The 468,901-nt window shown below is 35.8% G+C and overlaps 4 protein-coding genes and 2 long non-coding RNA genes across 16 annotated transcripts; 3 read left to right on the plus strand and 3 right to left on the minus strand.

Moving 5' to 3' along the window:
- Positions 1-60,140: 60,140 nt before the first annotated feature.
- PRKD1 (protein kinase D1) lies at positions 60,141-176,414 on the minus strand. Of its 6 annotated transcripts, none has more exons than XM_010711636.4 (19): positions 175,945-176,414; positions 113,486-113,624; positions 100,386-100,517; positions 99,490-99,650; positions 96,107-96,130; positions 86,319-86,529; positions 84,985-85,062; positions 81,591-81,795; positions 78,056-78,179; positions 77,192-77,269; positions 76,075-76,354; positions 73,702-73,754; positions 73,088-73,160; positions 71,957-72,063; positions 71,309-71,470; positions 69,691-69,789; positions 68,906-69,173; positions 64,249-64,334; positions 60,141-61,144 (listed from the first exon to the last, which is right to left on the minus strand). In XM_010711636.4, exons 1-19 carry the CDS (start codon positions 176,140-176,142, stop codon positions 60,926-60,928), a joined length of 2,697 nt encoding a protein of 898 aa, XP_010709938.2. In that variant the 5' UTR covers positions 176,143-176,414; the 3' UTR covers positions 60,141-60,925. The 6 variants fall into 6 exon arrangements, with proteins under 6 accessions (XP_010709938.2, XP_019471244.2, XP_085081268.1 ...); XM_019615699.3 differs by having other exon boundaries at positions 73,088-73,163; XM_085225142.1 differs by lacking the exon at positions 175,945-176,414 and adding an exon at positions 174,921-175,046 and having other exon boundaries at positions 73,088-73,163.
- Positions 176,415-176,601: 187 nt separating this feature from the next.
- On the plus strand, positions 176,602-378,424 carry LOC116216677 (uncharacterized). 4 transcript variants are annotated; one of them, XR_014883615.1, is made up of 8 exons: positions 176,602-177,799; positions 254,402-254,501; positions 311,600-311,752; positions 329,275-329,371; positions 340,985-341,106; positions 341,516-341,577; positions 343,509-343,533; positions 375,165-378,386. XR_014883615.1 is itself a non-coding variant. In XM_085225144.1 (6 exons), the coding sequence occupies exons 2-5, from the start codon at positions 254,456-254,458 to the stop codon at positions 354,126-354,128; spliced, it is 315 nt and encodes a 104-aa protein (XP_085081270.1). In that variant the 5' UTR covers positions 176,973-177,799; positions 254,402-254,455; the 3' UTR covers positions 354,129-354,252; positions 375,165-378,424. The 4 variants fall into 4 exon arrangements, 1 of the variants encoding a protein (XP_085081270.1); XR_014883616.1 differs by lacking the exon at positions 343,509-343,533; XR_014883617.1 differs by lacking the exons at positions 329,275-329,371; positions 343,509-343,533 and adding an exon at positions 354,065-354,252 and having other exon boundaries at positions 176,973-177,799; positions 375,165-378,387.
- A 1,317-nt stretch (positions 378,425-379,741) lies between these two features.
- Positions 379,742-401,748, plus strand: G2E3 (G2/M-phase specific E3 ubiquitin protein ligase). Of its 2 annotated transcripts, XM_003206557.5 has the most exons (16): positions 379,742-379,895; positions 382,452-382,503; positions 383,701-383,798; positions 385,762-385,863; positions 386,348-386,472; positions 388,867-389,032; positions 389,968-390,074; positions 391,373-391,489; positions 391,897-392,018; positions 392,125-392,257; positions 392,908-393,033; positions 394,123-394,433; positions 395,081-395,262; positions 395,437-395,609; positions 396,403-396,602; positions 397,213-401,748. In XM_003206557.5, exons 2-16 carry the CDS (start codon positions 382,470-382,472, stop codon positions 397,443-397,445), a joined length of 2,229 nt encoding a protein of 742 aa, XP_003206605.1. In that variant the 5' UTR covers positions 379,742-379,895; positions 382,452-382,469; the 3' UTR covers positions 397,446-401,748. The 2 variants fall into 2 exon arrangements, with proteins under 2 accessions (XP_003206605.1, XP_019471246.1); XM_019615701.3 differs by lacking the exon at positions 382,452-382,503 and having other exon boundaries at positions 379,804-379,895.
- Positions 396,403-402,680, minus strand: LOC146544307 (uncharacterized). The gene is made up of 2 exons (XR_014883618.1): positions 402,487-402,680; positions 396,403-401,885 (listed from the first exon to the last, which is right to left on the minus strand). It is a non-coding gene; the product is annotated as an uncharacterized LOC146544307 (long non-coding RNA).
- SCFD1 (sec1 family domain containing 1) lies at positions 402,625-446,938 on the plus strand. Of its 2 annotated transcripts, XM_085225146.1 has the most exons (25): positions 402,625-402,697; positions 406,510-406,580; positions 407,423-407,511; positions 408,178-408,268; positions 408,977-409,099; positions 409,479-409,566; positions 412,013-412,102; positions 413,172-413,227; positions 414,198-414,283; positions 415,989-416,088; positions 419,184-419,323; positions 420,150-420,240; positions 420,581-420,654; positions 421,691-421,772; positions 429,132-429,228; positions 432,161-432,231; positions 432,818-432,897; positions 433,442-433,504; positions 434,394-434,469; positions 436,623-436,676; positions 440,279-440,331; positions 441,687-441,720; positions 442,638-442,703; positions 445,680-445,748; positions 446,730-446,938. In XM_085225146.1, the coding sequence occupies exons 1-25, from the start codon at positions 402,667-402,669 to the stop codon at positions 446,751-446,753; spliced, it is 1,899 nt and encodes a 632-aa protein (XP_085081272.1). In that variant the 5' UTR covers positions 402,625-402,666; the 3' UTR covers positions 446,754-446,938. The 2 variants fall into 2 exon arrangements, with proteins under 2 accessions (XP_085081272.1, XP_085081273.1); XM_085225147.1 differs by lacking the exons at positions 445,680-445,748; positions 446,730-446,938 and having other exon boundaries at positions 441,667-441,720; positions 442,638-442,691.
- LOC146544308 (uncharacterized) lies at positions 408,084-410,588 on the minus strand. The gene is made up of 2 exons (XR_014883619.1): positions 410,081-410,588; positions 408,084-408,664 (listed from the first exon to the last, which is right to left on the minus strand). It is a non-coding gene; the product is annotated as an uncharacterized LOC146544308 (long non-coding RNA).
- Positions 446,939-468,901: the final 21,963 nt, after the last annotated feature.

Consider the following 468,901-nt stretch of genomic DNA (forward strand, 5'->3'; position numbering starts at 1 on the left):
TTGCTGCTAAATAGCTGGCATGCTAGAGAAATTGCTCTGCAGGCCGCATGAAGTCTCTGAGCCGTATGTTATGCAGGTCTGTTCTCCAACTCATTTTTGTTTATTTTTCTGCATGTCGGTGGAACTGTGGATGTGGAACTGTGATCTGTTTTCTTGCAGAAAAATATCAATAGATATGAAAGGCAGAGTGCTTTCATAAAAATCGTTATTGCATGGATATGTTATCATTTATTTTTAATATGAGGTTTCATAGATAGTAGTCATCTCAGACTGATCAACAGATGCATGCACCTGTATTATGATTTAGGATTGATGCTACAATTTAACAATAATTACAAAACTTGTCAGAAACTTTAATGATGACTAACATGACAAGAAGAAGCACTCGAAGTTCAATTCTGCTTGTTAAAAACTATGACTAAAAAAAGTCCATACTTCCAGTATACGTGTAGCTGCTACTAAATCTAAGAACTTACTTAGCATGTATTTGGCTTTCATTATTCTTTTCTCTCCCCAGACCATGCCTTCCCCAGCTTTGAGTAAACGAGGAATAAAAAAAAGTTATTCTTACAGTATAGCAGCTCCCATTGAGCGTTTAGCTTTAGTCCTGAAGGAAAATAAAGACTTCCTATCACTTGAATGCAGATCTTTGTGTTCTAGAAGTTCTAAGTCTTTATAATCCTCAAACAAATATTCAGCATTAGCTGTGAGGAATCAAGCATGAGTTGTTACTTCTGTTGTAGGAGTTCAGGCAGTCCAATCTGTGTCAGTAAAAATTATTGTTCCAGTGAGGAGAAAAGCATAGTAGGAGAAAGTAGTAGTAACTGGGGTTATCCATCCATACAGAACAGCATGGATGAATACTGTGCCTTTTAAGAAAACAGTGTACGGCCAGAGGACTTTCTGACCATCTCAGACTGTTGAAGGAGGGATATCGAAGCTTAACATATTGATAAATAAAAGCTTTTTTTTTCTTCTAGTTAGTTGTAAATGGAAAGTATTCCCATTGATTACTGTCTGGTAGCTCATCGTTGACAAGATAGTCATTAGTACTTATGACCTGAATTACTCAATTGTGTGTATCACAGTCATGCTTCTAAGCAGTGTGATTTAACACTGTACAAAATGGCTTCTTTATATTCTCCATTATTTCTAGTAAAACCATGATTTAACTCAAGTTGAGGCAACTAATGCAAGGACAACTTTATAATTACACAGATGTAGAGATATATGATGCAATGCGAAAGGGAAGAGTAGTAAAATAGGCAAAAAAAGTAGCGTAGAAAAAAATCAATAAATTATCATTTCAGAAGATTCTTTCTCCTTATCTATGTAGGTCACTCTGAAAGTAATGCCTCCTACTTATTTCCATGGAAACTACAACAGCTACAAAGAGCACAACAACATTTTTTGAAAGAGCAAATCCTCAGTTCAACTTAGTCATCACCATTAGCTATGAATTTTCACTAGTGATGAACACGAGCCTGCATGCCATGCTCATAAAAATCTGTATGACTGTTTGGAACGTGACTTGTCTTCCACATCGTTGTTGCTGCTGCTGAAACACACCACCCACAGCCTCACTGTGCTCCTATCTGCTGTTCGGTCTCCATAAATGTTCAGCAAGTGTGTATGAATGTCAGTAGGTGCAATTTATTCTGCACAGAGGAATTCAGAGACACACCTTTCTTCACACGCAATTCAATGTTTTATCAGACTGTCCCTCTGCTGCCGTCTGTCACACAGCAACAAAATGTCACAGAACATTGGCGGAAAGGCTCGACCTCTAGGGCCGTATCACTACCACCAGCCTCTGATGCTATGAACCAACATAGTAAAAAAACGAAGCATTACTTTCAGAGCAGCCCTTGTGTGAATATGTCTGAAAAATAGTGCATTTGTTAGTTTGCAAAGAGTGTATTGTAGGATTGTAACAGTGCTAACAAGTTGATCACCTTGGTGAAGTGCTTTCCTTATTATAAGCAATAAGAAAAGTTTTTTTCTCACTTTACAACAAATAGACCATGATTTTATTATAAAATCACAACAGAGTAAGGTAAATTAAATATGGTCTAAGAAATCTTAATACAGAAAGATTAAAAAATACCTTATCAACAAGATAAGGTCTTAAAAACTTTGTTCTTGTTACCTACTCTATAGTAACTATACATATTTGTATGCTTTTTGTGTGGTATAATGTAGCATAAGCATGTTGCAGGCAGTTCTGCAGAGGATTCTTTGAGGATAGGATACAGTTTTGGATCACCTAAGAAGGCTGTCAGTCTTTAAGTAAGGCTAGGGAGTGGTTCACTCCTTTCGGTCACACAGGTGAATTGCTTCCACCTGTGCTCCCTACATTCCTTTACCAGGAGCTCAATCACTGGTTCAGACTGACTTAACAGTTCCCATACAGACGGGAAATGAGTTCAGAGGGTAACTCATTCATCTACACACACCCTTAACACCTCACAAATTGTCCAAATGAGGGATGCATACAAATAAGACAAAATAATTATGTGAACGCAATTCCTGTCACATCTGTAGCTGACTATAGAAAACTTACAGCCGGGAACATGAACTAGCATCCATTTTGAGTAAGACTTGTCCACAGTGGTGTATATTTTTAGTAAGTGAACTTCATCTACATTTCATGTTCTAAAATACACTGTGTACTGAGTGAATTTTTATTCTGTGTTACTCACTAATGGTTTTCACCCAACTTTCACAAATTCCAGATTTCTTAAATACAAGAAAACATTTATAATTGTATCCTAAATCTCTTGCACTGGTAAAATTATAGCTGTCATGTTTGATGAATGAAGAAAAAACGCTTTTCTTATAAAAATGTAATGTGGAGAAACCCTACTTAAGCCTGTGTAGAAGGAGAAATTATTCTAAAGTGTAAGCAAGCATCAGAACCATAATATTCTCATTTTTTTGTTGTTGTTGTATTTTGCAATATGCTTTTAATGATTTCCAATTTTTGTATAAAATAAATTCACATTATACAGGACCATCTTATGGTCCTGAATATATACATTGCATATTGTTTGGTAATTAGACTCTAAAGTGCTTCAACTTTGTACTATTATCTTTTACTCACTTGTCTCTCCTACTGTTATTAAACTGACTGGCTGAACTTAGGCTCAAATTAAGTTGCAGATTCTTTAACCTAGTAATGTTTATGATAGAACAATGAAATGTCATTCTACCTCAAACGGTGGGTAAGGTGGGATATATATACACTAAACATCACCAAGTAATTCTTATCAGGAGGATGCACATGAAATAGTCTAGAAAGTGTAACGTCAAATGCACATAGCCAAAAGAGGGATGATTTCATGAAATTAGCTTTGTTCAGTTGTGATCTGTTGTTATGAATTTTCCCACTCATTGTTGAAAAGCTTTCAATTCACTCTTCACCTGAGTAATTCATAACAAACTGATGAAGGTCTGTGCTTGTTTAATTTGAGCTGCTAAGTGACTTAAGCATATTGCATAATTATAATATATAGATGTTTAAATGGATTGAAAATTATGACAAGAGTTTCTACAATTGAGAACCTTTCAAGCTCTGTATACTTAATCTGAACGAAGATTGGTAGAAGGTGTAGAAAGTTCAAACCTTTGCAAAAAAAATCTTTAAATAATCATAGAAAATAGATTTCAAACTGAATCTGTAAAACATTTTACTGAACTTTAGTCATATCAAATAGAATGCATATTTCCTCAAATTGTCCACTTCCTTTGAAGACTCACAGTGAGATCTGCATAGCTAATTTACATGTATTTATACAGCTCATCCAAAGGATTTTCTGTGTCTTTTCCAACTGCACACATTTATTAGAAAAGTTTATTACAATTAACAAAAGTTAATTAAAATTACATTTATTTTAAAAACAGAGAAACTACCAAGTTAAAGGAAAAAGTAATAGCAGTGACATTTGTATGAAGGATATTTACAAAACTATTAGTTGCTACTACTAAATGCAAAGTCTATTTTTATGAACTTTTTTCAAAATGGACAGGAAGGCTACAACGATTGATAATGATGATTGCCCAATTTGAGAATTGTTTTCCAGAATTAATCTTGTGTTTGACAGTCTTGGTGAGTTACAAATCAAGAACAGGATAGTGAAGTTAACCAACCCCATACTGCTTTCAGTAGCTGCCAACCCATTAGTATTTGTGCAGGAGCTTCTGCTGACATTATTTTCTAGGTTATGAGTATTAAAATGGTCCAGGATAAACCATGAAAATAATAGATTTTTTTTTTGCATACCTGCTTTGCCAACCAAACTCATTTTGATATAAATTAGGAAATGGTAGCACAAATAATTTAACCAGTGGATCTGGCAAGGCAGCGTTCTTTGGCAAGCGGATGGCGACAAACATTTGGGGGTTGGCTGAAGTAGGTAATCTCTTCAGCTGGTCTTTTGGGAACAGTAATGCAGAAACAATTACACAAAGATCCCAACTGTATCTTCCTTTGAAGAGCATAATTTGTTTTTGTCCAGTAGTCTTCAGCCCCCTCATTTATTACCAGAAATAATACTGTGGTTTCCTATATCTAATTTAAAAGTAGGTAAAAGAAAGAACTACATATGCTAAGTAAATTGACCTCATAGAATATAAGCCACATTAGATCCATTTGTATTAAGATAATATAGCTTTAAATTATAAGGAAACAATCTTCTAGTTTACAGACTGAATTTTTGCTAAAGTTTGTTACAGAATGCTAAAGTTTGAAACTGAATGCTTTCAAAACTCAAACATATTTGATCTACTGAGATATTATGGGAGACCTCTTGGAGTTGTCATAGGCAAGCAAAAAAGAAAAGACACAGAAAGAGAAATGCTTTACCACCACTTTGTTGAATAGTTATTTTGGAAACTGGTGACAAACCAAACCAAACCAAACCAACCAACCAAACAAAAAAACAGTCTATCTTTCTAATGCTTTAGATTTAACAAGTCTAAATACTGCAACTTAGTAAATGGTGCAGCAGCAAGCTCACTGATAGCAAACGTGTTCTAAAAGAGAAAATCTCAGCAGTTTATAATTTAGTAACCTACTTGTTTGCCATTTATTACTATTACTGTCATTATATCTAGCTGTTTTACAAATTAGGAGAATGTGATCTCTATGTGTCTTGATTATCTACAAAGAAAATTTGTGGGTAAAATAATTTTGCCTTCAATTATTTTTTCTTGGGATAAAAGTTCAGGAAGATTGAAGGGGAGTTTTGCCTTGGATTCTTAAATAGCATTTCAGTGTACAATATTTTAATTAATATGTCAGTGTAAAAATATATTAATTATTATTATAAATTTTCATAAAATTGTTGAAATTTTCAGATAGTATGGATAAGTTATTCAGAAAATCTGTAAATGAAATTCTACTTAGCAAAGTTATGATACTGCTTTAAGTACTAACACAGTCCCACACTTGCAAGAGCATTACTTTTTTCTATCACATATTCAAGAATATTTTCATAATTATATCAATCACAAAGAAGATTTGAGTCATGAGTTTACTCAAAATACTTCTGAATACTTTTTACTGAATGTTTTGACTTTATTTCTTCTGGAGAAATTTCATAACGCTTCTAACTATTCTTTTATTATATAAATTTCAGTCTCTTTCTAATTAATGTGAGCAGTCAGAGGACCACACTCTCTTCTCACTATGGTGAGTAGCCTTTCCTAGGAATTGATTGGTCGCCTTAAACAAGGTGAGGTCATGAAACTTATTTATCTAACATGAATTCTATGCCTATATAAGAGGGAAAAAGGATGTTTTTTTGCCCTCAGGGTATTAGTCATGGTCCATAAGTTCGTGGGAAAAGTGTAGGAAGTCTCAAAAGTTTGTTCCTATTATTTGAATTTTTCTTAGACTTCATTTGAATCCCAAAGTGAATTTGCTATTATTCCTTTGAAGGGTGCATAGGAGGGTACCAACAGTCTTTGAGGAGCAACACCTGCAGTTGCATTCAAAGGCATGACTTTTCCAAGCAGTTTCTGAGCTGCCTGGTATTGTCTCAGAAAGGATAAAGGCCTAGGTTTTTTACCTGACTGGCAGAAGCATTCCACCACGAATAGAACTCTAAACATTGTTTTAGAAGTAATGAGTCCTGCTGGTTTCATCCTGCAAGACCTTGAAATCCCACAGGGCAATGTGGTTAGGAATAAAACAGAAGCCTGAGGCTTTTAATGAGTTTCCTATCCACAGATGCCATCAAGCTTTTATACTATTCATTTTATTTCTACAGCTTCAACAAAAGATCCCAGAGTTGTGGGCAATACTCTGACAAGCGCAGTTCAGAAACTTGGCAGAAATCTAGACTTTAGACAATAAAAGATCATTGAAAGAAGTAAAATAAAATGCATAATAATAAAAAAAATGAACTTAAATATCAGATACTTTACTTTTAAAAGTGAACACAGTGCAGTTCATACAAGCTAAACTGCTTGGAGCATAGAATGAAGATATGAGTGTGGTTTTCTATGATGTTACTGAGGTTATGATGACAAAGAAAAGTGAAATGAATAAGGCCATTGAGAGGTCAGTGTGCATTTTGGGAATGTTCTTCATGTAACACTAAATTGATCATTCTCAACCTCTTCACCGTATATAGATATTAACTATTTGAAGTCTACTCTACAGTTAGAGAAAATGAAGAATGTTAATGAAGAAGCAGTTTCTCTTTTTCCTTGTGAAATAACAAGGGTAAAAGAGTCTGTGGCTACATAGGGAGATGTAGAATATGATTGTGTGCATTTATGAAACACTACATTTCATTTCACTTTTCTACATTTCACAACTCTCTTTTATCTCTTTGACCTCTGTAGAGCTCCAGTCTGGATTGAATAGTATCATACAAGTTGTTCTTGCTTCATCCCTAGTAAAAAATGGACCATTTTAACTTCAGAAGTTAAAAAACTTCTACTTCATGTACAAATATAAAAGAAATAGAGAAGTACATAATTTTTTTTTTTTCAGTAGTTTCTTCTTGCAACTGTGATAAACAAATTCAAGTTTAGGATGGTCTGAATCAGTTTGTAAGCCAGAAATTACTTAGTAACAGTAACTGCACCTCATTTTACAAAAAGAACCAGTTTTCTAAGAATTCCAGAACAATATTTTCATCTTTAGAGCTTTCACTATCTACTGTAAACCCAACATCCATCAAGAATAGTTTTCTAGCTACAACTATTAAGTTGTACTACAGTGTGTGCTTCACTTGGTTTTAGATGGAGAAACTGTTGATTACTTACGAAAGCTAAAAATTTCTTAAATCAATAACGGCATGAACGCCTCAGGTTTACGCAATGCACAGTTATTGTACTGTAAATTTCAAGATTTGACTTTGTTTTGGTTTTTGTTACAAAAAGTGATGCAATCTGCAAATAACTCTCCAACCTGTAGAGAACAAGCAGAATAATTTTAAGAAATCAGAATCCTTTTCTCTTAAGCTCTAAATCCTGAAAATTTTCAGGAGTTTACTTTGTTTCCAGACTCATGTCTGCAATTTCAACTACTGACCGTAAGCACTGAGTTACCTTCAGCCTTTTGACTTAGTCATGGCCAAGTAGGTTGAAACAGAGAAGAGTACAAATACCTTAAACTTCTGTGTGTTAACTTTCTACAAATTTTTCAGGGTTCTCAGAAAAACTTACATAATCAGTATTTCCAGCTACATATTTTGGTACTTCTCAAATCTGAACATCTCTCTTTCTGTCCTCCATTAGTGTTTACTCAAATTAGCTGTACAATATTCAAGTTTTACTATTCAATATTGAAGAGAAACTGCTCTTCCATCCTCACGCTTTGAATTTTTTTTTTTTTTAGTACATCATATGTTATTTACAATGCTGTCATAAAAATTGTATTTAGCAGTGAAAGAATTGACTTTCTAAAAATTCATATGTACATGGATAATATGTAATCATGTAAGTATACATATATATATATGTATACATAATCATACACATGGTTACTGTTACCGGATCTCATTTGTACAGAACAAAATAATGAAGGATTATAGTGTTTTGCCTATTTAATGAAACTTTTAAGCTGATCATAAATGAAGTCAGATAGTATCTAATAGATAATGCTGTTAGTAATGAATAACTAGACATCCACTGACAGTTCCCAATATTTGTTATCTATTACAGTTTTTAAAATAAAATTGAAATTACTTAATTTCAGCTGACATGATAAATACATAGACTGCAGCAACTGCACATTCTTACCACCTATACCTAAATGTTTACTTCCATATTCCCCTCTGCAGGGCCCAGTTCAACACTATTTGAAATTAATTGGCTCTTTTAAAATGACATTTTGACATTTCTCAAATCTGAACATCCCTGTTAGCATTTGACTAACAATGAGCAAATCATGCTTATTGATTGTACCATTCAGTTTTATACCAAAGTCTTAAATTAGATTCTAGTCCTGTAACTGAATCTACAGAACATATATGTCTTCTCAGCAGTCCAGTCCCTTCAAGTAGACTCTGCTTTGGTATAGAAACCTGGAGCAGAACATTTGGTTTTGGCAGTTTGATATTCAAGGCATAAGCTAATTTCCTAAATGCTTCTGTAATTCTGGTAGTATCCTGAAAAAAAGCTATATAATATTTAGTAATGATAATAAGAGAATACAAATATTAGATGAAAATCACAAATGGATTTTTTGCTTGTTTTAAGCTTACATAACTCTTTATGGCAAAGCAAGTTAAAAATCTTTATGCCTTTCAGTATATTACACATTTAAAAAAAAAAGTTATATATTAAAGAAGGTGGAATCTTTTTTAAAAGATTAGTTGAAAATTATGTTTTTTCTAGTTGAATGCAAGTTTAAGTGCTAACTAGTATTTTCAATTCTTACCATGAGATATCAAACAGCATGTGCTTTCTATTTATATTGGTTACCAATCTCAATATTCAGAGGAAGAGTGTATAAAGTTAACAAGCAATTATTTGGCAAATTAGTACTCAACAACCCTGAGTAAATAGGAAGTTTGAAACCTATCTGTTATACAGCTACTTTAATTTGCATAGCACACTGGTGTGTTTGCTTTGCAAATACTTTGCAGTGAATCATCATTTGTACTATACAGTCCAAAGAAAAGCAATCAAAATTCACAGCAAGACAATGAAATTAATTATAACTGTTGAATTCTGTGGTGGTAATTCCTCCTCATGCAGGAAGATTAATTGCATTGCACTTTCCTTGCACTCCACTAAATGATCTGATGAATGTATAATCATTTACAGATTTCTCAAATGCTGAAAATTGATTACCTTTGATTAGCTCTGATCTGCACAAAGAGCTCTGACAGAGTATCAGTGAAACATTACAACATTACAGACAAAGTAACAAATGATTTAATTACCAGTGTGCTTATTAATGTTAGATTCCCTGCAGTGATCCTGGCAAATCAGGGGCCTGTAATAGACCTGTGGGTTTCACTGAATTCCATTAGGGTTTAAATAATATTTCTCACTATTTCTCAAATCCTTCTTTTCATGGCTTCTTAATAACTCTAATTAATTCTAATTTGCACAAAAATCCATTGCATCTCCATAAACTTTTAATTAGATGTAAAGTAAGATAAGTCACTGCTTTCAGAGACTGGCGAAAATGCAAACCGCAGCTTTATATGCTTCCAAATAAGTTTTTCATTGACAAAGGATATTTCTCTACAAAGCTATTTAATGAAAGTTTAAACATAATTTTGAATTTGGCATGTGGTCCAGCCATACTCTTTTAGTTGCAAACATAATAATAGTTGCTCAAACATGAAGCAAGTGAAAAAACAGGATGGTAAAATGTTTATCTAAGTAAATGGTAAACATCATTTTAATACTTTTTTTTTTTTTAATGTATTGCCAATATATACATTCACTCATTTTGTTAATTGTAGTAGATAAAACAATCTGATTAAGCAGCTACACTTTGTGCTGAAAGACTATTTCAAAATGAGATAGCAAGGGAACACTAGCCCAGTTACAGACTATACTGAATGTTGTTGGCAGAAACAAATCAGGCTTTTCTACATGAATGCTTAGATCAGTTCACATTGGCAGCTTCCTTAGTTTTCCCTGGTTTTAGGTCATTATATATGACATTAAATTATTATGAAGCAGTGACAATGAAAACCCAGATGATCAGAGAAGTCAAACAGAGCTCAAATTAAGCTCTGTTTCTGCAAGTGTTTCTTAGAGTAAAAAATGAATGTAGGTAATTAAAAGCTTATTTAGCACTGAAGTACTAATACATAGACAACTTATGATAACATTTTTGTATTTCAATTGTGTAGGAAAGGAGTGACTGTAATACTGCAGGTGTTACTTTGTCATTCTTAATGCACAAGATGGAAAACTTAAAAAACAGAAATATTCAGCCCCCAGTGTGGATGATTACATTTATTACATTCACTGCTGTCAGCAGCTGAAAAGCTATCCATCACACCGAAACAGTGATGAGAGTCAGAAGTCTCGTTTTGTGGAGAAATATTGAAGTCAGATTGTTGATGTCAAAAGTCAAACTCTAGTTCAGTTATCTGTTTTATGAATCTGACTGAGACACATTGTGCCTGTGTTCAAACTGATATCTAGCAGAGCTCATTTTATCAAATGTGTGATTTAGAAGTCAGAAAAACATTTGTACCAGCAAAATATTAAGAGGAAACTGATAGGGCACTCAACTGCTTTTATATTTAAATATCGCATCATTCAATAATAATGTATCATTTATTTTACTGACAGTTAAAAACTTATTATGTATGATACAATGACATTACTGTAGTTACATACAGTAGTCACAACAGTATTTTGTAAATGCACAAAAACAATTTGAATATGACTACTTTTTACCACATCTGCATAGACTTTTGTTGGCATCTGAATACTAATTGTTCAACCGATTTTGCATATACACACGCACACACATATATGAGGAACGATACATTTAGTTTCAAAAGGAAAGGAGAAGACTTACATGGAAGTACACTGATAATAAGGATGAAGCAGTGCACATACAGTAGCTGAGTGAAAAAATCCAGTGTAGACATGATGAGAAAAAAGGAATGTTTTAAGCACTGAAGATTGAGTACATGCTCACCATTGGAACTGCCTGTCATTACTAACAGTAGTTACCATGCGCTGTACTTCGATAGCATAAAAAGGATTCTTAGAGAAGCAGTACGGAATAAAAATATCTAATGCAATGTATTTTCAACTCTTCCTAATTCTCCAGTGTTAACTTCTGAAAAGCTGAACAAAATCAGCTAATTCCTTTCATTTCAGTAGAATTTTTAAAACACAGTTTTACAAATAATTGTGATGAAAGCAAGTTTTGGATAATAAATTAAGACTGCACTGAAAAATATTAAAGTTAAATCAAGAAATGTACTCACAGCTTGGGGAGTACTACTAAATATGAGGCTCTTCAGTAGTTTACATTGAATATTTTATAAGCATTTCTTAAGGAAGGTGCTTTGTAGCTGAGAGAAAACGTATGCACTACACGTTGTTGAACTTGCTACCGTCACTGCAGATTTTGTTCTGTTTAACAAAAACAAGCACAGTTTGTGAATTCAAGTCAGGGAGTTCCTTTTATTTTTGCTAATTTCACCATCCTTTCTCTTTTTAAGCACAGCCCTCAGGGTACATGATGTAATGGTCACCATTATAGAAAGAACAGGAAAAAAGGGTATCATGAAATGCAGAATTGAATAGTATTCTTAGAAAAGAAAAATGTATGCCAGATTTTTTTCTAAGGGAGCTCTACTCAAAAACAAACAAATATGCAGATAGTGTACAAGGCTTCTTGAGTTATCATTAGTAGTTAGGAAAAAAAATTGGCAGAAAGAAAGTGGATGGTTAAAAAAAAAAAAAAAAAAAGCCAAAATGGAAGGACTAATTCAATGATACCAGATGTAACACATGACTGTGGGGATTGAAGGGTCATGAGTTTGAGTCAAAACTCAACTTCAAGTTAATTGGCTGGCAGTGGGGCTGCACAAATTGCAGAGATAGAGTACTTATTTCTTAGTGCAGGAGGTCAGCCTTCTTATGCATTTGCACTCTTTACATGGCATCCAGAAACTAACACTTGTATTTGCTATAAAAGAGCTTGGTTGCTTGTCATCGTTTTAAGCAGGAGAATAGGAACTGGCTGAGCATAAAACAGAAAGTCACTTTTAAATTATTCAAAAGCTGTTCAGTCATGAATTATATGTATTTTCTTCCCTGATTTTTTGACTTTACAAATAATCCAAGAAAGAAACAGTATACAATAGTTACAGGAAATGTTTTAGCCAGGTGCTATGAATTCATTGCTATGAAAAACATATAAGATATATGATCTTAACATATTTTCCTTTTGAAAAGACCATTATAGTTCTTTTCACCTTGATCAATTTGAAATATTATGTTTAAAAGACTAAAATAATTGTGGTTACTGACTTTGAAGGAAAAAGAGAGATTTGTTCCTTAAAACATTTAAAAGGGGCAAGTAGGAAGATTTTTTATTATTTTTTTATAACAGTTTCTAGCTGCATGTATGGAAATTCTGCCCAAGGTGTACAGCAGAAAACAACATATGGATCTCAGCAGTTCCTAAAATCCCCACCACAAAATTCATGCCACTCCTTACACAATAAAATAGCCCACAGAGGGGTGTTTTTTACACCTCACAGGCAAAACTCAGTAGTCCACAATTAGTCTATATATTGAAAGGCCAAAGTACCTTATTGTTTTACTCGCTGTATAATTATCTGTTATGATGAACTGTGATTCTAAGGACTATTGTCCCCAGGCGTGGATATGTGTGTGGATAGGCAGTCTGGCAGAGACCCAGAAGTGGACCTTCCATTTAGACTCTATGCCTGAGTGATTTTTCCAGTCTCTCTCTGACTGGCTGAAACAGGGGCTGTTTCTGCATGATTTCTTGGGTTGATGAGAAGCAATTATGCCTTAAATGAAGTCATTCATGTCTGCCATTTTGTTTGCATATTTTTCAGCATTCACCTGTTATTAGACCTGTTTTTAAACTGTAAACTAGTTTCAAGTAGACTTTTGTGTCTAACGTGGTTTGGTAATCAGAAGAAAATATATATGTAATGTTTTCTTCACAAACCACTCAAGCAGGAAATCTAATAGAGTGATTTAGAAGTACCATAGCATTTAAGAATGTCCCAGGCATTTCATTTCTGAAACGATAATATATAAAGATAGTTGTTTTTGAGATATTAACTAAGATTTTTAATGGAAACACTTTAAATAGCCTTATCCAGAGGAAAAGAGTGCCAAAACAGTTACTTCACAGTATTTAAAGCCAGAATCCAGCAACACTGCTAGCTTAAACAAATTACTAATTTAATATTTAAGAATATTGAACTGTTTGCATGTGCAAAAATCATTTTTATGTGCCATGTGCCATTTTTCATGATTCTTTTTGAACTATACAAACACTTTAAATAGCTATATTTACATAATGCATTTATTCTGATGGGTCTTAAATGATTAAAAAAATTCATTTGCTATGTATAAGCAGTATTTGTCAAATAATTTTCTACTTTCATTCCCAGTATCTGTAGAGATTTTCCACAAAGCAGTTTCCAAGGTGATGTTAGGTATAATGCTGATAAAAGGGAGCCATATCATGAAAACAAATACTGTAGAAAAAGCTTTGCCAATTTTTATTAAGCTGGATATACGTAATGTTAATTAACCAAATCTTCTGCTGATTTGTCAAGCTTCTGAATTTTTATTTTTTAATGAAATTGTGGGAATTTTGGTAGATGCAATTTATGTTTGAGAACTTCCTCTCAGGGAACAAATTACTTTTTTGCATTTTTCCCTATGTTAAATACAAAACCAATTTTCAGATATTTGAATGATTTTTATGTGTAGATCAATGATTAAAACTGTAAGTATACTTTGAGAAATCCTCTTATCACATAATTTATATATATATATATATATAATGAAATTAAATGAAAAATATGCTTTGAGTTTTTTTTAATGTATATAAAACATTGGTACGAAATTGTGAGCAGTTTTGATGTATGTTAATTGTCTGGGTAGAAAAGGGTTTTTTGTTGTTGTTGTGGTTGTTTTCTTAGAAGATACTTGTACTAAGGTGACCTCTACTGTTTAAAAAAAAGGCTTGCAAAAGCAGCCCTCCTAAATCATCCAACAATCCCAAATTGCTAAGATAGATATGGATACTGCTGTGCTTAAAGGTAATAGCTTAATTCACTGCTGTTTGCATTACTACAAATGATTTTAAGGTTTCTTTCTCATGCTTTGGAAAGTTCCCCTGCCATTTACTTCATAGCCATTTGCGTGCAAATTCTGTCTGTACTGGGATCATTGCCATTAAATTTTCTTCACACTGAAGGGTTTTCTCTGCTCCTGGCGGGGCAAAGTCATGACCCAGAAAAAAATTGATTCATGAATTCTCAGGGTGCAGCTAAAGAAGAGAGGAAATATGCCTTGGCTGAGCTCCTACTAGTGACAATTTAAAACCTGTAATTAGTTTGGATTCAAGCTGCAAAAGGAATCTGAATTTAAAATGCATTAATTCAAACTGATATATTAACTTTAACAAAGTAGATCTCTTATTACATGGAATGATTACTGCAGTTTGTTTTGCTAACTGTTGATTTCTAGACTTTATTAACTTAAATTTTATTAGAAAAAGTGAATAATTGCTGGTGAACACTTTATCTATGTGATGGTTTTCCTGGTGAAACATAACTTTTTATTGGGGTTAGTTAGCTTTAACACCTCCGCTATGGATTCTATTTTTGCAAATTCCCATCATCCACATGCTGCACAATGACTGAGGCCACTTACCCCCTGCTGCTATCAGGACCCTACATCCCCTTTAGCTAACTCCCTGACATTTCTATGAACTACACAACTGAAATGTTATACAGTAATTAATGTTGATCCTAGCACACACACAGCCTCCAGTACAAATTAGGATAGAAAAGGTTATCATAATATTTTGCTAGTCTGTTTAGTAGACTTGAATTGCTCCCTGTGGGGGACAAACAAAAAGGTATTTTTAAGATTTGCGTGAGGAAGGAGCATCCAGGTATTTTTATTCAAATGAAGTAAAAACTATTTTAAAAACTATTTTAAAAACTTTTCCTAGGAACATATTATCTTACCTTTTCAATGTTTTGATACCTACCATCTTTGTGGTCTGTCAGGAGTAGCTGATAGCATTGTATGTATTTTTGTCGACAAAGCAATATATCGTGACTGAAAACTCTAACTAAAACTCTGTTATCTTGTGGAGTTCAAATCCAGGTACAACCAGCAGCTGGATCCTCTCGGACTGTCAGTGGTGTCTGAAAAACACCCAGAGACTAAATAATTTAGATTACACTATTCTGACCTGTATAATTGTTTAAATGAGTAATGCAGTCACTAACTGAAAGAGGTCAACCATCTGTAGAGGAAACATAGAATTTGGTTTCATTTCCAAACAAACTTTTGAAGCGCTGTGCTGTGGGAGGTAGGAAAAAGTCTGATGACAGATCAACGACTTATCTGATACACCAAGGTTAAATCTTCTATCACTTGCAGAAAGCAATGTTAATAGAAAATGCTCCTAAGAGAGTAGATTTTGTGCAAATAAAGTTTGATCCATTCAATATGTCATTAATTGCATGGCATAAGCCATGACCACGTCTTAAATAGCAATGATTAGCACTGATATATTCTCATTACTCTTTACAGAAGATCACAGTCTTATTTTAATACTTTTTGAACAAATTAGATTTATCGGGAAATTACTGAAAAATGCATGTCTTGTCAATTTTCATTTCAGAAAAAAATAAAATAAAATTTACTTCTGTATTAGGAACTACAATTCCTCATTCATTCTGAAAATGCTGACAGAAGAGGCTCCTCATCCTGAGCCAGGCATTTATGCCCAGTGTTCTGCTTTTTTATTACTTAATTCATGTAATTAATAATATTTGTCTTCCTTCTTGTGTTATTATGCCCATTTTCCTAAATATCAGAGGGTTTTGTATAAATAAGGACACTATTTATTAAAATCTTACATCTCAAGGCAGAATTCTTACTAGGTTATGTATAGTAAACCCAAACATCAAAGTTTTCCTCTCATTTTCTGTCTTTTTTTTTTTTTTATAAGAGAGTATATTTTATATGCAGACTGAACTTTGCTTAACACTGTGCTTAACACTGCTCAAGATTGCAACTTGACAAACATATATTATTGAATGATGCCATTCATCACATTCAGAAACAGAAGTGAAGGCCAATTCCATTTAACAGACAGTGTGAGGACTGTTACTGAATGCACAAATGGTGCTCTGTAAATGTTGTCCCACTCATTTAGGAAGGCCCTCTTTAAAAAGAGCTTTTCTTTGAAAATGGGAGATAAGAATCTAAGATTTCATATTAAAATTCAACAGAAATTCTTTTTTCTTTGAAAACTTTATCAAACTCATATAAACTTGTAGAAATTAATATAAACTGACGAGTAGGGAAAGGCCATTGTACTTTCTCACCCAGTGGTAAAATTCGACATTGTGCTTATACAGATACATTCCTTTTATACAGTTAACAATGCATTTGATAATTATCTCTAAGGAATGTTTACCAGTTCTCCCCCAAAATTCTTACATCACAGGATTCTAGGATAACATGCATACAAACTATACTGGGAGGAAAGAATTATGCATCTCTTTGGAAAATGTTCCAACATTCAAAATTAGGACTTTTCAAAATTAGTCTCAGACTCTTTGAGCAGAAAATATTCATTGCAGGGTTGTGAGCTAAGGTTACCTTCTGCTCACTGTTATCTCTGAACTCTTTATTGCTTTATGTCCTAACCAGAAAAGATAAAGAACAGTAAATCCTGTGCCACATGAGTCTACTTTGTCACCAGATGCAGGTTTTAAAGTAGGTTTGTGAGAACAGAACTCATATTCTCCAACTTCTAGTTAAAAATTCAAATCATTATAATATAATGCTTGAGAAACATTTTGGCCTTCACAGATTGTTTTGACACAATGACCTATGCAGAAAAGACTCATTTGAGAAAGTCATTGAAGAATAGGAGTTACGAGCTTCCAATCTTAGTCTTTCACAGGCACCTATGTGAAAATTTTAGAGAATCCTGACAAGTGGAGAGTATATCATAAGGAGATCTTATAGGAGATTGACTACAAGTAAGTATATGGTAGAAATCCATTTATTTTTGTTTTTCTGTTTTCTAGAAGTTAAAATTACATTATTTAAGTATTATGACACGTTGATGTGTGCATGTATATATACACAATTAAGTATGCATGTATATAAAAAACAAGTTATTCCATATATCTATATAGACTTAAATTTTCTAGAATTTTCATTTTGAAGGAACAAAACATAAAATATTAATTTATTAGTGCAAATACGGCATTGATTCTACCACTTTAAATATTCTGTGCTGTAGCACAGATTTAAAATTGTGTAAAGAGTCGGATTTTGCTGTTTACATTGTCTTAAACTAGACTCATTTGAGATATTTGGATTTAACTACTGTTACTGAAAGAAGGATTTGTACTGGAATACAAATCTTTTATACCTTAGTGCCTATAAGGTTAGTGCCTATTGTTACATGTTTAAAAGTGGGGTTGAGTAGCTTTGGGACTTCAAAAAATTGCTGTCACAGAATCTGGACACCTGATAGCTTGAACCACACAAGAAAATGAGATCTAGGTAATGAATATCTAACTAGCATAGGAAGGCAGCATAGTCTGCAAAACTAGCCATGTTAGGGAAGCAAGGAATAACAGATTATGATATTTAAGCACAGACATTCACCGCCTGTTCCTCTGTCATTTTAAAATTATGCTAGATTTACTGAAGTAGAAATTAGATTTGAAACTTACAGTCCTTATAATATTTTCTGAAAATACGAAATTCTTTAAAGACTTTTGAAAATATCTTCTGGTTTTGCTGATTTGTATTTCTCTAGTAACAGCAATAGCAGGTAGAATAGTACCTAATCTAGTAGCCACAAACCTGATAACCAGGATACACTCTTTGGATACTAAGTTATTTTCTGATGTATGAATGGATACTTCTTTATAAGCTCCAAACAGAAAGCAGTCTCAAAAAGAAACATAAATCAACCAAGAAAAAATAAACATACCACGAACAAACATTTTCTAGTTCCAGTAGCAGAAGAATATGAACAGATAAAAAAACTTTGTCCTTTTCATGATGTATTCTTCTTTGATAGTTGAGGCAGTGCAGTCTCTGACAGTTCTTGTATATCTGCATTCCTAAACTAAGGATTATGAACAACACGAGCAACAAATGCAGTGTTACTGGTGTTTGTCACCATCTGATTTATATATCACCAAAAACATGATGTAGGAGTGTCATGTTATGGTACTGTACTGTCACATTTAAAAGATAGATATTTTAAAAGATTGGTATTTTAAAATATTTTGAGTTATTATATTAGATTTCCCATCTCTTAATTGATGAGTCAATTTTCTGTTTAGAAGAAAAACTTCAGGATATTGCTGTAATATTATAAATTCAATTGCACATTGTATCCTTGTATTCTTGTATTTTTATACAGAGACCAGTATATGAAGAAATGAGAGGTGCAAACTCATAATTCAGGGTAACCACAAGTGTACCACCTGCTTCCTAGGGCATTTGCTACCTAGTTGGTATTTTGAAAAGATAGCTCTTTTTAAATGAGTTGCAAAAATGCAAATTAAAATATACTCACATAGTTGTGGTGACACTTTTTCCATTTTGTCACACTTTTCAATATTTTGTATTTTTCTTCAAGCATAATCTTGGAGACATTTAAATATGAGAGACTTTAAACTGTCATTTCAAAAAAGTGTTTTGGTAAAGAGTTGGAAGGCCTTAAAGACTCAAGGAGGCAAATGAAAGGAAACAAAACTTTCAAGTTTCACATCAAATATTTTTTTCAATTTTTATTGAAAGTAATTGCAATACTGAATTATTTACACTGTGTACAAAAGGTATGAAGCCCTGAAAATGAATATTGTATATTCTTTTGCATTGGTCTTAAGATACCATTTACTTTTCCATTATTTTATGCCATAAATATAGTAATCAGCAATGATCATGAGATTCTATGTGAGTACAATTTCTTTAAAAGCAAGAAAACATAAAAATAGAATATTCAATTCCTAATGGGAAGAATCTTACTTAATAATTACAGCATACAATTGTATTTATTATAGAAAAGTTATTCCTTAAAGAATTTTAAGAACTGTATAAGCCACTTATAAGTTGCCAAACCTGAGACCTCTTATACAAAACTGTGCCATCACATCAGCATGTAAGTGCACTCTGCATAAAAAAGGACAGGGATTGATTTAGGCCACACTACGGAGCCAACCCCAGGCTGAGAGTAGCTTTATTCTCTGCTTGTTTTCTCAGCTTTTTATTCATTTGCAATGAGGGAGTGTGGTGCTTTTTTGAAAATGACTCTCTTGATGAGGCCTCTGATTGTAAAGTACTTTCAAACTGGGAACTTCACCACCTTTGTTGCTGAGTGGATAACTTTTCCATTTAAAAATGCGAACCCGCTTTCCACCAACTCCTTTCCTACTCCTCATTATTGTTCATGTGCACCAGAAGAGACTTTTTCTGCCTGACTGCATGCAGGAAGCTAGCAAAAAGGTACCCATGTTCTTGTGCAATTGCCTAGAAGCAAACTCTTTTAATTGCCAGACAGTACAAATAGTTCTCCAAATGCAAGCTGAGGCTTCATCTAATCCACTTTACCTCTGCGGATCTCCTATAAGCTTTCTATTCCCAATTTCCTCCTCTTACAGTACATTTACACTAAGCATGTACACATCAAACCATGCATTGAATTTTAGTAACAAAAATGACTGACTTGATGACAGACGTTCAGAGAGAATTAGTCCCTGGAAATGCTTACATTCCCCAGCTTCCCTTTCTCCCACACCTAAAAAAATGTACAATAATTCATTTTATCAATGAAGACCACAAGCAACTAGCCACTATACTTCTGACCTTCTCATCCATCTGCTCAGGCTGATCCCACATTGACTTACTTTCTTATTCTCTCTCAGAAATAGAGCAATTGCTTTGCTTATGGAAGTGAGTTGTTTTTTCTCATCATGATTTGGAGCTTACCTCTCCTATACAATAACTGTTCTTCCTACTATAGTGTGGCTATAGCTGTCAGATCTTCAAATCAATGGCAATTTCCTGGAAAAAAAAGATAGATACTTAACATTTTAGCAAAAGTTTGGGCAATATTTAGCACTTGAGTGTTAAAAGAAGTGAGAATTCAAATTGTCAGCACTTAGCACTTTCATTCATATTCACTAATCTCAGGAAATTATGTCCTGAGAAACCAGTACATACTTAAAATTGAAACTGGCAGTTTAAAAAAGATTCTGCATGGCATCATATTGTTCAGTATTCAAAGAAGAGAGTGATTTTTTTTTTTTCCATTAAATTTGTGATTATATCTCTTAATATTTTATTTCTGCTTTCTTTGCAGCATCCCAGGACAGAATTTCTCGCAACTTGTTATTGGAAGATACTACCAAAGTCAAATTTGAGTGAGAGGTTATGTTATACATTATAAATTACAGCAGCAGATATTCTTTTAAAAAGTTGTGGTTTCTTTAAATGATCTAGCTGAGGCAAATCTTTTAATTGTTGAGGTGAGAGGCAAAATTGATGATAGGCTGATTTAGTGGTGCACTTTTTAACCAGCCTTTTGGAGAGATTAGGAGGTTGTCAGAAAGATATGAAGGTAGGTAAAGAGATTTATTTCAGAAGTTTTTTTTACATTAAAGACAAATTGGTAGGTTTCTTTGAAAATTGAATGGAAAACCAGTGATAGCAAAACTTTTCATTTAGTATTATTTTACTTTTTTTCTCAAGAAGATAATTTCTGGATGTCCAGTAATCTGCTAATTTCTCTCAAAAAAAAATATAACATGAACATTTATTGATGATCTCATTAATTAGCTAAGTTTCTTAAGTAATTCTTCATCCTGAAATATGCTTAATCCTTAACAACAATCAAAAGTGTCTATCAAGTCAATAAATAGGAGTATGTTTGATTTGAAAGAAAAATGTTTAAATAAAATGTGAAATTTGCTTAAGAAATAGAAAAGTTCTTATTCAAAAATTGCTATCACTTAACATGAAATAAGTTACATTGATAACTTGATTTGTGATTTATCACAACAATGTTTCCAATATTATAAATGGGCTGTGCTTTGATAATAATATTGGAGTTGTTAACCTGAAGATCCACAATTATTTTCTGCAAGGAGAATCTTTACCCAAGCATAAGAAGAGGACTGGGAGCTGAGAATTTTACTCCTGGCTTACTGCATGCTTTGTGCTCTTGAGTTGTACCCAAGATCATCTCCTTTGACTTGCTACATCTTTTGATGCAGCCCAGAAAATGGTAGGCTTTCTGGGCTGCATGCGCACATTACCGGCTCACATCCACCTTGCCATCCACCTCCAAGTCTTCTATGGCAGGACTGTGCTTAATCTTCTTGCCCCCAAGCTTGAATTGATAGCTAGCCTTGCACTTGAATTTGTTGAACTTCATGAGGTTCACCTGAACCCACTGGTCAAGCCTCTCTTGGTCTCTAGGAATGGCATCCCATCCCTCAGGTGTGTCAACCACATCACACAGCTTAGTGTCATCCACAAACTGCTAAGGGTGCACTTGATGCCAATGTTGATATCATTGATGAAGATATTAAAGAGCATTGTTTCCAGTAGTGACTTCGGAAGGACACCACTCATCACTGATTTCCATTTGGACATTGAACCATCGACCACTACTCTGTATACAACACAGCCAGTTCCTCATCCATCAAACAGTCCATTCATCAAATTCATATCTTTCCAATTTGGAGAGAGGGATATTTTGGGGGACCACACATCAAATACCTTACTGAAGTCCAGGTAGATGAAATCAATGCCTCTTCCCTTGTCCATTGTTACAGTTTTGCTATCATAGGAGGCCACCAGTTAAGTCAGGGAAGACTTGCCCTTGTTGAAGTCATCCTGGTTGTCTTGTATCACATCCCTGTTCTCTACGTGCTTCTAACACATATATTAACATTGCTTCTAGGAGGATCTGTTCTGTGATCATCCTAGGCACAGAGATGAGGCTGACAGATTGGTAGTTCCCTGGGTCATCCTTTCTACCCTTCTTAAAAATGGGTGCAAGATTGCCTTTTTCCCAGTCACCAGGGACTTTACCTGACTGTCATGACTTTTCAAATATTGTGGAGAGTAGATTAGTGACATCAGCCAATTTCCTCAGAACCTTGGGATGCATCTCACTGGGGCTCATAGACTTATGGATATTCAGGTTCCTCAGGTGGTCACAAACCTGATCTTCACTTACAGTCAGAGGGACATTGTTCCCCCTTTACTCGCCTTCTGAGACGTCTGCTTGAGGGTTTTTTGAAGAGCAGTTGCCAGTGAAGATTGAGGCAAAAAATTATAGACTACCTCAGCCTTCTCTTTGTTGTTTCTAGCTTGCCTGAATTGCTTCTTAGGGGGGTATGGCTTCTTGAACTCTCCTTTTCTGGTTGATGCACCTGTAGAAACTTTTCCTGTTCTTCTTTGTAGCCCTTGCCAAGTCCATTTCCAGTTGGGCTTTTACCTTCTCAACCCCATCCCTAAACAGCCTAGCTGCATCCCTATATTCCTCTCAGGTTCTCTGTTTTCACTGCCTGTGCATTTTCTTCTTGCTCTCCAGTTTGATGACCAGGGCCTTGTTCAGCCATGCCCATCTCTTGTCTTCCTTTCCTGACTTCCTCCACCTTGAGATGGAGAGCTTTTATGCCCTAAGGAAAGCAGATCTGTCAGTTCTGCTCCACTCCCTTGTCCTCGAGGACAGTTTCCCGGGCTGTTTTTCTTGTAGTGGTTTTGAAAGATGAAATCAGCTTTTCTAGAATTAAGCTTCCTGATTTTACACTTTGTCTGTCCCACCTCTCAGGAGTGTGAACTCCACCATTCCGTGATCACAACAGCCCAGGCAGCTTCCAATCCTAATGTCTCCAATCAGTTCCTTTGCACTGATGAGCAACAGATCCAGTACATTAGCGTAGCTACAAAAATTTAAAAAAATATATCTGAGTTCAAAGTCTTGTCTCTGCATAGTCTGCCTCCTATAAGGAAAGCTACCTTACAGAACTCCTGCACAGAATATGCTAAAATAAAGCTTGGGAAGAGGAGGAAAGTAACAAAAGCTTGAACTGCACATTGAAAGAGGGAAAAAGAATCAGTTTGTATATAACACAAAGAGAAGGTTAAAGTGGGATTTAGAGTTGAATAGGAAGAGGCAAGGAGGAAGATACAACGAAGCAAGGCAGTCCAATCATTAGGCTCTAGATCTAGAACTGAAAGCAGTAGTCCAGTGAGTCCAGTTCTACTGTGGCTAGAAATGAGGTATGAAATTATTACGTTCATAATGGTTCAACCAGGACCAATCCTGGTTCACATAAAAAATTAGTGATTTGACTTCAGAAACCAGAAAGATTATAGTTCTAAAAATACCTACTTCTAGATCTTGAATTCCAATATTATTTTAATTTGAAACTGTTCTGAACATGAAATGTTTGTTTTCTCAGTTAATTAATCAATAAAATTAAACATATTACATTTCCTATAATAATTCAATTAATATTTCTGTATATATGTATCATAATGCAGTCCTTCATTGGACATTGATCCTATTCTATTTCTTCCAGAGCAACTGTATTTTTTTTGAGTTAAACTAATTATTTCTCTGTTCCCCAGATTCTCACTCACAGGCAGGGAAAATAACACCATCTATCTTCAAAGAACATTGTGAAGATAAAATCATTTACTTTTTACATCCCTTAGATGCTTTAATAAGCATGACAGAATTCTGAAGAAATCTGTAATACTGCAGAGAATACTAATATAAGAGATCACTGAATAACTAGTCAAACACTGAGTAACTAATCATTCATTAGAAGAGGCAGAGAATGTACAAAAACAGATAGGTTCAAGTAAAGAAACAGCGCATAAATAGTCTGAATTAACAATGATCAAACTGTACTAGTTTTAGCTTTACAGAAGTTACAACAACACTGGAATGGGCTGCCCAGGGAGGCGTCATCATCTCCGAAAGTGTTCAATAAATGTTTAGATGTTGTACTAAGGGACATGATTAAGTGGGGAAATACTGGTGGTAGTTGGATGCTTGGACTGGATTATCTTGGAAGTCTTTTCCAAACTTGGTGATTCTATTATTATATTCTATGATTTTAAGTTTGGTTTCATATATGTTCTATTTTATAACCTCCAGATTTTGTTCTATAGCTCTTTCTCTGTGTGAGGAACATATATCGCCCACTACACTGAAGCAAATGCTTTGAAATCTTTTTACTTATGCTCACAACATCTTCCCTTGAGTAAGGCTAGGACTACTCCTCTTATTTTGCTTATTTGAAACTACTTATGAATATTCCAGAGAGCACAAAAATGAATTTGGCCTCCCATTTTCAACTTTTATTTTATATATCAGATCACACTTCATTCTGTGTTTGAACCAATTTTAGAGGAGTGAAATGAAGTAATGTGTAAAAGAAAATAAAGCACCAACAGTTAAAGTACTAATACTAAATAAGGAACTGTCATATAGGAATTGTAAATACTCCTTGTACATTACAAAGGAAATGATGCAATGCGTGGTGTTCTAGTCCATGTTCTTGCATGCTTTTAGTAAATCTAACAGCAAGGAAATGAGCGAGTGAGCAGTGGGCATATTTATCTATATGCCTGTGTCCTATGCTTTAAGAACAAAAGACAGTGAAAGGAAAGTACCATTAAGCATGTTTGAAGTGATGCAGCTGGAAGCAGAGTAGTGCTCTCTCTAATAATATAACCTTATTCATATAATTATCTTCTTCAGCCTACCCCTACTGCCATGCAGTAGTTACAGTGACTCTTCAAAGTTTCCGTTAAAGCAGAGTTTAACAAATTAATTTGCTCTTAATTCTACAATTCTGTATTTTATGCTTATATAATGCAACTTCTTTTGCATCCTGCCACAATTCACTACAAAGGGAATGTAAATTATGGCAGTGTGAAAGCAAGTTCCATCTTTTATTTTGCTTAGAAATAGATCATACTACTTAGACCTCAGTATACCTTAATCGTGCTCATATGATGATAACTGCAATAATGAATAGGATTCTCAAATATTTTTGTGGGATGTGTGCTTTGCCATCCATCATATCTGAGTGCTCCCATATGATTGTCTCCTATGCTGTGCCATAAGCTACACCAAAGCAGAGGTTGCACAACCTTCAGAAACATACTGGGACTCAGCTCAGGGTCCACCAACCCATGCCATCAACCCACTATGGCTGGAACTACTACTTGCTATCACTCACTGTTCTTCACATTCCTACACTACCTGACTCCCCATACTGTACAGCGCTTTCCAGCACTCCCTAAGTGCTGCAAAACCCACCAACCAAGTGTTTCATTATATGCATATAATATACATATATAAATTTACTCCCAAATTACCCAAAAAGGAGTAGCAGAGCTGTAGGCATGCAAAATTGAGACAGCCAAGATAGAGCAACAGAGCAGAAGGTGGAGATGCAGTGTAAAAATCCAGAATAGAGAGTCTTCTTGAGAGTAGAGATAAGGTGTAGGCATGCACTGAGTAAATCCTTGGCCAGACCCATTCTAAGATCAGAACATTCCTATATGTGGCAGAAATACATCCAGTATCTCAGGACAGGACTGAATCCTTCATCTCTTGCCTGGAGGTAAGACTTAGAAATAGCTTCCTTGTTAAATTTTCTGCTGGTCAAACAACTTTAAAAAATCAAGTACTGTAGGTAGTCCAGGAACATCTGTCAGGGCTGTTATACAATCCAGAAATTTGAAATAATGTCAGCAGAGACTTTTTGAGCTGTAATGCAGTCATACTGATCTGTTGAATACTGAGGATGAAAATTTAGTGTACCATATACACTACTTAACATTGCTTAGTCTTGTGGACATAAAATATAATACAATAAGTGGGCCCAGAATTATTGACATATAATAACCCTTTGGGATGTAATGGCACAAGATCATGTGTGTACATGTGCGTAAGACCTAGACCTTTAGACCTAACACAAATCACCTGTAAATCACAGAATCTACATTTAAGTCAAACCTGCTTAATCAGTTATTCAGTTGTAAGTTCTGTGGCAAGTGATATTTTCTAGGATCATTTCTCCACTTTGGACATGCCAGGACATTTCAGTTTCACAGGTGACATACATGCATTTAATTAGAATGAGCTTACAAGTTTTTTCTAACTAAACGTTATCTTAGTATGATTGTGCTGTTTAAGACATATATATATATATATATATTTTAAGAATTGCTGTTAGAGAGAAACAGAATCAAATGGAGTTTATCACGGAATGCAGTTTCCTTAAAGGTTCCCACAATTCAGGTTTAGGGACTTTTTGCATTCTTTTAAGAATAGGGGGATTCCTGTGGGTTTTTGTTTGTTTGTTCTGCTCAGAATAGGTGCAAGAGAGAAAACAAAGAAACCTCTGAAATCTGGGTAGCCACTTTTCAATAATTCAAGTGACCCTTACTGCCCCAACTATACCTTCTCTACTGTGGATGTCATTCCATAATCAATACACAAAGCCACAAGAGTACATGATAGCCATTGGGGATCAGCTTCTCTAATCATGGCCCCACTTGTGAAAAAAATGTTTATGGGAAAACCAAGGATTTCAAGTCCAAGAGAACAAGAAAAGAGAAACTGATAGGATTCAGCATCTAAAACAAGGCTTGTATCTTGAGCATCTTCCTAGCCTAGTTTGAGCAATCAGCTTCAAGTAATCAGTAACAGCAGTTTGGTAAGTCTACAGTAAAGTAGGATGCTACAACATGCTTTTGGTTCAGAAACAGTAACTCTGCTTCAGCTGGGTTTTAAATGTCTTCCTAGCCCCTACATAATCCTAGGTGAAGGCTTTGTTGAACCAAATGGTGTTTATTTTGAAACTGACATCTTAATTCCAGTAATCTGGCTGCTCATAGGTCATTATCTCCCCAGCAATGTGCTGACCACTATGCAAAGAGGTGGAAAGGGTAAAGAATCTTTAAATGATACTTGAAAGTCATGCAGTTTTATTTGAATTACTGCGAAAGTTGTATTCGTGTTTCTGTTTTCCCCTCTACTCATCAGTTGTTTGTAACTATGCTAGAAAAGATTCTCTCCTGGCTGTAGCCCAGCAGATTGGTGCTCAGCTTGAGAGGAACAGTATTATTTAACTTTGAAAATATTTATTGATTCATGTTTTAATTAGCAGTAAAAAGCATTTTGTTTATTTTCAGAACATTTTCCCCCTCACATTTAAGGGCAAATTCTACTCGTTTTGTGTTTCACTTGCATAAAGGTGACATTTTCATAGATGCTTGCTTGGCACGAGGCAGAATCATGTACTTGGTATCCTGCCCTTGCTTTTTGGAAGATCCAGAATTGGCAGCTATGGTTATGCGTGGGGGTTTTTGCTCTCTCTACAATTTGCTACCCAGATCAAATATGGAAATTTTTAACCCATATTTTGTGGTTTTATTACATTTTTGCATTTGTAGGTGTTTTTCCTGTAATATGCTTTGTTCTGACATTTAAACACAGAACAGATATGTTTTAAATGCTTATGCTTAAAATACCATTCATCGTGTTTCTAAGTTTGCACAGTACATTCTAATGAATAGTTAACATTTTGATTCCCAAAATAATCTCTGCAGAGATCCATTTAACGGAGAAGCCAGGAAAAATGGTGGCAAGTAAATCCAGGATTAAATGATATTACACTCTGATCCAAAATCATGCATCTTATCTATCTCAGCAACATTCAGATTAGGAACTTTTAACAATGCTACTAGTGTTAGTGGTTCTTGCGGTGAATACCAAGATAGAAAGTGTTAATTATTATCGTTACAGTCTTGAAAGTTGAAGCAATGTTATTTTATAATACATATGAATCAAGCATCCAACACTGCTTCTAAAACAGTAGAACTGAGCAAAGTATTCATAAAGAAGGCTTTATTTATTTGTTTCCAGCAACAGCAAAAAATGTTTTCTAATCTTCAATTGATTTAGAAGAATACAATGACATTTTCAAAGTCATTAAATTTCATTATTTATGATGTGGTTATTTCCAGAAATGTGAAAAATATGTCCTTTCATACTCATATTTCCACTTGTGACTTTTAAAAAATCATAATGAAGTGCATGGACAATGAGCGCTAGAAAGTTTTTGTGAATTGCAATCGTACTTACAGCTAAATATTTTTAACCATACTTAATGTACTGGGAAACTGATACTTAGACAAGCAAAGACATGTACTCTGCATGTTACAAGTCTAAGCACTTCCAAACAGGTTCAGATGGTTTGTGTTGCACTGCTACAAAAAAGAAAGTAAAGGACAGCACAGGCCTTGCCTGAACAACTGTTTCCAGAGTGGGTGTTAGGAGAGTTGCACACTGCTCACAGGTGTCTGCAGAAATGTGGGTGTGGGTTTATGAAACTCACATGTCTGTTTACCAGAGGTGATTGCCTCAGTAGCAGTGATGCCAGCAGGGCTGGGATGCCCTCTGCCATCATTGCAACTTACTATAAGACAATGCACAGCAAAACCCAGGGTGATTAATGCAAGTCTGCAGAGCTCCTATATCATAACTGTCCACTAATACCTTTTAACTACTGTAATTCATCACAGTCTGTAGTGTTTCAATGAAAAAATTGTGAATTTATGATTTTCTTTATGAATGTACTAGACTCACTTTGACCCACTGAATGAAAAGACCTCTAGAACAAATCAGCCCACTCAAAATTCTTTGAGTTCAATGGGACAGTACAACAGGACAAGTCCAATAGGACAGTAACGCCTCTTAAGACTTTCACTTGCTTATCTCACCATTCAATCTCAGATGTTTCTAACATTCTGCCAGTACCTTTGTCTAGCAGAGAGGTTCCAAAACTGCCATTCTAAGTGTTTCTTTTCCCACAGATGGGTTCAGATATATTATCCATAGAATCACCAATCTTTGTCAGCCAATCTGTCAGCTATGAAGTCATAAATTACAGCATCCAAAAAATTCTTTCTGTTCATACTTTTTTCACTATTATTAAAAAAAATATTGTAAAATATTTATTTCAATGAATATAAATGAAAATCTGAATTTAGCACTTCTAACAGCAAAATTCCTTATTCTCCCATAATTCTCTAATGGTGGTGATGAAGAGGCATAACTATGGAGATTAGATAATGTCTCACTTGAAAAAAATATTGCCACTCGTGAGAGTTAATTTCCTTTAAGAAAAGACTTCAGATGTGAGGAAGGGTTGTTTCATTTCTTCAGAAGTTTTTCAGTTATGCTGTATAATTCCATGCAGTTATACAGCTAATAAACACATAAAGAAGAAATGATGTTAACCTGCATGCCTATACCGGCACTGTTTCCATTAGTTTTTATTCTATATTTATTACTACCTTTCCTGGAAAGAATCTTTGAGATCACTGAGTCTAACATGCCAGCACCAAAAAGACAAGCATTATGTACATTTATCAAGCCCTTAAAACAAGATAAACACCTTGCCTGGAGTGCGGGCATGCCATTCCTGATGTTCCCATACTCATAGTCCTGAGTTGTCTGGAGTTGTCTGGAGCATTTCTGTGAACTATTTCTACATAACCCTGGTAATCTCTATTAATCCTTTCCTTTAAGATCCACTCCAGTCATCCTAGTGGCTCTTCTCTGGTTTCAGTGAGTATAACTTCAGTGATTATGGATAAACTGAACTATATACAGTAGTAAAATAAAAAAATACTAGGTTCTTGTGCAGTGGTGTTAGAAATTACATTGTTCTCCTAGAAATACTTTGATAAATTCAAGGATCAAAAGTTGAAGATTGTTTACTTCAATAATTCTTTGCAAAGAACAACAATCAATTCAACTTCACAAGTTCTTTTTTTATTCATGACTTTATTTCCAGATAATGATTTTTTATATACCTTTCATTGCCTTTCTTTAATTTCCCTCCCATATATCTGGATGGCATATGAGTGTAATATTTTAATTCATTTTTTTTGTCATTGGAAAATTTCTAAATCAAACCTATTTTTCCAGCAGTTATTAATGAAAACACTAAATAACATCAGACCCTAAACAAGTCCTAGAGAAAAATGGCATTCACTTAATTTAACAGTTTATTTTCAGTACTGCTCACTCTCTTTTAGGAGCCCTGCAATCTTTTACTTGTTTTCCTGTTATCACACTTCTCCAGTTAAGACAACTAGTTAAGATAACCAGAGCTGGTTATGGTAACCTACTACATTTTTACATGAGAATGAGTATGATGACTGCTTTGCACAAATGCAGGGGTTTGGAGAAAATCTGCACTGTTCTGATATCCTGCCAGCCTTAACTCTCTTGTTGAGACCTAGAAGTGCCTTGATCCTTCATTTTTCTTCTCCTATATTCTCTTTCTTTCTTTCTTTCTTTCTTTCTTTCTTTCTTTCTTTCTTTCTTTCTTTCTTTCTTTCTTTCTTTCTTTCTTTCTTTCTTTCTTTCTTTCTTTCTTTCTTTCTTCTTCTCTTTCTTTCTTTCTTCTTTCTTTCTTCCTTTCTTTCTTTCTTCTTTCTTCCTTCCTTCCTTCCTTCCTTCCTTCCTTCCTTCCTTCCTTCCTTCCTTCCTTCCTTCCTTCCTTCCTTCCTTCCTTCCTTCTTCTTTCTTTCTTTTCTTTCTTTCTTTCTTTCTTTCTTTCTTTCTTTCTTTCTTTCTTTCTTTCTTTCTTTCTTTCTTTCTTTCTTTCTTTCTTTTTGGTCTCATTCTGTTTTTTCCTTTTTTTTCACTGTTTCTGTATCCCATATTTACATTCATTTTTTCTCAATTCCTACTTCCTGTTTCTATTTCTATTTTTGTTCCAAGCCAAACTTTAACTTTTCTTTCTGAATCACGCAGCCTACCTTCTTTGGACACTTTCACTGTGGTTGTTCTGTTCTTGCTTCTCTCAAATAAAAAGTTTAGTTATGTCACAGACATCTCAGAGAAACTACTTTTTGTTGAAGTTTCCATTCTTATATTGGTGACACTTTAATTTTGTTTATGATGTGATATCTCCGATAACTGCCTGTATTTAAGGTCCTTTAACAATTTTCTCAGCTCCTCTAGGTAAAATATTCTAGAACTATGATAACTTTATTAATTTCAACCCATTCTTCCTTAAAGAATCACAAATGTTACAAAAAAATCTGAAAAAAAATCACATTTCTTAAGTTTGTAGATCTTCAGCCTCTGAGATTTACAAAGTGAAGAAGAAAAACTATCAACTGAAAAGTTTTCAGCATGTAAATAGAGAACAGCAATGCTTATATATATAGGCATAGTATATGTATATATATATATATTCATATAAACCTATGATATTCTCAAACTAGTTACTCCAAAACATTTATAATGTGTATTCCCTAAGGCGTCACATAACATTCAGAGAACTAGAGAGGATACTATACAAGATAATATACAATTCACATCTCTGAAACTTTTTGTGGACAAAGAAAGAAAAGAGCAAAGCTGTCACATCTTTTTTTATTTAATTTATTTTTATGTTGAAAATAGTTATATTATTAAGACTCTAGTCTCTATAAGAATGCTTTGAATATGAGTACTTTAAATATAGTCCAAGTAAAATAGCTATCAATTAAATGTATGTTTATCGAGATCACAGTTAAGAAATTGTGTCTATTTTCTTTTATCAGTAATACAATTCTGGCAGTCACAATTAGTTGGTGAATTAGGTCATTTTATACATTACAGGAGGTATTTGTAATACAGGATTCTAATTTAAATAGATCACTGCAGATTATCTGGTCTGTGGTTATCCTGGCGGCAACCTCCATGATCTCCTTTTATTAAATGAAACAACAGCTGAAGAGTCCTGAACCTGCCTCCCAAACCAGAGCATTGTCAACACTAACCCCTTATTCTCAATCATATCTCATGCAGTGGTTTATTGGGGTGATGATTCTCGTGAGCTTTAATTACTTAACTCTAAACATCACAGAGAAATACAGATAAATTACAATTTGAAGTTTTCATATGCATAGTTTTTGATAATTTCGCATTTCTGCTACACAGCCAATATATTGATTGTGAATTCGTTTGATTTGGAATGATCTGATTAGTACGAATAAAATAATTTTAATTCATGCAGAACACTTGGAGGAATATCTGGATACACACTGAAGGGATGAAAGTGGGAACTCAAAATGTCACATGATGGCATTGGACTACTGCAGCAGGATTGTACCATGGAAGGGTGTAACAAATGGAAGGTGTGGGAAAATTTTGACTTTCAACTGGACTACAGTGTGTAAACTTTGTCTTAAATATGGATATGAAAATTGTACTCTTCAATAAACAAAATATAAGCTTTCCAAAGGGAAAATTAATATAGAAAATAAAAACCATATGATATAACCATGTATAAAAATAATAACAATAATAAGATTTCAGCCTTAAATATATTATTACTTACACCTCTGATTACTGTGGAAAAAAAAGCTATGTTCACCAATATGAAATCTTAAATCCACAATTTCTACTCTGGTATTTGATAAGACCTGCACTCACATGAGACCATTTACATTCAATCAGAAGTTTAGGTCTTTTCTGTTAATTTGGATAATGTTTTTCACCCTGCATTTTCTTTCTGTTCAACTCTCTTACTAAAAACTAAAACTTAGAATTTCCTATTTTTGGATCTTACTACATCAGTATTTGATTATTACCACAAAGCCTACAGTTTATTTTGTAAGATTTCATATTTAACACATATCTTTGCAGGATTTCTGTAAGAGTTCATGCAGCTCATGCTGACAATGTCTCTGTTTGGGGGAAAACTTAACCAAAAATACATTCTCCTTGATAAAAAAAAAAAAGATACGTTAAAAATGTTATTTCGTCTTGAATTCAGGCTGTACATGAAGTACAGAAGTTGTTTAGAAATCCATAGACATTAAAAAAAAAAAAATTGTTTAATTTTCTGAACTTAGCTCTACACTTGGAATATAACATCAGCTTTTATTGCCTGATTGCTAACCATCTCTACAAAGTCTTTATTTAATTAGAATATTTATTGTAATGTTCATCAAAAGACAACTATTTAATAATATCAATTAGCATGACTTTGAGCACAAAAGATGAAATTATCTTAAAAAAAACCCTTTTATTCACATGCTAGTCTTATAAATAACTAGTTTCTTCACCAACTATATATTGAATATTCATTTGTAAAATTCAGAAGGAAAGAAAACAGTGTTTACTTGTTTCTCTTTTTTTCTTTTCTAGTTGCATTTTATTTCCCTGAGATCATGTGAAAATTCATACTATCTGAAATATAAAATTATTCCTAGAGAAGCCATTAAATATATTGCTCATGTCTCTCTCTTCCGTCCTTGTAAATAATCCTTGTAAATAAAATATTAATGTAAATCAAATTTTTCCATTAATAAGTGATGATTTAGTTTTCATATCAACATAGCGTAATTCTCAGCATTCCCACAGTGAATGCAGAAATATGTCTTGAGTTAGTCCATAAATGCCCTCTGGTGACTGTCTCCATAAATGCAAGCAATTTTTTCCTTTGACATTACTATTTTCAATATCCAATACATTAGTTCAGCCAAAGGATGTTGAAGCCATAACTGAAAAGAAGGAGACAGCAATTTTAGAGATCAAACCACTATGATTAGTCAGATTCTTTTAAGAATAGGGTCTGTTCTCTTTTTCTTCTCAATCCCGAAGATTTAGGGGGAGCAATATCATTTCTGAGCTTATCCAACTATTAGTTCACAAGGCCTTAACATTCTAAGACATAGTATATAATAGGTATGGTAAATTATTTCAATTTACCTTAAGAACCATTTAAAATATAGACAAGACCAACAGATCAAAAGGAAAGCAAAGGTGATACTTTCAGAAAAAAAAATTATCTAAACCAACAAACAAACTAACAAACAAAACAACAGTGAAAAGAAACAAAGAAAAATCATGGAATTTATACAAATGTTAGACTTATAAATTGATAGAAATTGAGTTCTTTAAAATTTTAGATTAAATAAAAAATGGCTTTATGTAATTAAAACCTATTAGTTGTTTCACTTACAAATTTCAGTATATGTTATAAATCATTGCTCTTGAGGTTCTGATAAAACTACTGCATTCCTCTCCTTTGATCACCTGTGCACAGTAAACAGTTATGTTACAGTCTGTTCGTATGGACATATTTAGATGTCCTGTACTGTATTTTATAAATTGAAAATAAAATAACTTGAAAATGTCATTAGAAAAGTCAGTAGAATAGCTAGAAAACTCTCCAACTTGTAAGTACGCACTTTACTTCATCTGCATTGCTCACACAATTCCAATTTTTCTTTAGAATGTTTTCTCTAGTTTGAATCTTGTCCTAGTCTGCTCCATCACTGCTGAAGGAGGATCAAGATCAGCCCTCCTGATTTAAAAGGTATGAAGCTGTATGGAGTGATGACAGCTCAGAACTGTAAGCTTTCAAGAAAACTATGAATCTTGGGACTTGGAAAGGTAAATAAGGTAAATAAGCAAAATAAGTCATTATCCACTGAAATGAACATGATAGCCTAGTAACAAAGAATGTAATTCATCACCTTAGTTCTCACAAGCCAGTGGGATGTTCAGCAGAAATCGTATCAGTCCGATAAATGTGTTTCATGATCACATTAGAAATATTCTAGCAAAACACTGCATGCACTAATACAAAATAAATTATTCTGTAAGGATAACTTTATCCTCATTGAATAATTTTTCCTGGGAATATGAAGGATTTAATTGAAAACAATATAACAGGCTTTAATTTATTTGAGAGTTAAATAAGATTGCCTGAGCACATCCAGAAACATTTCAGCAATTATTTGAGGAAAGGATTTTGTAACAATGTTTTTGATCCAAAATTTATGTATTGAAATATAATCTCAAATTTGTGATAGTCTTTATTTACTATCAGTAGTTATAGTGATAGAATAAATATGTTAATAAACACAAAATCAAATTCCATTTGAGGAGTCTATTCAAAACCAATAAAGTATTGTTTTTCTGTGAGTTCATGAAAAAATGCCCATCTTTTAAAATGCTCTGATATTGAATATTGAATAAGAACTTGCAATGTTCACATCGAGAACTGATTTGATTTCCTTCATTATCTCAAATGCATCATTAAACAGTGAAAATCATGTCTTAATAAAGACATTCTAGCTGTGTCAACAACTTAAGAAAAAAAGAGCTTGATTTTTGCTGTGTGACAATATGCCAAATCATCAGGTTTCCTAGCATTACAAGATTTACAATACTCAAAGTGCTCTGGAAACAAAATATGGCCGAACTTTCTTCATCAAACACAAGCAATGCGATAGCAGAGAACAAATGAAGGCACTGGTTCCAGCAACACCATTCCAAATAAATGAGTAAGCAAGAAAGTGCATAAATAAGTGAACAGATAGATAAATTACTGTAATTACAATTGATAACACAGATAGTTTATGTTTACTTTTATTCTTTTAGAAGTTACCTAAATTATCAGAAGGGCTCAACAGGAAGAAAATAGATTAGCATTTTAAGTGCCCCATGCACTGATCTTTGGACTAAGAAATAAGATGTCTGTGGTAATTCTGACAGAAAAAATATTACTTTTTTTAGGAGTTTCTATGCTATCTAATGTCAGTGGCTTATGGGCTGGGACAGTTTCAGTGGTTGTGGAGGAAATCATTGCAATAGGCCAGGAGGGGGGTAGGTGGAGCTGATCTCCGCATCCTCCAAATTCACATAAAAGTCATTTTGGTAAACATAAGTTCTACTACTGCCATCTCCACCTTCCCCTAGTTCCTTACTGCTTAGCTACATTCTCTAGTTTTTAACAATTTCTTTATGTTCATTATTGCTTTTATCTCTGCCTTTAACACCTTAATGTAATGCTGAAACAGATTAATAATATTGTTAATTATACAGCAAGTGGATTGATATGTTTCATGGAGACTGTAGTCCCTGTAAATGGTCAATAGTTTTCTTTTCATAGAGTATATTTTTGGTGTTGTTGGTGGCATTGTTACAGACAAAGGAACTCTGCCCAGTATGAATACCATACTTTTATCAAGATGAATCTGGATTGATTCCTAGGTTATACATCTGCTTGCTCCATCTAATTTACATATCAGAAAATATGCTGACCAGGGGATACGGAGAGTAATTATATGTATTACAATTTGTTAGGCTACTATTTCTACAACTGCCAAAGACTCATCACCACCACCCCCTAAATCTAAACAAGCTTCTGGTTAGCTGGCTGTCAGAAGCAAGTTAAAATGCCTATGTGCCAGATATGACTAGCTTTACTGTGTTTACATGCTACCATGGACATATTGCAATACTTGACACAGGCTAAACATTTTGCCACTGACTGGAGGACAATTAAAATTTTAACATTCTAACATTATACACAGGTTGCTCTAAAAGTAAAGCCTCCTATTTATTTCCATGGAAACTACAACAGACATCAAGAGCACAATAACACTGTGTGATAGAGCAAATTCTCAGCTGCAAAACACTATTTTTCAACAGTCACCACCATTATCTATGCATTTTTGCCAGCAATGAACAAAAGCCAGCATGTTATGGTTGTAAAAATCTGCACCAGTGGAAATGACACACTTGTCTCTGTTGCCACTGCAGAAAAACACCAGCCACTGCTGCACTGTGCATTATGGTTTCCATAAATGTTCAACAAGGATCAATGAATGGCTCTGGGTGCCATTTTTGCTACATAGAGGTATTCAGTCCCACGTCTCTTCTTCATATGCAGTTTATGTCAGATGTCATTTTGTCAGACTGCCTCTCTGCTGCCATCTGTCATTCAGCAACAACACATAATGGGATACTGGTGGAAGTATTAGCCTCTACTACCATACCACCACCACCTGCTTCTGATGTCTTGAGGTAACAAAATAAAATAGGAGGCATTGCTCTTTATGCAGTCTTGGTACATTCTATTAGATATTTTTTTCCTTTCAATGCAATTTCCCTTTTCTTTAACATTTGTCATTATACATTCATCTTGTATATGAGCTCTGGACAAAAGCAGTGAAAATAAATGACTGACCTTCAGGTTCAGAGACTATTACAGTTGTCTCTATAGTTGGTGCTCCTATGCAGTCTGACATGCAGCAGCAGCTCCAAGACAGTAAAAGTCCACTGTGTTTGTTGGCATTGTAACTCATATGTGTAGTAGTCTCTCACGGTAAAGTCAGCACTGGAGCTAACCATGCAATTTTTACAACTGTGAATGTGATTTGATACACATTGAAGAATGAAGAAAATTTTTATTGTCGTAGTAAAATGGCTTGTATGTTTGTTTTCAGGAATCTGAATTTTACCTACTGATTCGTATCCATCAGTACTCAAGTCAATTAGTAGAGACTAACAAGGTTTAGAATGTTTCCTGGGAGATATGGTACAAATCTTGATTCTTGTTTACTCGTTCTTGTTTACTCATCCTGCCCCATCAGAAACAATGAAACATTAGTCTGGGTCTTCTATCCACACATATAATAAATATATAACATGGTGTCAAATCCACAATGTTTAGGCAAAAGTTAGGAAAAGGAACACATAGGGAACACATGTTCTTAAGTAAGTGAACGTATTGCTCAGCATCTATGCTCTTACACAGATTTTCAAAAGTATCCAGACAAAGCCAATTCATTATTTTTTAATGCGGATAATTTTAACATCAGCAGCTCAACAAAAGGCTGTACTTCACCTACTTACTTGGCCAAGTGTTGCACATTGGCTTTAGAGCAGTAAGACATAAAATTGTCCTTACATTCCTTCTGAAGGACTGGAGAAATGGTAAGAAATGTGGGATCTCTAGCGGAAGTGCAGGTGAATTTTTATGTCTGTGTCCTTGAAAAAATCAGGTTTAACCCAGGCCTAGGTTCAGGTGGGTCTACCATTTGATTTGATAAAACCATACTAAGACTTCTTTGCCTGCTGAATATGCATGTTGAATAGCTTTGGAGTTGTGAAATATGTGCAGATACCTAAAGAGAAGACACGACACTATGTCTGATAATGAAAAAATGCTTTGATTACTTAGGCCAAAATAAAAACAGGCTAAAAAACAAATCCTTTTAAATTGACTACCGTAGTTGTTCTGAAATCAATATCGAACAGTCAGACTCAGATTTTTTCAAAATTTCAGAGCCCAGAAAGACATCAGAAATTGAGATTGCATTATACAGTATGTAAAGAACTCCTTTGTATATTCTGTATCTCACTCTCTTTTTCTCTTATTTCATTTTTTTTTCTTTATCTTGTTCCTTTACTTACAGAAAGAGATTGTGGATCTGATTCTCCTGTCACTTACTCTGGTGATGTGATATGACTGATTATAATATGAAAGAAAATCTAGTGACTCAATACAGTCTCTGGATCAAATGTAGACATACAGCTCCCAAAAGAATTCTGTAACTGTCTCCTTTTTGTTTTTCTGTATTAAATATATTCTTTAAAAATATAAAATATTCAGTGTTGCTGTGCGATCTTAGTTAGTATAATATCCAGGTCATTGTGAGACTTCATTTTTGAAAGTAAGAAAATTAAGACTTAAATTTCTCCAGCCAAAATGTCTTTGAATTCCACTTAACCAAACTGTGGATGTTAACAGAGCTCTATAAATTAAAAAAGCTACTGGTAATGCAGTACTGTGATTATAGTACTACATCTAATGATCTTTTATGTATTCTATTAGCAGTTTCCATTTATAGCATTTTTATTAGCTATAAAGAGAGATTACCAAATGTACTACCTACATTATTTGAGATCCATCCAGTGCAGGCAACTGCATTAATTAATCTTTGAATTGCACCGTATTAAGCTAAAAATATTACCATCTCAGTTAGAAAAGGAACTCAGTTTTACAGGTGTCAAATTTTAATAGCTAAAGTGCCTAGAGTTAGAAGAGGTCTTTTTTCAGACTTTAGAGATTTATCTTTATTCTTCAATAAATAGAAAATAAATTACTAAAAAGATTAAGTAGTTGCAAAATCATATAAAATGTTTCAGTGATATTTTCTGTGACTTAATCTGTTCTGTGACTGTATTTTAGAGGAAATTTATTATGCATTACTTTTAAGTATTTTTTCATTTTGAATTTTCTTTACAGAAGTTGTCTATAAGACTTAATAGGGTTTAATGGATATGATTCCCAAGTTACATTTGGAAACTCTATAACTGTATTTAAGCAAACCATAAAAAAAAACAAAAAACAAAAACCCACAACCATTACAGATTTGTTAAATATGGTCCCTGCGCATCTTAAGAAAGATTTCTTTCTTTTCGAGAGATTAAGTTGGCCCACTGTCCATGCTATAATATCATATCAAATTGTATTGAATCGCTACAGGATATGCACATTAGTGCAAATAACTGAAGAGTTCTAAACACTGCTGATGACGTACTGTTTGTTTAGGATGTGTGCAAGAGGTAGTAGTTGTACTAGAATAATGTTTTTCATGAGTATAATGTAATGTTTATTTTGATGTAATGTGCTAGATGTGTCTTACAGATTTATAATATTTGTTGTTGACGTACATTTACAGCTTTAGAATGTCCTAAGAACAAGCAGGATTGATACCATTCTGCAGGTGCAAATTTTAATCCTTTCCCTCCTTCTGTGTTTTTTTCCTTAGCAAATCTTTGCAGCATCTTTATTCATATTCAGGTATCACTTCTGTCTAAAGCATATAATGCACATTTATTTATATATATATACCTATTTCTTCAATGAATAAAATTAAAGATATGATCACTTCAGAGAACAAGTACTTGATTTCTAGTGTTTTAATAGGGTTAAAGTACTAAGAAACATCTGGAGGAACAGATAAAAAAAGAGGTAAATGTTTAGCTGTGTTATGAGTAACACAATAACATACGATTAGGTTGTAATGGTTGTAATTTAACAGAACTGTTGTATGAAATATTTTGTTTAGCATTCATTAAAAACTGCTAATGTATTTGTGGTTTTTCGTGGACTATATTTTTATGCATATTATTAGTGGAATACAAATATGCAAAACAGAAAACAGTTTGGTGTTAAAATATGAAAAGAAATTTTACACCAATCTTATTTTTAATTTGTATGGGAACAATTTTACCACAAATTCCATATTTTAATAATACTATCCCAACTCTATTTTTTAAACTCATTTTGTCACTGTTTTGTAACAGAAACACTGTAAATATTATAGATGTGGTAAACTATTATACTTGTTTTCTTATAAATGAAATGATCTGTGCCAACACTGACAAAATGAATTAATGTGTTACTAAGGCAACAGTCACATTATATGCTTTCTCTTTCACAGTATGCGGTAGAGCATATGGTTTACTCTTAATGGAACACTAGCTTCTCATTAACATACCAGTAGCAATGTCAGAACTTACAAACCAGCATAACAGGGAAATGGAAAAACTTATAAATTAGACCCTTTCAATATTATTGAGTAGGAAATGACTGATGTTGTAAGATACAATATTTAGCTAATGCAATGCCCTTTTCCGCACCTTTTATCTCCCCCTCCCCAAAAAAACAATCAAAAAGCTTCCAAATTTTCTTATAGATACAAATACTGAGATAAATTTCTCTCTCTTCTTCTGTGATTGACATTCTTATCATTTAAAAAAAAAACAAAAACGTTTCAGTATTTTTCTTTCTTACATTGTGTTTTACATAAACTTCCTTTTCTTTGGAAGCTATTAACACAAACTACATTACTGAGAATAAGTAATTCTCATTTTTGTAAAGAAACTATGCCTTCAGAATAATGAATAAGAGTTGTAAAACAAACCACACAGTCTTCTCAGCCCTTCAGGATCATGTAAAATAATTGAATACACCAAACTGTTGGATTATCCTGAAGGGGAAAACAACTTATGAAAACTTTATCACAGTTGTTTGGTGTTGGCTGCCATATTAAATTTTCCCCATATGCAAAATCTACATCTTATTTATGCCCACTAAAGTATTTTCTTTTTCTGCTTAATATCTCCTAGTTTAGAAGTATCTGTAGCAGGGCATTGGTATGCCAACACCTCTTCTTTCTCCTGAAACTGAAAAAATAACAGTGTAATGATGAAAAAAAATAAGGAAATGTGCCACATTTCCTTCACTTCTGTACTCTTATCTCTAAATTTCAACACAAGAGTGATATAATCAGATGGGCTGGTCATAAGTTCTTATCTGGTATCCAAGTCTTCACTCCAGTAAAATTTGAATTGGTTGGGACTGAGACAATCTGGAGTTCCTTAGGAGTGGAAATCTGGAGCTGAAATTCTGACCATTTCTTGTGATGAGCTGTTGAATCTCCAGTTCCTAAGTATGTCACAAAACCGATTTTTGGTCTTATGGAAAGAAAAAGTAAGTGACACAGTTGCTGTGTTTTACTAGCAGTGAAATTCTCATTTCAGAAAAATCTTTATGTGATCCAGGCAAATTATACACTGTAACACTACAGAGTATAGAGAAAATCACCACAATCTTGTATTTTATATTCTATTACTATAAAATATATATCTAAAGGTGGCTTGAGAAGGTAATAACGTTATGCAGCAATAAGGACATGAGAAAATATTGATTAAAAATCTATGTGTTATTATATATACAAACACATTTTCAGACTTGGACATTACAGGCAATACAAGGCAAAAAGTTCACTCAGCTTCATCTGCTGAGACTTTTTAAATCTACTCTTCACTAATTTTTCGTTCTGTCTTCTCTTCCATTTTCATTCCTTCCTTCTACTTTTGTTTTATTATTCTGCAACATGCTCTTCTATGGCTCTCATCACAGTTTATGAGATTCCTACAACTGCCAATTAAGAACTGTGCACTAAGACATAAGCCAAATTTATTTCTGCTCCTGAGGGTTTTAGCAAATAGTAACAATATCCAGCACAGGCTTAGAGCAGAGTGAGTTAGCAGTGTTTCCTGCAAAGGCACCAAAGTAAAAAAGCAAGAACTGTTTACAGACAGGTGTGTGTGCCTGTGTGTAAACAGGTGTGTGTGTGTAAATAAACACAGTAAATCATACTTCATTTGTGAAATCCTATTCTTTCATTGAGAGGAAGTCTCAACAAAAAGGTGTAATTATGAAACTAGCTTAGCTTCTCTTTTTTTCAAACTGCATTGTGTATCTGCACCTGAGTGAACCCTTATCTCACCTCATCAAGGATACCTAAGCTGAGTATCAGTTTAACTTCAATAATACAAACTGTTACTGCAATTAGTCCTGTACTAATTCAGCAGTGATTTTTGTCCTGTACATGTATTTTTATGACTAGAGGTAGCATATCTGTAGAATGTATGGTAGGAAGGAGGAAGCATTGAAAACTCCTTTAACTTTATGAACTACAAAGATAATTGCCCTAGTACTTTGTAAGTACTTTGCAATACAATAGATGGTAATATCTCTGAATTATGTTCTTCATTCAAAGAGATAATTAAAATGTATGTCTACCTGACCCCAGTTCATGACGGTTTTATGTAGCTAGTATGCTGCCACTATCTTTTTGTTCAGACATAGAAACTCTATGTTGTATTAACAATAACATTTAAAACGATTGCAAGCATTTGGCTCAAACCAGAGTTGCAACACTACTCTAATTCTGTTGAGGCTCATGAAATGTAACAGTGGTTGATTTTTCCAGGAAAAGCATAATATCAGTGAATTTCCACTGACGTTAAATTTTCAGACTAAGCCTAGGCTTCATGCAATGCTAGATACTTTCTTCAAGAGAGAAAAGTAATTAGAGAGCTAAGGAAATAAGCATGCTTATCATCTGATCAGTTCATTGACGACATAAGTGCTTCACACTTTTTTTAAAGCCAGAAGCTGTCTTATACACCTGCACAGAGGTCTCATCAATTTTATCCAAGCAAAGCCATTTCTTTTAAGCTTGTCCATGAAAAAAGTGGCAATTGTCACAGGAGGGAAAGAGAAAGATGTGCTGCAAGCCTTTATCTTGATCTGGTTGTTTGTTTTTCATTGACGTACCGAATGAAACAAAGAGGATTTAATCGTGGCAAACAGAAGCTTATTGGCACCCAAAGGGATCTCATTTTCTCTCTTACAAGTCTCTTTCGTTTCAAGTTGCAACACCTTTTCAGCCTACCTACAAGACTGGGTTTCTTACCTGGGGCTTAAACTCGTGAGGCATGAAACTCTTCTGTTGTTTTGACAGGTGCTCTTTGCTACACATCAGCCTAGTATTCATGGTGCTAATACACAGAACAAACTTCAGATATGCTAATGACTGTAGTTACTAAGCTTCTGACTTTAATGAGTTTTATTAGCTTCCTTCACTTACAGTTCTTTGGATAAAGTCCTAAAAATAAATTCTGACAACAGAAGAGTGAGAAAGTTAGTTGCCTGTTATATGTGGCATGAACATGGATTTCTCAAGTTTCTATAAAATCTCTAGAGTAATGGGAATGCCATAAACTAGTATACAGGATTCAGACCATAACCTCTTGTATGGCATATTTGCATATAAGGTATTTCAAAGATTAAAAAAAAAATGTACAGAGGTATTTGAAATAGCCCTATAACTCTATAGCATCCTCCCTCCTGCAGAAAGAGACATATTTTTTTTCATCCATCTGCCCTGAGCCTAACATATTATTTTCAGATTTTTATACATTTACCTTGCCTTGTCTTGCCTTCCCTTCTCTCTTTTTACCTTAGAGGACTTACCATCACTGAAGTACATGTAAGGTATGTCCAAGGTACAAAGTAATGACCTTGTATATTCCTATTTTGACAAATAATTTGGAGGTGATAGTTGATGTCTTTTATGTTCTCTTGTGGTTTAGATTGTACTTAAAGGCTACAGGAAGAGGGAATTTTAACAAATGGTAGGAAAAAAGAAAACAGAGAACTCACTGATTTTCTGCAGTTTGTGGATGGAAGATAAATGCAAGGTTCAATGTGGCAAAATCATTAGCAAATGATAACAATTAAAATTTAATTCATTGTTCTGGTTAATTCAATTCATTTTTACAGTGGCTTGACTTATTTATTCCATATTTGTCTTTATACTTTGCAAATAAAGAAATCACAGCTGTGGAATCACGTAAAAACAAGAACACAACTTCTTTTGGAGCTATTCAGCTCTCATTGTAACTGAAGTGACTATGAGAGGTCAACAATGCTAGTAACTTGGATTCAGTGGCTTTTATTTTTCTCACCTCTGACTTTATCCTGTGAACAAACTTTGGGAAAAGTAGTTTCATTGTCCAAACTAAGATACTGGTTAGAAAGATATATTCCATCACCCCCTTTTCATGTATCAATGAAAGAACATGTCCTGTCATTTTGAATAAACAGGCTTGCCTACTATGTTTAAAACAATCATTCAAAATCTTTGCCAGCTTAAAACCAGAATGTACTGCTTGTCACAAATATAAAGCCCCTTAATTTCCTTCTAAAGGCAGATTGATTTTTTTATCTGTCGGAACAGCCCAAATGGGCAAGGCTCTGTTTTTTGACGTTTTTTTGTTCTGGAAGGGGCACTTGACATGGTCAATATGCCCTGTAGGCATATTTCTTTGCACGCAAAATTGTTGATTAATTTTATTTATGGCTTCCACAGGCTACTTTCAAATGGAGTCTCCTACAGGGAGAAAGAGCTGTGAAATTTGGAAGACAAATATTGCTCAGAAGCACTAGCACAATACTTCACTGAAGATTGAACTCTTGAAGATATTTTTACTTAGTGCTGGAAGGTGCTCACCTCAAGTTTTCATGCTGATGTTACAAGCTTACTTTCATTAGGTACTTTGGGAGGCTGGAGAATTGAGTGAATTGTGCTGAGATTTTACCTGTGATTCCAGAGCCTAAAAAAAAGTACTGCTTCTGAAGTACTCATAATCTTCTCTTAGTGAACTAGAAGCCTTCCAAAGTTGCATTAATCATGTTACTTTCTGATGGCTCTTTTAGACATAGTTTTATATAAACTTGTATAGACAGATGGACTTACCTGTAAACTTGCAATATATTTTAAAATTTACATAAAACATACTCAAAGAGGAGCAAAGAGGAGCAGCAATTAATGTGATAACTTACCAAAAGTCAGCAGAGATAAAATGAATTTACTAAGTTTCTTAGAAAGTGTCTGGAGTACAGGAAAAAGTGCCTCAAAGCATGTTTCCTTTAAGCTTGGAATCACTAGTACCTCAATGGTTTTCAGTTCCAGTTTGCTCTATGGCTGATAAGTTTTCTGGCTGTTAGATTTGCAAAGACTACAAATACTAAGAGAAAGAAATACATACATGCATATATATATATATACACACGCATACATTTATGGCACTTCAGATCTTGAATGCCAATACTGTCAAATTGAGGGGTGTTGAGGAGGAATAGATGCATTTCTTTGCAGGAACCAAGGATCAGGATCAGCAGATCATGAGGAAGGTTTCCCTTTTTTTCAGTCAGTTCTGAAACAGAAATGCAAGCATAGAAAAAATGTATCAGACAGAAGTTAACGCCCAATGTTTTGGGAATAGAGTTGTTCCACAGATCTTAAACAGCACAGTTTCTCACTCTTTTACTGGCTTACTATGAAAAACTTCCATGACAGGTGACTTGACCCTATGCTCTTCAGTTTCTGTGATTTGAGCTTTCTGAAAATAGGTCTGAAACTGTCAGGCATCTTTTACAAGAAATAAGGTTCACATTTCAAACACTAGGAGCACCCAATCAATAAGAAGAATTTGCTAAATAAAAGATTGGGATCTTTAATTTTGGAACTATTTAATCAAGGCTCACACTCTTTCTTCAACATTCACTCAAAATTTTTTAGGTTTACAGAAATGATAACTGGTATGAGGTTCTGCTCTATCCCGTGGTGTAAATTGGAGTAACAGTACATGTGATTTCTTCTGGATGAATAAAAAGTGTCTCTATCAGTACAATCTTTATCCCTTAGTGCTGCTATTTTCTAGATTTGTGGCAATTGTTTCAATGAGAAACCACCACCTTATCTTTACAGTACTTGTATGCAACTACCTTTCTGTTCCATCTTAACTCAGGCTGACACAGGACTTTCCATGAAATCTGTTCACAACTGGTATGTCCTAATTGTTCCATAACACTTTCAGATTTCTTTAATGTGCCACAAAATATTTAATTTGATTTGTCTAGTTATTATTATATGCTATTTAGAGGGAATGTTTTATGCAGCACATATTCTCCTTGGAAAGACACAATCTATGTGTGAATCCATCAATGTACAGCTTCTGGAGTGTGAACATTATAGATATTCACATCTGATTATAAAATGCACCTTAATTATAAATCTGTGGTACATTTTCCTGCTGTCACCTTCCATCTTTTGTGCTTAGGGACTGCTGGCACAAGACCTATAGCTATAACCTATAAATGCTCCCAATAGCAGAGCGCCATCCTGGTAGCAAAACTTGTCTGCAAAATGTAGGATCTGAAATTAAAACCTTGCAGTTGATGAGGCATCTTGCTGAAGGAAGACTTCTCTCTTCTTCATCTTCCTGAAGATTTTCAAGAATTTCATAAATAAGGGAAGAGAGCATTATGTTGAGGATGTTTTTCTTCTTCCAGTTTCATAATCTCCTATATTTTATTAAGTATAAAACAACTTATTGTTTAAAAAAGCTAGGGCATAAGTTTTGCTACTGTGAAGTCTGATCACAGCACTGATTTGGCTTCTAAAGGGTTAAGAAGTAAACTGGATAGTGCACTTTTCAGGGAGATTCTATGAGTTTAAAGTGACAATAGGAGTTTGGAATTGCTGCTGGGATAGGAAGTGGACAGCAAGCTTCAGCTCTTATGAGGGAATCTAAGAGTAAGCCAAGAGGCCAGAAGGTTAAAGGGCAGTACTCAGGCTTCCCCTGGGTTCCCTAGACTCCAAACACTCAAGCATTCAGCAGCCAGATCCTCTCATGACAATCAGATGAATAGCCAGTAGGACGCGCAACTTCAACAGATCCTGCTTTCATCTCAATATAACTTATTGCCTGCCCTCATTCATTTAAATGAATATACTAATTGATGAATAATTCTATTAAAAGACATAGACAAGAAGAACCAAAGAGGAAAATGCCATTTCTTAACTGTCTTTAAGTCTAATTCCCCATGTTTTAAACTGCATGCATAATCATAGATAAAAACAGTGCACGCTCAGAAAACTCCAACTTTGCTGTATCCTTTTCCATGCCTGCATGCAGGAAAATATATTTTGCACTAAACATAATTTCATAGAAGGCATGGCTTAGAAGATGTACTAAAGCTTAGACCACAGTAAGTGTGGCTTAGGGCATAAGCTTCAGTAAGTTGCAGAGGTAAGACTAGAAGTTAGGGAAGATGAGAGTTGCTGCAACAATCATTCTGCAGAATAAAGATTGATTAATATTATAATATATATATTTAAGCATCTCCAAATATCTAGGCAGCAGGTAAGGTATTGTGTATTGCTGTTGTTTAGGATAAGAAATGAACTCTGAATTCCAGTTTGTTACAAAGATCATATACAATGTTGTATTTTCCTTTCCCCTGTAGATAACAAAAGGTTGAGAGCACCTTTTACACAATTCCATGTGTTTTTCCACTTATAATTCTTCCTCTGTTATTTCCTTTTTGACAATATTTCGCTATTTTTTCTTCATCTAAGCTGTTTGTACGATGAATAACAGCATCATACTGCAGTCTTCTCTCCCAATTTCCTGATGATCTCTGCATTGTTTTGCTTTCCATCCCTTGTTTGTTTTAACCGCTGTGCCCAAATATTTAACCTTCTAACTGTTTTTGCATGTTTTGAGAACTGTCTTGTATCCTGTTTTAGTAAAGAAATGAAGGCTTCATACCTAGTTCATATAGGAGCACTAGCATGCTTCACAAAAATTTTATACAATTTTAGAACAGTATTTTTGTCTGTTTTTTTTCTGTGCAAATTAGTTAAGTAAGCCCTGCATGCTTTCTTGTCCTTGCTTGTTTTACTTTCCTAACCTGACCAGAAAGTAAAAATTTGATATCTCTTTTGCTTTTCTTTAGTCAGATACCTAAAAGTTCACCATGAGGCCAACAAACAAATGAAGTATCCTCACCTACACATTTTAGCCATGCCCAGGGTTGTTCTGTACCAGTTTGACTGCCATATAAACAGCTTACTGCTGTTTATTTCCTGTTAATTCCTGTAAAAACCCATTTTTAACAGTTATAAGGTTCTATTTGCAGAAGACAGAAGATTTATTCATAATCTCATATGCTATGGCATATGACAAATACAATTTTGACAACTGGAAATTTTTGTTGTTGTTCAGTTGTTGGTTTTTTGTTTGTTTGTTTGTTTGTTTGTTTTTGTTTTTGCAGGAAGTGACAGAAAAAAAGCCAACTGTAAACATCAGATCTATATAATGAATTTTTAAAACCACTATACACAAAATGTATCTCCCTGTGTGCTGAAGCATTATATACGAGACTAGTTAGCATGATTCACAAAGAACTGTCTTAACCGTTTAAGTACATGTTCAACTACAGCAGCTGTTTTGATTCATAATCTATGCTATAGCAAGGTTTATTTTAAAATACCAAGCAAGGGAGAGGGCATTCAAACATCAATTACTTAACTGAGAGGATTCAAAAACTGAAGTGCTTGAAACTGAGATGAAACACATGGCAAATATTTTGCCTCCTGTCACACAAGGGATCCTATCCTGCAAGCTGTATGCATGCAGAGCTCTAGGTTGTCTGCAGTCAACAGGTGAAATTCTGATGTTATAGCAATCGGCCTAAATCTTTCCTTCACCCTCCAAGGGAACAATTGTACCACAAGAATGATTTCTGAGCCAGGTAAGGATGAGATCTCAGATTCTCTTAGTTCCTGTCATGTTAAGTTTGATTCCCTACAGGCTTGTAGAAATAAAAGTTCTCAGTGTTTTTTCTTTGGAAATGCTGGAACAGTGATGAGGAAGGTCATACCTTCAGTCTCCAGAAAGAATTGTTTGGGTACTCACATTCTGCTCTTTCAGCTTTAATCCAAGCAAGTCCACTTCAGTCATTAGTTTGGTGAGAATTTATACTAAGTTCTGTACGCAATGTAGTTGCAGTCTAAGTAGAGTAAGATTTAGTAAACAACAAATAATATATAAATAAGGGATATGTGGCCTCAGACCCTTTTCCAAATAACTATGTGCTAATCAGGGAAGAAAATACAGGCCAGCAATTGTTAGTCACTTACTGTACATGGTAAGTCAGCACAAGAGGTGATAAGACAACCCGAGCACGTAACTCACCAGTTACACCCGCAGTCTTTTCGCCATGCCTAGGATCCCTCACATGTGAGGGCTGCCTGGAGAAATGATTTGCAGGATCGGGCTCCGACAACACCTGGAATTGTCAAAGGAGTCAGACATACAGATGGTTGAGAGGAACTGCATGCGGCATTTAAATTATTTTGTTAATGGTGCCATCTCCTGGTAGCAATTTGCTAAGCTAATCTTTGCCTTACTCAAAATTGTTAAATGTTTGTACTTTTTATTTCAATACTATAATACCAGAGAGGAATAAATAGAATAATTTAGGTTGATTTTTCTGTTAACTTTATCTTCAGTATTTCATAGGAAATTCTCAAACAGGAGACACGATTTTATTAAATAGTAGTGCATTTTAGAACATGCAGCATACAGAGAGAGTGCCTTTTGAAAAGATTACACTTTTTTCCACTCAAACTGTTTTCACTTCTGGCTGACATAAGTATCAAACAAAATAAAACTGAGTAAGAGTAGATAATAATCACAGACAAAGATGGATCTGTGTAGCAGTACAGATCCTAAACCAGCACATTTTGGGAAAAGGCATGGTTGAAAGTGCATTCAACAGCATTTGACAAACAAACAAAGGGACTGTACACTGTATGATACTTGTGGTGCAGCTAAATCAGTAAGAAATCTATCTTCAGCTTTAGAGTGGGACTAATAACGTCTGAATGCCATACCCAGAGGCCTGCAAAGGCTCACTTTTCAGATTTAAGGAATAAAATGCGGCTCAGTTCAGAAATACTAAGTCATCACAGTGAAGGAAGTAACATATCCAAGCAATGAACCTAGTCACATGTAATTACACTGAGGAATTTAGTCCACTGATACAAAAGGATTCATGTGTAGGTTGCTCCAAAAGTAATGCCTCCTATTTATTTCCATGGAAACTTCAGCAGATACAAAGAACACAATAACACTATTTGATAGAGCAAATTCTTGGCAACAAAACTTATTTCTTTCAGCATAGTCACTACCATTAGCTATGCATTTTTGTCAGCTATGAACAAGAGCCTGTATACCACATTTGTAAAAAGCTGCACGGCAGTCCTGAACATGGATATCTTTCACATCACTGTCATCACTGTTGAAGCACAACCCATTGCCTCACTGTGCTCACATCTATTGTTTGGACTCCACAAACATGCAGCAAGTATCAAGGAATGTCAGTGAGTGTCATTTTTTTCTGCATGGAGGAATTTAGCGACACACCTTTGCTTCATACACAATTCCATGTCAGACATCATTTTGACGGGTTGCCCATCTGTCTACATCTACATCTGTCATCTGTCACACAGCAACAAAATGTCATGGAATAGTGGTGGGAATGTTCAGCCTCTACTGCCATACCACCACCATCTGCCTCTGAGGTTGTGGGCCAACATAATAAAATAGAAGGCGTTGCAATGATAAGATTATTGTATATACATATATTCTAGTCTTAAATATAAACTTCTTAGTGATGCTGAATTATTTGGTTTTTAGTGCAGACATTTTTGTAGAATAACCGGGTAGCTTACTCTGCAGAAATATCTTGAATGTTTGAATTAACTTCACTTATAAACAGCAATGGCCATACAGTCTGCCTGCAGTTAATTTTGTTATGGATTTCATTTAGATGCAGTATTTGTTTTTCTTCAATTTATTATGCTTGGAAATGAACATAAAATTTATTCTGCTCTGCACTTGAACAATGTTATCATACCCTAAAGTTAATCAGCTAACATCTCTGTATTTTCCCAGGTGTGACTCTTTGGCTGGCAGAATACAGCCTTGTATTTCCATTTGCTACCTATGTTCAAATTTTTCCATACTCATCTTGTAATATCTCAATCTTCCTAGCTAACAAGGAGATACAGAAGTAATCCAGTTCCAAACAGACTACCTACATACTGCAGCTGTTTTGACTTCAGACATTTTGAGAGCCTGTAGCAGAAAGACCGTATTGGAAATAGGTTTTATTAAATAAATGCACGAAGGAGCCTTACCACAGCTGGTTTTGGTAGAGATTGCACAGAATTCGCATACAGTACTCCTGAAGAAGAGACCATTTCTGTCCACGTGTGACTATGATGTGCAGACAAACTGAATTGGTAGCAAGGAAAATAGGGAAAATATTACTGCATGTAGTGAGAATGTGAGAGCTACAACAGTGGATGCCTGGCTAGAATCCAATAAAGGCTAAGAAATATTTTTTACAGAGATGGAAAATGTAATTACACTGTATTTAAGATAAAAAATAATAAGAAGCTACACTTACAAGGAGATAGATGTACACAGACTGACCTGAACTTCTACTGGAAAAGGCTGAAGTAAATGGCAGAACATTTGCTCAGTGCATTCTAGTAATGAATAGACATGAGCTATGCACTGAATTACTCAATAGGATTGGGTATCTATTTGTGCATAAAAACTTAGCTGAAGATAAACTTTAAAATACAGAATTAGGAGGAAATAGCAAAATACACAAGGTTGGATACTGAACAAAGAGAGTTTTCTTAGAATCCAGAGAACGATGTGGCAGAACAGAGGACTATATCTGGAAGTAGACAGAAAGAAATTGAAGATCGATAATCAACTCACATCAATTTTCAGGTGGTTTTATATCTTACCTTCCTTTTTGCATCCTCAAGCGTATCTCGCTACAGTTTAGCTGTGGTTTTTAACTCGTTTTTCATTCTGCCTTTCATAGAGAAATTACTTTGTTCTTCATATAAAGATATTGCATATGGCTCCTGTGGGCATAAGTAAACCAGATTCACTTTTTCTCTTTTCTCTTTAACCAAGTGTTGTAAAGACATTTCAGGATCTTGTATTCAAATTGCTAAAAGATTTTCATGCAAGCTAACCTTCCTACTTTTTAAAGCTTCTTAGTGCAATGTGCTAATTATCAATTAAAGAGCTAATCATTTCAGTGAACGTTATACGCTACACACCTCGCAGTTTTTTGAAACGGAAGCGACTGCGGACTCGTTTTGGGGACTGCCTCGCGCCCGACTCGCGCAGCGCGCAGTACCGCCGCCAGCCGGGAGGTGGCGCGCTCCGTCAGGCCACGGCGCTCAGCTCCCCCCGTGCCGAGCCCGGCCCGCCCAGCAGCGACGGCGCAGCGCGTCCCGCTCGGGGCTGCGCTCCAGGTCTTCAGTGCTGCTGTATTCTCTAAGGGTGGTTCCTTACTGAATATTATATACAGTAATTAAAGTTATATAGAGAATAAAGTCCTCACTATGATGGAAATATGAACTAGCTAATAAGTACCTTTAATAATAATAATAAAAAAAGTTTGAAAAGAGCTGGAGAATTGAACAAAATCACACAGTCCCTTATTTCACAGTTATCATGCAAATCAGACAGCACAAGGTCTGGTTCCTGGACGGCACAGAAAATTGGCAGTACCCTGACATTTTTGTCTTTGATCACTGGTTTGGGTTCAATCTGGGATGGTGGCAGTTACTTGCTTGGCACAGATGAGAGTTGGGTGGTTTCAGGCCAAAGCACAATTGGCCACATCATAAACCAATGACAGCTACTTGGCAAAGCGATTTGGAAAGGGAGGGCAAGGCTTTGTCTGAGCAGTGAACTTGTGCTACTTATGTGGGCTTAGCTAAAATGTTCTTGTCTGGATCTGGTCACATTTTGGTAACTATTCCTGCATGAGCAGGAATTAATCTCTACAGCTGTAAGAGAACTTTGTGCCCATTTACAAATATGTCTGCTTTGGAAGTTTACTAGTGTTTTGCTAGTAAAAAGATATAGCTTAGCCACCAAAAGAGAAGAGATCACCAAGAGAGAAGATTAAAGCAGTAGATGACGTGGGAATTAATTTTGCCACTGTTAAGACTATGAATATATGAATAAGATAATGTAAAACAAATTAGACCTGAGGCATTAGGACCATGATTTTAAGTACTTGTGACAGCAAAGTTACTAAGCATGAAAAAAATGCTGCAGTGTTCATGATATAGCAACCTGATCCAGTGGTTGGAAACTCTGCCCGTGGCAGGGGGTTTGGAGCTTCATGATCTTTAAGGTATCTCCCAACCTAAACCACTCTATGATTCTATGAGTTTATACTAGTCCTGCATCTTCTGTATTGCCTAATCTTCCCATTCTGCTGTCTCTTTCTCCAAAACCAAGTCTATTATCTTCATAAGCTCTCTGCTATCACAGTGGAAGAATTGGTAGGCTGTCCTCTCCTTCTGTCCAAAAGGGAATGGTTGAGGTTTGTGAGTGTATGGGGCTGCTGAATCACGGCCTGAACCTCTGATTAATCACCTGAGACGAGCAATGAGTCAGCCACAGGAGCACAGGTGAAGGCAAATCACCTGTGCTGCAGGAAGGGGTGGAGCCTGGCTCCACCTCTCCTAGACCCATTTAAGAGCTGACTACCAGCAGGGAAGGATCTCTCTGGAGATTCACTCCATTGGAGTTCATCTCGCTAGTCCAGGACAGGGTGAGTGACTTTCTCTCATTACTCCAATACAAACTATATCAGCCAAGCTCCTGGATATATATACACCATCTGTATATCCATTGATTATACAGTGAGATTCAAAAGGAACAGGGTAGATGCAAGGGGCTGAGGAATGGCAAGGAGTCCTGAGGCTTTTTAAAAAAGTACAGGAAGTGTCCCCGTGCACCAGGCACTGGAGCTGCATACACAAAGTGCTTCCAGAGACAGGAAAGGTCACCTTCGCTGGAAGGCTGGAGAAGAAATGACAGCCCTAGTACAGTCACTGACTCCTCTAACCCTTTAATCAAAAGAATACGTTATGTCATGCAATCACACTTTTTTCATATTGTACCATGAAGAATTTAAGCAGTATCATCTATCTCTGACATGCTGGTCTATCTATTATTACACTGAGCTGCAAAACTGTTTTATCAGTGTTCATTGAGATCTGCTCTATGCTCTGGTTAGGCAATGCACAGATGTAGTTTAATCTCAAGTTCTGTGAAAATATACTCTATTTTATTTTGCCATGGAACGTTTTTAGCCATGCACTAATAGATTAATACTGAATTTGGCCTCAAACTCACAGATCTGTTGTGGCTAGCTAGTGCTTGTTAGGAGGATTTGAAGGGTTGTCCCTCAACTCAGAACTTGCATGTGGACACTGATCTCTGAGGTACCTGTTTATGTTTGCAGCAGTGTGTTTGTAAGATTTTTAAATGCCTAATGAGATTGAGCTTATAAAAAGACTTCCTTGTATCTAAATTGTAATTCCCAGTTTACACCTACTCCATAGGCTGTACCTCCCAGAAATATCTCATCTAAAGATGTGTGTTACTTAGGTGAATTCAAGTTGAGTTACGAGGGTGAAAAAAAACATGATTCAGTATGCTACCACCTGCCTTTTCTGGCCTTAAGTTCCAGATTGCTGCTCCCAAGTCATTCATCTACTTACTTTGTCACTTTGCCATCTACAAATTGAGTTAAATATAGAAACAAACTGAGGGGCTGGCTGTGAATACTGTACATTCCTGCATACATATGAATGTTGCATTTTCCAAGTGTCATTAGTTCCATGAGGAAAAAAAACTGAGATATCAGTTGGGATGTTGTTTGTAAAGGTAATCTTTATCTGAGGCTGCTTTTTAGTCTTATCACTGTTTTATATGAATCTGTTTAAAGCAAGCAACTGTATTCCTTTAAACCTGTTACCCCTGCTGCAAGCAGTGGAATTTACCTAACTCCTCAGAGATATGTGGCTAAATTTCTAGAAAATCTAAAGGTAGCTGCAAAAGGAGAAGGAGAATTCCAGATTTCTAGCAGTTTTACTTTGTACTATTTCCAATTTCTAAGCATAGATTAACCATCCTAGTACTGCAACTTCCTCTTGGAATTTCCTGAAATGCTATGACCTTGAAAATCAACAATCTGTGAAATTTTTCCTTGCTGTTTTACTGAGTTCTGGAATGAGAATGAAAACTTCAAGTTTCTGATGATGCTTTCCTCATTTAGTAGGAACTCTTCCAACTTTCCATCAGTGGGAATCCATACACACATCTGTGTGTTTTAGGGTACAGAAGGTTTTCATACCACACGGGATTCAAGGAAACACATTACTGGACTCAAAGCAGTTAACCTTGAACTGGCCCGTCTTCTAGATAGAATTTTGATGTACAGAATTTCCCATTAGGACCAGAGTAAAGTTGAGTTCATCCCAGGAGTATTACGCATGCTCCTCATTGAGAGCTCCTTGTTTCCTTATGAAAGATAACAGCCATTATGTTTCTAATAGTAGGTCTATCATAGGTTTACTGGTCTGGGACTACAAGACAAAAAAGTGTTCTAGCTCTTCACCATTCTGGGCCATGAATATACTTGACTGTATGTGTTTTTGCACATATTTCCTTTTGACATTACAGTATAAAGCCAGTAGATGTATCATACTTCCACATAAACATGGGGTTTTACCTTCAATTTAATTATTGTTTTAATATTGTTTGTTAAGGGTTTTATTCGTAACACCTGTAGTGATCAGCTGAACTGAGAGTGTGCAAAAGTACAATTGGAAGTGTCAGGGCTAGAATGCTTAGCAGTCCTTATTTACTCACTAACTCACCTTACATCTTACTCCAGAAGAAATCAGGAAGCTTGAGACACCTTGAAAGCCCCAGAGACTCAGGATTACAATCTCCCTACTCACTTTTGAAAAGTGCAAGACTCTGATAGATGATTTCTGGCCAATAACAAACAGCTGGGGAGATAGACAATATATCTTAAACTGCTGCAGCTGCTTACTTGGTAAATGTGAGCCAGATCCCTTAAGTTTTTATTTTTTCTTAAGTCAGTATACTTTCCACTTATTAAATTTGACCTAACTGCTCGAAGTTAACTCATGCTTTTTTTATGCCTAAGTCAACAGTGGGACCAAAATTTGCTTTTCAAAGGGTATTAGGTGTTAGGACTTTCTGAAAAGTTATTCTCCATTGAAAGTGTAAGAAGTTATCGCTGCCAGGACACTATTTATTTGAGGACATATATTGGAAACTATTTAAATTACATTTGGCAACATATCATAAATTCATATTGGAAAATAGTTTGTCTGGAATAGAAATACTTCAGAATCTGCCGGTTTTTTTAATCTTTGGCAGTATTCACGTGCTTGCAGATTTTGGTATTTGCCTTAAAGGAATGTTTTCATCATGCCTATTTTCCTTGTAACTCCCCTGGCTGGCATTCTGCCTGGTAGATGTTTGCAGGATGGGGTCTCAGGCCTTCCAGGCTCACAGCAGTTAGACACCTTCAGGTGCAGGACCATGCAGTGTAGATTCCCAAGCAAAACATCTCACTTTGTGGGATCTTTAAAAATAGCAACTTTTCAGTCTGAAATATAAGTGTGTAAGTATATTTTTCTTATATTCCTGTTTGTGAACAGCTGATGTTCAAGTTTGTAGATATGCCTAGCAAGTGAGCAAAATAACTTATACCTCTTATAACACATGGTGCCTGTTCTTCATCAAAGTCAAGTTTCAGTAGGGAGAGCAGGCAAATTCCAGTTTCTCCAGTAGACCCTCACATACCTTGTTTCACGACTCACTTGCTCCGGTTGCTAGGAATAAGCTAAGCAAAAAGCAAGGTGAAAGTCTTAGATGAACGTCTAATTGGAGTACCAAATTTTCTGACACTTAAAATAACCTGATCTATTGAGAAAGTTCCTTTGGTTTGTAATTGGTTTGCCTGAGCCCTTTCCCATACAGCACATGCATTGTAGACAAATGAATATGAGAGTTTTGGTTCAGGTGCAATAGTACAGACATGTGATAGAAGCTGGTCAGTGCAGTATGTGGATACCTAGAACAAGCAATACATTTATAGCCTATAATTCTGGAAAAAGTAACAGTCATTTACCTGGAAAAATGAGATGCTGACAAGCTCCAGGGGCAGGGTTCTGGTTTATCTGCATTATGCAGAGCTTATCCAGGATGTCAGTATTTTTGGTAGTCCTATCTCAATAATACTGAACCATAATTCATAGTTACTCAATTCTGATCTTTCTATCTTGTGGGCTGAAATAGTTTATAAATGTATATGGTGCTTCAAGGTTCATTCTTAAAATGATTGAGTTGAACTGTAGTGGTTGCTGAAGTGCATGCTTTCTGCTCACCTCACTTGTTGAGCTAGTTCAATACTGCTTGGGCAAGAAGTAGAATAAAGACACAATCCAAATGAATAAAAATGGTTGAAGTGAAAAGGGCCATTTACCATAAGTGCTTGATATGCATTTGATAATGCAGTGGCGCAGCAGAAAAGGAAGTACCACTAGTCAACTCTCAGCTTGATGCTCATTCTACAGAATAATCTTGACTTTTGCTTCTGAAATGCATGAGTAGGAATTCTCAGCCTAAAGGAAAATCTAAAAGCCATGGAAAAAAAAAAAATGACTGCAGTGAAGCCTACCATTCCTCCATTCCTTTTACCTGAGTGAGAAAAGGAGAGGAAAATCATGTACGACAACAAAATTCCAGATTTGCTGTCGTACGCTTAGATGCTGATGCATCTGGAAGAGCAAGTTTCCACTTCTGCTTTGAGTTAAGAATCAGTGAATTCATCTGTCTGGCTGAACTGCAAACAGTTCAGATTTCACAGTGTAACATTTTTGTACAGCAGCAAGGAAAATTTTAATTTATTATGTTGGCTAATGGTAGGTTCTTTTCTGAAAAGCAATGAATATTTGCACAATAAAAAAGAAATATCTTGAAGAGATGAAGCAAGAGTCATAGGGGAAAAAAATATGATATGCCTCTAATAATACAGGAGTTCCTTTCAAATTATGCTTTTGAGCTAGCCAGTATATGTCTCAGAATAGTAATTTATTTTTAATGTTGCTCTGCTATATTGCATACATATAATAAATGCTCCATGAGATTAAGCATACTTTTATCAGCTTAGGCTTGTGCTTAGCAAACTCTTGTCCACAATGGGCATTATTATTGTTAGTCAATAGAAGATAGAGTTTAGTGTATTCAATGTCCTTCCTTAATGAAAAGTGGTATTGGTTCTAGTTTGGTCACATAACTTTTTAGAGATGGCATTAAAAGCTGTAAAGTATGCTTTCTGCTTTAATCTCTTGACTAGCATCAGTGCTGTTTGATATTTTTGACAATTTTAACTCTCTTGTTCACTATTACCTTTGCTCAAGGTTTAGAACACTAACTATAAATAAAAATAAGCCACTAACAAAATCTTGACTTATTTGATTGATCAATATGAAGGCAGAGATTTACTTCTCTGACATTGTTTATCACAGAAAAATGAGACAACAAAGTTAAATCACTTCTGTGAGATCGTGATCATAAAACATGAATTCACCACTGCACCTTTAGGTGGACTTGCTTTTAAATATTCGCAATACTGAGTATAGAATCATCAGCCTGATTTTTATATTTATTTTACTTAACACTGAGTCTGAATAAAAAGCAAACAAACCCCACAATGACCAATAATGCACAGTGTTCCAAAATCAAGGTCTTTACATAAGTTATACTCTGGCTAGGAAACAAGTTGTCAATTCCAGCATAATGACTCTTTATAATTTCTTGCCATTTATTGACTTGAATCAGCTATACGTTTTGTCAGTACACTAAATTACCCTCAAAATGAACTGAAAAACCAAACAGTAGCCACTCATATGTGTTTGGTGTCCTTTACTGTCATACTGTTTTACACCAAGGCTAAGAGCAGAAATGGCATTGGCCAGACAAATGAGTATCCTCCAAAATAATTGTGAACTTTTACAAAACACAGTGTCAGTCCACCAGAGGCCCAAATTACTTAAAAAAATTCTGCTGGCTTATTCATATTTTATATTGGCATTAACTTCTGGACAAAGTTTTATGGGAGGAAAGAAAGGATTTTGCTGATGAAGATCTTAGGATTGACATAGAACCAGTATTTGATTAGTAGAGGTTTGCTGAATGTAGTCATTAGCTCTTTGTATACTTATCCCTCACATTGCATTCATCTTTTTTCTTTTTTTAAATCTCTCTCTTCATTATCTGTATGTCAACTGTTTTGTGTTTGTATGTTTACTTGTTTTGTTTTGGGGGGGAGGTTTTTTTTTTTTTTGAGATAGCCTGTGGCACAGAATAATCTCCAGCTCATCACTGAGTTACTCTAGTGTATTCTTCAAATTACAGCCTGAACAACTTTCTCAGTTAAAGCTAAATAGGTTAGAGCTGGAAGGCGAAGTAATTGTTATAAACTAACAGGAGTATCTTTAAAATTTTCAGGGGAAGGAGGATAGGAGAGATCCATATTAGTCTGTTCAAAAGAACTTAAGGTTGAACAGAACTCAGCAGAAACAGCACATTTCCCTAAAAACTAAATTCATGTTAATTTCACTTGTGCAAAATCTATGTCCTCAACTGCCAACAGTATGCTTCAAAACTATACCAACTCATGTTATAAAGTTTGCCCAAGACTGTTCTTATAAAATGTGTTTTATAGCTCCACAGGCTAGCTAGCTGTGTTTTTCTACCTACCTCCACATGGTCGTCTTAATGATAAAGCTAACTTACCCAGCTACTTCTGATGCCATCCTGAGGATATTTTAACAGTAATGTTACTCAAGTGAACTATTTTAACAAGGCTTTTATTGAAAACATACACAAAGTTGACATTATCTAAGTTCTGAATGTACATATTACAGACTATTCCTATTATGAATGTACATATTACAGAATATTCCTATTAGAGAAGAATATTTTGAGAAAAAGCAAAATACAACTGGCATATGCTGCAGTTAACATTACTAAGGCATTTAGGTTTAATAGCAGGTTATACCTTGTGTGTGTCTATTTATATACACAAACACATACACACAGGTTGTCCGATTTGGAACTGTACAGTGCTATGCATTCTGTTATTTTTTTTGCTATTTTTTCCCCTGCACTAAATAAAGCTTTTATCCAAATAGTAGTAGTTGTTCACAGAACAGCAGTGATAACCTACTCTTCAAGAGTTTACTTACAATTACAAAACTAATGATGCAAAAAACAACAACAAACAAAAAAAACACATCTTCATGGGAAAGTTCTCTTACCAAATAAGGCTCAAGTAAGAAAAACGCTAGTTTGAAAAGGCACCGTGGAGACAGGTTTTAATACATTAAATACAACATGAATCATTCACAATAACAAGTTTAGTGTTTCTGGGGAACTTTTGTAAATACAACACAGTTGGTCACACAAAAATGTTTCTGTTGATTTGTCTTGGCAACTCGGATTCATCAACAGTGTAACAGCATAACAGCTTTGTTCCCATCTGACAGAAAATAATGGCAGTTCTGCAAGGCAAACGTTAAACCTGACCGTATGTATTTATTAATTCCACAGTGTTTTGACAGATTATAGGGATGCATCTTAAAGGATACTGACACGCTCACTGAGGGCTTTCATTTCTGTTTCTTGTAGCGTGGTGTTTTCATTGTGGTTAGCACTTGGACTGATAAGGTGTGCTGGATACTGCAGTCCATGTTCTCCTGAATACTGTTCCCATCGAGAGTCATCACTTTCATGGGTGATGTAACGCTCCCCCATTTTACATTCAAGCTCCCTTAAATCTAACCAGGTTTGATAGTCCTGAAATAAAGTAGTAGGATTTGTTTTAACATTTCTAAAATAAATGACATTCCCTTCTATTACCAATAATATGCAAAGTGCTATTAACTTGTCAATCTGCATCCCGATTGCCCCAGAACAGAGAAATTATACAATTAATAAATATGAAATCTGTCAATAGAAATAGGTATATTCAGGCATGTTTGAATCATTAATGTTATTAAACTCTGCTATTAGTATGGAGGTATTACAGGCTATTTTACTGACTACTGAGATGCAAGGCATGGGTGATAAAATAATTCCTTGTCATCCTGCCTGTGGAAAGGAAGGCCCTACAGTGGGATCTGGACATTGGGCAGAGGCCAATGGGATAAAATTCAACAAGATTAAGTGTCAGGTCCTGTATTCTGGTCACAACAACCCCAGGCAACCCTAAAGGCCTGGGGCAGAGCAATTGGAAAGCTGCATGGAAGAAAAGGATTTAAGGGTGCTGATCAACACCTGTGAGTCAGCAGTGGGCCCATGTGGCCAAGAAGGCAAATGGCATCTTTGTTTGTATCAGAATTAGCGTAGCCAGCAGGACCAAGGAGGTGATCATCCCCCTCTACTCAGCCCTGGTGGGGACACACCTCAAGTACTGAGTTCAGATTCAGGCTCCTCACTACAAGAAAGACATTGAAGCCCTGGAGTGTGTCTAGAGAAAGGACGTGAAGCTGGTGATGGATGTGGAGCGCAAGCCTTGTGAGGAATGGCTGAGGGAACTGGGATTGTTTAGTCTGGAGAAGTGAGTGCTCAGGGGAGACCTTATCACTCTCTACAACTATCTGAAAGTGGGTTATGACCAAGGGGTCAGCCTCTTCTATCAGGTAATTAGTGTTAGGACAAGAAAGAACATCTTTAATTTGCACCAGGGAAAGTTCAGGTTGAATATTGGGAAGAATTTCTTAGAGCGGTTAGGCATTGGAACAAGTCACCTAGTGAAGAGGTAGAGTCACTGTCCCTGTAGGTCTTTAAGGAGAGGGTAGATATAGTACTTAGGGACATGGTTTAGAGGGAAATATTAGTGGGAGGTTGATGGTCACACTAGATGATCTTGTAGGTCTTTTCCAACCTTAATGATTTTATGAAAATGAAAAGGGGAAAAAATAATCTTTAAACAAATGTTTACATCCTAATAATCAATATCACACAGTCAAGAAAGATATTCTATCTCGGCATAAAGGTATACTATGTAAATTCAACTTGAGTGAGAAAAGTATCTGTCCCATTCACCATTGCTCAAGGGAAAAAAGTGAATAAGAGGTGAAGAATAACATTCCATCAAGTGAATCAGCCAGCATCACACTGCAGAGATTATATCTCTGGTCTCCAAAGGCTCAGAAATATACTTTCTGATGGCTGCATGGGAGGAGAGCACAGTACTGGAGAAGACTGCAAGGTGACAGGAGCTCTGAGAGGAAGAAAATGAGCCTAGAAGTAATGTGCCTGGTGAAGGCAGAGGGTGTGGTTGCAGCCCTTTTCCTTTTGTTCTAGCAGGTCATGCTCCACTCTGAGAAACACTGGTAGAGTACTGGAATAGGATCCAGGAATCAGTTCAGATGAGTATTCTTTTGGGATTGTGAACTATGCATCTGATCTGTGCCATGCCTTTGCATGATTACTTTCCTATGCATATATGTGCATCCTTAGAAGATAAGTGACTGAGGGAACTGGGGCTGTTTAGTCTGGGGAAAAAGAGGCTGAGGGGAGACCTTATTGCTCTCTTCCAATACCTCGAAGGTGCTCACAGCAAGAGCAGGGTTGGGCTCTTCTCACTGGTGACAGGTGACAGGATGAGGGAAAATGGCCTTAAGTTGCACAAGGGGAGGTTTAAGTTGGATATCAAGAAAAACTTCTTTACAGAAAGGGTTGTTAAGCTCTGGAATAGGCTCCCCAGGGAGGTGGTTGAGTCACTGTCCCTGAATGGTTCAAAAGCTGATCAGATGTGGTGCTCAGGGACATGATTTAGTGGAGGGTTGTTAGTTAGGGTAGTATGGTTAGGTTGCAGTTGGACTTTATGATCTTGAAGGTCTTTTCCAACAGGAGTGATTCTAAGTGTGTGATGCAGTCAGTCCTGAGTCACGAGTTACATCCATTTCTGAGCACAGAGGATCCTTGGGGGAACACGCACCTCAGAAGCACTGGATGTTTAATGAGAAGCCTCAGTGACCCATTCAATAATACTTACAACAAAAATATTATCCATTCTCACATATTCATAAGTTGTAAACTGTTCCTTAGATCTCATGGCTGATGTCCCAGTTAGGATTTGGCCTGTCCCATTCCCAAGGAGGTGCATAGTGCCTAGCTTGCCCTGCTCCATGCACTGATTCTGTTTTGCATCTTATAGTGTGCAGTGATTTTGCTACTGCCTCGATAAAAATCTAACATATAAGGAGCAGAAGACAATGGCTGCTAGTGCATCTAATAACATTTCAGTTTCCATTTGAGGATTTCATATGAAAGCGGCTAATATATTTTCCTGGAAAGCATGCAGCTTCACTGTCTCTTCTGATGACTGAAGGGCAGACCATTGATCAGTTTTAATACTAAGTGAATCAAGGTAGAATCTAGGCAATTAGATAGTGCAAGTCAAGTGACTATAAAAGCTTATTTCTACCATTATATCTATCTTCTATATACACACTCATATATATATGTATTATATATATAATATATATAAATATATATGCTATATATATATATAATATATAGTGTTTGTGTATGTGTGTGTGTGTGTATACAGTGTGTGTGTGTATATATATACACCATATATATATAAAAAATATACATATATATAGTGTTATATACATATTTATATATATAAAACATTTTTAGTGGACAAACAAGATAAATTATTCCTGTAGTGTATTTTGAAAATATGAGAGAGTTCAGTATTGGAATTTTGTATTTCAAAAATTAATTAGAATCTACTGGTAAATTGGTAAAGAAGTATGTGTTCTCAGGATCAGAAAGCACCTTCAGGGTTGTAGATTTGTTTAGATTCTATTGTACTTAACGATAAAAATGTTTTATATACTGGGAGCCTAAATGCATAGGAACAAACATAGAGTTCATAGCAATACCTGTAACCAGGGGTGGCTTAATGTTTTGTCCACACTGTAGCGCTTTCTCATTTTTACTTGCAACAAATTATTTATTAGATCAATAGCTGGAAAAAAAAAATATTAGAGTATATCAGTTGAAATGTGTTTGTTTCAACTAAGGCATACAAACAGAGACAGACAAACGTGGTAGTTGTAAAATGAGGGCAGTTATCTCTTCACTCTCCAGCTTTTTACAAACTGCATCCACTTTTGATGCTCGTGAAAATACTCATGCAAACTTTCCTAATAGGATTACAGTTGTTTTACTAAACAGCTGCCTGCTAGCTACTATATTGTCTAACTCTTTGTTTGCTTGTACGCAGGTAGCAAAGACTGGAGACAATTCTCACTCTGCTCCTCCTCAGGTGAAAAAATACTCACGTGAGTACAACAATACAATGCAAGTGCTACAGCAGTTTACAGTAAACACACATGCACGTTTCTTTGAGACTCTCAGTAGCACTGTTGAAGTGACATTGTTGGATGACTGAGAGCAGCAGCTTCAAGGCAGAAAGTGGAAGAATCAGGGTTACAAAGTCAGCAATTTCAAAATACTACTATTCCTCATAGTTTGGAACTTGAGAATTTCTCTTTCACCCAAGAGGGAAAAAACAGATTAACCCTGCAGTTTTGGAAAACAAAAGAGTTTTCAGAATGCCTCCATACGGTCCTGATGGGCATTCAATGGCTTTCCAATTCCACACCCACTCCTCAGACATTTTGAGAGGGGAGAAAAAAAAAAGACTTAGAGAACGTAGCACACTAACTCTCTTTTAATGCACTAACAGAGAGATGGCAGCTAAAAATCTATTTGTCCACAAATGAGAAAATAAAATCTGGACCACCCTCTCTAGGAAGAACGTGGTTCAGAATCCTCCATTGATTTTCTACATGGCAATTTTGGCTTCTTTCGGGCCTCTGTCTGGATTTTCGCTAGATATTAGCATATAAGAATGCACATGTAGGATTCTCTCTTACATACAGCTGGGTAATTTCACATCTGTCAAGCATGCAGCCTGTTTTCAACAGTGTTAGTGATTGTTTCCAACTTTGATCTTTTGATCGACCAAATTTGTATTATCTCAAAAGATTTAAACAGTATTTCAATACTGTTGAATATAAGGACAGAATTCCCTGAAAACATTTGTTCCTCTGCCTGTTCATATGTTTTACCTAATGTGTCTTCTCTGCACTGGCCGTTCTTTTGAACTTCATGGGCCTAATATGTATTATGTCAAGTTTTAGATTACTCATGGCATGTTTCATTCTCTGAATTTTTTGTAAATCATTGTATTCCTAATTTACTAATTTATTTTTGCATCAACTACAAACATTGAAATACTGTTTAAATTTCACAGATGTGAAATTACTCAGCTATAAGTAAGAGAGAATCCTGGTTGCACATTCTTATGCAGTAATATCTAGCAAAAATCCAGATGGAGGTCTGAATGAAGCCAAATTGTCATGTAGCAGATGAATGAATTCAGAAGCATAAAATGGCTTGACAATACCTGAAGGCAGAGGGAGTAGAAATAGCAGGATAGACAAAGATTATCACAAAAATTACCTCTATGCAGTTATTTCTTCCAATTCTATTTTGACATACAAATACATACTCAGTTTTCAGCAAGTAGTCATTCAAATATGAGATGCTATTGGAAAATGTGGGAAAATGCTATTGCATTTTGGGGATGGAAATCAGTGAAGACATTTCACAGATAAGTGCTCTGCTTGGGAAATGATGCTCATGGTACAGTTTTGAATGGATAATCAACTGAGAAAAAAATATTTCTCAGGGATATAAAAGTTGAGAACTCTTAAATTTTATAGGCTAATTTTTAATAGGGGAAGAGGACAGAAATTCAGTTCATCCGTAATCCTAGCCTGTTAAAATTCTGAAGTTGGTTAGCATGCATAAATTGAAGTAAATTTTAATTGTCTTACATGGTAAGTTAGGCAAACCTAACTTCTGCAAGTTTGCTGAATTTTATGTTTATGCCTGCTATTGCTGAGGCATATACTGCTGTCTCTAGATGAAGTTACCATTAGAATCTATTGGTAATGTAAGATTTATAGTCAATTATTAGAGTGCCTGAATCCTTTTGGATGTATGAGAAGAAAGCACCAAGAAATGGAGAACAAATATTTACATTAATTCTACTCCAGTGGTTGGGGTCTACTTCTGGTAATCAGGATTTACTACGGGCCAACAGACCAAGGGGAGTCTACTGATGAGGCCTTCTTTCTTCAGCTATAAGAAGCATCATGCTCACAGGCTCTCATCCTGATGGGAGATTTCAACCACCTGGATGACTGCTGGGAAAGTGACAGGGTGGGCTGCAAGCAATTCAGTACACTCCTGGAATATGCTGAGGATAACTTCCTGAACCAGATATGTATTGGAATGACCAACCAGCAGTGAGGTGTTGCTGGACCTAGTGTTTACCAGTGCAGAGGATCTCATTAAAGAGGTTAAGATTTGAGGCAATTTGGGCTGTAGCAACCATGCTCTGATTGGATTTGTCATCTCAAGGAATATGGGCCTGGAAAAGAGCAGATTCAGGACTCTGAACTTGAGGAGAGCAAAACTGTGTGTGTTTAAGGCATTATTGGATGGGATCCCTTGGGAAACTGTTCTTTGGGACATAGGAACAGAACAGAGCTGGCAGTTCTTTAAGAATACCTTTCTGAGAGCACAAGAGATTTACATTCCCCAATGTGTTTTTTATGTGTTAAATTTCACCTAGATAAAAAAAAGTTTTATAGAGATAGGTTGGTAAGTGTTTATTTATGGTTATTAGATGGGAGATAATGTCTAACCTCAAATTTTAGCTCCAGGACTAATACTTGGATACAGATCTAGATTCCAGTTCTCTGTTTTAAGAATCATGGATCTGTTCAGATTTAGACTTGTGTTTACCACATCAGAATGGCTCATCAATTAACAATTTCAAGAATATAATGAAATGACAATGTATAAGCAGATTTTAACATTATGATTTATTAAAGTGTGTGTTTTTTCTCCTACATGCTTTCAGCCTGACATCCATTTACTCTTAAGGCTGATGACCGTGTAGAAGGATAGATAACACTCTGGTAGGTGAGTTTTCTGTAGGTGCTCTACTCAATCTTCACCTCTGAATGTAGAAATTGATCTCGTGTCTACCACAGCAGAACTTGTGGAGACAGTTTCTTGCAGCTTCTTCTGTGCTGATTGCTATTTGCTTATTTCTAGCACCAGAAAAAGCACTGCTGCCAACAGATTCTGTCAGCTTACATATCAGGGGTGTGTGGAGGTTCATGAGGACATCAGTGTGCAATTGTGCAGATATATGGTTTGTTGTTGTTTTAATATTTTCTACAGATATTATAAAACTTCTACTGCTGAGATAAAATTCCAGAGAAGAGACAAAGAATTTTTCAGCTGAGAGTGTGTGGCTCAGTGTACACTACAGTAAGCAGTAGGCATATATCTCTTAAGTTACCATTAACATGTAAGTAAAACATGTCAGCTAAAACCAAGGAAAAATGGTCAACTGTACTTAAAAATGGAAATTCTGAATTATAATCTTTTAATTCAATTTGGTGTGTGTTGCAAGTCTGGAGGAAAAAAAAAAAAAAACAAAAAACCAATCCAAACCTGAGACATAAAATGCTTCCTTTGCTTTAAGACTTACAAAGCAATCTGGCAGGAAGTTAAAGATATAAAGGCAATAATAAAAATAAAGAAATTACTAAATAAAAGTCCAGTAAGCTGAAAATGTTTGTTGGGTAATGGAAAACATTGGTAAAATCACAACTGATATATTTTTAAATATTTCAAAAATCTCCTTGGGTCTCTCCTTGACTTCTCCCCACCCTTCCTTATGCCTCCTTCAACACCTGGAGAAATCTCACACTAGAGGATTATGTTACAGGCAGGAAATGTCTAAAGAATCTGACAAAATAAGGACATTTCAGTATGGTATATCATGGCACCTTAATTTTTTTTTATTTCTTTTCCTTTCTGCTGATATGTACAGGGGAGAAAATAAATGAAAACAGAATACACTTGTCATGGTTTTATGATTTTTGGTTATTGGTATTCCACATCATAACATCATGTAGTGCACTGGGAGCTAAAGTGTTAATACTCCAGTTCCAGGCAGCTATCTGGAAGAGAACAACAACTACATACCCAAGGGGGCTTTGCAGTTAGAGAGGAGATATAACCCCTGGCAAGGTCACCTGATGTGCTCTTCTTTGTCAGGTTCTCCTCCCTGCTGCTCAACTGGACTGCGCATCTCACCTCAGTGTTATGGTGAGGCCTATCCACCTTTCGGACACTCTCTCTCATTACATTTGATTTATTAGCTTCATTTCTAATTATATTGTATTATAATGTGTTACTTTTCATTCTGATACCATATTTAGTAAATTAGTTTGTTTTTCCTCAGATCATTGCCACTGTTTTTAATTATTTTGGAGTCCTCTGTTTCCCTTTTTCCAGAGGCACAGATTTTGTGAAATCCCTCCGCCCCGCTAGTCACAGAACCAGGCCGAACCAGCCCGTAAACCATTGACATTCTTAGTGGAGAATGCAAGCAAAAGCTGCTTTTTTGGCATTTATATACAAACAGCCACAAACAGATATTACCTTCATGAGAGATTTCTTTCCAAGGATTGGGTGGATACATGAAAGCAGCATTCTGGATTTGGTCATGTATGTCCTCATCTTCATTGAATGGAAAGGTACCACTGAGACTTACATAAATGATAACACCCACAGACCACATATCCAGAGATCTGTTATAGCCTTTATTCCTCAGCACTTCCGGAGCAAGGTAGGCTGGTGTTCCTACAACTGAACGTCTGAAGGATTTCTCCCCAATAATTCGAGCAAAGCCAAAATCACAAAGTTTTACCTGTTTAAAGAGAATTGTTGTAAGTAAATTAAAGTAATAAAATTAAAATAAAGTAATAAATTAAAGTAAAAAAAAAAAAAAAGACTTTCACTATTAAATACAGTTGACATACTTTTATCATGGTTTAGTTGTACAATGCATCTTCAGGAAACTTTATTTCTTTTAATCTTCTCTTAGTCCACCAAGGCATTAGACTAGATTACCAATTCACTGCATTCCTTTATGTCATAAATAAACTGTAGTAGAGTGAAAGCAAAAACATAGGACAGCTTAGAATGAAGGGAATGAAGTTTTGGAAGGGCCTAACAGCTTAGATTCCTTCCAATGGTTGCTTTATAGATGACCTTTTCCCGAATGAATCGAGTTGACAGAAGTTAGTTGTTAAATTATCACTTTTTTGGATATTTATTTTCTAATAATTTTGTGTAGTTCCTGGAATCAATATAGATAGATGTTTTTGTTTATTTTATAAAAAAATCAGAATTAGTACTTATTAATTAGAATCATTTCTACTTGCCTGCGGGAAAGGATCTGCTGATGCCAATAATACATTTTCTGGTTTGAGGTCACAGTGAACTATATTTTTGAAATGAAGATGTCTTAAAGCAACAAGGATCTGTGAAGAAACAAATCAGAATGAAATTCAGTTTTCAATGGGGGTTTATATATAAACTTATAAATTTTAGGGGCTTATATTATTTTGACAGCAACACCGACTAGAGAACCTAGGACTGCTGTAGAGAGAAACAACCCAACAAGAATGTATCTTTCTCTACAGTGTCCACAGTGCAAGAAAACAAAAGTTCAGCATGTTTCACTGTTTGAAATATGATTGTTCCCTCTCCAAAAATGTTATGCTCTAAACAACTTCGGGAAACTGCATTCTGAGTACATTTCTTTGTGTTTTTTTGTTGTTGAAACTTTTAACACAGAAACATCTGCAAAAATTGCCTTCCAGATATAAATTATTCAAAAATTTTCATGGAAATACTCTGTGATCCAATTCAAGTACTTTCTAGAGGTGATGAAACAAAGAGCCTTACATGCATTTTTGTGCTGTTATGTGAACAAAATGCCAAGGAAATGTAAGAGACATCCATCTTATCTCTGTGGTTTTAACTTCATTCCTTCTGTCTGGTCAGAGGCTGCCAGAATTTCCTACTCTATGAGAACAGGCAATGGGGAGAGGCTGAATGAACCCATTAAGGCAGGAAACCAAATTATAAAGCTGGTGGCGGTTTTGCCTATGAAAGTCTGAAAACTAGAGAACCTGTTACATTCGATTTCTAATAATAAACTTCCCCTGTAACACAACTGTTCCTGCTCCTTTCTTTTTCTTGCCTTAACAAAAACCAGGCTGCTGTGACTCTGAGATGGCTCATTACTCAGCTGTGTATCTAAATTTAAACATATTGTGGGCAGCCAAGGAAACAATATAATAACATGACAGCAAGAAGAACAGAAAAAAAACACACAAAAAACAAACAGATCACATTATTAACAGATGTCATACAGGAAGACAGACTCATTTTATCAGAGGTAGTGCTGAGATCCAATCTCAGTGCAGAAAAGAGGCACAGAAGATCATAGCACAAACTACAATGCTTGGGTACGGGGAAATTCAAAAGGCTCAAATTTCTTTCTGTAGTTCTTCAGTGGTTTGCTATTTGCGTTTTCAAGTCCTGTCTTGTACTTAATCTTTCAAGCATAAGTGAACTTGTAAACTTGATGGCTCTCCCATCCAGTAGCCAGGCAATTGCATGCAGTTCATCCTGCAGCGCCAGTTCTGCTTACCAAAAGTGGCCCACTGAGCGCTTGCATTCCACATGCAATTGTATCAATTGCACGTGGCTAGGTCCTCTTAATGGCTTACTAGAAATCAGATAATGTACACAAAGATGTATGTACCATCCCTGATATTATTATTACAATCATTCTAATAATATTCATATATTCCATATATTCCATGATTCTATAATATGAATATTTCTATAATATGAATCATTCCATGATTCTATGATTATTATCCAGGCTTTTATGAATGAAGGAGAAAAATTATGTCAAAATCAAAACATAAGAAACAGTGATAACAACTACTTCATATATCTTTATAGGTCTATGGATCAATTACTTACCTGAGTAATTAAAAATTTTGTTATTCTCTCTGGCAATCTGCCCTTTTCACTTGATAAGATCATCTCCAGCATGTCTCCATGGAGTTTTTCCATAACAACAAACACTCTTTCTGGTGTCTCAAACATGCACTCCAAATTTACAACCCCAGGATGATGAAGATTCTAGTAAAAGTAAATACAACCTTTGAACAACACAGATATCCCTATATGATTAGTAGGTTTTATGATTACATAATTAACCTCCAGGCTCCCCTAAACCAGAAAATATTTCAATTTTTCTTAATTTAAACTGCTTACTTCATCGGTAGGCAACAGGCATAAGATTTCTAGGGATGGTATAAAAGAATGCATTAACTTAAAATTAGTTAAACGTACATTATTGTGCCTGGTGCTTTAGATTGTAGAGATTACAGCTCCTAACATAACACTCCCAGTACTGTTAGTCTTGACTATTTATGCAGATTAGGCTGAAAAAATGCTAGAATTTTCAGCAAAAACTGAAATAATTATCAACTGGAATAATTAATTACATTATCTGGTATTTATTTCTTGTTCATTGCAGGGGAGTTGGACTAGATGACCTTTAAGAGTTTCTTCCAACTCAAAAGATTCTATGACTTATAGGAATGAAAAATAACAGCAAAATACCTGTAAAATTGCAACCTCATTACGAAGTTGACTTTCCTGTTTAGTTGGAAACCTTAGTTTGTCTATTATTTTAATGGCAACATCTCTTCCTGTTTTGCGATGTTTTCCTGCATTAATAAAACAGAAGGCCTCCATCAATTAACAGGATTAATTCTGAAAAGTGTTCCACTTTTACTTGATTGTATAAATGACCACAAGTAAGTGGCAGTTATGTACAACTATGCATAACAAAGTAATTCCCAGAGCAAGTCTGCTGCAAGTTAAATAAACCATTGAAAGCTCTCATCCATTTCCTTTTTCCCTTCCCTTTTACGAGCGAACTTTTTCTCACCTGACAAAGCTGTTGAAACATGTAAGGAATACAAGCATACAAGAAATTTAATTTGCCTTTCAACAATATAAATGTAAAATTAACTTTCTCACATACTTTTTCCTTTTCATATACTTAAAACAGAGTTCTTTCCAACTGGCAGGTCATAAGCTTCAGTGGTAGTTCCAGAGTAGCAAATACTGAAATAGGTGATTGCCTTCAGGAATCTAACTTCCTGTCCCAGAGATTTTTCAATAAGAATGCTAGTTAGTTATCACTCGTCTCAAACAACTGTACCTAAGCACCCTCCTCAAAACTGCTGAAAAAATGAGGAACAAAATGGAGAAACAGAACATGAAAAAAATGAATAATCCAAACTATTAAGAACAAAGAAAAAAAAATCACAAAGTTGTGCCAAGAAAAATAGCAAGAAATGATGACTTTTCCCCCCTTCTTTCATTACCTAAGGAGAATTGAGAAGATTAATTAATCTCTTAATTGAGAAATTACCTTTGAGAAGAATTCTCTTCTTAAAGAGAGACAGTTCTGTACTTTGGAGTCTGCATTACTACAGCTACATTACTACGCTACATTATGACTTTACTAGAGTTATCAAGTATGCTGACCTGTTGTTGGCAGAAAACTTCACAGTAAAAAAAGAACTTGTCAACAGTAAGTAGTGTCCATCTTTAATGAATATTACTTACATTAAACACTGGGTAGCTAATTTCTATAATAAAGTATTTCACAATCCAAATACTTTCAAGTTTGCTAATTTTTTTCAGCCTTAAGCATAACTGTATAACTCACCAGAAACTTACCTCCATAAACAATTCCAAATTGTCCTGATCCCAACACCTCATCTGGGAAGATCTGGTATACAGTGCTGATATCCTGCTTATATAAACACAACAAATATTAATCTCTGAAATATGGGAAAAAAGAATATATATTTGATCAGTGTGCATACATGTACTTTGCAGTACATTTCAAAACATGCCTGCCAGAACATTAATGCGAGTTTTCTTAAAACAATCAATAACCAAAATTGCAGTCTCATCTTAGTACAAAAAATACTGGATGTCTCAGTGATGACAAGAAAAGGCTTATTATAGCCCTACTAAGTTCAACAGAAATGCCACGTACTAATGACTTCTGCTTCCTTTCCCTTAGGTAATTAACAACCTGAAAAGATAAGTTGTTCAATTCTGTTTTAAGCTACATAACACCTATGTAATAGTTGTGTCTCAAGGAAAAGATACCATGAAATTGACTTTTTTCAAAAGTTAATAATGCTAATAGTTTGTTAATTTCTACATTCTAAGTAGAAAAAAATGGCTGATTGGAACTCTAACATTCCTTTCTGCAAAACAGATCAATGACTTCACATGCTTAATCATATCATATCTAGCAGAAGCATTCAGAGAACACTCACCACATTTTCTTGAACTTGGCAGTTTGACACAGAAATACTGATGGATATGTCCCCTGGGGAAGAAAGTAAAATATACTTGAGACAGCTATGCTTTCAATTCAAACATGTAATAATAACAAATGACACTTACATGACATCATTATTTTCTGATAACTGTAGAAATTGGACCCTCTAGGTCAGCTTGTTCATCTACCAGACAAAACCAAATTACAGCACCTCACAAATATGTGGCTTCAACAATAGACTAGTGTAGTATATGGGAAAGAACAGAATTATGCACTTCATTACCAAATTTTATAGTGGAATCATATTTCTCAAGAATAAGCTTCTTACTGCTTTATTCCATTTTATTTCAGGGCTTTTTATTTTAAGCAAGTAACATAACATCAACCAGAGAAAACTGCTTTCATTTACTATACTTCAGTGTACTGAACTAGATGATCTTTAAGGTCCCTCAAAGCCAAGTCATTCTATGATGCTATTCAGACTAGGGCTAATACTTTTTCATATTGCTATGTGTACTGCTAAAAGGAATAGGTATTTCAACTGGCAAAAAAGACATTATTAATACACAACAGGAAATAAAAACTTGTACTTATGCTTTAATATGACAATTGCAAGAAGCAACTTCTTAGGATGTTACCATAAATTTTTTAATTTGCAAATCCATGGAGAAGCTAATAAAACTGGAGAATAAGTTTACTGCTGACTGTACTACACAAAGAAGTCATTTTTGCGGGTCACTTTGGAACACTGATGCCTCTGCCTCCTACCTCTGTTTAGAATCCTGTTCAAGCTTTTCATTTTTTCAGTATGGATTTCAGCCTCATTTAAATCAGTGTCCTATTCTATAAAGCCTGTATTAAACTCTGCATAAAATCACTACTACCACCTCCACCTCTCCTAGCAGCAGAAAGTAGCATAAGTAACTTCTGCTCAAAATGACTTATTTCCTTGTCCTCTCCTTAGGAATATATTTGTTTTGGAATGGGATGTTTTGGTTTCATACAGGATTTTTAGCAATGCTAATTTGTTTTCAAATGTATGTACTACTTTGTGTTTGCACTAAAGATAACATTCACATGGCCCCTTTAAAGGAGGCCTACAAGAAAGCTGGAGAAGGACTCTGAATCATGTAGAACAAGTGGTAACAGCTTTAAATTAAAAGAGCAAAGATTTATATTAGATATTAGAAAGGAATTCTTTCTAATTCTCTTCAGCTAGGAGAGTGGTGATGCACTGGCAGAAGAGAAGTATGAATTAACAGAATAAAATTTTAAACTTCCAAGGAGGCAAAGAAGAGAGCTGTAATTCTCAGTCCAGCATTTTAGATTATATATTTAACTACACTGAGCTCAAACCAGGGGCACTAGGCAACTAACATGACTGGAATGACATCCAAACTTGACAGTATTTCATGTAGGAACATAGCCGAGAAAGAAAAAGACAGAGATGATCTATTCTGATATGTGAGCTGTTGTGCCTGGAGATGTATGCCACAGCCTGTTGTACTATTTAGTTCCTGAAGGGCTTGCTGTCTCATTAGTATTTCACACTGCATTAATAGCATCCAGATGTCAAGTGCTAAAGCACATCTATGTTGCAACACAAGGTCTGATCCAGTTTGTGTAGACATATCTGAATTTGCTTTACAATGAGTAGGCTAAGTACAATTAGCAAAGAAAGCACAGCAGCACATACTTGGTAGTGGTGAATTGTTTGGTCTGTGCTACTTCGTTATCAGTACCTCAAAAGATATAAACTAGTTTCATGTTTGTTTACATAATGTCCTAGCTTTGGTAGGGAATTATCCAAAAGTATATAAATCAGAGGCAAAGATATATTTAGCCCTTTTGGTCTTGGGTGACATCTATACCTCACTGTGAACAGAACAGCTGTTCTTCACACTTGAGTTCATTTCATCTCATCATGGGACAATGTTTGTGGCAGTTGTACAACCAAATGTGATGAAAAGAAGCATATAATCTATGCTGCAGTGACCTAAAGAGTGAATGGATGTTTCTGCAATATACAGCAATATAAATTACAATAGCAATGGGAAACATCTATCAAGTCTCAACTGGAGCTCAGAAAACTTCATGCCACTTTGCAAGGAAGCTGTCAGCAACACACAAATACAGAAGAGATGCCTTAGGAGTAGAACAACTATTTGCTCACTATCAAATTTGCACATTGTATATTAACACAGATGACCTAGTATAAACTGGAAATACATGAATGAAAAATTGTGGCTTTTAAAATACACAGACAGTTGATAAGCCTTTACTAGTTGTACAATATTTCCGTGCAGAAGATTGAGCCTTGCTATTTGTTAATGACTGCATTTATCTGAAATGGAGGAAACATACTTACTGTGTAGGCTGGGTCCCGACCCCATTGATGCCCCTTTAGGGATGACAGGCATCAGGGCATGCTGTATTGCAATCTCCCACATTCTTGCCACATCTATGCCAATACCACTAGTGAGAACACCATTATTCAGTGGAACACTTGAGAGGTTTTCTATGTTTTCTCCAACATAATAGACTATATTTGCTGTGCTTATTTCAAAACAATGAGGATTGGCTCCTTGAGGCAGTAAAGTGAAAGTCTTTGCAGGTTCCAGAGAGAAAATTTCAGACAGTGGAATTTCCTAAAATGAAAAATAAATAAATAAATAAATAAATAAATAAATAAAATCTGTGTAAAGATAATCAACGTATAAAATTAAGACATGAATTTTATTTCACTAATTTATAATATTAGTTCTTGCTTTTATCCACATGCTTCTCGTACAAACAAAGATTCTTGTAACCTGGAACTCCTTGACATGGAGGCCTGCTGAGTGTAAAATAACAAATGTTTTTGTCCAAGATCAAGTAGAAATTTAATTATTTTATTTGCAAACTTACTAGCAAAGAACTCTGTAAATAAAAGCATAATAAATATATATTCCAAATCCACATTTCACATGGCATGAACTTGGTTGTTTCATCTTGAATAAGAGTCAAGGACACATTTTACTAACTTCCTATGGAAGGAGTTTAACTGCTTCAGGTAGAAGGATGAAAGAATTAAAATAATATTTTACAATTTAAATCACAACATAATGTCCAAAGGACAGAATTAAAATAATACGTACAACATTTTATTGTTTGGAAAAAATTTATATAGTGAATAACAGAATGTCAGATGAGCTTCTTGGCAAAATTTGTCACTGATATTGAATTGCCCCTATATAAAACTTTTCATTTGCATAACATGTAACATAATATGTAACATAACATTACATAATAATAACAGCAGTCATTGTTAGTGAACAATCTGACACTTGCTTGTGAAATGCAATACCCACATATGCAAGTAAGGTAATAAAAACAAACAGTTCCAAGTTGTGCTATTAATGCAGCTTTAGTATTTATTTATTCAGCAATTCACTCCAGTCATTACTTTTTGATAGCAGAAAAAGAAATTGAAAAATATTCCTTACCTTATAATATTTACTTCCAGTATCATTTTGAAAAAGAGTAATACATTTGCTGTCTAGTCTCCAGTAGTGTCGCTTTCTCTGAAAAAAAAAGGGGAAAATTTTTCTACCAATTTTCAAGAAGAAAATTTCAAGAAAATTAAAGAAATGCTCTTTTCTGAAACCATTTCCAAAAATTACATTTTCATCTGAAGGGATGAACTGGGAAGGATAAAGTTTCATTTGCTATTACAAGAATTTTATGAGGCCCTTATGTTTGAGTTAAAGTTTTATTAGTTCATCTTTTATTGTACTAATGTAGCTCTGTTCAACTAGTCCATGTTTTAGAAGTTTAACATGTCATCATAGTCCCAAGGTTGCACTCAGCAGTTGTGTTAATAAAATAAATCAACTTTCTTTTTCTATTGGCAGTAGCTCACTTTAGAAGGCTGTATACTGACATTCTGATTCCTGTTTTTGCAGGTCTGAATGAAAATAACTTATTATTATTATTGATACCTTTATTTTACAACAGTCCAAACACACCTAACAGTAAGATATCTAGAAAACAGTAGCTGGAAGATAAAGATACTTTCCAGAACCTCTAAGGTGTTAATTTTTTTTTTTTTTTCTTTCTTCAGAATGTCTTCCTATTTGGCCTGTGACAATCCAACTCACAGATTCAGATATTACTGTGTGTTTTAAGTGTCTCCTGGTATGGTGAAATAACTTTCTTACAAGCACTGCCACGGATTTAGTACTATGGGAAATGCAGATGTTGTAAAAATGACATACATGAGTGACTTTAAATTATTAATATACTATTAGGATTTTCATTCTGAACAGTTATATAGCATGTAAAGTAATGCCTTCCTTAATAGTTCTTACCAGTGTGTCCTTGCTGGTATAGTGAACCATCCAACCTTCTTTCATTACTGTGCTGCTTCTCCTTTTTGTGTGCTTCACAGATTGTACCACTCTCATTAATGGAATATTGTTGCTGGTTGAAGGGCTTAAGAATAAATCAGTAAAGGCTTTTTAAAAGAGGACAATTTTAGACAAATAGAAAAAACTTCTTTTATATGCACATTTAGATTTATAGCCACTAATAGACCTGGACCAGACACTATTTTGTTTTGTCAATCCAAGTATCTTGAGAGTACAAAGGAAAAAAAGCTGTAATGTCACAACAGGAGAAAGTCAGAGACCAATAGAAAGTTTACATACACAACATACACAAAATATTCCCCAAGATAGCTAAGACGATGGGCAAATGACTAGGGTCTCAACTAGAGTTGGGAAGAAATAGCTCAAGCCTATGATATGCATGATTCAGAGCATCGCTTGATCTAGAATCTCTCATAAGGTAAGCACTGCCCATCAGATTACTGTCTTGCGATCTTTCTTGGGTTCACACACACTGTAGAGTTATGACAGTTTACAGTAGAAAATGTGTCAACTAGTTGTGCATACACTGGCCGAGTACAGCAGAGAATCTGCACAAACCTCTCAGAGAAGGAGGTTTAGGATAATGCAGTTTATCTTCAAAGACTTTAAGCAAAGTCTTACTGCCCTGTACTTAGGTATGCATGTTGAAAACTTCCAGTGCTCAGCATGGTAACTCAGGAAGTCATGGGAACTTGACAGAATGCCTGATAGCACAATCAGATAAAACATGGAATATCTCGTTAAAGAGATTTATGAAATAACAAAGCCAAAGGGAGTTAATGATTACTAGAGCAGATTCCGCATAATGGAATCATCTGCTTCATCATCTTCTTCAATCCTAAACATAAATGCTTAGTCATTTCTAGCAGAACTTGATCTTGAGATTCTGCATCCTACATGAAAACAGAGCACTGAGAGTTCATGCTGTAATCAAACAGGCTGCATGTATATATTCTTGTCAGACAAAGAAATTTCCTTTTTTATTTTCCTTTTATAGATCACTGAAAAATAATTCATGAACATGGCAAGTACCCTTACAAATATGAGGGCTGCTCTGAAAGTAATATCTCCTATTTTATTATGTTGCAGCAAAACATCAGAGAAGGTTGGTGGTAACATGGAGATAAAGGCTGAACCTTCCCACCAATATTCTGCTACATTTTGTTGCCATATGACAGATGGTAGCAGAGGGGCACTGTGACAAAATGGCATCTGACATGGAAGTGTTGATGAAGCAAAGGTGAGGAAATGAGTTTTTCTTTGCAGAAAAAAATGACACCCATTCACATTCATCAGCGCTTGCTGAACATTTCCAGAGACTAAACAGAGGATGTGAGCACAGTGAGATGGTGAGTGGTGCATTTCAGCAGCGGCAACAGCAACATGAGAAACACATCACATTTTGGACAGCCATGTACAGCTGTCACATGATGAAATGAAGAGCATCTTGATCAGCTAATTCCTGCAAATTGGCAGATTATGTCCAGGGAACTGTATACAGAGCTGAATATCAGCTTCAGTGTTGTAAACAATAGTAACAATGTTGAAATATCACAAAGTTTGTGCCAGGTGGGTCCTGTGAACGCTCATGCAGGAAAAGAACGAATACCCCATGTAAGTTTTGCCAGGATCTACTGGATCAGTTTGAGGTTGAAGGTGACAGTTTCCTGGATCACATCATTGCCGATGACAAAACATGGTGTCACCACTATGAGCGAAAGTAAAAATAGTAGTCCATGGAATGGTAACATGTAAATTCCCCATCAGAGGAAAAGTTCAGTGCAATCCTCAGGGGGTGAAATGATGTGCACTATCTTTTGGGATAGGAAATGTGTGATTGTTCTGGATTTCCTGGAACCCAGACAAACCATCGACTTTGAGCACTACATCACAACACTATCTAAACTGAAGGTTTGAACTCCAAACTCCAGGCAGAAAATAAGACATCCTTTCTCGTTTTACAGCAGGCCCTATGCCATTTGGAAGATCACGGACCAATATTGGCTGGATTGTCCTACCACACCCACCATATAGCTCAGAATTGAAGTATTTTTACTTTTATCTGTTCAGGCTAATGAAAAATGGACTGTGTGGGTGATATCTTCCTAGCAACAGCACAATCATAGCAGCTGTGAATCTGCAGGTCACTTCCACTGGTGCAGATTTTTAAGTGTCGGAAAGTGTTTTTACAAGTGAGCAAGCTTGTCACTTCATCACTGATAAAAATGCATAGCTAAGGGTGGTGATTATGTTGAAAAATAGAAGTTCATAGCTGAGAATTTGCTCTATCAAATAACGTTATTAGGTCTATTAGGTGACGTATGTAATTAGCGGAAGGTATTTCTGGAAATTCAGGGATGCCCCTCAACTAAATAAAACAAGTAAATGGATTATCTGTTTTGTAATGACTCATAGTTCAGTATCTATATTTTAAAGAGCTCAGTATGCTGTCCATGCAATGTGAATTAGACATTCAAGATGATATTACAACATTGAATTTTGTGATAAAAAGCAGATGCTTATATTCTAATGATACGTGTCTGTATATAAGTACCTATGTAGAAGAATATATTTACAGCTTACTGCTGCTGATAGTAAAATTGTTTATTGCTGAAATGGATAACTTCCAATTAGAGCAAAATTTTTGTGTCAGTGAAAGAGAACTTAGGGGAACATGCTTCAGGAAAAGATTCCTAGTATGCAAAATAAGAGGAACTGCGGGTTAAACTGGCATTCATGAAGAAAAAATATTCTATAATTGTTCTTCAAAGTAAAGAATCCTTGCTCCAAAGAAATGAGAGAAGAAAAAACCTTAATACATTTTTGGTTCACTCACAATCAATCTCTACTTATTTTTCTCTAGTACTCTGCATTTCTAATAAGCAAATAATGATTTTTTTCTCACCCTCCGACATTTCTACAATAAATTGCACAATTCAATTCCCATTTTTCTTCTGATTGGTCATTTCAAAACACTGATTTATTTTGTAATTTTCTTGAAACTCATAGTTTGTTAAGAGTTCCTTCTTTCTGAAGATATATGAAAATGCAAACAATATACCTAAGGCCAATTACATCATAGGCAATTGTGCAGGTTTTTTTTGTTGTTTTGTTTGGCTTTCATCTATATAGCCAAGTATTTCACTTCCAGTTGGGAAAAAATGCTTGGGAAAATAAATACATTTTAAAAAATATTCTCTATTGCTCGTTTACAAATGAAGTTTCACAACATAATTTTCAGAAAAGAGCAGATATGTAAAAAACACAATTTTTCAAATGAAATTTCAACTTGACAATAACATTTAAATTCCTTTTAAAATCCTAGTGCATGAAATAATCTCATCATAATTTCAGAACCCTCACATATCAATAATTCTCTCCATTCTGAATGAGTGAGAATGCAGTCCATTTAGATTTCTCCTTCAGTCTTAGGCATAATATAACAAATAAATACAAAAGAACGTGGAAGGTTCACCTGATCATCCTGTTAGACTCATCGTGATCTGGATCAGGATCCTGCATTTCCCCACTGTCACTATGGCATCCCGTCATTGAAATCTCAGAGTCATGAGCTATAGATTCTTCCATGTCATCTATAAAACTGCTGTTTCTTTCACTGTCATTGTCATCACTCCCTTCTTCCATGACCACATCAGACTCAGCCCCAGGACTAAGGAGATCTGGAATATTATTTCTCGAATTATTATCTGAACACATACAATACTCCAACCACAACATACTAAAACATTTTGAGCTTCAGAAAAACCCAGGTTCTCTCTGGAATTCTACTGTCTGAGTCTCTATATATTCAGTGTGTAATGGTGAAGGTGGTCTTTAACCAACCATTTGGAAAATCACTACAGAAAACTGGAAACACATTAAACTGGAGTATTTTCAGAACTACAACTTTCTACTAAAAAACTGCCAAAGTAAAGGCAGAATTTCTTATCCATAGACTTCCATTCAAACATTCTATACACATGAGTTTTATTTCTGAGATCTTCCATGCAGCTTGAATGTTGTGCACTGACGTGATGGCTGTTGGCAGGTTACAGCTGCAAACTGATGCTAGAAAAGCAAAAATTTCAAAACTAAAAATTTTGTAATATGATGGTGACATGATGATGAACTATTGAAATAACTCCCAAGACGATTATTTATAATGTGAATTATTTATTTGGGCAGAAAACATATTTCCTTTGCACTAGTGCTCCCCATGAAGACTGTACATATGGCACAGTAATCCATTCTCATGAAATAACTTTCCCTGCCTTTAAGAGGGAAATATTTAATTAATATAAAATAGTTCTATGTAATATAGTACTGAGAAAACAATGATGTTTCAAGTTTTAGCTCACAGTGCATAATATAAACAGTATAAACAGATTAAATAAGTTTATATGCAAATAATGTTAAACTTTCTCATTTGTTATTAAATTTGTATAGGCAAGATCAAAGAAACAACTTTTTACTGTACTCTTGCTCGCAAATGGATTAATCTGGAAGACTGAAAAAGAGAAAAAAAATTACTTAGCTGAAGGCTTCATTACAAAAAAGAAAAAAACCACAAAAACCAACAATGAAAAAAAAAACAATGAAAAAAGTCAAAATTATAAATTCTGTCAGATATAAAAACATTAATTTTTCTGGGTAATTTGCACTGTTTCAGGACCCACTCTGTGACTCATGGACAGCAATTTTACACAAGGTCTAATCACAGGAAGATATCAAATGTTCTCTTTGAGAAATTTTCACCAAATTTTGTGTAGGAAAGTTCTTGACAGTCAATATAGGGGATGCTACAAAACAATAAAAACATTGAGATGACTGCTGGAAAAATGACTTGAACTGATGGTATTTCACTAGAACTGGAAGTGTATGGCTGAAACATTTGTTTCCATACACAGTAGTTTTCAAATGTTTAGATATAAGTTACTGATGTATGACTAAGACACACATTATTCTTCATTTCTAGCTGAAACAGTCATCTAATCATGAATGATACTTCACAGTTCAGGAGTCCCTTTTTGCTATTCATACAGCATGGCTTTATATCTCTATTTTTAATAAACCCACAGCCAGTTGAAAATATCCTCCCACATTTAGTATTTAATGTGTATATTAATGAGACCATGCTTGGAATTTTATTGCTTCAGCTCTTCCTTCACTTACTATTTTGGGGAAGATGCATCACACAGCAGATGGAAAGAGTGGCAGATACTGTATTTTATTTAGTAAGATGGAAATTAATGTGAACCAAATTTCTGTAAGAATAGAAATGAGACACCAGGATGAAATTCCCTATGAAAAGTCTAAAGGACCACATGTCAGTCATTTAGACACAAAATTAAGAGTTATACTATAATGCTATGGATACTATTTTATGGAAATTGTTCGGTGCGAAAAAGCCAAGTTCTAGAAATTTTACAACACAGAGCTCCAAGGACCTAAGAACGAATTCTGCAGAGTTGCACAAAAAGAAGTTTAATGCTTTCTAAAATACTGTATGGAGTAATCACTCTCACCCCCAAGTGGCTTTGTACAAGCTTCCCTCACTTAGTTTTTCCTCAGAGAGAGCATTACGTCTCATCAGTCTGCCGTCAGATTCATGGTTGGAGGCAAGCAAACAAAAAACAGTGTATTACTTGTCAGGCAAAGGCATGGAGGGGATAAAGATTGTGTTGAAGGAATGAAGTACAGCTGTCTGAGACGAAGAGTGGGAAATCAAAAGAGTGACACAGAAAAAAATGCAAATTTTGTTCATTTAGTCTAGCTGTCCAGAAATAAGTCTTGCTTTTCCACCTTCTCTTAACACTTTTGATCAATCCTATTTTGCACTGCCCTCTAAAATAGCACCTAAAATGCATGCAGTAGAAATTTTATCATCTATAAGCAGACTTAGTGCCTTTCTCTGGCTCTGCAAATCTCTGCTCACAACTATTTGCAAACTTAAAAAAGGAAGATGTATACAAGATTGGAAGATGCATAAAAAGGATTTTTTTTAAGCTACTCAAGTTTTCTACAGGGAAAACTCCAAATATGAAAAATTACTTAACACTTTTGATTTTAGTATTATTGGTACCTTTTCAATAAAGAAAATCATTGATTTAAAGTTTGAAAAAGGATATCTAATAAAGCAATACCTTCTCAACCTCAGATGCAGTTTAGGCTGACAATATGGTAATATGCATTAGACACTGAACACTTTACCACACTTCTCATTCCTTTATCACAAAGAAAAGTGATATTTTCAAGGCAATCAACAACTCATCTACAACTACCCTTTTTTTCTCCAATACTGTCTGTCAAGCCTAGCCATACGTTTCTATACTTGACACAAAACTGACAGCACATATATAGGAAATTCTGCAGATAATCAAGCTTTCAATTCTGGCAACTGATACAATTAGTTTTATCCCAACTGGCCTTCAAAGTTTTCCCAATATACAGTTCCTTCTTTGGAAGATTATCCTAAAACAAACACTTCTTCCTTTCTCAAATTAAAAATCAATTTTGTGTTTTTATCTACTACGTGAAAGCCTTCTTCTCATGCATCTGGCTTTTCAATTTACTTCAGCATTTGTGAGCAATGATCACCCAGAAGTTTTGCTGCTGAAGCTACCCCCGTGCCACGGCTAAGCCTGCCTTTCAGCACTGTGTATTTTGAAGATCTGTGCTCCAAAATGATAATGTATGCACTGTTTATTGGGTTCCTCCCACACTTCATCTCCAATCCACAACTGAAATACCTCAGCGGAAAGGCTACTCCCAAGCAGTGGAAAAAGATGTCTTTGTACACATAGGCTTTACACTTCTCTGTTATCTAACTGGTCGTTTAAACAATGACAGAAATTGTTAAAGTAACTTACCTCCATTAATGGCAACTTCCCCCAGGCAGTTATTTGGTACTTTAGGAGCACAGCGTTTGTGACAATTGAACCTACAGTCTGGCAAGAGAAAAGGAACACAATATAATTATTTGTCTTTTTTATGCCACAGTTTCATTTCTTTTTCCTGCTATAACCTATAACTGTCAAGCTCAATCATTTCGCTAGCACAAAGTTAACTTAACATGATCAGAGAGAACTAGCCTGGCCAGATGCCATTTGCCAGTACAGCAGACAGGATGAACACACCAACAGCTTCCCACAGAGAAGGAAAGCAGTGCTTACAGCAATGGCAGGAAGCTTTCATTGCACCAACTGTGTGCTACACTGATCTTGAAGAACAAGCTGGATACCTGTGCACTTGGCTAAAAAAACAGAGATACTTTTCCACTACAAGAAGCAGATCAGGTTGCAGCACATCCACTGCAGTTTAGACATTTGACTACATATCAAATACCAAAGAAAACTGAAGCAGCAGAACCTTAGCTAGCAATTTTACGTGCTTTTTGCATCATCAAGCAAATTCTTGGTGTTTTAAGTGAAGGGCTTCTTCAGTACTTCCCTCATTCACAGATATTTTTACTACCGTCTACTTCTACATTCTTCACATCTGGAAATGGCACTTTATTAGATGTCATTTCAGTTATTTTCTTTTGGCTTATGGAACACATTTTACTTGAACTAAGAGCTGTAACTTTTTAAAAGAGCTGGAAAAGCAAAGTCCGGAAGGAAGAAATATATTAGAGATGCCTCTATCCTTGTAATTATTTAACTTCAGATTGATTCAAAAACTAACCGAGATACTGCAGTGCCAAACAAGCTTTTTTTTTCTTTTTCTTTTTTTAAATTCTCATGTAAGATCTTAATGCTTTACTTTCCCTAAAATTCCCCCCAAACTTCTAACTGCTGAGAAGAATGTGCATGCTACAATTCAAGCACAAAAACTTGCAGATTGAGAACAATGAAGATTAAGAACATGGCTCTATGTGTTAACTATTCTACTGTAACTGCCCATGAGCACACTATCACCTAGTGACAAACATAAAATAATCTACACCTTAGTGACAAAGATGTAAGGTACCTCAGCTATACCAGTGAGTAATAATAAATAGCATGCAGCCAGCTCTTGTAGAACTAGAACTGTAATTCTGATCCCAGCAGAATGCAATGTAATTGGTCATGTGACTACATATGGACACTTTGGTAAATAAATCCATGTATCACATCATATGTAAACCTACATATCAGTTACTCAAATGTTAATTTACTAATTTTATTATGCTTAGCTTTTATATACCTAAAGAAAGTTTACTTACCTTTACACTGTAAACCCTGTCTAAAAAGCCCTTTGAGAAGTTTCTTACAGTACTGGCAAACTGTTGGCCGTGTGTAAGAGTGGATGACAAATGTGTGAGGCACTTTAACTTTAGAAAGTAGAATCTTGTCAAGCTGAATAGGTCGTCCAATGTAGGATTGTGAATTTGATCTCTTCTCTCGCCCAGTGAATGATTCTGATGGTGTTTTTTGCTGTGAAATACATAAAAGGACATTTAAAAAAAATGATTTATTCATTTTTAATAGAATAACATACATACGCCTCAAGAATATTAAGTTATCTGTCATAAAAAGCATACTTTGCTTAAAAACACTAATAGAATATGCAACATACCCCTGTCTGAGATTGCTTTTAAGAATTTAGAATGGTATCAAATAATGTTTGCTAACACTAGCATCATACATTTCACAATGTGGATAAACCTGTGTTGCTATTGTTGATTTTCAATTTAAAAATAGATTTTTATCAAAATGAAAAGATTCAGAAAAAATTTCTCAGAAAAACATTTTTTTGTTCTGAGTAAAACAAGCACCATTTTTTCCTTCTCTCCTATTCCCTGTTTTATACAAAGGTAACTTTGAAAAACTACTTTTGTACGAAAATTAAGGAAATTGTTATCTTGATCTATGCACATGCAGGTTTTTGATAAAAAGGAGATCAGTATCTCCCATCCCCTTTATTTATAACTTTTGCTATTGCTAACCTTATTACATACAGATTATGCACAACAGATCAGAATAGGTATTTATATTTCTCTCTATAAATACACTTGAATTGAGACACACTTTGTCTAAGAAACAGAATAAAAAAATTCCTGAAAGAAATAAGTTACCTTATTTTTCTGCTAAATACATTTAGATGCAAATATGGTAAATAACACAGAAAATTATGGACTAAGAAAACTGTCTACTCCTAAGTACTGCCTTGAGGAACAAACTACATCCACAGTTAACATGCAAAAGAAAAGTACAGTAACAAGATGCAACTTAATCTTTTAAAATTCATCATTTTGTTGCTTGTTGAAAACAAATGTTCAGGTAACTGAAGGCTAGAAAATGAGTCATTCTCTATTTGGCCTCCATTAGTCAAAGGCTGCAGTAGCTGAAACTTTGGATTGGCCTAACTTGGAAAACTATTTTCCTTCAAACTAATAATGTTACAGCAAAGCTGTCATCCTTAGAAACTAATTACTATTTCCTGCTCACCAAAACATAAAAGTCAATTTCTGTATGCTTCTGTCTGAGAACCTTGGAGCAAGAGGAGATTTGTATGCCATTTTGGTGGTAAACAAACCTGAGGAGTTCTAGCCTTGTCTTCGCAGCATATTTGCCAAAGAAACAGAAAGATAATTCTTACAAAAACCAGATGGGTTTCTTACTGTAAAGACAAATTTCTTCTCTCTTCGCTATACTGCATAACTATCTCTTTCCAAAGAAGCACATGCAATAGATTTGTAGAACATTAGAGCTTCCCTACTATTTGACAACAATGCCAGCTTCACACTTATTCAGTGTATAAATGCAGGCCTGTCAGTCAAGGAGAAATATGCAAAATACATTGTATGAACCACGTGCATATATTCACCATAAATGAGCTAGTTTTAAATAAGTGTACGAAAGCATCTGTCTTTTCTTCACCACATATAATAACAGAAAATGTAGAAGTTCATGCTTTGATGTTATATGTTTACTTCCTGAGCTTTACATCTGTAGGCTCTGTAACGCACCTATACATATGAAAAAAATAGCTTCGGTTTAGGATTAAAATTGTTTAATATTGATCAGTTAGTAATACTCATAGAATCATAGAATGGCCTGGGTTGAAAACAACCTCAAAGATCATCTTGCTTCAAGCCCCTGCCCTGGGCAGGGTTGCCAACCACTAAACCAGGCTGCCCAGAGCACATCCAGCCTGGCCTTGAATGCCTCCAGGGTGGGGCATCCACAACCTCCTTGCGCAACCTGTTCCAGTGCATCACCACCCTCTGTGAAAAACTTCCTCCTAATATCTAACCTAAACCTCTCCTGTCTTAGTTTAAAACATTCCCCCTTGTCCTATCACTATCAACCCATGTAAACAGTCATTCCCCCTCCTGTTTATATGCTCCTTTCAAGTACTGAAAGATCACAGTGACGACTCTCTCTCTCTTCTCCAAGCTAAACAAGCCCAGTTCCCTCAATCTTTCTTCAGAGGAGATGTGCTCCAGGTCTCTGATCATCTTAGTGGCCCTCCTCTAGACCTGTTCCAAGAGCTCTGCATCTTTCTTGTACTGGGGGCCGCAGGCCTGAGTGCAGTACTCCAGATGGAGCCTCACAAGAGCTGAGTTGAGGGGGACAATCACTTTCCTCTTCCTGCTAGCCACCTCTTTTTTTATTCAGTCCAGGATATAGTTGGCCTTCCACGTTGCAAGCGCACACTGCTGGCTCATGTCCAGCTTCTCATCCACCAGCACCCACTGAATCCTTCTCCTCAGAGCCACCCTCAAGGAGTTCTTTCCCCAGTCTGTATAAATACCCAGGAGTGCCCCAGCACAAGTGCAACACCTTGCACTTGGCCTTGTTGATCTCATTAGGTTCACATAGGCTCACTTCTCCAGCTGGTCCAGGTCCCCCTGGATGGCTTCCCTTCCCTAAATATTGTTTGCCTAACACTTTCAAGGCAGACTGCACTGTCATATGAAGGCAGTATGAATAGTGCTTTGGGAGGGGGGGAGGAGCCCAGCAGGAAGGAAACAGTGGGCCCACTTGCACAGCACATCCTGCATTGCTCAGCTTGCACACATCTCCTGCAAACAGCAGCCCTTACTACTTGTGCATGGGACAAGACCCACAAGAGGTGCCAGAAATACTGTCTCAATCCTCTCAGTCTAAGGCCAAACAGGGACAGTTTTTGTCCTAGACAGATGCCACATCAGTCTTAGTGCAGTGCCTTAAAACAGTCACTCATCCTCAACCCCGTGCCATTGTCAGGCACCTAACTCAGAACGTTATCTACAATGCATAAGACTAAAACTGTTGTCCTATCTGATGTATTATATTTTTAATGGAAGTATATTATTTTTGAAGGAAATAATTCTTTAAAGTTTTAACCCTAATCTCACAAAACCCACCCCTGCAGTTCCCCCAGTAACACTATAAACACCTTGCCACATAAACTCAACAGAGCTATCTAAGGTATTAGTCACAAAATTTGATGTCTTTGTCTTCAAATAGTCATTTGGTGGAATTTTAATGTAGTGACACAATTAAAATGTATTTTCATGAAACAAAACTGATGAAGTAAAAATTTCTAAGGAGAGTTATATTGTTTACTTTTATGTCGTTGCAACAAATTAATATTTCAGCTTACTATTTTTGCTGCTAAGCAATTTCTTCACAATCTTACTGTTGTTTGAAGTATAAACAATCCAAATGTTTCCTAACATGCTCTTGCTAAAACTACCAATTAGTACCATCTACGTAAATTAAATCTACTTTGTATTGTCACACTAGGTTTTGTTTTCAACATTATTGTTGAATGAAAAATTATTTTAGCAATTGAATACTGCTAAAATCTTTCCTCAAAGGACTTCAGAAAGTTGACTTGGCTTGCTTTTACTCACCAAATAGCTAGCAGGTTTTGGAAACTTCAGGAGCGCTGCTGAAATGTACTGAGACTAACTTTAGGTACTAGTATGATCAACAGAGAGAGGCAATCTTTTGCCTTCATGGCCTAATCTGATGGACTGGCCCTTTTTCCTCTTCCAACCAAAAGCAACATAAACATCTGCTTCCATCGGGTACCAAGCGCAGGGAAGCTGGGTGGCATTAAACACAAAGGTCACTCCACAACCCCAGGGACTAACTGGTTAGGAGAACCATCTAAATTTACAGGTCATGAACTTCTCCTCCCAGTACCTTCCAAAATTCCTTTCAACATCCCTTAACTTTAATTTCCACCATTTCCAGCATCAGGCAGATACCATAATTTAAAGTTCCTAAAAAAAAGGAAAACAGGAACTACACTATTTTCACAATAAAAGCAAGACTCTCTTGCACAAAAGCACCTTCTTTATTGCCGGTGTGCCTGGTTTGTTAGAAAGATAAATTCGTTTTTCCTGGTAGTGAGCCAGACTACTGACTCAGCAACTCTGGAAACTTCCCAGGAAATGATTGCTTAACTGGATTACACCATGGAAACTAACAGCCTGCACTGCTCCAAACACTAAACAGTCCTTCTAACAATCATGCTAGCAAGGTAATCTATATTTTAACAGATTAGAATATTGTCTTCCAAGTGACAACAGAAACAAAGTAATATGTGAATTTATTTAACTGTTTGGATGTTCAATCGAGCCAGTGAAATTGATCCAGTATTGCCTTGAGTTATGCAAATATCAGAATCCAGTACTTGCTTATTTCTTATTTTAGAAAAAAAAAACAAAAAACAGATATGGGGCTTTCTTCCTCTCTTTCAAGAATGGAGATGCGCCAAGCTATTCCCTGACACTGCTTTCTGTATATTCCTTACTTTCATTAGCTGATTTCTTGCCCCTCATTCTTGATCAATCTCTTCAGATTTTTGTATATTTTGTATATCATTTGTTAGACTTTGTTAAAAGCTACTCAAGAACAAAACTATTTGCCTACAATAGGCAGAAGCACAAAGTCATTATGCAGAATCATGTCATTGCAGAATGGAAATAATCCTTCTTATAATTCCTATTCCCAAAGTAAAAACCCCTCAGCAGGCCACCCCATCTCTTTACCATGTCCAAATCCACTGCAAAGTACAGTTAAGAAACTGGAGTAAACGGTGACAACAAATCAAGCTGCTGTCATTACATGGGCAAGTCCAACTGTCCTATAGCACAACTTCTAGCACAAAAATCAAAGAAGCATTATGGAGATGGGAAGGGACTAATGGGAAGCCATAGAAGCTGGGAAGATGCAGTATTAGCACTTGAAGGGAGCAAAGAAAGGAACGTCCCAGCAAATCTGACACTCATCTTCAAAAAGGGCTGGAAAGATGATCCTGTTAGCTACAGATCTATCAGCTTCACCTTGGTGCCAAGGAAGGTCATGGAACAGATAATCTCAGGAGGCATTATGGATCAATTAAAGGTCAACCAGGAGATCAGGCCCAGTCAGCATGGGTTTATGAATGATAGATCCTGTCTGACAAACCTGATTTCATTCTATGACAAGGTGATCTGTTTAGTGGATGAAGGTAAAACTGTTGATGTGGTCTACCTGGACTTCAGTAAAGCCTTTGACATTGTTCCCTACAACACTGTTCCCGTGGCAAAGCTGGCTGCCCACAGTTTGGATGGGCGTACGCTCCACTGGGTGAAACACTGGCTGGATGGCTGGGCCCAAAGAGTTGTGGTCAATGGAGTTAAATCCAGTTGGCTGCCGTTAATGAGTGGTGTCCCCCAGGGCTTGGTACTGGGGCCACTTCTATTAAACATCTTTATCAATGATCTTGATGAGGGGATTGAGTGCACCCTCAGTAATTTTCCATCAACACCAAGTTGGGAGGGAGTATTGATCTGCCTGAGGGGAGAAAGGCACTACAGAGTGACCTGGATAAACTGGATCGATGGGCCAAGGTTAACTGTATGAGTTTCAATAGGACCAAGTGTTGGGTCCTGCATTTTGGTCACAACGACCCCAGACAACACTACAGGCCTGGGGAGGAGTGGCTGGAAAGCTGCCTGATGGGAAGGGGCCTTGGTGTATTGAAAAACAGTCAGCTGAATATGAGCCAGCAGTGTGCCCAGGTGGCCAAGAAGGCCAATGGCATCCTGGCTTGTATCAGAAATGATGTGGTGAGCAGGACCAGGGAAGTAATCTTGCTCCTGTACTTGGCACTGGTGAGGTCCCACTGTGTTCAGTTTTGGGCATGTCAATTCAGGAAGGACATTAAGGTGCTGAAGCAGGTTCAAAGAAGGACAACAAGGCTTGTAAAGAGCTTGGAGAATATGCCCTACAAGGCGCAAAGAAAGGAACTGGGGCTGTTTAGTTTGGGGAAGAGGAGGCTGAGGGGAGACCTTATTCCAATACCTGAAAGTTGCTCACAGCGAGAGCAGAGTTGGACTCTTCTTACTGGTGACAGGTGGCAGGACGAGGGGAAATAGCCTCAAGTTGCAAGAGATTAAGGTTGGATATCAGGAAAAACTTCTTTACAGAAAGGGTTGTTAAGCACTGGAATAGGCTCCCCAGGGAGGTGGTTGAGTCACCGTCCCTGAATGTATTTAAAAACCATTTGGATGTGGTGCTCAGGGACATGACTTAGCAGAGGGTTGCTAGAGTTAGGGTAGTATGATTAGGTTGCAGTTGGACTTTATGATCTTGAAGGTCTTTTCCAACCTGAGCAATTCTATGATTCTAGGATTTAACAGGCCTGCAATCCAACTGCGCAAAGCCTAAAACGTAACACATTGCTGATTGTCCAACTTTTTGTTAAAAGGTTTCAAAAGTACTAAAAAAAATGTCCCTGAGTTTCTGGAAGAACTTCATGGAAGAGTTTCATGTGCTATAAAACTCAGAAAAAAAATTATTTAATTTTGATATTTGAACGTCTTATTGTAAATTATGCTTGTGGAAACACATTCAAGTAAGCTTGTCCTGAACAAGAACAAATTGCACATCCCAAGCTCTCCTAAATGAGTAATTTTTCAAAACTGTTCACAGACAAGTGCTTCTCTTTTGCAGGCTCAGTATCTAAAAAGCTCTTGTATAACACGAAGACAGCCAACCAAAAAACTATGGTATTACTACATTTTTGAAGTGCTTGCCCTAGAAGCAGAAAAAAATCTAGTTTATTTATTTGGATGTATATTAATTAATATATATTAAAACAAAACCAACAAAATAACTGATCTCATGAAGTTTCATTTTCCATGTGGAAATATATTTGCTGAAATATGCATTTCCTTCTTGTATTGAAAGCAAAAGATAAAGACTTAATATGTTCACACACAAATTTTTCACAGGAAATTAGTGTCATATATGAGGTGATATTTATCAGTCACCACAGGAACTATGTTCTTTGCTGCAACGCTGACTTTCTTCAATAAATTAAACTATGTGACTATAATTAAGTGAATTCAAGGAAACAAATCTTCAATTAAATTTACTGAAATACCACACTTAGAATTCAATCAACTGTGTTGTCTTTTGATGCTTCTTGCACTCTTCTCTTTAACTCAAGTGTGTGATTTAATCTCACAAGCACCACAGTTAGCTATCTATGGTCTGAAAAACACTTCAATGTTAAATGTGTAAACACATCAAAGAACTGACTTAAGTACTGTTAAATTAAACTATCCACAGATGGAAATTATTATGTATCTCGTTCCTCCTGCTCAGATATCAATAGCAGCAAATGGTAGTATGAATGCTTTGTCTGTAACCTGCCTTATTTTGCAAAGTAACAAAAAAAGTTTAATACATTTCAGCAGTAGTTGTGTGACTATGCTATCTTCTCCAGCAGTCAGAGATTTCCCAAAACAAAAGCCCTTTGCTGACAAAGACTTGCTAGTGGCTACAGGGCTATTAGGGTTTATTTAGAGCATCTACAAGTCTCCAGTTTAAGCTACAGAGACCTATACGTAGGTTCACAAGCTGAAAACTACAAGTCTAACCTCCTAGGAGCAGACCCTTGTCTCAATCCATAAATTCTTGCACTTTTTAATCTTCTATTCCATTCCACTTTGAAGGAAGCATGCAAACAGATGTGTAATGTTTAGTTTTCTGCCAGGTTAAAGCACAACAGCACATCACTGGAGGAAAACTTGAGGGTGACAAGAATAAAATGTATTTGTGAGTAGTATTAATTCAGAGTTAACTTGGGAGTCTCTCCTCAGGAGGAAATATTAATTTTGCCCCTTGGGTTAATGAACCCAGCTATATTCATTAGAGAAAGACTCCTACTGATTACAACAGGAATAAGGCACAGAACTGCTCTCAGCTGTAGCACCCTAGCTCTTCTTTAGCCCTTCCCTAAAGGTTCCTTCTTTCCAGTCCATTGAGTTACTGAGGCATACAGGTACTGGAACTGAGAAAATGAGATATCTGACTGGAAAATGAAGGTTTTGTACAGCAGGAATTTTTCGCTCGCTAGATTCCTTATTTGAAATGAGTGAGAGAAAAAAGCAGCTGTATCAAGAGCTAGAGATGAGGGAAGGAAGAGAAAATGGCCTTTTCACAACTGCAGACTCCCAGAGACTCTAGGACTCAATGTCCTATCACTGCAAAATCTCTCTTCTGTACATAGCTAAGAAGCTTCATGTCAGTCCTGCTTATAATAAATATATATAGGCAGGCAACATTCTGTCAGTGATATACAAATAGTCTTTTTAACTAAACCTATTTTGTAAAAAATAATTCCTGATTTTCCATTAAAAAGTAAAGACAATATATAAGTAAAATTTGTAACATTTCATTTACCCATTACCATGGCCCAAAGATGTTCTGTTCCTCTTTTAAACACAAAACTCAGCTAGATTTTTTTTCTTGAGAAATCACTGCCAATGCATCTAATAAAAATACATTTACACATCAACATTGATCATTTCCAGAAGAAAGAATAAAACTTACAAAATAATGGAAACATAAATAGCATAGAAATTAAATGTTGTGTCATATAAATGTTTTAAAGTACAAATATAGACAGTTAATACATTCTTTCCTTTAAAAAAGAAACTTTTTTTTTTTTTCCCCCCCACAAATACCACCTTTAGTTTTTACTACTTTCAATTACCATTAATTCTGGAGAGCCTGAGACTGTATGGATGGCTGGATTCATCATTTTTCAAACAGCACATACATGGAATAAAATTGTTAGATATTAAAAATACTCTATTCCATGTATGTTTGTTTATATTGTTTTGTGACTGTTTTACAGAGTAGTACTTCTTGGGCATTCTACATTACTTAGGCAAACAAAAATCACAATACTTATGTTTGAGGAAAAAAAACCACAGAAATTTATTTTTAAAAGATAAAAGATAAATGTTTGGATATGTTCATCTATATTTCAACCTTAAAAATATTTCTCAAATTAATTATGTATTTTCCAAAGCTCAATCTTCTACCTCTGCATATCAAATATATGCTGCAAGGAAAAGATGTCAAAATTTTATCTTCCAATTTTTTTTTAAATTTATTGCATTTAACAAGCTTCCTTAGGAAATTCATACTGAAAACCCATTAAGAATCTTTTTGATGTGAATTATGCATCAAAAAAAATTGAAATACTGTTTTCTCACTAATGCACTATTATTATTCATGGCTATAACTCAGTTGTACACTGTTAAAATAAATTTTTAATAATTTTAAAATTATTTTTTCTAGAGAAAAACAGAATCCTTGACTGATTTTTGTAATGCAATTATATTCTGAAAAAAGCTTCTATGTTGTGTCATGATATTAAAGTGCTTGCTAGCAACCACTTTAGGTCAGTTTGTTCATCTCAGGATGTTTATTTTGTACATTATTCCAGCAAATTCCCAATGTTCTGAAAGTGAAGTTTAGATGTTCTTCCCATCTATTACAAAATGTCACTTTCACATCAAAATATTTTAATATCAGGGGAGTTTTTAATATAAGCAGAATTATGATCTTCACTTTGGAATAGTGGCTTTGGAGTTTTACACCAGATATACTCTTTCTAAAAGAAAAAAAAACAAATGCTCTTGAGTTCTCAAGATTACATAAAATCATGCTGATAATTAATAAAAGAGACTGTTTCTGACAGCACAGTATGAGTAAATTTAATACATACCTCACAGCCAGGGCTAACAGGAGACTGAGACAGGAAGTTGGAAAGAAGAAAAGATAGACCAAAGAAATAATGGAAAAAAGACAGAAAATAATGTTACTTTAGAAGCAAGCATGAACAGGCTATTATTTTATACATTAATTCTACATAGCTTGCTCTGAAAGTAATGCCTTCCATTTATTTCCTTGGAAATGACAACAGATACAAAGAGCACAACTACACTATTTGATAGAGCAAATTCTCAGCTACAAAACATTATTTTTCAGTGTAGTCACCATCATTAGCTATGCCTTTTTGCTAGCAATGATCAAGAACCTGCATGCTGCACTGGTAAAACTCTGCACTAACAGAGGTAACCCATCATCACCACTGACGAAATGCATCACCCACCATCTCACTGTGCTCACATCCACTGTTCGGTCTCCATAAACATTCAACACACATCAATGAATGTCAATGGGTGCCATTTTTTCCACAGAGGGATTCAGTTCCACACCTTGGCTTCATCCACACTTTTATGCCAGATGCAATTTTGTCAGAATACCCCTCTGCAGCCATCTGTTGTATGGCAACAAAATGTAATGGAATACTGGTGGGACGGTTCAGCCCCAACTGACATATTACCACCATCCTCCTCTAATCTTGTGTTCTAACATAATAAAATAGGAGACAGTACTTTCATCGCAACCCTCATGTGTTATAGAATAGAATGCAAAAGAGTTGCATTTGAGCTATGATAGGTAAAAACTTGGGTTACAGTACATCCTCCTAGTTTTACTTAATTTTAGTATGTCCATTTGATGAGTTTTACACTGTGAAGTTAAGAAGCAAAAAAGGATATTGCCCAGATTTTATTTTATTTTTAAAGTTGCATTTAAGTATAGCCCCCAGTCAATTTTCAGCTCAAATGAAATGCTTTATTGGCTAATGAGGACAGATATAAACTCTGAAACTGTGCCTGCTGTGGCAATTCCCTAGAAAAGGATAATTAAAGTTACTGTTGAAGGATACTACATTACCCGTTACCATGCCTCAAAGATTTTTCAAATATCAAAATTCCACAATTTACGGCAAAATGTCTTAGCTCCTTCACATCACATAAATATATGTGATATAAAAATATCACATATATATATATAAATATATGTGATATAAAAATATCACATATATATATATAAAAATATATATATATACTGAAATAAAAAATTCAGATAATTACCCCCCCATGAAGAGTCTCCAGGATCTATCAATTCTCTATCAACTGTTACCACTCCACTTAGTAAATAGGTTAAAAATGAAATTTATTTTAGTTCTATTTAAGTAACTGGTAGATCTCTGACTGAATTCACTGGTCTCAGATGGAGTTTATATTTTTCTGTCAGCGACTCAAGAGTCATGCCAATATAGTAAAAATAATGTATGATAAAATTTTGTGAACAAGGTCAATGTCTCTTCGTCTGTTCACAAAGATTCCAGAATAATGAAATATATTTCAAAGTACATGTTTTGATTTCACATTATAAATTGCCATAAAACTTATCTTAGAGTACAGCAGAAGAATGGAGTTCAAAGAAGAGGTCTGATGTAGGAAAAGTGAAAAAGTCTGCACACACTTAAAAAAGGTGGAAAAATTCAAACATGTTCAGTGCAAAAACAAAAAGACATGAAGAAGTCTTGTTTGAGATCTCATCTGAAAATATGATAAGTGAAACCATGATTTCCTTAAGTAAAAGTGAAATTGGAAAACTGCTTATTTCATTTTTCTAGGCTTATGCCTATCCTTGTAACTTCCTACAAATATACTTCCTATGTACACATGTGTGAATGTGCACATGCATATATGTTTATACAAATGCATGATATTCCAAAGTTTGGTTACCCTGATGATTATAAGGTCTTCAAGAAGTGTGTATGTGCAGTATGTATGAAACTTACTGTATTTTTTTGTATTTTAACTTAGTTTTATTTTTTAAAACATTTAAAATGTGTAGCTTTGCAAAAAAAAAAAAAATTCATATATGAACCAATAGAGTCATATAATTGAAAGTATTTTCAAATTTAAATTGTTATCCTTATCATGTAATTTATCATGTACAGTGAAGTGAATACTGATAGAGAGTGTACTAGGACTCTCACTCATAAAACTCTTTTAATCAAAATTCCAGGAACAGAATTAGGGTCAGCCTCGTCTCAACATTTCATTGGTATTGGTCTGAATAAGTCAGCATTTTGAAATAACCCACTGAGAATCATGAATAATCTATGAAGATTTGTTGCTGCAGTTTCTGCAGAACTTAAGCACCTTATTCATTTATGCAGCTTTTCAAGTAAAATACAGATTCATAATGTTAACCTTAATTTCCAAGTAGCTTTACGCTAATGATAATCATCAGCATAAGTACATAATTATGGTTCATAGATGGCACTGCATATAACACCAGATCTACACCATTTGCAATAGTGTCCTTTTAGTATGTCAAGTTTAATAAGTTTAATATTCTAATTGAAAGGAAAACATGATAATTGTTGTGTGTACTTATAAACTCCTTCCTCTCTTTCAAACCTTAAGGTTTTCAAAACTTTCACTTAGAAGTGGACTCCATTTACACATAGTGCAAATTCATAACTTTCATATTACAAACACAAGAAAAATGCCAAGACAAAAAACAAGTATTCTAACTTATTCCAGCCATCGCATTTTGTTATCAGATGACTTTTCATCACGGAAAACTACTATATTTATGAATAAACAAATATGTTGTATATGTATGTGTACACGTGGGTCCTGCAGCTCTGCATTTACACATCTACACATAAAAATACATATATTTCATATATACTACATTTACCATAATGTTTTGTTTAAGAAAATGATAAAGATTTCTCTTTCTCCAAACACTAAGAGATATTCTGTACATACAAGTTACTTACAACACATTATAGCCTTGACTGCTAAAGAAACTCTGTTTGATGCAGTGTCTCAGTGTTCTCCTGAGGCCACTTCTTTCCTGTATCATGAACCAATGGACATAATGTTCTGTGGCAGAAAAATTTCAGCATCTAATTCCAGTGAAGACATCCAGTTTTGAGCATCAAGATGCAGCTTCTCACATTAACATGGGTGGCAGTTTCAGATTTTCAAAATAACATAATTCTTCTCTAAGGGAGGAGTCTACTGGGAGTATCAGAAGTGACACATACCTTAAGCTCACGTACCTTAAGCTGGTGACCTCCCTTTTACATCAAGATGCCCTTTCCCACAGAAAAGCTTTGTAATTTGCATACTGTTAGCCCTGAAGTCTTCAACAAACACAAACAGATCCTGCAGCACATAATCGTTTCTTAACAGTAATATCCATGACCTTGGTAGCTAAGGAATTGCATACCAGAAGGGCTTCATCCGACACACTGGGCGATGTCTCTGCAGAAACTGTCCGAATAGTGCTGAGTCCTGTTAGGGAAACGTTTGACAGGCGCCTTTTACGTACACCACTGCAGTTGTTAGGAATTTTAAATGCACATCTCTTATGGTAATTTAGACCACATCCTGAAAAGAAAAATTTAAAACCATCTGATTACAGTATATTACTGGAAAAGCAAAGAACATTTTTCTTTGGTGAATAAAAACAACAGCCTTTTTTGCTGAAACTTTTTTCCTCTGCTCTCCTTGTTTAGTTCCTATATTCTGCATGTTTTTAGTGACATTATGAGCTCTTGAAAACTTAAACCAATACAGTGTTTTATCTATCACAGAAATGATAGATACATGGACAGAATGGCACAAAGCTGCGCCACAGAATATTCAGATTGGACATCAGGATAAATTTCTTTACCATCAAGATTAAACACTGTAATGGCTTCCTAGGAAGTTGATTGGTGCCCTAAGCCTATCAGTGTTCAAGAGACATTTGGATAATGTTCTCAATAATATTCTTCAATTTCTGGTTAGCTCTGTAGAAGTCGAGCAATTGGAAGGACACTTCCAATCAAACTATTCTGTTCTATTATAAATATGACACAGATAAGCTTTTCTTAAAGCAAGCAAGCAAACAAACAAACCCACATATAGACTATTTGTTTTGCACTTCCACTTACAGATCAATATGTAGGAGGCCTCAGGGGAGTCAAAAGGATCACCTCCTTAATCTGTTAATTATTTTGATCATTGGATCTAACTGTCTCTACCTACCTAATCAATTTAAAAGAAAGCTGCATCAGAAACAACATGCATGAAAATGTAATGGAAGATTTCCTTCCTGAGGCTGAACAGCCTGCAACTTACCTTCACATTTGAGTCCCTGACGCACCAGTCCCCACAACATTTCTCCACAATGGTCACAAAAGGCTGGTGCTCGGTAAGAATGAACAAAAAGAGCATGGGGTCGGATTTGAAAGTCTTCAAAAGTAGCAGAAGCTGTAACAACAAGATTATTCCAAAATGGAGTAAAATTAGTAACATAACATGATTCATATTTTTCATCAGTGTACAAAACAAAACACCTTTTTTATTACAGTTGTTATATCTTTCCTTGTTACTCATGCAGAGTAAACTCTAGAAGATAATGAACTCTGAATTTTATATGGGTATACTATATATAGGTAAATATACAATTTCTCAAAGGTAGAAAGATTGATGGCATTTTATCACACTGCAAAGACCACTGGAAAAAGAAACTACTTTTACTATATGCAGCACACCTTTATGATTTTATTTTACATAAAATCTGAAGAAAGCTAGTAATTTGGTGAAGCTGAACAAATTACGTTCCCTAACTTGAATAACTGATGCCTTTGTTAGTAGAAGTTTATCCAATTAGTAACAGATAATGTAAACCAAAGATATGAAATGGAACGTAAATAAATATACAAGCAGAAAAACAGTTCAACTATAAAGAGCTTGTAGACTGAGAACAAGGAGTAAAAGGGGTGATGTGAAAACATACTACGGATGTAATTTCAGTGGATAGAGAATAGAGAAAGGAGAAAAGGTTATCATCCAGTCCAAGCTCCTGCAGAGGGATTTTCTTCCTGATTTTAAGAAAAAGAAAAAAGAAAACATTGTGAACATCTCTAAAACTCTACTTCAGATGACTGTGTTGAAATTGTTTTTTTTTCCTATGTTAATATATCATATGTTTTTTTCTATAAAAATTATTTTGTATAATATAATATATATTATGTATAACATAATATATATTATGTTAATATATCTAATGAAAAAATATTATGTACCAAATGTTAATAAAAATTAAGCAAGTATGCAAACATTTGATTCTATTTAGGATGTCATTTAAGCAGGTGATTTAGTGTGTGCTTCCATTTCATAGATACCAGTATGAAAGGACCAGGTCTGGAGTGAGTTAATAGAAATACCTTGTCCCTGAACAGAACTACATTTCCAATGTGGAGTCAAGAGAAAAAAAAAATCAATTTTTTAATGGTTCAGTTGAAATAAATCCTGAAAGACTTAAGCACCTTTAGTCCTTGGCTTATCGTTCGTGTATTAATAAAGAAAAACAAAAATCTGCAAACTAATGAAGTCTTAATGTCAGTCATCAAGTCCACCATCATTTCAGTCATATGTTTTTTCTATAGAATCAAAGAATATTATTTTGGAAAACTCAGCACTCAAAATTTAAAATATATACTATATTAAAATATAAAAATGTATCTTTGTTCTTCATTTGTAAACATCAGAACAAAATATAGTCATACGAACTGATCATTCTGGATATTGGAAATTCATACCTTCCTCTTCTCTCCACTTACCTGGTTTATTAGCTGTGATATAGACATGAGTACATGATCACCTTCATTTTGGGAAATGCAGTCATTCAGCCTAGTATAACAAAGACACCTCCTCAGCAAGGAGGCTTCAGCTCTCTGTTTTCTTCAGAGAGTGAAAGTGTGTTCTGAGCCTCAGCACTTTCTATTCAAGAACTTTGATTCTGGAATTTGCACAGCATGCGTACACACAGCTTTAAGAAGAATATGGCAATTATCTTCTCCTCCTCTATAGACAGCAATGGCTATGGAAAGCTGTAAACTTACTCAGCACCAAAACTGGAACAACATACCCAATATATTTCCAACAAGACTGTGAAATGTACAGCCTTACACTTGTCTCTCTAGTTTAAATTTGCACTTAACATAAAGATAAAAACAAGAAGTTTACTTAACAAGACTGTAAGTCAGCAAGTCTACCCAGGGAGAATACAAGAATGCATGAATTTTAATACCATATATGTGAATATATATGTAAAATAAACATGCAATTATCAAAGCACAATTAAAATATGAGTGATGTTTAAAAACAAAAATAGTGCAAGCCTCAATCAAGCGTGGAATCTATGTACAGAAGTTTATGCCTATATTCCTGAATATTTACCCAAATCTATTCAAGTACTTAAATTTTTTTCTGAGTAAAGGAACTTTACTATGTTGAAAGATTGGAGAGGAACTTTTTATGGACTTACTGGGTGGTTTTCAAATAGTATGAGCAGTGGAAAAAAAAAACAAAAAAAAAACAAAAAAAAACACACAGCCAAACTTAGAAAAAGCAGTAGCTGTCATTTATCTTCATAATTTAGATAATGAATTGAAAATATTTTAATCTTAATATTAAACTACTACTTTCTCTGAAAAGAAAATAGTAGAATCTCATTTGAATTTAAAACCTCTCAGAGGCAGGTTTGCCTTAGGGATTTCTTCATTTGTCTCTCTTTCTGTATCTTAAATTCAGTTCCATCTGAAGCTGTTAAGTGGATGGAAAGCATTTTGTCATTATTCTCCTTACTTTCATTTTTATTGAACTACTCTCTTCTCTTCACTATCCCCAAATGGCAAATAAATAAATGATATCCTTTTCATTAAAGCTATTATTGAAACCTCTGACCTCCCTGCAAATTAATGAATGTGTTATCATGGTTCATGCTCTTGTAATAAATTTTTTTTCTACTCCCAAGTAAAAAACATGATTTAGAGATGACTTAATTATATCTTCTGTTGAATTTGGGTTACAAATAAGAGTAACACTAAATATCACATTTTTAACAGTAATAATGAAATTTTAGGAGACAGAAATCTAATGTAAAGAAACTTCCCAAAGTATAGAACTTGAAGTCTTGCAGAGATGACTATGAGCACACATGCAATATTGCATACAGATTTTTTAAATCTGAATGTCTTATATATTTTCCTTTCTTGTACAACGAAACCAGCAAAACAGAGATGATAAAATTTCAGAGAAACTACTTTTCAGTTGAAGTTTAGTTTTTGCCTGAAGTATTTAACTGATTACTGAACTAATATTGGGATTTTTCCTTGACAGAAAAGTAAATTGTCTGTGCTGAATTATGGTTGGATTTAAATAGCTCTGTGGCAAGCTGGGCTGTCATTTTCACAGGGTACTCAACCTCCTGCCACATCTGCTACAACATACTAGAGTTAAATCTCAGCAATGACAAGCTGACTGGCAAATGTGTCTACCTAACACAAATTCTAAGAGCAGCTGAACTATACTTCTGTGGCAACGAGAGACAATGTGTTAGTAATGAAGAGTCTATTTGAATGCAAGGTACCAGAAACAAAAGACAAAGCATTGAAAGACAGGAAATCGTTTCAGGGAAGGATGAAAGACTACTGCGTCCAGACCATGTACTAGGTTTTTAGGCTGGCATACAAAGGAATGCAGATCAGCACTGCAGCAAATTGCTACTAGGGCACTCACTCTCCAGCATAAAGCCTCTCAGGCACCACCACCACCAAGTCAGCAAGAAACCGAAGTTAAAGTCCTAGTTCCTACTAGATGAGGAACACCAGCCTACTGGTTGAAAAGGTAAGTTCTGGAATACTTCCTGCATTATCAAAAGAAGATGAGCAGAGATAAATATCATTCTTACTCTTCATTTTGACCCTCTTGACTGAATAAGTGGAACTTTAAAATAAATCATTTTATACTGAAAATATAAATATTCAAAAATGAAAGGTGGGGAGGACATTTATATGATTCTTTATATGATTCTAAGAAAGTTTTAACAAGTACTAAAGAATTCTAGTAAAATGAAAACATACCAACATTTCTTCCCCTTAATTTGAACTTTTGGTAATGTTCTACTGTGTTTAAAGCCATGAAAACATTTTGGATTTTAATCCTTCTTGAAATCCAGTATTTTTCTCGGCTTAAATTTATGTGTTCTCCTCAAGCTCTGCAGAAAGCAGTCTAGCTTTTTGTCTCATGAAACGGTGTTATTTCAGAGCACTATTCATTGAAACTATTATGTGTAGACCTTATTTTAGATGAATTACGTTAACTAGAAAGTTGCCCACATCTTTTATCTGTAAAAATATATAAAGTTCACAGAATCAGAATCACAGCACAGTTCAGGTTGGAAGGGACCTTGCAGGCCATCTTCTCTAGCTAGGCAATTTCATCAAGTCTGTTGATGTCTTTGCTGTTAGAGGCTAGTGCTCCCTGTTCAGGGGGCTCAGGAGCAGACCTATCAATCATCACAGCTAGAAATGAGAACAAGAAGCCACTGCAACCCATAGAGGCAAGTCCTGCTTTCAGAGAGGGGCAAATGATTTACTGATCACTTTGAATTCCAAATCCAGAAGGAGTTGAACTATTAGCAGAGGTGAGATCCTGCTACTTTGAGCAACACAGCTTTGAGTAATGGGAACTTTCATCTAGCATCCATGCCTCTTATAGCCTAAGAAAATACCAACCACACAATCAATAATATCCTGCAACTAAGAAAAGTAGACATTCCCCTGCAACTGTCTTCCATGTGGAATGCCTCTAAAAGTAATGTATCTCATTGACTTCCCACAGGCATTCTTGAGTCTTTTGCTACAAGATCTGCTGACATTCACCACTTAAAAAATAAATAAAACATGCCCCTGTACACTATTCAACTTCAAGCATTGCTTAAACCATATCAAGTAATGGATGTCTGTACGATTTCACTGGGCTAAGAGACAGGAAAGCCTTTTACTCTTTCTGAAATTCCATTCTGGCAATCAATGAAAGTCTAAGAGAGTTTCACCAAAGTCAGCAGACTGCTAGAAGTTCAAACAAGCCAAAGATTTGACCTTTGATCTCTATCTTAACGTCTGGTGTAGAAATAAAACTAAGATTATCAAGACTCCAATATATGAAAATTAAAACTTTCAAAAAACTAGACATATTCAGATTTTTAATCACTCTGCTTATTTTTTCTTGTCTGAGATAAAGAAGGTTGAATAAGGAAAATTCAGGTCTAATGCATTTTCCAGAAGTACTTCAAGTTTTATATGCAGGAAAATCCAATAAAGTGCTTTTTTTTCTCTTTTCCTTTTTCCTCCCTATTATTGCTTTTATCCCAATGCTTTAGGTGAAAAATAGCTAAAATTACTAATGCTAACAGTTGGCAGGTAATCCGCTGCCAACTGAGGGAAATAAATATCGAGAACTGAATTCTGAACTCTCAGGAAAAAGTCTGCAACTCACTAGCTGCAACTGGTAGTGTCTGGTTACAATTTTTGATAGTGCCAGAAATGTGTAAAAGTGGAACAACCTGAATCTTCCAGCAATAAAGAGACAGGAAACAGAAACACCAAATACAATGTCATTTACATGTTGCATTCCTGCATGTGGACTAATTAGATTGGAAAAAAAATGTGAGCTTGGTGGTGCAGTAAGAGGAGGTGGAAGAGCAAGGTCCCCCAAAAAAGAACCTCAGCACCTGGAAACAAGAGGGTAAATATTCTGCATACAAATAAGATGCTGGGAATGAGGCATGATCCAGAGATCAGGAAACTGGAGGCCAAGGGATGTTCACACATTTTGGCTAGTGATATCTAAAAGTGGGAGTTGCAAGCAGTGGCACAGAAAGAAACAAGAGAACTTTGTGTTCAACCTTTCCAGGCCAGCAGCTACCTCCCTGCTGGGAGGGGCAATGGGGAGCTACTGGGCATAAGGCTGGGATGAGAAGCAAGTGAACAAGCCTGGGAGACATCCAAGTGAAGCAAAAGCTCTAATCTCCTTGGTTCTTAAATAAATCCCAATATCCAGATACAATACAGGTTGTTGCTTGTACTGTCTCACCCATTATGTGAGACTTAAACAATAAATACCTGGGAGCTAGTAAACCATTTGGAATAATTCATCCGGTGCTACCTCACAATTTTATGAAGAGATTTAATAATAATAAAAAACCCACTTATGAATGGGGTGAACATACTTTATTCATCTTCATATTCTCAATTTAAAAGCTCAGTTATTATATACTCTTATTTAGAAATGATTACGTAATTTTAAAACTACAACCTAAACAGCACAGTAGGTTTAATGTTAATTTGAAATCTCAACACAGAATCCTTTCTTTCTGAATTTACCCATTTTTCACCCAAGTGGAAAAATATTTTAGCACACGGTTTCAGGCTGCATTAATCATAGTTATACTGCAGATATGTTAATTTAGCACAGGAAAACAAAATATGCAAGTTTACTGAATGAAGTGCTCAAAATGGACTCTGGTTATTGGCAATAAAGAGTAGTTGCAAATTAAAAGAAAGAAAAACAGTCTCTTGCTCCTTTTCTATGCTTGGATATAATTTAATATCATAAAGTAAAAACTGTGAGTCCTCTACTATGCATCTCTATACATTCCATTTGAACATTTGCAGGTAACGTATTTGTGTCAACTGAAAATGAAGTTGCAAATAAAAAAAAAAATCATCAGTTTTTTTGTTATGTAATCCTGATATCTGTTCTCAAATTTCTTTATGAAAACCAAGAACAAGGCTGCATATCTTTCATTGTTTACAGGACTGTGTTTAGCCAATGCATCAAAATGCATAAACTTATTTGCACTTATTTACTTATTTATTTAGCACTGCACTGCACCCTCCCCTTGTCTGGTTCAGCCAAGACAGTGTTAATAGCACACTGATGTTTTGATTGTTGATGAGTGATAGGTGTGTGCTCAGGACTGGGCTCAGTGACTTGGTGGGGAAGATCTGCACACACAGTGGCAGGGCAGCAGGGTGAGGTCTCACTATAGGCTGTGCTGGCTACCCCATCAGTTGGACATGCCTGCTATAAAGCATTTTCAGGCACATAAACGACAAGCAAGTCATGAGAAGTCAGCAAGTATTCACCAAGGGTAAGTCATACATGACCAAGAAGATGAACTTCTGTAACTAAATGACTGGCTTGGTATGCAAACGGAGCTGTGGATATTGTCTAAGTCAGTTTCAGTAAGGCTTTTGATATTGCCTCTCATAAAATGCTCACAGTGAAGCTATTGTTGTATGGACTGGATAAACAGAAAGTGAGGTGAATTGAAAACTGGCCAAACTGCTGGGCCAAGGGGATAGTGATCAGGTGCACGAAATCTAGTTAGAGGCCACTTAACTATCACTGTATCCAAGGAGTCAGTATGGTCTATGCCTGACTAATAAGTCTTTCAAACACCTCAGACCATCAGAGAAAAGGAACAGAAGTATGACTGTAAATAATTATTGTGTATTTTCATCCCCAATTTTATCTTTTCTAGGATATGACTGGAAAATATAACCAAGTGAAGCAGATGGAAAATTTGTACATAAAATGTCCAAGATGACATAACTTGGAAAAAAATAAATGAATTATTGCTAGAAACAGTTTGTTGTTGGTGGATTTTTTTTGTTTGTTTTTAATGGATTAAAATAATTCAAGAATGACTCAGTGTGAATCTCCAATGCCTGGTCAAAAAAAAAAAGTTAAACAAACAAAAAAACCCAGAATATTTAGAGAACATAGAATTGCTCCACTGAACACAAAACAGTTGCTGTTGACTTACTGGTCTATCTAGGATTTCACCTATGCACAAAATAAAATGGGATTGAAATACACATTGGGAAATGGTGACACCAATATTCCTCACTTGACACTGAGTTTGTTTTCTGAGATCAAACTAAAAAGAGCTATAGTAAGAGAGAAGAATTGACAGATGAGAAAAACCACTGTAGTCTTGGAAGGTGAATTCCATGTACAGTGAGATTACAAGACTGTAATTCTGTCATTTTTAAAGTAAACGAGTAAGCAGGTACTGGATTCCAGAAGAAGAGGAAGCTGCAAAAGAACAAAAGCAGGGAACAAACATAATGCCTGAAGTAAAACCTTCTGCACCAATAAAACAGTGAGGTGAATTTTCACGTTCTGAGAGGCAGGCAAGCTCTCCAAACTTAGACAAGAAGTCACCTACTAGCTGGCTAGGATAACAGAAACATTACTGAGGCCTCATTTAGAGACAGAATGACATAGGTTTCATAGAACAACAAAGATGTATATTTTACATAAGCCATATTTAATTTGAAACCTAGTGGAGCAATTAACTACTAATCACGAAGTCAGAGAGATTGAAAAAGTGAGAGATTCTCTTAACAGCAGATTTTTTCTGACATACCTGCAACCTTTGTTGTTAACCTGTTGATAGGTCTTTATGCTATTATCCCTTCAAAATTTGCTACTATCAATTAAAAAAATATTATGATGTAAACATCTGATAAATATATGTTAGTCAATGTAAATGTCAAGAAAATGTATCAAACAAAAAAAAAGTGACAAATCAAAGAGCGTTTTGCTTGGCATAAAAATCCCTGTTTAATGCTTTGACTAGTAGAAAAAAAATAATGAAATAAATAAATATAAATATGCTGGAGATAATTGTTTACTTATCTGCAGGTTTTATACAGTTCAAAATATTTTATCATATACAAGACAGTATAAACTCTACTGAATCCAAATAATGATCAAATAGTCAGCAAATAATGACCAGATAGTGCATCATCTATGGGATATTGAAACAGAAACAGCTTCTTACAAAAGCAGTGGATCAATTCCTCAGCTCAGCAAGAGAACATGAAAGAATTGCTATTTGATTTTATTACTTCAGGAATCCTACCAAGTTGAGCACAACTGCTCACAGCAAGCAGATGAAGTACACTCCACTAATTCTCACTAATATTTCATCATCTGCCTTCCACTGGCTGGCAAAGACCTCTGACAACACAGTGAAATTTTGCTTCAGTAAAAAAAACTTTCTATAAGCAAATTCATATTAAAATAGTAAGCAATATTTTAACCTCTATATAATATAAGCAAACATAGAAAAATTAACACAGCTGTTTTTAAAAGATCTTCCTGAACAAGGTATAGCATAGGACACAAATTATGCTGGTATGATCATAAATCTGAAGGCATCCAAAATAATTATTTTCTTTCAAGGCCTTGAATAATGGAACTCAAAAAGAGTCAGTGCAATGTAGTCCAGAATCTCCCATTTGCTAGCTTTCTCTACAGAGGCCATACTTTCATTTAAGGGAAAAAAAAGGCAAAGTTCATCTGAAAAAAGTCACAAATACACAGATAAAGTGGTGGTGGTTGCATGTGCAGAGATCTTGAAATAATAACTGATACATACACTGAAACCTTCATTTCAGAAACAAGCTAACTCATTACAATTCAGATTTCCAATATCAACTTTATGTAAAAAACTTGATGCAACTTTTTAACTATTTAACATCTCCAGAAAGAAATTATACAAAAGTTTGTACCCTTCAATGACAATTAGTATCTCTCTACTGGCATTAATAAATGGCAGTTGAAATATATAATTTTTGGAGACTAATCAAAAAAGCTTCAGCCAGGAGTAAAGCTAAAGAAGACAGTATATCAGAATATATCAGGATGTTACAATCAATTCATATCTAATGTGAATTTTACATCTGTTTTGATGATTCACATTTGCATCCTTTATTTTTCAATGGAACATGAAATATACCTTCTTAATTGATCCTCTTCGAGCTTGTAGCTAATTCTGCTTAATCATACTAAGATTGAAGAATATTTTTCAACTGAAGATCACCTTACACAAAATTCACTTCCTTTTCTTAAGCAGACCGGAAGAGTGCATTTTAGAGAAAGAGGCTGCAAAGTGTGGTTTCTCTTCCTTTCAGTATTTATCAATGAACGACTGCTCTTTTACAAGTATCTTTGATTATAACGTTGCAGCTTCTGTGTCTTGCATCCTGGTTTGGCCTACTTGTTAATTTTCTAGAGTATTCTACTCAAAAGGAATCCTTCCTACAAATAAAGCTCAAAAATCCCTTCTCCAAAGATTTTGATCCTTTTTCAGTCTCCAATGCAATTTAACAGTTAAGTAAACGTTGGGTTCAGTGAATACATCAGTGGAGATTTTCGCAGCACTAGCAAAGGACTTCCCCTTTGGTGCATGAGGAGACCAGGTGTACTTTTCTAACAATTCGAAAAAGAAATGGAATAGAAAATGTGTATCTAATATAACAGCAGCATGGCAAGAGATACATTACTAACAGAATGGTAATACTGACACCCCTCAGTGCTCATAAATGACTGTAGACTATTAAAACATCTGGGTTCAACAAACAAATTTGTGGTTTTAAGTAATTCATTTCTTATTTGCCCTCATACCTTCTATACAAACACTATCAGAATCTTATATAGTCAAATGAAATAAAGCATTCAAACAGATAATACTTAAAAAATACATAAAACAAAAGGAAGAAAGCCTTTTACAAGGTAAAAATAAAAGTGTACTTATGAGGGCTACTAATGTTCATAACGAAAGTTTCCCTTTCTTCCTTGAGTCTGTAACTCTTCCTTCCCCTCTCATAACAATGTCTGACATTTTGCCTCTGAAACGCCATAATTTATATTGGCACTGAACAGAGCTCAGACAGCTGATCCTAGCAGTCTGTGCCTTTCTCCTGTGGGCCAGTCAGCAGATAGACACACACCAGTTGTTTAGCAAGCTGCATGATTCTTATACTCCATTAAAATCCCAACTGCATAATACACCAAAGTAAAATGCAAGTAATAATGTTCATTATGAATATATAAAAGCACAACAGGTGCTGCATTCTGACGTGATTAAATTTCATGTCTTTCACTAGAAAATTCTAGCTCTTCCACAAACTGTATCAGTTATATTATTTGACTTTTGCAGGTACAATTTTATTCCCTAAAATCATCTGAAGTGCTTTGTTTACACTCTTCTCAACTACAAAATTTTTCTGTGTAACTTTTCATCTCTCTCAAGAACTTGGAGCATGAAGTCCAAACCATTGCTTAAACTGTCAAGGTAATAAACAGAATATGAAAGTTAAAAAAACCATATGTAATAAACACAGGTTGTTCAGCCTTGACAGAAAATTTTTTAATTACATAAAGTACTGTGGAAAAACATTATGTAATCCCAAGGTATTAGGACTGACAGTTCAGCTTTTTCTCCAGTAGTCAATATTGATTTCTGCAATAAAAAATGAATGCAGTGGATCAGTATAGCTTTTGACATCAGATATCAGTGCTTCAGGGGCTGTTTACTCACAGCGCATAGTTTTCAGCAGCAAAGCTGTAGTATTATATTCCATTGCCTTTTTCAGGTATGCTATTCAAAAATAATTTTCCAAAACTTTGAATTTACAGAACTTTGGAATGTATATTCTGTTAAGACATTTTTAACGTACGCTCGAAATAGAACACTTGACAATCAAACACACAAAGAGACACCCAAATGTTGTGAAGCCTCTGTCTTTGGAGATACTCAAAGACCAACTACAGATGCCTTCTAAGCAACCTGATCTAGCTAACCCTACTTGAGCAAAGAGGTTGGACCAGGTGATCTCCAGAGGTCTGTACCAAACATAACCATTCTGTGATTCTGTAATATTCTATCGACTAATACTCAGGAACAAATAAATACTTTCTAAACTGAAGTTGTGATTAATAATAACGTGGGCAGATAAATAATCCATTGTATGTCAAATAGGATCAAGGTTCTTATTTAAAGAACTCTGAGCACAATTGCACGTGTTCTCTACCCTATTGAAGTTCAGGCTATGCCTTCCCAGAGGCAGAAAATGCACTCTGTTTGTCAACAGGGGCACATGACATGCCCCAGAGTGAGTAAAAGAAAGACATAAGAGATTGACAAATTCAATGCAGTTGTTGGATATCTTGCACTATAAATGCTGAAGTGAACATTTGTGTTTGCTAACAGTTTCCTAGGCTTCTCTGAGACACTTTTCTCCCCTAGTCCTCTAATTAAATTTTACTATGTGAATTCCATCACCCTATCTTATGAAAGTCAAACTGATTTCATGCAACATATTATGTACTAGTCTACAAATGTTTATCTAGCATATTTGTGCACCAATAACTTAATTTTAATATAATATAATAAATGAAAATAAAATTATGCAGTTGATCAACACTATCAACTGCTGTGTAAGTTATTAGGATGCATGCAACAGTTATTAGGAGGTAAGCAACCGCTTCTTTGGAGAGTTGCATCACCCACAAAATAAAGTCATTATGGCATTTATGCTTCTAAGTTGTACAGTTCTCTTGAAGATTTCAACAGCTACTTGCCTGATTTTGGGAAACTGGAAGATACGTGGTCTCCATTTCAAACTCATAAAAACAATGCATCAAATGAAATACTAAATTCCTTGCTACTTCATTTAAATTATTTATCTGGTGTGGTTATTTTAAATGGAATATGTGAAACAGAGATTACTGGCATCCAATAAAGCCATTCATAAATAATATATACTTACTATCAAATCTAGAATTAAATTTTTCCTCTTATTTTTCTCTTACTTTTTAAAATCATGTAATCATACAAAGAATCAGAGCAGCCCTGAAAGACAATCCTGTGCAATGTGAATGCTGTGAAAAATCATTTGCTCTACTTCCAATAAACATTTTATTGCACTTCATATAAGATAAAAGATAAAAATCCTTATTTTAAAAGGAGCCAGGTCACTATTAGTAAAAATGGCATTGATAATTCCCACACAGGTAATTATGAACTAGCCACACCAATTAATGGACTAAGAGAAAAATGTATAGTATACCCAATTACATATTAAATTGTTCATATGTTATGCAAGACACCTTAAGATCAATCCTAATTTTCAAGCTGTACTATTAATTAAATGCTAAAATGATGTTTTTGTTATATTTTTGTTTTCTTTCTACTGTACTTCTTTGAAAAGGATTGTGCTATTCCACTGGATGACTTTCCTCTGAAAATGCAGACCTAATTTTTTTCATCTTGGTTATTGAAATTAACCTGTTGCTTAACTAACAATATGAACAAAATCAAGCTGGCAAAAACAAAGAACAATTCAAAAATTAATAGGCATATAATGACAATATACATGGCATAGATGTACCTGTGAAGATTTTGATCCAGTATAAGCAAAAATCCATACATGCAAAATTTCCTTTTCCTTGGATCCTAACCGAGACAAAAATACTGTGGATGTCTTTAGTTGTGCAAGCATGACAATCATTTTCATATTTTTAGTTACCTGATAAGACAACTTCAACTAAGTCTCCTTCTTGGATATCTCCAGCTGATTTCACCAACTGGAGAATGTTTTCAGAGGTAGGATCATGGCGGAAGAGAAGAATTTTGTCATACATTCCGTAGAAACCACATTCAGGAAACTGCAAATACAAACCTGAATGTTACTAAAAAAGCAAAAACATGTAACTGTAAAATACAATTAATATAATTAATTTTCAGGGCAGAGTAGACCATTGTTCACACTAGTAGAAAACAAAAGGTGAATGTTTTTCCATATATGGCAATATTTACTACTGTATTCTATAAATGGCTTTTCTCCCATGCACGTAAGCACATTTGCCTTTTTTTGTCTGCAACTAATGTAGTATCTATTAGCAAATGGGAGAAAAATAAGTCTATCCCTTACTTGATGCCGTTTCAAAGACAAGTAAGACGAAATAATTTTTAGCCCTACTTAAGATACAACACCTAAGCAGAATGCCATTAGATAACAATCATTTCATGAGACTAAACTATGTCACTTAACACATTCATTCAACAGTTGTTCAATGTCAGCCTTAAATTATTATTAATTTTTATCTCTATTTCTGAAATGAGAAGTCTTTTTTTTTTTTTTTTAAAGCTTCTTAATAGTATTAGTTCTTTCAAATTTTTATCCTTAAGATATATATATATATTTAATGTCCAATTCCATTGCAATATAATCCAAAGCTAACAAAGCATCTGTTCACTAAGATGATGTCACTGGAGATTTCTTCTTTATTCCTCAAATGTTACATACTGGATAGAAAATTAATAATTTATATACTAAATAAAGTTATGAACCTCTTGATAAGTTTAACTGCATTTATCAATTAGTTGTCTTCCTATAATAAAGTTTAAAATCTAATGATTTCTAAATAAGAATATATAATTAAGTTTAAAGGCAGCTACAAGTCAGATAAGCATGTAATTTCTTGTAATTGTACACATTCCTTCTCATTCACTTTTGGACAAAGCTTATCTGAAAAATATGCTCTCTTTTTTTCTTTTTGAACCTTTCAGAAATGCCTTGCAATGAAGCATCACAGGGCATGCTACTCCAGAGATTTTCAATCACTGTTTAGGTGCTGTGGCAGCAGAATCCAGACTTTTTCATAATTACATTTGCTTTATTTCATAGAATATATATTCCTAAAAATTAGATACTCAGAAGAAAAATGAAAACTGATCAATAGTTTTTCTTTCACACTCTGCAGTATGCAGCAGCACTGAGCTGAAGGTAAAAGTCTGATGGAGCTGCTTCCTGTCAGAAGACTGAGGGAATTTTCTTATTTGGAAGCACTGTAAAATGAAAAACATCTTTAAAAACAGCCACTTATGACCTCTTTCAAACACTGATAGAATTTTTCCATTTCACCTTATTTCAGAGATAGGACAGGCATTTCCCTCTAAATCTTTTTTTTATCCTTCTCCGTACACTCCCATTCCATTTGGTCTTCTAATGTTAACTTCTATTTGTATCTACCTATAAAAAGTATTTTCTGTTCTGCATGTAGTATATGTTGCATGTGTGTGTAACTATGTACATTTTAAGGCATTATTTATTATATTCTGAAGAAAGACGAACTCAATGACTATCTTAATAAAAAAATATATATGCAAGAGTTATTTGCCAGGTTCAAGTTAGTTTTCCCAACATAAGCTAATCTATCACCAAAAAAAGCCATTTTGATGGTATCGTTCTCCAAATAAAACGCTGTGTAAAGACCAACTGTTGCGACAGCGACAAAAATATTCCCTCAGCTAAGTTTTTCCTGCCAACAATAATGTTGATAAGCACAAACAAAAGTAAACAAAAAGCTAACACATTGCTTGGTACTACAACACTATAAATATCATTTATTTTTGCCAAATGCAGAGCAAAATAGGAAATGCAAACAAATCAAAGCCACCTAAAAGCTAACTAGATTTGACTAATTGCTAACTAAAATTGACTAAAAGCTAACTAAAAATGACATTATTAAACATTTTCAAGACTATTAAAAGCCCATTATTACTATGTTATGTGTTTAAATGAAATTACTAGGAATGAAATAATCACAGAATATACTATAATGTGGTATTTCCTTAAGAATCAGGACACAGCAAAATTGTTTGTATGTTGTGAGCTAATTGTCTATTTCTGGATGCTTTTCAAGGCATCTGTAGTCATTAGGATATCACATCTCTTCATATACACTTTGCTTACTACCCCCAAGTGTGAAACAAAATGCATCAGTTTAAACTGTTCATAACGTGATTTAATCTAGGTTGCATTAATGTACAATTGAGGCCAGATAAATGAACTTAACAGCATAATAGCTTGTTAAATTGCCACAATTCAGCTGTATATTTCAAGTACCACATGACAAAAATACAAAATTTGTTATTTTAAACACTATAAAACATTGTGAGGAATAAGGTTATTATGAGATCCTATACTTTGTTATTCTGAAGGCCATGAAAAGATTGATTAGAAAATGATGTGTAGATTCATGAGTGAACATACCAAAAATATTTTTTGAAATTTAGAAAAACAGGAAAGATTTTTGCAAATGAATGTTTTAAGATGACAACTTTCAAGATGCAAGAGTAAACAGAACTTGAGAGTTAATGAAATAAATTGTATTACCTACCCACAGGCTTTGTTCATTATTTTACTAAATCAAATATAGCAGATAAAAGAAAAAATACTACAGTGTGTATATATATATATATATATATATATATATATTTATACTATAAACTATAATACAAACTATCCTCATAAAATGTACCAGATTAATGCTTTGCTATAGGAGCAATTATGTTGCCTAACCTTGCTTGTAGATCACATTATTGCTAAAAACATGTCTATCAGTGCTTTAAACTTACAACTGAAGCTCTGTATTATTCCCTGATTCCATATTAGTGATTACCAGTTTGTAGTGTACCCTTGTAAAGGTAATACTACAAATTATTATCAGATTACTGTAACACACTCTTCTGCAAAATAAATAAAAAAATATACTGTTTTTCATAATGCTGCCAGTGACATGTCAAAAATAAACTGCTCTCACAAAGAAGCAACACTCTGGCAGTAAATAAGCTGACCAAGCTTAAGAAAACTTGAATTCTGTGCCTGTAAAGTTGCACTGAAGTGACTTACAATTTTAACTACTGATCAGTGTAACTGCTTATTAAGCACACACATACAAATTTGCAGGATTAAAGGTTTCAGACATTGGTCCAAAGTAGCATTCATTGAAACAACCAATTATGTCATAATTTGAATCTATTCGTGATAGAGTCACATTGATTTCAAACAGTTTGGGGAGAAAAACTTGTAATTTACTGATCATCTACATTTAAGTATCAACTTGTGTGGATTGCAGAGGGCAACTGAAGTTTGGGCAATTCTAAGAACATAATGTTCCTGAATCAAGCCACAAGTTATTTCTTACTAGTCCACTTTCAGTTAGAAAATATTCTACTAAGAACTGTATTTGACTAACGAAGTGATTACAAACGTATTGGCATTCTGAATAGCGTTTAGCGAATTTAGCATTGGATAGTGGGGATGTTAATACTGTTAGTTTATTAGAGTTTGAATGAGCAATACTTACTGAATGCAGATGCAGTAATCATTCACTGACTGAGATTATTTTAATAATACCTTACTTAATTACGTCCCCCTCAGAAAGTAAAATGTATATGCAAGTATTGTATGGCACCTCAGAAGTTATGACTACACTAACAAAGTTTACTTTTAAAAATTTCAGCAACAAGGATGTAAAAGTCAGTTCTCAGCATTTTAATTCCAATTATTCAACAATGCTTTTCTCATATTTTGTAAATAATTTCTCCTTACAGGAAAAGTAATGTTATCATAACAGAAGTGTATTATCTGGGAAAAGTATAATGGACATTTATTCTGGATATTTACCCTTAACTCATCTAAACATTTATATAAAACTTATTTTATGTCATACTGTAGCAGCTCTTTAGGTAAAAAAACAAACAAAAAAAAAAACCAACAGGAAACAACACTAGCATCTGAAGTCATTCATGAGCAGGCTGAAGTTGTGTATTTCTTTCATTACGATATCCTTTAACTGTTTTCTGACCATGAGACTTCAAAAAAACTGAATAGTCTTTTCAGATGAAAAAAATCTGCTGTTCAGTATCACAAATAATAATTTGACATTGTCCCATTTGTGGGTAGTACAGCAGCAAATTACCCAGAAGACACAGGACAAGAAGAAGCTTCTTCATCACATATCAAAGTGAAAGTAGTCACTAAAGTTTTTTTTATCTTTAGCAATAGTAAATACCTAAGAAAAATTCCACCAAAAGACTTAAACAATGAGAAGTCACATGATTATACAAATTCCAGATTTTCATTTAAAGACTTGAAGAAATACTAAAAAAAATCTGCAGACAATTTTTAATAGCTAGTGTCTCAAATTGAGAGTATTCAATTCACTTAATCCATTGTCTGTTGTATCAATCTATAATTTCAATGGCATACATCCATACACAAACAGACACAAACTGAACTACATACCTCCATGAATGTGTTGTCTTATTAATGACTGTTCTCAGTCATCAAAGAAAAAATCATGAGAGAAAACTGATTTTTAAAGCTCTGCCCAATTACCATGATAATCAAATTAATGTGTGTTGCTTTATTCTAGAAAGTAAAAAGTCTCCATTTTTCAGTCTTCAGTAAGTTGAGCTACATCTTTTTTTAGTGATAGCTATTTTTTTTTCCTTCCAAATTAGATAGATTTTTGCAGACTTTCCTTTTAGACAAGACCTTAGTGAGTATCATAAAACCAACAAGAACCTTGATAAAAGCTGGAAGCACAAATATAATGGTTCAGAACACCATTCTGTAAGGGCTGTAAGCTAAACAATGTCTTCACAGCACGTGGAGAAGTTGAGTCATGTTGAATGTTTGTTGACCTAACTGTAACATTTAAAATAATAGTAATAAAGTCTTACCTTCAGTCATTTTTTTTAAATAAAAAATGATAATGTTTAAAATTTTTGAAACAATCATATTAACCAAACTAAAACACTACTCTACATTCTAAAAATAACAATACATTGTATTTTTAGAAGTCATGATTTCCTTTCTCTGCAGAGGCTCGAACACTAAGTGATCCTAAAAAGCAGAGAATTTTTGGTCAAAAGAACTGTCTGAATTTTCACTTAATTGTGGGAGTTACTGTTAATCTACTTGAGAAACTCAAGTGATTTTTAAGAGGCTCTATTTCCCAAAGTCAAAACTACCATGAAGGTATTAATCTTTATTTTATGCAGAATGAAAATACCAAAAGACTTAATGGTTTTGCTTTAAGAAACACTGGTTAGTATTTCTTCGCATACAGCACTACAGTTACTACAAACATAAATAGAGGTTCACACTGCAGCCAGGCAACATATTTGCAGCAACACCCAAGCAAAGATTAGAGCTGGTGGGTGCTCCAGCAGCAGTGGTACCCCCTCCATGGCCAGGGGACTCCAGACTCCAGCTCTGAAATCTCTGAAGTGCTGAATCTCTCTAGAACATTCTAGTAGTAAGTGCCTTTGCACCTGCCTGGCATTCAAATAGCATGGATAAGCAATGACTGATTCCTTCTTTTCCTTTCTTCCTTTTTTTTTTTCTTCCTTTTCCCTACCATGAGGTTTCATTTTCACAGAAAAGTACCAGAAAATACACACAGTAGTACTGATATGGTGTTGACAGTGCCCACATTGAGGGACTGCAAGACAGGCTTAGGCCAAGCCTGTTTGTTAAAAGTGCAGAAAAGACAACAAATGACTGAAACCCAGAAAGCTTTAGGAAACATTAGAAAAGAGATGACCTCAACACATTTAGAACAGAAGCACAGGGAAGACTTAAACAAAGGATACACATAAAGATAACTCAGAATTGGGATTGAGTCTTGAGGATAGAGGACAGCCAGTTTTATGAAGTTTTCAAGTGTTGAAAAGGAACAGCACTATGGGTCCTTGTTTCCTTTTTGCCTCCATGACCCCTTAAAAGGTTTACTCCTGATCTAATTGCTCAGTTAAGCAGAAATTTCTAAGATACTCCCAGCATGCTAGGCAGGAATCATTCTACAGTGATGAGGCTGCATTCCCAGTGCTTATTCTCAGCAGATCCCAGGCTAGGATGCAAATTGTGTATGGGTGAAATCATACTGTAAGAGTGTGATTGAGCATGGTTCAAACTGTACTGGGAAAGATGCTATTAAACAACCAAAACATTTACATGATTTTGGACCAGTACTTAAGCCTGTGTTCTCATTTTGGTTAATTTACAAATACAGATATAAACTCAGAGAGCCATTGCCATTTGAACCTTTCATAAAAGCAGCGAAACTGCTTTACTAAATGCTTCTATATAGGAAGCATTACTCCACTCCCTATTTGCCATATAGTTTTTATTCTTCTATTTTAATTTTTTTTAAATCTACAATCTTTCTGGATGTTTTAGATGTTCTATAAAGTTCTATGAAGCATAATGAGACACCTGCAGCACAGAAGTTAATAAGCCTTTTCCAAGTGGAATTTCAGGAATGAGCAAACTTGGTATCATTACATGATGTAAACAGTATTTTATATAACACACACAAATATTTCGCTAATGCTGTTTGCTGCAGCAGTTTGCTGTGGAAATCGGATTTCTTCATATCACACAGATCAAGAAGAGAACATTTTGCTCACATGCACTGACTGGAATTGGCCCGAAACTCCAACTTTTTTTCCCAGTTGTCATCAGCGGAATTGCCAGCAGCAACCACAGAGGAAAAAACACAGCTGAGTTCCCTCACGGAAATATTTGTGAAACAAATGAAGCAGGGCTCTGGAGAAACATAGAAGGATGGCTGTTTTGTAAAGCCTGACCTCCAAGAGAACTTTTGGTCAGCCTCTTCCAGAACAGGTTGTTCCCTGTGGACATCCAAGGAAGAGGTTGCTTCCTGCACAGTATTCCCAAACACCTCCCTGCTACCTATACCTCCTGCTGCTGTGAGGCTGCCAGCCTTCCGCCACTCAAACTGTTCCTTGCCAAAAATACTCAGCACACACTACATTACTCAAGCTGCTGGTCTGCAGTCTTTAAAATTCCCACTTCTCCCAGTGATGAGCAGATAATCAAAATAAGTGCTTCCTAACAACAGTAGAGGGCTGTTTTTTTTGTTGTTGTTGTTTTGTTTTGGTCAAATCTAAATTATTTTATCTGAGAGGAAATAGAGAGCAATGTTGTCACATCAGAAACATGGATCAAAAAGGTAGTTTAATTTTACTTGTGTGGTTACAACTGAAAACTTCAGTAAAATCCCAGTGACTTTGTAAATTCTGATGCCTGGAATTGTTGCTGTAAGAAGACTTTAAGAAATGGGAAGAAAAATATATTTTTTTTCTGTGCTCCTGAACTGCAGCTGGCAAGTGTCTGCTGGCAAGTATCAGCCCTCCAGTCATTGCATTAAGCGTAAAAAGTCATAAACAATAACCCTTCTCTCCTAACAAGGAGATCTTTAGAATAACTAATGTAAGTTTATTTGTGCTACCACAGGATACTCATCACTTTCTCCATTTCTACTAAACAGATTGGATTTATTTTTCACTGAGTGAAAGTATCTCTTTTGGAATTACCACATATAATTAATTACCAAAAATATGTTTCCTATTTCTTGGAAATTGATTTTCACTAAGGACTACCAGCTAAGTCAAGCCGACATAGTGAAGGAATAAGCTTAAGAATAATTCAGGCATTGAAGAAACAGTCAAGTAATTGTCACAAAAATATTCTAAAAGGAAGTAAATGCAACTCAGAACATGCTTGCATAGCTGACCTCAATATCAGGTACGTTAAGTGATTAATTCAACACAAACATTTAGAAAAGTTATGATAATAAACATGAAACAATGAGACTCAGAGAACAGATCATTACATCCTGTTGTAGCAAAAAGTATTGTCACATGCGCACCACATCTGCATATGCTATGTAATTTCCCTGAAAAATTGCATGGAGATTTAAAAAAAAAAAAAAAATGGTTTGTGCTTTTCTATTATTTCCTATCTTGAGTTCAGGAGCAATGTTCTATTAACATTGACTCACTAATGCCTCAATGCCTTTTCCAGGGTAACATGGGGATCTCAACAGGAAGGCTCACACCACTCCTGTCTATGTGCTCTGTAACACCCAATACTGCCCTCTCTGGTACAGAACTGTAGAGTTCCCTGTGAAATGTTTAAGAGCAGAACGTGACAGTATCAGTGTCACACTGCTGACAGGCATCCATTTACAGAGCTGCTTCATGAACAGATTGCAGAAGTTCTCACCAAGGATGCTGAGAACTGGAGCAGAAACTTTCATGCCCTTTAGGGAATAGGCAGAAGCAGGGTTGATGAATCACTAACAAAATCAACTATTTTCTCTAGTTACTTTAAACAAGTCTTAAATACAGTGACTGAAGAATCCGTTGTTCAAATAAATTCACTTTTTCTGAAGCTGCAGTCTTACTAATACTCTAACATATACTATGTCTGGGTAAACAAACAATGTATAAGAACAGAACATGAACAGAACAAGAACATAAAAACCAATTCAAGAGTTATTTCTATATATTCTTTTTAAAAAATAAGTCTGTAAGACTTTACAACCAGATGTGCTTTAGGTATCTCTGAGCAAGTATTACATCAGTTCAGGGAACTCATTCAGGTTTATAACTCATTCACCTGTATAGATATAAAACAGCTATCTGTTTCTGATTCAGCCTCTGAATCAGTTTCTGTGCATGAGGTAAGAGCTGTAATAAGGGATATCTAGTGTTCATTCTTACTTTCTTTTAACTCTGCTCTGCTTCTAATCTACTCTTCATTTCCTTCAAAATGGATATCAGTTCACTTAATTGCCTAAAGATAATTTATTGTTTTTTTACAAGAAACAGGAAACAAGCCACATCTAAACAGTTACTCTTTCAATTAAGTCTCCAAATTGTTATCTTCTTCCTGAAAAAGCAGAACTTACCATCACTATGAGTGAAGTTGTAAGAGATTTTGAAAAGTATGTAATCTTTCATCTACTCACAAGATTAATTAAACATTACAGGAAATATAGTAAGCCCACTCAAACTGAATTTGATATAAAATTGAACGTCTTTTTAGGCGCAGGAACAACGTTGGTTCAGTTTTTAATACTAATTATTAGTTTGTTCCTTGGTCACTTGTACTTTTACTTCAATTTATTAATAATTAGGATCCTTATTAACAAAGAATAAAGAGACAAAAGGAAGTAACAGGATTACTGGTATCCTTAATCCTATAATGAACATAATTTCTATAATGAATAGGAGAAAAAGCTGACACTGGACATCAGTTCAGCATTTGCATGCATATCTAGAACCACATCCATGGTAGGAGTCAAACTTCTGGAGAAGAATTCATAATACTGTGTCATGCACATTAAGTCACTATGCAAGGTGTGCCTTAGAAAAACCGAAGTAAGAAAGAGAAAACTGTTAAGAACAGACAATAAAGACAATTGGTAGAGATATGTCTCTAAAACATTATTTTAGACAAGTCTAGCATTTCTTTGCAGATCTAAGTGAGACATATGTCAGACTTATGATTCATGTTTTAAGATCAAATATCTCCTTGGGGATAAGAAACTGCATGGTTTTTTAATATGACAAAGAAATGGCAACTTTCTGTTAAAATTCTATGTGTACATATATACATACATATATAAAATGTACATAAATACACATCAAACAAGTCACTCGGGAAAAATCAAGTTTCATGGGCTTCTCACCAGAGAATTTCAAAGTCAGATTGTACAGCATCTTATTCATGAACAAGAACACTAAGGAAACCAAAACTACTGAAAGACAATGGGATCACAGAGCAATATAGAGTTTCTCTCTCTGTTGGGCACTCAATAGAAACAAGACCTTCCCTGAAAGCAAAGACCTCAACAAAGATTGCTCCAAACATACTGTCAACAGTACTGTTTTTTCATAAAGACGCTTGTAGTTCCTGTGTTTCAATTTGCATTAAAAAATTTGCCTTTTATAACAAGTATGGACTGCAAGGAAAACATCTCAGGACACTCAGACATAAAGATTAAATAAATGTTTAAGCCTTCTGTCAGTCTAGTAACACTTTCATGAAACTGAAAACATGTACAGGGTAAACAAGAAAGAACATTCAAACAGAAGCCCATGAACAAGCCCTAAGGTTATTTTTTCATGGACTTCATAAAATAAATGCACAACACAGGAAATGCCATTTTGAGAAAGGAACTATCTTGTATGTAGAGACATATAATGTTCCAAACATAAAGTTGATAGTAACATGAACAGAAACTTAGGCGTTCTATGAAACCACTAAGGGAAGCTAGAAGATGCTCCAAATATCACTGTAAGCTTAGTGAATGTATGATAAGGTTTTGCTAATACTTTAGGAATAAGAAAAGAAACACAGCAATTTTACCATCTATAAACATCCAACACTTTTCTTCACCTGTTGAACACATTGGGAAAATGCACCATTCTGTATTAATGTCTTGCAATGGTGTTTATTCTAACATTTGTAGCTATGCATTTTGAAGAGGACACTCTGAAGTTGCACTCTTGTATTGGCAAATCTAAAATACTTCCAAGAAAAAAACAGAACAGCTGTAAAGGTAATAGTTGTCTTCTGGAGCAACTGAGAGCAGGAAACAACAACATGCAGAACTGTAGCCTTCTCAAAGTAATGGAACAAAAGATATAAAGTTCAACAAATAATAACTTACAGGAAAGCACTACTGTTTGATTACCATCGTGGATTACAGATAAATAGATAAATTGGTAATTTAATGAGGAGTCTCCATAAGTCTAGATTAGCAGAAACACAAAGTCAGACTTTGCAAAATAACATATCAGGCCCCTGAAAACATGGGATGTAGGCAGGCCGAACCGGTACTCTTTGAAAAGAAATGCTGAATTTTGCAAATGTATTGGGTGACCACATGAAATCTCAGTAAATTGCTTATGACATGAACAGGGGAATATCAAAGAAGCATATGGATTTATTACCACTGCTTTTGGCCCTGAAATAACTGCAACTGGAACTCTGTATTCATATCTAGCATTTACAATTCAAAGCTAGGACACTCAAGTACAAACTCCGGGAAGAACAGTGGAATAGTTAATGCTGAAAGACACACTTTCCTGTATGTGACAGCAGGAGTTTGACCTGCTTAATTTCTAACGGAAGATTAGGATTTGATTTGATCATTTTTGATAAGCATCAGTATGAGAAAGTGAAATCTGATTATCTATTGATTAATCTGCCTCGCAGAGAAAGAAAAGCAAGTTCCAATCTCTGACAGCTGAGGCTACATAGAATTAGACCACACAGCAATTATTCTGCTGTTAACATTACTTCTTATTATTTTTGCTTTTTATTCTAAATAGCTATAAGAAGTGCTTGTTGAAAAAAAATATATGCCTACGGCCTTTCTTATACCAGTCTCTCAGGCTAGATTACCAAAATGCCATATTCTCAATCTATACAGCAGTCAGTCAATCTAGCTACAGAAAGCTAACAACTTTCCTGGGACTCTTCTCAGAACCACTTTTTCTTTTTTTTTAATCTCAGAATGAAAATAAAACAGGTAACTAATACACCAGATATCTGACACAATCCTGCCACTCATTTTGGCACTGATAAGACTTCTAATGTAATACTGTCTACTTCTGGTTGCACAGAGACAGTCCAATGACAGCACCAAAGACAGTTCTATAAAATGTAGAAAGATTTACAGAATTAAGCACTGATTAAAAGAGGGCAGTTTGAAAGGAATCACTGACAGGCAGTAAGGGACCCTCACAACAAGGGTTTAAGTTATCTATTAGGAATTAAGGATAGTTTAAATCTGACATTGACTTTTGAGAGAGGCTGTGGATTCTCTATCATAGGGGGGTGACAAGAATGGCACCAGTACGGCTGACCCTCATTCACAACAGGCTTTTTGTGTCTTTCTATCCCTGTATCTATGACTCTGCTGAAAAACACAAGAAAAAAATTACTTTAGTTCAGAGTAAGAAAAATAAACCGTGTAAGATCCATTTAGCATTCTTTTCTGTAAGTCATTTTCCTGTGATGTTCTTTCTGATTATCTAAAATGCCCAGTTGAAGTTCAACTAGTTAAATACTTCCCTTTTTTTTTTTTTTTTATCCTATATGGTTTTATACAGTTCCTCTGCAATTTCACATAGTTGCCACTTTTCACAAGGGAGGATTTTGCATTTCTGTGTGGGTGAATACATGTCCACCCCCAGCTAACCAGTACTGACAGATTATTTGACAGTTTAATTTCAGTGAGACCTATCTGCCTCAAGAATATTTTTAAACATCAAAACAAAAGTTGCTTTAGGTTTTAGTATGTCTGTGACGTGTATGTTAGAAATCATTTAACAGATGAAATGAACAACACACCATTATCCCTAATTTCCAGCACAGGTTTACCTATGTAGGTGGCTAGCTATTCTCATCTTTCAATACCTAAGTATTTAATACTTTCAGTTAGAGAATGTCATTCTCAATAAATCTTGCTTGTTTGATGTTTGACCATACTGATCTCAGTCAGTAAGTGACTGTAATTATTTTTTATGGCTCTGCCCCTCTGATCATGGATTTTAAATAAGTCTCCCAGTATTTTTTGATTAGTTTAAAACCCAATATAAGAAAAACTGACAGTGTCTTTGTGAGTATCACATGAAGTAATCATAACTCCAAACATTTGTGAGTATCACATGAAGTAATCATGACTCCAAACATTTAAATTCAGTTGCTGGATCCCCCCCTTCTTGCAAAAATAGCATCACTCATTTCTTTCATTGTGTGGTGCTATAGTTTCCAGCTGCAGAAATGAGTTCCACAATTAATGCTGGATTTTTTTTTTTTTTTCCAAACAGTGCTTTTGTAGAGTCCTCTCCTTTACAATGTTTTAAAGAAAATAATAAAATAATTATTTATTTCTTATTTAAAATTGAAGATTAACTTTCAAAAGCTGCAGAAAGGAAAGTGACATTAAAAATAAATTTAAAAAGTGAATCAGCCACTGTTCCACAGTGTAATTTCATACAGAATGCCATTATGAAGTTATATTACTTACAGTAAAGAAACTATGGTTTACTGCCTTTTCTAAAGAAACTGAAGACTTTGGCACAAGCCACAATATTTTGAAGAGCGTTATAAGCAAAGCCGAAATTTTGCTCCTGCCAGGGAAAAGGCAGCTGTCACACTGAACTAAGAAAACTTTTCCAGACCTTCATCTAACACGTAATGAAACCCTTCTCAGCGCTAATAACAAACAAGTCATTGTAAAATAATCTCATTTGCTTAAAGTCTCAGCCATGTGGAACTTCACCAGCTGGGGGTGAGGAGCTAGATACTTAATGCAAGAAGACCTTAGCAACAGAAGTCTGCAGGGAGGACAAGGTTATATTACCAGCAGCTGAGCAAAGATTTCAGATATTACAGAGAAAAAAGCTTTCCTGATCCTTATCAGTCTTTTTTGCAGTGGAACACTTCATGGCTTATGTCACTTTGATTCACTTGAACCAATGCTTCACTATAAGTATACACTGATCATTAATTGCTGTGCTTCAATGTGGTAAATAAGCACTTGAAAATAGACATAATGCATTGTCAGACCGGTCTGACCTGTGTGGATTTTCAGCAGGCAAAAATGATCAAGGACAGGATTTTCAAAAAGCACTTAGTTATTGCCTACAAAAGTTAAAACTTCTTTTTTAAAATCAGGTAGAGTCTCTCAGTTCACATTCATTTTGCATTGCTGTGCTGATCATTTGTAATCTGAGTAAAACCTACAATGTAAGAAGAAAGTTGAAAAAATTCAAATAGGCTCAAATTTGTAACTGTCTGTTAACGCACACACAAGCAGAAGTTCTGTTCTATACAGTCAGTTGTATTTTCCTCACCAAATGATTCACCAGCGGCGTCATTTCAACCACTGGCTCATCTATGCAGCATGGGAGAAAAGCATGGTTTTTTTTAATTATCCACATATAAACTCAGAATCCAGTAAAATGAGAATAGAAATCAACAGGTAGCAAAAAAAAAGCTCAATGAATTGGAAAGAAAATGTATTATTTTGGAGAGTCAGATCTGAACATAGTGCAGATGAGTGGGGTCAGAATTAATTCTGCACGCACAGTGTGGATTTCATATCCACAGACAGGTGCACATTCAAATTATGCGCAAGTGTGCATTATGCTTACTGGTTTCTGACCGCTCCCTCCTTCCTGCCCCCTGATCTTTCTTTAGAAATATCTGATTAGAGGCTACAGATCATCTTAGCCCACAAGTACAACCTGTTTGTAGCAAGAACCTCTGTTTACCAGCCTATGGAAGTTTGTGCAAGCTCTTCCAGAAAGCCAACATATTCACTATCCAGAAAATGCTACACCTAAGAAAAGTGATAACAAGTGACTACTTTTCACAATAGAGCACAAAATTCAGATATTCAAAGTGAGAATTCTATTTTTAACTACTTAAAGAATAATTAAATGAGTAGTCTAAAATTTTTTACAGTTATTTTTAGTTTTATTTTATTTTGTAGAGAAAAAGACAAAATACCAAATGTTCTTTAGTGAAGTGATAATACATATATCATTCCTCAACATCAGTCAAAATCATTTCAGCTTACAATGTCTGTATTCCATTAAATCCCCTGTCTTAAATACAAGCTCCTTTTTTGTTCTTAAGTTTTTACAATCACACATGAAATAAAATGACCATTTTGAAGGGACTGTTAGAAAAAAGTCTGGGCGAGGACAAATCACCAGTACCTTGGTCAGCCTCCTGGGTGTAAGAGCAGAAGAGCTCGCACTACCCTCCCATACCAACCACATCAGTTTCCTCCACCCCCTGAACTACAGCTGCATTTGTGAGAAAAATACTTGATTTCACCCAAGAGCCCACACAACTAAAACAACGGAATAATCTCATCCTGAATGAAACTGGTTGTATTTATGAAAAAGATGAAAGAAGAAAGAACTGTACTATTAAGAGGAATTTTTAAAAAGAAAGGCAAGTAAAAAAAAAAAAAATAAAAAATCACTCTGCCAGTGAACACTTCTGCCAAATTGGAAAAAATCCTGCTGGTTAAAATGAAATATGCATAAATACACAGAAGTGACAAAAGACTTTTTTTTTTTTTTTTTTTTTTTTTGCTTTCAGAGCACTATAATTTTACTTAAATGGTAGGTGCTCTTTCTAAACAGAATGGCATTTCAAAGAGACATACAATCCTATATTTCAAATGCAGCAGTCATCTCTCTGAAACACAGTCTTTAAGAAAATTTCAAAATAGCAAGAAGCAAATTAGTAAAAAAAAAAAAACCAACAACCTTATCAACTGGATTTTGAATAAAAACATAATAATCAGGAAACAAATGCATTATACAGCTTCCTCTCGCTGTACCCCTTTTCCTTCCTTCAGGGAAGCTGCCTGCATAAAGATACAAAAAGCCACTAAACCACAGAGCCCGGTGCCCACCAGCTCCAATGGCTAAATAACTCACCAGGCATCAGCAGTTTTTTACATCCTGCCTTCCTGTGACATTTGGAAACAAATAAAATAATATAAAGTGATCACTCAAATGAGAACATCTCAAAAAATCTAGATTTTAGCAATTCTTTATGGAAAAAGTTGAGTTTCTTCAAACTAGCATACAATGTGTTGTTTACAGTAGGCTGAGCAGATTACAGGTTTTTTTCTCTATTGATAAAAACACCAAACTTGCTGTATTGATCATTTTTGCCAATTTTGTGAGGTTTTTTTTTACCCCTCACAACTAGCTATGATTGGAGAGAGAAGAATAAGGAAGGAATACAGGAATTAAAAAAAACAGAAAGCAGTATGTTCAGACAGTGCCAGGGAGTAACTATGTTTAAGAGAACAGGGCGCAAAACTCCTTGAACACCAGTTCGGGAACCACAATGAAGGAAGACCTGAGTCTTATGTCTAGCAATTAATTCAATGTCTCCTCTCCCTAGAAAAGACCAGAAAGTAGCATTGTTGACTGCCTCCCACCTAGGGTTCTTTGTGAGGCCCAAGAGTGAAAATGGACATGTACTTCCAATTTGTATCCATAATTCTAGTACAAATCAAGAGCAATTCAATTTCAAACACTTATTAGGTTGTTACTTCTATTTAGCCATCTTATCTCTGTCATATGTACTCTTCTACAAACCAGTTACTTCTTTTATGCATTGCAACCAAGTAAAACAGATTATATAATCCTTCAGCAGAAAAAAAAACTTTTTTTTTTTTTTAATACAGTAAAATATTCTCCTAGCATGCTACACCTGATTAAGCAAAGATTTAAACAAGCCTTTTAGCAACTACAAGGTGCTGCAAATACTCTAGGAATTAGTGAGGTAGAAAAGCAGAGAACAATCTAGTGATGGCAGAGAACTACTCAAAGGAAAAGAAAACAGTGGCCTAGAAAACAGCACAAGTACACATATGGACTAAACCAGCAACTTCCAACACCTGCACGCTGAGGCCTGATAAGAGTCATCTGTAACTCTTCTTTCTACCATTAAGATTTTTACATTTTTTAAAATAAAAATTGTAATGAAATGCCACAGAAAACTATGTTTTGTTAGGTTCTTGCTGACATCTAAACATTTCACATTTACACAACATGTACTGGTAATGCAGTACAGCTACTACACCTCAATCTAAAGTTATAAAATGGTTATGGCAAATATAGTTAGAATTGCAATGCAAAAAACCAGGAGCTTATATCATATTGAGCAATCCCTTTCAGCCTCTTTTAAACACTTTCAGAAACAACTTTATATTCACAGTTACCAAATCACAGAATCACAAGGTTGGAAAGGACCTACAAGATCATATAGTCCAACCATCTTCCTATCACCAATACTGCCACTAAGCTACTAAATTAGACAAACACTTTGCCTCATCATATCTTGCAGAAGCCACCCTACTACAACACCGTTGTTAAACAAGGGCTGTCTGATCTCACACACAGAGAAACTGTATCATACTCACGAAAGTTTGGACTCCATTTCAGAAGGTGATTTCTATTGAAATCAGAAGATTTCTGATAATTTATAGCAGAGACCAAATAAAAACATTTTTTTGAGACATGTTACATGAGGATTAAAGGTCAGATTCCAGTTTTGAAATTGTAACTCAGAGACTTTTACCAGTACAATGTCACATTTAATCTTAACCAACTGTTAAATGTAAGCACAACATGAATGTGCATCTCCCCAGAAATCAACAGCCAGTGTTTTTGGCATATTCAGTAGGAAAGAAGTCTATTTGTGACATGGTACAAAGCACTATCCCTACACTCCAATGTTAGATAATAAATAAATTTTAAAAATGAGATTGACAGTAGATACAACTAATATCACGAGGGAAATAGATAGTGTATCTCATGAGAAGAGACTAAGAGAAGAAGAGACTAACTTTGTTTAGTTAATCAGGCTAAATGAACATGAAAGTGAAAACAGCGTCAGCCTACATGGGACAAGATCCTGAACAGAGGGGAAAGAACAAGCAAAACCAAGAAACAGTCCAGCAGAACCGAGTGCCAGCTGCCTAGGAACTCAAATTGCATACTTAATTCCTCAGCTTCAAAGAAATTTATCGTTTGGATGGCTTTTCCAACTAAAGTCCCAGAGATAGAACACCAAGTCTTTTAAAAAGTCAAGCTTGGCAATTTTATGACACCAAATGAATGATATGATTGTCTGTAAAAGCAACTGATAACAGATCATTTTCAGTCCCAGAAGCCTATTTGAAAGTAAAGGAAATAGCATGCCCATTTTGCTGCTAATCTTACCAAAATACTATTTTATTACTAATCTGTTAATCGGTTTTATCCTCTTGGAAGTATGTATAATGAATAAACTGCAGAGACAATGCAAAAAGTCTTTTGAACAAAATCAGCATTAAAGCTGAAGACTGCCAAAATCTTCCACAGAAAAATTCTCACTACTTTTTACTGTGCATAGTGTGTGTACGTATCCATACATTTGATGTATTTATGTCTATCTGCAGGCATACACACAATAAAAATAAACCAAAGCTTAACACTCGTAAGCAGACTGAAGGATGATTTAAAGAGATTACAGTATCAAAGGCTTAATACTTCCCTTTGGTAAATCATCACACATACAAAGTGTTAATTCATTACAGCACCAGATAGGTGCAGCAATGTGAAGAAGAAATTACATCTGTTACCCCAACTAGCACAAATGCAAGTGAAACATTTTTCCACACAAAAGAGATTACTGATAAACTTTCTTTATTAATAATCCATGACATGTCAACACAACTCTGACTGGAACCATTACACTGAGAGGGAAACAGTGTATTTCAAAGGCCTAATGAGCTTTGAAGACCCTAATAAACACAAACTTACCTGGTATTTGCATGTGATTGAATAGCAGTATCAAAATACTGTCTGAAAATACTTTTTCTTATTTTGTCTCGTTGACAGCTGCAGTGAAACGGGACACTAAATAATGACTGTGCACACCCATTTTCTGGGGTAATTATGTTTCACTGTGACTAAATAGATATTCAAACTTTTTTAAAGGTAAAAAATTAAGCAAAGGAAAGTGTAAATTCTTCTCGTATATTCCCAGCTTCATCCCTCAAGCCTCATACTAGCTACATACATATTTCCATCATTTCACTACCTAATCCCATCACTTCTAACAACTTTTGTGCACATGAAAGGCATATTTCATTTTATAGAGATATAAAATAAGGATGAATAGGAACAGATTTCAGTTAGGCAGTACTTCATTACTGAGATTTATTTCAAATTTTAATACAGAATTAGAATTAATATTTTTAGGTTGTAATCCTTGAGAGTTTTACTTTCTGTAGATTTGAGAAAGAGAAATTATCTACTTCTACAGAAGAGAAAACAAATGGAGAATGTTTTGAACATGAAGGAAACTGAAAAAGTCCTTGATTTAAAAAAAAAAAAAAAAAAAAAAAAAAGTAGTGGCCTGTAGTGTCTTCTTATCAGATAGCTTGGAAAAAAGTCTGTCCATCATGTTAACATGCATGCTGAGAGAGCTGGCACTGTTCAGTCTGGAAAAGAGGGGAGACCTGGAAGTGACCTTTTAGTACCTAAAGTGAGACTGTAAGAAAGAAGGGGACAGATATTTTAGCTGGGTCTGTTGTGATAGGGCAAGAGAAAATGTTTTCAAACTAACAAAGGGGCAATTTAGATTGGATATAAGGAAGAAGTGTTTTATAATAAGGATGATGAAGCACTGGAATACGTTGTCCAGAGATGAGGCAGATTCTCCATCCCTGGAGACATTCAAGGCTAGCCTGGAGGGGCTCTAAGCAACCTAATCTAGCTGTAGGTGTCCTTGTAACCTGCAGGAGAGTTGGACTAAAGGTTCTTTCTTTGAAAGAGATCTTTGGAGCACATCCAGTCCAAACTCCTGCTGAAAGTGTGATGTTGTTGACACACCCTCAGAATTGTAATCCTTGGTCCAAAACAAATGCAATAAAAAATTACCATGCATTCAGACTTATAAAATAAAAATCTGTCATCTTTTAAACACATATTTTGTTAAGACAATGATATATTTGCATAATATTAGATTTCACTCTAAGTCATTTTTTCATTATTAAACATTTGTTTCATAAGTAGCTAGGGAATGCATTTCTTATACTTTCAAATTTTATGTTGATTAGATAGACTGTTTATCACTGCAACACTTGCTGCAAGAAAAAAAAAAAAAAAAAGATTCAAGTCTTACAATAGTATGAAGTAGCTTGGAAACAAAGTTTCCAACAGCCAACAGCAGTAAATATGAACTTTCAAATTGCAATACTCTGTACTCTGGACAGAAAAAAAAATATCTTATTTTTTCTTGCTTCCCAAAGTCTCCATTTAATGGTCTGACAAATAAATGCATTATCCAAATTATACAATAATTTTTGTGTGTGTTTAAAAGAACAGTCCAGCACAAGTTATGCATTATATTAACTCTCCTCTAATCTCTGTATTCTTCTTTCCTTGCAGATTTTGACCTAGTATTCTAAATCAAAATATTGAAATTGCCAGAATGATCTTTAAGTGATAGCGTAAAATGTAACTTTCCTGTGTATCATTCTTGAAAAAGCTATGTAATCTTGATAAACATATTACACTGATAATAATTACTCAGCATAGAACTAACCTAAATTTTCAAGTTTTTACAAAACTTAAAGTGGTCATATGAAAGTGGTCATAAAAAAATATTTATTGTTGATAATTCCACTCCTTAGGTATCTGTAAGGGAAAAAAAAAAAGCAATAGCCATCTTTTTGAATGTTCTCACACAAAAAACAGAAAACACCTTAAGAATGAACACTTGTAACACCCAAGGAAAGTATGTTTCATTAAGTGGCTTTTAATGTGCAGTGCAAATTCTGAGGTAAAATACTGCTAACTCAACACTATAAATAAGTGATGTAGTATGTACCAAATACATGAAAAAAACATAGCTGTTTCTGCTGTCCATGTCTGATATCAGGCTTCTTAAAGAAACAAACAAAACAAACAAACAAAAAAAAAACAACACACACCACTGTTTACTCAGATACTCATGGGTTACTTTTTTTTAATGAAACAATGTTTGAATTTTAATGAAATTGCATTCCTGCTCTAAAGCTGATAAGAAAACAAATTGCAAAAACGTTAATGAAGGAGCACTGTGGAAAATGTTAAGTAACTTGAAAAGTTTTAATAAATATTCATGTTGGACAAACCTCTGCCACAACAAAATGAGAAAAGGAGAGGGAAGGGGAAGGGAAGGGAAGGGAAGGGAAGGGAAGGGAAGGGAAGGGAAGGGAAGGAAGGGAAGGGAAGGGAAGGGAAGGGAAGGGAAGGGAAGGGAAGGGAAGGGAAGGGAAGGGAAGGGAAGGGAAGGAAGGGAAGGGAAGGGAAGGGAAGGGAAGGGAAGGGAAGGGAAGGGAAGGGAAGGGAAGGGAAGGGAAGAACAGTCTCTAAAGGAGACTGACAATTTAGCAACACATTCTAGGCAGTGATTAAAATCAATTTTCTAATTTAGTGTAAGCTCTCACAGAGTAAGTGGCTAGCTTATTGCCTGTACTTTGTCCTATAATAAACTGACTCAAAGTTTTGTCATTTATTTCCTCATAAAATTTTCCATTTCTCCAGTGGCACTAAGGACAGCCCAAATTTGATGAACTGTTTTGCCAGGTTTTGTACACAAAATTCCATCTTGACTGACATAGGTTTATATTGACTTATTTTCACCTCCTGTACAGCTATACAGATTCTGCTATAAATGTAAATGTATCTTGTGACAGTTTTTACACTTTGGCAGATTGCAAATGCTGTCAGATTAAAGTTGGTGCTTTCAATAAATTAAATAAGCTGTATGGAATAACTCCACTACAGGAAACGCATTAGTTCCTGATGAAGTTTGCAGCAGTTGGACATTCATACCTAAAGGCTAGGTTTTGCTTCTCATCATATTATAGCTCTGTTTTTCACAAAGCAGTAACATATCTGACTTTCACCTTTATCCCATTATTTAGTCCTTGTACAAAGGCTTCGTTAGTTCCTTGTCAGATATGTGAAACAAACAAACAAACAAAACAGTATGAAAAGTTCCATGCACACAAGGGTAGGAATTGGTACTACAGTCATAAGCAAGCTATATTCTTGGGCTCATTCTTCTTTCTTTCAATACTGAAAACAATGGGAAACTGAAATTACTACTGTAAACAGGCCAATTTTGTATCAGTTCAGAGTCTAGTTAAAATTAATAAGATTATAATGAATATGTATACTAACAGATAGGAGGCAGCCTGAAGTAGCAGCTCTTCAGTTGAAACTTATTGTAACACAAAATTAATAGCAAACTGTGCAGTTTTTAAATAGTTATCAAACAACAAAGTACTCCACTGAAACACAAAACAGTTATCATAATAGGGTCAGCTAACCTTAATATACATCTCCCTATGAACAGGAGTCCTTTTCCACATCAAATAGTTAGCCACTGCCTCTCTGAAATAAGGATCTATAACCAAAATCTAATTTACTTTAAAAATATATGGTTTGACATTCTGAGAAATCACGAAATTGTATTAAATTAGGGATAAATCTATATTTGGTCTACACAGTAGTTTTGACCTATGGAAAACCAGACGTGATCTGTATGCAAACAAGAACTTTCTAAGAACACATTCAAATTAATGTCAGTGTTCTGACAGAGCTACAATGATCATTAACATTAATTCAATCCAAGAGAAAAATTATACAGGAGGGAAGAACTGGATGAAAGCATTTAACAGAAGACTTTGTTATTGCTATAACTGAATCAGCTCTCCAGCAGTACCATGTATCAGATTTGATTCCATTACTATTTCTCAGATATTCTCTCATTCTGTGGAAGAAAGGATGAAACTAGGATCCTGCAGGATTTCAAAATGTGAAAAACATATTTAACATCAAACAACTAACTTTCAGCACACTTTCCTAGAGTAGAAGAACTTATGTTTTGGTCCCAGTGTCCCTCAACTCAAATCATTTCAATTTATCACTATATTCGCACGGATATTCTGCACTGTCATTCCTTTCTAATGTCATTCCAATTCCTGGCTCTCTGTTTTCTCCTGAAAATAAACAAACAAACAAAACAAAACAAAACAAAAACACTACACATGCAAAACCAACAACCCACAACTCTGTCTAAATCAGTGTAAAAATATCCTTAAAAACAGATATTAGAGTGAAAAACCATCTGTCAATTATGGCACAATAACAGTTTGTATTGATAACTGTAAAAAACAGTTCTGCTTTTGGGTCAGTTTTCACACATTTTGATGGCTTCTATCACACACACTGGCAAGCTTGAAAGTTGAAAGGTATGAAAGCAAATCTTCAGTGAAAGCAGAGCCGTCTTTCATTCTGCAACTCTAGGCCCACTTGGAACAAGAGTAAAACTACTCCACTATGTTCATCTTCTAAGTACAAAACTGCAAACTCTATTGCCAGCCATTTCCTAACAAAAGGGTTGGCACAACAGTTCAAGAACTGAATGTAACATTAGGTTGGATATGAGGAAAAAATCCTTTACAGTAAGAGTGGTGAGACACTGGAACAGGTTGCCCGGAGATGTGGTAGAAGCCTTGACCCTGGAGTCATTCAAGGCCAGGTTGAACCAGGCTCTGAGCAGCCAGATCTCGCTGTAGATGTCCCTGTTCATTACTGAGCTAGATGAATTTTAAAGGTTACATCCAACACAAATGATTCTATGATTCAATTCTATGACTCTAACGCTATTTGATAGAGCTAATTCTCAGCAACAAAACTGTCTTTTTCAACAGTCATCACTATTAGCTTTGCATTTTCACCATTGAAGAACAAGAGCCTTCATGCCACTTTTGTAAAAATCTGTGACCCACTGTCACTACTGCACCACTCATAGCCTCACTGTGCTCATGTCAACTGTTTGGTCTCTATCAACATTCAGCTAGTGTCGATCAATGTCAACAAGTGCCATTCTTTCCACATGCCTTTGCTTCAGAGGCACTTCCATGTCACATGCCATTTTGTCAGACTGCTCCTCTGCTGCCAACTGTCACAGGGCAACAACATGCAAAGGAATACTGACAGAAAGGTTCAGCCTCTACTGCCATACCACCAACAACTGCCATTGTTGTTGTCCTCCAACATAATAAAATTGAAGTCATTACTTTCAGAGCAGTCCTTGTACAAGTGAAAATGGTCATAGAATAGTTAGCAAATTTTAGACTAAGTTTACTAAGTTATTCATGCTGCAATAACACTGAAAATCTTAATTAAATGAAAAATGATTAAAAAAAAAATCTTTCACACTTCATAACATTGATATTAGCTAATAATTAGATTTTCCAAAAAGAAAAAGAAGAAAAATCTATTTGGCTTGCACAGAATCTCTCTTTGCAGTCTACAATCTGAAATGTGCACGTACTATGAAAATGCAAGACAACAGGAAATCCTGAACTGGACACAAATTGCACAGAATAAACGAACAAATCTTCACTCTCGTCCCACAGCATACATGAATTTAGTGTCATAATCACTATTTATCTCTATCTGTACGAAATGGTGGTACTAGTAATCAGTAATTGTAAACCAGTGCTCAAAGCCAACGCTATGAACCCAATTCTTTCTATATTTAAGAACAAATACTTCTCTGACTCTAAACCTACAAGTTCCTACCTCCTGAAATACGCTGACAGCCTCTGTTCTCCAATTACTACAGAAAGTGATCTTGTTTTCCGGATGAAAGATTTGAATAAATAATGCAGAGTTGTTTTACGCAAAGTATTCATTACACTCAAGATGAAGAAGACAGTCAGCAGCAGATCAAATTTAGTAACTTCAACTACTAACACAATGGCTTTATTAGTAATGCCTTTTTACCCTTGTAAATTTAAGAGTGCAATCCGATACTGCTTTCTGACAGACATATGTTCAACTTAAATCCCAGTCACACAGTTTGCACTTCAATGGGAAAATATTATAATCTATAATGTGATTTCTGAAATTTTCAGTCTCACTGCAATCATTAATTTTAAAAATAACTAATGCTTTTCCCTTAGAAACTGCTATAAGACTGACAACCCTTCAGTAAACAAAGAATGTAAACAATCTCACTCCAATGAAAAAGGATACAGTAATGACTTATCTTGCAGATGTTTACCCTGAGTAGGCAAAACTGAGGAAAAAAATTCACGACAAGATTAGTACTGTATAGATAATTTTACATTTACATAGGTATTGCTATAGAAAAAGTACATAAAAATTTAACATCAGTTAACTATAGCACTATTACTTACTTATGGCATATTTTTTATTTTCCTTCAAAAACAATTGAAACCTGAAAATATGCCCATTTTTCTCTGCTATCACTTTTGTTAAAAGATTAATACTGAGCAGTGCAATACCAAATAGCTCACTGTTTGCCATGAGCAAACTTCCAAATACATCCCACAAGAAGCAACACATACAGTTGGGAGTCAGTGCAAAAGGCACTTTAATCCATCCATGTGCATTTTAAGTGAGTTAGTTGCAACAGAAATGACGGTATACTCCCAGCAGTGATTACAGTGTTGTTCTAAGCAAACAACAGAGAGCAATAAATGTTCTTATATTAAGGGATGGAAATGGAAGGAATGGAAAAAAATAATACAATCAATTCTCTCATTAAAAATATATTACTTAGGTGGGTATCAAAGTTTCAGTGACTTTTAATTGCCTCCAGTTTATCCATGAATTTAACTCGTGTTCTAAGCTGAATGTTAGCCATGAGAAGCCTGTAACTACTACCAGTTATGCTTCTTTTATAAGATGACTGTTGCACTGGTTCCAATAATTGCAGCCATTACATTGCAATTACATTATGCAATGAACTGCAAAATAAATGGAGAGCTTTAGCAATTTAGAACTACATAATCTAAATTTGAAGCTGTGCAAGAAAATAATCACATTCATCATGGTTTTTGCTCTGGGATTATTATTATTAATATTTTGTAGCATCTCAAATAGCCATATGACAACACCCGTAAGAAACAGGTAAAAATTTTAACAGTACTTAGAATTTTGTAATCATACAAAAATTCTGCTATCAAAAAATAAAAGAATATATACAAATCTTATCAGCAATGATAACAAAAAAGCAACAGTGATTTTAAAATCACATGCTCCATTAAATCAAATGAGCAAATAAAGCAATTCATGTATTTTTTTTTTGTTACCAAAATATGACAAAATTTTAATGTATTAGTATTATATGATTACTCTTTCATACACTGATTCTTTTCTGCCTGCAAGTCTGCTCTGAGAAAAGCAGCAGAAAAGGTCAGTAGGCAGAAAAGCGCTGGCAGAAAAACAGTGCCAGGCTAAGACTGACAAATCTCTTAAGAGAATTCACTTCTCCTCTGGCAATGAAACTGATAGATACCCTGAACCTGATGTAACTCTCATATACCTTCTCTCTTGTTCTTGTTAGTGAACAAATTTGGCATAATTTTCATAGGTTTCTATTGCAATTAAAAAAAAAAAAAAGTCAGCTAAAAATGGTCACCTGGAAGACTTTGGAACTAATTATTTAAAAAAAAAAAAACAAAACAAAACAACAACAACAAAAGTCATTTTCTCTAAAAAGAGAGAAGATGCTCCAGCAGAGCCTTGTTTGAGGGCCTTCAAGAATCAGTTTTAATACACAACACAGGGCACAGTCCAATGCAAGTCCATTCTCCCTTAAAAGAACATGAAGAATCCAGCCCTGTGGCTTTAGCTGAAGAGAAGCATTTGTGACTGCTCTATTTCCAGGAGCTCCTAAATCCAGCAGTGAGTGGTAGCACAGCTAGGAAGAGTCCTACCTAAGTTAGAATCATAGGATCATAGAGTCCCTAGACTTGGAAGAGACTTTTAAAGGCCATCTAGTCCAAGTTCCCTGCAACGAACAGGGACACCACAGCTAGATCATGTTGCCCAGGGCCTTATCCAGCTTTGCCTTGAAAGTCTCCAGAGACAGGGCATCAACGACTATATTAGGTAACCTACTCCAGTGTCTCACCATCCTCATTGTAAAATATTTTTTCCTTATATCTAACCTAAATCTATCCTCTCTGAGCTTGAATCCATTTCCCCTTGTTCTATCACAACAGACCCTTCTAAGAAGTCTGTCCCCTTCTTTCCTGTAGCTCCCCTTTAGATATTGAAAGGCCGCTATCAGATCACCATGCAGCCTTCTCTTCTCCAGAGTCTCTCAGTCAGTCTTCATAGAAGAGGTGTTCCATTCCATGGATCATTTTTGTGGCCCTTCTGTGGACGCAGGTCTATGTCTCTCCGGTACTGAGGACACCAAACCTGGACACAGTACTCCAGGTGAGGCCACACCAGTGCAGGATGGAGGGGCACGATCACCTCCCTTGAACTGCTGGTCATGCACCTTTTAATGCAACACAGGATACGACTGGCTTTCTGTGCTACAAGGGCACACTGCTGGCTCACGTCCAGCTTGCCATCTTGCCATCCACCAGTACTCCCAGATCTCTTTCAGCAGGGCTTCTCTCAATCCTTTCATTCTCCAGTTTGTATTGGTAATGAGGAGTGCGTCAACCAAGGTGCAAGACCTTGTACTTGGATTTGTTGAAGCTCATGAGGCTCACTTGAGCCCACAGCTCAAACCTGTCTAGGTCCCTCTGAATGGCATCCCATCCCTCTGGTTTGTCGACTGCACCCCACAGCTTGGTGTCATCAGCAAACTTGCTGAGGTTGTACTCGACACCACTGTCAATGTCACTGATGAAGATATTTAAGAGTATCAGCCTCAGCACCAACACCTCGGGGACACCACTCATTGACAGTCATCACTTATCATTGTCATCCAGACACTGAGCTATTGACCACCACTCTCTAGACTCAATCCTGCAGCCAGATCTTTATCCATTGAACAGTCCACCCATCAAATCCATATATTTCCAATTTGGAGAAAAGTATGTTGTGGGGGACTGTGTCAAAGGCCTTACTGATGTCAAGACATATGACATCAGTGGCTCTTCCCTTGTCCATGATTGCAGTGGCACTATCATAAAAGTCCACCAGGTTGGTCAAACAAGATTTGCCCTTGGTGAAGCCATCTTGTTCTTCCATATTACCTCCCTGCCTTCCATGTGCCTTAGGATAGCTTCCAGGAGGATCTGCTCCCTGATCTTCCCCAGCACAAAGGGGAGACTGACAGGTCCATAGTTCTTGGGGTCATCCTTTTTATCTTTCCCAAAAATGGGTGTGATGTTGCCTTTTTTCCACTAACAAGGGACTTCACCTGATTGTCACAACTTTTCAAATATCATTGAGTGTGGCTTGGCAACCACATCAGTCAGTTCCCTCAGGACTCTGAGATGCATCTCACTGCAACCTTGTGGACTTGTGGATGTTCAAATTCCTCAAGTGGTCACAAACCCAATCTTTGCTTACAGTGCAAGGGACATTGCTTTCCCAATCCCCTCCTTACCAAACCAAACATTTGAGAGCAATTATCAGGGAAGACAGAGGCAAAAATGTTACTAAATACCTCAGCCTGCTCCTTGCCTGTTTTTACCAGCCTGCCTTTACCACTCACAAGGGAACTACACCCTCCTAGACTTTTCTTTTCTGGTTGAGGCACCTGTAGAAGCGTTTTTTGTTCTTTTAGCATCCCTAGCCATGTTCAGTTCAACTTGGGCCTTGGCTTCTTTCCTGATCCCATCCTTACACAACCCCGTGGCTTCCTTATTCTCTTCTCTCAATACCTGTCCTTGTTTCCACGCATGTGCATTTTCTTCTTACTCTTCAGTTTGATCAGCAGGTCCCGGTACAGCCACACTGGTCTCTTGCCTTCCTTTCCTGACTTGCTACGCTTGGGGATGGAGAGCTCTTGCAGCCTGAAGAAAACCTTCTTAAAGATCTGCCAGATCTGCTCCACACCCTTGCCCATGAGGACAGATTCCCAGGGTGTTTTGTTGATTAATTCCCTGAAGAGCTGAAAGTTAGCTTTCCTAAAGTTTAGCTTCCTAGTTTTACTCTTCACCTGTTTCATGTCTCTCCAAAGTGTGAACTCAGCCATAGCATGGTCACTACAGCCCAAGCAGCCTCTAATTCTGACGTCACCCAACAGTTCATTAACACCGGTGAGCAACACATCCAGTGTTGCACCCCCCTGGTGGGGCCTTCAATTACTTGACTTAGGAGTTCCTGTATTATGCAGTCAAATCCAGTGCGCTGTATGACCGTATACAGCTTTGGCAATTTTCAAGCAACAAGCTGCTTTCCTAGATCATCCTTTTCCTAGATCACCCCAGGATGGTATCTTCTTCAAAGGTCATTCTGAGCAAAGTCTAACTGAAATACTCTAAATTGCACTCTATTTAAGGCTACCTCCATCCCATCCTTATTCAAAGAGCCTAGAATATTAGTTTAAGTATCTTGGTTAGATAATACACCCCATGTCTGTATTTTCTATTTACAAGATACATTTCAGAACACAATTTTCAAATACGAGCAGAGGAATGCTACTTCCACTGGATATCCAATGCATCAGCTATATAAGCATTAACTTGGCCTTATTATTTGACATAACACAGAGAGGAAAATACAACATCCTCCATCAATCTGAAATCTACTAGAACCATCGTGTTCTGTAGGAGCCCACTCAAAGTCTACTCTTACTCCTTTGACCATTTACGATGGAGGAGATGTTACCCAAGATAAACTTTCTATTAAACCAAACTAAATCAGAAAATTATTACTGAATAGTATCTTATTCTTGATTTTTAAAAATATTTTGTATCATACTCAACAGCATTACAGATAGGTGCCACAAGGACAGTGAAGTCTGTAGCACTTTGGACTGTTAGTAACATCTCAGACATGCCACGAAAAAAAACTGGTTTGGGCTATCTTTAACCTATGTATATAAATAATTATAACTCTTACTTAATTTCTCGTAGAAATATCTGTGCAGCTTGCTTATTTAGTTCGAAGCAAATACCTTTCATCTGAAAAGACAGTTAATAAACCTAAGTACTCCTTCAATCTAAGTATTAAAAGAAAAGCACATAGCTTAGAACTAGATTTGCTTAAGTTAGCTAAATCAGATAACTTAGAAGACATACATAGAGTAAGTGCTTTTTATAAAATAAAAAAATAGTGAAAAATTTGAAATTAAAAAGATAAAGAACGTTCATTTTAAAGATTAATGATTACATGTTATAAATTATTCAATAAAATGATATTTTGTAAGAGTTACAATTACTAATAAAAGTAAATTAAAAACACTGTTCCAACTGATAGCGAAGCAACTTATCTGTCAAAGTGGTAAAATACTGAATATCTAAAAAAAAAAGAAAGAAGTTCTACTTAAAAAGTAACTATATGTGTTATTGTCCAAAATTTGCTTATCAGCTCTTGGTGATAACAACTTGTACTGCTCTCCTTGATAAACAAATAAGAAAAAAAAGTTTTCTGATTTAGATGCTTTCCATTGACAGAATTCACATAGAACTCTCATTTACAGACACACACACATATATGTATGTAAAACATCAATGAACCAACAGTGTTACATGCAGACTGGCCTACTTTGTCTCTCTCACTTGTAAACACATTTTAAATGAGCTAATTGAAATAAGACATTTGCAACTGCTGTTGCTTTTTCTACAGCATTTATTCACAATTCAAATCTTAAAATAGCTAATCTACAGCATTCTGGAAATAATCTATGTATACTGTACTTAAAGGGCATTGTTTGAGCATCTGGAAAACTAAAAATCTACTAACAGCCAATCCTCTAAACATATGATTAGAGAATAAAAATTCATTTTAGATCTGTTCATAGAGATGGCTTTAAACAACATGGAATATATCCCAGATTGTATTTAATTCTGCTGAATAAGTTTTTTTTTAAAACTGTTGCTTTTGCTTAATCTTAATTGAAATCTGGTCTGGAAAGGGACACTTACCTCATCAAATAAACTTACTGAAATTTCAAATTACTCCTGATAAGAACCTATTTACAAAGCAGGATTTTTAAATATTAATTTAGTTCCTGGAGATTGCATGATATGTCTGCTTTAATAAAGGTTTTGTGTGATACTTGAATTAGATGACATTTGAGTAGTACCAAAATAATAATTTCCAAGTATTATCCTATAGCCAAGACTAGTTTTAAACATCATTATTATAATAGCACCACATTAGAGATAGCTTGTTTTATGGTTGTGGTTCTGATGGTTTGTTTGTTTGTTTTGTTGTTGCTTTTAATAAAAAGTAAAAGTTAACGTTCTAACCATTTTTCTGTAATGTTATTGAAATTATTATGAAGAACTGGGTTATCAACAGAATACAGCTGGGCAGAAAAGATCTTCAGAGTTCAAAATGTACATCAGCTTGTCATTATATTTAAATTTTGTTCACTGGGATAGCCTCACAAAATGCACGCCTCATTTAAATGAAGGCAACTGGATGACAATTGTAAAATTTGACTATGAAATGAAATGACTAATTTCTAAAGTGCATGAAAGTCCAGACTTAATTATGCAATTTGTATCATACAGTACAGGAAAATGAACTGAGAAAATACATTAACCAAGTATAAATAGAATGATAGTGTCATACAGATGACATCCACTTAGTGCTGTAAATAACATTCTGTAAGCAATACAGACTAAACTGCTCTATAGTCTGTCATTTACCACAATTTTTCTCAAAATATTTAAAAGAGCTTCTGTCTGATACAACTCAACACGACCACCACCATCCTTCCAGCAAGGTGACTGCTTCAGAGATCTTCCAGGCCATTATGGAAACTCTAAATTCACATACCCTAAACTATACCGTTCTTGAGCTTATTTATCTCCAGTCTGTATGCAGAAGAGCCCAGATTAGTTTAATCACCTTTTCTGGGTGTTTCACCAATTCTATATTCCTCCTCCTCATCACCCCTCCCTCACTACCAATTTTCAAACAATGTTAAGAAATATTTTTTTCCCAAAGTATTGTTTTATATATAAATTATACAGTCAATAAATATATATTTATATTTATATTGAAGTCTAGACAGAGCAAAAGGAAATATATTGAATACAGGAAACAAACAAATACTCTTATCTAGACTTGAGTCAATTAATGGATTATAAAGTTGGAGCTTAACCCATTTTCAGAAATAAAAGTTTGAAACTTCACAGACCAAAGTGTTCTACTTGTACATGAAGAATTTTTCATTTGTTCACATAAAACTGTTCACTATTACACTGTCAATTCTAGCTACTCTGAAATCCTGAAGACAGCCCTTCTCAAGAAAAGATGTCGCTAACTGCAAGAAAATGAAGTAGCTTACTTGTTCATACCTAGAATGGAAAGGTAAACTTTCTTTTACCAAATCCAGTGCTAAATTACTTTTCCAAATGGATATTTACAATTATTTGTCCACCTATTGACAAGGGTTATAAAACTAAAGAATATAGAGTCTCTCATAAATATTACAAGAAATGTACTTAATACTTTATTCAATGACTAAGTTCAGAAATACACTCCATGTTGACTATATTTACTCACAGAAGATTAATTTAAAAGTTTCCTTCCTACTCAGCTTTTCTTGTAATGAATCATTGGAAGAATCCTCAAAGTTCTACAATGTCGCTGATGCTTTCATCCACAGTTAAATCATACCAGTCAAATTTATAAATTCTAGAACTTCATTTGTACCCATATACATATTTGTCTTTGCCCCAGAAAGAAGTTTGTTTTTTTTTTTTTTTTTAAAAAAAAGGAGACATCTCCACCAGTATTTTGGAAAAGTTTCAGCGGATAACTGCTCATGCTTATGAAGAAAGAAAAAAGACGAGTATAGCAGAGAAAAGTCTTACTATCATGATTTATGTTCTTCTCCTTCCTCAGTTATATACATAGAGCCACTAATCACAAAATTTATTAAGAATTTCATTATAGAAATGCAACTGAATTATAATATATATAATATATATATATAATATATATAATATATATATGGGTATACTAGCCCCAAAAGTAATTGCAAAGTCTATGATGGGATTTACTAATCAAAAACATTAATTTTACTCCTTCCAGAACTACTGACAAAGAGTTTCCTTGTAAGAGAGGTGTTCCATCCCTTGGATCATTTTTGTGGCTCTTAAGACTAAGATTTCTTTTAAATTCAGTGGCAACTGCTTGTATTTCTGTGGAGATGAAGCACCTGAGTCAGGAATGATTTTTAGGTTGACCCGTAGTATAATTGTGTGATGCTGCAATTTAACTCATTTCTTTTTAAACATACAAATATCCTCATGATTAAGGTTATCTGCTAAGAAGCTGTGAAATTAGCATATTTAGTTCCCATTGAAAACATTAATATGCAAATTGTTGAATATTAAATGAGAAAAATAATAGAGTTCACCTTTGTGTAATCAAACATTCTGGAAAGGCATTCTTTTTCTATTCAAAAGTGGAAAAAAGGAATGACAACATGAAAAAGGCCACAATCATCCTGTCAATGTAAGTTTAAAAGGGTAATAAAAATGATTTAATATTGATAATGTTTAGTTAAATGTTAATCATAAATGATTATTTTAAGAATGTTCAAAATTTTAGTTCTGTAAAATTTTCATTGTAAAATCCTAAAGGAGCTGAGAAAGCAGATCACATTTTGAGTGCAAGGAAATGAAATCCGATAGTAAATGGTATACTCATTTACTCCATATCCAAATGTAGCAGAACAAGTACTGATGGCTCATATCCTGAAATTCTCAAATAGTTCATACCAGAAAAGTACAAAAGGAAAAACAAGGTATCCACAACACATAAAAAAACAGTAGAAGACAACAAACTTCTTGGAAAAAAAAAACAAAAAAAAGAAGAAGAAATAATAACATACACTGCAAATGTAAAATTATTATTCAAAATCAAAGTCAATTTTCTGAAAAATCATCTTGGAAAAATATCTTTGAACAGATATACATACCTCCTTTATTAGTTTTGGCATTCTACATTCATTTTTCCATACAAATTCAATTGACTTCAGAGGTTCTCTCCAAATTAAGGTGTGACCATTATTGTACCTCCTCAAAAAAGACCTGCTATTGCTCTACCTTTGTTGAACTAAGCAGCACTATGTAGATCAGACAATAAAGTCAATCTGCACATTTACTCCATGTATTTGAGCTTAAGAAAGTCAATAGACAGGTTCTTGCAATGATAAAGTAATTCCTTTTCTTAAATTCCTTAAGAGACCAGGAGATCAGGACTCCGAGTGACTCAATTCCTTTCCTATTCCCCTCCTTCAAGTAAATTTACACCAGAGTTTAATTCGTTGCATTCAAATGTAAAAAAAAAAAAAAAAAAAAAAAAAAAAAAAAAAAAAAAAAAGAAGTCAGATATTCTATAAATTTCAGTTACAGGCAACATCCCAAATGTATGTATGTATGTGTGTATGTGTGTGTATCATGTATACGCTTTTGTATAATGCTCTAATATCATTACTTTTCCCAACAATCTAAACAGTGACTTAACAGCAATACCTGAAATACATAATCTAAAATTCACCACTGCTTTATTGAATAAGCACAATGTAGTAGTTTTGTAAATCAGAAAAGTAGTGTTCCCAAACTATCTACCCAGGTGAATATAGCCCAGAAGATATAAAAACATACTAAAGAATGAGTGTTTCAAACAAACAAACAAAACGCCAGTATTTTCCAAAATATAATAATAATAAAAAAATAATTTGGGAATATCATAAATGTTTAAGCAATTTAACTAAAGAACATACAAAATCCTCCCTACCTCCTGCATCTTTTATCGTTCATAGGGTATGAACTAAAAATACTGTTTTGCCTGACAAGGTAATACTCACCTTTCAAACTTGTGTCGCTTGTTAGGGAAGAGAGGGACTGGAGGAGGACAGAACAGGAAAATGAAATGAAAGCAAACACTGTCATTCATACACATGTTGCTTAGCAATACACCATATGAATCAAGCAGAAATTGTGACATTAGCCCCCAGCTGAATTTTCATAAACACTGAACGTGCGTCACTGAAAGAGGTGTGAATAGAAAGTGGAAAGTATACAATCTTTAGCAACAACAGAGACAGTAGCACAGACATACATGTTAACATTCTAAAACTTAAACAGAAATGTCATTTATTTCATAGAATCATAGAATAGTCTGGGTTGAAAAGGACCTCAAAAGATCATCTAGTTTCAACCCCCTGGCACAGGCTGGGTTGCCAACCACTAGAGCAGGATGCCCAGAGCCACATCCAGCCTGGCCTTGAATGCATCTAGGCATGGGGCATCCACATTTCTTATAGAACAGGAATATTTAAAGCAGTCTTTCCCTTTTATTATTATTTTGGGACTTGTATGAACTAGAATTCAAAATAATATTATATCCTTGATTAGCACTATAATAAAAGAAATTCATTTTATTCCTGTAACAATGATTAAATATACATCTTTAAAACATGCATTTCTCACATAAGCTTTGTTCTTTAGCACTGCTTTTTGTATACATTTTATTAGTCACCTATTCATATTCTGAACAGAAATAAAGCTTTAAACTAATTACTATACAACCAAATTACAAGTAGTACCACTAATACTTATGTAACTAGTTTTGCCAACTGATTTTAAAGCACAGAATCTTAGAAAGAGCTAAATGTACTTATCGTGTTTTTAAAAGATGAAAAAATAAAGGCACAGAGTGAAGTAATGACTCAATCACTTCTTTGAAAGTGTCAAAGAGTAAGACTTTCACAACAGAGACAAAACATAGTAAGTAGTAGTAAATTAATGTCATCACTTTCACACCACATTTCACACCACGGTCCATACATAAGAGGTTAGTTCTATCTACATCAATATGCCAAAACACAGAGAACAAATACTTAGGAAAGAATCGCTTGAGTTTTAAAATATTACAAGTTTCATACACAACTTAAACACATTATCCACACACACATTCACAGAAAATAGTTTGAGAAATTCTGTAAGCAGTTTTCTGTAACATAGCATATACTCCCCGTGCAGTTCCTAAAACATAGTGCACAGCATATGGTATTGGTATATTGGTGAAATAAGTACTTATTTACAATGAATAAATAAATATTTCATCAAAGCAAAGAAAAATATTAAGAACCAAAAATTTCTTTAGAGTCAGTATAAATAGTACACGCTAATTCCAGTAACATGCAAGTCAAGAAGGATAGCAAAGGATACAGTAACCTGATGTAACAATCTCTTATTGTTGTGCCAAATGTGTTCTTAAGAACAATTACTTTTCAAGAAAATCATTATTCAAAAGTTGAAAGGTCATCAGACAACACTAATTCTATGTTAAATATGCTACATGAGAATGTAATCTACACAATGCCACTCTTCATCTGTAAACAGGCATCAACTTTCTTTTACCTGTTTTTAGGCAGTATTTCATGAAAATGAAAATTCATATTATCTATTTCCACTTACTGGTATTCACAAACAATAGAAATTAGATAAAAAGCTAAAAATTACACAATCTTTCAGTTCATCCTTTTTAGCATTAGTTGCACATTTGCCACTAAGTATTCAGTCTGATAAAACAGATATAACAATTAATGGAGGTCCTTTTTTGGATGTAAGAACAAAGAGAAATAAAAAAATCTTTTTCCTGACATTCTATCTAGTGCCATTTTGATTGCAGTACCTAACAGTGACAGCAATCCCACCATGCTGAGTGCATACAGTAGCCTCACTGGCCTCCAGAAGGCAACTGCCTACGCTAATGCAGAGTAAACCTACATTTATTCCTCATCTAAACAGCTGCAATTGTCTGAGTTACTGCCCTTTTCAATACCTAATCAACTGAGTTGACAGTATGCTGTAAACTTGAGTACAGTAAGATATTAAAACATTCTGCAAATTCTTGTTGCATTCTAAAATGTTTCAACTTAAGCAATTCAGTTTCCAAATTTGAAAGTTTCCTGCAAATTTCTTCCCCCTGGTTAGAGATTAGTTTTTAAGTGTCAAAGAACAAATAGATATAAAATGCGAACCAGACCAGACCAGTCTGATATTTGTAACACAGAACATTTAACAGGTAAACAGACCTTCAAGTATTTAATCCCAATATTTATAGGGAATTAAAGTAGTATAGATTTAAGTCACATAAGTTAAAGAATGCAGGTCAATTTTTACACAGCCTGTGTGCTCGGGCTGAAGGAATCTAAAGCATTTCAAAGAATCACAGAATTGTAGGGGCTGGAAGGGACATTTGAGATCATCACGTCCAGCCCTCCTGCAAAGAAGGCCCCCTGCAGCAGGCTGCATAGGTAGGCATCCAGTCGAGTCTTGAATATCTCCAGAGAAGGAGGATCCACAACCTCCTTGACAGCCTGTTTCAATGCTCTGTCCCCTCACTGTGAAGAAGTTCCTTTGCGTATCGGTGCATCCAGTTTATGGCCGTTTCCCCTTGTCCTGTCCCCACAGACCACAGAAAAGATGTTGGCCGTGTCTCTTTGACTCCCACATTTAAGACACTTATAAATATTAATCAGATCCCCTCTGAGTCTTCTTTTGTCAAGGTTGAACAGACACAGGTCTCTCAGCCTTTCCTCACAGGAGAGATGCTCCAGGCCCTTTGTCATTTTTCTGGCCCTCCGCTGGACTCTCTACAGGAGACCCCTGTCTTTTTCACACCAGGGAGCTCAGAATTGGATACAGTACTCCATGTGAGGCCTGACCAGGGCAGAGTAGAGGAGAAGGATCACCTCACTGTCTGCTCTCCTTTTAATGCATCCATTTCTTGCTAGAGCGCTACTTTCAGTTGCATGAAAAGATTTGTATCTACTCACTGGTTGCAGTACTAGGAGCAGCATGTGCATATCTTGTTCTGTCATCAAAGATACTTTTTGTTCATCCTCTGGCCATCTTGAGTCTTTTAAGAGTGCACTCTGAGAACACACCAAGAGGTTTTGGATCTACAAGCAGTGAACACAACCAAACCAACTATTCTGGCAGACTGCAACTTTGCACACTCTTCAACAAGAGCTTTGCAACTCTTCAACAGTCATGTGTACAGTTTTCCCAAAGGGAAAAACACAACAAAACTGAAGAGACAACTCTCCTCTTCAGGCTGGACTCTGCTGGCCTTATGTATCTGCGTATTAAATACCGCCTACTTTGCATCCTCCTATTCATATCAAAAAGGCATTAGACAAACAAATGGAACATTTCAAAAACAGATCATAATATATGAATGGATGTTTTTTCTCTAAAATCCCTGTTCAGTGATGTGGAGTGGGAAATAAGTTCATAAGAGGTACTAGGCCTGAGTTGCCTGTGTAAAGAGGCTCTACTACTGCTGGAGATTTGAGTACAAAGAGACAGAAAGAATTGGTCTGGCTTGTGAAAGAATTTTTGATGCCCTGAAGTCCTTAGGTCCAACAAATTGATACAGACTAGGAGGAAAAAAATATCATCTTATAAAACTAAAAAAAAAAAAAAAAAAAAAAAAAAAAAAAAAAAAGAAGTTTCATTGTTCACCACCAGGACTACAACTGTTGTTATCAATTCAATCCGTTTCCTACTTCCCTCCCTTAAGTTAGCAACTGAGAAGAAAGAAAATAGAATTTGCATTGCAGGTGTTTTGTTTTAAGTAAAAAAATATCAGTAATGGCATGCACATTGTATCCTTTGTGAGGCAGGTGATTTTTCAAGCTTTCCACTCTGTACAAAAAATAGTTGCCTCAGGGGATCCAATAAAAGAAACTTCAAGTCCTGCACATATTTGAAAAACGGACAACACATTTAGTTCCTAGAAAAAGTTAATTGTACCATTAAATTCCAGCTCAGTAGATTGGAAGAGTGGAGAATGAACTTGATGTGAGATTATGGGGTTGAATTCAATTTACCAGGCAGCTCACTTGCATTAGTTACCATATCATTTATTCCCATATAAAAGATGCATTTAAGACATTAGTGCTCTTAAATCTAATGTATACAATATAGTTTTTAAATTAGAAGATCTGACTGCAAATTAGAACAATTTCTTAATATGACTGATTTATGTAAAAATGTAAATGACTCATAAGACATAAGACAGCAAAGTCTTCATTCTGGCAGTGATTTTCTTCTTCTGCACTTTGTAACATGTGATCCAGGAAAACTGATACACAAACTTTGATCATCTGAATTCCTTATCCAAAGCAAATTTGATAAAACTATTTAATTATAGCACTATCCAAGAATATTTCACTAAGTGAAGTGTTTACAGATAGTTTCTAAACATACAGTAGTTCACCACTGAATGTGGTGATCTGACAAGATGTAGGATAAAAACAGAAACATTAAATAAATTTGTCCAGTTATTAGGTCAATTGGAAAAACTTTAGAAAGGGTTTAAGCTTTCCAAGCCTAGTGATAAAATACACAGATATCAGTACAGGTAATTTCCACTCTCTTTGTATGCTTTAAAAGCATTACATTATATATATGAACATGCACACATTTTTAAGTTTGCAAAGCCAGAGGATTTAAAATTCAGCAGTGCCAAAATAAGGCTGCCTGTGAAAATTTTACCTGCTTACCTTATGCTGGCACATAATACTGATAGCTGTTACACGTGTCATCATGCTGCTTCTGACCTCTCCATCATTACATGCCAGGGAATCAATCATTTTTCTCCCTGCTCTTCAGATACAAGATTCAGAAGTGAAAGATACAGATTCACAGTGCAACTTATTTTAAGATAATTATAATTTGTTGAAATAATATTTGAATATTTTTTTCTATTGCTCTTCTATGATACTCATTGCTACAATTAAAAAAAAATTTCAAAAAAACTCATTGCCATTAAAAAAGAAAATGTTACTGTGACAACAAGAATTATCATCACATCTGTTCAAATTATCAGGAACTTAATCAAAGGAAGATTAAGCAGAAAGTTGTTGTCTGCATCCAGACTGTTCTTGTTTTGTTTTGTTTTTACCCTTATGTATGGCCCTTTGCACATGGCCAGTACAAAAAACATAAACCCATAAATAAAGGTGGTACACCCTCTGTGCCCAAAATATCAGGGGGGCTGTGGTTGGAGCCAGCGTGAATAATGTGAAAAAAGACCTTCACAGCACTGGACGTTACAGGGATGAAGGGTGACGTAGGGTAATTGAGAACAGTAATTCCTTCCCTTTTGCTCCTTTTCCGCAATCAAGATTCATCTGCAGTTGTTAGATGGTGTTCAATTCATTAAAAATAAAGCACTTAGTGCAGCATCAGCAGTGAGCTCTTACATTTGTGAAACCAGTCATCAATGGTTTGAAACTGATAAACAGACATCGATGGTGCAGTAGTAGTGAGAAGTTACTTGAGTTGTTACACAAGAATTTACCAGAAGGCATAAGGATGAATACAGCGCCCCAGGACTGAATCCAATTATATAAACTCCACCATTATTCCTTCCTTCCTCCCCTCCCCCTTCTTTTTTCTTGTCTCATTCACCACATAATGCATCAAAATTCGCAGATCAAGATTTCCTGTTGACAACAGCCTGCTTCACTACTCACTCTCAGTTCAGCCCTGAAGCTACAGCCCAAGAGTTCAAAAGCATATGTATTGTTCTGAATACATCCTGAGTTTTGGTTTAATCTAACACTGAGTTTAAAACACTCTTCTTATATTTTACCCATTGAAATAATTCGAAAACAAAACCGGGAAATGCTTTGTTTATCCATGGAATAGTTGGCATGAACCAACTGCTTCAGATCTTTGAGGTGCACTGCTTCTGGGTATTTGTGTGGTGAGATGAACTAATGGCGATTTCCCACTCAACTGTTGCAAGCAAATTAGAGCATAGCATTTACATGCTTCCAGACATAGAGGTTGCACAGAGAACCAGATGTTGACAGTTTTATGCTCCATCCTAATTGCGGTTTCTATTTTCATCAAAACCAATCACAGTTTGGACATTTTATAGAATCTCTCATACTTAGATTAAAAAAAAAAAAAAAACAACAAAAAACAACAGCATTTCCTACATGTATTCATTCTTGATTTCAGTCAAGAAATTCCACTATAATTCCACCTTGTTCCACAGGGTTCCTTCAATAAATACTGGCCCCTCTTCAGATTCTGTAGAATTATTAGGGTTCATTAACAATGGAGCCAAACTCTGAAAATAGATTTCTTCCAATAGCAAGTGTACTATTACATGCAGTAACTAGTTAAAACTTATTCCCAAGTTGCTTATGTCTCCTCAAACTGTCTATGTAAGTTTTACAACTCTGAAAGAACTGCTGGGCTTCCAGACAGAAACGTAGAGGTAGAAGAAGTAAAAACATCAGGTCCCCCAGGAAACAGATTTCTTTTGTGGGCACAAAAGCTGAAATGTCCTCAAGTGCTGGCTGACATTCAGAGCACTAAACAAGAAAGCATGCATGTGCAAACACCAGTGGAAAAACAAACAGTAGTCTAACATTGGAAGTGTGGAGCAAATTAAAAAGTTCATGGACAGCTATTTCTCTGGTTTTGGAGATCGGATGTAAATTACCATTTCCATCCTGTTTCAAGTTTTTTATTGTTGATTAACTTATTTTAAAGAACACAGGAGACCACCCTTAACCTGATTGAAATGTAGAAAATGCATTTCAGTTAAATAGATCAATAAGGAAGTTAGTTAGCTTGTTGATAATCAGTAAAATAATTGTTCTAAACAATAAATAATGATATTCTTAAGACCTACAGCCAAACCAGAGAAAGATTTAAGATCCTAACTCTAAAATAGAAGCACAGTATTTTCTAAACTAGTCTCTACAGAAAAATGGAATGAAGATGAAAATGCAACATATATTCTGAATTAGAACTCAGATGCAGTGTCTTCTTACACAGTTCTTAACATACTATTTCTGAGTTGAATTATCTCTTATATATTCCATAAAACAATATTTACTCTTGTCTGTTAAAGTAAATTCCATCAGCTTAAAAAACAATTGTAGGTAAAAATTGAACTGATAATTCTTTTGTCATGCTTCTCAGGCTGTTTTAAATGGATCTTAACCTAAACTGATTGAATAAAGTGAATCTAATTTTGTTGCAGTATTCTTCTGTAGCCTCTTCTTTATAAAGTTCACAATGTAAACAAACCATATGTTCCAAAATTCTATATCTAAACCGGACCTTCTTAACTTTTTTAACACAGAAATAAAATTGCCTTTGATCTCTATTTAAAAATTAAGAATTTTACAAACATAATTCTTTATTCATAACTATTTTTTATCCTATCCATCTCCCTACGTGTTCCTTTAAGTTACCTATTTCAGCTATATCAGTCACTGCTTATCCAACTTCAACACAGCTTCTACTTCACTATTGCCACAATTGTCTCAGCAAATTGTATTTTTTGTTTATTTTTTAACTAGAGAGGGGGAAAAAAAGAGTGCAGTCAGAAATGATTAGAATCCTAGCTCAGATTCACTCCACATTTCATGAGACAAAAACCAAATTAGGTTTAGTATATGATGAGCAAAAGCACACCCCTTCAGCTGCAACTCCTTTTCATGGGCATTCATGCGTGCTAATATCACAAAAAGAAAATGCTAGAGTTGTAGACAACTTCAGGGTAACAGGGTTTTTTGTTCAAAGATCTACCTTTATGATAGCAGTAGCATGACAAAGACTTAAATTTACATTTCAGGGTTGTAACTTAATGTGTCCCATATATTGGAACATCAACGAATTTGTCCTGGTAAAGCATGGCAATTTTCTGCACATTTTTAGACATGTCAATCAATTTAGATCAGAAGACACAGAGACACGGGAAAACTATTCCAACTTATTGCTTTAAACCAGAAATATTTTTGAAACTATTTAACAAGAAACCTCACAAAAACTGGAACTTAATTTTTAATTGAAATTCAGTATCTCATTTAATTTGCAGTATCACTGCTCCTGTTGCTTTAATGCTACATTCAAACCAACAAGCCTTATTCTCCAGCAATTAAGGAAAACCACAGCTATACTTTTCTGACTTTTCTCTGATAGGAAAAGATCACTTAGGATCATACATTTGATAGTTCTAGGATGCAGACGTCTAGTTACTGAGCAGGAATTGTTCCACAACTATTCCCATGTTTACTTAACAGTTCCTACAGAGATCATCATTGATGGGTTAGAAGTTGTCACTCAAGCTTCATGTGGTTTAGAAATGCACAGGTTACTAAAAATGATTTACACTTTTAAATCTGGGTGAGAAAGGCTCACCTTTTAATTTATATGTAGAAATTATACATACATACATGTTGCTATGTAACTTTATAAAAACATTTAAAGTCTTCATTCATTTGTTTGTTGTTTTTTTTTTTTAAGGACATTTGAATATTCTAACATAGCTACATCCAAGATGCTTTCAGATCTGCTATTCATCTGTAATTCACTTATAGCAACCCATTTTAAGAACGTTTTTAAGAATGATTTGAGCTGCTGTAGAAACTTCTACCAGCGTAAACATTTCTAAATCTTATGCTTTTTTACTACTGTTCATTTACATTCTTGATTGTTTTTCTCATCTCTGAATAAAATCATTACAAGCAGATCACATATTCATTCCCCAAGAAAAAGTCTGATTAATTTTTAAAGCACAAGTTTGTCATTAGTTATGGATTTGACAGAAGCAAAGACAATATATTAATGTAGTTTCAGAAAGAAGTGGATGGAAAATAGCCATGTAAAGTCAGTCTGTACACAAGGAAACAGAAGTAAAAATAAATACACGTAAAGTTTTGGAAAGAGACTTTCATATTTTATCAGCTATTTTCCCTGCCAGAAGAGAATACAGACAGTCAAATAACTCCTTCCAAATCATTCTCCTGTTTCTATAATCTCTAGTTGAAATTAGCTTTTGTTGCTTGCTTACTTGGCTGTACTATAAAACAGCACATACTTGAAGATGTGGAGTAGATATATATGCCACGAAATGGCATAGTGCAAAGTACAAAATGTACCTTACTTTTTTTGTAAATATTTTTTTAATCAATAAATCAAAAAATCCCTTTTCCTGAATATTTACTTCCATAAATATGTTCACGCCTTCTCTCCTTCTTATATTTAACAAACATTAGATGATCATTACCTAAGAATGTGGACAACAGTTGCCAACATGCTGTTCACTTTTGGTAACACAGTTTGCTAGGATTTCTTAAAAAACCATTGCATTTTATCATGCAATTGCTGCCCACATCATTCCTGATCTGACTGCACTGGATCCACTTCCTCTTGGAAGCCCTTAACCAGGATAGTACTTGGAAACCACAGAGGAATCCTTGACATCATAGATAAGCCAAATAATCAAAATTTTGAGAATATCAGATTATAGATAGCAGATACTCCAGTAGGAGGAAAACGTTCAAAAAGAGAAATACAACAACTGAAAATGTTGCCCAGGATATGTACACAAAGACAAAAGACCAGAGAAGGAATTGGAAGTTCCTATCCCCCCATCACCCCCACCCAGGAAAAGAACACCTATATTTCTTCAATCTTAATTTCCACTGAACTCAAGGAAATGACACAACTTTAACTGTGAAATAAAATGCATTCCTTAATGTTGATGCAACTGGACACCACTGAAAAGAGTTTGGCTCCCTTGTCACATTGATTTCAATTCATTGCTATCAACTTACATGCATTGATAAGATCCACCTGCACCTACTCTTCTTCAGGCTGAAGTTCCTGTCCCACTCCTGTAAGTGTTCAAAAGACACTTGGACAAAGCCCTTAATAATATACTTCAACATTTGGTTAACCCTGAAGAAGTTGGAGAGTACGACTTTATATTTGTAGGTCCTTCCAACTGAGTATTCCATTCTAGACAGACCCAGCTCTCTCAGCCTTTCCTAATGGGAGAGACAGACATCATAGCAGCTCTTCACTGGATTCTCTCCAGCTGCTCCATGTCTCCCTTGTACTGAGGAGCCCTGAACTTGCAAGGTCATATCAATGCTAAGCAGAGGTTAAGGGTTACTTCCCTCAGCCTGCTAGCATCACTCCTCCTATTGCAGCCAAGTATGCCACAAGCTTTTTCTGCAGCAAGGACTGCACATGGCTTATTTCTGTTTAGTACAGTAAGAAGGCATGACAGAACTCCATAGTAAACACCAAACATACAGCAACATGTACAAAACTCTAAGAAATAGGAACATTACAGGAGGAAAAAAAAAAAAACAACAACTCAAAACATTTATTCTCCATAGTTTGTGTATTAACTTAAAAATGTGGATATTACAATGGGCAATTAAGACTTAACTAACTTGTAAAATGACTCACATGACTACATCGGGTACAAAAGTACCTTGCATCCATTGTACGTACTGAAACACACCGCTGTTACATTCAGCATAATTTCCCCTCTGATGGAACCAAAGCTGAATCCATGTACAGGAGCACTCCATTTGTAAGGCAGACAAGAATATCTACCCAGGAAGGAAGTGAATCTCCCCACAGCTCTCCAAGCAGCACATTCCCTGTGTACGTACACAGATCTGTACAGACGTTTGCTCTGCGTGACTCACAGACATATGCCACAACATGCTAAGGCCCAAAATCTGGTGCACATTTCCCATATTTGATAAATATGCAATGTGAACATATATTCCCAAGATTACATGTAGCAGGCTACAAAAATAAACTCTCTATCCTTTTCTCTTTGTACTATACTGGTCACTAAGGCACAAGATTGTCCCTCAAGTTCTTAGAATGCATTGGCAAACATTTTTCTAAGGTGAAGAAAAGAAAAAAAAAGGCTCCTCAAATTCTGAACACAATCAATTCAAATGGAAATTACTGAGATCAAGAAGGTGAAAGGCTTTTGGACCAGAAGCAACCACAGCATGATAGAGTTCACACTCTTCAGAGAAGATAGGATTGAGAAAAGTAAAATGAAAGCAGTTGCTTTTCGGTCTTCTATAATCTCAGGGCTTTTGAAAAGTCTAAGAAACCAGCAGTAAGAACGTGAAAAACTGAACTCGGTAAAATTGTATTTTTTATTGAATTCAAACATGAAAGCTTTTAGAATGGAGTACAGAGAACAAGAATAAAACAACACTATAAAAAAAAAAAAAAGAGGCCACTATATTAGTAAAAAGTATGAACAATAGCAAGTATCAATTAGATTACAATTGTGGTCTTAAAAACACATAACAAAAAAGTTTGCCTGATAACACTGTGCAGACATCAAAAATATTTAACTTTGAAGTGTTTTCCTTTCATCAAGATTCAAACGTCATTGGAAAAATATGACAGACCAGACTGGAAAAAAAAAAAAAAAAAAAGATATCAGAGTACTTAACTCCAATGTTTTCAATAAAGACTGATGCTGAAGAATCTCATCTTGTATATTTTGAAGCAATTCAAAGCAATTTTAGTATTTTCAAATTGCATTTGAAAACTCATGGGCAAATGCAGTAGGGGAGGACTTGAACAAAAGCCTATTGGATGTAAAAATCAGGGGAAAAGAGAGGAATCTGGGAATTACAAGACTGGTCTGCTAATCTGTCATCCTGAAAGCATCGTTCCTTAATTATTGGACATTCTTCAAAGCAAAATTGGTATTACTTTGCTGAAATTGTTTTAAAAGGAGACAAAAGTGGTTGTATAACTAAACCAAAAGATCACTGAATACCTGGATAAAGAAAAAATATCAGAGAAAATTATTTTTAAAATTTCAGTACTATATGAAACTGAGAGACAGCACATGCATGACAAACAGGATTGGAATTCAAAAACCTCCAAAAAATGAAGCAGTGACTTGAAGAAAAGAGGAAAAAGTTTTACAGGAATGTTCTACTGGAGTAAAAGTAAAACATTCCTGTAAAAGTAAAGTAGACATGACAAACAACCGATTAATATTTCTTCAGAAAAAGGATTCAGGAATTACAAACTGAATAAGAATGAACACAAAGTTTGAAAGGATCAGGAATAGCAGTAGGAAAACTGATACTGCTTTTCTAAAGAAATCATTTCTTGACATCTCATTCCATCTCTAAAAGACTCATAGAGAAACAGGTGCAGGTTCATGTTTGGAGAGCAACTATCGTGTTAGTTTATTTACATAGGCTTGTTAAGATCTTAATCCCATAGTCAACGGCAGGCTGGTAAAACCAAATTATATAGATGAGAATTTTATATGGAAACAGGTACTTCTAGAAATCTATTAAGGACCTCTTAGCATCTCAGACTATTATAAAAGTCAGTTGATTCTTTTCCAGTTTTGACCTTTGCTTCATTTAGCTGCGGAGTATGAGAGGTTATTTGGTTAGTTCATTGACTGGGGCTTGGGGGCATCAAGTATATCACTGACACTGTAACATAGCTAAGCCATTCAAAAAGTAACGCCTCCTATTTATTTCCATGGAAACTACAGCAGCTAAAGAGAACGATAACACTATCCAGTAGAGTAAATTCACAGCTACTAAACCACTATTTTTCAACACAGTTACCACCATTAGCTATGCATTTCTGCAAGCCATGAACTACAGGCTGCATGCTATCACAGCAATTTTTGGTTGTTCAAGATTCTACACCTGGAGAAAGTAATGTTTTCTGTTGACGTGTAAGATGTTGCCACATACTTGTAAAAAGCTGGTTGGTTTGTTAAAAGAAAAAAAAAAAACTGTGCAAATTTTGATATCTAGAGAACAGGTCTGCAAAAAGTTTTCTTAGCTTGATGATAAAAATATTTGTTGATCTGCATTAAAATCTAGGAAATTTTGACTTCAGTCACGTCATCGGTTTACAGGCTGGTTTGGCCCAGTTCCATGACTAGCAGGGCAGGGGGACCCATGAATCCATGCCACGGGAAGGGGAAAGGGGAAAAGGGAAAAAGGAGAAAAGGGTAGAGACAAGGGCCTAAAAACAAAACAGCAGCAATGACCTGAAGAGAAACAAACTAGTTCACTAAATAAGATATCAGAATGCAAGATAACAGCACTACATGATGTTATGTTGTGGAATACCAACAACAACAAAATCATAAAATGATGACAGTCAGAACTTTTGGTATTTAATTCAAAAATTGTTGTTTTCTTTTGTATTTCTTTTATGTTCAGCTAGATTTTTTCCATTTTCAAAGCCAACTTTCCATTTTAGAAGAAAATTCAATTCCACACAGCACTGTAAGTCTCTCACTCCCTAGAACTTGCCACAGTGCGTATCACTATTTATGCTAAGTAGAGAAAAGCATATTCATGTGGAACAACATGTTTTTAAAATGATATTTTTGTGAGTTCATGCCTAGCACATAACTAATTAAATACTTTTCCTCCAAGAGGTATAATTTCTTGTGAGTGTGCAAGTATATAGGAAAATATTAGTTCTAAAGGTAAAGTGTTACATTGTTTTTTTAACCTTTTAAAAAGTCAGTGCTCTTTTTAATGTACAATTTTTATGTATAGTATAAATTTTTTAAGACTACATATAGGATATTTTTCTTGGCATCTCTCTCAACTTTTGCTTCATAAAAGAGCATTAATGAATAGAAGAGGCAAGTGCCTTAGTAAGCAGAAAAAACTGTATTCAAAAGATGAGACATCAGATAGTCACGTCCAACTCAACAATGCTGTGTAATTCTGTATAAACCCTTAAAAAAATAAAGTAAGTGTAATGCTATAATGGGATGGAAAGTACCACAATAATAGTGAGGTAGCAAAGTCTTTGGCTATAGCAAATGAGAACAAGGCCAAATGCAGCAGCCACTGTCACTTTCAGAAAAGAAAGAAAATAACTGCTTACCTTCAGAAGACCTCAGGTAGGCAGGAATCTCCAGCAAGAGATGCCCTCACCTCCACTGCCAAGCCTTAAATAAAGTCTGTGAAGGGGTGGATCCTGGCTCCAGCCCCTCCAGTCACTCAGTTTTATATTAATGACCATTCTAGTAAAAGAATACAGCAAGCCCAGCACATGCTCTAAGTCATCCTTTTGTTATTATAAGGATTCCAAGCAAAAATATGTTTATGCAGATAACTCTGATATCTGTTTTCATTAGCTGCCCCTCACTTACCAGCTTTTCCAGCCTAAGTCACTACATGACAACCTTCAGTACACTTTTTAGAAAAAACATTTACAGAATCACAGAATTGTAGGGGTTGGAAGGGACCTCTAGAGATCATCGAGACCAACCCCCCTGCCAAAGCAGGTTCCCTACACCAGGTCGCACAGGTAGGCGTCCAGGCAAGACTTGAATATCTCCAGAGAAGGAGACTCCACAACCTCCCTGGGCAGCCTGTTCCAGTGCTCCATCACCCTCACCGTGAAGAAGTTCTTACACACATTTGTGCGAAACTTCCTGTGCTGCAGCTTATGTCCATTTCCCCTCGTCCTGTCTCCATGTACCACTGAGACAGTACTTGCAGTTTTCCTTCATCCACTCACTAGTGTGTGATTAAAAACAAAACAGAAGAGTATATACAAGTATTCAAGGTATCTTGGTATGAAATTAGACTTTTTACTACAAATAATGCCTGCAGAAGTATTGTATAAAATATTAGAATGTTCCTTTTCAAAACCACAGTATCTGCCCATATTCCCACTATCTAAACCATACTTTCCAAGAAATACAAAAAAATTAATTCCAGAATAGAATCTGGAAAAAATTCTCACTTAAACACTATTTCAAAAACAGCTTGATTAATTTTGTAGTATAAAAAGAGAATAATCCACCTGGTTACTGTTTATATGTCTATGTTTTCCTATCATGATTTCAGTATACTGAAGAGGGGTTTTTGCACAATACCCGCAATAGCCCAAGTGTATAATACAAGTATATAAATATTTGTAAACATTTCTCCTCATAATATAAATAACACCATACAAAACACAAAATTCAATTCCATAAAATAACTAAAATGACAAATAGGAGGTAGGAGTACTCTATTGTTCTGCAGCTATAATTTATGTATCTACACTAATTGAAATGTCTTTCTCCTGTGAGAATTCTCTGAGATGTAACAAAGCATAAGCTCACAGGCAGCCTACCTTCAGTCAGGTTACTTGGCTCCTTACACTATCCAAATGTCGGTCTCTGGAAAATGTAAGAACGTTGATGTTCTTTGGTATTTCTAGTCTTCCATCAAATGCAACACAAATACATTCAACAGAAAAATAATTATTTCAGATGACAGAAGAACAAACATGTAAAGTCTTAGGGACAAAAATCCAAGACTCAGTTTCTTCCAAGTGTTCACTCTGCCTGTCTGTCATTTGTTCCTATTCCCTAACTGACCTTTCAGAGCAGCCCTACACTGGATCAGATTGCTGATATGAGAAAAGTTAAATGCATACTTAAGTGCTATTAATTAATTAATTAATGCTCCCTTCAAAAGAGAAACCAAGTGTTCTGAGCACCCAAACATCAACACACTCAGCAATTATTCTTATCATTTTTACATGAAATAATGAGAAACTCAATTGTTCTTTACTCAGGTGAAAAGATCATCCAAATTTACGTTATGTATAGCACATACAGTTAAAAAGAAGCTCTCACTTACTGAACAGAGTAATTTTTGCTTTTAAATTTTTAAATACCAAGAAAAATTGTAACTAGTACAGAATACAATAGTAAACTAAGGGAATGAAATTACGTTACAAATACAAGAAGATTACACTTTCATTTAACTTTTTGCCTATTTTATGGATCTTTGTATTAAAACACAACCAAGAAGATAGAAAGAAATAACTTACATAATAATTTGATTTCTAAATTTTTTCCTTAAGAATTAAAAGATAAATTATAAAAGAATCTATGCATTTCAATGTAATAGGCAAAAATAAATGGAAAAATAACCGTTTCCTTCAAAAGGAGAAAGAATGATATAATAAAGCAGCACATAAGGCAGACTCCCACTATTTTCAACTTAATGGAAGTTTAATTTAAAAAAATAGATAAAACAGACTCTGATATAAATCCACAAGTTGTGGTCCTTTTTGTAACCCTCTATAAAATCACAAAAGATGAGTGAATTATCAATAAGCAGAAAATGTAAGTTTTCCTGAATAATAGAAGCAGCTGTTTTCAGTTTTTACCTTGTGTAACTGCAGAATCATTGAAGTTAAAAAAAGACCTTGAGAGGTCACCTCATCCAAACTACTGCTCAGAGCAGGGTCAATACTGAATTCAGATCAATGAAAACGCTCTACATTAGAGAACCAAAGAGCTGGGTCAACCACAACATTAAGAGCTTATAATATCTTTCCAATAACTATGATAACTGTACGTCCTCTCTTATTTACTGTATAGATATTTTCAACTAGCAAGTATCTAAATAGTCACATATCATTTCAGAAACATTATAAGGATTTATTACATAAATATTCATCAACAATACCAGTTGTATACACACATATTTGTAATGTAAATTCAAAGATTCATCAAAAAACAGGAGTTAACAATTTCATTAAAATGAGTCGCAATCAAAATCTTGCTTTATTCATACAGTCTTCCTCACTATCAATATGCCATTCAGAAAGGGAAACTAATATATTAGGGAATAAGGTGACTTGCTCAACAGTATGGCCAGCAGGAATCAGAGAAATGATCATACCATTCCACAATTCATTACTTATTATTACGCTTAACATGAATGTCTTTAAAGTCAGCTCGGAAATAAATTTCAATACACTGAAGATGCAGATTTTAAAAAGTTAATCTAGTGCTTATGTTTGCAACTTGAATAAAGACAAGATGTTGTGTTCTTATAATGCTACATTTACACACACAAGCAATTCCTGTGCTCCCAGAAAAATAATAAAAGCACACAGAGACTCTTCTAATTTAAGCTTTGTGTATTTTCAAGTTTTTGTAGAACTTGTTGATCATTTAATTCATGAAGATCTGAAAGCCAATTTTGCAATCAAATAACTTTTTTGGAAAAAAAAAAAAGTCTAATACTCTATATTAGTTATAGTGTTTGTAGTTATCATGAAGTTCAATCTCTTTTTTTTTTTCTTTTGATATCTTGTCCTGGTGAGTGTCTGTACTCATATAATCATGACATCAACACAGTTACATACAGTGTTCATTTTTAATTGGAACACATTTGGACTTTCACACTACTGACAGACTTTTAGGCTCTCCTATTCAAAAGATGGAAGCTTAGGTCTGACTTGCCTTCTGCAAAACCTCTCTCACTACATAAAGATTTTTGTTGTTTCCAGAAGCTCACAGAATGGCCCAGCTTGGAAGGGACCTCAAGGATCATGAAGCTTCAAACCCCCGCCACAGTCAGGGCTACCCACCTCCACATTTAATACTATCTCCTTGTACTACAAAATAAAAAAAAACCAATAACATTAATATTAAAAAAAATAATAATAATTCTTAACAGCACAAAAGTGCTTTTAAATTAAAGAAAAAAAGAAGCTTCACAAAGGAGCTTCACTCATCAACAATGAATGAGATACACACAGTTTTTTTTAGGGAGATCCATAATGGTCTATTCTCTTTCAGTTCTTTTACAGAGGCATCTCCAGATACTTTCTAGCAAGTTATCATATATACATTATTTACCTCTCAAATATGGAAACTGGCACTTGCACTTTTAAAGCTGAATCCATCAAGTTTTTGGTTTTGTTTTGTTTTTTTTTTTTCCTCCCTCAGGCCACCTTTGGACAATCAGACATGATTTTCAATAGCTTTAGAAGTTTAGAAATTTTTGTTTCACACTTAAGTCTTAAAGGAGTTTTCATCCTTGTTCTCTAATCTAGGTTATATAAAAAAATTTAACTTGTCAAACTCACTATGACAGCTTTTATTTACAACAACGAAAAATGCTTAATTCTGAGTAAAATAACATATTAAATGAAATAGTGTGATTCACAAAAAAGAAAAGTGAATTCCACAGTTCTCTGAATATTACCCTAACATTAGTATTCTTACATTTAAACATATAACTGGACATGTCTATGTGAAATCTGTGAACATGTAGCATTTTTTCAGACATGTTAAGCAACCAACAATTAATTTTAGCTTAGATTGCATGCCCCTACTTTATTCAACAGCTATCTATCAGTCCATGGTATTAACTTCAGATGCCTAAATTACATAGTGTGATTATTTGTTAAGAGCCTGTTAAGAAGCATAGGAATTACAAACAAAGATGGAAAAGGGAAGAAAAACAAGAAGTAACACAACAAACACTCAGTAACCTCAGCTTGGCTTTCCCTTCCAAGACCTAATAGGAAGGTGCAGTGCAAAATGAGCATTTTTTTCCAGTAGAACATCTCTAACACACATGTTATCCCTGTGAAGACAGATAAATCAAGCACGTTCTCTGTCTGCTCACTTCTCAAGTAGTATATTCTTTTCCTTCCTTGACAAATCACACACTGCTCTACTTAAAACAACCTTAGCAGCAGATGGGTTTCATCACATCATTCCTTCTTTTCATCTTCACATGGACAAACCCTATGCATCTCCATAAGGATAGATAATCCAGGAAAGGTTCTTCTTTACATAACAGTACCTTTGTCGTTGTTTTTGTTTCTAGTCCATAGGATTTAAGGTATTCATTTCATTATTAAGAGGCTGATATTTTACCAGCCACTTTTGCTGTGGAGAAATTCTGTGGTTTTGCTTACAACCTAGGATAAATTTCTTATAGGGCCATCTTCAAAAGACACTGTTGATAAACTGCTGCTTTAAATGTTCAGATATCATTCCATGCAGCCTAAGTTGTGGCGTTTTAATCAGCTGTCCAGTACACCTTGACTGCACAGCACTGGAGGCAGGGACTTCTTACCTGTGTACAGTATGGCGTATAATAAGGTTCTATAGTATCACAGGGTACTTAGCAGATATTAGGTATCTGCAACAAATCTACACACAAAAAAGCATAAAGATTTAAAATGACTATTACAAATAACTTTTTCCAGCTGTTTTCTACCTCCTCTTTTGCAGGTATATTTAATTATCAGCCACAACTTCTCATTTTACTCTATGCTTTCCTTTTTAAATGCATTAGGAGATCTCATACAAAGCATTATGATGATTTCTTCAATATATCTCCTTAATAGCTGTGTTCTCAAAGATCTGTTTATCTGCTACTGCCTTTTACGAGCATACTACTATCAGGATTTATGTTTTCAATTTTTGAATACTCTAATCACAGACAAGCAAGAGATTACAGATGTAACACAAAGCATGAAGGAAAAACGTAGCCTGATAAAAGCCATATACAACCATGTCAACTCCTGAATAAAGTTAGCTGTATCTTAAGCTGTGGCAAGGGAATGCTACTGCTTTAATTTAAATGCAAGTTTAATTATTGATAGTGGTGAATGACACATTCTCCAAACCACAGAAACATCAAAAACCTCAGGAGTCACCAAGCCTGACTTCTCACAGCAGGACTACTTACAACACGTAGAAGAGTTCAGCTCTATTACCTTTGTAACTACCCTTATAGGGTTTACATATCTTCCATCAAGAACATGCAGAGGCCACTAGATACTGTGATAGCTTCCAAATAAAAATCAAATAGAAGAAGAAGAGGAGGTGTACACGCAATGATCAATTAACCAGATTAAAAACTGAAAGTCACAATACTGGCACTAGTTTATAGATCTGAATCTGTGCCATTCTCTGGGTCAAGTTAAGATGGCATGAAAACAAAAACCATGAATATAAACACAGGTTAATGGCAGACTAGACATATGTTTCTAGGTGTAGAGTACAAATATTTATTTTCCAGATTGTTTGATTTTACCAGACTGGAAACAATGTCAACAACCCATGCTGTTCTCCTTACCAGTGGGATTTCCTTCATCCTGATGAGCTTCCATCCCACCAATCAAAACCACCATTTAAGAAGTTTAAATCACAAATTACCCTTTATATACAATCACCGGAAGTGCTGTATTTAAGACAAGTAACTTATAGAGAAATTGTCTTAGAGCCAAAACATTGCTCCCAGTAGCTGCTGTCTTCTCTGCATTTTTGCAGCTGACAAGATGCTAAAAACTCCCCGTTCTAACATTAAAAAAAAAATTAATAAAAAAAGATAAAATAAATCTCAAGGGTTTTTTTTGTTTTTTTTTTTATTATTTTTGTTTTGTTTTCTTTTTTTGTATAAACTTGAAGAGAAATAGAACTTGGTTTCAGACTGCATAGAACATGTTCAGATATGATTCCCTTAAAATACACAAAATAAAAGTTTATACTTAGTCTTTGGTCATGGTTTGTACTTTCAATTCATGTCCCTTGTGCTTAAAGGTGCACTGGAAAAATATTTTTATGCCAATCACAAATAAAAGCCTATAAACACCTTAGGAACAGCCAGGAACTAGATTAGATTTCATATGTTCACATTTCTTACTTCAAAAATTAAAAAAAAAGAAAGAAAGAAAGAAAGAAAAAAAAAAGATACTAATCAAAATAATGTACTATTCCCTAGCTTTAATATCATTGCAGTTCCTGAGCTGATCCTGACTGCAGCATAAGCATAGGGAGCAAACAATGGCTATCAAGCTCTACGAGACTTTATCACAATACCATTCTATCATTGTGCGGAAGCTTACATCTTGACCATCTTTTCCTCAGCCAAAAAAGAAAACAGAATTACAGGGAACAAGCAATAAGAAGCCACAAATGCACGGAAGAAGAGAACGTAAATATATAAATATGCACACACAAATACAAAAAAAAAAAAAAAAAAAAAAAGACTATCTTTGTGTATGTATATATCACCGTAAGATATTTATTACTTCTGGATTATCATTATCATGTAATACACCACACTACCTTTCTAACCTTTGCATTTTGTTCCAGCAGATAAAAGAAAGGAAGATTTAAAAGCAATAATGTGCTTCATGAAATAGCTGGTTTGAAGTATATACTTCAAGTTTTAAATTTAAGAAGTTTAAAGAATGACACAAGTTACTACAATCTTACACAGTCTTTTTGAGCTGCATCAAGTCTGTTATAATTTTAGATTGTTGTATATTTAAAAGGAAAGACCTAAAAAGGAAGAGAGCCCTTAGCAGTACTGAAAGTCTTGTACTAGGAAGTAGACAGTTGAAAGCCTGCAAAATGAAATTTATTTTAGTTTCCAAAATCCTGCACATTCACAGGGACTACAGAAGCCAGAAGAATGTAAACAGAGGCAACGTCCAGGCAGAGAACTGACACACGGGGCATCTGTGCTGATTCTGGGGACCATCATCAAACATGAGGAAGCTCTGCATCCAAAGTTTCCTCGCACAAAGCAGTAAAGTACAATGAACTTACGGAAAGGCAAATCACACCCAAAGACGAGGTGAAAGGCTTTCCATAGAAAAGGAAAGTTCTTTTTATTCTCATATAGCCCACATTCTTTTAGAGCAAATGAGACATGATAACAAAATGAGGTAGCTTCTATAGCAGAACATCTATTAGATGCATGAGACATTCAAGCATGACGTTGAAAAACAAAACCAACATTTTACTGGAATGTATCGTAAGGCAGATTTCAGGTCCATCCAAAAAGGACAAGTTTATATTATCTGATAAGCACATAGCAGCACCCAAAGACAATCTGAAGGAGAAGCCCAGCTCCTAGCAGCAAGAGCTGAACAAGACAAATGCTACCATTAAATCCTGTATACAGCCAGTATGATGAGGTTTAATTTGTTACCTCTAGAGAATAGACCAAGCTATGACACACGCTTCCGTACAGAGGCAGAAACATAATAAACACTTGGGAGAGAGTTCTAATTTATATACTTAATTGCACCTATATAACTCCAGTCACATTACATAATGTCAACAAACTTGCCAGATGTCAGGCAGAGAGCAAAGTTAAGAAGTTAAGGATGGCCTAGAATATGGATAAAAGTAACTTTAGAAACTACAGATAACACATCTACTTATCACAGATTTCTTGAGATAAACAACTCCTTGTCTCTCTGTGCTCAACTTTGTCTTATTAACTGTGATTTTTGATTTCACATAGTCCTATATTAAAAAATTCCATGTCTTTAAATTAATCCCTACCATAGAGTCATTAAAACAAAAAAACAAATCAGCTAATGCACATTTGGCAGAACTTTGTTTTGTTTTTATATGAAACTATTTTGATTAAAAACAAAAAAGTAACAAAAAGAAACAAAAAGTAACAGTATGCACCCTTCAAGTTCTGTTTAGCTCTAGCAGTAACAATTGAGCTTAATCTCACCAACAGTAAGAGAAGCAACTCATCTGCTTATTCATCTCATCGTTTTCAAAATCATTATGGAAATTATATGTCTCACAACAGCAACACAAGGCTCCTTTCATAATTCCTTTAAAAATTAAAACATCAGCTGCTTTGATTATGAGCCAGTCTTATATCCAAAGCTCCATCTTACTTCTTATTCTATGATAACTCATTTGATGGCCTTTAATCTTTAGCAAGGAATTTCTCAAATGCTCTAGACCAGTCAGTGGTATTGCACCAACTTTCCTCATCCGAATCACAGACACGATAGAAAACAAAGTCAGCATTTCTTTGAAAAACCCCAGTTTCTTTAAACAAATTCAGACTGACTCCCTTTCAACATTTATCCTTTTCCTGGCATATTCTCACACATTCTCCAAAGGTAACTTGAACTAATCTACAAACCAACGTTGTGCACACTGACTTAGAGTTTCCAGGGTGGAGAATAACAAACATAAAGTCAATAAAAGACTGAACAGCAAACATCAAAAGTCTCTTGAGTTTGTAAGAGTGAGAGTAGAAATGTACTTTCATTTTGAAATATATTTACATGCATAACGACCAGGCACCTTGTATTCCTAAAATGAAATACAACAACTTTCTGCTTTCACACCACAGGCAGAAGGAAGCGTTCAGTTCAGAGAATTCACAAGAAGTCAAGCATTTTGTTATGGGGTACACCAGGTAAAGACTCCTAGGGAATGTAGCTTTAACAGATAGACACACATTTGTACTTTTCCAAAACAGAAGAAGGATGTGATTAAGGACAAATACATAGTAAGTATATGAAATGTCTATATCTTCATGTCGAATTGATCATTTAAGAGTTTTGGCTAGAGCACAGGGAAAACCTCACAACCTTCACTGTTTATCTGTCTATCTGGAGAAAATCTTCCTATACTATTTACTGAGTCCTCATCCCACTCCAAAGGAAATAATTTTCTTACTAACAGGCTCTTGTTTATTTTGCACAGGTTTTTAGATTTTAAGGGGAAACAAGCAAACAATCAAATTCATCCATATAAACAAAATCTGTATGTTTCCCATGGTTGCTTAAAACCTTTGCAGAAAAAAGTTAAGCATATTTTCAAATTTCAAATCAACCTTTAGAAAAACTCCTTTCTTCACTAAGCCCACAGGTCTAGACATTCAGGCCTGAAAGGAGAAAAAACAACCCTAAGTTTTGTCTTTTTGTTTTATTTATTTAAGTTGAATTTCCCTTATCAAGGATGACCAGGCACACAAACAGCATTCCTGCTCCTAAATGTGCTTGGATCAACTCCTGAGGACAAATAAAGGACAAATACTTTTAAAGAGCTCTCACTTTGATTTGTGGCAACTCTCCTACTTTTACCGCTGAATATCTTACAGGAAGATAAATCTGAGTACGATACTTCGCTTGTTATACACTACTTGAACTATAATTTTATTTTTGTCCTTCCTCATTCCTGAGATGGCCCATTTTCTGTTTTATTATTACTGGGATAGGGGGGCTTTTGTTTGTTTGTTTTAATTGTGAAGTTTCAGAATTAACCACACCAGGGAACTATTTACACAACTACTTTTATAAATCAGTCTGAAACACACAGAGACAATGCAGACCAAATTTTGTTTCTTCTACTTTTCTTTAATGAGAAACTAAAAAATGCACACAAGCATAATGCTTATGCAGGACTAGCTGTGTCCACATGCAAGCTGCCTCAAGCTTACAAAGGTTATCTCACTGCAGTCCACAGACTATTAGCCATATGGATCTCAAGAAAAGATGGCACAGGGTCCATGTTTACTCCTCTGTCTTCATATAACAAAGATATGGCCAAAGATCAGGCCCAAATCTCATCTTAGCAGTAAGTCTAAGGGCTGTTTTATAGAACTATATTCTTAAACCAAATAATTTTCTACCATATATTTACATCAAAGTTTTCAAAACTTGGCAATGCCAATAAGTAACTCAACACATTGTATATGAGGTAATAAAGGTGGCAAAGAACTTGAGCAAACAGAAAATAGAACTTCCTCCTTTGTACTAATACTGTAAGAATTTCAAGCAAAAGGCAAATTAGTTTTTATAATAACAGTTAAAACAAAAAAAGTCTTTGGTAACACAACCACTTCATACAACTACACATATGCTGTGTTTCTACTTAGAATGCTCTACATTATACTTGTTCCCCAGATAAGTGGTCCTATTGTAAACTTCTAACTCAAAAAGGGCAATAATTCAAACTATTTATCTTCAGAAAACAAAGATTATATTTTACAATACTCTCCTGCTGATCTCTTGAGGGGATCAGCCTAAAAGCCAAATGTGATACATATTTTTCAGTTTATTCTCATTCCTTGTCAACCACATAATTTAAATGCTAAAATTCCCATTCAGTTGAAGATCCCACGTAAGCACATCTCAGCACCACTGGTTCTAGGAAAGACAAGCAAATAGACTCAGAGGAACCAAATGTAGTCATCTTCAGCATAGCTCTTAACCTCAAACACATTTAATTCTGTTATGTCTTAAACTAGCACAAACCATTTCATCTTCAGATTTGTTATGAAAATTTATTTACAACTATATTGGCATGATATTCCTGAAGGAATCCCTCTCATGGATGATGGGGAAAAAAAAAAAAAAACCAACAAAAAACACTCTTTGCTCATGTCATTTTTTACATCATAGATATTAGATCAATTATGTAATTATACACTCTAACAAAAGTAGAAAACCTAATGTTTGCACTTCAGGTGCCATTTAAAGTCCTCTGGTGTAAGTATATGCAAATTCATGTTTATATATAAACTTTTATACAGAGGAAAACTTTTATATTTGTACATACATATGTATATTAGTTATATCTTGTTTGTGGTTTTATATACTAAATACTGTGGTTTCACATTTACAAAGATACGTAAGTACACACAAAGACAGATACACATGTACAGATATACATACACACACCCTCAATATTCATACCCTACTCAGGACTACATATGCTCCATGCTGCACACTCTGAGAACCCCAGTTCCTCTTAATCTCAGTTCTGTGCACTGTGCACTAAGTTCAGCCAATAAATCTGTGCAGGGTAAAGGCCATAAATGTCTTCACTCAGGTATACCCACATCAGCATGGGAGAGACTCCCTGTAAACAGATCATCTGACACTGATACTGAGGAGAAGCTGCCACAATCCTACAAATAAAGTTGCACATTTAAATATTTAACAGTATCACCACATAGACAGAGTTGATATTAACGACCTAACAGGAAAGCTGAAGAAAAAAAAAAAAAAAAAAAAAAAAATCACAATTTTCATCCTGATATACTGCTTATACAGTCCAGACCAAACTGTGGCCTTAGGACAACAGTCACATTGCAGACACCGCCCACCTCCTATACAGACCCAAGGAACCTTGGAAATAGCATGCTATTTCATTAAAATATTTGTTACAGTATCATCTCCTCCACAATGACAGTGAACAAATGGATCTTTCACATTACGTTATGAGTAAGTAGCACTTTAGATCACTTCAGGGAGAGAAAATATCATCAATCTCTGGCACACAGGAGGTGTTACCGCAGAGCTATCTGATTCCAGGCCATTTTTTAAACAATTTTCTGCCAGGATGCAGAGTAACTTTGCACATGCAAACAGTCCCCCTATAACACTGAAACAGTGAGTGGCAGAACTCATGTCAACAGACATGCTTGCAGATTTAAAACAAAAATAGCATACAAGTTAACATGCAAAGAGCAGGAACTGCAGGCCACCACATCCAAGGAGTAAAACAACAACAACAAAAAAAGCACCAAACAAACAAATGAAAAACCTCTCTACCTCCTCATTATCACTTTCTTTTATCCACATTCTTCTTGCCAGCCTTGGGAAAGCAGGAACTAGGGCAATGAGAAACTGTACTAAGAAAGTTCCTCACTTGGGATTGTTGTGAAGAAAAGTTGGTAAACGCTTTTCTCTTTTGTACTGTCCAACAAATTAAAGTGTTTGACATTGTTATGTCAGTTCTGACTTCAGCCTGACTCTGGGAGGAAAAGCCAAAGCATTTGGCTTTCTTTAGACAATACTGCATTGTTAGGAAGTTAGGAAATTGTTAGGAAGTATGAAAGATTACACTAGATCTAATTATAATGCCCTGAAATTAGTGCTTTCCTCAAGCACAAATACATTAACAATGCATGTTTCCATTCCTGCAAGCACAGTAATGTGAATGGCAAAGCACTATGCATTTGGTTAAGCTGTGTCTGACCTCCGTGACCAAGCAACAAATTTCAGCCTGATAACCAATACGGCAACGTTAAAAAACAGCTGTGTCTTTCTTCAGTTTGGTTTAGCAGTGTAGGTCACCAGCCACTTCTTAAGATACAGAAGAAACAGAATTTAGAAGTGAAGCTGTGTGTTTAACACTTCTTTCAAAACGTTATTAGGTGCTCTTCAAAAAAAAGGGAAATTCCGCTTTCAGCAAAGTTCAGAGGACAGGCTTTTACAAACACAAACGGAGCACAACCGTGACTTAAAAAATAAATAAATAAATAAATAAATAAAAAAGCATGCTGCTAGAAAATATTTTACCTCAGTAAAAACAAGGAAAAAAAAAAATCACAACTTTTTGCGTTGTAACAATCCCCGATGTCTGAGTTCTGGTTGGCTGAGTTTGTTGTTGTAATGTCTTGCAATCATCATGATACAGTTACTCTGGTCCTTCACTCAAGAAGCACTGGGACAGTGCAACATTTTATACAACTTAGAATAGGAAACGGCGCCAGGCAGCAGATGGGGCACGCAGACGCTGGCGGAGCGGAACTCCGAGCGCTCCGCGACTCCTACAGCCCCCTGCCCGACGGCATTCTGCTTCGCGCTGCTACCTGCAGCCAGGCCGAGCCCGGCTGCTCCTCTAAGTCTCCGCCTCTTCCCGCGCCAGGGCCACCTGCCAGCTCTGGGCTAGCCCTCGGCGCCAGCCCAATCGGAGACCACCACCCGGCCGCCGGAGGAGCAGTGCTGGGGCGCTGCCCGAGCCCCGCCGCGCGTCACCGGCCCGAGCGGCGCCCCCGGCCCCGCCTTAGGCGGCGGCGGGACGCGGGAGCCGGGCTGCCCTGCCCGGGTATCGAGCGGGCGCTGCGCCGCTGTGAATGCTGGTCTTTCCTTGTTGATGTTTGCTTTTTTTTTTTTTTTTTTTTTGCCTTTTTTTTTTTTTTTTTTTTTTGCCTTTCCAGTGGAAAGTTTCTACCTCTCCCGGCCGAGGCTGGGACAAGAGCTGCCCCGGGCGCCGTGATGACAGGTTTCACCCCCTCCCCCCTCCCCCTCGCAGCACCAGGAGGCCGGTTCCTACGCGGCAGTTCGCGCAGCGAGCGCTGGCCAACAAACGGAGCAGAGGCGGCGGACGAGCATCCCGCCCGCAGCCGGGGAACCCGGGGAGCGGAGCCGAGGAAGGGAAGGAGCCAGGTCGAGCGGCGGAGGAGGAGGAGGAGAAGGGCCGGAAAGTTGCACTCGGTGCTCTAGCATCGGGCAAAGCCGCCAACAGGCCGGGACAGAAAAGTTCGCCGCCACAGCGGCCGTGGGATGGCGGGATGAGGGGGGGGAGGGCACGGCTCCTCACCTTCTGGTCGACGATGGAACAAGCCATCTCCCGGACGTGGGCCAGGCTGAAGTCCCCTGAAGAGTCTTGTAGCAACAGCACGGGCTCCCGGCTCAGCCCTATCTGGAGGTGGAAAGCGACGCCGCCGCCAGCAGCAGCAGCAGCAGCCCCGGGCGGCGGCAGCGGGCTAGGCGGGCGGAGCAGCGGCGGAGTGCTCATCGGGACCAGCCTGCCGGGGCGCCGCGGGGTCGGGAAAGGAGGCAGAGACGCGGACGCCGCGGTGAAAAGTTCGCGGCCGCCACGGAGGCGCCGGGCGAGTTTCTGTGCGAAGTTTCAGGGAAGTCCCAGTCGAGTTGCTCCCGGGTGAAAATGGCGAGGGAGGGGGGTGAAAGAGGGGCGGAGGACCGGAGAGGATGCAGACAGGAAAAGGCGGCGAGAGAGGAGAGGCGCGAGGAGGGAGAAGGGCCCGGCGCCGCCGAGGTGGTGCCGCCGCTCCAGCTGTTGGCGCTGTGCGCGGCGCGGGGGCGGGACGGGCCGCGCCCCAGCTGGGCCGTGCTGCGCCGCGCCGTTTCTCTACCACACGGCGGCCGCGGCCAGGACTGAGTTCGACTTCGCGGCCACGCCAGGACTGAGCTCGACTTCGCGGCCACTGGGGCGTTCTCGTGACGTGTGCCGGGGACCCGTGGATACCTGGGCTGAGGAGGGAAGAGCATCCCCTTCCCCGCCCGCCTCCGCTGGATAAAACCGTCTAAGCAGCCTTCGTGCCTCCTGCGGAACGCCTTTCCTGGCCGCAGGAGGAGGTAGAGCCCGAGGAACCTCCGGTTTGGAGGCAGCACGGGGAGAGTTCTCAGTGCAGGGCAGGAGGAACGAGGGACAGCCTGCTCCGTAGCCACGTTAACAGCTGCGGTTGGTGCTGAGGAGCTCCCGGCCGCCTCAGCCCAGGACTAGCTATTCCTCCTGAGTTTCAGGATCAGTGCAAGTCCCACACGTCTATAGAAATAGCACCGATGGCAGGCAACATTTAAGCTTAAAAAACAATGTAATCTCCACTTGGAAATCTGTTAAGTCAGCAGGGACATGAATTGTAAATATTTTAGGTAGCAGAGATACTTAAAGCAGCTCTACTGCACCCGTGAAGATGGCAACACCGAGTGAATGTGAGGAGGTGATTGAGGTTGACAGAATTTACCACTTGTTTCTTTACAAACTGATTTTCTGATCAAACATACAGCTGCAGTACTATTTCGTTTTGAGGAGCTGATTTTTAAGGACATATTTTTACTGTGGTCAAATTACTTCCCAGCTGAGCTTTGCACACACACGCAGCACCTTGCTGTCACTATTTTTGAATCCATTTATTAAGCAAGTTTTCTGACTAATGTTGTTGCATTTTTCACATCTGTATCTTCTACAGAAGACCAAACTAATGAAATCAACAGCACTGTAGATTAAAATGATTCTTAGTTCCCCCTGGTGACTTTCTTATCACGTTAGGAATAATAATCATCTTCAACCACATCTGTTGCTTTTACTGTTGTAAACCATACTTACTGCTGTCATTGCAAGCAGCATTTCTGTAGAAACAGGTCAGTTGTGGCACAGCATTGTACCCCAACTGGTGCAAGTTACTGTTACCATGGGCTGTTTCCTAACAGTTTCCAGACATTTGTTTTGGAGTATGTACACTTTCACTCCCATGTCAAAGCCTACTGAGGACAAATGCTACAAGCTTCTCACAATCCTGTGATCCAGCCAACTGTCCTATACAGGAATCAGCACAGGAAGAGCATGAGGTCTGTATGCACACCCACAAAAGGAAGAACATATGAGGTCAAAATACCATCTCTGAAGGACTCTCAGAAGTTCAAATGCAAAGGTAAGGCCAGAGTCATATCAGGTAGTGTGTATAAGCTTTTTTAGAGCATATACACTTATCCACTGTTGAAAGCAGCATATTAGAATTTCCTGCAGTTCATCGTACAGGTGATCTTTGAATGTGGTAAAGTATCATAAGTGTCATCAGCTGCTATCAGAGTGCTTCTTCCTTGCATTTCACTGTGGCAAAAACAGATGTGCTCTGATGGCAGTAGAGGTGTTGAGTTGTCCTCCTTTCTCCTGACCTTGTTGTGTTTAATTTTAGGATCACCTAACTAAGCTTTTCACAACATGAGTCACACAATGTCATTGGCTTTCAAGGGAAAGAGTGGAAAAAAATGAAAGCTGTGCATGTACTCAGCTACTGTGCAGTATTATAGCTCTTCTGCATCTCAAAATAACTGAGAAATGCTTAACAGCAGCCATAGTGGGAAAGGCAACAGTATTGTAGTTTGTATCAGAAAATTAATACACACTAGCAATGCTGAGAATTATCCATCCATGTCTTTGTTATCTCTGGAAATCTAGCAATGTCTCTTAGGTCATTGCACACAGATCCTTATGCCCTGTGCAGACATGGTTGTAATGTTTTCTTCAAAAGGAAAGACTGTAGTGGTTTTTAAAAGTTCTAGGTTTCTATCTTGCTTGATCAGCATATCTGCCCTGCAGAATACACCTTTGTAATCAGAGTAGGTGAGGACAGAACTCTTCCAGTGCTGTCAGCTAGTCATATTCAAATACTATTTATAAAAGGATTTAGTGAAATCATATGATATGATCCTGAGTACAGACCCGCCCACTGTATTGGCTGAAATGTCGTTTATTTTGTGAGCCTTCCAAATGGGATAATTACTGCACTGATGCCAGGGAGGGGGAAAGACCTCCCACAACATTCTGTGCTCTTCCCTGTTACCTGATGTGGTGTGCGTGCCAGGCTGAGCTCGTCTATACTGGCAATTTGGAAAAAACTCCGGGTGTTTAGATTTCACTACAAGTGTACCAACTGACTAAGCCGGACATTAACTTAAGGGGAAAAAAGAGTTTGCCTCACATGGCTACAGTGTCTATGCATCTAGCTATTTACAGGGAAAGAGCAGTCAGCAGAGGATTGTCACTGTAAAATCAAATTATGAGAACTTTTCCCAGCTGTCCCCAAGGTACGGAACCATACGTGTTTGTAGGATAGCTGGACAAGATTCCAGCAGTTCTTTAGAAAGGACTGCTTTTCCTGCACATGTGCATTGTATTGCTTATAGAGTTAATTACAAGCTGTTGTAATGTTACTTCTAATTATTCTGAATAATTATGGTAAGAAGGGAGGATTGTGATTTTCATATACTCTCAGGCTGTACACTTGACCCTCCACTTATATCCCTTTCTGAAACATTCTCCTTTCAGCATCCAACATTGTATAGATAGAATTCCGTTCTATCCACTGGGAATAAGAATCATCTTGTCCTTCATTTTTCTCTACCTTTTATGTGACTGTCCCTTTTTGACCAGTGAATTATTCATGTATCTTTCTGCTCTTTAACACAATTATTCAGTGCGTGTGTTTTAATTTTTACAATTTTTAAAAATCTAAGCTCAAGCACCTAGCAAAAAATAATGCAGGATATGCCTCAAAAATAGAGAGTAGATATTGAGCATTGATAATGCTTATGTTTAGGTCAATATATTTGACCTAAAATAAATTCTGATGTGTTTACCCAGAAAGTAGAACACAGGTGATTACTATCAGATGATTATTACTGGCTTTGTTAGACTAATAGTAGGATACTATTAGTACCAGTACTGGGACTGATACTTTGAAAATATCAGTATAGCCAGTATAGGCAAGGCATGGCAAGGAAAAAAAGAGTAGGACTAAAGCAGAGAAAGGTGAATGAAAAACCAATCTATGGAAGCTGGAAGGAAAGCGATACGGGAAATAACGTTCAAGTTTTTAAATGTGAAAATTATTAGAATGAGTAAGAAAAGGAAGTGTAAATCTTTTTGAATGCTTTCAAATTCAAACTCTTTACTCAAAGACTTTGGGGCTCAGTACAGTTTTAACTTCTTTGTTTCACAAGATCAGAGTGGAAGGCCTTTGGCCTTCTGTTATGCACTTAAAAGAATCCAAAAATGCCAGGCAGGCTTTTTTCCTGTGACAGCATACATGAATTCAAAGATATAGAGACAGCCATTTTTCTTCTTCTCTTATAATAAGCATTCATCTTCTACCTCAGAGGGAAGACACCATTTGTGCAAAAAGAAAATGAGCCCGTAAACCCTGTTTTCCTTATGCCACTTCCAATTGCTTGCCCCCATCAAGCAGAAGCCTGGGGGGCAGCTTGTTCTTCAGGGCATCATGAAAGTAACAGCAGTTTTTTTTTTTTTTTTTTTTTTTTTTATCTTTGACAGTTTACTTCCTCAATCTGCAACAACACATCAAATGTTAAAGTGGGCAAAGATGCTTTTGTTGCTGAATGAGAGGGATTCCCATTTTTGCATTCTGCTACTACAGTGCTTCTGTTTCCTGGTTTTGCTTCTTTTACACGTTCCTGGTCCACACCCCTGTAGGCCTACTGCTTTCATTTATCATTTCAATGCTATTTTTTTCGACAGTCCATCTTCTTGACTGTTACAGTGGGTGTTATAGATGGAAAGATTATCATGGTGAAAATCAGAAAAGAAACAAACAGGGAAGGAACGCTCACCTGTATCCAGAGATCTAGGTTCACAGGAAAGACTCCAAAGAGCAGGGATGTCCAAAAAGAGATCCTTGCCCAGTGGCAGTCAGCCCTTAAATGGGATCTAGGAGGGGGTCACACATGTGAATTGCCTTCAGCAGTGTTTCCACAACTGTCTCAGTCCTTTCCTCAGGTGATCAATCAGTGGTTCAGGCTGTGACTCAGAGTTCCCATACATTGAAAATACAGACTTGCATCCAGATGATGGTTCATTAAAAGCTCAAGGACAAAATAGGATCTGGAAGACTGCAGTATAAAGCTCTCATCTATACACTCTGATTCTTTTGCTTGAGAAAATAGTGTGCTGATATAGGTGGTTTGATATTTTTTTGTTGCTTTCTTTTCCTTTTTTTTTATATGCTCCAAACTGATCTAACTGTACTTGAAAAATGCTGGGACAAGAGGGCAGAGTTCATGTTTTATTCAAAAATTTCTTATTGCTACCTCCCAGATGATTTCTAAATATAGTATTTTCTACAAAGACCACTTTTTTGTTGCTTACAAAGCACTGTTACTCTAAACAGGCTCCTCAGTGTCAATGCAATACAATTGTACAGATTTCTGGATCTCAAAATTCTAAGTCTGATAGTCAGACTTTATGATTGCATATAGAACTGCTTCCTCTTTAGAAATGATTATATAATGTTCACTATATAGCTGGGAATAGTTAATCAACATGGAGCTAGCCTGTTTTGTATATTTTGATAATTTTCTTTTAAATTACATTTATAATTCTTTCCGTTAGTAAAATATGTATGTTACTGAAAACAAGTTGTATCGTATTTCAGTTAAATGTATTTTTTATTAAAGTTCTTGAAGTACTGTTCATTTATTAATACATACAAGCATAACCAGTTTATCAAACCTTGTTTTGTTACACATCAGGAACCTGTTATATGGTTTCTTAACACTGATTTTTTTATTTTTTGTGTGTGTGTGTGTGGCTGCTGTCCAGGCCTACATGTCATTTCCATTGATGCTTTTTGGCAGTTCAATACATAATCCAGATCCCAGGAATGGGAGTATTGGCCATGCAGAGCCAGAAATGTGTGTTGTGATTTATGCATGATTTTGACCTGTAGGAATGGGTGTCACACCATTTCTGTGAGCAGATAGATAGAGCCCCAAAAAAGAGGTAAAAGCTGCTAGCTATCCATCAGCAGTTCTCACCAAATCTTATGGAACATGTCAAAGTAGTGGACATGCAGGGTGGCAGATGATAAGTAAGGATGTCAGCATCTTATTTATGATCTAAGAAATGTCTCGTTGTATGGAAAGTATACCAGGTTACAGGCAATTTTTAAATTGAGCTAGTAATTTATCCAGAAGCTAGAAATTTCTGTAATGACTGCTGACTTTCTGCTCTGGTGTTTAAAGTGATGCTAATTGAGCTTGTCAGATGGTTAGTTCCAGTACAGTTAGTATTACCATACTTTTATGTGGTTTTATTTTGATGCACAATATAATTTGAATAAGTTAAACTATGGTTAACCTTAATTATTAATGATTGCTGCATGAATGCAAGGACTATAGGCAGGCCCAGATAATACCTGCAAGGGATTACTGAGACAATAGCAATAAAGCAATTGATAAACGCTGTTCCTTAATTCTGTGAAACTTTTCATACTTGTAATTATTTAAGGAGCTGAGAGAGGCTACACATTGAAACAGGAAATTCAATACATTTCTTGCCTGTACTGTCACTGATCTTTTACTGTTTACTGGACTTGGTTACTACTGCTGCTTCGGTTTCACTGCAAGAAATTGTGAGAGCTAAGAGCAATGGGGGAACCTCTTATTTTACAAGGGAGTGGAGAAGGGTAAAGAAAGGAAATAGTGCAAAGGATACTAAGTAACCTACCTGAGTAGGGTTAAAATAGAAAATGAAAGATTTGTAGGCAAGGAGAAGAAAGAGAAGAAAGGGCATTTATTGCAGGGAGTTCTACAATGGCATATAACTTTTTTTTTTTTTTTTTTTTTTTTTTTTCCTGAAAGTGTTCAGAATTTAAAATTTACCCTTACCTCATCATTTCAGCTGGTTGGGTTTTCAGATAATTAGAACTGTATTTTTCTTTCATTTACAGTTACTTTATGCACATAAAGATGATTTAATTGCCTTAACTAACAAAAGAAAATACCTCTAATTTAAACCACAATTTAGTCTTAATCTGGAAAATAGAAGTATATCTTTTCCGTGCCTTAGAAGACAAGCATCTCAGCATGAAGCTCTATATGGTGCTGCAGCTTTGTCAACCTCAGTTATATAAACAACGAAACCATAAGACAAAGCAGAAGACAGAATAGCTGGGTTTGATTCTACTTAAATTTAGTGGCTCTTGACAGAATAAAGCATGCTAAGAGAGTCTTTAAAATAACTTCATTAGAATAATGTCCAGCACTATAAGAGAATATAAAAATGTGATAATAGGCAGAAACAGATAGACAAGAGATTGTGAATATTACAATTTTTCTGCTCTTGAGCATGCTAAATATCATCAAGAATAAATTATATTGTTGGGGGGAAAAAAAAAAAAAAGATGACTTGAAAATACACCAGAAGGTTGAAATTAAATTTAAAAAAAAAAATAAACATTTTTTAATCTTTCCCTTGGAATATTTCAAAATGGAGGACTTCATACGAGGCTGTCATCCAACCACAAGTGTATGACTTTCTGAAAGTTTTACAACATTATTAGGTTCAGCATAAAAGTATCAGGTAACATTCCAAGTCTGTGTAGTAAAGATATGAAAATATATTTGTCTCTGAACTATCCCTTTTAGGTGTAGTTGTAGACTTGTTTCTCATTTGTTAATTAATGTCTGATCAACCATTTTCTACTAATTCCTGAACTAGGAAAGAAAAAGAGATGATTTAAAATTGTCCTTTTTGTGAGTATCAAGCTATTGGAAGTATCTATCTTTCTAGCCACTTATAGACTATTTTGTTTCTTAAATACTATATATATATATATATATATATATATACACATATATATATATAATATGTATATATATTGATATTCCAAGTTTTGAGCCCAATCTCTAATTGTGTAGGCATTGAAAGTAGCAAATAGCTCCGCTAGTCTCTTTGTGAGCAAAAAGATCCAATAGAAGAATAAGACTGCTAATATCCAAGACACCACGAGACAATGCTGTACTTTCAGAAAATTGATGCTGTGGTGGATAGTTCTCTATGGCACTGACACGATAATATATTGTTTATTTATAAAATATTATTTGTTTCAAAGGGCTAATTGCAGCAAACACTGGGGCACAAAGCACAGAGGAGGACTTAACATTTTCCTTATTATTTATCCTAATAAGAGTTTTCAATAATCTTTGTGAAGTTACAGTTAGTTTTCATGCCTAACGAATACAAAACACAATGTGTAATTTGGCAACTGCTAAATTATTTGAATTGTATGGCTAAAAAAGGGATTTTGCTTTCAAAAGGACTGTATCTCAACCACACAGTGAAGAATTTCTATCCTATATATAGCCCAACCTCACAAAATAGCATTGGTATGCTCTCCACTGTGAAGGAGACTGAGCGTGTTTCTGTGAATGCATATATATGCTGGAGGAAAACTCCAAAAGCTTCTTTCAATTCAGGCTTGAGCATGTGTCTTTGTGGAGAGTTTTTTATAAATATCCAGATAAATGTATTCCAAGTATTTCATAAATCTGATTTGTTGGTAGAAATTTGATGAAATAATAGTTTTACAGAGTTTGATACGTTCTTCTTTTAAGACATAGAAATATGAAAATCCTCCCAGATGCAGAAAAGAGCAGGCATTTATGTAAATCTTGATTCATTAAAATCCTAGGTGGTCCTGTGAAGCTGGTCAATATTAATTACAGCAGTGACAGTTGAGGTCAGAAGATCATGGAACAGCTGGTCTATATTACTTTGACCTAATTTCAGGTGATGTGGTCTCGGAAATAGTTAATTATATTTATCAGCACTCCAGTGACTCACATCTTTAATATTAGGATGATTGATTTTTATGCTTTGTAGACCACTGCATCTGGTCCTCATCATGCTCTTTCCACTCAGTATTCACCAGAATAGTCAAATATGTCCAGTTAATTTTCACAACTCATATAATTCATCAAGAAGAAAGTGGTATCTCCGTGTGAACAATTGAAAATCTTACTGGTAGAAAACTGTACTGGAACCACATCAGAGACTGTGGAGGGAAAAGAGGGGAGCGAATTATCAGAAAATGCTTTTTTCTATTTTCAGCTCACCTCCTCTCCTCAAGGATTTCTGAGTAAAGGTTTGAGCATGCTACATTTTGAGATGTTTTGAAATAGGCAAAACACACAAATCATGAACTGAAAACATCAGATATCAGTATCTTTTAAGATTTGAAGTATTAAAAGCACTTCATTAAGCTGAGTCAGTAGTTACTAGATTACATACATGCTTTCAAATGAAAAATCATCTGTTTTTCCAAAAGCCAAAACAATTCAGAATGGAATGCCAAATATATTCATTGCAAATATTTATGTTAAATCAAGAGGATGTGGGCAATCTGCAGAAGTTAGGAAATCAAATTTTTTATTTTTCACAGCAGCTGTCACTTAACTACATCACAGCCAAAGCAACATATTCTCAAAGCATTACTCTAATACATTTTTACATTTCTAACAGGGAACTCAATACCAGCGACTATGAGAATCTGCATTTTGGATTTCCAAACTCTGGCACATTTGAATATTCATCCATAATACTGGATTAAATTAAATCTATATGTTGAATACATGGTAAGAAGCTCGATTAAGTTCTGAATTCTATAGTTAACACTCACAAAGTGCTTCTTAAAATAAGATCATTTAGATTGTTTCTCCCGTACACTTTTCATAAAGACAGATGTTCAACATTTCCTCAAGAACTCTGTCAAAAGTTTATTCTGCCTGGGATAAAGTTCAGTTGTAACTGCAGTGTCTCCTGGCAAAGCTCTGCTCTTGCTTTGCTTGTCTGAGTCTGCTTCCCTTATTCCTCCTAGGAATACAATAACACTTACTTGTAGGGATAGGAATACCCTGATATTCATGAGTATTATCCTACAAAATGCTATTTGCAGAAGAGAGAGATTTATAATATTTTGAAAATACATTTCCAAAGTAGCTGAATCTGCAGGATTGTATTGATTTTTACAATATTTTTCACATGGATTCAGATATTTTTACAATGGATTCGTGGTAGGATATCTTTGAACATTCTACATAAATATTTGAATGATATTTCAAAAATACTCCTTACATATATTTGAAACTTTGAATAAATGAAATTTCACTCATATGCATATATATTCTGCTTTTTTCCACAGTGCTATGTATTTACTGCAAAAATGTTCACAAGAATTCATTAAACTTCAACAATCACAGTCATCATATAAATGTTCATGTAGTATAAATTACAATAAATTAACATCATTATGTCTCAAATTTTATCTTACACCTAAGCAATAAGTTTAGATAGCATATTTTAGTATCTGTTAATGATAAATAATCATTGAAAACAAGCTAGAAGTAAAAAAAACAAAACAAAACAAAAAAAACAAACCAACAAATCTTGAAAATAATTACTGGCCGAAGAATAGATTGGAGTTAACTGTCACCTGCTTAAAGATATTCCCAAAATCCTTCTGTAAAAGAAAACAAAAAAAACTAAAAACTAAAAGCTAAAAAAAAAAAAAAAAAAGAATTCATACATTTCAGCTTACTCTTCTGTAATCATAAGAAATAAGAACTTTGAGGCCTTGTAAATACATAGGTCACTCCAAAAGTAATGTCACCTATTTCCACAGAAACTAAGTAGGTCACTCTGAAAGTAATGACTGCTACTTATTTCCGTGGAAAATACAACAGATCAACAGATACAAAGATTGCAATACCATTATTGGATAGAGAAAATTCTCCCATCTCAGTCTCTTTCACATAAGGTTCTAATAGAAGCAACAGAATTTGAAAGCATGCTTTATTGCAAGAATGCAGGGAGACTAGAGGAGCTGGAAAAAGAAAAAAAAAGAAAAAAAAAAGAAAAAAAAAGTGAATGAAATGTGTCATAATGAGCTCAATAAAAATAATGGATTAGTTTATGTGCAAAAAATGTGCAGAATCCTGATTTTTGTTAGAGTACTATGACCCATATACAACTTACTATGCTCTAATACAAGAGGAGAAATACTCTTTTTTTTCCTTTATCTTGTAAGTAATTAATTTGTAATTTAGAATCTTCTGTGTAGCAAAAATGGATTGACAGTGACTTCAGGAGCATTTGGATTATTAAGATCCCAGGTATCTACATCAAATTTAAGCTACTTTTTCATTATTTTTTTTTTTTTCATTCAAAATCCTGTATCTTATCCACACTTGTGCTGGAGGAGTTTGTCCTGCTCCCTAAACTTTCTGTATTCATGGAACTAGGGATTATCTTATCTATTAGGTCCAGATGGACCCATGTGTCTTAAAGCCTGAAGTACTTATAGGAGCAAAGGCTCCTATATACAAACTTTTTGAGGTTCCTTACACACTCAGTTATGAGGAATATGTACCTGTGCAGGTTGTGAACTGAATCACCTTCTGGAGCTTCTTCTGTCTCTGTTGTCGGTGCAGGGGTGCAGGGACTCTGAAGTAGCTGTGCTCTCCAGGCATATGTTCATCTTCACCTGCTGCAGTGACTTGTGCCAGTAGTCAAGCTTTTAAAAAGTTTTGATAGTGTTTCAATCTAGTGCTAATCCAGCCACACTCTCCACTTCAGTGAGAGAGCTGCTGTATTCCGAATAACGATCCTGAAAATTCCAGTAAACATCTACTTCAAATTTTTTTCTGTCATAATTCAGAGACTTAACTTTCTAAGACTAATGGCTCCCACTTCCATGCATGTGTTGGTGATTAGCTTTTTGGCTTAGGCCTCTAAAGAGCAGGAAACTTGTTTTTGATAAGTGCAAGCGAACATGAATGCCTGGGCCAGTTGAGAGCCCCAGAACTGGGGATGTTCTCCACCTGTAATTGTCTCTGGACAAGGAAGAAATCTCACCATGTCAAGACACGCTCCCAACACATGTGAGCAGCAGCTTGAGATATTCCAGTTGGAGTACATCTTGTTTGGAGGAAAGAGGGAGAAGTTAGTATCCTCTGCTGACAGAGGTGACGAAACAAGAAGGAACTGAATGTGCCATAGGAAAGAAGATAATATGATTGTTTGTACAGTTTCCCATTAAGCTGAATGAAAACACTGACAGTCATTATTTGAAGGGATTTGGGATTTGGAGCTGTAATTTATTGTATTTTTTCCCCTAGGCTGCTGGAAGTACAAAGCATTTCCTCAGTGCAGGTTGTAGAAGTAAAGAAGCGGCATCCTTTCTGTTTCATTTTTTCTTGTTTTCAGGAAATTCATATTGCTATAAATACTTCTGTTTTTTGTATGTGTGTTTATTTGTTTGGTTGTTTGTTTTAAGCAATGATTTGACATAGCAGAATATTTAAACTGAACACAAAATGCACAGTATATTTGATAAATTCAGTTGAATCCACATATTACTGTTCATCTCTTTTGTCTAATCTTTATCATGTACTACAGTGAATCATTTTAAAGTCCTTTTGCTTTGTATATTGCTGGCATGTTTTGTGGATTTGCTTTGCAGGAAATTTTTTCTGTAGTAGTCCTGCTGAGCGGAAATGTAAAAATGAATTAAAAACTGCTATGGAAGTTAATTCTAAAAGAATATTTCCTAGTAGCTTGTGAGAAATGAAGAAAGAGCATTCAGGATACAGTCACTGCTACCATGCTGCAAGAGAGGTGTAAAAAAAGTTATTGTTATGTAGTGTTGTCCCTAAATACACATTTGGAGTTTTAGTTCTAGATTTGTTTGACATATTTGGAGCATGTGACAAGAGCTTCAAAAATTTTCCACTTTCTCAACCAGCCTTCAACACTTGTGAAATAAACTGACTACAGAGTGCCATGTTATAACTCCATTCTCTCTTCCCTATCTTTTTTTTTTTTTTAACAGAAATATGTTCACAGGGAATAGTTTCAGGACTCTGGACTGAATCAGGCTGACAAAGTCTTGCAATAACGTTAAGTAGTGAACATTGTTTATTTTGGCCTACTTCCTGAATTCTTTTAGTCTTTCATTGCTTACCTTTTTTTTTTTTTTTCTTCTTTTCTGTATTCTCAGGGAAAGATTAGTTTTCTCATGTGAAAAGAAGTCACCAAAAATATGGAAGGTGATTGAGGTTAATAGTTCTATTCAGTGGTAATGAAAAATGATTATTTTTCATCAGCATTAACTGTATTTATTATCCAGAATGATAGTTGTCCTTTCCACATTTGTATGGAACTTGCCATTGCCATTTTCTTATCTTGCACATATAGGTGTGTAACCCATATGCAGCAAGCCAGTTAAATAAGAATTGATTAGACTTCCTAATTAACTGTGAAAACTCAATTTTTTAATCTAAAAATGTCCCACTTTTAAAAAGCTCTATCAGTGATTCAGTTCTTATTTCTACGCTGAAACTGGCTATAGTCTAAAGACTTTAAACAGATCATTTATAAATAGAGTCTCTATTTTTTTATAGGATTTTTTTAATCATAGGAAACCTCTCAATGCTTTTAACAAAAATGTGTCTTAAGGTAGATGAGTGAAGAGATTATAATGCAAGTGTCTCAGGAAAAAAGCAAAAAATATCACAAAGAATGAAATGTTGCAAAATTTAAAACAAGAACAACAACCAAAAAAACCCCACTAGGAACATGATCTGCAAGGAAAGAATAAAGCATGAGTGAAGCTTCTCCTTCTGGTTGCTAACTGAGGCATGGCAACATATACAAAGATAATCTCTCTTATTCTTTTCCTTCTGTGTTTAGAAAGAGATTTATTTACTTTTTTTTTTTAAGAAATAAATTAGATTACATTGGCATTACTAAAAATTCCTATTGCTACTCAAACCAATCCCCAACTCTTGTGACCCAAAATATTACTTGAAGTGCAGTAGACAAAGCAAGGTAATATCACATCTGCTCACAATGGAAATCGGCAGAGAGTGGATGAAAAGCAAATGTACAAAGACCACTTTTTTTTTCTGGATGACTATTGTTACCACATGTGCTATGCATAAATATATATTAAATGCAAAAGTTTTATCACCACCTGTTTCCTGCTTTTTCAGATTAATTATGTTGCTTACAAGATTAATCTACCAATTTGGTTGAAATCTTTTGTTATTATCACCTGTATGAGAATATGTTAAATTTTTATATTACATTTTAATTTTACCAACATATAAATTTTATAAACATATAAAACTTTTTGCTCTTTTCCTCAAAAAAATCTACAATTCACATGTTTATGAATGAGATTTGGCAGCTTTTTTCTTTTTTTGTTAGGAAGCTCTTTCATTTTCTTAAAATACCCAAATTTGTTCAAGTGACAAACCTTCAGAACACAACAGTCTATGCTCAGTATAAGCTTCATAATGCTGAGACTTGATTCCATCACTGCTTTCATCTCTCACACTTATTTTACACAAAGTTGGTCTGCCATTTTCACAGCGGATCTGAGCATGCAAACTTTAGAGTACATGACAGAAGTCAGGCTTCCTTGCATGAGCTTCTCTGTTAACACAGAGTCAATATTGGGCATTGGACTGAAGAGCATAGTAGATATTCATGTATTCGTAATCATGTCAGTCTTTTCATGATTGGATATAATACCTTATTTTATTATTTCTGAACAACATAAACAAATAAATTATCTCATTCAAGCTAGATCTTAGAACTTGGAGAGGGGAGGAATGATGGATCATAGCACTTGAGTCCAGGAGAAATAATAAAACTAGAAAAAGGGAGTCAGGTGTCTAAACTGTGAACCATTGGAGGAGTTGGTGAAACAAAGTGAAAACCAAAACAGAATGTGTAAAAAGATTGGAAGGGGATAATAGTTTGCAGGGAAAGACAATGTAATCATAGGCACTACAGAGGAAGATTCAATCTGACTTGGAATCTAGAGGGAGAAACGAAATAGTCTGACAGGTAAATTAAGATGAGAAACTAAGGAGAAGGTTGGAAGGAAAGAAATCAAAAAGCAAAATTGATGAGAATCAATATTGCTAAGAGGACAGAAAGGTTGTCTCAGGATAAAGATAACTCATTTAGAATTTAATGAGAGGTGATTGCAAGAATCTATAAGCCAGGAAATTAGAATAATTTGTATTCATATAGTCAGTCATGCCTATGGGATGGCTTCACCTACTTCACTCAATGCTGTGCAACTGTATAGTATATATTTAGGGACACCAGAGAAAATAAAAGCAAATTTATTTTGTGCAGAAGATGGCATAAGACATGGAAGACATGGTTGAATGATGAAGAAAGATGGGAAAATTACCTGAGTCATTGTTTTTGTATGGTAACTTTACATGGCAGTTCCTGTGTGATATTAAAGCTCTCCTTTAAAAAAACCATCTCAGATATTGTTAATAAGTATGAAATTGTCATTTTTTACATAAAACTTTCACCCATGGCTGAAATTAAAATTAATAAAAAAATTTTTTTTATACATCTGTAGTGCTATGACACTAGATAAGCACTCTTTCCCCACAACTTCTTGGACAATTCAATAAATTATCACAAATGTTTTTGACCTTAATATCAAATCATCTTATTTTTCCTCTTTTCTAAAATAGAGCCAGAATCACAAACTCAACTCACAAAACCTTGATCAAGATAAAGTGACATTCATGCCATTATGAAACTCTGATGAGCACACAGAAAAGCACTTATAGAAAGTAATGAAATTGTCTTCAGTAATTTAGGGGTGTAGAAATATTCAACAAACATGGCATGGTGTCACACAATAAACAAACGGGAAGAATGTTAATGGTTTTATTCCTAATCTCGGACTGAACATCATTTGTCCCATGTTCTGAGAGAGAAGGACTTGTCTGCTGCAAGTAGAATTTATTACATGATCCTGTAGTAAAATCAATAGTTCATAATCTCCTGTACACAACCAGGGGTTTGAGCTCAGTTTCACAAATAGCCTTACTGGTGCAATCTGAATTTGTCATTGATTGTCATTTCATGGTTCTCAATTATTCAATAATACATAATAAAACTGAATGTTTATTTTTGAAAAAAAAAAAAAAAAATCCTTGCCTTAGGAAAAAAAGTAGACTTATGAAGAAAAAAAAAACCCACAAAATTTATTATTTAAAATTTCTCTTTAAGCTTACCATTTATCATTTCTATTTTACTGTAAATAATATGTTCAGCAATCCTGCTCTCTGTGAGTGTGGTTCAGTGTGCTCTATTTTTATTACTTTATACTTTGTTTTTATCATTTAATATTTTTCTGTTAAACATCTCTTTTCTTCTTGGCATGCTTTTTTATAAGTATGTTAAATGTAAAAATGCATACATATAGAAAGAATGTATTACTAAAACAAAATTTCTGAGATAGTAGCATCTTATAGGAAGCAAAAAAAAAAAAAAAGAAAAAGAAAGTTTTAAAAAGCTGAAAGTACTCTACCTGCCATCTACTGGAAGTACAAGGACAGTGCACTTAACCTGTATTAAATGTTCAGCCTAATATAACGTCCTTCTACTTTATTACTTAAACCTTTCCAAAAAAAAAAAAAAAAAAAACAAAGAAAGAAAGAAAAAAAAAGAATATACTAGCCAGTATTATTTCATTTATAGCTTTATTAAAAGTGGAAGTTTTACAAATTAACAACTTTTTAACTCTTCAATTTTCATAGATCTTTTATTAACCCACAGTAAAACCAAAAACAGTACTAAGAATCCAGTGTTAGAAAAACATTTACTTGTTCTTTTACCCCATTCCTCATGGCCATAGATTTTTTTTATCTGTACAACTTGCATTCAGAATAAGGTGAAATGTATATGGACAAAGAGCTTTCCAGAAACTAACTTATTTACTTCTTTGGGAAAGAATAGTTACAGTATTTTTAAAAATACACCGTACGTATGAAATCGGCACAATTATTTTTAAGTTTGGTTTTATTTTCTTGTTAGCATGGGGCACCTAGTTAAGAGATTGATAAGTTAAGTTAGGTCCATTTTCACCTTTTCTTGACTCCCTATTCTGGCCCTATAAACCACAATAATTTAATTGCAGCATGGTTACTTGGGCTGATAAAAATCAAAGTGACTTAAAACAGAACAAATCCATTATTATGCTGCTACTGGATTTGGGAAAGTCTGTCTTAGGTATTATTTGATTTGGTTTCATAATGCAAAAGACCTTGACAACAGAAAGAAAAGAAATTAATAGTTAGTTAAGGCTGCTATGTGATGTGAATTCCAAAGTTTGTATTAAATGCAACAGAATCCACTTTGATGTGAGAAACAGAATTTTATCAGTATATTAACAGCAAAGATAATGTAGGTTCTTTGATAAGCTAGGTTTCCATCACAGTAAAGTGTATATGTAAGTCCACATTTAGCTTTTAACAGCTATTGTTATACAAAGCAAGACAGGGCAAAAACAAAAACAAAGGAAGTCAGTGGTTGTCATCAGGGAAGTATTTCTTGATTCCTGTTGTGGAAATAAACCTTTTCACACACAATTACAAAGTTATAATATTGGATACCATTTACTATTGGATACTATTTGGTATCAGTTTTATTTTCCTTTATTTGATAATCTAAAATTACATTCTGAATGAAGTATGTCTATAATTGCTATCCTTTTCTAGAACTGTTGCTAAGCAAGAAATTATACATGCATTCTCTGTTTTCTCCTAGTTTGTTAACATGCAGTAGGACTTTTAACACTTCCCTAGAGAAGGAATGACTAGGCCCATACAGTAATTTTAAATCTAAATTTTGATTTCTTGTTTTTTTTTTGTCTGGGATAGGAATTATGTATGTCAAAATCAGAAAACCTTGACTAGTGTTGCTTTCATTGCAAAATACAAATGCTTTAGGCAAAGATCTTGAACATTTGTCTTCTATTTGAACCATACATAAACTAGTTTGATTATGGATGGGTACACAATGTCTGGATTCTATAATGTTAAATTTAAAATTGGTTTACTATGGTAGGTATATTACATTGGCATTTTCCCATCTTTCTAGCTGATCAAATGTCAAGTTGAAAACCTGAACATTTCAGGAAACTTTTGAAAGCTTCATAAAAAGAATTTCTTTTTTGTTAAATGAGATTCTATTGAAAATTTTAAATGTAGAAATAGTTATTTGCTATTGTTATTGTTAATTCTTGACATAGAAGTGCATATGCAGTGAAAATGTGGAACTGAATTCCTCCACGCAGAAGAAATTGTATCCCTTGACATTCACTGACACTTTCTAAACGTTTATGAAGACCAAACAGTGGATGTGAGCAGTGAGACAGTGAGTGATGTTTTAGCAGTGGAAATTGTGGATCACCTCCACTAGTCCAGATTTTCACAAATGTAGCTTGCAGGCTCTTGTTCATTGCTGGTGAAAATACATAGCTAATGGTGGTGACTACATTGAAAAATACTGTTTTTAGCTAATAATTTCCTCCATCAAGTAGCATAATTGTGCTCTTTGTATCTGTTGTAGTTTCCATGGAAACGTATAGGAAGCATTACTTTTGCAGTGACTTTTGGAGCATATAGATAACTATATGCTACCCTGACAAGATCTCTCTTGCTGTGAGGTACTGCTGTTTTACTGACATCTTAATACAGGTAACCCTAAGACTTCTCAGTATGAGCTACAAGGTTTTTATCTTCTTTCTCTGCACATTTTTTGATAAATATCACATAAGGAACATTCATATCTTCCAGAAAATTATGTTTTCCCCTCTCTCTTTGACTGTAGAGAAGAAAGAATTAAAGGGAGATGGAGAGGCTTTTGTTTATGTATTTTTTTCCTAGATTTACATTGCTTTAGGCCAGACATGGTTAACCATTAGCAGTTTAAATTAAACACTTCACATGCATAATCAAAACCAGGTCTCTTATGTTGCTGCTGAAGCAGAATGGCTCTTTTTTATTCAGTATGTGCTTTGATAGTATTCCAGATTCATTTCTTTGCATTTAGATAGGTTAAGTGGTGCCTGAAGGATGATTCGCAAATTATTACAAACAGGGTAGCAGATAGTCCACAGTAGAAGAGGAAATATTAAAAGATGTTTTTCTTTTCTAAAGAAAATGTCATCCAAAGTTTAATATCCATGTGGAGCAGACATATGCTCATTCTATATTTCCCCATCAGAATTGCTCTTTTACATTATGTCGGTAAACTTCTGTGTTTTGCTTGGTGCTATTGGCTTCTTCACAGATGTTCATCTGCTGCCACCTGATAGAAAAAAAATCTCATCACTCTTTGCTTGGCTGATTTTACCAAAATGTTACTTTAAGATTCTGTAACCTCTTTGCCCTCTGAAGTTGCTTTTTGTTCATGGATTTCTATGTGGGATTCTCCTAAGCATGCAAAAATCTTAACAGTTAGATTTCATTAAAATCAGAAGAAATGCAAAAGAAAATATGAACTCATTGACTTAATGTATAGAAACTTACTTCACAGAAACTAAACTAGCCTAAAATGTGCAGGCTGGTTTCCATTTAGTGATAATTAGTGTAATTTCTTTACTTTTTGGTATCTCAGCTTCTTTTCTATAACAACTTCAGGTATAGATGCCAGACAAAAATTTATTTAAAAGTGCATGGTAAGAAATTGGAGTTTTGTGTATATGCTGCCCCCTTTAACACAGTGATTCTACAAATTAGGTTTGCTGTTACTGTACCTTTGAGTTTAAATAAAAGAAGGATTTCTTGAGGTTGCTTTTATCATGGAGGGGATTTTATTTTAGGTTTCTTTTTATTTTTGGTGTTTGTCTATCAGTACTTAGCAAATCAATGTTGTAAATAAGTAACTATCCACATACCACAGAGGTTTTTAATGCTAAACTTATTTTGTTGGAGAAGGAATTTGGGGCAGTGAAACAGGACTTTCCTGTATCCATTTCAATTAGGGGTGTTTTTGTGTAGATTTTGTGTGCTAAATCTTGGTGAGGACTCGAAGAAGCAGTTGAACTGTGATTTATTCCTCAAGCTTTCCTACTAGAAGAAACTGTATATTTGTTGGAATGCAAGATTTGTTTTTAAAAACTGAAAAGTTTGGAGGAGTCTTGAGAGCAAACTACTGAGATCTCTGCTACCTGCATTGCCTGGCTCATTTCCTTGGTTTTGACTGAAGGAAATGAATTCCTAAAAATTAGGTTTTATGAAAATTATAAACTTGCTTTAGCTGTGGGGTTGAACTAGATGATCTCCAGAGGTCCTTTCCAACCCTGATGGTTCTTTGATTCTGTGGAAATACAAAAGGGACTTTAAGTTAAGACTGCTTGATATTAAAAAAAAAAAAAGAAGAAGAAGAAGAGAGAGAGAGAGAGAGAGGAGAAGGAGGAATAGAGAAGAGAAGAGAAGAGAAGAGAAGAGAAGAGAAGAGAAGAGAAGAGAAGAGAAGAGAAGAGAAGAGAAGAGAAGAGAAGAGAAGAGAAGAGAAGAGAAGAGAAGAGAAGAGAAGAGAAGAGAAGAGATGTTATTTTCTAAGTATTCCCTAGAGGGTTAGGTAATCATCCAGAAAGTCATAAATTGATGAGAACAATTCATATAACAGATGTGAGAAGTAGATTGCAGGAATTTTAAAATCTCAAATCAGTCTGTGGCCTGTTAATCATAAATGGTTAATAGAAGGGCATAGGGAGAGAAGCAGGAAGAAGGAAGATGGTTATGTTTTTATTGCTGCATAAAGCCTGTATGCTCAAATGAATTTCTAGATCTCCCACACTCATTTAACTTTGAGCATGGCAGTTTGTCTTTCATATGCTCCAACATTTTACCATCTGTGATAAGGATGGTTTTCCTATCTCCCAGGTGTTTCAAGAAGTTCTACCAAGAAAAGAAAAATCAAAGTTAAAAAATTGCTTTATGCTTTTAGTCAAATGAGTAGTGCTCTTTTGTCATATAGATTTCATCAAAGTCTAAATTACTTGGCAAAGAGTAGGGATGAAATACTCTCTGCATAATCTTGTTTCGAATAAACAATTTATTTGTCTATTCTCTAATTAATCATCACCTTATTTGGCAGTGAAAATGTCTACTTCATTTTAGTTGATAATTCATTTATGAAATCTAGCAATGTGGTCCACTTACTATAAAAATTATGGAAAAGGTCTTCAAATTTTTTCTCCAAATCGTATCTTGTCTCCTAGAAAACCATTTCCTCCTTTCAAGCAGCTTTCATACAGTAATAAGATGTCTTTCAGCATTAGTGTATCCAGGATAAATGACACTTCCCATCTCTATATTTTGTTGGGGGCCTAGAAATAATATAGACAGCCAGCACCTGTACTGCTCATGAGCTCTTACCGAGAATATCCTAAACAGAGTGAAAAGATCGTTAATAGCCCAGATTTCAATCTTCTTTATGCAGCTCAGGTATCAAATGAGTAATTTGCTGTCCATAGCTTTGAGAAGGTCAAATATAAAAGCTACAAGAGACAGGATAATGGTATATTTGTGATTACACTGTTTTTCTAACTACTTTCAGGGCTTTTGCTTTCAGTTCTGCCTTAACAAAAAGATAAGGCTGAAAATGAGCCAGGTCCTTATCAAAAGAATAATGTGTCTAGGAAAAAAATAAGTTTTGTTGTTCAGATTTATATCTTTTGGCAGATTTATAAGGTGTTTATGTACAGTAGTTTTGATCCCATGGACAAGTGCTGAAGACTTTGTTTAATTTCATAAGTGTTTCAAAATTCTGATTAAAAGATGTCCTTTATAATAGGATTTATTCTCAGTAACAACCATTTTCAGGATCAAAGAAGATGATTCAGGTACCTCATTACAATAAACGTATTTCATGACCACAGTTGGAAGGGCCAAGCAACAAAGAGAGGATAGATTACACACCGCATCTGTCCAAACTTTGATGTACTTTTGCTTTAGCAAGCACAGAATTTATAACCATTTTTAATTCAGACACTTGCTCTGTTAGCAGTAGAATAAGATGGATTCCATACATATGTATCTGTTAACTAAGTTTGTCATAGGTAGAGAACAAGTCTCTGCCAAAATGTTTTTAGATCATACTAATTAAACTAGAATCAACAGTAAACATATTTTCCAATCTGTTTTAGCTCAGAGCAATACTTCAGGGACTTACATTCTGAATATGCATCACTGGGATATCAAAAAGTACATGCATGCTTAAATGAAGTAATTCAGAAAGGGAGAGAATCTTGTGATGTACTGCATTTGGTTGTTTGCAATAGGGAACTGTAATGCTAGTATCTTTGTAAAGGTTGTAGAAACATATGATTGGTCACATGGTTAATTTTTCGCTTGTGACAAGGGATATCTGAATGACATGTTAAAAAGGATATAATGTATGTTGCACTGAAGGTTTGATACAGCTCTAAACTGCAGGTTTAGCTTTTTCCAGGAAATCAGAGACTGTTCTATAGATTACTTTTATTTTAAAAAATCCAAAGAAAAAAATGTGTTTTAGATATTACTGACCTCACATCATTACTAAGTCAGTGCTGGCGCTTTTTTTGTTTGTTTTTATTTTTGTTTTCTTTTTTTCACTTGTTAGACTTGTAGATGGATTGTAGTACTGCACATAATGCGGGTGTTTAAAATGAAAGGCAGAATCCTCTCTGGAATACCTAATTATTTTAAATAGGTCATATTTGAATCAGAGTTTTCAGATATGGATTTTCTCCTGCTGTCTTTGTTACAGTATTTCTTTCCCTTCATTGTTCCCTATATACCTACAGATAATGGCATAAACCCTGAATATCTTCAAGATGCAATTTTTTAATCTCGATAGTTCTAGCACCACTTAGGAAGAGAATGTGTGGAAAAAGCAGTCACACGGCCTTTGTTGCAAGACAGTTTCAGTATTTCAAGTAAAATTCATCGAGAAATATTTTTGTCATATTCAAAAATATTGAATTATTTGTCAAAAGCTACTGTTCTTTAATATGCAGCCAAAGAAAACAGATCAAAAACCTGTTCCTGCAAACATTTTTTAAAAATTAGAATATTTAAATATTTAAAGAAATTCTTTTTCAGATAGCGACTTGAAGAATAGATGGCAGAAAGAGTGTTGGCTAAAAATCATTTTTACAACTATGGCAGTTGTTAGATCCATAAGTCTAGATTTTTTTGTGCTATGCTTGAATAAATCTTGTGATATCAGGAAGTTGTACCTAAAGCAGTGTAAACTGTTTCAAGTTTCTCCCTCCTGCTGCTAACCCTAAACTTCTCTGTGTTTAATCCACATTTCTGGGAGACTGCCATTCCTACTCCACCTTCCTCAGACACCATTCCTCTTCATTCATCACCAGTTTATGCTCTCTGTCAGTAATAGTTTCAGCTTACGAGTCTATGCTCTGCAGTGGCAGGAATTTGCAGAAATCTCAAAGACTTGTTGGCTGTGTAATATCTCAGTTGAACATAGTGCTTCATGCATGATTTCCCTGGTGTGATGCTGCAGAAATCTCTACTGATTTTTGAGAAAAACACTGTGAGTTCAAAAGCAACAGAAAAAGTGCTCTGCTGAGAGAAGTCAATATCCCCATGCCTTTCTAAACAATGCTATCAGGCCTTTTTTTTTTTTTTTTTTTTCTCATTTTCTTTGTTTCCAGCTCTCTAAATGTTGTCTCTATGACCATTAACTCAATTGTGTGAAGTAGGAACAAAGCATTAATTCTGATACTATGAAAAGAGTTGAAAATTTTGCAGAAATGCAGATTATTATGCTTAGCAAAAAGGTACACTTAGAGAGGGAAGAAAACTGATGGATGCTTAACAGAAAAAATATGGGCCTGAGAAGCTAAAGGTATAGTCAAGACAAAGAAAGCTAAAAGTATTCTCAGACATCAAAAATCATATTCTGACTGACATGGGTACTACTACCTGTATCAGAAATCAGATAAAAGTCAAATACAAGGAAAAGAATGAACCGGGGAGATAAACATCATAACTCTCCTTACTGATCTTGCTGTATTTTAAAGGTGAAGGATACACAACACCTACAAAGGAGGGCTCCAATTCTTTCATTTAAGGGGGAATATGTTAAAAAAAAAGAAAAAAAGAAAGGAGGTGAAGCATTTCTTACAGATATCTGTAATAGACATTTTTTTGGACTTCATTTTTCAAGACTCTTTAAAAGATCAGTAGCTTTAAAAACTAAATGGAAAAAAACTTTAATTTAGTACAGTCCTAATTTAATTATCTTTAAATGTCTGATTTTTTAGAAGTAGCACATTTGTTATCACCTGTATCATCTAATTACCTATAAAATCTTTGTGATCTTTTTATATTGATATCATTTTTAAGAGAGATTCTTACATTACATTTATAAAGCTATGACCCAGTAAGCTCAGACTTCAAAATTGCATTTATAGATATAGATTCAAATTAAACCCAGTCAAAATAAGAATTTTGCATGGCTTCAGAAGTGGAATACTCGTCAGCAGTTTTTTGTTTAAACTTATATCAAGTAACAGATGAGCAAAACTTTAGTAGCTAATCTCAGTTAACTTCACCTGTTGCTTGTGATGCTGACAGCAATTGACTATTCATTATAAAAATAGCAGAATTCATCAGGCTCTTGTGTCATCATTGCCTAATATTGAACAACTTACAAATAATTGTACAATTAAGAAAAAATAATTAATCTTAGCCATTTAATATTTGTAAATACTTTGGCATAAGCATTTCATGTTTTTTGTTTAAGCAATGTTCTATTTGCTTTTTAAGCAGTGCAAGTCACAAAATTTACTTTGCATAGTCAGTGCTGAGTGCAAATAACTGGATTTACAATGAGAAATACATGCAGGAATTTGCAGATGAATTCCCTAAGATGTGAAGTCTTTTATATGTGTTGAACTAGGTCATAACCTCTGGGTCAAATGTCACTGTGAATTATAATAATTGCAATTTATGGAAAAGACTAGAGCAAGGTTTGAAACCTGTCAGTACATATCGTGAAGTGGAAATAAATTACAGCTTGTCATAAATGACAGATTTCTGTTAGGTGCTTCCTTTCTCTTTGACTGCATCAGACCTTTATCCACCCAGCAATTAACTTTATTCACATTAATATTCAGCAGTGTTGACAAGACTGACACAGTAAAACTCAGTTTGTATAAAAGTAAAGATAGATTGATGAAGAGTTATTATATTGTCTCTTAATTCACTGTTGAGAGGAAGACTTGATAAATGAAGAATGAAGCTGTTGACTCTGGTGTTGACTTACTGTGCCAAAAAGAACTCTGATTTTCTGTTTTCTATGGTACACCATTTTTTGTTTGGAAATAAACAGCAATTTTGTCTAAAGAGTTACTGAAAGTAATATTAATGCACTGTTATCATCTTGTTTATTATTTTCATATTTTCACTGGCTCCCCAGATCTTTTTTGTATGTTTAGAATAATTATGGTTGCATATAATGTTAAATAAGGTTAGTCATATTTTTAAAGCAAGTTTTTTAACTTCTCTGGCAAAGAGAAATATGTGTGCTGCTGCTGCCCCTGCCAAGGTTGTGGCCACACAAAAGTGAAAAGAACCTTTTGTATTTCAAGGAAAGGAAATTTTTTATTTAAGACAAAAAGTCCTCAACAATTTTTGTATCTCCCCTGTATAATATTGCCCCCCCAAAAGTAAAGCTAGTCATGAAAAAGAGCAGGTTTGCTAACGCTTAAATGTATTACAGATGTTCAGAGCTTTAACAGCTGGGATTTTTTTTAGCTTTATAGCATTTTCTCAAATTGCATTTACAAACTTGTTGATGCATGGTTGAAATCATCACACAGACAAAATCTTTAGAGTACAGATATGAGCATTCTAATAGCACCATTGTACTTTTATAGTGTCTTTTTGTGGAAAAATCAGAACACCCTTAATAAATCAGGTTTTATCTTACAGTTTGAATTAGGTAAAGAAGATATTATATTGCAGTCAGTAGCTGACAGAGATTTTTGTACAGATTCTCTCTGAGTGTAATAGTTTTACAGTACCTTTCTCAACAGGCTCTCTGAACATAATGGAAATAATAATAATTCATACCAGCATTGCCTAGAATTTTAGACTCTTTTGCTCCTTGTTCTTTCTAGTCTCGTTGAATGTGTAGATTTAGGTAGAATAAAAGAAGTCTGGATCCCTTTACTACGTCTCGCCAAGACATATCACAAATTCTGCTGAGGAGCGCTGTGGTTTCATTTGGTGGACAGAAACTACATTCTTGTTTTTTTTTTTGTTTTTTGTTTTTTTTAATCTCTTTTGTCTTTGACATTATATCATGTTTGTTTATTTTCTTTTCTTCTTGCTAAGTTTAATCACAGTTTTCACCAAACATCTTCAGAACCCACTAAAACTTGTTTGGAAGTATTTGCCATGAAAATCAGACTTAAAGCTACACTAGTGAAGGACTCAGGTAAAGTGCAGCTTTTAGCTCTCGGTTGGGTTCAGTATGCAAGTAGTCTTTGCAGTACATCTTTGAACTACATTCACAAGAGCCATTGTGTCAGCTGATATCTTGGCTGTTTTGGTGACTTTATGAGCCATATTGGATCTAGATGCTTGTCTCTAGTGTGATGTAAGATGATAAGATGTGATCAATAATTTTTTAAAAGAGGAAACATGAATTCTGTCTGTTACATTATGCAAATAATATATACAGAGTTGGCAACTTATTTTTAAATCTCCATTCGGACTGATTTGGAGGAATAGTTTGAATATAATTTCTAGGATGCAGATCAATTGTTAGGCCCCAGGGCAATCTTTGATGAAGCTCTCCTAGTTTTTCTCTTTTGTAGTTGTTCTCTTTCTCTCTCTTTTGCTTTACATGGACATAAATTCATACTTGACCTTCCATGTCCCTATGAATGATTCTGATCCCTACCTCTTAACTTTGCCTTGTAGGGTTAACCTACTTATTTTTCTCTTTATCCAATTATTATAAAACTGTTTATCCAAAGTTTCAGAGAGGATGCCTTGTAATCTCTGTGTGTATTTTCCATGGGCATAGAGTAACAAAAATCAGAGCAGGTTGCTTAGATCTCTCAACAACTCTTTTAAATACTTTTGAAGACTAGCATGTGGGGAAATAGCAGTAAAAGAAGAGTATTCTCATTTGGATTTCTGTCTAGTAGTTATCATGATTAATTTTCTATGAGTGTAATCCCCATATTTTCTAATTGTTATCTAGCTGTTATGCCAACAGTGTAGTTTGTATTATAATCTGGAAAGCATTGCAGGTATTGTCTAATAGTGTAAAACTGGAGTACACTGTATATTTCTTCAATTGTATCATCAGTAGTCACTTAGTTTTCCATCTCTTCATAAGCATTACATTCTCATTTTAATAGTTTTGTTCCCACTGATTCCTATACACAAAGTATTTTTCACTTTTTTTTCAGGTTATCAGTACCAGTATAATAACTGTTTTTCAGGATTTCATTTGTCGTAGCTTTCTAAGTTTATTGACTGTCTTAACTGAAAGACAAACCTTTTAGCATACCCATGTCTTGTTATTTTCTTTTCCGTGTCAAGGTAACTATGAATCGAAGAGCAAGGGAGAACTCTTTGTGACTTTTTGTACCTGCTGGTGAACCTGCAGGTCATCTCAAGAATGACCAGTGGTTGTTTTTTTTTTATTTGGTTGGCTGTTTTTTACAACAGCTGGATATGGCTGCTGTAAAACATAGTCACTGAGATCTTCTTATCAATTCTTCAAGCTTCTCCTTTATCATCTGGATATTTTTGGCTAGAATTTGTTTTTTAGTGGCAAGTTGATCAAGCTGTAACTTAGTTAAATTTCATAAACCACAAACTGGCTGCAAGCCTGGAAACACTGAAACTTTTGCCTAATTGGAATCAATTGCTTCTCTATTTATACTAGTTTACAATGTTATTGGCTCAATTTTGTTTGTGGGAAATAAATTGTTGATGATTTGGCTGTGCAGCTGTAACAATGAAAAACTGGAAAATAAAGAAGTGAAGATAACAGGCACAGCCTGTTCAGCATTGCTAAAGCCATTGACACTATCATGGAAAAATGGCTTTGAGCCAAGAGAAACTAGTTTGGGCAAGATGGAAGAGAAGAATTGTGGAATGTTACTGAATGTTACAGACTCAAAAGATGTGTTTATTCCATCCCATTGGCACTCACTACTTAATGTCAGGGTCCTAATTCACTTTTTTTTTTTGTATGTGTTTCTGTGTGTGTGTGGTATAAATATTAATATGCATGCAAGCTCCATTCTGGGATGAACTAAATAGTTCTCCAGAAGGGAAATCGGGAAATCCTACCTGTGTTCTGTAGTGATAAAGGACAGAACATGCTGGTTTCCTAGCCCCATAATATGCAGTAAGGATACAAGACTTGCTAACCATCCTTAAAGGACATCTTTTGTAAATATCATATGAACTTCCTATCAGTATTAAACCCATATGTTCACTCCCTATGTAGTATTGTAACAAAATTCTGGCAAACACAGCAAGACTGTTTGGTACCTTCCTTCCCTCTTCATCTCATCACTGCATCAGCACATGCTAGAACTCTCTTCTCCTGAAGTCCAGAAAACTGCAGAACACTTGAAAACGAGTTCTGAACTCAAGGCGCTGCCTCATAATTTAAATCTATGCAAAGTTGCCAGGAACTGCTGTGTCATCTTGGACTTCCTTAGTAATTCTTCTCACAGGGCTGCATGGCTTAGGCATCCATTTATAACTCTGTGAAGTTTACTCAGGGTTGTATGTGGGTCATGTTCCACACATTGCTTTCTGTACTGCAGTACAGTATGTCTTGACTTAACAAGCATAACCTGTCACTATACACTACTAAGAACTGGCAAAAATATTTTTACTCCACTTTCTGATAATGGAAAGACATGAGATCTGACTGTTTTAAGACAACTCTTATGGTAAAATGTAGAATTTTGCATTGGCAGGCTGCCCATTGCAAGACCTGATAACAGAACAAAGATTAAGGGAAGTTTCTCTTACCCAGGCCCAGTATGGACTGAGGCAAAGGAAACAGGTTTAGAAAGGCAGTCTGCAGAGCACACAAAAATAAATATGGTGTGATGGCGTGCTGGAAGGCTGTGTGGTTCTGTGTCCACATATAGTATTAAAGCTTTCTTGAGGTCTGTTGCAAGATGTGGAGAACACAGCAGGCCAAGTGGTATGGATGGCTTTGAGTATAATAGAGCAAAAGCTTTCCTTTGGCAGAAGAGATTAACTATCCGAATGATGTGCTGGCCTCTCTCTGATGGAAAATACCAGAGTATGTGAAAAATTAGAGGGTTACTTACCTGATGCAAATGTGGTAAACCAAGGATTTTGAACCACTGATGAATGTGAAAAAATAATGTCTCTGGCTTGAGCTTCCAGTTGAGAAAAAACAGAAATCCACCCAACAGGGCTTACTTGTTTCTACAGTTTGGTTCATTATTGCCACAGTGATATATTCAGATTTCACAGGCTAAAATCCTAATCTTATAGTGAAGCACAATATTCATATTTTGAAATTTTCTTTCAAAACAAAGTATAAAGCAATGCAAACTGTGTTTGCAAACAAACTGAAACTGTGACTGCAATGTTCGAGCATTTCTCATCTCATTAATCTCATTGTCATATTTAGCACTAAAGCTTGATGTTGTTCTGTTAACAGTGCATACTGTCTTAAGAATGATTATTTTTGTGTAAGTACTGCAGAAATAAGTGAAATAGTCAGAAGATTATGGCTTTTATATTAAAGGACAGAATTAGAGCAGAAATAGACATGAAAGAAAAGGAAAAAAGGATAACAGAAGGAAAAATAAAAATAGAAAAGAACTCATAAGAACTCCCTTGTCTCTCAAGGATCTTGAATATGTCATAAAGGTACTGAAAGAAACAAAGACAAAGATTGGCAACTTACTAAATGACTAAGCTATTTTTCCTTGATATTCAGAAAACCTTTCACAAAGATTTAAGAGCAATTCATCCCCAGCTCACAGGAAACTCACTATTCTCTGAGAAAAAGTTGAACTTGCTTGTTCTAGTCTGAAACAATCACTCTGCAAGAAATCTTATTTTTCCCCTATACATCATAATGTGGTGTTCTTTGAACTCTATTTGTGATTACTTAGGTACCAACGCTATTAATTTTTTCTGTGCTGAAAGATGCAGCAGAGGTATATATCAAATGCATTTATCATATACGTGTGGACAGGCTTGTCACATCTTGAGTTATGTTCTAGAGAAACTTGCAACCACATCATATGATCTCTTTTAAGCACCACTGAAAGAAGCTTTAATAATGAGGAAGAAGTTCACTCTTCATTTTTAGTTTTTCTGTCCTTTTCCTTTCCCAAGACGTTCACTATTCTCTTTGTGAATGACTGTTGGAATTCCTAAATTGAGTTTATCAGTTTACGCAATAAGATTATTAAAAGTATAAAAATATTGAAAGTAACAGCTACCTAACAAGACTCAGGTGAGACATGATCACACAAATGATCACTGATTATTTCCTCACTTGTGTCCCTTCCTTCCTTCCCTTTCCCCTGATAAACATGTTCTAAAACTTGATAAACAAAAATTTATATATACATATAAATTTATGTATAAAAATAATATATATATCCATATATTTTATGTATTTGTATGTATATAAATAAATTTATATTTATATTTATATTTATATAAATAATTTATATAAGTAATTTATATAAATAATTTATGTATATGTTGACCTTCTTGGCCACAAGGGCACACTGCTGGCTCATGGCCAACCTGTTGTCCAACAGAACACTCAGGTCCTTCTCTGCAGAGCACCTTTCTAGTAGGTCAGCCCCTCCTCTGTACCAATGCATGTGGATACTCCTCCCCAGCTGTAGGACTCTACATTTACCCATGCTGTATCTTACCAGATTCCTCTCTGCCCAACTCTCCAGTCTGTGCAGGTCTTGCTGAATGGCAGTACAGCCTTCTGATGTGTCAGCCCCTTCTCCCAGCTTTGTATCATCTTCAAACATGCTGAGGGTGCATTCTATCCCTTCATCTTTGTCACTGATGAAGAAGTTTTCAAGACTGAAAGATGACATACTTCTGCTGAGTGTGATCTGAAAAAAACTTTAAAATTGAAGTTCTTATAATTTATGTTTAGATTTCTTGGCTTCTGGGCAGGAGACCAATATGAAATGGGCCAGATCATCCGCTACTGTTAAGTCAATCTGAAACCTAAAAATCAAATATACTCAACTATTAGGAACCACCACAGTGGGTTAAGATATGAGGCTAGCTTTCATAAAAAGAGAAGTCAGTAAAACAGCAAATTACATCTGCAAATATTTACCAATTCATAATTTGCTAAAATAAGGAATAGAATTTCCTTTGATGAGTTTTGGATTACTCTGTTCAGTTACCAGTTGGTTCTTCGGTTTGGTTGTTTGGTTTTTAGATTTTTTTTTTTTTTAAATGTAGTCTAGACAAATTTAAGTAAATAAGAGATGAAAAAAGTTTTTCTTTTCGTACCAGTAGTAGTTGTTTGCACTGTCTTCCTCATTTTGAACATAGCATCATTTTTCTTAAAGCTTCCTTGAATTTAAGACTTCATTATATTTTATATTAATTATTTACATATTTGTACACAAATCTCTACTTTCTGTTGGATGTGTGTTGAGGCTAATCCTCTAGTTTATCGTATAGGACCATGATTTTTTTTCACCTAACGAAGACTAGGTTTGTGTTTCATTGATTCTTGCCTTCAGGAAGCTGGCTCTCCTGGAGAGAAAAGCAGTTGCAAGTTTAGTAAAGAACTTTAGGCTTCACTGTCACAACAGAGAACAATACAATAGGAGGAAAACAAAATTCTTTCTCAGGCTAGTACTCACAGGAAGATCTGTTAGCTTGAAGGTTAAAAAAGGATGCACCGTTCTCACTGGCATTTTTTTTCTTTGAAGTATGGAGATTAATAATGTTCAAGTTCCCTGTCCTATTTGTCTTCTTTTCTCATTCCTGTTTCTTTGGACAGAACACTAAATATGAGTTGCTCGTTCAGGAAGTAATATGAAGGGATGTAAGAAAGCAGAATCAAAGGGTTTTGTAAACTGACCATTAAGCTGAACAGATGACACGTCACCATCAGCCTGCTATGTCATGTATGTATGACAGAAAAGGCTCCAAAGAGTGCTACAAAGTTTTGCTATAAAACTGGAAATTTCTGATTTGTGTTATGGGCATTTGATATTCCTATGAATTAGGAGATTCAACATCTGCTAAATCATCTTCACTCTGCAAGCAACCTCTACAGGTTTTTAGCTTGTACTTCCTTTATCTGGAAAAAAAAAAATTAAATAAAACTCTTCACAAAGCATTAAAAAATATACCACGAGTATATTGTATTTTTAAGCTTAAGAAAAATGAACAAATCTTAGAAAGAATTTTTGTGACAATGATTTATTATGTTGCAATTAGAGTTTGCTAGTGGGTGTTTTTCTTTATTTTTGTTTTTTGAATACCCCTCTGTTCTATCCACCAAGCACAATAAAATTATCTCTATTCAATGAAATATTCACTCTTGTCAAAGGTTAGCAGAACAGATTGTGTCTCAAGGATAGTTTCAGCCAGTCAATGGAAAAGTGAAGCTGGATAGACTATGCATTTCATGTTTGCTATTGCTATGAGTCATGGATAAAAACAGGACCTCTGACCATCATATTTTCCATGAAGCTGAGGAATTAGTTAAGCTTTTGTTTCACTAACCATCCTGTATATGACAGCCAGTATGAACCCAGAATGATCACACATAATTGTTTGCTATAATAAGCTGTATTCCCATTTGAATACTACACAGACATTTTTTAATCTTTAGTAGATCAAATAGTATTTATCCTTATGTTTTCGAGTTAAATTTATGATCTTTAAACATTTTGGCTGGGTTCAATCTGCTTAAAATTAACTTCCAGTTGTGAATCACAAAGGCTTCATTTTAAAAGTACTGTAAAGCAGATTAAAAAAAAAAGAGAGAGAGCAACTGTGTTAGAAATGGAAATTCAACTGAGCATAAATAATCTGCTTTTCTATATAAACTGAGCAATGGAAAATTGTAAGCATCAATTCATTTGGGAAAAATGTACCTTTTTATTTTTCCTTTTACAAGTCCCAAGGACCTACTTGATCTTTGACAGAGCATAAAACCTCAGTCTACCTCATTATATCTTCAAGTGGTTGTGAGTGCTTTTTCACACCCATTCATTTTTACAGTTTAAAGTTGTGACAGACTTTACATAAATTTTAGTTAATAATGAAAGGGGTTTCTTTTTTGCTGAGTTGATAGAATATTTTTTAAGATTATTTCATTTTAAAATAGTACTTTCAATCCCTCCTAAAATTTTCTATAAAAGAGGGAAAATACTGAGAAAAGACTTGCATAGGAATACATTTAGTTATTGGAAAACAACAAAACAAAGCAAGAAATTTTGCAACATTGGCAATAGATTATCCCACTGTAAAGAAATGCATTAAAAATAAAAAATAAGTAAAATTTTAAGTGCTTAACTGAATTCTACAACAATTGTAAGCACTCAGGAAAAGCTTGAATATAGTACCAGACACTGCAGTAAGAAAGTTTTTCATGTATAGTATTCTTGTTTCATGAATAAATGGTGAAATAAAAGTACTAAAAACAATATTTGAAAGGCAAGCTCAGAACTTAGTCTAGATCTAATTTTACTATTTCCCAAACTTCACCTCACTTCAACTTCTGCCTGTATTTTAAGCTCAGATTGTAGGAGATTTTATATATCACTGGAAAAACCATCAAACTCCTGATATGTGTAACTTCAAATGATCATGGTTTTGTGCTGTGTTTCCCATGCACAACTTATCTGCATTCATGTGGATGGATTTCTCGGCAAATCTACTTTATAAGGTTGTAAATCTTAGCTAGTTTTTCATGGATCAGAAATCTGATGCTTTTTAGAATGAGCTTTCAGCTCAGGGACATGATTTAAAAGATGGTTGTTGGAGGTAGGGTAGTATGGTTAGGTTGTGGTTGGACTTCATGATCTTTAAGGTCTTTTCCAACCTGAGAAATTCTGTGATTCTATCTGTAAGATCAAAGACAGAGAGCTTCAAGAGAGAGTCCAGCTAAGAGCCGCAAAGATGGTCAGGGGCCTGGAGCATCTCCTTTTTGAGGAAAGGCTGAGAGACCTGGTTCAGCCTGAAGAAGACTAAGACAGGATCTTATCAATGCTTATAAATACCTAAGTGGTAGGAGTCAAGTGGATGGGGCCGGACTTTTCAAAGGTGCCTAGCAACAGGACAAAGGGTGATGCACACACACTGGAACACGGGAAGTTCCACATTAACATGAGAAAAACCTTCTTTACTTTGAGGGTGAAGAGTGCTGGAATGGGCTACCCAGAGAGGTTGTGAAGTCTCCTTCTCAGGAGATATCCAAAACCTGCCTGGAGGCTTACGTGTACAACCTAATGTAGGAAACCTGCTTTAGCAGGGGAGGTTGGACTATATGATCTTCAGAGGTCCCTTCCTACTCCTACAGTTCTCTGACTTTATTGTCTAAAATATAAAAAAAAGCTTAGAGAAGGACATACATGTTAGGGAAGCCTGAAATCACTGATGAAAAGTCCCCTGCATATAATACATTTCATTGTTATGTAATTGTAAGGTGTTTTCATTTCTTCACAAAACATCTTTCAGACATAATACCCAATCCATGACAGCTTGTAAATGGTATGCTGTTTTTCTGCTTAATTCTCCTTTTTGTACACAGTGTGATTTCATTTTATTCTATCCTAGAATGTATTGATGAAGTCTACATTCTAGGACTACAAAAACAACAGAAATCTTCAATTTCTGTGGGCTTTTAAAAAAGCTTGTATTGTTTCTCTTAAGTAAAAGTTCAATAGATTAGTTTTGAACAAAATTTGACTCTAGAATGTTTGATTAGCTCAAGTAATGCAGAATTACCAGACACAAAATCAGAGAACTTTTTCATAACTACAGCATTATTCTTCAAATCATAGTCAGCTGCAACTTAATCCCATCAGAAGGCAAGTTTAGTTCCCTGAAAACAAGATACATTTGTAAGCATTTCAACAGTTCCATAAACAAGTGCATTTCAAATCTAAAACCAAATACATGTTTATTAGAGGTTCACTAACCAAAGAAAAGCAGATGAAAAACTGATACATCCCAACCACAGTCTGTAAACAGGCAACATGCTAATCACAAGGAAGGGTTGTTTGCGTTGTTAGACTTGTAAAGCATATCCATGCTCACCGCAAGCTTTGAAGGCACAGTTTATCAATTACTGCACTAATTGTTTGTTCTTCTTGTGTCTCAGGCTAAAAGGAAAGAATTACTGAAGAAAAATAAGGCACATCAAATGCTACCTCACTGACTGTTCAGTTTCAGCATCTCATTATTCATTATTTGTTTCATTGTTCATATGTAACTTTAAGATTGAATGTACTTATGTATACTCCAAGATGCATACTGTGCAAAGCTTGTGAAATCATTATGCTCTTTATTCTGCAACTCCAGGCATGAAGGCTGCTTCTTAATGTTCTGCCAGTTTATTTCTTAGCTCTTCTTTCCAACCCAGTAAGAAATACCAAAACCACTCAGTTTAATATTTGAGTGTTTCTATTCAGGTTAAAAATTCAGGAGCTAACAAGTTCATTGATAGAAGGAAAATACTGCCCTTTGAACAAGAGCACCTTTTTGACATAACTTAGACAACAGATTTTTTAAAAAATGTATTCATCCCTATATTTCTCTCATGAAAAGGACTGAATTGCAATGGCAGGATGTGAATACTAGTATTGTCCAAGTGATAGTGATCAGAGGAAGTTCAAAATGAAAGTATCAATTTTCAAAATGTAATTATAATTTTTGCATAATATTTGTAGTATTTATTTAATCAACATCGACTCTTACAGCAGATGAAAATGTACACAGACACATCTGTGATCCATCAGAGAAATGCTTTACTCTTTTTCAGCAAGATTTGCTTTTCAGTGTTAGCTGTTGATCCATGGCTCACAATCAAAGCTGATCTAATTAAAATAAGTTGCCAGCGGTCCAGTGACCTAGTGGAAACTTCAAGATACTGAAATTTTTATTCAGTCCTTTCCTAATTGGGTAATCCCCTATGGCTATGGGTCATTTTCTGCTATTCAGTGGAAGTTTGTGAGAGTAAGAACTGCTTTCAGTAGCAGGGTTGCAAATCTGAGGCCATCCACAGTAATGAGCATTCACAGTACTCTTTGGGGAAGAAGAGCGTATAGGTTTTCATCATTTCCGTCCTATAGCCTCATAGCCTTGCAACCTGGTCTAGTACAAGATATGCAGCTGTGGCAGTGGCTTGGAACCTGATGATCCTTGGGGTCCCTTCCAACACAAGCCATTCTATAATTCTATGATTCTATGACTATATGACTCTATGATCTTGGTATCTGGTGTGCAATCCTATATTTTTATTATACTTAGAGGTCTGTGGTCCTTCACTGTATGTATGTAGTGTTGTCTCTTGTATCTTTTTTTCTTAGAAGTTATTCTTGAATTTGAATTCTACACTTCATTTTTCTTTTTAAGAAATGGGACAATTAGATGAAGAAAATATATTTACCTATCTTAAGGCAGGCATGCTTTCAATGATTTGTGATAGAAAGACTAAGGAGCCTCATGAAAAAAAAAACCCTCCCTGCCAGCACTCCCCAGCATTCTTCCCCCCAAAAAAATGTTCTTGAAAAAAATGGAGGCCCAAAATCTCAAGTAATCAGAGCACAGAAAAATTCTAATCTTGATTTTCTTTACCTGATACTTCATCTCTTCCCTAGGCACAAAACAAACAAACCCAGAAAAGATCTATTTTCTTGCTGGCAAACAGGAAGGTGCCTTTGTGCAGCTTTCATACAAAATTACTGTTCTCCCTTGTTTACCTTTAAGCACATAATCAATGCATCTGAGCACACTAGGTTAGGCATGAAAGACTAGGCATGCTCTTTAGGCTAAGATTTCAGTAGTGTTTGGGACTGACCTGGTATTTTTCAGCAGCTAAAAGTAAGATTTCTGAGTTTGGACTGTGACAGTTTTATTCATTAACAGTCACAAATGGAATCCACAAGTGTCCAAGTGGGAATGGGAGAGAATAGTGCAGACAAAGACAAATATGACATTCCTAATTTTAAAATATAAAAAAAGAAATGAGAAAGAAATTTAGGTGGTAAGGGACTATAGGCAAGTAAATGAAGGCACTGGGAAAAACAGACAAACAAACAAACAAAAAACAAGAGCAAATAAAACATTTTAGGGCAGGAAGAGTCTCCGATCCTAAGGATAATGGTTTCTCTGTGCACTGGCCAGACTAATCATCTTTTCTGCAATAGTTACTCTGTTTTCTGTAAACTTTTTCCAGCTTGAAATGCACAAGAAATGGGCAAGACCTAACAATATGCAGCAGATTTGTGATAGCATACTAATAATGTCTCCCTGTTCATTGTTTCCTGCTTGTCCCCTTGATGAAGCATTTCAATTATCATGTGTTGAAAACACAAATAAATTAGTGAAATACAGAAGTCTGAAATGTGAAGAACAGTTTGGTTTTTTTACTGTTAAGAATTTTACAGTACCTCTGTTTTATATCTTGTATGGCCAGCTGAAACAATTTATCAGAGCTCTTTAAATAAATATTTATTCTTTGCTACATAGTTTTAAAAAGTAAAATGCTATGTGTAACCACAGAATCACAGGACAAGGTGGGTTGGGAGGGACCTCTCTGGGTCAAGCAGAGTCTCCAAGAGCTGGACAGTCTAGGAGTGGCCTTACCAGCGCTGTCTTTATTCTGCCAGTAGAGCTAGAGTTACACTCTTTTTTCAAATGTATTTCAACAACATTTGAAATGAAAGAAAAAAAATGTTGACTAGCAAAATACTCATAGGTTCTAATAAGCTAGAACGCAGGTAATAAAGAACACACATAAATCTTCGGTGTTGTATTTCTTTTAGATGTATATAAATACTGGTGTTGTTATAAATCAATCTTATGGTTTATTAGAAAATAAAGCATGGTAATCTCAGGTCACTATATAGCCACAGCTTCACAGAGAATACAATCTTTTCTGTAAATACATGGACTTTTGCAAACTAAATCATGTGTGAGTCACTACTCTTCTACTAATTACAGTACGAAGCTGTGCTCATTAGCTGTTCTCATCTGGTTCACTGCACGAGCTAAATAGTCCGTAAATGAGCCAATAATTATTGCTGTAGTACTGCTACCAGTTCTGTTCATATCAAAATATCTTCACTAAATGTTTTCTTCTTGGTATTATCATGTAATGGATTTCATAACCATTTTGAAGCAGGTAGTAGGGAGATGTTTTTGGAAGATGGAGGATCCTCTGAAACTTCTATGAATGATTGGCTGCTGCAAGTATGTTCTGCTTACATATGACAACATCTTAAACTAGGCAAACTTAAATATTGTACTTAATAAACAAAGAAAGAAACTGTACACCTTACTTATTCACCATTATGCCTTCTAATAGTAAACTTTATTTACATAATAGATTTAAATTATGAATGGGAAGATTATGGATCTGTCAGAATTCATATGCAGTTTGTTAAATTAGTCATAGAAGTGTTGTTGGTAGTATATATTCTGTATTAGTACAGGAGAAAATATGAACTTAAAATTGTATTCCCATCAGTATCATCTCTAACATGATTCTTCAAGCAATAACCCACATGCCAAATACAGCCTGCATGTCCCATCCAAATGTACTGCAGATGTGTTTTCAGATGGGAAACGGTGCTTTAGTCTCGGAGGAACAGGAGCAGAAAGTAGGGGTTATGAGCTTCACTTTTCTCCACTCTCACACTTATACTAAGCTATAAACACTTATCCTCTCTCTCAAAAAAAAAAAAAAGGTAAATCCTTTGTTTTCTGACTTGCTCTCACTTACAAAATTTTCAAGTACCTTGCTATATAATTTATATGAAATCTGCTTATTTTGGACAAAAGGCCATCCTTGTGCTCTCCCCTTTTTTAAAATCAGTACAGTCCAGATTGTGTTAATTTTAATGCCTATGTTTTTCAGGAGAATTTTGCTACTTTACATAATTAGAACCATTTCTCACATGCACCACTTGTTGAGAGAAATCATTCAATGACAAAGTTCTGGTATTAAAGTTCTGGTTTGTTTCTGAAAAAGTTAAAAAAGCATGTAGGACTTGCTACAGAAGCTATTCTGAAATACATCGTGAACTTTGTATACCTGATCATATAAATAACATGACAAACTAACAGAATAAAATTCCCAAGTTGCAATAGTTAAAATTTCCAAGATTTTTTCCTAGGAATATATGAGGTTATGAATGTATCTGTCCTATAAAATATGAAAGTTGCTTTATACAACTTCACACAGCACAAGCACTGTTAATTCAGCTCAACACATGCAAATAACTCTAGCTTTTTAATACTGGACTTAATTCCATGGAAGCTGGGGACATAAACACAATAAAGGGACAACAGCCATAAGTCACTGAATAAGTAGCTCTGGGTGTCATGGTGTGCTTACCAAAGGTTCCTTTACAGTGCACGATCAGGATCAGATTTCTCTAGCTGATAAGGAAGCCTGCCAGCAGTGGCTGCTGCTCAGCGGGTGACATTAGGAACACTAGGAGCATGGTGTTACAAGGAATGTTCCAAAAGACCCTTTGATGAATGAAGAGAAAATGAAAGAAGAGGATCGGAAAGTGGTTGTTTGGAAAAGGAAGAAAAGTAAAAGCATCTTGGAATTAGCTGGTGGAAATATCCATTTTCTGGAATTACTGGAGTATTTATTCTCTTCTTTAAGCTTTAGCACTATCAAGTAAACAAAAGGAAGATCATTTATTTATGGTTACAGTAACTGTGGTACTTCAAAGCATTGTTTTAATTGAGGAGGATTTTTCTTTTAAAAGAGAATTGTTTAGACTTACAAAGGTAACTTTGAAAAATTGTCCTCCTTAGGTGTAAAGTAACAGAAGCCATGTAGTTTTCATAAAGACTTTTTCAAGAAAAATCTTATCAGAAAATCAGCCATGTTGAATTTATTATGCACTGAACTTAGAATATCTATTTTATAGCATGAAGCATTTTGACTTGTTTTTTAAAAGCACATCATACTTTTAAATAACTGTTGTTCAGCAGAAAAAAATAAAGCACAACTTGTGCGTGCCTGTGTAAAGGATTGTAAGTACATCTAAATCTCAATTTCAGTAGAAAAGACTTCTAAAAGTGCATGGTCCCTCCTCTTGCTCTTGTTACATACAGCAACAAAGAAATTGAAAGAAGGAGGTTACAAAAACAGGGCTGCAGAAAAGCAAAAGGTCATATGCAGACACTTCATGTTGATTCTGGGAGATTATTAGCTGCACAGTGACTAGCACACTTGACACTACCTTCATGATTCATTTGCCAGTCACTCTGCAATTATTCCAGGTGCTGCTGGGGAAATGACTCTCAAGTTTTATAGGAGTAATCAGCATATAAATGTTGGCAGGATGAAACCTCCAACATAGGCTTCAGGTGCAACACTCAATACAGATGCAAACACTTCAGTTACTTCTTAAAAGAGATGGTTATATTTTGGTTGGAAAAATTGTTCTGGTGGAAGCTTAGTGTTTTATCCATCTTATCTGAAAAATGAAACAGAAAGTAGAACTTGAGAAATCCGTTAGTATGCAGAAATAAAGAAATGCGTTGTTTTGTTTGTTTCTTTGTTAGTTTCCTAAATTGAGTTATTCATGTAAGGAGCAAATAAGAAATCAGAACAAAGGATGTGGCATGGCAATGTTTGTATTATCTTTGCATAAATTTAAAGGAATGAATCTGGCTGATCTTTCTTATTCGTCTTCTTCAGGAAAATAATCACTGATGCTAATGTGGCTCAGGTCAAGGGAATACGGACAACATCCTGTTGTTTCAGTCCTGGCATTTCTGAAAAGTTTCTAACTCCCTTACAAAAGAGTTGGAGTCAGTTTTAAAAGATAAGAAAACATATACAATACAATCTCTCAGCCTGCTTTACGAATGTAAAAAATACAAATATTTGACATACAACTTTAGAGAAAGTTGTTTTCTGGGATAAAAATATCCTGACCAACAGGGCAGATGAAGGAATTAATGATTAAGGTTGTCAGAAATGTTTAGTTCAAAATTTACCTTTCAAACCATTAAAGAAAGAAAGCACAGTTTCAGCTAAATGAAATTGTATGTATGGAAAGTAATTCTTTGACTAGATTTTTCATGGAAGCTACTGATATTCAAAGCACTGGAAATCTGGAAAGAAATGTATTCTGATTCCTTTTTCTTCTTCCATGTTCAGTGAAAGCACTTTGTTTTGGGCCTCCTCCATATTTCTTTAGGATCTTGCTTCACTAGATGAATTGGATCCACTAAGGTAGAGTTTGTTTCATTTCAGAGTTTGGAATTTCTTAGAAGAAATTGTATGTAGTCATACATAAGAATAACCTTGAAATTATGTCTTCTTGCTTTACTTTTTTTTCTCTACAATTGCTCAGTCACCTCCACGAATAGTTTACACAAATTAACCTCATTCAGTTATGTAATTCCAGGAAAACATACAATACCACTATGCATCTGAATAACATTTTGAGACTTCTACAGACCAAAGAAACATTGGTTTGCTTTGCTAAAATGTGATTAATTCATAGATATTCTTTTCAATCAGTGAATCTGAGGATTAGCTTGGAAATTGATTCTAGTTCCTTTTTAAGAAGCATCTGAGTATATCTTTAATTATTTTATTGTATCTTTTGATCATCTTTTTTGATAATTTTTCATTTCTCATAAAGTGAGACTTTACTTCTGCTGGGTTCCCATTCCTATAACTGAAAAGGCACTAAAAATGATATATAGAGTAATAACATTGCCTACTACTATTAGAAACCAGAAGGCAGTATCTTACTAATAGCATCAGGCAGAGACGTTTAGAGGAAAGTATTTACTCACAAATCAAAGATTGAACTGAAAACTCTGTGATATAGCTGACCTACTCCCAGAAGGAAGCTTGCACAGGAGAATATGAAGAATTATTGATTCTTTGGGAAACAGGAGACCTGAGTTTTGCACAAGGACTGAAAAATAATTAGGAGTTTCATATTTTTCTATGGCTTTGCTTAGCCCATTTGTTATCCACGTGAAGCTTACTTCACCAATCATAATATAATCTAGAGTTTTGCTGAGTGAAATTTCTGTGAAGGAATGCATTTAAATTCCTAGACTTGCAAGTCTTGGGTCATACACTAACTGTTTCTGCACCAGTATTGGTTTTGTAGCTGTGGCAATATTTGATAAAACAGCATAAATTCTCTTTCTTGAATGCTGCTCAGGCTCACTAATCTTAGAAGGACACAAGATCCATAGACTGCATCAGATGCTTGGAGGCTGTCTTTGCAACACAAGTCAGGAAGATTGTAACCATATACATCAATATTTTTCAAACAAAGAAGAATGATGTCAGAGGAATACATTTTGCATTTGACTTAAAGACTTTAGGGGAGATGGCTATTCTGATATATTTAAAATATATACATTCTGAACTGCAAATTTATTACCAAAACAAGTTCACTCTCATGGCACAACTGTAAACACTGTTAGTGGCAGTTCTATGAAGTGCAACTGTTGTAAGATTAAACGGTGTAAAAAGATTAGTGGGTGTAACCTGGACAAATCTTTCTTTGTCCCTTGGCATTCTGGAAAAATACTTAAGAAAAAATGTAGTTTTTCTATGAAAAAAAAAAAGTTTTTACCTTTTTAGTTCTGAAGATGAGCACTCTGAAATCTTTTCACATGGCTGCCTACACAAACAAGAAATTGTGAAAGGCAGGATAGCCTGCCTACATGAATTCAGTGGTCTGAACACATCAATATGTCACATCAACAGACTTGTGGTAGAAGGCAGTTACACTCCTGCCGCTATGCTCATGTGCAGAGTATGAGGTATGAGTTTTACAGTTGCAATACAGTGTAAATAAGAAGAAAAGTGAAGTATACTAAAATAAGTCCATTAGAAACTTATTAGTACATTAAGACTTTGAGATAATGGACTGTGTGACATTTAAATTTCTAAAAAAGGTATTGATTTTGAAACCAAATGAAGTTAGAATGCTACTGTATGCCTCTACAATAGTAGGCCCTACGAATTAGTCAACATTAGGAAAAGCTTCTAATTATTAATGATTTTTTCATTATTTTTTCTGAGAGGAAAAAAATCTCAGTTGGAGAAGAATTAAAAATCAAGGGTGTTATTTCATAACACTTGAAAGGATTATGGAAGTAGAAAATTAAGATAGTGTTGATGAGGAGACACTATAAGGCTGCTTGTTAGCATATGATGAAATTTGCCTTATGTGTGTAGAGGTCACATTATTAATTAATACACAGTTTAAATGCCAAACTAGATGAAATTAAGTCAGCTTCAAGTTTTCTACACTGTGAAAGCCATTCAGATTACTGTTGGTTGAATTAAACATGCCAAAACAATGACTTTGTTTAATGAAGTGACATCACCTTGTCATCTTGATTTGCTCATGCTGTAGCTAGACTTAGTCACTTAGATCAAATTTATGTGGTCTTTTTTCCCTCTAAAGCATTTCAGACATGGATTACTGCTAGTGTCTTTGAATGCACTTGTCATTTTGCGGAGGTCTTCAGAGACATTAACAGTATGGGGTTGGCATGTTCTATTTGTATATTTTCTTAAGTACTCATCTAATATTAAACATCTTAAGTGTTCTACAGAAAAAAAAAAAATCAGCCCATTGTTTTTGCCTGTGTGTTTATACCCATTTAAAGGCACTCATTCTTCTAGTTCTAGCAGCTAGTTGGTTTCATGACCTCACCAGGAGCCTAGAATGAGAAAAAATCTGCTGAAATTTAAGGTGAACTTAAGAAGCCCTCAGTTTTGCATCTCTTTTTCTTCCTTCTAGCAGAGGCAAACATTATAAAAAAAATAGAGTTAGCCAAATTATTTTCGGCAGTGAGAAAAGAACAGGTTTCTCTATCACAGACTGCAACAGATATAACCAGTAAGGTATTTCCCCATGAAATTTTCCCCATCCTGTGTTTGTTTGCCTTGGTCCTTCACATTATTTTACTGGTGACTCTAAGGAAAATAGTCTCTTGGATCTCCATGTTCCTCTTTTGTCTCCAAGGAAATGTTGAGATGAATGAAAATATCTCGTAAGGGCATAGAGTCATAGACCAAAACCAGAGGATTACTATAAACAGTTGCTTATACATTTCCAAATACCTCCCATGTATTTCCATTTTACAGAGACAATTGCTGAAAAGCTGGTGCTGCCAGCTTTCTGTTGTTCTACCAAAGGAGTCTTGCTTAGATTTGAACTATCATCTCTTGTCACTTTTATTGGTTAAACATATCCGTGAGTTGGCCTAGAATCAGTTTATTATGTGAATTCTCAGTATGGTTATCAATCTATGTATATGCTCATACCAAGTTCTTACTGGCCTATGGTCCTGAAATGGTGGATTAGTAAATACTGATCTGGGAATATAAAAATGGTTGACTAAAAGTTTTGAATACCTATGAGCACATAATAAGTGTTCTGAATATGAATATGTTTCTTCCCCTTGACTGATCTGTCGCATAAAAGAAATTGAAACTGAGGTCACAGAACTTACTTTACAAAATCAAAGATTTTGATGAGTTTTCTGGGAACTACATTCACTAGTTGGTAACTAATGTTCCTAAGCTCATAGAGAAAAATAAAGTATTTCCAGTGGCCAGAAAAGCTCCAGATATGCAGCAGAGTATAGACAAGCATGCCTGATTGCAGAGTTCTCATATGCAACTTCTGCCTCTACAGTAATGTCAGAGTTGGGGATTGAATGTAAAATTTCTAAATGAAATATTTTTTATTAAGATGGTTCTCTTTGAATGGCTCCAACAGCTGGTGTACCAGCCACTCTTCCCATTTTTTTATTAACATTGACCTTGCTGAAGGTGCATTCTGTGCTACCATTCAGGCCATTAATGAAGGTATTAAACAGTATCAGACTCAACTGTCACACTTTGGGTACACCACTACTCGCTTCCATCTGGACTTCGTGTCACTAGTCACAGCCTTCTGGGCCTGTTTTTTCCAGAAAATTTTCAATTTATCTCACTATCTTGTATTTTGTCAGCTTGTCTGTGATGCTCTGGGAGGCAGTTTCAAATACTATAATAACGTTGAGGTGAACAATATTCACTGTTCTCCCTTTGCCCACCAAGCTGATTACCTTGCGATTTTACCTGGCAAGGGGATTGAGAAAGTCCTCCTGGAAAGCATGTGCCTGTGGAAGTGTTGCAAGTTGACTCTGGTTGGATCTAGACCTAGAAATTATACCCTCTGATCAATTCCCTGAGAAGGAGAATGCCCTGGCAAGTGCTATCTCCAGACTGCTTGCAAAGATTATCAGATCACTGGATGTCTAAAAAGGATCTGTGGATGATACTGCTTTGAATGGAATATGAGATTATGTTTTTTTCATGTGGAAGTGATAAATATACTTAGTGCAGAAAGGAAGTATCTCCTAACTAAAATATAAGAATCACTGTGTGTTATGAGATGGATAGGAACAAACATTTGCCCTTACATTAGCTTTCAATCAAAAATTTTTGTGCACTATAATGACAACACACCAGATTTTACATATGTTGTATATACATATGTACGCTTAATTTCTACTCTTGATTTTGAAAAAAGCAGAACAGTATAGAATAACAATGTCACTTCCTAGCAGTCATAATAAAGCTGAGAAATTGGAAAAAAATGTTGATTAGTATAAAAAATAAGGTGTTTATTTCAACTCCCTTGAAATATATGTAGGTCAGTTTAGAAAGTAAATGTTGTGGGATGAATAAGGTCTTCAATCTTGGAATGCTAAAAAATCTGATATGTCATGAGCAAGAAAATTTCTTATTAACTTCAAATTTTCATCCTCTGATTGAAAATTGAAAATGAATTCTAGACATTTTAAATCTCTGTGATCTGCAAAAATTAGCAAGAATATACAAGTTGGCTACCACCCAAACCTTCTTTTGCAGCACATAAACAGTATCTCAAAGTGTGCCAGAGAGAAAAGAACAATTTAGTATGTGTAGGGACTTTTGTCTCTCTGAAGCATTCCTTTAGTATTCAGTTATGGCAAGAATATTATTTTCATTCTGTAGAAACAATTCCCCATTAGCTGTTAACTTCTTCTAAGGTCATCATAAGTTATTGGTTAAGTACTTAATTGCAAAAAAGACAAGGCAGACTGCAGATTTCAAGGAATTTTTAAAAGCGTTTTTACTGATGTATAATTAATTATGTACTAAAGCTTGATCAGTACTGAACATTACAATACTGAAGATATTGATCAACAGTCAGCTGTCCATGTGACCTTGCTAAGAGGATCTAAAAAAGTGTTTATCCAGGTTACAGCAATCAAATAACTGTTGAAGAAGTGCCTTAATGTTAAAACACAAAGATTGAACATCTTTTTAAACAGCATAATGAACAAAAACAGTTACTTTAAAATACATAGCCCAAAGGATAATGAATTTTGCCACTGTGAGAGGGAATAGTAGCATTCTGTCAGACACTGAGATTGGCATATTCCGCATTTTTCAGAATGCATCTAATTTGAAACCAAAATTAAACTCAGAGAGGAAAGATACTGAGCTATTCTTTACAAATACTTGACATTTACTTGTATATAGTTTCTTTCATCAGGATTGTTTTCTTCAAAACGTTTGCAAGCTGTACATGAGCAGAAACACTGAAATGCATCAACATCTAACTTTAAAACTTTAAGCACAGAATACAAAAACCTTACTAAATGTCAATCAGTAACATATAGAAATTTGTGCAAAGTGGAGACCAAAATATTCACAAGCAAGATCTGTTTCACTCAATTAAAATTTTCAAGAAGATGCAATACTGCTACCAATATTCTCTCTCTTTTCCCAAGGAGTAGTACTGTCATTTACTTAATCTCAGAGACCCATCAGGAGAGAGATGGATCCTCATCAAGAACATAATCCTTTGTTAAATCTCTTGATTTATGTAAAGGGTGGATATTTTTGATATGGAAGGGAAGGGAAGGGAAGGGAAGGGAAGGGAAGGGAAGGGAAGGGAAGGGAAGGGAAGGGAAGGGAAGGGAAGGGAAGGGAAGGGAAGGGAAGGGAAGGGAAGGGAAGGGAAGGGAAGGGAAGGGAACTTTTTCTGTTACAGAAAAAAAATGCTTTTTCTGATATGACGTCAATGGAAAAAAAGGAGTTGTTCAGACTTTGCCCCTCTCTGAACTCTGTTAACTCTCTATATAGCAAAAGTCTTACAGTATGTATACTACAAGAACTCAGTATGCAGTATCAGCAATACCATTTTAAAGTTTAGGAAATTCATACTTCATTGCCTCTCTTACTGATCTGTGAACAGCAGTTCTTCTCCCCTGTTATATTCTTCATGCGTCTATGTGATACTGGTGGCTCAATATTTTTTTGTATGCTGCGTAAATTTATGGATAACAATTACATCAGGAACTGGAAGCATAAAATGTGATAAGAATTCTTATTCCCTGAGAACAGAAAAAAGTTCCAAATGAGACAAATAGGAGAAAAAGCAAGGATTAACTTTGAAACACCCATCTAAATGTACCCTTTTTTTTTTTTTTTTAGTAAGATTCTGCAACGGTAGTACAAAAAATTCAGATGAATCTTTCACTAAGTCTGTACTAAGTTATTGCTGTAGAAGAATTAAGATGTCCTTTTGTCTGTGGATGTGTGTGAAATGCTATGGATATTGTCTTAATATTTTTACACATCTTATGTGTTTCAGTGTAGATAGTCTTAATAAAATTGCAATTAGCTTCTTCATTATCATGCACATATTGGAAATCAATATGCTAGTTAAGATGTAAATCAATAATGAAATACTTTCTTTCTGTGATGTGCTGGAAAGATAAGGCAGATACAGCATTACTTTTTTCTTTTCAGTAGAGTGAAAAAATATTTGGGGTGGCATTGAAAAATTATATATACACAATGTGTTATTTTTTTGCAGTATATAACTGTTGTAGTATACACTTATACTCACCTTATAGCTATGTAAATCATGATAACAAAATCAAGTAATCTGACACAAACATCATATTATTAGTATGTTTCTGATGTTACTAGTACTCTTTTCATATCTCAATAGTTCAATAAACTCACAATGTGATGTAGTTCACTATAATTCAATTATCCATAAATACATTGTATTTTTAAGACTATTAATCCTGAGAACACAGGATATCGTCAACCACATAAGCTTAGTGGACTATCAGAGAACAAACAGCAAGGCATGACATAATGTAGACATCATGGAGCTATTTTTTTCTTTAGCCACTGACTGTTACTAATTTCCTCTGTTTAGAATGCTCTCTTGGAGATGGTTTTCTCACGTGATTTTGATCAAACACCCAGGAACAGGAAGGATTTTCATTATTGCAGGTGGTATTATTTGGTAGACCAAATAACACATTTCCTTTGGAGGAGTAGTTTGATGAATGTATTAATAATGTGGATGCATCCATTGTTCTTAGAAAAAATCATATCAAAATAACACCAGAATTTTTCGTACTCCAACTGTGAAAGTATGAATTCATATTCTGACTGTGAAAACACACCCAGTATTTCCCAAGTCTCTGTTTAAGCTTTTTAAGTTCATCACCACCTGTCAGCAGGAAGAAAGCTTTGTGTAGAATCATAGAATACTTAGAGTTGGAAGGAACCTCTGAAGGCCATCTCGTCCTACTCCCTTGCAATGAACAGGGACACCACAGCTGAATCAGGTTGCCCAGGGCCTGATCCAGCCTTACCTTGAAAGTATCCATTGGGATGGGGCATCAAACACAACACTGGGCAACCTGTTCCAGTGCCTCATCACCCCACTGTAAAAGATTATTTCTTTATATCTAACCTAAATCTACCTTGTTGGATCTTGAAGCCATTTCCCCTTTTTCTATCACAACATCCTGCTAAAAAGTCTGTCCCTTCTTTCCTGTAGCTCTCTTTTAGATACTGAATGGGTAAACTCCACTAGATATCTGCAAATGCTAGAAAATCTGTTTTTGACCAAGTAAGGATTAAATAGGCCGCCTAGAGAAGGCTGGCTGGAAAACTGGTTATATTTCACCTCTTCAGCATTTAAATTTAAGAATGGTTTATTTGCAACTAACAGTAAGTAAAACTAGTAAAAAAACAAAAAAAAAAACTTTCACTGAAATGACTCGGTATCAGTTGTAGCATGTGGATATAAAAGTTAGATTCACAAGGAAGTAAAATTGTAAGAAGAAATGCTTTCAGTAATTGCTGACTGCACATAGCTAACATAGATTTTTGCTGATTTTTCTAAAAGTCAGCAAAACTTGGCTGGTGTTCAGTAGGAAATAATACCTATGCAAAATGAATTATAACAGTTTCCTACAGTGTTTCTCCTGACATTTCCCTGACATTCTTTTAAATAATCTTATGCTAACCAGGGCTTTTTGAGAAAGCAGCTTTATACTTTTAAACAATTACCTGATTGAGACAATAGAACAATATGTTGCTGTTTTGTGGCTTTTTTTTAATTAGCTTGAGTATAGTTCACGTCAATCTATAATATAAAGTATCTTTCCATATTATATTCAGACGCATCTCTCCTAGATATTAACATACTTAAGGTCACCAGCACTTTATAAAAGGTGTACAATACAGTAATTTGGACAAAGTGTCCTGTCAGCAAGGAAAGGATCTTATGCTGATCATATGCCATGTGCCAAAGAAAATAAGAATTATAGCTTTTTTGTATAAGATATCTATGTTATGCACAAGCTTGTAGGCTATTTAATACATAGGTTCTGTTGAAACTCAGGTGTTGAGTACATCAACTAAAACATGCAAAATGTGATGATGGAGAAAATCAATCAGTCTGCTTACTAAATGAGACTCTTTTTCTTGACAGCAAAAATAATTCAGCTTAATTTCTTACTGATAAGTTTGGTAATGTTTTGCTTGGTTCCTTATTATTATGATTTGCCTTCTGGGAGACTTTTATTAGAACAGCATCACCAATGTAAATAACATCTTGTTACAGTAAAGCCGGAAGAGCAGATGCTTAAATCAATACAGCATATATAGGTTCTGTTTTTCAAAACCTTGTCTGCTCAGATCTTTGATTCAAGCAATTCCACAGACTTCCACCTCCTCTTTTTTTTCAAATAGATAGAAAGCAAAGCACTATGATAAAAAGGACAATCTATATACTTTGCCAAAGAATACTTTTATTTTTTGTAATTTCTCTACTCCATGTAGCAGTTATGGAATATACATGTTTTGTTAGGTTTTGCTGGCAAAGGTGTTACAGCTGCATTGCAAAACACAGCCATCACATTTTCCTTGCCCAGTATCACCATAGGCTGCTATCAAGTATTGTTATATTCAGCAGTTTCTTGAGAGTATCTTCTGAAGAACAAATGAAATGGTACAGGAAGTTTCTCTTCTGCTTTGCTGGACAGGTTTTTTCCTTTTTTTTCTTTTCTGAGCTTTGTACCATTTTCTCAGCTTTGAAAAATGCTTCTAATAAGAGGTATGCTCTTAAATTCTTGAAGTTAACTTCAAAATTCTCACTTGTTATTAGGTTGTTTGGATATCTGATATGAGAAATAATATTTTAAGTCACAGTAACTTGTATTAGTTACAAATTCTAACATTGGTAATTAAGACTTGTCTAAAGGAGGAAAAAAAATCTGTCATATCTATGCAAAATGGTAATGTAGTCCATTTCTTATAGATTTAAGACCTCAATTATGGTAACTACATATTGGAAAAGTCTTCCTGGGAAATGTTGCTCTTGCTGCTTTTAAGTGGACCTAGCCTTGGAAATAATTGTGCTTTATAAAACTGGGTGGAATTCAACAGATTCCAGATATTTTTTTAATTCTAGCCTCTTTAGCATACTGTTAGAAAGCAGACATCAGATTTAGTATAATTTCTTGTAATATTCTAAGGTGCTGTTTCAAAGGTAAATGACAAAAAAAGGTAAACTTTGCATACATTCTCAGCTGTTAGGAAGTATTAAATAAGTAGAGATATGAGCAAAACAACACCTTGATACAGTCTCTCTATCCAGCTTCCTGGAGCCTCCCTGTCAGACTTTATCTTTCTTCTTCCTGGTTCTATAATGAATTAACATTGCAACCCAGGATACTGAGTCTCACTACTTGCAACTGTGAAAAAATTGAAACAAAACAAACAGAAAACAAGTGAAAAATTTTCCATGGGTTTGGACACCTATTATTTTTCTCTTATTTTGTCACAACCGGAATCCCCTTAGAGTTGCAATAAAGTTCTGACACAAAACTTCTAATCATCTTACCAGATTTTAAATGGTGTGTTTAGTGAAAGATCTCAAACAATAAATACCATCTCAGAAATGAAAAACTGAGGTACACAGAGGTATATAGCATTGAAGATCACAGCAGAAGACAGTGACAGGAACCATAAGAAATTTTCTGAGTCCATGCTTAGTTTCCTTACAGAGAATATTAAATTCTCCACCTGAATTACTGCATAATTTAACTTCTACGAGGTCTTCATTATCTCAAAAGTTCCCTCCTGTTCTTTCATTTATATAAACAAAGTTTTGTAGAAAACTGATTTTTCAAACTCTGTAATTAATTCTTAAACCTATATAGCTCACTCTCTTCTGAACTGTAATTCCCCTATGTCTCTTTTTTTCACCTAAAAAAATCTCAAGTAAAACTTCAGTACTTTACATTTGTCTTCCAAAATGTTCTTGTCTCAGTTACCCTTCTCCAGGAGCACATATTAAATACTTTGCTCTTTCCTTTACTCCACCATATGCTTTCACAAACACACCTTTGTTGTCACACTGGTACTACACATTTTCAGTGTTCCTCTCTACCCTGATGGGCACACATGCTCTGTAGAATTATTGGGTACATTTTTTCAAGTCCCTGGAGACTGGAGAAAGGGAAACATCATTCCGTTATTTGAGAAAGGGAGAAAGGAAAACCTGAGGAACTGCAGGTCGGTGAGCTTAACATCTGTACCTGGTAAAATCATAGAGCAGATCCTTCTGGAAGAGATATTTAGGCACATGCAAGAATGTGATTGGAGATAGCCAGTTTGGCTTCACAAAGGGCAGATGGTGCATGACCTATGATGGAGTTCTTCTATGATGGAGTGATGGCATTGGTGGACCAAGGAAGGGAAACTGATGTCATCTATCTGGAATTTTGCAAGGCTGTGGTCCTGCACCACATCCTTATTTCTAAATTGGGGAGATATGTATTTGAAGGCTGGACTATTGGATGGATTAAGGATTGGTTGCATGGTCAGAGCCTGAGGGTTGTTGTCAGTGGCTCTATGTCCAGGTGGAGGCTGGTCAAGAATGGTGTCCCAAAGGAGCCTGTCTTGAGGCCAGTGCTCTTCAGCATCTTTATAAATGATCTAAGCAGTGGTATCAAATGTAGCCTCAGCAAGTTTGCTGATGACACTAGGCAGAATGGTGCAGCTGATATAATGGAAGGAAGGAACTCAATGTATTCAAAAAGTGGCACATGAGAATCTAATGAGGTTTAACAAGACAAAGTGCACAGTGTTGATTTGGGTCAATGCAATCCCAGATATGAGCACAGACTGGCAGAAGAGCACACTGAAAGCAGCTCCGCCGCGAAGGACTTAGGGGTCCTGATGGATGAAAAGCTGGACTTGAGCCAAAAGTGTGTTCTTGCAGCCTGGAAGGCCAACAGTATTCTGGGCTGTATCAAAAGAGGGGTGGCCAGCAGGGAGAAGGAGGTGATTTTCCCTCTCTCCAGCTCTTGTGAGGTCTTATCAGGAGTACCGTGTCCAAGCCTCTGGCCTCTGGTACAAGAGGTATGTGGAACTGTTGGAGTGGGTCCAGAGGAGGGCCACGAAGGTGATCAAATGGCTGGAGCACGTCTCCTATGAAAACAGGTTGTTTAGCTTAGAGATGCTGGAACAGGCTACCCAGAGAAGCTGTGGAATCTCCATCCCAGGAAGTATTTTAAGTCAGGTTCATTAGGATCCTTGGCAGCCTGATCTAGTGGGTGGCAACTCTGCCCATGGCACAGGAGTTAGAACTACATAATCTTAATGGTCCTCTTCAACCTAAGCCATTCTACGATTCTATGACTTTTTTTTTCAGCTGGGCATTTGGGCTCACAAATGTGAAAATAAGATTTAGCTGTTCCTGAGATATTCAGAAGAAAAATGTGTTCTTGGTTTTTCCTTCCATCCTATACAATTTTGCTGCTTTCTATTCCTTTCTATGTATGTATGAAGTGCATGTGTTATTTTATCCCTTGAATCATAGAATTGAATGACAGAATCACCAAGGTTGGAAAAGATCTCCGAGATCATCTAGTCTAACCGTCCACCTTCCACCAGTATTTCCCACCAAACTATGTCTCTTAGTACCACGTCTAAACATTTCTTGAACACCTCCAGATACAATGACTCAACCATTTCCCTGGGCAGCCCATTCCAGCACCTAACCACTCTTTTGTAGAAGAAATTCTTCCTAATATCTAACTTGACTGTTCATCCCTTTCCCACACATACATAAATATACTTCAGCTCAGTGAAAGAATACAACAGAAATAATTACATGAACATGAAAACTACTACAGTCAACTGCTTTAATTGAAACACAATCAATAAATGTTATCATTGTAATAAAAGTGCAGAGTGCTACTCAAATAAATTATTTAAATAATTTCTGAAATAATATTATAGCTGGTTAAATAATGAATTATTTGAATAATGAATATTCAGCAAGAACATATGAATACAAAACTATTTTGATCATCTTTGTGGACCACTGAGATAGATTGGGCATTTGAATGCCCATTTTGGAATCTTGAAAACCACACGCAAAATAAAGCATTTGTGAATATTCATAGCCCTCCATGTAATAACTCCTTATTAAATTACTCTTCAAAACTGAGGCTGCTTCAAAGAAAAAAAATAAAAAATCTGTGCACATAAATTCATATTTCCTCTACCACTGGTGTACACACAAACCTGCCACTATTTTGACTAACAATTTTTTGAACTTTTATCATATTTAGTTTTTTAAAAAGTCTTCATTAGATCATTCTAAATAAAAAGATCCTTAGACACTAATGCTAATAACATCAACATTGTGGTTCTAGACCTGATTCTTTAAAAGATACACAAATCCTGTATTGATGATGTCAGCCTTAGCTATTCAGTATCTCTGACAAACAAAAATATAAATGTTGTAAGGCTTGGGTTCAGGTTTTTTAAGCTCAGATTCTCCTGCTGTTAGGAAGGATATGTATGTCCTTTTCAAATTGCTGTTTTTTCTTTATGGTAGTAAGCCAGCCTAAATGCGCATTATTCTCACCTGGCATTCCAAAGCAGCCCAACACTGTCTTTGTTAAGAACATTATTCTTTAAGTTTGACTTATTGTTATATTTTTTTTTCTAAATGTGCAAACAGTTACAGTAGTTTTATACACAAAACCACAGGTATCACTTCTAGCTGTCAGAATTCCAGAGGCCTGCCGCGATGCTGAATTCAACTGATGTCCTGTAGTGACACCTAGTGGGAACCCGAATTCACACTACTTACAGTTTTAAGTAATTGCCTTGAATTTAAAATAGTAAGGCACTGAACACCAAAAATTGATGTTGAATTTTTTTTCTTTAAGAAACAAAACCGTGGATTTTATATCTATTGTCCAAAATTTATATCTGAGGCATCTATGCCAGTAGGTGAAGTTTAGATCCTTGAGGTCTTAGATATCACCAAAGAAAAGTAACAAAGGCCAGAGTTAATAGACAATTGCTTCACTCATCTCTCTGAGAGGTTTTTCCCCAGGCTCATATATCCTCTTTTCTTAATGCTTTATATAAAATAGGAATAAAATACGGTTACCATCATCTTAAAAAAATGAATGGTTTTAAATAAGTTATGTGTATGTTACAGTTGTTTTTCATTTTGTTTTGTTTTGTGGACAAAGTTTAGATGTAACTCAATATATTTTAAAAAATGCAATATGAATTAATTAAATAAGGTTAATGTCATTTTAATCGTTAGCAAGCAGCTGAAACAAGTTTGGCTGTGTTTGATATTCTGATTTGGCTCCCAAAATTTGCTATTCTACAGCAGAAAATGAAAAACGAAAAGGCTTTTTAAATCCAGAAAGATAAACACAATTCCACATCACACCAAGCAGACTATTCATGTGGGGAAGAGCCTTTATTTTGCTCCATTTTCCTTCCACCTTCTCTCCACTGTTAGCACAGTAAGCCAATTCCATGGAGAAAATCTCTTTAAAACACAAAAACTACTGTAATACAGAACAGGCTCATAGGAACATGAACACATAAGTAAGTCTTTCCTTTGCTTAACAAAAGAAAGCCCTTTAGTGTCAGGTATCACCACTTCTGTAAAACAAATGTAGCCAGTTATGTTTGCAGCAATTTTCTAAAAATATATATCTCAGCCCTCTCTTTAATAAATTCCTGAGTTTTGTACTTGGCTCTCTGGGGATTTGTTTGTTATTCAGCATATTGTAAAATAGTTTCTGTTAAATAAGAAGAAGCTGCCATTTTGCTTCTGTAATGCAGCATTACAAAATTTAAAGTTATTAATTTTTATGAACAGCTCTGTAACATGCATTTTTCCATAACAAGCAGCAGTTGCAGCAGAACTGGTTGAGATGAGTAACATATCTTCAAAGCAGTCTATGCAGTAATCTATTAATCTTTTTCAATATTCACCAATTTTCATAAAACCCAAATTACTTACACCATCCAAACTTTGGAAATGACATGAAGATTTGAATTCCATGACAGCATAGATTATTCTTATATCACAAATTAACAAGGAAATATATGGAAAACAGCAGCAAGACATTGCACAGAATAATTTTGGTTCTGCTTCTCTGTGTGAGGTCTTTCAATATGGTCTGTAACCACAGAAAATTCACTCTCTGGGGGGGCTGTATGTCTTGAGATATCTTTGATCTACCTTGTATTTGGCTCTGATATTATCTGAGAAATTGAACTTTACTCTAACTTATTGTCACTCTTCAGATTATATAATAGACAATTGAAATCATGAAACAGCGATGTGAACTAAATGAAGGCTTTTGAGGTATGAAAAAGATAAGCTCAAGCAAGAAAGCCAGGAACACAAAACACTAATTAGGAAGAAAATAAAAAATCAGATTCATTTAAGGATCAAGTATGTATACTAAATGGTACAGACCACCAAGTTTAACCCCTAAAAAACATTTGCCAGTAATTTGAACTGATTCCCTAATTCTTTCTTGCCACCAGGGAGGATCTAGGATGATTATTATGTATGACAAAAATAATTTTGCTGTATATTCAGCTTCTACAAGTATTTGTTTTTCTAATATGTAGCATAAATTGATGCAGGACCAGAGAAATCTAAGAAATAAACACATACTCAGCACATTTCTTTGACATAGGATGCATACAGAATTTTTCCTGAAGCACATTTCTATGTGTCAAGTTTAGTTTAGCTCTCTTTTGATGGCATTTCCACCATTTCCCTAAGGAAATCACTCTACTAGATCATATATCATTTTTTTCAGGAGACTTTCCTTATGATCAACTGAAATATTTCCTCTCTTTGTCTGATTCTAGCTATCTTACTATCATTTTTAATAGTTAACAGTATTGTGGCCTGCATACTATTTTTGCTCAAGATTATATATTTCTGCTGACTAAACACTCTGCATGTTTCAGCTCATGAGAAGGATAAGTGTCAGGAGAACCCTTTGTATCTTCCAGTAGTTAGAACTTCTTAATTTTTTTATTTCTCAAGTAGTAAGTTGATTTCCTCTGGCATATGAGAAGGAGCACCTGTCCCGCCTGCTTAACAAAAAAAACTGTCGGAAGATTCTAGAATGAAACTGGGGGAACCCTACTTTCTACATACTTGGTTTTGCTGCTGCATTGTGTCGCTACTTCTCTTCAAATTTCCATGTTGCAAATATGTTTGGGAGAAACTATGGCAGGTATACAGGGCCTCAAACTATAGTGAAGCTGCGTTGCCACTTGTTTTTGTCACATCACAAGTAGTTGTGGAGCATGTGGAGTGTGTGAGGTATTGAAGCTGATAGAGATCAAAGGGAAAGAAAGAAGGAGGAAATCTCACTTCTTCCATGCTGAAGTTTGTTGGTGCACCAGACAAGAAGTGGGGCATAGCTGAGTTACTCCTGGGTGGCCATGTTATGCTCCTGCTCAGGGCTGTGGTACTGTTAGTCTATTCTCCAAAATCCGAGGATTTAATCTCCAGATCCGAGATATTAACTCTTAATTCGCATATCTGCACATATGCAAAAATGCTGTATAAATGCACAGAATATTTGAGGCATCCTGGGAAAAAAATCTGCAAATAATTTCACTTACAATGAAACGTTATATAGAGCTAATCTATTCAGGATATATCCTACTCTTTTCTGCCTGTTTGTACTGACCCTTCATTGCATATATGGAAATCCAGTCGAATCCAAGCTGGTAAAATGAAAGATTAAAAGCAGAAGTCTATTGCCAAAAATTGGTATGAATTGCAAATTTTTTTCTCTCTTTTGTGTGTGTTCTTCATGAACCTATTTGTTTTCATGCTTCTTCTCTTGTCAAAGACTCACCCATGCATATTAGTTCTGTGAAGTGACTCTTAGCATCTCTCTCACCTGGATAGCCAATTGCATTTCCAGCTTTAACATGTATGTTACTGACTCATGAACCATAACTTTACTGTAGTTATCTATCTTGCTTTATCTCCCACAGTGATGCTTTTTATATTTGGAAGTCATACAAATGACACAGGTGGTTTAAACTTATTTTAGATAAAAAAATTTTGCCTTTACTTCTTAGCAGTAAAGACCCCATTTACTACTACCTGGAAAGATGCAACAGAATATTTGATACAGCAAGTTTTATATAAAATAAAACTTTTTTTTTTTTTTTTTTTTTTTTACAGAGCAACATTAAAGTTTAGGTGTATGAATGATGATTAACATTTATGACTTCTACAGATTAAACAAAAATATAAATGTCTTTTAAGATCTAAGGAATCATTTAGAAGTCTTAACAAAATGTGTCATCAGGCTCAAATCAGATTACATGTAATGGGAAGCTACAGTTATGATATTTTCCTTACATATCTCAAGAAGATGAACGGAAGTGAAACAGCTGGAGAGAAAAATGAAATGTGTATTTTCTCTCAAGTGAAGGAATATGTGAAATTTTCATCTATCCATCTACTATCTAACAGCAATATTAGTGCCTCCAGAGTTAAAGACGAAGCTTCCTTTCTGTTAGAAATGAATATATTTTCAGTCTTATAGACAGAATTTCCTTAGAACACAGTGCAAATATTCCTTATGATAAAATTTTCAAAAGTTGTATAAAAATACAGAAGATAAAATCCTATTTTCAGTAGACTGAAGAACAATGAGAAACATAATAATGGTTTAGGAACAATTTGAAATGAAATTTAATTTCTAGAATGGGTAGAAGGAGTTTCAGCTGGAAATAAAACAATCCTTTTGATCATTTTATTTGTTTTATTTCACTAGAACGTGAAGTTCATTTCTCTACCATCCCCTCTCCCCCCCCCCAAATTTGGCTACTAGAGTGAAAAAGAAAGGATATTTATACTGTATCTATTAATAAAAGGCTTAATTTTCAGTCAATTGTGATTGAAGAAAGCCATGTTTACCTTTTTAGGATACAAATGGAAAAATAGCCAATGCTGTATCTTCTACACAAAATGAGGAGAACTGTTGCTGTTGCAGTAAAATGTGTCAAAATTAATGTTTCCTGCTACCTGATTTGCTGAAACCAATCACATACAGTTTCTGTAAACATCACAGAATGTTTTCATAGAACAAATCTATAACAGGAAACGGAAAATAATGTTTTGCTTCTAGTAAATATATTCAAAGCAAAATGTGGATTGAATAACTGTTCACCATTAAACAGATGACAAAGCAAGGATTTTTAAAAAATATTTTTAATATGCAAAGTTGCAGGAGTTGCATTAACTATCTGCAGAGTAGTACATAAAAAAGACTAATATTAATTTAGCTAATAGTTATTTGGTTAATGCAAAGTAATTTTTTAAAACAGAAAGAATATATATGGGTATTTATTTCAATATATTAATATCACTAATCCAGCAAAATGCTTGTAATAAAAATCTGAATAATAACATTACAACAGGTTAAACTATTACAATTAAGCATGTACTTATATGTCACGGATCTTGGCCTGTAATCAAGAACATCACAACAGTTAATTGTGTGTGTCTTTTCTCTGTCAAGGTTCTTTTAGAGGTAAAATGTCTTTGTGTCGCCTTTCCTGTACCACAGATTTCAGTACTCTTGCATAATATCTTTGATAAATCATAGAATCATAGAATGGCTTGGAAGGGACTTCAAGGATCATCAAGCTCCAACCCCACTGCAGCAGACAAGGCTGCCAACCTCCAAACCTAATACTAGACAAGGTTGCACAGGGCTTCATCTAACCTGGCCTTGAATACTTCCAGTAACAGGGCTTCCAAAACCCCTCTGGGCAGCCTGTTCCAGCACCTCACCACTCTCTTGGTAAAGAACTTCCTCCTAATATCCAACCTAAATCTCCCCTCCCTCAACTTAAAACCTTCTACCCTTGTCCGGCTGTTATCCACCCTTGTAAAGAGTTGACTCCCCACCTATTTGTAAGCTCCTTTTAAGTATTAGAAGGCTGCAATGATGTCATCTCGCAGCCTTCTTTTCTCCAGGTTGAACAAGCCCAGCTCTCTCAGCCTGTCTTTGTAGGGGAGGTGCTCTAGCGCTCTTATCGTCTTTGTGACCCTTCTCTGGACCCTGCATGCTTTTCCTTTCAAAATAGTATGATAGGAACATCCTACTCAGTTGAATTTGTTTTAAAAAATAAGCAAGCAAAATAAAATGTTTAAAAAAGATGATATAAAAGTCAATCACACCGTTGTGTACAGTTAACAAATATGTAATGACTTAATGACTTTAAATAAAATTACCAGATTAATAGGATTTTTACTGTCTGGCTTGAGTATTGCACAAAGTGACTGAGGAAACACAAATCAACTTCTCAATAGACACATTAAGGTGTTATACTCTCTAAAAAATAAGAGAGACATACAAAGTAGAGTGCAAATCTTAACTGCCCTCCCTTTCTTTTTAATGAGAGCAAACTCTGGAAAGTATCTTTAAAAAGAAAATGCATAAAGCCATATACTCTATTTGTGTACCCTGGCAGTAATGTGTCAAGAGTGAAAATCAAATAATTTAAGGACAAAAGACTTGTTAGGAAGGCTTGAAATTTTTATCATGCAGATTTTTTAATTAATATTATTTTTTAACAATTTATTGCCTTCCGAATTGATGAATATGGACTTTACTGTTTCTTTTTAAGATATTATCTGCCAAACAAAGAAGGTGGTAGAGCTTTGTTTCAAAAACTGAAGAGTTGGATTTCTTGCTGCTGCAGTCTCTAACCCAATCACTTTCACAGGCATAAAATTGACTTTGTAAGTAGTAATATTGATATCAGCATGGCTACCTTTTGTTTAAAATAAATTATTTCTCTGAATAAATGAGGGACTACTGTAACTCCAAAGAGCCATAGTATCACCTCCTTTTTTTTCAGAAGCAGGCAATGTGAAGAATACAACAATTTTTTTTTCATTCAATTGCTTGTCATAAGTTTATGATAAGTGTTAACAAAGTTGAATTAAATAGCGAGTATCTGTAAACAGCCTGTGTGTATGTATCCTGTACATATCCTTACACAATTTAACAGTTTCAACTAATAATTTTAGCACTAGTGTCCTGGTATCTGTCCTAATTCCCTGTTAATCCCAATCTAAATTTAGTGGGGCTAACCCACTCAACAGGATGAATGCAGGTGTTACCCTGAGGCGTGTGATATGTCATGCTATCTCAAGAATAAAGAGGTCTACCTACACTACATTCTGAAATTTAAATACATTTGGCAAAACATTGAACTACATAGGTAGGGTTTCCCATGCCTCTGGGAGAATCTACTGAATTGATCATCCTCAAAGCAACTCAGAACTCCTTCTGTGCTGTCATGCCATACTCAAGAAGAGTATGTCTAAGACTGGATAGCATATCATAAAAGTTTTTGTTAATTGAAGGATCAATAAAGTTGCCTGCCTATTGCCACACGAAAAATCAAATCTTATCACCATAAGATTTCCTACTTGGTAATGTCTATGCATCTTGGGCACCTGGGGCATCCTTGGACAACTCTATTTGGAAATGCTTATAGAAATTAAAATTATATTTCTTGATGTATTTGAGAGCACTTTCTATTTTTCTTGCTTGCTTAAATATATATGCCAAAGTGACACTCCATTGTATTAACACAGGAGTGAGTGCTATCACTGACTCATTCTGAAGACTTTGTTCCATCTGACATGGTAAACACTCTTTCAAGACACTCTTTCAATAAAGTTGCAGAAGAGCCCTTCCATGTTCTTTTAGTATTTCTCTATCCATATCTACTCTCAAGGTCGTAGCTATAAGAATACTTATTATTCTATCAGAGACATGATTCACCCAAGCTAGACTCCAATTTAAAATTCAATAAATTTGGGTATCAGACTTATACTTTTTTGCTTCTTAAAGAAAAAGAAGAAAAAAAATAACTTTTCATAGTGCACTTATGATGGCCAGATGCTGGAAACTTTTAAGCTTGCTAGACTCAAGCTGGCCTGAAAATATGTAGTTGTCAAGACCATGAATTATCTGTGGCTCCCAGCTGTGGCCCAGACTCAGCCTCTTTGAGCACGGTGCTATGCCGCCGAAATAAAAATGAAAAAGGGTAATCTAATCAGGAAAGCATTGACTTATAAGCCTGTAACTTAACATTTTGAAATGGAAGGAATAAGTTGGCAGGAACAGGACATAATTTGACACCTTGAAAATAATATCCCCAATATCAGTCATGAGTAAATTAAATGAACGATGTAGTAGAGCTGTGCATAGTATTATCTACCTAACGGCAGATTACTGGGCAAGTAAAAAATGATGAAACAGCCAACATTCATCTGGCCCTTTTTAGATCTCAAACCAATAAAGACTCTTGAACTGCTAACATCTGGACAAACCAGAAATGTTTCTGTGGTCCTCACCTGTATTCTTTTTGCTTGCTTCGTACTTCTAGTTGTAACATGATACATATCTACATGATGTACAGAAGCAGGTTTCAAACTCTGCTTCTTTGGCAAAAGTAGAAAAATTGCCTATTAACCTCTGTTTCCTGCCTGCACATCCAGATAATGTCAATCAGCTATTTCTGTAGCTTCTGGAATTGAAGTAATCAACAAAACAAATATCTTTTCTAATCCTTTATTGATAGAAAGAAAATCACTGTTCTCTATGTCTCCCATTCTATCTCATATCCTCAGATCCATAGTTTTCTCTTTAGCATTTGTCTACATTTTACAGGCTGGTTTTGCCTGGTTCTGTGACTAATGGAGCAGGTGGACCAACAGACCCACGTACTAGGAAAAGGGAAAGGTTAAAAGGAGAAAAGGGTGGGGAGATGGGCCTAAAAACAAAACAGCAGTGATGATCTGAAGCAAAAAGCTAGTTTACTAAAAAAGATATCAAAACGCAAGATAATGCAATATTGTAATACAATATAATACAATATAACTGGAACTGAAGCTCATAAAACAAATAAAATGTGAGAGAGTGTCCAAAAACTTACTTTAATGCTGAAGGTGAGATGTTTAGCCAGGATGAGCAGAAAGGCAAAAGAGAGCACATCTCGTGATCTGCAAACAGTTATATCTTTCCCTGTGAACAGAAAACACAAAGTCCTCTGGAGTGTGCAGTCCTTCTTCTCTTCTGAGAACCAGGTACCTGGAAATATCATCAGTCCATGGACTGGAGCATTAATTCTTTAACTCCCAGTACACTACATGATGTTATGATATGGAGTACCAATAACAAAAAAGTCATAAAACTATGACAGCATTAGTGAACTAAAATCAGTTAACATAGTTGAGCTACCTCTGAGTCATGTCTGCCAAACTTTCTGAATTCTGTTCAGCAAGTCCTCAATGTAGTAAGCACATTTTTCCAAAAGCATTACAGATCTGAGAGGAAAGGAGATGAAATTCCAGCAATAACACAGTTCATTTAAAATAAATTTCTTTTGTTCATTCAGCCTACTCATATCTTTTCTGACTTGGATTTGAAATGCTTATTCTCAAAATTTCCTTTGATCCAAGAGCCAAAAGGAAATGCCTGGAACTTCAAACTGCACATCAACACAGCCCCCAGTACGGAGTAACAGGAGTGTTACTGTTGGATTGCAGCTGATGTTACCCACAAGATAGCAAGAAATGGAGAATGCAAAGCACTCGACCCTAGTCTCAGGACAATGGTAGAAAATTCCACTCACATCCAGAGCATAATGCAGTACTCTTGGTAAGGTGACTAGCAAGTAAAATCCTGCATCTGAGGACAAAGTCCCTGCAGCATCTATAAAGAGTTAACTATCTCTTTCCGCATGTCATCTGATCCATTTCCAAGCTTCCTAGAGGTGTCCAAATTCTACCCCATGGTTCTGTTAGCAGAGAGTACATTTCGTCATGTTTACATGCATTCCTATCAAACCTACATCTGGGTTGAATTCTGTCTTATAAAACTTAACTGTTGACTTCCTTATTAGTGAAAAAAAATAAAGGGTGGGGGAGGGACAGGTGGGTACTCAAATTTTTTCAGAGAGGTAGAACTGAGATATTACAGAGTTAGAACAGTTAAAATGCTATGTCTTTACCTGTGTTCAAACTCTGTGATTAATTATGAAGAAAGGTGTGAATTATACACTGATCATAAAGCTTTCAGAAAAAGGAGAAAAGACAATCTCACAGGTTTTCCATAAAATATGGCTGTAAAATTAGCTAGGAGAATAAGAAAGAAAAAAAAAAAAATGCTTCTCAGATCTTTTTTTATATCATATGCAGAAAAGTCAAAACAAATAAAAATGCACCTTTTTTCCCCCCTTTAACTGGTCAACCTATAAGCTACAATATTACTTTTAATTCTCTTCTGTTTCAGCAGCAGACCTATTTTTATGTAGCACTTCTGTTGGCAATTTTCCTCCAAGTGCTTTGAATGTGTTCATAATAAGAGTGTTAGATTAGTGATTGCAGCACTAATGTGATGTAAGGAATAAAAAGAATGATTCATTTCTTATTCTAAAGCTTTAAATACAAATTAACACACAAAAAAATCCCCACTAATCTTCTTTTGGGGAGATTTAGATGTTACAGTATTACACAGCCTACTTAAAAGCAATAAAAGAAATAACCTTAGAAAATTAAGCAAAATGAATTTTCAATTAGTTTCAGAAACCTTGACAAATGCATTTTGAAATGAAAGAGTAAAATGCAACTTTGTTCAGTATAAATTGAAATTTTCTTTTGTGCTTAATATAGTTCACTTATAATTAGCTGAAGATTTTGTTCTGGTTTGAAACAAAGTTCCATCTTGAGATTACTATGTACTATGTACACAGAACTTTTATCAAGAAAGGCTGTTGCTGCAGGGTTTGCTTTGACAGCCTTTATCATAGCTTTACAGAAATGAAAAGTGAAAGAACACAGCTGGTTTTAACAATGGGGCATGTTCAACATTAGACCAAAACACATTAGATATTGCAAAATATTGCACATTATATTTATAGCTCCATGCAAGTTTTTGAAATTCATGCTGATGCTGCTCTATTCCAGCTTCTTAGAACAATCAGTTCTCTAATGATGGAATTAGATCTCACTTTCAGAAACTGCTTTTTAAACCAGTGGCAGCAGGGTTGAATTCAGAGCACTGATAGCAAAAAAATGAATTTAAGCATGTTCTAAGAACATGAGGTGGTATAATTTGAATGTCTCTCTCAGACTCTGAAGCTGTATTTGCAGTGCTTTGTTTGTCATTATGCCTTACACTTTTTGACAGTGCCATTCTGAGAACTTCCTGGAATCCAGCAATGAGGTTATTTGAATGATGCTAATAATATAAAAATTTAGGGTGTGATTCCCTGAATATATTTGAACAGCAGATCCAGTATTTAAGCTGATAAGCTCCAGAAGTCCCAATCTTTTTTTCACCCTCCTCAAATTATCTAAATTTCATAAATTCTCCTGAGCTTTCATGAAGTCACTTAAATCTTGATGCCATAAATCAGTGTAACACCTAGACAATAACAAATACATAAATCAACCTTGCATTTTTGTTTCGGTTTGTGATATAAGGCTTTTTTTAGTTACTCAGAGCACGCCACATAAAAGACAGCAGGAAGGAGTGTTTTTTTTTTCTAGCAGGCTATTAGTTACAGTCTTCATCAAATGTGTGGGAAATTGAGAATCTAATTTCACGTCTCCCTGTTTAGAAGGCAATTTCAATACAAATACTTTCTACAGAGCCAACCTTAATACTTAAAAAAAAAAAAAAAGTGAAAAAGAGAGAATGGCTCATGGAAGAAGAAAGTGCAATGCAACAGTGCATGAACCAGTTTAAGCAAAACAAACAAATAAATGAAGTTAGTGGAAGACTCAAATTTAAAAGATTCTGGTCTGCATTTTATAAACTCCTGTGATTTATACTTGTAAGATTGTAAGGCTGAATTAAAAATTAAGTGCACTCTTGCAAGTGAGATGGGTCATTCCCAGTTAAGTATGCATTTGTCTCCTAACTGTTCATGGACAAAGGAAATGATGGAAAGATCTAGAACATCTACAATTATCCTCAGAGGATGATACCATTTTCTATGTATCCTCTGTCCTTCCATCTCTTTTCTAAAATGTTATCAAAGCTATTAATAGTGTTTGAGGACTATCTTAGACCTATGACAAGGGAGAAAGGAATTGCCACTTTGTTGTTTGTCAATCTGATTGCATTCGCAAATGTTGCCATATCCCAGCAAGAAAATGATAGTCAGGGTCCCTGAGGAAATTAGAACCTATCAGAAAAAGCTTCTGAGATGTTCATCTTGTTTACATATGATGTAATGCTAGAGAAATTTGCTACAATGGACTACTGAATCTGTAGACATGTAGTATTCAGTACCAGAAAATGGCAGATCAGGTGTAAGGGAAGAATCTCAGCAGCATTTTATTTCCTATGTTCTAGACACCATAACTCTATAAAACAATTTGTAAAGAGCTTCTCTTCTTGAAAATATAGCTCAGTTTGACTGTGTCTGCTGGTATTGATTCTCCATCATTCCTAGTGGCAAGACCAAAGTGTGGCTAGTGCCCACAGAGCAAGATGAATTCTCCCTCATGCCCTCCCAGCCCATTCTATCTTGCAACCGCACCTCTTCCTGGCAGGGAGACTGCTAGCTGATCTGGCCTGAAAATATACCAAATTATTAAACAATGTGGATGATCACATGACAGTGCCAGAACTCAAGCCCTGAGTCATGTAGCTATACAGATTTAGCCATTTCTCACATAACAGATTGTAGATTGGGTTGTTCCTGATATCTTGTGTAAGTGAAAGCATATAGATAACTGAAGTAAAAGGCTTTCCTCTTTCTGTTAGTAGGAGAAAAATGATATCTGCTCCTGTGAATCAAAATTGCTTGACAGTCTCATTGCATGTGATCAAAACATTCAGTGAAAATAGTTTTGAGTTTAAAAAATGAGTTTTTCAGTATTTGTGCTTATATTTGTATTTATATTGAATATGTGTGTATATATGCTTATATTTGTATTTATATTGGGCTTTGAATCTATTATTGTGAGCTTGATAGTAAATAACAGCTGAAACGGAAATAACAAGATTAATATTTATGAATACTATTGAATATTTTTGCCTACCCAGTGATGTACTGAATGTGATTTTAATATCAGAAGGCAATCCCATATCATTAAGAATAAAATGATGAATATTTTCCATATACAATGAATACGCTCTGTTGCTGAGATGTGGAGAAATGTATTCATATGCTCTAGTTTGATTCCATTGACTTTAGCAACTCAGATGACCAGACAGACCAGTAATTTCACAGTGAATGTTTGGTTTTTTTACAAGTACAGGTTTCAAAACTCTGCTGAAACAACTGGTTTGACAGAGGATTTTTAATACTTAATTATCATATAAATATTTTAACTTCTTTAACACTGACACCAGAACTTTTACTCAAGGAGTAGAAAAGCTGTGTAAAGTTATTTGGTAGACAGTGAAAACATAAGTAGTGGATATTTAAGACACTTTGGGTGTCAAATCAGATGTTGCTGCTCTTAAGATGCTCAAGATATATCTTTGGTTACATGATTCCATGCTGGTGGTCTTATTGCACTAATAGTGACATATGAGGGCTGGAAAAGAAGTGTGAATCTTTTGTTTCAACATATTCCATCACCATAATTACTAAATCCATTTTTAAAATTCAGGATAAGAGTAAGATTTCTGTGCTTGCTTGACTCTGATGTTAATTATTAACATATTAAATATTAAATATGAAAAAGCTTGAAAGCTGGAAACTCAGTGCAATTAAGCTCCTTGAGACATATCTAAAATCAGTCCCCTTTTGCAACCACCCCTTTTCAGAATCCATTTTGGGTAAGGTATACTTTTGATGAATTATTTGGTAAAAAAAAGTAATTTGTTTATTCCAAGCACTATGTAGAGTTTGCCTACTTTGTAGTATTCTTACAGAATAAAGTCAAGCTTTGTGAATGAGATGCATGCTTAACTGCATTAGTTCATCATATATTAAAGTTTAGATGGAGAAAATGTGTTTTCACTTCCATTAGTTTTCAGTTTCTGAAGACCATTTTGTCTTGATAGAGACATTATATTGGGCAGCGTCTAATGATATTATTCAATTTATTTGGATCACATTTATGGAGGCAAAATCGGAGCCCTACACCACTTTAGGTAACAGCATCATTCTGGAGCATAAGTCTTAAAAAGATCAGCTGAGGCAACTGGATTCTGGAGAAGAGGAGGCTCAGGGGAGACCTTATCACTCTCTACAACTACCTGAAAGGAGGTTGTTGCAAGGTAGCTGTCAGCCTCTTCTTCCTGATAGTGTCCTAGTGATAGGACAGGGTCAGATTGAGTTTTGGGAACAAATCTTCTCAGAAGTAGTGGTAATGCACTGGAACAGGCTACCAGGGGAGGTGGGGTAGTCACTGTCCCTGGAGGTCTTTGAGGAAAGTATAGATGTGGCACTAAGGTCGTGGTTTAGTTGGCATGACTGTGGTGGGTTGATGGTTGGACTAGATGATCTGTGAGGTCTTTTCCAACCTTAATGATTCTATGATTCTATGAAAAAGAAGCAAAAGGTGGAAATAATCACTCAAATGTCAGGAATCTACTTAGAAGAGTACAGGAAATAGAGATGCAATGCAGTATGATATGGGCAGACATGAATTTGCTGAAGATACATCAGGCATTTTTTAAAACATCTCAACTAGAATGAGATTTTGCCCAAAGACCTCTTTCCCTATTGTAGAAGTTAACAGTACATGTCTGAAGTGTGCCTGGATAGTGACATTCTATCCTAAATGAGGAAAAAACTTTGAAGTGTGAGTGTGCTAGAATAGGGCAGAGCACTAAAAGCAATTAAAAAGATTGACATGCAGAGAAATTGCAAAAACCTTTATCTCACACCAGAAAATGCTCCTATGAGTTTCATATCACGGAAAACACAGGAGTGTTGCTGTTTCAAATCAGCCTAGCTGTCATATGTATGACATGCTATCTTTTAATGATAAAAGGGCATAGGAAGTTTGAAGTCCAGACCATCAGTTTTGAGTCTATACAAAATATTTGAAATGCTACTGTTGTACATATTCTGCCAAGATGGCATTAATCTTTATGAGAAGTGTTTCACTGAATAATTCATATGGTAATAAATATGTGAAATATCTATTTATTGCAAATATAAATATAAACTCAAAGTCTTCAAGATAGTACTATCTAAATCTTTTTTCTTTTTTCTTTCTTTTTTTTTTTCTGAAATCAAAGCTACAAAAGGATCTGTAGAAATTTAAGTAGGTACGATCTCTGAATAATTTTATTTCAAAAGAAATTGATATACAATGCTGGAAGTCTTTGGAATATTAAGTATTTATGTGAATAGAAATCCATACGTTCATTGATGGTTACAAATGGTTACAGCTATGTAGTATTTACTATGAAATGATTCTGTTATATAAACAACTGCATTATCATTTAGTTAACTGAATATTCAAGTGCATAAACAAAGTAAGTAATGCATTATATATGCATAATCCAATAAGCCTATGAAATTCTTGCTTATATTCTATCTGTCTTAGCCAAATTTAAACAACCAAAAAACCATGGGAATAAATAGATGAATGAATAGCTAGCGGACCTTGAAAGTCAATCCCAGCTCATTTAGATGAATGACATGCCCAAGATATGCCCTGCTGGCCATCCGGGAATTGGTCGTCCTGAACAGTATTGTCTCTCCAAAGAAAGCCATAGGAGACAGTGTTTACTAAAAGCATACAAACCTGTCCAAATCACACATCCCACTCTCTTCTAGCTCTCCAGGATTTGCACACACTTTCTACTACTGAGAAACAATAATTATCAAAACAAACAGTAAATGTATGTGTAGACATGATGTAGAAAAGGCTGGATCCAGAAATTTTAACTCACTGCAATTTAAAACACAAATGATTTGGTATTTGCATAGAATATTTCAGCCTACTACTTGAAATGAATTGCTTTGTATCTGTAAGATGTTGTGCTGCTGTTAATTTTCATAGAAAGCATGAAGAAAAAAAAAGGAGATTTTTTTAAGTTTTATGTTTATGTTTATTACACTTGTTCTAGATTACATAGTCTTACCATCTTGCATTTTCTGTTCCTGTAGTTATTTTTTTAAATTCACATCATGATTTTTATAGAAACAAAACTTCATTGATGTCTATGTTACATTAGTCAATTACTGATTAAAGAATTTGATAGATCTTATCTAGTATTATCTTGTGCTTAATCCTTTGAAGGTTCTGCCTAATGTGGTGAATGGTAAGACAGCATAGTAAGAGCATACTACTTCACATCTCCCTCTAGTGTCTTTTTCCATTTATACTGATAAAAATAGTAACTGATTTCAAGCTGTAAAATGCAATAGCTTGTTTATTAGTCACAATAAATATTTTTTTTACAAACTGAAATATTTTGCTTCTGATTGGTGGCCTGGAAGTCTGACTTTTTCCACCATCAAATAATAGAAGGTGGGGGAAGAAGGGGATATTGAAATTCTCCTTTGATTCTTGGGAAGTCTGTTGCTTACAAGACCACTAAATATTGCTTAAAGATATTAAAAAAAAAAAGAGAGAAAAAAAAAAAAAAGAAAAAGAAAAACAAATAGAGCATAATAGCCTTGCTTAACTAGCATAGATCATTTGCACCTAAAAACTTCAGGGCCTGTGGAAAAGAAAGGAAGGGAAAGGAAAATGTACTGGCTATTTCAGTCCCAGCAATTCTAATGAAAATTATCCATATATCCAAAATATCATAGTTCATTAATGATAAATTAGTGCACATGAAGAATTACTAATATTTTTCCAGTAAGTATCAGCAAAACTTCTGTGCAGAAAAGAACACATCTGTTATTAGCTGTGATTTGTAGCGCTAAAATGTGTTATATTAAAGAATTAATCTTCATCATACATTCTGTTTGCCTTTCTACAGCAGACTCTAAAACTGACTCAGATTTAATCCAACATAGAATTGTATTGCAAAAACATCTAAGGCTGAGTTCCTACATATGTCTCCAGAACAAGAACAGTCACTCTATAGAAAGGCTGGAATTACTATTATTCTGTAGACAGGATTTTAATGGGTCATTTTTATTAGGTAGCAATAAGCCAGTAACAGAGGATGCAGAGAAACTTATGATCTTCTTAAGATCTCAAACTTTTTTTTAAGCCAGTGGAGAAAACTACTTATTCAGGTATTATATTGTTTGTGGATAGTTTTGTACCTAACATGATGAATATTCACAATATTCCTCATCCTAAAGATATTTATTAAAAAAAAAAAAAAAAAGAAAGAAAAAGAAAAAAGAAAAAAAAAAACAGTAAGCAGAGATGGTGTACACCGTGTCTATAAATATTTTGAATTAAGAGGATTTGGGTAAATTTTCCCCAGTTCTCACCTCAGTTGTTGTTTTTTAAATGCAATGGTTCATCTTCTAATGTATGTACACTGAAGATAGGGTCAGGAGGGGGAGACTTCAGGAGAGGAAGTAATCATCTGTATAATCCACATTGTTGTATCTAAAGTGATGGTTGAGGGCTAGGAGCTGAAACAATATTTTATGAAAGTATCACGTTGAAGTTTTTGCAGGTTTCAAAATATTTAAATATGTAAATTTCAATGAAGAGACTTCAGATTTTTTGATAGCCTAATGATTTTCAGCATCTCATTTTTAGTCAAACACTCACAAAAGATGTTCAGATTGCAGTGTGAAATGGTTTCTATGGTTACAGTTGTTTCCTAGCATTTTAGTGACATCTTTTGTGAGCATTGGCTGCTTCACTTATTTGTCACTAATGTATGTGTAGAACTATAGTTAATAGCCTTGGGCGGACAATTTTTTTTCTCTGAATGGTGATATTGTTTTTTAGAAGCATTTTTCAATAAGATGACAATGCACTATAATACAAATGGTATGTATGGTATTTTAAGATGTCAAGTTTTCAACAAAATGGTAATGAAAATTTTGCATTTCATTTAATAGCTAAATATTCATGATTTTTTCACAACATGATCAACTGAGCAAAAAAAAAAAAAAGAGAGAAACTGTATAATGCATAATATTGAACATCATAAGTTGAAGTACTTTTCATGAAATCTATTCAAGACTTTCCAACAAGTAGCTCTTTATAGATTTAAATGAGCAGCAATAAATGTATATAAATCTGAAAATTTAAATTAATTTAAAATATTTTGATACATGTTGTTTATATTGAACTGTGAATGAAACACATATTATGATAAATATCCTACATGTGCAGAAAAATTGTAATGACCAAAGGCCAGGCAGTTATGTCTTGTAAATGAGAGCAAAGAATAACATTTTCAGATTCATAGAGTATTCTAAGAAAACCATTTGGTAAAAAAATATTTGGATTTATATAATTTTATTTAATCAATATTAAAGTTTGAATGATGATCAGCTAAAAAGAAGTGGGTGTAGCATTATAATTTATAATTTAAATGTAATAATAAATAAATTATAATTTATATCACATCATGTTATCAATCAGTTATCAATTTTGCTATTGTCTTTAACAGAAGAGAATTAGTTCATTAGTTAATTTTGTATATATTGCCAGTGCCAGTCACCATTTATGTGATTTATGACATGATTTCCTCATTGAGTCTGTACTTAAGAGGCTGAAATGTGACCACTCTGTGCTGAGTGCTTTTTGTCAGCCAAGTTGTTGCTTTAAACTTCAATTTTTCCTATGCAAGTATAAAAACCACGTTATTTAGTACAATAAAGGAACGCTAGGCTAAGGGTTGTTTCTGCTCATAATAGAATAGAGCTATCTCTGGCTTGAATTTTAAATCTTGTACTGTCAACTCCTTCAGTATCATGTAACTGAAAGATATACTAGATTGGTTAGTGTTACTTCAAGTTACTTACTCTATTTACCTTCTCCTGCAAAGTTAATACAAGTTTATATGCAGCATCACACTTTCCAAAAGGTAGGTGTAGAATATAGGCATGATCCAGAGCAACAGAAATTGTATAGATGGTTTGCTCCTCCACTAAACATCCTGTCAGTTGGGCTGCGTTAAAAAGTAGATGGCCAGAGCAGAGCAACTTAGTTAAAATAAAAGCAGAGGACAGATAGGTCAACCATCTATGCATGTAGGTGATAAATTGTATTCCTTGCTAAAGAAAGCATTAATGTCATAAAAAAGATGAGCATCATTGTACAGAGCATCCATTCTTACATTCAAAAACAGTTAAGACAGCTAAAGGGCCACAAAAGCCTCTGGTTAAATAATGATTTCTTCTGACAAAACTTCTTGCTCTCTGCTACCTCCAAACTTTGATTATACACAGTCAAAAAGAAACCTTTCCACAGATACAGCCTCTGTCCTCAATGGAGAAAAAAGAAAAAGGAAAAAAAAAAAAAAAAAAAAAAAGGTGAAACAATAGGAAAAAAAAAATCATCTGTTTTAGATTATTGCTTCCATCCTGACCTTTGGCAAATTGTTAAATTTTTCACCTTACTGGGTTTTTTTGGACATTTGTTTAGCTAATTTTTCTCTTTGTAGGGAACTGCTATTTATTAAGATAGCTAATTGACTGAGACTTCAATTTGAGTGGTAGAATTATACAAAGTCTCTTCCTAATTTGCTTCTAATAACAACTCTTTCAGGTTTAGCAGCAAACAATTAGATTGCATTGCTATCAATTTATGACTGCTTGAGTGACTCAGAAATTCCAAACAGAGGAATCAAATGTAGTATTTACAGCTAGGATTGGCTATATGTCTTCTTCCTTACAATTTATGCATCGATTATACCAGCTTAAGTCACAGGAGTGGCTATGCCAACTAAGAGCTAATGTATTTTGTAATGCATAGAAAGCTATTTGTCTTTATGTAGCTCTCATCTGCTAACTGCTCTTTCTTTCTCTATAATCTCCAACCAAAATGATAATGCCAGCTAGAGAATAAAGCTCACTTCCTACAGGCTGTAAAAAGCCAGATCTTCATCAACTACAAAAGGTTGTGTGTATGCATGCTATTCTGCTTTTTTTTTTGCACATAAAAGGAAGTGTCTAAACACCAGAGAACAATTGCGCAAAACAAACAGTACTTCACAGGACTGTGAACCGTGTGATTTTGGATTTAATGTCCATTCATAATAGAGCACAAAGTGATTCTTTTCTGAACATCTCAAAGCACAGCCTGACCCTAGAGTAAGGTACTCTATATTCTATAGATATTGCCTACTACATGATACATAACTCCTTCTAAGATGCTTTTCTTCCAAGTGCTCTTCCAGGGAAAAGAGTGGAAGTTTCTGTAGTAATTGAAGAAGCCCTCCTGCTGGATTTTCTACCCTAACCTGTTCTTTGGAGAAAGAGAAATCTTTCTTGGGAACTTTTATTGAAGTTTTTAATGACAAATGAGATTTTTGGTTTTGGGGAGATTTACCAGCTCTTCCAATTCATCATACTTATTGGGAGTATGAGTGGAAGCACCTAAAAACCAACGATTCTCCAAATTGCTAAAGCTGCACTTCTGATCATTCTGATAAAAAACAAACAAACAAACAAACAAAGTTTCTTTGCTCTCCATTTCCTAGAGATTGAGCTTTATGATGGATATTTCTCTATCTCCTTTATCACAGGCTCTTCATGGAATAATTTTCTTTCTCACCCCAAGAGTGCAACTGTATTTTCATTCTTTTACTGCTAATAACAAGCTATGTTGTGAAGAGTTTAAGTATCCAAAGAGGAAAATTAGTTGCTCTGTCTCCATAGATTTACCTAAGGTATAACCATAACAGAGGCTATCAAGGAGGAGCAAGGGCTGCTGTCCTTGAGGCAGGTTCCTCCCGAGTATACATCAAGTCCTGTAAGACCTGGGCAGGACACTGACACCTGAGCAGGCCCTGGCCTAGGCCTGAGTTTAAATGGAGTGTATGGGCAGAGGTTAGGTTCCAAGGTGGAGCTAGTCAGGGCCATTAAGACCCTCAGTGTTACTTCTTTTCTGCATTAGGTGAACATTCAGAAGCAGTCATGTCATGTGCTTACGGACATTGAGAATTAAGAGAACTGTCTTCAGGTTAGCGTGGAAATAACCCTCAAATTACACATGACCTCAGGAGAAAGGAAATGTGATGTATCACTAAATGCTTCAATGTCCTATGTTCATGAAACCCTCTGTGTTCTGTCACAACAGGTCCTGTAACCTCAATAATAGTATCAGGAGCAATACCAGTCACAGCAGTGATATGCCTGAACTCTGTGTTACACAAAATATAAAGTGAAGAATATATTTAAAATGTCTTTCAAAATACTTTATTTTCATACTCTTACTATGGTAACTGCATTTTTGTCATATTTTTGTCACCCTTTACAAATCTCTATTTTTATTTATATATTGGTGTTTTTAAGAACGATAGCTCACTGAAGCAGTGTCCTTTCCTATTTAAAAATAGTATCTTGGGTTTTCTTAATGTTCAATGAAAGTAATTACTATCCTACCAAAGCTACTGGTAGACTGCTGGTAGAATTTTTTAAGATGTAAATGATACCTGAGAGTATAGTACGTGCTTAAAAAAGATTGGAGATTAGTCAAAAAACCCATGGAATAAACTATGAAAAATCCTGAAATCTTTATAGAAAATTTCTTTTCTCAAATGTGCTGTAAGTTTTGTTTCTGCCAAGAATTATTTTTACAAAGCTGCTTTTTACTAATGGAGAGGCCCTCCGTGATGCTGTGCCTGCTACTGACTGCTCAGGGTTTTGTTTTTCCTATTCACTATTCACACTAGATTTTGATTTGTTTTGTGCCCATAAAACTGAAGACTAACAGTCTCTGGAGCCAAGCATAGTCTCTTTGTTGGGTAGAAATAAAGCCTACAGGAGAGGATGGATGTGCTCAGCGTCCCAGCAAGTGGCTTGAGATGAAGTGATATTGGCAGGATTCAGACTGAAATTATTACAAAACATGAATGCCACATGTGCAACTGCTGCCTGGCTGTTTCCATCCTTCTCTCCTTTTGTTAAAAAGTGCTATCTTAAAAAAAAAAAAAAAAAAAATTGTAATAACCTTGATCTTGTGCCATTGCTATCTGAAAATTGCAGGGTCTTACAAATCCCAGAATGAACGATCAAGGGGGAAAATGATTGTTCTGCCAAACGTGAAGCTTTTATAATGACAGTATTATGTATTACTTCCACAGAACAAGGCTTCCATTTAGCTTAGCTTGTAAACTATCCTTACCAAGAAGTTTGATGACATACTGTCTCCTTCCCAAAACAATCTGAGAAAACTTCATTAACAATGATAATTATACAGGTCTGGCAGTTATTAATAGCTGATTGGCAGATTTTTAGTTTTATTCATTTCAGTGCAGTTGCACTAATATGAAGATACATGGGATTTCCTCTAGGTTAGGTAATCACTTAAACTGAAGAATCATTAAACTGAAGAAAAGCACTGTTTCAAGCCAGTTGCAGGCAGGATCCCCCAGTCCTGCAGATACATCTCAGTGCTAGTTATACTACCCCTGTTTGTCAATCTTGGGTTTGTCAACAAGATGTCATGCCAGTTGTGTAATGGTTTTGTGATAAGAACAGTTGGAAATTAGAATAAGATCATTTTCACCTTAAAAAGAATTTGGATTTAATTTCAAAAGTAAAAAGCTAGTACTTAGATCATTGTCTCTTGTCCTCCTTCTGTGTAATAAAGTTGGAGTCTTCTACCATAACCTTCATTATTCATGTGTCCCTAACAATAAGCACATTAATCTCAGTCATGGAGACTAAATTAAACACTTTTATTTGCCAAAAATATTTTGGTAGCAGAACAGAAGATGAAAATATCTTGATAGATATTCTATAGTCTGGAATTAGAAACAAGGGCATTACTGAAGCCTAATTGCATTCCCCGGTCCAATGAATTATTTACTGAACTGGCATTGTTATTGAAGCTCTACTGGATTCTTTAACTCTGATTCCCTTTAGGAGAAAGAACTACTATTATTTTTTTAGAAAGTTACTCATTTTGGAATTATTGCCTACTCCATCCTTCCAAAGTCTCATTTATCACTATACTCTTAGGCACGACCTTCTAGAAAACTAATTGTTCACTGTAAAGCTGGTTCTTTTTCTAGAAAATGTCATTCCTTAGCATTGCTCCAGGGAGCCAGACATTCAGAAACTGGCCTCTCAGTCCAACCTGCTTAAAGTCCTATTGTAGTAATATCCTTCAACATATCATGACAAGCGTAACAACTTAAGACTTTCTCTAATTCTGTTAGATTTTTGTTTCAGTTTGCCCTCCACTTTGAATTCTTAATCATGCACAGTCTTTTCTCTCTGAAGGTAGCTTCATTCCTAAGATGCCTTTTTTTTTTAATTGTGGCTTCCTAATAGGTACAATTGGAATCATTTTGGTGGCCAGATGTCCTTTAATACTTTTTTCCATGTCTTGGCATATATAAAATATATGCAGTCTCGAGCTTTAGTATACTCTGATACTCACTGTAATTGGTTAACAGAATCTGAATCTGTATTTCTGTACTTCTGTATACCTTCATATTTTGGCTTAAACAGTAGAAAAGTAAATTGCCTTGATTCTCACTTAGCACTTTTCAGGATGACTTGTACTGTTAATTTTCAAATGCTACAGAATTTCTGACTGAATGCAAAATGCTTGTTCTTTTTCCTTTTAAATATATATATACTAGATATATTAGATATATTTTAGTAGTTCTAAAACCCTGTCAGTGTGATCTTGCTGATTTCTGAACGCAGTGTTTAGTAAATCAACTAATTTATTTTTTAGATAATATAAAGAAAAAAGTCACACTTTGTCTTTCCTCCTCAAAAATGTATAGGTACTTTACAAGCATTTATAGAAAATAAAAGTTAAAACACAGTTGAGTTTCCAATCTGAAAACAGAAAAATTCTTATTTGTCTTCACCTTGGATTGTGAACAATTTAGATCAAATTTACAGTTTTGAATGTATAAATTTGTTCGTGTGTTAGACTTGCTCTGCATTAATCTTGTTCATAGTTTTTGTTCTTAGTTTTAAATTAAAGAATAATTTGGTAGCAAGATCCTACTTTTTCCTTCTTTTCTCCTAAACATTAGTTTCAAATTGCTTTTTTATAATTTTACTAACTTAAAAATTATGATCTGAAACATATTGTACTCTGTTCCCCTTTAAGACTCTAATGGGAGTTATTTTTGTTTGTTTCTAAGTTTTCATAATAGATATAAACTTACTGTTTCATATGATTCTACCTATGGTATAATAGGATAAATTGTGGTATAATAGGATAGATTCTAACTCTGCAGTCTATCTAAGAGTAGTTCCTATTTCTTGCTGAATTTTATGTTCATGACTATCCTTCTTTCTCTTCAGTTATACTCTTCTGATGATACAAAAATGACTCAGAATCTATCGCCAACTTTTTTTTAAAATTGAAACCAAAGACAATTAACCTCATTGACAGTAGTGGTACAGTATAATTTTAAACTATTCTATGTTTTCCATAAAATGATTGTGGAGAGATGCTGCTGTGTATCAAAACAGATATTTTAAATGTAGTTTGATATAGCTTTTTTCAAAGTACTTGCATTGAACAATTTTCAATTTTTTTTAATAAGTCATGAAAATAAATTTTTTATGCCTATTCATTCTTGCAATTTTGATTAACCACCATTATTAGAAGTGGAAAATGCTTTTGCTAAGTGCTAATCAGTCAGTAGAGTTCATGGAATGTTTTTATTCAACTATTTCCATATAACACAGAATAATAAGTTCATTAGAGCATTGATTTTTTTATTAAAGTATTTTTACAGATGCTTTTCACTTTTTAACTGTCCTGTATAGTAATATTTTCTTTTCTCCATAGTGATGACAAACAATCAACGTCATGATTTTTGAGCAATATCATGATAAGTAGAAGATGGATAAATTCGTCCATTCCAGATCAATCAGGAGGAAGAAACAAGGTAAGCCCTGTTATCTCTACTTACTATCTACTATAAAGATGTTTCTTATTCAGAGGTTAACCTGATTTGTCCTGCCTCACAGCCATTCAATTAGAAATTTCACAACACATAAACTGCAAATGAAATAGTCAACAGACTATCCTTTTTTAGTTTTTTCTGAATATTTTGATTTTTTGCTGATTTCTTCTTCCAGTGATATTTGCTTTATTTCTGATAAGTCTTTAAATACAAAGTATTTCACAAAAGACTTTAGTGATGTAATTTTACCCATATTTACACAGCATTATTCTCAAAGAAATGAAAAGTACATGAGGATATAAGTGTAATGGCTGCTTAGGCAGTTATGTCATTATTCCTTAGCTTTAACAACAGTAATTCGTTCAACTCCAATCCAAAAGACTTTGTTAAATATTTTGCTTTCATTTTTTCCCTCATCACAATAAAAAAGCTATTTCTTTAAAGTTCTCAATAGAAAGTCACAGTTCTGCAAAGTTTGAAATTGATGTGAATGAGAAACTGGGCTGACTCAGAAATGAATCAGGTTTGGGATATGCTTGGGACTTCAGGAAAGTAGCGTAGACATTTAGAAATAAAGATCATACTGTTAATCTTCCTGAGATAAAGGTGATTATGTATGTAAGACTACAGAAATGACTGGAAGTAAAAATATTAATTCATTTTAAGAATTTTTTTATCTCAGTAGCTAATCTCCATTACTTCTTGGTTGTTAATATGCATGTCTAAAGTCATACTGATTGTGTAAATTAATGGTATGAGGAAGATTAGTGTAATGTCTCGAGTTGCCATTCACAAAGCAGTCTCCTTGAGGTTCATTTGAAAATTATGTGGCTTTGGCATCAGTAGATGAAAAGGGCTGCAGTCCTTTCCAAAATGCCCGCAAAAGCAATGCAGTCAATGAGGAAGAAGTACACAAAAATTCTATTGTTAAGGTCTAGAAATATAAATGGGCACTCCGGAGAAGTTGAAGTCTTCCTAGTTGCATACTAAGAAAGATGGAAAGCACATGGGCCTTGATTCAGCTTGGAATATCAAATACTGTAATGCCATAACGACAGACATTTGGACTGTGATGTCTGCTGTCACAGAATCAAAGAATTGCAGGGGTAGGAAGGGACCTCAAGAAATCAATGAGCCCAACCCGCATGCTAAAGCAGGTACTCTGCTATAGCTCATACAAGTAGGCATCCAGACAGATCTTGAATATCTCCATAGAAGAAGACTCCACAATCTCTCTGGACAACTTGTTCTGTTACCCTTACAATAAAGATCTTCCGCGTGTTTGTATGGAACTTTTTATGTTCTAGTTTCAGGCCATCACTCCTTGCCCTGTTGCTACACATCACCAAGAGCCTGGACGCATCCATTTTCCTCCCACCTCCATTTGGATATTTATAAATATTAATCCGATACCCCCTCAGTCTTCTTTTCCTAAGGCTGAACAGACACAGGTTACTCAGCATTCTCTCATACGGGAGATGCTCCAGACCCTTTATCATCTATGTGACCCTCTGCTGGACTCCTTCTAGGAGATCCCTGTCTTTTTTGAATGGGGAAGCCCAGAACTGGAAACAGTATTTAAATGTGGTCTCACCAGGGCAGAGTAGAGGGGGAGGATCACCTCCCTTGACCTGCTGGCCACACTCTTTTCAATGCACCCCAGGATGTTATTGGCCTTCTTGGCCACAAGGGCACACTGCAACCTATTGTCCACCAAAACACTCAGATTCTTCTCCACAGAGCTCCTTTCCAGTAAGTCAGCCCCTACTTTGCATGCATGCTGTTATTCCTCCCCTTCAGCGTACTTGCTGAAATCAGGGTCCCTAAATATGATTTGGAAGCACATCTTTGTGATAATTTTACTTACCAGTGAGATCTGTAAATTTCTCAAATTAATGTACACTGAAGATGAAAATAAAGTGTGGTTTTTAAGAGGAATGTCCAATATAAAATGAGAGTACTTCAGTACAGTACTTCAGAGCAACAGAGTTTAAGGAAACGAGTTGCACTGTTACGGCTAGGGAGAACACACCACAGAAAAGAACAGGAAAAAAAAAAAAAAGATCTCATGACTCCTGAGCAGTTTTATCTTTCCCTCTAAAAGGAAAATGGAAATATAACAGTGAAGTCTTCTATGGATATGTAGTTCGTTCTATTCTGAGAAAGGTACCCAGAAATATTGGCAGTCCATAGAACTGGAGCATTAAGTCTTTAACTCCCAGTGCACTACATGATATTATTATGTGAAATAATGTGAAATAAAAATCACAGGAATTATAAAACCATGACAATAGCCCATCCAAAATCATCAAAATAATCAAAACATTAATCTCTTTTTTTGATAAGTTATTTTGCCTAAGCAAACAGTAATTTCATTTTTTTTTTAAATCACCTCACAGTCATGTGTATTGATACTGATTTTTTAGCAGAACCAAGAAACATTCCAGTTATCATGAATGCTAGGGTAGAAAAAAAGAAATATATTGGCTGCTGTTACTTGAATACAAATGACAGTGGTTTAACTTAGTTTCTGAGTAGTATGCTACTAAAAGTACTTAATTGTATGTAAGACTACATATATTTAATATTGATAATATTGTCATCGCATCTACACTAGATTCAGTCCACTACTAGTTATATTGTTCATTTTTATCTAAACTATAGATATCTACCAATCCCCCTCTACTAAACAGAGCAGCCGCTAGGACTCTTGATGGAAGCATTCCCAAAATATGTTGTAACACCAGTATCAAATCCTAGATTAACTTTTAATGTTTTTCTCCTCTAGTGAAGTCCCTTGAGTTTAGGAATATCCAATCTTCAAAGATAGTTTAAATAAAATTTAGTGAAATGCCAGAATTTTGCAAAATGTTGAACATATTTTTCTTTCTACTACACTCAAGATAGACAGTAAGACTGGACAATCAAATAAAAACATATGATTCAGCATTGCTGTTTTTTTCTCGGCATATAAATTATACATAAACTATATCAAATAAATCTAAAAAATTGCAAAATAGCACTTTGTAGCTGAGAATTGTCTCTGTCAAATGGTGCTATTGAGAGATTTGTATCTATTGTTCTTTATTTATTTGTATTTCTGAGGAATTGGAAGGCATTACTTTGAGAGCAACCTACATATTTGATACAGATCATCAATTTAGAAAGAGTTTTAAAACCGTTGTTGGAATGAACACAGCAGGAATCAAGGAACTGGAGATAATTTATATTCTTGCACTTCTCAACCTTTTCCCAGGATTCCTCTGCTCAGCGTCATTTTCATTCTTTCTTTTTCATCAAGGCCACTTAATTTCTCTTCAGAATTTTGACTGTTCTTCTCCAATTTTCTGTGATTCTGTGATTCTGTGAATTTTGTCTGTCATTTTCTGGGTTATTTGTACACAGATATACTCACATCCACTTACGAGCACCAAACAAACTCCTTAGTCTTCTGTTTCCCAGCAGACTTCTGTTTGGGGGTAGTATCATTTTGTTCCTATTTCTTATTCAGAAAAGAAGTAGTAACAGCTTGCTACATGTATCTTTAAAAACAAGTGACTGCCAGGTTTATCACTGTAATTCTCTCCCCAAAGTAAAACCTTATGTGTTGTCTGGGGATTAACCGTTTACATAGTTATTTAGGAAACTGAGCTGAGACAATAAAATCCATTTCACGTACAATTGCTATGCAAAGTGAAATGTGTACCCTAGGGTCTGAAAGAAGCATGGTGTTTAGGACATTTTCTTTCTTCATTGATGAGCTGTGTGAAGAACTAACCCATAGTGAAGGCCTATATTAGCTTTCGAAGGAATTTCACTCATATTCCTCCTAATCATTTTCTTGTTCTCCCTCACCAGTAAGTCACTATACTTACCAACAGGTCACGGCAGAGTCAGTTTAAAACGTCACATTAGGAAAGACAGTGGAAAGTGGACATAACTAGTTGCCTTTCATTTAGATTATCATTTGTAATATGCAGTTTCAGCAATTTACGATGATTTAATGATTTGAATGATTCCAAAGCCTTGAGATCTCTACTTCTGAATAGTTAATAATCATTGATTAAGAAGGAAAATTTATTCTTCTCTAAAATATTCACACAAATTGCTACTTTTTCTGTCAGCATCACTTGTCTTGTGCAGTGGAGTTCACAACTGTTAAGAAGATCCCTTAACTGTGTGCATAAGAAAGAGCATAGCAGTTTATTTTCCATTCACTCTCTGTTCTAAATCATTTTCAGACATAATTCTCTACCTGAGAATAGGAATCAGAGAGAAAACAGAGTTAATAAGCAGAAATAAAGATGGAGGAAACTATTTCTATAATTTGTGAAACACTACACTGTACCATTTATTGTGAACACCATAGCACATGTCATGTAATTAACAATCTTCTCTGTCTAGCCACCAAGATAGGCAGATGTAACAGGCTGACCAATTTATTACCACAGATCTTTTGATACTAGACTGATAGCAGAAAAGTTTAGAATGTTACATAGGACATTAAAATGTAAGTTCTACGTATGCTAGCATTTTTCCAAGTCTATTCATGCTGAATATAGCTTGTCTCTCAGTATAGGCAACACCATAGGAAGCTATAGCAGAGAACTGAGCAGGCTGTCAGAATTTTTCAGATAACACATGGATGGATAGACCATGGCAGTTAATTTTGGCCAATTCTGTAAGTGTCATTTTCAGGCTGCCAAAGGTATGTGTAATCTGGCTTGCAGTGCCATTATTCATCCTCAGCTTGATAAAGAAAGAAATCAGATTTTACTATTATTATCTTTCCTTAATAGAATAATTTTGGTATGTTCACAGTACATCATTCCTGCTTGCTCAGTGAAGTAGTTTAAGTCTCTCTTTTCCTCGATACAGTAGCTGAAAATAAAATGTTTATGAACATAACATCACCTCTTGTGCAGTTGAGAAATAAACATGCAGAACAGTCTCTGTTAGAGAAGGGTCTGGATCTTCTGAGTTATAGTGCTGAAGAGTAACAGTGAGAATTTTCTTCCTTCTCCTCACATTGAAGCCTTTCTTCTTCAGTCTACGACCTGCTGAATCTGCAAAACTTGAATTTATTTATAGATCTGTAAAAAAAAATCAAGATCTTTAATATGTTTTGATTGTACAGTGCATGGTACTCTTTCTTCTAGTTCCTTATAGATGTAGTTTCTTCCTTTTGTATCTTACTGATGGCTACTGAAATGCTAGGCTTGAGACTTCGGAATTAAACTTTAAAAAACTTACAATCATTGGGTGTCCCATATTTTATTTTTATCATAGATTCACTTTCAGTTAGAGATCAGCTGCAATTTTTCCTACATCACACATCTTTTGCTTTTAAAATTATTCTTCGTTAGATTTGGTCTTAAATTATCACAAAGTTTACTCAGCACTTCTTGAAAATTCTATATTTCACCTTAGTGTCTATAACTAGCAGGTGAGCTGATCTCTATTAAGTTTTATAGGAAACTACTATTCCCAGCTTTTCAAAAGGATAAATACCGTAGTTTCCAAAATAATAGCTATGGGATTTTTCTGCTGAGATACTTTTTGTTTTTAAAACTACTTTGAATTATACTCTAGAGAGATTAATCTGCATTCTGATCTTGTTTATATGAGTTCATATGCTCAAGCCCTTTTGAAAGAGGACATTGTGCACACTTTCAAATGTGTGACGTGTGTGAGAAGGCACAGAAGCCAAGTAACAATGAGGTAAAATGAAGAGAATAGACTTCTTAGCATTGCAAGTACCATCTGTTCTGTAGAAACGCATCCTCTGTGTTGGCATTGCCACAGTGGTATGACATGTGTTATTACTTTTAATCATACTTTGTGCTGAAGAAAAGTCTGGTTGTATGACAGATTCAGAGGTTGCAGACTCCTTCAGTGTTAGTGTATGAAATCCAAGACTGCTTAGAGATTCAATATTTTTGTTTCTGCTGCATAACGACTGTAGAAGAATACAACTGGGGACCAAGCTACTTAAGCACATTGTTGTATTTGTATAGAAGATGAAGAAAGCAGGCAGTATTCACATGAAAAAGATAACATTTTCATTAAATTGTAAAAAAAAAAAAAGTGCTAAAGAATTTGTGATCTTTTTTGTAAAGTAAAATTTTGCGGTATTACATTATTACAATAGACAGAGAAAATGACAGAAGTTCCTCTGTCCTAACTGAGACTGTTGTTTCCAGTTTTACTAACAGTAACAATCCTTTGTTTATTAAAACAAGGAAACAGTCCATTGCATGAATCAGTCCTTACCAAGACATTTGTTGAAATGTGCTTGCATATGTAAGAAGAAAAATCTTACAGATCTCAATAACATTCCTTGTACACCATAGTAACTTTGTTTGTAAAATGCATAAAGGCTAACTTCTAATTTCTGTATTATTGCTAGCCACTGTGTGCTAATGCAGACACAAGAACTTATCCATGTAGATTAAATAGAGACATAATCCATTTCTAATATATATTGTCATTTTTAATGTTATTGCGGTATTAATAACCATGTTTTTTACTCATGTAATCACGTATTCTACTTCTATTTGCAGCATACAAACAAATGTTGTATTTTGTTCTTGATTAGACCCTGCTTTTATGTCATCAGTGACAGTGACTTTTCAAGTATGGGGATATGTAACTTCTGGCTATGTGTTGTCAGATGGCTGTTACCAATATACGAAGTCCAAGGTTTTCTGATACATTAGAAACAGACTTTTGGTCTCGTGTTAGATTCAAACAGCATGGCATCTAACTCATGTTACACAGTTATGATGGCCAAAACTACAGAAGCTTGGCAATTTACTTAGGAGTTATAGTACTTTTTGGATGAGCAGTAAATATCAGAGAACTGGTTTATCTGATAAAACATTAAAATCAAGTGCTGTGTTGAATATACTCTTAAAATATCTTTTCCATGGCTATTTTTCCATTAAATATTTCTTTGCAGTCTAATATTTCAATTTAAGTGCTTATTTTGTTAATATTCTGATTTCACTTGCCCAGTCCTCCTAAGATGAGTACATTGTATAATCTAAAGTTCTTCAGCATTCTTTAGTATTCAAATTGTTTGTACAGAATTGATTGTACAGAATTAATCATAACACAGTTTTGGTTATAGAATATTGATTGCAAATGATTAATTAAAGAAAATTAGGTAATAGCAGTTTTTGTAATCATTATCATTTGTTACTAGAATAAGCTAATAAGACTGTGTTGAGAATATATGAACACTGCAAAGTGTTCATGAGTGACTCGGGAAAGGACACTGTTGGTTTATATTTCCATTCAGAATACTGGCCTACTAAATCTGAAAAAAAATTGGATGCATAATATATTTATGTATTCTGTTATGGCTCAGTCTTCAGTCATTCAGAGGTGGATGATAGAAATGCTAAATTTTGCGTGCATATTAAAGCTGATGTCAATGAACTTGTACCTCTGAAACAGCTATGTCAAATACGCAAATGAAAATGTGTTCATCACAATTACCTAATAAAATCTCAGATATAACTTTTGCAAAGACCAGATAAATATGTTTTTCTTTGAAAAAATAAAACACTTTGCTTTCTCATCTTGTGAAATCATTCCCTTTGAAATCCCTGGAATTTTCATTAGGGGAAAGAAATTACAAGGGATGCTCTGAAAGTAATGCCTCCTTTTTTATTATGTTGGCCCACAGTCAGAAGTGTATGTTGGTGGTATAGCAGTAGAGGTTGAACCTTCCCTCCAATATTCCATTACGTATCATTGCCATGCAACAGATGGCAGGAGAGGGGCAGTCTGACAAAATGGCATCTGACATAGAAGTTCATCTGAAATAAAACAGTGTCATTGAATTCCTCCATGCAGAAAAACTGGCACCCAATGGCATTCATTGATGCTTGCTGAACATTTATGCAGATGAAACAGTGGATGTGAGCACAATGAGGTAGTGGGTGATGTCTTTCTACAATGGTGACAATTAATAGTATGGGCTACAAAAAAACTAATAGTGAATAGAGAATTGGCTCTGTCAGATAGTGGTATTGAGCTCCTTGTATCTGTAGTAGTTTCCATGGAAATAAATAGAAGGCATTACTTTCAGAGCTACCTTTGTGCATTGATTTCTTTCACTTAGGATTATCAGAAAGTAGTGACTGATAAAGGAATATTAAATATCTATTTATTAAAAAAATAAACTTAAATAAAATGTAGTTTTCTACCTTTGTTGTATTTCTGAAACTTTTCAACAAGTATTTTGAATTGGAACTTTATACAAACTTTATCATAAAATGGTAATGGAGAGAGAAATTTGTCACTTTTCCGAAAAAAAACATTGGCCTCCATTACAATAATTTTAATTCTAAACAGAACAGAACATGTAAAGATTTCTTATGGTAAGTTTTTTATAAACATAGAGATATTCAACTGCTTCGGGAACCTCTCATTTTTATTGTCTAGCTTTCAGATAAGTTCTTATGAGATTTATGATATGCAGTTTAAATCTACTGGAAAAATAAGTTCATGTATACTACAGGCATGCGTGAACACATCTGAACCTTTTTGATGGACTAAATCACTGCCCTTCAGGAAGAAAAGTGATACATTTTGGTCTTGAATAACTTTCTTTTACCTGGTGATAGATGCCATAGAAACAGATTCTGGACTTCCATCTTGCTCATGCATGATTTCAGTACTACTTTTTTCCGAAACATGAAATTTGTTCTTTGGGCAGAAAAAAAATTCTTACTCAATTTTTTCAGAGTTTATCCTGCAATAATAATCTTCTCATTAATAAAAACACAGTCCGTGAAACTCTGATGGATATGTAAATGAAATAATATTTCTATGTTTTGATTCCTATGCAAAACATACAGCTGCTAATCTTAGTATCAGAGGTTCCAGATACTGGCAATAGGAAATAATATCTCTCATTCTTTGTGATGGCCCTCAATATTATGTCAAGAGAGAAGCACCCAGTTAAACTGTCTGTACATCTACATTTTTCTTGCTCCTTTAATTGAACAATTTGCAGAGTGCAAATATTAGATGCCCAGCTTGACCTCCAACCCTCCCAGAAGTCAGGCCACTACATTATACACTAGTTGTAGCTTTCCCAAAATGCATGTATTACACTTACTCCAGTCCAGAGGCTGCACATCTTCTTTTGCTGTCTATTTCCTTCAGCAGAGCTTGAAAATGTTCTATTATTGAAAGAGTTAAAAAAAAAAATCCCTTTGGAAAAGCTAATTATTGCATGCAGATACTTCTTTGTGTGATCAAGGAGGGGACAATTTAATAGGCTCTGTAATACAACCAAGAACAAAATTGCTTTAAAGGAAGTCTCTTGTTGAGTGACAACTCTGTTGCCTGAGCCAATTAGGTCCCAATAAAGAGTGTTGAATTGGCTCCTGCTTTCTCATTAATTATGTTCTGTCACAGACATGGGGCTTGATTTAGCAATTTTGTATTACATTAAGATACTGAAAGGAATGGAACAAATGGCTCACTCTGATAATAGGCATTCTATACACGGTGTGACATTTACTATCCAGCTGTCCATAAGGCAGCCTAGCACTTCAGTTCAGGGGTTTATTTGTCATTGCTTCAAAGGGACACTCAGCTTTTCACAAAAAAGAAACAGAGAGGCTAATAGATAGGACAAAATGTACTGCTGATATGCTTTATTAGAGATAGGATGCTAGGGTTTTGCTAACAAGCTCATCCGTTGGGACTAAGCCGAGTTTGCTGTCAATCATCCTACACACAAAAGCACACTAGTTAACAAGGAGAAATGAATTACAGACACTTATTCCTGCCTGTGGGATCACAAATACACCAATCTGTGAAAGAGGCACAAACTCAGAAGACAAACTACATATTTGTCAATAACCTCCTAGAAAGAACCCTAGTAATTCTTTGAAGACCTTTGATTTAGCTTCCCTCTAAAATACATGTATAGGAAATGTTTTAGTTACCATGACATTTGTCCTTTGTTACTTGCACAATTTTTCATCACATTAAAAACACAAAACTGAGGAAGTCTGCAAATGTTGTACTAGGTATATGCACTGCTTTTTATATCAAACCACAGGGGGCAGCTGTTGTAGTATTCATTAATAGCAACAGAAAATTAAATCTTAAATCTTACAAACTTTAGGTTCAGACTATCATGTGTCAATGTGTAGAGTATAATCTAAGTCCCAGTTTATATCTTATATAATAATTAAAGTAGCAGGGTTTTTTTAGGTTGTGCTCATTTTTTTCACCCTCTATTATATATATACATATTATGTATGTGGGAAATTTTGGTCTATTGCTTACACTGCTTACACAGCACTTTCATGTTTAGATTCAATATGTATTTGTGAGTATGTTTATGTATGTAACTAAATATTATTAATGTGTGTATGCAAATTTAAATGTAACTATTTGACCCTGATTTCATCTTCTTATAAAAGTACTGACATTCATAATGTAACATATCCAGTGTTACTGACTTCATCTAAAATCCATAGAAAACTGGAGATTTATTTTGCAAAATGTTAGCTGCATTTGGGGAAAAAAAAAAATCCAAAAACAAATTCTGGATATGAAAAAAAAAAAAAGGAGAGAGAAAAGAGGAAATGAAATAGATGTGTGTTATTGCAGAAAGAAAACTAAGGTGTGTTTTCTAGTGTATATATATTCACTGCCACCGAGGTCTTACCTAAGCTTAATTGATGATTTTTATAGTTTTCCATGTTAGGAGAATTTCCTACAATGTTTCTTATTTCAGATGAAACACTATTTTCATACTTACTATAGGCCAGTGACTTTACCTATTTAGTAATATTTTATTTTGCCCTTTCTTGTCCCAAATACTCTGCAGATAGTTAAAGTCCATCATTACCTCTTAGGATGCACACTGCTCACCCTGAGAAATTACAAGGGTTGAAGTGGGGATGTTCATTACAGAATATTGAGTACAGTCCCAAAGACTACTTATGTGCAGCCACAGGATGGACTAACATCTCAGAACTGTCAGGATTCAGAGCTCCTCCAACAAAGTGAAATAAAATAGAAGCTCCTTTGTTCTTCATTCTCCCTGCTAACTAGCAGTGCAGGTTGGGAGCGTGAAAGAGTTACTCATTAAGAAGCTGCCATAAATGAAATGGAGATGTGCTGCTTATTCTTGAATAATCAAGGAGAGGGTATACAAACTTCTGCCAGTGACCTACACACCTTGCTCAGGCCTGGATTAGCATATATGTGTTGGTTTCTTGCCAGTACTGGCAAAGGAATGGAGAAAGGCTTTTCTACGTTAAAATCCTGGATAACAGGATTCTGTTCAGTCACAGAATTTACCAGAATCACAGAATTGTAGGGATTGGAAGGGGCCTCTGAAGATCTTTTAGTCCAACTCCTCTACTAAAGCAGGTTCTCTGAAGTAGGTTACACAGGAAAGCATCCAGGCAGGTTTAGAACATCTTCCAGAGAAGGAGACTCCACAGTCTCTCTGGGTTGCCTGTTCCAGTGCACTGTCACACTCAAAGTAGAGAAGTTTTTTCTCAGATGGAGCTTCCAGTGCTCCAGTTTGTGCCTGCAGCCTCTTGTTCTGTCACTGCACACCAAGAAGAGTCTGGCCCCATGCGTTTACACCTGCCATCTAGATATTTATAAACTTTGATGAAATTTCCCCACTAAGTCTTCTCCAGGCTGAAAGGTCCCAGATCTCAGCATTTCCTCATAAGGGAGATGCTCCAGGACCCTAATAATCTTTGCAGCTCTCTGCTGGACTCTATCCAGAAGTTCCCTGTTTTTCTTGAATTAGAGCCCAGAACTGGACACAGAACTTTAGATGTGGTCTCACCAGGGCAGAGTAGAGGAGAAGTTCTCATTGGCTATGCCCTGCCTATTGCAATCCAGGATACCATTGGCCCACAAATCCTTCCCTGGAAATCTCCTTTTCAGCAGAGCAGTCCCCTAGTCTGTGCTGATGCAGTTATTCCTCTCCAAGTATAGTACTCTACACTTCCCCTTTTTGAGTCCATGATTTTTTATATAATTTTTTTCTTTTCAAAACCTGGAAATTATCATGTAGGATCCTCTTGGAAATCATAACTGAGACACAATAGAAAGTGTATAACTGCTAGGATGGCAGACAAATGCTAAAATATGTTCACCGTTGGAGATAACACTACTGTGTTTCACAGTAGATGTAAAACTGATAGTATGTCCACACTGAAACTCTGAAGTTTCAAAGCTTTTAGTACAGGCCATTTGTTTACAGTTTGAAGAATATTCATTTTAACTGGTATGTTATTAATGAGATTATTTACATTGTGATATTATCAGATAGTCTTTTTTACTTGGAGGGAGATGGCTTTTTGGATAACAGAAAATTTGCAGAAGATTTGGACAGTCCTAATACATTGCCAGTGAGAGTTCTGTGATTAAATACTATAAAACTCCTCAAGATATGCTTTGCATTTTCTCTCTAGGAAGCACATTAAATTTATCCAGGGAGTGGAAAAAGCAGAATAAAATTTTCAGGGTCGCCTTGGAACTGATTAACCTCTTTTTCCAACATGAATATGCTGAATCAACTGAGGTCATAATTCCTCAAAACTATTTTATACAAGTACATATCTAGAAATGAATTGCCATGAGTACGGAATATATTCCTGATTCATCATTCCTGATTTCTGGTCACTTTTACTTTTTACTTTTGTGGCTCTCCTTTCCAATTTGAATTTTACTGAAGTCAACCTGATGCATGATGATACTTTTCATCTGGGAAATACTAAAACACACCCATAAAAAAGGAGATAAATTAATGTGCAACTTTGGAAGGGATTTGAAGAATCAGAGTAAGATCTCAGAAGCTTATCTGAAAGGTTAAAGACCACCTGCAGCATTGCCAATGAACACAATGCACAAGACCAGAAAATTCAGATACTTGCTATCTGAAATACCTAGGAATTCTGGTGGAAAACTAATTATTTTCTGTCTTAATAAGCCACAGTTACACACAATGACATGTTTGGAACAGTTTAATATCCACAAATGCCCAGTAACAGGTAATTGCTTTCCATTTTTTTGACAAATGATAATTTCTGCTTTACAGAAGAAAAACATCCAGTATTTCTAATGCTTTTGTAATCTAAAGTTGAACATTGTCTCAGCAGTAGCATACTAAGTATCAATGAGGCATCAGTGTCCCCTTGAGATTTGTTTAAAAATAAATTTGTCTTTTGTCTTGGAAATAAATGTGGTACTTGGTCTGATTGCAGATGGTATCATTTTTGTATACTGTTGTAAAATTTCCTTTCAAAATCCAAAATTATTTAGTATTTATAATGTAATTTCTTATTTTCTATTATGGTATCTGGGCTATTTCTTCTCCTAAGAGCAGAAAATATTAGATGATCATAAAAAAGACTTTTATCCTTCTACTCCAAAAGTCTAGAAAACATACTGTAATTATGATATAGAGATACTCTATAAATGCTATGAAAGGATTCCTTAACTCTCAGGCATTACTGCTTAACTACTGACATTAGCAACTCTCGAGAAAGCGAAATATCAGATATTTTGCAATCTCCAGTGAATATATGAATGTCAATTTCTGAAATCAGACAGATGTGTTATCTGCTGTTAATTAATATAGAATCTAGTGATGAGTTAATACTTGCAGTTAGTCTGTTTTGGAGTAAAATTCTAGTGCTCAATTAAAATGTCCATAAAATTTGACTTTCTTTTTTTTTTCCCCCAAAATGTTCTGTCAGGCTCAGTTTTATTATTTCAGATTTTAAACTCAGGAAATTAGCGTCTCATAGATCCCAGTACTTATAAAATCATGAAGACTTGAAACTTAAATTTGGTGCAAATTCTTTAACTAGGCTATATTGGAATGTAATGTGTGAAAAATAAAAGTGGTATCCCAAATGCAGCATACCATTTCAGATCAGAAATCTTACTGGCAGCTTTCTTAGGTTGACTTGATCATATTAAAGAATCTCAAGAAAAATAGTAATGCATAGGAAATAGTACCTAATTATAATTTTGTTTATGAATTGATTCAGTGAAACATGTTAGATTGTATATCTTCACTACAACTGAATTATGCTAATTAGCTAATAACATATCTTCCTAGTGATTTTTAAATAGCTCTGTTTAGATTCTGACTCATACAAGTAGCAGGCTGTTCCTTTTTTTGTATGAACTAGAGTGAGTGATTAAATATGATGTGCGTGACTCAAAAAGAAAAGTTCAAGTTTTACATAACCATAAAAAATGTTTAGGCAGTCCAATTGAAATAGAAAGTGCAAAAGGATTGCAGTTATTAGAGGAGATGACAAAATTAGATTTATATTCTTTATTTTTAAATATATAAAAATTGGTCCTATGATTTTCATCTGACAAATATTCAATAAAAATTAACACTTACCATTAAGTATATATTATTTTTTACATTTAAAAGGGTAAAAGAGAAAGATACATTTCTGTAACACTTTTAAGTCAGAATTACCACTTTCTGACTTCTTCCTCACACAAATCAGGCACAAGTTACCCAATAAATACCCAATAAACTTTCGTAGAGAGAAAACAGAAGGGAATCAATGAAGAACTTTGTATATTAAATTTTATTTTAAAAGGATTTGTGTCACTGCTGGCTGTAAAATGAAAAAGAACCCCTGAATTCATCATTCTGTACAAGATTCAGCTTTTTCTAACTATTTCCCAAGAATATAAGACATAGTAGGTTTACAGATCTAGAAGAACTCTAATAACTAGAAATAATACATATATCTCCTACCTTATAATTGCTGCTTTAACTCCTGATTATTGAACTCCAGTCATTAATACTGGTTTCCCTTTTAGTGTCACAGTGTGCATATAAACGTGCATTTCAAAATCAACCTACGCAGAAAAAGGAAATTTCTAGCCTGGAACAAATATTTCAATATATCTTCTTTTTTCAGATTTATTACTGAAGGATAAGTAGAGGGATCAAAAGTGTTTACACAGTTAAGGTTCACTTCCATTCTGTTCAGCTTTCTAAGAGAGCTTTAGGTTAATACTTCTAAGGCAATCCTTCTGAGAAAGATATCTTCATGTTTTATTTTACTTCAACACCAAGCTAATACTCACATTGAAAAATAAGTATTCTTTCTTCTAAATAATTCTACATTTATAAATATTGCTGATAACATTTTGACTAGGAATTTTAATTTATAATTGCTAAATATTTACATTAATTTATGTGTAGAGATACACTACTCTATTCTGTTTGCACAGAATTTTTTCCTTAGAGCAGACTTGGCTGAGAAACCCTGTTCCTACATGTTTCTGAATTTCATATAGCTGAATAAAGACCAGAAATTCTATTGATCAATGACTCTTTTTCACTATTTGGACCAACAAAATACAAGCAATATGCAATTTTGTTGCAATTCTGCATTACTTGATAATAAATACTTACTCCCTACTAAATATTTACCTCGTTCTGCATTCTTTTGGGGAGAAAGGGCAAGACAGAAGAATATTATGATAAATTACCCCTTTTGTGAAGTCTCTTTCTAAACTTTTTGAAAATGCTTCATTTTTCACCCTTTTTAAAGACCTGTTAAGATATTCTAAAACTCTAAGAAATTCCATTAAAGAATTGACCATTTTCTTGCTTCTATTTCTGTGGTGTAAAAATAATTTAAAGTTTCATGATAGTAGCAAATGTCTGGATAAACTTTAAGTGGAAATCTATTTTAAAATGTATACCATTTTTGAACTTTATTGTTCATTGAGTAACTGATACTGAATTTAGTATTTTCACTGTGAATGCACTGATAGGAAACTTCATTCACATTTAAAAATTTATTTAAATGATCTGCTAACTACTCTTTCCTCCATACATTTTAATTAATTACAGGTCCATAGAACATGCAGAGAGCTCAGTGTGGGTGCCAGAATCCAGGAGTCATTTTCCTCTTAGGAGCGTATTATTGGACAGAGAACCACACTCCTATCTCCATGCTCTTTTAGAGACGTTGAATTTTTTACTCTTTCATAAATGGCAGCACAACTTTAGGAAAGTTGGAAAATATTCACAAATAACATAAAAATTAGGCTATCTTGGACTTCTGTTGCACAGCTTTTAACCCTGGTATACTTCCATCTTTAGGAGCCAGTGGCAAAAGGTTTTCACATTAGCTGTGCAACTTCAGTTCATGTCCTGATATTTTGCCCTAGATAGACAAATCTGTTGTGAGCATCTCAGCAGAACTTGTGGAAACATATTTCTGGGGAACTGCCAAATACTTTTTGGCAGTTCAGGGAAATTATGGATAGACAGAGGAACATACCAGAATTCATTGGGAAACCTCTAACAAGTTAGCAGATACTGACAGCACATGGTAGACCTTTTCTCAAGAAGGAAGCTAGATAAATGTTCTGATCCAAGCTCTTGCTCTAAACTCAATTTCAAAAGTAACAACACAATTGCAGCACGCCAGCAGAGGCATGAGAAAGCAAAGACAGAAAGCTATAGCTGATAGGAGCTATTGCCATGGCAGTTCTGAGATAGATGCTATGCGGTTCATGATGATGCCACCTAAATGGAAGATCTTCTTTAAACCTAAACATTCCCCCCAGGCTGGTAGAATTGAGTCTAATTTTCAGTCTAGGATATGTCTATTATACATACTTGCATTCAAACTGAAAGAAAAAAGCCATGATAACTTTGCCTTCAGGATGTGTAACACTTCAGCGCATTGTAGTAAGATCAGTAATACTGTTGCTTGCCAGTGTGGTAGCCTAATTGCAAAAAGTACGTGTATATGAAAGTTAAAGAGCTGTTGTTGATATTTCTAATATGTTTCACCTCCAATAAGACTAAGAGAAATTCCACATCCCTATATGTGTAATAGCAGGAGGAGATAGTGTTTGGTAACTATACAAGTTTTTCTCTGTGGCTAAGTCTGAAAGACTTCTAGTCTGCATTTATTTTCTTTCTGGACAAAATGTGCAATGCCAGATCTTTAAACACCACCCACAACAGGAATTACCTTCTCACTTTACTAATAGAATCACAGAATTACAAAATCACTAAGGTTGGAAAAGACCTCCAAGATCATCTAGTCCAACCATCCACCTTCAACCAGTATTTCCCCACTAAAACATGTGTCCCTTAGTACACTTAAATGTTTCTTGAACATCTCCAGGGTCAGTGACTCCACCACCTCCCTAGGCAGCCCATTCCAGCACATGACCACTCTTCTGGATAAGACATTTTTCCTAATGTCCAACCTGAACCTCTTCTTGCACAACTTGAGGCCATTTCTTCTAGTCCTATCACTAGTTACCAAAGAGAAGACACTGACTCCCACCTCACCACAACCTCCTTTCAGGCAGTTGTAGAGAGCAATAAGGTCTCCTCTGAGCCTCCTTTTCTCCAAAAGGAAACGTTCAACTTTGTACTACACTGTTAATTACAGAATTCCTCTGATTTTTCATTAAGCACTGTTGCCCAGGTACTCGCTCTATGGCTTGTATAACACTGTTCCAATGCAAACTTGATATACTGATGAAGCATTTTGTGATCTGCTAAGAGAAAACTGGTTCACTAGGCCTACATAACATTTGGGTTTTCTAGTCTGAAGATAAGGAAGACAAGAGGCGACCTCATTGATTGGTTTTCTCTCTCCTCTAAGTAATTTAGCTAGCACTAGGAATCTTCTTACATTTCTCAAATAATAGCTATTACCTTAAGCAAATAAGAAGCCATATGCCTCTATGAGCCACTGCGAAATATGCAAGTGAAACTCTTCTAAGCAATTTTCCTAATCCATAAAATAAATGCAATTATTAGTTAAACTCATTTTCCCAATTTCGCAATAAATATTACAATAAACATTTTTGTTGTAGACTCACATTGATGGTTAATTTTTGAGAGTATACTAATGTTAACAGAGATAAATATATATGTTTCAACAGAATATCAAAAGATAATCACCACTGGAGTATCTGAAAAAAAAAAAAACATTGAAAATGGAGTCATTCTGTGTGCTGCTGTGATCACTGTATACGTTAGGTTGTCCTTTTAAAAAAACATGGCATACCAAATTGCTGAAAACTGGTGTTTACTACTGTAGCATTTTATTTTTACTTGTAATGTTAAATCTTGTCACTTTTTGTTATGTTGTTCCTCATCATACTGTGGTTGGATGTGACATGTTCAGTTACATGACATGACTCATTGCAACCTGAGAAATAGAATGGCAAAAAAATGTTACTACAAATGAAGAGATTTTTCAGAAACCTTCTAGGTGGAATATGCTGGTGATATTGTTTTGTTTTGTTTTTACTTTTGTAAATGGGTAATCTCTCAGTTATCTTAATTCCAACACTTTTCCTTTTTATTGTCAGAATCTATCTGTGGCTTGCCCTTTGGAAAATTACACTTAGAGCTCACGCATAGTTATATTTTGCAAATTTAAAATATTTATTAAAAGAACATTATTGTTTGATTTTAAGGTTACAAAAACACATTTACAAAAAAAAAATCTCAGTGCATTTCTATCATGGTTTTAAATTGACCTAGTTTTCCACAATGTGATCTTTGATTCTTGAGGGCTGAAGTCAGGTATATTTGAATCCTTGCTAGCAGATTTATAGGTCATTTCTGAAGTAAATTGCTCCTACAGTCAGAAACTTTGGCAGGTTAGAGCAATCATTTAAGCTGATAAATCAGAGAATCACAGATTCACAGTATGTCTGAGGTTAGAAGGGGGCTCTGGAAGTCATCTAGTGCAATCTCCACTGCTTAAAGCAAGCCACATAGAGCAGGTTGTGCAGGACCTTGTACAGGCAGCTTTTAAAGATTTCCAAGGAGGTCCAAAAGACCCAAAGTTCTAGAGATGTCACCAGCCATAAAGCCAGTATTTAAAGAAGTTATCCTTTGGTTTGCTACTGTATCCTTACCCAATACAGGAGGCAGGAAAGAAAAGATGAGCTGCGCGTTCAATTCCTTTAGCCATCGTCCCAGGCCCTGAAATCCCTTGTGATAGCCTTTGACCCACATGTAGTCACACCATCTCTCCCTATAAGGAAAGCAGTAAGAGATTGTCATCTGTCAGTCATACCAGGCTAGATAGTTTCCTGGTGACATCTGTCACTTGAGTCCCAGGAAAACAGCAGACTTCTTTAAGAATAGAATCATAGAATTAGAATCAGAGAGTCAGAGAATCGTAGAATTGCTCAGGTTGGAAAAGACCTTAAAGATCATGAAGTCCAACTGCAACCTATCCATATTACCCTAAGAACCCTCCGCTAAATCATGTCCCTCAGTAAAATGGTTTTTAAACACATTCAGAGAGGTAACTCAACCACCTCCCTGAATAGGATCTGCTCAGCATATTGGATGTTTGATTCCCTGTAGGGAACTTATACCTGTCTCTTCTTTTTCAATGGTGTAATCTTGATGTTGAGGGAAGGCTTTTCCTGATTTGATTTTGTTAGTTTGTCTAGACTGAGTGGGCTGTTACCATCCACAGACAGGCCTTCTACAACCAGGATAACATAAGTGCTGTAGAGGCGCCTCTGGAGGCGGGAAGGGGTCTGGCAAGGAGGGTTTTCCTTTGCTGCTTCAAGTACAAACTTGCCTCCTCCCACTCCTTTCCTTTGCGTTTTTGCCTCCAGCCTTCCACATTTTTTCCTCAACACAATGTGATATAGGGTACCTTGGGTTTTGTGTTTTTTCCCTTGGAATAACCTGTCTGTGAATGGATGAATTGTGGTTTTCTCACTCCTTCTTTCTGGCCCCCGTGACTCTTTTTAATCTATATGTTTTTATCCAGTAGCCTCACCACATGGCAGAGCAGGTTGTTCACCTTCTCTCACCTCACACAGCTACCCCACAATGCCAGTGAAAGGCTCCTGCACTCTACACAGCCAGAGATCTGGATAGCCACTTATCCTAGTTTTGTGTCATCAGAAAAATTACTGAAGGCAAAATCTGCCATTATAATTAATTTGGTTGTTAAACATCACTGCTGCAAATATTGACATCAAGGGTAGCTGGCCTCCAACTGGACTTCGTGCCATTGCTCACTGCGCATGGCCATTTGGTCTATTTTCAACCCACCTCCATGAACATTCTCGATCCTCCTACATCAAGCCCATAATTGATAAGTTTCATTGTAAAGATCTTACAGGAGACAGTGCAATAAACCTCACTGAAATTTAGATCAACAATATCCATTGCTTTCCCCTCGTTTTCCAAGCCAGACATTTCATCAGAGTTATCAGGTTGATCAAAATGACTTTCCCTTTGTGAATACATGCTGACTGCTCACAGTCCACTTCTTGATGTTCACGTACCTGGAAATGGTTTCTAGGAATAGTTACTCCATCAGCTGAGTGATTGAGGTGAGAATGACTGACTCAAAGTTCCCTTTGTTCTCCTTCCTGCCTTTTTGAAGACATGAATGGCATTTGTTTTCCCTCCAAAAGTCAGTCTTGTGAGGTAAGACTGAGATGAAGAAAACATTCAGAATCTCAATCTTTACCACATCCTATGAAACTAAATCCCATTTAAATGAGGTACTAACAGGAATAGTTTCAACAGCAGTTAATGGATATAATTCCAGCTGGTAACTGGTCGTGAGAGGCATTCCTCTGGGGTTATTGTTTAGTCCAGTCCTGTTCAATATCTTTTTTAATGATCTGGATGAGGGGATTGAGTGCAGCCTCAGTAAGTTTGCAGATGACACCAAGCTGGGAGGAAGTGTTACTCTGCCTGAGAGTAGGAAGGCTCTACAAAGGTATCTGGACAGACAGGGTCAATGGGCTGAGGCCAATTGTATGAGCTTCAGCAAGACCAAGTGCTGTGGCCTGCACTTTGGTCACAGTAAGTCCATGCAATGCTACAGGCTTGGAGCAGAGTGGCTGGAAAGCTGTGCAGAAGAGAAGTATCTGGGGGCGTTGGTCAACAGCAGGCTGAACATGAGCCAACTGTGTGCCCAGGCGGCCAAAAAAGCGAATGGCATCCTGGCTTGTTGGACTTGACTGATGGACTAGATGATCTTAATGGTATTTTCCAACATTTATAGTTCTATGACTCTAGGAGAGTGTCTTTGCCCAGCTGCAGCTAGAATTTGACACTTCTGTTCTCTAAACTGAGTACTCATTTCCTCTGATAATGTAATAATTACATTCAGCTAACACGTTGCATTGTAAGACTATAAAACAACAGAAGATGTAAAGAAGGAAAAAAGTGGTCTATTGATAATTTGATGCAAATTAATTTTGCACACATTGGCAATGAACTAAGTTAGTGTCAGTGACTCACTGTGTTAATAGTCACAGTCCTCTTATGATCAAATAATGAAAAAGTTTGAAAACTGATTGCTGCTATTAATTACTGGGACGATACTTATTTTCATATTCTGATTTGGCAAAAACCTAGTAACACTGTCGCATTCTTACGAGAAAATGAGGAGGAGAGAAGACATGAAGAGTAATAGAATCTAACACTTATGTAGTGGAAAGGATGCTATACTGGCCATTGGTAGGAAAGTTCAAATTGCACTATGATTTTTAACCATATGAGTGCATATAGGCCTATTTGCCCAATATTTCCTTGTGAATAAATAGCAGGAATAGAAGAATATCACAGGAAAGACATACATAACTTCTTGAGTGCATAGCACTTGAAGCAAAAAAAAAAAGAAGATATATGATAAACCATGTCATTGGTAGGAAAGTCATGACATAGCTACACTGAGCCTATCGGAGAACCCATGCTAGCATCTGAATCTTTAAGAGTGTTAGTAGAGCTCCCTGCCTTTCTCAAGAATTCCCCAACACAGAACTCAAAATACAATCTTAGAAATCTGAGCTACAACTAAATCACTGAAAGTGCTCTAAAATTACTAAATGCATTTTTACATGTATTTACTTGCCAGGAAAATTGTAGAGAGAATTACTTTCTGGTTTCCATGGGAATACTCTTGTAAATGTATAGGGATTCAAAATGTAAAGCAGTTGGTGAAAAACTTGTGAAAATAAAGTACTTTTGCAGTTTTCTTCCTCGATAAATGTATGGAAGAATGAAAATCTCTGACAAGAAAGGAGTGAGAGCATATGATTTTTTAGACATATGGGAAACGTGTGCAAACTCAAGAGTCATGAATTATTCGTCTTGAGCAAAAAAAGGCTTAGCAGATGCAAGTGTGCAAGAAGCATGTAAACCTCCCAGGGATTTAAAGAAGGATGATTTTAAAAATCCATCTATTGGAATAAAGATATCTTTAAAGAATCTGCAAACCAAATATTTTTATGAAATACACAGGTAATAAAAATTTCACTGGTTCCTTTGCTCCTTTACTCTATTTTGTTTGAACCTATGCCAGTAATTTCCTATGAAAGGAACTGGTCAGCAGGATATACTCAAGAAAGTGTTGTCATTTTTGTCATTGTGTTTTACAAAGATTTTACTGTTTTAAGTACATTAATCTGAGATTCAGACCCAGCTGTTCAGGGGACAGGGCAAGCTGTCAGCTGTAATTGCATCACATGACCAGAAGCACATATGCCCCATTGAGCATTGTTGGTGGAGGAACAGAAAATTAACCCTTCCGACATCACCTTACCTGCCATCTATGAAACCTGACTAAAATTTGTCTAGGTGTTTGAAGAAACTACAGTATATTTTGGTCAAAAGTAATATGATAAATCAGGTTACACAGGAGGGAGTAAAGAATTTGTTAATCTAAATTAGATAAAACCCAAATATTTGTGAAATGTTCGTTTTCAGTTAAATTTAAAAATTTTCAGCTCCTCTCAAATATTTTTAAGAAAGTGGGCTTTAGGAATGAGAAATAGGTCTCTGACAGATCTAAAAACAGCTAGTAAGAATTATATCCATAACTTCTAAAGAGATATTTTATGGAATCTAGTGTTTTTCAGAACCACTTAATTTGTCTCATTAACTTCCTGCTCTCCTGACTGCTTTTTCAAGATGAGACTCAAAATAAGGGAAACAACTCTTCAAATTCATAGATTTCTTCAGAGGTTGAAACATGCTGTGGAGCACAGTTATTCTAGAACTGTTATGATTATTCCATTTCAGTACATTTTTCACCTGTTAAATGCTTGAGCGTTTTTGTGCCTTCTTTCTTCTGGTTGTGTTATACAATCATAAACACTTGCCTCTGAGGTAATGCCAGTACAGCATAATATCTCAGAAATATGAGATCTCTGTCAATTGAAGCAATCTCTGTATGCATTCGTCAGTATTAGAAAAAGTAATTAACTTTTCTGGTTATCAGTTTTCTGGTGACCAGTTGTCATGCTCCCAGTAAAAAGAACTTCTTACAAACAGACATTATAGACATCCACTATATTACCCTTAAAAGTGAAATATTTGTTGCACATATAAAGAATAGCATTCTGTTAAATACAATATGAAAATTGAACCTAGTATATCAGCATTACAATGAGTGCTGTGCACAACACTGACATGACAATAAAGACTCCCTAAGGTTAAATTGGGCTCCTGCACTGAAATTCTAATTAGAAATATGAGTGCTCCAACTCTGCGTAAGTGCATGTGTGTTTAATTATTTTCCCTTTTTACCTTACATCTTTCATTACTTCATAGTTCTTTTCTTCCTCCTTTCTTGCTGTTTTCAAGCAACCCAATCTCCTCACTTAATCTAAGTGTAGGACTTTTCTTTAAGTTGGCATTAATTGACAAGCAGCGTTTAATTATTATTTTTCATCTCTGAAGAAACCTGGTATTAACTCACCAGGGGCCCTAGACAGCATCCTAGCCCCTTAACTCATGTGGCACAGCTCTGCCATCTTCTGACACATCTATTCCCTTGTCAGCACGACAATTATTTTCGTTAGTGTAAAACCAGCAGTATTTTGCCTATGCTTTAGGAATTTCCTACCAACTTGATAGTACACACAACATTTTTTATGGGGCACAGAGTGAGTTAGTCTGTACCTGACAGATGTGTCTAAACTAGGAAGAACAGCTGTTTTCTTCATCATAATAAATGCCACTTCAGAAACCTTGGTTTTACAAATACAATATAGTACCTATATATTCACCTTTGTGTTCTTCAGCATTGATGAACCCTGGACTTCGGAACTCTTCTATCTCTTGAGGCTCTTATGTTTTTGGAGCTACCATTTCCTGTAGAACAGACCTCCAAATGGAACACATGCATAAGTTTCCTCTATAGTTCTGTTTCTTGTCAGTCTCAATAGAAGAGAAAAAAAAAGACAAGATAGACTCTCCCCAGGAAGAGCCCCAGGAAACTCATTACGTCACTCCTCATTCTTAACCTGTTCTCGACCTATTCTTAACAGAAACCATGACATGGGCACACACTCTATTCTTAAACATTAGCAAAGGATAGCATTAGCTTCCCTAAAAACATACTTACAACCCATACAATATATAGCTTTGGAGTGTCTAATTAATACAGTGTAAGACCTGAGTAAACACTGTCCTGTAAAAGTCCAAGGTATTTCATCTCAAAAGCTGCATATGGAATAACAAATCAAAACTAGAACCTTCCTTAGGCCTAGCAGTGTGGAAGCTGCATAGTTCATAATGCTTGTCAATAAACCCAGAAACGTCCTTCACCGATAGCATTTCTGTTTAAAATGGCGTGGTACATCATCTAGATTTACATTGCTTTGATGGAACATATTCAACAGATATATCCTTCTCTATTATTATTTACCAGGCATGACCATGAAGTCCCTATTCAGTGGGCTTACATGCAAGTTTATTGCTGAAATCAGGAAGTTGTTTAGGTTTGGGTCTTCCTCATCCAAGTTCTCTGTGATATATGCAATTATTTTTAAAAGACATAGAACAGACCAATGGTAAATTGTTCTTGGAACTGACCCTGGTTACATTACCATTTATTTTTAGAATCTGTGACCTTTTGAAAAAATATTTTTAAAAGTGCATTAGGATCTTCTGGTGTGTGAATTAATGTTGTACTGATGAAAATGAGTTGATTGCACTCAGCCTTTAGCTTCATTTGCAGTAACACATTAGTTGTGAATTAGTGTGCAATAATTCATACCCTATTGTGTCTTATGTCTAAATAAAACGTGTTCAGGTGTAGGAATACAACACAGTGGCATAAATATTTTCAAATCAAGAGATATTTTCGTTTTAAATATGTTGTTCATATTTCCATATGTAACAGTAATAATAGTCTACTAAATAATGTCGTAGACTTCAGCTTAATTTCTATGCATATATGCACTCCTTCTTGTACAGATACTTTCTTGCCCAATATTTGGTATTCAGTGACATAAAAGGGGATCTAAGTTCTGGATTGAAACAAACATACTGTATGGTCAGTTTGTCTTTTATGTCTTCTTTTTACTTGAATTACAGAGCAAGGGATACTTCATAGAAAGAAAACAAAATTATTTGGAAAAATACCTCCGTTATTTTTTAGAAAGAGAACATGATAGACAAGAAAGACAAATATCAGTCAGAAGGCGTCTTGAGACATCTAGGCCTAAAATTTAGGTTCTTAGTATTCTCACATTATGCTCAAAGTCTCCCTTTCAGCTCTGAGACACTCTCTTTCAGCACGGAGACTCTCTCTCTCAATTTCAGAAACTATCTCCCTCCTTGAGATAGTGTTGAATAAGGTCCGATAAGCATTAGCCAGGCCCCAAATCACTTGTGCCTTCTCAGATCTGCCTAAGCTGCAACATCCCTGTCTCAAATATCTGTTTAGGCTCTCAGGGTCTTTGAGGTGTTGAGGAGTGAAGTTCCATGACACCAAGGATGTCCATCTCTCTAAAGACTCTCCCAAGCCTCTCCACACTCCCTGCTACACAGTATTCTCAGGTTTTGGGGAAGGCTTCTTCAAAATATGATAAATACAAATACTGAGTGAAATGATGAGTAATACATTCAGGGAGATTAACGTGATCAGAAGAGCATTCAAAAAATGCATAAAGGATTCAAGGGAGAGACTGAGAGCCTGTTTAAAAAGCACAAGTTCTGTAGAATTAGCAATTCCCTCTGGAGTTGTATGCCACATTGTATGCAAATACCAGATAGTTATTTCCACCATTGTTTTCAATCAATTATATACACCTATAGCTCCACAGAGCAAAATGGCAAACTTAATTAAGGCCCAGCACGTTTTGAGCATTAAAAAAGAGAAAACGATGGCATGCAGTCCCTTGAAAAGCAGTATTACAAGAGAAAGCATTTATTTTTTTTCTCTCTTTAGAGAAGTAAGATAGCAGTGCTCAAAGTTTACAAATATCCCAGAATACTGGCAGTCTGCCTGGACTTTCAAGGTTAAGTTGTTAGTGGGCACCTGCAAAAGAGATGTTTCCCTAACGAAGCCCTCTGAGATCAGAGAGAGATTCGTTTTAAAAGCAGAATTTGCCCACATTCTCCATAAAGAATGTTTACATGCTGGCTCGGCCTGGTTCCATGACAAGCAGGGTGGAGGGATTCACAGATCCGCGCCCCAGAAAGGGGAAACAGGTGACCCCAAATAATTTTTAAAAGTGGCATCAATCTGAGGAGAAACAAACCAATTTACTAAGCATGGTTTCGGAATGCAAGGTAACACACTATAATACAATATAATTAGAATTGAATTAATAAATCAAAGATAATGAGAGAAAGAATGTCTGAAAAAGCTGAAAACCTTACACTAATGGTGTGCAGTTGGGACAAGCAGCAGCGAGAAAGCCTGACGATAAAACACAAGGATGTCAGGTGACCTACCAAGGCCTTATATGTGTTCACCCTGAGCAGGTATGATGACAGACAGTGAACAATCTTCTGGGGAATGTACTTCTTCTCTTCCAGACAGGTGCCCGGAACTGGAGCATTACTTCTTTAACTCCCAGTGCACTATATGATGTTATGATGTGGAATAGAAATAACCAAAAATCATAAAACCATGACAATCCTTGAAGTCTTCTGGGCAAGCAAGTGTGGTGAGAAAACACTGGGAGAGGATTTTCTCACAGGCCTGGCTAAAATTGAGGAAAAGCAGAAGTTTCTCATAGCATTGTAGTACTGGCTTCTCCTAATGAAGATTTCAGTCATGGAATTAACTAGAACTGGCAACTCTGAATTCTGCAGTGTGGCATTCTGCTTAAGGCTGGACCTAAAGCATCTATTGAATTTACTTCAGACATACAGGAAGTCTTTAGCATTGTAGAGAAGTGGTGGTGTATCAAAGTACAGAAGTGTGGAATCCTTGTGTATCAAAGGCAGACAGATGCCTGTCCACTGGACTTTTGGATGATTTTTGTTGTTGTTGGTAGTTTTAGTGGACTACAGTTCTATTAACACTGAAAAATCCCAAAAGGAGGAACAGATGAAGAACCTCTGTAAATACTGAAGAAATATTAGGAAATCAAAACAAGAAAACTTCATGCACATATCTGGAAACCACCATTCAAGAGCAACCTTGCAGGAATATAAGTGGAATTAACTATATAATTTGGTTTCTGAGGCTATCCAACAAGTAGGCTTAATAGGCAACTGGAGCTCATATGGTAAGCAGTACAATAACTTTGATGACTCAGTGGAAGGATTTCTTAAAGTTTCATATACTCAACATTTCAGTCCACAGTCCACTTTGGAAATGTTCTGAAATGAAGAGCAATATTAGACGATTCTTCTCTTCTAGTTCTAAACATGTTCGTGTCTGTGCTGAGCAAGAGAATAGATGTAACAGACCAAACTGCCCTCACAAAAAAAATCTATTAATCCAAAATCCCATGAAGCTTCTTTACAGTGTCTGGGTCATACAAATTTTCTCTTTACCATATTTCATGACTATCTGAAGAACCATCACTTTTTTTTTTTTTTTTTTTTTTTTGCTGCTTGTTTGTTTTGTGAATTTATCTCCTATAAGAGGAGGATTCACAATAGTAAAACACAATCGTTCTTGTTAGTAATAGAAGCAAGCTTTATGAAGTTGAACTGGGCTGCACTACAAAAACATATACTATTCACATGTGAATACACAAAATAGTGTTAAGTCCTGCCATCATGTAGGTGACCACGAATTAAGGAAAACAAGTTAGGTTAAAAGTTATGTGCTTTCTTGGGGCGCTGAATTGGCAGCTACAGATCTGACCTTGCTAAGCCAGGTTTGGCTGCCAATAAAAATGCTTTTCTACAAAATTAGTACAGACAGCAGGTCCCCTGTTTCTCCAAATAATGTTATTAGCTACCTATCTCTGGAATGCAAGGTAGCAGGCTCGGACAGTAAACCCACAAATTAATGAAGAAGCAGCAGATTGGTGGATGGTGTTGTAGGTGATAAGATAACCAACCAGAACCAGCCAAGTGTCCTCCAACCTGACCCAGGTCAAAGAAAAATAAGATGATGGCTTTCATCAGAAAGACCACCAAACAACCATCAACAGATACACATGTGTAAAAAAATTGAGATTTGGAGTGGGGGAAGATGTCAATCATTCTTGGGACTCACTGTAATAACCCAACCTTGTCTTGGAATTATAATGCATACATATGTAAGCAGTTTGTTCTTTAAGTATGAGCCTTTCCTGCCTTCTGGTATGCCATCTAGGTGGGAATACCCCCTCTGCATCTGGCATGTGCACAGCGTTGATTAAACATACCTACTTTATAACTACTCTGTGGTTATAGAATTTGATTTCCACACATCACATGTGCTAATTTCAGCTTTAGGGAACAAAAAGCAAAGAATATATTGTAGAGTAAGCTTACAATTTCAGTATGCACTCTAGATTTTCAGAGTTTTTTTTCTGGAATCTAGATTATGCTGATGGCTTTCCTGGTATGCCTGCTATTCACTACTGTTGTTATCTGTTTCTAGGTAAAGTGAACATAGTTGGGCCCATCCATGCTGCCTTATAATTGCAGCATGTCCTGTAACTATTTTGTCCAAAGCAAAGTTTGGTCTGTTATTAGTGTGTCTGATTATAGTGTGATTCACTACAATTTTCTCTGATGTCAGCTTAATTGATGCGATAAAAACAAAAACATCTGATAGAACTCCAAATTTTGCATTTCTTTTCCCTTTTATTTTCTTCCTCCCCCTTCTTTCTCTTCACCATTCTTTTCCTTCCCCTTCCCTCTTCCCATTCCCTTTCATTCTAAGATTTTTTCCTTGAAGGTAGTGTTCAAAGCAGAATATGGTTATGCAGCTTGCTTTATTTCTGTGAATAGCCACCATGTAGCTCAAGGTAGAATTTATTAGTACTGAGTTTAAAGGACAAAAATTGTTTTTGCAAATATATCACAGAAAAAATGCACTACAGCTGTGAATCTATCACTAAATGAGGATAGATTGAAACTTTTCATGCTTTTAAATGTTCTACTGGATTTCGATTTCAAGATTAGCAACACAAAGAAGTCAACATGTCATTAAGATGCTGATGATATGCAAGCAAGTAGTTGAAAAACTGGGATATGTAAACAAATGGGGAGGTAAGAAATAACTAAGTGATTTTTTTTCCAGATATCATATATGAGTTCTGATGACTTCCTGATTTGTACTCTTTCAGAGAAGTGACTACAGTAGGTAGAACCAGAACTGACAGTGGGGTAAAAATGTCATACTGTCTAGTGATGAAGAAGGATTTGCAGCATTCCATTTTAAGTAAAGAGGACAATTGACTGCTAAGAGCACGGAAATGTTATGAATAGGAATAAAAATAAATAAGATTTTATTTAAAAAGAACAATCTAGTATGTAAAGAGCAATTTTTTTTTTCATCTGAAAAGATTATTTCGAATAATATTGAATGTAAAAATCAAATGATTTTAACAGAAAGACCAGTGTGAATTTTCAGTCAATACTATTTTATCTGGTGCATGCAAAACCTCAGAGGCAATAGCACTAATTAAGAAGCTAAATTCAGTAATGACACAAGGCAGATTATAGAGCACATTCTGTGCAGGTATCAATTCTACATTTAGAGCAGATGTAGGGTGATAGATGCACCTCATGCGAGTAAAAAAAGAAAGATTAGTTAAGAAGGACAGGCCTATTCAGTTTGTTGCCATTACGGTACATAAAAGAAAGGTATTTATCTTAATGGTTTTCCCAACTTAACTCACACTATTCATGGAAATTCTTTAGACACTTACAAAGAAGTATTGTTTTCTTTATTGAACAATGTAACTAAACAATCTCCTTTTCCTTGTGCAACAACAATAAATCCTACTCAATTGCTTTCAATTGACTCCAAAAATAGTGCAAGGTTTTTCTCTGGTTTGCAGAACCTGGTGGTGGGGAGGTCAAGATTCAGTGAGAACTTGCAGTAGAGCAATGAGGGATGGAAGAAGAGAGGCCTGCAATATGTAATGTTTTCAGGATGATTTGAGTATTCCTATGCATATAAATACTAATTTCTCTCCAACTTGGAAGAAGGAGGTAGGATTGGATAATATATGGGATAGGTGGGAAAGCAGAAGGATGTAACTTTCAGGAGCAAGTTAATTCTGTAGAATTTTCATTAGTTTCATTTAATACTGTTCAAAAAGCTCTTAATAGCTTTTTGCTGGTCTCCTAGACAGTCTGCTGCTGGTACATAGTTGCTCTGCAAGCAGTAGGCCAAGAGAGAAATCCTGAGGATGAGAATCATTCAAAATATGTGCGCAGATCTATATAGTGTCATAGGCTACGTTATTTTCCGTTAGTTGAAGGAAAACAAGGGAGGAAACTGTAATTTCCTTGAGATAATTGAAGGAACTGAGATGATTAGAGCTAAGATGCAATTCCTTGTTCCAAGCCTATATACAGACCATGAGACCATTTCACTTATATCTTTCTCTTTAACCTGACAAACTGTGATACTTCTCCTGGTAATGTTTTGATACTAAACCGACATGTTCAGATATCACTTTCTGTGAATTCTTACTCAGTGTTTTGTAGTAATGGTGACAACATCAATATTTAAAAAACAAAAAACTAGTCTTATGTTTGTCATATAAAGACTTGTCCTAAAAAAAGAATCCCTTAAAATTCATTAAATTCCATGAATGAATGTCTCATTAAGTGCAAAATGCTGTTTAAATTCTAAAATAATTACCCACATTGTTATATCTACTACTAAAAAGCAATTTCAGCAAGTCTTTCTGAGTGCTCTCATCGTGCAGTAATATCTGCTTTTCTCTCACTGCTCATCACTGACATACTCTCATCCCATTCCAGCAATCATTATGACAGCCCAAGAATACTTAAGATAGTAATACAGCCTGGAGGAAAATGTGACCACATTTATGTGGACCTTTTTGTGTGTGTGATCTTAAATAAAGAAACAATAGTAATAAATATAAATAGTAAATAAATAACTCAACATTTTATCTCCCAGCTGTACTGAGTCTGGTGAGAATGGAGTTAACTTTCTTTGTAGCAGCCTATATGATGCTGTGTTTTGGATTACTAGCTCTAACAGTGTTAATAATACATCAGTGTTTTGACCATTGCTGAAGAGTTGCAGTACTCTGTCCCTGCAGTAAGGTGGCTTAGAGTCGGCAAGATGGGACGCAGTCAGACATCTGACCCAAAGTGGCCATAGGGATATTTGTCGCATCGAACTTTATGCTCAGTAGTAAAAACTGGGATAGGAGAACAAGGGAAGGTATTTTCATCCCTAAAGACTCAATTGCTTGGAGAGCAGCTGTTTATTAGTCTGCTTGTGGGAGGTACTGAGTGAGTGAGTGACTGTCTTAGCATCAATTGATTTTTTTCTTTCTTTCACATATTAAACTGCCTTTATGTCAACCCACCTGTTTTCTCATTTTTGCTCTTTCTTTTCTCTCCCCTGTCCTTCTGGGGGCTGGAGTGAGCAGCTGTGTGCTTTGCTGCTGTCTGGATCAATGCACCACACATTGCTTACCTGGGCTGATATCTCAACTCATCAGGTTGTTTTGGATGAAAGCATGAAGTGCAGCTTTAAATCTATGTCATTAGACACAAAAGCTCTAGTTAAATATAGCAGAGTTCTTAGACTTTATGTTCTGCATTAAGATTTTGTGAGTGTATGTAAATAATAACTTTCTGTTTTCTGAAGTATAATTTTGCTTTTCCTCCCAAGGCTGAAATGTGAGTAGTATACTTAAGATCTACCTTATCTGCAATTAACTCTTGTTCACAAGGCTATGTCTAGCAGAAAAAGAATAGTACTGTGTGAAGAAAAGAAAATGGTATTGGTTTTGTGATGGAATTTTGAAGTCCTCAGGAGTATTTTCAAGAAAGAAGGTCTTTGGGTAACATCAGAAATATGGACTAGGCACAGCTGCAGGCCCATTAACAGTCAATTAACTGGCAACAACATAGAGAGAGAACAATGAATATGGGAGAACGCAAAAACAAAACACTTCTAAGCATTAAGTACATGTAAGTAGCCATAAAGAACACATATAAAATTTTCAAATTTGCCAAAAATAATGCATACAATTTCTTATTATCTTAATTTATAATTGTATAGTCTATTAAAAAAGTTTACTTTTTAATATTTTCTTAGACAATATTGAATTGTTTTAGCTCTCATTTTAATGTGCATGTTACTGTACCCTTTAGGTGACACTAGATGGGTATTAATATTGGATAAATGTAGTACTGTGTCTGTATGAGGCCTTATGAGGAGCTGCTGAAGGAGCTGGGATTGTTCAGTCTGGAGAAGAGGAGGTTCAGGGGAAACCTTATTGCTCTCTATAACCACCTGAAGGGAGATTGTAGTGAACTGGGGGTCGGCCTCTTCTCTCATGTAACTAGTGATAGAACTAGAGGGAATGGCTTCAAGCAGCCCCAGGGAAGATTCAGGCTGGACATTAGGAAATACTACTTTTTTGAAAGAGTGGTCAGGTACTGGAATGGGCTGCCCAGGGAGGTGGTGGAGACACTGATCCTGGAGGTGTTCAAGGAATGTTTGGATTTTGTGTTGAGGGACATGGTTTAGTGAGAACTATTGTTGATGGTGGATGGTTGGACTGGGTGATCTTGTGGATCTTTGCCAACCTGGGTTTCTATGATTCTATACACAAATAGTCAACGTGTTCCTTGAATTTTATCTCCCTTATCTTTTCTTGCTCTACTTCTCTTGTTCTACATCCTTAATTTTGAATGTAAAACACCACACTTAACTTCTATTAGTGGAGAGTTCATGTATACTGAAGTACTTATTACCTTTTCCTTATGTATGTAGGTAGTATGCAGATAAGTAACTCTTACTGCAATAAAAATATTATCCATTTTGTATTTTGAAATATTTCATGTTTTCCGTGAGTTTTTCAGCCACTACTTTTATTTTCTTTCCTCTGAAGGTCTCTGCTTTAAAATGACTCATTTCTCCTCAGTTGTGCTGATTTCTAGCAGGTGAGTATGAGAGAATTCTGATAGGCTTGCTTTCATATCCTCTACTATTTGTTTGCTTAAGATCTAAAATGTTGCTTCCAGAGCATAGAATTACTGAGACTTGTTTATTTTGTTTCTCTGAGGATTGGAGAAGAGAACAAAGCATGACCAAATGATATCTAGAAGAAATTTCTTAGCTGTTGAAAGTGATACATAGCTGAGTAAACATTTGCAAGCAAAAGTATCTCTCAAGGCTCAGTGCATGTCAATGAACAGCAGTCATTTCTGCTGTATTGTTTTTTTACTTGAGTAACCACAGTCCAAAGCAATTTCTGTATGACTTGGGATCTGAGGTCACAGTTCTTTGCAGCATTGCCAGGTTTATTCGATGAGTGGGATGATTTCTGGCAGTTAAATTTAAACTCAAATGTCAATTAAAGGACACTAGAGGAAGTCTGTTTGTGATCTGGATCCCTATTTTACTGAGGATAAGGCAAGTAGGCCTACCTACATTGTGTCTCTCTAGTCTCATACAACACAGCAAGTTTATTTTTTGTCAATAGATATTTGGATTTACTTGGCAGGAAATAACAATATACAAAAAAATTGGCTTTTTTTCAGGATATATTCAACTTCTGTTTTCGTTATTATAATCCATAATCAGGAAGAGTGTAATATCATTATCAGGTAGTAAAAAAGATCGTCAAATCTACATAGAATTTTTTTTAAAACTTCTTAAAAATAAAATAGATTCATTTGCCTCTGTTCAGTCCACAGTACTGTGCAAATCACAGATGCCATCACTGTCATGGAATATAGATCTACTCACTGTATTTCTGTTTGTTGTTACAAACGTACTGCCTTTACATATTAGGACACAAATTAAAAAAAAACCTGCTCAACTGTTCAAGAAAAAAGTATGCCAAGCTTCTTTAAGCAATAACAAGGTTATAATTTTGTTTATAAATATCTTTATTGATGTCCTAATTCTGTAATTCTTTGATTTAATATAATTAATCTGAATTAATTATAGACTTCTGGGATAGATATTTAAAAAACAGTACACGTTCAGCTGGCTCCATTTGAAATATGTTTCATAGTAATAAGGTGATTTGGAAAAGTTGAAAGACCATGGTTTAAAAGCTGAACTCAACCATTAATGTTATGTATATGTATATTCTCTATATTGAAAGTTCAAAGAGTCTTTTCTCCTTATGAAATCCTGCCTTTCATCTTTTCTTAGCATCTGGAAAATTTTCATTCTTCATATCTAATGATTATGAGGGAAAGAAAATGAATATCAGACACAATAAAACCCCCAGAATCTGAGTGATTCTTCCCTTCTGCTTATGGCAGAATCATAAAGTTAACCAGGACAGGATTAGAGGTTTGACTGGGATAGAGAACTACCGAAACAGCTGACCAGTGTTCAGAGAACTGATGAAACAAGGAATAAGTCAATCATATGGAAACATTATGATCCTGGGTGCACTTAGGGACTCTGCCATCTCTTCCCCTTGCCCCTCCCCACCTCAGAAGTTTAGTTGCCTTTTAGTTGCCTGTGTTCAAGGTGAGTTCAGATACAACACAGATATGAATTTGGATCAAGCTTCTGTGAAAAAAGCAGTATAAGACAATTGTGAGAAGTCCCATTGAGAGCTTTTTCTTCCACTGGGCATGAGAGCTGTCCTTAAGCTGAGGCCTTCAACCTGACCTCAGTATTGGGGAATGGGACAACCAGAGGACAACTATGGCTTCATGAAAGGCAGGCTCTGCACAACCAACCTTTTCTTCTATGACCTGATAACTCACCTAGGATAAGGAAAAGGCTGTGGATGTAGTCTACCTAGACTTCAGTAAAGCCTTTTTTTTTTGTCTCCCACAATATTCTGGAGAAGCTGGAAGCTCATGGCTTAGACAAGTATACTTTTCACTGACTAAAAATTGGCTAGGAGGCCAGGCCCAGAGAGTGAAAGAAGTTAAATCCAGTTGGCGATCAGTCATGAGTTATGTTCCCCAGGAGTCAATATTTGGGCCAGTCCTGTTCTTTTTTAATGATCTGGATGAGGGGATTGAGTGCAGCCTCAGTAAGTTTGCAGATGACACCAAGCTGGGAGGAAGTGTTACTCTGCCTGAGAGTAGGAAGGCTCTACAAAGGTATCTGGACAGACAGGGTCAATGGGCTGAGGCCAATTGTATGAGCTTCAGCAAGACCAAGTGCTGTGGCCTGCACTTTGGTCACAGTAAGTCCATGCAATGCTACAGGCTTGGAGCAGAGTGGCTGGAAAGCTGTGCAGAAGAGAAGTATCTGGGGGCGTTGGTCAACAGCAGGCTGAACATGAGCCAACTGTGTGCCCAGGCAGCCAAGAAAGCCAATGGCATCCTGGCTTGTATTAGAAATAGTGTAGTCAGAAGGATCAGGGAGGTAATTTTTTCTGTGTAGTTGGCACTGGTGAAGCCACACCTTGAGTATTGTATTCAGTTTTTAGCCCCTCACTACAAGAAAGACATTGAGGCCCTGGAGCTTGTCCAGAGAAGGACAATGAAGCTGGTGATGGATGTGGCTCATAGGTCTTGTGAGGAATGGCTGAAGGAGCCAGGATTGTTTAGTCTGGAGAAGTCTCAGGAAGACTATTTTGCTCTCTACAACTAGTTGAAAGGAAGTTGTAGTGGAGTGGGTGTCAGTCTCTTCTGACAATTAACTAGTGATAGGACAAGAGGTAGTGGTCTTAAGATGTGCTCTGGGACGTTCAGGCTGAGTATTAGGAAAAATTTCTACTCAGAAGTAGTGGTCAATTATTGGAGCAGGCTGCCCAGCGTGGTGGTGGAGTCTCTGTCCCTGGAGGTTTTCTACATAAGGGTAAATGTAACACTGGATGATATGGTTTAGTGGCCATCGTGGTGATGGGCTGACAGTTGGACTAGATGATCTTAGAGGTCTTTTCCAATCTTAATGATTTTTTGATACTCTGGTGCTTAAACTCTTTAGCAACAAGCTGGCCCTAAATGCAGAAAGATTAACCCTTGGCTCAAACTGTCCGAACTGTATAGAATCATAGAATCCTTAGAGTTAGAAGGGATATCTGGAGTTAAAGGCTATCTAGTCCAACTCTCCTGCAATGAACAGGGGCATGTACAGCTAGATAGAGCCTTATCCAGCCTTGCCTTGAAAGTCTCCAGAGACAGGGCATCAACCACAACACTAGGTAACCTGCTCCAGTGCCTTGCCACCCTCACTGTGAATGAATTTTTTCCTTATATCTAGCCTAAATCTACCCTACCTGAGCTCAAAGCCATTTTCCCTTGTTCAGTCACCACAAACTCTGCTAAAGAGGCCGCCCCCTTCTTTCCTGTAACTCCCCTTTAAATACTGAAAGGCTGCTATCAGTGTACCCTACAGTGTTCTCTTCTCCAGCTAGAAGAGCCTCAGCTCTCTGTCTGTCCTCATAGGAGAGTGTTCCATTCCATGCGTTTTTGTAGCCCTCCTCTGGATGCACTCCAATAGGTCTTTCTTTCCTGTACTGAGTACTCCCCATCAGGACACAGTACTCCAGGTCTCACAGGATTCACCAGTGCAGAGTAGAAGGGCAGGATCACCTCCTTGACCTGCTGGCCACGCATCTTTTAATGCAGCCTGGGATACGGTTGTCTTTCTGGGTTGTGAGGGCACATTGCTGGCTCATGTCCAGCAACCCATCCACCTAGTACCACCTGGTCTTTTTTGGCAGGATGGCACTTAATCCTTGAATCCCCTACTTTGTATTGATAAAGGGGGGGTGCTTCAACCCATGTGCAAGACCAACACCTGGGGCACACCACTTGTCACCAGTCTCCATCCAGACATTGAGCCATTGACCACCACTCACTTAAAGGATACCTCTTAAGTTCCTTCCAGATATTTCCCTTGAATTTCCCCATTGCCTTCTCCTGTTGCCCCAGCAGTCACTGCCTTGTCATCACAGGATTTTGAATGTGCTGCAGTGTTGCCAGCAGTTTCAAAGCAGTGGGTCCTTCAAGGCCACTGATAGCATCCTGTCCCTCTAAAATAGTTATATCTTGCCACAACTTGTCAGGGGAAGGCTCTCTATCCCCACCGTCCTCCTTCCGAACTAGTTTAAAGCCCTCCCAGTGAGCCCCACTAGCTTTTCCACTGAGACCATTCTCCCTCTTTGAGAAAGGCAAACCCCATCCAGTGCCCACAAACCTGGTACCACATAGTCTAATTGTCTGTCAAAAGATTCAAAGTTCTGGAGATTGCCCCTGCCACAAAGCCAGGTATTTAAAGAAGTTATCCTTTGGTTTGCTACTGTATCCTTACCCAATACAGGAGGCAGGAAAGAAAAGATGAGCTGCGCGTTCAATTCCTTTAGCCATCGTCTCAGGCCCTGAAATCCCTTGTGATAGCCTTTGACCCACATGTAGTCACACCATCTCTCCCTATAAGGAAAGCAGTAAGAGATTGTCATCTGTCAGTCATACCAGGCTAGATAGTTTCCTGGTGACATCTGTCACTTGAGTCCCAGGAAGACAGCAGACTTCTTTAAGAATAGGATCTGCTCAACATTTTGGATGTTTTGTTCCCTGTAGGGAGGAGTCACGTACAACTCATACCTGTCTCTTATTAAATAGTGTAGTCTTGACGTTGAGGGAAGGCTTTTTATGGTTTGGTTTTGTTAACATGTCAGGACTGAGTGGGCTGTTGCCACTCTCAGATGGGTCTTCCACATTCAGGGCCTCATACCTGTTATAGAGAGGCACTATGGGGGATGGAGCAGACAAAGAGGATTTTTGTTTGCAGTGTTGGATGCAGACTTGCCTCCACCCGCTCCTTTCCTTTGTGATCTTGACTCCAGCCTTGCATTTTTTTTCCTCAACCTGATGTGATACAGGCTGCCTTGTGTTTTTTTCCCTTGAAAAAACCTCTTTGCTCATAGGTGAACTGTGGTATACTTCATCTCCAGAGTAATACACATTTTTCTAGCTTTTTTTTTTTTTTTTTTTTTTTTTTTTTTTTTTTTTTGGTTGTGGTGGTGGTGGTGGTGCCCTATACTTTACTGCAATTGGTAAAAAATGCATGCAGACCATAGCTAGCACTAGTGAATCTCACATCTATGGAAATTTTCTCAGAAAACTTACAAAGCCATGGAAAAAAAAGTTAGATTTCAATCTGGGTAGTTACTTCTTTGGAAAAGACATTTTTAAGGAATTATTTTCTTGGTCTTCCTTTTGTACTAGAGGTATAATTAATCTGCCAGCAAGTGAAGAGAGGAAAAAAAGATACTCTGTGCATTTTTTTTTAATTTAAAAATTTCTTTTTACATTTTCTTGTTGTCTTTACAAATGTTTCTCTGCCTTGTATGTCTTCTGGATGACTAAGTATTTATACATTTAACTTTGATTTAATTATTTTTTTCTGTATGCTTTTGGGTCCTCTGAACAATTTTGTGCTGGTGTACTTACTTTAAGTGTTGGTATTGCATCAGATACCAATTCACTCAAAACAGACTGGTGGTCCATATGGTTCGGTATCCTGTTTCCTGTAATGGCTAGTAACAGATGCTTGGCAGGAGATTTCAAGAAATCCCATACAGACCTATTTTGATATATTTATTCATTGCAATATTATTTTCTGAGTTTAAGTTGGCTAATGCTTTGCAGTTAATATGCTTTCATTTTTTATAAAAGGTGTTTTACCATATAGTAGTGATTGGTCTTTATTCATATTTATCTTTAATACTTTCATATATATGATCAGTCATTTTTGAATCATATGTCACATTCATTTATGTTTCTTCCAGACAAAATTAAAAGTGTAAATATTCAGTCTTCTGGCTTTCAGACTATTTAACCAGGTCAGGTCATTAGTAGATGAAATTTGTGTTTACAACGTGTTTAATAGAGAATAATCTTACAAACTATCAGAGAATGCACTGAAGATTAAACACGCATATTTGTGCAAATAAAAAAATAGCTAACATCTGGAGCACCTGGAGTTTATTGAAAGCAAAGGTCTGTTTTAAGAAATTAGAAGAAAGAAAATTTTAATATGTGGCAATAGTGTTAATATCAGCAGGACGTGTAAATGAGTCATTTTATAATTTTTAAGTACTACTAAATTAATCACATTCTAGTCATTCTGACAAGTAAGCAGCTAGTATTGCACACAGTATTCCAGTTGCCAAGTAACTTTTTTATGTAGAGATTTTTATTTCTTTCCACATGCCTGTGCTGAACACAAACCACTAGGTCAGAGCATCTGCAGCAGTGTTATATTATATTATATTGCAGCATTATAAATGCCAAGTAATGTGAATGCTGAACAGATGGTTTTGTGCAGACCAATGCTATTTCTTGCCCCTATCCGCAGCTCTCTTTCGAAGCAAGAGGAACTGAGACTAATCTCTTTTCTTGGCTTTATTTGTGTGTGTGTGATTATATTAGAGATTGAGCTTTTAATTATTTGAGGGGATTTGAAGAGTTCTATTTCATGGAAAGTTCCCAGAAGTAAGTCAGGTAAGACATGTGTTGACAGCTTAAAAGAGAGCACAAAAATGAATTGAAATAGATGTTCAGGAAACTAAGCTTGAAGCAATCACAGAGTGTGTGGTTTTCTTGGCATCTAAAACTCTAAAAAAAGAGACTTTAGGGAAAAAGGTTTCTTAGTGCTGGTTTTTGCCAATCCTACTTAGTCTAAGAAATAGATAACAGAATACATTTACGATTATACAAAACATATTTTAAAACGTATATTTTCTTATTTAAGTCATCTTTCCATCCTGTATTACCTAGCAAATAAGTACACCTTTATTTTAAAAATAAATATATTGATGTATATGAAAATTCAAATTCAGACAGTGAATACTTTCAACTGGTTTAAACATGTCTGCAGAGACTTAATTCTCCATCATCATTCCTCTTGCATGCATTGCATTGTAACATTTTGCTTAATTAAAGCACCAAAAACAGTTTTTCACAGGACCTTTGTCACATTCCCTGCAGAGGACGGACAACGCTTTCTTAATGAGCGTTTATTCAGAGTTCTGTTTCTGATCATTGTTCAGTGTGTGGTCCTATGCCTTTTTTACTGTGCATTATTCAAACTTTACTTAGAAGACAGTATTCCTTAACACATTTCTGTGGCATTCATTGGTGTGCTATTTGATTATTTCCTGCAACAGTTAATATATTTTGTCTTTATAACAATGAGGATAGGCTACTCATTTTACAGGTGGGAAAACAAGATGATCAGGCAAGAAAGGGAAATATGTACTTTAAACAGAGTCCCAAATCTGATAAACCTGTCTTCAGTTCTTTTACGTAGAATATCTTACATGTTTACAGTGCAACTGCTTCTATTGCAAATTTGAGTGCTTACCATTCAAGCAAAATCCAGGAATCAAGCCGAATCTCTAACTTGAGATTCCCTGCAAAGATCTTGGTTTCTTAAGCCTCTGAAGTAACTGTCTGAAATAGCAGACTGTCATACTCTAAAAGGATTGTGGATATACAAGACATCGTTATGTCATTAATTTTATTAGTACTTCCTAATAGCAGAGGAATATATGATTTCACTGCAGACTCTGAAAATTGTATTTGTTTTATATTTCTGCCCATATCCTATGGGTCTTACTCTCCAGTTTCTAGGCCAGTACTTTTATGTTATGTACATAAAATACTGGACTGTGTTACTTTAGTCTTTCTTCTTAGTTTTGGTTCACTCCTTGAAGAGTATGATTTTCATTAGTCATTTTCACTTTTCTTTCTTACTTTAAGTCTCTTGAGCACCAGCTCCAGAATTTTCTTATCAAGTAGTTTGCCTTGCATTTGTCTCTCAATCTTCCTCATTTCTGCAGTTTAGGTAATTCACTGAAGCACGAATGAAATAATGTCTATATTATATATTTTAATACCATACCTCCAATTAGTAATAGCATTTGCTGCAAAAGATCTGCAGCATGTCCTCAATCTGTTATGAGTTCAGTAAAGTTCAGTTGTAAATATTAGAAATTTAGTTCTTGGAACATTTTCCAGTCAACATGAAATTTTTTTAGGCCTTATATAACATTGTCAAATTTGGGAAGATATTTTAGGGGCAGCAGAAGGAGCATTACTCAACAAATGCCATTTCCTAAATGAGAAGCTTTGTAATACAACAGCTACATATAACAGAAGTAAAATTATTTAATCTTTTTCTTACAGAGTGCTCTACTGTTATGTAAGTTAGAAAAAGAAAAGAAAATTTTGTAAGACAGCATTCATGTAAAATTTTTGCTCAAATACATTAGCAGTTTTTCAGAGTTGTTAGGCATAAGGGACTACTATCATATTGTGAAGTGTCAATGAATTTTAGCAGTAGGCAACCCTGCCACTTAGCATTCACTGTTGCAGATATTCAGGGAAAAATATAACATACCTGAAGTTTAGACAATAATTAAAAAACCTCAGTAACTAGAAATAAAAGGAAACACTGTTTCATGCTTTGAAGGTAGAATAAACCAGGATTCTGAACGCTAAATTCTAAACAAATCAATTGGTGTGGTGAGAGACAAAAAAATCAATTGTTCTCTGACAAAAAAACAAAAACAAAAACAAAAAAACACAAAACAAAATGGATCATTAAATAATTAAATATTTTTGCTTAGTAGAGATATCTGGAGGTTGTCTAGGCCAGCCCCATGTTTTACTTTCTACTTACATTCTTACTGGAATGGCCTGCCAAGGGAGGTGGTGGAGTCGCCATCCCTGGCAGTTTTCAAGAGGTGCCTGGATGAGGAGCTACGTGATATGGCTTTGTTAATGGTAGCAATAGTAATGAGAAGATGGTTGGACCAGATGATCTTACAAGTCATTTCCAACCTTGTAATTCTATGATTCTAGGCATGGTCTGCTCAGTGTAGGTTGTTATAATATCTGACCATCTCTCCAAGCTGAGCAACACAATGCAGTTGACAGCCTGTACTTATAAGTCAAGTTCTGCATCTTCATGTCACATCGGTGGCTGTCTACTGGACACATTTCTGGATGTAACTGTCTTTCTTGTGCTGGAGAACCCTAATCTAGGCATAATATTCTAGATACAGTTGCATAAGACCTCAACAGAGAGGGATAATTATTTCCCTCAATTTTCTGAGTGGACTCCTTCATGAATCCTAGTCTATAGTTGACCACTTTTGCCAGAAGTCAATGAAGCCAATTTTGCTGTCCACATTAACACCCAGATTTTTTCCTGCAAATTTGCCTTTTATCCATTCAGCCCCAGCCTTCATAATTTCCAAAGCCATTGTATGATTCAGTGATACTATTTAATCTCAGATGGAGGACATTGCATTTGCCTTTGTTAAATTTCAGGAGTTTTCTGACATACCATTCATCTAGGCTGTCAGACATTCTCTGAGTAGAAGTCTCCTCTCCAAGACGGCTATTGCTTCTCCCCATCTTACTGAGCACTTGTTCTGTTTTCTAATCCAGACAATTAATAAACTCAGTAAACTGTTTTCCCTGGCATTGGCCCTTGATAGATACTGCTATTAACCAGCAACCACATGGGCTGCTCCCCGAAAATCATATCCCTCTGAGACATGTTTCCAGAATATGAGACATCCCAATTCTGTCTGTGACTTATACATGAGGTAATGAAAAAAAGAAGCAGAAATACGAGTGATTAAATGTTACAACCGTGGCTAACAACCCAATCAGCCTAGAAACCTAATAATTAATAAATGAGTAAATTCATTGATTCTGACCAAGCTCTTTTGACAAGAAATTGTCGCTTATTTCTGAAGAACCACACAGCTGTAGAATCTTGTTTCTTAAGGCCTTGTTAAGACTTGTATCTTATGTCCTTTGGAACTCTTGCACAGCACAATCCCTGTATTACTTATTTAAACAGCCAGTTTATAAAATAATCCAGCACATAGTTCACAGTTTCTAGTCTCTTTATGGCAGTTACAAATCATTGATGACAGTGACCTCAAACAGAATAAATATATTTATACACATTGATGAGATAGCAGCTCTAATAAAATGTTTTTTTTTTGTCATATGATATTGTTATTTGGAATTTTCTTCACACTGGGTGTTTTAAAGATTTTAAGTATGTTAACATACTGCTTATTCCTAGGTCAAAATATAGCTTGATATAAAGCTTTCTTTTGTAAACCATGGTAATACAGAAAACTTAATAAATCCAAAGCAGAACATGATCATTTTAGCTCTTGATTGCACTTTCTGCTGATTCATGCTGGATAAGACAGTGGGAGTCCTGGACATCCCAGTGTATGAATAGCCCATGTGTCAAATGCATGGTGATGTAACTGATTGGGACCAATTTACGTCTCTATCGTTGCAGTTAACAGATGCAACATTTCTAAACCAAGATAAAACTCCATCTTCTAATAGAACAAGGACTGACTTTTTTCATCCCAGTTCTTCCTTGTGGTTTGGTGTGATGATAAATTAATGTGCTTGTAAGTGTTGTATATGTAGGGAATTACAGTGGTAAGAAACATTCTAATAGAGAGTACTGAAAATACTGTCCTGATAGGATCCACAACATACTTTCCTCTCTTATATTTCTTAAATCTATTAATTAGTTTTAACAAAGATGTCATAAAAATCAGATCTTGAATGATGACTGTAATTAATTTACTTTAAGTTGTGTAATATATTGCTCTAGAAAAATTTTATCAGTATCTTTGATTTCGTCTTTACAAGCTTAATTGAAAAGATATTAACTTTTTGTAAGTAAATGCAAGGCTAGACTGAGCCATTAGAAAATTTCTGGCAAAGGACTGATTATTGGATCACAATGCTAACCTAGAATCCCAAAACTCTGAGCTAATATTCTTGTTCTATACTGGATTTATGCTGTGATCTTGGACAGACAGGGTTTTATTTAAAGATAAATGGACTTGTTGTAAAGTGAAGTTAGGAATTAGTATGCGGCAAGAGATGTTCACTGCTGTGCACACCTAGCTATTGTTCCATACTTGGTATTCAAAAAAAATAAAAAATAAAAAAATAAAAAAAAAATGTTGAAAGTGGTAATTCTTTTTTTAGAAAATCTATAGCAAAGATTTTGTAGAAAATGATTATATAAGTGATAAATAAGAAATGAAAAATCTGTGGTTGTATTTTGCTGGTGGGAGATTGTATCATTGTAATTTGAAACCTTTATTGACAAGATAATTAATTTTTTAGATACAGTGATAATAGACTAACAGTTTCTGTTTTATACATGAGTTTGTGGTTTGGAATGACTGAAAAGAAAAAGAAAATGAGAGAGCTTCAATAAAATTCCTTTCTCTCTAGTTTGATGTTAAGGTATCATGGCAGACCAGACTGAAGTTCTTGCTGAGGTTAAGGTAAACAATACCTCTGTTCTTGACAACAGACAATCATTGTAGTCAGATAGTTTGGGTATGATTTTCCCTTGGTAAGCTCATCAAGATTGTTCCTCATCACCTTCTTTCCTTTGTGGGCCTGGACTTCACTTGCAGGAAAATCTGCTCCATTATTTTCCCAGGAGCTGAGATTACATAACTAGCCTGTAGTCACTCAGAGTTTGTATCTTGTTCAACATGCAATAGGCATGACACTTATCTTTATTTTTTTCATTAGAAAACTTTTCAAAACCCTATGATTCTTCAAAGGTAGTAGAATGCCTTCACAATGCCAATTCAGTCTGCTCCCTATTTCTTCTGATACTATGGACTTGTCCGATTTGCTTAAATGTCCCAAAGTCCAAATTTCTCAGCTGAGGACCATTCTTTGCTCCTGCAGACTGTCAGTTAGGGAGACATGAAGGCAGAGGGCAGGCTTCAAAAATAAACTAGAAAATGCCACTGTAATAATCTCTTCTGATTTCTGCTTTAAGAAATGCACATTTAAGATAGAATTATATTTATTGTATGGAGAAACCATAGACTGTGCATTATCCTGAATAGAAAAATCACCTACAACTTTGTATATGCACTGTAAATCAGCAAGTGTGCTGTTGACCACTTTTATTTGCTAATGCAGCATAAAATTATCACTAGTAATAAAGTAAAATATAAATTAAGAAAAGTAAGTAGTAGATTTTCTTTAATAAGTGAAGAATCTTTCAAAATAAAATACTTAAAAATAGGGAAAAAATAGGAAAATGTATAAAAGCATGAAATCTGCTCTGTAGTTTTGGATTTTGCTTCAAGAAAATGCATATTCTCTAAAATTCCTCTTGAAAATTCCTTCTATGGAAATCCAAATTACATTTATCAGATTGAGTTAATATACGTAATTTTATCTGCTTTCAGCAAAATATCAGACTGCTTCTGCTACAGACATCAGGTTACCTGGGAGCTGTATTTCACCATTCCCATCTTCTTACTGACACGCTTGACAGAGAGCAAAATATTCTGAAGTTCTATCTCAGTTTCCTGCAAAGCTTATTTGATGAATACTGGAAGTAATGTTATCATATGTGCGTTATAAGATATGTCATCAGATCTATGAACTGTTTGACAGTAATATTGACTTAACTTGTGCATGGGAACTGCTGAATCATGGTCTGAACCTCTGATTGACCACCTGAGGTGAATAATGAGTGAGCCCTGGGAGCACAGATGAATACAATTCTCCTGTGCTTCTGGTAGGGGTGGAGCTTGGCTCCACCTCTCCTAGACCTAGACCCCTTTTAAGAGCTCACTACGCATGGGGAAGGATGTCTTTTGGACATTGCTCCTCTTAGAGTCTTCTCAGGACAAGGGTAAGCTTTCTATCTGTTCTTCTTCAGTATGATAACCTGTTTAGCTTAACTTTCCTGTATATTTCTTAATTATAATATCTGTATATTCTTTGATTACACAACTTGAAAAGAAGCTTTCTGGGTAGATTTAGAAAGCTGAACCTCTAGAGGTGTTTTTTTGTTGTTTTTTTTTGTTTGTTTGTTTTTTTAACCTTTCCATAACAAATCTGTTTTGATTTTTATATACATAGATCACCCCAAAAGTAATGCTTTCTATTCATTTCCATGGAAACTACAACAGATACAAAGAGTATAATAACACTATAGGACGTTCTAGCCAAGGTTACTAATGTGCTGCATAGTCTTCAAACTGGAGGTCTGGTAATGACGCCTGGCATTATCCTGTTGCAAGGGAAAGGTTGTATTCTTCCCTATACTGACTCTGAGAGTTTGAGCCTTCAGCTTAGTCAGCACTGTGATTTTGCAGTCAGTATTGGTGGTTTGTACATGTTCTAGGAAATCAAGGATAACACCCTTTCCTGTCTCAAAAGGTAGTGCACATCACTTTAGTCACTGAGAGCTGTGTCTTGAACTTCTCTTTGCTACTGCCTGTTTCATCACAACAAAATTTAATGGAATACTGGCAGGAAAGTACAGCCTCTACTGTAGTACTGCCAACATCATGGGCCATCATAATAAAAATAGGAGGAATTACTTCTGGAGCAGCCCTTGTACACTGGGGTTGAAACTACTTCAGTAAAATGTTTAGTGTGTAAAAAGATAGTTACTAAGAAATAAATGCAGTACTATGTCCAGCTGCTGCTAGCACTATGTGATGAGATCTCTTTTCATAAGTGCAGGTGCTGATTATTCATGCAATATAAATAATTATTTGCACAGGTGTTGTGAAATCTGATGCAAGAGGGAAATTTTAATAATGATATAAACACATAATGAGTAAGTATCTTACCAGAGTTAAAAACTTATAGGTAAGACCATGGAAGATCTTGAGATACGTTCAGGCTGAGGCAACATCTCATGTTTCTCCCACTCTCCCTGCTGTTATAGTGTATTTAGTGTCATGAACAGTGATGAAAGTGCTTTATGCATACTAGTGAGTTCCGTCCTACTCTGCAACCCTGTTATACAGGTTTGGCTTACAAAGTCACTTTGGAAAAAAAAAAAATTAATATTTTAATTCAACTTCAGTTACTTCAATATACAACAAAATAAACTTCCTCTTCTCAGGATATATAAGTAGTGGTAGAATATTTAATGTCAATATTGTGATTTTTTTTTTTTTTAATTGCATTATCTACTTTTTGCAGTATATTTCCTTTTTCAAGGACAAAACTAAGGCTACCTTTGAATTTCCACATTCTGTCCAGCACTACTATTTTATATTTGCATTATTAATTTCTATGTCAGGAGGCATTCAAAATCCTGGTTGAACACACGGCATTGTTGTCTTTGCCAAAAGTAGAACTTGGCAAATTCTGATCCTAGAGCCTAAGCAAGCAAGATGAGCCACACATAGGAGAACTAACCAGAGATGTGCAGTGGCTTGGACTCACACTGAGAAGATCAATTGCAGAGCTGGAGAAAAGTCTAGGCTTCTTGAGACTCATCTGATGAGTAACACCCTTGGATAAATATTCCCTGGAATTTAGTAGTAATCAGTATTGATTTAGTTCAGGACCGTTAATTGCAAGTCAAACTATAGGACTTGGTACTGCTTTCAGACAAATGGCACTCAACAGATTAGCTATATAAGGTATATTAAGTTTATCTGCTACTACACAGTAAAACATGAAATTCAGTATCTCAGCTTCAAGTACTGAAAAGTAATCTATTTGAGATATTTATTCCACTAATGCAACTATTGTCTTGATCTGTAGCTATCAAGATTTTCAGAAGGAATTTATTTTGGAGTCATGAAGCATGACAAGCCTTTAAGGAGTAATCCTATTTCCAGAAGTTAAAGAAAATTAATTTCCCCAGTCAAAAATGAAGCAAAAGCAAGCATTCTTTCACTGGGAGAAAATAAAAACGAACCAGTCCGAGGCAGAGTAGGTTCTGCTGTAGCCTTTCTCCAGTATACAAGTCTAAAGAGACTGTAAGACAACACAGTGCAGTATTTAGGCTCTAGTATTCTACAGGTAAACTCCAGCATCATTTTCTCAGAGCAGAATCTCTGAGGTCCACTATGCTGCATACAAAAATATAGATGGAGGAAGAACTTTCTATTTTAACAAGGAAGCACCAGTATACTGAGCACAGTAGCTGCAAGAGCACTGTTAAGTTTTTGGGAAAACTCTAAAGAAGGCATTAAGACACTAACGTAAGATTTACTTTTGAGGAAGTGCTTTGCTCTCAGTAGTTTCTAAGACAGTGGCTATGAAACCAATGGGAAAAAGCTCCTTTACTAAGGTGCTGTCATTGGGAAAGTATGGTCCGAAGCCAGCAAAAGGAGCTTCAATATGGTATATCCCCATAGGCCACAAAAAAACCCCCAAGGGTTTATATCCCTTAAAAGCTATGTTTTACCAGCATTTTTATTATACCAGAATGAGTAATGTTTGATTATCCCAGAAAGTGTAACAATCTTACTCAAGTAAAGTTAAAACAACACAAAAAGAAAATAATGCTTCTGAATAGGGAGAACTGACAAAAAAAATCAAGATGACTGCAGGTATATATACCATTACGAGACTGTAGTCCAGGTAGGAACTGATGAAAATGTCATATATATGGCTCTAGGAGTACCTAAAAACATTTTTTTTTTGTGCACATAACAATGAAAGCAAAAGTAATGTTAATATAGGCTTTGGCATGCCCCTGAGTGACCCAAATTTATGGAGTTAGAGGTAATTACAATTCTCACAGAATCACAGGATGGCCAGGGTTGGAAGGGATCTCAAGGATCATGAATCTCCAACCCCCCTGCCACAGGCAGGGCCACCATCCTCTCCATTTAATACTAGACCAGGTTGCCCAGGGCACCATCCAATCTGACCTTGAACACCTCCAGGGACAGGGCATCCACAACCTATCTGGGCAGCCTGTTCCAGCACCTCACCACTCTCTCTGTGAAGAATTTCCCCCTGACATCCACCCTAAATCCCTCCTCCCTCAACTTAAAACCTTTTCCCCTTGTCCTGCAGTTACCGACTCTTTCAAAGAGTTGATTCCCCTCCTGTTTGTAGGCTCCCTTTAGGTATTGAAATGCTGCAATGAGGTCACCCTGCAGCCTTCTTTTCTCCAGGCTGAACAAGCCCAGCCTGTCCTCATACAGGAGGTGCTACAGTCCTCTGATCATCTTCGTGGCCCTCCTCTTGACCCTCTCCAACAGCTCCCTGTCTTTTTTTGTACTGAGGGCTCCACACTTGGACGCAGTATTCCAGCTGAGGCCTCACAAGAGCAGAGTAGAGGGGGACAATTGCCTTCCTGTACCTGCTGGCCACCTCTCTTTTGATGGAGCCCAGGATACCACTTGCCTTCCGAGCCACAAGGGCACACTGCTGGCTCATGTTAAGTTCTTCATTTATCAAGACCCCCAGGTCCTTCTCTGCAGGGCTGCTCTCAAGGACCGTTCCTTCCAGTCTATATGGGATGCTTGGAATTCCTCCTGCCCAAGTGCAAAACTTTGCACTTTGCTGTGTTGAACCTCATCAGGTTCACCCAGGCCCACCTTTCTAGCCTCTTGAGGTCCCTCTGAATGGCATCCCTTCCTTCTACTGTGTCAACCACACCACTCAGCTTGATGTCATCAGCAAACTTGCTGAGGGTGCACTCAATTCTGTCATCGATGTAATTGATAAAGATGTTAAAGATTACTGGTCCCAAGATAGGCCCCTGGGGGATGCTGCTTGTTACCAGCCTCCACCTGGACATAGAGCCATTGATGACCACCTTCTGTCTGCGGCCTTTCAACCAGTTTCTTCATATCCATTTTCTTTTTAACGCTTTGTGAATCATTTAAGAAAACCTGTTTGTTTTTTTTTTTTTTTTTGAAGAAAACTTGAGGACTAATCAGTATTCTCTGTGGCCATCATTTTCTGACAAACTGCATGGAAACCATCTTTGCACTAGTCTAATATTCGGTGATAATTCTCTTTCTTATCTGCTGACATAGGCTGGATTCAACCTGATACTTGCAGTTGCTTATCCTTCAAAAAACAATTGCTGCCTAGGTTTCCTGAATTTTGCTGCTTTAAAAGTGGTTGGGTAGCTTTTGCCTGTGGGAGGAAAGACTGTTCTGCTTTTTGTTTTCTTCTGTGAGCTAATCAAAGAAAGAAGCGGGACTTGCCACTTTATGGCACAGCTTAATTTAACATATTTGGCTACAATTATCATACTTGTACAGTTGACTGTTACTCCAATTTTTGGTTTGTAAAACTACAGTTACCATAGAGATGTTATTTAGAATGAGATTCACTGTGAGAGATTCACAGATAGTTTTAATGTTCCAGCATATTTGAGGTCACATTAATATTTCATCAATGAACAGTCTGTACAGTAGAGAGTCATGATTTAACTGATCAGTGATGAAGTGATAATATTTTCTTCACTGGGTTGAAAAAGTATTACCTAGAAGATAATATTGAATGTTAAAGACAGACTACATATCAGGGAAAAAGAAAAATATTTTCTTGTTTGCATTTTCTTCATCCCTTTCAGGAAGAAGAAAGCTTTTGTATCAGTAAAAGTGGATAATTGCTATTCAAGAGTGCAATTAATAATACGGGCTTCCTACACACAGCTCTGCAAAAGAATGTCACTTCAGATTCAGATTATTTAATTAATGCTCAGTGATAGTGGGATACAGTTGTGATGCCCTATGTATAGCCTCGATTTCTTACATATTCCTGAATAATGCATATGTAATAATGATATGCAAATTTTGACTTTTTAGTAACTGCTATGATAATATGTCACCTAATTTGGACCACTTATGTGTACCAATACCTATTAGTGAAAAATTGCTCTTTGGTTCCATCTGTGGTTTCAGAATATAAAGTAAAAGTCTACTAGTACAATAGTCCACAGCAGTTCATAGACCTTATGGCTGAGTTTCTTACGCATGACTGCCTGGAAATGAACCATAAATAACCATGGCTTGCTGAGCTAAAAACAGCACTATCAACCAAAATCCTATATCTGAATCTCCCATCTGATGTCTTATTACTAATGTAGACAAAGAACTGGATGCATAAAGTAGAGGGAAATACTTATTTTTCTCCATGCTAAAGCAAGAACGTGGTAATTTTTTCTGGTCAAAAGATGACTTTAAAATGTTAACTCAAAACTTGCTTAGGAAAATAAGGGACAGAACCCAGCAGACTTGAATATTACAAAAGGTATTCCTTCTGAATAACATATGTTTTCAAGTTCATGTATAATTTTATGCTCAAGTCTTTATTTTATGGGTTTACTATCCTAATTTTGTAGCTATTTACAACAAAAATACTTTGAGAGCTGTAATAAATTATTTGTACAATTCAATTTAGCATTTGTAGTTATATGAATTTTTAATGCCGTGTAATGTTTTGAATATTTATTGCCTATCTATTTTGTGTTGAGCGTATTGTCATGCCCTCTAGGATACGTTGAAGAAAACATTTTATTTGAAGTGTTATTTCCTGAAGGAACAAGCAGAAACATAGTTCTGTGCTATTACTTAAACATGTAATTGTCCTCATCTCTGAGTAGACGTTGTCTAGATAACCTTTCTTACAATTAAATATCCAGCATGAATATAATTCAAGTGACTGTTTGTTTTTTTTTTTTTTTTAACTACTTATGTACCTCATACTCTTAATTCACAGTCACTATTGTATAGCCTTAAAATTGCAGGAACTTAATCTTGAATGTATATTGATCAGTTCTGAATCTGAGCCCAAAGCAATAGACTTTCTAGATCAGATATGCTTCAGAGATAGTATAAATGGTACTGTTTCTATTAATTTAACTTTCCAGATGCAAGACATTCTTCACAATGGAGAAATGTTTAATTTGCTTCATAGGCAAACTGATCTCTAGTAATTCTGTAAATTAATCTTAATCAGACCTACACACGCTTTCTCTAGGACTCAGCTATTGCACAATGATGGCACAGAAGAAACTGAAAGCTCCATAAGTCTTCCAGAAGAAGAAATAGAAGATTTTTTTTAATGCTATCTTCTCTAATCTAAGTTCACAGCAGTGTAGAAATTTGTTATACCAAGCGAATAACAAAACAATAAGAAAAATATCCATTCAAAAATATATTTGCAAAACAAAATTAGAAATAATCCTATCAGCCTTAAAATAAATAAATAAATAAATAAGGCACCAACCTCTTTTTTTGGGGTGATGAAAAAGCAAATAACATGTAATATCTGTTACATATTATTTAGTTCACTGCTGCAAGCTGTTCAGATGAGATTGTTAGTGTGTAAATATATACATAGTAGAATAAAAAATATTTATTGTACATGTTTGTCTTAATAGGTACTGTAACAGTAGTCACCTCAAGAAGAAACAAAAATTTGTTTCAATATTTTATTCCATTTTTTGAATTAGTTTTATCATTTCTGTAATGCTGTAAGACATCACAAAGAATACAAAAGATTAAGTCCCGGTAGCAATTTTTTTCTTTTTGGGAGTGTGGGAGTCACAGCAGTCAGCAATGGGAAACAAACTCTTTCTAATCCACTAATTAGAAAGCTTGTTCAAGTCTTCAGTAGGTTTGAATAAATACCTGCCTTCCACTCTGCTCTCAAAAAATTCCTTAGCATTCTTAAGTTTCCATTTGGTGTGAGAAGTACCTTTTAAGCTATCTGTCATACTTAAATCTCTCATCGTGAATCTTCTACAAGGTCGGATATAATCAGTTCTCTAAGAGGCATCAGATAGCTTTGGACTGAATCCCATATGCCTCTGACTACAGCAAGCTGATAAGACTTTACTTCTAGTAGTTAACATCAATAATTTCAAGTTTTGTTCTATAACGGTAAAATTGTGCATAATGTAATTTGATCCAGCTTATGGCTCTCTTCTCATTTTGTAACTGGCACACTGCCAAGTATATGAAAGATCCAAAAAGGCAGCCATGGATTCTATTACTTGTTGCTGATTGCTGAGGCCCAGCAATATATTTAGATTTATATTTGGTTGTTTTTATTTTATTTCCCACGTGAAGACACTAGCCTTAGACTAAAGATTTGTTTGGTGGTGGTAATAACTTTTAAAGTGGTTCCATTCTGTTTACTGACAAAGATTTCATTTATCTTGATAAAACCAGTTTTTCGCAGAATCATAGAATGGCCTTGGTTGAAAAGGATCTCAAAGATTATCTAGTTCCAACCTCCCTGCCATGGGCAGGATTGCCAGCTACTAGACCAGGCTACCCCAAGCCACATCCAGCCTGGCCTTGAATGCCTCCAGGGAAGGGGTGCATCCTCAACCTCTCAGGGCAAACTGTTCCAGTGTGATACCACCATCTGACTGAAAAACTTCCTCCTACTATCTAACCTAAATCTCCTCTGTCTTAGTTTAAAACCATTCCCCCTTGTCCTATCACTATCAACATCTTTCTTGTGCTGGAGGCCCCAGGCCTGGAGGCAGTACTCCATCACAGATAGATGCTGAGGGAAGATGGTAGAATACATTTTCTGATATTTTCTTTGCTATAAAGATTTTTAGTAGTAATATTATTTCTCCTTCCGCCCATATTACCTCATGAATATTGGCATCAGTAGAAAGAAAAAAAAAAAAAAAATTTTATTCACTTACGTGACTGAAAATTTGTATATCCTCTTGAAAGGAGAGACAAGGTTGCTTCCTCTTTTAATTATTGCTTTGGTCTACCACTTTCTCAGCATCACTTCTATAATCCTTTCTCCTTTAATTTACTCTGTTACTCTCAACTATTTGCCGTAAAGCTTTTCAGAGTCATTTTAAGTGCTTAGCTTTTCATAAATTCAGGGCTGAATATTGTTGAAAGTATGGGTCTTCCTAGGTATTGGGGAGAAGAATCTGTCTTGAAGGGACATGAAGTAAAAGTAATTGTTATTGTGTCTTTTTAATATTTTATTGTAACAAACCTATTAATTTTCTCTTTCTAAACTGTACTAGTTGTCTCATCAGAAATACTAACCAGGGAGACATAGCTGAGGAAGTCACTGTGTTTCATTTTTCCATGTAGTAAGAAACACATTAGAAGTTTGCTGTGGAAAGTCAGTGATTGTATCTCATAAACTGTAATTTTAGCAAATTTCTATGCAAGAGAGTTATTTTTTTTTTCCCCTTTTTAATGCCTATTAAAGTAGATGTTTGCATATCAGACCCTTCAAGTGAAATAAGTCAGTTCGTAAGGTTGGCACAAGGACCACAAAGAGTCATTAGAGCTGCAAACTTGACTACACAAAAGCCACAAAATGGCAAGGAACACTTTCAATTCATGCAATGACAGTCTTTGTTAAGGAATCAGCTACTCATCACACTTACACAAAATTGTATCAGGAGTACATGCTGTATTTACCCATCAATAAGTAATGGCTTGAAAAAGGTAGGTAGGTATTTTCCAGTTATGAACTTATTCTGGTCTTCCTTTTGCTCTTACTTAAAGCCATTATTGTCTTTTATAGTATCACTCCTGTTATTTTACATATGGAAGATGGGATCTGAGATTCAGCAAGTAGCTCCACAATTGTTCAAGCCCTTCTGCTCTTATCTCACAATTTGTGTTTCACACACATGGGACAAACATTACAGTGGCTGACTTGTCAGTTTGGACGATTACAAAATACATACAGGTCTACATCACAGAAAGTGGGAATTATACTATCAGGTCAGAATGATGCAGTCAAATTCTACTCCAGTGGCTCTTTAGTATTGCTGGGTATTTTTATTATCTTATCACTCCTAGGTATAATCTACTAAAAGAGGAAGCTATTACTGTGGCTTGCATAGGTAGCATTTTATCCCTTTAACCTTAACAGGTTATCTGAATTTGTAACTGAGTGGGTCTTTGCTAATATTTTTTTTTTTCTTGTTTGTAAGAGTTTGCGTGCTGTTTTTATAATGTTTTCATTGATGTCAAGACCTTAGTATAAAAACAAGACTGGCACTGTACTAATTTACCCCATGGTCTCCTGTGTATCCCTGTGCTTCTCTCCTTGAGCAACTGGCATAGCTGCAGGACTGTTTACTCCACGGCTTATTTCCCCTTTATCTTTGATGTCCCAGGATGTCAAAGGCTGTGAATTTAATATTGATTTTATAAAGTACTTTTACTGTAACATGTCAGTTAGGATTAGCCTCAACCTCGAGTAAGCTTATGCACTGAGCTGGATTTGCACGCAATGTGGCTCTCCAGCTCTCAGACTCTTTTCCCGAGCGAATGCTTTATTTATAAGAGTGACAGTGTGCTGTGAAAGCAGGGACAGCACACAGCCCCCAGCTATCTCTATGTCTTGTATACACAGCATCAGTGCCCTGTGTATACATTAGGCTTGAAAATGTAAGTGGATCAGAGAGACGTATCATTTGCTGGTATGTAAACAGACAGATGAGTTTATAGATCGCATTAAACCCCAGTGGCTGTAACTTGTGGAAGAGTCTTCCTGGAGTCCCATCCCCCATCTCACTCCTTCTTACTCCTCCTTACATATCAACACCAACACCACAAGCTGGACTCACCTCCTTTAGGGAGTAAATAAAGGCATTCTTCCAAAGGAAGAGGCATGTCTGAAGAATATTTTTGCCTTGATCTAAATCCCTTAGACTTTTCCTGTTCCTTTGAAACGGCAGTCGCTGCTGACGAAATATATTAATCCACAGATTAATCTGCAAAGTCCTTTCATAACTCAGTATTGATCCTTCACTCAATTCCAACAAAGGTGAAAAGTTTTTCTTGATTTCTCCCTTTTTTCTTTTTTTTTTTTTTTCTCCTCCTTTTATCTTATGCATTTGGGAAAAAAAGAAAAACATAGTTGCCATATTTTGTGTCTAAAACAGCGAGGTAAGGTTTCTCCAAAGACTGATAATGCTGAAGCTTGGATCTGTACTCTCAGGGGGGCAGTCACCAATTTTCTTGTGTTTTGAGCAAGTCATGCCAACTGATTACACACTGTTAATGAAAGATTAACTATTTAATGCATTAGCTTTTTGTAGCCACATGGAACAGCTGTGCACTTGGTCTATGTCTGCCCCATTCATAGCGTGTTTAATTTTCTCATAGCTCTCCAGTTGCTCTGAGCTCACTTTCTTCCTCAGCTGGGACTTGTGAGAGGTTAGGTATTCTGAGCATGTTGAAAATATTTCTTGTTTGGTTCATTAATAATTCCATAAGCCTTGACTTTGTAGCCTATCTACACTTATGGCAATACATAAATAATAAAAAAGTTATAATTCTTTATGTACTGTATATACTGTTGGTTATGAAACAAGACTCCTGCAGCTCTATTATCTTTGCATTCAGTGTTTGTCATAGGTATGACAGAGTTTTATTTTAAGTCATTTTCACAAAAGATTGGCTGCTCCATTATAAAACTTCCAGGAGTTGATAATAATTTTGCTGAGACGCAGTAACTGACAAAGAAAGAAGGAATGTTAATATTTATCTTATTTTTCTTTGTTTCATATAATGTGACAGATCAGCTATAGAATAAAATTCGTGGTTTCAGTTGTTGCAAGGAACAAACTGGAATCATAAAACTGAAAGCTGATTCCATGTGCATACAGACAAGCACGCATATACCCTCAGTGCTTTCTTCTTATACAAGAAATGGAAGTGCATTTCTGGTGAAATTTGGCAAGCTTAGGTAACAAAATCAAGATCACATAATTTCTTCGTGACTCCAAACAAACTGATAACACGCTCAAAATCTAGAAATCTAATTCCAGAATGCTGTTTCAAAAGTTAGTATCATTTTACATTGATGTCCATTCTGACATTTCTTATCCATAGGAGGGACATTAAGTGGAAATAAGCCCAATCTTTTATATATTTCTCCCCAGGGTAAAAACACAAGATATTCCCAATATTATGTTAAGGAGAAGATTTCCACACTGGATGTCAGAGGATAATATTTTGGACATATATCAACTAAAAAATCAAATGAAGTCTCTGAAGCATTTTGAGAAAAGTCTGCCAGTACTGCTGATGTTATGGTAAGCCCATAAATATTTTATATACCTGAAAACATCACATCTTCTACTTCTTTTGCATTAGGTATACAAAGTATTATCTCTGTTTTATATAGAACTTAAAAATTATTTTACATCTGTCTACGTGTAATGTGATTATTTTACAGATAATATAATGAATAGAAATATTATTTTCAAAGATTTATGACTATATTTAATAAAGTATGTATGAGTAAACAAGGATAATGCATCAGTCTGCAGCAAAAAATTCAGCTGGAGAAAATTTCATTCTGCTTTTATGAAATTCACGCATACAAGCTAGGTTGAAATATTAGTGAGGGTTTTTCTTAGAACTTAATAAAAATCAATGAAATTCCAGATTTTGTAATTTTGTATTGCTAAAAGTAAAGATCACAATTAGTACGTGGTAATAAAATTTTAGTTAACATTACCATTTTTCTAACAAAAATTATCCATCACATTGCTTCCAAATTTTCTCTGAATAGTGTGTTAACTGTGACACAACAGAAATGCTGAGTTTTTGCCTCACTGCTGGAAACAAATCCATGCATGTATGTAGATCTATTCCTAGGATATTTTTTTATGAGTATCATTCATATCTGTACTTATATAGATATAGATAATTTCATTGGAGCATATACTCAGAGAATGTTTATTAGATGTGGTTTTACAGTTGGTTGTCTGTTTTCTTTCCTTTTGCATGCTAAAAAGACACAAGGAATAATAAAAAAAATCTTTCACATATTGCAGCTCAAGCTCTAAACTGAAACTGTCGATGTTCTATCGCAGAACAACCAAAGGCTTCCAAACCGTTAGCAGACTTCTCTGACTTTGTGCATCACATTGAAAAAAAACAAAAACACATTCATTTCATAGCCCACTTATAAAATACAGAAATGTTAGTGAGTGCTGCTTCTTCATACAGCAGCAGGAGTCACAGAAAGACTAATGTTTCCTAATATCACTCAAACATTCTGTGGTACAGTCAAGAATTGAATGGAGGTCTCCTGAATTCCCATTCACAGCAAGCTGCTTTGCTTTCATCCAATAAAACCTGACTGCCAGAGGCTATTGCAGGGTGGCCTAAATTAAGGGAAGCCTGAGGTAATTTTGATTTGTGTCATAAGGTCAAAGCAGTCTCTATTGCTTTGTTAGTACAGTGGTGGCAAGGTCACTTCTAATATTTCTTCTTGTTGCTCAAGTGAGCATAGCCTTGTGAGTCCTAAACACTGAATACTCATATGGTCAGATTTATTTGCCACTAGAAAGCCTTTAACAAGAATTTATGCTAACAAAGTTCAGTCTAAGGTTGTTCATGAATTCTTCATAATTTGTGGTATATGAATGCTTGTACCACGTTTCCACCGTAATGTTGAATATCTAGATTAAAAAAAAAAAAAGGTAAATAGTCAGTAGGTTTATTCAATTTAAGAGGATTTATTCTCTGATGAACAGTACTTCCAAAGTGCTGGTAGGAATGTAAATGCAAAGGAATTGTAGGAATTGTAAACAGCAAATAGTGAGATATATATGAATAGTTATTTTGAACTGCCGCTTAAAATTTGAAAATATGCTTTTGCATAGACTTTAGAAATATTTGACAGACTCCACCTTGTCAACAGTTCTGTTGGCCTGGTTCGGCTGGTTCAGCCCGGTTCCATGACGAGCGGGGCAGAGGGATCTGCAGATCCAGATTTTGCCTCCAGAAAAGGGAAACAGGGGACCCAAAAATAATTAAAAACAGTGGTAACAATCTGAGAAGAAAGAAACTAACTTACTAAATATGATATTGAAATGCAAGATAATACACCATAATACTGTATAATTAGAATTTAAGCTAATAAAGCAGAGAGGAGAGCTGAAAAAGAAATGGAGATCTTGTGACTTTGTTAGGGGTTATATCTCCTCTCTGAACGCAAAGACTTCCAGGATATGTAGTTCTTCTCTTCTGGACAAGTGTCTGGAATTGGAACATTAGCTCTTTAACTCCCAGTGCACTACATGATGTTATGATGTGGAATACCAATAACCAAAAATCATAAAACCATGACACACCTATATATATTGTAATAAAACACACAGATGCATTTCAATATATGCATATAACATCAGCTTTTGTATATTTGTGCATTTACCCTTTAAATCATGAATTGGCTTTGCCATACCTGCCATGGTATTGACTTCAGTTTAGATAAATTTGATCACCACATCTACTTCAAAAGTACTATTGCTGTACAGTTCAGCTGTAATGCTTTTTCCACTGGGCCCAATTCTTCAGTGTCAGCTCTGACTTCAGCGTTCTTATCACTTGACAATGCACTTGAGGATGGATGAGAAGGAAGGCTAGGAACTAAGAAGGAAAACTTATCTCCATTCTTAACAAAAAGAAACCAGCCAAGCATTTTTCCTCATGTTTTAATTAATCAGGTCTAGAAATACAGACATAAAAGCATTGTCATGCTCTGTAAGTTTAGCATACTGAGAATAAGTTTCAAAAATGGGCATGTATATGTATCAACTACATATTTGCATCGTGGCTGCCTCTCAGTTTTAAGAATTACTCCTGAAGTATCATGCCACTCTCATCTCAGATCTGTTGGGCCATTGTCAGAATGTGGAGGTTCTGCTTTGGGTGACAGAAGTTGCTCTTGCATTCTCAGCATCTGTGGATTTAATATTTTTCCCTCTACTTCTCAGAGATACTAAAAAAAAAGCCATCTCTCTATTTCTTCACTTCTTTCTTTATTAGTGGATTTTCAATCTGTTTAGACTGCAATTTTCTCAATCTAATCCTTACTGGTACTAATTCTCATTTGAATCAAGGTAGTACCACATGGTTTTTCTAGCTTAAGAGAACTTAAAAACAAGGGTCATAACCCAAAAGTCTGATTTATTACAGGAGACAATGTGAGTGTAATCTTCTTACTTTTCAGATAAAAGTCTTGATAGTCAGCATTCATTATTTTAGAAATTGAATTGTTCTTTTGCTCTTGTGCCATTATTACTATATTTTCAGTCTGAGATTGCCTTCTTCAATTTTGTAATTCAGTGTGTACATTTGATCTTGGCAAAAGTTAGTCTTGCTTCATAGGAATATGGTAAGACTATTTAAATATATTATAACTGCAGTTCCACTGAAAATTTTGCACAAAATATCTTGCCAAAACTGACCAATTAGGACAGAAATTGCAGGACAAGCACTCATCCTATGCCACAGTGGAATAAGCAGCTGAGTTCTTCACAGAACTCTTGGTGGAATAGAATCTGGTATAGATATCTCAAAAGTGTTGTCCTCTATTTCAAGACAGTAATTAATATTTTGTTAAATTTTTTGGTTACACTGAAAATTTAGCTGTATAAAACTGTGCATCCTGTGTCAGTGGGGAGACAGCTGTACTGAACTGCAACCAAAGGCAACTGACCAGAACACAGCAACTTCAGGAAATCTCTTTCTAGCACAAAGGCAGATATAAAAAACACAGAATCACACAGAATCACAGTATCATGGGAGTTTGGAAGGGGCCTCTGGGAATCATCAAGTGCAACCCCTCTGCTAAATAAAGCAGGTTCTCTACAGTAGGTTCGGTATATGTCCTGAGATTCTTCATGTCAGCAAAACTGCTGACTTGGACTTCCGGGTGGCAGACTTTGAACTGTCTGGGACACTGGTAGGGATGGTCTCTTGGGGGTCAATCCTGAAGGGCAAAGGCTGAATGCTTCTCAAGAAGGAAGTCTTACAGGTACAGGAGCAGGCTGTCCCCATCTGCCATAAGCCTGCGGGGAAGAAAATCACTGTGGCTGAATAGGGAATTTTTGCTGAGGCTTCAGCAAAGGGACAGAAGGGACAGGCAACTCAAGTAGAGTACAATGAAGTTACTATCATATGCAGGGAGAAAATCTGAAAGGCTAAAGCCCAGTATGAGCTCAACCTGGCCACTGTGGTAAAGGACAACAAAAAATGTTTTTACAAATATATAAATATTAAGAAGAGGGCCAAAGAGAATTTCCATTTTTTACTGAATGAGGCAAGGAACATGACCACTGAGGATATGGAAAAGGCTGAAGTTCTCTATGTCCTTATGTCTGTCTTAACATGAGTTATCCTTAGCCTCCTGACATGGAAGTCTGGGGTGGGGAGCAGAATAAACCCCCCCACAATTCAGGTGAAAATGTTTAGAGACCTGCTTCTTCACCTGGATTTCCACAAGTCCATGGAGCTGGATTGGATCCTCCAAAGAGTGCTGAGGGAGCTGGCATATGTGATTGCCAAGCCACTTTCCCCCACCTATCATTTGTCTATTTATCATCTATCTCTTCCACCCTATTGTCTGTGGAACCTGACAAGATCCATCCATGGATTCTGAGGGAACCAATAGATGAAATTGCCAACCTGCTATCCATCATACTTGAAATGTAATGGCAATTTGGAGAAGTTCCCACTGTTTGGAAACATAACCCCCATTTTCAGGAACGGAAAAAGAAGATACAAGAAACTACAGGCCAGTCAATCTCAACTCTGTTCCTGGCAAGATCATGGAGCATGTCCTCTTGAAGGCCCTACTGAAGTATGTGGAAAATAAAGAGAAGGTGATTTGTGATAACCAGCATGGCTTCACAAGGGGCAAGTCATGCCTAACAAACACGGTGGCCTTTTATGCTGGAATTACAGCATCAATGGATAAAGGAAGAGCAACGTCATCTACCTGGACTTGTGCATTTGACACTGTCCTGCATGACATTCCTGGTCACCAAATTGGAGAAAAATGGATATGGTAGATGGACCACTTGCTGGATAAGGAATTGACTGGATAGTTGCACTCAGAGAGTTGCGGTTAATGGCTCAGTGTCCAGTTGGAGACCAGTGACAAGTGGCATTCCTCAGGGACTGGTGCTATTTAACATCTTTGTATGTGAAATGGACAGTGGGATCGAGTGCACCCTCAGCAAGTTTGGAGATGACACCATGACTGCTAGAGGGAAAGGATGCCATGCAGAGGGACCTGGACAGGCTTGAGAGGTGAGCCCATGCCAACCTCATGAAGTTCAACAAGGCTATGCACAAGTTCCTGCACCTGGGTCAGGGCAGTACCAAGCATAGATACAGACTGAGTGGAGAATGGCTTAACAGTAGCCGCGAGGAAAAGGATTTGGGGGTCTTGGTTGATGAAAGATTCAACATGACACAGCAGTATGGGCTTTCAGCCTAGAAGGTCAACTATCCTGGTTTGCATCAAGAGAAGCGTGACCAGCAGGTCGAGGGAGGTGATTCTGTCCCTCTACTCTGCTCTCATGAGATTCTACTCTGCATCCAGTTCTGGGGTCCTCCACGTAAGAAGGACATCAAGCTGTTGGAACAAGTCCAGAGGAGGGCCACAAAGATGATCAGAGGGCTGGAGCACCTCCTTTATGGGAACAGGCTGATACAGTTGGGGCTCTTGAGACAGAAGAAGAGAAGGCTCCAGGCTGGAGGCTTATAGCGTCTTTCCAGTACCTGAAGGGGTCTTACAGGAAAGCTGGGGAGGGACTTTATATAAGGGCGTGTAGCAACAGGATGAGGGGAAATGGTTTTAAACTGGAAGAGGGTAGATTTAGACTAGATATTAGGAAGAAATTATTTACTATGAGAGTGATAAGATGCTGGAACAAGTTGCCCAGTGATGTTGTGAATGACTCCTCCCTGGAGGTGTTCAAGATCAGGCTGGATGGGGCTTTGAGTAACCTGGTCTAATGTCCCTGCCTGTAGCAGGAGAGTTGGAACTAGACGATCTTAAGGGACCCTTCCAACCCAAACCTCTCTATGATTCTATGATCAGTGATCCTGGTGAGTGGGAGAGGTCCCAGCTGACTAGAGAATAGCTAGTATGACGCCTAACTGTAAGAAGGGTCATAAGGAGGATCTGGGGAATTACAGGCTTTTCAGTATGACCTTTTTATCTCGTGAAAGGCTAAAATTCGGACTAAAATCTGAATAAGTCAGACAAGAATGATATTGAAACACCTGTGAAAATGTAGATGGAGCATTACTTTCAGATGCCTTCGATTCCCTCACATGTTTTCTAGCCAAGTTTCATTTGATCACTCCAATATTCTTGGCTTTGTGCACCGTGCTAAAATTAGCTGCATCTTTGAAAGTCTTATTAAATGTCATTGGAAATATTCAAGCACTTACATGTTTTGGTGTTTTGCCTTGTTTTGAGCAGCATAACTTAATCAGCAGTCATGTAACAACATCCAAGACATGTACAATAATAGTGTTGTGTTCTATTTTTCATTAATTGAAATGGATCTTGTGATGCCTTCCACTGAGCTTGTATTAGTTTCACTTCTTCTCCTATGAACAAGTTTAGAAATATATTTTAATTAGCAATGAAATGATGTATATAATAATATCAAGCATCATCAAACCTCACATGATGATGATAAACGTTAGTTTTATACTGATTTTGGAGCCTCTCCTATTTATATCATGTTATATTTTTCAGGACTTGGAAGGTTAACTCCATGATAGTTTAAAAAGATGCAAGTTAGGATTATAGCAAAAGTATATTCCATATCCATATCAGAAAATGTATTACTGAGTGCTATGATAATGGCTTCTTTAATACTTTGACAAATAAATCCAATATTCTACTTTCATTCTGAGAAATCAGTTGGAAAGTATTGTATACTAACAAGTGTTGAGGCCTTAATTTTTTTTGTGAAGAAAAATCACCATATACTGTTCAGAAATCCAATGTGTTTTTTCATATTCTGTGTCTCAGCTTCAGCAGAAAGAGTATTTTCAATAATAACCCTTGGAGCTACAAAGAAATAAATATTATTCAGCTTTTTCAGGTGCTTCCATAATATCACAAAGTCCTTCCATTTTATTAGTCTCTTGAAAATACTGACTCAGTGGATGTGTGGCATGTTTTTTTTGTTGTTGTTGTTGTTGTTTTGTTTGTTTGTTTTTATGGCTGCAGTTTTTTAAAGACTTCTGAGGGTCACTCTTCACGTTTTTACTGTTTAATCCAATTTCTACTGTGAAAGTATTCCTTCTGGGTAGCTGTGTTTCTTAAGAGCTGAAAACTGCATACTTTTGTTACAATCATTATACATCAGAGGCTCCAGGAGCAAACTATTAGGCAGTTGTGACTGTATTGTTACCACTGAGAGCCAGAAAGTCCTTATGGCAAACAAGATTGACAAGAACACTGCAACAATAGCTTTACAATGGCTCTCTGTTGTTGAAGACATTTGGTATAGCAGTGGGGCAACCTATGTCAGCCTTCAGAAGCTATCCAGCAGAGCTGTGTTTTACTTCAGACTTTTTTCATGGGGAAGCAACCTCCTTATTTTGGGAAAATTATGCTTGAGTAGGAAATGATCATTGTTAATGATAAGAGCAAAATTGGGTGATTTAATTAGCAGCCAGGCCTAAAAGAAAAGTACTGACAGATAAGTGTGTGGGGAAGTTTACGCAAGTACTATACATTTAAAGCTTAAATATAGTTACATAAAACATTTTGCACTACTTTTTAAATATCAGATTAACAGTGTTATTTATAAAACATGTTATATAAGAGTTCATGCTCCAAAGAAATTGCACGTAGTTGCTAAAAGAAAGACATTGTTTTACAAACTGCTTTTACTTCTCATGCTGGCACTTCTTCTAAAGCTCATTGAAAAAAAATTGAAATCTTTGTCATTGATGTGTTTACGACTATTTTCATTAAAAAGAAAAAAAAAAGTAATCCTATATAATAATATTATATGTGTTCTCTGCCTCTTCAGAGTAAAAAAAAAGTGTAAAATTTTAACATAAGCCTCAGCCTGACTGTATTAAAAGTGCTTGGCCACCTTTTAATCAGGTTAGTATTATTTATAGATAACATTGAAATCACTTATTGTCTTAGGCAGTCATAACACCTCAGCAGTATATTCACAGTCCACACTGCAGTAACAGATATGATACTTAAATGGACAGACACAACAATTCGTTGTAACAATTACTCAAATCTTTTTCTCACAGTAATAATAGAGTTACCAGTTCTCTTCTGTTAATTATACTTCGTGTTAATAAGATCATATACAAATACCCTTTCAGGCAATTCATGGTAAATATACCAAGCTACAGTTCCATTTGGGGATGCCTAATATGCCAAAAGTATCTGGCATCAGTATTTCCAGAAGCAGACACAGAAAAATGTTCCTGCAAAGGATACAGTTGCTGGTAAAGAAGAAAGATCTCAAGGTGATAATACATAGAAATAATTGGAAGAGGCTTGTTTTGTGTTTTTTTTTCCTATACAATAGTACTTCTCAGAGTACTGAAGTATTTTGTTTAACAGTGAGCAGAATGATAATACTGATGTATCTCTCATTCATATCACTTTCCATAGTCAGTAAAAATTGCTTCTTGGTTTTATGCCATTCTGCCCTGTTACTCCTCTGCATAACACATCAAATACTTCTTGTCAAATTGTTTTAACTACTTTTTGTAACTTCTCCCTCTAGATCACCTCCCAGATTTTTTATGTCTGATATAAGCCAAATCTTACAAAGTTCCAGTTCTTTTACTCCTCACATTCCTTCAGTTTCTTATCACTGTCATAGTAATGAGTCTGCACAAGAGGGTGTCAAGGTTCTTTTCACAAAAGTAAATGGAAGCATAGACTAAATTCTTATTTTTATTGGTATACAAAGACATTTTCAGTTTCATCCATTTCTTGATGTCTATACATTTTGCAATCTCAGCACAACAAAGTAGGTCTTGTATTTGACGTAAGAAGCGTTACGCATCCATGCAGTAAGTAGCTTACACAGTATGATACAATATGACACTGTGCTAATTGTAAGTCATACATAAAACTTTTTTATCTGAGGGTCATTTCTGAGATGGTTTCAGGGTAATTCACTTTAAACTTCTAAGAAAAAAAGTCAAAGAGGAGAAGGCAAAAAGTAAATTAATATTTTACTTTTACCTCTATTTTATAGAAAACTCTAATCACAAGAATATAGCAAAAACAGGGCTTTGCCTCCTCGTTGAAAACTGCTTTTGGACTAAGAAGAATATAGTGAATGGGTTAACCAGAAAAAAAAGAACTGCTATAATACCTGCCATCTATGATTATTATAATCTTGCAGACAAATATAATTACAGTGTGTGATGTCTGTTTATGTCTGTGAAAGCTTTGATTGTGTAGCTTTGTCTGTATTGCACTGCAAAACAGCATAAACAATTACATTGTATAGTAAGTCTAATCCAGTGCTAATGCCCTGAGCTATGGATGTCACTTCGAATTGCAAGGATTTATGTGATCTTTATATCTGCCTTTTTCAGGTGAATTTGATCACAATGCACTTAGTGTCTTACTAATTTGCAGAATTTAGAAGCTGATTAACAGACTGCAGAAATCAGTGGAATTACTTGAATACGAGCACATACCATAAAGTAACAATTACTCTAGAGATTCATTATCTGATACAGAAATGAAAAGGCATGTTGCAGTATCTTTGCAATGATTAAAATATTAAGATAGGGTCATTTAAATTTAAAAAACATAATTGATCATAACATTTTATCAATGTGCATGTTCCATTCAAAATAAAAGCTCTTAGACCACATTTCTATCTCATGCTTGAAAAATTCTGAGCTCGCGAAGGCAACAACCAGAAACAGGTGAGCATTGCATTTTATTTATATTTACAAAAATAAAAACTTTAATTTATATGAGCATTAGATAAGAAATGGACAGCCAGAACTGAGCACAACTTTTATAGATAGCTAATGGCTTTTCTCAGCTTGAGATTAAATTGATCCTCTAATCTATAGGTAACTGAATAACCAAAGGTTTACAGAGAGATAACAAGAAGGCTTTAGAATATGTGTTTGATGCATATGTGGGGTGACTAATGTAAATAAGAATACAAATGCTCTCCCTAGTGAGTTACAAGTGTCTCTTGCAGTAGTGCCCAGATTGTAAGTTTCTTTGGTTTTCCACTTACTAGCAGTGATCAGAGTATAGAAAAGAATAAACAAGAGGAGTTTGGTGTTACAGCCTCATCCTGAGGGTTTTGGATGCCTGGACTTAGAGCCAGCAGTAGTAGTGCAGCTCTGTGGCCTTGAATTGGTGAGGTGTTTGAGAAAGGGATATGAGAAGCATTAGCAGAGGCTGACCCCTTTCCTCAGGAGCTGCATTTAAGCTGGGCAATTGCCCTTGGTCCTAGCTTGGCAGCGTACTTCACTGATGTGAGCCTGCTTGACTCCACACCTGCCTCAATGCTTATGGACTTTTGTATTCTGTCCCAACATGTTAACTGACTGTCCCCAGATGTGCTGCTCTGCTCTCCTTGTTCTCCTACCATGCGACTGTGCCACTAGTCATCCAGGACATTGTTCCTGTTGTCCTGCTGCCTCAGCTCCTGGCTCAGCCCCCCAGCAGAACAGCCTATTGCAGTTTTGTCTGTTAGAGCCAAATATGAACACAGTGTGATTGCTGTTAGAAGGAAGAAAGCATCCAACAAGGATGATATATGTGTTTTGTTCCACTTTCTTTAGAATTAGTTTTCAATTTGGTGAAACACAAGGATTTCTTCTTAATGTGTATTTCTTCTGTGTCACTAGAAACTTTGCAGTCCCTTTAGTGGAGGATTCAATAACTGGAATATCTAATGAGAATACAGACAACTCTGACATCTCAGTCTTCTGATTTGACATGTAGTATTTTAATCTTGTTCAAATGTATTTTATTTGAAAGTAAATATGTAGGATCAAGCCTTTGAGTGCAATTATAGAGTTATCTCTCTAAGATACTGTACTGTCAGTGAAGATACATTCTTTACACTGTGAATGTAAATCAGAGCAGGTTAAGGTTACACAGGCATAGAATGCACAGTGGCTGGATTATATATATTATTATAATACATCTATATATATTAGTGACAGAAGGAACTGCAGTGACTGAAGGGACAGGGACTGTTTAGTCTGGGGAAGAGGAGGCTGAGGGGAGACCTTATTGCTCTCTTCCAGTATCTGAAAGGTGATTACAGTGAGAACCATATCTTCTCACCAGTGACAGGTGACAGGATGAGGGGAAATGGCCTCAAGTTGCACCAGGGAAGGTTTAGGTTGGATATCAGGAAAAGCTGCTTTACTGAAAGGGTTGTGAAGCACTGGAATAAGCTCCCTCAGGGAGATGGTTGATCCATACCTGGATCTGTTTAAAAACAATTTGGATGTGGTGCTCGGGAACAAGATTTAGCATAATGTTTTTAGTTAGGGTAGTATAGTCAGGTTGTGGTTGGACTTGATGATCTTGAAGGTGTTTTCCAACCTGAGCAATTCTATGATTCTAAGCCTAGCCTACGATCGCATAACTACTATAATGAAAGATCAACATCTCCATTCATCATTTTAGGTTCCTGTTTGCTCCATGTATATAGAAATGCATTTAAACATTTGCATTAAGTGCAGAAACTCAAACACACGCTACTACGTGTATTTTTTTTCAAATAACATGTTAATTTTCATATTCTCTAAAATGAAACTGAATTTCCATTAGCAATCTTTCATTTTTTATATATCAGTCATAATAGAAAGCAAAAAACAAAGCAGATGCGTACCTATGTCTTGAAACAATACAAATGCTATTATCCAGTTTTCATCTCCTTAAAGAAACAAAATTATTTCCTCTTTAACTGTCTGTTACAGGACTGACCATGGCTTCCCAAGACCCTGTGAATTTCTAAGTCATTGATTAAATGGTATTTATGTTGATATTGGTTTTAGTAAGCTAAATTAGCCAGTAAAATTAAAGAGAGCAAAAATGTTTTTTTGAAAGTGAAGAATGCCAAATTCAGGAATGTATGCAATTTTAAAAATGGTCTTCCTAACTGAAACCAGAAATTGCAGACATATAGCAAGATAAATAAAAGAAATATATATGCATCTATTCCTGAATGAATTAACCCATTATTTTGAAAAGAGTTTCATTAAACATTGAGGATTTCAAAAAGGAAAGTAGATTTTAAGTACAGGGTTGTTCTTTTCTTGCGTTCTTAAACATCTGAATCTGTTCTGCATTTTAACAAGTCAGGACGAAAGCAAACTGCTTGTGTTCTTTTCCAAAATAGTGCATGTTCTACACTTTCTGGATGAGGACAGCAGATGGTTAGCACATTCTTACTGTGTGCACACCTGAATTCCTTCATAGTGAGCAAGATGGTGTTGTTGCAGCATAATATTTTCAACAAATACTATCCAAATGTTCAAAATGCCTTCCAGCCAAGATCATTAAGATTCTACTGCTTGTTTCTGTTCATTTATGTGACCCTGTGTGCTTATAACTTGACTCGTAAGAAAGCATGAATAGCTCAATGCCCAGAGGATCACAGCTGTTGATTTTTTAATATCAGAGCAGAGATTTAGCCTGTAGGTGGAAGGGTGTGCTTTTGCCTAGAACCAAGAAGTGCAGTCTAGTAGCATGGTATATGAGTCCTCACTTTATCTCTGCTGCTTGTTAAGAGTTTTGATGCAACATTTTTTCTAGAGTTAAGTAGGTCAGGTCTGAGTAAGAACTAGTAGGTAATGGACCTCAGTAGAAGCTCCCTTTAAACAATTACTAGCCATGGCATTGCATTTTGAATGATGTGCAATAATGTAAACTTCTGACCATGACAGGATATGCAAGATACTACTTGAATGCAAAAATATGTAATAAATATGATATGCCTTTCTCCACATATAAAATGATTTATTCTTTTCTACTTTGACTTCACTATACTTATGCAAAGATACACATTTATACTACAATTGCAGACACTGGTGTTTCACCACAAAATAAAAAAGCTCACCTTCCTACAAATTATAAAAATTGCCTTAGTCTGAAAATCTGAGATAAAACATTTTCTTTTAATTAAAAAAAAAACCAAACTGAATTTCCTTAGTGATTGCGTTACACTAAAAAGTGGCAATAGAACAAGCTATAAGCATATATCAATTAGCAAAATTTAAGAATTGTTCATAATAAAGAGAAAAAAAGCACATTTCAAATAAATATTCCATCTTTTCAATATGAAGCTGACCTAGCATTATTTATTCCCGAGTCACACACAGAAACATTGCTGTGCAGTGGACCATAATAGCATGAAAGTCTGACCACTCCGCAAATTTATAGGATCTCAGTAGGATTTTCTTTCTAAATATAGGCTATAGAGTATATGTGCAGGCAGAGTCTTAAAACAATATTAATGTCTTGATATCAACGTTGCCAAGAAAGCATTGATATTTTGAACCACTGCTGTTGCTGTGCAATTCTGTCATTTCAAAACTTGAATGAAATCTAAGTGTCTCAATACAAGTGTGCATCAAACTGTTTTTAAATGATACACTAAATATGTGATAAATGAATAAATCATTTTGAAGTTATTGGCATGTTATCTGAAAAGATACAACTTCTAAACAAGCTTTCTTAAACACTTTAATTACCCCACTCTAAGAACAACTGGACGTGCAGAGTGTATAAAGGGAAAACTATTTGTTTGCAGACAGCATTGAATGTGAAGGTGATCCTGTAATTGACTGCAGTTTTAGCTTTTCCACCATCACCCTCACACATGAAGGTCTTCAGCGTTTGTCAAAATTATAGATACTCCATGGACAGGTTACTGGATCTTCAGTGTACTGAAACTTTTCAGAAACCATTGTGAAGAAAAAATGCATTCTCTGAATTATTAGTCAGCTGTAGATCCAGCATAGGGAAAAGTTGATAACAAATGTCTATAAATTCCTTTTATTTATCATACATTCAGTTTCAGCACTATGGCATTTGCTTTCCATTTGTGAAGTAGAGGCCTTCTGTATCCCCTGTATATTGCTTTCTACCCTGTAATATTTCTTTCTACATTAACTTCAGATTTGAAATGGAACTAATATGGAACAATTATTTTTCTCATCTTTCTGTAGTGAAGAAGCATAAAGTAAGCTTTTAAGTCCCAGCACTGATCAGGCAGATGGCACCACCACATAAGTATGGCAACCAGCAAACACTTTACACTCAATCTGCTTTTTTCATCTCTTTGTCCCTCCATATTACTACTCTTTGAAGGAACTTCGTTTCCTCCCAAAATCACCCAAAGTCCTCCTTTTCCCTGTCTTTAGCTCCTCTTCTAAACATCCCATAGTAAATCCTGTGTAATCCTCAAATGTTTTTCCCCTGCATCTCTTAGTGTATCCCATACCCTTAATTTCAAAAGGTACTGCAGCATTGACTAATTTTCATGGGTTTCACACCTGTACAATGGGGCAAAGAATCCCATATTTTGCCTTCTTTTCAATCCTTATCTTCAGATCCCCATATGCCTTTGCTCCACTATAGTTCTCTGATCCTGTATGGACCTTTGGTGGGCTGATAGCTCCTAGATGGGCCAGGAAGGAACCTCCTTCGCCTGGCCCTCTATATTCATGTCCCTTTGTGGGTGTGCGGATGAGATTTTACCACCATACGCAATCAGCATGTAGGCTGTTCAGAAAGGATTCAGCAGACAAAGCATCCTTAGAAAATATCATCCTCAAAACTGCATAAAACAAGATGTTGTTGGACTTCCATAACAGTCTGAGTACCAAGATCCATAGTAGATGATATAATGATTCTTGTCTTCATGTCTGGTAATGCTGGTGATGAGAAGAACAACATCAGCTACAGAAAATGATTCCTGAAACTGTTACATATTATCACAAATGAAAACAGTAGTTTTCTTATACTTACCTGGGTAAATTAAGATAAACTCTTAGAGCATATTTACCCTGAGGAGAGATCACTACATTACAGATAATTTACTTGCGAAGTTAAAGTCTTGTTAACTAGTATGCAGTAGACTGACATGTTTTGGTTCCTCTAGAGCTTTAGCTGGCAAGTTACAGACCTATCAGACCTACTGATTATTTTGGACAAAAGTACAAACTACAGTTTGTGATCTCTGATAATTCTGTGCCAATTTTATTAATTCTCTTGTTCATGCTTCCAGGAAAAATACCAGTTCACAAAATCACCTTGTTTCCATATGTTTGCTGTTGGTTTTATATCAGTTTAGTACCTCTAATAATATTAACAGGCAGGACTCTCATTTGTCATCTTTGGAAGCAAAATGATCTCAAATGAATTTTTCAAATTAAATTCTCATTGATTTTATGATGATAAAACTATATGATACAAAAAAAAAGAAAAAGAAAAAGAAAAAAAAGAACATAACAGGGTATTCTGAGAGATACGCTCAACCAATAGCGAATAGTTCCCAAAAGGATATTCCCTTACACATGTAATGTGTACCAGTTATTAGAGAGAGGTCAGCATTTCTGAGGAGACATTACTGTAGCCTTCCAGAACTTGAAGGGAGCTGATGAGCAGGAGGGGGATTGACACTGTATAATCTGATAGTAATAGGGCAAAGGGGAAATGGCTTCAAACTAAAAGAGGGGAGATTTAGGTTAAATGTTAAAAAGAAACTTCTTACTCAGAGGGTGGTGGGTGAGGTTCTGGAACAAGTTGCCCAGAGAGGCTGTGGATTTCTGAAGCTATTTAAGGCCAGACTGGATGGGATCCTGAGCAGCCTGATCTAGTGGTTGGCAACCCTACCCATAGCAAGAGCATTGGAACTAGATGGCTTTAAGGTCCCCTCCAACATAAGCCATTCTATGATTTCCTATTTCAATTAGTTTTATGAAATGCATGGAATGATTTTAGAAAAGTCTTTTATACATTTTAAGAAAAAACACAGATCCCATCTGAATGGAAATATGGACTAGACACAGCTGTATCATTCTACAAGATGAGATAATGGTATTACAACTTTCTATTATCTATCAAATAAGTTCACATCTGCTGCTACTGAGATAAAGTAAAATCTACAAACTTCTACCTTTCCAGAGATGTTAAAAATTCAGTAACCAGTAGAAGGAACTTTTTGAATGCTGGCATATTAAATCAATAAAAAACACAGATACTACATTAAAATGTTTTTCACGTGGAACAAGTATTTGGCACAGGACATTAAAATAAGATGACCTGGAAACAAGAAGCATTTAGAAATCCTGGATTAAACAAATTTTTCCAATACCTTTATCAAAATGGAATCACATGATTTAAAGAGGTTCACTGTGTGCAAGTCATCTATGAAAATAAAGTTTGCTGTATATAATGAGTAAGAAGGAAATAATACGCAGTGTATATAAATTAGTAGTATACTCTCCTGCTAAACTGATTTCAGTCCTGACCATCTTATCTCAAAGAAGATTACATCAATAGTAGAAGAGGATTTCAAAAAATGTTACAGAAAACAGGTAAATGGCTTGGCAAATTTGATCAACAGCTTCGCTAGAGAAAAGAAGGACAGAGTAAAATACACAGAATAAAATCAAATAATAGAATACATGCCATGGAAATTCAACCTAGGGTACACATTGCCATGAGTTACTGCTAAAGTCCAGTGAATACCAGATTTGGAAGACATATAAACTTCTATGTTATTAAATCCAAATCAGCCTGCAGGAAGTTAGGAAAAAAAAAGACTGTTTTTCTAGGCAGATTATTTCAAGTATGTTTTTGTAACTTCCACTGGTGCAACTGCCAATTGACTAAGACAGGAATTAGACTGACAATATAGAGAATTTCTGGTTCAAAATATATAGGTGAATGTATTTTTTTAAAATAAAACTCGAATTATTTTCCAGAAGTATGACTAAGCACAAGCTTGATTTTTGCATTGATATATTACAACATTTCTATTTCTGATCCTTCTCTATTTGGAATACTGAGAGTGAGAAAATTTCTAGATTGGATTTTCTGCATGGAAATTTTTTCCAATTTGTTTGTTAATGCAACACATATAGTAAAATTAATATTTTGTTTCTGAAAACAGGAGGATATTCAGCGCAAAATACTTCTAATGTTTCTTTTAAAGTGCTTCGTTTTAAGCTTCCATTACCTTCAATCCTTCCTAACTTAATTTGTAATTTGTTGCCACCGGGAGCACTATTACTAGGAAGGCAACATGAATGATTCTGTTACTATTCACAGATGTATTGTATGTTCAGAGAATTAGCTCTAACAAAAACATCTCTTGTTCTTAAGTAAGCCTGCATTAGCAAAAGTATTAGCAAGGCTAGTGCAGCTGATCTCAGCTATAACATATTCTGCATGTCTAATATGATTATGATATTTTGTCTATACAAATGCCCTTTTAAAACCTCCAGATGAGTGTTAACCAGCTATTACAGCATTTCACAAGATCTTCATGGCACAGGAAAAACCTTTCTCTGCTGCTATGTAAAATAGGATTTTTATATGTATCTATTATTTCTCAGTAATAGTTTAGGGTTCTAAAGTTACCCCCAGATATCACAATCTTGGGGTAAGTCAAATGGAACTATCAAGATATTTGTAATTCATCACACCCTTTTTGTGTTTAATAACTTTGATGTTAATCCATGAGTAGGATGTCCTTCAGTGAATGAAATCTATTTTTACAGCTGTTTTAAAATTGATTAGATTGCAGGCACGCCTACTGAAATCACTCAACCAATTGAAGAAACAGAATGAGATTTGGATTATAGGGTTTCAGATAATACCAAGTCCCTTGTGAAAGGTATGTTATTTCTTCTCTTTGTTCTGCTTTTGGAAAAGTATAGCTGTGGGATGGGGTTTTTTTTCAACTGTATAGGTCACAGGAGTTAGTTTTCCAAAGCAAAATCAGAGTCTGTGTTCTGAATAAAACTAATCGAGAGGAGAGTGATTTGCAGGGGTGTTTAGTATGTTATATATGATCATCATTAGTGTCCTTTCAAGGACGTGTAAAGATCTTCTTTAACTGTTGTTTTTTTTTTTCCAAAAATAATTCAAGTATTTCAGTTATGGTTATTATATAACCACATCATTAGTTAGCAAAGCTCTTACAGTGAATCATGCTTCATGTTATATTATATAATTATTAAATATAACCCCTTCCCCCCCCTTTTTTTTTTTTCCCAAAGTGGCAACCAAAGTTGTTTCCTTGCAGTAGAGATTGAAAGGCTGCTTCTCTTTTAACCAAATTCCTTGTGGTCAAATCACTAGAACAACTGTTTCAGCACGCACAGCTTCATCAGCTCAATCTGTAAAAAATAGTGATTCCACAGAAAAAAAATGAGCTAATTACAGCTGGGGATTCTACTGATAAGCTTGGCATTTTTCTTTCAGAAACCATTAGGCCTACTTTTGTTATTTATGGACTGTTAAGGCACTGAAGTTTTCTTCAAGTCAGATTCTTATGTTTCCAGAGAAGTCTTTTGTTTGCAGGAAAAGATGCATGAACAAACCCTGGAAGAATACATTTCTAGTATCAACAAATACATATATCTTTAAGTTTATTTTTTACTAAAATAATGCTCATTCATCTGAAATACTTCTGTTCATTTACATTCTGTAACTTTAGTGAGTTAAAAGATGTTGACTCAATATACCCACACTGGTGTTGACAAAATATACAAGTTTGTATGTAAATATAAGCAGAAGAGTTTATTTATATTAATATCGTAAGGCTTTCAGTCCTGTCCTCTATTACATCATGAAAAGCTAGTAATGACACAAACACAAAGTTACTATCAAGTCAAATGAAAACCCTTCCACTAACTAGAATGATACATTAGTACCAGTTCCACAACAATCTGTACTGTTTCTTTCAGTAGCGCTATTGATTTGGAACAGGAAACGTTTACTACATTTGAAGATTACACAGTTTTAGAGAAAATGCAACCATAATGGAAAACATAATTACATTCAAAAAGTTCTCAATAGGCTGAAAAGGTGATGCTGAACAGAAGTTGCAGGAAGGAGAACCAAATGCCACAGATTTACATACAGGCAGGCAGCAAAGAGCTATGACAAGATTTGATTCTATGACAAGGTGATCTACTTAGTGGATGAAGGCAAGGCTGATGATGTGGTCCACCTGAACTTCAGTAAAACCTTTGACACTGTCCTCCATAACATTTTCATGGAGAAGCTGGCTGCCCGTGGTTTGGATGGGCATACGCTCTGCTGGGTGAAACACTGGCTGGATGGTTGGGCCCAAAGAGTCTGATCAATGGAGTTAAATCCAGTTGGTGGCTAGTCACGAGTGGTGTCCCCCAGGGCTCAGTATTGGGGCCACTTCTATTTAACATTTTTATCAGTTATCTTGATGAGGGGATTGACTGCACCCTCAGTAAGTTTGCAGACAACACCACGTTGGGAGGGAGTGTTGATCTGCCAGAGAGGAGAAAAGCACTAGAGGGAGCTGGATATGCTGGATCAATGAGCGATGGTAAACCACATGAGTTTCAATAGGGCCAAGTGACGGATCTTGCATTTTGGCCACAATGACCCCAGTCAACCCTACAGACTTGGAGAGGAGTGGCTGGAAAGCTGCCTGATGGAAAGGGACCGTGGTGTACTGATGGACAGTCTGCTGAATATGAGCCAGCAGTGTGCCCGAGTGGCCAAGAAGGCCAATGGCATCCTTGCTTGTATCAGGAATGGTATGGTGAGCAGGACTAGGAAAGCAATCCTGCCCCTGTACTTGGCACCAGTGAGGACCCACCTCAAGTACTGTGTTCAGCTTTGAGCACCTCAATGCAGAAAGGACATCGAGGGGCTGGAGCAGGTCCAAAGAAGGGCAAGAAAACTTGTGAAGGGCCTGGAGATTATGCCCTGCGAGGAACAACTAAAGGAACTGGGGCTGTTTAGTCTGGGAAAGAGGAGGCTGAAGGGGACACCTTATTGCTCTCTTCCAATATCTGAAAGGTGCTCACAGTTAGAGCAGGATTGGTCTTTTCTCTTTGGTGATAGGTGACAGGACGAGGGGAAATGGCCTCAAGTTGCACCAGGAGAGGTTTAGGTTGGATATCAGGAAAAACTTCTTTACAGAAAGGGTTTTTCCCTCTTTTTTTTTTTTTCAGTGTATTTTCCACTCCTGAAGAAAAGTGGTACAAGCTCAAGAGGCAGAGTTAATGGCAGAGGTTGCCCAGTTTTGGCCATATCAGTTAGATGTGTGGCTAACACAAACTCATCTGCTTTCAGCTGTCCATCTCCATCAATATCAGCCAGTGACCAAATAGTAGCCAGCTGAGTCTGTGAGAGGTTTGACTGCAGAAGGACATTCCTTGTTGTGAAGGGTTGTTAAGCACTGGAACAAGCTATCCAGGAAGATGGTTGAGTCACCATCCTGGAATGTGTTTAAAAACCATTCGGATGTGGTGCTCAGGGACATGATTTAGCGGAGGGTTGTTAGAGTTAAGGTAGTATGGTTATGGTCGGACTCGATGACCTTTAAGGTCTTTTCCAACCTGAGCAATCCTATGATTCTATGATCAACTATACAAACAGAGCCTGAGCTGCAGAACGAGATCTGAAACAGCAAATCTCATTCCTTTTTGCTTAAGGCATGTTGAATTATTATTTTGGTCTGTTCAGTATTGGTTGGAAAACCATTCAGTCATGGAGAATGATAGATATATCAAGATATGCAAATCTGAACAGAATACAGAAAAAGAGAAACTAAAACATAGAGAAAACTTGATGTATGATGACAAGTTGAAAGAAGGGAGCTGAAACAGACTGAAAGAGGGCAGTAAGGAGAGAATATGCTTGTAACCCACCCTATGTTAAATATAATGAGAATAGCCTAAATTTTCAGGAAAGAAAACTTAAAATGTACATTGAAAACCACCATGTAAATGGAAAGTATAGTAACATATTGGTCTAGTTAGCCTCAGCAGATTGTAGAATCAACATTAACTACATGATCTATAAAGACCAGATTAGTCACTTTGTTCATCACAAACTCAATACCACCACAAAGTCAGTTGTTATGATTTAATAAATAATTAATGAAGTGACACAGTCAAAAGCAAACACTAATCTAATTTGCAAATCTTATTGAAAACTTACACATTTACATGGAACACTAAGTACAAGTTATCTTTGTAAATATGAAAGTACCAGTTGCTTTAGCCTGTGGGAAAGATAAATTTTCCTTCTTGGTTTGTCAGTGGTTCACCCCTGTGCAAGACTGAGTGTTTTAGCAGGTTGTGTTGCCATCTAACGATGTCCAGGAGACCCTGACATTTTTAAAGATTGCGATGAAGAGAATTGAGGTCATAAAAGGAAAATTTTCACCACTGAGTTAATATTAAGAAAACCAGAAAGAGTGGGACAAAAGGAGCGGAAGGGGATTTTGAATATGAATAGCTCTCAAAGATAATCTGCTGTAAAAATAAGCATGACTCCCCACTGTCAGATTCTTTTCTATTAATACAACTTGAAGATGCAGGGCTGAACATCAGCCAGAAATTATGAAGTGTGTTTTAGCTTGACAGCTAGATTTGAGAAAGATTGAGAGTGAGAAAAACTTTTGGAACCTACTAAGTACCAGGTACAGGTATTATCATCTTTTCTGTACTTATTGTCTTAGTGTTGGCTTATCTTTTGTTTGATTATTTTTATTTTGTAAACAAATACATTTATTTCTTCATTGTCTCAAGGCCAGTGAATTTCACTATGGTACAAGTTTATTCAAGTAAGTGCCAAACCTGCAGATGGGTATAATCAAGTATTCTTTTCCCAACACATTTTTAGAGGTTTACATTGTCACTGCTTTTACTGGAGAGCTGACAATGTAGAAGTCCACAAGCTTTCAGATATTAACCAAGCAAACTATTTGAATCTGTCAGAGCATCTTTAAATCCCTTGATGAATCTTTTTGGGGTTAGATTTCAGAAAATGTATCTGGACTAATTCAGATAGAATTCATTCTGTTTTGCAAGAGGATGGTAAATTAAATGATTTATTATGGTCTTCCTATTTTCAGAAACACTATGGGTATATCCACTGTAAAATCAAAATAGATATTGCAGCATGAATGGTGGCACAAATTACTTTTAAGATGATTAACTTGGTCAGTAAGAGCAATGACAACCTTACAGAGCTACACAGGATTTCTGGCATTCTGGCGTATTATTCTAATATGCCATTTTTCCCTGTTGTTTCTATCTCTGTCATCTTCTCTTCCTCTGTGTAATGTATAAGCCCTACCATAGACTTGGCTATTATATTCCATCAAGTATATTGAAAGCTTTTTCATATAGGGCTAAATTTAAAGCGGACAAATCTTGTCCAAAGTGGATGTTGCTTTTTGTATATTAAGCATACAGATCAGATTCAATTTAATTGCAAATTAACAAATTTGCATGATTAATTGAACTAGATTGCTGTCCCTGTGGATATTCCCACTTTACCAAAAGCGAAAGGAAATATGACGTCACTTAGAATGAAATGAGAAACTGACTAATTGACTATAATATCAAGATTTACCTAGTAGCTCACAAAGAGCAGCTCCTTTAGAATTCTTTCCTATGACTTCAACTAAGAAGTAACAAAATACTTGTTTCCAGAAAGAGATTGTTTGCGAGGCTTCAGTAGATCATGGGTATTGGAGTTTGTAATCATTTTTTGAATGTCTTGTTCTATATTTTTTTCTTCTGAACTATTTTATAAAGATAATTCTTAACTAATTGATAAAAAATTAAAGTCTGTGTAAGAAGATATAGGCATTGAAAGGAATTTAAGCAGTGTTCTTATTAATAGTATACTCAATTACTCATGGCTCAGCTGACATGCATTTATTTACACACTGGTCTTTTTATTTTTAGTCTAAGGCTTTCGTTTCTTAAGCCAGACCTTGCAGCACTAAAGGAAACAACTCAATAAAACCAATTTGGATACAATGCTCAGAACTGGTACTTAGTACAATATCCAGTGTTGGTGACATGATGTCTGGAGCCTTGCCAATGCTGATTTAGCAGTATATGCCAGCTCAGTGAGTCAGAAACAGTTTTTACATGTGCCAGCTCAATTGTGCAAGGTTGCTCAGAAAACCCTTTCAATTTTCAGGCAGAATAATTGCTGTATTTCCAATCTACTTTTCTTAGGAGAAAGGAACAAAGGAATGGAAAAGCATCAATAGAATGGCTTTTACTATAAAATTTCTAGCCTGCTATAGGAGGTCACTGTTTGAAAATATTTCTCTGTAAGTGAGTATTTAGGTCATGTGATAGTGGGTGCAACTTTCTGTCATTCAAGTATGGAAGAGCAAAAATAGTAATGGAAGAAAATAAGTACTAGGAAACAATAAGAATGAAGGTTAAAGAGACAATTGCTTAGAGAAAAAAAATATTTAGCAAAGACTTAGGAATGCTTATGTGTAGTTCTATGTAAGTTTAGCCCACATTTCATATCTGAGGGGAAAACAGATGGAAAACAGGTATGATTCTTTTTAATATGTGTTAATATGTTTAATATTTATTTATTTAATAAATCAACTAGGAACAGCATAGTTGTTGGGATAATGCTTTTCTCTGAGTACAGAATGACTTTGTATAAAATGCCAGTTTTAGTCCAATTCCTGCACAGTTCTTCTGTTCAGCACACTATGAAATATGAAAGCAAAATTTTTAAGAACCAAGCCAAAACAGCTATTCATTTGCCTAGGACACCATCATTACTGACTGGTTTCAAAAAAAGCAAATTGTAATTTAGTCTTTATGGAAACCAGAACCCATCTGGAATAGGTTTAAGTTGCTTGATTTAAAAATAGTAATGACTGGGAAAAAGGAGGAAATCTACATTATAATAGTCACTGAAATCAGTAACCATCACTTACTGAGTACCTGTGACAAGACTGGTACAACAAAGAAAAGTTACCATGTATTCAAATTTCCACCTAAGGAGATTACAACCACAGTAAGAAGAACAACATCCTTGAACACCCAAACCCGTGTTCCCTAACACAAAATCTAGCTACAATAGCTGGTGTAGGTGGTAGGAAAAGGAAATTCTCCATTCCTACTCTTTGAATGAATAACCATCATGTGCAGTAATACTTTTTCCCAAGGGATGAAGCACCTCTTAAGTTCCCAAACTTCTAATTCCAATGAGTTTCACTGTAAGGATAACTTTCTACTACTTGTTACTCCGAAAAAAAGTCCATTCTAGCATTTTTGTTTCAATCTTTCTTTCTTTGCCCACTTCTACACCTGTCTCTATCAAAGCTGGCTGAAATTCCTATCAGAATTCCTTCCTAATCCTTTTTCTGTGCCTATGTTTCCTGTTTTATGTCTTACCTTTGTACACTGTGATACTGTCCTTTGTCCTTATACTGATCTTTCATTTACAGAAAGTTTCCTTTCAGTGTTGTTTTGATCTAATCAAAGCAGATTTGGTTTTCAGTCACGAGAAGATATCTTCAGTGCATGTCAGTGAAAATAACAGAGTGAATGTATTTACTTTAGGTCTAAATTTAGCTTCCAGCTTCCCTATTCCACTTCAGTGATAAGATATGTCTAATAGTTAAATGCTAGCAGATACTTTTTTTAAACTGGCATAGGTAGAGAAGTTTTAATGTTGGCTAAACTGATCTTATAGATGTGTTGCATTAAAAACAAATAATAGTTCAGATAAAAGTATCAGGATAAATAAATCAAGAATACAGCTGATAGATTTTTTGGCATCAAAATACCTTTGGGACAGTTACCATGGCTTGCTGATTATCCATGCTGTGACAGCAGAGGCATCTATTTTGATTTGCAAGATCTGGTTCACATATGTAATCAGAACAACCAAACTCACATAGATTTGCACTCTACGGAACTCAATCTTTAAGGGTGAAAAAGACTCAACGTAGAGAGACTAATAAAATTTATTGCCCATTTACTAACAGACTAGAGCAATGAGGAACTAAAAGCAAACTAAAAACACTTTCTCCCTATTCACCCTCCTCTACCTTCTCCCCCTGTGTGATGCAGGGGAACAAGGAAAGGGGGCTGTGGTCAGTTCATAACACTTTGTCTCTGCCACCTCTTCATGGTAACTCCTGTCTCCTACCACATGTGAAGTCCCTCCTACGGGATGATGTCCCAGAACTGGACTGAACTGAAAGGCTGTGGCTTTTCAAACATTGCTCCAAGACAGGTCCATACCATGGGGACACCCTTTGGGAGTGCACTGTTCCTGCGTGCGTTCCCATGTGTGGCAGCTCCCTGAGACCTTCTTCCCCACCTGTAGGTTCCTCTCATGGCTGCTGCTCCCGCCTCAGGCTTCTCCTGTGGGGGGTTCTACATGGGCTATGATATTCTCCACTGTGGGCTTCAGCCCCAGCACCTAAATCCTCCTTCTTCACTGACCTTGGTGTCTGTGGGATTCTCTCTGTCACATTTTCTCTCTCCCAGATGCTGCTGCACAGCAGTTTTTTTTTTTTTTTTTTTTTTTGCTTTCCTAAATCTGCTCTCATAGAGGTACAATTAGTATCACTCAACAGCTCAGCTTTGGCCAGTGGCAGGCCCCTTTTTGGCAACGTCCATGGTCTTAAACTTGAGTCATTCAAACAAATACATAGTGGTTTTTGCAATGTGCAATGTGCAATTTTGCAATGTGCAATGTGTAAATTAATCTATAATGCTTAATTATGTGATGTTTGTAGTGTCATTCTGATATGTTCTTTAAAATATGGGGCAAATGAAAAAAAAAAAAAATTCCTCACTACATACCTTTATCCAGAAACCATCAATCATGGGTGTTCTGATGAACTAATGATGACCAGTATTATAAAGTCATTTTTTGTGTTCCCAATATTGGTCTTATCTCTAGTATCAAGCAGACCTCTGTAGCTAAAGCCTAGCTTGTGTGATTCTAATCACTTGAAACACAGAAGAAGTTTCCTGTATTTGCTTCTAGACATTATTTATTTTCCACAGTCCTCTAAAAGGAAATACTCAAGAGTTCTTAATATCTGATGAAGTACTTATAATAGCCACTTAAATAAAATTAAATAAAGAGAGTTTTTAATATTGTCCAGATTTCCTCCTAAATATGACTCACAATAAAAACTGAAGTAAAAAAAAAAAATCACATTATTTTTGTGAAGGGAAAGAATCCATTTTAACAAAATTATCAAGGAACTATTCAGGTTCATTTTAAATTTTGGTTTATTTAAAAATTGCACCACAGTCAGTAAAAGCAGAAACTATTCATCCAACATAGGATGGAGGACTGAGCTCTTCAGATTCTCCTTTGCACTGCAAAACATCTGCATAGAAAGATACATACAAAAACTGTAAGATCAAAAAATGTTTAAATCTCTAAAACCACGCACAACTTCAAGTAGAAACCTTAGTATAAAAGCTGAATTACATAATGGATTTACAGGAGTCTATGTAATCTATGTCTACAGGATTGGTTGTTCATATAGCCATGTTCTCACATTCCAAAGTTTAGTTCATAATAAATCTTAAACTTCACATAGAGAAACACAGACATTTGAGAATAGAAGCAGATGTCATTGCAAAATATAGCACTATGTAACAATATTGCAAGGAAAGTGTCATAATGACGTATTACGCCAGACAAATTTTGATCTTGTTTGTAGTCTGGCAATCCATACAGATCATCTACTTTGCTATGCAAGTATGTGGTGGGGTCAAATAGCAGAATAGAAACCAAATTCCTCTTGGCAAGGAAAAAAAAAAAATTAACAGAAGAGGTCAGTAATCTAGACATCATTTCTAAATAATACATATCTTCACCTGGGTATATTTGCATGTTCAAATGCTATAGTGACCATCAAACTTCAGCTTTGTCAGGTATAACCTAAATATTAAATATAACTCAATATTGAACTATCAATATGTTCTTCCTCAAAATGACTGTTAATCAGAGACTAACTTTTCTCTGAACAAAATCTTATTTCTGGTGAAATGTCACTGCAAGTTTCTGCATAGTTGCAAAGGAAAGTGAATGTGTTGGACAAATGGCTTTTGATTTAAATATAAGATGTTTGGCTTTCCACAATAGCAGCTTTGAAATGACTGGCATAATAGGGAAAGTTTAAACAGCCCTAGTTAATATGGTGAGTAGTAAATGCCATACTGGGCACAGAGTGTTAATCACACTGTCTGCATTGGTGGCAGTTCCTTATGATATTTGTCTGTGTGTGTGCAATTTTAAAAAGAAAAAATAAAATAAAACTGAGGACATGGAACAAACATTTGGTTGCAACTACTACTCTGTTTCCTACAGAAGTTTCCTTTTGCTTATTGCTGAAATCAGCACGGAGAAGTTGAAATGATTTAATAATCCTGCTTCACAAGCAAGTAATTTTTGGTTTTAAAGATGCTTTCATTTTAATAGAAAACATATCATAATCCTTAATGAACCTTAAAGTATGATTTGGCACTTAAAACACAGCAAGGTATATTTATACTTTTCAGAAAGTTTTACCACTTTGTAAATGGGCATCTGTTAAGTGTCAATAAAGACAGATAAATAAGTAATTATATTTAATAGAAGAATAATAAAATTGTTTACTGTATTTAAAGTTTCTTTCATTTATCATTGTCTCTGATCTGATTAAATGCAGTAAAACTAATGAAGAGTCAAATAAGTCCAGTAAGTTAACTTGGACGATGTAGGTGTCCATTAAAATTATTCCAGAAAACAGAGTACAACACCAGAAAGAACAGATATGCATAGTAGAAATGAATTAATATGCAATAATTGAGTGTGGAAGACAGTCTAACCCAGGCATTCCGTTTACTCACTTCATCTTAAATGGCTTCTAGATACCTGGGGGGAAAATAAGCCGGGCTTATTCAAAATCAGTCCAGGCTTAGGGGAGGTAGAGAGAAAGGGAAAGGTTTGACTCGAGTTGTTATTAAATGAGTTTGCTCAAAAGAGATGAAGGTGGAAGCAACTAGCATTGATGGGTTCCAAAATATTCATATGTGAATATGATAGCACTGTGTTCAAGGGATCAGATATCACCGTGTTTGTAAATCTTTTACCGTTTCTTTTTCATCTGATATCTTCTTGAAAACTTGTGTCTCACTTCAAAGAAAAGAACACTGACCTTCTTGTTAACTTTCAGAATATATTTTGAGGTATTTAAATTCAGGGATATCTTTTTTTTCTCCTGTTCTTTTCTCGTCATTATTCTTAATAGTTACACAACACTCTATCTATCTAAAAAGAAAAAAAAAAAAAAAAAACAAACAGAACAAAAAAAAAAACAAAAAACTGTACATTGTCTTATGTCCAACCATTAGGGTATGGATATATGAATGCTCTCAGAAAAGTGAGTTGCTAAAAAGCATAGAGCACGGTACTTTTTCCAGATTTTTTCAGCTTCAGTATTTTGGTTCTGTCTTTTGTAACACAGCTGCTTTATGATATTGGAACATATCCTCTCTCTTTTCCCTTGCTACACAGAAAGAAAGATCTTGTTCTTACTTATTAGACTAACATAGAATATTCCTACAGATCAAGAAGGAAGAGATCTGCTGAAGACATTTTGCAGTCGTAGGGCTTTCAACTCTTAGTAGACTTGCTTTGTCAGTTTAAGTAATTGTGAAAGCTTAGCTTAACATCACTCAGTTCTAATAGCCATAAATTGAGCATATTTCTTAGCATGTGTAAATATATAACATTCCCAAACATTTCTCAGATTTTCTGTAGAGAAGCTTTGCTATTCTGTTTCATCACTCCATCCTTTCCAGTTCAGTACTAATATTATGAAGCTTCATGAACTCAGTTCTCCTGTATCATTCTAGCGTTTTCAGGATTATGTAACAGGAGAAGAAAAGGTGTGAAGCCTAATGTTTTCAGGTTACTGAGATCTAGTGAGATTGGTGCACCAAGGCATTCCTGTTGCTAATTAGATTTAGGTGAAGTAATTTGAATAAGGTTGAGTAATTACAACTGGAAGTCCTTATCTGGGTAAATATATGCTAGATTTTCAGTATGAACAATGAACAATAAAATAATGCTTTTGGGTTGGTATATGACAGTAGAAAAAGGTTACTCATTTATTAGTTTACAGCAGACTTAGCTACAGATACAATGTTCCTGACAGAGCTGAAATTCAAGGTCTGATCTTACTGATTAAATTTGAAGCTAGTGAAAAGAATATGTTTGAAGAAATTATTAGAATTAAGAGAATGGCTACTAAATACAAGGAAATTTCAAGAAAGATGCCACCTTTATTACTCTAAGGAAGAATATACAAAGTTATATCATAATATTTTCTCTGTTCAGATGAGATGTGTGAACATACGTGGGCAAAAATGTACATATCTTTGTATTAAACTTGAATGAAATCCTTACCTATTTACCCTTCATATTTTTTCTTTTACAGATATGTATCTGTCAAGCTTATGATTGCTGAATGCAGTTCTGTCACATTAAAAAAAATAAGATGAAATGACTGTGAACAAGGCCTATGACACTGAGCTATAACAGGACAGAATAAAGCAGAAGGTTTGATAATGAGAGATTACACTTTCCAGCTATTCTTGAGGGCAAGAGGGAGGGAATTATTTGGTTTATGCTGGCAGCAATTTCCCTAAGCCATGTGAGATGGCATACCTCAAGCTGTTGCAAATGTAGGCAGAACAACCACAGGCCATAGCTCTTGGTTGGATTTAGATTCCCTGGGGCATAAAATATATTGCAGAGGCTCCTAAATAGGGACTGATCACTTAATTTGACTGTTTGAATGGAAGTCCCACCTATTCTTCAATCACTAACACTTGTTCACAGCTCCCTTGAAGCTTAATAATCACTTCTGATTTTTTTTTAAATTAGATTAGCTGCTCATGGTTACAGTTTTACAACTGTAACATATCAAATGTATTAAGCAGTACTTACGCACTGTCCCCTTTTCTAGGTTCTGTAAAGCTGCAATGAACAAAGGTTATTAAGTTCCTGCTGTGTTCAAGTTTCCTACAGGTCAGTTTTAATAAACTGTTTGTTTGTTCAGAAATGTGCAGCAGCCACGTTAATCTCCAACCCTTGAAAACTTAAACCAAGCTTTTGCAAAAAGAGCATTTGAAAAGAGAAATATATTAGTATTCTTTTGTAGATACTTAAATAGCCTATGATTTATCCCTTTTCTGTAATGAAATTGTGATTAATTGCAATGGTTAAAAATTGTGTTGCACATTTTTCTGAAGCAACAGTACTTACAGCATTTTGTTCTTTATAATGTCACTACAAGAAAAAATCTTTCAAAGTTTTCTGTCTCAGAGAAAAAGAAACACCTTTCTCTTTATTGAAATACAAAAAAAACCATCTATTCTTATGTAAATTCTATGTCAGACATACAAATGACCTTTTTTGTCATTCCTCTACAGGAGTTGATTGATTCATGCTGCTAGTCTAAGATGTACATACAAATCACAGTGCTAAGAAAATTTTTGTAAGGTCAAATAATTTAAAATATACTATAAAGTATTTCACAGTTATTTACATTATATTTCAATTTAAATCTAGTCAGGTGTTCTGTAAAAATAGTATGCCTTAAACAGAAGTAAGGCACTGACTTTATCCGACTAATTATGTTTAGAAAGGTAAGAATGTTAATGTGTTTATGTATATCTGCTTGTATGTGTACTGTACAGACCATTTGTAAATTGCCATAAAGATTAGTCACCTAATTAGTTGCTACTGTATATTATTTTTAAAAGATCCAGATAGAGGATACATTGGCAAATGTTCAGACCATCTTTATGTTATTACATCTAATTGTAAACATCAAGACATTTAATTATCATGTATGCATGAACAATTATATCATTACTTTGTAAACATGCATGAAAGGTTATGCATCACTACCATAAATTATAAAATATTATTAATATAATGAAACACAACAATACCAAACTTCTTCACCAGTCTTTGATTTACTCATCATTTGAGAAAGTCATGTTTTTCTGCTTGAGAATATGTATCTATTCCATATAGAAAACTAAAAGGTTTCTCAATCTTTCCTTTAATATTTTATTGAATTACTTATGCAAGAGTAGTTCCTTGACAATATGGAGTCACATACATACACACACATTAAAAAAGTGAGTAAGAAGTAGACTAACAAAAAAGCAGTAATTTTATATGATCATTTTCACACGTGCTCCTACACATAAAATACAGTAATTTTAGAAGATATATAGGCTTATTGCTGTCCTTTTAATATTCAGTTTTGATTTGCATTTAAATTTGCTAAATTTTTAAAATCTGAACTGAAATTCTCATGTCAGAAGTTGGACGATAAGAACTTTTAAAATATTTGTTAACATTATAAAAATCTCACAGGTGTAATGTGAAATTATTAGCTCATAAATGCTTTGGAACAGAAATCTAAATTTTGTCCAGTTAGATACAGTCAGATTATGAACCTGTAGATCATGTGTTCAACTTATTGGCTTTCCTGGGCCACTTCCTGAGTGAGGAGGAATTGTCTTGGGCTACATATAAAATAAATGATATGGTTAATGTATGTAAGCAAAAAATTCTTTTTTTTTTTTTTTGTACTAAAGTATTAAAAAAGAGAGAGAAAAACAAACAAACAAAAAACACCATAAAACTAGTGAAATATTTGACCTTGTTTTTGTGAAACTAATAGATCATTCCAGTTCAACAGAAGTGGCTGCAATTCTCAATGCTCAGAGATTTTTGATGAAATTTTACTCTTCCTTGAAGAAGGAAAAGTAAGGAGGGAGGACCTATTTTCAAAATCCTTGAAAATAGTTGTTCATAAATGTATGTACTACAAAAAGTGCTGGCGTAAATAAGACATGAATCTGAAGCAAGGGATATTTTTCTCTGGTAAGATAGATCTTACAAAACTCTAGTAAAGAGTTACAATCAATTTTTCCTTTCAGCTCCATCTGAAAATCTGCAGGTCATGTAAGTATGTCAAATGAAAATGGAGTTGCAAATATACAAAAAAACCTGATGATTTTTTTCAGCAATCTTGAACCCTATTCAAATTCCTTTAACAAACCAGAAAGCCATGCCGCATATTTTTCACTGTTTACAGGATTTTATTTAGCCAGAGTTTCAAAATGCATACATTATTTGTCATAATTTGAGCTGGCACTGCTCTGTGCTCTCCCCGAGTCCTGATTCCTTACAGTGCCAACTGCAGGCCGCTTTTTGGATGTTGCTGAGCGATGGCTATGCACCCAGGGCTAGACCAGGCTACTCAGTAGGGCAGAGCTGCCTCCATGATGCTGTGGGGCGAGGGGCAGGCAACACTGCAAGCTCTGCTGGGCCACATTCTGTAGATTGAATCTGCCTGCTCTAGGTATTACAGTTTATCTTGTACTAATTAATATCACATTCTAGATCTTAGGAAGAACTTTTTAGAATTAGGCAATATAATTTCCTGAACACTAGGCACACATCAGCTTCACAGTGCAGGGCACTGTGAGTGCTAGGCATGCTTCATCTCCACCCATCAGCTAGTAGGCCCGAATGGTATGATGCACTTGTTTTTACAGAGACCAGCTCAACACCTAAAGAAGTTCAGGAATGTCAGTGACAAACTGCATACAAGTCTGCTAAGACCACAAACTCACTAGTAGCAATTCACTGACATAAGTATACTATTTCCTTTTTTATTGTTCCAGAATTATTCTGCTATGAAAAAAATATCTGAAAAGCGTGCTGTGACAATGGCTATAGCATCAGTTGAATTTCTGTACTGGTGGTAATATGCAAGGATGATAATTTTCTTAGCTAGAAACTTAGGAAAAGAAAACGGAAAAAAAAATCCGAAAAAAAAACCCAAAAACCTGGGAAATCCAAGAAATGAGATTGATTCAGCAGTCAGTTCAGCCCTGATGTGTAAGTTTTAGGTTATAGTCCCTATTTACCTGCTCATGGTAGAATTTCTTCACATTTTGCCTAATTAAATACATTACACTCTGTTCTGGGAGTATATCAAGGATAAACTATGAAAGAGAATAAATTATCAAAAGAAAACTGATTTATCCATCGTGCAACTCGGAAAGTCTGTAGGAGCATGGAACTGGTAGGTGAAGGATGAGTGACTGAATTGTGACAGTGTGAACTGAATCTACCACAAAATTCTAATGTGATGGTAATGGAGTCGCTTAAACCAAAATTTTGCCATATGGCTGCTAATGGCAGCTAAAAATGGCCACATTTCTGGGTACCTATTTGAGTCATCTTTGGCAGATACATAGAACTGCCAAATGATCACAGCTGTGACTGAAATGAGTTGGATCTATGCTTGTTATTTTAAGTGCTCTGAAAAATCAGGCCCAAACTCTTTCAAATTAGTGAAATCATTGTTCCCTAGCTACTCATGAATATTTGACCAATTTAATTTCTTTCAAAGCTTTGATTTCTTGTATAGTCTTCCTTAATACTTACAAAATTATTTTACAACTTCTTGACTTCTTAATCACCACATGGTTTTAGCATATATTTTTTTCTTTGTTTTGATATAGCTTTACATAGGTATAGTCAAAGGCCCAGATTCACATAGCTTCTATTCCACCAAAGTATTTATGTGTAATGGAAAATCAAAAATGTCATCAACGCTTCCAATATTATTTTCACTTGCAAAAAGCCAATAAAGGAATTGATTACTGTAATTTTAAACTGACTGTAAACCTTAGCTGTTAAATGAAATTTCAGATGGGCACAGAGAGACAATCCTTTCGTTATACCATCTGAGAAGTTAATTTCCTTGCCTATTTCTGCTGGAAATGCAGTGTCTTCATCATTTTCAGTAAGTTACAAACAGCCCCATGCAAGAACATATGTTGAGACCAAGATAATAAGGAACACATCAAAGATTTCCTGTTCAGGTCAGCAACAATGTAGAAAGAATTAGCTGGGATCACTGAATCTCAGAATAGTTGATGTGGAAAGGGATGTCAAGTCCTACTCCTTGCTCAAGCTAGAGCAGGTTTTCCAGGTATCCAGCCTTGTGTTGATTATGCCCACAAATGGAGACTCCACAACTTCCTCATACTAACATGCCTGTATTTGGATTAGCTTATTTTTATTTCTACATTTTATTTCCTTCTTGAATTTCCTAAAAGTCCTTCCTGCTAAATGTTTAAACCACAATAACACAGTTGGAATAAATATTTATCAGCATTTATCAACCTGCAACCTACTTTTAGAACAACTACTATATTAAATTGAATGCAAATTAAATGAAGTACTTTCCAAATAAGATAACCTGTAAACTAATATCAAATATTAAAAGGAGCAGATTAAAAACTTGTAGGATAAAAGTTACCATGATTTTGATTGAGACTTCAATTCCCTGATTTTGCAGCTCTTCATCTATTGTTCAAATTTAAATTTTAAAGTCTGCATTTTCTACTCTGGATGCTGACACTGTGGAGATGTAAAACCTTATAAAAGTCAGTGGATTTTTATTTCTGCTGAATTCCAAGGCATTCAGATTTTGCACTGTTGGTGACTGAATAGACTGTACTGCACTGAAGAGACTGTGTTCGTGTTCTGACAATTAATCAAAGTTTTCTGCAGTTTTGTTGAAAATTATGTCAAACATCATGTTTTGTTGAATATCATGTACTCCCTGAAAATCTAACTTTTGAGCATTTATTGTATAAGACCACTTATAAATTGATGATGTTTCTGTGGTGGGTTGCCAGTTACTTTCTTCTCAAGTTTAATACATTTTCCAAGGTGCAGCTGGAGAAAACTTGGCATTCCTATTCTATTACCACTCTAGTCAGTTTTCCTGGAAGATAATTCTTTTGTTAATGCTTACTATCTCTTCCTTGAGAATACATTAAAATTTGGTAGTAATGTGTATATTCTTCTTCCTGTGAATCTCAGAATCATCAATTCTGTGAAATCTGTGAAACATATTACAACAATTTAGTAGAAAGTTGGGGAGAAAGATAAAATCTGTAACTCATATAGGTAACCTCCCTGTACAGAAAAATCATTATTGCCTTTATAGCCATATGTTCAGCCTTTTCAGTCAGTAAGAGGGAGTAAAAGACAGTGGGTGTGCATATGTAAGATGTAGAGGTATGGTGAGTTACGGACTTAATAATAAAGGAAAATAAGTTTAGAAGCCAAAGGAAAGGCTTTGATCGTGGAAAAGGACATAGGAAAAGACAGAAAAAAATAGTATGCTGAGCCTCAAAGTGACAAGTGATGGAAGTGTTGGTCCTGAGAGCAAAATGATTGAAAAAGAGGAAGAAAAAAATCATATTGTGAAATGGGGATGTATTTCTGAAGTGAGAGCTTAATTTCTGTTAGAGATCCTTAGGCTAATGACTGGAAAATCACAGGAGACTGAGTTAAGAATGTTTGAGTTGTGTTGTCAAAACTGACATTGTTTACATGTGTGTTGACACAAGAGGGCAAGACTTGAGCTAGATGTGAATGAATGAGATTGGGAGTGGAGACACAGAGAGGTGATACAGTGATGGAAATTTATCCCAACTTGTCCTTACTACAAACTGTCCCAGTTTTCTATTTTAGCAGTGAAAGTGAGATGAAGAGTGGCCTTTTTTTTCTTTAAATTCCTGGGCAGTTTCCTTTTCCCAGTGCCAGAATGTTTCCCTGAGAACCCCTGAACACAACACCCCAGATTTTCACTTTAAAAATATGATCAGTCTGCAAAGTGATGGAAATAATCTGCAGATTGTAACTAGCTTACCAGTTAATTTTGCATCATTTTTCAAATGATCTATCTTGAAAGATATTTAAACTCAGTTTTTGAGGTAAAAATCAAATGGAAACCTCTGTCTGTAGTGGTTGAGTTTGCAGCACTAAGTAGCCTGTTGATTTTGATCTGATTTATACATCTCACTTCTTGGTCTAATGCTTTTCATATTTATTGTCTTTTCTTTCAGCTATAACAGTAAATATACTAGTATCCAGTTAAGTATCTTAATCTACTGAAGTACAATTTATTCTGAACTTTGATTTACCATACTGTAAGGGACAACTCTTTCTAGAAAGCGGTTAGCCTTTAGGTATCTATCTGCTTTCATTAGGGGAATAAATGGTTAGTATCTGGCAAATAATTCCCAAGTTTTGGGCAAAATTATTCCAAGTATCTGTCATCACAGCTAGAACTTCAGAAGCTCACCAACTCTCTCTGGATGTAAACGTACATTTGATGTTTTAAGGATGAAAGTGGTTGGCCATAAAGGGAAATACAACCACTAATATTTAACAGAAAAGATAAAATATATTCTGACTTCCCCATCCCTGCTTACCTGAGCATGACTTTGGAACATGCTATAAGCATAAGTACAGGGGTGAGGAAAGAACACAATCTGCATTCTCCAGGATTCTCAAACCTTTTCCATGCTGCTGGGATGGTGATACTTCTCCTGTATTTTGGCAACAGAGGAAAAGGAAAGAACTTTCCTCATCCATTTGTGACAGAGAATACAGTCCACCACCATTTAAAATATGATTTTCCTCCATAAGAATGCCATAGTAAGCCACAGTATTTAGCTTCATAAAGCAGCCTCTGGATGGAAGTGCAATGTGTTCCAATACAGTTTGCTTTCACATGTGCAATTTGTTTGTGACTCATGAATCTCCATCAATATGCCTTCTGTAGAAGATGTTACAAATGCCATGAATCCTTTATTTGTATTTGAATCACATGTATAAGGCACTGAGATTTCATAAGATAACAAGCAGATTTTGAGAGGTCAGCAGTTTTGATCTCCCGAACAAAAAAATAAAAAATTATCATCTATGTGCAAGATTTTAGTGAAAAGTTAATGTGAAAGAGCAACAGAAATTCCTGACAAAGCCTCTCCCCCTTCAATCCCTCCCACTGCCTATCCTTTTGCATCCTTCTTAAGTATCACCTCTCCTTTCCATCAGGACTGGCACTCAAACATACCAGATGGCAGCCTCAAGATTGTAGCACCCTTTAATGTCTGCCCTTTACTGTCTGGCAAAAGTGTTGACATTTCTGCCTTGAATGAAAACTGAAAACATTTAAAAATATATTCAACATGAACAGTCAGTGTCTAAGATGTTGTTTACACACTGTTAATGGGCTTTGACTTTAATAGAATGATCCTTAGGTCTGCAGAACCCACAGTCAGGTGTGAGCTGGGTATTTTCTTCTGTTATTTCTATTACGTTAGAGAAATAACCACCCTTTCTGCCCATGGACTTAAAAGCTGCAAATACTTCTTCTGTCAACAAATGAGGAACCACTGTTGTCAGTTTTCTTGCAAGCATCGATTGATGATATGAGAGTACTATCTCCTAGAATAAACCTGAGGAAACTCCTGCCACTTCCTCTGGGAGGAGTTGTGCAATCAGGAAGAGGTCATGCTTTTAAGTTGGACGGGGAAAAATAACAAGTTCATGTGCTATTAAATAGTTGACTCTTGACCAGTTACTGGATTTTAATGCTCACTGTCACATATTTTTGTCTTTAGTTGTGCATTGATGTTCTGGAGGTAAATTTTATAAATGTATCTTCATTACTGAGTTGAGCACAGAAATAATGGAATGAATTGTTCAAGTAAGTTTCAGGAAAATCTCTGGAATTTGTTTTTCTGAGGGACTCCAGATAGGAGTCTGAATCCGTAAGAAGACAGATATTTTTCATTAAAAATTAAACAGTCTCAACTTATCATGGAGCAGTGTCACAAGAAGTTCTTAGTGTGTCATAGCATTGAGCAATGGCTGAATGTACTGACAATGTGAAGAATGCAGTGGTAGGGTGCTCTTACAACTCATTCATATCACAGTATTATTTCTGATGGATATTTAAACACACTCTTTATCTCCTTTTCATCTTAAGTTAATAAATTGCTGCAAGGGTGAAATGAACATCAAATGATTTTAAAACAATGTGCATTTGTTAAGATTAGGTTCTGATTTATCATTGGTAGAAAGGAGATGATTGGAAGGAGAGTAGAGCAAAATAAGTAGAAAACCTATTTATTTCCTGTCTGTAGGCTGATGAAACTGAAATGTAAAGAATACAAGGTTGCTCTGATAGCAATGTGATATAATATGAGCTTTATTTTAATGTATTCTAATGTATTCTAATGTTAAGATTCTGTTTTATGACACATGATTTTCAGCACATTTAACGTTTTTACTTCTTTGTATTGATATTCAGTGAACAGATTGTGTAAAACTGATAAATAACATCACATAATATATTAAAAAAGGGGGTGAATTTCAGTAACCTATTTTTTAAATCTTGATGACGTTATCGATACTCTGATGAAAAGAAAAAATTCTTACAGGATATCAGTATGCCATGTAACAATTTACATTACTAAAATTTTAGCATTATAACTCTAACTCTAAAGTTTTTGAGACCGCATGTTAAGTTTCATATTTTCTTTTTTGTTGTTATTCATTTATCTCTAAATTATTCCCAACTTTTAAAGGGTACAAATTTTTAAATTACAATATAAGTAGCCATGTAATTCTCAAATACGTGAAATAATTCAAGACACACAGATGACAAAATATAGGACTTAATTTACTGACAGATTTCTATGATTAATGTATACTACTTAAAGATCTAGCGCAGGACAACTGCAAGTGTCTGCAAAGTGAATACTACTTTCTGCTTGCAAACCTGTATTTTGACAGGCCATATTGTCTTGAGATAGGAAGAATGAATAATTTAATCAGATATAGATGAGACGAATAGTATAAGGGATAATACATGAATTTCCTTCTTGAAAGCTGCCTATACTTCACAAGACGAGCCAACCATTCCACTCTAAAAGCTAAGATGACTGCAAACAGTTTTCCTCTTGTTTGTTTCTAAACAAAATAGACAAAACATTCTGATTGCTAGCAGATATCTGTGGGTTGGTCTGTGGAGTTAGGGGGCACACGCCTTACAGTGCCCTTCTTAAAAGTTTGTAACATAATCTTAAAATTAAGACTCCTACATTGATCTGATATTTTTAAAGTCTATTTTCTATTTAGCAAAAATCTGAAAATGGTAAGGTTCATTTCCACAAATAAATAGCATAGATTTACTTTTCCAATCAAGATCTTATCTGAAATAGTATTTCATATGATTTGTTCATCCAAAAAAATAAAGAATGCCACTGCAATTTTGTAGAGATTTCCATTCTCTTCTTCAGCAGTGTTAACAACAAAATGAGTGAACAAAATGAGAAAATATATGTCCTCAATTAGAAACAAAACAAAACAAAACATGTATATTAAGAATGAAATAAGAATAATCTCCTTTGATCACAAGATGTGGAATAAGCATGTGGGATGCAAATGGCTTATGTCAAGGCATGCTGTTCTTGCATTTCCTTACAGTTCTTTCGTATTTAAAATGCTGTTTTATCTCATCTTCACATTTGTTCATGCTGAGTGATAAGGTTAGAGAGAGATCTGTAAATTTTGTACATCTAAACTCTGTTTATTGGTATGCTGGGGACATCTAGTGGAGATAAAGCTCTTAGCCCATTTTATGTCCAGTGCTGATGTAACAGGAGCATCCCGCTATGGAGAGCGCTTGTAACTGAGGGTGCAAGACTGGAGTTTTGGATGGTATGGAGGAGAAGGATCAGCAGCAGTCCTCACCTCTTCTTTCACTGACCAAAAATAGGGTACAGAAAATATCTAGTATTCTCAAACACAACAAACTGATATTGTGTAGATTATTTAAAGGTTTCAAAATCAGGTTCCATTGATATTGCCAAGAGCAGTAGCAAAACAGAGGACTGGAACCAGGGTGAGATGATGCTATGGGGAAACCTTGCTATCTCTTCTTCAGTCCCCACCCACTGCTTAAGAGATTAAATTATTTGGTACAAATTGTAAGTGCATGCATGTGATGTCTGGTGCTGACAGAATGCTGCAAAAAACAGATTTACATGGTCTTTTAGATGAGTCTAAAAGAAAGAGAACTAATTTCAGTGGCCCTGACTGTGAATACTAAATCAGTTTTACATATATTATATGGTTGTCTTTGTTAGACTTCACATCCGTACCTGTGAAATCAGTCTCAGGCCCAGCGTAAGCAATAAAGTAAAAAAGAACTCAAGCTGTGAGAGTTCTATTTTCTCTTCCTCAGAGAATTAATGCTGAATCGAGATACTTTGGTTGAACAGCCCTATTTTCTACAACACAAACATTTTATTTTTAATAAATATTTATGAGGAGTTGGCAAGGGAGGAGGAGGTTATATTTTGTTGATTAGAAAAAACAGTGATTCAATAAATGACATTAAGCTACTAGCTTTTCTGCTTTTGTTTCAATACTATGAATATGTAGAGAGAGAGAGTGTGCGAGTGTGTGTGTTTGAAAGAGAGAGAGTGTGTGAGACAGGTGGCAGTGGGGTTGCTATAGCAATTACTTGTCACTAATGATAGGAGGGTAATTACTGCAGCAAATTCCCACATAGCTATTCAGCATACAAGTTAGACTATTTCTCATCCTAAAATAGTCTTTCTGTATTTGCAGGATTACCTTTTTTTATCAGATGGCTACAGGCTACATTTCTAAAATGTACAATAGTGTAAATCCAGAATTAGTTATAGTTTCACTGGAAACAGGATTTAGTCATACCATCAGCTTTCAGAGTGAAAGTTTGAGTGAAGCTATGCCTTTTGAGGTCCACTTTTCTCAAGACACAATACAAAATTTTGATTTTCAGAATGCTTTTTGTATGCTCAATGTCAAAAACACATTGAGGTCACCTTCAATTTTGCATTAGAGTAATTGAGACTAATATGTGGTTGAATTTAACTCATCACTTAATTGTACAAGATGTAAATCAGAATTTTCAGCAGCTTAGTAATAAAATTGCACTATTAATAACTGTAGAAACAATTACAAATCAAGCTATATTTGAAGGAAAATAGACTGAAATGTTGAGTCATTGAGAGAGTTCTACAGCAATATCTTTATTAGTATATTTTTCATTTCTTCTCTTTCTACTATATTCGTAGATTAACAGTGGCTTATCATCTCATGCAAATTAGAAAGAAAAAAATCTACGTCACATTTCATCTTCAGGCTGGCTCATTCCGCAGTGTTTAAAACATTTCTAGTGGAATAAATATAGATGCAACTTCTTTGCTCATACATTTAATGAAGGCTATGTTTTGTGTAGAGTGGTCATCACTAATAAAATAGTTGCAAAAAGTATGCATCTCATTTCCACAAAAAACCGGTGTTACCTTGGCTACCGTATTTCTCGATGATTCTCTTTTCCATAATGATTCTCTTTATCCTTTTACATGCCTTTTACTAATGAAAATGTAGATTATGGACATTACCTTTTAATTAACTGGCAGCAAATATCTGCTGCTTTAGAGAATTCATTTTTCCCCCCAGCTGGCTTGACTGTGATGGTTTGAGGGCTCACACTATAACTCCTGCCTTTTCGAGAAGTTGAATTAATAGATTTCATAACTATGGCAAAGATAGCACCTATACTTTCTACTTGAGTGAGATTGCCCATTGGACTGTAATTAATAAAAGTTTGATGTACTCCAATATATTTCTTTCTATCATTTTAGAATTTGAAATTGTGCATCTTTGTGGTTACTGGCATTAAACTACATATACTACATACCACTGTCTCACTTCACATCTTTCAGATAATTTACTGACAGTCATTTTTTTCTCTCTTGCTTCTCAACTTTGCAGTTTATTAATGTAAGATCCAGCTAAGCATTTTTACTATATTAATATCCCGAAGAGAAAGACTTATAAAATGCAATTTTATAGTTATTTTTTAGTACAATTGAGTTATTTCATCTTGTAGATAAAGCAAGTAATATGCTGAAAGTTAAAATCCATTTGTCAGCTGGTGACTTTGTACAGTAATTAAAACAATACTCGTTATAACAACATGAATAATTGTATGTTCAGAGGATTTTCGCAACTTCATTTCCTTTGTTTATGCCTCAGGTGAGCATTTCATAAATAGGAAAGTTGATTTATAAATTTCTTCTGATGTGTGAATCATTACATCTTATGAATCAGTTTTGTCTCATAGACAGCACTTGAATTCCCAAGGATTTCATGAGCAGCACTTCCCATTTTTCTCACTAAAAATATATAGCTGCCAATTATAATTCAGTGCACAGTGCACCCAGTAACCCTGATAATCAGTAAAAACATGTCAGAGAGCAAGACGGTTTCTCCAGCTGAATGGAAATCTCAACAAGCAGTTAACCTACAATAGGAAGAAACTCATTACTGAGATAGCTTGCTGCCTTACAGCTCTTGAAAAGCTGATTAAAGAAATAATGACTTGAGACTATAAAATCCCGGCAAAAGCAGATGACAGATATTTTGTCTTGCACCAATACTTATTTTGGCTCAGAGCAAAATATATATGTATAATCACTGATGAAACCACTACATTACAATGAAGTACAAGAATGTCAATTTCTTCCCATAGCCTACATCATTTTTATTGTTCCAGCTTTTTGACTTCTGATGACTTCAGTTCAAGTCCCAGTTGGGCTCCTGATCAGCAGGGTGGCTGATTTCCCAATAAAGAGAGAGAGGAAATGTGTAAACTTGTTGAAGTGCTCCACAAGCTCCAGCTTGCAAACCTCGCAGAGGCTGCCATCTATCCAGTGCAGAGACTCTCACCTAATACAACATACTGTAAGTTGTGAAGAAATGTGTTTAAGTATAAATATTCTCTACTGGTTTCAGGAAGTAAAACTGTTCCCTTAGTTTAGTCAACATATTGCTTGCTGGGGAAGCCAAGAGACCAATTTCCTAGGCTCACCAGTGATTTCTCCCTGTAAAATGAAAGTTAGCAATAATTGTGTGTATAATATTGTCTATTAGGTAGTGCATAAAGGCTTGCATTGTATGTACATACTGTAGTTGTATAGAAAACATTACAGAGTGAGCCTGCTTTTAGCTTGATGCCTCATACAGTGGTAATTGAGGAGAACAGCCTTTTGATTTGCTACTATTTGCAGTTCTGCAGGAAAAACTAAGTTTAGGCTATCTTGTGCTGTGCATTGTTGCCCTGTTTAATCTTCTGATTCGCTAGGAACAATTACATGCGACACCTATGGAGAATTTAATTGCTTAGCTCCTGCCTCTATGGCAATTGTAATTACTGTGCAGTACTATTTGAAAAAAAAAAAAAAAAAAAAAAAAAAAAAAACTGTGGTGTTTTTTAGAACATAGCACTGAATAATACCAAGGTTAGATTCATACAACAGCATAGCTCCAAGAATTAGCTTCCAGAATTAACCCTGTGTTCTTTTGATAAGAGCCCAGGCAAAATAAAGCAATCGTTATTGTAAATATCCTCATGTAAAGATTTCTATACAAGCTCTTCAAATGCATTTATCCACCAAATATATGTGGGAGTTAGCACAGCATCTTTTTTCCCCTCCTTTTCCAGCTGAGGAAACTAAGGCACAGAAATGTGCTGCCTAATTTGTCTTTATGAAAAATCCAAAGAAGGGAAAATTAGTATGTGAAAAATTTTGAATTTATAGCATTTTCAAGCTCCTTTTACTTCTCATGGATGTAGCTTTGAAAGAAACATAATAGGCAAAAGATGTGCCTTTTTAAGCTTTAAAACCCTAAAAATTTCTGTAAAATGGAACATAATAAATAAATGAATAAATGTTGCTGTGCTCTATTCCACTGATAATTCCTGTTGAGCAGAATTGAAGATGTCATTGTCTCCATCATCATGAACAATTCCAACCAAAGTAGTGTGTAGGCAGAACTATCCTATTGCCTTCTGAAGGAAATTTTAAAGAGCATCCAAAGGGAACTACTGTATTAGAATTTCATTTCTTCCTCAGAGAAAAGAAAGAATGATCACTGCTTCATTTGCAGTAAGGCATTTTTAGTTCTTTCATCGTCTAGATTTTCCGAATGATCTTGATGGCAATTCATTTAGAAAGTAAACTCTTGTTGGGAAGTCCTCAGGAAGCTTCAAGAGTTCAGAGCTTTCAGAAGTGGAATACAGATCAAAATCAGTACAAGTACTCCACAAAAAAAGAGCCCAGTCTAGCCGAAATAAATGCCCACGACATTTTACAGCAATGCTGAGATTTATTTCTCTCAAGCAAAAACCAATCATATGGAACTGAAATTCACTCACAATTTTCTATAGGTTTCTTGCTCACTTCCAATATCTGCTATAGTCTCCTTTAAATGATATACAACATGGCCAAGCACGTGACATATAGATATCAAAAAAGCAGCCTATTACTTTGGTATAATTATACAGAACAAGAAATATATGTTTAAGATAACTACCAGGTTTTTCTTTTTGCAGCCTATCAAATGTAAGTTTAGTCATGCCAGAGAAGGTATAATGCTATAATTGCCTCTATGAATCTTGGTAGCATTTAGACAGCGTGCTGCAAAAGTGAAGGTGTGCAGTACATACCCCTGCAGATCTGCTTCTGTGATTAACCTGAGAAATTTTGTACGTTAAAAAAGTAACTAAGAGAAATGTGTTTTCTTCAGATAATTATTAACTTCTTTTGATACTGACATCAACAGTACTGACAAGATCTCTTTGAAAGTCAAGATTGCCTTTCTGGAAGTTTTGCATTCTTTGTCATTAAAAGAAAAAACACCTACATTGACATTTTAAGCTTTTCCAAAGTTTCATATTAAATAAGGAAAGGATTTGATTGAAATCCTTTGAAGGTCACAGGGAACTCATCTCACACAAGAGCCACTGTAATTTTTTCCACATCTTTTTTTTTTTTTTTCCAGTTAGTAACTCTCTGAATACATTTAATTATGACAATAGCTAGCCATTTCACTGAATTAACAGCAGTTTCATGTATAAACTATCCACATATCTATTCTCTCCATCTTTTATTATGTTGCAAAAAACTTTATCTGGACTTCTCATAACATAATCAAAAGCCAATTCAAAGCCAGTATGATCATCTTGTTTCAAATCTTCTAATCTCCCAGAGGAATACAGGATTTTGAAGACCTGTAGTTTGTTATTATCTGGACAAAAAACATTTGACAACTTCAAGTCACTTGAATTTTTTGCTGTTTGAATTCCTCAGTTCTAAAATAAATATATTAATAAACAATATTTGCAAATTGCTTTTGAATTCTGTTGTAGATTTAAAGTCACTCTTGTCCTTCTTGTACCTTAAAACAATGTTCAGACTTTATTTTCTCTGAATTTATATATCTAATCCTCAACCAGCTTCAAACTGCATCCCTTATTTTATAATGTGAACAGTGCAAACATAGTACAGAGGAGACTCCAAACAGTGAATCTGAATGCACTTTTAAATATGCTTTTCCATTGCAGATATTTGCAAATGAAACCCTGCGATGCAGCATTTAATTCCCACGAGAAGTGCTATTCTCATTATATCTTCTGTCTGTATACAAGCTTCTGCTGTGTTACTTGTATTGCCATTTTCAGCAGGGACTCAGAAGAGAGAAAGGATAGAAACTCAGACAGAATTACTAAACTGTAACACAAAGATAATGAACTCTAATGCAACAGGACAGCAAATTAAAAGACTGGGAAGTTGTTAGCCCATGTAAAAATAGGAAGAAAAAGAGCTTTATTCCATACTTTTGAAGCATTCTTCAAAGCTCAGAGAGCCTGCTAAACGAAGCAGCCCAGTTAATCTGCCTAGAGCTCCTCAGTTCAGTTCTCTTTACAAAAGAAATCCAACCAGACATTTTTAAGAGCAATTATTTTTTTATGAAAAGGAAATAACTAAGACCTAGAAAGGCACATTAGGGGCTAGAAGACACACCAATCAGGAAATGGTTTAAGATCCCCATTCAGCTCAATTTGTTTTAAAGTATTTCAAACCCCCTGAATACAGCAAATTCTACAAATAGCCAAGTGGCTGGGAGACATAGTGCAGAGACATAGTGCATATTGCCAAACAGATTTAAATGCAAAACCAAGAGTTTTGTTTCCTAAAGCTGTAGAGGGTGATTATAACACTGTCCAGTCTTAAGGCAAAGCAAGTTTCTGTTGTTTTTATGTATTTCTCTACCGGAATCCTAATGTTCTCTTTCTGTGCAAATATACCTACAGAAGAACAAACCCATGAAGAAATTTGGTAATTCCAAAAGAGGCATGGATTTGGCAAAGCTATACCCTGCTTCACAGCATTATCAACTACAAGCATTCAAGCATCATCAGATGTTCCCTGTACTTGGTCTTGGGATCAAAATTGCAATAATTTTAAAATATAGACTTTTGTTTAATTTTTAAAATTCTTTGAAAATCTAAACCATATGTTAAATTTAAGAAACATGAAACCTAGGAATTTATATCTTTATTACAACAAATCCTTAAATTCTCACTTATGCAAATAATTATAGCATATAAAACACACAGAAATGAACCATGTATCACAGGATCTGAAAGCTGATTGTGTGGGCTGCAGTTTAGTTTTATTGCTTCTAGAAGTTTATGGGTACAGTCTTGTGAAAGGGTATAAGTCAATTCTAATCCTGACCTTTTAAGTAACTGACAATCTGCGGATATTCGAGCACTTCTAATATATGGCATCAGGAGAATCTAATCTCTTTGTCAAAAACAAGCCATCTGAATCTCTCAGTCTGGGTGGGAAACAGGCAGAGAATTGAAAGAAATGAAGGCAATATTTCCAGATTTTTCTGAAAAAAAGCATACTAACACTCAGGAAATCAGATACTCAGCTGTGTTTGCAAGGTATAGTAAAGCTACATACAACCTTTCAGCAGTATCAGAAAGACTTGCAAAGTCCTTTGCAAGATTAGCAAGACAGAATAATTCAGTACAATTCAGCATATTTCTGTCAAGACTGTTGACTGCAAAAGCATGTTTTCTTTCCACTTAATGACATTTCTGTTTTTTAAGGCCTGCGCAATAATGTTGAAGTATGTTGGTTGCTCCAAACATAAAGCCTCCGGAATATTGGTGGGAAAGTTCAACCTCTACTGCCATACCACCACCATCCACCTCTCAAGTTTTGGGCCAACATAATAAAATAGGAGGCATTACTTTCAGAGCAGCCCTCATATATGGAGCTGCATAAGAAAAAATAGTGACATACAGAATACCTGATGTCTGATCAAAGACAAGATGTCTGAGACCTTTCATAAGCAAATGCAACTCTTTGAATTTGCTGAGAGGTAGTATCTGAAATGGTACATGGTAAATAAAACATAATAAATGGGAATTAAGATGGGATATGAGTATAGCCAAATGGCAATGCTCAGAGTTTCAAAGACACACAGAATTAGGTACAAATCAGTGAAGAGGTCTTCAGCAAAGAAGCACTGTGTCAAATATGCAGTGTCAGTGAAAGCAGTCAATTTCCAGGTTTCAGCACAAGTTGCACCAAGGACTTCAAAGCAAGTTGAAAGTATATCAGCAAGGCTGTCATAATAATTGATCATGCAAAGACTCTTGAATTTCATAAAAATGCATAATACAAAAAGTTTTTTTCAGGTTTTAGGTTTGTAATACTGGAAACAATCATAAAGAAGAACTAGTTACAATAATGGTCTGGTAGAAGAAAGTGCAAATTATGCATCTTACATGTATAGATGCACATTGCCAATTTGCAGTGGCATATTTGTAGATTATTAGCTATCTTCCAGATTGTGAGACAAAAGCAGAATCTAAAAGTGGCTTCTCATTTTCTGAAGATAAAGGTGGGAAAAAAAAAAAAACTAACTCAATGACTTCAAAACTTTATGATAAATGATAGATGTAATACTGAAAATCCTGTGAAACCTTTGTATTACATGCAAGATTTCAAGATTTCACAACCATTTAGAATAAGTAAAAGCTGACCATGACTGAATTTTCTGTATTCAGAGTAGAATACCAGATGTTTATCACAATAAAGCAAAATTGTGTAAGTACTACTATAGAATAAAAGCTTTAAGTAACATGAGCACAATTCATCTTAGAAGTGAATAAAGAGAATAAACTTTTTACCCCAATACATACAAAACCAAAACAAATGTGAAAAACTATGGCACGAATGAGAGTTGTATTGTAGATGAAATGCTGTATTTAATGCAAAAAATTATTTAGGCATTTTAAGAGTGGTTTAATTATTCATTTCAAGGTTGTGATACCTATTCTTACAGGTCTGTCAGGTCATTCTCATTCTTGTGGATCAATCCTGCAGATAGCACTGAAACTGAACAAAACTAAGGCTAATGCAGTTTTTCAGTTCCTCCAAGTACTCAAAATACTACTGTCTATATTAATTCCCTAAGCATTATCTTTGCTTTCATTTGCATTAAAAGGTAAATGAAATGAAGTTTCAACTTCAATATTCAATTTATTTAGGCATTAAAATAATTGACTGTTTTGTGGAATCTAGCATCATTTCAGCCAGAGTTTGTATCCTTTTGTCGTTATCTGTTCCTATCCTTCAAAGAATGTTTCAAGAAAGATGTTTATAAAAACCTCTTTTTGTTCTGCTAACCTTGCAAACTAAACATGTTCCATTTATTTTTAAATTAAGTGAAAATTAGCCAGGTGTGATAGATAAGCTTTCTATACACAGGTCTAAATATTGACAAAAGGAGACGTGTCACTGGAAAAATCATCAGTCTAGCAATTATCACGTTAGCATGTTAAGTGGAAAAAGATGTGAAACTTCCAAATGTGTCAATACAGATTAATTCATTTCCACTAGCTATCAGCTATACTGTGAACATCAGTGCCTTAATGTATACTCAGCGGTGGGTTGGCATTTGCAAATACTTAGATGCAGTTTATAGAATTGCCAGATCTGTGGCAAAATCATGTGTAACTCTTTCAAAAATGAACTGCAGAGTAAACTTCTCCAGAAATTCTGAGCATTACTGTAGAGAAGTTCCCACAGTACAGGGAGAGAGATGAAGATCAGGATTAGGAATAAGCAGTTAACAAGGAATATATTTCTCCCAGAAATAGCAGAAACTTCCAGATCCAAATCTGCATGGGCAGGGAAATGAGGAGAAGGAGCCAACCACAGTATCCCTTCAGATGAAGCAGCAGCAAAGAACAAAATGTGCTAAGAAGCTTTTTTATTAGTAAGTCCAGAAACCAGCTGTAATTTTAACAGCTGGCTCTGCCACATTAAATCTAGTCTCCTTCAGTGAAGCTCTAGCCATTTTACAACAGTCTGCCCAAAACTTAAAGAGAATTTGTAACAGAAAAAGAAAAGCTTTTCCACACTTTCTCCCAACCTCTTCTACTCATTTCTGATCCTTACGTATTAAGAATTTATCAGGTAATACATGTGTGTGCCATTTTCATAGTCAATATCACATTATTTGCAAGCCAGTTTAACCTTCTCCACTGCTTCTGTTCATTAAAATAAATAAAATAATTGCAAGAAGTTAAGATGTCATCAATAAGTGGCAGACAAAGAAGGGACGAAGACAGGAAAATGATCCACGTTCTTGTAGAGGGTACATTTAAAGATAGGCATTTTTTTAGAAGGTAAAAAAATCAACCTACTCCAAGAGCACTGAGTGAACTGTCTACATAGGTTTGAAGTTTAAACTCTTCCTGTTGAATAAACACACTTACAATTTTGTGACAGCTTGTGATGGAGAAAATCACAGTATAATAGCTTTCAGGATACAATATTTTGGAGAGGGAACTTAGAGAAAGTACTTAACACTGTGTGACCTAACAGCATGAAATAAATCCCTTTGAGACCAATTAAGCTTTCTTTCAAGGATCAAACATTATCTAAGTTGTGTCTTGTTTGCTTGGTTTTTATGTGTATGTCTTTTTTAAAAGATTTAGTTTTAAAAATTTGGTGTTATGTGATGTGTGCTCAAAACATGAGATATTTTTAGTAATGAGTAATCTGATATGTATCAGTAAAAGGTCAACATCACGAGCAGAGTCTGAAAGAAAGTCTAGTGAAGTCTATAGACAGAATCCATACAATTCAGTGACTTTTGTTTCAGTCCATTCATAAATGATTCCAGGCTACATTATGCAGTTTGTATAGACCGTTTTGCTAAGATCTACAGTACATGATACTGTATTTTTGCTAAATTATGTCCTACATTTGCAGTCTTTTCTATGAGATGCTGTAAAAAGAGGATAAGGTGGAACTGATGATGCAGTTTGGCCACAGAAACCTGGTTACTGAGGTTCTGGGCTTATTTTAATAGCATTTATTGTATTATGGCCTAATAGACCTTCTTTGGGGAAGATAAACAAAATTTTTTCAATTGTATTTGCATTAATTTTTGTATTTATCTGTTACTTTCAGCCTCTTCCTCCAGAAATGCACTATGCAGAAAGCTGGTGGAACGGTGCTATCATAGTTCAAAGACTGAAACTTTGTCCAAAGAAAATGTACTGGCAGACTATTAAGATGTGTTATCTTCACATCTATTTCCTTCAAGAATTTTACTATTGTTTGACTTTTATGTGAGAACTTTAGAGAACAAAAAACAATGACAGAAAGACTACATCCAGATAAATATCACAATTTATACACAAAATTCCTCAATGAACAATTCAGGTTTTCCTACATTTCTCTGTAAGTAGTTTGCACAGTATTAAACTTAAGATATGGTAATCGTCCTCCTGTCAGAAGAAGTCAAAGCACCATACCCATTAATTCCCTTTTGAATGCTCTCAGGAATCCAGGACTGGCAATCTCCTGCAAAAAGCAAGAATAAGTATTCCAAGATAAAATTTCAAAAACAAGCAGGAAAGATATTTTAAGGTTTCCTTTATGTCGTTCTTACTCTTCCTTGGTGCTCAGCATCATGAAAATTTGGCCCCAAGTCATAGAGATTTTAGGCAACAGTTTCCCCATGTTAAATTTTAAAAGTAGTTGCCATAGCAACTGCCAGACACAGCATATGGTGTGTCTGTTACCTCCAAGATAACAGAGCAGTTTCTAAAGAATTTTCTTTACAATATGTTATGAACCTTTGTACTTTTTACAATTTTTTAGAGTACAGTATAAGGTACTGTTGTTCCCTGACATTCTCTTCAAGTTGAATGCTCATTTTGTAACTCTCTCTCATATTGGGCAAATATTTCCCTCTTTTCCTTCTCTTTTTATTCTCCCTGTATTCAACAAAACATGTAAGATTAAACTGGAGAAGAACAGACATATATTAAGCTTTACCTAAAGATTTTATCTAGTTAGAATACTACCTTACTGTCACAGTGACAATCCAAAAGACAAAAATATGAAAAAAGGCAAATGCAGAAGATGAAAGAAATCTTAGTAAAATCTTTAAAAACAGGTCCTGGGCAGACAGGCATTTTGCAGAATCTGCAGTCTTCAAACCACTGACTCTTATACTTGCCCGACTTCTTATCAGTAATGAAAAATTACTATCTGTGCAAAGTGACTTTAAACAAGGGGTTTATACAACCAGTCACCTATTGTTTGGTAGGTAGCACCATTCCCCTCGAATAGCAAAGAATATTGCAATCCCTTTTCCAACATGACTTGCCCGTAATGTTTAGCTCTCAGAAAGAAAACCCCTAGGACAGTTTGCAAGTGGGATTGCACAACCTATCTTTCTCCATGTCAGTCAGAAGACCCCACTATCCAGAATGGCTTCCAAGAGCTAAGAATCTCAGTGCCAGCACTGCTTTGTAGAATCACATGCAGTTTCTTGAGATAAGGAAAATAGGTCTTTATTCCTTCTTATGCCCTTTTGTGGTTGTATAGGCTGAGACAGGATTAGAAGAATAGTTACTAGGATACATAATAATGTTCTGTTCTGTAATTCTTTGTCCCTTGAGTCCTTCATTCTAACAACTTTCTACCATTAAGGCACATTCTGAACAAATCTCCAAAAAATTAAAACATAAAACTCTACCAAAATGGGATATATGACTGCACATTTAATTCTCCCCCTTGAGGAGAAGCTAAGAAAGAGAACGAATCACTCATTATACACTTAGCTTAATGCACAACTACAAGGTGATGACACTACCCTCATGAAGATAAATGCTAACAGATAAAAGAATCAAATATTTTAAAGGGGACTTGGTATTTATTTGTTTGTTTGTTTGTTTGTTTATGAAGAAAAGAGGGATCATTCCATAATTGGTATTGCATGAAATTACCTTCAAGAAATATCTGGCCAAACTGTTTTGCAAATAAATGTTTCTTTTCAATTAAAAGGTTGTATGTTTTGTTGCAGCAATTAACAGTATAGATACATTCTCAGAAATCCCCTTTTGCTCCCTATGTCAGCAAAGGTCACAAAAGAGCATGGCAGATGGTTCTCTTTTTGGGTATGTTTGATTTGCAGTAAAGGTTGAAATGACTGTGCTGTGGGAAATACAAGATATTTTTGCTGTCTAAAAGAAATTGGTGACAGCATTTCAATTCCTTCTAATAACAGTTAAAGTTAACTAATAATCACAGTTACATGAAAAACAATGGTAGTAACTTCAGGTTTTAGCTCCTAAATGGCTTATAACAGAAAGAGAAGGAAGGTCACACGTGAGTTTCACCTCATTTTAGTCATATGCTATAAATTTATTTATCTAGGGCATTTAAGAAATAAAAATAACTTAGCTTACTGTCTCCTGACTGATTGGAGGATGGTAAGGAACTATGACATAAATAGTAAATTATGTGTATATTGTGTATAAAGTTATAATGAACTGAAACTTCTATAACATAGGAAGGTAGTGTTTTCATACACTATGTATCATTTATGCTGCAGATCACGAGTTGAGGTCAACTTGATACTCATCAGTGTAGTTTCTCTTGAACTGTTTTTCATAGTTTCTTATGTCTTAGTTTTCCTTTTAGCCTACATAGAGATAGTAATTATTTTTCTGTAAAAGAAATAAAGCTTCTAGGAAGCATAGAATAAAATGCTCCAAACTCCTGAAATCATCAGAAGCATAAGACTGTATAGACTATTTACAAAACCTAGCTATCTCAGCGTGTGTTACTGCAAGCTATGGCAAGCAGGATTCACAGTACAAATTGAAGATTAAGTCAGCAAGAAACTACTATAGAGTGAACAAGTCCACTGTGAGAACGGTAATGGTGGAGAGTTGAAAACACGCTTTCCAGATCATATAAGCACAAGGGCATTAGCAACTATGCAGTCTCTGCCCAATATGCAGAAGTAATTGAAAAGATTACATTCCATAAAGTAATATTCTTCACAAGACTTTTGAGAAATGATCTATGAGAACTAACATCCTGTAAAACCTCCTAGCTTATGGATGGTACTATCTTGTTGCATTACACGTAGATTTGACACTAGAGACTCTACAAACTGCTAAAGGACTTCTCTCTTACTCAGATACTGATTTCACGTAAAACATCTTTCCACTTAATCCTGAATTTTTCTAATTTGTACAGGCCATATGATGTACAAAATGAGGCTGAAAGAAGCAGGTTCAGACAGTCTTGGAAAGAATAAGCAAAGGGGAGGTCTTATTTCTGTTTTCAGCTACCTAATAGAAGAGTATGGAAGAACAGAGTCAGAATCTTCTCAGGGTGCTCAATAATATAATGAGAGGTGGTGGGCAGAAATTGCAACATGGAAAATTCCATTTAGGTGTTAGGAAAAATATTTATATCGTAGTCAAACAAAGGAAAAGATTGGAAGTTGTGGCATCACCACCATTCAAGATTCAGACAAATAACCTATTTTAGTCAGTGTAGCTTTGAGTGGGACCAGATGACCGCAGGAGATCTCTTCCAACCTAAATTATTTGGTGATTCTGAAAGTATAAGCAACTCCAGTTTAGGAAAGTATCAGAAGGTGGTGTTTGTCATTGAGGAAACTAATAGAAAATCTGAGCAAAACCGAGAGAATAAGTGAAAGGATGAGATTTATCAAAAAGTAGTTTGTGCCAGAGAGAATTTGCTACTGTTCCCTTTGGGATATATTCTTTCTGCGTTGGCATGGAGCACATTGATTCAATAGAGTTATATCTCACAAAAAAAAAAAAAAAGAAGATAGCACATAATCGACTCTGAACATGAACCTACCAACACAAAACAACTCATCAGTATCACTTATTCTATTTTGGGAAACAAAGCCCAATATGATTTTTTTTAAGCACCTCCATAATTAAGTGTAAGTGAAGCATATCACTACAGCATATTAGTGACTCCGTGTAAACATATTTTCCTCCTGAATGGTTATAAACAGGCAAGCCATAACCTCATTTTCAAGTTTTTTTTCCACACTATAAATTCATTTTTCTCTTTGCAAAATGTCACTTTCTTTCCAGCAGGTTAATCCCAGGAGGTCTGGTAACTACAATTACTCCATTTAAATATTCCACATATCTGTCAAGACTCAAAAGAATTCTGTGGTGTCAGTTTAAATATAAATATATATAATTCTAGTTAATAATCATCACTTCAAGTCTGTTATGAAAACTGTATTACTCATTCAAAGTGTGTGTGATGTTGTGTACATATGTAGCATTTGTTGCAGCACTTTCATTGATTTATTGGTTAGAAAAACAACCATACTAACTACAAAACATCAATGATCTCATACAGAAAACAATGCTCTTTGAAGGTAAACTTGTCAATAAGTTCTTGTTCTAATTATTTAAGAAAAAAGCACCAGAAATTATTTAGCTTTTCATACAAAGAAAGTTGAAAATATACATAATACTGTAAAAGCAACCTCTAGGTAAACATACATGATGCTTTTCATCTCTTTATCATTTTCATCTAACTCAAATATTTTCATTTGATGATGTTTAGAACTTTCTTTTTTTGTTGGTAGGGTTTCAGAAAGTTTGGGAAGTTGACAATTTTCTGACATCTAAATATCCTGAAACGCTACCATGGGGGGAAAAAAAAAAAAAAAAGCATCTTAACAGTTTGGAAACTAACATTGTAATGTCAATCCAAAATAAACTATAGCATTTATTTCCTTTAAGTTGGATGTGCTTGCCATGTCCCTATTTACTAAGCCTGTTAGAATGGCCTTTGCAATAAAGACAAAAGTGTAACTGTTCTTGCAATGAAACTTTCAGTAAGTGGAACAAATATCCTTAAGCCCAGCAAACACAACTAGAACCAACAAATAGTATTTCAAAGCTTTTAATCTCCATGACAACCCACCTCAGATTCTTCAATAAAATGCCACCTTAAATGCACGCAAACATACTGAATTATGAACACCTACTATGTGTTCGTAAATATCACCAATGCTGTGGATCTTAAAACCATACGTAATACCACTGATTTCTGTCTCGTGGAAAACTAGTCAGTCAGCACTCTAGCTAAAAACTTCATTTGTATTTTTCTGTTTATATTAACTATTGAATAACCAAAAAGCAAAAAGAGATATATACAGAATGTGGCTCAAATGTATAAGGACATACATTGAGTTTTGAAATGTACTGGGGGAAGTATCTGAACCATAAGTAAATAGGAATTATTTTGAAAACATGTATTACAATCACAAATTGCATGGCAGAATTATTCACAGTGTATTTTGTGTATCAGAAAGGAAATAGCTGATTTAAATATTACAAGCAGAGTTCTCAGTAAGTTGTATGAGTAAAGATACAATTATTGATAAGAGTCATGTATCGATGTAAACGTGGCTCATATCTAATATTGGAAAAATCACAATTATTGTTTAAAAAACTGTCCAAGTGCAAAGTACAATTTAAGCCACCACAGGAAATTGGGGAATTACAGAGATCTGCCTACAGAAAGAGAGAGAGACTCACTGCCATTTGTGCAGTTTGTAATATTGCATTCATGAAATTCACTATCTGCATTGAGCAGATCTCTTCTCACTTCCTTCTCCCAGGATGTCTCAAAGGGTAGCTTAGCCATTAACATTAATTTTGGAAAAAGCATTTTTGTCTCCACACACTAGAAGAAAACCAAAAACCTGAAGAAGATTTCAGTCATAGTATTACCTTTCCCTGTAGTCTATCAGGCTATGCACCCTGTTTCCTACAAATATGCTCATGATAACACATTTTATCCTAATTTGAAATGTCAGCACACAGATCAAAAAAGCATAGAACAGCTCAAGTAGGAAGGGACCTCTAAAGATCATCAAGTACAACCTGATGGGAAAAGGAGCCTAGATGAGGTTATCTAGGACCATGTCCAGATGGTATGGGACTCCTGTGAATCACAAGTAGCTGCCTCATCAGCCTGGAAGCATAGATGAAAAATACAGTAAGGAGATTAGTGAAGCACCACCAGATTTCTTTTGTGATAGACATGAACAGAAATTCTCATCATTGTCCTTCTTGTCCATTCCTTCCTACCATCCCTGCACTGACCTGCTACAAAGCACCATACACTTGTTTGCAGAGGAACAAAGCCTCTCTTCAACATATCTGTTCTTGCATGCTAAGTCACAGGAGCTTGGGGATTGAGGGCATATTGAAAGAGCTTAAGAGTTAGAAGACCTATGTACACATGAATGACTCGGCCCTTAAAAGTATCTCAAAAGACACTATGGATTCAGACTAGTTGGCTTGCCTACTATCTGTCTTAAAAGTCTCCAGTGTGACCATCTCCTTTTCTGTGACACTGAAGATCTATCATGCATTCTAAAATGATATTGAATTATGTTCTAAAATAAAGGTAAATTGCATACCTTTCATGGACAAATGCTAAATTAAATTATTTACAAACTTCAGTACGTAAAGTCTGCAGCCATTTTCACTCCAAACCAACAAAATTAACCTGTTTAGATATATTCCTAATAATTCTTTGCACTGCCCTAACCTCTTCTTCATATAATACTTCCACTGCTTGAATAACTTTGGTATGCGTCCTTACTAAGACTGAATGTCATCTGCCTTTTAATTAGACATTTATGCTACTTCTAAATTGGATAAAAAGACAGAAAGTCTAAATGCCATAATTATTTCCCTAAAGAAGGCTTAAAATCTTTTCTGTTAAAGAGTTCCAGAATTACACATGCGTAAATTAGGAGATCCATTGAGCTGCCAAGACCCAATACAGGTACTTGAAAGATCTAGCCATGCAACTCATAATACGTACCTTTATTCTACTGAAATAGTGCAAGTGTTAAACCAACATTTCACATTACAAATCTATATCCATTTTAAAACTACTGCATCATGCAGTTAATTTTCAAGTCAAAAGTACTATTTTCCTAGTATCCTAATGACATTTATAGGGACTATAATTAAATAAACAAAAGATACTTTATTGTGCCTCAATGTCTTGTCCCTGTAAGAATAACAAACTGTACTTCTGCAGAAACATATCTTCCCTTTTGTTTAATTTATCACCTACAGAGAAAAAGTTTTAGGTATCTTTTTATGTCTTATAGATTTAGTCTCTAAACTATATGTAATTATGTTCAATGAAAAAAAGGAAACTATAATGGGAATAGCTTTATTGTCATATTTTTACTAGTGGGTGTGAGAAGTGATTTAACTTACAGGTACTGATTATTTAATTTTATTGACACAGAGAATACAGCCTACCATGACTAGTGAATCATTCAGACTGACAAGAGGAGGTGTAAAAACTCTTCTTTTTTCTATTCTGCCACATTCTTCTAGTTTTACAAAGGAAAAGGCTTTATTCATAGGAGAGGATTAGTAGGCCATTAAAGTTCTTGATAACAGCTACGAATGCATGCATGTCAAATCCATATGGTATAACTCTAAAATTAATTGGATACTGAAACAAACTATTCCAAGAAATGACGGTATCACAATATAGCTGACTCTGAGACTACATATAGTTTAAAAATAATCTTAGTAAACTTTACAGAATTAAAAAAGCTTATATATAAATTGCTTATTCCATTTCATTTGTAAGTATGTGACCTTTTTCAACACAACTGTTGCATAAACTCACTTATTTGTTTAGATGTGAAAAGACACCACAAACTATTAAAGTCTTAGCTATATCATTATGTATGAAAGTAATTGTACTGTGCATTTTTAAACCTATCATCCTACAGTAGTAGTTGATTAAAAGAATGTGAATTCAGTGTGCAAAATAATTGTGCTTTGGACAATACTTGACCAAAAGTAATTAGCAGAATTTAGAGGAATTCTCACTCTGGCTCTCAGAAACCTGAATAGAAAAATTTATCTAAAGATAGGCTTGATTATGACTGCTTCTGTTCTACATTCATATTATAAAGACATAACGGAGCTCAGATTATAGATATAGAACCAAACACAGACTTTGGGCTCAAAATGTCTGTTTTTTTCTTGCATCAGGTTTGGTTATATTTGGCAGTAAAAACAAGATGAAGAAAAACAAGGGAGTAATGGATTCATACAAATCTCTTCAGTTATTTTCAGTATCTCTTTCTTCTGGAAATACTTAAAAATAAGATGAATGTTATCTTGCATCTTTAAAAAGTTATTATTTTTTATAGTTAGAGACAACAATAGATTTTAGAGCTATACTTTTCTCATCTTTTTTCCTAAAATATTTAGATAACGTATATTTTCTGTTTGATTTTCACTATGTAGTATGCATTTCTGAAATTCTTAGCTTAGATTTTCAGCACCATTAATAACTCATTTATTAGTATGAATTAATATTCTAATAAGCAGAGTAAAATAGCCTGAAAGCATTAACTAATGTCCTGTAACAGAAACATTAAGCTTAAGATTACTTTTTTTTTTTGTATTAAAAGAAGAAATAATATTAGAGTTGCATTAGAAAAGATCCAGTATTGAAAGAGTTGTGAACTAGTGATTATATTCACTACATAGTAAAAGAGTTCCCCTTTGAAGTACTGCCACGTTTGTTTTGCCAAAAGTGAAGTGGGTTTCTTCAACAAATCACAGAAAGTCTGTCTGGTACTTCTAATCCCAGAAAAGCAATGTTGTTGAAGGAAAATATTGCTTCCCTTTTTTGTTTGCTACAAAATATAGCCATAATGCATCTGCCTGAAGGGTAAAAATCTCTGAAAATTGATAAATTGAGAATGGTTGTATATTCTGCACAACTTCAGAAGTGGCATGTCAGTAACAGTCCATGGCAAGGGGGCTGCTACATCTAAAATATTCTTCGGTAAAAACGAGTTATATTTAATGGTACAAAAATGGATGAAATTTTTGGCTATGAAAGGAATGAGCTAGACTATTCTACATAATGTATTATGAAAAAAATAATTAGAATTTCCCCTGCGATGACACTTGAAATGAAAATAATCAAAAGAAAGTCTGCAGATCCTGAAACAAGAATCTTTGTGCCTGTATATTTAGCAGAGTTTACTTCCTGACAAATGAGATTTCATAATTGTTGATTTCTGAGTTGTTTTTCTGAACAGTGTATGTTAAGCATAAAATAAAAATTACAGGTATGGTAATTCACCTTATTTATTCATTTATAATTACTAAAAAAGCATGAAATTACTAGAATTGAATTTACTCTTTACAATGACAGACTTGAAGAGAATCGTAAGAATAGTCTAGAGAAAATTTGAGTATTGATAAAGGATGTTGCAAATCTGATAAAGAAATATATTAAAATATTGTGCATCAATTATTAAAAAAATATTTTTAGATGAGGTGAAAAAAATCATAGAATTGTAAAGTCTGAAGAAGAACAGATAATGCAATTATAACAAGATACAGGTGAGCTACTTAAATTACCATATTCCACTTAACAATTCAGTGATCATAATCATTTTACAATTCTATTATATACAGAGCTAGAAAGTAATTTAGAAAATCATTAACTCCATCTAGTGGTGATTTTCTGAAATTTTCACTTATGACTATGGTTCCATAGGGAAGTATGCCCCAAGCTTTGATTCTAATTCATTACACTTCAAGAAACAAGGGAAAAAAACAGCAATTCACTTGATTGATTAATGAAAAGCTTTTTTTTTTTCTTTTCCTCCTGTATTGAAGTAAATTAGTTTAAAAACCTATTCTTTAGAGTTATTAGACTTTATTTAAGGAAACTCATTTGGCATCAACGCCCACATCTCTTCCAAGAATGGTCCTCAAAATATCTCGTAAAGAAAGTCAGCAACACTCCTCAGCTTGGGAAGCTGAGGCAGGGGAAAATTAGACAATTTCAACAAGTGCTAGAATGTGGAAAGAGTCCTGGTCTCCCCAGTTGCTCAGGTCAGTTTTCTCCCCACAGAGAACCAAGACGAGAGTGGCTCCTTCTCCTTTGGTATCTTTGGCTCAGCTAAAGAACAAACTGATGGTGACTGGCAAGCCACAATAACACCACAATTGTTACAATTTAGAGGAGTGAGCCATATAACTACAGCCACCACCTTAGCTGCTAGAAGTAGTTGTGTTTGCATTCTATTGAGACAATATAAACACTCATTAAACTTAAAATCTGCTTATTCAGTCCATACTAGTGTACAATGGAATCAAAGTGGCAGCATGGCATGAAGAAGTTTACACTGCCATTCCCCAGTGATCTACCTTATTCTAAAGAAAATAAACAGGTCAAGTCCCCAGAGCAATAACTGTCATTTTCCAGAAGCCTTTAATCCAGATGAAGTCATTTTGGATATTCTTGTTTATACAACAAAAAAAAAGTACTCATTCTTGTGAAGTTTTAGACACTTGAAAGCAGTAAGTGCCAGGCTGCTGCATGTTTGTACAGGATCTATGACAGGTAAATGAAAACTAGTGATCAAAATGAAATGAAAAAGTGATCAAAAGCAAAAGAGCAAGAGACAAAAGTGATTTTAATATGGTGAAGTTTTGGTCATTGGAGAAACGTGAACATAAAAATGGTTTAATTTTAATTTCTATTTTATTCCTATTTTCTATTGTTCAGGCAACATAATGAATCTCAGGAAGTAGGCCCAATATTCATCTCCAGTTTTTCCAAGATGAGCAAAAAAAAAAGATCAAAAATTCAGTTGTATTCTATGTGAAATCAAATACAGGAAAAAAAAAAAATCCCAGTTATTAACTTAATAGCTAGCAATAAATTGTGGAGAAGTCCATAACCACAAAACAACTATTATGTACTAATACCAATAAACATCATTTCATAAACAAGATGATAAAGACTCACCTCTATCTTCATCTGTCACTACTATCCCAGTCATAATCTGCACAGCCATAGTGTAACTAGGCCACTGATCAAAAGGATTAGAACTATAGTAAGTTGTACTTTCGGACCTTACACTCTTGAATAATCTAAAATTAAAACATTGAAAGCATTCACTGATAAAATTATCCAAAGGTTGTTTTGGGTGAGTCATCTTAACAAATAGACTGCTCTTCTTTAGGATTAATAGTATGTGTCAATAAGAAGTTCACTCTGTTGGTCAGTCACAATTGATTCACAGAATTTGTACAGCCAAGCCCTCTCAAATTTATTTTCCATTGACAAGAATACTAATGAAAATTCATGGGATTGAAGAAATTCTTGACTACTGACAGTCTTTCTCCCAACCTATTCCAGTGCAGTTCTTCCCAGACAAAGTGGCATTCTGCATGATGTACTTATCATACTTGTGGATGAAAAGCATATTTAAGGATAATTCTCCAGACAACAGGAAGAAAGTTGGTAGCCAAACAGTAAAAAAAATGCTGGAATTTCATATGATTACAATCTCTCAGACATTACCAGCTAGAGATGGAAGAAAAATCCATCTTTTTGAATTTTCAAGTGGAGATACAGAATGACTTCAGATTTTCTTGTATGAGCCAACTGCAGGAGATCAGCCATTTGAAATATCCTCTCTTCTATCTGACTTATCATTTGGTACGATTAGTTTTATATGTATTTTGATGTAAACACAAGTTGCAGCTGCACCTCTTTTCTGACTTCCTAAATAAGCTGTAGATCAGCACAGTAAATGCAGAATTTCAAATAAATGAATACTGTATTGTTTTCTGCAAGTTATGCAGCAGAGTTGTAAGAAACACAGGTTTACAAAATGTATTAAAAAGACCAGTACTGAACTTTTCTATTTGCTTTTTAAATTACACTCCTGAGCTGCTGCCCCTACACTGTTCTAATATTGTAGTCTTACAGCTATATATTAGAACCTTCTCCTCTTTCTTCTCCTATCACACTCCTAATTTAGAGAATGAAAAAAATTTAAATGGAAAAAAATAATTCTTAATAGGAGTAACTTTCCAAGCCTTGAGTTTTAGAACTATCAATTTTATAACAGATTTATTTATTTGTAACTGTTTGCGTATTTGAAAAGAATAAGTGTTGTACTCTCTTGATAGTGATCCAAGAAAAGTATATACTCAACAAGTCATCTCCTGCTATTTTTAATCATTTGTCCATCAAAGTTTCAGATCTTGGGCAATTTGCAAAATGAGATAAGTCTAGATAGTGATAGATCATGTTAGTGAGCTTCAGCTCTAAATCTCTGCAGTGAGATAACACTCAGCCAAACTTATTTCCGTTCTTCAAAGAAGATCTTCCTCTATAGAATGAGAAGATAGCAAACTAAACACAGAATGCTCACCTCAGGCTAGCAGAGCTCATAATCATTTAAACAATCAAGATTTGAGGTTATCTAAGCATCTCCGTGCTCAGGCAGAAATACTAAACAGGTTTTAGAACAAAATTCCTGCCACTAAATACAAAACAAACCAGTAAAAACAAACACAAAAATTACCCATATGCCATCAGTGGATAATTGATCCTTAACTGTTGTTAGTTCATCCGGTATTTTCCTTGTATTTATCTATAAACTTAATGCAGCACCGCATTGGCCTTTTCCTCCCAGATTCTTTATTGTGACCAAAATAATAATAATAATAATAACTTCTTGAGACCTTTCTGTCTTTTACTTAGCAGAGAGGTCACTGGGGCCATCACCACCTTTCTTCTGCTTTTGTCTGACTCCAGAACAAATCCATCTTGCTGAAATTCCTATATTAGCATCTAACTCTTTTGAGATGAGGTGTTTGAAATCAACAAAATTGTAGTATGATCTGCGTCCTAGAACTGAGATCTTCATTTATATGTAATTCACAGGCATTTGTGCAGCACACAGAACACTTAAATACTCTTCCCAAAGAGTACAACAACCCTTTCACATGGGAATGGAACCTTGTTTCCATTTTCCTTGTTTGGTTCTCATGAAAACAAAGAACAGTGATCTACAGTTGTCTGAGCAGACAAAATTAGTGCCTGTATCTTCACAATTAAAAACAAATTACTTTTTAAAACTTTTTTTTTTTTTTAATTGACCATCAGGCCAGCTTCCTTTTTGGTGAGTGAAGCTTTGACCTTCTATCCGTAAAAATGTTGAGTGTCTTAACTGTATTCATAGGGAATGGTATTCACAGCATCAATATTAAAGGAAAATATGATTAAGTGAATATTAGGTTAAAGGCATTTGAAGTAAACTGTGATCGTTAACTGCCAGTGACAATTCATAGATGTGTTGCCAGTGTTTCCAATATCTGAAGCTCTTTATAACATTCTCATTAAAGATTAGCAAAAGAATAACAAGTCCAGAGTTCATGCGTTTGTTTGTTTTTTTAACAATCATATCTCCAGTAGGGTTCACCATGAGCTTTTACAACAAATAACATACTATTCAAGTAACTGAAAGGACAAAAACTTTCTTCAAATAAAGCTAGCCATCACCTAAGGTAATCTTTTTTTTTTTACTTTCAGGTTCTTGAGAATTATTTCTTCTGCATCCACTACTACTCCCTTATCTGAGTGTTCTTGGATAGTTGAAGACCTGATTCATGCGGCACTGAAGTGAACTAGAGTACTCACACAATCAGTTTTCTGACTTGCTTAGTTTTTACTTTATGAATTGACTATCGTCTGCCTAAGTGAACTTTCAATTGTTCAGTAGACTTCAGTAGCCTGTTTACTTCTACTACAGTCTACTACTTGTCTACTACTACTACAGTAAACTTAACAAAAAATATAATCCCTTTAAAGAAACATCCCCTGACCTCTTTTAAAATAAGCACTTGATTTAAATGCTCAAAGAAAATGTTCCACGTTCTACTTAATCAATATAGATTAAGTAGATACTTATTATAGATTATAGATACTTGTCTAAGGTTACTTAGGAATTCTATAATCAAGGCTACCTATCTCCAAAATTATATAAATACCTGTAATCAAAAATGAACATCTCAAGAAACTTTAAACAGTTTTAAAGACCTAAGAAATACTGAAATACTTTGACCTTCAAAAACAAAGCAGGAGTAAAGCCCCATTGTATTTTCCTAACTACATTTTTCCTTGAAACCTGTAGAGGGAAATAAATAGAATTATATTGGAGTATCTTAGAGGTCTCTAAAACAAAATTATTTCTCTTTAGAAAAAAAAAAAAATACATGCTTGAATTTTCAATAAACCATGTAAAAATAATTTTTCTCTAAGCTGGGACAATGTTTTTCTGTCCTTTAAAAAACAAGATGCATTCCACTGCTGAAAAGATGTTGTGTCTGGTTGTTTGCATTTTAATCAAATACTTCACAAAGAATCACCATCATTACCCACCGTCTGCAATAAAGAACTCTACAAAATACTTTCTGCAACGCAATGTAACTGACAATTAAATATAACTCAAACACAAAACAAAACATAAACTATTCAAGCAAAACAGAACATTTATACCCACAGGCTAGTGTTTGCTCAGTTGGAATGGGAGATGATAAGTGGAAGTTTTCCTGCCTTCAATTTACAAGATGATAAAGGAGAAACTTAAGCTTCTTTAATTAACCACAAATTTTTGGTCATTGCATGTAGACGTAGTGCAGCACAAGTGCTTTCTCAGCTTCATAAAGGATAAAAGATAAAATGCATATAATCACTTTCACCTTAACACTGCAGTTACTCTCCTAGGGTTTGTCCACTAAATACATCTGTTTTGCCCTTAGCAGAGCACTAGCCATGAGTCACAGTGTTCAGATATATCAAAAGAGATTTAAACTTCTATCTCAGGGAAGAAAAATTATAAGCAATTCAGTTTATGTCCTGTTTGAAAGGTCAAGGAATGGAACAGAGTAGTATTGCATTTATATAGACACATTAAACTTCGTAGAGCGATGCAGGCAGTATTTGAGTTCAGCTGGGTGAACCACATGGTCTCACAGCAGGAGAAGTATCACTCTTAACTGCTGCAGCTCACATACCTGCTTATTATCTGAGCAGCCCAGTACCTGCAGACCTGAAATTGCTGTTTTATGAGGAAATTCCTGCTGTCAAGAGGTGGTATGTTTGAGTTTTAAAAGATACTGAGAACAGTCAGACCTGATTTTAGATCAAAACTTTTAAATAAGGACCGGAAAAATATAACAGGAGAACTAGGGGAAAAAGCAAACAAACAAAACAAAAAAAACAAAAACAGAAACTTGTGTTTGGTGGTAAATAGTGAGCTAATACTTTTCAAAGGGTTACAATGACAGCAAAGGAACTAAGAGAGTCCATAGTAAAAAAAGTTGGCCACTTTTATCCTAAAGCCAATTCAAAAAATAAGGAACTGATTAGATCTTATTTTATTTTTATTAATACCTGTTCATGTGTCCATCTCTCTAAAAACTTAACAAGCAATGCCATGTCTGTGCATCTCCATACATGGGTTGGAGTTCTAGACAGCCTCCATATTTCAAATGTTTAGAGGAGTTTATTTGTCAGAAGTTTACGTCAATATAGAAAAATGTTTGCAACTCCATCATTTAAAAATAACAACAAAAAAAATAATAGAAAACAAAAGAAAAAAAAACACATTTAAATGTCTATTCCTAATAATACAGCAAAAGAAATGGATGTACCTATTACAAAAGATATAGGAAACATAACAACATACTTTCTTCATACAGTAGATCACTATTTAGGACATTTATCCTGAGTGTGGGAGGCTGGGGCTTAACTTTTGACTCTCAAAAGACAAAATAAAAGCTTACCATTTCCACTGGCAATATGCCACTTTCTCACTTCTTTTAAATGTTAGAATAGTCAGGATGTCAGAGAGAGTACAGGAAGAATTACAGTAGGATCAAATTCACAGAGAAGTATGGAATTTGTTCCGGACTTTTCATATAGCAGGAGGATGTGAGATTACTGGATACAGCGGGATAGCCACCATGCTGAGTATTTAGGAAAACTGACACAATTTGTTAAAAAACACTTTGGTGATTTGGTTTGTTGTTGTTGTTGTTGTGTTTGTTTTTGTTTTGTTTTTTTTTTTTTTAGCAAAACAGTCTCTAGTCTTTGTTCTGTTTCACACTGACAGATGCCATTGTTATTTTTCAGATTTATCCACTTTAAGGATACATGCAATAATCAGTTATTCTGGGTATATCTAATTAAAATCTATTCAAAATAAAAGCTTTGGAGAACACAGAAGTATGCTAACCCTAAAGGAGAAAAGATAATGGAGACAATATCAAAGACTAGAAATCTCAGGCTACTAATTGGCCACTGAAGGATCCACTCAGAGCCTTGCAGAGTTCAAGCAAAACTTCTTCAGAACTTTGACTTTCTAACTGGTAAGTGAAAAAGTTGATTTTCACAAGACTACTAGGAGTTAAAAAAAAACAAAGCAGACTTTTATGGGATATTTTAGAGTGCTTGTGTGATTCTGAAAAATGCATTATGATATATTTTGGGAAAAGGCCAAAGCTAGGGAAAGGGTATGATGTAGGTACATTGAGGATAACTGAGAGGAAGTGGGACGATGGGAACCAACTGCATGAAAACAAGTGGCTGGTCAGCAGCCATCTTGCCAAGTTCTCTGCTCAATCGCTTCAGCCTCTCTTATTAAGCTCTACTTCTTACCTGTCCTTGAGTAAGTTCTTTGTGTGTGTGTGGCTAGCAAACTTCAAGCCAGGGAAGCTTATGAAGAGGATAGGGAACACGATGAGTGCATACAGCTTAGGTCTGAGGGTCAAGAACTACACAGACTCCAGGTTTGACAGTTAAGTTACTAGGGAGAATATAAATTTGGACAGACTGCTTAGGATCGTGGGATAAGATGGGCCATCTGCTAGCTGCTTTAAGTCTAATTAGCCACTGTTTAAGAAAAGGATCAGGCCACATCTGTTGGTCACATCTGTGCAGCTGCAGCGTGTATTGTATGTATGTGCCCCCTGTGAAGTCACTGTTTCCATTACTGCGTGTGCTAACAGTTGATGTGTTCACTGCGGTCAACAGCGTGTGCGTCTGTTCCGTGACAGCAGCATTCAAACAACAAAGAATTTATGTAAAAATTAAATACAAAACTTTATTATTTCAAAAATTCCATTTTACTATCACAAATATAATTGTCTGTGCAAGCTTCCTATCAAGTATAGGAAAAACAAATCAGCACTCCAGCCTTACAGGTAGGATACACAGAATAGTATTTTCTTCTTGAAGTGAATTTCTCAGGGAAAAACAAACAAACAAATCCTGTTTCCTTAAGTAAGACTAAATGATATAAGAACAATAGGGACAGACTTTTTAGCAGTGTCTTTTGTGATAGGACAAGGGGAAATGGTCTCAAAATGAAAGAGAGGAAATTTAGCCTGGATATAAGGAAGATGTTTTTTACAATAGGGGTGGTGAGGTGCTGGAACAGCTTTCCCAGAGGTGGTAGACAGCCTGTCCCTGGAGACACTCAGGGTCAGGATGGAGTGCTCTGAGCACCTGATGGAGCTGTAGGTGCCCCTGTTCGTTGCAGGGCAGTTGGATGAGATGGCTGAGATTCAACTCAAACGATTCCATGATTCTGTAAATCTACTCCAAAATAGGCTTTCAGGAGACTGCCTGTTTCTACAGTCTGCAAGGCCTGCATGTAAAGTCTGTAGTGATTCTACGCTTTGCTAGGACAGGAAAAAAATAACAGTAAGTATAAAACCGAACATAAAGCTCACTGATAAGAACAGGCCAAGTGGCTTTGGGTGGCAGTACCCCTTTTCCCTCACTCCTCAGAAACCAAACCAGCTCCATTGGTGCTCGGTCCCGACAACCAGCACTATTCTCAGACCCGTCCAGAATCCCAACACCCCACAGAATCCCACACCGGCAGCCCCCATCACGCCAACCGGGCCCACCATCGCAGGGACAGAAAGAGGCAGACGCCGAGCGCGCAGTGCCCGCTGCGTACGGCTCCCGAGAGTGGGCGGAGCGCGGGGCTGCGGGGCTCCGCCTCTACCGCCAGCCCTCCCGGGGCAGACCCAGCCGAGAGCCGATTCCCGAGATCTCGAATCTCCTCCCGCCGACCCAGCGAAGGCGGCCGAGAGCCGGTGCAATGGATGGGATGGTGGGCGGGGCGAGAGGCGGGCTCCAGACTTCCGGTACGCTGGCGGATGTTGGGATTTGAATTGTCCGTCAGTTAGCGCGGGCGGTTTCAGCACGGGGCCGCCGCCGGACCTCGCTGTCGGCCGCGCCGCCTTCGGGGTGAGTAACCTCTTCGGCGGGCTGAGGCCTTCGCCTCGCTGCCGCCGGTCTCCTGATGCTGTCGGGGATAGAGAGACGAGGCGAGAGCGGGGCGGGGCGTTAGGGCGATTTAAAGTACGCCGCCTGTAGAGCGGGGCCTCTGCTTCCCCGCGAGCGAAGCGCAGCGGCGCGGTGCCGTCTCTCCGCCTCGGGCGGTTGCCGTCTGACTGCGGGGAGCGGGCAGCCCCGGAACTGCCGCGCTGCTGCTGCCAGGACAGGCGGTGCCCTCAGCTGTCCGAGGACGGAGAGAGGCGGGTCGGGGCCGGGGCTGAGTTCCCGTGAGACGCAGAGAATTACGTCTCCTCGACGTGTGGTGGGTCTGTGCTGTGGTACGAACCGCGATGTGATGCGGGACTCTGTCGTGTATAAATGTGGAGAGCACAGTCCGAGGATACTTGGGAAGGTTCCGTGCAGCTTTGTTCATACTCCGTACTAATTGGGTACCTGAAATCCACCCTCACGGAGCCGTGCTTGTTTGTTTCTTTCCCTGCCATTAATTAAAAGAGAAAAGAAAAGTTAAAAACACTTGGCATTGTGGAGAACCATTAAGTTCTGGAACTTAACTGCTGTCATTCAGAGGCTTTTTTAGTCCGCTCTGGTAGAATAAATGTTTTATTTACATTTTCATTCTTGTAAACAGAGGGTGATAATGTGCTCCTGTCCTGCCGATAGACTAATACGAGCTCGCATTGATCCTGGGGAACCCACGCGTGAGCTCTATTTATGGAGCTCTGATGTTCGATTTTGCATCTCCTTTGGCTGAATTGCAGGATTCAGCTCCCTGAAGGAGTGCGAGGAATATGGGAAGGGATAAGGACTTTGTTGGTTGATTTTGCTGGAACCGGCACAAAGGGGAGGGAGGAAGGAGCTTTGCTTGTTTCCAGCCAGATGTGCTTTCTCACTTGGTACGGCTCTGTGCAATACAAAAGGTGTAAAACCGGTCTTGTGTGGTTTTATATGGAGGGTTTGTTTAGTGTGCCTGTGCTACCTTGTGGTAGGCTCAGAATTGTGAGAACTAGCAGTAAGCTAAGAACAGGGAAAATGTGTAAGCTGTGTTTTCTGCTCCCTCTGTCCCTAATTCGGTATCTTTATTTTTTTCATAATTTGGAAAAGAGGAAGTTTTTTTTTTTTTCCTGGGGAAAGGTGGAACCATATGTTCATGTGGCTGTTGGCACTTGCCGTAATCTATGTTGATTACATCAATGTTTATTTTCATTTTAGACGATTCTTTGTCAAACATCTCCTGTGGAAGTATTTAGTTCATCTTTAATGGCAGTGGCATAGAACAGAAGTCAGACCCAAGACTTCTGCCATCCATTTTTATTTTTCTTTTTCCTTGATACCACGCCTCACCTGCAACTTCATCCATGTGGCTGCAATACTGAATTTGCAAAAGTTTGCATAAGGACCATTTAAACAAAACTGTAAATAACAAAGCTCTGATAGCTCAGTCTGTCAGACTTCCAGTTTACATATGGAATTTATCAGTTGCCTCCTTGCTCCCTTGGCACTATTCAGGAGGTTATGCACCCTCCTGTGAGGTCAAGTGTGGACCTGGGGGCAGCTATCCTGCCTTGCTTGCCCTGCAAATCTCACACAAAGCATTCCCCAGCTCCTGAGAAAAGACAAGCTGTCTGTTTACAGCTGTGTACTTGAAAGACTTCAACTTTGCACTAGAGGAAGAGCAATATTCTTAGGACTACCATGAAGAAACACATTACCTTTACTTTCTTCATTAGCTGTTCACTTCCATGTATCCAGGAAGTGTGGAATGTGGGGAAGGCTAGGCCAGGTCCCTACATACCTGTGTTAATGTTTCCTGGAGATCTGGTTTTTAAGAGTATGTTGGAAGAAATGCAGGTTAAGTCAGGTCAGTGTTTCCAAACAAATTACTCTATTTCAGAATGTAAAATACGTAGTTCTGCTCTGTGCTGATTGATTCCCCTGTGTGCCTGTCTATTTTTGATTCCTCGTGTTTCTTTCTTTTTTTTGTAGTCTTTGATCGGGATTTCTTTGAATAAGATCCTGGGAACAGTGGAAAACTACCTCCACAATCACAGTCGCTATCCTTCCCAGTATTTTTCTCCTAAATTACTCGTGTTAATACCATCTCTATTTGAGCAGGAGTCACTGTCACTGCCTTAGTTCTCCTTGGATCATTACTTCATTATTGTTGATGTTGAAAATAATCATGAACGTACAATTATGTATATGCATAAAATTCCAATTCACCAACTAGTTATTTTCAAAAGAGAAAATGTGTTTCTGGTGTTTTGAGGAAATAACCAACATATGTTTGGTGGTATGGGTGTATTTATTCTGCATCTTTCTTTTTGAATCTCCATCTCTCACAATAACAGCTGAATTCTAATACAGGTTCTTCTTGTTTTCATTTTAAAAACTTTACTGAGCTTTGGGATTTTTTTTCAATTTGGAATAAACTAACAGTGGTACATCATGTTAAGTCTTGATGCATTAGATGTATTTAACTCTTCATTTCTTTTTCATGACAAACAGCTTGAAGAACTCACTAGAATGAGTGAGAATAATTTTGACATTGAAAGCCCACGTAAGTAAGGCTTTAATCAAATAGTTATGTAAATCTTTAGTCTGCATATGAAATATCAATTATAAATCACCTTATTTTGACTGTTCTTGATGTTAGTGTATTGAAAATCTATTTTATATATCTGTTAAGAGTTGAAGGGAAGATATTCCCTGCCTGTACATGCTCGAGTATGCTGATGGGCGTGGAACGTCAGAAATAGGGAAATTCTCAAGGCTTCAGTTGACATTGATGTCTCTAGTTTTAAAATGTTTTGGAACTAATATGTTTTTAAAGTATTGCTTGTAACTTGACAGTCTGCATACTGTTTACTCTCTTCATGAAGATTATCACATAGAAATACAAAGAAGTCTTCATGAATTCTAATATGGTGACATCTTTATGTATTATACTAGAAAAATTAGAGGTCAAATATTTCACAGACTTGCACATTGTTGGCTGCTTAATAATTTTCTGCAGGTTTTAGGGAAGAACTTCTTGGTTGTGAGCAAAATCTTCTGAGTTTGCTTTGGTGATAGCTCTCTCCCAGATCAGCAGGCAGGTGGAACCAGTGGAGTATTTTCATGCTAGGAAGGAAGGAATAAATAGTAGACTTCATTACTTCTTTGTTTACTGTGGAATTCAGTATTTCACTGAGACAAAGATATTAATAGATAATTGTTACTGAATGATTTGAGACAAATAAACATGTTTGCATTTAAATATAAAAATCAAGTTTAATGAAGGATGCAGTGGACAGATCCCTGCCACTGTAAACAGTCCTACAAGGAGTCTGCAAAGATGCCTTTTCTCTCCATACACTTGCTTCAGCATCAGATGCCTTAGCTGAATGTTCATCCCCTCAGTTCTGCTGCCCAGATGTGGCCCCGTAGTAATCTTGGAATGTAAAGGCTACCAGACAGTGCACTGAGTGTTTCTTACCTTATCACCAAGGGGAACTTCTTTAACACAGAGTCATTCTGTCTCTGGTATTTTTGCTTCCAGCCAGTTTAACCTTTTGTGCAGTCAGGTCTTCCTTCCCTCTCTGACCTTCCCTTCGTCACAAATTGCCATTTCCAAGTTTCCCCTTCAGTATCTACTGTCCTTTTTCCTGTAAGCTGCTTGAGGATGCATGTGGTTAAAAGCAATGAGTTGCTGCTTTATAACTGATTGATGTCGATTCCAGGACTCACTGATCCTAAACATGATTCTGTGTTTTAGCTTGTGTTCTCTGTGGACGGACAGATAACTGCCCTGAAAAGTACGGAGAAAAAAGGACTTATGTAGAATATAATCTCACTCTTCATAATTACTGTTTGGTAAGTATGTAGTGGTAGTATTATTATTTTAGCTGAAGAATAGTAAGTACAACAAGTATTAAATAGCTGTAACTTGTCTAAATAAGTTTGTTGTAAAACTTCAACTGACGGCATTGTAGCCTTGAAGGCTTGTGCCTGTCAAGTGCTACATTTCAATGAATTATTTAGTTCATGTCTCCCAACCTGTCATAACAAAGAAGGTACATCTTAAGAGAGAGAGACCAGACTGCCACCTACATATTCACTTCTGTAAAAAGAAACAGTGTCAAAATGTGAAAATTTCCCCCTTTGTGGAGTAAGTGGGGTAAAGTTTTCATCTTTATTCATGTTTATCATTAGTTTGTGTTTTGAGTGTGAGCTTATCTCTTGACTGTACATAGGATGATGATGTCACTTAAATATGTCACTTTCAGTTTAGTAAGATGAAGCCTACTCATTATTCACAGCTATAGTATCTATTCAATAAAAGTTTGAGTTGCACAGTTATGGATATCAACTACATTTCAATATTTATCACATTTATCATTTTCCAAGATTCAAATTCTATTTATGCTACCTTTCAAATTCTAAACTTCAAGTTTTTTAGATGATTAATAGTTTGGATGTTAAATCCTTAAAAGATAAGGCAGAGTGGAAGTTTTCTGAAGTTATGTGAAGACAATTTTTCTTCAATCAGTTTTAATCAGTTGAAAAAAAATTTAGGTCTGTTTGTGGTAATCGTGTGTCACATATAGCCCAATGAAAAGGCAGAAGCAGCATCTTCTCATGATGGAGTAGAACAGCTAGGAAAGTGCGTGCTTGTAACACTGAGTATTATGAAGGTGTTATAGCATCAAATGACTGGCTTGTAAGTTATTTTTTTTATAAGGAGCTTCTTGTAGTTATCTTGTAGACTGTCATTCTGACAACTTAATAAAATCATGTTTGTTTTCTTTTTAAAAAAAAGTATATTATGAGTACTATAGAAAATGAGTTCTAGAAAGAGGCCAATTAGTGGTGTATATTAATTTTTCATTGCCAAATGCCTCACGTTTGGAAATGCATTCTTAATTGTTTTTGCTATGAAACTTAACATTTATTGGACTAAAAATATTGATTAAAAAATGCGTGGTTAGAAAATGAAACTGTATTGAGAGATATAGTTTCCAAAGAAGGAAAAATATATAAATATATATATAAATATATAAATATATATATATAAAAAACTTGATATGATGCCTCCTTTATTCTTTTCAATCACAAGTTATGAAACCATCTACTTACTTGAAGTCTGCAGTGTAACTGCCTTATGAGATAACTATTTACTCTAAATTATCATCAAACAGTCCTGACTTGCCATAATACCAGATTCTGCTCTTATTTATTTCTCCTTTAAAGTGAACTACTTTTTCTTTGAGGTTGCACTGTGCACTCTGAATTAGCATAGATACTACTTACTGTGCCAATTATCTTCCCAACAAAATTGTCATTCACAGTAACTGAATTAATTTAATTTTATTTCTTCTGAAGCTTTGATGAAAGTAATTGTTTAACAGTTATCTGAATGGGCCCTGTATTTTGAAATGGAAAATAAGATTCCATCTTGGGCTTTACAGGATGGCATAAACATTTTCATAGTATCAGTATCTTATTTTCGTATTACTGGCTACTGAAATCTGTTGTTTCAGATCAGATGAGTATCATCTAAAGCATAGATGCTTTGAATTATTTTTATAATCATGTACGGATATAGATGGATTAGGTTACTTGGCTCTGTGCTATATCATCAGCATCAGGTGCTTGGAAATGTGAGTTAGTCATGGCAGACTAAAAGCAGTGATTTGGGAGACAGAAAGAGGGCCTTCTACTCTGTCAAATATTTATGTGTGAGCTTGTTTGACTAAATTTGTCTCTTCTGCTTGACAATACAGTGTAGATAATATCAAGTCTTTAGATGAAAGGTTTTAATAATCTGTTTTTGTAGTTGATGTCAAGTGGCATTTGGCAGAGGGGAGAAGAAGATGAAGGTGTAGATGGATTTTTGATCGAAGATATTAGGAAAGAAGTTAACAGAGCTGCAAGACTGGTAAGAATGATCTTTACAAGGGAAGAAAGAATAACTTTTCATTAAGCATATATGTAGTGTCATCTGCGGGGATTATTTTTGTCAACAGCCAGTGTGCTGAACCCATTCAAGCATCTGAATTTTACATTTCAGTAACAAAGGTATTAGGTTCCTGGGAGCTGAAAAGATGATACATCTTGTAGAATTTGCTAATATTTTTATTTCTTGTGTGCGTTGTAGATGATCTAATGAGAGCAAAGCACGTACACATAATCCCTTATACTGAGTCTCAAACTGATCTGTAATTCTATAGATGCAGCTAAATTAACTACCAATAGAATAATTTGCATTTCAGCTTGCAGGTTACAATCAACATACATACAAAACAAAACCTAATCACATTATATGAAATAAGTGTCTTCTCTTTGAAATATGGGTAGAACACAGGAAAATAGTTATGCTTCAGATATTAAATGTTCTTCTTTCTAAAACATATTCTTCCCAGGTGTGTAATATCTGCAGGAAAAAGGGTGCTTCCATTGGATGTGTGGCTCCCAAATGTAAGCGAAGTTACCATTTTCCTTGTGGGTTACAAAAGGAATGTGTTTTTCAGTTCATGGAAGACTTCAGGTAAGTTTGGGGATTTTGTGTTGGCTTAGAGTTTTTTTTGTTGTTCTCAGTTCTATTTAGATAGGAGATCATTTGTTTTTTCATTTACGACCTTTGAGGAGGCTGTAAAAACTATAAATTATTAATTATCTGAGGAAATAAAAAAAAATCTTAATTTGTGGAAAACATGAAAAGCAGGCAAGTGCATTGCATAAAAAGTACATATAAAATAAATTTTCAGCACTGTTAAAGAAGTAAAATGGTTGGGGTATGGTTTTGCATTTTTTTTTTGTATGTCTGCCTCCTGTGTGTAAAAATAGCTTTTTCCTCTCATTCCTTCCCTTGGTTTGTCCTGCTTGTACATTATAAGCCATTCCATTGTGTTTCCAAATGGAACTTCTAGGTCTGCTTATTACTGATTGATTGGAAAGAAATGAATTTTGTGTCAAATGTCTAAGTTAGGTTTTATGCTCTTTTACTATAATCTTTGCAACAGCTTGTCTGTAGTCAAACTGTTCTTAAGTGTGTTTGATTATGTTTTCATGCTGCCTATCGAAAACTAAGTTAGCAGGTGGATGGCAATCTGGGAGGCACTTAACTTTTAAATGAATATCTCAAACTTTACCATGAAGTCAAGCACATGTAAAAATAATGCATTTTCAGAAAGATTTATTCTAGAGCAGTGTATCTCCTCTATTTTCTTACTTTGAGCGTGAGCTAAGTTATAGAATTTATCACCCTAACTAGAACTTGTAGAGCCATTGTACGAGGTCAAAATGGATCCTTTAACATCATGGCAGCATGGAAACATGGGGAAAAAAAGGAGGTTCTAATCAAAGAATGGCTTGGGTTGGAAGAGACCTTAAAGTGTCACACCTTTTTAACACAGCATGGGATGCAGTAGGCCTTCCTGGCTACAAATGCACGCTGCTGACTTGTGTGAAAGGATTTCCAACCCAGTGAAGACAGAGACAAAGAACTCGAGTACTTCAGCCTTTTCCATGTCTGTTGAAGCCAGTTTCCCCTTCTAATTTATCAGAGAGGATGTGCATTCCTCCTCTTCTGACCAATGTACCTCAAGAACTCATTCCTGCTATTTTTTTTTTTGTGCATCCATCATCAAGTTCAGTTCCATCTGCGATTTGGCTTTCCTCATCCCACCTCAGTATGTCCAGATGGCATCTCTGTATTCTTCCCAGGCTGAGCGTCTCTGCTTCCACTGCTTGTACATGTCCCTCTTTTCCTTCAGTTTAATCAGCAGGCCCTTGTTCAGCCATGCCAGTTTCCTATCTTCTCTGCTTGATTTCTTATGCTGGTGGACATGAAGAGAGCTCTTGTGCTTTCAGAAAGGTGTCTCTAAAGAGCTACTATCTCTGCTCTGCTCTTTTATCTCTAAAGTCAGCCTCCCAGGGACCTCATTCAGTTATTCCCTTAACTGCCAAAAGTTTGTTCTTCTTAAATTCAGGGTCCTCATTCTGCTTTTTGCCAGGCTCAAATTCCTCTAGATCACAAATTCAACCAGATCACTATGTCCCAGACTGCCTCCAATCTTAACCTCTTTAATGAGCCCCTCTGTGCTGGCCAGTACAAGGTCCAGTAGCATTTCACAATGGGTTGGTCTGCCCAGTACCTTTCTGTTCTGGGAATTTATCCTCAGCAGACTCCAGGAGTCTTCTGGATTGCTTGCAGCCTACCCTGTTGCTTTCCCAGCAGACATTTGAGTGGAAGAAATTTCTCATCAGAATGAGAGCATGTGAGTGCAATGCTTCTTGAAGCTGATGCAAGAAGGCCTCATCAACTGGCTCTCCTTGATCGGGTAGCCCATAATATTCCCTGTCCATCAGATGACTTCTATTGTTTTGGTCCAAAAACTTAACCCACAAGCTCTCAGCCTGATTGTGGCTGTTTTTTAGAGGCACCTCTTCACAATCTGGCCATTTCTTAACATAGGGGGCAACTCCTCTGCCCTTTTTTCCTTGCCTGTCTCTTCTGAAAAGCTTGTGGTCCTCAGTTATTGTGCCCCAGTTGTGTGCAATTCTTGTCCCACTGTGTTTTTGTTGTAGTAAGTAGGTCATAGTTTTCTAATTGCACCTTGGCTTCCAACTTCTTATTTCCTGTGCTGCGTGCATTGATGTAGACAGGAACAATAATATTTGGACCAAAAGAAATACTGACAGACAGGAATATGTCATCCTCATAATATACCAGGTATAAGTTGGCAATGCACTTCTTCCATTTGTTGTTCTATTGCCTTGATGCCTTAAACAATTTATCTTTGCCTTTCATCTTGCCTAATAGTGTATTTATTTATGAATAACAGGTGTGATAGGAAGTTCATTTTGCTATCTTCTATTTTTATGAAGAAAGTTCTTAAAATATTTTTTTTGTGAGGGAACCTTGTGTTATCATTTGTAGATCTTACTGTTGGGAACATAAACCAGTTCAAATCTTTTCGGATAAAGAATCTAGAGAACCTTCGCAGTGTACAATATGCCTGGATTTGGTTGAACATCTTCCACTGTACAGTGTGTTGAGAAGTCCTTGTTGTAAAAATACTTGGTTTCATCGAGAATGCTTGCAGGTAACCCAGGTTCTTATGTTATTTTTCCCCTCCATCCATGGAAATCACAGTCTGATTTTTAAAAATAAACAGCTGCTTAAAATCACATAAAATTATTTGGAGATAATTTGCAAGCACACGCTGCTGGCTCATGTCCAGCTTTTTGTCCAGCAGGACCCAACTCCAAGTCCTTCTGTGCAGGGCTGCTCTCAAGGAATTTTCTAGTAATCTGTATACATATCAGGGTGGGGCAATCCTGGATACCTTGCACTTGTCCCTGTTGAACCTCATAAGGTTCTTGTGGGCCCACTTTAAAACTCTGTCCAAGTTACCCTAGATGGTGTCCCTTCTGTTGTATCAACCGCACCACTCAGTTTATTGTCATCAGCATGCCTACTGAGGGGGCACTCAACCCTCTGCCTAGGTCATTGATAAAGACGTTGAAGAGGACGGGTTCCAAGACTGACCCCTGGGAGGCACTACTCATTGCTGATTTCTACCTGGACATAAAGCTGTTGACCACAGTCCTCTGGCTGTGACTGTGCTACCGATTTTAATATTTTTTTTTTTTAATCCATTGAGTAGTCACCCCTTTGAATTCATCCCTCTCTGATTTAGAGATAAGATGAGGTGTAGGGCCATGTCAAAGGCCTTGCAAAAGGCCAGGTATAGGACATCAGTTGCCCTTTGTTTACCAGTGCTGTCATTCCATCATAGAAGGCCACCAGAGTAGTTCATATGTCCATTAAAGGAGGATGAAATAGCATTTGCTTCAAAATTAAGTGACATCATGACTGTCATCAGAGCTAAAATCTGTGTCAGGACAGCATCCATGGGTTAATGATGCAAGAAATATAGTAGAGGTATAAATACAACATCTGTTGTCATTCAGAGATTGGTAATAATTCAATAACTAGTTTGGTTTTCTGTTTTTCTCCTTTTTTTCCCCATCACAGTATCAAGCTTTGAGTGCTGGGATATTTTTCTTTAGGTGCGCAGTATGTAATAACAAGGACAAATTTCAGAAAGAAATGTTGAGAATGGGCATACACATTCCAGAGAAGTAAGTAACTTGATAAATAATCAATAATACTTACTATACAAGCTTACTTTGACAAGTAGTAGAAACTTTATTTATTTTTCTTATTGCTGTTCTATAGAATTGCATCAATGAGTATGTCAAACTACTGATCTACCTTCCATGGTAGAATTGTTTTGGTAGGGAGCAGCACATTTCCTATTAGTTATGCAGCAAAATTGTCAAAAGCTAGACTAGTTAGACATTGAGCAGGAAGCTCTGGAAAGTCACTTTTAATGTTGTGATTAAACCAGGGACCTAGCTAAAAGATCAAAACAATTCTTAAATATGATAATTTGACATTAATGTAGAGATTGATAACAAATGTATTTTCTCATCTAAGTTCTTAAATTATCTGAGCTGTTGCCCAAACAGTGTTACAGTCCATTGATTACTCAGCCATACAGCTTCTCCCCAGGGACTGCTAAGGGTACGTTTAGTATAAAAACTGCTTCTAAAATTCTGTACTGTTTTTTCATAAGTTTCTACAATTTGTTGGGGCTCAGAATAAGACAAAGTGATCACGTTTCTTTATTGAAAGAATTATTCTTTAACTACTAGTATCTTTTGAGACTGCTGCTAATTCTCTCTGGAAACAGAAACTCCAGATTTTGGAGAGGATGAAGAATCAGAATATGTGATGAAGTGTGTCATAATGGCTTGGAAACTACTGACTCATTTTTCTTAACAGTATTTTGAGTAAATTGCCAAAACAAGTACCTGTGTCTGCTGTGAGAGTAATACATGACAGAGCAAATACACATCAGGGTCATGCAAAAAAAAAAAAAAAAAAAAAAAAAAAAACAACAACAAAAAACTTCAATCAAAGAAACATTTCAGAGTAACAGTCTGTCAGTTTGTATTTTACAATAGTAATTTTATTATTCCTACTTCAGGGTTTCCCTGGATACTGGAAAATAATAGTAGTGTGTTTCTGCTGTGAGAATCCAAAGAAGTGATAAAAGAAATTGAACAGGAAAAAAAATTATATTGTCAGGTTTTCTGGGCTAGATAGTGATGTGATAACAGTAAGACAAATCAAGTGAACACTTATGGATTTAGAGGCTCTTTTCAGATAGGTAGTTAGTATCTTGACATCAATTAATTCTATTTCATCCTAGATTTTATTTTGCCTCCTCATTTTGTTTAGTTGTTGCCTAAATTGTTATCTAATTGGAACGTTTTCATGTGCTTATTGCGTACACATTTTCCAAAAGATGAAATAACCCACTTAAATAATCAGAAACAAAGTTGTAGTAACAGGTTCTCTGCCCTGTTTATAGAGATGCATCTTGGGAACTTGAAGACAATGCTTATCAAGACCTGCTGCAGTGTTATCAACACTGTGACATTAGAAGATGTCTCTGCAAGAATGGAAGAGACTATAACAAACCTGATAGGTATGACAGCTTTTGCAGGAAGATGATTTGGGATGGACTTCTTATTTAAAAACTGAAGAAAGCTGTAGTATTTTTCTGCACTGGGTTTTAATTTCAGCTCAAGACTCCATTTATAAGTAAAGTTTATTTAATTCCTGGTAATAGCAATATTTAAATACCAGTTTTCTCAAATTCATCAGCTTATAAAAAGCTAGAACGTGGCTGTTTTTTATTTGCACCTAGGAACTGAGTACATATTGTTTGAAGAAGTTCCCCTTTATGATTTACAGTCTTACCAGATTGCTGAATTATGCCTTGTGAATTTACTGCCTCGATTATATTTACTGTTGAATTTTACTGTTCAATGTTCCTGTTTTTTTACTAGTCTCATTCTTCTGTATAATTCTAACATAAGTTTTTAATTTTAGTAAGTGGGAAATAAAGCGTTGTCAGTCTTGTGGTTCCCGTGGAACTCACTTAGCCTGTTCATCCATTAAATCATGGGAGCAAAACTGGGAGTGTGTGGAATGCAGAAGCATCTTTGCAAAAGGTAATGTTATGAATGCGATGGCGACTTGCTAATGGTAATATTTAATAATATATGTTCACACTTTGCAGCTAGCAAATCGATTAACTTGATATATTTCACCATGCAGGGAAATACAGCAAACGGAAAAAGCATTCTTTGGCTCCCTCAGAAAAGATGGATGGGACAACTTGTTTGCTGGAAGAACCATCTCCAAAGCTCCCTCGGCAATCACCTGGATCTCAACGCAACCGTCTTCTCCAGTGTGTAATCTTATAGCAGAAAAGAGATTGTAACATAAAATAGTATTTAAACATAAAGAGGTGATGGCTTATTTTGTAGGAGAGACTTCTTACACTAATTTGCAAACTACTCAAGTTTGAACAGGAAGTTTTGTGACTCCAGTTTTGAGTAAGCTGTGAACTCTGTAAATTTGCTACAGTAATTCATGTTGGATGGCATGTAAACCAATTCTTAGTTTGACTAAATTAGACGTTTGTAAAAGGAATTCTTAAAATTTAGAGGTCACTTTGAATGTACAAATGGCCAAAGTTAAAGCTAAGGTTCTTTACCAGTATATTTCAGTGTTAAGTGTGATAGAAGTCTAGTTTACTGACATCATTTATAAATCTTGTGTTCTTCTGCAGTAATAAAAGTTTCCCAAGACTGTAGAATCAGGAATTCCATGTCTTATGTAGGATGCAACTAAAAACTGATCTTAAAACCGCCTCATAATAAAACACTGAATTATTCTTTGTAAAACTGTAATTCAGGTGCTGGTGGACTTCATCTGAATGAGCCAACAAATAAGTTTTTGGTACTGAAACAGTGGGAAAAGTATATTGCTACCTTCAAATCAGAAGTGATTATGTATTCTTTGGTTGTAGCTCTTAAAGTATTTTTTTGCTTATAGATCACCAAAGATAATGTGCCAGAACAACTTGTCACCCTGCTCACTCCTAGAACTTCCAACATCCAATAGAGTGGCAATGTCTTTATCTCCACTGATGTCAAACAGGAACTGCTCCCTAAGGAAAAAGTACTTTCTTCTTTTCTTGTACATCAAAAAGCAATCTAGCACATGTCTTTATACATATTTTGTGCACAACATGATGTGTGTGCATGTGTTTTATGTATGTATAGTTAGTTATTAAGTGTATGTGGGTGTATGTTTATCTATAGTCACTGAAATAATGAAGTGAGTACACTGAAGATTCAATTTTATAATGCCATCCACTATTTTCAAATACTAGGGGACAGGTAAGGAAGAATCTGTGTATTTTTAAGTAAGATAGCAAGGTGATCAAAACTCAAAAATACATATTTGCTCTTAAGGAACCATGGCAAGCCATTCGTGAAAAGGACTAAGGAGTAAAAAGAATTCTGTTTTCTTCAAATTAAACATCATTAATTTTCAGTGTTTTTGTGTTTACACCATAAAGGGTAGCTTGTCAGTTTACTAAAATCAGAGGTAAGATAACGTGTTTTAACAGAATATTCGGTTCAAGGATACAAAATTATTTGTAGCGTGAATTTGTATTTGTGAATTCTACCTGTATGTGCCACAAATTCTCATGAAAGAACTAGTTACTTCCAGTGCACAGTGCACTTTTAAGTAGTTTTGGTGGCAATTTAAAATGTGGCTGCTGCAGTAATTGTTTTAATGGGAACTGAGCATTTTTTCCTCCTCTACTCAAATACATTTTTGATCATAGCGACAGAGATGTATATTAGCTAATAGTTCATAGTGTTCTAACTTTAACACAAACATGGTACGCTCTTCAATTTCTCACTTGTTCTGCATTGTTCAAACACAGAACAGTGATGTGAGAATTGTACCTCACTGGTGTAACTTAAAATCAGAAAACCAATCGTGTTATGCCAAGGTAATTATTTCTACCTTTTTTTTTTTTTCCCCTAGCTCTTAGTCGTAGTTTAAAGTAATTTGCCACTCCAGAGTTAAAATTTTAGGAATTTACTCCAATTGTTTTACTGGTGTAATTTGACAATACCTAAATGTGCTGAAATGTTTAGAGTTTTTCTTAAAAAGATTTTACATTGCTGTTTGTAAAACGTGTTCTTCAGGAATCGTAGATTTGATCTGGAAACGTCTGCAATTTTTTTGTAGGCATTTAAGAATGCAAAGAAAGGAAGCTTCTAATATACTGAAGGAGTTAAAGCATCAAATTAATACAAAAACTACAAGGCTTAACATCAATACAGAAAATATCTGGAAGAGTGCTTTAAAAGGATTTAGACAGCGTAACTTCAGACCTACAAACACCATTGAAGTGAAGTTCACAAAATGCAAAAACAGAATAAAAACAGATTCTTTTACTGGGTCAAAACACCTTTTCTTCCAGTTACTAATGTTTCATATTCAGAATTCATCACTGTTTGAGGGCTCTTCTGCAAAGAACTTGTCGGTTGACCCTCAAGGTAATTAAATGCTTTTCCATAATTAAGAACTGTGTTGCTTCAAAGGTTTTTTATTGTTCAACCTGTGTGATTGTTAGTTCATTATAGCCCTGAAAGGATAGAAGCAGTTTTTGTGGGTTTTTTTTTTTTTTTTTCTTTTCAGGCTAGAGAGGTTGGAATTGTAAACGTTTAAATTCACCACTGTTTGCTTTTAAAATAAAAGAATGCTTGGTGAGTGTGAAATGTTAATAACTGCCAGGAGAAAAATATTGCATGTTAATAGACTTCAAACTTCTTGGGTCTTGTTCTCTGTAAGTGAACTTCTTCCTTTCTGATTCACCATTGGTGTTACTTATTTTTGTTTCATTGAGATTTCTAGAATATTTATCTCTAAAGATCCAAAGCCACCTTGAGTTCTTGTCCTTCAGAATTAAACGTGCATTGGATACCAAGTGGAAATGATAGTTAGATCTCCAATCTCAACACTAGCTGGAGAAGCTGCAGTAAAAGAACCGTGGTACTCTTAAATAAAAACTACCACTTTTACTATTTCAAGCAAGAGCAGATGATAAACTTAGTGCAACATTTCCTGTAGTAAGAGTGAATTAAAGTATTTATTTTAAAAATTACTTTAGGTGTATATGGTAAAATATTTGTTTCATTTGCAGCTCTAAAAGAGAACCTGTATTTTGAAGCTGGCAAAATGATTGCAGTTTCTCTAGTTCATGGTGGCCCATCTCCTGGTTTCTTTTCCAAAGTATTGTTTGATTGTCTTGTCTATGGTCCAGAGAATGTGAAGCCAAACTTGGATGATGTTACTGATGCTGGTGTAGCACAGACAATAAAAAAGGTAAATAAAGCTACGCTTACTGGAGAATTCCTATGTGTTTGGATATGAAGAGAAGCTTATAAAATACAACTTCAGTTCAAATTTAAATGTTCATTCTCACTCCCTTCCCCTCATAAAAATGTGTCTATGTTACATATGTAAGCATGAAATAAATTCCTGCTTTTATCTTTGCAGATAAAATATTCAGAGACTCTGTCCAGCCTACAGTCAACTGTGCGTGACTGCTATGACTTCCTTGCTGCTGCTGGATGTTTAAGACCTATAACAGCTTTACGTGATAAGGATATACTTGTGAATGACTTACTGATCCATCATGTAATCAAGAGAATTATTTCACCTTTAGAAAGGTTTGTTTTGTTTGTGAGTTTTCAAGCTTCCTTTATTTTTCTTACTAAAACTAATGTATGTCACTAAATTTCACAAGTTTGTGAATATCTTCCATTTAAGTGAATAAAACATACAAGTTTGTTAGTTTAACTGAAAGACTGAAACAATTACATCTGTTTAATTTTTGTCGCAAATGTTTGATAACCTAGTTTGTTCTACTAAGTCACTGTCCTTTTTTTTTTAATATTATGAAGAGGGGAGGTTGACAGCTGTAGTGCAAAGGTTTACAAGATCTGTAGCTTAAATTCAGTTGTAATTCAGAAATATTCAAATGTAGAGACTTTTAATTTTAGAAGTGCTTAAACATGTTTAGAATTTCAATATGGTTTGTTTATTCTAACTGGGGAGTCTGTCTGTGACAGTATAGTTGTGATAATGTGTGCAAGTACAAATTGGCTGGTTTACAGTGTAAACATTGCTTGCATTCATGTTCCTATGTGAATTAGCTAGAAGAGGACACTTGCAGCTGTTGACTATTTTTTGATTTGACCTCTGGCCTTATGAATCTAAATTACTCATGCATTCAGAAAAAATGCATTGGATGCTAATTTTTGAATAAGTACATCAAGATTTGTGATGTTATCTTTGACAGATTTTAATCAAGTGAATCTCTGAGACGTATGAAAAACTAATTTTGAATGTGAGGGTTTGTATTTTTAATAAATTAAACTTAAGGATGGTAAGAGCACAGTTAGTTACTTACTGGCTTTCTGATGCTTCTTTGTTTGTTTTTCCACTCCCTCCCTCTCTTAGTTTTAGGCAAGGTTTGAAAACCCTTGGTCTGCTAGAGAAAATGGAAATGTATCCAGATGCTTTTTCTAGCTTATTTTGCCACAAACCTGAAAACCTTTCGGCAGAAGCTCTCTGTGATCTCTTTACAATCCATTGCTCACCAGATGTAAACGAAATTGGAGGTGCTGATTTTTGGATGGGTTATTTGCAAGATGTGGAAAGTGAGTAACTCCTCCCCCCGAGCCTTTATTTCCTATTCCTGGGCATTCAATTGCTGATAAACATAGGGTTTGGTTTTGTTTGTTGTTGTTGTTGTTGTTGTTTTGTTTTGTTTTTGTGTTTTTTTGTTTTTTGTTTGGAGTTTACTCCAGTAAAACAAAGTTTTCAGTTGACTGTCACTTCCTAATTTTTTCCCCTCACCACCTCTTCCTAACCAATTCTAATTTCTGAAACTGTTTGCCACCTGTAGTAAAACTTGAGATCAGTTTATAAAAGAAAATTTAACCACCTTTCTTTGACTCTGCTGTGAACTAACTAATTTCAAAAACTATCAGAAACCAGTAACAACTAAAAATCTCTTCCGTTGTCCTAAGATTTCTCAGAACTAATGCAAGCAAACTTGGTTTTGGTTTTGTTTGTGTGGGTGTTTTTTGTTTGGTTGTTTTTTGTTTTTGCTACAGTCTTTCCTCTTTGACCATAGTATTGAACATTCACCCAGCATATTAATCTGAGGTTCCCTGATTTCATTTTTTCCTTTCTAGCACATGGAGGGATATGGCTTAAGAGTAAAAAGCAATGACTGACATAATCTACGTGGTTTTTTTTTTTTAGGTGGTGAGTCTGTTGTGACATTACAGGATATTCTATTCTTTGTAACTGGTTGTTCTTCTATACCGCCTATTGGTTTCGATCCTGAACCTACTATTAAATTTCTGCCTGTACATTATCCCATTGGAAACAGACTCCTTAATTGCTTAGAACTTCCAATAACAAGGACATATGAGAATTTTAAAAATAAAATGGAATTCACTATCAGAAACACATTAAGAGGCGAGAGAGAATAAATATTTTTGCTACTAAACCGATCATTGGAAACTTCAGCTTTCTGTGGGAGTGTCTGCTGGCAAGGTGCCTTTTATGTTCTGATGGTATGCTCTATGTCTTTTACCATTTGTCCTCCAAAGATACGGTGGAAGTACTAATCTTGTAAAATGGAAAACTGTTTTCAGATGAAAGTCAGTTGGTTTGGGTGGTGGTGTTTTTTCAGTCATCTCCTTGGTTAGAAATTGGCTTTTCCAGCCCAGCAGTCTTTTGCAGTCTTATTCAGAATGGGTATTTTTGTTCTAGACATAAATGGGATGTTACCAAACTCTGGAGCATTTTAGCAATTTCCTAGAAGTAAGTGGATTGTATGCACACACTTCTCTTTCAGTCAAAGCAGTTTTTGGATTTTTTAAAGGTAACTGCTGTAGAGCTTTGTCTCAAGTAAAATTGATAGCATGCTTCAGTTCTGCGTTACTATTTTCAGTTAACTGCTTTCATGTTGATTCATTTACGCTTTGATTATTATAAACCTATGGAAGTTAGGGTTTAGGCTGTTGTGTTCAATGCATTAAAATGTGACCTTAATTTAGAGAAGATCAAGGCAAAATAATAAGGAGCAAGAAGAAAATGTGGTTGAATTTGAGTTTCTGCTGTTGAACAAAGTCTTTGGCATTTGCACCCTTACTGATTCTGCTGCTATATGGTAGTTAGCTTTTACTATTATGACTATACATGTAATTAGAAGCTTGAAGTAGGTCTCCAACATGCAACTATAGGTGAGCTTTCAAAATGAAATACAAAAAATTTGCTTATTAGAAGAAGATATTGAATTTTCTTCCATGGAACTCAGTATTTTCAAATGAATATGCACTAAAGTTATTTGAATTGCAGGTAGTCTACCATCAGGCCTATTATTAGTGCCTAATGCTTCTCTAGCTTTTGTTCTAAACACTTCCTTTTAAATTTTAGATGCATTTTAAGCAACTGTGTAAAATGTCTTAATTCTGCAGTATTTGTATAAATAACATTAAGCCATAAATGATCAGTAGTTAAATCTCTATGTAGTAACACAATGATGATAGAACTATGAAACTGAGAAAAAAAAAAAAATTTAAAAATTTATTTTTAACATATGCAGGCCTCTTTTCAGAATTACATCTTTCTTTACTGTCAGTTTGGTCATTTAAACTGCATCCCTAGCAAAACTCTTTCAATATATGTATATAGATAGATATGTCTGTACTGCTTTCTTTTTCAATGTCTTGGCCAGAAAGTACACTTAAAGTTGATTTATAAATTGATAGGTAGTTTTTTAAAAAAACAAACAAACAAACAAAAAAACAGTTTCACGTTCTGGTTCATTACTGCTTTCCTCTCATTAATAAATTGTATTAGTGAACGCCAAGTGTGTGGCAGTGTACTGCAACTGAAGACCTGTGTAAGTGGCAGTTCCTCTCACTACATATGGTAAGACTGGGTGTTTATGTTAAGCAGTTCATTTAACATTATGCGGGTATTTATAAACCTTTCTTAAATTGCTACAGCATCTCCATTTCTTTTTTCTTTTATATAGACCCATGAAAGTGTATGCTGCTTATTTTTGCATTTCACAGTCTAAATAAATTATGCCAAAGGTTAGGTCAGGCATTTTTACATTTTTCATTTGTTTCAGATATTTTAAAAGTAATTATAAAAATCCTTTCATTTTAATTTAAAGAATATTATATATTAAAACAGGACTATTGATGCTTTCCTGGTTCTGAAACATAAACATTATAAAGTCAAACAGAATCTGAAGGTGCTAATGAGAATATCATTTGAATCACTTACATTCCAAGTTTTTTAATCATTCTTTTATGATCTTTTTTCTCCAATAGTATGCCACACTTGTCACTTTTTCTGGATTTCTGAATGCTAAATTGCCACTTAATTCTTACTTGGCTTCAGAATAATCTGTTACCAGCACAAATAAGGCAATCTGTTGCAAATTGATTTGCTTAATGAGGGCTTGTATTGGGTTCATTCTTTTTGTTTTTTTAACACAATGAATCCCTATAGATAGGATATTTTACTTTAAAATTGAGTGTACTCAATGCAGTATTCTTTTTTTATTGACTAATTTAGAAATTAACATTTTGTAATATTAGGCATTTTTTTGGACTGGAAGTATTGAACTTGTTGCAAGCAGCATGTGGATAACTTTGAAAGTCAGTTGCTGAATTTTTGGTACCTGCATTAGGAGGGGAAGCGGTACAGAAAGTGGAACTAAATAAAATAAACTGTGTTTTAAAACCTTCTGTAGATGAAGAAATAGTAATGTCATGTGAATACCAGGCTTCAAATGTATCCAAGATTAAAAATAGGGTTCCTTTTTATAGCTTATCAGTTTTGAGTTCATCAGTTCATATTTTTTTTTATATATAAAGAATTAACCTATTAGTCAGCTGTGAGAGAAGTCCTGAGTTACAATGTACAGTGTTAAGGAAGCATACAATGCCGTATCAAAACAGAATTCGCAAAATACTCAAGTCTTTAATATTGCATGTAAACATTTTTCTGATTGGGAACTTTTTCTCATTCTCATTTTCTAATACTGGTGTGCATATCTAAGGTTGTCTTTCCTTCCCTGTAGGTGTGATTTGCTCTCTCTAGACACTTTAATAAAATCCTAGTTTTATTCAAATTGTATTTCTAAATTCTATTGTAGAGAAGAATTTCCTTTTCTGTTTTTCTCTGCATGCATTTATAGATACCAATCTTAAATTTACTCGAAGTTTCTATTAAAATTATGCCATTGAACAAGCTGACTTCTAATTCATGAAAACACAGAAAAGTCTATCTTATTTGAAAATTTCTGGAGCAATTTCTTTAGCTATAATGTTCGCCAGAATTTAATTGGTAAAGTAGGTCACTGAAGTGCAATACTATTGAGTTATTTCCTTATTTTACAAAAATGTTAACCTGAGGCACATTGGAAATTAGGGAATTTAAGGATTTCTATAACAGAAGAAGAACAAACATGTATGCATTAGTGGTTTTGGCTTTAAAGAAGTTTCGTCTTGTGTAGGATTTGTCAGGGCAGATTGTCATCTCTCACTTGACTGTAAGTGAACTACTATAGACCTCTGTCTTGTGTTTGATTGGCCAAAGAACTTCTCTCTTTCTGCATCAAACTCTCCCTCTTCCTCCTCCCAAATTCCTTCTGGAATCTGTGCATCAAATAAGCTATTTTCTAGGGTGATCTTTTTTTTTTTTTTTTTTCCCTAGTAAGCAATACTAGGTTAGTACTCGTGTTTTTAGTATGGTCTCTTAATAAAGCATATATAACTTCAAAACCACACAAATACTTTAAATCTATGAAGACCAAGCTGTAGAAACTTAGTGATTCATGCAAAGGGTGCTTAATTAAAACAAGCTGTTAGCATTTTAAATTGGTTTGTGAAAGAAATATTTTGCAAAATGAGAAGGAATTGATATCAGTTTCTACTTGAAGTCTAAAGCTCACTAATGTGTTCAGTTCTCAGTTGAAGACTTCAGAATTTTGGGAGGTTAAACTAAAATGTTGAACAGAGTGTTAGAGTCATTAATTTTGGGAGAATATTTTTTACTTGGATAGTGGTGAATCACTGGAACAGGTTGCACAGTGGATGCTTCATTTCAGGAGGCATTCAAGGCCAGGTTGGGTGGTTCCCTGGGCAGCCTGTTCTGGAGGGTGGCAGCCTTGCCTACAGCAGGGGGGTTGGAACTGGAGAGTATTTAGAGTCCCTTCCAACCCGAGCCATTGTATGATTCTATTCCATGATTCTATGATAATTCAGTCATATTATGCATATGTGTTTTAAAAATAGCATCAAAAATCTTACAAAAATTTCATTCAGATGAGACTGGAGGCTACAGAATATGCTTTTAAAGTTTATATTAATTCTTACTCTGTAGTAAAGCATTTTACAGCTCAGGTTTTACTTTTTTTTTTTTTTTTACCGAGAATAATTGTTTAAAAAACAAAACAGAAAAATTTAAGTATCTTAGTGTGTATGGAAAACTAATCATAATAATATTGTTTGTATAAAAAAAACCCTAATTTTGTATTGCGTGAACTGTTTGAAAGTTACTGTTATTAGAATGTTATGCCATTAATTATAGTTTTGTAAATACTTAAAACTCCATCTCAGTCAACTGCAGAATCGGTGCCTGAAGTGTTGCAGCTTCAAGCAGTAAGTGACAGGTGTAGCATCAGTGTTGAAATACACAATTGTGGGGAGACAAATGTCATGTATATGTTTGAAAGTGCAATAAAAGGTTAAATTACCATGTTGTATTAAATGGGACTCTTTGCTACTTTGCTTTTGTTCTTTGGGTTTTAGTTCTAGAAGAGCTGTTGCTGTTTTCTTCTGGTTGCATTAGCTTCTGCTACACATGCTGAGTAGGTTGCTCCCAAAGTAAGTTCATTTCTGTGGAGACTACAACAGATAGAGTGCAATTAACCCTCTTTGATACAGCAAATTCTCTGCTCCAAACCACTATTTATCGACATAATCACTACCATTAGCTATGCATTTTGCTAGTGATGAAAAGGGGCTGCAGAAAAGAACTTCAATGACATACTTTTGCTTCCTCTGCTCTTTCAAGTCAGAGGCCATTTTGTCAGACACACTGCTGCCAACAAAATAGAATGGAATACTGGTGGGAAAGTTCAGCTCCTGCCATGCTCAGCATCACCTCTGACATCATAGGCCAACATAATAAAATAGGAGGCATTAATTTCGAAGCAGCCCTCGTAGATGTGCACATTAACCTCATATCTTTATCAGAGTTTCAACTACACGGGACTATTCCTCCTGTGCCTACAGGAGACTGCGAAGAGCACGCAAAGGAGAGACGTGCAACGTGCAAACTTAGTCGTAGAACAAGTGTTTAATTGCTGATTAATTCCTCTTCGCCAGCTGCTGTCTCTAGGAGGCTGCCTAACTGCCTCACAGCTGCCCGGTTGTAATTTGTGCACGCACCGTGCGGGTAGGGCAAAAACAGGTGCAGCCTCTTGCTTAAAAAACTTCGGCTTACCGCTGAAGGCATCCCAGAGCAACCCGTCCTCGCAAGGCGCGCGGAGCCTCTCGCGAGCCGCCCGGCAGCGGCGGGAAAGAAACGGCTCCGCCCCGCCTCTGTGCTGGGCCGCCACGTCGCCAGTCTGCTGCGTGCGCGGCAGTGGGCGGGAAGTTGCGGCCCGGCTGGCGTCGAGGCAAAATGGCGGCCGGCATCCGGGAAAAGCAGACAGGTGAGCGGCTCCCGCGGTTTCTATCGTTCGGCGCGGCCGCTGTGCTGTGCCTGCAGCGGGGAAGGAGCGCGGTGGGCCTCAGGGTGTAGCTGGGGGCTCTTCTGGGAGCCTGCTTTCCTCCCCGCCCTTTCTCTGATGGCTCCTTCGGGCGAGATGGAGGCGTCCCCGTGCCGCCTCGATCCACCTGGGGATCTGAGGCCGGTTTGGGTTATCCGGCGGCGGTCTTCTTCGTCCCCCAACTCCTCTCGCCGCGGCGCTCCTCAGCGGTGAGTACGGTGACGAGCCCGAGGCTCTCCTGCCGAGGGGCCCGGCCTGCCGGGCCCGGAGAGCACAGGTGCCCGGGGACGCTGCCGCAGGTGCCCCTGCGATGTGGAAATCACCCCGGCAGGGGGAAACTGCATGGGCCGTGTAGAGAGCGGAGGCCGTGTCCGTGGGAGTGGGCTGTGCTTTCCCTTTGTCTGGCTTCCTCTCTCTGGCTGTGGGAAGGGTCAGCCAGAAGCGTCGTTTTAAGGTGGAAAAATAAAACAACTGCTTTGTTGCCCGCGTTAGGATGATACTGAGATCCTGGAGTGCTTACTGACCTTTAGGAAATTATTAATTTATAATTACCAACTCAGGCTCCCTGTGGGAGGTATTCTGTGGGTAAAAGGATTGGTTACTCAGTCCCAGCTTATGCACTGCTGAGTTCATAATTGGTTCCTTCATCTCTGTCTTGCTGCTGCTCTGTGGTGCATGTGGATGGCTATCCAAGTGAACATACCCCTAAAACATAGAGTATTCCTGCGTACTTTGCTGAAATTTTTGTACGTAGTTTGAACTGTAGTCGTGTCATCTCCTCCTTGACCGCTGCTTAGAGGATTCTGGGTGCATTCATTTAACATAAGATATCTAAGATCACGTGCTTAAAAGTCTCATCCTTTTTGCTCAGTCCTTTTTGAACTTAATAATTTTCCAGCTTTTCTGTACCATAATTATATGTTCTGTGATCTCACTGTAGTGTCCATCTACCACTAATGGAACTGATTCATGTTCCTTTACAGTACTTTTTCTCATATTTACACCTTTCTGATAAAGCCCCTAGTCATCGAGCCTTTATTCCCTGCAACTTTATTATTTTATCTCTCACTTGACTGTTCTCACCCTCTTTCAACCAACGTTCATACTCATGTTGTCTCCTGTTCCCCAACAGTCACTTACTTGCAAGGAGGTAGATGGAAACAAGTAAGAGGTGTTCAGCAGGATGAAAACACTTTGATTGTGTAGTACTTACACTGTGCTGTGTGTGCCTGTGTCTGTTCTGCTGTGGCCCTGCTCTGTAACCAGTCAGAGTATATCACTGTACTCCACTGTAAAAACCCAATCCTTGCCCCACAGAGTATTCAGCATGAAGTGGAAGAGCAAGAACAGTAAAGATAAGCAGCCAGCACGTCTCTAGGTTTTGTGATGGTCACAGCATGTTGGTAGTCTGATTGTTGCCCTTTTGTAGGTTAAAGCAGAGTTTTAACTTAAATGGTAACCTCTACAAGGAAGTTGCTTCAAATCTAGTAGTTCCAAAGTACATAACCACATAGCTTTATACAGAATTGTTTGTACAGCTGAGCAAGAAATGGAAGATGCCATGGCAGCAAGGGAATAAAGATTTCAGGAACAGTCTGTAAGCAGCAATTTCTAAGATTGCACCATGGTTTTAAAAAAAAAAAAAAAAGTATTAAGCAACATAAAAGGTTTGATTCCAGGGAGACCCGTCAATCACTACCAGTCTCAGCAGGCAGCAAAATCCACATGAGCAGCATGCCCCTGTGCAACAGTACCCTTTTCTCCGGAGTGCAGCCAGATGAATGGGAACAGCCACATCTACTCGATCCCTGCAGGCTGAGGCGTGCCTCAGACTGTTCTGTCTGTGCTCATCAGTACAGGAGGGTTGGTCAGCAGAGGGCCACTGAGATAGGCAGGATTAAAACTTTCACTTCAGGCAGGGAGGTTGCCAAAGTGGGGTTCAGCCTGCCTGCAGTAAGGGCTTCAGGGGGAACGTGCGGAAAGGGTTCTGGGAGGAGGGTGCCAGGTTCCTTGTGGTGACAGTGGGCATCTGAAACAAGACATGTCTGAATTGGATATAGGGAAAACTGTTCTACCACAAGTCAGATGCTGTGCAGGTTGCTGAGGGAGGCTAAGGCATCTTCTTCCTTGGAGGGTTTTAAGGCCTGGCTAGGTATTGTTCCACCAAGCAACAAGACCTGGCTTTGCAGCTGATCCTTCTTGAGGAGGGTGGGCTTGAGAGCCCCTGGCTCAGCTACCCTATAGTGCTCTCACAAGCCATTTTCTGCCTGAGAATTAGAAGTTACTCATCATTACCTAGATAGGTTCAAGTAGTCGGCCCAGGTGAACCTCATGAGTTCAATCCAATTACAGTGTCTTGCACCTGGGGCTGGCAGCCCCTGCTATCAGTACAAACTGGAGAACAAAAGGATTGAGCATAGCCCTAACAAAAAGAACTTGAGGGTGTCCAGCAGTGTTCCCTTGCAGTTGAGTGGAGCTCAGCTGCATCAAAAGAAGCAGTGATCAGTAGATCAAGGGAGGTGATCCTGCTCCTCCACTCTGCACTGGTGAGACCTCACCTGGAGTACTGTGTCTTGATGTGGAGTCAGTACAGGAGATACATGGATCAGTTGGAGGGTGTCTAGAGGAGGGCCATGAAAGTGGTCTAAGGAGTGGAACGCCTCCTATGAGGACAGGCTGAGAGAGCTGGGGCTGTTCAGCCTGGAGAAGAGAAGGCTCGGAGGGTCCTGATAGCGGCTTTTCAGTATGTAAAGGGAGCTATAAAAAAGAATGGGACAGACTCTGTAGCAGGTTCTATTGTCACATGACAAGGGGAAAAAGGGTTTCAAAATAAAAAAGGGGAGATTTAAATTGGCTACAAGGAAGAAGTTTTTACTCTTGGGGTGGTGAGATGCTGGAATTGATTGCTTAGAGAGGCGGTGGATGCTAGAGATACTCAACGTCAGGCTGGAGGGGGATCTGAGCAACCTTATAGAGAGCCCTTCTTCATTGTAGGGGATTTGGACTAGATGACCTTTGAGGGTCCCTTCCAATTCAAATGATTCTATTAACTGCTTTTTTGTGTGAGTGAAGTGAAGTACGTAGCCCTGATGTCTGAAAGTTTTTTTCTCTTTGCAAAGGTCTGTGACAGTTGTGTTTATGGATTTTGAGAGAATAGCCACAAGCTTATGTTGATGCAATTAGCTTTTTACTTTTAGCCGAAGCACATGGTGTATTGTTTAATCAGGTGAATGAGGAAGGTCTTTCTTACGAGCCCTTGGAAAGTGGAGGTAAAAAAAATTGGCTTTGTTTTGTGCATTGAGTGTGAAGTTAAATGGATACATGTTCACAGAATTTTCCTGTTGCAGATTAGGGGTGCTTTTGTGCTCCCTTATGCAGCAATTTCTTACGAGAGCTCAAAATGTTGAAAAACAGTGTCAGTTTTAGTCAGTCAAAGAGGTATTTCTGTGTGGCATACTGTGTGTGTAGTGTTGTTCTGATCAGGTAGGAAGAAGCAGAAAGATAATAAAGCAAATTAACTCGTAGTATACAAAATGCACCCTTCAGGAAGAGTCTGAAATTAGTTTCAAGGCAAAATATAATAGAATATAGCCCATATATCAAAAGCTGCATGAAAAATGCACATGTGATTTGTTGCATTTATTTTTTAAATTTTTCTTCTCAAATTAAACATGATATAAAATCCTGCTAGCATGTTTAATGTCTGTTGTTAAAGTGCAAAGAGGATAAAGTATTGCTCTACTCCTGTTTTCCAGTGGCTTTGAAACGTATGCTGAATTTCAATGTTCCTCCTGTTAAAAACAGCACAGGAGAGCCAGTATGGAAGGTAAGGACTGCATGAGTGGGAATAGGAGAATGTTATGGTGTTAAAAAAAAGAGTTCAGATTATCAAATTTAAACTAATTCATGTATGTTGTCTGTGTCCTTAACTTATACAGAATATTTTTTCCTGTGTGATACAAATACGGAGTTAAACATTAGAGTTACTGAGAAAAAGACATTTGACATATTGGCTAGTTAAGTATGCTGTGTCTGATTCTTTAGGCAATATATTAATGAGCAACTAAAGAGGGTGTTTTTGAAATGTGCTTATACCTCATGTGTGGCGGGAAATTGCATGATACCTTATGTCACAAAAAAAAGAAGTATGCAGAAAAGGGAGAACTGTTGGGGGCCTTAAGTCCTGTAGGTAGCCTTAAGTTTAGGACAAGCTGAGTTCAAGCTGCTCTCGTTAACTTAAAAAAAGTAAATAACTTGTCACTTGTGAAAAATTAATGCTACTTGAAAGCAAATATTCTGTTTTCTCTTTTCATTAATGTCTTTTTTGCTCTGTGCTTCTCCCACTGTTTCCCCCCACGTGTAGTCAGAGAAATGCTGTATTTACAGTAACCAAGTTCTGACTTGTAAATACAGCAGATTCTTGTTTGACTTCCATTTTTTTTTTTTTCAGAAGGAAATGATGATTCTTTTCACTTTATCATAGAGTTTCTTAGTGGGTTTTTTCTCTTTTTTTTTTTTTTTTTCCACAAATGGAAACCTACAACAAAGTAATAAATTGGTACATGTTTATCACTCTTAAGGTTTGGGCAGTAGTTCCTTAAGCCTAAATTCCTGCATCCACAGTTTATCGCTTAAAAAAAAAATAAAATAAATGTATATCTATTTCAGGTTCTCATTTATGACAGATTTGGCCAAGATATCATCTCACCTTTGCTGTCAGTGAAAGAGCTGAGAGATATGGGGATCACTTTGCATCTGTAAGTACTTTAAAAGAGATTTTTTTCTTTAAATAGCTTTATCTAATATTTCCCTGAAATCGCGAACAAACAAAGAAAGGAACTTATTCAGTGAGTAACTACTAAAATAAGAATTATTCAGTGTTCAATAGGATTTCCTATTGTATAAAGGAGGCCTTTTCTCAGAAAAGTAATGAGAAATCTAGTAAAGATTTTTGAAAATGCCTGGGCAAATCCCTATATCCTTTTATATATTTTAAAATTATTTTGGCACAAACTGTTTACATGAGGCAGTGCATGATCTTTGCTTGTCTTTTTATATGCAGACTTTTGTCTTCTGTCTGTGATAAGGAGCTTTAAGAGTTATTTTAAAAGGTTTCTCACGTACGAAGTTCACGGATGCAGTATTTTATCACAGAATCATCTGTTTTTTAAAATTTCTGAAGCCTTTTCTTAAGCTTCAAATAAACTTCAGAGAACTCTGTTGACACATTCAGCTATCAAAAATTATACAGATGCAATTTTGCTATTTTTTCATGTTTTGTTTGTGCTAAAATGTGATTAAACATAAGAACACGTTCTGGAAAATAAGATTTGTATCTGCATAAATAATTTAATTAGCATTTATAATTTTATATAAATCAAAAGAGGGATACAGCGGAGATGGTGTTTTTATTTTCTTTTCAGGCTTTTGCACTCAGATCGGGATCCTATTCCAGATGTTCCTGCTGTTTACTTTGTAATGCCAACAGAAGAAAATATCGACAGAATGTGCCAGGTAACTTGCATATTTAATATTTAAGATGAGTGGACGCAGCAGGAGTAGTGTGTTTGAGATAATCCTGCGTTGATGTCAGCATGACTTCTGTATGTGTAGTTCTTGTGCATGTCTGTTTTGCTTGCATTTTATCTATCAGCATACCACTGCGTGTGAAATATTATCCAAAATTTTTACATGTAAAGCTGTTTCCCAGAAAGTAGAAGTGTAAATATGTCTTCTGTCTGGGGAGTGGAAAGACGAGAGTCAGCAAGCATAGGCTGAAATACAGGCAGTCGGTTTGACCAGGGGCTGCATGGAGTCATCTTCCTTGGAGACATTCGAAACTTGACAGTGATGAGCCACCTCCTGTTTGACTCTGCCTTGAGAGAGGGGCTGGACTCAACTGTTTCGTTTCTGTGAGAGAAACGGATGGAAGGTGGACAAAGTTGTTGTCGCTGGAAATATGTGGAATAGTAGCTGCTGTCTGGTATCTTAAATGTTATTTCCTCATTTTATTTTTTTTTTTTAGTTCTGTGTTAGATTCTATCAAGCTATGTAGTGAAAACACTTCATGCAGGTCTGTATGTTTAGATGGCCAAGCACTCCAGAAAAATTGACTATGGATAATTGGAACATCACATAGTAAAAGGTTGTGTATTTTTTAATAATTAAAGTATATGTTAGTACTTACTCAGGCAAAAAGATTGTGGTTTGGCTTTCTTTTAGGATCTTCGAAACCAGCTTTATGAATCTTATTATTTAAACTTTATTTCCGCTATTTCAAGAAGTAAACTGGAAGATATTGCCAATGCTGCCATAGGTGCTAATGCTGTAGCTCAAGTGGCTAAGGTAAGAAAATGCTCCAGTCTGTATTGTACAGGGAAGCATTGTTACAAGTATTGCAGTTTTATGTAACTGCTTCTGTGCCACAGACAGCTTTCCTGACTGAAATGTGAGCAAAATAAAAGTTTAGTTACGTTTGATGATGGGCATGGAAAAGTATCTGCAGCCATCTCATAAATCCAGCTTAGTGTTATATTTCATGTTAGTCCAAAGCCCAAGCGCTGCATGACTGTTGTACTGAAAGAGTGGAAATACAGTGGTTGCAGAATGCTTCTGATCTCACTAAATCAGTGTGTGCATCCAGTCCAAAAATAAGTAGCAACAAATCACTGGTGTTTCTGTACTTCACTCGGGATTGTTCTGACCATTCTTCCTTTATTTTTAGGTGTTTGATCAATATCTTAATTTTATTACTTTAGAAGATGATATGTTTGTGTTGTGTAACCAAAACAGAGAGCTTGTTTCATATCGTGGTAAGTAAAATTTCTTTGTATAAAAGATAAAATGTTTTAAAGTTGAAGTTTACTTTTGAAGTTACAGTTAACACCTAACAATGATTTTTATTTTATTTTGATCTATTCAGACTTCAGGATAATCTGTCAGACGTATAGTTTAATATGATGAAGTAAGCAGTTCATAGATATTACTTTAGGCATCTGTACTGCAAAGCTATTGTAATATTGAAAGTAATTGTTTTCTTAAATGACAAATTCAGGAAACTAAAACTGCACCCCAGATGAGGTTTTTTTTGTATGTGTGACAGTACGGGAAAAAGTGTTTTCATTTACACTTGTAGGTAGGCAGAGTAGGTGGCTGCTTTGTTTAGACACCACTGTTCAGTCGTAGTCCTATATGCAGTTCTTAATTAAATATTTTAGGTTTTTTGTGAATGGTCAGCTAGAAAGTTACTGTAGGTAATGCAAAGCAAGAAAGATAACTTCAACTAATAGAGTTTTATGTATCATCTAAACAGTGACCAGTCAGTACCTGCTTTTCTTGGTCAAGACGTGAAAACTTGCATCCAAGCATGTGGGAGTATGCTGGGAATGTGTTTAGGATCAGGGACTGGAGTAGCACAGGGAAGAATCTGGAAAAAACATTATTGAAAATAAAAGGTGATGGCTTCTGCGACCATGTAGGCCCATTTACTTTTGTCCGCTTCTTTGTCAAGTCTCTGAGTTGAAAGTGAAGTCAGTCTCATGGGAATGTTCTTGCTGTCTTATCATGTGGCTTCTGTTGGACCTGTTTCCTACTCTGAAAATGGTGAGGATGCCCTGTGTCACTTACTTCTATAGGTGTTACTGCAGCAGCCTACGTAGACAACACATGCTAGTTGTTGTCATCGTCATCCATACAATTTTCCTACCTTCTTTCACTTTTGTGCTCCTCTGAGCCATTCAGTGTGCTAAACTAGCAGAGAGTAACTGTCACTACCTGCATTGCTATCTGCTCGCTAGTATAGGGTGGGTTGTCTTGCTGCCCTTGTTGTGGTTTCCTTCTTCTCTCTCTTATATCAAAACCAGTAACTTTGGAGTTACAGAGTATTCCATTCTTTCAGTTGACTCATTCAGTAAAAGATAGCGACTCATTTATGTTATCTGCAAATCCAGTGCAAGGGAAGCAGAAGATGCATGCGAGTCAGAGGCAACACAGCACTTATTTTAGCAGCAGCTCCTCATTATGTTACTGTAGTCACAACATCTACACAAGTGCCACACAATTATTCCTTTATTTGGCTGCACAGAGTACTTACTAGTGACTGGGTAGAGAGATGAGAAGTCTCTGTATGCTTAACATTTAGCAGTGTGGTTCTTTTGTCCAGTATCCAAGGTCCTTCTTGAGATCTGGATCCATTGTACTGAGTTTGGCTTCACTGGGAACTTATTTCAGTGTCAGGAAATTAGGTTTTTTTTTGTTTGAAAAATGGTCTTTTTATTACTTTAAAACTGATTGTTAGTAGTTTTAGCAATAATTGTTTTGCATTGTGTTTGTGTGTATATATAAAGATTCTTGACCGTGCCTCATGAGATTTCTACTAGCTAACAGAATTTGAATTGAAATGACTGAAAACGTTTATACCTGTCAGTTTGTGTGATTTTTTTTTTTTTTTTTTTTTTCCTCTCTCTTGGGTTGCTGAAATTTGCCATTCAATATACAGTTTCACACTATGGAAATAGTCCACTTCTATACTGATTTAAACAAACACTGATGGAACAGAAATCTAATCTCCCATACAGAAGTAATTAGTTTTCCAGTAGAGCACTAAGCTGATCATCTCTTTGTGAGCTCAGTCTGACCGGGGGAGGCAAAAGTAATGCATGGGCAGTGAAGAAGTAAACTCTTTGTAGAGGGTAGCCCTAACAGAAAACTGCTACTTTGTAAATAGTTGTGTAATCTGCGAAGTCAGTGTAAATCTGGTGGTGATGAAAGAGAGAGCATGGTAACATAGTTCAGTTACATAAAAGGTTTTCATAGCCAGAGTTCTGTTTTTCTGTGACTGTAGAGGAAAGAGTAAATGGTTAATGCTGCTATGAAGTGTATGTACCTGACATCCTGTTTGATGCTATTTGAATGCTTGTTAATTTGAAAAAAGATTTCTAAGTAGATGGCCATTCTTTTTTCATAATGTAATTCTCTAAGAGGGATTTTTAATAATACAGAGATGATCTGAAAGGAGGCAATGGGGAGAGGCTGTGGTATTGGGCTTTCCACGGTGATTAATAACCAGTTTATCTCAGACTTTTTTTTTAAAAAAAAAAGGGGGTAATACAAGTATATTTTATGATTTGATCTCTTCAGCAGTAAAAACTGAAGTTGGCACTTGACAGCCGTTAGGTAAGAGGATCACTGTCTTGGTGTTGATGTGGCATGAACTTCTTTCTTTCACCCTGTATTTAACTCTTTTCCACACTGTTTCAGCCATTAACAGACCAGATATAACAGACACTGAAATGGAAACGATAATGGACACTATTGTTGATAGCCTCTTCTGTTTTTTTGTTACACTTGGTAAGTTTTCAAATTCTAGCATATTTTCCATTCCTTTTAGAAGAGACCTATGCTCAGTGAGATACAGAAATTTTGTAATTTTTGTACAGCTAAATTAAGGCAGAAGTAGGTGTATGACAGATACCTTAATGGTTTGCTGAGTGGATTATTGATCTTCGTAGAATTATTCCTGTACGTCACTGCCGAAGAAAATAAAGGCTATGCCATGTGAGACGTGATATATTTAATCTTCAGTATCAATGGGTAAGGAATACTGAAGGTTTTGGATTCGTTCTTTTTAGAAAATACTAATTTGTTCTGAAGGTCAGCAGTGCTAGGAGTTTGGATTTTTAAGCTCGAAGAAAGGAGAAAAACGTCATGCAACCTTTGCAAGGGTTTAATTGAAATACTTCTTGGAATAGGAAGATAAATATAATTTATTCACATTACCGTGCATTATGTTGTTGCTTAACCCATACCCATATAGTGATGCCATCTACTGTAAGTTCTCACTGTGATCAGTGGATCTGAAATGGTATTCCTGTAGGAGAGTGTGGAATCTCTCTGGGGCAGTCTTGTGGGATTTAAATTGTCATATTTATACAAAAGAATTATTTCATTTTTATAGGTTAGATACAGAGCTAATGAACTTTTAAAGCTGAAATCCCATGGAAAATGTGCTTTTGAAAATGACATTTCCTGTATCAAGATGTGACTGTTACGATACTTTGTGTTTCTTGCAATATTTCTTGTTATTGTTTTTAAGTAAATTCTGACCTTATGAAACTAAGTTTTAATGCTTCCCTACTAGAGTTTGTTTAACCAATACATGATATGCTAGCTCTCTTTCTAGAATGTGCTGTCTTTTTCATAAATTCATGCATGAGAGTTAGTTTTGTTAAACTTCAGGTAATGTATTGCTATGGAGTATTATTCAGATTTAAAGACTGTGAGAAAAAAATTTAACAGAAGGATTGTCCGCTTGAGAATTTTATTTTCAAACTATTACTAAAAATTGTTTTCTGCAAAGTACACTGACTTATAGTCTTAAAATTGTAATACAAGTGGAAGTCGATCTATCTTTTATTAGGAGCTATTCCTATAATCAGATGCTCAAGAGGAACTGCAGCTGAAATGGTGGCAGTGGTAAGAAATGATTTTTCTAAAAGAGTATTGCTGTTGTAAATTTTTTCTTAACAGCTTGTTTGCTTTTTTCATTTCCACATAGAGATCTAGTGGCATTGTCTCCTATTCTTAGTGAGGAAAATAAAACTGGAAGAACATACATCAGCCTTCCGTTATGATTTTAGTTCCATGGAACTTATAGGTAGAAATCGTAATGTTATGAAATCTGCTGATGAGAAACTTAAATCTGAAGGATCATTCGTACTTTGGAGTTCTTGTAGGTTTTCTGGCAGGCATTAAAATTAGAACCATGAACCTATAAATAAATTCTATAAAAAGTTGCCATCTGGCCCGAGTTTTCCTATGTCTGTATAGGAATTTCTCTGTCTTATTGAGGCACCTCATAAGTGGGAGACATTTTTATTATATTAAAGTAATCTCGATTGTCAAATAGGAATGAAATTACCAAATTAAATTAGAACTAATAGTTGCTACAGCAGTGTCTTCACTAGGGGTCACTGTGCTTCATTCTGTATTCCTCGTAGCTTTCTTCGTCACTGAAGCCTTAACATCGGTTAAACTCAAGCGTTCAGTCTGCATGTGTTCATATCAGAGATATTCTTCATTTTATGAAACACTTTACTACAGCAATATTTGACAACCCAATTTGCTGCTTCTGTTCTGATTCCCTGTGGGTGTAGATATTTTTTATTCACATATTTAGAGAGAGGATGCTAATTATCTAAGAGGAAGTTTGCTGGATATAAAGTAAATATCTTCTGTAGACTCTTGGGTTTGGGTATAAAAACTGGAGGGAGGAAAAACAGGGAAGAGATTTCTTGGGCAGATCTAATGTGAAGTTGACCATAAATGTCTTAGCTATAAGAAGTATTGAAGTGCAAAACAAGCATGATCTTTAAATGTTGAGGAAATAAATAGGTTAAGAAATCATTGGTTCATTAAATACTGTTTTGTATTTTTCTCCATGCAGAAATTAGATAAAAAGCTCAGAGAGAATCTAAGAGATGCCAGAAACAGTCTTTTTACAGGTGACACACTTGGAGCTGGCCAGTTCAGGTAAGGCGTTAGTAATAACTGTATGTTTTTATTGTTTATATTTCAGTTGTCTGTAAGATCTCACTAGGGTAAGTCACCACTATATGGTGAAAACCACAAGGATTAGGTTCAAATTGTGTACTAAAGTAGTTGTACTCCAAAGTAAGATTGCCCATCTCTTAGTATAATTGGGTTGAAACTTACATGACTGAGACAGTGAGGCAGAAATTATTTAAAGAAGCAGACAGTTTTTTGTTTGCCTTTTCATCATAGTTACATTGCAGTGCTGTTATATGCAGCTGCATTTCTGAACATTTGTTAATCAACCTGTAGGCCTTTGAAAAGAAAGAAATACCCACTTTCTCACTTCTGAGCAGTTACCAGTTGTCATTATGTCAGCTGATCTCTGTATCTACCAGAGGAGAACTGCATAAGCAAGTTGGATGATTAGACAGTTAAGAGCTGTCATGCATTTGAATCCTTTGAGGGGAAAGGAGGGTTGAGAAAAGACATTGCAGGTGCTTGCATGTGTCTGAAATTTGTTTTTAGTAGCCTCTCCAACATCCCTTTGCCTCCAGCTAGTTGAATACTTCACTGACTGCCTTACAAAAGTGCCTTATGGTAGTTTGCACTGTACTAAAAAGGTGAGGAGACCCATTAAGAAAACTGTAGCTGAAGGCAGAGGTTATGATCTCCTAACTGGAAACAAAAATACCCAGATTGTTTTTTTATTATGTAGATATTACAGATTTTTATCTCATTCTGCGCAGAGCTTTGATTAAAAACAAAACAAAAAAAACGCATGAAGATTGTGGGACAAAATGAAATGGGATAGAAAGCCATTAGGAGAGAGAGCATAGCTGTGAAATTAGTTCCTTTATTTTTATGGGAATTGTAACCAGTGAACTTCCTTCAGGATGGTAGCATGCTTTCCTATTAGGATAGCATTATTTCCCTCAGAGAAATCAAGCTGCAACATAAAGCAATTATGGGAACCTCTATCAGCTAAATAGTGGCTGATCTTGAGTTTGCTTTCCCAAATGACACAGGCTCTTGAGATTACGTATCTGCATGTAAATACTTATCCAGAGCATGGAATTGTCTGTCCAAATAATGTAGCTGTCACATTTACTGTAAGTTTTATGTTTGCTAGGGACATGCTTACATTAGTTGTCTTTCTGTCTCCACTGTTAATTTTTATATGGCTGTAACCCAAGATATTTTGCTGTTTTTTTTTTTTTTCCTCATAAAATTGTGTTAATGATGCAGTTACAGCAGTGCATTCCAGAAAGTAATATTTTTTTCCTTACAGACTTCATATACAAGCAAAGAGTTAAAATGAAATAAGAGAGTTGAGAGGCAGATTTTATGTTTTAGAGGTACATAATAAGATTAAGGTCAAATGTGACCCACTCAGGTTCTTACAGTATTAAACGCTTGTTTGAAACTCAGATGTGTATCCACATGAGGAAGTATGTATTAGTTAATAGTTAAAAGCCTGGTTATTTTATGGTGTTCTGATGTCTGCTTAGTATTTTTTCACTGGGTGCAAAATACTGGCAGTGATCAGCCCCAGAAGCTTTGGGGAAGGCTGGTGGAATTCTTCAGTAGGAAGTTAGGCTTTTAACTTAGAATGCAATGTAGAAGGTGGCTGGTATCGCTCAGGATGTTACTGGGATGTTCTGAACATATTTAAAGAAGTACTAATGAAGTGTCATCTTTTCAGCTTCCAAAGGCCCCTATTAGTCCTTGTTGACAGAAACATAGATTTAGCAACTCCTCTACACCATACTTGGACATACCAAGCTTTAGTGCATGATGTTCTGGTAAGAATAAATCTGATTTTGTTACCAAAAATACTTTTTCACTCAGCTTGTTATTAAACTTAATACCATATTCTCTCTTAACTCAAAATTTGCTTTACTTCTTTTATCTGAAAAGTAGGTGGAAGGTTGGAGCATTGTTTGAGAAGGTTTCTTTAGCAGTAACTTCTAAAGTTGTCAAAAATTTGAAATCTTGATATTATTATAAGGTACATAACTCAGCAGACCTAGATTATTCCTCAGTAGTTCATAATCACTTTTTAACTGCAAATTCTGTGCATTCAGTTCATTTTTGAAAAATATTTGTGATGAGTTTTAAAACTGATTTTAGTATTAGCTTGAATTTCCAAAAACATGTCTGTTTTACTCTACAAGATGTTGTGGGCACTCAGTATAGACGTGTCAAGTGGTACATGGCCCTACTGTGAGAAGCCTAAAATTGATTTATTTTTTTAAAAACAAAGGTCACCTTTAAGCCCTTTTCTCTAGTTTATTTTATAAAACTAGTAGTGATGAGGTACTTGAATGAAAGCAAATACTGTTTACTTGGGATTTGTGCATTTCATACATACTTACTTTCTTAATAATACAAAAAATGAATAAGAATAATTACTTTCTGGAGGCTTTTCTGGATTGGATTGTATTTTGGATTGGATAGTCATGCAAATCATTTTGGTATATAGCTTAGAGGAATAATTTATTTTTATTATTGAGGCTGTTAGAGGAAGGTGTAAAATATACACATGCACCTATGTACATATAGTAACTTGTTTGTACGTGCCTTTAAATTCTATTTTATATACTTTATGCTTTGTGAGCAGTCCCTTCCTGTTAACCTAAAGGATGGGATTTTTTTCAAGTGAACATTTTTTTGCCATTCTGTAGGACAAGCTGATGCCAAAAAAGGTGGTTTGTGCTGTTTTTCTCCAATAACTGTTGAACACTGAAGACTTTTTCAGTTAGAAATATTGCATTTCTTCTGTTTGCTTTTGAGAATCAGTGAAAGAATCAGGAATTGCTATTGCATAAAGTCAACACTTATTTCTGATAATTGCCTGCAAGCCATTGAAGGGCAAATGCTCAGTGACTGGCTAGTAAATACCTGCCACCTCTATGTGCCTCCTCATCAGCTGCTGGCTAGAGAAAGTTGTCTGGTGGCCTGAGGTAGGACCTTGATCCATCAAGAGGTCAGAGGTATTAAAGATGTAGTGAAAACTGAGTGCTTACAAATATGGAGAGGTGAGGTACTGGAATAACATGACAAGAATGGCTTGAGAATCATTGAATGTTTATCTGTTCAGCGTAAGTTTCTGGGAGAACTTGTTAAATATTGTGTGTTGCTTCTCTTTTTTGACTAAGTTGACAGGATAATATATTTCTTTAATAAAATTATAATCAAGTGGCCTGTGATTCCATGTCAAGGGCAAAACAAAAATTTAATTTCAAAATCAGTTGAGTTGCTCCCATTGAAGGCAATCATGTCAGATTCTTCACTGATGGAGCATAATATTTTATTAAATGACCATGTAGCCTCTCAGAAGGCCATGAATTGTAACTGCAAGTGTTACCAGGATGTTAATTATGTACATTTTACTTTGCCAAGTAAAATAACCAAGCTTGAAGCTCTTGGTTAAAATATCCCAGGAGTTCTGTGAGGTGTTGAACTAAGCGCTAAGCGAGCCACAAAGTAGAGTTCTGTGTCCTTTGAGATGATAATGGTGGTGTTTCTACACATAAACAGATGTGTGTGCAGAGATCCATATTTCGGACTAAAATACCCTTCGGGAGTGGTTACAGAAAAGTGGGAGGCACAGATAGAAGGCTTTTTAAAGACAGAATGTGGAGGTCAAATGAGGAGGACTGGAATCGATAAGAATCGTTTTGGTAAAACTTGTAAATGCCAAACCTAACATGGAAACTTGGGTCACTGGTGAGTTAAATTGAGCCAAAACATAGATCTCCATTAAAAATTACAGCTGAGTTTTCAATTAAATGACTATTTTTCTTTTAACTTTGTAGTGAACAAATGTACGTTAAAAATAGTCTAGTTTTACTGAAACCTTAAGCATGCTGTCTAGCATGAGGTTTCTGCCCATTGGCTGCATGTGTTTTCTTTGAGAAACAACTTGGTTTTTCTTTGGTTCTGGCATGGATGGCTTGAAATGGAATTCTGAAAGTGTGAGCTGTGCCAGCTGATAACTAGAAACATTTTTAAATGTTTTTTTATTTGACAGTTGCACTTACAATGAGAATAACTAGTTTTATTTCTGGAAAAAATACGTATTTTAAAAATTCTTGACAATTCCAATGAAATCAAGATTTTAACTCCTTTAGTCATTATTTCACAAGAAGAGATCACCTGTGAAATTGCAAATGTACTTCAGAGGGGTTAGAATAAAGTTGGTATGTGGGGTTCTTATTCATCTCTGTGTTGAAAATTAGGGGTTATGCTGCAGAAAGCACAGAGCTGTCATTGGCAAAAGTAATGGGGAAAAGGAACAAAAAGCAAACAGGAAAGCAAGCAGTGATAATATTATATGTGAACATAACTCTGTCATCTACCTGAAAGACATAGATTCTAGATCTGCGTATCTATGTAGTAGAGAAGAATGTGTGAAGAAGGTTCATCTAAACAGTCCTTCCAGTAGGTGCTGATGACTAGATATTGTTGTGAGCTTCCTTGCAACTCTGTTAAATTTGCTGTAATTGTGTAAGTGAAATTCAACCTTAGAAATTTTTTTTCTCTACAACGCAAACTTTTCGTTACTTTAAGGTTTGGACCTGAGTGTTTAGAGCTTAGTTATTACCAAATAACCTATTTTCTATATGGGAAACAGTATTCTTGTCATTTCATTTTAAGATTTGTTGCTGGCTTTGATAGTTTTTCAGTAGTGCAACTAATTTTGGAGATCTTGCATTGCAGTCATTATTACCAGCAAAGTATTCACTGTCATCTTGGGAAATCTTAATTTAAAGCTGTGTTAGTAGCTTTTACACTAAAAAAAGTTCTTGAAGATAATTGTCTGAATATAAAAGACTGATTAAATGATTAGAAACTGTCAAATATTTACATAACGTTCTTTTTCTTCTTCCCTTAGGATTTCCATTTGAATAGAGTTAACTTGGAAGAATCAACAGGAACAGAAGGTACTCCAGCAGGTGCCAGACCTAAGAAAAAAAATAAGAAATCCTATGATTTAACTGCATCTGATAAATTTTGGCAGAAGCATAAGGGCAGGTAAGCTGTACTAGGTACAAAAGCAATGTGATGTTTGCTTGATCAGATCTTCTGGTAGGATTTTCTTGGGTTTGTTTGACTGTGATGACACATGATTAAATACTACAGATGAAGCTCACAAATAGGAGCGTGTGCTTGGAGTTGTGGGGTAGGTTTCAATTTTTTTTTTACTTTTTGTAACAGACTTAGCTATTTAAAACTAATTTTACCTGTACAAATAGCAGGATTGGAGTACAGACATAACTGTCCTTAGTTAGGAAGCGCAAAAAGAAAAATGAATGTATGCAGTCTTTACTGTTACTCAGATAACAAATACATTTACAAGTTTCTGTCTGCCTATAAGATTGTTGCTTTTAAAGAAAGAGTGTGATTGATATGGCTTGTCCTGTGTGTTTCGTTAAGCTTTAAATTTTAAAGGGAGAATTCTCTACATGTAAAACTACTTCCTTTAGTGAATTTTAACATAAATAAAAATAATGAGATGAATATAAATTCGTAGTGTTCTTTCATACTGTTGTAATTCTATTTTTAAGTTTGTTTGGAAAGACTTTTTTTAATGGAGGGATCATTGTCCATATTCATTCCATCATTCATTGTATCTGCTTTTTGTTACAGAACACAAAACTGTTTATCAGAATACGTGTACATAGTTACTGCTTTCAGTAATTGCTTAGAAAGTTAAACATAAAACATCATTATTTTCACATATTTGATAATATTAATGTATGGGTATTTCTGAAATACGTTTTCAACGTCACCTTGATTATACAACGTTCTTGAAATGATTGTGGATCTTAACTGAGCCTAATGCAGAGTATTACATTAGTCCTTTTCCAGAGGTAGCTGAATCTGTCCAACAAGAACTGGAATCCTACAGAGCCCAAGAAGATGAAGTCAAAAGACTAAAAAGTATAATGGTATGGCTGACCTCATGCTTTTCGTTTGAAGACTAATAGGACTTACGCATTTCCTAGCCCCTTCTGCCAGCCAGCAACCAAAAATCTCAGTGCATGCTGAGCTTTAGGTGTAATATGAACTTAGATGTAGGACTAGTAGTGCCATAATTCATTAAAAGGTTCAACTTCTTGGATGTATTGGCATTAAACTTATGTAATTTCCTTAATTGTAAAACACAATCCAGACACTAATATCACTATGAGAAAATCAGTTCTAAATGCACTGACTGTATTTCTGTGTATCATCTTCATACTCATGATTATTTTCATTTTTCTTTACAAACCATTGTGCAAAAACTAGGGCATAGAAGGGGAGGATGAAGGAGCAATAAGCATGCTTTCTGACAATACAGCTAAGCTTACTTCAGCTGTTAGGTAAGTAGCCAATATTGCATAATTTTTTAATTGGTTGGGAACTATTTTTAATTCTTTCTGTCACTTCATTCTTAATATCCTTTTAAACAAATATTTTTTTAAGACGACTATTGAGCTCATTAATAAAACATAGATGCTGCATTGCTCTGCTTCAAGACAGCGCATCCTCCACAAGCTCTTCTGCATGCTGCTTCAACAGCATGTGTTTGATAGTGCTCTAAACATAGAATCATAGGATGGCCTGGGTTGAAAAGGACCTCAAAGATAATCTGGTTTCAACCCCCCTGCCATGGGCCCTTGAAATGTTTCATCAGCAGCAATGCTGAGAAACAAAAGTGCATCATAGGTATGCTTGCATTCTTTCACCACAAAAGCATCAACCATCTCTGCATTCCTTCCTTAAAAGAAAGAAGTCCACTTCCCAAAGCAACTCCTTGCTTTGTACAATGGAACTGATTACATTTTGTGTAATGTAGTTACTGTAACATCTCTTGGCAAAATTATAGTTCCTTCATAAGAACACTGCATGGGAAGCTTACTTCCCTGCTCCTGGTTACCTGACTTTTTGAATGACACTAAAAATCTGAGAGTTAGTCTTGTTCCTAATCGTGAATCTTTTTTTCATTCCATTGGTTAGTATATTATTTGATAATTCTTTGATTCTTTGACATTATTTGATATTCTTTTGCAGTAATTTGACAGATACTAAAATTTTAATCTGGATCAAAAATGAACTAAATGTTGATTATGTAAGCCATAATTTTAATATAGGATTTGTTTAGGTAAGAAGGGCAAATATCTGTTGCTGATCATGAGCTTTCGATAGGAATACTAAATTGCCCATGTTGTTTGTATTTTTTTACTAAGCAAGATGAAAAATGTGTGGATTACTTTGCTCTATTTGGGATTCATTAGATCTATATTTTGAAATGTTTTAGTTAAACTGTACTGTATTCCGTAATTTTTCTGTAGCAAGTATGCACAATTCAGCTAATTGCTGCAACTCAGCAGATTAGTTTGTATTTAATCTTTTCAGCTCTCTTCCAGAACTTCTGGAAAAGAAGAGGCTCATTGATCTGCATACAAACGTTGCAACAGCTGTTTTGGAGCATATAAAGGTAAGACGGCTCTCTGAGTTCAGCTTTCTATGACTTAGTGTTCTTTACATGGAGAAAAATACTTGAGTAAGTGAAGTGAGATAAAAAAAAAAAGTGAGCTTTCTCAACTGTGTTATCCTTTTCATAAATCATGGTATAACATTACCTAGTGTTGAAGGGTGAGGAGGAATGAATTTTGCATATCTATGTGTGAGAAGTGAGGTAAACACCCTTTTCTTTGTTTTGGAATTTACTACTATACTCTTGCTTTGTTTTTTACTATGATGGCCATAACCTTTATTGGACTAAATTCTTTCTAAATTAAGTTTATAACAAAAGTGTTTGGTTTATTTTTGGGACATGTCATGGCCAATTATGACTGAAGGCTAAACATTACTGTTATGTTCATTATGTGCCTTATGCACTTGTCAAAAGAGTAGTGTTTACTGTTCACCAAATGAAAGTGATATCCAGAGATGTGGCAGTAATGATGCAAGTTACCAAATCGGTCTTTTCAGCAGGGTCTGTGTTAAATGTGTCTTCTGTGTTATTTGTATTCTTAGGAAAGATGTTTCTTCACTTTTCTGTTTGTCTGCTGCTCTTTTATCAGAGAACTTGCAGATATTTTTGGTATCAGGTAAAGACCTCAGTTATTACTCAAGTAATCTTGAAGGTACATCTACTTCCACAGTAGACCAAGAGAAATTATAGGTGAGACTTTAAGAAACAGTGCATTTCTGTTCTAGAAAGGGATTCAAGCACAAAGTGTCCTTGGAAAGTAGTTTAGAAAATGTTACCCCATGCTATTTAAAAGTGATAGAAAGCAACGTGTTCTGAAGACTACTTCAGCGTTCCTCAAGTGTGTGAGGTGCATCCTCAGTTATTACTGCTGCTGAACTTTTTCTTAACCAAGCTCTATAAACAAATTTGTTCTGAATTAAGAACAAAATACAGAATAGTTTTAAACTGGAAGGCACCTACAAAAATTGAATCCAACTATCAGACTACATTAGGACTGATCCAAACTTAAAGCATACCATTAAAAGCATTATCCAAATGCCTCTTAAACATGGGCAATCAGGGGGCATCAACCAGCTTTTCAAGAGGTCTGACTGCCCACTCAGTAAGTTGTTCCTAGTGTCTCGTCTGAACTTGGTTGAACGTGGTTTTGAGCCATGTACAGGCATCCTGTCTCCGGGGAGAAAAGCTGAGCACCTCCTTTCCTCTCTCCTTTTCCTCCCCAGGAAGTTGTAGAGGGCAATAAGCTTGGAGAAAAGGAGTCTGATCTTAACAAACCCAATGGTTTGACAGAAATGATAGCCCTACACCAGTACTTATATAATATGAGTTTTTAGGACAGAAGCCAGATATCAGAGCAGCATGTGGAATAGAAATAACAGCAATGAACAATGTCTTCTTGGCAAAAGACTGAATTGAGATGTATTTGTTCATTCTTGATAAGGTATCACTGAGACACTTTCCTGTCACCTTGAGGTGTCTTTCTGCAGCAGCCCTCTGCTAGTCTTAGTCTCCCTTCTCTGATAGGAGCCTGCTACTGGAGAGCTCCTAGGGAGCAGGGATCAATTTATCTGTAAATGATTCCTAATTCTCATTCTGCAGAGCACTCTGGCTCTGTACTTTTTGTTATAGAGCTGTAGAAGATTGTGAGACAAATAAGCATGTAATTTCTTCAGTACATTGATGATGTGTGTCTGTATCATTGTTTCTGTGTTGTAGAAAGGATCACTTCCTTCTCCAAACACTTAGGAACTAACTAAACTCAGGCTAGTGCAGAAACGAGTTTTATTATTTTTTCCACTGGAACTTACCTACACAAAAGCATTTTCACTAAATGAATGTAAAATTCCTGCCAGTTGCTTTGTGTTCTTTTTTTTTTTTCCCTCCCCTTTTCACTCTCTAGTGTGACAAAAAAAATACCCATGCCAGGTAGGTGGGTTTAAAGGACAGGATGGTATGTTACTGCAAGCATTTCTCAGAAATACTTTCACCATAAAAATACATAATCTCAGCCAGTACTTTTTAAAGAAAGTCTCATGATACTTTGAGGCAGTACTGCAGTGTGTTTTATGTGAGGTTAAAAGAGAAACCAGATTAGGATAAGAGGAAGATACGTTTTTGGGTGCGTGTACAGCTCATGAGGATCTAGTGAGACACTACACTTGTTTCAGGTTATTTTCACTTTCACATTGATCTGGAAGCACATTTAGACTCTAAAATAGATTCTCTGCATTGTCAGTTATGGCTTTTACTTCAGTAAATATGAGTGTTTTTATTCTTACAAGTGTGAGAATCAGTGCAAAGAATGCTATGAGACCTGCTCTAGTTAGCCTAAGTGAGTTTAATTTCTCTTACAGTCATATTTTAGAGCTCAGTTTTTATCTTCTTTCCATGTGGTCTTGGATAATTTTCTAAGACACAGCCAGAGGAAACCAGAAATGAATCACACACTCAAGGGTCCTGACAGTTTTCTGGCATATCTAAATGTTTAGTGAAATGATGGAAAGGAATGCACCAGTTTTTTCACTAAGTGAACCATGGACTACTTATTGTCAGCACTGAGAACGAATGCGTCTTTGTTATGCATTGATTCTTTTCTGAATGGTTATGCCCAACAGCTGATAGATTTAAGACTAGAATTACAGATAATCTCTCTCTAGCTACTATGGAGTGTCAAGTAATGCCTATCTTTACGTCTGCCTCACACAAATTCTCACATTACTTAATTTTCTAAAATATTAATTAGCGAGAGGGGTAGATGTTAATCTTGATAGAATTTCATACATACAATTTTAAGTATTGAATTTTTATGTAAATTACTGTCAGTCATAAATTACTAACCCTTGTTTGGTTTGGGTTTTGTTGAATCCCCATGTAATTTTCTTACCATGCTTCTCCAGTTTTGCTTGATTTCAAGACCTGATGCTGTGAAGGATTCCATTATCCGCATGGCCTTCCAAATTAACCATTTCATATTTTGTAGTGGGATCCCACTATTTTAACGGTTCTTTTCTAAAATAGGTCACATTTCTGTCTTACCACAGGAACAAAAAAATGTGTACGTAGTTAAATATATATGTCATAGTGGTCTGGGTCATTTTTCTCTAATTCAGCATAGATGATTAAGTTACTACCCAGCAAATAAGTTTTTTTCTGAATTCAGTTGTATTGCCCTGTCATTATTTTGTGGCTAGTTGTGTACAGCTCATTAAGAGGGAAATGGCTGCCTAGCTGCTTCTCCCAGCCTTCTGGAGTGCCTCTGCCTCTTGGAAGGAGCAGACTAAGCCAATTTGTTGCAGGAGGTACCCAACATTTAAACAATTTAAATGATACAGCCACAATTTGGTTTATTATGGAAAGTAGATTGACGTCATTAATTTGTTACAAGAGTGATTAGTTCACTGCCTATTGAAGTTCCTAAATCTTAACATGAAGTTGCTAAATCTTAATGTAAATCAGGTACCTTTCAAAATTCAGATTTCACTCACCAACAAGTGTAGTCAGTAAGCATCTCTCAACCTTGAGGAGTAACCCAGAGGAAGCATTCCAGACCTGAGGGGATTGCTACCACACTGCACACTGCTTCAGCAAGGAGAGCTCAAATCAGGCTTTCTCTGGCTGCTGTACTTAGAAGGTAAAGTGATTAGTCCTAGTCAGAATATCTTTCATGTTCTTCATTAATTCCCTCTGAGCCCTGTTATCAATAAGCCTCCTGACATCCATCGCACTTCAGTTACTTGGCTAGCCTCACTCACTCCATTGACTTCTGTGAGGCTGTTATTTCAGGTTGTTTTCTGTCAATGTCTTTGGGAAATTCCTTCCAGTAAGTTAAAATACAATTTTTTTTTTCTTCATATTCTCTCGCTCCCTCTCTCTAAAAGGAAGTATCTCAGTAAAGAGGATGGGAGAACCTCATAAAATTCATACAAAAAAGACCTTTAGGATGTTTCAGTTAATCCTGCTTTTCCCCTTTTCTGCCTTAAAAATGAAGGAATTTTATGCTTGTTTTGGAGTCCAGTGCTCAGGTAGAGATTTTGGTGCATTTCAGTAACTTATCCTAAAATAAATGTTGGCTTCATTAAAGATGCTAAGTTGAAAGCTTTCACAAATATTAAATAAATAAAGAAGCTGAAACGTGGAGCTCTAGTTACGATAAAGATCCTGTCCCTTAGCTGGAAGTGAGAAAGGTAATTGGATGATTTTAGTGTGGAATAAGATGTCGCGTTAGGAAATGGAGAGCGGGAGGCAGAAAGGAATGTAAATGTAAACGCATCTTTATTTTTCTTCACCTTGCTATCCAGCTTTTGGCAGCCATAAGGACCTCTTTCTTGCTGTCTTGTCTTGTTGAATCTACAGGATTGCTTAGCTCCTGTTCCCCAGCTTTTACTCTTGGCATGTCTGAGAGTTTGTCATTGAGTGAGAAAAAATGGCACTTTCCTCTAAACCGGGACATCTGCTTCTTATCAGCACTTTTTGGAATAGTTGGCTCTTTGGGAAGTAACTGTCTCATTGATATGACATATCTGGGAAATCTGTCAAAAGGTAACTAGTAGTGTTTGTGGCTATTCAGTAATCCTATGAAATTTTACTTGGTGTCCATCTAATTCCTCACATACCTGTATAAGAAAACTACTGCCCTAATGAGCACTTCCTCTAGTAACGTTGGTTGGTCTCCTGCTGATGAGGAAGCTGAGTGGACTCACTGTATTGATCCATATCAGTAGGTGATGTGTGTGTTGCGTACTGTTGGCAAACATAAAGGAGCTGAGTTTTTTAGGATTTTCAGTCAGTTTTCTTTTTGTGAAGAGTGTGAAGTTCATGCTTCAGAAACCATTGTCCCAAATTTTGGAGAGTAAGTATGTAACTGCCATTTGTATTTCTGTTCATGCTCTAAGTACTGTGGCTGTATGCATATGAGTTTTCTTTTCTGCAGAGTAGCTGCAGCTACTCTGTTTTGCCCTACCCAAACAGTCAGAAAGTAGCACAGAATTGTGAAGAATTTTAAGCAGTTTGCAATGAAAATGAATTAAGAACTGTAAATCTACTCTTACAATTTGAAGTATCTCATGTTTAAGTTATTTTATTTAGAAATCGACCTGTAGACAAATGTTTTGAATTAACATATTTGTTTTATGTTGTAGAGTTTTACATGCCATCTGAATAAATTTGTCTTAAATGAAACACCAGCTAAGATAATACAGACACTGCCAAATTCAACAATAATGTATTTATCTTAATGAGATGAAGTTTCCAGATTTCGTGAAATCCTTTGTTAGTTGGATGCCTTTTGTCTGGGAAAAATATTTTAAAGCTAAAGACATTGATTTTTAACTCCTTATAGGGAACTCAAACTTACTTAAAACACAAAAGGAAGTGAATATAATGCAAAGTCTGGAAAAAAACCTACTGGCTTCTTTGCAGTTGTTTTCTGTCTCTGGAGACAGTTAAGGAAGCTTATAAATGCAAATTAGAGTTATCCAGTCTTGTGGAGTCAGGTCACAGAAGATGTCTGACATGCCAGGTACCAAATTGCATCTGAATGAAACACCTGGAAAAAGGCTGACAGTTCCTGTCTTTGTCTGTAAGATAGTGTAACATAGCCACAGATCATTGGTTTACCTTTCAACTGAGTAAGGTATGATCAATGCAGGGCCCTACAGCGGTGTAACTGTGGCTGTGGGTACCCTCCTAATATGAGCACAAGGCAAATGCAGCTTTGAGAGAAGCTCTGAGTCCTTTTTTCTCACTCCTTACAACTTCTATGTAATGCAGGTCACGGTGACAAACAAAATAAGATATTCTTCTACCCCTAGAAGTAGCAAGTGATCAATTCTGAGTTCACTTCATGGAAATTGCTACAGAGAGAGAGCCTATAAAAATATCCCTGAGTACGAGCTTCTGCAAAGGTGCTGTTCTGCAAGAAACTGCTCTTCTCAATGTGTTCAGTAAATAGTAATGAGAAATAGGAGTGTTATGTGTATGGTACTGTAAGGCAAGTGGCTGCCTGCGTAAGCTGACTGCCAACAGTTTTCAATAGTAAAAAATTCTTGTGACTTTTTATTTCGTATTCTCATCCCTAGCTCTTACTATACTCAAATGTGAAATATCCTAATTTTCTTCTTTTCCTCTTTCCTTCTTATCTTTGGTTTTGTTTTTTATTTTTAATTTTCTTATTTGTGTTCTTAGGAATAATTGTAGTAGAATTCAGAAGCAAGTGAGACTTCCAATGTTTTTCTGCCATTACAACAACCACTGCACTGGGTTAAAAGGTGCCATAGCAATTTTTCATGCCTCAACAACATTGGGCAAAAAATGTTCAGAATCTGTTAACCTGAGAAAGTGTGGTGACTCATGCCTCACTCTGCTAACATCATTTCAGTCTCCCAGTGACCACAATGTGGAGCTGAAATGCTTCCAAGGCAGTGAGATGGAGATCCACTCTACCAGTCTCCTTTTGGAGTCGTTGCATAGCTGAATGTGTTCAACAGGATTTAGTTAGTTGACAGAAGTTAAGGCTTTGTAAGCTGAGCCATTGTAATGTTTGCTGTAATGCTACATTTTAATATAAAAACTGTGATGGAACGTTAGGTTTCTAAATCAGTGCTGGAATGGATTCTTCTGTGTTCAGATTGAAACTGATCAGATGTGCAAATCTTGGCTGTCTGTGCAGGTGCACTGAGTGCTGTCAGTAGTTGCATGGCCATGTGATGTCTTCCATAGAGCTTTTGCCTTTTGCAGTAGCTGTGGTGTCCTCCCTAAAAAATGATTTTCACAATTTGGTCTGCATGTGATAGCTCTGGAAATGTCATAATAAGAGACTGTATAATTAGAGACTTTTTTTCCAGTGTTAGCCAAGCGACCTAATTATGAAGTGTTCCATCTTAATTGAAATAGCTCATTCATACCAACAGCACTTCAGATTTGAAAGGAAAGCTCCCAGTCTTATCTGGGATGATGCTGTAGTGGATTTAGGAATTTCCTGCTTGTCTACATTGAGTAAATGTCTCATTGACTGAGAGACTTCATGTTCAGCATCAATTTGACACTATGTATGATGGCATGAAGTTTGCAGCTGCAGCAAAAGCAGAATTTCAAACAAAGATCCTCTTCCAGTTTAATATTTGTACATCAGACCTCCTTTGGTTAACTTGCATTTTCACTTCTACTGTGAGAGTAGTGTCAATTTTCTGAGGTTGAAAATGGTAAGCATTTTTTTTTTTTTCTGGCAATTTATTTAAAAACATTTTTTTAAAACAGTTGTGATGACTAAAACCTTTTAAAGAGGAAAGAAATAAAGAAATATTTGTCACAGTATGAAGAATTAGTTAGAGTTAATAAATTCTAACACTTATTCTTACACAGACAAGAAAGCTGGATGTGTATTTTGAGTACGAGGAAAAAATAATGAGCAAATCTACTCTGGATAAATCTCTGCTGGACATGATTTCTGACCCAGATGGTGAGTACTTTAAATCTGAACTTGGTGTCAGCATGCTTTGAGATGCAATAAACATGTGCTATAACTTTGTGGGTGGTAAAGAGCATATGTGTGTATATAGGAAACAGCTTGTCATTGATTCCAGTAGTGGTCTAGCGTGTTTATTAATAGGCTGAGTAATATATTTTAAAAATGGTGACTTCTGCAGTTCCACAAAAGTCCATTTCTAATTCTATGTTGCTGAAGGCCATAAGATTTTAACTTCCTTGCCTCTCAAGTATTTACTAATACAGTGTGGAATTGTGTGTTCTGAACAGCGCTGGTTCTTTAGAATCCCACACATCATAAAGCCAGAATGGAACAGGGCATTTCACTGGATTTGCTTAGATAAGTGTAGATAGGTAGCCTTTGCTTGGGAGGTGGGGGAAGAGGTGGGTGCTAAGATGGTGGAGAAAAGGGAATCAAGCTATAAACTTGCCAGCTGGCTGACAGACAGATGGGGGTTTGATGTGCCTTCACACTGCTGTGGCAGATCTGTTAACAGCACCCAGCAACAGAGCTTTCCAGTTGATTCATGTCAGGTTACTACATACTAAAGCTTTACACACTGGCTGGTACTTGGGTTCTCTATCGGCAGGAATCCCTGGGAACTGTTCTGTAAAAGGCTGAAACCAGAATGTGTTCTCGGCTTTTCACAGTGCCGTAGCATAGAGGCAGTGGCCTCACATAACTGTCACTAGAACCTTTTAACAATGAATATCCTGGGTGTCCACAAGGAAAATATTAGACATCTAAGCTAGAGTTTTCTTTATAAACTAGCCATTCAGTTGTTGATAGTAACTAATCAGCATTTTATATACTTCGCCTAGATAAAAGACACTGATGAAACAAAAGGATTTAAGTACCATGTTTTTTTCAATGTATGCTGTCTTGCAAAACTAGATAGCTTCCAATTGTGTGATTTGCTGTTAGATACCAACAAGGAACATGTACTTTGAAGGACTAATGCATCAAGTCTTCCAGCACACTGAGTGGTGAATATTTGTTTGTATGATCTGTGGGCACTTGCCTTATGGACAGTGATACTTGCAGAGCTCTTCACAGCAGCAGCCCTGAGCACTTACCTGCTTTGTCCTCCCATTTTTGCTGTCTATTAGCAATTTACCATTCATGGCAATTAGCTGTTTCCCAGTTCAGGGGATATCACTGTATCCTGGAGTGGTACTAAAACCAGAATTACTGATTTTGCTTTTCTCCATTAGTGAAGCAGTAGCTCTGATGACTTCCCATTGAAAATAAAGTTGTTCTGCAGGAAACTTAACTTGACAAACCTCAAATAGAACATTTATCATCCCTGTCCTCCTCCCAGTCTGTCACAGACCATGGCTTAGGAAAAAAAAAAGGGAAGCACTTTACAAGCAGCCTGTCTTGGTTTTGCAACTGTTTATCACAGCTGTGTTTTATACCAGCACTACATTTCAATTACTTTTGCCAGAAGAAGAAGAGAAAAAGTGTTTTCCTAAGATTTATATAAGTGTACATGATATAATCTAAGCATTTGTTTTGAATTTATTTATTTTTTTTGGTAGGAGAAAATATCACCTGCTCATGTCTAAGCAAGACACTTTTGTGAGCACAAACCTCCCAGGAGTTTTGCAGGCATGGTAAACGTGCTCAGTGAGGGAAATGCTATCCTGTTCCAGCAGGTATTGCCATAAGCTATAAACTGGCAAGTTGGAAACAAAGTGTCTGAATCAGCTACAGAAACCAGGTTCTCTTACAGTGTCTCTTCAGGACATGCAGAGTGCAGTTTTAGCCAAGTTGACTCCAAAGTGATGTTTACCATGAAAGCTGTTTGTTGGTTCCTATGATACAAAGTTTTTCAGTTTTTGATCTTCTGGCTTACTGGTATTTGTTGAAGGTTATTAAAACTTTCTGTTCTGGAAACAGTTGAATCAAGTCATGAATGTTCGTTATGATAGTGCTTACTATGAGAGAGGCTTCTGCCAGTCTAAATATGTGCTTGCTTATAAACAAAAGCTGCATATTGGATTAGGTGATCCCCTGCTGTCATGATCTATATTCCATAGCTGGGAAGCATTTTTCTCTTCCCTGAGTACGGAACAGCGTATTTTTTTAAAACATTGACCTGCAACTGAAGGCAGCAAGCAAGCTTTTCTACTGAAGTGCTGGATTACAGATTTGAAACATTTACTTTGAGAATTGTTCTCTATTATTTGTGGTTCTCTTCTAGAAAAAAAGTAGATGCTGTTTGAATTCTGACATAGTTGGTTATAGTCTAAGGAACACAAGGATGGTCAGATCTTGTGTTTGATCTGGCAGAGATGAATTTTGATTCCCATTGATAATGCTTCCCAAACATTTGTTGTAATCTTTTTCTCCAAGGAAGTGGTGTGCTAATAATTCAGGAGGTGAAATCCTTCCCAGAGACAAGTTGGAAGTTCAGTGTTTTTTTTCCTGACCAAAGGTTCAAACATAAGTGCTTTTTCAGCTCTCGGCTGTTTCAGTACAGCCAACTCTAGAGCTGCATAAACAAATTGTAGAGCTGAAAAAAAAGAATGCTGCGGCTTGTATTTTCATGCTTTTCTTCAGTCTCTTTCACGGTTCTACTGTCTGTTAAATGCTTGCAGTTCACTCCTAAAGCTAGACATAATGCCGGGAGGTAACTAACTATGTTACCCTTACCTACAGAGCAGTGTTTGCTACAAGCAGATGTGGCAGGTGTAACTCCTTCAGAAACAGTGACCTTATTAATAATTTTTAAATAAAATTGCTGAATGTCTTTTACTGCTGTGTGTACTGAAAAAAGCCATGAGGAGAGATAATACATATAAAATTCAGACCTTTATTTATAGTAATGGTTATTATATGTGTACATCGAAGGGCAATTAACACTGCATAGTTACAGTTTTTATTGTGTGTTTCACTGCAGCAGGAACTCCCGAAGACAAAATGCGACTATTTCTTATCTATTACATCAGCTCATCTCAGGCACCTTCAGAGGTACATTCTTTACAATTCATGACACCTCATTTTACCACATGGGCTTTTCTCTGTTTGATCAGCCTTGAGTAGGTATTTCTGCTTCTCTATGAACAGAAGCATGATATGCCCAGGTAATACAAAAACTTAAAATAAATTCTCTAGTGTTTTCAGAGAACCTGTTTGTCAAGCATTAGGTACTACCATGAAGGATAAGCATGACTAGTAAGAAGGAAGATCGTCTTTTGAAACATTCAGTTCAGAATGTTCATTTTCACTGGCTGCTGTTGTGACACTGTACATAAACCACAATGCGGTCACATTTCCGAAGGATGTAGATACTGTAAACTGTTTCCTTAAAATGCATTTGCTACAAGTAGCTTTCACTAAACTTAACTGTATTTAAATTTTAAGAATTAAATCCTGTGCATTTACATCTAAGTTGTATTTTTGTACTTGGTAGAGGATGGGATTAATAATTGCTTTTTATCTAAATATTAAATAAGCAAAGTTACAGTATCAGTGAAGTTAATGTAATCTTGTATTCCACATAGAGAGAGTTAAGAGTAGTTTAAACCTGTTGCAATTCTCCACTTCATAATTTCAGATTGATTTGGACCAGTATAAAAAAGCACTGATGGATGCGGGTTGTAATCTAGCTCCTCTGAGCTACATAAAACAGTGGAAGTGAGTAATTTCCTTTTTTTTCCTATGTGAGGCTGTAATTGGGGTAACTTTACAGAATTCAGTGTGGGTATCATACAGTGTAAATTATCCATAAACATTTATTCTGGCATAATCTTTGCTGTCATTGTTATGGTAATACATGCAAAATGTTACTTTACAGTGGAACTCTAATAATGCCAGAACCCTACTCAGTGTGATGCATATCAGTGTTCTTAATTATCCAAGACAGAAAAAATGCTTTGAATTTGGTGAAAAGTTGGGTTTGCTCAGCCTCCAGATTTTGTGGTTCATGCCAAAGGGCTGCACTGCCTATCAGTTACTGTACATCTTATAAAAATAAATTCCTATTAAATACAAAATCTAATTCCTTTCAGCTCCTTAATCATTGTAGATGTAGACAAGGGGGATGCACATGAGAAATAGTTTCTTCCAGAAACAGTTTGAGAAGCATAAGTATTTTCACTTTCAAATGACTGGAGTGGAACACTGTACAGCAGGATGTACCATGAGATGAAGCATTTGATTTCTACCCCTGCTTTCATAGGGCTTTCACTAAGATGGCTTCAGCTCCAACCAGCTATGGAAACTCTACGCCTAAACCTTTGGGGTATGTTTTTGATTAATGTCAGTAAACCTTTGGGTTCTTCTGGTTTATTTTAGTAGTACTGAAAGTGTAGTTAGTGTCATATGCAGCCTTGAATAAAACATTTCCCTATTTGAAAAATTTGTTTCTTAAATTACTTAGCTCCCATTAACAGTGCATGGGACTTGCATTTAAAAAAAGAAGAAAAAAAAAAGGGATACGTGGCTAAATACAGAAAGTAACTTAATATAGCAATTCCTGTTACCTTCACATGAAGTGTACAGGCTCTCATAGGAGAATTCAGCAAGAAACTAAGACAGCCAGCATGCTCAGCCTTATTTAATCCATGGCAGGAAACAAAAACAGCCCTGTGTATTCAAAATGGGTCATCTCTAGGGCAAGAAGCAAGAATGCACTTATTTTTCTTAGGATCTCCTGGAGAGAGTGTAGTTGGTTATTTTAAGACACAGAATGAGAAGGTAATGGCTGTACATAATCCACAGAGATTCCTCGTTACCAGCTGTACATTCAGAAGTGTGCTGTCATAAGGAGACTGTCACAGCACAGTTACTGATTTTCTCATGTCAGTATCAGAATTCTTTCTGTTTTCTTAGGTTGGAAAAAGAAAGAAATGGAGCATTCAAATCCTTCCACTACTGAAGGCTTGAACTATTCAGTGGATCAGAGAGTAGAACACAAGGCTCCCATTGATAGTTGAGAATCTAACTGCTAAATTATAGGTGTATTCCCAAATACTTGGTTGCCTTGCGGTTTGAAAAATAGCTTATTTCATGAAAAATTGAATTAGTACTTTTGTTGCATTGGCTTTAATAGGAATTGGATATTAATTTTAAGCTTAAAAATTATATGTAACGTTTTCTTTTTTCATTTGCAATGTTGTTTTGGTTTTCAGTCTCTTTTCACGTGTTATGAATACAGGATCACAGTTTGTGATGGAAGGTGTGAAGAACTTGGTACTGAAGCAGCAAGTAAGTTTACAGACCATGCATTGTCAAGCAGTTGTGAACACGGAGGGAAATTATTTTTGTTACCTCTGTCATATTGTGAGGCCTGCTCTGAAAGTGACGCCTTCTATATTTTATTATGGCGGCCTACAGTGGCAGAGGAGGAGTCTGGAAAAAATGGCACCCATTGTCATTAGTGATGTTCGCTGAGTGTTTGTGGAGACCAAGCAGTGGATGTGAGCACAGTGAGGCCATGGGTGGTCAGTTTCAGCAGTGCGCCAGCAGGTCCCCTCCAGTGGATTTTTACGAGCGTGGCACGCAAACTCTTGCTCATGGCTGACAAAAACACAGAGCTAATGTAGACTATGTTGAAAAACAGTGCTTTGTAGCTGAGAACTTCCTCTGTTAAGAGAGTTCCTCTCTTTGTATCTGTTGTAGTTTCTGGTGAGATAAACAAGAGATGCCATTTTCAGCATGACCCATGTTTATTATGCAATTAGTAGTTCATAATGCAAAATTAATTTTGTTGCCCTGTATGTCGTGAGTTTGTATTGGAAGTTACATAGGTGGATGATTAGAATCACAGAATCGTTAAGATTGGAAAAGACCTAAGATCATCTAGTCTATGTCAGGAAAAGAGCTTTACTGATATAATTATGAAGTAGTGTCCTAGAAACCTCCAGCTGACAGAAGTCTAACATAATGAGACTCCACTTCTCTACTTTAGATATGTTTACTAATGAGGAAGAAAATTTTTTCCATGAAGGCTTCCTATTAGCTGTAATAAAAGGACTGAAGTAGAATATTGCACTTGTTACAGTAGTCACTCTTCTACTAAAATTGGATAAAGTACTTTTTCTAAGATTCAGAAGCATTATGTTGCTATTGAAACTGAATTAGAACTAGCAGCAAAAAATAATCTCTGCCAACATGATTCCAGGATATTTTGCATTACAAGTTAAATCCTTAAGGTGTTGTAGGCTAGTGCAGTTACTGAGTTTCCTAGTCTGGCTTGGTATTTGTATTGCCCAGTAGAAAACACCTCTAGATGTGAGACTTTTCTTGGCTGAACAGAGGGAGAGGGTTAGTTTGGTTTACAGAAAGCACTGTTCATTACATGTATCTCAGGCATTTTGTTGTCTGGTCTGGTGCGAGGTATCCCTGCCTACAGTAGGGGAGTTGGAATTCAATGATCCTTTCAATGATGGTCCTTTCCAACCCAAACTGTTCTATTCTGTGATCTGCAAGTGCTACTCTGAATTCCACACACACTTTTGGAAACTGAACTTCCCCCGGAACTAGTAAATAATTTAATACAAGACATAATAAAGTCAAAGGACTTGATGACCCAACTGTTAGAAATTACAGTAGTTAGCTAACTGTACAGTTACGTCCATAAATGACATATTAACTATCAGTACATTGTATAGACTGTTAGCACCAGGAGAATTTAAAATTCCTGGAGTTCCTTTCCCAGTAAACAGCAGAAATGCTGTTGTAATTGACTATTACAGTGGCAATTTGTCCAGTGTGAATTTAGTAGAGCATGGCTTAGGAATGTAGAATTTGTAAGCTGAGGCTCTTGGAATGTGCAAAAGTGAGAAATAGTGCTTTCTAACTGTTAGCTGAAATTTAGCCAGTCTTTAAAAAAAGGGGAAAAAAAAGAAAAGAAAAAAAAAAAAGCACCTAGGAAAAGAACCTAGATCAAATAAGCCATGTTGCTAAACATTTCCATTGTGTAACATCATGAAGCCCGTGAAGTAAACATTATTTTGTCTCCATTGTTGGAAGGTTCTGAGATGGCAGTGCATATACAGCTGTGCAACATGGCACTTCCTGGGCACCTGTTCATGATGGAATTTCCAGAATTCTGAAGTGAAGCTGGCAGCTTCTTGAAACAAAGAAGTTGGGGTGGAGGGAGTCTTATGCTGAGTGTTGACTGCTGAGGAAGCACTTCAGCTTTGAGAAGTAATTACTTAAAAAATAAAAGATTGCAGTACCATCACCTGAATTGCTTTCTGTACAGAACAGTTATTGTCTACTTTGGTATCGTTCAGCTTCTTCAAAACGTAAGAGCCAAACAGTTTAAAGTAGTTTCAAATGTTCTGTTGATTATCCTCTGGATAAGGCTTAGTAAGCAATTCAGTATTTCATTAATTTCATGTTTTGTTTTGTAGAATTTGCCAGTCACACGTATATTGGACAACCTTATGGAGATGAAGTCAAACCCAGTGAGTATAACTGCTTTCACATAAGAGATAATTGTCAAGTAGGTAATTGTCAAAGAGATAATTTGTCCAATGAAATCTTTAGGCTTTGTAATGGTAATATACCATACCTATTCTTTGTTCACAATAATGCAGTGCTTTATTTCACCAATAGAAACATTTTCATAATTATTCCATACAATTTATTTAGCATAAAAGTAGTATCTTAATCATGACGTTTGATAGTGTTTCAAACTATCTTTTTTTACTGGGGGGGGGGAAGTAGGAGGGAGGAAGGCTCAACTGAGCTTTTGTATTATACTGATCTTCTGTTGCTCCTGAATTTGTAGAAGTTAAACAATGGTCTAAAATTGTTCTTGAATCAAAGGGATTTTTTTTAAGAGCACAGTATTAAAAGTTAAGTAGATAGGAACAGGGTTAGTACGGAAAGTTTTCCTTCCCTCATCTTTGAAACTTTGCTTTTTAGAGGAAAATATTTTAGCAGTCTTTCATTTGAAACCAGTTTGGTTGCTTGCTTTGTTGGGAACGTCCACTCTTCCCGTTGTTCCTGTGAAATCTTAAACTTGCCAACATTAACAAAGCTTTGATTGTGCACAGTCAAGAAGAGTGCTAGAATGTACAGCTAAAAATAGCCAAAAATCTTTATCTAAGCCTTTTTTTTTTTTTTTTAAATTCCTTCAATGAACCATTGATGTGACCATCCTATACATAAAATAGTAATATGATGTGGCAGACACTCAACCTTTAAAAATGGCTTTGAAAAAAAAAATGAAAATGACTTTCAGGTGATTTTTTTCAGAACAACTTTAATGACTGTTTCTCATTTTAATGAGATCATAATCTCACGAGATATAAAAATGGTAATATCTCACATTAGTTGTCTGTATATGTAGAGGTATGATAAACCCCTTCAAATTCCTCTTGTTAAGGAAAAATAGTACAAAAATAAATGTAGTACAAAGAACACATGGATTTTTGCAATTCTAGCTGAATTTTTGCATTATTCAGAGCTGGTCTGCTAGTACTATTTGTATCCAGCAGTCCATCTTTATGTTTAACAGTGTATGCTTGTATGAGTTAGCAGTTCACTTGTCAGCTATCCAGGACAAAGAGGTTTCAGGGTGGGCTCCGTACTGCAGTGGTTATGACAGAAACATAGGTAGGTGTGCATGGAAAGTAGCAAAATACAGTAGATTTAGAATAGTCTACTTGCTGCTTCAGATATTAGCAATATGTAGAGGCAGGTAAATAATAGAAGCATAGGTAAATAACCACTCTATAAGTAGCTTTCTTTAATTGTACTTTATAGGTAGCGAGTCGTGATTGTTAGGTAGAAATAAATAGGTGTTATTTTCAGCAGCAGAGTAGATTGTTGTCCCTATTTGTAGGACTTCGAAAAGATGTACAAGGTTGATGTACCTGGTCAACCAGTAGAGGTCACTCAGAACACTTAATATGGAAATCAGAAGTTAAAAGCTGGTAGTTGAAAACTTAAACTTAAACTTAAATTTGAAAATAAATGCTAGCTTCCTCAGGCTCCAAGTTTAGGAACTTAGCTGGAGAAGTTTACAATTCATATGTTCTCCTGTTGCTGATATGACACTCTCACCTTGTAGTCAGAGAAGACAGCCAAGATGACTTTGCTAATGTAATACAAAGGAAAGGGCAGCAAGTGACAGTGAGCAGCAAGCTCCGAGGCTGATCGAGTGAGGACTCAAATGTAACAGCCATGGGCACAGGAACAGAGGAAAGAAGCTCTTACCTTTAGAAGGCCTCAGGTAGATAGGGATCTCCAGCAAGAGATGCGCTCATCTCTACTGCTGATCCTTAAATGAAGTCTGGGAAGGGGTAGATTCTGGTTCCACCCCTTCTGGTCACTCAGGTGCACTGCATCCACCTGAGCTCCCCTGGGTTGGCCCTGCCTTCCCACCAAGTTCTCAGTCACTGCTTCAGGCTGTGACTTTGCATTTCTGCTACAGCTGTCTTCAAGAAAACACCGATCTTCTCACTTGAAAAAGGAGAGATTGTTTCAGTCTATCTGTTAGAGAGTTCATGATTCTCTATCATGTCGAAGATGAGAATACCTGATCCAAAACAGGAAGTCTTACTTTGTAAGTCATAGGGGACCAGGCAAGCCTTTAAGAAGGAGTCCTAACACATACTCTTTGAGTAAGTAAATTCAAGAAGGAAAATAAACATAACACATTGCTATTTGTTGGCCACTTTTCCAGTGTCAATTTAGTATTTATTTAATTTTATGCCCACAGGAGAGGTACTCAGAAGTAATAATGAGAAAATGTTTTTGATCTTATTTGTTTAACGCTGATAATTAGAAGGAATTACAGACTAATGCCTGAAATAAAATCAGAGATTCCCTGCTGAAGTTTTCTCAAATACCTCTCAGTCTTGTCTAGTGCTTTCCACATGTTTCTAGCTCTCGCTTTTTAGAGCTGCTGTACCACCACTACAAACCAGGCTCCAAGGTCATGAATGGGGGCAGACTTGGCAACTGTCGCTGAAATTTCCAGTGGAGAGTATAAATGCATTTATATATCGTCAGTGTGAAATTAGATTTAAAATTAAATTCTTTAATAAGATACATGTGATGATAAGATTTATTTTATGTAATTGCAGAGGTCCTTAATATCAAATTATATTTTCTTTATGTCTAACTGCTGCATGTATACTAAACGTTTTGTAATATTATGTAGAGATATGCCTTGTGTGCACTAGTAAATCCCCCAGCTAATTTTCTACTACTAGAAGACTATTTGTTCCACAGAAAAGAGATCTTGCTTGTTAAGCACCCAGCTGAAATCCAATTCAGATTCACATACACTTCATCCATAATGTGAAATACCTGGATGAAACTGCAGTACAGAAACAGACTAAAGCCAAGCAGTTGTCAGAAGCAGTTATTAAGAAGCTTTGTTTTTCATCTGTACGACTTGGTAAAAACCCTGCTTGTTGCCAGTAAAAATATTGGAAGTGCCTCACTGTTTTGCATGAAGAGAAAAAAAAAAAAACTTTTATACTTTAGACAGTCAAACTTTTCAAATTCTTGTGGAACTCATTTCTTCCTCACAAGCTTAATTTTGGTTTAATAGCAGTCATAAATCATGAAATGAAAAGGGGAAAGTTTCGTAACAGTAGCAGATTTTGATCTATCTTGTATTTTGTATTCATTGCCTTAGAAGCATTTTGGTTTATGGTATTAAATCACTAGCAGATCTCCGTAACCTGGAAAATGTTAGCATTTGTAAGTCAATCATAACTAACCGCCTGATGTTCCTCTAAAGCTGGTGACAGCTCTTTCTACATATTGCTTTTCTGTTGGGATTTATTATGCAACCAACCAAAGTATATCTTGGAAATTGTGTAATAGTCAATTGTAGCTGAATCAGAAACAGTTTCTCTCTGTTTATGCTTTTCTGGTTCAATTATATACAAATATTATGTGTGCACACCCCAATTAACTTGGAGTGATGCATCCGCTGGAATTGGGAAATCATGGTGGTTTGACTGATTGCCATTTCATGGAACAAATGCAGAAATTAATGAGCCAAAATTCGTATCTTTTGAGATTTAAACATTCTTTTGAATAGGAGACAGATGACTACCGATACTTTGACCCCAAGATGCTACGAGGCAGTGACAGGTGAGTTTACTGGCAGTTTTGCTCATTTCCTTCTCTGGGAAAAGGCTAACTTGAAATAATTCTTATGTTATTGAAGATCTCTTAACTATTCATTTTAAGACGAGATGGTTGATATGGAAGGAAATCACAACTGAAATCTGGATCAACCAGATATGTTTCTGTCAAAAAGAAAATTCTTGTTCCAGTGACTGAACATGCTGCTAATTTGTACGCCAGTCACAGGAATGTATAATGGTATTTAACAGTAATTAATGTTAGAATTTTTTTTAAAATACTGCTTGGTTTCTTTGAAACTGTTTTTACACTGTTAAATTAAAAAGTCACTGAGTAGCCCACCAAAATTTCAATTTGAGTACAACCCTGTCTTAGTGATCATCCAGTAGATTTGTGAGAACAAAACAGGCCGTGTTTGCTCCTGTATAGACAGGTGCATGTGTAAGTTCATGTGCACATACATGAAGGGGAAGTCACTTCACTGGTAAACTGTAAGAACGAAAGAGGAATTGCACTAGAAGTTTACAGAGTTCTGTCTTCTGCTTCTGGGAGCAGTATCTATGGCTGATAACCTCACTTCCAATTACAGAGATGGTAATTTTTAAAATGCTTTCTAAAAACAACATTCATCTGAGCTGTGGGAGAGCTACTGGCTCATTTAATTTTAGAGGTTTATTACTCAATGAATATATACCTCTGCTTTTAGTTATTTGCATTAAATAAGAATTTCATCTGTCCAGATTCCATCTGTTCTTGAATCATGGAATTTAAATTTTCAATAGCATTAAGTAATAATGGAAAGCAAATTTCAGAGAATGTGAATGTTTCATTGTAAAGTATTATCACAGCTGTATTGCAACTTTTTTTCATGCTGCTTTTATAAGATTTTGAGGATTTTTCCCAACTATCAATTCTGATGTTGCTGTAACACCTGACAGCAAAACGTGTACCTGCTGCTGATAGTCATTTCTGAGATTCTGAAGCATCCATAAGCAGAAATGCAGGCATCACAAAGATGCTGATCACACAGGAGTAACAACTGCATCAGTGTCTCACTGTGGTTGTGCTCCTAGCTAGCAGCGCATTGTTATAAAACTCATGATTCAAACAGCAACCTTAAAACTGAGGAAGGTAAAGTTATTCACTTTGTGTGTTTGTTCCTATACAAGAATGATTACTTTTCTTGAAAAATAATTATTTAATAGCTCTGATGAACAATACTTGCCTTTCTGCATTGCACTTTACATTTTTGTCTAATATAATTTAGTAATCTATAAACACAGGTACTAATACTAAAAATGCAAATATTAGACATTTATGTTTATAAGATTTAAGTTGTAGGTGTTTTTCTTTCTTTATAGCTCAGTTCCACGAAACAAAAATCCATTCCAGGAGGTGAGTCACGTAGAAGTTACTTGTCAGTGTGCATGTATTTAAAAAAAAAAAAAGGAAAACAGCATTTTTTGGTAATAAAGGAAGGAAGAGACCTTGGTTTGCAATAATCACTTAGTCTGCTTACCTCGATATTGTAGTGAGCTGCCATTCTCAAAAAGTCTCTCCATCTTCAGCAAGCTGTGTAAGCATTAAATAATAGTGGGGGGGGGAAAATCTCAAAAATGCTTCTGGAGATAATTATAGTAATGTAATAACACCATATTTGAGTACTCAGTAATTTAACACCCCTATTTTTATACCAGACTTTTACAGTGCTCTCTAAATTTAATTCTCTTTTCAGTCTTAAACAGTAGTGTTGGCCATGAATTTAAGTTCTTTATTAAGTTTGCCTCAGCACTGTATGCATGTCTCTGAATTATCTGTCCTCCTGAGCAAAAAAAAATACTTTTGTGTCACATGGAGCTGCCATACCAAAAATGATAGTGATAGAGGCTACATCAGACGATACTGGATAGTGAATGTTAATGCAAAGAATGGAAGTGTTACAGTACTAAGTAGGAAGGGGAAAGACAGTGAAGAAGTGTTTTTTTTTTAATAAATAGAAATATTTTGTTTCTCAAATTAGTTCTCAAGCATCCACAAAAATACTGAAACTGGAGCCATCTCCACACAAAAATGCAACGTTTCACCTATTTCTTAGTAGGACAAAGAAAAGAAATACTTGTTATTTTGCATCCCAGTAAAAAAACCTCATGTTCTTGCAGGTAGAAAGCTACTTAATCTGTGCTGGGTTCTTACTTAGACTGAAGCATGATGAAGATAGTGTTAGTTGTATTAACCGATGTGGGTATATACTTCACTACTGCAATATTAAGAATCTGATTACATGTTCTGAATGTGTTCATGTTGTATTTTAGGCAATAGTCTTCGTAGTTGGTGGAGGCAATTATATTGAATATCAAAATCTTATTGACTACATAAAGGTATGTGTACTTCTGCTTGTAGTTTCTAACTTACTGATATAAACCAGTTTCAGCAATTTTTCTGTAACATTTAGTATTTGGAAGATTAAGTTTAATGAAATTAGTGGTTACATTGGTACTATGCATACAGTGCAGGGAAAAATGTATGTAAGAATTCAGTAGAAAACAGGGATGATTATTTTAGAATGCTAGTTATTGTTTCTGGCATTTTTGTTCACGTTGCAATTCTGAATGCAAGCAGTATGCCACCTATCAGAGCAAAGAGCATCAATCTCTTAACACTTATTACCTGGCTACGTTTAGAAGTTTTCACTTGTGAGTAACAGGCAGTTCATTCTCAGCATGCTGGATCATTTGATTCTGTGTAGAAATCGTATGATGTACAAAGAAAAAAATATGGAACCAGCTGTGTAATTAATGGGGGGGTAAGGGTGTGAAGGCTCTAGTTCCACCCGGCCAGCCTAAATGGAATGTACGTACACCAAAAAACAGCTGAAAAAAAAAAAAACCAACCAACCAAATCTTTAGAATTCCTTTGGGAGCAGAGATGAGGTAGAAGCACTTTCCAGGTGTAAAAAGGAAACAAATGAAAACTTGATGAAGTTTTGAATTAGGTAAGAGCAGCAAAATACGACGCTTCCTTCTAGGTTTTACCCCACTATGCTTCTATCAAGGCTTTTCCCTGAAAACAATACATATGCAACATCAGTAACTAAGAAGTATTTTTCCATGTACCAAGCACCTGAGAGTTTTACGTTCCTGTTCCAATATATCCTACAGTACATGAAATCAGAACTGCACAAGGCTGTTTTCTTCCTCTAGCAGGCAGCTGTTTTGGAACAGAGCTGGTCAGAATTGGGAAAAAGAGAGGAAAAGGAAAGTTACACAGTCGTGGAATACAAGGAGAGGACAGGAGGAACCAAAAATTTCAAAAACACTGACAGAGATTAGATGTGCAGTTTCTTTGCTGTTCTGGAATCTGTGTTAAAGCTGAAATGTGCTGTATGTTTCTCCAGACTATTTCAGCAGTCAGTTATAACCTTCCAGGAGTAAAGGCTCCTTCACCTTTACTTAGTTAGCCCCTCACTTCTGAAAAACAAAGAGAAGTTACTGAAAACTTGATTCCCCTCACCCTTCTCCCAGGAGACTTGCTGCCTCACCAGATGGCTCTTCCAGGCTTAGCCAGTGCAGTTTGGCATACCTCCATGCATGTGGTATAGTTCCAGCATCTGTTTTCTCACCAGATGTAGCTTATTAATTATTCTAAAATTCAATCAGTTTTTCTCCAGACTGAAAAGGAAGAAAAAACCCAACAGGTCTGTTCTCGCAAGCAGATACAACAAAGATTTTATTCACTGCTTTATTTTTTTAAGCACTGTCTGTTTTTACCAGTTTGCCACTGAAAACAGAGAAAATCTGTGAAAACTTTCTGAAACAAGAAGCAGTGTTCAGCTTTGGCATTTTGGGGGTTTTTGTAGGAGACTTAACCCTCAAACCCAGTTATTTTCAGTTCTGTGCTAGAATCTCACTTCAGCATAAATCAAGTATTGTTCATAGTTAGGAAGATTGTACTTGAAACAGATACATTGGCCAACAACATGTATAAATGCATCACCAAAACTTCAAAGCACAAGGAAATTTAGCTTGTCCTTTTATTTCCTTTTGTATATTGTTAAAAAAAAGTACTGCCTGACAGCCTGCCTCTGCTAGACATCATCATTTCGCACAAGAAAATCAAATTCTGCACAGCTTTAAAAAAACGAAACAACAAAACAATAAGCACTGGTGTTGCATTATTTACATGGCTAAGCAGCTTCAGCTTGGCTCCACTAACTTCTGGGTGATACATCTCTAACTGTGCTGAGTAATTAACTTGGAGTATATGCGTATGCTTTTATTCAGAATTACACTTTTAGAAGAATTTGGGTTTTTAAGACTGGGATTGTACAGGAGTGTGTATTTTGCAGTCTAAAAAGGCAGCAGTCTCACTTCACGATTATCTCTAGTGTTTCTTTTTGTTTATGTTACTATGCAGCAGTAAGTGCTACCCATTTGTATTTTGGAAAATAAGAGTGTCAAGATTCCAGTTTAGATCAAAATCAGAGCTGTTCAGGCCTCAAGATTAAATGTAGCTGAAAGGTGGGGAAGAACCAAGTTCAAACTTCTGCTTGAACAACTTATTGCCACCAACCGCTCCAAATTAATAAAGATGAGGAGACGAAGCAGGATCACCATCTCCCAAATTAGCGCGTGCCCACCAGCCACTGTTAAAATCCAGTTCTGTGACTCTGCTGAAACAGCACAGCTGTTAACAGCTATGAAACAAAATCATTTTGAGGAGGCTCCTGTTCCTCCTGTTTTGCCTTTTTTTAAGCAATTTTAACAAAAAAGTCAGTGAGTCCTCTATTCTGTATTTGTCTTCTCAGTTCCCTGGCTTCTTATCATTTATCACTCACATAGAGCTAGTAAGGTGCTTTCTGTTTGTTTGTTGTTGTTTTAAAATCACATCAATGACAAAAACAAAATCAACAACCCATTCTGACTAGTAAGGGTAACTACTAAGTAATTCAATAGTGAGACACATTGCTGGAGCCTGCACTCAAACTTTGAGTAGCTGTGGGATTATTAGCCATGGCTGGGCATAAAATCAGTCTGAAACTGTGCATTATTACACCATTTTTTCACTTCTACAATGCTGTGTTGCCAGAAAAGTACTATCAAACTGTTCACTGCAGACTAGGATCATTATGTATCCAACTAAATTCAACATAATATTGTTTCAATTTTCTTTTTTTTTAAAAAAAAAAAAAAAGCGTTTTCAAATATGGAAATCAATAACAAACTTTCTGTCTCTACCACAGCCAGAACTGTATGACTTAAAGATCATGGAGAAATACACTTTTTAGTATGCAGTTACCAGAAGCCACTTGTGCTACTCCTAACACTTGATTTCTTCCCATCTTTTCTTTTTCTTAGGGCAAACAAGGCAAACATGTCCTCTATGGCTGCAGTGAACTTTTTAATGCTACGCAGTTTATAAAGCAGGTAGGTACTTTTAACAGTTTAACAGTACTTATTACTGTAATAACTACAACTTCCGTGACTGGTTTTTAACTTGTCTCTATTTTTGTCTTTGTAAAAACAAATTGATCTGAAAAAATGATGCGGTTTTGTTACCTGTTCTTCACTTGATTTAAGTAGGGGGGTTTGGAGTCGCTGTTGCTAACTTTGGAAGGCCTGTGTTGTCAATGGGAGCTTACAGGCAATGCAGCTGGAATAGTTCTTTGTAATTAGCTTAACATAAAACCTAGAAAAAGGGTGAAAAAGAAAAAAAAATCAGTTATGAAATTCTGACACTTTTCCACAAATATAGGATCTTTCCAGGCTATTCTAGCAAATCTCCAGAATTAAAAATTGCTATTCAACTGCAGTCTTGAAATCTGTGTCCTAAGTTTTGCTGTTTAGAAGTACTGGAACTGTGGGAGCTTCAGGTTATCCCCAGTCTTTGTTGTTTTTTTTGTTTGTTTGTTTGTTTTGTTTTTTAAAAAGCATCAAAAAAAAAAGTTATGCCATTACTTCTGACCCTCTCCAATAAAACTGCAGAATACAAATTATTCACAGCGCTCAGCCCTCCAGTAGCTGTCACCAACTGTGCTTTTACTTCCTCCCTAAATTATTCAGACCTACATTTTGAAGAACTAAATTCACTAAGTTCTGTTACACTTGAAGGAGGAAAAACAAATGCTGCTTACCATCATACAGCTCTTCAATGAGCTTAATTTCCTTGTTCCACCAACTCTGATTGTTCATACCAGCCTTAACGCTGAAATTTATTCAAATCTCAGGATTTGAAACCTAGAACCTCTTGTATGGGGTTATGCATTAAATATTCTATCACTTGCATGCTTTTGGTTGTGAGAAATAACCAAGGCTTGTAGGACAAAAATGTTTACTGTATGAACTGAATATTAACGTACTGAAAGAATAATGTTATCAACTTAATCGTTTCTGTCTCTTCGTGTGTAGCTGTCCCAGCTTGGCCAGAATTAAGACTGAAACACCATGACCTGAATGTTAACAAGACAAAGAACTGCTACAGCATTCAGATAACTTCAAATCTGTAATTTTGTCATAATATTAAAACTTATAACAGCTTCATTAATACAACTTCTCAAAAAATCTGTAATTAGTACTGTGTATATCAACATTTCTGAAATAAACCTTAAAATGTGTGATATTTTTGTTGAGCATTAAGTCATATTACTTTCTAAATGCAGTATTAACTGTGGCTATCACCAAGCTGTCTGATCAACATAGCATTTTCAAGATCTCATAGACAATTTCTGTTCCAGTAAACAAAGCAATATTTTGAAGAAAAGGTCAAGTCTTTCTTTGGGAGCTGTGTTCATGAAAGCCAGCTATCTTCATTGAACAAAAATGAAATGACAAAACTGCCTTTCAGGACCACAGACAAACAGCCTTAGTGCACGACAACTGCAGCTTCTAGCTGTTATCCTTTTACTTTATCAAAGTCCTCCTATACTTGGCTCTGTGCCATCTTTGCTTGATGGTCTGAAGATGTATTTGAAATTACCTTTAGTACAAGTTTTTGATACAGTAATTTAGCTTTGTCTATTAAGGTTATGTGTTTATATTCATCTACTTGTCTAAATAGTCATGCAGTTTCAAACTGTAAATCCATTAATAATTCTCATCTGCACTTTTTATTGTAATTGCTTTGACGGTTTCTTCCCAAACATAACAAAGCCCTACTCATAGTACACCTCAGTAGCTGTTTAATAAGCACATATTTAAAACACATATTAACAATTGCTTTAGGTAGAGCCGGTGCAGGAGCAGGCAGCAGTTCATTATATAATTAATGTCTGCCAGTACTCACAGCTCCAGAGAGCATGTACAGGAATTGAGAGAAGACAGCATGATTTCTGTGTAGATTTGAGTCTCTGCCTCTAGAAATACTCCTTCTGAAAACATCACTTCTGTCTTTCAATAAGAGATATAAAATACTCATAAGTAACAAGGAAACAGTTATTGTGGGTTTATTAACAAATAGTGACACCCTAAGAATTACTGGTGTATGTGTTATGTTTTTCAGCATTTCTTTGCACTATTCTTCAATGTCTGATGCTCATTCTGCTTTAGAAACAGTACTTCCCCCCCCCCCCATAGAGTTTTTTTCAGAACATCTACACAAGAAATACAGTTGATCTCTTTCTTAAAAATCACAATAAATGTGTCAGTAAAGATTTATATAAACTAGACTCTGTTATCAAAACTCAAAATGTTACTTAATTATCTGAGTCTTGTAAGATACTCCACATTACTACTTTATATTTCCAAGTTTGCCAACTCAATAAATACATTTATTATGGTGTTAATGATAGCTGTTGTAAGTGAATGTTCTCCCGTAGATCAGTCATCAAGCACTGAACGTCACAGTTCATTCTTCTCATTCCCTGCATGTCCGCTATGTTTATTAGTGAGAACAAGGTCAAAAACATTTGGAAAAAATGACTTTAATATAGTTAAATGGAAGCATTCCAAGCCAGGTTTGCTGCCCTGAGCAGCCTGATCTAGTGGGTGGCAACCCTGCCTGTGGCAGTGGGGTTGGAACTCGGTGGTTAAGGCCCTTCCAACCCAAGCTGTTCTATGATTATTACTTCCTGAGGCAGTTTGTTCCAGAAGCGTGAATCACAGACTCACCAAGGATGGAAAAGATCTCCAAGATCATCTAGTCCAACTATCCATCAACCAGCAACATTTCCAGTAAGATGGGAATGGGCATTCAGTGCTTTTCTCAGCAACGCATCCCATGGAAGCAATTTTTAAAAGACCAGAGTTTTTAACAGAAAGACACACCAAATGGCCACCGAGGGAGATACTCTTCCTAAACAGAGTTTAACTTCGCAGCTGACAACCAAGTTCTGAGAAAAATCCATTGATTGCTTTCTGTTCAAAACTTGTAGCAGTCAGTGATACGTTGGACCCTGGTCAGTTCAACAGGGACCTCTCCTAAATCACAGCTTACAGGATTTGTTGCTTCAGCAAGCTATGTAAACAGAAATTGGAAATAAATTAGTTTGGTCGACATGTTCAGGAACTTAATTTGCAGTCTTTGTACTACAGCTGAAGACAGGTCTAACCAATACCCAGCTTCATAGCTAGCCCTTCAGATTTGTTGTATGAACACACACTAGGCAGTTAAGGCAATCTGAAATTGAAGACAGTTTTAATACTTCAAACATTCTGTTAATGTACCAAAAGAAAAAACTTTGCGAAGGAAAGAGAATCTTAAATATCTCAGTGAGCATTAAAATCTTCAATTTACACAACCTGAGCTATTACTAGCTATTATTTTTTTGTTACATAGTCCTTTTCTTTAAATACCTCTGTGGAAGTAGCTCATACAAGATGACTCTATAATTATTGTAGGGAAAATAATCTTAAAAGTAAGCAGGCATTTCATAGAATGATAGAATTGCTCAGATTGGAAAAGACCTTCAAGATCATAAAGTCCAAGTGCAACCTAATCATACTACCCTAACTCTAACAACCCTCTGCTAATTCATGTCCCTGAGCACCACATCCAAATGATTTTTAAACACATCCAGGGATGGTGACTCAACCACCTCCCTGGGGAGCCTATTCCTGTGCTTAACAACCCTTTCAGTAAAGAAGTTTTTCCTGATATCCAACTTAGACCTCCCCTGGTGCAACTTGAGGCCGTTTCCCCTCATCCTGTCACCTGTCACCAGTGAGAAGAGACCAACCCCGCTCTTGCTCTGTGAGCACCTTTCAGGTATTGGAAGAGAGCAATAAAGTCTCCCCTCAGCCTCCTCTTCCTCAGATTAAACAGCCCCAGTTCCTTCAGTCGCTCCTCATAGGGCAACTAGGTGAGCATATTCCATTTATAGCCAGCTATTATGCACTGCACATCCTCATAATTCCCTCAAAGGTTTGAGCTGAAAAGACAGATAAGGGCCAGGCAGCCACGTGCCTAGTGCTGGGAGCCTTAAGTAAGATAGTACAGGCAGTATTCGTTATTCGTGCTTTAAATGCATGGAGGGTTCAGCATATTTTAGACCTATTCAGATGCTTCTGTTAAGTCACATATCTGCACAGTTTTTTGTTAGTAAAACCCAGCACAACTCCAGTTTTCATATCTCAAGACTTGTCATTCTTCATGGGATCACAGGATGGCTTAGGATGGAAGGGACCTTGAACTCACAACATCGTTTGTTGGAAGGGACCTTTAAAGATCACCTCCTTACAAGTCTTTGTTGCGACCACAAAAATCGAGCTACTCATGGGGGGGGGGGTCTATGTTTGCATTTAATTAAAAGCAGAGTAAAGCCGAGTCTCAAGTATTATACTTGTACTCAAGAAGAAAATAAGTAGTCAGGTCCTCAGCTGCAGAAAACCAGCACATTTGTAGTCCAAGAAGGGAAACCTCAAGACCACCACTTGGTTTAAATTTCCTTATTAGTATAACATTCTTGATACAAATCAGTAATGCTTCCCTACGTTAGAATAAGATTTTGCTAAGTAATCATGTTTACATCAATCTGAAGCATCTCCAATGAGAGCAATTACAACACCTTGTAGAAGATGCCAGATCTGGTACCTTATACATGAATGATGCTTCCACTCAGGTTTATTACAACTCAAACACAGACTTAAATTTGTTTTAAAATTCAACTCAAGTATTCAATCTTGTTTTAGAGTTTTTTAAGAAGCTTCATAAATCAACATACGTAGTTTGTATCTCTTTCAAACGCAAGTAACTATTTCATACCGTGCATGTTGGTGGTTTAGAAGAAGTATATAAACAAAGACTTGAGTATGGGCAACCTTTTCTATCATCTGTAAATCCCACATGATTAGAATCTTCCTACTTGCTCTGTTCATTGTTTTATAAGTCAGTTTTCTGTTACACATGCAAAACAAAGCCCATCACATCAGGTCACAGCACCGTAAGAAGCTGAAACATTAGCCAAAGGTGGTGGGATTAACAAAATGTTTTACAGGTAGGCATTTCTTTCCTGTAGAGCTTGCATGTTAGGAAAGCTGTATATCATACTGGCAGTTTTGCAAGCAGAGAAATAAAACTACTCTTTCTATATATTAGTGAAATAAAACACTCCTGGTACTTTATGTTCCAGTCCTCAAAGAGGACCTCTTTTGCTTCATTCTTCCTAAGACTTTTGACAGCTAAACTGCTGAATTCCAGCTGTGCTGTGCCACTCTTAATCAAGAGCATCAATACATTTCTCCTAGATCATTCACCAGCCATGGGCTCTACTCATTCAGATGTGTTTTGAATGGATAATTTTTACTTTTAGGAGTAGGCATCTTTGCTTCTCCACATGCAATACAGGATTTTCTTTCTTCCCAGAGCAAACAGATCTTTAGATAGCTGGCCTTCTATTACAATACTCGTGCTCAGACTAGATATTGAAAAGCAGACAATAGGAAGATTAGGACACACACAAAAACTAAAACTTCTGTGTTTGTTTGTTTTTAAATATCTCTGACAGTCTGAAAGTCACTTTTCCCATAGGAGGGAGATAGAGTAGTACAAAGAAGAAAAGGAGAAAGAGCAACAACCAGAAATCCTCAGGGAGTGTCAGAGTAAAAATACCATTACTTTGTAGGCTCCCAAAATTTGCTGTGTGATTGTTCTGCATCATTTATTGGGAAATGGTGGAAGCCTTCCCTTGCCACGTCACCATCTTTCTGATGGTTCTGCAAACCAGAATACTTCCCACGAGAAGAATCTAGTCTGTAAACCCAGCCTTGCACAGAGCAACAAAAAGCAGTGTTAGAGCTCATGCTCTCTTGGAGAAAAGAAGAACAGCTGAATTTCTGCAGGCATAAGGCCCGACATGAAGACACATGATCCCAGAAGAGGTCGGCCTTGTGCAGAGCAAGTTCGTTATTATTTTTGTGAGAAAAATCTCTTGTTAGCTAGAATTAATTTGTCTTTTTTTCCTCTTCCCCTCAATTCACTGAACATAAGTGATCAAAAGCACAGCCCCTGTACTTCAGGACAGGATCCAGTTTAGTCAAATAGCCACTGAAAGCCTGATGAAAACTGTAGTTCCAGAATTGTGGAAGTCAACCCACAAACACCAAATCCGTGATGTTTTCCAAATTCTTTTTCCCTCTTTTAGCTGTCATTTGTAATTTGTTCAGCTATTCTCCTGGCCTGGCCTCCCTACGTGCAAATCTATCTGATCAGGATCTGGCTTCCAGTGCCAAGCTCACAGTATCCTAGCCAAGCTTTCTACAAAGCCTGACAGTTTTTAGAAGTCCATTCATCAACACTGGCACGAGCCCTAAATTCCATAAGGGCCTTAAGAACCTGTTCCAGTGTCCCAACAGAGACAAGGGTTTAGCCCCCAAATGCTAACATTGATACCTGATCAAAGGAAATAGCTACTTGCCTTCCCAAACCCACAGAAACATTCATGCATCTGAAGTTCCTGAAGGAAAAATATGTCAGATTAAGAGGAATCATTTGGCACAGAATGAGCTTGCTTTCTGTTACTTATTTTTCATAAATACTCATTTTGAGAAAGAAAACAGCTCTAAAAGAATAAATACAGCTCTGGCTATATTAGAGCCAGAAGTTTTCACAGTAAGAAATAAAGAACAAATGTCTTTATCATGTTGTTGGTATTTCACATTTTGGTGCTGCTCAGATGTATTCCTACATCATGACAACAAAAAAGCTAAGTCATCTCAAAGGGTATTCACTGAAAAGCAATGTTACTAATCTCCTTGCTTTCACTTACAATTATCACATTAAAATAACTCCTTTTTGTTCAAGTGTTTTCACCAACTCCCCCAGATTCACTCCCTCTCTACAGTGTTCCAGTTTTTCTGATGAGGCTGAGCACAGTGTTCCTAAATATACAGGTCAGCTTTCACTGCAGCACCCAGAAGTCCATAAGCCATGAGTCACCATTTCCAAGTCTGGTGTCTTCCAAGACTTGGCAGTTTATTTTGCTTCTCATAATGGAGTTGGAACTGTCTGGGAAGGGCTGAAAGCACAGACTGCTCTTTGTAGAGGCATCTCAGTTATCACCTAAGCTTCCCTGCTCGCTGCAGAACAGTATTGGCTGTGTTTGCGACCTGGGGACTTAAAGAATGTCAAGCCTTAGCATGGCACAGCATGGATCTCAGCTGAATACCCAGATTAAAAAGTGTTGGGATGGCACAAGCAAGTAGGAAGGGCTTACAGGGTTGGCAGAGCGCAGGGCACAGCGAGCTTATTTAGTTCACTGAAATCTCTGGAACAGTCAAATATCGAATCTGTGTGACCACAGACAAGGATGTGTAACCAAAGGGGCTTCAGCCTGTCCCATGAAAGGAAAAAGGTAGGATCAGGACTCTCCCAAGGCAATAGGGTGTACAACAGGGACTGACTGTTCAGGCAGTGGTGTGAAAGAGGAAAGGGATCACAGAAAGATTACTTTGAACAGAACGAGTCCAAAAGGGAAATTCCCTCATAAAATGAAAGGTGAGAACAAAGTAATGCCATTGGTCAGCAAGACAGAGGCACTGGGTTCAGTCTCCCATGATGTTCCCAGTGGCCATCAGAAGGGGCCCTCTCCCACAGGAAGATCCTTACTCTTTTTTTCCCCACATATGGAGCTGTGGGCCGCCAGTGGTCACCCATAGTCAAATGGCCACCTAGCATCCAGGAGTCCCATCCTGGTGAGCCAGGGATGGCATCATGGACACACTGGCATTCCTCACAAGAAGAATCAACTACCAGAAGTTCATATTTTTAGGCATGGTACCAAATCCAAGGGAAAACAAATGCTGTCTACCCAAAGAGTGCAGATCTTTTCTCAGCAAAAGTTACAAGCGTCAAGATAAGGCAGTTCAGCTGACAACAGGCTGCTCTGAGATATTGCATGGCTTTTGGATGATCCTGTGCTTCTTACTATTCACTGGAATTCCTTAACCAGGCCCAGGTATCAGATGTGTGCTAGAAACTAAAAATTACTTTTTGCAACAGAAAACAGTCCAGATATTTTACCAGGAAGCACAATAAAACATTAGTTTATGCCAGTCAGCTACTTTGAGATGTATACAATCAGATTCTCACATCTTTTAGGACTGGGACTCTCACCACAATATACAGCTCCATATGTATCCAATTATTGAAAAGATTGAAAGACTGTCAAGACGTACTCACATGTAGCATCTTACTACTGCTTTGTATGTTCTTTCTGTTCCTTCCCAAATTCATTATAACTCACCATAAACTTCTTTATGCAGTACAATGGCAGACATGCAATAAATATTCCCACAAACATAAGGACAGAAGCATATTTCATAATTAAACACAAAATGTGGTTTTATAACACTCAGTATTTTCCATATCCCACTTATAATTAAATGAGTGTTGTATTCTTTATGAAAGTCCTTTTCTTGTATGACACTTAAAAGGTCCAAATGCGTCTAAGCTTAAGATATCTGTAAGTCAATTGTTTTGAAATGGGAAAAGTTCACACAATGATGTGGATTAAAATAAAATTGTTACTAATCAAATGACCTTGTGATAAATGCTTGTGCCGTGTTTCTCACAACCTCCAGTTATTTTACTTGCTAAAAGTAAACCTGAACGGCATGTGGGTATCATGAGCTGTACTCCAAATGGAATGCAATTAACTTCAAATAGATTTTTTTCGTTGCTTTTTTAAATAAAAGTGTTTTTCATAACTTGGTGTTCCCTTTTCCTTTCCCCACTGTGATCAGAATTTAACTGTCTAAAAGTTCATCTGGCAGCGGAAATGTTATTTCCAGTTTGCCTACAGTAACAGTCATTTTCTCAGGGGCTGGTTCATAGCAGATGCTTTTGTAGATATTCTTTAAACTTTGCCATTTCGGAGGCAAACATCTCGATCAAAGGATGAATAAAAGCAAACAGCCACAGGAGATTCTTTCTTCACTGACTACCTCCAAAAGATCCTCTCAAGTTATGAGCTCTCAATCTCAAAGCCACCTTTAGTTTCTACTTTTAACATCTAAATTTCTAGACACTACAAAGCTTCCTTGTGGAATAGGCATATTTAATTTTACCACCGTTTCTAAGGAAAGAAGGAAGGGGAGTTGGGGGTGGAGGAAGGTGCTACAACATAAGCATTCCACTAATTCAAAGAGCAAGAACAACACAATCTAGGAAGTGACAGATTTTATAGTCATGGAAAATGATGAAGGCCGTGATCACTATCCCTTCTCAGTGTGCAAGTGTCATCATAACTGAGGGAATGGAAAGGAACAAGGGAGAGATACACGTAGTAGAAAAGAGACGGTTAAGAGGATGGAATAGCCACCATTTGAATTAGATGAGCTTTTAATTTGGCCTCCGAAAAGAAGTAAAAGAAAGTACAGACATTCCTCCTGCAAGGGTATTACTGAATGTGCGAAAGCAAGCTTTTCCTACTGCAAGAGAAAAGGGCCCTGTTCTACTGAAATGAACTACAGGCCATTTAACAAGACTTAACAAAAAGGAAAAAGAGCATCTTAGAACAATGCATCTATTATAGCCTTGTTTTCCAGCAGATGTTTTGAGGTGACACAGAACAGCTCAGTAGCTGGGTGTTCTGTTTGAAAGACCATGCTGTGAGTTGTTCCGGAACAGAACTATTTTGGCCATACAGGGCTTTTAAATTACCATTTTTAAAGCATACTTAAGATGGTAAGCTATGTGTAGCTAAAGACTTTTGTTTGAGGAAGAAGAGCAGAAGGCCAAGAAAGGTACCTCTGCAAAAGGAAAACAGGCTTTGTTAAATCAAAAGGCACAAACACTACTAACTTATCTGTTTTTCATACATTGCTCTGCAGCCTCACTAAAATTATGTGTTTCACTGGAATTCAAAACTAACATTTCTAGGTCACACACATGCAAGAAAGATTTGCTCTGCAAAAATATTTTTGCAATAATCAGGTGTCTGAGTGCACTTCTGAAAGAACTAGCACAGGAGATGAATAATGATGCTATGAACTACATTTGACCCTTACAATGCCTTCCATTTTCAAACAGGACCTTCTCTGAAGCAAGAGCGATATTCATAATGAAAAATTAAAGTTACTCTGTATGAACTTAGTTTCTTAGAGGACGAGTAAATGAAGCACAGTTTAAGGGGCAAGAAATCCAAGGATTTGCCCAGTATCAGTGTTTCTTCCAAACTGATCAAGAGCTGGGAGCAGCCAGTCTACAGGCACCTCTGCCATGCTCCAGCTACAGGCTGTCATGCAACTTGTGCAGCTCTGCAGGCAGCAAAAATGTGTTACTTCACTTGTACCCTACCAGAGCATATCACTAAACCAGCCTCTGGGCACAACTAGCACCTACCACGTGTAAGACAACCAAAACTATTTCCATTGCCCATCACTGCCTAAAGCACCAAGCCAACAACCCTTGCCCTCATGCTACCCTGCCATCAGTCCTTTTACAGGATGAACTTAAGATAACTTCAAGCCTGTCTTGTAGCAGTAGAATATTCAAATGTATGCTCTCTAATGTATAATGCCAATATGTGCTTAATAGGAATACTGCTTATGACCAGCAATATCTGACACAGCATTATTGCTTCTGCCCACACTAAGCACTTGGAAATAAGTTCTTTCATTTCAAGGCTGAACGCACAAAGATTTGTCATATTCAGGTGGTGCCTCTAATAACAACAGGGGCCCACACAGAAGCTGTAGGAATTGCCTCTGGAGATGCTTAGTTTATTTGAAGTTGTAAATTAATCCCACAAGTTTCTAGAATACGTTTTAGAAAAAGCCTACGCATTTGAGAACAATCAACTGAGTTGTATCTGTTTAGAATCCCATCGATTACAACTGCAGTGCAAGCCATGGGAGAAAGAACATTCTCCACAGGCTCTGTATGAGGAGGAAGCAGCCCTGATAGGGATGGGACATTACAATGCCCAGCATTTCCTCACAATGCCTATGCTCCTGAGAGGCCTCTGCTCAAGTCATCCTCATCAGGACACACACGCACATGGAGCATAGCAAGTCAGGCAGCACCAGTGTTTGGTGGTTTGACTTGTCAGAAATTACAGAGATGCATGACTTCCAGCAACTGCTGAAGCCTCTGATGTTGTATGTAAATATTTCATCGCACACAATTAAAAGAAAAACAACACACGTCTCAAACTATCACTATTTTGTTAAACAGGTTTTGTTAAAACTTTAAACAACCTCTGTGAGACTCTTTAAATCTTTTTCAACATTATGCACTCAAACTGTTTTGAGATTACTGTGACCAAGTATCGTGTTCTAAAGGTTGGTAAGGCTGAAGTCAGACATTTGAAAATCACTTTGATTTCACATACTAAAACGCACAGACTTGACATAAAAACAAATACATAACTTTTCTAAAGTGCTCATCATCATCTTAATTCTACTGCAATTGAAGGTACCAACGCAGAGGTAACAGCACTAATCATATTTGCAAGACCAAGCAATCCACCCAGCCCACCATCTCCTGGAGGGGAATTTTAGCTGTTCAGCTGGAAAAAAAATACATATGTTTGCAGTAGAGAACTTGGTTCCACTGCACATTTCCATCTCTCTATTGATGATTCACAACAGATTAGTCCAAACATGCAATATTTCATAAGCCACAATCAAAAAACTTTTCATTACAATTACTGTATTAGAGCACTTCATCTCATTGATACTTCACAAATACTACATATTTTATCTTGATTTTTTTTTCTTTTTTTTTTAATCTTAACTTTAATGGTAACAGGCCAACAATCCCTTTGAGACCTTACTGAAAACTAGTATACATGTGTAGGCACACAAACATTTTCTCCAAGTAAAAGCACAATGCCAACTGCAGGAAGAGTTCAGAGTTGCACTTGCAGACTCCAGGAACAGTACAACAGACATCTCTGCACCCAAAACAAGGCAGTGGGAGATGGTTATGAGATCCCAGCACCTCTCTCACGTCTCACAGTTGCATAATGCAGAAGAGTCTTCTAAAAATCAAACTCTCTAACAGCTACCAATATAACAGACAGCAAGTGAAGGTAATTCAAATGCAAGGAAAACTTTGGTGTCTTTTTCTAGGAAGCGTAACCTCCAGATGCTGCGGTTAGGATTAAAAAGCATTTAACATTTCAGCACTTACTGTGCTACTTCTAGGAAACGAGGGAGGTATATTAAAATTATTTCACTATTAATGCTAATGGTATCGCCCATTGCTAACTTGCTCATTTTCTCTGGACAAGTGGCCCTCATGTGAAACGAGTGGCACTCATTTCTTTCCTCTGCCTTTCTCCCCACAGACAGTTTTCTCTCTCTCACACACCCTCTCTTTTTCACTTACGAAAGTCCTCCAGGCACTCATTAAAATACTACAGGACATCATTAAGAGTGAGAGGATTAAAATTCATTTAAATCAGCTTGACAGGAAAGCAGGAGCCTGGAGAAAGAAACTGTTCTGCTAAAAAAAAAAAATCTCCCGCTCGATCTAGTGACAAGTGTCTATCTCTGAGAAACCAGGGAAGAAAATCCTCCCCTCACTCCCCAAAGTCAGACTCTATGAAGGGGAATATTTTCATTTAAATTATAAGTAGAATTTTAATGCTCTTGAATATAAATAGGAACTATTAGACACAACAGTCTTAACCTTCTGCCTTCACATACATCTTGCAAACAACCATATAATGGCACAATTTTCTGCAACTATTCTTTGTACTACCATTGAAAGAGAGGTCCCACAAGCTATAAGACAGAGAGACTAATTTATTCCACTCTCTCTATACTAAAATTATTTGTTTCACTTAAATTTTCACTAATACTAATGCATAATTGTTTTAAGAGCACTTAAATCTGATAAGTGGCAAGGGCCAGGGAAGCAAGAATTTTTGCACTTTTTGATGCATGGAAAAAAATCAACAACATAATGAAGCCATAAACAACAACAGAAAAGAACATCTGAACACATTCCTTCCCCCACCCCTCAAATTACTCAAATATTGGGAAGGCCAACTCTGAAGTTCAAATGTTATACTTTGAAACCTCAAATGAAAGAATGTAGTCAAAGATAACATTTCAGTGCTAAGAACTGTTCAATTTCTTGCTGACCCTCAGGTAATTCTGCTCCTTGCTCTCTGTCCACAATGCCCGATGGGTTTTACAGCCTGCAGCCCTGGCATTCCTCAGCTCTCTTGCTGCTACGAAACCCAGCTTTGTCCAAGCACTCAGTTCCCCTGCCTGCTTGTTTTGTGTGCAAAAGCTTACAGCATAGCAGAAAAACTTAAGAGTAAGGGTGATATTTAAACAATTTTAAAATACAAATTAAGCAATAAGAGGTTGACAGTCCAGATGAAAAATAATAATGAAGAAAGAACACAGTGAAACAAAATTATTTGACATTTCTGCAGTATTTACAGAATTTCTACACAGTACCACAAAACTTCGAGTCAGGTTACTGTTGCTATCCATGGTTTTGTTTATGAGCCTTTTATGTATGTAGAAACTGTTCTAACAACAAAGCAATTTCAACAACAACTGCTTATCAGCAAGAGGAGAATCTACTCAACACTACTTATAGTTGCCAAAAGTAACAGATTAAGTCAATGAACTCATCTGGAAGTTCTATACCAAGCTGTTTTGGAGACATGATGAGCCAAGAGAGTTAGGAACACGTTCAAGTGGTAAGTTAATCTTCTTTTTCTGAAGTAGGAAAATTTCCTACGTGCCCTCTCTAATTTGTCTCAATTTTCCAAAAATAAAGTTGTTGGTTTTTTGTTTTTCTTTTAAAGGAACCCTAGAAAAAGACTATAGATGTATTGGGAAAATTATTTTGGTCACGGCAGAATCAGTGAATGCGAAAATAAAAAAGCCAAATTTAAATACAGAGGTAAGATCAGACCCTAAAAAGTGAACAAGGAAGAAAATCAAAAGCAAGTTTATTTAGAACCCTAAAATAGTACGTATTTTATATATTTATATATATATATCTGCAAATACTATCTCAAACCACAGAAGAAAGAGGACATTAATTTCCTAGCAAGGAAGCAGTAAGAAATGTTACATGAATCAAGTATTCTCTTCTGCCAAGAGCTTAGCTTACACAAAATTCAGGCTGGGAATAGGGAAGAACCAGAAGGACTTCCAGGTTTGTCCAGGAGGAAATCCCTCTCTTCCCCTTCCACAGACACATACACAGGGCTTCTGACCTTTTTGGTCAGCCCTGCAGTGAGGAAGGTTAAACTTAGAGTAAATACTGAACAAATAAGCCTCGCGCTGACAGAGAAAAGAAAAATTCAGTGGGTAGACAAGTCTGAGAAGAATAAAGGGGACCAACGCAGGCACTAAGGAACAATAGGAACTGTTTAATTAAAAGCTTATGGAAGGATCTCTTCCACAGTAACTGGCAAACAGTAGCTGAACTTGGATCATGCTTAAAATAAAGCCAAGGTGTTTTGGAAATAAGACCAGAATAAAAGTTATTACTAGATGTTGTGCAAACTAAATATGATTCTTCCATTTAATTTGAAATTACTGAGTAGATATTTATTACAATAATAACAACAACAACAAAAATCCGCTCAGCCCTTGCTGGAAGGGCAGTTGAGAGCACTGGGCGAGAAGTATTCATCTTGACTTGTTTGAATAAGATAGAATTCATTAGTAATTTAATAACAATCCTGTACCAACACGATTTAAAAATTCAAACAAGCTCACTGAGAAATGAGATAAAAATCAAACAGAGTGCAATGAAACAAGGATGGAGGACCACCTACGTTTTTCCTGAAACTTGTTATCACTGTTCAATTTTTTTGTGGCTGCTCATTAATTTGGAGTTATCCACATCCTAAAAACTCTTCTTTCCATTCAAGTTTGGTGAGCGTAACAGTGAGTCTTTACTAAATCTTCACAGAACATTGTAATCCCAAACAGCCAGTGAAGTTACTTGCCATTAAAAAACTGTTGAAACCAGAATTAAAAACAACCAATCAAAAAAATAAAACCCACTCCTTATTTGCAAACTGTTTATCATCATTCCCATGGAAAGTTTTATGATCTAGTTATATAGTTGTATGGCTAGTGAACATACACAGGGGGATAAAAGTGGGGGATTTACACAAGCACAAACCCACTGTAAGAGGGCAATACCGGCACAGGATGGAACATGGTAAAACATAACGTTTCCACACCACCATTGTTTCCAGACAAACCCTGCTTCTATTACTCCACACACAAGGCAATGTGCTGTTCTTTTTACCTCTTAGCTCATTCACTGTCTTTCTTCCACCTGATTTAACATCTTAACCATAAAACCTGAATCAGGACATCATTACATGAGGCAAATGAAAAACTTAGAAAGTTTTAAAGTTAATCTAAAACACATAGACAGTCAATAAAGACAAAAGTAAAATGGCACCTAGGATGTGAATGGACCATTTGAAGAGGCCAGATGATCAGAGCTCTGCACAATAACACACTGTAAAGCACAATCTTGCAGTGCCTGTTTAGGCATCCCACAATAGCTATCCTCCAAGGATACTGCTCACTAGTTCAGCTGCACACTTCAGCTGGTCCTACGCAGTCTGCCCAGCAACAGGAGGAGAAAGACCTTCCTCTATACAACAGACTCCAGAACCATGAGCTAGAAACTGTATGAAGAACCACACATACCCATGTCACCTGAGTTGTTAGTATTCTACCTCGTTCCAAAACTCCTCTTAAGGAGGAGGGGAAAAAAAAAAAAAAAAAAAAAAAATCAGATTCCAGAAATGTTATCAAGAATCAGGTGAGTTATAGAAAAATTGGTTTCTACAGATACTTAAGGAACTTCAGAATTTTCAAGTATGGCCCACAGCTGGCACTCAGGCAACTAAGTGTCAGGAGATGGGTGCATAGCAATATACTGCTCTTTGGAAAGAGACATAGCAGCAGCTGCAGAATGCACAGCACACTTGCAGATTATTCCCTTCTCCAAACACAACCTAGATTCCAAGAATATAGAAAAATCAGCCTGGGGAAAAGATTTGCAACTATATGAGGTTTATCGTTACAAGGAATACGCAATACAGAGACTAGCTGAGTTGCTCTCACATTTGGAGCAAACACCCGTCAAGCTTCAAATATCCGACTTTGAGGCACTAAGTGCTAATAAAACTCCCCCAGTTTTCTTACGTTCAACTTCACCACTTAAAATCAGAAGCCTGTTGATAAACAGGTATTACTTCTCATTTCACCACCTGCCCAGGACAACTGCAGCAGGACTGGCTGCTCCAGACACTGACCAGTTCCCTCAGGACTGTGCAGCCTGCTGTACTTCCCAGACACAACTAAGGGAAGCAGTGTACTTTAGATCACCTAGCAGCTCTTCTCTTATGGATTTTCTCCAGACAACACCCTCTTCTGTATGATGCAGCATACTCGGTAGTGATTCTTGCATCACTCAATCCATACCTCTGCTCTGAGCAAACCTCCTGGGACAGGGGCTGCAAAAAGCATTAGTGTAGCCCATGTAATCACACATACAGCAGTAAATTCCAGCCTTGGGATTGAGTTTCTCTAAGGATGTGCCTGGACAAACATGCAACATACTGTTGTTCCTGGTATTTCAAAGGACTTATCGTTTGCTGCATTCTACATTTATTCTCCATTCTCTAGCTTTATCTATCAGCTGCTCAAAAAGCAGCTTGTGTCAACCAGGGGTTAGATACTACAAATAAAGCTTCCTGGAAAGAAAAAGCCTGAGCTGATTTATGTAGGACAAGGATAACTGTCCTCAGTATCTGCAATTAGGGAGAGACCAGTGACCCTGCACTCCAGGCCATCACTCACTCAGACCCCTTTGCTCTCCACAGGATGTCAGCAGCTCTGGGGGTGCTCCATAATACAATTCCCACTAAGCTGCAACAACAGCAGAATACATTAAATGCAAAGAATGGTCTGCAAAATTATTAGGCTTCATCTTGTTTACCACATTACTGTGGATAGAAATACAAAAGAAGTAGAAAAGCTAATGCTAAACAAGGCCATGTTGTTAAGACACAGTTTCAGGCTTGCTTGTGCACTGTGCTGTACTTCTATCAATGCCATAAGACTTTCCAAGAAGAGTATCAACTAATCCAAAGCCCTTGCCTCAGAAATGCAGAACCTGGAGCATTCCTCAGAATATCTACTAAAGGATATAGGGGTGCCCTCTACATTAATTAGAGTAGGTGTTTGAAGACAGTACTCCAGAGAACTCTCCTGGAACTTTGAAAATACTGCAAATTTCTTCCCCCCCCCTCAGTCCCACCAGCTATAGATTTCTGTGTGTTCTTTTTATTCAATAAGTTTCCTTCAATAATTATCTTAAGTAAATAGTTTAACAAAAGGTTATAATTGCACTGAAATGAAATATATTGCTAAGTGTCACAGAGTAACCCGTATTAAATTAATTAATACCTTGTTCCCCCTAAAATTCTCCTTGCTTAAACTGTAAAATAATTAAGCCCTTTAAAATACAGCATTTTAATGGTTTTATTTTTATTTCAACATAGTCACTTTCAAATAGGGGGGTCCATTGGAAATGTGTGGTTCAATAGAATTGACAGCATGAAACACAATGACAAAGAACCAATTTAGAGGTGACACTAATTGAAAAGCAGATGGTATGTCGCAGGTAAAGCAGCCTGCTTTCTGCAGGATCACTCACTTGCCACATGATGCAGATCCCATCCTTCTGATCAGAAAAGACTAATACCTGATTGCCTCCCTACTTTTTCCTTATCTCAATTCCATACGAGCAAATCCTGATGAGCCAGCTCTGCTGATACCTATCAAGCTTCCAGCAGAACATTACTTCAGACTTTTTATTAGGAGAGATAGTTATATCTAGCAGACATACACGAGGGTACAGTACAGTAGGTGTAATAATCATCCCCAGATAAATCAGAAGAGCTTATGGCGTGATTTTTACAAGTACTTGAAGAGCAAAGGATATATTCTAATGCATGAGACACATTCTTCATTTTGTTTTGTTCTTCTCATTACGGAGAAATAGGATTTCTATCTTTAAGATGATGTAGAAGTGAATTGTTTCAGAGGGAGAAGTGCGGGACTCTGTCTACAGAAAGGAAACTACCTTCAAGATAACCCTTGTTCATCCCCCCAGCCCTGTACAAGACAACAAGAATCAAGGAAGAAGAAAGTAGCCCCAGTGTTTCCTCAAGCAAAGAAGCTACATGCCTAGGCCAATGCTCCCTTTAACCTCACCAAAGCTAATTCTTTACCATCCACCTCCACAGTTCACAACTCGTTAAAGATACCTCAACATACTGCTTATTTTTAACCCTTTGTCTCCCTCATGCTTGTAAACCTGCTATTGAAATGCTCTATTTTCTTTACAAGCTTGTGAAATGTAACAAAAGAGTTGCAGACTGAATGCTAAGTAACCACACACAAAAAAACGTGCCTTGAGTCCCTTCCCACACAAATGAGACAGTTCCATTTACGCCACCTCCTCATTTATAAGTAACCACTTCTCCACAACATTAGTTTCTATTTCTCAGGCTCAGTCTTCCCAAATACCACAGCTTAAAGCTTCTACCTCACATACAAGACAATAATTCTAGCTACCACTTACTAAACACATGTATTTTTCGTATAATATCTACTGATATTGGCTTCCAATTATTCTAAGAACATTATGTGATTAGAACAGAAAGTATATGAAAGAATAATACAGATTTTCACTGCGTGACACAAGAGGGAAAATAAGAAGCTTTTTTCTTCCCACCTTTATGTATACAATTTCACTAAAATATACCTGAATACAGAAGCTTTCATGCTTGATTATATGTTTTACACCTTCAACTCAAATGGCAAACACATTTGAAATGATTATATGCCATCAAATTTAGTCCAAAATAACATAAGTAAAAAAAAGACAACAACTTACTGTTAGGTGTTTATGTCCAAATCTTCAGGATATCCTTATGCACAGTAATTTTTTTCTTCAATACAGACAGAAAGAATTCTCCAAGAGAAGAAAGGCATTTGAGCCACAAATCCTGTTTGTGGTAGTGAAAAAGAAAAAGCAATCAGTCACACTACGGAAAGGCTAACAGAACAAACACTTAAAAAAAAAAAAAAAAAAAAAAAAAAAAAAAAGCCTCAGCTGAAGTAAATTACTTGAGTCTATCAGCTGAGGACGTGTACCCTGACACCTGGAGTCTGCAGCCTCTTGCACTAGGCAAAGATCAGCTACCTCGGCAGCATGCTTGGGTGTGCAAACTGAAATTAGAAGTGGGGAATAAATTCTAAGCACATGGTTCTCCATTGCTGTATATGTGTGTGTATATATATATATAAAAAAAGTCTGTTATGCTCTATAGTGTGCTTTTTAGGCCTGCTCTTGGGTGTACAGCGTGAGAGAGACAGCCCAACATCAGGGCAAGTGTGTTTCCACAGTCTTGGTTCACTGACTACCTAAGAGAATTGATTAGGAGGGGGATTTTATATTTTTGCATCCTGAACACTTCCATTTCCTTCTGCAAGAAAACAGAACAAGTGATGAGATAGTGCAGGCAGTCACAATTTGTCTGTGGCACAGGCAGGATATTCCAAATCTTGCAAAGCTAGCAACACAGCCTCAGTCCCCCACAAGCAGGCTGTGCAACTCAGAAGCAGAGAGCTGATGAAAGAGCTCAAGGACTAGAGGTCCAAGTGCTACTGATGAGGATCCATGTGGCCCACCTGGACCACGCTCCATCTGGCTCTGTCAGAAATCAGTTTGTCCTAATGATCTGAGAAGTATAGGAAATAGTAATTTTCAGGATTCTTGCCAGTAATTCATTTCATCTTTTACTTTCTACCTCTTACCAATGCAGAAGAAATGCAATGACACATCACACTCTAAAATTTTGTAAATTATATCTGATTTCTGTGGTACAATTTTGTAACTCAAGACTTTCTTAGTAAAATTTCCCAAACTCTCAAGTATCACTATTTTCTCCAGACCACATAATAATATGATGGCAGAATGTTCTGTACATCTACGCATATATGTATGTCTGTGTCTTGCACTGCCAAGCCTTGTAGCTGTTGGGCAAAGTTTGGCAGACAGAGGGCTCTGGGATTAGTTACAAAAGGACATTTGCATATAGCTCCGTATTTATAAAAAGAAGAAAAGTGCCACTGGATTTTATCTTTGAAAAAAAAAGGTACGCAAATCTTTATATAAGCTGAGAAATTTAAACATTTTTCTCTCAAGTTAAAAGTTAGATTAGAGTTTGATTTCTAGTCATACAGACTATGTTCATACTTATAATGACCTTTTTATGCACGTGTTCAGACTGTTTCTAAGGATAGACCGTGCCTGTGTATGCTGCCTGGATTTGTTAAGTCTGAATTTGAACAAGAATTATTCTATTTCCCTGTTCAGTTATCCCCAGGCTGATTTTCACTGCTCAGTAATATATCTGCCTTGCTTCAGGCTAAAAGTAACTTAAAATGCAGTGGGCAGTCTGGGTTTGACTGCATTCAGATACACATATAGTCACCTCCTTTCAGGAGGAAAAACAAGAAACAAGAAGTGAGCGCAACTAGAGATATACCAGAGGTACAGCAAAGTAAGGTAAATTATGATGTTGAAATTCAGAGTCTACTGAATCATGATCATGATCACACCTGAGCTGCATTAAAGTTAGTTTGCTTATGTGACCAAAAACTCCAGACCTCTGCTGAACCATTCCTACAGGACTCTGTAGCTTTATTCCAAGTGCTCTTGAGAGTCAGCAATTTCATTTGTTAAAAAAATCTAATATTTTAAACCAATATATATAATCGTATCATTCGAGCAAATTGTCCCAGAACTCAAAAACCATTCCTGATTGCTAGTGCTCCTTTGTGAAGTAAATCCTTATGCAGGAATCACTTTTTTTTTTCCTCTTAAAAGTTACCAGTTTCTGCCATTTAATCACTATTCACTCAAAAATCCCTTCTCTCCCCTATTTTATTTTTCCTTTCCACCTTCCAATTGCTTCAAAACACTGAAAGATATGTCATCTCCAAGATTGCTTCTAAAGGATCTTGTAGACTTCTTACTAACTCCACTGAATTATACTTCCCAATATTACCAAGGCTTCCTTATCTCAATCATGTCCTTCCTAGCATTTAGGCATATCTCTCACCTTTTTTTTTTTTTTTCCTTCTGGCTTTACATGCTCATTTGTTTCCTGAGGTCTGAAATACTTTTCCTCATCTCGTCTTACTCTTTCGAACCATTAGTTTATTTCAAAATCTTGACCCTTTCTATAAAAGGTCTTACTGAAAAACACCTCAGCTTCAAGGTATTTGAGGGGTTTCACCAGAACTAAATAACTGAATGAGAAATGGAAAATTTATTTTCATTCTCAAAATATCAAGCAGCTGGAATGTAAAGGTAGTCACTTTATGTCAGTTGCATATTAAATGATGCTTTACATTCAGCACGGCCCAAGGGCTGAGATGTAACCATGACATTCTGTTGAACCATTTCCCAATTTAACCTGAAATCTTGAAGGTGCATACTCTGCTATTCACTTTTATCTTAACATTTCTGAGTTGAAAGTTAAAAAGGAGATTTATAAATTGAGGCCAATTTTTATACCCTTGCTCAAGATGATGATAATCCTTATTTCATTAAATATCTCCAAGTCCAGTTCTAGAGCAAATTTCTCACACAAACAAAATAATGGGAGTGGAATTCAGCTATTAGCTATTTACAAGCACATTTCAAATACAGTTTATAAAGGAGATAGGAAAGAAGGAAACTATAACTGTCTAACAGATAGATGAGGGATATATATACTTCTGTATATTCTAGAACATTAATAGCAATAACATTTCTTGTCTCGCTCATCTTGGAAGCCAGTCAGTCATAACTTCACATTATACTTGATCTCTCAAGAATTAAGATTGCATTTTCAGAAATGTTTCAACTGCACACCTGAGGAGCACACTAAGCTTCTGCTCCTGGGATTCTGGGAAGCTGATGGATAGGTTTGCTTGGTTTGGTTTGTGAGGCATTTTTACTTTTTAGAAAAGAAAGACATTTCAGGAAAACTATAAGCCACACGCTAAAACATCAAACAATGAAAAGCACTAAAAATAAAAAAGCACTGCAGCAACTTTTTTGATATCCACACCGATACACACTCAGCCTTACAGCATAATGACCAAACTTTTTATCAGCATCTCAACTTTTCTCAACTTATTTCACAAATTATCTCATTATTCCCAGGCCAAATTCTGTAAGGTTTTGTTATTCCCCTGGCACTTGATCAGAGCAGCAGGTGTTCAGAGGAATGAAAATACATCCGTGTGTAGGCCAGCACCCATCAAATACAAAGTCTACTTTTTTAATCCCTAGGATCAGTTTCCGAGTGCTCTATAAATATCATGAAGAGAATATAGATGTTTCAGGTCCAACAGAGTAGGTGTGAGCAACCTGAGGCCAATATAGAGACACAGGAATTTCCCTCTACACAGACAACAGGCTGCTTTGATGAGCATGCTTTCAGCCAGCTAGCAAATCTGACTCTAAAGGCAGTATCCAAATGCTGTTACTTGACAAGCCAGGATTAACAAAAAATCAGAGGAAACCACCAATGCGAGCACAAGGAGCATGTCATTTCTCTGAATCCATGAGCTGGATGCGCCTGTGAAAGACGACAACTACAGCAGATAAAGGGCAGACAGTAGACAAAATGTTTTCATGGTAGCAAAATGATTCAGGAGAGTCTCAAATTGAAGTTTGAGAATGAATACAGTTGTAGACCAAAATAGAAGATACAGTTACACAAAAGGGCTGTGGAACAGGGAAAGGAGTTGGAAATTATGGCAGTTCTTCATTTACAATAGATCAGTGAAGTCAACATCTTCATATTAAATTACTGAGTTTGCAGGGAAAAAATTAGAAGACTATATATGCTTTAATATCCTGAATTAAATGAGATATTTCATCTTCTATCTTTTTAGGGCCTGTGCTTTTAATTTGTACAGTGGTTTCTAAATCTGTCTAGCCATTTGTGTTGGAGGGTACACATTACTTACTAAGAGCCCACTCAAACTGAGAGAATTCAAGTTTCCTGCTCCCATAGACCTTTGCAAGCTTTCTATTACCATCCAAAATGGAATATCCATAATTA

Source organism: Meleagris gallopavo, chromosome 5 (genome assembly GCF_905368555.1).
Source record: "Meleagris gallopavo chromosome 5, MGAL_WU_HG_1.1, whole genome shotgun sequence".
In the NCBI taxonomy this organism is placed as follows: domain Eukaryota; kingdom Metazoa; phylum Chordata; class Aves; order Galliformes; family Phasianidae; genus Meleagris; species Meleagris gallopavo.

Coding starts and splice junctions, on each gene's coding strand:
- PRKD1 (XM_019615699.3), bottom strand. CDS start 176,142: ATGAGCACTCCGCCGCTGCTCCGCCCGCCTAGCCCGCTGCCGCCGCCC. Junction 73,755..76,074: donor GTCGGGACCCAGCCTACACA/GTAAGTATGTTT, acceptor TTTCTTCCCCAG/GGGACATATCCATCAGTATT. Junction 71,471..71,956: donor ATGAGGTTGCAATTTTACAG/GTATTTTGCTGT, acceptor TACTTTTACTAG/AATCTTCATCATCCTGGGGT.
- LOC116216677 (XM_085225144.1), top strand. CDS start 254,456: ATGGATAAATTCGTCCATTCCAGATCAATCAGGAGGAAGAAACAAG. Junction 287,893..311,599: donor GTTGTGCTGATTTCTAGCAG/GTGAGTATGAGA, acceptor ATTTCTCCCCAG/GGTAAAAACACAAGATATTC. Junction 311,753..354,064: donor CCAGTACTGCTGATGTTATG/GTAAGCCCATAA, acceptor TTATTGTTCCAG/CTTTTTGACTTCTGATGACT.
- G2E3 (XM_003206557.5), top strand. CDS start 382,470: ATGAGTGAGAATAATTTTGACATTGAAAGCCCAC. Junction 382,504..383,700: donor TTTTGACATTGAAAGCCCAC/GTAAGTAAGGCT, acceptor TCTGTGTTTTAG/CTTGTGTTCTCTGTGGACGG. Junction 390,075..391,372: donor GGCATACACATTCCAGAGAA/GTAAGTAACTTG, acceptor CCCTGTTTATAG/AGATGCATCTTGGGAACTTG.
- SCFD1 (XM_085225146.1), top strand. CDS start 402,667: ATGGCGGCCGGCATCCGGGAAAAGCAGACAG. Junction 420,655..421,690: donor AAGCTTACTTCAGCTGTTAG/GTAAGTAGCCAA, acceptor TAATCTTTTCAG/CTCTCTTCCAGAACTTCTGG. Junction 432,232..432,817: donor CATCTCAGGCACCTTCAGAG/GTACATTCTTTA, acceptor TCATAATTTCAG/ATTGATTTGGACCAGTATAA.